Source organism: Odontesthes bonariensis, chromosome 18 (assembly GCF_027942865.1).
Source record: "Odontesthes bonariensis isolate fOdoBon6 chromosome 18, fOdoBon6.hap1, whole genome shotgun sequence".
Classification (NCBI taxonomy): Eukaryota; Metazoa; Chordata; class Actinopteri; order Atheriniformes; family Atherinopsidae; genus Odontesthes; species Odontesthes bonariensis.
This window is the reverse complement of record NC_134523.1, coordinates 21019933-21596648: the sequence shown is the minus strand read 5'-3', so window position 1 is coordinate 21596648 and position 576716 is coordinate 21019933. Positions and strand designations below refer to the sequence as shown.

The 576716-nt window shown below is 40.2% G+C and overlaps 10 protein-coding genes and 1 long non-coding RNA gene across 21 annotated transcripts; 3 read left to right on the top strand and 8 right to left on the bottom strand.

Annotated features, from left to right (window-relative positions):
* Positions 1-919: 919 nt before the first annotated feature.
* tnfrsf11b (tumor necrosis factor receptor superfamily, member 11b) lies at positions 920-6770 on the bottom strand. The gene is made up of 4 exons (XM_075449823.1): positions 6699-6770; positions 6044-6446; positions 4928-5104; positions 920-4291 (listed from the first exon to the last, which is right to left on the bottom strand). The coding sequence occupies exons 1-4, from the start codon at positions 6699-6701 to the stop codon at positions 3951-3953; spliced, it is 924 nt and encodes a 307-aa protein (XP_075305938.1). The 5' UTR covers positions 6702-6770; the 3' UTR covers positions 920-3950.
* A 3843-nt stretch (positions 6771-10613) lies between these two features.
* On the bottom strand, positions 10614-58883 carry LOC142367260 (venom phosphodiesterase CdcPDE). Its single transcript, XM_075449242.1, has 24 exons — positions 58111-58883; positions 55836-55970; positions 55457-55582; positions 52723-52783; positions 51029-51126; positions 50547-50626; positions 49853-49972; positions 49475-49584; positions 45171-45236; positions 45011-45083; positions 43555-43663; positions 40322-40444; positions 32756-32787; positions 32283-32410; positions 24096-24165; positions 23891-23978; positions 23514-23686; positions 19737-19782; positions 18235-18389; positions 17281-17416; positions 16226-16303; positions 15973-16105; positions 15558-15714; positions 10614-12003 (listed from the first exon to the last, which is right to left on the bottom strand). The coding sequence occupies exons 1-24, from the start codon at positions 58196-58198 to the stop codon at positions 11830-11832; spliced, it is 2559 nt and encodes an 852-aa protein (XP_075305357.1). The 5' UTR covers positions 58199-58883; the 3' UTR covers positions 10614-11829.
* Positions 58884-67018: 8135 nt separating this feature from the next.
* On the bottom strand, positions 67019-99646 carry enpp2l (ectonucleotide pyrophosphatase/phosphodiesterase 2-like). Of its 2 annotated transcripts, none has more exons than XM_075449032.1 (25): positions 99385-99646; positions 94892-94997; positions 91264-91413; positions 90415-90540; positions 90264-90324; positions 88057-88154; positions 87804-87883; positions 87447-87566; positions 86908-86963; positions 85765-85830; positions 84617-84689; positions 84389-84497; positions 83277-83402; positions 83163-83194; positions 82880-83007; positions 82441-82519; positions 81342-81429; positions 80693-80865; positions 80515-80557; positions 79376-79515; positions 76716-76857; positions 76510-76587; positions 74572-74704; positions 73679-73832; positions 67019-67671 (listed from the first exon to the last, which is right to left on the bottom strand). In XM_075449032.1, exons 1-25 carry the CDS (start codon positions 99400-99402, stop codon positions 67501-67503), a joined length of 2550 nt encoding a protein of 849 aa, XP_075305147.1. In that variant the 5' UTR covers positions 99403-99646; the 3' UTR covers positions 67019-67500. The 2 variants fall into 2 exon arrangements, with proteins under 2 accessions (XP_075305147.1, XP_075305146.1); XM_075449031.1 differs by having other exon boundaries at positions 80497-80557; positions 99385-99645.
* A 35086-nt stretch (positions 99647-134732) lies between these two features.
* col14a1b (collagen, type XIV, alpha 1b) lies at positions 134733-273243 on the top strand. Of its 4 annotated transcripts, XM_075449035.1 has the most exons (49): positions 134733-134832; positions 136714-136828; positions 142727-142843; positions 149102-149245; positions 155424-155507; positions 184595-184753; positions 184863-184982; positions 187781-187945; positions 188565-188726; positions 188980-189149; positions 190899-191025; positions 193094-193239; positions 195800-195929; positions 200054-200193; positions 200334-200460; positions 200563-200702; positions 202380-202512; positions 202803-202847; positions 203312-203457; positions 211094-211223; positions 216997-217119; positions 217758-217907; positions 221376-221492; positions 231300-231449; positions 233507-233581; positions 236769-236908; positions 238744-238867; positions 241496-241639; positions 242140-242304; positions 242397-242435; positions 243221-243359; positions 243633-243775; positions 244657-244766; positions 250192-250350; positions 251597-251674; positions 252148-252234; positions 252764-252817; positions 261811-261906; positions 261998-262051; positions 262432-262485; positions 262926-262979; positions 265076-265147; positions 267239-267274; positions 267535-267601; positions 268336-268524; positions 269297-269374; positions 269549-269704; positions 271539-271592; positions 272843-272928. In XM_075449035.1, the coding sequence occupies exons 2-48, from the start codon at positions 136747-136749 to the stop codon at positions 271553-271555; spliced, it is 5337 nt and encodes a 1778-aa protein (XP_075305150.1). In that variant the 5' UTR covers positions 134733-134832; positions 136714-136746; the 3' UTR covers positions 271556-271592; positions 272843-272928. The 4 variants fall into 4 exon arrangements, with proteins under 4 accessions (XP_075305150.1, XP_075305149.1, XP_075305148.1 ...); XM_075449034.1 differs by lacking the exon at positions 271539-271592 and having other exon boundaries at positions 272843-273243; XM_075449033.1 differs by lacking the exon at positions 271539-271592 and having other exon boundaries at positions 272804-273243.
* A 3245-nt stretch (positions 273244-276488) lies between these two features.
* LOC142367540 (C-type lectin domain family 9 member A-like) lies at positions 276489-293903 on the bottom strand. The gene is made up of 8 exons (XM_075449536.1): positions 293617-293903; positions 293392-293511; positions 280107-280145; positions 279963-280025; positions 279391-279453; positions 278967-279109; positions 278414-278514; positions 276489-277441 (listed from the first exon to the last, which is right to left on the bottom strand). The coding sequence occupies exons 1-8, from the start codon at positions 293768-293770 to the stop codon at positions 277324-277326; spliced, it is 801 nt and encodes a 266-aa protein (XP_075305651.1). The 5' UTR covers positions 293771-293903; the 3' UTR covers positions 276489-277323.
* An 8280-nt stretch (positions 293904-302183) lies between these two features.
* LOC142367576 (C-type lectin domain family 17, member A-like) lies at positions 302184-410603 on the bottom strand. Of its 2 annotated transcripts, none has more exons than XM_075449580.1 (8): positions 410443-410603; positions 410215-410334; positions 382980-383018; positions 382833-382898; positions 305093-305155; positions 304669-304811; positions 304114-304214; positions 302184-303142 (listed from the first exon to the last, which is right to left on the bottom strand). In XM_075449580.1, the coding sequence occupies exons 1-8, from the start codon at positions 410594-410596 to the stop codon at positions 303025-303027; spliced, it is 804 nt and encodes a 267-aa protein (XP_075305695.1). In that variant the 5' UTR covers positions 410597-410603; the 3' UTR covers positions 302184-303024. The 2 variants fall into 2 exon arrangements, with proteins under 2 accessions (XP_075305695.1, XP_075305696.1); XM_075449581.1 differs by lacking the exons at positions 302184-303142; positions 304114-304214; positions 304669-304811; positions 305093-305155 and adding exons at positions 379370-380325; positions 381297-381397; positions 381840-381982; positions 382264-382326.
* Positions 333333-371842, bottom strand: LOC142367999 (C-type lectin domain family 9 member A-like). 2 transcript variants are annotated; one of them, XM_075450036.1, is made up of 7 exons: positions 370821-371842; positions 370593-370712; positions 345335-345373; positions 334500-334562; positions 334076-334218; positions 333524-333624; positions 333333-333413 (listed from the first exon to the last, which is right to left on the bottom strand). In XM_075450036.1, exons 1-7 carry the CDS (start codon positions 370972-370974, stop codon positions 333347-333349), a joined length of 687 nt encoding a protein of 228 aa, XP_075306151.1. In that variant the 5' UTR covers positions 370975-371842; the 3' UTR covers positions 333333-333346. The 2 variants fall into 2 exon arrangements, with proteins under 2 accessions (XP_075306151.1, XP_075306152.1); XM_075450037.1 differs by lacking the exons at positions 345335-345373; positions 370593-370712; positions 370821-371842 and adding exons at positions 337760-337798; positions 340180-340290; positions 340619-340815.
* On the top strand, positions 365777-367180 carry LOC142368001 (P2X purinoceptor 7-like). The gene is made up of 4 exons (XM_075450038.1): positions 365777-365855; positions 366447-366516; positions 366590-366744; positions 366987-367180. Exons 2-4 carry the CDS (start codon positions 366472-366474, stop codon positions 367147-367149), a joined length of 363 nt encoding a protein of 120 aa, XP_075306153.1. The 5' UTR covers positions 365777-365855; positions 366447-366471; the 3' UTR covers positions 367150-367180.
* Positions 403329-405213, bottom strand: LOC142367578 (uncharacterized). Of its 2 annotated transcripts, XR_012767124.1 has the most exons (4): positions 405081-405213; positions 404326-404471; positions 403673-403819; positions 403329-403464 (listed from the first exon to the last, which is right to left on the bottom strand). It is a non-coding gene; the product is annotated as an uncharacterized LOC142367578 (long non-coding RNA). The 2 variants fall into 2 exon arrangements; XR_012767123.1 differs by lacking the exon at positions 405081-405213 and having other exon boundaries at positions 404326-404605.
* Positions 410604-411343: 740 nt separating the features above from the next.
* LOC142367577 (uncharacterized) lies at positions 411344-415282 on the bottom strand. The gene is made up of 6 exons (XM_075449582.1): positions 414975-415282; positions 414136-414255; positions 413894-414025; positions 413675-413799; positions 411925-412040; positions 411344-411470 (listed from the first exon to the last, which is right to left on the bottom strand). The coding sequence occupies exons 1-6, from the start codon at positions 415135-415137 to the stop codon at positions 411344-411346; spliced, it is 783 nt and encodes a 260-aa protein (XP_075305697.1). The 5' UTR covers positions 415138-415282.
* A 23306-nt stretch (positions 415283-438588) lies between these two features.
* LOC142368274 (zinc fingers and homeoboxes protein 2-like) lies at positions 438589-574129 on the top strand. Of its 4 annotated transcripts, XM_075450398.1 has the most exons (6): positions 438589-438975; positions 478279-478435; positions 507037-507088; positions 552169-555464; positions 558067-558250; positions 567499-574129. In XM_075450398.1, the coding sequence occupies exons 4-5, from the start codon at positions 552502-552504 to the stop codon at positions 558245-558247; spliced, it is 3144 nt and encodes a 1047-aa protein (XP_075306513.1). In that variant the 5' UTR covers positions 438589-438975; positions 478279-478435; positions 507037-507088; positions 552169-552501; the 3' UTR covers positions 558248-558250; positions 567499-574129. The 4 variants fall into 4 exon arrangements, with proteins under 4 accessions (XP_075306513.1, XP_075306514.1, XP_075306515.1 ...); XM_075450399.1 differs by lacking the exon at positions 438589-438975 and having other exon boundaries at positions 478275-478439; XM_075450400.1 differs by lacking the exons at positions 438589-438975; positions 507037-507088 and having other exon boundaries at positions 478275-478435.
* Positions 574130-576716: the final 2587 nt, after the last annotated feature.

Here is a 576716-nt window from a genome sequence, read left to right as displayed (position 1 = left end):
TTTCTCCACGTTCATTTGCTTCCTCAAACAGTCCAAAAATTTGAATACTTGGTTAATCATTGTTTCTAATCTGACCATAGATGTTACTGTAAGCATGCATGCTCTGTCTTGTTTGTTTTCTGTGTCTGCCATGTTATGAATTGGTGGTATATCCAGTGTCCTCACCTCTCACCTGATGACAGCTGGGGTAAAGGTAAATGGGTATAGAAAAAATATGGATGGGTTTTCAAATGTTTTACTGGTACTGTGTATGTGTTAGTATATCACTAATCATGGCGTCACAAGAACAGTCACTGAGCACTAGAGGCTTGGGTGTATCCCACCATGCAGGACCCCAAGTGCAAAGAGGCATTTGAGACATTCCATAAAATAATAGCAGAGTGAAAGAGGACCAGTCAGCTACAGTTCACACATAGCATTCAAAACCAAGAGGCTGGAATCATGTACATCTGTTCAGTGTATGGGTAAGGAAGTTCCAAAGTCAAAGTGGGAGATATTTCCAAAGGTGGTGGAAATCATCTGTGGGACTTCCAGATTTAGACTGATAAATCAGCGATAGCCACCCTGTCAGACATATTAGTGGTCGGTAAACAGCAGAGGAAAACGGAAGTGATGGATACAGCAAAAAATCTTGGTGCTTGAAAAATACCAAGATAAGAGATTTTGGGCTGTGACTCATACTAGGAGAGTAACTCCAACAGGAGTCCCAGCAGCCACACTAGAGTCCAAGGAATGGACCCTTAGGCACCCAAGCCTCTGATAAAGGACCTAAGCTTGTAGAGTGACCACCTTCACAGGGACACGTGGTGAGTTTTCAGTATATAATGAAAGTGTTGGAGGCACTGATTCAAAGAAGCTGAACAAAGTGATAAAGATTACTCATTTTTTCAGGCAATGAAATAAAACTGCTCAGCACTGATTATATATTTTATTTATAATTTTTATTTGAGCATTATTCAAAGCACTCAAGTCCATTAATACATGCATGCAATTATTTTCATTATTCATGTATAAAATAATGAATGACAATCAAAGCAGCTCCTCATCTTGTCCCACTGATGTCCTTCATTCATGTTACTTCATTCATATAAATACAAAAAATAAATTAAGATATGTGTTCACTTGTTTATTTCCAATGTAAAACTATGAAACCTTAGAAATGAGCAGAACCAACAAGTGCAACATCTGTCTTTAACTGCACGTTCGGAAAGAGGTAGATTTACAGTAGGCATCAACTTTTCAAAATAAATTGGTCAATGAATTGAGTGTTTTCTCCCTCTATGGCTGTTCAAAAATCACCCAACCCATAAATAAAGTGTCAACTAAAACATGTTGTCTCATATTTTGTTTTATAGCATTTATTAGTTTTGGTTACAAAATCATGTTTGGTTGCCCTGGTCCTTCCGGGTAATGAAATAATAATAGAAAATAATAAAAACAATTAAAATGGGGAGAATGTTTACTGAATTGCTTTCAATTGTGTGCACTGCTTTTGACCGTTTAGTCACAACAGGAGGATTGAATGTAGCCCATAACAAGCAAGCTAAAGAACTCATCGCTGTTCTGGAAATGTCATGTCTAACAAAGTTTATGGAAATGATTAGGTCTGAGGATACCCCATGCTCTAATGATTATGATCTGTTGAAATCTTACACATCAAGTCTCTTAAATGTTTTGGATACCACTGCTTCTGTCAAGGTTAAAATGGTTAAAAGTAGGCAAAGGGCGCCATGGAGGAAAGAAGAGTCAGTCAGGGCACAGAAAAAGGGAGCCGAACGGAAATGGCGCAAGTCAAAGCTCCAGGTTCATTATGAGATTTTCAAAGAAAAGCTATGTGTGTTCAACTAGACTTTGCGTAGAACAAGGGAGAGTTATTTTTCTGAAATCATCAAAAACTGCAGTAACAACTCTCCTATCCTGTTTGCTACAGTAAACAGATTAACAAACCCTCCAGTTTCACTGCCTTTAGAACTCATTTCTACATCCAAGTGTAATGAGTTTGCAATATTCTTTAATGACAAAGTTCAAGGCATTTAAAATCCAATAATTTCCACAACACAAATAACTACTCTGCAGCCAGCTAGACACCTAGAGCTGACACATTTCACACCTGTTACTGACAAAACAGTCGAAGAGACCATCTGCAGTCTGAGTTCATCAACGTGCTGCCTTGATGAGTTGCCCACTAGATTCCTAAAGTCTGTGCTGAGCAGTTTGTTACCACAACTCGCTCATCTAGTCAACATCTCACTCCAGACTGGAACATTTCCAAAGGCCTTAAAAACTGCTGTCATTAAGCCTCTTCTAAAGAAGAGCAATCTTGATGCCACAGTACTGAACAACTACCGGCCCATATCAAACCTGCCATTCTTAGGCAAAGTCCTAGAAAAAGTTGTATACCAACAGCTTACTTTCTCCTTTCTAACAATGTTTTTGATATTTTCCAATCAGGCTTTAGGCCCCACCACAGCACTGAGACAGCTCTGATCAAGGTGACAAATGACATCCGCCTGAACACAGATGCAACTGAAGTCACAGTCTTAGTTCTGCTGGACCTGAGTGCTGCCTTTGACACAGTTGACCATGCGATCTTATTACAGAGGTTAGAAGACTGGGTGGGAATCTCTGGTCGTGCTTTAAACCGGTTCAAGTCCTATCTCGAGGACAAGAAGTATTTTGTTGAAATTGGTAACTGTGTCTCAGACCAAATGGCTATGACCTGTGGGTTTCCCCATGGGTCAATCCTGAAACCCCTATTGTTCAATCTGTACATGCTTCCTCTAGGCCAGCTAATACGCAGCTATAATGTGTCCTACCACAACTATGCAGATGACACTCAGATCTACGTGTCACTGACGGCAGGAGAACACGGGCCTGTAGATACATTGTGTCGCTGCATCGAACAGATCAGTGTGTGGATGCAAAACAATTTTCTCCAGCTAAACTCAGACAAACCTGAAATCATTGTCTGTGGCCCACAGAAACAAAGAGAAAGTGTTATCAGTCACCTTGAGACTCTCTTTCTAAAACCTAATAATCAAGTTAGAAATCTCGGGGTAATATTGGACTCAGACCTGAACTTTAACAGCCACATTAAATCTGTAACATCAGCAGCTTTTTACCATCTAAAAAACATTGCCAGAATCAAAGGAATAGTGTCTAAACCAGACTTAGAAAGACTGATCCATGCGTTTGTCTCCAGCAGGTTAGACTGCTGTAACGGCCTGCTCACTGGGCTCTAAACGGGCTGTAAGACAGCTGCAGTACATCCAGAACGCTGCTGCTCGAGTCCTGACTAGAACCAGGAAATACAACCATATTAGTCCAGTGCTCAGGTCTCTGCACTGGCTTCCAGCTCTGCTTGTGTACAAGTTTCATGGTCTAGCGCCAAATTACAGCTCTGACATGTTAGAGCCTTGTGAACCAGCTCGGACTCCTGCTGGTGCCCAGAGTCAGGACTAAACAAGGTGAAGCTGCGTTTCAGTTTTATGCTCCTGAAATCTGGAACAGTCTTCCAGAAGATGTGAGACATGCCTCAATGTTTAAATCCGGGCTGAAAACAGTTGTATTTAGCTGTGCAAATGACAACTGGAAGTATTCCATCTGCACTTTTCACTTAATTAAATTCATAAATTATTATTTTTTATGGGAGGATTTTATTTGCATTCTTGTGATTTTATGTAGCTGTAAAGAACTTTGAACTGCCTTGTGTACGAATTGTGCTCTACAAATAAACTTGCCTTGCCTAATGTGTACAGTGAAGTATGTGGACTTTTCCTATTAATTACTATTCTACTTTAACTCTGCAAAAAGTGACGTAGTCTGTGCTGACAGTGAAACTTAACTAAAGCAAGAGTGAAACTCCACAAAAGAAAAACTGTTTACTTTTTTTTTTAAATGCAAAACCATTATTTATGCAGTGCAATATAAAGCACATTGTCTATCTCAACCTAGGCCGAACTTTCCACTCCCTCGGCCACGCTCCCTAAACCACACTGCTCTATTAGATGTGCGTCAATATGGTTCAGCTTTGTCTGTAGTCTCTCACCAGAGCCATTTGCTGCTGATTTAATCAGCATGTCTGGAAACTGTCGAATATGCTTTGCTGTGGCAGACGCAGCCCAAGCACTGATCTGTGCATGAAGCTCTGAGAAGTTGAGTTCTGAAGTTCTTCCCTTCTTTTTTCCGTCCTCAGAAGGGAGCTTGTGCACGATTCGGCGCAGGCGTTTGATGTTCATTTTTTGGTGAACGAAAAAAGCTGGGATGATTTCTCTGAGGTAGTCCGCTCCATCTGCAAATTACAGTTAAGATAAAATATCAGCAAAGAATTAGATGACACAAAAACTCCAGTATGATAACAATACAGTCAAGTTTCATTCTGAGAGTACTGTTTACTTATCATGAAGCCATTCCTGGTTTTACTACAACAGAAACTGAAAATAAAACCTGTTGTGGTTGGAATGCCATGCTCAGTTAAGTTTTTGAAGTGAAAGGTATTTAGATGTTTTAATTCAATTCAATTCATTTTTATTTAAATAGCGCCAAATACAACAAATGTCATCTCAAGGCACTTAGATAATAAAGTCCAATTCAAGCCAATTGGAATTCAATTAATTGTAATCATAATTAATGACATGGTGTGATTGCAGAGGGTAATTAAATTCTATTTTTTACCCATCTCTTTCTTTATCAGTCAAAACTCCTAGTGTAATCACTGATAGTTAAACATTAACATCTGCTTCAAATCACCGATTAGATATTTTACACCTTCTTTGAATTATTGATTTATCGTTTGCATCTTTGTCAACAAATTTTCATTCATGCCGCACACATACCGCCACATAATGCACCTTTGTGTTTAACTTTGATGTGCCTCTTCCTGCTTTTTCTTCTGCTTAGAAAATCCTTTTTAAACATGGGACCTTACCTTTGAGCTCCGTGCAGTTTGCACATACACTGTCGTGCCAGGTGGAGCCGCTCAGCACCATCTGTAGCCCTGCATCAATACAGTTCTTGTGTGCCGTGCAGTTGTGGGAAGCAGATGAAAAGTTGGAGAAGGTGTTGCTGGAGCAAACATGGCACACCGTGTTCTTCTCAGGTGTACCTGGTGGAGGATCACATCAGATGTCTTGATTAAGAACAATGACCGCTTTTTGCTTTGAAAACACCTTTCCAAGGTTAATGAAGCTTCATATTTCACTTCCATCCAACGATTTGGATGTGCTTGAATTTAACAGGCGAGTGTTTAACACGCTTATTTCCAAGCCCAAAAAGAGCAACAGCCAGTGAAATGACTGTCACATTTCTATTACAGTAGAAATATTACAGGACCAGAATTGAGCTTGCTCAGAAGCACCATCCCACATTATTTTGTTCCTTTTGTATAACAGGTTAAGTTTCATCTGGCCTCTGTGAGGCAGCATGTTTTCATTTCTCCTCAAAGGGATTACGTTCAGTTGTTTCAGTTTTGGTCTTTAGGTCAGAACTTTTAAAATCAGCCCTGCTTCTGTGAAGTTAAGGAAACGCATGCAAAGGATGCGACATGCTGATATTAGTTGTTAGACCTTGACATTTGTTTGGAGATAGCACACACTGTGTTAGCTCCTCAACATCTTCATGTTTCAAAACTGTTCAGCTGTCTCCATGGTAACAGTTTTACTTCAAAAGTTGGTGACGAATTGTCGGACTGTGAAGCTTACAAGCTGATATGAAATGAATGTCCATATCAAATGAAGAGAGCAGGTAAACGTGAAGTTTGCTATGCTTTCACAGATTGCTGATATTTCCTGTTGGTGTTTTAATGGAAACAGCTTAAGATTTCTAAAGCTGTCATCTGTGTCAAACATTTCCGATTTAAGCTGTTGGGATAAATGCCTCTGCCAGTAGACTTTGTTTCCAAGCTGGCATTTTGACATGTCACACCTGGAAATCACAGGTGGAACTCATTACTAGTGAATGACAAGTAACCGCTTAAAGGTATGTTGCTGCTGATCTGTACCCTGTGAAAAGCTTTGAGATTATGAACGCGTCTTGGTCGCTCTACCTTTGGTGAACACCCCCTGTGCGGACGGACACTCGCTGTGGCGGACGCACATGCCGAACTCCTCTCTGTAGTAGTACCCCTGTTTACACTCGCACTGGCAGTCGCTGTCGGCAGTGCACGCCTTCTTCACCACCTGGTTGTGTCCGCAGACCCCGCAGCGTAAACATTTGTCTATGTAGTTCCAAAGCTCTGTGAACGAGCCCTCTGGACACTGTGCGCACTGGGTCTCCCTCGTCGACGAGCAGCTTGCGCGCAGGTAGGCCCCCGGGGGGCAGCGGTCACACTGCACTGGCTCGCCAGTGAGCGGGTCCTTGTCTTCGTAGGTCAGCGGCGAGGCGACGCTGTTCACCAGAGTGGTGCGCGCTGCCAACAGCAGCACGGCCGGCACGAGCAAAACAAACATCTGGAAGGAGGGAATAAAAGAAGACAGGACAGAGGAAAAGTTATTCTGGGAGCAACAATAAAATGAAAATAAAAAACTAAGAAGAAAAAAAAAATGCAGCGGTTGTCCCCGAACAGGTTATCCTGAACGCAGTCCGGGCCCATTTAGATGAAAATAACCGAGGAAAAGTCATATTCCTCTGATGTTGCCATACGACATGTTTGCCGCGGCATGTCGCGGCATATCTCAGTCAGTGTCAGTGTCTCCACCTACCATTGTGAATGTGAAGTGGCAGCTGGAGCAGTCAGTAAGAGGATGATGCTTTTATACCTACCCATCTCTATTACTATTACGCCTCCAGAAAGCCCGTTGAATCGGATAATGGGCACTGATTGAGAAAACAAATTCCTCTTTCCAGGAATGACTATTATGACGTAGGCTATCAACTTGACGTATAAATGTCACGTTGATTGTTTTTTTTTTTTTTTTTCCCCACCAACGAAATTAAAATGAAATCAAGAGCTGATGGCCTTTTGATGCGTGTGCCTTTAGTATTTCCACAATTTTTGGACAATTTGAATCCACCCACTTACGGACACGAAGAGTTTTAATTCGGTTTAAGATGAAATAAGTTTCAGCATTTTTGTATTTTCTTTGGTTTTAAGATTTTTTTTATGGCATAATTGTAAACGCATTCAAATAAATACGTGTAAACTTGTAAACCAGGTTAAATGTTAATTTCTTTTGAACTTTCGTTTTCTTTTGAACTTCGTTAGCTTTTACAACAGTCCTGTATGTAGCTATAGCCTATACATTTACAGGACTACATAAGGGTGAGCTGTGTAAATTATCCTTTATCCCCGATCTCACCCAAGTTTGGAAAATGGGCTGATGACATCTTGTGGACAAAAGATATTCATGGCTTAATATTATGTAGGCTACTGGTTACATACGGTTGGCTCGCGGTAGGCAGCTCATTCACTGCACTAACTTTATATAAGACATATAAGACAATGATTCATTTGTGGCTATTTTTTTTTACCTCGTTGAGTGGGCTTTTTCTTGGCATTTATCAAGAAAGCACTGTTTTTATTGTAGGCTACCCATTTAATTAAAGCCTTGCTGTTTTTATTATTTATTTCTTTTCTTTTTTGCTGTTTTAGAGATTATTTATCACATTTGTTCAGCTTGTGCAGCAGCACTTTGGCCAATTGTGGTTGATTTTTTTTTTTTTTTTTTACTTAGCTAAGTCATCTCCCCACATCCTTCTACCCACTGAGTCACATCTGAGGTCACAGTTGAATCAACTTTGTAGTTTGATAACCAGACGAATCATGTGAGTAAATCAATGTTTTCTCTTTATCTGACCTGGACAAAGTCATCTTCACAGCTCAAGTCGAATGACGATGTGACTGACTCTGGTATGCGAAATGAATTGGGTATTTGGCTCAAAAACATTTCAGTCCTTCATGACGTAACCGGACCCCGCGGGAAGATGTTTTACAGAGACCTGGCAGCAGGAACAACTTTTAGGGAATCTCACAGACAGAAAGGTAACACTCAAGGAGGAGGAATTACAGTGCTTGTTTACAACATGATGTGGCATCCTCAGGAAGTTGTTGCTAAACTACTGTACAAAAACAACACCCCAGTTCATTCATGTTGATCTGTGAAGATTTCTGCCACGCCTCTTTCTGCACAATTTCACCTTTACAAATGTTTGTCTGCTGATTTTTTTTTAATTCGATTTCATTTAGTCATCCATTTAAAACAATGGCATATGTGAGAGATGATTTAGACTGCAACAATATTGTTGAACTGAACTGAATTGAAATTGAGCTGAATAGATGGACAAATAAGCACCCTGTTTACATCAGTGTCCAAACATTGCTTTGAGTAATTCATCATCCAAATTTATGTGCAGCCTTTAGTGACGAACCCTTAAAATTATACAATGACATGGAAAGTTATGACTAATTCATATTTGTGCATTTGTCATTTGTGTATGGTATCAGGTCACACGAGTCATCAGGATCTCCTTTTAAAAAATGTTTCCTAACATAAGAGGTGAGTCAGACATACACTGTGCAGTTAACTGTGCAGTTAAATTAAGGAAATGCTATTATTGTCTCTATACTTCTGGTTTTGTAAGATCAGCACAAATGATCAGCACAAATGAATAAATCTTTTAATAGATATTCACGTGATCCTATGCGGGTATGGGCATGTCATTTCGTAATTGTCAGTGAGCTGTTGCTGTGTGTATTACCATAATAACACATACAGTTGTCAGTGATTGAACGAAACAGCAGGAGCACCTTGCAGTTTGTTAAAAAAAAATATGATGGCTACGTTCACACTGCAGGCAAAAGTGGCCCAAATCTGACTTTTTTGCCCAATTGTGACCCATATCTGATTTTCTTGTGACAGTCTGAACAGCACAAATCAGGGTTAGGGTTAGCTTATTAGCTTTTCAAGTACAACATTCAACTGGTCTTGTCTTGACAGGTTCTCAGCCTGCCATGTCAGTTTAATGCTCTTGAATACTACAGAGTGCAATATGCACTTATGTAACTGCCCTTTCCTGTTACCCGAATACTTTGTTCTTAAGATCAAGTACATCTACAGAGGCGTTGGAGAGCGGTTTTTATTGCAGTAGAGACTGAGGAATGCCAGCAGCTGGAGCCCAACAGGAGTCCTGCCTGAAGCAGTAAGGGACAGGGACTGTGACACAAAGTTTTTATTTGGAAAAACATTACGTCATACTTAAAACCCAACCTTGAATCCATACACTTGTTGATAAATGTCTGCAAATAAACACCATTGAGTGCTCTTACATACAATTGGATACTTGCGTAATCACAGATTGTGTGTGGTTGCCATCAATTATGCCTTTAGTGGATGTTGTTTGAAAAGCTTGCACATTGTCGGGAGACTAAGTGCAGCTAATGGAACTTGAAACCAGAATGATAGTAAAACATGAGGTAGAAGCTTTTATATAACAGAAAAACAAAGAATAGATGAACAAATGAGTAAGTCCTTGTGGGAGGACACGAGGCAGTGATTTACAATAGAAAAACATGTTTGATGGTTATTAGAGGACATAGTTTATTACACTGTTGGTGCCAGACCTTCAGTTTCAGTTCAGCTGAACCTATGACATTAACGGAAACTGAGGATAAATGTTCAGTAGAAACTGAAACAAGACCATGTATGTGTAGTGACCTTGTTTGATGACAGTTTCTCTAATTGTCTGTGATAGGTTTTACAGGAGCTCTGACTAACTGGTAGTTCCTGACAGGGGAGAAAAAATTTTTAAAAAAAAATTCACCCATTCACGTGTACGAATGTACTTTCAGGGAGATTTACCAGGGAAAAAAATGTATGATGACAGCGTTACAATACTGTATCAGACAAAAAAAGTCCCTTTTTGGGTGTCAGGGAGGTTTTGAGGTGGCAGTTTGATTACTTCTGTCAAGCTTAAACTCTATGCAACTTTATTTGCGGTTTCAATCATTGTTTTTGTAGGGGGTTCACACAGACCTTGATGCAGGCATACACAATGAGAGCATGAGACAAATTTCTCGAAGTTATGTAGATTTTTCAGAAAAAGCTCTTTTATCCTAGAGCTGTGGCCTCCATCACACCCTCCGTCACTGAAAACTAAATACATTGTACATTTTTTACTTGTCACTTAGTGACGTTATTTGTTCACATCAGATAATATAATAATGTGTTTTCATCACCTTAAAATAAGCAGTTCATATCCTGTGGTGTTTCAGATTGCCTCTTTGCCTCTGTGTCCCTTTGTATTGCTATGCTACTACAGCAGGCCAGAACATGCTTGAGAACAGGCAATATTCAGTCACTCACAATCTGTGCTACTAGATGTTATGATATCTTCCAGACTGGACCCAAAAGCAACCCGCTGACTCTCTAAAGGGCTGTTTACACCCGATGCAAACACATGTCCTGGCTAATACAATCACAAATGGACAGCTGTTGTTGTGACTTTCTACATTTTAAAAACAATTTTTGGGTGTCTGTACCACCAAAACTCCTGATTAAGGAGCCTAACTGATCCCTTTTGACCAAATTCCAACCTGTTCTAATAAGTAAACAACATCCCAAGGAAAACCTTTGAAATTGAGCTTGCTTAATAATTTGTAAATCTGACACACCCTATTAAAAAAAGTAGATTTAACAATTTTTTATTTGAAAAAAAAACCATACATTTGTGGTGGGTTAATTAAAAAAAAGAATAGGTTGAACTGAAATGAAAAAGAAGGTCCAATGCAGATACAGACAGTACTGAATGGCTTTCTGTGAAAAGGGGAAGCACACTCCAAACGCACTGTGTACATAATTAAACAAAAATGCAGTTTTTTTTATCCAAAGAATGCAATCTGTTCAACACTGGGTAGAACAGAAACTATGGAAAGTACTGGATTGAAATCTTTACAGACATTTGTTGATGGCAAATAAGTTGAATGTACTAACAGTCAAGACAATATAAGCCTCTACTGTAGGTCTAAAATCCCCTTTAATATGGTTAATCCCGCAAGACAGGTCATTCATTTCCCCCGAACTGCTTTAACTCCAATATGTATTTGTTTGGTACTTTCACACCACCTTCAGTGATGGGATAATATGAATATAAAGTATAAAACAAAGTGAATCACAACAACACTATGTCACAAACCTGCGTACAGAGATCCAGGCCTCAGTGACATTGTCTTTCTGGCAATGATAGATTTACATTCAACTTGGCCGATTCTGAAGGCTGCACTCACCATGTTCCCACTTGTAGTGATCACACACATTTGAAGAATACATATTTGTTAAACCATGGTCTGGTTTATAACAGACTGTACTCATTGTCATCAGGCAAAAAAACAATATGTCATAACAAATTAAAAGATGAAAAGAATTCTGGACTCCTTGGTCACAAGAAACGTAATGTCACCTCGTTTAGGTATACTGTCATAATCCTTGTTGCAGTGCAAGGCAAATATTTTCAATACATTTTTTATTGAATTCTTTCTCTTGCACAAAAAAAAAGAAAATAACAAAAAGTGCAGTATCAAAAATCAAAATAGGTGCTTAAAAATCTAGAGATGCATGTTTTGTTTTGTCAACATAACTTTGGATTTGAGTATCTACTTAAATGATAGTCTTAACATCAGTTAACATGTTGTAAATGAGGTCATATCGGGGCTATACACGAATGAAACTCTTGAAAATATATAATAAAAGGAATTAACAGATGTTGAGCGCAAAATTAATACAATCAAAATTAAATAACGAAGTTAAATAAATAGATTCACTTAGATGAATACAGATGCATTGTGCCCACTGCTCATGAAGTGATAAAACACTCTAAGACAGAATTTACCCGTGTTTTTCATTGTTTTCTGTGGATGGCAGCGGTTGGGCGGGTCTTCACCATCAGTAGCTCTGGGAGTGATCGACTGCTGCCTTGGTAGAGGTCCAGTCCTGAGATCCACTCAACATCTCTGACTCGTGCCTGGTGAAACCACATGTGATCCTCCACCCACTGAGATTCATTCTCTGCACTCTGTTAATACAAACAAAGTGATAAAAATGTGAGCCTTTTTTTAACTCATTGGCTGCCAGCCATTTTCAGTTCAGAGCCACCCATACTGCCAAGTGTTTTTCAGTATTTTGACTGATTTTCCAAGACCCACAGAAAAGTGTGTCTTATGACTATGTACACACCGAAATTACCAAAAGAAAGAGTAGACTCTCTTCTTTGATCAGGAAAAAAAAGTTTGTTTCTACCATTTTCAGTCTTTTAGTAATAGACAGTAGAACATAGGTTGGTTTCACCAAAAACAGCTGTTTGACCCAAAAAAAATGGAGAAAACGAGCTCTTTTTTTTTTTTTGTGCATAGTGGCACTGCTGCCACCTAGCGGGTAATTTTGCCAGTATAGTCTCTGTTTAGTGTTTACAAGCCTAAGATTTAGTGACGAATTCCGCTAGATTGTCCCCCAGCCCGCTCCGTTAAAAAACGCAATTGACGTCTATAGACGTCTTTGGCAGTGAACGTTTTTTTTTAAATAGACGTCAATGGCACCGAAAGAGTTAAGCTCGTAACCTGATTGTGTTTAATTACATATTCTTTTGTTTTTATCTGCATATTTAGAGACTGAACAGTTTTATTGTTTATACGGTGCATATTATCTAGCGTAAGATCCTATTGCTGAAAGGCTTCTAGGAGTACAGTGTTTGCAAGAAAAGCCTGCATCCTTATATTGTGGTGACGCAGAGTACATGTACATATACACATACTTTTTCTGAACACAAAGTACAGCTTTCACCATAATGCATTTCAGTGTGATGTTTCTTTCATGCACCATGTAGATGGGTTGGGACCTGCACAGTCAGCCACAAAAATGTATTCTAAGGCAAGTTGTTATGTTTTCCAAACCACAATGAATTAGATTTGAAGAACAAACTTTTATCACATGAAGAATACATGGAATACTACTCGACGGATGTTTATTAAACTAATACAACAATAGTTGAACGTTCTTGCTTTTGTAAAGTACCTCAAAATTGTTGTAAAAGTTGCAGTTCAAATAGAGTGAAAACAAGCGGTTACACCTGGCTGATGGGCAGGAAACATGACCCCAACAAGAGAGAGCAGTTAGTGAAAGCAATGGAAAGGATCATTAAACTCCTTCAGGCAGGCAGTGAGAAGCAGTCATGGACTATGGATGTGGATCAATCTGCATTTGGCAAGGAGATGATGTGGAAACTTTTGTTCAGTGCAGGTATAGTGAGGTGTTTAATGATGTGGAGATGATTTTTTTATGAAGGTAATGTGTCATTCCACCTTGTCCATGACTGCAAAGCTGATCTGTCATCTGATATTAGAATCACCTTTAGTCATTATACAACTAAGTGCAGTAAGTTTCTCTTGGTTTTCCCCTTTTCTTAAAAAATGTAGCTATATCAATAAAAGCTGAATAAAAACAGAGTGTGAAAACACCCAGGTAGTTAGCAGTAGTTTGATAAAAAAAACAATTATTTGTTAAAAAAAAAAAGTTTGCTCTTGAGTAAAGCGGTTTTTACTTTTATTTGTTTGTTCTATTCTTTTTTCATAAAAATAAATAAAATAAAACATCAACACACCCTAAAAGCTGTCATATTTGTCAACTATGTCTACACCAGCCCACTGTTTCCCTCCATCCAAAAGTAAAGCAACTATGATTTACTAAGAGAAATCTATGTTACATTATGTTACATTAAAGCCTGTAGAGCTGCCTTGTGCATTTAAAGTGATAGTTCGTTGTAGATTAACCCTAGGGTCATTTGAACCGTGACATCCAGCCAAGTAGCCCACCCGAAGTTTTTTCGATCTTGGCTGAACATCAGCTGAGTTACTGAGTTACAGATAGCTTAGTACAAGCGCTAATGGAACCTGGCAGTATCTCCAAAATTACCACACTAAAATCACATGCCATGACACCAAACTTCTACAGTAGTACAAATATGGTCTGTACTCACAAAACGATGCATTTGGAAGTTTGTACATAGTCCCGGAGTTTATTATTATCAACACAAGCCTGATAGCTTCTCTGTTGCTAAAGCTGCGTAGACGTCACTTCCTTGATCTGGGAGCTTCAAAGTAAGATGAGGGTTGATCTATTACTGTAGACAACAAAGTATATGCTATATTCTACATGATTTTTTATGAATTTTTATGTTGTAGAGTTGTGAATTTATTTTAATCAATGGAGAAATTGAGCAGCCTCGCTTTGTTGTCTACAGTAGTAGATCAACCCTCATCTTACATTGAAGCTCCCAGATCAAGGAAGTGACGTCGACGCAGCTTTAGCAGCAGAGAAGCTATTAGGCTTGTGTTGATAATAATAAACTCCTGGACTATGTACAAACTTCCAAATGCATCGTTTTGTGAGTACAGACCATATTTGTACTACTGTAGAAGTTTGGTGTCATGACATGTGATTTTAGTGTGGTAATTTTGGAGATACTGCCAGGTTCCATTAGCTCTTGTACTAAGCTATTCGGGATAACTCAGTAACTCAGCTGATGTTCAGCCAAGATTGAAAAAACTTTGGGTGGGCTACTTGGCTGGATGTCACGGTTCAAATGACCCTAGGGTGAATCTACTCCGAACCATCACTTTAAGGTGCCACTGCTCTGAGTACCTTTTAGAGTCATGTGTATGTGGAGCATTATCTCAGATTTATCTTGAAAGCTGTAAATTAAAGCAAAGGCCCACATCAGGTTAAGGAACCAGGCCTCAAAGGAGGATTCTGTGCAAGAATAAACCAGTCTCAAAATTGTTTATTCTAATGTTTCTTACGATCTGCTGACTTTTCTTACATAGTCCATCCTCGGGCAAAAATGTGTACTTCATGAATGGACATAAAACTAAACTAAGCAAATAAATAAAACTAAATAAATCCATAAATTCTGGCTCTCCAGAGAATGAGCCTACATATTTCGGACACCTTGTGGATTTCTGAGTTTCATTCACTGGTAACTATTTTCCAGATTTCTTTTTTTTTTTTACTAAAACAATACATTTATGCATTCTTACTTTAGACATTTTATGTATCTACATTGTCCTCTGTGTTCAGATGATACTTTTGAAAACATTTGAAACGCTGGGATCTACTCATTACTAACTTTCTAATAATCAAATTATATATTCTTCCCTCATTCGTTTTCTTTTGTTTCTCTGTTCGGTAATATTCATCAGAAATTAGATCCTGTTTATTTTGCCTGGAGTCACTCAAACAGATGTATAGCAAAACAACAAATACATTTTTCATCTCTTAGTTAGGTTGTAAATAGTTTTTCATTTCATCCATAGCATTAATGCTTTTTAAAAACAAACAAACACAGAAGTCAGTTGAACACCAACTGAGAACAAGTATTTTAGTGTTGTCCATGGAAATATGGGTCACTTAGAGGCTGTTTAATGGAAACCAGTTAGAGCCACAGCTGACGGGAAAGATAGTTTCCTTCTGAGGCTTACAAAGCGCCTCAGTGTCTGCCCAGGGGATAGTTTGTTAATAATAGATGTTTCCGAGAGTAAGACTAAATCTACAAAGTAAGCTGTGATATCATCTTACTTTGCAGCTTTCTGAGTTGTTTGGTCTGTGGGGAAGCAGGAAGGACACAGTCTGTAGTTCACTGGTGCAGGTGATCACTGCGTCAGCAGAGTCTCTGCAGCTGGTCAACACCACAAAGTAATGTGTGGGTATGGGAATGTTTGTTCCAGGCACAAACCTGTTGTCACAGAAAAACATCATTGGTTACTGTCAAAGTGCTATTATGTTATCATCCACCCCTCTGGTTTCAGTAGGTCTCTGGGCTTCCAGTAAAGTCCTAAACAGAATTCCAAAATAGATGAAATCCAAGTCAGCCAACCTGTGGATGGTGTAAGTACTTCAAAGTAGTGTAGAAAACAAATTTCTTTTGTGTTGTGTTTGACAAAGCTTTGAAATTGATTTTGATATCATAATCATGCTAGGAAATTAAACTTACTGCTGTATCTTCTCTGGAGTGTCAAATTTGCCATCATAGTTGAGATCAAAGACCGGTCCAGTCACCACATTAATGCCATTGTATATAGAGGCATATTTCTTCAGTAAAGTGTTGTGAAAGTAATCCCAGATTTCTGAGAAAGGACAGCAGGAGGAAAGAAATGAAAAGCACAGAGGTCAGAGGAATTGGTTTTTCAGCAACATCCAGTGATGTAGGGCATTATTCTTTTCTTTTTTTTTGGAGTTGAACTTACTCTTAAACCCAGGGTACATTGGCACCACATTACTTGTCAGTAAAGCATCATATTGCTGGTCCACTGTAACATTTAGATCTGTAGAGAGAGAAAATATAATTTGTAATGATATAAATTTGTGGAAGCTGCATAAACTAAATGCCATGTTCTAATAAATAATCAACTATTCCTTAAAAAATAAGTAACAGCTTTATAAACAATGTGTCACAGTTGTGCAGTTAAACCGTAACCTCAAGTTTGAAACTAAAAGTTCTGAAACTAAACGGAGCCTTTAGATATCATCATTTCCTACAGAAAATTAAGCTCAAACCTTTCTGAGAAGTAGTGCCTCTGTGTTTACCTATTAAGAGCTAACGATGAAAGACCTCTTCCAGTGTATATCTGGCTCAATGCTTTTCAGACAGTTAGGATCAAACAAGTTAATTAAAGCATTAAGACAAGATTCAAAGAAAATGTGCATCTCCCTTTCAGATCTTTTAAACGCTGTTCATTTTTATCTAATGTTTTTGCTTGTGTTTTGAATACTTTAAAAGAGAGACGAGAAAAAAAAAAAAACCTAAATGGTTTTGTCACAATGGGTGGGTTGGCGGGACACGGATGCGGAGCGGTGTAAGGCAGAACTGGGTTTATTATTCAAAAACAATGTTATCAAAAGGCGTGGCTGAGCCGGATGACAAAAACCAAACTGTGGGACAAAACATGAATGTAACTATGACAACACACAACAAAAGACTAGACATAGCATGAAAAAAGCCCTTATGTTAAACGTGGCATGGCGTGGCATGAGGGGTGAAAAACAGAAAAAGGATTTCACAAAATAACTGGGGAGCCTGGGAACTAAATACTACACTACAATGATTAATATCAAACTGCTCGACAAGAAAAGAAAAATTTGGGTCAGGAGTGGGAAAAAAGAGATACAGGATCTTTTGAGAGACAAGATAAAAATATATATAAAAAAATAGGATACTGAAAAGCTTTCTGTGCCTAGTTCTGTGACTCATTCTGACTTCTTGAGAACGTCAGTCTGTTTGTACGTGTGTGTCGATACGTACTGGGTGGATACAAGAAGGCGTAGGTCAGGTTCTCAGCAGTTCCATACTCATCACATCGTGGACTCTGAAATGCTGCCAGTCGTACATCAGCCCTCAAACAGTCTGGCCTTACTGGCAACAATGGGTCCAAGTTTGTCTACAAGAATGGAATAGTCATCACTTAGTCATCACTACAAAAACCAAACAAAAACAAAACCTGGTTGCTAGCAGGTTCCTTCATCCACTCCCTGACAGATCATTGTACTGCATATACAGTCAGTCAGGCCTTTCCATTGTTTCCCAGCCTTTTTATGTTTTCTTTTTTCAGAACTCACCAAATATCACAGAACAGGATACTCAAGCACAGACCTTCCAAGTCAAGCCACGCCAAACATTGGACTAAATTCCCTTCACCTATTGTGAATAGATCCCCTTAACTGGTCTCTGCCTATATAGCTTCTGGGCCTTTGATCAGCCACACACTTGTGACACTTTCTATATGCATTAAAAAAATCAAAATTGCTAGAAACTATGTAGCCATATACCATAATAAAAGTAATTTTATGTTAAATTACTCAAAGCTGTTATTTAACTTTTACTACATAATGTGTTGTGTAAGTTAGGACGTTTGATGTTTCCTACGTCATCTGAAAACCACTGAATATACCAAAACACAACACAGCTGCAGCAGTTCTAAGTGTTTGAGAGCCAACCAGTCCTCTAATTGGTAACACAGTGGGTTGTCCGGCGTTTCCTTATAACAATAGTGTTACCTGTAAAGTACAGCCCCTTCTTAGGAATGATAGGAGTGCCACAATAAAGAATGAATTTATGAAATAATGATAATACTATAAATATTTGTAGTTTAAGTTTAAAAACAATTGAGAATAAGAATAAACAAATGTGAAAATATAAGAATAGATTACAAAAAAAAGTTTCATATTCGAGAATTTTGTTTTCCCTACTGATACGCACTGGTTTGTCGATGGTGAAGGAGCTCCACAGAGGCATGCGCATGCTATGGCTGTGGGCGCTCACGAATCCCTCTTGGTGGAGAATGCAGTAACTTTGGTTAGGCTGCAGCATTTGGGGACGACCAAACAGCAGGTGCTTCCTCTCTGCAGCAGACACTGAAAAACCAAGGGTACTTTTTATTGTGATCATTATCATTGGTACAGACATGGAGATTAGTCATCTTTGTTTCACGGTCTTTATATAGTCTGAAGAACTTCTGTTTTTTCTATTTTGCCTGAATTAATAATATTAAGTATATATAAATATGATATAAGAAATTGAATCCATGTAGAAAATCCAAAGCAGATCCAAATATCTACTGATCAAGACTTTTTGTTCTTTATACAATCTGAGTAATTTAAGACGAAGTATCAGCCAATACTGTGTCTCAATCAGACACTTGCATGTTCCTACAGCACACAATTGCAAACTAAACACCATTAAGTACAGTTAAGTACAGTACCATCTCCCACCAATTTAGTAATATTGGTGAGTTGCAACCGTTTTATGTTTTCAAAAATGTACTGTTTGTATATCACCAATGACTTAGAAATACAGCCAATGAGCAGCCGTTCTGAAACTTGAGTTTTGATTGGGACGTCAATAAATGGGGCACATAAATTAGATGAACTTAAACATAGACATCTTCAATTATAAGGAAACTGTGTACTCTGACCTCAAGATGACTTTTGTGATCAGTTTACTATTGGACAATTTCATTTGTCTTTAACTTGAAGCCACCAGAAACCTGTACTCAATGCTAAAATATTAAAGAACCAAGCACTAAGAGATATTTTAATACAGTGGAGTTGGGTGGAACATGGAAAAAAGCTGAGTTGAAGTGTCAAGATCAGGCCAGAAATACTTCACCAAATTTTCAAAGGATTTAAAGAGAAAAATCAAATAAGACTGACTTTCTCTTTAAAAAATTAATGTGACACTGTGTGATCTGTTAGACCTTTTTTGGATTAACTGAAAATGAATTACGTACTCTGCTAAAATATACTTTTTTTGATGAGTGGCACTGGAAGAAGTGCCAAGTTCTATCATTCAAATGGCTTACGTCCTTGTTTTTCAAGCTATTTGAATGATATAAACTTCTTCAAGTTTATGTCCAAGAACTCCAGACAGTCTTTATAATAATGTATTGGCTCTGTCTCAAATGATATTCACAGCAAGGAAACACAATAAAACTGAATTATATTTGAGAAGCAGCAGTTGCTGTTTAGTCAGTTAATTGTACATTGATAAAAAAAAAAAAGGCTGAAATCCCCATGAATACTTTAGAAACTGATAAAAAATAAGTGAGGGAGAAATAATCTTTATCCTGGGTTCTGAAACAGGTGTTTGAGGTTCAACATTGACAGATGTACTTGTTCAACAATAAAAATAATTCATGAAGTACTGAAAACAGCATGTTTTCTAAACTGTTCAAACTACAAAAACCTGTCAAAACTTCTCACCTTCCTCTGCAGTCAGATTCAAACGGCTGTTCGTGGTATTTACATCCTAAGGAGAAACAGATTTAAGGTTAAGATTCAAAACAGATTCCCTTCTGACATATAAGCCTGTTTTGAATGACCAAATTCATTTGGCAGTCAGTTGTTTGAGCAGTTTTTTAAAAGAAATAAAATTGAAAAAACCTGGCTCAATTACTTAGAGCACACTACACCACAACTCTCCAGAGCGTGAACACTTCGCAGTCTGTTCAAAAAGCTTTTAAAAGGCAAAAACAATGTGTTATTGTTTTAACAGTGCCAAATGAGAGAAATAAAATGTCTTTTCAAAGTAGGAGTTTAATACAAATAGATCTGTTTCTCCACCCTAATTCTTAACCAGCGGGTGCTTTTATTTGCCAGCCTTACCAAAGCAGTTGGGCTTTGGAAACTGTTTGGGAGTACTGTTTGTAATCTCACAGTAGTCTGTGAGAGGTCATGACTAAGGCATGGGTTAATTAGTTGGTAATATTTGTTGGATGATAAGCTTGAGAAGAACTGCAGGATCTTTTTATCATGCTTTGGTGCTAGAGACCACAGAGGGGGTTAGGGTTCGGGTTTTTCTTCCATGTTTCAGACAACGTGGCAAAAGATTCCACCTCTGAATCAAATACTGGTCAGCTGTTCTCCATATCATCTCCATATTATTAACCTTTATTCATACAGGTAATCCCATTGAGACATGAGGTCTCTTTTGCAAAAGAGACCTGTTTCAGAAAAACACTCATTACAGAATGACAACAATTAGTTACAGACAGACAGAAATAGAGCTCAGTACAGTGAAATCCCTACGGTAAGATTCAAGTGTCATAAGAAACAGATTAAAACGCTAAAAACAGGAACAAGTTTCCAGAGATTTTTCAAGTGCCATTAGATATTTTTTTTTAAAAATGCCAATGGAATCAAATTGGGCAGCTTCAGGTTATGTTGTAAAGAGTTCCAGGTTGAAGATGCAAAGTGAGAAAATGCCTTTTTACCAAGCTATGTCCGCACTGAGGGAACGCTGTAGGCGATAAAGGCCTGGGAGTGCAGGTTGTAACTGCACTGATGCATGACATGTATATCAAATAGACCAAGGATTGATTTATAGATGAAATTGTACCAGAGAATAGGTCTACGTGTGGATAATGACAACGAGCTGGCCAGAGAATGCAGAGTACAGTGGTGGGTAAGGTGATTACAGACAGTTATGAATGTCAGGGCTCCATGGTAAACAGCATCCGGCATCTGTAGAGAGCTGGCTGAGGCATTCACGTAAATAATGTCACCATAGTTCATAACTGGTAAAAAAGAAAGTAGCAGCTACGTGCTGTAAAATATAAATAGTTTCCTTCTCTGAATCACTGTTTTACTGTCAGTCGAGATTTGCTTTCCACAGGGACAGTAAACAGTGCTTAGGTTAGTTTTTACCGTCAGCAGTGTGCAAGATTTCTACCTTGAATGCACCCCATACATGGCCAGTGCTCATTCTACTAAGCTGGCATCCAAGAGAAATCCAATATTTTGGCTAAAATCCTAAACAGTAGGATTTGTGTAATGTATTCATATAAGCTACGAAGAACGCAGGTTGTGTGCAAGATTTGGAAGTGCACAGATGAAGATGTAGATGCCGGGATGCCGACAAAGTGGGCTCAAGCATGACAAACACTCCAGGACTTCCATGGAATCGCATGCAAACCAGTTCCAGATAACTTGGTCACTTCATTGGGCAACAACTTGAAAGTTTTCCATCTCTGTCAATGTGCAATACATCGACTGTTATAATGTAGTCCTAGAATTACCACGTATTGAGTTTGCAGGCTGATTTATGCAGATATCCTAGCTTTGACTTGCACCAAGTTTCTACTTTCAGCAGAATTTTCAGTTTGGTTTCATTAAATGCCATTCACTCCAGCAGGACTCTTTCACCAAGAACAGAAGTAATTACCCTTTAACAGAGAAGCAATATGTGTAGCAACAGGAAAAAAACTATTTCATCCATAAAGACCTCAGTTGCATATCTTGGCTTCAGTTCATGCTACTGGTGGAGAGATTAGAAGACTGTGTAATCATATGGGAGGACCTGATGACAGATGTTGCTCAGTTGCATTGAAAAAAGTTTTAGGAGCAAGCATTCTTGCAGGTTGACCCACTGAAGGGTGTAAATGTCAGAATGTCTTGACCTTTTGTTTTTGCTCACACATTTCCCAACCATAAGTGCAGTATTGAACCACTGGACAACATGTTAACTTCATTGGTGAAATGGCTTCAAGACATTGTTAAGTTGGTGCCTCTTTTTAGCAAGAGTTTTTATTTGATCACCCGTTGCTGCAAGGCATCTAGACTTTCAGTGTGGTGTCTATGTTTAGGTTTGAGGTAATTAAGCTGCAGGGAAGCAATTCTCAGCAAAATATACAGCAGAAACATTTGTTAGACATTATTGTTCTCACATCAGCAACAATAGACCTTTCACCATAGTTTCAGTGTGCAGTTATGGCAAGATGATGACTACATCTTCCTGATTTGTTTAACTTTCCAAATACGCATCTAATAACTTGTTACGTGACGCAGAGCAAGCATTAGTCTGCCAACTCCTGTGCAAAAGACCCGACTTTGAGACACAATGTTTTCCACAGTCCCTTCACGTTTACACTACAGCCAGCGTACTAACTGATACCACAAGGAATGAATGAGTTGTTTTATTCTTCAACCTCACCAGGGAATGGTTCTGTGCAAAGGAGTTTTGAGAAACGATGAGAAACATGTAGTGTCTGATTCTCAAGAAGAGGCTCAATAGATACACACACACCATATCTGGGCTTTGTGCCTGTTGATGGGAACATGCAACATCTTCAAAGTCACCAAAAAACAGGAAGATTCTACTTAATGAACAGCACACCTACAGTAAGTCAGAGATTCTAGGGGATTCGGGCTTGAAAGATCTCTCCAGACTGATGCATCAATCTGTAATTCTGATACGGACCTGGTTGACAATAAAAGTTTCTGTGTTCAACCAAGTCTGTGTCAGCAGAGTTCTTCCTGCATCATCTACACATAGGCTGTCTGAAGGTGACCATCCCCGATACACCACAAGATGTTAAGAAATACATGGTTAAAATGGGAAAAAATATATGGAATATGGGTTTAAACATATTCTTCTTGTTTGGGTTCCTGTAATAGTCTCCTTTATACTGCCTTATACTAATAAGATGCTTCACAATTTCAAACCATAGATTGCTCAGATAGTACTACTAATTTATGGAGATTTGAACATCTGTGCTAACCATATTATACATTTTCATAATATTAATCCTTTAAAACACTTCATGATTATTGATTTCCTTTAAAAGAGACCAGTATCTCTTTTTAACTGGGAGTATTTTTCTAGAGAATGTGTTTAATTCGGTGGAGAAATAGCTCAGTGCTGCTCACTCTGAAGGAAACTTGCTTGCACAACAGGCACCCACATGTTCAAACATGCACAAGTAGCAGTCCCAGCTGCATAACATAAAAGGGAAGTTCAAATTGCAGCACGTTCTGAAAAACAACATTACTATTCCTGTTGAAGGCTATTCCTTCAACTACCATATAACTGTTTACTGCTACATTTAGTTTAAAATTGTAGATAAACCTTTAAAATCAGGCGAGAGTATTCATTTCATTCAGTTTGAAGTGTCTCTGGAGGATTAAGTCAATGCCTCTTTTATTTTAAAAAAACATTTTCTGGTTTTCAAGTCTGCAATATGTAAACATGATGATACCTACCAGGTCCGGACAGGAGCATCCCAGCTCATCTGCAGGGACTAGGCTGACCAGCGGACACTGAGCTGGCCTACTCTGCTCTGCAGGGCTTGCTGGTGTGTAGTAGGGCTTCCTCAGGATGTGGTTCATACTGCCATGGGTCCCGTTATTGTCAGCTGGAGGGACCTGCAGCACATCTACGTAAAGCAATAATAATTTAGAACTCACTGTGTGTCACAATAGCTGTTGTTATAATGAAGTTGCCAAGTTCTGAGAGCATCTCATGGGTTCAACTAACCTTTTTAAACCACACATCCAAGTCCAATCAGAAATATTAACCCAAAATGTATGACCTACAGTTATTTATTCATTTAAAAAAAAGAAAGAAATGTAGCACTCACCACACATTAGATTGTACAGCTCAATGTTAGAAAAGGGTTCAATCTTAGTTTTGTAATTAAACTTGGGACCATAACTGAGAAACATAGCCTGCAAGAAAAGATGAGGGAAGAAATGTCAGCATTTCTATTCTGCAATAGTTGCCAAGCATGTTTCATTTGATAATAGGATAAAAAAAAGAATATCGTCTTAATCCTCAACACTCACATGCATGCTTTCAACATCGTTGTCATAGCCATGATTCCCACCAGAGCAGAATAAGAGAGATCCAGGATGTCTGTGGGAAACATGTCCACCAGTTTAATCAGTGTGTGCCAAACTAAAATGTTCAAGGCGTAACTGGAACTAGTAATGGGGGAATAAATAAAGTTGAGTGTTACTGAAGTTTAGGGTGAGAGCCAGGTTCTGACTATAACAACATATTTTTGTTTTCAATCAGAGCTAATGTCCGATTTTATTTGACTATGTTGGGAACACTGCATCTTGAGTCTCCCGGAGGAAATAAATAAATATCTGCCTTACTGTTCACATTTTTTGTGCATGTTTCCATTGTCAGTCAGCATAATCTCCTGTGTCAAATGACAACAGAAATTAGATCTTTTCTGGCTTAAAGACATGGTAGGTAATCCTGTTCAGAAACACATTTTGTAATACTGGGTGAAATGGTCCGTCTATCCTGAGAGAAATCTATACAAGATGTATTTAGAAAAAGGGACGAAAATAATCAGACCTCTGTGGCAGCTGCAGGACTGAGAAAAAGCTGACCAATCCGAGATCAGCGGGACGCTGATCTCGGATTGGTCGCCTACAAAAAACCAATCAGATGCCTCTGCTTTCTGCCTACGCCCCCCTTCTTCCGGCTCCCTGCTCCATGTGCGCATGCGGTTCCACCGGCTTTGGATGAAGCACTGACGGAACGGGGAGGGGGGGGTGGAGCTTAGAGGAGTGGACACTTTCGAATCTTGCTAGCTCTCTTGCTAGCTCTCTAGGATTACCTACCATAGGCCGTAAGGTGAACCCCGTTTTCGTTTAGGCTCGCTCCGTGCTCTCCGAACTACATGCCCGTTAGCTGATAAAAATGACCAACTTATTTTGCACATATAAAAAAAGTTTCGCGTCACAGAATCCTGTACTTTTTTTAAACCGAGACGTTTTCTGAAGATATTTTCCGCAGGGCTGAATGACGATTTTGACGTCACAAGACACCACGTGACCGCGCTGGACCAATCACGTTGCCGATTTACGACAACAAATAGAATAAAGGTAAAACAAAAACATAAAAAAACGCACGCAGACACATGCACTACTCCTCACTGTCAGTGTCAGGGCAGCTGTCATCTTCTTTATCCTCTGTTTCCTTTGTGGTGTTTGAACAGCTGGAACACCTGCACAAGTCTACTTTATTAATACTTTATTAATCCCAATTAGGGAAATTGTTTTGTTGCAGCAGCATACAGTATTTGAAAACAATTAAAGTAGTAAAAAACAAGCAAATAGAATATAATAAAATAAATATAAAATAAAATAAAATAATATAAAATAAATAGAAATAGTGAATAAACATTTGCTATATACAAATCTACAGTATTTTTTTGTTTTTTGTTATTGTTTTTTAGGAGAGACTTCAAGCCTATTGAGGTTGAAGTTCTCTTCCAGCCAGAGGGGAGGTGTTGTATATGGTGATGGCTGCTGGTAGGAAGGATTTCCTGAAACGGTCCTTGTGACAGTGGAGCTGGATGAGCCTGTTGGAAAAGGAGCTCTGCTGTCTAACCAGCAGCTGGTGGAGAGGATGGGTGGGGTTATCCATGATGGATAACAGTTTGTTCAGTGTCCTCCTCTCCACCACCGATTCAAATGAGTCCAATCTTTTGCTTTACACATGACCTTATTATTTTAGCCTGATAATTTGCCCTTTTGCAGTGCTGGTGGAGGGCATCACTTGTTGGGGGGATAGATAATTCTGGCAAGGCTGATGATGCCATACAGAAAGCTTTGTACCTAGCCTCATTGATGTTTTCTGCGGTTGGCTGATCGTACAAATGGCATACATATTTGCAAAATAATGCAAATGTAGAGTGGTCCAAGTTAAATTCAGTCCCCAGATTTCTGAAAGTCTTCAGGTAGACATCTTTCTCGCATGCCACAGCAAATGTCTTCTTTTTGCCTTGTGGTGTCACACCCAGTGAACGTATGGATCCCAATCAAGGCTGAACACACACTGGCTCCGAGAGCTGATGACACCTTGGTAATGTCCATTATGCGTGTTCTGTTGCCCGTCCCTGTGAAAAAGTACAAGCTGCATAGCAAATCTTTCTGCAGACTCACAGCAATGACTGCTACATCAGTGTCAGGGCTCTTAATAATGACAGTCTTATGTTCCTGTGCAGCATGTTGTGCATGCAAAAACACCCTTGTGTCACATTCTTCGTGGTCACACTGCAGGTCTTCCACAGCACGAACAGACTGCACACCTTCCAGTACAGTCACGGTGACATTGGTGTTGATGTGCTATGTACAAGCTGAGGTTTCTTCCCACTGCTGTAAGAGCAGCATGTAGCCACGCATCGTATAAGAACTCAGCAAGTGCTTCTTTATTTGTTCCTTCTGATTCCTTCCATTCCACCTTGTGCAGGTGAAATTCTGTGTTTCCTCATGCTTAACAGAAGATATCTGCATGTAACAAATCTTTCGGTCGAAATTTCGTCTTCTTCGGTACTGCTGGATGATCGCGCTGCTACTGCGGTGCTGTTTCTGTTTACCAGCTCAGCTGACATACCAGCTATCCGATTCGTCCATTCTGATGACGTCTCAACCGTGGCACCTCTCGCGAGCCAAATTGTTATTACGCCTGCCGAATATGTACATACGCCTTGCCAGGCACTAGTTATTCCTTTAAACGTTGCGAACTAAAAAAGTACTGTGTTCTGAGCGGCGAAACTTTTTTTTAAACCTCAACATAACTCAAATCTTTTTATGAGCTGAAGCGTGTTTGGTTCGGAGAGCGCGGAACAAGCCTGGTGTTCTGAAGGAGTTTTCGAGGTTCACCTTACGGCCTACCATAGCTTTAAGACACTTGACCCTTGCAGATCTGACGCTGTGACGCTTTGCGGTAAGACGTGTTGCATCACTTCCTGTTACCTTGCTTGTGCACTGTGGAATTTCTTGCTCCGCTTGGAGTACAGATAATCACTTTATTTCGATCTATAACTTACACAATTTTGCATAGTTAAACTCTATAGCTTACCGTTCTGTTCTAACACACTCCTACAGATCTTTATTCTCACTTTTTAACGGTGTGTCTGTTTCTCTAGCGTAGCATGGCTACCGGTTCTCTTCCTCCTTCTGCTTTCACGTGCTCCGTGTGTCAGATGTTTAGTTACTCCTCTGCCTCCTTTAGCGATAATGGTAGATATAACAAATGTAGTCTTTTTGTAGTTTTGGAGGCGAGGTTATCAGAATTGGAAGCTCGGCTCTGCACTGTTGAAAATCAACCGATAGCGAGCCAGGTCCCTTTAGCCAGTGTGGAGCCACCTAGCGTAGCTAGCTCAATTAGCCTCCCCCTAGCAGAACCTGAGCAGCCAGGATTACAACGTGGCTGGGTGACTGTCAGGAAGAGGCATAGCTCTAAAGTCAAGCCCGTTGTTCACCATCGACCTGTCCACGCTTCAAACAGATTTTCCCCACTCAGCGACACACCCGCTGAGGACAAAACCCTGGTAATTGGCAGCTCCATAGTCAGAAACGTGGCATTAGAGACACCAGCGGCCATAGTCAAATGCATTCCAGGGGCCAGAGCGGGCGACATAGAATCCTATTTAAAACTGCTGGCTAAGGATAAACGTAAATATGGTAAAATAGTTATTCACGTCGGCGTTAATGACACCCGGTTACGCCAATCGGAGGTCACTAAAATTAATGTTGCATCGGTGTGTAATTTTGCCAAAACAATGTCGGACTCCTTAGTTTTCTCTGGACCCCTGCCAAATCTGACCAGTGATGACATGTTTAGCCGCATGTCGTCCTTCAATCGCTGGTTGTCTAGATGGTGTCCAGCAAACAACGTGGGCTACATAGATAATTGGCAATCTTTCTGGAGAAAACCTGGTCTGATGAGGAGAGACGGCATCCATCCCACTTTGGAAGGAGCAGCTCTCATTTCTAGAAATATGGATGAATTTATTTGCCACCCTAAAACATGACAACCCAGGGCTCAGACCAGGATGCAGAGTTGTAGTCTTACACACTTCTCTGCAGCTTCCCACCTGCTGCTACCCACCCAATCAATTAACACAAAAGGAGCAAATCCTCTTGTGCAAAAAGAAATTATTAAAACAAAAACTTTAACTGAACAAAAACATCAAACTATTAAATGTGGTTTGCTGAATATCAGATCTCTCCTTTCGAAGTCTCTGTTAGTGAATGAGTTGATTTGTGATCATCATATTGATATATTTTGTCTTACAGAAACCTGGCTGCAGCAGGAGGATCATGTTAGCATTAATGAAGCAACTCCCTCTGACTGTTTAAATGTTCACGTTCCTCGAAGCACAGGCAGAGGAGGAGGAGTGGCAGCTATTTTCAGATCAGGGTTACTCATCAGTCCCAGACCCAAGATTAGTTTGAGCTCTTTTGAATCTCTGATTCTCAGTTTTTCCCACGCAAAGTGGAAATCCCAGAAACCTCTTGTGTTTGTTGTTGTGTATCGTCCACCTGGCCCTTATTCTGAGTTTCTGTCTGAATTCTCAGAGTTTTTATCCCAGTTAGTGCTGAGTACAGATAAAGTCATTGTAGTGGGTGACTTTAATATTCATGTAGATGTTGAAAATGACAGCCTGAATATGAACTTTAATTCTATATTGGACTCTATTGGATTTTCTCAGAGTGTTCACAGACCGACTCACTGCCTTAATCACACCCTTGATCTTGTGCTGACTTATGGCATTGAGAGTGAACAGTTAACAGTGTTCCCTCAGAACCCTGTCTTATCTGACCATTTTCTGATAACCTTTGAGTTTACATTACTTGACTATACAGTTTCTGAGAAGAAATTTACGTATAGAAGGTGTCTATCAGAGGAGGCTGTAACCAGATTTAAAGAATTAATTCCATCATCCTTTTCTTCACTGCCATGTGCAGATATGACAGAGGACGACTACCTAAACTTTACTCCAGCAGCACTTGACTCTCTTGTTGACAGCACTATAGTTTCAATGCGTACAGCACTGGACAATGTTGCCCCTCTGAAAAGGAAGGTAATCAGTCAGAAGAGGTTGGCTCCTTGGTATAATTCACAGCTGCGTGCTTTAAAGCAGACTGCAAGAAAGCTGGAGAGACAGTGGCGTTCCTCTAATTTAGAAGAGTCTCAGTTAGTCTGGAAAGATAGTTTAATAACGGATAAGAAAGCCCTTCGTAAAGCTAGAACTGCTTATTATTCATCATTGATAGAAGAGAATAAGAACAATCCCAGGTTTCTTTTCAGCACTGTAGCCAGTCTGACTAAGAGTCCGAGCTCTGCTGAGCCAGGTATTCCTTTAACTCTCAGCAGTGATGATTTCATGAGCTTCTTTATTAATAAAATTGTTTCTATCAGAGAGAAGATTGATGGAGTCCTTCCCACTATTATCAGTGATGTATCATCAAGTACAGCAGCTTTAGAAGTATCTTTAGAACCTGATTTGTATTTAGACGGCTTCTGTCCAGTTGATCTCTCTGAGCTAACAACAGCAATAGTCTCTTCTAAACCATCAACTTGTGTTTTAGACCCAATCCCAACCAGACTGTTCAAGGAGGTTTTCCCATTAATTGACACTTCCATATTGGATTTGATCAATCTGTCTTTGTTGACAGGATATGTACCTCAGACTTTTAAGGTTGCTGTAATTAAACCTTTACTTAAAAAACCTACTCTTGATTCAGAAGTGTTGGCTCATTATAGACCTATATCCAATCTCCCTTTTATGTCTAAAGTTCTTGAAAAAATAGTTGCAGCTCAGCTTTGTGATCACTTACACAGAAATAATCTGTTTGAAGAGTTTCAGTCAGGATTCAGAGTGCATCATAGCACAGAAACTGCACTGCTGAAAGTTACCAATGATCTCCTCTTAGCCTCTGATAGCGGACTTGTGTCTGTGCTTGTCCTGTTGGATCTCAGTGCTGCATTTGATACGGTCGATCACAGTATCTTATTACACAGACTTGAACATGTTATTGGGATTAAAGGAACTGCATTAGGCTGGTTTAAGTCATATTTATCTGATAGATTTCAGTTTGTTCTTGTAAATGAAGAATCTTCCTCACACACCAGACTAAGTCATGGAGTTCCCCAGGGTTCTGTGCTTGGACCGATTCTTTTCACTTTATACATGCTTCCATTAGGTAACATTATTAGACAGCATGGCATAAATTTCCATTGCTATGCTGATGATACTCAGCTGTACTTATCTATAAAACCAGATGAACCCAATAGGTTGGTCAGACTACAAGCATGTCTTAAAGACATAAAGACCTGGATGACTCAGAACTGTCTGCTTCTAAATTCAGACAAAACTGAAGTCGTTATCTTTGGACCTGAGCGTTTCAGGGAGAAATTGTCTAGCTATATAGTTACTCTAGATGGTATTTCCTTGGCTTCTAGTTCTACAGTGAGGAACCTTGGAGTTATTTTTGACCAGAACTTATCATTTGACTCGCATATAAAACAGGTTTCTAGGACTGCCTTCTTTCACCTTCGTAATATTGTTAAAATCAGGAACATCTTGTCTCAGAGTGATGCAGAAAAACTAATTCATGCATTTGTTACTTCAAGATTGGACTACTGTAATTCTTTATTATTGGGCTGTCCCACATATTCTCTGAAAAGCCTTCAGTTGATCCAAAATGCTGCAGCCAGAGTTTTGATGAGAACTAACAGGAGAGATCATATTTCTCCAGTTTTAGCTTCTCTTCATTGGCTCCCTGTTAAATTCAGAATAGAATTTAAGATTCTTCTCCTTACATATAAAGCTCTTAATGACCGAGCTCCATCATATCTTAAAGATCTCATTGTAAGATATTTTCCTAACAGAGCACTTCGTTCCCAAACTGCAGGTTTACTTGAAGTTCCCAGAGTTTCTAAAAGTAGAATGGGAGGCAGAGCCTTCAGTTATCAGGCCCCTCTCTTGTGGAATAAGCTGCCAGTAAATGTCCGGGAAGCAGACACCCTTTCCACTTTTAAGACCAGGCTTAAAACTTTCCTTTTTTATAAAGCTTATAGTTAGGTCTGTTGAATCTGATAGTGTATCTGCTAGTGTGTCTTGTTCTGCCTCCACCTCTGGCACCCTCTATACTTTCATTACCCCCTACCCGAACCAGGGTTTGAATCCCATTCCCGCTTATCTTACCTCTTTTATTTCTCCCCCTACCCGAACCAGGGTTTGCATCCCCACCCCGCTGTGACTGGTGTGCAGTTGGTGAGAGGCTGAGGTAGCTTGTGGCTGTAAAAAGATGGTTGTTGTGGCGTGAGGAGCATATCTATATAGGGAGTATAGGGAATTACTCACTGAGTCTGGTCCTTTATTTTATTATTTATTTTTTCGTTAGCACAAGTTTCTTGGGTTTACCTTGAATAGGGATGGCTCAGGTAATCCTGAAACATCCCATAGTTAAGCTGCTATAGGCCTAGACTGCTGGGGGGCCTCATCTTTCACACCTTTCCTCACTTTATGTATATGTGATATTATTGTGGTCATTAACTCGTGTTTCCCTGTTCCAACAGATATCCTTTGAATGGTGTTACAGTGCCGCCGCGGCCCTCCCCCCCTCCCCCCCTTTCTGTCTTCTCAAACCCCAGCTGGTCGAGGCGGATGGCCACCCTTCCCGAGTCTGGTTCTGCCAGAGGTTTCTTCCTGTTAAAAGGGAGTCGTTTCTCTCCACAGTCGCCTCAGGCACGCTCAGGCCGGGAGATTGGACCGAAAAACAAAAAGTTTTCAGTGCAATCTGTTGGTTTTCTTAGCTAGGAAATTGTTTTTGAATTGGCTCTATATGAACGAATTGGATTATATTATGAATTATGATTATTATTAATTAATTGAATTCCAATTGGCTTGAATTGGACTTACTATCTAAGTGCCTTGAGATGACATTTGTTGTATTTGGCGCTATATAAATAAAAATGAATTGAATTGACTGGATGCACCAATTTTCACCCATTTTGTGCTGCGAACATGTCTGGTGTATTTATAATATTGAATTGGACCCCCTAAATATAAAAACCGTAAACTTATTTATTCCCTTTTAATGAGTTTATTGCTTTTTTTTGTGGGTTTTCCAGCATGGAAAACAATATATTTTTGAAAAATATCTAAAAAAAAAACAAAAACCTGCAAGGCAGTAACATAGTAGAAGCATGATAAATACCTCTCAAACAGCCATTTAGGTTCAACCAGAATATTGACATCTTCGATGCGGCGACTGTTGGCATAGTGGAGGCGCTTCGGCAGGTTGGCCTTCAGGTATGGTTTGATCTTTTGGTCTGGCTTCTTACACTTGAATTACCAAAAACACAGACACTGATTTAATTTTAAGCATTCATGCTTCTTTTATAGCCAGTAGCTATGCAATCTTATATGAACTTTTTGAGTTTCTCCCATTGGGGGATGAATAAAGTATTTTTATATTTTATTCTATTCTTCTTCTAAGAACTGGCAAAACATTGTAACATTTTTACAAAAACCAAAAAGCATAAAATATCTTTGGGTTTAATGTAACTTTTAGAAATGTAGTTTAAGCGACAATGACCCACTTTGTCAAATAGTGGTGATAATCTGAGATCAACTCTTTTATGGCAAAAAAACTGAACATATAGGTATTGTAAATACATTCATACTTACTGTCATGTTAGCAACGAGTCCAGATGAGTCCACTATTGAGAAGGAAAATATTTCTGTTAATAAAACTTCAAAGCCCAAACTCTATCAAATCATGACCATCTTGTTAAAGCAACACTAGAGAAGTTTGTGAACCTAAAAACATTGTGCTTCTGATTCGTTTTGAAGTACACTGACCTTTGTGATGCACATTCCTGGGGCTGAAACTGTACTGGGGGCACAAGTTCAGGACTTTGGTTTCCAGCCCCACAATGCACTTTGTCATTGTGTCTTTGTTGTCTCTTCAATATGACAATAAACTAATGTGTATGGCTGTGCTCAGCCAGAGAGGGCTCAGGCAGAGATTGTTTTTTATGACAGTGGTGTTACATCTGTGAGCCAAAGCTAATGAATAGTCTATTTTTTAAAGATTTTTTTAACAGACCCGATAACTTACATAAACATGAATTGAAGTTGAAAATTTAGTTGAAAACTACTACTTTATTATTATTTTGGGTGAAGCTCAGTATCATCATTTAATTGATGAAACATTATGTCACACGATTGCTCAATTACTTCAAGACTTGAAACCAACAGAGGGTAGGTGAGTTTCCAAAGAATCAAGCTTATCAAGCATGTTATTTCTCCTTTTCAGTCATAAGCTTCCCAGATAGGACCAGTTATTATCAGTCCAGCAACTTACTACACTCATGGTTCCCAAGTGTTGGTGGGGCCTATTTCTCAAGAATGCTGTTAAATGACATATATATATATATGTGTGTATAAAATAATTGCATCTTACAAGTATTCTGAAATATAGTTTTTTACTGTTGATTTGTAAAATCTGCATGATTATATTATCTTATGTTCTGTACAATATGTACAAGGTTCAGAATAAACTTCCCATTTATAATTGATGAAAAGTTATTTTAAGGAACATATTTTTATTTGTTGTGTTTAATGTTCTGCTGTAGGGCTGAACATGTTGAGGTTGAAAAAAAAGATAGACAAAACTGTAACCAGCTGATGTTATCACCACTAGTTGCACTTGAAACAAGCACATGCATCCATCCATCCATTATCTTCCGCTGGTCCGGGGATCGGGTCGCGGGGGCAGCAGCTTGAGCAAAGAGACCCAGACGTCCCTGTCCCCGGCCACTTCCTCCAGCTCTTCTGGGGGGACCCCGAGGCGTTCCCAGGCCAGCCGAGAGACATAGTCTCTCCAACGTGTCCTGGGTCTTCCCCGGGGCCTCCTCCCAGTGGGACGGGCCCGGAACACCTCACCGGGGAGGCGTCCAGGAGGCATTCTCACCAGATGCCCGAGCCACCTCATCTGACTCCTCTCGATGCGGAGGAGCAGCGGTTCTACTCCGAGCCCCTCCCGGATGACCGAGCTTCTCACCCTAAGGGAGAGCCCAGACACCCTGCGGAGGAAACTCATTTCGGCCGCTTGTATTCGCGATCTCGTTCTTTCGGTCACTACCCACAGCTCGTGACCATAGGTGAGGGTAGGAACATAGATTGACCGGTAAATCGAGAGCTTCGCCTTCTGGCTCAGCTCCTTCTTCACCACGACGGGCCGGTGCAGAGCCCGCATCACTGCAGACGCTGCACCAATCCGCCTGTCAATCTCCTGTTCCATTCGTCCCTCACTCGTGAACAAGACCCCGAGATACTTGAACTCCTCCACTTGGGGAAGGATCTCATTCCCGACCCGGAGAGAGCATTCCACCCTTTTCCGGCCGAAGACCATGGTCTCAGATTTGGAGGTGCTGATGGTCATCCCAGCCGCTTCACACTCGGCTGCGAACCGCTCCAGTGAGAGCTGAAGGTCACGGCCTGACGACGCCAACAGAACCAAATCGTCCGCAAAAAGCAGAGACCCGATTCTGAGGTCGCCAAACCAGACCCCATCAACGCCCTGGCTGCGCCTAGAAATTCTGTCCATAAAAATTATGAACAGAATCGGTGACAAAGGGCAGCCCTGACGGAGTCCAACCCTCACAGGAAACATGTCCGACTTACTGCCGGCAATGCAGACCAAACTCTGACACCGGCTGAGGAGTGTGATCCCCCTATAGTTGGAACACACCCTCCGGTCCCCCTTTTTAAAGAGGGGGACCACCTCCCCGATCTGCCAGTCCAGAGGCACTGCCCCCGATGTCCACGCGATGCTGCAGAGGCGTGTCAACCAAGACAGCCCCACAACATCCAGAGCCTTGAGGTACTCAGGACGGACCTCATCCGCCCCCGGGGCCTTGCCACCGAGGAGTTTTTTGACCACCTCGGCAACCTCAGCCCCAGAAATGGGAGGCCCCAAGTCCGAGCTCCCCAACTCTGCTTCCTCATCGGAAGGCGTGTCGGTAGGATTGAGGAGGCCCTCGAAGTATTCCCCCCACCGACTCACGACGTCCCTAGTTGAAGTCAGCAGAGCCCCGCCCTCACCATACACGGTGTTGACGGTGCACCGCTTCCCCCCCCTGAGCCGCCGGATGGTGGACCAGAATCTCCTCGAGGCCGTCCGGAAGTCGTTCTCCATGGCCTCCCCAAACTCCTCCCAAGCCCGAGTTTTTGCCTCAGCAACCGCCGAGGCTGCGTTCCGCTTGGCCTGTCGGTACCCATCAGCTGCTTCCAGAGTCCCACTGGCCAAAAAGGCCCGATAGGACTCCTTCAGCTTGACGGCTTCCCTCACCACTGGGGTCCACCAGCGGGTTCGGGGATTGCCGCCACGACAGGCACCGACCACCTTACGGCCACAGCTCCGGTCGGCCGCCTCAACAATGGAGGCACGGAACATGGCCCATTCGGGCTCAATGTCCCCCACCTCCCCCGGGACATGGTTGAAGCTCTGCCGGAGGTGGGAGTTGAAACTCCTCCTTACAGGGGATTCCGTCAGCCGTTCCCAACAGACCCTCACAATACGTTTGGGACTGCCAGGTCTGACCGGCTTCCTCCCCCACCAGCGGAGCCAACTCACCACCAGGTGGTGATCAGTTGACAGCTCCGCCCCTCTCTTCACCCGAGTGTCCAGGACATACGGCCGCAAGTCTGACGATACGACTACAAAGTCGATCATCGAGCTGCGGCCTAGGGTGTCCTGGTGCCAAGTGCACATATGGACACCCTTATGCCTGAACATGGTGTTCGTTATGGACAGTCCGTGACGAGCACAGAAGTCCAACAACAAAGCACCACTCTGATTCAGATCGGGGGGGCCGTTCCTCCCAATCACGCCCCTCCAGGTCTCACTGTCATTGCCCACGTGAGCATTGAAGTCCCCCAGCAGGACGAGGGAGTCTCCCGGAGGAGCACTCTCCAGTGCCTCCTCCAGGGACTCCAAAAAGGGTGGGTACTCTGAACTGCCGTTCGGTGCATAAGCACAAACAACACTCAGGACCCGTCCCCCCACCCTAAGGCGGAGGGAGGCTACCCTCTCATCTACCGGGGTGAACCCCAATGTACAGGCGCACAGCCTGGGGGGCAATAAGTATGCCTACACCTGCTTTACGCCTCTCACCGCGGGCAACTCCAGAGTGGAAGAGAGTCCAACCCCTCTCGAGGAGGTTCCGGAGCCCAAGCCGTGCGTCGAGGTGAGTCGGACTATATCTAGCCGGAACCGCTCAGCCTCGCGCACCAGCTCAGGCTCCTTCCCCAGCAGAGAGGTGACGTTCCACGTCCCAAGAGCCAGCTTCAGTAGCCCAGGATCAGACAGCCAAGGTCCCCGCCTTCGGCTGCTGTCCAAGCTCACCCGACCCCCATGGCCCCTCCCACGGGTGGTGAGCCTGTCGGAAGGGGGACCTGTGTCGTTTCTTCGGGCTGTGCCCGACCGAGCCCCACGGACACAGACCCGGCCACCAGGCGCTCGCCGGCGGGCCCCACCCCTGGGCCTGGCTCCAGGGGGAGGCCCCGGTGACCCGCGTCCGGGCGAAGGAACACGGTGTCCAATTTTCTCAGCACATGCAGTTTCTGTTTTTCCTCATGGCAAGACACAACATGATTCTTGATGTTAAAACAATAGCCCCTTTCACACTGAGACCCGCTACTTTAGCGGGTCCAACTTGCCACTTCGACCTGCGTCGAGCGATATGAACGCTTGGTGTATTAAGGCTCTAGCATGGTTGCCGCGTCTGCTAGCGCGAGCGGTGTTGATGACGTCACGATTTCGTGCCCGCAATATATAGTGGCGCAAGTCGATGCGCCAGTAGTTGCAATTTTCTCCGTCACTGAGGTGGCGCTGCTACGTTAAGGTTACCGCTACTCTACAACCACGAAAGTGGAGAAGAAAACAATGCCACTGTCAAGAGCAAGAATACTGTAATTAATGATACTGCTGCAGTATTCGGATCATTTTAATTTTTTAATTCAGTTAAAAGAGGTGAAGGTCTGAAGCCCCGGCACCAACAGAGTCTCTGCCCTCTTCTTTGCCTGCACGTATCTGTCCCGTAGCTTCTTCCACACATTCTTCCACAACTCTCCCTCTTTCCCCAAAGTTCTGCCAATCTCTGTCCATGAGTTTTGGGAGTTTACGTGGTCCCTGTGCTGTTTCACTGCAGTTTCGTACAGGTGCTGTAAAAACGCACATCCTGACTGATCCTGGTGTCACATCGGTCCATCCGGTCTGTTGTTGTTGGCGCCGCCAAGTTACAAAAATCGACTGGTGCGCCGTCTTTTCAAGGCAAGCGCCATGCCTGAAACGTCATTTTGACGTCACGGTCTGCCACCGCCGTGACAGACGCGTTAACTATAACTCCGGCTTTAGGTGACCCGTGTCGCCTGAAGCCGAGTTCAGGGGGCGTTGCCTAATGGCAGAGCGTCACACGGAACACATAAAATGCTGGGCGTGTACAATGACGTAGGCACAAGTAATGTGTCGGAGGTAGGGTTAAATACAGCGTGGCTTCCTCCCCAGATGGCGTGGCACATGTCAAAATATGGCCAGTCCAATCGCCCTCTGCCACTCCTGCCGTTGTGGTCATTAACCGCATGGAACTTTTTCCTCATGGCCTTTAGTTTGTTGGTCACCTGTGTCTTGCTGCGTGGGAAACCGCGCTCTCCCATCTCTCTCGCCAGCCCTTCCAGCCGAGGTCCATCTTTCACCGTCCCCGACATGTGGCGGTAAATAACGTCCTCTGCTCGGAGGCTGAGGAGCTCGCGGACCTCCTTGTCTCCCCAGTTGGCCATATTAAAAAATGTCTCGAACTTGATGTAGGCTAAAACAGAGGGAAACTTGTCCTCACCTGTCACTGTTGTTCTGAATCAGCTGTCCATTCTGTCTTTTAAACTCCTCACGTCACGCCACGCCCACGTCCGACCCGCGTCGATTGCGTTCACATCAAACTCGGCTCGGCAAAAAGACTAGGGTCCGACGCGGGTCGAAAGGCGAGTCGAGTTGACACGCCAGCCCGGGTCGTCAGTGTGAACGCAACAGCGGACACGCTAAATTCGCGAATTAAACGCGGGTTATTCCTCAGTAGGTGCGTTTATATGGACACGTTTCGTTTAAAGAGATTACATGTAATCGCTTTATTAGAATTCGACCGAACTGTATACATGAGCCACAAATAAAGAGATTAAATTTCTTCCGAGTTTACGTTACAGCAATTTAATCCGATAGGACGATGTTTTAACAAATGTTGCAGTATGTCTGAGCTGTTTCTTTGCTTTGTGTTACATGAAAATATGAGGTGCTGTTTTTTTTCTTTAAAAAAATAAAATAACATTTAAAATCCCGACTAGAACTCGCACGCAAAGATGTCTATTTGGTCGCGTGAGGCTGTCGGTTTGTTTTTCTAACTCCCTGGAGTACGGGAACCTATGAAGGAAGAAGAATGTGATGCTGATGCTGCCAGCCACGTATGACTCTGCCTGCCTGCCTGCCATTAATGTTAATGCCCTGTTTGATTTTAAATTATGTTACACAACGCCTCTTCTTTACAAAACATAATACGCGTTAAAAATGACATCTGCCGAAGAAACGGATCAACTGAGAGGATTGTGCACAACTGTTCAGTTGATGAGGATGCTAGCACGTCTGCAGTTGCTTCATCTTCGTAAACCAAGTGGATTAGTTTGTCATAATTGTGAGCTTTCCTGTGACCGAGACACCGATTTCAGGTAGGACAGTTGGATTTAATGGGTTTGATTTTATTAGTTGTATGGACAACTTAAAACATGTAGCGGGTTGTGGTGACACAGGCTAACTTCCACTCTTGGTCAGACAGGCTGTTATAGCCTACATACTGGTGCTACACACATAGAAAAAAGATCTTTGGCTACTTACTAGTAACATTTATCTCCTGCTCAAATCCGACATCGACACCATGGCTGACGTCCGAAAGGGGTCTGCCTCCCAGTATGTCGTGCATTTCCGTCTGGTACACGAAATTGGCCGGGCTTGATCCGCTTTTACCATTTTGCCTTTTGGCATTGGAGTAGGCGGCCTTCAGGGCTTTCCATCTTGACTTAATCTGGTCAACGGACCGGTCAAACCCTGCCTCTTTCAAGGCTGTGTGGACATCATTAAAGATTTCCGAGTTCCTCATCTTCCTCCCGTCCAGTTTTGACATGATATTTTGCTCTTGCAACGTTTTAAATAAAAACACCGTTTCCTCCCCCGACCAATTTTTGTTCTTCTTCACCGTCGCCGTCATTTTAACTTCGATATCTTCCGTTATCTGCCGTTTTACTAGAACTACACAGTCTTTATTAACTTTATCTCGCGCGCCCTTACACTTGCGCAGTGCCATGAAACGTGTTCTAATAATCGGTTTATCCAGGTGCGCCTGTATATATGGGGAGTTTCCTCCTTCAATAGGATTATATGAACGGTCCAAACCACCTATTGTAATCGGTTTAAATATTTAACCCGTTTATATTTAAAGAGATTATTTGACTGTTTACATGACGCATATTTAATCTCTTTACCGGTTTAAACGTGCATTTAATCAGATTAAACGTGTCCATATAAACGCACCTAGTGTGAAAGGGGCTACTGTGTCCTCATGTCATGATCTTTTGGATTTTTATGTATTATTTTTTCTATGTCCTAGTTTCGGTTGGATCAACTTGGGTTCTTTGTATCAATTTAGCATTCATGTTCATCGATGTTATATCCAGTGTGCATGTTTACGAGTTTGCTGCTTCCTGCTTTATTTTGGTAATTACAGTCACAGTTAATTTCTGTTGGTTCCACTTCCACTCTTCCACTCCACATGGTATATATGATCCTGTTTTTAATTTCTTCCTTGCCAGATCAATGCATTTCAGTTGTTTCTATGTATGTATGTATGTATGTATGTATGTATGAATGATGTTCCTGTCCCCGTCCCTCACATGGTTCTTTCTTGTTCTGTTGAGATTCAGATTCGTTGTAGTTTCTTTCACTGCTTGGCAGTTTTGGTTTATTTTCATTAAAGCTTTAGTTTTCAACATCACCGGTCCTTGTCTTCCTTCCTGGCATCTTTAATCTTCTCCTTTTCCTCGTCACCTGTGACACCTAGTGCTTCAGAATTTCCAGTGGGGGTCTCCTGGATTCGTCAGTGCTGTTAATGATGTGCATTAAGAGTTTTTGTTCTTTGTAGATTTACTCACAGACTGTGTTTTCATTCTTTGCTCTGATGCGTCCAAATGGCCCCTCAGATACCACGTAATCGCTGGTATCTCCCACCATTTCCTGCATTGCCTCCTTCCTGTCGCAGCTTATTTCCTCCATACCTGTAACACCATTCAGCTTTTATTTTGTATTAGTCTCTTGCATTGTTTTACACGTACTTCTGACATAGTTTTGAAGTAAGTGGAAAAAGGAAGTGGTTTTGCATGTTTTTTTCCATCAACTGCAATTATAATTTATGTCACTATTCCAGTTAAGATTTTTTTTTTCCCAGAAACAGTCTAATTACATGATGAATATCAAGTTTCATGGGTTTTCTTGAGAATTTTCTTTAGAAGAGGAATTAATTCCAATTAATCACCTTTTCACAATGCTTTCATTCAGTATTTATCTTTGTTTTTTTATTTCTTGATATACGCAAGTCAGTAAATATTATATTTCTTAGTAAACAAATGCTCTGAAGTTGGTTAAGACCAACTGATTTTAACTTGAGCACTGTGGTTCTGCGGTGGCTGAGGTTTTTGTGCAGCTGGAGCAGATTGACTCATTTCATAATACCAAGTGAAGTTGATTAGCAACATCTAAACATTTCCGCTTTAATTTTTTCTTGTTACGGTATACAAACATACTCTGGCCTGTCTGCTCTCATCTTTTTTCATGATGTTGTGGGATTCTGGTAGGCATTTTACAGGAATTTAGAGGGTTTCAAATCAGTGCGAAATTTAGTTTTTTTGGGGGAAAGTGCACCATTTACCTTAATTGTTCTTATAGTTTCTGTGTTTGTACTTTGAGTTGTTGCAGATGCCTGTCAGTTTTTGTTTACTGTGCAATATATTATGAAAAGAAAAATCGTATCTCTCTTGTATGTATAAAACTCACACACAAAACACGACATCAGGTTGAATACTGATTCTGGTAATGTTTCAGTCCTGGTTCTGTTGGACCTCAGCGCTGCGTTTGATACTGTAGATCACAGAATCCTGTTGCACAGGCTAGAAAACTGGGTTGGACTTTCTGGAGCGGTGCTTAAAGGATAAGACTGTTTTTTTTACAATGGGCCCTTGATTTCACATTATACCATGATGTTCTACTCACCCCTGCTTGTTGTTGGTCATTTGGAGCTGTTCCGACGATATTCGCGGGGTGTCTGGCTGCTCTCTTGAGATATTCGGCCATGAAACGGTTTCCTATGAGCAAGCTTATACAGGCACAAACTATGCTGTTTATAATTTATTAATTACTGTACACTAGCACTGATAACGTGGAGGTGCGTCGCTTACTTAAAAAAATCCGGGTTACTGTAATTTTGATTTTTTTGTCGTAAAGTGGGTGTTACTGACATCCTCGTCGTGCTACTGCCACAGACAGCCCACAGACCTGCTGCCTATTTATTCATTCGGCTAAAATTTAAAATTAGTAACCCGGATTTTTTTAAGTAAGCGACGCACCTCCACATTATCAGTGCTAGTGTACAGTAATTAATAAATTATAAACAGCATAGTTTGTGTCTGTATAAGCTTGCCCATAGGAAACCGTTTCATGGCCGAATATCTCAAGAGAGCAGCCAGACGCCTCGCGAATATCTTCGGAACAGCTCCAAATGACCAACAACAAGCAGGGGTGAGTAGAACATCATGTTATAATGTGAAATCAAGGGCCCAATGTCAAAAAACTGGTCTTATCCTTTAACTGGTTCAGGTCCTACTTAGAAGGCCGGAGTTATTTTGTTAGAATTGGCAGCTATGAATTTGAGCGAGTGGCCATGACTTGTGGAGTCCCCCAGGGGTCAATTTTTGTACCTCTTCTGTTAAACTTGTATACGCTCCCTTTGGGTCAGATATTACAGAACTTTAACATCAATTATCACAGTTATGCAGACGATACACAACTTTATGTGTCTCTGTCACCGGACGACTGCAGCCCAGCAGACGTACTGTGTCAGTGTCTGGAGGAAGTAAACACCTGGATGAGAAAGAATTTTCTACAATTAAATGAAGACAAAACTGAGATCATTCTGTTTGGTAGCAAAGAGAAGAGGGTAAGCATTGGTAAATATCTTGAGACTCGGGACCTTACAATCACTGACCAAGTTCGTAACCTTGAAGTGTTGATAGACTCAGATCTGACTTTCAGCAGCCACATCAAAGCTGTCACCAAGGCAGTTTTTTACCATCTCAGAAACATCAACATAATTAAAGGTTTTCTCTCCCAAAAAGACCAGGAGAAACTCATCCATGCATTCATCTGCAGTAGACTCCATTACTGTAATGCTCTTTTAACTGGACTTCCCAAAAAGAGCATTAAACATCTGCAGCTCATCCAGAACGCTGCTGCTGGAGCTTTAACCCGGACTAAGACATCTGAACACGTCACACCAATTTTAAAATCTTTACACTGGCTTCCAGTCAGTCACAGAATAGATTTTAAAAGCCTGCTGATGATTTACAAATCCCAGAATGGTTTAGGCCCAAAATACATCTGTGATATGTTCAGAGAATATAAACCCAGCAGAGCTCTTAGATCCAAGGACTCAGGTCAGCTGGTCCAGTCCAGAGTCCAGACTAAACATGGAGAAGCAGCATTTAGCTGTTATGCTGCTAACAAGTGGAACAAACTGCCAGTGGAGATTAAACTTTCACCAAATGTAGACATTTTTAAATCCAGGTTAAAACATTTCTTTTCTCATGTGTCTATGCTTGTGTTATCATTTGTCTATTGACTTATCTAGACTGTTGCTTGTTTTTAATCATTTTACTTTAATTTTAATTATTTTATTTGTTTCTCTTTATATTCTTTTATATTATTATTATTATATATTTATATTCTTCTTTGTATTTGTAATGCTTCTTCCACTCCCTGCTGCAATGCTTTTATTTTATATGAAGCACATTGAATTTTTTTGTACATGAAATGTGCTATATAAATAAAAAGAATTAATTATAAAAAAATAATTTGACTTTGACAACCAAAATGAATACGAACCACTAATAAGGATATTTGACTAACGTAATCAGGAACAATTTTTAAGGTATAGATACACCTATTTAATTTTCTGAAAAGTTTGATGTCGTCTCAAAATATTGACATCATACAACATATACAAGCCTGAAAAAACACAGATGTTCATCCATCTATTATGACTTTTCATATAATGGCACATTAGTTTTATTTGATTAAAAAAAATTAAGCCATTTTTATGTATATTTTGAATTACCATGATCAGCCAAAACAATGATGTTGAGACAGCGGTGTAGGCCAAGCTGCTTGAGGCCATTCATGAGCTGACCCATGATCTTATCCACACCCTGGATTGATGAAATAATCTGCAGGAAACAAGTGAGATGAACTCAGCTGCTGGTGAAATATCTTTACTTAAAAAGCTATCAGAAACATGATGCAAAGTAATATCAAATTCAACTTCAAAATAGTGTTATTTTCTAAAGCCTAAAGTATTTCTATTTCTAAATTCTGTTGGACTACATTAAGATCACACGATTAACTTACTGTAAATACATTATTTGGAGGAAGAAACCCCTCAGATCAATTCTTAAGGAGTAAAACAAGTTTTAAACTGCATCCAGATAATTTCCAGATGTTGGTAATGATAAGGCTCTGACAAAGACTTTCTGAATGTTGATCAAAGTATATGCTGTATGCTGAATAAACTGTGGGAGAAATAATGAGGATGTGTCTACTGCTGTGGTTGATTATGTTGCTGACGCATGTGGAAGTTGTTCTTTTGATCAAACGGAAAAACTGAGGATGTTACGCGTGACATGGTGGAAAAAGAAACACACGGGGATGCAAGACAAACTGACCAAAGTAATACTAAAAAGACAAATCCCGAGAGCAACTTAAAAAAGACAACTAGACAAATACAAACATTTGAAGTACATTGGTTCCTTTAGATTTCGATATGTGGCTTTTGATATCAGATACAACCTATTTTCAAATTTATGTAACTAACTTTAGCAGTTATTAAAGTTTGATTGTGTGTGACTCCAATACTGTTATGGTACACAATCCGTGGCTATTACAAAACCTTTTACAGTGGAACATCAGAGGCAGACAAGACATGACTAAAAATAATGACTGCCTTGTCCGTGTGATTAGAACTATGAATTGCAATTTTTAAGAGCTCTCTACATTTTAACTGTTGTTGTTGATGGCTAAAATCTACAACTTTTGTGTATGGCCTGTACACAAAAGTTATAGATTTTTATAGAAGGCCATATTGATCACAATAGGTTTGATCATTTGGTTGCAAAAGGACCCAAAACAGTCAATGTTATCCAACAAATTTGTGTACATGGATTTTTAACTTTATATGAAGGCAAACTCTCAAAAGACCACTTAGGACTTTTCAAAAGTGTTAATGTGCTAATAATTTTAATTGTATTATCAGTAGTCTCATTAGGATTTATGAAAGTTTGCAGTGGCTATAAATGGACTTTTTTCATTTAAAATTTTTTATCATTAGTGATAATGGATGGCATTAAGGTGGCAATAGGAATTACTGTATGCTTGACTTGGTGAATTAAGGTGAAGTCCAGGTGAATATCAAACAATGATTACAATCAGAAAACGGGCTTGAAAGACAGTAAAAAGAGTAAAGATGAACTGATTCTTTTGTTTCTTTATCATTCTATAGTTGAATAGGGTGACCTTACCCCTCCGCTAACCGGACCAAAGCTGTGTCCAGATTTATCAGGTTCCTCCAGATACAATGTGTAAAAATCTGGCCTGAGAGAAAGGTAATTTGTATTATTATTAGTAATATTTTGATTAAACAACAATTCTAATTTGATGTCCTGGAAGGGAGAAACCAACCTTTCATCGTCTGGCAGTTGCAACCACTTCAGCACAGTAAATACCCTTTCTTCAAATGGCACTTTACTGGCAAAAGAAAGGGATTGGTTAAGTAAAAAGTCTCAAAAAAGCATAAAAACCCAAGTGACACATTTCAATCCAGACTGTGCAATTGAGCACATGAAGCATGATTCAGAAACTGTTTGGGTAAGGAATATCATTTGGAACGGAAAATCAGAAGGTAATGTTAGAGCAACCACACTGAAACCTATGACAAACACGAAGAGCTGCATTGTTGTTCTTGCCTAAGAAATGAGTCAGAGTTGAATGAAAGAGATGCATCCAAATTTTAAGGCTATTGAACCCAAAAGATAATTTTTTGACATATCCTCCATTATATAGAACAAACTAAACAAAAAACCCTATTTTGTACAAAAAAATGTACGTAGGTAGCCTGGCTGACGAGTCCACATCTCGATGAGATGGTGGTCTGGGAACTAGGTGTGCATTTTCTCGTATTTGAGGCGTGGTTTACGAATGCCTAGAGCCGTTTATTGGGCGCTACGAATGTCTATGAAATGGCGTCTGGTTCTTCTCATGCTGCTTTGCGCGCGATTCATAGCCAATTGTATCACTTATACCAGATGACGTATGTAGAGCGACAGAAATTCGACGAGGAAGAAGGCAATGAAATCTTTCAACGCCAAATGTTGCTCTTTTTTAAAAGTAAACTTGCGTTCTAAGCTACTTAAAACACTTTCTAAGGCTGCATCGAACGGTAACGTTGTGTCTGCTGCCATGTTGGATTAACACTCTACAAGCTTCGGTGTCGCACATAGACGTCATCATCGTCTTGCTGCCCCCCCCCCCTGTTCTGTGATTGGTTCCCTAACTCAGGCAAAAATAAGTGCGGTGGTTTCCAGAATGCCTTTGCAGTGTGAATGAAATCGAGCGCAAAGCAGCATGGGAATTCTCAGGCTAGTATGTAGGTCTCAATGAAATTTTTTCTTGCTCCATTTCAACAGAAAAATTTATAGAATTGGCTTACTCCTGGTCCTCCAAAAATCCACAGTGTGTCCCTAAAGGTTTCACTTGCTTAACTAGGTGAGCTAATAAAAGTCTCTCTGGGGCTTTCATGTCTGTAGTCACTCTGAGGGCTGATGCGGGATTTTTGTTTAGGTCCTTGAACAAGGCAGGATCTCACCCACAGGACTGGATTATTGATTAATTTATTCATTTTTGACAGTGTAGTTTAAGGCATAAACAGTGAAAGACAACTGTAGATTTATTAAAAGGAATTCAAGAAACACTTGAACCCTCACTAGAATACCAATAAAGATTCACCTGCCATTAAGAATAGTGTTTAATTTAAAAAAGAGGAAACAAATGTTTAGCCACATAGAAAGTTATTGAGCTGTATGTTTAAATGAAATGTTTTTAAAGTATAATTTTATGTTTCCATCAGGAGTTAGTGAATTTGGAAATTAGGTCTTAGGCCTCAGGTCCTCTGAAGCCTTAAAGGAGAATTCCGGCATTTTTACAAACATATCCCATCTGTTGGAGACCAAGGAAAGTTTGCCAAAGGGAAAAACGCGAGAAATTTTCATGCCCGCTGCGCAAAGTTGTCCGATTGCGCTGATTTCCATGAAAGCGGGCTCTATCGGGCAAGCTTTTAACCTTTCCTGAAGCTCTTAACGTGTATCAAAATACTTTTCACCGAATGTGCCGTGGTGTCAGTAGCAATACAATTCGAACCAGGGGCTAACCATACCATTAGCTAGCACAGACATACATTTTGAGATTTCAAAAACAGCGCACTTACAGCTTCCGTGTTCCACCGGCGTGCGCACAAATCAATCGTTCGCCGAAATCATACACTATAGTATTTCAAAATTGTCTTTTTGTCCACCAAAAACGACCCTCGGGAACCGAACTACACATTGCCATGTTTGTTATTGTTTCCTATCGAACAACTGACTCGTTTCAACACCCATATTCGCCGTGATGTCATGACGTGTCACATGACTGCTTGAAGGAGCGCACCATCGCCCATTATTCAGCTGCGGGAGATAAGAACCCTCGGGATTTTCCATCCATCCATCCATTATCTATACCGCTGAATCCGTCGGTCGGGTCGCGGGGGGGCTGGAGCCTATCCCAGCAGTCAATGGGCGAGAGGCAGGGTACACCCTGGACAGGCCGCCAGTCCATCGCAGGGCCACACAGAGACAAACAAGACAAACGACCATGCACGCTCACACTCACTCCTACGGACAATTTAGAGATGCCAATTAACCTAACATGCATGATTTTTTGGACGGTGGGAGGAAGCCGGAGTACCCGGAGAGAACCCACGCATACACGGGGAGAACATGCAAACTCCACACAGAAAGGCCCCAGCTGGGTGTTGAACCTGGAACCTTCTTGCTGTGAGGCGACGGTGGTAACCACCACACCACCGTGCAGCCTCCTCGGGATTTTATTGGAAGCAATTTCGAGATGGATAGTTCGTCAGATTCTGATGTTGGACTGGAAGAGTTTGACGAGTTTGATGGTCGGGGTTATCTTTTTGAACCAGAATACACTGATGAAGAGTTGTTGGGACAAGATGCAGCGAGGATGGCTCAAACCGATGATCCAGAAACGGGAGCTGCTGCTAGGTCACGCATTGGGGAGACATGGTGGTGCAGATGTGGACATTGTATTGCACTGACCACAGAGGAAGACAGTACTTTGGAATACTATAGTGTATGACTTCGGCGATCGATTAATTTGTGCGCACGCCTGTGGAACACGGAAGCTGAGAAAGGTAAGTATGCTGTTTTTGAAATCTCAAAATGTATAATGTCTGTGCTAGCTAATGGTATGGTTAGCCCCTGGGTCGAATTGTATTGCTGCTGACAACACGGCCAATTCGGTAAAAAGTATTTTGATACACGTTAAGAGCCTCAGGAAAGGTTAAAAGCTTTCCCGATAGAGCCCGCTTTAATGGAAATCAGCGCAATCGTACAACTTTGCGCAGCGGGCATGAAAATTGTCTCCAACAGATGGGATATGTTTGTAAAAATGCCGGAATTCTCCTTTAATCTCTTACTTGCTCCACACTCCGTATTGCCACAATGTTTCCTAATAAACCCCACTGAAACTTTGGCCATGTTACATAATGCTGGAATTAACAGCTTAGTTGCCAGCTGGAAACAAAAAAACAAACTGGAGTCTCTTTAGGACTTTTTCAAATGAGTATGTTGTGTCTACTCAATCAGATCAGCTAATACTGGCCATGTTTATTGTCTAAAGGCAGAAAATAGCTGAAGTTAAAGTAAAGGTTAAGATAGAGTTTTAGGTCAGACATGAAACAAACTTGGATCTCAAAGCTGATCGTTGTCTATCAACCAACTCCAACTTCTTCATATGGACTTTTTCACAGTTTAAAACTGGTCTCCTCTCATTTAGAAACATAACAGTTTCATAAAATGCAGCCAGAGTATAGTCCCACAACAGTATCAGAAAGTGACCATAAGTCACAAAAAATATTTTTTGTAACAGTTAAATGAAATCCCATGATACTTTGTTGGTTTTTGCAGCCATACTCTATCCAAAAGGGAAGTTAGGTCATGAAAACATGTTTGACTTTGTTTACTGAGCTATTACTATTTAATTGAAAGAACTGCAGCACCAATTTGTTGCACCAGTTTGGATCCTGTTCAGACCCAATCAGCTAAGAAATGGCCTGGGAATTCGGTCCTGGTCAGTCACTGATCGGTCGGTTGGGGGGTATAAATATGAGTAACTAGGAACGCTATATTAGCACATGTAAAACATAACAATGTCCACAAGATATACAAATGTCAGCTTTTATTATTAGAAGCATTTAAGATGTTACACCTGAGAATGGACTGCAGAATATAGGTAAACAAAAAGTAAAGTTTGGCCAGGTTATAAGCGTGCCAAGTGTCCAACACAAAACTGTTAATTAGAGGGATGGCAAAGTGAGAAAGGGGGCTGTGGTAAGGATAAGAAAAAATAAATCAAAATAGAAAAATCGATACACTCCACTGACAAAATGACACTAACCAAGTTACACTGCGCTGCTCTCAGTGTCGAGATTGACCTATTTAGAGTTTTATTCCTGTCACTCCTTAACCTTCAAATGCATTCAGCAAGGGTTCATTGGAAAAAAAGAGTGGAACGGGATCGCGTACACTCTGGCAGTTTTAGCTATACAGTCAGTAACTTGGGATGCCATATTCTCTGGCAGAGTGTGACATTTCAGTCTAGTTCCCCCTGCATTCTTTCTTAATGAAAAACAGGAATGATATCCTTACCCATTGTAAGGCAGGTAGATGTTTGGGAAGCTTCCATTGATTTTGACTTCTGATCCTGGCCAGAAGAAGGTCCCAGACTTCAGATCATGGTACCTTGCTGTGTGCCAAATCTGCAGCCACAAGAGATCTGATATTCACTGAAATGTGGGTCAGCACAGATTACACAGTCCCCCCTCCATGAAATGAAATTGGAATGGTTTTGTTTCCTTAAAAAAAAATGAAGCACTTGCAGGACACTTGTATAGAGTTATTCAATTATCATCAAGATGACATTTTTCCTAAATGTCTCAATAACCCAAAATACATTTTTCAGAAACTCAGCTTTTTACTTGATCTGTATCTGCTTGTGTCACTGACAGTGAATCTAACAGGACTCACAGGCTGTCCAAGGTACCAGGCAGGGTTGTCTTTCTCTGGACCTGACAGGGTGAAAGTGGCGTTCAACACTGGGTCGTACATAACGTTGTCAATCAAACCGTTTGACTCTGGATAGAGACCCTGAAAATAGAAAAAAAGGAAGGGGAGAAATAAATGACACATCTTAGAATCTCATCCACTTTACAAAAGGTATCTGTTATCAGCATTTTTGAGATGAGTTCCTATTTACTGATGTTAGGGTGGGTTGATTCTTCTTAAGAAGTGGTTCATTTGTCAAAATATGCCTGTAATTTTTCAGTTATAATCCGTGTCTGTCAGTAGTAAGTGTTTAATTTCACTGCCACATGGTGAGAGTAAACATTACAACTGCTTTTCCCTTGCCTCACTTCTGAACATTTGTTTTTTCATTGAGAGAAATTTCTTGGAAAAAGGGATCGTCTGACACACAGAAGAGAATCCTCAAAGAAGTCAAACCATAACAAAACAGACCATTCACCCTATGTGAACTGCCTTTCCTATTTTTCTCCCTTTCGATCCATTTTAATGAGGTGGCCAAACACATTCGGAAAACCTGCTCCTATTTAATCCAGTGTAGTACATCATTTCAAAAGATGTACAGAACAGTAAATTGTGCAAATTGCCAGGAGAGCAGATATACACTTGGCTTTATGTGCAGCATAATGAGTGCATTCACCGTTACAATAGTATAGTGATTAGGAAAAGTCTTGCTTGGAAACGCTGCCTGCATGTACGGAGCTGATGTTCCACAGTTTCCTGCAGTGTGAAAAGAAGACAAATACGTTTAATATGTTTTCTTTGAAGCCATACCCTGGAAACAATTACAGGCATTAAAGCTTTGTCAGAATGTATGAGTAAATACCCTCCATTTGGGGGTTGGATATGTTTGTATAAATACCAAATGCCATGGCTACATACGCATGCGCAATGACTGGAAATACTGTTTAACCCTATGGGGTCTATCATCACGCTGCTGTCCAACACTAAATTAAATAGCGGATTGTGAGATGTGAAAATGATTCTATTCTGTTTTCTACATTTTAAAAACATTTTAAAAAACATTTAAAAATAAAAAAGGGTTGTTATTGATGGGTTTCTTTTGCCCTGAAGATGTCAACAGTAAAAGTAGAAGACAGTAAAAAGTGGGACGACATTAACTGAGTTTGTCCAGAACTGGGATGAGATCGCTCCACGTCTGCATGTACTCAGCCCTCAGACCATCCAAAGATACAAGGAGCAGAGGTTGTTGCTTAAAGCTGTGATGAAAAAAAAACAATATAGTAGGAAGAAATGATCCAGTTAAACAGAAATATAAATGCATTGATCAGATCGAGTTGGTCTCACTGGATAAAAACAGGATCCTCATGAAGTTGGGAAAAACTCTCATTAAATCCTGTCACCCCATGTTTTTAGTTTCATGTTTTATCATGTTTTAGGTTGTTTATGTCTTGGTTTCTGAGTTCATGTTTTGTTTTAGTTTTGCCATTGTTTTTCCCCTCACTTCCCATGCCAGATCATTAGTTTTCACTCACGTCACCTGTTTTTCATTGTCCCCAACTGCACCCATTCACCCATCACTCCCAGTTTAGTATTTAGTTCCCAGGCTGCCCTGTCAAAAATTAAATCCTTTTTATGTTTTTCACCCCTCATGCCACGATTAAGATAAGTGCTTTTTTTCCCCATGCCATGTCTAGTCTTTTGTTGTGTGTTGTCATAGTTACATTCATGTTTTTGTCCCCACAGTTTAGTTTTGTCTTCCGGCTTTTGTTAACTTTGTTTTTGAATAATAAACCCAGTTTTGCCTTACACCTCTGGATCCATGTCCTGCCAACCCACCCATTGGGACAAATCCCTTTGACATGTGTGAAATTTGCCATTGGATGTTATGTGTATTATTCAACAAAAATGGGATATTAATGCAACAACAGCATTGGAATTGTGTAATAATTTGGTAATGATTTTCTTGAATAGTAGAAAAATCTAATTATTAGTATACCGTAAAGATAACAATTTGACACAATTTTCTGAGGTCTTATCTGTATGAATGAGACAGGCTTTGGTCATAATAGCTTTTGGTTTAAGTGCAGTGCCTCTTGTCTTTTCTCCTGTTTGTCACACCTCTTCGTTACCAATCTGTTTTCAAGGTGGAGACACTGCAGGTGCTCAACAGGTGCTTTTTTTGGTGAAGTCAGCAGCTACTCACTTCAGTCTGGCGCTGAACTGGACAGAGTTGTTGAATCAGTCTGATGAAAAGTGGTTGCTGCACATAGTCTTTAGCTAATTCTACGCTCCTCTGTACAGCTGACAATGGGACATTTCCAAGAGAAACTGGCTTCATTGGTCCAGCAAGGTGGATACATGTGGGCGGGGCTTAGAGGTGGAGGCTTAGCAGAGGAGGCGGAGTGAACTTAACTGGTGATATACTTTTAAAATGAAAATTGAATAGTTTCGTTGAATGAGGAACTTTCAAACAAAGGTGCACTTAAAAAAAAAATGCCAGTGATATGTTTTTGGGGAGTTTGACCCTTGCTGGTGACTTCAAACACCCAAATAAATGCTCCCGAGAACAGAAATAAGTGATTTATCCATATGTCCCCTATAAAATGTATTTTAAATTTAAAATCAATTTAAAAATAATATGTGGGAAGACATATTTTTGAAAACAGGCACAAGGACAGGTTCCAGCAACTCAATGAATTGAAAATTGAGGTAAAAGGTTCAGTCAGTAAAAAGATTTCAGGTAAAAGATTTTCAGGCAAACAAATCAAAGAATATCAATAAGTTATCACATAACAGAGCATATCTAATTCTCATGTAAGCGATAATAAACCTTTCAAAGTTTGAGAACTTACCCTGCAGGACATTTTGGGGTTGATAGGTCCTCACATTTATCGTCCACCCACTCTCCCTCACCTACAGCAAAAGGTAGAAAATATAGAGATGGACTGTTGTATGTCACTACTGCACACCCCATTGTTTATTTTACTGTGTGTCGTATGTTAAAAAAAAAAAAAAAAAAAGAAATCTGATGCTTAAAGTGATTTGTGCTCTGGCAGGATTACCTTCAACGTATTCATGGTTCAGGGTTTTTTCAACGCAAGATTTATTTTCAAATTGATATATTTTAATATATTGTGAAGGGGCAACACAGCCTGAGTTGCTTTATTTAGCCAATTAAGGCCAAAACGTGGAGAGCATTACTCTTAACAAGGCTATTCATCTGTTCATTTATTTTAATCCTGCGCAAGAATGAGGGGTGCTGGAGCCTATCCCAGCTGACATTGGGGAACAAGTGGGATATACCCTGAAAGGACTCAGTCCATCACAGGGGCAATTCAGGGGCAAAGAGCTATGCTGGCACATGGGATTTTGCCCATGTTCCTGCATGTGCAACGACAATCAGGACACAGCATAGGACTCAACCAGCAAGGTTTTAACTTGTGACTTTGTTGTGGCAACCAGATATGTTCTAAATGCAGAAAAATAAACCATCACAGTCACTGTCTCATTTTCACTTTTCATGCCCAGAGAGCTCTCTATTTGTTTGTAACTTTGGATTGTATCCTTCATTAGTAACAGACCCTAAATCCCATCAGGGTGTGTTGTATGCACAACAGGCTGGAAAAATGAGAGTTGAGACGGAGCAGAAGGAGTGACTGAGTTGGCTACTATCCTTGTTGATGACTAACTCTAATCTTTAAAACAATTCTTGCGTACTCTCAGTGCATGCATCTGTGCTACTGTAGAGATCTTCATCAGTGCAGCAAACCACAATATTTATAAAAAAAAAACAAGGTAAGTAAACATAGAGGATGACATATATGAACCCACTGTGACTGAACTGAATTAAATAATATTTTATTTATTCCAAAATAGGAAATGCAGCATAAAGTTCATCCTGGCGCTGTAGAGAGACGGCAGCCTTCTGGTCACTCTGCAGCACCACGTTTGTTTCTTACTACTTTGCTCTACTTTTTTCCTACTCCTTCACAGAGGTTCTTTTTATGGGTGACCCATGGATACATTGGACTTTAAAGACTTTAAAGAACGAACAGGGGTCAACTATCTTGCACAAACGCACACAGACTATAAACCTTCAGTTCCCTCCATGATAATGGGAAATGTGAACTCGCTGCCTAATGAGATAGACGAGCTGTCCGCTTTGCAAAACCAACGGATTTACCGGTTGCAGCTTGTTCATCCTCATGGAGACATGACAGGTCATGTCTCTGTAAAGGTAGTTTTGTGATGCCCAGACTTGGAGCTACTAGCCGTTAGCCTACAGCCATACTATCTGCCGAGGAGCTCTGCACAGGGACTGTGTTGTTCCCTCTCCTCTTCAGACTGTTCACCCCAGACCTCTGCTACAACTCTGAATGATGTCACATCCAGAAGTTTGCAGATGACACAGCAAACATGGGCTGTATCAGGGACGACCAAGAAGAGGAGTACAGGAGTCTGGTTAGGGACTTCGTTGTCTGGTGCCACACAAACAGCCTGCAGCTCAATACCTCAAAGACCAAGGAGCTGGTCATAGACTTTAGGAGGGCCGAACCAAGGATGAGACCAGTCCTGATTGAGGGAGAGGAGGTGGAGGTCATGGAGACTTACAAATACCTCAGGCTGTGGCTGGACTGGGCAAGCAACACAAGGCAACTGTATAAGAAGGCCCAGAGCAGACTGTATTTCCTGAGGAGACTGCGATTCTTTAACATCTGCAGGAAGTTCCTATGGATGTTTTACCAGTCTGTGGTCGCCAGCGTCCTCTCCTATGCTGTGGTGTACTGGGATGGCAGCATATCTAAGGCAGACCTATCCAGGCTGGAAAAGCTGATCACGAGGGTCGGTTCTGTGGTCGTCATGGAGCTGGACTCCGGCGACAGTAGCAGAGAGAAGAACACAAACCAAACTGCTGGCCATGCTGGACAATGCCAGTCATCCTCTGCACACTGTCATCAGCAACCAGAGAAGCATGTTCAGCGACAGGCTGCTCATCCCAAATAGCAGGACCAACAGACTGAAAAATTCCTTTGTCCTCCCAGCCATGCATGCTGGGATGGGAGCACCATCTTGTAAGAAATGCTCTCTTTACTTTATCCTAAACATCAGTTTTTGCAAAGGCTGAATGTGAAGTACAAAGGTGAAAAGTCCTTGGACAATAAGTACTTGTTATAATTTATCAGTCATCAGTGATCAGTTTTAAATAGTCTTTAATCATATAGTACTGTTCTCAGGAGGATTTAACAATGTGAGAAATGTAAAGTAAATCAATGTATGTTTAATCCAAATAATCTGTATTAGTATCATATTTGTAATCAGTTAGAAAATGCATAATCAGTACACACCAATGCAAAGAAATGAATAAATGAATTATTTAGCTCTATCCTGCCAAGAGGTCCATAATGTTGAAAAAGAAAGTCATTCTTACAGGCTTAAATCAGTGCTGAAACGAGAATGCAAATATTCAACAGATGATCTGCACAGCTAGCATGTTGCATAAGGAGGACATAGTGTATAACACCTGCACTCTTTATTAACTGTATTTATGTTAAACATACGATGCCTTTGCAGTCATTATAGTCTCACCTTGGCATATGTTCTTGTAGTTTGTGCAACAGTCTCCTGCAGACAGACAGTCGTCAGAGCAATGACATTTACTCTCCGTTAGCCTCTTTTCACCACAGCGTAGTTTTGTGCATTCCCATTGTTGGGCTGAAGGGAACAGTTATTGAGTTAGAAAACACTGCATGATACAACAGATGCAATTATTTTTGTGTTCAATTACAGTTAAACCTGCTTTATTTTACTAGAATTATTTTGAATTAAAATTCTATTCTAATTCATTGGATTGATAAAGAGCCAAAACTGTATTGGACAAAGACCAGAAATAAAGAGGAACAAAGCTAAACTCTATTACTAACAAAGACATTAAAGGAAAGATGCAACTTCAAAAATTATATCTAACTTGGAGCAGTGCAGATGTCATGGTAGTCATAGCAGCAGCTGTTGGTGGTATTACAGTTCGTGTCACATCTGCAGCCAGGGATTTCATCGTCAAAGGGCTCATAGCATCTATTCCTGCATGAAGTGTGGGGGATGACTGGAAGACATGGCACAAACACATTTTTGAGTGACATTTTGTCAAAGCAATGATTTAGGTAAGTAGATCTGCCATAAGTGATAGTAAATATTTAATTTGAATGTGTTGTTTCAGTTGGTGACGATCCCTCCAGACTCAGGATTCCCTGGAGGGATCACATATCCCATCTAAACTGGGAACGCTTTGGGATCCCCCAGGAAAAGCTTGAGAGTTTCACTGGGGAGAGGGATGCCTGGATCTGTTGCCTCCGCAACCCAACCTTGAATAAACCAAAGATAATGGATGGATGGATAGATGAAAGAGTTGTTTCAGTTACTTCCAAGAAATCCATTTCGGACTTGTCTGGCTTATGCGATACGTTGAGCACCTCTTTCTATTTGACCTTTGTCCACAATTACAGGTCTTGGATTCTTGGGCTCTGTTCTAGCTTTGGTGTTCACTTTACTGAACTGTGTCACAATTAAACGATGCCTGAAGATAAAGAGTCATTTTTGTAATGACCCTCCTTGAACACTGCTTACCATCTTGTATGGTTCAGCTGTTTTTTTCCTTTCAAACTGCTTTGAATTTTCTATCAGACCGCTCATTTGAACAAAACACTCTCCGCTCTAACACACATCTCAGTGTTGATGTTAATGGAAGTTGAAATTGCAACTTTCTCCTGAATTTCAGCAAATGTCTTTAGCTTTTTTCCTGATGAGTTTATCACTTGTACATTTAGCTTTTTACAGAATATCTATCATCTGGCGTAAATAGAAGTATAACAGTATATTTGATTTGTGTAGGATTACAGGCATGACATAACATAAAAAGCTGGCATTACGAGCCTGCTCATTAGACTGCAACATAAAATGATACTGAACGTAGGGAGTTAATAAATTAAGACAAAGCCCAGCTAGTTGAGGCAGATGACCACCCCTGAGCCTGGTTCTGCCAGCGGTTTATTCCTGTTAAACGGGAGTTTTTTTCTTTCCAGAGTTGCCTTGGGCACACACAGGATGGGAGATTGGATCAAAGTGAAGTTTTGGTGCAATCTGTAAGTTTCCTTAGCTAGGGTACTTTTCTGTTCAGTCCTTCAGTTTTCTCTTTGCATGTGTCTTTTATTGGGCTTTATCTTCCTAGACTTTGGAAGTTTCTTTTTGTTTGAACTTGAACATCATGCCTCAGTGACTGGTTACCTAAATGGGATAGAGAATCAAAATCGTCTTTTTCCCGTTTTTGGTGTTAGTCCTGAGTCTCCCCGCTGTGGGGAGTACACACGAAGTGCCAGCAAGCGTCAGAACCTCTGTTTCAAGTACTCCCCTTTTTAATATATATCCCCCTATCCGTTTTTGTGAAAAAGTGACGTCACTTTTTCAGAAATAGCCCCCCCCTCACCCAAGTCCACAGCCACTCCGTTTCAGACACGCCCCTTCGGCGAGAAACAGGAACAGGTGAGCCTTCCAAGGCTGTGAAAGCGGACTACGATCGTTACATATTCTTCCCCCGGAAAGCAATGTTCGCGATCAATGGCTTTTATTTATTTTTAACAGCATCCCCAACCGCCGACTTTTCCTTTGCGCTGCGCATTTCACGGACTACAGTTTCACAAAACTCCGTTCCGAGCAGCTCATGGTCAGTTCCGACAGGGACAGACCCAGACTGCAGCCTGTGTCTCGCTCCGGTGATCGGCTGCACGTCTCCAGGACTATGGGGCGAGCAGGTCGGATCACAGCTGACCCTTCTCACGCTGCACATGGACTATTTGCATGAGGCTTCGGTCCATTCGGACTAGAACCTCCCGTCACAAAAACAGTTTTTCCCCCTTGCAGTCGGACTTATGAACACTTCATAATCACCTCATAACCTGCCCCAGTCACTTTACCATAATTAAAATTGCACTAATGAAGCTGCACTGTTGTTGCTCTGTATATTGGATACTGTGTATTGTTGTACACACCTTGTACATTTTATATTCATATATTTTTATTCTTTATTTTTTATCCTATGTTACATGTTTGAACCTTACGCCGCAGCAAATTCCTAGTTAGTGAACACTTTTTTTTTTTAATATTATTGGGTTGCTTTGTTTTATTTATTTTTTGGCCTGGCTGTGTATTTTGGTATGTGTTCATATGATTGTGTGTTTGTCTGAGAGTACCTTTGTTTTTACATCTCTGCAAGTCCAGTCCAAGGCCAAGTCCAAGACCAAGGATTAAGATCACTATGGTTGCCGCCAAGACACCCATCTGTTACACACATGGCAATAAATCACACAAAGGAATACAAAAACAAGTTGCCTGTAACTTGTAATGACTCATCTTTTACAAATTTTTAAGGGCATCATTTGGTGTAAGAGTACTGCTTCTATTAACAACAGTTTATTATACACTGTTTTAATTACACTAATGATACTGAAGATGTATAAATGTAAACACCGGCCAACTGCTACAAATCTACATGGGTTTCAGTTTCAGCTTTCCTTTTATAACTCATTCCACATTTGGCATCATACAGTTCTTTTTAATATCCATCTGTAAGAAATACAGACTTAATTTCCAGAAAAGTTGGGAAATATACAGAAATGCTCTAAAACTTAGACGTCATTTGTTAATTCCTTGTATAATATTCCTTGACACCAAATAAATTTTAAAAGGGGATTTACAGTATCTTCACTGACTAACTCTATTGTATTTAGAAAACGAACAAATTCAATATTTGATGCCAAAAAAATAGAAGTAACAGCTTTCTGGAAGATTCTACAATAAGCAAATTAATTGGTGACTGGTAAGGAGCTCACCAGCATCCACCAAAGAGGTATAATTTCCAAGCAAGGATACGTTTTTGACAAAAAGAGAGGAAAGAATCCTAGGTCCAGGCACTTCAGTTGATTGCGCGTATCGGCTCTAAGGCCTTCATCAGGGTGTGTGTTACAGAGGCAAACAGGTATCTAATTATATGATTGCCCTCAGGTGTAGTACTTGTAGGCCTACTCCAAGCCACAAGAGGCAGTGGTAAGCACCACAGTATGGCAACATGGCAGATATAAGTATAAGAAGCATCGATGTCTCTCTAAACTAGATAGATGTCTCTTTTAACTACATAAGCCTACATACACCGTTCCTGGAATAGTCAATTTACTTATAAAAGACAGAGGAAGGATTTAGGCATAGACTACAATTTGCTCTCTTCATAAAAAAACACTACACAGAGTGATTAGATATATCCCATAGATCAATACCAAATCATTACTATTGGCTCAATTAATCAAAAGTATGTTGTATGCAGCAAACACATTATTACATCAATATAAAATCCAAAACATTAACTGAAGTGCCTGGACCTAGGATTCTTTCCTCTCTTTTTGTTGAACATTGCACCCTCCAAGAGCACCAGTTGATTTTGAGGGATACCAGCAGCGCTCTACCTACTCTTGTAAGGATACGTTTTTGCTTATTTTAATGGGTTTTAAATTTCTTTCTTTTTTAATTTCTTTCTTTTATTTTTTTTTATTCCTTTTTAATGGTTTTATTGCCTTCTTGTGATTTTATGTAGCTGTAAAGCACTTTGAATTGCCCTGTATATGAATTGTGCTCTATAAATAAAATTGCCTTGCCTTGCCTTGCCTTGCCTTGCCTTATCACTTATCCCAAACTCCGTCATAGATTAGTTTGTAGAAATATTTTCAATGGAAGATTGCAACAAACTTTAATCATTTATCAGTCACTATCATAACATTGTAAAATTATTCAGGGAGTGTGGTTTCACCATCATGCCTCTACTTGTGAGTACATTGGAAAACCATTTTCACTCAACACTGTCCAAACTTTATGACACAGGAGGAAACCATATATCGACAGCAGAGTTCTCTGGACATGAGCTCTCCTGAGAGAAAGACATACAAGGATATAAGATATGTGGTCGGATGAATTCACGTTTCAGCTGAAGAAAAAAAAAAGTTATTTGGTTCTATGTGCCAAAGATAAGAAAGATTATCAAGCCTGTTATCAGAAAAAGCTGCAAAAGCCAGCATCTGTGACTGTATGGGGCTGAATAAAAGAAGAAGTGCAAATAAGTGAAGGTCTCGGTGATGCAGAGGCGTATATTTTAGAATTTAGAGTGGCCTATTCTTGGGAAGTCTGTAGTTATTTCAGCAAGACAATACCCGACCTCTTTCTGCACACCTTGCAACAGCATAGCTTCACAGACACCGTGTGTGTGTGCAGGACTGGCTTGCTTACAGTTCATATCTGTCTACTACTGATTTGAGGCATCATGAAGGAGAATCAGACGATAACCATACTGTTGAGCCCTCTGAAATCTTGGATTCAACAGACAGGACACAGATTTCTTGCACTTACAATCAAATAAGATTGTTAGTGAAGACAATGAACACACTTTCCTTGCAAGTGTATAGTACAGATAAAAGTTTTTCCTGTATTTTTGAAAATGTGTTATTTGCAGAGGGGGCTCAGAACAACACAGCTTGCCAAATATATTTCACATAAAACAAAAAAAATCAAATGCATTCTAAGGCAAAACCAAAACATGGAGGCAGAGCATCATGGCTTTCCCTAATAATACAAACTCAAAACCAAAAATCAGTTCTCACCATGATCTTCTTCTTGTTTTTCTGTGACTTCTTTACCAAATCCATAGCTCGCAGGATTCTAGCTCTTACACACTGTCACAGAGCACAGACAGAAAGGAAAGATGGCAGACAAACATGAAGGCAAACACACAAAGAAGATATCACCGTAGTGACCTCTGGACCACGTGTAGGCAATACATAAGTAACTGATTGCCAGAACAAATAGATAACTGAATTTTTCTGCATTTTAACTGTGTGAAAACACAGATAAATTCTGTTCATTCAGACATCTCAGTACAAGCAAGATGAGAAGGGGCTGAAATTGATATGTAGCAAGCTGTAAGAAATTAAGACCTCAAATATAGACACAGATTTAAACTGCCAGTGTAATATGGCCTAACTGCCCAGTAATATATAGTAACTTAACTTGGTATATTAATTTATTTGACAAGCATAAAGCTTAATTACAGCATTATTACACCGATAAAAAAAATAACAGGTTATGAATGATGCTGAGATCATGTGAAATATTGACTTTCATTTTATCCAATAGAATGATATTGAAATCCCAATACCCTGGGTATATATCGATCAGTGACAACATTTCAATCACATACAGGTAACGTAAGTAACACTGCTCATCCAATCGAATTAAAAACTTGGTGTATAATATCTTTGTAATTATAATTCATATAATAGAGGGTAAATATTGTCTTAAGCAATAGAGATGTGGTAATTGGAAACTAGAGGACAGTTGTGTTGGGATAGCAGAGGCTGAGAGAAACAAGACACAGACTCTGAACCCACACATAAGCAAAACCAAGAAGTTATAAAATCAAACGAACTTAATAAAACCTTACACAGAACTCTAGACCATGAAAATACTAACTCGCTAATAGAATCTCTTTGCAAAGTGCTATGTACTCATATCACTGCACTTGACTTTATCACTGTATACCAGCTTTAAAGAACCCTTTCAGTTCAAAGGTTTTTCATAATTTAAAATATCAAAGCTTATCAAGTGAAGCTCGTTGTCATAGTTATAAACTCAAGGTTTATGACACTTCACAACTTGTGTGACCCTGTCTGCTTTAATACAGCAGATACTCAGTTACTGGCAGCAAAGTACAAGTTAATATTTCACATGAGCTCGCCTGTTATTGGTTACAGGTGTATTAATTCTGTAATCAAGCTTTATGCTTGTCTTCCACAGTTTATTTTCTTATACAACTTAATCTTTTCATAAAATTAAGATGTGCTGTATTTGCACCTGAGCTGCATTAGACTGAGGGACGTGATCAGGATAAATGACGGGTGTGCAAAGAGCACAACTCTCACGAACTCTGGTTAGGATTTGGGTCGTAAACTTGGTGTCATCATGAAAATTACATCTCATTAGAATAAGGAGGAGGAGACGAGCACCTTTACTAAGTCATACTTATTCATTCTAATTAGCTCAATTTACAATCAGATAGTAGAGGTACAATATGTTCTGTCACGCTCATGCTTGGCTGTGTTGTTGTTGTGGTTTCTTGGCCTTTGGTAGGGCTCAGCAGGTTTCCAGTAAATCCAGGGCGGAGTTGCTTCTACCTTCACACCTGTTCCTTGTTTGTCCTCATCAAGACACAGTCTTATGGAGCTGCAGGCGCAACCAGCCTTCGCCAGATTGTTTCACTTCACCAGTGGTAATTAGGCTGACTCCTGTGTTCCATAGGCAAGGCAAGGCACGGCATCTTTATTTATATACCGCATTTCATACTCAATGAGCTTTACATAAAGACAAGGCATGTAAAAGAACAGTATAAAGCAGCAGAAAAACAAGCAATTTAAAGAGAATAAAAAATTAGAATAAAAATTAAAACACAGTTGAAAGCAATCAAAGAAGAGGGGAAAAAGAAAAGTATAAACTCAACCATAAGCACACCGAAAGAGAAATGTTTTTAACCTGGATTTAAAAGTGCTTACAGTTGGGGCTGATTTCAGTTCTGCTGGTAGTTTGTTCCAGTTGTGTGCAGCATAACAGCTAAAAGCTGCTTCACCGTGTCTAGTTTGAACTCTGGCCTCCACTATCTGACCTGAGTCAGTAGATCTCAGAGCTCTGCGGGGTTTATACTCTACTAGCATGTAATTGATGTATTCTGGACCTAAACCATTCCGTGATTTGTAGACGAGTAGCAGAACTTTAAAATCTATTCTGTATCTGACCAGGAGCCGATGTAAAGACTTGAGAACTGGGGTGACGTGATCTGATCTCTTTGTTCTGGTTAAAACTCGGGCTGCAGCGTTCTGAATGAGCTGCAGCTGTTTGAGACTCTTTTGGGGGAGTCCAGTCAGAAGACCGTCACAGTAGTCAAGTCTGTTGGAGATGAAAGCATGAATCAGCTTCTCCTGATCTGTTTGGGACATGAAACCCTTAATTAGGATATGTTCTTCAGTTGATAAAAGGCTGAGAGTTATTGTGTTGTACTTACCTTGCCTTCTCGTTTTTATTCAGTGTTGCTTCCGTCGTCGATTCTCCTCAGTCTGGATTCCCATGCTAAAGGCTCACGCTGCGTTCAGACCGGACGCGGCGCAAATTTTTCGCGCAACGTGATTACATACAAAGTCAATGCAAAGACGCAAATGACAAGACGCGAATTTGCGCGACTAGCAAACTAAAGTAATACAGTGTTTCATGCTGAAAACCAAACATTCTAACTTGCGTTTACATTGACCAAAAAGATAACAAGCCTTGGCTGGAATTGTGTAAAATAATAAATTTAGTGGCTTATAGTACATAACTGTCAGTTTAATGGATAAATCATGGCGTGGAAGGAAAAATGAAAAAATAACGAAAGAGCGGGAGTGAGGGTAGAGGAAAGGAGAGAGCTTGAAAAGTTAGACACCAACAGCCAAAAACTACCAACTGCTGCATCTGAGGAGGGAAAAGAAAGCACACTGCGACCATGCACAGGATGTCAGGAGTACCGGAAAACACACAACAAACAGCAACATCACCAGCAGCAAGTATATGAGAAGGAAAGTCACTGAAGTTACTAATTATTATTAAAGCCACAGTCATTTTGTAACAGTGGATTGAGCATGTGAGTGAATAAATACTTGTGCATGTGTCTATGTCAATTATATGCCAAACGTTTTATATGAATTGAATATAGTAATGGGGGAAGGAGGGCACAACCACTCCCCACTCAAGAGATCAGGAGTAGACAGGAAAGGCAACCAGCAACCGCCATGAGGCAAAGAGGAGAGAAACCAAGCAGCACATCACAGGAAAGCCTCGCTCCAGCCTAGCGGACAGCAGAGGAAGGCTCAAGATAAAGCCCCTATATCCATGGAGCAAAAGAGCCAGGGAACCAAGGTTGATGGGCCAGTGCCCCCCGGCATGAGCCCACGTGCCCGGGAGGACCTGTCCACCCCAGACAGCCGCCTCCAGTGAGGCAGCGCCCGGCCCGACTTCCAGGGCAAAGTTGCCCTGAGAACTCAGATGCGCCCACCAGTAGCAGGGAGACGCGTGAGGGAACGAGGAGGAGACAAGCACCTTTACTAAGTCATACTTATGAAAAACAAATGAGCTCCACCCACTGTAAATTTTTCTAATCTATATATCTTTTATTTGAAAGACTACAGGAATACACATGGCTTCATCCATAACTTGACACACTCCTAAGTCTTTAAGTAAGACTTTTCATTAATTATATTCTCTCTTCTACTGATAATTAACTATATTAACTCATAAATGTAATGTCATAAAAGTAAACATCAAACACAAAAAAGACTTGTTCTGACTGTTTTTTATCTGTGCATTTTTAAGAGCATGAAAGCATTAAGTTTAATTAGGCAAAACAGTGGTAACAAAATGAACAAGTGCTTGGCAAATCAAACTGAATTAACTTATAACCAGTTGTTTTGACCACCGTGTCTTAGTGGTTTTATCAGTTATTTTGCTGAAACAGGGTACTCTGAATTCTGCAGGATACAATTGGATCACTATTAGAATAAAGGTCAACTAATATTGATAAAATTTCCACTTAAAATAACTCTCTGATAATCTGTGTTTGACCATCTTGAAATTGAAGATGTATGAACTCTTCATCTTAAAGAGAGCAATATATCGGAATGACTGATCTTCGTCAGTTGATATAAATGATGAAGACACACCAGACATAACCCCAGAAGGACTTGGCAATGAAACACAAAGTTTTATGAATATAAGCCATCATTTTTTCTTCTAATGGCTGCAAGGGATGAAGTGGTGTGAAATGTCTCTGCTGTAGTGTTTAACTTTGATAATTGAAGTAATGCCAAATGTAAGAAAATACAGGTCCAGTTTTAAAAACAAACAATTTTCCTTTACAACAGCATTAGCCTAATCACTTCTCAGGGGAAAAAACACCCAGAAAATAAAAAGCTCTACGTAAGTAGTGTGTTTTCTTACTGCAAACAGGGACGACACTGTTTACTGAATAATTACTATAAGACTGGGAGCTGTTGTTATTATTGTGAAGATAGATAATAAATGTGAAAAATTGTATGAAAATATATGCTTAGAGGATTAACTGTGACAGAATGAGGGAAAGTGACATAGGTGCGTGTGAAAACAAAGACAATTGCTGCTCTTAATGCAGTTAATGTGTTGGGTTTAACTGTATTCAAATGTACTCAAATTTCTAACTACGTTGACATAAACACAACAATTCTCTTCTTTTAGAATGCAGTGTTATAACCCCCTTTGACTTATTTAGTTAAAATATTGAATAGTACAATTTTTTTACTATTTGTCATTTTTTAGTTGTTTGTGTATTTATTGATCTGACATTTTTATGTGTTTAAAGTGAATTATTTTCATTTGAAAGAGCAGTGGATGGTTTGTCCTTTGATTTAAATTTTTTGCTTGATATCAATCAATAGTTTGGCATTTTGGGAAATATTTTTTGTTTATCATTAGGTTGTAACACAACGACTGCGTTCAGATTGTCTGCATGTTCACTCCCTCACTCAAAATAGAGTTCACTTGAAAGAAAACTCACTAGTCAGCTGTTGATGCATTTTGGATGCTACTTGAACGCATCAGTGCATTATAATCATCCACCAAATATTCACAGATATATAAAGTAAATTCCCATAGACTGACTTGCCACTTCATGGAGGAGATGATAGAATTCTGAGTATATTTTTAATTACCAATTAATTACTAATGGGTATGAAAATCCCTTTAATTAACTAAGAACATTAATGCTAGCTAGTGCTTCTGATACCATGTTCTGTCTGCTTTATAGCTCTAGCTAATTGGCAGTGTATGAACATTCAAACAATACATTATACAACTTCTGTACACTACTTTTGGTGTACGAGGTGTTGAGTTTGTAGGGAATTATATAGTAAATTAAACATTTCGGCAGAAACAGTATTACAAAATGGTTTAACGGTTGAACCGCCGCTAAAGACTGTAAACAGTTAGCGTAGCTATGTCTAAATATGATGGTAGCAAGGTTGTCCTGTTTCTAGCCTTTGTGTTATGATAAACTAACCATCTCTGTCACTTCATATTTAACCTATCACTTTGATTCAAAATGCAATGTCCTTGCATAGATAAGCTTACAGCCTGCTAGATCTAACTTCATACACTTCATGTCACTTGTCATTAGGGTGACCACCTGCTCATAAGCCAAAGGGGGGACAAGGGGTATGTTTATGGGGGACAAGGGGGGACAAGGGGTATGTTTATGGGGGACAAGGGGGGACGCCGCCCCGCCGCCAGACTCTTAGTGGTTTACCCATTTCTAGCACATACTACCTTACATGGTATATCAATTTTTTTATATATATATAGTGATTCCTCTGTTATTGGTGATGTAATATATAACAATAATAATGATAACAATATTTTGAACATTCAATGACACACACTACCATCTACACTGCCATTTTCCCCTGTGTTTTTTTTTTTTTTTTATCCACAAACCACAATCCACAACTAGTTCTAGCCAAGTATGCCGCGCCAACTGACTGACTGAAGTGCCTAGTGATGAGGCGCGTGAATTGACGTTCATCATCACTGCGAACGTTGAGTCAATTGTCATGGCAACAACAAATATTTGATAACAGCCAGCCTGTCAGATGCGACTGCAAGGGGTGTGTGTGTGCGCGCGTGTGTGGATCTGTTGTAGCTCTACAGTCTGCGGCGACTGTGCTGTTCTGAAATGTCAAGTAACGCTCGTTTCGCTATCTGGGTGGCGCGGGGAAAGTGACAACCCCAGCAAGAATCAATTATGCGGGACAAACTCTGAATTTGCGGGACGGACTATTTTGGCCTCGAACGCTGTACGCGCACGCGCTACGTGGGACGGTTGGTCACCCTACTTGTCATGACATTTGAGTGTAATTATTAAGTGATATGATACATTAAAAGTGTATGTCCTAAAATTCATACTAATTTTTGTATATTGTAGCTTATTGAATACAAATGATAATACTGTACTTCAGAGTTTCATAGTTTTTAATCCAATTTTTTCATGTAATTTCAGTGTTACGTTGCATGCAGCTGTAACTGATATTCAAAAGTAAACAACACACTTTTTATATAGTCTTTAAATGTAACTGCATATATTTGGTAATCAGTAGCAATATTAGATATAGATTATTAATAGTTACAGAGCTAAAACACTGATACAGTCCTTTATGTGTGGTGGAAAATGCAGCTGTATTCTTGATGTGTACTGGCAGCATTAAGTCCCCCATTGTGCTAGGTTATATTTTCCTGGATTTTGTGGTTGTATTGAATTGTCCTGTTCTAATGTTCCCAAAGGCAAAATGTTATTGTTTTAATTCTCAAAAATCTATTCCCCTTACAAAGCACATCACGGGCAGTTCCTCAGGAGTGGAACAGCTATGGATCGTCTGTCCAGTGCGCATCAGTGAAAATGAAAGACTTCTACATCCTGTATATTTCTGTCTGTGAATCTAGTCATCACTCTCAAAGGTGTGCAGGTAGGTTTTGAGTCTTAGGGTGCTGGTGTAGGTGAGGTTGGTGGATCTGAAGAAGTCTAGGCCCGTCAGGATTTCCACATCTCGAATTCTGGCTGTGTGGAGCTTCAACAGGTCTTCGACCCACTGTGACTCATCCTCAGCACTCTGCAATGACACAGCAGAAAGTAGTTATTCACTGTGGATACAAATGAGACAACTAGCTCCTGTAGATGAGTGGAATTTGCTGGAACACCATAGGTTATGTTTGTATATTACTGGATGGAAATTTTTTTATGAGCAACTAAAGGCTAGAGGTCTGTTTAACAACAAACACGCTGTGGATTTATTCAACATACTGACGTAAAATAATTAGTTGTGTATGTAGGTTTTATCCCGTTGACCAAGGTAGGAATTTTACAAGTGGCTGGTTTCCTGACACAAGGTCAGCAAATCACATGAAGGATATGATTGAGGAGTTATGCTTTGTGAAATAAGGGAAAGGTATCTCATGAATCACACTGATGTTGTTTCCCAGCTGCAAACATGTACTCATATACTCCTCACCCTTCTACTCAGGAAAGCTTTCCTAATAATGTTATAAAACTGAATGACTGGTGTCACAGATTCACACAACCAACCCCTGGAGAGTATTTCAAATCTAAGGTAAATGGATAAGGCTTTGCAGATGCCTCATAATGACCCATTTTAACAATGCGTGTGTTTAGGAAGGAAACATGTAGAAGATGCACGCGAGGGGAAAATTGAATCAGGATTGCTTTAAAACATGCCTCGTAGGGTTATTTACCACAGTTCCTAAGTGCAGGCATAAAAAAGAGAATCCTGCTTCTATTGCCTGGTCTGATACTGGTTCTGCACAACTACCTTCCAGGGGACAACATATCTACAACAATATGAAGTATGACATAACACTGTATTCTACAGGAAGCGTTGGACACAGTTTATGATAAGTATTCCTGTCTGAGATAATCAGACTACTGGTAATTTACTGTTTTAACGAGATTGGAAACATCAGCCCTGTTCTTCAAGACTGAGAAATGACTTCCAGCTGTCTTGCAGGCAGTGAAAAAAATGAGAACAAATCAAGGCATGGCATCTTTTTTGCCAATGGCAATACCCACAGTAAAATATAAGCATGGGCCATGCTTGAGCCAATAAAAACGTGCGACTACTGCAGAATTATTTGACTCTGGACTGAGCGGCGATGAAACACTCAAAAGCCAGGTTTAGGTGGGTGTGAGCAGGTTTAAAAGTGTAAGAAATGTAGAGAGATTATCCCAAACCTGAATTTATCAGTACCATTTGCACACACAAGGTAACAGTACAGTGGAGAGTATGGCCAATGTACACATGTTGCTGTATTATGCTAGTCTATTTTATGGATTGTCTACACTGAATTGTTCTGCCTCAGTTTTTCTTGAGTCGCTATATCGATAATATATGTAACTATAAGCCACGTAAAATGAAAATTTGGAATTTTTTCTTTGTTATTCTGCATGTAAAAATTTAGCAACAGCTAAGCTGACTTGATGATAAAAAAATAAATACGAGCTTATAATAGCTTTTACTAAAGTTAATGATGTTATGGTTTTCCTAGTTAAAAATACAATGAAATTGAGAGTGCAATAAAACTTCACGCTTTGTCAATTTATTGTGATTCCTGCCTTTTTATGGGCATGGCACAAGCTATTGATTTCATCATTTCTCTGCAGCCCAGGCACAGTCATGATTCCAGAGCAGAGTTAATTTTCCCATCCACATGGCCTTGTGCATCATATGGAAGAAGAAACATTTCTTGTGAATGGATTTTGTTTGCCCAACCAGTCTTTCCACACGGAGTCCTTTCAATGTTCTGGAATCTCCTGCTTTACAAGCTAAGCCGCACTGGATTTCCTCACTTGCTAAACATAAGATTGCATGAAATGGCATTATGCTTTCCTCATAGGGTAATCCTACAAGATGATTCAGACCAATGATGTGTTTTCTTTTGGAGAATAGCTGTCCTACTAGTACTTATGTACTTATGTTGTGTTTTCTGTGGATAAAAAAATCAAAAAGTAAAGAGAACACACTTTTTCCTAGTTATATAGGAAATCTACAGATTGGTTCTCCACTGTCCCAACTGGGTGGTAAAGTGATAATGCGAGGATAAAACAAGAGCTTAAACACCTAAGAGATGAGCAATTAATCCTCCCAAACACTCCCACATCTAATCACCATTTTGTCATTAGGTCTGCAAGAAATTATGAGGTAAAGTTAAAGATAACATAAAGGTTTTTATGCATGTTTCTTCAATTATCAGTAAAATAGTACTCAAAATAATGTTCCAGGATTTTAACAAAGGTAAAATATTGTCAAATAAGTGTTAACATTCCAGGTCCCAAATTCCTTCAACACATGATGATGGTTTTTGTTTCTTAGCTTTCATCTGGCTTATTCTGGTTCATTTATTCATTGGTCTTAAAGTATTGGTGAAATAAAGACAGATAATACCTTATTTAGAGGCTGTATTCTATTCACTCCTGTCATATGGATTTACTCGGATCTCGAGTGATTTAAACCGATACAATGTAACTTCTCAAAAAGCCCACTATGGAGCTCCCCCTACAGGCTTGGAGGTAATGTACGGTTACACTGTCGTAAATACAACACTCTTTCGCTTTCACATTTCACGTTTGTTGATGAACCGGCGAGGAGTCAGAAGGTGCAAGCTATGTCGACCGAGAAGGTAAGAGTAATCAAATGTACCTGGGAGCGTGAGAGGGGTCTATTTGTTTTGGCGGTAGGTGTGCCAGAAAGCAAGTCGAAGTACTTCCGCTCAGCTCCCGGGCCGGTCCAGCAAAGTTACATAGCGCAGTTTTTCCAACTCAGACCCCCGAAGGGCATAGGAGACAGGCCAATCGTAATATTAAAACTCATTCTAGCCACACAATTTTTTTCAAGCTGTTATTTTAAGGTAGAAATGTTACACAGTATTGCTTTGTTATCGGTGAGTAGATGAACATATTTTATGCCAGAGATAAGGTCGGGTTTAAAAAAAAAAAAACTTTCCCTTTAAAATCCAGTTTGTTTCTGAATATATACCAAAAAATGTGTGCCTGCTTGTGTGTATACTTTTACTGTGCATACTTAAGTTTGTTTTTTTTAACTCTATGAGCATGTACATCATAAATTGACCTCTGTGACCTTTCCTCCACGTCATCATGATGATATATTCAGTTTTTTTAGGCTCCCTGTGTACAGTTTCATACATAAAATAAATGAAAATGGTGAATAAAACAGATGTATTGCAGAAATAATAATAAAAACAAAAAAAAAAAACATGCAACCATGCCAAAATATAGCAGGGTTGCTTTTCTTGAGTTCAGATGGATGACTCAAGTGAAAGTTATGTTAAACAGTTTTGAGAATAAGGAAAACAAAGTGTCAAGATGATTTGGCTTTCTGTTTTTTGTCCATTTATTTATTTATTTTTTTGGTGTATTACTAAGAGATTTGTGTTTGTATCTGGGCGGAGAGCATCTCTGTAAGAGCAAAGACGTCAATTTTACAACCTCAAAATATCTCAGATTCTTTTCAAGGGCAGTATCTGAGAAATCTACAAAAAGGAACAGAGCATACAATGACCAACAAAAAAATGACCAAACAGCATGGTTTGTTCATAGATCATAGTTGGGTCTAAATTACATTCTTTTTTCCGCCACATCAGTTTTAAAGATACCATTTTGCTGGTTGAGTTAGTGACACATCAGCTCAACAGGTTGCGGTGAGATTCTCACTACATGGTTGGGTTTGGGTGAAAACTACTTGTTAAGAGTTAAAAACACAAAAGTTAGGACTAAAATATATGTTCATATTATGCCACCATCACGTATGTTTGATATTTTGATATTTGAAAATATAATTCATATAAATTTTGATATTTCACATGCAGTTTCCTTCATGACTACTAAATGTTGGAAGTAATTGCAGGCCAATTATGTCTGCATGTAATTAATCACCCATTGGGTTGTTGTAATATTATCCAAACGTGTTACACTTTTATCAATGTTCCTTGACCTTCCCAAAAGCAGAGTGATTGCACACAGTTCTCTAAAGAGCATAATGGACACTAGAATGTCCTTCACTAGAATGTCCTTCCAGTAATGGATCCAAAGCAATCTGCCAGGAAATTTGCTGTTTCATACATTACATCAAACTGACAAATTCCTGGAGCTTCTGTCAAACCCAGTCAGCCTACTGGAAGAGCAACAAATGAATACTTCCTTAAAACAACCATGTAACCACTACAGAACAAACGTGTTTCCCAGTGTGGTTCCTCTTCCCCGCACAGATTTTTGAAGACAAAGGATTGTGTGTGTTCTGTTTAGCTGTGAGAGTATAAGAGCATCTTCCTTCTTTGAAGCATGTATGATTAACCTTGAAGTAAACAAAGATAAATGATCAATATCACCCTCTGAATGTGACTTCTGTTTTTAAGAGACTAGTCTTTCACTTCCTTATTGTGTACCTTCCACATACTAACTATAAGCTTCCCTTTATTAGAAGATTCTTGTCAAATTTAAGGGGCCAGCATGATTCTTCAGAAACTCTTGTAATTATATAGTATACAGTTGGTGATCACAAAGGAAAACGTGACTCCTGTATGAGTGAACTGAAAGAATTTAAATGGTCTCCGTTATGCTTCGGTAGGGTCATGAAAAGCAGTGATTATGTATATTATACTTGATGTTTAGCCAGCCCAGTAGGTTAAGCTAACTGCTGTGAGGTTGATAGATGCTGCTCAACCTCTCAGACTACAACCAGATTGTCTTCATAGTAGTCACGCTACCTCCCACAGTAACTAAATATATATATTTTTTTATCCTATTCTAAATCGTCCCCAGCAGTCGTGGTGTAATGACCTTTGAACTGAACTGAAATGATAAATGTCTTAGTTTGCGGTCTTCACGTGCCTGTGAGTCAGTGAGAAGAAGAGTATTTGTTCGCCTGACTTTTATCTACATAGCTCTTGAGACACTTAATGAAACCATGAGTCACTGCAGTCACTGCCCGGTATGTGTAACAGTCATGATTCTGTTATTTTTTGTACCCTGGTTTGTTTTAACTTAGTCCTACTGTTTATTACAGTGAATTCTTGCATCGGTCATAAAGAATAACACAAAGATAAAAAAATTCTGAGAAAGTCTACTTTTTCGTCACAAAGTCCCTTGACAAATAAAACACCTTTTATAGTCTGGTTTCCCTTTGTCAGTGCCCCAATGCGCCAATTCCAGTCACTAATTCTTCCTTCCTTGACTTTTTCTTGATATTTGAATTTCCCTGCATTTCCTGTATACAGTAACTGTAACTATTTCCCAATAGTAGTGTTTTTAGAAAATATTTCAGCAATGTAAATGTTCATGTTGAGTTAAATCCCCTCTTTAAACATAACACAGTTGCTTAAATAAAATAAACACAATCTGTTCCCCTTCTCATCTTCTAAATCAATTTGTCAACTTTTTCACAAGCTGTTTAATGATATAAAAATTTAAATCAAACTGAAATCAAACTAGAAAAATGTGTTGAATCCTTTAAAAAGGCAGTGTAACATTAAACTCAAATAGTGATAGTTTTTTAAAGTGTTCATGTCAGAATAAGTTTTCCCCTTAAACCCTCAGAATGACACATGCTTAAGCAGAGTTCAGCTACTAACCAGGTCAGTTTAACTGTGACAGAGACAAATTATCCGTAAGAGGCATTACAGATTAAAGCATTTGAAAATAATATAGACTTGATATTTAAACAGCATTTTTCGACTGAAGGCGGTTGAAGTGAATCCACAATTTTTGTATTTTTCATAATTAGGAATATATTTTCTGATTATTTTGTTGTTGAATCTAATAACTGACTATTAAATGCATCAATATATCAAGAAATTTCTGCAAATACCGAGCTAAAACTACATAATTTGATTTTGCAGGGCCAAAAGTGGAAAAACTACAGGGAATTTATGGGAATCTAAGACAAAAACAAGAGAAGCTGTAATTGTGCAGTGTTAGAAACGTGCATAAATCTGGGTGAACCCACCTTTACAAGCAACTCAACTGAACTTGTGCAGTTGAAGCAAAAGCTTTGATAGTGCTGCCCCCTGCTGGGGTTGGCTTGTACTCACATTGCAAGCTTCACTGTTGTCTTGCCTGTGGGGAAGAAGGAAGGAAAAGACCCTGAGCTCTCCATCACACTCCTCCACTGTCTGGTTCAGCTCCTGGCAGCTCGTCACAACAGTGTAGAAATGGGTGGGTACAGGTGGGCCATCAACCGAGAACCTGGACACAAAGCTCCAGGTTAGAAAAACCAAAACAGAAAGCCACAATATCTCATTAGGGGTTGTCACTTCTAATATTTTTTGGGGGAAAATTCACATACTTTTAATCATTATCTGCCATCTAAATATATAACTGGTTAGCTCGAGAACTAATTTGCATCTGTAATCTCAGCACAATAGAAATACATCTCACATTACAAATAAAAAAAAAACTAAATATAATGTATATAATACTGGTGATCTATCAAAGAACATTATCTTAATTTTTGGTAAATACAAAATGAACAACATAAAAACTATTTGTCTGTTGAAAGTAGAACACTTTCGTGTTTAAACAGAAGCCTTTTTCATTCTACACTGGCACCTTTTTCTTGATATTTCCTGGAATACTTATATTATATAAAATATAAATACTCATGTTTTCAGTTTTAATAAACAAATGCAAAAAAGGTATGTTCAGATGTAAAATACGTACCCAGTCATGTTTCTGACCTGTTGCCAGATGATGTAATTAGTTGCAACATGTTCCTTTAGCTGTTTCTTTTTAGAACCACTTACTTTTCCAGTCTTTTGTTGCCTTATTTCCTAACTTTTTGAAACACGTAGCTGCCATCAAATTCAAGATGAGATATTTTTTAATCAAAAAGTAAAATGTTTCATTTCTAATTTTTGAGAAGTTTTCTATGTTCTATTGTGAATCAAACACATTGAATCTTTACAAGCTACTGGAGAGAACCCACTCTTTAATTTTCTCGGTGGAATCTCGAAGGCCATCGTAGTTGTTGTCAAAGACGGGTCCAGAGATAACATTGATGCCATTGTTTTCTTCTGCATAACGTTTGAGCAGCGCCCCCTGCAGGTAACTCCATATTCCTGCACGCACACAAAAATATAAGAAGTTACGATACAAAGACAATAATAATGTATCTAGGAATATCATTAATCTGTGTTGAGGTTCCATTCTACATTGCAAGTCATAAAGTAATTTCTGTGTCTGTAGAGTGAAATCACACAACACAAGGGTGAATGCACCCAGGATGCATTGAAAACTGATCAGATGATATCATGCAGAGAAGCTCTGTCCACATTGTGATCACATCTTAACCTTGTGCAAAAAGAAAATATTAGATTTTGGTCACAGAAATGCAGAAATGTTTCTCTTATGAACAAATGGGCTGAGAAAACTATCTCCTATATTAATGTCTCTGGGGTTTTTCTACTTTTAATATAAACAGCATGTAAAGAGTTAATATATCGCTTGTCCAGTATCAGCCGTAGAAAATGATTAATCTCACAGCTGAAATAAGTTGAATTATCTATGCAGAATCTGTCTCAGTGCCAATGAGACAAATTCTTTTTAGCATGTTTTGAAATTTTCATTGTTGTGTTTTGGCAATTATTATTATTATTATTGAGATTCCTGAATAAGCCTATCAAAGTTTAATTTGATTTAATAACTAGCCTTTAAAATTTTGGATTTTCTTCAATCCTTTAGGATTGCTTTTAATACCCAGTAGTATGATGACACTTTTATCTTATTTGATCTTATTTGATTTTGTTGTATTTTATTGCTTTCACTGTTGTTTTATTGTTTTTATTTGTTTTTACTTATTCTTCTCTTTATTTATTATCTGCTGTAAAGCACTTTGGTACATCGTAAGGATTGTCTGTAAAGGGCTGTATAAATAAAATACATTTACATTTACATTTAAAAGTGTTGTACATTTTCTGGATCACTACTCAAAATATCAAATTATTTCAATCATACGTTGTCACTGAAAGTGGTGAAATAGCATATAAAACTTTACTACAAAAGTTAAACAAGAAAGAAAAAACACAATCTTAAAATGTCAACAGCACTTCAAGAGCAGTTACTTTGATCCATAACTAAGGAAATTTAAATTCCTTGTTTTGTAGCTATAACAGTTTTGAACCATAATCATGGAAAAGAATAAAAAAGGATGCTATTGCGTGTGTCATCACCCCTGCTGTTTCCACTTAATCCTGATCTATCAAAACCATTTTATAGCCTTTGTGCAGAACCAATTCATTCCTCAGACCCACACACACTTATCTGATGACAATGATACATTATCTGTATCTACATGTGCCAGCGGTTCAGATAGTGTCTGTGTTGTGTCCTGATAAGCCCTCTCTCCACATAAACAATCGGTATCAGGCTGCCCTCGCACAAACCTGACATCACCGCTTTTTTGTCCTTTGTTTCATGTAACACCGCTGAATGTGATTGTAAATGTAAAAGGACGAGAGAGAGGACAAATAAATCTAACACAGCTGAATAAGATAACAACACAAAATAACACACTTGTTTTGACTTCCCACATTGATTCAACTTGCTGAAGGTTACAGCTTGCTGCAGATTCACCTTGCAGAAAGGCAAGTGGTAAGTCTTGTTTAGTAATGTGTGTGTGTTCTGTCCCGAAAACTGGAAGAAAAGGCAACAACAAAAGCTGTCCCTAAACGGGCATTTGTTATGAGACTTGTCGATTTATATTTAATTGATGCAATTCAATTTTTATTTAATTCATGAAGGGAAAACACTTGTTAAACGTGATATTGACAAATTGCCCACTTCTAAAATTTCTGCTGTGATTAAAAGACCTGTTTTCATGCAACAATCTTCTTTGTCACTGTAGAAATTGGATGAATTGACTCACTCTTGAAGGCAGGGTACATGGGAACAGTGTTGGTAATGAGGGAAGCATCATATCTGGACTCTGGAGATGTTGCCAGCTCTGTCAACATATAGATATCAAATAGGCATTGACATACAGTGTATCAAGTTGAATCTTCGCAGCTTGTATCATCTCAGATAAATAAAACTACGTTAGAACTCTTCCCTAAGCTCCACATGCAGCCTGACCTGGGGGGAAGAGGAAGCCATTGGTAAGGTGGCTGTTCTGGCTGTAGGTGGTGCAGCTCTGACTGTGATCAGCTGAAACTCTTGGGTCGACTCGAATGCACTTAACGCTTGGTGAAATCTCTGGGACAGGTGTCACGTCCTCCTGTAAGACAAAGACAACAAGCACGACAGAAGAAGGTAGGGCGAGCCGCATGCCGAAGGACACCTTTACTTTCTGGCCCTCAAGGAAATCAAATTTATCCAAAAATGAACTAAATGATAAGTAGTATAATCTGGTGTACCTCGTTTAAGTTTTGTCCTTTTCACAAACTTGAATCATAGTAGGTTAAGTGAGGGTGAAAAGGAGACCATTGGAGGTTATCATTGGTGCCATGTTCACATTTATGCATTTCTGTACATGTTTTTGCTGGCATCCATACAACAGTATACAATAGTGCACGGTAGTCAATCTTGTAAACATGTAACATGTTTCCTGTAAACTTTAGAAAAACATGCATGTTCACCCACTCCAAGAGAGAGTCTCTGTGCACACCATCATGTTCTGCCCCGACTCAAACATGCTGTCAGTCACTATGAACAACAGCGCAGTGTATCATTGGCATGGCCTGGCTATGTCGTTAGCTTTTAATAACCTGACACCCAGTTTAACTGAATGAAAGGCTGAGAGTCAAGAGCTGAACGAGGAAGTCTGCAAACTCTGTGAGAGTGGCTCAACCCCAGTCTCTGCAGACTGGGCCTATTCCTGTGTGAGGCTTTAAAGAGGAAATGACTGCAGCCTGCAAATTTCTCTATTTTGCCCTGTTCGTGTCACACGTGCCTGAGGTTATGCTCACTTATAGTTTGTAATAGTGAATTTGGCTTGAGGGGCAATGATTTCTATTTCTGGTGCTTGTATAATACATGCATTTTCTCACTTAAAATGAATCTATATAACTATTTCTAAGGCCATGTCTTGGAAGCTAGAGATAGTAAAGTAACATGTGCAGAAGGGATGTTTGTATACCTTACATCGCTTAGGCAGGATTCACACTGAGTTCATACTTTAACGCAATATGGTGGGTAGGCCTGATGTTTGAAAAATAGACACAAGATCAGACATGTAATCAGTTAGAAGATTTGATTAGCTGGTGCCTGAGCAGCTGCTTAAAGAGTTGGTCCTTAACTTTCCACCACAACTGGAACTGTGGCATTGCAAAGCACATTTTGATTTGGCATCTCGAGAAGTAACGAAGGTGATTGAGGAGAGAAACCTTTGACACCTGAAACAAGTTTTTATGAGAACTTGTTGAACATTGCAAATTGTCAATTTGACTTTTTTCTATAGAGAGAATCAGTGGCCAATTTTGCAATGTTAACCACAAAAGAATCCCACAAAGCTACTTAGCAATCAGGACCTATAATCCACACTCCAATATTATAATTTTATTTAGAGGGTATTCCTGGCCTTTCTCCGGTGCTTCTGCAAGAGCATTTTAGCAACAAAATCATTTACCTAATTCTTGTATACATCTTCTCCCATTACAATTTCCTGGATTCTTACTGTTGGCAGCACACAGATTAAATATGTCAGTTTAAAAAGCATTTTGCATCGATGTCATACAATGAAACGTCTTTGTGTAAACCTCAAACTCCGTATTGGCAATATTTTTTAGAAATATCTTGATGCTGATCATATTTTTCATCCGTCGCTCTTCAACAAAAGTAATTATCTGAGTGATTTTGGTGTGTTGCAACAAACTGATATTTTCAGCACATTTTAGCTGTTTGACAAGATGAAAAAAATCCCCCTTAAACATTGCTGATGCTTACTTGTCTCTACCATCTATGCATGATCTTCTATCTTGCTGAAAGTATTTTGTTTTGATATCTTATGAGGTCCTGTGTGACTTGGATAGTATCATGTTGCAGGTTTATCTGAGGGACTTGCCCATAGTTTGTAAAAACATTGTCACATATAAATGGGGCTGTCCTGCCTCTGACAAAATGTACACAAACCATTTATGGTGACCAAAGAAGACCGATAGGAAGTTCCTCTGGCTACTGGCTGTTGGGAGAAGACTGACTTATTTTAGTTAACTAACCATATAAACACTGAAATATACGAAAGAAGGGGGCATTTTCTAAAAGTCCTAGGTTTGAGGAGTAAAAAGTACAGTGAAACATGTCACAATTGAGAAGACGAACAGTAAGCCAACCAACTGAATTTTGCACGCCTTGCATTTTTTTAAAAAGGTTGCAGGTGAGCTGCAGAAGCACAGACACTTTTTGTCTGTCTAGAATAAAACAACTAAAGAGTAACAGTAAAAACAAAACCTCGATAAAAACACGCGCTTGAGCAACCACATTGCAGTGAAAAAGCATGATGGGCTGCTACTAATTAACAATCCAAGAGATTAAACTAAACAATGAACAATAAAAGCTGCAGGGAAATAAATCTTTGTCATCAATATTTTATTTGCAGATTAATAAACACCTGATGAGGCTTTTGATCAAGGTGTTTATTTTCAATGTATGACAAAAGGAATATACCACTTAACGAGGTTAACGAGGTATGTGTCGACCGTCTGGAATTGGCATAAATCTCAGTTTATAGAATGAGCATCTGAACAAAAACAACTGAATTTGAATGGGCGTATGTGTGTGTGTGTGTGTCTGTATACCTGTCGTGGCAGTGTGTATGCGGTCCACAGTGGCATGGACAGTTTTTTGCTGTATCCACTGATAAACTCCACATGATGAAGAAGGCTGTACTGGGTGTCAAACATCACTGCTGGTCGACCAAATGGTAGATGTGTGCTGTCTAAAAAACACACAAAATCAGCCACAGCAAGTTTAGCAAGTAATCATACGACTACAAAGTTAATCATTCATTTTTCTGCGTTTTAAAAACTTAGAATTTAATGCCAAACCATTTGTGACTAAGAGCGCATATGAAGAATAAGAAATTGTGAGAGAGATGTTAGTAGAAAAGCACAGCGATTGTTTAAAGCTACTGAGAAAGGAGCTACCAGAAGAGTGAATTTTCAACATCTACAATAGCTTGAAAAAAATTCACAACGGTTCTTGCATATTGTTCTTGGATCTTAATTGTTGATATTGTTACTATGTCGCTTCTGAATCAAACAGTTATTCAAACTTTCTCAGCTGCCATGGCCTATGGCCCTGAATTGGATTAAGTGAGTTTAGAAAATTGATGGATGGATGTATTTCGAGAACAATTTGAACATGTTTTAATTGTACCATGTTTGGGTAATTTTTTGTGTTTCCATTTTATGTTCTCAGTAAGTACAGTGCGTATAACTAATGGTGAGAAGAAATTAAACATCAAAATAAATCATCAAACACTTTAAAAGCTAATTCTGAGCTTTTGCGCTGTATTCTCGTTTTACCTTGAAATCCCTGAGCAGGGAAGAGCAGGTTTTGCAATTGGATGGATGGATTGTTGCTTAAAGCTTGATGAACTTTGCAACGATCCATTCATCCATGCATTTTCTATAACTGCCTGATTAAATTCAGGGTCGCGGGGGTCATTGGGCGAGAGGCAGATCAGGCTGCCAGTCCATCACAGGACACTTTGCAATGATTAATAATCAAAATATAAATAGTTTTTTCAATTTTTTTTCTTCATCAATTTTTTATCACTTATCAATCATAAACTTGAAAACAAATCCATTGCTAATATCTTAATATAGAGGTAGAAATACACAGAATAGACAGAACATACAGCTGTTTCAGGGTGAAATGCCTTTAGAATGTCATTTACCCTTAAACAACGACCTACTGTAACTGTAGACTCCACCTGGTGCAGGACTGAATGCTTCAATGATCTGCTCCACCTTATTCTGAAACAGGAAAAATAGCAACAAAAAAAAAAGAGGTCAGCTCATTTTGAAAAACATTGCAGCTCCACTACAGTCTGAATTATATCTGATGTCGGAAATGATTTGATTTTTGTGACATCACTGCTCTCCGCTTACCTCGTCGTCACAGCTGCAGCCCAGATCGTAGCTCACCGTGTTGTCGGAGTCAGATGCCGGTGATGGAGGCGTGACTTCCTCTGGCATGGAGGGATGGAAAGGTGGGTCTTTCAGCATGTCATTCAGGCTGCCGTATGTTCCATTATTTGGAGCCGGCTTCAACCCCAACAAGTCTGAAGTGGGCATAAATACAAGACAGAGGCAGGTTTGTCACATGGCTGAGAAATATCAATTGAATCTGACATTTTAGGACAAACATTTCTAGTGTTTTCTAGCTGGAGGTAATGTTTTGGAGGCTTCATGAAGCATCAGATATAAACTAGAGATGCAATATGCCTTTACACCACCTTCAGGGCTCAGGCCTAAAAATACTATATGAATTTTCATCACAAAAACATTTGTAAAATACTTTTTTCATAGGGCTGACCATTCAACATCATGAGATACTTTATTTGACTTATTTTCCTTTATTAAACAGGGAATAGCTGTAACTGGTGGTGTACAACAGGAAACTCAGATGTGGAAAGCTTTGTAGGGACTATTCGGTGCAGCTGAGACCTCATTAGCACTTTTAATTGAACAAAGCTTAACAAAAAGAGCAAGTGCTGCTTTATTTCTCATCATCATAAAAAAACGAGAGAATTCTCACCACACATCACGTTGTATAACTCTATGTTATCAAATTCTGGCACTTTTTTCTGAAATTTGAAGCTCGGCCCATGGCCCATAAAGATAGTCTGCATGTGAAAAAAAGAGAGAAAAGCACAAGTCAAAGATGAGGAAATACAGTATGCAAATGTGCCCTGCTGAAATCTCTTCTAAAAACATCTGTTTTATTTAGATCCATAGCTCCCTTTCAAAACACTACTCATAGATTTGACATCTTACAAATTAACATGAAACTTTAGTGCAGCATAAATCAGTGAGCATAAATTCAAACAAGGTAAATCAAATTTTTGTTCAGAGATTTTGGCATATTGACATGGAAGCATCACGCAGTTGCTGCAGATTTGTAACCAGCAGAAATGAATTTTTTACGTTTACGCCACTAATTCGACTGCGACTGAAATCAAGACTCGTCAGACCAGGCAACGTTTTTCCAGTCTATATCATCCCGTTTTGGTGAGCCTGTGTGAATTGTAGTCTCAGTTTCCTGTTGTCAGCTGACAGGAGCTGCACCCGGTGTGGCCTTCTGCTGCTGCAGCCCATCTTCTTCAAGGTTCCATGTGTTGTGCGTTCAGAGATGGTATTCTGCATTCTTTGGTTACGAGTGCTTTTTTGAGTTACTGTTGTCTTTCTATCATCTCGAACCAGTCTGCCCGTTCTCCTCTGACCTCTCACGTCAACAAGGCATTTTCATCCACACAACTGCCGCTCACTGGATATTTTCTCTTTTTCGGACCATTCTCTGTAAACGCCAGAGATGGTTGTGCGTGAAAGTCACAGCAGATCAGCAGTTTCTGAAATACTCAGACCAGCCCGTCTGGCACCAACAACCATGCCACTTTCAAAGTCACTTAAAACCCCTTTTTAGCCCATTCTGATGCTCGGTTTGAACCTCAGCAAGTTGTCTTGACCACCTCTACATGCCTGAAGTCGCCCGTGAGTTCAGTGTACTTCCACCAAAGCTTCGGTAATAATGGAGATACTTTCAACAAAAAGCTCAAAACTCCCCACAATATTTTTATGTATGTCGGGAGAACATAGTAGATAAGATTCATGAATGAGACTTAACAACAATGCATTACCCTCATGCTGGTGATCTTGTTGTCAAAGCCATGGTCGCCAAAGAAACCACACCGAGTCCTCGGTTTTTCCGGCGTTCTCCTGAAAGCACAATTTTCCATCAGTGAAGTTCCGACTGTGCAATTTGAGCAGAACAAATTCAAAAGAAACTTTTTTTCATTTTAAAAAGAACAAATGTGTCCCACTGTAACTGGATCTTAAATACCATTATTGTCCTGTGTTCTAAATTCCTAATGTATCTGAGCACAACATCACATGAACTTAGAAGAGGACTTGGGATCTGATTTGTCCAACAAAAGACAATCAGGAAAATGTCAAATTTGGAACAAAGACCACAGTCCGTGGTGGTCTAATTTCTTCCTTTACTGTCTAAAATTTGATCAGGAAATGGTTTATTCGACACCATATATATCAGATCTGAATCAGAATCACTCTGGTTACTTGGCAATGTGCCACTTCCTCTCCATCAGCAGATGGACATCCTCGATCCTGCGGTTGTTGGCGTAGTGAAGCCTCTTGGGTAAATGCTGCTTCAGGTACGGCTTGAAGTGCTGAGTTGGCATTTTACACTGAAACAACAAATACAGAGTTGAACGACCTGAACCTTCTCTCTGCCTCTCCCACAAACAGACTAGCGAGCAGGGACCACTGGATCATTTGAGAACAAGGTGCTACTCAGTTTGTTTTCTGTCTGTATTGTGATCTTTTGATTCGTCTTACTCACTGTGAGGTTTGCAACCACAACTTTTGGATCATCTGGAATGGAAAAAAAGAACATGAAGCTTGTGTAATATCTACAGAATATCTCAACTAGTTAAAACCAGTCGTGTCATCTTACATGTGGGGGATTTGGGGTCGCGGGGACGTATTCTACCCAGTGAACCAGGGATCAGCATGATCTCATCTAAAATCAGAGGGTAGCTGCTGAGAAACTCGGTCCTCTCACAGTGGGCCTCTTCCATACCTAACAGAAAGCACAGCTTTGTTTTATTAAGATTACCAAGAGATCAACTCAGTCACTTACAAAAAATATTATATTTATAAAGTGTTTTGACACATTTTGCTCTCAAGCATTGTGATGCCAGCCACTGGAATTACTCTGTAACTAAATTTGATTCTGGTGAACTAAAAGAATGATTGAAGAACTGTCTGTTCTCTCAGACAATGTCTCAGTTCTGTTATGTACAAATGTGACTTTTAACAGCTTTCACAGAGATAATTTCTTATTCAAGTTGTTTAAGTAAACGACATTCGGTCTTTTTTTTTTTTACCACTTTGTGGAATTAGGAGAGACTGAACCCAATTTTATGACTTTTCTCAATTAATTTGCTTCATAACTTATTATCTAAATCAAACTAACCTGTTTCTACAAAATGTAAAGAGCTGATTATGACCAAAAGCATATTGTTGTTCATCTGAGCCATAGATTTTTATTGGACGCTCAGTGAAACTGTCAACACACCCGTATTATCCAACTCTTCCCGTCTCTTTTCCCTTTTTGAATGTGTTGCCTCTACAGGCACCAGAAGCAGGAGAGTTTAATATTAACTGATTTTTATTTTATTTATTTTTCACTTCAGATCAGCTAGGAAAAAGTTTCAAGATGACAACCTGCAGCTGACACTTTGTCCATTTTTGTTCCACCTCCCAGTGCTTTGAGCCTCAGTAAGAAAAATTCTTTCAGCTCCTTTACATTGACGTAATAGACAAAATGGAAACGCCTCCAAATCAGCATGTCACTTTTAAATTTGAGTACAATAACAGTGAAAGTGATTTAATCCAAAGATTTGGAAACACAAGTCCAAAATGAATTAAGATGCCATAAATGGTTTCATGTTCTGTCTTAGATTTATCTGCATTTGAGTCTCCAATTAATCCTTAAATTGGCCTGTTGCAGCAATCACTCAAATAAAAGGTTTGTTTGAAGTCATCAGAGAGCTCATACAGTACCATGGTCCCCTACAATGATAACATTGATACAGCGGTGCAGGTTCATTTGCTTCAATCCATTCATCAGCTGACCGATGATGTTGTCAATCTCCCTCAATGGGTTGTCCAACTTGGGACAAAACAGAGAAGTGAAACATTTAGGCAAATGTGTGACCATTCAAATTCTGATTCTTGCACCCTGTGACACTTTCAATTGCCATATTGATGTCTTCCAGGTCTCACACTTACCTCATTGCTGAGTGGTCCCAGGCGATGCCCAAAGGTATCTGGTTGCTCTGAGTGAACTGCATAAACATATGGCCTGAAGAGAGAAAACAAATGCCACTTAATCGTCAAGTCTAGTGTGATCTAATTCAGTCTTCTGTATAAGCATTTGGAGAACAGGTTAATAACCAAAGAAGATAACACCTTGACAGATCATGCTGTTTCAGAAGTCGTGTTGAGCTCAGAAAATCAAAAACCCCCTTTTCACCATCTGATGCAAGTAATCTGATGTAAGTAATAAGTACTTAAATCTTGTGGCTACTCTACTGACACAACATTGGCTCAACTCTAAACGCAATCCTGATCTTCAACAAAAAAAAACTCTAAACGAATTAGAAAACAAATAGAGCCTTATCTATAGCAACAAAGCTGCACAGGACCACAACGTATGCATGCAGCTGTGTACACAACCTAAACACACCTTCCAAAGTCATTAAGGTCATTCACGTACTTGACCATAAAAAGAATTTGAGTGCTCTGATGTAGGAGCAGCCCTAAGTAGTACTAAATAGGTACAAAGAACCACAGGAAAAAACACGCCAAAAAGTTCTTCTTTCTAATCGTCTGTCATAGTTCAAGGAACAGTTTCATATGTTAATCATTCATTTCTCGTTTGATGACACAGCTCGACACAGCTTTAGAAATAGGGCAATGGTCACATCCAGTATGCTGGGGATACCCGATTAGCTTTCAGGCAAAAAGAAAAGAGAATGAAAACAGATATTAACTTCAGCATTTTCAACTTAACAGTTTTGAGATGTGGAAAACAAATGAAGTTGGTATTTACTGTAAATACTATGCATGTAACAACCTAAACTATAACCTGAAAAAAAGACTACAGAAAAACTACAGTTGGCAGCAAAATCATTCAATCACCATCACATGGAGAATCCCATTTGAACCAACCAACCAAATATTATTGTCCATCCATCCATTCATCCATTTTCTATACCTGCCTAATCCAACTGAGGGTCGTGGGGGGGCTGGAGCCTATCCCGGTACACCTTGGACTGGTCGCCAGTCCATCACAGCAAATATTATTGTTTGTGCTTTAATATTCCTACTATAAAAAAAAAAAAAGACTAATTCATCTGCAGAACAGATGGACACACCTCTCATCATCAGGTAGATGCAGCCAGCGCAAGATGGTCAGAATTCTCCTTTCAAGAGGAATCACCCTGGAAACAAATATAGATTGAAGAATTTTAAAAGGTTTACTTGACACAGATACTTTACCAGCGAGTGAGACGTCTGGCAACTGTGAAACATGACATACTTGTGTTTCACGGTGTAAACCTTTGATAATTGAGGATGGATATGACGACTTGTTCGTGATAACATTTAAGAGAAGAGACATTCAAAACTACAAAGATAAGCTCAATTACAGTTGAAATCAATGATATTTCTATCATATTGACACTAGAGTGACATCTGTCACTTTAACTCGCCATTTTCCTTCCTTGAATGAGTTCATTGAGGCTCACTGTTTGATTATGAATCTCGATTCCTCAATGGTCTCTTTTGTTACTGAGTGTGTGGGAGCACTGTCCTTTATTTGTATGTGTGTTTCCCCATTTGTGTGTTTTGGACCGTCTTTCCCTTCCCTTGTGATCGTTATGTCATTCATATGCAAATATTTCCTGGAATGAATCTATCGGGACTGTGAATGTGTTAGGGACAAAATGTAAGTTTTGTTTGTCTTTAAGCACGACCAATAGTTTTGATAGGTATTTAATTTTGTCTGCTGTAAGATATGCTGCATTTCCACCAACGTAGTCATTATTTTAGAAACTGAAAACAGCAACTGACAGAAGCAACATTTTTCCTTTAACTTTGATATTTAAAGGAATTTGATAGTTTCCCAGATTCAGTCCAGGACTCTCTAAAATCTGTACTACGGTTGAATTTTTCCTCATATGGCAATTAATCTTCTTCTTATTATTATCTTTACAAAGTTCACTCTTGTTAATTTACTCACTGTAATGCTATGCCTTTGTTAAAATGTTTCAACATCTGCAGCTTGCAATGATGACACATTTGCACTAAACAGAATGATATATAATAATAATAATAATAATAATATGTTTTAACTGCGCTGGTTCTATGTAGTTAAAGGAATGGAAAGTCATTGTGAGTGAATTATCATAAATGATATTACTTAAGATTGAAAAAGATTCCATACTGTGACTTTTTATGGCTTCAACAGAGTTAAATGTCTGAAGCTACTGAAAAATATTCCAGTACCAACTCAGTACCAAGGCCAGAAGAAAGTTCCTGCCTTCACTCCTTGTTTCTCTGCTGTGATCCAGATCTGCCAAACAAAAAGAAAGAAGGAATCAGAAATCCAATGTCAAATTTGTATATTCCATGTGTGAAATATCACATATTGTTGCCATTTGGTAAACATTCAGAAGGTGTATAGTCAGTGAGCTGGAAGATGCATTTTTTGCTGATGCCTCCCAAAACTGACGTCACCGTTCAAGATTATTGAACATCTATTTAAAATAGATAGATAGATAGATAGATAGATAGATAGATAGATAGATAGATAGATAGATAGATAGATAGATAGATAGATAGATAGATAGATAGATAGATAGATAGATAAACTAATATTCAAGTTGGATTTCTGACAGGTTGCAGTTTGATTCTATTCTTTAAGCTAGGCTATATGTTTTAAACATGACGTAACAGATTTCAAACCAAAGCATTTTTCACTTTGCTTAATTTTGACTGCATGAGAATGTTAAATGGCACCAGTGCAGTAACAGACTCAAATCTGGAGTGTGCTTACTGGCTGCCCACCCCACCAGCGATGGTTCAGTTTTTCTCTGGTGCGCAGGCTGAAGGTGGCATTGAACACCGGGTCATGCATGGTGTTTCCCACAATCCCATGCGACTCTGGGTACAGACCCTGCAGAAAGATCCCAGAGTGTCATGTCAATACACTTGATGTTAAAAAAAAGTTCCGCAGCAGTGTCACAACATGAACAGACTATGAGGACATATTGAACATGAGTACTGGCAAACATTTGTGTTTACTTAGCTTTAAACATAGGAGTACTCATTAACAACCTTGCTTTAACGTACCTTTGAGTCTTGCATGACTGAAACATAAACCATTCATTCTACATTATGAAAGGAGACTTACTGTGGCTAGTGTGTATAAATTTGGGAAGGTCTTTGATGGGTAGACTGGTCGCATGTATGGTGCTGATGTACCACATGTTCCTGGGGGGAAACGTATGTGATCTTTTAAGCACTAAAAACAAAATAACTTTCAAAACATGCATCTTAATTTACAGTGTACAAAACTAAAGCACATGGGTCACATAATCAGTCACTCCTCAGTCATTACAACACCATTTTTAAGCTGAGAGAATAAGGAAAAAAAGAAGGCGTACTGAGTTTATGTATGTTGGGGGTGACAGATTTGCCCTTCTTCAGGTAGGAGGCTCTGAACCCATCCACAGACAGCATGATGAGAGGAGGCCGGATGAAACTGGGAAGCACAGAAGTGTCAAAAATAAAGAATTGTGGTTTTTGGAACTTTGAAGCGGAATTCTAGATTAGATATATGGACTTTTTTTTTTTTTTCTAAATTAAGTTTTGGGGCATTTGTGGACGGGGATACTGGAAAGAGACAGGAAAGACTGTGGGAATGACATGCAGGAAAGATCAATCTGGTGAGGACTCAAACTTTTTGAAGACATTAGAAGAGCACTTGTCTCAAAGGAACTAGAACAGGAATTTAGTATATCATGTTCTGCATAAAAGATGGCGGTAGCAACCATAAAATCATCTCCTTGTTTTTTGTGCACTGATATAAGTTTAGTTCTGTGTTGTGGTCATTGCATCTCAATTTTTTTTCTTTTTCTTAAACAAGCATAGCAAAATGAAAAATGGGTCTGAATGAAAACCAGTGGCCTTTTGGAGAATATTGTAATATACACTGTTAGCAACAGCAGCAGCAACACGGGGCAAAACAAACTGAAAACAAAACCTAAGAAGGCTCCTTTAAAAACACTATCAATCTATCAGTTGGTTCAATCTATCTTAGACAGATTGAACCACTCTAGACTCAGATTGCCTCCCTCCTTTTGTGAGTCTTTTTTTAACCAAAGAAAGTGCATTATTCAGGAGAGGAAAAGCTATATACTTTCTTTGCCCTAAAGGAGTGTGTGTTCGTGCATGCATTACTGCACCATGTCATGGCAACATAGAGCTAATGATCAGAAAAAACAAGCCACAAGAGCGAGAGAGTCTTTGCACTACGGTAAGACCATCAATACAATGCTATATCTTCAAAATTCAAGAAGTTATATGACACTGTATTAGAGTTTAAAATATATATTTTAACTTTAAAGACCTTTCTCATTGGCTTCATTTTCAGGCCTTGAGGCCATGTCCATCTTTTATATACAGTCTATGGACACAGTTTTCTTGGTAAATTAGTTGTTTTCTGGACTACTTCTTGTTTTCTTGTTTGTTTTTTTTCTCTCTCTCCACTTGGAATCTGTCAAACCTTAGAGGGCTGACATCAGTGATGAAATTCTAGCAAATTTCTTTTTTATAACTCTGATATTCTCTTTATTCAGATTTATACATACATGTAAATATTTATTTTATGAATACTGCCATTTTTGTGTACCTATTGTGTGACTGCTGGTGACCACCTGTCTAATCATCACCATTGGGTCAATTTGATGGTTTGCAATAGGTGTGGCGCACATGTTTACCACTGTGTAGTATTCCCATTTTTTTTTAACAACCGTCTATAAACATCTGGAAACTGAGGGGTCCAGTTGCTGGCTCTCTAGGAGAGGAATATATTCCCATTCCTGTCTGAAATGGGACAGTCTTTGGTCTTCTTTATCATATTTTGCGTTTCATGATGCACCATTGGTGAAAGGTCTGGACTACAGGCAGGTTAGTCCAGCACCCGGACTCCTTTACTATGTAGCCGTGATGTTATAATAGATACAGTGTGTGGTTTAGCATTGTCTTACTGAAATATCTGTCTTCCCTGAAAAGGCATTGTCTGAATGGGAATATATGTTGCTCTAAAACCTGTATATACCTTTCAGCTTTTATGGTGCCTTTCCAGTTGTGCAAGTCGGGTTGTAATATCCAGTCTCCTTTTGATGACTTACATCAAACTAATTTGTTATAATTACCTGAAACCCTCTTATCATTGCAGGGAGTGTGTGCTGTTGTAGTGTGTTATGGGAAATGTAAGATTTAGTGCCTTTGGTGTTTGACCCCATCAGGGCCCTTAAGACCTCTGCTAATTTAGTCATGATCATTTATATTTGACCCTGGTTCTTCTTCAGTGCAGTACCAAACAGCTATGCCACAGAGTACACATCCTAAAGTGCACATGAACATCACTGCACCCTTCTTATTGGGTTTATTTCAATATCAAAGTTAGGTCACGATCTCTTATTTGACTGGTTAGAGGTAGCGCTTGAGAAAAAAAAGTTTGTGAATGACTTTTCCACTATAATAAACCTGCTGAAACTTAATTGTGTACTTACAATAGTATGTGTAAACTTTGTTTTAAATGATTAAAGTACAAATATTGAGCAAATAAGTTTTTCCTCAGTATTACCCTGCAGGGCATTCAGCACTCTTGATCTCCTCACAGTCTCCATCGAGCCACGAAGTCTCACCTCATTGAGAAATGAGAAGCCATAGCAATTATCAACGTTAAATCACACTTCTACATTTTGCTTATCAGAAAAATGTCTGTTGATATATACCTTTGCAGAGAGATTTGTAGTTGGAGCAGCAGTCTGCTCTCTCGAGACAGTCCTCTGAGCAGTGACAGGCATGGTTGTCATTCCTCTCCTCCCCGCAGCGATCCTGCCTGCACTCAAAACCTCCCTCTGAGACACAGAAAGGAGGTCACTTCATTTAATATCATGGCATGATTGTACCCACACTGTTATATTGTTGTGACAATACTAAAACACCATGACTATACGGAATCGAGACACATTTCATTTGATGTATAGTAGAAATGGATAAAAGTAAATCTAAATACTTTTCAATCTAAAAGTGTTACAAAATGTCTAAGCAGAAAAAGACCCCCTTTGTATTGGAATATTCCCCACTATTGTTTGCTAAATGTTTTCTGGATAAAACTGTGGTTAGTTTTGCTTAACGCAGCCAAGGTCTAATCGGCCTCAGATGAGAATTTGGATTTTGGGTAACTCCATCTTGTATCAGTTACAGCTAAAAGCACTTATTGTATCGTGTGTGCTGAACTCTCTGGGTACTTGATCTTATATACCTATTGGATTGTCTTTGGCAAAAACAAACAAATATTGTAATCAAACCCCTTTAAAAGATAAATATGTTTTCAAGTATTTCTTCTACTTCTGTATCTGAAGCCAGATGTTTTTTTCTTCCGATGTGCAAATACACATTTGTGAGCACAGTAAGATGCAGTGGACTCGGCATTGGACTCAACTTGGCATTGATTGATCTTTTCATTGGATTTGTGGACATAAAGAAAATAAAAGTTTACTTCTTCCAGATGCAAGGACAAATATATACACCTTAGAAACAAGAAATAAGAAGAAGAGGTGATACTGTGCAAAACTGACCTGTTTTCAGGCAGTGCTCATCGAAGTCGGTGCAGCAGCTGTAGTAGGTTTTACACAGATTGTCACATCTGCATCCTGGAGGATCGGCCACCTCCAGCTCAAAGCACCTCCCCCTACAGGAGCCCGCTGTGCTGACCCACTCTGAGTCAACTGGAGGGAGCAGAGGGCCACAATGAGATACAACTGCTGCAAACATCACCATCAAAGTTTTAATTCTGATGTAAGATGACATGTGTTTTCCTAGGATAAGCATGTGTTCAAGTACATGCTTTAAGTCTTGTGTCTTGTTTAGTTAATTTCTACCTGTTTTCACTGTTTCCTAAGGAAAATAAATCTGTAATATTTCATATCATTATTATAATAGATATAATTATTAAATAAGATGATAATCAGAATCTCTACCATTGGCTTTTTTTTACTGTTAAGAACATGTTGAACCACCAGACATATTTACATCCATATATACAACCTGTGGTATTTGGATCAAGTTTACACAGGATTTTCAAGGCATAATTATCAAATATCCAAACCAGGTTCCCAATATACATAATAAAAACACAACATGTATTTGACACATCATAATGGATCATTTGTCTCCCAGCTCAACAGGCTTTAGTCTAAAGCTGAGTAAATAGTTTCCGTGTCTGCATGTGCAAACCGATTGATACAATATAATTTTTTGGCTCATTTTTCTTGGAGTCAATGGTTGTTCACTTAAATGCTTACACTGTTCCAGTAGAAAGTAATCACTACACAATGCCCTACATAGGTATTATAAAATACATGTATTGCCCAAGCTTAATTGTAAAACACAATGAAAATATTGTACAATACCTTTAACAGATTTGTGAGAAAGTTTGATATAGGTAGCAACGAAATAGTTTTTTTAAAAGATTGAGTTTACAGTGGGGGACTGCAAATCATCTTTAGGGAGGATATGTGCTGGGTCAATCATTGTCTTCTGAGCTTATCTGAGAATAGACTTCTCATAAATATCTGGTGAAGTTGGTGATCACTCCTTCTTATCACCTTGTTGTAGGCAAGAACACAAACCTTCAACATGGACCGTCCAGCTTAAGGTGTTATCCAAATATACCATGTACAACCACAGGAAGGGGAACCCTCAGTTATCTAGGATCGAAAACTATCTCCTTAGTTTTGCTCATGTTCAAGATGAGATGTTTCATCAGACATCTCTTCATCAGACTTGTGACACAACATCACAAAGATTTCTGTTTCAGATAAATAGGCTGATTACCCTGTGTCCTTGTGCAGCAGGCTGAGCATAATTCTAAAACAAGGTTCCCTCGGTGGTTATTTGGGACTTTGCAGACATGCAAGTGGTCCTATCTGTAGTACCTTTTGAGACAGCTGTGCCAAACCTTTCCAGCAGTGCACTTGTAACTGGTCTGCAGTGTATTGCAGAAGCGTGGATGACATAAATTCTCCTCACAGGCCCAACACATAAATTGCTCCTCAGCATATGACCATGACATGTCTGCAAATGCTGAATCCCACTTATGGGAGCAAATGGCATAAAAATTGTCATGAAATTTTAAGTAAACTGACAAAGGCAGTAGTTGCCCTTATACTGTTCTGAGACATTGCCTTGTTTTAACACAGTACATACCGAAGACCTATCACAGCCTCTACTACCAAGCCTCCCTAGTTTCTCTGTCTTTCTCCCCCTTTCTTGCCCTCTTCTCTTCTTCATAACGGCGAGTGGTTCCTGATGTGCTGTGGTCGGCTCCAGCTGTTAATCATCTGCAATCACCCTCTGCTATTAGAACTGGTCTCCGACACCAACTCTTCACCAGAAAGTAGACTAACTTATCTTGTTCAGTTTCAATTCATTTATTCCAAGTGCCTCTTTTGTTTTTGTCAGAACCCATTTACCTGACCACTGTCATCTACCTCTTCTCTGATCCCCGACCAAGGAAATCCCAAACCAGCACAATCTCCACTTAACAAAGACCACAACCAGACTGGTGCCTGAGCTTTTAGCCTCTGCCTTTTCCCAATAAATCCACTCTGTTTCCATGTTTGCATCAGGGTTCACAACACCTTTGAGCTCACAACAAGGCCAGCTGGAGCTAAAGTTCCTGATATAGTGACTATTAGAGGGGAGTATTGAAGTGAGGAAATGGTTATTTTGATCTAACACATATGAACTTGGGCTGTTTGTCTCTGTCTTGGCCCTGCAATAGACTGGCGACCCATCCAGGGTGTACTCTGCCACCCAATGGCATCTGGGATCGGCTCCATAACTTCCCATAACTCAAAATGGATTGAGCAGGTCTAGAAAATGGATAGATGGATGCATGAACTGTCCCTAAATTTCCTGGTGTTTCTCTGCTCCTCGTCTTCTTTTTCTGTTGTGTTGTTTTTCTGAATGGAGATTAATCTAGATTCATACATAGTCAGTTTACTCATTGTGCACTGAAGCCAATATTTGGCTGCATGCGGTATGCTGCAGAGGGACCTAGTGAAGCCTTGTGGACTGTGGTGAGGATGATAGAATTTACATCTTACAGGTCACACGCACAAGCAGAAACGGAAACCTTTTAACTGCCCTTAAAGCACAGTCATCTTACCTATGTTACTCTGAAGTTCACATATGTTTTACAGTTTGAAAACTAAGTCATATATGAGTGTTGGGACAAGTCTGGTGAGCTCTTTTTTTTAAACGGTAAATGAACGTTAAGTTTTTGCTTAACGTCATCTTATTTACGTCACATCGTTAGAAAATTTCATGGGGTATGGCCATGCTGCAGTGATAATCTGACCACACTTAAACAGAGCCGTGATGTTGGTTTGCAGCACTGAAACTACAGCTGTTCAATAAATATCCTTGAAGGAGTCATTCAGATACTTAAAAGAATGCAATCTTATCATGTGACATGGATAATATATATCATATTGGTATAATAAGAAGTAATTAATATTACTATGTTACAAATATTGTTCTAGCATCAAGGTTGGTGATGTGAAAAATTGGCAAAGTGAAAGATGTGGCTGTCACAGGCCGCTCACGCTCACCCTCCTGTCCTCAATGTCATCCACATATATCACAGTTACTGCAAATGGATAAATATAACTGAGCATAGCTTTGAAAGTTGTAAATGTCAGGTAATTCCTCAGTTAGGAACCTTCCTAAGCAAAAGAAGACTATTAATCCAGACCCTTGTTATTGGATCTGTTGATTGGCCCTCGGATCTGTTCCCTTGCACACCTGTTTGCATTTCTTATCACCTCCCTCACTGTATTCATACCCCTTGTTTCCATTCCCAAGTCCCAGGTCATTGTGTTAGTGCGTTTGTTGTTCCTCAAGGTTTCAGCTCCTTAAGTCGATCTTCTGGTTTATCTTAGGGTTACTATTTTTCTTCAATAGACTATATAGTTTTCATGCTCAGATTTTTCTGAGCTACTGCTACTCTCCCCCCACACGCTTACCTCATGACAGTAATTGCTAACAACATCTGTACAAAAGCAGAAACCTTTTCAGCCTTTTCTAAAGTTGGCAATATTGAGGCGGTATTTCCAAGTTGTAGTTAAACATTTACATGCCACACTGACAGTAACGATAAGAGAATATGACAATGTAAGCAAAAGACACATCTGTTCTCACCTTTAGTGTGAAGCGATGGGTTGTCTACTCCTTCTACAGGTCGGCTTGCTTGAAACATATACGCTCTGCTAACATCAGTACCCCACAGGCAGAACACAACCACTACCTGCAGAAAACCCAAGGTGCCATTAATTTTTTTTTTATCTATGTTCTCCTTCACATTGTAGAATGTCAAAGGTCATAGTCAGCAGCACTGGAGCAAGTAGAGCTTCAGTATTGCTCAACAACACATCAAATAATGTTGATGTTTACCAAAATGCAGGCATGAAATGCAAAAGGGTCTAATTTGCTACTTTACTGCCCAAACAGGGCGTTTGTTTTCTTGTTCTCTGACACATGTTCATGTTCATGTCTCACCATAAGGGTCAGGGGTCAAGAAGCCAACAAGACAGGTAACTCTGGACAAGTTACAATTGACTTTTGCTTTATTTTTCCTCAGTTTAGATCAGTGAGATGAACCCAACACTAGTCCACCATTTTACAGTACAGTGACAAATAGCAGTGTGCAGAACTCAGGTTATTCACAGCAATGATAGTTAGACTTTTGCAGTATATTATGATGAAATATCAAACTTTATGATCCAAAGATTGATAGATTTTTTATTTGTCGGGGAGCAGAAATAAGTGGATTTGACAAACAAACAAAGACCCAGACATTTCATTCTAGTCTGATAAAAGATAACCGAACATGAATTAAATCTAAAACACAAACACAGAAAGCGATTCCATCAGGAAAATTGCTTAACCCCCAAAATACAGGGGGATTATGGGAGAGCTGACACCCTGGAACAACCTGGTCTCCAAGATATGCATATAATGAGCTTGACTTTTGGATACTACATTACAGGGTTAAAGAACATAGCATGACCATATTTGTAATCCCTGCATGGACCATCCTCTTCAAATAACTGTAAACTTGTAATTATTAATGTCAGTGAGGTGCTGAAATTTACAGCTTCGCTCAATAAATCTTCCAAAAAGATATTCCAGGGAAGGCTGAAATGTTCTGCTCTAGGGGGAAATAGTCAGTCATCAATCATTTTCAAAGTATAAAACACCCTGAAAACCACCAAGTTGTGCTGAAAATTTGTTTTGACAGTTTCTTCTTTTGTTCAGAGCAAAGATCGAAGAGATATCTGAAACAGCTGGCACCTGAAACCATTTTCAGTGTCCAAGAAATGTTAGAAAATAAACTTTCTTAACACACCAGAAAGCATTTGAATGCACCCTGAACCATATCTGGTTGTTAAAGAGAGGATGTGCCTGTTGAGTTAAAAGTAAATTTAAATCTAAATATTTTGTTAGGGTCAGGTGTTATTCAAAGTATGGATAAGGATTCACATCACAATCTTTGCATTAACAAATACTGTGATGTGAAAAATGAGGTGTTGCACATTTTAGTTGGATATTCATTAAATGGGTAAAAGTATCCTGTATGAGTGTGAGCATATTTTCTTATTTTAAGTAATGCATAGTCCAATATTGTATCTTAACTTATGAGCTTTTGATGTTTAAGAAGGTTTGAGTGAATGAAATAGGACCATCATGTTCATTATGTACAGCTAGTCTGCTGTTGCAGCTAACTGTATCTCTCTACTATATGACATATACTTTTTTTTTCTCATATTAAGTTATTTTTTGTGATAGAAGTTAAGTTATGACAAGTTAGCCTCCGACTCACCAGTTAAAGAGGCTAAAATGAGAACAATGAGCAACTGACCTCAATTTCTGATTCACAAATTGATGTCGAAAGTCCCAAGATAACACTTTAGCCTTAACTCTTTTTAAAACCCATATTACCCACAGATTATAGAGAAATATAAATCTAATTCTAAATAAAAGTCATCTGAAAATTGTATTTAAACAATGTAAACTCCAAATTTGATGAGTCCGCCTAAAATAATATTTTTTTTTTGTTATGTCAAAGACTGCAATTTGACACTAAATGTGACTCAACTCCCCAAAATTTGTGATGCTGTGGAAAGTGTAAATAAAAACAGAATGTAGTGATTTCAAATCTTGTAAAAAAAATATTAAATTCACAACAAAACATAGAAAACATCAAACGTTGAAAGTGTGATATTTGACTTTCATTATATCAGCTTATGTTAAATTTGTTAGCAGCTAGTAGTTTTCATGAAACATTAAAAAAATATCACTTTCAACATTTGACATGTTTTATATATTCAGTGGTTTACAAGATTAACAAATCATTGCAGTATTATTTTTTACATATTACATCCTAACTTTTTCGGAATTAATAACTTTTAAAACTGAAAATGTGCCAAAATAAGAAAAAGGCTTTTTTTTTTAAACAAGTGGGGAGTATGCCTTAAATCAGTCAGCTTTCTCCTGTTATTTCTTTAAAGGCTTCCCTTTTGATGATGAGCATGTCAGCACTATTTACCAGCTCAGGTTGTATACTTCTCAAATCATTTAAATTTAAAAACTTGTTTTCTTAATTGGCATTATATATATATAAAGTGAGTGGCAGCATTGTCCAGAAAGTGGTACTACAAAAGAAATTATAATAGTGAAAAAGATCCTATGTGCTTAAAGTTTGCCTCTACAGAATTAACAAAAATATGTCTGCGGTGCCATTCTGCCCGTAGATTTACAAACTCTTTCATGTAAGGCAAGGCTAGGCAAGTTTATTTGTATAGCACAATTCAACTACAAGGCGATTCAAAGTGCTTTACAGATACATTAAAACAGTAGAAACAAAAAAGAAAGAAAGAAAGAAAGAAGAACAATAGATAGAATCAGATAAAATCAGTAGTTAAAATGTGTTTAAGTTTTGAAACTCAAGCTTCAGATTTGGAGCTTTATTCAAATGCAGCTGAAAATAGGTGTGTCTTCAACCTGGACTTAAATACACTGAGTGTTTCAGCTGATCTGAGGATTTCTGGGAGTTTGTTCCAGACATGTGGAGCATAGAAGCTGAATGCAGCTTCTCCATGTTTGGTTCTGACTCTGGGAACTGATAGAAGACCAGATCCAGATGACCTGAGGGGTCTGGAAGGTTCATACTGGATCAGGAGGTCACTGATGTATTCTGGTCCTAGACCATTCAGAGCTTTATAGACCAGCATCAGAACTTTAAAGTCTATCCTCTGATGGACAGGCAGCCAGTGTAAAGACCTCAGCTGGACTGATGTTGTCCACTTTTTGGTCTTAGTGAGGACTCGAGCAGCAGAGTTCTGAATAAGCTGTAGTTGTCTAACTGACTTTATAGGTAGACCTGTAAAGATGCTGTTACAGTAATCAAGCCTACTAAAGATGAATGCATGGACTAGTTTTTCCAGGTCCTGCTGACACATCAGATCCTTTAACCTTGATATATTCTTAAAGTGATAGTAGGCTGACTTTGTTATTGCCTTAATGTGTTTTTCCAATTTTAGGTCTGAGTCCATCACTACACCCAGATTTCTGGCCTGGTTGGTAGTTTCTAGGTGTGTAGATTGAAGTTCTGTGGTGATCTGTAATCGTTTCTCTTTGGCTCCAAAGACAATTACCTCAGTTTTGTTTTTGTTTAGCTTGTGCCACATCCAGTCATTAACCTCCTCAATGCATTTACCAAGAGCCTGTACAGGGCCTCGGTCTCCTGGTGACATTGTAATATATATCTGCATGTCATCTGCATAGCTAGTAAGCTAGTAGCTATGTAAAGAAATTACAAAACGAGAGACACAATTAAATACTCAGGTTTAATCTGACAGAGATGTTTACCTCCTGACCTTGCACTAATATTTATAGGTCTTCAACATTAATTTCATCATCAGTCCCATTGAAATATACCCTGGTGTTGTAAAATGAGTGTAAAAGAGAATGAAGTCATTCAGTGACTGACCATACCAAATTATGAAATTCAAACAGTCAAACGTTTTCATAACATATCATATTTACTTTTTTTTATTTTTATGAGTGACTCATTATTTTCAGTGAAACATAACATTAAAAGATTACAATTAGATGATAATAATCACTGGGATATTAATGATGACTTCCCAGGTGTAATTCCGGTTCATTCTTCAGTTACTGATGATGCTGATCAAATCCACACTGTAACAGACGGAAACGAGGACAACCCACAGTGTAACCATTAACCTACAGCTTTTGCTTACCTTTACCTCCCCCAGGTGAACAAATCTGTGTCACTGTTGACATAGAGCTGTTCCAGGCAATGCATCATCATCATCATGCGCAGCGTCAGTCAGATCCACAGCAGCCATAACCTCACCATAATTTATATTCCTCGAAAGACTCGTGCAATTTTCACTCTCGGAAGACAAAGCTTCCAAATATCAGTGCCTGCGCTGATGTGAGGCAAAGAGCACTTCTGTACCTTACAGGTCGATATATCAATTCTGCAACAGTGCTATCTCTGTTTTCGGGGGAGGAGGGGAGCTGGGAAACACTTCAGCCATCCGAATGAAAGCTGGAACAAATCGACACAGCAATCAAAACATAAAACTGGGACAGTCTTACCGTACCAAATTTCCCAGTTGCATGTTCCAAACACTGAATCCACTTTTGGCATTCCAAAAAAAAAAATCCACAGCTGAGAAATGTGTGGCCAGCGTCCGATAGAGGATCCTCGGTGCACCTCTGCAGATCGATGGAGCAGAGCGCAGGGGTCCAGCTCTTTCTCTCTCCCTGTTGTTTGCCTTTGCTCTGCCTCTGTCTCTCTCTGTCTTGGGCCAATAAGCATGAAGTAATGGTGACAGCTGCGCTCTGGTACAAGAGTGAGTCAGGTCGGGGTGACGCTCCGGAGTCAAACACAGTCAGCAGCACTGAGCTGATCACACAGAAAGAGGGGCAAAAAGAGGCACTTACAGGGACAGGAACGGTTTGTGCAATCGCCCCTCGACAATTTTCAGACTATTATAGGGCAATCTATTTTGGCTTGTTTGGCAATTTAATGTTCATCTATGAGACCAAAATCATCAATATGTTTCCGACCGAAGTGAGTGAAGCTTTACAGATAAGTTTGAACAAATGGCCAGCGACCAGACTGACCTCTGAGTATTCAAGTTCTGTGACAATGCGGCACACTGTTCAAATTTAAGAAGGAATTCCTACATGCATTTTTTTTTAATAGAAAATATATTAGAATTCTGCCAATCCAAGTTGCTTCAAAGTCCCAAATTGAGTTCAAGGAATTGTGTGACTTGTTAGATTGCCTAATGCAGATATTTTAGTGAAACACACTAAAGCTGACACTGCAGAAAGACCACACCCGAATGCTCCAGACACAAAGCTACCACTATTTCTGCTTTTACAGTCAATTCATGATCACCAATAATTCAAGGGCATTTGATTAGCAGTGCCTGGCTGCTACTTGCTCACCTATTTCATACTGAAAGAGTAAGGGTAAACTTTTTAACACACTGCTTCATTATTTCGTCTTAGTTTTTGTTAAATAATTGACATGATGCAATATGTCGTGTCATTTTAGTTTAGATAAAAAATTCTCTCTGTGCAAATGCATCGTTTAATTAGTGTTAACCATTTAAAATTCACTTAAAAAAAGTGTCAGCACCGGGTTGAATGACAAGTCTCACTACATTGTCATGTACCTGCCTTGTGTGCTGAAAACCACCTGTTATTCACTCACTCACTCTCCAAATTCACCAGAGGCTTATCTTAAGAACAACAGCGCTCCATTCATCGCTATCAGAAGGCTGTGTGTGTTCAAACCACCCACCTTGCTCACCCAGCTGAATACGCCCCACCACAGTAAATGATCTCAAGTGAATGGATATGTATTCAATGGGCACCTGCAGCTCAGATATGGCACAGCTTCACTTTACAGCTTTTTACTAAAAGCTTTACTATGTATTATGTGTATGTCAGAACGCAGTGTCTTCCTTGTTATTACATCTGAGACACACATACATGTTTGAGTTTCAGCTCAGGGGTCGGAGGTCAGGGATTAGTGTCCCAGTCAGGCACATTTGTAATCAACATCATCATCGATATTGATACTCCACTTGTTCTTCTGCAAGTATTTAAATCCAAACAACGATTTAGTTTATTTGCTCATATGACACATGCATTATATTACATGCAAACAGCTGCCAAAAAAAGGCTGAATAGAATGTTTTATGAAACTACAAAGTCTTCATAAGGACGAAGGGAGGGGCAGCTTTTACAATGCTCTCAGTGAGACCCCAACTGGTCCAATCTTGCAGCAAACCTCCATCAATCAATGTGTCCCAGACACATCTCCAGGAGGTCTACATCTGTATTCCATTATAGCTCATATTTCATCATCAATTCCATAGAAATATGGCCTGGTGTTCTTTAAAAAAGACAAAGTAGGCATTTACTATGTGACCATAACTGACTATTATCTTTTAAACAATCCATCATTCATGCAGTCACTCATTCATTCATCCTATCATTTTCCATACCTGCTTTAACAAGTCAGGGTGGAGGGTGGGCTGGAGCATAATCAGTCAAATATTGCAAAAGAGTCTCTGGTTAATTTTTCAATTACGGGAGGCAAACATGATGCTGATCAAACCCACACTGTGACAGACGGAAATGAGGGTCATCCACAGTGTAACCATTAACCAACAGCTTCTGCTTATGTTTACCTCTCCCAGGTAAACAAATCTACGTTACTGTTGACATTGAGCTGCTCCAGGCAATCCATCATCATCATCAAGCGCCTTGCATGGCACATTGGTCAGACTGATCAACAGTAGCTGTGGTTATGGGGGGGGTAAGTGTGTCATTAGAGTAAAAGGCCTTATATTTCTGAAAAACTGGTGTCCGAAACAGATTTAGTTTTTCATGTCAAATAAACTATTTGGCAAGGACAGTAACATTTGGCTTCTGCAGCAGTAGAAAGAACTTTAGAAGAAGATATGTGTGGTCATTTGTGTGTTTTCATTTTAGCATTAGTGGTGGATACAGTAATACCTGGCCCTATGAGACATGGAAAACAATGGGTGAGCAACATAGGGTCAAAGGTCGTTTGATTTGACTTTGTTCTATCTGTGAGATTACAGAAAAACTGAAAGATATCTGTAGGCCGTGGTGAGCAAACAGCGTGTTGTTAGCACTGTGAAAGAGCCATGGACATCTTTTTTTCTCTGTAGGCCATGAGACAAACACATCCTGCAGTTGAGTTTTTTTATTTTTTACAGTCATTCACTGGTGTGTTTGGGATCATAGTCCTTTTTCCATGACCCAATTTCAGCCAAGCTTTAGCTTTTGGAAAAATGGCCTCACATTTGACTCCAGAATACTCATATACAGAGAAGCTAATGGTCCACTCAATGCCTGCAAGGTGCCGAGGTCTGTGTGTTGTTAGACTATGAATGGGACATGAACATCTTGTTTTCTCTGTAGGCAAGAAAGTTCTCTTGTTCAAAGTTGCCTCTGCAATCTCCCTCTAAAGAAGACAAATATCACCACAGGCACTCTCTGTTAGAAGGGTATCAGCCTTCATAACATATTTATCTGCTCTGTGGTTTTGAAAGAACACCACAGAAAACCACAGCATTGCGCTTCTTTTCACAGCACTGCTTTGAAAACACATCAGGGCTTTTGAAAGGCTCTATTTTTACTGACAGTCTGGACTCTGCTGAGAACATTTTGTCCACGGGATGAACAAATCTCTAGGCTTTGAAAGTGATCTGTACATCCATCACCTCAGGGGAAACATCCTGATCTTCCAAAGACCACACACGTACATAAACATTCACATACGCATTGACATGCACACACACAGAGGCAAGGCAGCATGCCAAAAGCACACACATGAGGATTTCTATACACATGTACACAGAATATGAAACATTTCAACGCTATTTAAACAAGGCAGCCCTTTCTTGTTTGTTTTTTTTCTGAGGCCTGTGAAGGACCAGATTTATCTTCAAGATAAATGCCAAAGCACAAAGGCAAACACTTACACGCTGTCCCCCCAGCACATATTACTATCCTCAAGCTGCAGACAACAATCTGACTGGCTATTTTTTCCTTTGTCCCTAGCACCCGAGGCCATGCTTAGTGAGCTGATCCTGTGAGGAAGTCAGTCTGCAGCTTGGGTTTCAGTGCACCTGGACCCTAAGTGCAACACACATACTCACTCACACACTCACCCAACTATATATACATACACACACATGCGCACACACACACACACATATATATATATATATATGTGTGTGTGTGTGTATATATATTTTATATATATATGTATTGAACGCACCATTACTGGTAACAGTGGTGAAATATCGTCTAAATAAGCAGTAGCTCTCAACGTTAGCCAAAACAAAACCTTTACAAAAGACAGAGGAATGCAGGAAATATTAAGTCCTGAGTTAATGAAGCCAATATGTAAGAAATCATTACATACATTGTCAGTGGTGTCATTAACTAGCCAGTAGTCATTAAGTCCTGCACTGCCTGTTTTAACCACTTGGGCTTTTCAGCTCATGACTGATGTGCTGAGATTGTCAGGGGAAAAGTACAGTTGAGTGGGTCTCTCCACATCCTAAAATTACCTGCTGTTATAGAGGCTGGATAAAAAAGGATTATTTTGACCAAAATATGTCACAGATATTTCATCAGGACCTTAGTGCAAGTCATCTTTTCATAAAAAGGCACAATATCTCTCCTTTAGTTGATCCTCTTCTGGGTGATCAAGTTCAAGAAAATAACTCCTCATCAGCCTAACATTATAGAGTATCTAGATTGATACAAATTAGGATAATATCATAAAAAGTTATTTCATTGGTTGTTGTTTACTACCTTCTGCTGGAACCCCCCGGATGTAATTTATCACTTAGAGGTATAACCCTTTCCCCACTGTTCCTCCACACCTTTAGGTTAGTCTGCAACTAAAATAGAGCTTTAATTTTTTAATTCTCTCAGCATGAATATGACCTAAACATAAGCTTTCCACACGAGCCCTAAAACTATGTGTATATATATGACATTTCTGACTTTATCTAACTTTTAAGTCTAGTAAATATGTTTTTTTTTGTTTTTTTTTCCCTGGTTGTTGACAATAAATTTGTACAAACCTCCAAAAGCTTGTATGAGATGAGAGTTTGGAAACACGAGAGTACTGTTTAACACTGAATCGCCATCATTGGATCATGTAGCTAAAACAATCTGAGTCATCAGTGTCACTTGCAAAATCATCAACTTTTTTAAATAGAATGTCCTACATTGCTACATGGCAATGGTCATTGCAGCTTAGCCAAACAGCATCTTACTTCCTGGGTAAATGCTGAAATGCAGCAAAAAACAGAAGCACCCATTACTTTAGAAACACTGCTTACAGGAAACAGTATCAGTCTCAATTTACTTGGAACCTCGTGACTAAGACCACTGTACTGTTACATTGCGACACCGTCTTATATGTAATTTTTTAAACTGCTGTCTTCTGTTATCTTCTGTTGATTTGTGTCTGGGAACAGGATTTTATTTTTCCCTGTGGGTTTGGACATGAACGCAAAACTGATCACATACAGGGATCGTATCTCACGGCGTGGTCCTGTGATGGACGCGCGACCTGTGTAGAGTGTACAGGCCTCTCACCCTGCAGTAGCTGGGATAGGCTTCAGCCCTCCCAGGACCCTTAGCGGGATAAAGCTGACAGAAAATGGATGGATGGATCTCAGTGCATTTTGAACAGAGCATTGTTTACCAGTCTAAATAAGCAACAACGACAAAAATTTAATTCCAAATGACTTACTTTGTATAAGCCAAAAAGGCATTCTACCTAAAAGGCATTCAATTTTACTTCAGATTTGTTGGCCTTCCACAGACATTACATTTATTTAGTCTTTTGAAGGCTCAATTGTGATCATTGATCTAAGGGGAGTCATCTTGTCTTAGTTTTGAATGGGCGATTTGGTTAAGGATGGAAACACAATGATGAAACCAATCTTAAAGCACCTTGGGAGTGGTGGTTGAATCGCATTTACGAATGTTGATTTAAAGGAATTTCAAAACTTAACAGTTAAGTCAACATTCAGAATGTGAGTGCATCTCTGAGTGCACACAGTAGAAACAAACTTTTGAAGAGGCACCTAAGATAACATCTTTATGGTCAGTCACAGGTACAACTAGAAGCTTGTGCCAAAACCAGATGAGAGTACCACGTCTAAGATGTAGCCTTTTTCAGATTGACTGTGATTAAAAAAGTCTTCAAAATCTAAAAGGGCTGAGGCGATCCTGAGATTTCAGATTCCTCAGAGTTGATATGCTGCTCCACCTAAGTATGTCATGGGGTGTTTGTACATGCAGGCCAAAACCTCCTATATTGTTGTAGTTACATTCTACCAATGTAATCATTGGTAGAATGTGCAATCTGTAATGGTTGTGAGAGCAACTACATGTGACTGTTTAGGTGAGTTTGTCTGCATAATCTGCTCGTGTGTCTTGTCCTGCCTCCACCTCTGGCGTCCTCTATACTTTCATTACCCCCAACCTGAACCAGGGTTTGTATCTCCACTCCGCTGTGACTGGTGTGCAGTTGGTGAGAGGCTGGGGTAGCTTGTGGTTGTGGAAGAAAAGATGGTTGTTGTGGTGTGAGGAGCAGTGTTGGCTGGCATTAGGGGAGTGACTCTGGGACGCCAGTGATCACTGTCTAGCCTCCTGAAGGTGTCGTGGGCCCAACTAGATGAAATACTGATGAAATGAGGTTCCCATCTGATGACCCCAATGACATTGGTCAGCACTGCTCACTGGTCTATATAGGGATTATAGGGATTATTCGCTGAGTGGTCCATTTTCTTGTGTAGCACAAGTTTTTTGTGTTTACTTTGAATAGCCTTATCTATGATCTAATGCTAACCCCAACTAACAAATGTTATTGCCTAAACCCAACCATAAAGTGACAAAAGTGTTTTAACTGTTATTAATTGAATGGGACTAAAAAGTGAAAAAGCTGTTGTTATATGTTGGTCTTGAATTCACATCATGATTACCACACAATCCAAAAACTGCAAACCAACTGATATTCATGATTTAGAGACTTGTTCTGTTTCACATTAATAAAAAAATGTGTGGACATATTATATTTTTGCCTCCCCTATCAACTTAATCTCTCAGTTTCCCTTTTTGTATAACACACAAACTACTGCCTACTTCTGATCTGGCAAGTTATGTCATCTTGTGCAGGAACAGCCTTTATGTCCTGGCCGGTATTCACAGTTGGAAGTCATCTTTGCTGTATGTACACGTATCATTTTGTTTTTTCAAACACTGACAGGAGGGGGGGACCCAGCAGGGGCCCTTTCATTGCCAATGGTTCTTTATGTCAGTTTGGTGAGTAAGAATTCTAAGGACCAGTTTTGTTCATTTACTTTTCTGTGTCTTTTGTTCCCCTCTGTTGATAAGGCTTCTTAATGCAGGACAAATGCAAGAAGCTGTCCACATTCTTTTGTACTTTTATTTTCTTTTGAGTGGCATTAAAGGGTTCTCTTTAATTTGGTCAGGCAGGCTCAGGTTGAATAGTGATAAGTGAAACCATTTTGTGTCCTGACAATATGACTGTAATGTTGCTGACTGGAACACCAATGGGTGCCATACATGCTCCTGTACAGAGTTTGAAGTTCAGATTGGAGAGCAATCAAATTACATTGACTCCACTAACATTTGTGCATCGTAATTCAGGAACAGCAATGTACTTTGGACAAAGTTAATATTTGCCTTACTATGCAAGTTCTCTCTCTCTTTCTCTATTACAAAACACACATGTACGTACACACCCACACACACAAACTTGTTTTTTTCTATCTTTGTGGTGATTCACCATTGATTTTACCCAAAAGGTAACCATATCAGCCAAACCCTAACCCTTAACTGAAACCTAACCATGATCCAATTTTAACCTCAGCCATAAAGCCAAGTTTTACTCTCAAAAATCTCTTTACACAGTTGGGGTACAAATGATGGACACGTTGGACTCCATAAGTATATTGGCCTCCTTGTTTTTGGACCTTATGAATGTAGAAAAACAAGGACACACACAGACACACAGCCTGTCCCAATGGTCAGACTTCATTTGATGTGAAAATCATGTTTAATGCTGCATTGTTTGTCGACGTGAAAAAAATGACATGACTATTTTTTTAACTTCAGAAAAATTACACCTTAGATCTTTCAGCAGGAAAGAAATAATGGTTACTGTACTTGATTTAATAAGTCAGTATGCAAAAAACCCCGCTAACTTTAAACACTTTAAATAAAATAAAAAGATTTAAGGTAATCTTGTGTTGTTAATGAAGATTCTCAGTCATCCAAGTCATGGTAATCATAAGAGCATGAATAAGGGCAACTGGACTTCTTTTTGGATCTTGAAGACGTTTCACCTCTCATCCAAAAGTCAATAAAGAAATCTAGCTGCCCTCATTCAAGATCTTATGGTAATCTTGTGTTCTTTTTACAAAAAATAGCACATAGTCGTAAACTTTCCCAAGATCTTTCCATGATGCATTTTATTGTTTCCATCATCCCCAAATACAAAACAGACCACGAAAAGAGAGTATATGTCAGAACACTACAAATACATTTACATTTATGCCGGATAAAATCTCTTTTACTGCTTTGATGCTGGCGCCCCCTATTGCTAGAATGCTTGAGGCACCTTCAATGCAGTCTCAAGTTTACCTTGTTTTGTTTGGTTATTGTTTCTTCCACATTATGATCATGTAATTCCTCTGCTCATTCATGTTTTTCTTCCACCCATTTAAATATTTTATCAACACTAATCTCACTCTGTTGCTGTCCACATTTCATAAAGCTTTCATAATGCAATGCCTATTCCTCTCGTTCATATGTAACGTCCTGCACAACTGTGTTCAATCAGAAATCACATCCCTTAAACCAATGAAAAAAATGTATGTCCTCTGCAAATGATTCAGATAAAAAGTGCTAAAAGCTACAAGTAGAAGAGGTTTCAGTGAGTAAAAATCTTCCCCCAGCAGAGAGCAGTGTTACCTCTGATGGGAATGTAAGAGATGGAGATGTTAAGCAGAGGGTCAGTGTAAGGCCCAATCCACTCAAGCACTAAATGCTTCTGTGTCCCACTGCAAGGATACACACATACATATTCACCTGTGCTCTGACGTTTTTGAAAAATACATTTCAAGCCTTGGCTGACTCATTCACTCCCACAGTTTGCAGCCGCCTGAGCTTGGCTGTGACATCAGGAAATTAAAGCCATATAATCTTTCTCAAATTACTCCTTTCTCAAATAAAGTCCTTCTGAATACCTGTTTTAAAAAGATTCCCAATGCCTGCAGGTTTATATATATTTGCAAACAGCAGCATAATGATAAGATGTTTCATTTTCTCTCTCTCTCTTTTTTTTTTTAAATGTCTAACCTTTCCAAGTGTCAGAAATATTTTACAAAGAATCACTGGGGAAAGTGCAATTTATGTTCAAAAGCACACAGTTAATCAATGATAAAACACCACGATAAGTCTGTATAACACTCTATAAATTGATTGTGGTGTTCTCAGCCCTGAACTCTATGAGCTTATTGATTCATGAAATCAATGGAGTACGACAGTATTAGATCACCAAGCTGCTGAGTTAATGAGGACAATTCTGGAGAGAGTCACAGAAAGTCCTCTGAAGGGTAGAATAGAAGATAACATGAAAAATAAGCAAAAACGAATTTTAAAGCAAATGCTATCAAACTCATCTCAAACTATATGATACTGTTGGGAAAGTTTGATAACTCAAAATAAAAAAAAAGATCACTGAATGGATGCAGTGAACGAAGGGAGCAATTAGCCATCTAATCCTTTCTAAGTACTAGAAGAACTAAAGTTCCAATCTGAAAAGTAAAGATCAGTTTTTATGTAGAAGTGGGGATATATGAGCCATGTTTGCAGCTCAGTTTGTGTTGGAGTTAAAAGCTTTATTCTTGTTGGATCCCACATTGCACCTTTAATGTTAATGACAGCGGTACCCCTCAGTGACAAATGATCACTGCTTTTAAAATACATTAAGATAAACCGACTTGCTGCTGCATACTGCGAGAAAGCTTCACTCAGTCTCTTTTGGAATTATTCTTTAAAATTACATTAAAGGGACACTATGTAATAAATTAAGTCATTTATTAGCTCAAATCAACATAATCATTCATAAGTTAGTCCTCATTGGTGTAAAATGATCTCTGTCAAAAATCTCACTTATCCTCCTGAGTGAAGAATAACTTGTCTGTATCTACATAGAGCAGGTAAGCTCTATGGAGGCTGCCATGTCCTTCCGGTCTATGAAAAATGACGAAGTGCCGAGAGGGACATAAAGCACTTCGAATCGCGATTTCCCCACCAGGCCTACAAGCAGAAATGACGTCATTGTGACGTCATTTCCGCCAAATGGCTTATTACAGCCGCTAATGCTAAATAGATTTTATTCCTTGGCACATATGTCTTTGTGTTCATTAGCTTTCTTTTTGTAAGTGCATCATCTTCTTATTATTATTATTATTCCTATGCTCCCCCTGGATATCTTCTTTTTGGCGTTATGCTCACATTTGTAAACTGTTATTTTGTTGATTTACTAATAAAGTTTAAAAAAAAATGCTAAATAGATTTTATCTCGTAAATGATCCCACTAATAATGCACTGATTGTTACCAAACTTCTGCCGTAGTACACATAGGCTCTTAACTCACAAAACGAGGCATTAGAAAGTTTGTAAGTTTACCGGGAGTTTATTTACCGCTGCTAATGCTCCTATTGCTAACGCAGGCTAATGCTAAGGCTGCGTCGACGTCACTTCCGGTAACTCCCGGAATATGACTAATTGCATTGCTTGCACACCAAAGGAGATGTTATGTTATCTGACATGTTATCTGTCATCTGTATTTATAGTGTTGTTGTATGTGTGTTATATAATCCTTTGTACTGTGTGTCTTGATTTCTTTTTGTTTGTATGGACCTTGAGTCTGAAGCTATAGCTTCTTGAATCTTGACACATTCCGCTTGCCGTAGTTCAAGAAGTTGCAGCGCACATTTGAAAACGTGAGGCGCTAGAGAGCAAATTCATTCAACTTTGCAAAATAAAATTGCACCACTAGATGGGGGAAGAAATTACATAGTGTCCCTTTAATCTTTACATAATCTAATTAATTGTGTCAAACTCATCCAACACGTCAAAGCTGTTGCAGTAGCACAAGTGGTTGCACACAATATTCAACACAGTCTTTTAGTAGTTCCTAAAACTGTCCCAATCTGTAATATACTGTACTGGTTCTTGTCCCGGAACACAATTATTTTGTGCTTGTGTATGCAAATACATGCAGAATCTCACCACATTGAGTAAAATTGTCACAAAAAGGAGTATTTCTTAGTTTCATGTGCTTTACAGTTTTAAGGTCTGGCTGTTGACTGCACAAGCGGTTCAACCCAAAGTGGGAGATGTGTGAAATGGCCATATGAAGATAGCCACTCAAGATCTCCAAACAAGATGCTGACGGTTAGATGGCAGATTGTGTAAAGACTGCAGCAACAGAGACTGTTCGGAAACTTGGAAACAAGCTGGTATCAACAGGAATTTCATCAATGATTTGGAGGAATTCGACTCCTTTTTTTCAACCAGCCAAAACTTAGTCCCAACATCAGTGTGTTTGAAGGTAGATCTAAAGTGTCATTTAGTCCACAAGAGTACAAAGTTTCACTGCAAAAAAAAATTCAAATTTAATTGTATACAACAAGCAGTCATAAACTTTAACATAGAATAAGAAATAACTTTTGTTGCTTCTGTTCTAAACAACCTTTAATACCACTGTGTTTCATTATAACTACTTATAGCCTCTATTGCTATGTGCAATGGCTTCTGTTACTGCTGCCAATTCAAGGTTTTCCACATAACAAGTGCTGTGCCATCAACAAAACGTATATTTGTGCAAATGTAACTTCCTATTGAAATGCATGGAAAGGTGTGCTGGCTTTCAGCATGTTTCACGCTATACTGTGAGTATGTTGCAATTAAGAAAAAATTGTTTTGATTTCTGACCAGTTACTTTGCTTTGCAAATTTCCAGCACTTAAGATATTTAGATTCTTCTGATCCAAAAATACCAGAGTCAACTGGCATATGTACGTGGCAAATCACCAGCATGCACCATGAACATATTTAGACCTGGATAATTGGATTTGATGTTGCAGCCATTACATTTGATGTGCTTACATTTTACTCTGATAAGTCACTAAACAGTTTTCAAAGTAAACTGGTGCTTTTCACAGTGTAACAGGACTGATGGTTGATTACAAAATTAATAGTCATTAAATAAACAATGGCTTATAAAAGTTTAAGGTTGCCAAAATTCAGGGGATGGATCAACTTACCCACTGGTGCATCTTACTCCACTCTCCCCTGTTGGGCGACAGAGTCAACACGTCAGACAGTAATGAAAAGCAAAAGCCTAAAAAAGTTTAAGTTATCAGGCAAATTGGAAAATTCAAGGGTAGACAAAAAGGAATGACCAGAGTAAGACAAGGGTCATACACTAAAGTAGCAACACAGGGATAGAAGTAACTTCAAAGGTTGACAACTTGAGATTAAATGAGAAAAGATAAATTATAGAAAGTTAGAGTAATAGAATGATAGTGTACAGGAATAGAGCACTTAGACAACAGAATGCAAGTGTGTGGAGCAAAACAAAAACGAGAGGCAAAACTTAGCAGATGTGTTCTAAACTAAAAGATGAAGGGACGAACAAAACAAACCAAGGACAAGTTTAACTGTTTTGAACAGTAGCGCAAGTAGTTTTAGTGCCCAAAGCTAACCAAAGACTGGAACTAATGACACAAAATGAAATGACCAACAAATATATATATATATATATTCATAAGTATATTTGCAAATGGAGAATCCAATGGTCTCATTCAAGTCCATGAGTCTAAGTGATATTTTTTTAACCAAACTCAGCCATGCTTATCATTTCCTAATGCAGATTTTGTTCCTGCTTTATATTACCTGTGTTATGGTGGGGGTGTTTAGTTTTTATATTTCTTGTATTAGTACCATTTATGTCTGCTGTCTTATTTTAGCTTCTGTCTTGATCTTTTTCCCACCTTTTTCCCACCCGGTTATTTCCACCTGTTTCACATTAGTGTGTTTAGCCTTGTGTTTCTCCTGTCTTTGTCCATCATCAGTATCCATTGTCCCTGTTCTTCATTCCTCTCAGTTTAGTCACTTAATTTACATCCAGGTTCAGTTTGCTCCCTGTGTTTGTGTCATTTATTAGGATTTTTGTGTACTTTTGCCTGATTGTTGTGCGTTCTGTTTTGTGTTAGAACGTTATTTTCTCGCTGCTTGACTATAACTTGTATAATTTCTGTAAACACTCTTGCAACTTTTATAGTAATTGGCTCTCAGCATATTTTTTTGATATGACAACGTGTTAGTTTTAACACGTTGGACAAAATATCATTGTCATGGGGTAGCTCCGTGCTTTCTGATTAGTATGCCACACACAGTCACAAGAACATACAGTTGTTGTTTTTTTCTAAACTTCATACACTTTCCCGGTCAGTCATTTAAACTGGAGCAGGGAGTGTACAAATGCAAATGGGATGCACCACATATAAGGCACTACACGGGTATTTCTTTCCATTCAACAGAAATGCTATTTTAGAAGACCTACACATACAGGCAATGAAAATATTTCATTGTCCTAATAGATTTATGTCCGTTTGATCTGCTCATAAATGTTTTTTTGTATAAATGTTATCATTTATGGAAAGTAAAACGTCAAATGAGAAAATCGGTGTTGATGTCGGTAGGAGGGGCTCATAGTTTATTATATATATTGTGAACATGCAACATGCAACATGTGACATGATGCAGGTTTTTTTTCTGTTGACAAACACAACAACAAAGAAACAGATCTTAGCTGCATATAGTGAGAGGGGATAACAATTCCAATAAGAGGTGCCCAATGAAAGTAATTCCAGTCTGATCGGGAACCATGCTGCAAATTCTGACAGCAGAACATTTTGTTTATGGAGGGCAGTTATATCGAGGTCCTCAAACGAGCCGTAAACTGCTCTAAAGTCATACACTTTACGATGGCTGCTGTTTGCAGAAATGTATTATGTCCAAGTGACATGTCAACAAGTAAGTCAGCAGACATGGACATGCGCTGGGTGTGTGATCACAGGAGCTTTGAAGCTTTGGGTTCACTGTATCAAAGATTAAGGACTTTGTTTTGGTTGACTGAGTTTGCAGGTTAGATAGGTGAGATCTTTTTTGCAACATTGACACATAACATGGATGCCAAGAAATCCCATTTCAGTGATTTGTTTGCCATAGGTTTCTGCAGATAGACTCATTGTTGTGCAGTAACTTAAACACTATTGAAGGATTTGTGGATCCTATGTTTTATTTTGTGACTTTGGGTTAGATATTCTCCTCTTTGCTTTTTCTGTGTTTTGTTTAATTCGGTTTTCTTGTTTGAGTTCTAAGTATTTTGGGGTTTTCTCAGTCCTGATCTCAGATCAGTTTTAGTTCTTTTCTCAGTCCTGATCTTAGTTCAGTTCTTAGTTCTTTTCTCAGTCCTGATCTTAGTTCAGTTCTTAGTTCTTTTCTCAGTCCTGATCTTAGTTCAGTTCTTAGTTCTTTTCTCAGTCCTGATCTCAGATCAGTTTTAGTTCTTTTCTCAGTCCTGATCTCAGATCAGTTTTAGTTCTTTTCTCAGTCCTGATCTCAGATCAGTTTTAGTTCTTTTCTCAGTCCTGATCTTAGTTCAGTTCTTAGTTCTTTTCTCAGTCCTGATCTTAGTTCAGTTCTTAGTTCTTTTCTCAGTCCTGATCTTAGTTCAGTTCTTAGTTCTTTTCTCAGTCCTGATCTTAGTTCAGTTCTTAGTTCTTTTCTCAGTCCTGATCTCAGATCAGTTTTAGTTCTTTTCTCAGTCCTGATCTCAGATCAGTTTTAGTTCTTTTCTCAGTCCTGATCTTAGTTCAGTTCTTAGTTCTTTTCTCAGTCCTGATCTTAGTTTTGTTTTTAGTTCTTTTCTCAGTCCTGATCTTAGTTCAGTTCTTAGTTCTTTTCTCAGTCCTGATCTTAGTTCAGTTTTTAGTTCTTTTCTCAGTCCTGATTTAGTTCAGATTTTAGTTCTTTTCTCAGTCCTGATTTAGTTCAGTTTCTGGTTTATTCTGTCTTAATTTTCCACAGTCACCAGTATTTGTCATCACTGGTTTTATGCTGTTTTGTGTTATTAGAGTTTGAGAAGTTTAGAGAAGGTTTTGTTAGGTGTATTTTTTGTGTGTGTTCAGTTCAGGGCCTTGTTTAGTTTCCTGTTTTATTTTGAAAGTCACTTTCCTGTTACTTCTTATTTGTTGTCCCTGGTTGCACATATGTTTCCAATTAGTTGATTATGTCACTATTTAATCTCCTGAGTTTTCCTTGTCATTTGCCAGTTTCTTGTTGATAACCTCCTTGGTTTTCAGCCAGGTGCTGTCTTCATGCCTTCAGCTCAAATTGAGAACTTTTTTTTTTTTTTTTGCAGTGTAGGGGTTAGATGATATAAATCATTCTATTGTGTTTCAGATCTATTTTATTCTATTTTGGGGAGATGAGATTTTCAATTGTTAAATTTTTATGAATTTAGACCACATACTGATATTTATTAACTCGATACCATGATAATATTGAGACATTATAAAGTTAGCAATCCAATTTTGTGCATCCTTGCACATGAAACAAAACAGGTCATTAATGCAGTATGATTGCCGCTCACTGCATGCTAAGGATTAAGAAAGATTTCTTTTTTTGGTCTTGCTGTCAAAGTTTGTCCTTATATCTTAGTGCCGTTATCTGTAGTTTGAGACGCCATGTTGGCTGTTTCACTCATTATCAGTGACTGAAATAGAAAGATTGATGAATAAAGATCTGAGGAATGAGGAATGTTTCTCTTTCAGACAGAAAAGAATGTGGATCTATAGAGGCATGTTTACGTTGTCGTCAACATGTAGCTGTTCATGACAGCATATTTCCTCAATGTGGTCATTCTCAGCCACGTTGTCCAAATGACTCAGCTGTAAGCGACAAAAATGTACATATGACTCATTTGTCATTAATACTATCACTGTTGATATGTATTTGAACACATTTACACCATTTTAAATGCACTTTAACGTCACCTGTCTCAGGCTTCACTGCCTAAAACTGGTTCTTTAAGGGAAAAGACAGAGTGAATGAAATGGATAAGGTCTCCCTTACTTACTTTCTGCAAAGCACCATTCATTTATAGTGGAACCAGAGATGTTTTTGATGCGGTAGTGCCATTTTTCATCATTCATTTGCACTTTTTCATTCACATCTGACGCCAGATAACGATGTCCATCTTTATCAATAATCTGTGGCTGTTGCAAATAAAATACATCTAACATCCATCAGTTTTCCAGTTATCATAAAGGAAAACGCTTTTTGTTTGACATACTTCTTTCACTGTCTTTAATATTTGTAATGTGTCTTTGATATAGGGCTGAACCCTAATTATATTTTGTTTTCCTTGCAACTGCTTCTATCATAATTGAAGTTACAGATCAGAGAGAGGTACCTGCACAAGTCCCCAATATGTATTATTCATGGCACGTGTTCTATGAAATCTGGAGTAGATTGAATCAAATTGGACAAACAGATATAAGCTGTGTGGAAAACTTAGATACAGCTACATCTGCACTGCATTGACTGCTGATAATCTCCCCTTCTTTTACTGTTGTTCCAATTTTCTTCTATCCATCAGAGCAGAAATAATTTTTGTTTCCATATCCTCACCAGCTGTAGCCTCCTACTTTCTGCATGGCAACCGGGTAGCTTACCTATATTCACAGACAGAGAATTTCTGACAGGCTTCACGTGTCATTCTGGTTTCTAACAGTGATTGCTGCAGAGCTGCCAAACATTTTGTAGAAGTGATTTCCACGGTGGGTGATTTACATACAAAATTCACCACAAGTCAGATGCGGAGCAAGAATTTATATTTTGATTTTAGGCGCTCCTCTAAGAAAGAGTAATTTCTGGTTGAGGAAAATTACTTTGCAAGTTAGGCTGCATTATAAATCAGCAACCTGGAAGACAATGTGGCAGACAGACACGAATAAACTATGACTTATTGAATAACTTTGGAACAGCATTTCAATCTCAGACCAGATTTCATTTGTTTTTTAATGGACCATTTCATATGTTTGATAAAAATAAAAAGTTAAATTTTTAATCCCATTACAATTTTTTTATAATCCCATTTCTGGAATTTCATTTGAAATATTAGAGAAGCTGTTATCCCTTACAATTATATTGATATTAATCTAAAGGATCTCATAAAATCTCACTCCCTGTAAAATATTAAGTTGACGTCACATCGTCACAAGAGGCATCCTAAAGCCGAGATAACATGTTTATAAATGTTGGTGTACAAAGAAATACATGTATAATGGTCTGTAATTAATGTGATTATTTCAGAAGTGAACGCTTCTACTTTAGAGAAGTCTCCTCCTCCTTCCTGCTGACAGTCAATTTGTTTGTTCAAGGGTTTAATATTTAACTCACCCACAAGCCTTTATTTCAACCATTTGACCACGCTTGCTTTCAGATCTGTAAACACGCCGACAGGTCTACCTGATACGGTACCTAAGTAGGGAATTTTGTTAATTTTGTAAACAGAGCTGCTACAAATTAAGGTTCTATCCAACTGTGTTTTTGGTTTGTGCATATAAGCTGCTTAAAAGTCTTGCTCCTCTGGATTCAGTATTAGCATCTTAGGTCTGTGATCAGTTGGATGAACGACTGAAAAGAGATGGGACCTCGCACAACAGGTGAGAGCTGTTAAGTTTGAAGTATAAATACTGGAAATGTAAGAAAGAACTTCTCAGACCTCATGACTCCTCCATCCAAATTAAGCTTCATCGCTCATCGACATCACCAGAAACAAATGAGGTAGTAAGGAAGACAAAGGTTATAGCCTGAGTGCCCTTTAAATAGTTTTTTTTGTTGTTTTAGTTATGAAACATTTTATTTTGGTTGCATAGTTTTCTGTCTCTGCAGCCTCACTTTTCAAAAATCTTCCTATTGTAACAAATGAGAGTTGCCGGATTTGATCTCTTATTCCTGCATGTGTAGAGGCAAAAGGGTACCGCTGCTTATGTCTTAATGTGCTTAATAATTCTGCTTGGCTGCGACATTAACACAAACCAAACAAAGTAGCTTCTTTAGATTATTTTCAGACAAAAATGTTTTAATAGAGTTAAAAGGTTGCATTAATTATTTGGATACAAAACAGTGAAGAGAACATTTGTTTTGTAATGAGCTGCCTTCTTTAAAAAGCACTTTTTACAATTGACTTAAGTTTTCTTAGAGAGAAAACTGAATGTCAATAATATTCGGTCATACAACATAATTTTTAAAAACGAATGACTATGAATTTCCAATTTTCACAAAAAAAAAACAAATATGGGAAATAATGGTTAAGTCAGTGATTAGTATATTAAACAAAAAAGCATGTTGGCCTAATTTGATTCATAGAATGACTCATATCTGGAGGAAATGTTGTTCTTATGATGAGCCAAACACCATGACATGTCTCATCAACCAAAAACAACCTTTATTATTTTACTATGGTTTTATTATCTTGGTGAGTCATGTTGTCTTCCCTGTGTACTACCCTCATGAAATGATGCATTTAAAGGTGGGGTATGAGATGTTTTCTGGAGCATTATTCATCATATTGTCTGAAAACCTCCTCACGACCCCATTGCACCCACTAAAATAGAATGTGTGGGGAAAAGAAAATAGTATTTTAGTCCATTGTAGAGGGTGTAGCAAGAAGAAATGTCTGACCAAAAGAAGTAATGATGAGAGTTACTTCTATTGGATTCTGACACGCCAATCAACCGTCAGCCCCCCTCACCCCTCACCCCTGCGCGTTGACAGACTCGTGATTCGTTCATGTGTTTTGAAGGCGTGGTTTCGAGGGGTGGGCTGAAGGGAGAGGCAAGGTTGTGTATTTTCAAAAATATAGCTTGCAGGAACCGTTTTTCCAAGATCTCATACCCCACCTTTAAGTGTTTTGTGATAAAATTTGGTATGTCCACTGAATATTGTGATGTGATGTTTTAGAAATCTGCAACTCCGCCACATGAAACAATAAATCATTGCCAGGTTTAATGTGGAGTAGCCTAGTGTAAGATTAGTGTAGTCTAGTTTTAGGTTGAGCTAACCTTTGCCCATTTTCATTAGAAATTTTTTTGCCATTTTTGTCTAACCCTAAGCCATAAAAAGAAAGGAAATGGAAAATAATTGGACCACTGGCAGCAAGGACAGATTCTCTCTTTTCACCGAAAGTGCTGAAAACAGCACATCGTGCAGTTTCTGTAAGTTGTTCAGAAAATATTTAAAAAGTACTTTTTGAACCATCCGCTTAAGAAACTGGGACACTTTGTCACTTTCTTATTTCAACCCCGGCGTTATCTTTCACAAATAGCTAGGTAACATGGTGAGGCACATGAACTGAGTAAAAGCATAATCTCATAGTCAGTATTGAAACAGCAGCACCGCTTGACCTCTCAACAATGATATAAAGACCAATCAGAGGGATGCAGAGACAGATGGGCCTCTAAGCCACCCTTCCTAGCTCTCAGACACCACCATCACTACAGCAGTCAACATTGTAAATGCTGTTTGTCTTTCTTATCACAGTTATTAAAGAAAGCAACATATTTGATCAAGGTGAACAGAAACAAAATTGCTGTAATATGAATTGAGGAAGTTCAACACAGCACTTCACTTCGGTCTAGTTTTTTAAACTGTATTTTGTTCCCACTAATGGGAACAGTTGTGATCGGAACATAAACACATAAAAGACTCACTGGCCAACACTATATTTCTGCCACATATTTTATTTTTATTAGCTGACTTTGTAATCAATTCATTTGTGAATGATGACTGTTGATGTACAAGGTATATTTAGAGGATATACATTTGAAATTCCTCTCACTTTCCAATCAGACAGTGCCTCTAAGAATGAGAAAGCAGTCAGAGGTGGAAACTGTGGTGGTCCAGCAAAACCCCGGCTGAGAAGCAGCAGTGATGGAAGCATATACACCAGGAGAGTGGTTGGTGGTCACAACACCTCCTCCTCGATGCTCTCCAATCCCAAATCAGGTAAAGGAGACAGTTGTGCATTGGTGTTCCAATGCCACAATAAAGACCGACACTGACTGCCTTATCTGTTTGGGTTAAATACATAAGATAAAGTATATATATAAGCCTTTTTTTAATTAAAAGGAGGGTGACAAACCACACATTTCTCAGTTTATTTAACTGAAATGAATGCATGGTTTGGTTTTAGTCATTATTTTTTACATATTTATCTTTGTTTTATATTTAGTCTTGAAGAGACCAGTAAGCACAGAGGAGCTGCAATCACCAGGAGGCCCCTACATCAAGAAAACATTTACAGTATGTCAGCTGTTTAACATTTTACACACTGGAAAGCCTTTTTTTTTATCAAAAGAGAGATGATGAGAGAATATATAATTACTTTCACAATGCAAGCATGAAATGATTTGTGTTTTTTTTGATCAGGTGTAGGTGTTTTAATACTTTTGCAACAAATTACAGTTCTGGGTATGCTTACATGCACACGTTTCAGAACTAAAGGCTAGAATAACTTGAACAGATGTTAGGAAAGACTGCCGCTTCATAAGGTTCATGACTTTATGAGAAGAATCCATTACAGATGAACTGTCTTTTTCTAAGTTGTTGTTAACGCATTCTGTCCAGATAAATATCCAACCATCATCTGTGTGTTTACAGATTGAGGGTGATGCAGTGGGTTGGGGGTTTGTGATCAGGGGAAACCAGCCATGTCATATCCAGGCTGTGGAGCCATTCGGCCCAGCCGCTGCTGCAGGGATGAAGGTATAGACATCATGGAACATGAGTAAAAAAAAAAATATTTTTTCTTTCAATTTTTTTTTTTTACTTCCCCATCTTCCTGTTCTACAGGTTTGCCAGTTTGTGGTTTCAGTCAACGGTCTCAATGTTCTTGATCTGGACTATCGGACTGTCAGCCACCTGATTCTAACAGGACCCAAAATTGTAGTGATGGAGGTGATGGAGGAGACTGACCACTGAAGATTAAAGCAAACATGAACAGCTAGGGAGTCAAATCTAACTATTCCATTTACAGGGTTCAGCTTTTTAGGAAAGTCACCAATGCGTGTGTTCTGTAAGAGGTATTCCAGAAATACTGAAGCAGGAGAAAGCATTACGAGAAAACACATCGAGAACCTTTTGTTTTTACATTGTTGTTCAACATTTGGAGGGTTTTTATATTTGGATGAGTGAGAATAGTGAGTGCAAATTCTTTCCACATGACAATCTACACGTTTCAAATGGTTTATTAGTCCCCTTAAAGCTGCAGTCTGCAACTCTTTTTCAAGCATAATGCCTGGAACTGTCCGGGGATTCTGAAAGTAGTACATTAAATACCCCAATACAAAAAAAACGAGTTCTCTAGGTCCCCTATATGTCCCGCTAGGTCCCTCCAAAACCAGCAGGTTTGTTTACAAAATTGCAGACCAGACCGGTAAAAGGTAACCAATCAGGTTACGAGCTGGGCTCTGCTGCCTGTCAATCACCGATTGTGCACGCGCGATACAAGGTAGGCTCGTCCCCACGCTTATTTATCTGGACTATTGAACTTCATTACGGGCTAGTCTACTTACTGTGTCTTCCATGATCGCAAATGACAGGTGAGTTGATGAATGAGGAGCCGTGTACGCGAATCTGGCGTGCACGTAGACGTGCACGAGTTCTCATGTGTTTTGATGGGGCGGGACAGGAAGTTGAATAACTTTTTATTTTTCGGTTAAAAAATAAGCATTTCTTGCATTTTGCGACTACGGAGGTCACCGTTTTCAACTTCAAGCGTTCTGATAGATCATGTAAACTCTTAAAATGCCAAAAATTAGGACTTTACGTATGACAACAACAAATCCTGCAGACTGCAGCTTTAAGAAGAGGAAGAGGTATGGGGGAAGTGTTACACTGTTGCCCTGGAATTGACACCCATCAGAGACATTTTTACATTCATTTGATTTTTCTGCTATGGTCTCACTCACAAATGGTTAGGGTGAGGACAGCACACGATTAGGATTTGATTGAATAGATATGAATTTGTTTAGATGTAACTAATTACATGGAAAGGGTTACAAAGACGTACATGTATAGGGCTTACATGATTTCATTTTCATGAATTGCCAATGCAGTAATGCCACATTGACACTACCGTAAACAAACAACAGACTACATATATATTGCCATCTCACAATATCCAATCCTGAATTGTGACCCTGTTATATTTTGGTTAAGGTGGGCAAACTCACCTTTGAGACATTTTCTTGTGAGTGTTGACTGTGCTGAACAGTCATCCCAAAAGAGATGCACACAGAAAACATGTTTGCCCAGCTTTTCTGGCTGAGATATCATGGGGCTAAAATTAGAACATCATAACTCTTGAAACAGTGTGTTGTGACCCTATTTTAACTCTTTAAATTGGACACTATTCAATCGATCTGGACTGATAAGTGTTTTTCCTGTTTGCTGTTTCCGTTTTTTTTTATGTTTAAGTTTCTGTAAAATGCTCTTTTTTATTTATTCCATCAACACTACTTTCTACTTACTTTTCCAACACTGGCAGACACCCTTGTTGTGTTGTTTTGGAACCACACCATGAAAGTGTTGACAACACTTTAACATTTACTCTTGGGCTGTTTAACCCTGCGCCACCTTACTGCCTCATTGACTGGAATAACACAGTACTTGCAATCATAACAAGAGCATTCACACACAAGTGGACACATGCATACATGACTGAAACATACATCCTTCTCGGTCCTCCTTTGACCATGTTTACCTTTCCATCCATTCCGTCTGATTCCCAGAAAGGAAATACGAAGTGTGAAGAGGTGTGAGGAAGATAAACAACTTAGCGAGGAGGCAGATTGTAACTGAAGTGCTTTGTTTTGAAGTCTTTCATTTTGTGTCTTTTATTCCTTTACCTTTTTATACCTTTATATCTGATTTTATAATATGGTTTTGTGTTTCTTTATGGATTTTTTTCATTTTTAGTATGCATAGTTTCTCAGCAGGCAGAGCTTTGCCTCCTGCAGGGTGATTTTCAGTGAATCTTGTGAATATTTGGTGCTGGTTTTCATTGAGGCAATAGAAATATTTATGTCTTGATATTATTTCAAAATACTGGATATTGTGGATTTTATTAAGAAACGGAAATTGAATGAAATAGACCCAATGAAATAATATTTACAAAATATCTAACTATTAGGCTATCAGTTACTATTTGAAAATATTTAGTTTCCATCTTATTTCTTATAAATCCTCAATATAATCCTTTTAGATAGCTTACGTAAGTTATCTCTTTCTTTCCATTATGTTATGCCTTGAAATTGTGTGAATCTGTCTGATTATGAACCCACTCAATCTGCATTTATTACATAGAATGCAAATAAATTTCTACAGTAAATAAAGGCTACTTTTCTCTATATATAAATGGTCTTCTAAGATATTAACTATAGTCATGGTATTGATAAGTTTGTGGAAAAAAAGGGTTGAAGTTCACAGCAGAAAAAAAAAAACAATCCTACAGAATAAATGAACCAAAGTCTAACATAAACTGCCAGAGCTGCAAGATGGAGGGTTAGGGTTGGTGCTGTGGAGGAGTTGAAATATTATAATATTATTGAAACATTATTTTTACACATGGGATGAAAACAGGGAGTGTTCTAATAAAAAAAGGCTGTTTCCTGCTTTACCAGGTGATGGCAGCACCTGTGCATCCGTCACTGTGTATGAACTTTATGTGAAAGCAGGGTCTCTGCTGCTGTCACCAATCCACCACCCATTTGAAATGTTTAAATTGGCACCAGCATAACAGGATGTCATGACAGATCTAAGATGCATCATAGAGAGCAAGGATCAAATATCATTGAGCTGGAACCATACAATGGTCTAAAATTCATAACATCTCCACTGTTTCTGGATATTTCATGTGACTGTAGTGTAGTTCAAATTATCTTATGTTTATGTGTTGATCCTATCCTTTTATGCCTTCACCCCCCAGTACCCATCATCCCAAGTTCATATCACATACAAAGGAGACTGTCCTCCTCCCCAAAAATAACCATAAGGTTCATGTGGGCTATATTGACCTATGATTATATTCAGGAAATGCGCCTTCTTGTGATCATGAGAGCAACTATAAAGTAAGAATAGTGGACGTGATAGTGGACGAGTGGAAATAATGTATTTTAGTTCAAGCAAGGGATGTCCATACCCAATCGTTCCATAATAGATTGAGTGGATAATTTTCTCCATTATGACACTGAATGCAGCATGCTAGAGTTGGCTACTTAATTGGAAACTTAGTAACCTCATCCTTCCATCAGGCCATCTCCCATTGCTTCGGTGATATTCATGCAAGGAAAATACAAACTGTTTACAAATTGAATGATATATAAATACATCTACAATGGTTGAGAAATTCAGAAATACAGTTTTTGTGTCGATATGTTAAATAGCCACGTGCTAATCACCTTATATTGAATGCAGCTGTAGCTCTTGAGTAAAACAAGAGAAATCCTAGTACTGGCCACAAGTTGTCAGCAAATTGACAGTCATTAAAGTGACAGTGGTGCTATGAAACAAGTGTATTTCAACTCTTACCATCACACAGGAAGTGGCAGAAGTCTGTTAGTAAAGTGTTTATTTGACTGAATGTAACCTGGAGGGGCACTGTTGAACTCAGTTCCGATGGTTGAAAGCGCTGTGTGTAATTGCACCATGCTTTCAACTATTGAGATTCTTGAGACTGATGTTTACTCTGAAGTAGAAAAAGCTCATATGAGTGTTCTTTCTCTCCTGATTGAGAAGGGCAACATGCAATATCTTCCATCCAAGAATGGTTGATAAATGATATCAGCACACCTTTTACAAATATGTTGAGAAATTAGTATAAATGTTTGCCTTGTTGCTGAACTATTGAACTTTACTTTTTCTTGTAACTTTCAGTCCTTGAAAGAAAGAAAGAAAAAAAAAGGAAATTACAGTCATCACAGACATTCTCTCCTGTCAACAGGGGATCCTCCCAATGATTGATGATTATTCGCAAGTTAATGAAAAAAAGTAAAAGAGGTCGTGGGTAGGGTTGAAGAACATTAACCGGTGGAGCATGAAGATGAGATATTACGCTAGGTCAAGTGTTGTACACCCCAGTATGTGCTGTTTCATATTGGAAATGTCCCCATTAGTTGAACCTTTTATCTCTAAAAAGAAATCTTACAGTGTCTGTACTTTAGAGCTTCAGTTGAGTTTTAGCAGCTTCTCTGCCCTGTTAATCCCCACAGCTTCGACTTCATGCGGTTTTCTGAAAATGCTGTAGGAAGGTTCATTGCCCACAGATCACACTTTCTCCAGCACCTGTGTCATAACCACAGTGTCCTTGTGTTTCAGTCATTACCAGGTGAGTGGTTTCGACTCTCATCTTGTAGAGACACATTTTCAGCTTGATCACATGATTATCTACATTTGTGCCTCCTCACAAACAAAAATAGAAAGCTGAGGACTGTTCTGGAGACAAAGCATCACAGTCAGCAACTGAATTTATTTTAAAACCTCAGGTTCACCTGAAGTTTTTTTTTTTTTTACAGTACACCAGTTGTTTGTTGTTTGAAATGTTGAAGCATTTAGGAAACATAAAGCAAACCTGTAAACTTGTATTCATTCATATCTAAACTCTGTTTTTATCCCTAACCTTGGGTCCCTTGACCCTTGTTAACTATATTTATGCTGTTTTTTTTATTTCTATATGGGTAGAAACACTTTATTAGAAATTGTCCAAATTTGAAACGAGTAATGGCATAACTTATACTCACTTCTAGTTTTAACATAACGCAAAATGAAAGCGTGTTACAATCTGCCGTGGGAATGTAAGAATGTAAAGGTTTTAAGTTGTACATTTTTGATCATTTGGGACAGTTTTTCATGATGCAAAATGTGGAGACTATGATTTTAAGAAGAAGATATAATGAACAATAATTTTGTAATGAAACAATAATTTAGTCATCCACAAAAGAGCATTTTTTTAAATCTAAAAAAAAAAATGTTTTATGTATTTCCACTCAACACCAATACTTTCCACCTTTTCTGTTTTTAGCCCCTTTTTGTGTGACTGTGTATGTCACTCTCAGTGCTCATTTGCCATTGCCTCTCCAGAGCTCCTGCAACAGGCATTTCCACACTCCATTTCTTAATCTTAATACAAATTTAAGCATCCCAGTCTTCCACTCAAACTCTGCTGAGTCATTTGGTCACCCCAGTGTTGCCACATTTTCTGGCAGACCTGTATTGTGGACTCATGCTTTGTGGTTTATCTTCTGTAAACGTAGTCTCTCGCTGTTCTCCACATTCACCCTCTTTGGCCTGCATACCCAAGTGTCACTTGCCAGATCCAATGACAACAATGAAAGCTCTGCCTTCCACAACACTCTCTATCAGTCTTTCTCTCATCCACCACCTCTATTCCAATAATACTAACCTGAACTTCAGGCTTTCGCAGTAAACCTTTTAAAACTTTTGTCCTGAGTAGATTGCAATGTGAAGCACAATACTTCAAAAATTAGAAACATTTGCAAAAGCAAACATTGAGAAACTTTTACATTCTGTCAATATGGACCAAAATCTCTGAGGAATGTTTCCATCACCTTGTTGAAAGTATGCCACAGAGAATTAAGGCAGTTCTGAAGGCAAAAGGGGTCCAACCTTTTTTTTTAGCAGGGTGTACCTAATAAAATGGCCAGTGTATGTATATGAAAGCAATACTGCGTAAAATAGAAAATACAACAAACTACCACTAACAATCTGTTTCTGCTACAGAAAACTTTTTAAAATTGTAAACCAAATTAATTGTGTGACAAATAAAAATAAAGTCCATCATTCCATTTTAAACCATCCTGTGATTGACATCATGCTTAACGATAATTCCCAATGCTTTTTAATCTTCCTCTGGTGCTTTCTGGAAAGGTCCAGCTTTGATGTATTATTGATTTTTGCTAAATAAATTCACAGTTCTAATGATGAGGAAATGCAAATGAAAGGACAGGTGAAGGTGAAAGGAGGGTTTTTAAGCCTTGACACAGCTGAGACATCATCATGCAAATCGGGTGAGGATCTTTTTGAAGACCTGCTCTTGACTTCTACACAGGAAAGTCAAATATACCGTGATTTAAAACTGGATGCTATAAAGATTGTATTTAGATACTAAAAAAAGACTAAAATGCTTCCTAGAAAAAAAGAAATTTGCATAAATATTGAAGACACTGAAAATAACAGATTATTTCATTCAAGGCCCAACACTCAGATCATGACAGAAGTGCTGGCAGCTTATCATAACAGAGACTAAACAATACGTAGCACTGCGTTTACGGCTGTATAACTGCATTTCAAGAACAATTTTGGTCACTATAGCATCAACGCCAACATCAACTTGTTGTGTTGTGATTGTGGTGGATGGTTGGATAAATGGAATGTAAGCAAGTGGCTTCTGTGGCAATCCAAAAGACCAGATGAGATCATCTGACAAAGAACCCACAAAAACAACTCCAGGGTGCAGGGATCGAGGTCATGGTTGGACTGGGCGGCTTCCAGTTTGGGTTCTGATGTGAAGCAGGTTGAAAGAAGCGCCAGTCCCAAACTGCCTGCGTAGTCTACTTGGTCAACTATATTATCCAATCTCATGTCATTCAACTCAAGATTACAAGATTATGGCACAAAATTCACATCTTTATAACTCACTGCCTAAAATCAAAATCATCAGAGGGACAAAATGAAGGTTGGAATCTAAAATGATGTTTTTAAAAGGTAGTAGTGAAAGTAAAACAGTAAATTCACTTTTAGTATTTCATGTTTCGTTTACAGCTTATCAAAATTTAAAACAATAAAGAAAAAAGAAGGACTGATAATGGCTGCCTCTAACTCTAAAAAGCAAGTCTAGCTACAAACAAGTGACAAATCAAAGTGAAGATAAGATGATGAAAAAGATGAAAAAAACATCAACTGTACTGAAGGAATAAAGACCATTCTTCTTAAAGATAATCACACATTCTGTGCTTTAATGATGGTAACGGAGAACACTTACACGGGGGCTTATCGGGGGCTTTCTACCTGCTTAAGTGTCTACTTAGATGACGTCATCGACGCACGCTGCTGCAGCAAAGCTTATTTCTTCCGGAGTTTGCTACTGCTAGTTTTGTGCAACATGGCAGGATATTTATCAGATTTTGACGCCGCCATCTTGGATGGGTCTCCAATACCCCCACATTGCATTTATTTTGACTGATGACAGTGTATATCCCCAACTACAAAAATCATAACTCCACGAATATTTAACTGATTTTCACACGGTTTGGTTTGTTACAAACGGCAGAAATTTAGTTATGATACAGGACGCTGTCACACATTAAAAATACGTGCTTTCATGCTTAAAGAATTTGTATTATGCTCTTTAACAAAGACATATGGGAGGTATGGCATATTGATAAAAGTATAAATTAATTTAAATCTAAATTTTATATTTCAATAAAGAAACAAGTTTGACTGTTCATTTGAATTTACTTCTCTCACACACACACACACGACCCTTCTGTAAGACATATACATACAAGCTCCCATATAGGATTCAAAGATTTTTTTATTTGTATTCCTATAACAAAATTTTGTTGGCACTCAAGAAAAACAGACAAAAAACAACAATGAATAAAGTGAAGTGTCGTGAATAAAATAAATAAATAAAGTGTTGAGTGGTAAAAAACAGTTATAAATATATTAGAAAAAAGATATACAGTTCTAAAAATGGTGGAATTATAAATATGGTGGAAGTAAACATTGACGCAGTAGGCTATATGTAATATAACATTGCAGATATATACTGTACCAGCTCAGTACATTTTTTTAAAGGCCTAGAAAAATAAGCGTTATAATTCCAGGTCATTCCAGCGTAACACTACCCTGTTAGACTTGCAACTGGGACTGGGGAGCTGAAACCCTTGAAGAAGAACTGTTTTGCACAGCTTCTCGCGTATGCTGGCACTCTGTAACTCCAGGGTAGTTAATTTTGCGATGTGGTGCAGTGTTACTTTGTGAAATATAGACACCACAAATGACACAAGCATCATCACTGAGCCTGACAATCTCACCCGTCCTGTCAAAATCTTCAGGCTTGAAGTGCTCGCTACAGAGCTTTGACGACTCAGTCGCAACAAAACCCTCCCGTCTTATAGCAACTTCCCATTGCCTCCTGAAGCCTATATCACTGGGAAACCTTCAAAATATAAAGAAGACGAAAAAACAGTAAGAGACAATGAGAGAGAGTACCAGTTCCTGCTGTAATAGCGTTACACGTAAGTAACGTTAGTTACGATGACATAATATTATATATATGATAAAATAACCAAAATTATGGTTCGGTCTTACTTGAGAAAGATAATCCCACGCGATCTGGTATCAATACTGCGCCGGTTATTGCAACCATAAACTGCACAAAATACGGGCATAGTTGCTCACTCTCCGTCGACTCCAATTGATTCTGGTGCTCTCCGAGAGTGAAGAGACCCAACCAATATGGCGGCGACGCTGTTACGTTCCAGCACGCCATGAGGCGTCTACGTATATTATGGCTTTGTTCGAAACCGCATACTACATACTACATACTTGCAAACTGCATACTTCCATTCTGCATATGTGCAATAACAATAATAATTAGCTACTGAGTAGCATTGTAAATACTGTTTATTGTTTATTGTATTTTTGTACATATTGATATTTTAATTTTTATTTTTTTCCCTATCTTATTCTTATTAATCTTTTCTTTTTCCTGTAATGAGAGCACTGCAACAAAGGAATTTCCCGCAAGGGATTAATAAAGTAATTCTGATTCTGATTCTGATACGGCATTTACCCACAATGCATTTCGCTCCTGCCCGAGCCAAAATCAGCCGGCTTGAAGCTGATTTTGCTTAAGTTCTAAACTCTGTAAACTTTAGCAACATTTGAAACATTTTCAGGCGAGAAAGTAGTCGTTTAGATCCCCAAAGTGTTGAAAATCTGACAAAATACCGGCTATTTACAATTTTGTTCCGACGAATTCGGCGCTACTAAAGCTAGCCGTAGTGAGCAACGCACTTTCGGTTATTTTCACAAAAATAAAATACCCGTTGCCTTCTATCATAGGGAAAGCTATTACGATACAATTGGTGCTTTTGTTTTGAAAACAGGAAGTGAACCTACCCTCCTTGTAGCTAGCTTGAAACTGCCGTTGTGACAGGAAATGACGATTGGCGACGTCACATTACGTTGCATCTTGGGTAGTTTGAGTATGAGTAGTAACATCATGATGCATGCTCAACATTTCGGTGAATCTAGTATGCATCCGGGAACTTTTCGCTTACTCAAACTCGCTCAAACTCAAAACATTAATATGGAGTAGTAGGAGAAGTATGCGGTTTCGAACATGGGTATGCAGACGCATGACTGGCGCAGGATGTTCATCAATTAGCCTACCAATAATGAATTATAAGAGGCATTTTGCGTATTAAGAGCGACTCATCACTTATATTTATAATTTAATATTTTTATGTAAATAAAATAATACTCACAAGATTCTTTATGATAATCCACAGACATGTACGGGAGGCAGCGCAGCCAAGAGAAACGTTACAAAAAAGAGAGAATAGACTATTTGAAGTAAATTCATACAAGGAGCATCCCTTGTGCACATCCTCAACAATTAGCGCTATGCGCTTGCAATTTTCTGCGCTTGCGCTTGCAAAACTCAGTTTGCGTAAAAAGGGTAAATTGAAGGGTAAATTTCTGTTATTAACCTGGTAGCTGCACTACCCAAAATTTAATTTAACCTGTTAGCGGAACTAGCGGAAATGTAATTTTGTAATGTAATTATTCCGCAACTAATTCAACTAGTCTGCGACTGAAATCGAGACTCGTCAGACCAGGCAGCGTTTTTCCAATCTTCTATTGCCCAGTACTGGTGAGCCTGTGTGAATTGTAGTCTCAGTTTCCTGTTGTTAGCTGACAGGAGCGGATCTCGAGTAATCTAAATATTGTCCGAAGGATGCTGACTTTCACCAAACTGTTATCGGTAAGTAGATTAACGTATTTTATGTCAGAAATAAGGTCCAGGTTTAAAATAAACAAACTTCTCCTTTAAGGTCTTGGTTTCACTATTCTCTATTTAGCATTAAAATGTTTGTAGCACAGGCAATAAGTTGCTATCAAGTTGACTTATTTCAGCATATTTTTGACAAAGAAGAGAAACCTACCCAACAACTGTAGTTTGTAAAATTCATATCATTGTTAGAGATAGAGATTTCCCTACTATTCATGGCTATAGGAAAAACCACTGAAGCAATTCATTGTACTCAAATCGCACAGTAATTTGAGGGATGCACCATTTTAAAGCTTTGCTCTCTACTTCATGTAACCATCTCTCTCAGTGGGGTCACACACCATCATTATTTCCTCTTCAGTCGCAATCAAGACATGTTGTGCAACTGTATCTGTGACTCTGCAGGTGAACAGGGTCACACTTTCAGTTTCAGCAGGGACATAAATATAATTTGAGCTAATTTATATCTTGGTTCTCCTATTTGCTGGCAGTAGAGAAGTATCCCAGGCCTCGGCTCCAAGGGTTTCCATTGCAGATGAAGAGTGTTCACAAAAAACAGGCTTTGCCCACTCAACACAAGCCTGCTCTCAGGGAGAAATGTTGGCATGATAAATTTATCAGAATTTCCCAAAGCACAGTTGCTCTTTTGAAAAATAAACGCACAACACAATTTGCAAGTGGACCGTTTGAAATGAGTCATAACTTTAACAACCCATTATGTGTAATTTGCTTCCACACCAGCTGCTGCAAGGTGTGTCAAGACTTAATTATGTTGTTGATGTGCTTTTATTATTCTAAATTTAAAACATTTTACACAGCCTTTATAAATTCTACATTCATCGTTTGGTCAAAAAAAAAAAAGGGATTCTCAGGACAGGGGATTGGATCGAAGAGAAGTTTCGGTGCAATCTGTTGGTTACCTTAGCTAGACTATTTTAGAAATGTATTAAAAAAAATTCTTAGAAATTTAATGAATTGGATTTGATTGGATTATGACTGTATTATAATTAATTGGATTCTAATTGACTTGAATTGGATTGTATCTTTGAAGTGCCTTAAGATGACATTTGCTGTAATTTGACTCTAGATAAATAAAATTGAGTTGAACTGAAATGATTTTGTGTTTTCTCTTGCTTTTACAATCCATGTTGCAGTGATGCCAGTGGAGATTAAATTAACCTCTAGTCAGCCTCGAGGCGCAATACGCTGCAAAATTCTTCTTCTCAGATAAAAAGCTCTTAATGACAAGGCTCCATCATATCATCCCGTACTTATGCTGCTATAGGCCTAGACTGCTGGGGGACCTCCCATGATGCACCTCTCCTCACTCTGCTCTCTTTACGCTCCATGTACATAAGGCATTGTAGTTGTCATTAACTTGTGTTTCTCTTTCTCGGTAGCCCTGGCCTGGTGTTATGGTGCTAGTTTACCCCTCTTTCCTATCCTCTCAACCCCCTGCTGGTCGAGGCAGATGAATGTCATCCAGAGTTTGTCTGTGTTTTTTTTTTTCTTTCCACATTTCTTATAATTGGTTTGAATTGGAATGTTTGTTGGGCTATATAAATAAAACTGAACTGAAAACAACACAGTTTGCACATGAATTCCAATTGAAAACTCAGGAAGACCAATCATCCATTTTCTACACCTGCTTTATTCGGTTCAGGGTCCAGGGTGGCTATCTCAGACATCATAGGGTGAGAGGCAGAGTACACCGCGGAGTACACTGCACTGATGCAAACCTGTTATATTCCCACACAGGAAATAAAATGTCCAGTCGTCCAGAAACTCCTTGTCTTCTTTAAATAAACACAACGCAGAGTCGAGGGGTTATTTGGTCTGCCAAATAACCAAAGTGACTCTGCAATTTCCCCCCGTTATGTCCTTAAGTACCATAAAAGTCCATAGGACTGAGGTATATTTGTCTAGGTAGCATAATTTGTTGTAATAATTTTTAATAATTTTTTGTTATTTTTTGCATAATTTGCCAATCAGTTAATATTACACCTTAACCATTATTTATTTATTTTCCTCATATTGTTCCAGGATTCTATGAAATAAGTAAACACATAAGCTCTTAATGATAAGATTCATTAAATTTTCATTCTAAAGAATGTAATTAAAATGACAGCATATAAATCCAAGTCAAGTGTTTATTGAAGTTTTGGAAAATATGACTTAGAAAAGCATAACCAGTCGTCAAACATGGTTAAGTGCAGCTTACTTATGTGAGATTTCTCTCTTTTTTTAAATATAATACTGCACCATTAACAATGAATGTGTCATTATACATTCTGCTATCATTGTCAACATTATATAAAAGATTTAAATCATTACAAGTCAATGACTGAGCACAAAAGGGTAAGTTATTTAGCTACATCAAATACTACCTCGAAAAATAGCAGGGTTGGTGGAGCCCTGGGTTTCATCTTTGCCTCGCAAGGCGAGCCCGAAAATCCCGCAAAATTCTTCCAAACTTCCTTCTCCGCATTAGTACGACGACTAAAGGGTACTTCTTTCAGAGACACTACTGTATTGTTGCATTCGACACTCGCCATCTTCTTCGTAGAATGTTTTTTTTTTTCTTTATTGAAAACCACAATGTTACAACAACAACGTGGAATGTTCATGGTCCCGCGCAACAGACATATGACGAAAGCATGTTGTGCGTCGTTTGTACGAGCACATAAACCCTCATAGAAAATGCATTGGGAGCAGGATTTTTGAAAAAAGCTGACGTACCATTCATGTCAATGGGAGCTTCCTGGTGCAAATTCGACCCTGACAGAAATCGCCCCAAATGGGCGTGGCAACACCAGGCGCGACCTTAATCTGATTGGACAATGACATATACAACCAGTTTGCCCACAGTAGATCAGTCCCGCCTTAGCAACTAGATAAAAAAAAAAAAAAAAACCTCATTGTTTGGTAGTGCGTCGCACAAATCACCCCTATGGAGGAGCCGCCACTGAGGAAGAGCCCTGCTGGGATTCAAGCCAGGACCCGGCTTGCTGTGAGGCAACAGTGCTAACTATCACATCATTGTGCTGCCCACTCAGGAAGACACGCTGTTCATTCAACCTGAAGTTTGGTAGTCATGAAAGTCAACATCTGACAGAAACACAGAATCTTACTGTTAAATATTTATGATTATGATAATGGAAGAGACTTCAGAGACCTCGATTTCTCCTGTTAAAGGCTACATGCTCAGCAAACAAACTCATAATGACTGAGGCACAGAGAGACTTAACCCTCACCTTCAGCAGACAGAGGCCCATTATTCATTCAAGGCTCTTTGCTTTCTCAGAGATAAGGACACCTGCACATCCAGAGCAGAAGCTTTGTGTGGTCGTTACTCTGTTGCCATAAAGGAATGCAAACCCTTCAATAATGGTGAATGTCACACGTGTGACTATACATGGCATGCAAACTACAGTAAACCTAACATAGAAAAAGTGACCTTATTCTCTTGTTGTGTTTTTTTTTCGAGATAAAGGTGTAAAAGAGAACTTGGTCTATAAAATTAGACATTTAAATTTTGATTTGGTAACTTTGATTCACTGATGACGTGATGAACTTCAAGTAAAGCTACAGTTGGTTAGTGTTTCCATTATTCTTCCATTTTAGATCCTCACATTTTAAATTTACAAAGTGTCACCTGCCAAGAACTGACAGAGGGATATGAAGTGGAGCCCCAGAAGAGTCTTACAGCATATATAGCCAGGGGTAAAAAAAAAATACACATTATGTCCCTGCAGCCGTTCAAACGCATTTTTCTGCTGCCTCGCCTTGCATTAAATAGAGTAAAAGGAATGAATAGCTGCAGGGGTGGATGGTGAACGAAGCGGGAAACACCCATCAGTCCGCTGCAAGTCTCAACTGAGAGGAGACCTACCAGCACAGTTAAGCTGGCCGAAGAGAGCACCGGAGGAATGGGAAGAGAGGCGGCTCTGCCTTCAAATTAAAAAACAATGACATTTCACTCAGGGATTTTTTTTTTTAAACGTCAGTGTTTCTGCTGTCTCTTTTAGTAATGGAACGTAAAGTCAGAGTTAACTAATACAAATGTTAAGCTTAAATCTGAATGTCTTTAATCTTCAACAAAATAAAACATCACAATTCATGAGAATGAAAATGTTCCGGAACAAAACTAAAACATATATTTGTATATCCATATAACATAATATAATATAAGAATAGATCCAGTGTTTCCACAACAATGTGTTGCATAAATACCAAAACATAGGCAAAAATCCCTTTAACAAACAACTGTTTGTACTTACAACATTAGCTATGACGGAGATTCGGTGGTTTAAGTGATAGTGCTGATTATTGGTCACTTGTGCTCCTCTTAAGTGGGCTTTAACGTATGAAATAGACTTTGATTTTTGAAGTTTCCACTTACCACAACTATTGGTTTTCACATCTTGTAAGACGCATGCAAACAATATTTTAGGTGCAATCTATTTTGTGGAACCTATTACTATGAGATCCACTATGTTGGAGCTGCAGGCCACCAAAAGTACATTAACTGTGGGGTTTTTACTTTGAAAGTTCATACCGGTACTCCTGCGTATGACTCGGTTCAACTTGCCTCCAGGTCGACAGCGGAGTTGAGCGAGGAGCCGCTTTGGGGACTATATAGCCATTCAGCTGTCCGGAGGAAAGCTGCAGAACCTGGAGACATATGATCTGAGAAGGTAAAGCTGCTCTTTTATTCACATAGCCTACTGCACCAATCTGCAAAAGCAGCTCTTAGATCCGCGGAGCTTTTTACTCTCCACCTCACAGCGCGCCATGAGTGGCTGTGCTGCCGGTGGCTCGACGCGCAGATCTCACCTGTGCTTGGTTTAATTGAGAAAAACTCCTGCTGCTTTTATTTAGTTTAACCAAAAAGTGGCTTGACTTTGATTTAATGTCTGATATGATACATCTCAGCTTTGCGTGCGTCATAACAGAAACTGGTTTATGTTTATAACTCACCCTAGAAAATGCGTGTTGATCCGGTAGATCTACAAGACTAACGATCTTACGCGCTATAACGCACGTTAAATGCATGAAGCATGGCAGGGCTCCAGCAGTATAGGTTAATTAATTAAAAGGTCATTATAGTAAATTGTTTTTTGGTGTTTTTTCTCAGCTGAGGCAGGGCTGCTCTAACAACTCCTAACCTACGGCTTGTTTAATTTTGATTTTGATTTTGGTAACATAACCTAATAAGCAGCTAATCACCTCTTGAAAATTGCCTGACATTAAAAGTTGGCTGCAGCACAAGTCGTAAAAGAGTCAGTGCTCAGATGCTTGTTCTCGAGCGATCCACTTATTTTGAAAGGATAGTCTTGATTTTTATTACTACCCCGTGCTTTATTTATCCGATTGATTAAATTGAAAACAGAGCACTTACAGGGGACAGCTGGGGTTTCTTCTGCACCTTTGCCCCCCTAAAGAAATGGGCTTCATCATTAATGAAAAACTTGCATGTGGCTGATTGCATGCCATCTCACCTAATCCATCCAGTTCATGTCTTGATTTTTTTTCCTAGTAAAAAATCATGTGAAAACTTCAATTAAGTTTTCAGGAACTTGCAAAATCCTACAGCTCACATACTTATTTAGATGGGAATTGTTGTAGTCTGGTCCTTACAGCTGAATTTCATCATTTTTGCCACTCTTTAAGCTTTGCCAGAAGCTATTTTTTCACAGGATAAGGTGGAAATTCACACCTTATGTCCCTTAGAATGATTTGCAACTCAACACATTGAGGCTGAACATTTTACACCGAACTGATAACAATACATATGTTTCTACCTAAACAATTTTCATGAGCTGGCTCTTGTTTAAATAGTTCTGTCATATTGAGTTATTTGCATGCAAATTAAAAAAACGATGGCTCTAGCTTTTGAGCCATAAAATTATTACTTTGACTCAAGATTTGGTCAAGAGGGATCATTTTAAATGCACTGAAAATCATTTTTAAGGGGAAACTGTTACTATTTGTGATTTTCTTTAAATAGTAAGATCAGATCCAATCAGATTAGTCTTTGTTTCAATATGTTTTTTTTTTTTTAAATATATCTTTTATTTCTTGAATTCAGTGGTTTATTTCATGGATAGGAATTTGTTCCATGTTCACCTGAAGGTTTTCTTTTTTTGGATGATGAATCCACTCCCTGGCATCTTGTGAAGGCACCCCTGTGAAATCAAATGCAATCCAATACAACAGCTCTGCCATGATTTTTTACTTTTATGCAGATTCTGCATTTTTGAGATTGTTGTCATATTCTGCTTTGTGGGTTATTTAGGGGATTGTGTGCTGTATTGTTTTGCAATACTGTATATTCAAATGTGTTTCACACAGACTGAATTGTGTTATATTTTCATCATAATATTTGATAATAGGATTAGTGGATGTCCTATGAACAGTCATCTGCCATTCCCTCTTCTATCTGACACTTCTGTCTCCTGTCCATCTTCACTTCGTTCTTCTGACTCCTTTCTTTCTGTCTCCCCCCCCACCCCCCCCCCCCCCCCCCCCATTCCCCCCCCCCTGTCCTCCTCCTCCTGCAAATTTCTCCCACTCAGGTCTGTCGTGTCCTCTGGTCTACTGGTATCAGGATGCACTTCTCAGTCAGACTGAGCCTCTGCCTGCTGGGCTTTGCTCTCATCACTGTGTTCCCTCACTCAGCACAAGGTCAAGGTAAGTACCTCTGTTGCCCTGTCTACCACTCAAGGGCCAACAGGGTCTGTCAAAAGGGAGTTTACCACAAAGGACCAAACTGGCTAAACTGGGCTCTTCTCTAAAGTGCCAGGACTAATTAAAGCCAGACATTTGTCCTCAGTGGTACAGTGTAGTAGTAGAGACTGAGCTACCTGATTGTTTCCTTAAGCAAGGATCACTCTGGTTTTACACAATGGGGCTTTGCGAGGCTTTCTGTGTCAAAATCGGAACACTTTCCTCATGGAGCCATGGTTGAAGTGACTCTTCAACACAGTTTTATTCAGCAGTGCCATCCTGGATCCTTGGAATTAGGGGCTAAACAGGGCTTAGTGTAGTGCAAAGACAAACATATCTTCCAAGGGCATCCAATTGTGGTGCCAAGCAAGAAGTTGAAGCGTTTCTCATTTGTGGTATCAAGCTAAAAAACAAAACATTCAAAGCCCAGTTTCTCCAATGACTTTGAAAAAAAGCCCAGCAGCACCGAGCAGGGTAGAAATCCTTCACCAATTAGTGTTAGGTTAAAGATTATAATTAATTGGTTTCTGGTTTGGTAAATCTTAGGGAGGTGCTGTTGAGCAATGCAAGAGTCGTCCTTTGTATTCACTGTTTTCCTCAGCACGTTACATCTCTGAATTTCCCTGAGACACATTTGATGTGCAGCTTTGCTCTGAAGAAACTGACTTTTGTTACGCAGTATTTACTTCTCTTTAATTGATCCTTTCAGCAAGCTTTTATCTTCGTGTTTCTATCAAAGGGAAAAGCCAAAGTCGTTATGAAAAGAATGTCTTCTTCGTTAGACAAACTAGATTGCTATGGCAAATTCTTTGATCTGAAATTAATCTTAACATGTTTTAAACATCATGATTTATTCTGAGGAAGTGTGAAGGGTGCACTCTAATTACAGATGTTTGTGTGACTCAAGTTAAAATTTGAAATATTTAGTCTTTCAATGGTCTCTTCTGGGTCACCTTCAAAGCATTGGTGTTTTTTTACGAGTGCCTCAGTCAGAAAGATGAGAGCAGTTCATCTAATTACGTATTTCTACATTTTTCTTTTGTCAGTCCATGTACTTACTCTGTCTTTCACCTTCTTCAACTCATTTAACTTATTCAGCTATTACATTACCCCACTCATTACCTGATTAGTCTGAGATAAGTCTCCTTAACATCATTATCAAAATGAACTGCCTTAAACCTTTACTTCTGGAATGCAAATGATGGATTGATTTCCAGGTGCATCTTGGATTAGCTAAGCGCGCTTTGTCTCATTATTCAGAAACATGGATCTCAAATAAAGTTTTGTATCTCTTTTCAATATTAACTTGTGAAGTGTCCCATTTGGTGTGGAGAACAAAAAGATAGTTTTGCCCTAATGCAGTCTTTTGTTTCTTTTGCACCTAAATAGAAGTGTTGCATTAGATATCTGAGGTCTTTGGCAGCGTTGAATTGAAAACAGGACTGAACCTGTTCAAAACCAAACCTGCTGAAATGGTTCCATAACCACACTCTGAGTACATGTGCTGATGCTTCGCCATGCCATAAAAACAAATTTGGGGTGTGACAGGCCATCATGTGATATAAATAGTTAACCTGAACAATGACGATACCACAAGTTGCTTTCAGACTTGCTGCTGTTTCTGTGTCCGTCTGGTGACCCTTTTGCGTTCCGTGTGCGTTTGATTGGTTGTCAGGAAGCCACGATGCTGCTAGTGCTGCAGTATATGAGCAACGTCCTTGCAAAGCCAGCTTTGATCATACATTCGCCTTTTGTAAAAAATAAATATGCTCCTATTTCTTGATTTTAAATGGAAGAAAGCATAAAAGCAGAGTTACTTGACGAGGTAGAAGTTGACATATTTATTTATTTTTAGATTACTGATTATGCCTTTGATAAGTTGATTTATCATTTTAAGTATAATTGCTATAACAATTATATACTATATCAAACCACCCTAAAACCAATGTCCAATTTTTTTTTGTTGACAGTAGTACTTTTGAAATTTGAACATCTAAATTAACTAAAACCATAAATCAGATATAAAAGTAGCTGCTTCTGTTGATGAACATAGCTGAATATTTCATCTCTAAATGACAGTATTGTCAACTGCAAACAATAAGCACCAGTCAGTCAGCACGGATAATTGGTCTGGTAAACTTGGGCAACAGAGTAACTCTTTCACAAGACAGACAGTTGCTATACTTTGGCCATTTAAATGAAAGCAACCGAGGCATTCCTAGCCACGGCTACTGCGGTGACCCGGGAGGAGCAGAAGACTTATGAGCAACTTGGAGAGCTTCCATAGTGAAATTCCTCACTTCTACAGCTCTTTATTTTCAGAGGAGTCAGATGGGGTGAGAAGTTTTTCAGCCGAATGAAGCTTAAACATGGGAAGCTTATAGGCAGGTTGATAAATGACTCTGATCTATGGCTAAAAACTCATTTTTTTATATATTATTGTTTGTTTGTGTTGTATACTCAATTTCCTTGTGTCATGAGTGAGTTAAGGCTGTTAAGTAATTACTTAGTCTATCCTAAATCACTCTTACGCTACACCTGTCACCAAATCCCTATTTGAAAGGTGAAAGGTGAAAGAGTGTGTTCAGTGACTGGCTTTGTGGAGACTTCTCATGTTTGCCTTGCCTCTAGAATTATTGGAGGAAGCACCTACATATATCAGTGCCGGAGGGGGAAAAGGTGAGGGGAATGTGGTCAAATGTCAGCACTGTGCTATTTTTTTAGGTCATATTTGAGTTATTAACATTCCAATGAAAATTATCGGAGTTTGTGGGAAAAAAATATGCAAAAACAGGTGGCAGTATAAAAAAAACAGACATATTTCCAAATACCACAAAACTTGATGACAATCTTTTCTAACTTTCATTTTATGATCCTCCACGCTAAATAAAAGCACAATGCTTGCTTGTTGAGTAGAGCTATGAAAGAACTTTCCTCCTGACCCTGCGGTGTCAGGTGTGGAGGTAAAATTACAAGCTGCAGTGCAGTAATTACACTGTTCTATAATAATGATTTATTAAAGTTGAAATGTTCACTGTGGCATCTTAAAGACTCTTTTCTTGGCAATATCATCATAGGTCTTGGAGTCATGAAACACGCACACTTCCCCTAATGCTGCCCTCCGCCCTGTTCTGCTCTCACACCTAATGCTCTCAAAACCGTGCGCTTCTGACTTACAGCACAACTCACGTTGGGTGTGATGGGTGTGAGTATACCAGTTACAGACGACAATTAAGTTCTCATCTCTGCTGGCAGGGCCTTTTGTCTTCACCAGGCTATTTGCACACCATTCAACACTGTGAGAATGCAGTCTAACATAAAAAAATCCAAGGCTTTCTGTGAGTGTGTCTGTGTGCTTGTATGTATGTATCCGTGTGCGCGGTGCTGCAAAGGAACCGGCAGGTATCTTTGGAAGCAGGAAGAAAAGAAAAAAAAAAGAGAGCTCCCAAAGTACAAGACTCTTTTTCTCTTTTTGTGTACATATCTGAATACACCCGCTTCCAGCTGTGAACAAACATACATTATTCATGTACACACATGCATATGTGAAGGCACTCGCATAGGAACACACAATGCAGCTCAGCTACACTACAAACACAGAGGTGTGAAATCTGCATCTCAAATCATTTGGGATTTGAACAGCTCTCTTCAGACGAGAGTGTCCTTTGTTTCCGAGACAGAGCTAAACCCTGAGCTGAAATCCCATGCAGCCCTCATTCCCATTTCCAGGTTGGTGAGATAATTGGTACAGTATTCCTTATGTGTTTGTACTATATGTAAATATATTTGCCTGTTATTGAATGCACCGGCTTCACGTTCTCTCCATTGAAATTAGGATTATATTTCCTGTGCTGAACTCAAGTTTCTTTGCATACCTACATGAGCTGTTTTCTGCAGTAAATCACATGCATAAGAGGTGGTTCACTTAAAACGCTGTAAAGATTTGTTATGATGGTTATTATCAGCTTGAATATACTGTATATCAGCTTGAATTAAGATAAATGACCAGATGTGGAAAAAAAATTCGCCTGATTAATTCTTTCTCTTCTGCCTGGTGGAATTTTGTAAAAGTTTCAGCTAGCCAAAGCTAGCCAAAGAAGCTCTCCTGAGCACTTGGCCAGAAACTCATGAGCTAGCAGCCGAATGAGCCAGGAGCTCCGAGCAAGCAGAGCCTTTTTAATACTGAATTGGGCTGTGACATATTGTTCCAAACTTACACGGTCCACTTTTCTATTTTATTTGGTTGTTTTTGGGTGAACCATTCATATGAGCCTCTTGTTTATTTTGCTCTGGAGCATCAGAGCTACACGAAGCGTCAGTCACTCTGTAGGTATTTAAAGAAGTTGGCAGCAGCAAACTGTTTATCTCATAATGAAGACACAAACACAGAAACGAGTTTGTGGATTTCATATCTTATTTCCCACCTCCTGGCTTTTCTTCCCCTGCCCCCCCCCCTCATATTCCAGTTAATTAAAGTAAACTGGGGCATGTGTTTTGTCTAGATACACATTTATTATGTGGGATTTGGCTCTGCTGGTGTGGAAATGATAGGGTGGTTGTTGACCCTGGAAATGTGGTTCCTGCCATTGTGGTGCTTTTTGCAAAAGCCTCGTTCCAGTGTTTTAACCTACGTCTGTATGAAAATTCAACAACACTGTGTGTAAACTTTGTGAGATGATAAAAGTTCAACTGACACAATGTTGTTGACTTTTCAGCAGGTTTTAACACAGATGGAGGCCTTTGTAAAGTGTTTTGGATATTGTGCAACTCATTGGATTGAGTCGCTTTGTGATGTACATCTAAATATTTCTGCTGAGGACAGGAGAGGAATAGCACTGAGATGCTATTCCAGTGCCTTTTCCTTTGGTACCCCTTGTTCCTTAAAAGGAAGCCACATTCACTCCTTTTCTTTGTCTTCCTCTAGTCTTACTAATTTCATAGAACAGAGACACAGAAAACAATGGAGGGAAAGTAAATTAGATCAGGACAGGGAAGGATCATATGTATTGAGAAAGACACAGGGACAGATGGAGAGATAGAGTTGGTATGTATGCTTAGATAGAGATAGACTGTATGGTTATGAAATGAATGAATAATGGGGAATAGAGGGAAAAGACTGGAAAGAGTGGGGGGTAGGTTTCTAGGTGGCTGGCAGGGCCAACTAAGCGGGATGAGAGGCAGGAGTGTTGCTTTGATGAAAACGGTAAGTGCAACATAGATGAAGACCTGTTGTAATCCTCAGAGACAAACACAATGCAGGCTCATCAGTAGAAAGGAAGACATGGAAGAGGAGGAGAATGGGACTTTTGGGCTTTTTAATATGACATCTGTGCCAGCTAATCTCTATGATGTGTATCCTCCACTTGGATGAGATACCGTGTATTCCTCTATTTATTTTTCTCTCCCTTTCCACCCTGTTTCGAAACACAGATGGAGCGGCTGCCTGTATGCCACCATAACTCTGGAGGGAGTTCAATCTAAATTTTTTCGGTTGTGTTTTCCGCTGCGAAGACGAATGACCACATTAAAGTAAAAACTGAAGGAGAGCAGAAACTGTGAAAAAATCTTTGTTTTTTATTATCTTTTTTCAAATATTTTTTAGAAAAAGTGTATCCTTCATTCATAATTCTGAAGCGAGCATAGAACAACAACAAAGTTGAACTCCATCCATTGTTATGGATGTAATAGACTAATAAACATTCATGACAACTGCAGTTTCTCCACCATTAACTAAAAATACTGGAGATATGGATGGTGCATGAGATGGTTTTTCTTTCATTTTTTTCATAGCAAATTTTTGGAATAATGCTTCAAACTCACAGCTATTGTGTAATGCAGATTTTTTGCTTTATTTTTGTCCAGTTTCTTCACCACGAAGATTTCGTGCAAAAGTCCAGAGCCCCAAAAAGCTGGATGTGTCATGGAAAGAACCAAAGGGAGAATTTGAAAGCTACAAGGTCATTTACACCATAAAACCAGGTAAGACCCAGCGCCGATCTTGAAAAGGGGGTTTGCACTTCCAATGTTTTGGAAACGCAGCTTTACTTTGAGTTTGATTGCAACTCTATGCATCTTTCCATTGCTAATAGCTTCTGCTATAATCATAAGAAAAATAAGTTATGTTCTCATTCATTTAGTTTATCTTTATTGTGAAAGATCCCATAATTTCAGAAGTTTGTTGAGTGATACTTTAGGCTGATTAGTTCCATCGCAAGGATCTCTTCCTGGTTCATCAGCAGATAGGACCTTATATCACACTATTACTGTTTTCAAGAAGAAACTCATTGAACAGATGGCAAGGCTTTTTTTTTTAGCCTCTTTATTTTTACTGAGTTTGGTGAGTGTCATTTGCAAAACTTTGTTTCAGTCATCTACAAGAAACTTGGCAAAAGTGAACATGCTTTGCATTTATACTCCATCACTGATTTTATTTGTCATAATAAGGATATAAAACGGCAGAAACGGCAAACATTAACCCACGCAGTAAACTTGAGGCATTATTTTTGCAAGTGAAGGTTTGTTCTCTGCGGAAAACTTCTCGTTTAAACTTGATTAGCTCAGGGAAATTTGACAAGGAATTTACACTCTTCTCCTGTATAGTCCTGCCTTGAGTGAACACAGCTGCCCTCATTCACACTCACCATTTGAGCAGTGAATCATCTGTGACAGATTGGCTGTCGAAAGTCTTGCTCGACGGCCCCTCAGTAGTATTTGCTGCTGAACAGTCTCCTTCATTCTTTGCTGTCAAGGGCATTATATGCAGACCATACAGAGATTTACTATAAGAAGTACAATACAGAGTATTACAAAAAATATCTTTTCATAAATCAGGTCAACTATTTAGCATTTGTCTTTGCTGGAAGGGAAAAAAAAATTCTAGTTATGCAGGGAAGATTGCAACCATTTAACTTCTTTCCCTCAGGGAGAGCAAATGGAACTTTTTTTTTATGTGGCGTTCACTTGCCTGCTTGTTCATAATTCGCTCTGCAGTAAAAGAAACTTGTAACAACACAGGATCTGATATAACTGATACCAGGATTACTCTGGTTCCCACTGTGGAATCCTGTAGTTGACTGCTGCAAGAATCTATTGATGAAGGCTTTGAATGGTTTGTTTTCCTCTAATTTGTGAAATAATAACCAAATAGCAGCCAATTGAACATTTAACATTTGAGTTAAGAATGATTAGATCCAGTTCATGTGTTTGACTACATCAAGTGAGGTCCATAATAAAAAAAATCAGGAGTGGTTCCCCTAGACCTCAACACTAACTCCTCTAGCACATGATTGTGACCCATTTAAACCAGCAGTCGATTGAATAAAAACACTCATGTGAAAAAGAAAGCACATCCTCTTTCATTAAGGTTTTATCTATCAGGATACAATGAAAGTTCTTCTGGTCCTTACCAGGTCTTAAATTTGGGTGAATCCATTGTTAAATGAACAACAAAACATGACGTTTTAGATGTATTCGAATCATTATTTCTTTAACAAAAATTAAGCCAAAATGCAGAAGCAGCGTGAAAACCTAAGTACACCTCACGATTCAGTAGCTTTTAGCAGCAGTAACTTGAATCAATAATTTTCTGTATGATGCTATCAGGCTATGGTAGAGTAGTGGAGGAATTTTGGCTTGCTCTTCTTTATAACATTGCTTTGATTATTTGAGGATTGCAAGCATTTTTTTTTAAACTTTTGGCTTTTGGCTCAGAGTGAGCCCTCTAATGGACAGACCCGACCCTGTAAAAGAACGTTGCCAGAGTCCGCGACTCCGCCAATGGTACGTGACACTCTCAGATACACTTTCAGAGGCAGACGTTCTTGGCACTCCAGATGTGTCCAACGGCTGATTGTCAGCTTGGTGTCGAGCACCCAAGGTGTGAAAAACCATGTGGATATAGATTAACCAGCATGAACTGATTTTTAACGTTCAAGTTGCAATTACATGCGCATGCACATCCCTGGATTGAATAAGGTGTGACATAAATAGATTGATGGCCTGATTCTATGGGCCATAAGAATTTGCTGCAGATCCTGCACAAAGTCAAGTGAAGTTGGCTTTGGGAAAATAAATAAACTCCGGCAACTATATATGACAGTGTATATGAGTTTCTTGTGCTCTGTTTTTAATATCCCCTGGTCTTTTTAAAGTATATGAATTAAATATGATTATTATTAGATATACCAATTCAATGTTTCAATGTGGACAACCAATACTACATTTATGTTAACAGTTTGTTTTCATTTACAATGGAAGATCTTGATAAGACTGCATCAAATACAACTGAAATGTTCTTCTTAAAAATGGTATCTTCCAACACGTGAATGTGCATTAAGGGACAACGCAACTAATCAACAATATATTCCTCCATATTGTGGCACTAATTGTGCTCAAAACAGAGCAGAACAGAGCACCATTTTAAATGGCAGTAAAGCTATGTTTTGCTTCATGTTTCTTTCATGATTGCCTCTGCCCGGTGTTTTCATCACTACTTGCCCCTCTGTGGGAAACCATAGTGAGTTATGGGATGAGTTAAGCCTCCAGTGATGTGTGGTGTCTGGGCTTTTGCTCCATAGCTCTCACCTGATTCTTAATACAGAACAGTTTTTAGACTTCTTCAGCTGATAGAGCTGAACACATTTAATGGATTTCTGAGCACCTTATAATTGGGTTGTTCAAGGAAGTACATTCAACGCAACAAGTTATCAAGTGTGTAGAATCTCAAATCTCACGAAGGAAAGATAATCTTATAGTACTGAAGCTTTCTGTAACAATACTCGTTTTAACCCATGAAGACCTAGGGCCCCCTTTTAGAAAAACTTTTAAAACATTGTCATGGTTTAAGAACATCCTCTTAACACCTGGTTTTTTTTTAAGGAACGGCACTAGCATTGACTAAATTGTCAGCATTCACTAAAGCCTTTATTTCTCAGCCTCTGAGGGAAGTAGAAACATAAAATCAAAACCATTTTAAAGCTTATATCTTTGACTTGTACTGTAAATTGGTGCCTTTTCCCTTATGGGTTTTTATTTTAGCCATTGGGTATGTGTCTTGAAAACAACTGCATCATATAAAACATGCTCATGCTGCATCAGGCTTCAAGATGAAAAGCACAGAAAACTTGCTCCAGATTTGACATGGAGTGACACTAAGTTTGAATATCGTGATGTGTATTCTGGACCCGCTGAATATGAGCCAGTTTAAATGTAGAAAATTTCTTTCACATCTTTTATTTGTGTTTTCAACTGGTGACTTGACTAGAGATATACACTTGCAGGATGTCACTAACTTTTTTATTCTCCTCACTGCTCGAGGTACACAGCTGAGGTCCAAAGTGTGAGGGTGTGTGTCAACCTCTTCTATTAGAGCCGCTGTCAGCCAGCAGCAGAGTCAACCTGTAGCTTCTGGTGTTGCTTGGTCTGTCTGCTTGATCACAATAATGGAGAAAATGTCAGATAAGGTGCAGTAAGCACAGGCAGCCATCCCCTGAGACCATAGGAGAGTCACTGGATGGAGGGAATGACCGAAATATAAACAGAGGGAGATACTGAAGGGCAGGATGAAGGATGGAGCTGAAGAGGTATGAAGGGAGAGCAATGGAAAGATATAGATACATGGAAGGAAAGGAAGGGAGAGCTCTGCAGGACCAGAGGGTAAAAATATGGTGACATTGTGTTTCTCCTTTATGTTTTTCTTTACTTCTTTAGTTTTTGGAAATGCCACAGCTCTTATTAAAATATGGTGACTAAGTTGAAGGCTTGTTAGAGTGTTGAGCATAATTTCTGCTGTTACTGTTAACTTAACTGGTAAAGACATGGATTCCACTTTAACCTCTTGTGTCTGTGAGAAAGTTGGGAGATTATCTCTGTTGTTAAGCAATGTGCACTCTCATTGTCTGTTTTGTTCAACCATAATGAGTAGTGCAGCCTCGTATGTGCTAGAAAACTCGACTGCCTTTCTCATTGTCTTGCATATGCTTGATTAAGCTTGACATTTTACCAAAGCAAAATGGCCTAGCTTCGGAGACATGTCCACACAGCTCACTTTGCAGCATATTGCCACTGGGCAGTGCTTCGTTTGAAGGTTTAAGGTTTAAAAAACTGTCAGATTTGAAAGGTATCTGGGAATGTTGGGATGGCTGTGCTCCTTATGGTGCAAAGTAAAGGAAGTGAATTACGTTGACTGTTTTCTTCTCGCTGCACGCTGCTTATATCTGTGCGAGTGTGATTAAGGCGGAAAAGCAGTGACAGAGGAGCGGTTAATTTTCTTAAACAGCAGGGATTTTTTTGAAGAGCTCAGCTTGAATGTTTCATGAGCTTGTTTTTTTCTGCTTTAATTCTATATGACTGACATTCTGTCTTAGTTTTGAAAAAGATACAGGACAGGTGCATCAAATAGAACACGCATATTAGCTTTGCAGGTCCACAATGTGAGGATACTCTTTTTTTTTTTTTGTCTGTCAAGAGTTGAAGGAATTAACTCGTGTTCAAAAAGCACTCTACCATATTGGTGTTTACTGTCAGTCAGTTTGCTGAAAATTAAATTCAAGAAGAAATTGGCTTTGGTAGCTGACGGTTCCAAAAGATTTATTGATCCCAGCTGGGAAATTTGTTCTGCAGCAACAGAACTAAGCAAGATACTAAATGAAAAAAATGATTTAATCGCACAAAAAAGCAAAAATGGAATAAGCATTTTTTCTTATATCTCAAACTTAAATTCATAAACTCTCTTTTTCTGATCTCGGAAGTCTCAGTTAATATGATTTGGACACGATCTCTTAAAGCCAGTAAGTATGAACCTGCACTCAAGTCATTTTGAAAACTGCTGACTTCCACTGTTGCAATGAAAGCAAAGCACATTTGGCGAGATTAGATGCTGAATGCATATTTATTTTATTTGATCTTTATTCTCAGCCTGCTCTTTGCACCCTGGATGCGCTGAAATTACCTCAGATGTTAATAAAACTAAGCTTTCCTTTCCTTGGTTTGTGATGCAGAGGGCTTAACAATGTCAAATTCCATGTCTCTGTCAAATGAAACAGAAGACCTTTTCACATATTTGTTTTGAAACAATTAGTGAAAGCAGAGAGGTATGAAGTGGGTGTGTAAACTTCCCACTGTTAATGAAAGTATGGTATTGTGGTTTGAGAGACAGATTCTTAACTAATTGGTAGAGATAATGGCAGCATCTACCACACCATTTTTATCAGCAGCCTTTTGTTCGTCTGAAATGTTTTTGAACAAAACAGGCCCAACTTGCTCACATACATAAATCAATTAAATGTTAAGGATTGATGTGGCTTTTAATGACATTTTTTTTTGCTGTCATAGTTTTAAGTTATTTGCTAGCAGTCTTTAGATTTGTATGCTCCACAAACAGGTGTTGTGAGACCCTGTTCTGAATTGTTCTACATAATTACAGAGTTAAAAAAAAAAAGTGTGATCTCTGTGAAGTGGCTTTTCATGTTGATAAGGACCCCAGTAAACTATTCTGAAACACCTGTGTTCATCAGAAGACACGGTATGTTAGAAGCAGGATGTAAGACACTGAAGTGTGTTTAATCAGAGTTTTCTCACATTTTTTCTAGCTGCTGATGCACAAACTTTGTATCCGCAGACATTTAAGGCAGAAGTTTTATCCATTTATTCCCTTTTTTTCCCAATGAACAGCGCCAATGAATAACCTATGCTTTCAAGCCTCATTGTTTCTTAAAAAACTTTCAAAATTTAGATTTTGTTAACACAGTAATGATCAGATCCTGCCAATAACATCCTTCAGACAGCAGAGTTAAAGTAATATTCACTGTTGCTGCTTACTCTTGCATGATGATGTGTTAGCTTGGATATCTCCCATCCTTTCATGTTTTTAACTGTTCTAAACCTAATTGAATTCAATTTCCTTGATTGGAAATAATAGCTGCAGATCCTCATGAATGTTGTTGGCGTAGAAATCACAATTTCTTCAGTTAATGTTTAGCAGAGGAAGGGGGTCTTAACACACATAGTAGTCCCAGATGTAAAGGAAAGATAAATGAGGCTGCTCTTATAAACTTCTAATTTCACATATTTTTAGCTTCTAACTTCCCAAAACTAGCATCCTCACAGCTGTGGAGCCTGCAGAGACAGTCAAACATTTAAAAGAACTCTGCGAGAGGTTCCTGTGGGCTGTCAGTAATCAAACCAGCAACCGTTTCTTCTCTCTAATCATCAGTGTTTGTGCTTTTCTTGCTGGAACAGGTGGAGAGCAGAAGGTGGTTCAGCTATCAAAGCAGGAGACAAAGCTAATCATCGAAGACTTTGACTCCTCTAAAGAATACAACTTTAAAATCATTGCAGTAAAAGGGGGACAGGAGAGCAAACCTCTTCCGGGCAAGCATGAAGGTAAGAGACGTCAACAGAGCCGAATTTTAAACCTTCGTCTGATGGCTAATTCTGAAGGCTGCTAACGTAGGCCTCTGTGGGCCGGTTTTCACATTTGAGAACTAAATTAGTTTCCTACATTATAACTGAAAGCTGAAAGTTGGCGAACTGTAAAATAGATCTAAAATATATGGTTGTGTTGTCTTCCAAAAGGAAGACCTGTTGTACAAGCCCTACTCCCTCCATGTTTCAAAGTGTCTGACCGACACGTTGTCCCCACTGTGGGATTGCTTCCAAAAAACATAAATGGTTAAATACATGTGTGAGAAAAGTATGGAAGAGCACTTGATGAAATTAGTTGATCAACAAAAGCAGGATAAAATCCACATAGACCACTTATGAAATAAGTGAAAATATACAGTGGATAGAAAATATAACATTTTTGCTGAGGGAGAGACGTCTAACAGGAGAATAGCTAACGCACGAATAAAGACACTCAGCAGTGAATGCACAATGGATGCAACGGGCGCTTCCCTCAATCGGATCTCTACTTTGTGTCTTAGCGGCATGTGACACAGCCTGATGGGAAAAAGGAGGCTTCTGGAGCCATTTCATTCCCTAGTAAACATTTCAATGATTGGAAAGTTCTCAAAATTGCACACGATATATCTACGTGCATATATATATTTTCCTTTAATCTATTGCTGCGTTTATTCCTGCTGACCTGTGTTGCTGCTTGACTGACCAGGACACTCCTGGAAATTGATTTTAAATCTGAAGAGTTTTATTTTCTGGTTGAATAAAGGTTCTGTTTTTAGAAAATAATGAAAAGCACTCAGATTTTTCTGTGTTGGGCTGAATGTCTTATCAGCCAGTTGTGCCTTGATGCAGCCCTCCATTGTTCAGTGACACCTATACGTTTTGGTAAAGGCTTCTGTGGAGAAAATAAAGCAAAGCTTGTATCGCAAAGCAACAACTCTATTCAGTTCCCTCTCCTAGGTTTTAAATACAGAAAATAGGATAAGTGTTTAATTTGTTTCAGTCAACGACATTCAGCGACCTGCTGGTATTTACGTGTCATGCTGTGCTTCAGAAAAATAGAACCAGCACACATAGAGCTTTTAAACAGGATTTTTGTGTTTCCTGCACAAATGTTAGGGCGGAAAAATACACTTTGACTCAACATTGAGAATATTAGCTGAATAAATCTCACAATCAAAATGGGCCTAGTGTCATTATAATTTTTACAGATTTGATTTTTTTTTTCCACTGTAAGGAATAAAACCTACTGACTGACTCGCTGATTCCAGTGAAATATTAAAGTTCTGATAGTTTGGAATAAACCTAAAAAAACTAAATAAAGAAGGGTGAAAGACAAACCATGAAAATGTGTTCATTATTTGAGATTCTCAGGTTAGTTCGAGCCTGTGACGATGATAGAAAACCTGGAAATGAAATATTGCCATCAAAATAATTCACCCAATGTTCTACTCTGCATTTAAAAGATTTGTTTGACTACATTAACTGAGACCAAATTATGATATTACCTTACATGCATTATCAACCAAATATTGATTATTTATTCTTTTAGTGTCACAATAATTGGCAATTACAGTGTATTGCAACACCCCTTATCAAACTGTGCTAAACTTTATTACTACTCCCGGCTTTGTTTCTTACATGAAAGTTCAAAAGTCAAAGATTCAATTGATTTAGGTCTATGTTTTTGTGACCTTGAGGCATTTCAGCATCCTTGCCATCGAATTGGTTTCCTTTCTGATATGGTATCTGTTGTGTATTGACAGCCTAAGTTTGTCCCTCGAGGGATACTGTTACGCCCCCTGTGTTGTATGTTGTGAAGTACGTCTTTACTCTCTCTGTCTTTGGTTGAAGAACAATACATGCAGACGTGAAATACTTCTTGGTCTCCCGTTTCCTCATTAAGAGTATTAAACTTAAAAATAACAAAGTATATAACAAAACTGGCGACGAGGTACGGACTCACGTTTGTTGTTTTTGTTGTGGGCGGAAAGTCCGAGTTTAATGAGTTTAATTCGCGCGCGTACGTCGCGACGTCGAGGCTACCTGAGCGGTGATGCAAGCTAGCTGCTCCGGTGTGAACGGGGTGTGTGCCGAAGGACAGCGCTGCTACAAAAATAAATAAATAAATCTCCGCGGAGGGAAGGAGACTGAAGTAAATGGATAAGGGAAGGACTGTGTGGCACAACAGAAAGACACAAAAGCAGTAAGTCAAAGAAGAAGAAAAAAAAAAAAAAAAAAGGATAAGACTAATTACTGGAGGAAACTTTCTTTGAAATGGCTGCGCTGGTTGGAAATATAGGACCATTTGAAGAAACTGTGGAACAATGGAGTTCATACACCGACAGGTTTGAGTACTTTGCCCTTGCTAACAGCATCAAAGCTAATGTTCTTGTACCCACGTTTTTAAGTGTTATGGGAGGAAAAACATTCAACCTACTGCGCAGTCTAGTGCAACCTGCCAAGCCAGGAGACAAGTCTTTTGATGAAATAGTGACAATATTGAAGGATCACTATTCCCCAAAGCCATTGATCATTGCAGAGAGATTCAGATTCCATAAAAGGAACCAGGGAGAGGGTGAATCCGTTTCACAGTTTGTAGCTGTACTGAAACAGTTATCGGAACATTGTGAATTTGGACTTTCACTAAATGATACCATACGTGACCGGCTGGTGTGTGGTCTACGCAGTGAGAGTATTCAGAAACGGTTACTGACTGAAGCTAATCTGAGACTGGATAAAGCCATTGAGATCAGCACATCAATGGAGATGGCTGCCAGAGAAGCACAGCAGCTAAGTGCATCAACCCAAGTGCATAAGATGTATGCTGAATCCACCCAGAAAGCGGCACCTGGGCAGCTATGCTACCGTTGTGGGAAGGCAGGGCACCAGGCACCAGAGTGTTGGTGTAAGGACTTAGACTGTAGGAACTGTGGTAAGAAAGGCCACATCGAACGTGCCTGTAGAAACAAGACTCAGACACACAAACAGTTCAATGAGAAAAAGAGAGGTGGTTTTCACAGAAACAAAAAGAAACACGTGAATAAGATGGAACACGAACAGGATGAGCAGAGTGATTGTGAGTCTGATGAAGATACCGTGCATGTTTTATCTATCACAGGCAGCGATGATGATGGATACTGGGTCACACCACTACTCGAGAATAAACCAGTGCGAATGCAGGTGGACACTGGTACACGTGTATCCATGGTATCAGACGTTGTGTACAAAGAGACACTGCAACACCTTCCTCTCCGAGAGACCAAACTGAAGTTAAGGACATACACTGGTGAGCCTGTCCCAGTGTTAGGAGCTGTGAATGTGACGGTGGAATACAACAAACAGAAAGAGACTCTTCCACTATACATCATCCCAGGAAATCGTCCAGCTCTGCTAGGTCGCCGGTGGCTACAAAAGATCAAGCTGAACTGGCAAGGAGTGTTCATGGTTATGGATGGAGAAACAAGCCCTCTACGGGAGATCTTAAAGAAGCATCCCAAGGCTTTTGATGGAGAACTTGGCAGCATGAAAGACATCATGGTTAAGCTGACAGTTAAACCCGGCAGCACACCAAAGTGCCTAAAAGCTAGACCTGTCCCAAATGCCATCAAACCGAAAGTTGAAGCAGAATTAGATAGGTTAGTGAAGAGTGGGGTTCTGGAACCTGTAAGCACAAGTGAATGGGCCACACCCATTGTCCCTGTCATGAAAAAGGACGGGACTCCAAGAATCTGCGGAGATTTTAAGGTCACTGTGAATCCGTTCCTGACAACAGAAAAGTATCCATTACCACTCATTGATGACCTCTTCTCATGTCTGGCTGGAGGACAGAAGTTTAGTAAGATAGATTTATCTCAAGCATATCTTCAGATGCATGTGGAACGTGAGTCACAGGAGCTGCTGACTATTGTGACACACAAAGGACTGTACAGGTACCAGAGGCTCCCTTTTGGCATCACCTCTGCTCCAGCACTGTTCCAAAGAGCGATGGACCAGATCCTCAGTGGTCTATCAGGGGTTCAGTGCTACCTGAATGATCTACTCATCACAGGACCAGATGAGCAGTCTCACTTAAGGAATCTGGATGCGACACTACAACGACTGGAGGAGTATGGTTTGAAAGTCCGGAAAGACAAGTGTGAGTTTTTCAGACCATCTGTTGAGTATTTGGGACATGTAATTGACTGCACAGGTCTCCACAAGGCCCCATCCAAGGTGAAAGCTATTGTGGAGGCTCCATCTCCCAAAAATGTGGGTCAGCTGAGGTCTTTCCTTGGCTTGTTGACATACTATGCAAAATTTGTGTCTAACCTCGCCAACAAGCTAAAGCCGCTACATGAACTGCTTAACAAAACAAATACATGGGAATGGACTGACAAATGTGAGACAGCTTTCAGAGATGTAAAAACAGCCCTCGCTAAATCTGAGGCTCTCGCCCACTTTGACCCTAAATTACCACTTCAGCTGGCATGTGATGCCTCACCTTATGGGGTGGGTGCAGTCGTGTCTCACATCATGCCATCTGGAGAAGAAAGACCGATTGCTTTTGCATCAAGGACGCTGAGCAAAGTGGAAAGCAATTATGCACAGATTGAGCGTGAGGCACTGTCTATAGTGTTTGGAGTTAAAAAATTCCATCAGTATCTCTTCGGCAGAAAATTCACGCTATTGACAGACCATCGACCTCTCACCTCCATCTTTGGTCCTCACACTGGCATTCCATCGCTGGCGGCCAGCCGTATGCAGCGATGGGCTCTGCTGTTATCTGCCCACCAGTATGTGATCAAGTATAGGAAGTCAGACCAACATCAGAATGCTGACGGGCTCTCAAGACTCCCTTTGCCGGTCACGCACGCTGAGCCCACACACACGGAGATTTTTTACTTCAAAGAGGTGACGGCTGCTCCAGTCACCTCAGCTCACGTGAAGAAACACACACGCACTGACCCGGTCTTGTCTGAGGTTATGGATATCATCACTCGGGGGAGAAGAGGAGAGATGACACCCAGCTTTAAGCCTTATCTGGTGAGACAAGATGAGCTTTCAGTCCAGTCTGGATGCTTATTGTGGGGCTACCGCGTCATTATTCCGCCACCCCTAAGAGAGAAAATGCTTGCTGAACTGCATACGGGACACTGTGGGGTGGTGCGGATGAAGGAAATTGCACGCAGCTATTTCTGGTGGCCGGGCCTGGATGCTGCTATTGAGGAGAAAGCAAAGTTCCGAAGATTCACAGCAGGAGATAAGGTGCTCGCCCGGAACTACACCAGTGGTGTTAAGTGGACACCTGCAACAGTTATTGCAAAAACAGGTCCTGTGTCATATACAGTGGAAACCAGTGATCATCTTATCTGGAGAAGACATGTTGATCAATTGCTCCACACTTCTAGTTCATGTGATGACTCATCACAGGAACCGTCCCTTGTTCCCGAGCTGGAGGTCCATCAGGAGCAACCTCAATCACTACAAGAGCCACAGAAGCAACCTTCAGGTATGGACAGTGTTCCAGGCACACCTAAGCCTGCTCAGGTTCCTATGTCAGACATCACTCCTAGCCCAGGACTCATTCAGTCCTCACCAAGAGACACTTTGACTGACATAACCACAGGTCATACTTACCCCAGGAGAAACAGACGACCTCCTGACAAACTGTCTTATTAGTGTAATGACTAACCCATCACATTGGGGCAGAATAATCCCCAGGGTTCAGTCCGGATTGAGGTAGTCTACCCTCTCTCCGTAGTTAAGGCAAAAGTTCAATTGCCATGACATGTTTATTAAAAGTTCATTGTACGTTTTGATATTGTAAGCAGAGACTTTAAATGTGAATGCTGAGTTAGTAAAATGTTTGACTTTTATTAAGGGAACATCAAAAGTAAAGGGGGAGGGATATGTTGTGTATTGACAGCCTAAGTTTGTCCCTCCAGGGATACTGTTACGCCCCCTGTGTTGTATGTTGTGAAGTACGTCTTTACTCTCTCTGTCTTTGGTTGAAGAACAATACATGCAGACGTGAAATACTTCTTGGTCTCCCGTTTCCTCATTAAGAGTATTAAACTTAAAAATAACAAAGTATATAACAGTATCTTTTTTTTTTCTCCTCTCTGTCATCTCCTCCATTCGTTAATGTAGAATTTTTGCATTATGTTATTTCTTCCAGCTCAGCAATCAGGTGTCGAATTGGCTCAGTCCCAAAGGAGACAAAGCAGTGATGTCACGCAGGAGAACAATGAGATTTCAGAAGGTAAGATCCTCAGCAGGGAAACGGAGGGCTTACCAGGGAAAAAGGCACACTGAAATGAAAAAGATTGACACATTCGTCTGTTGTGAGTCTACACATTTAGATTCAAGACCTCTCCTGTGAAATTAGAGAAGTGGAAGCCTTAAAATGTCACCTCTGAAAGACAAGCTGCCATTTCTAAGGAACTTATTTTAAAGGGAAAGTTAAAAATTGGCCTTTAACAAGGGAGCGGTACAGCATGAGGGCATTGTTGCTCTGCTCAGTTCACTTTTCCAGAGTGCAGGGCACCTTCTCTTTTTGTGTAGAAGTTCCTGAAAGGATTGTCACTTCTTTTTAAACTGAGATTTTTTACACAAAACCAAAAAAGGGTGCAATGACACAGCAAAAGCAGGAAAGTGGAAGATGAGGAAGCCACAGATCTTTGGCACTAATGTGTTCACTGCAGGTGGGGAACCAGTTTGATTTTCAATCTATAAATCCAGAGACTTTCCCCTGCTCTGTCTGGGCTTTTTTTTTTAAAAAAGAAAGCCATTTCGTGAATACTTATCATTACTGACATCACATATTTGAGCACAAAAAAGCATGCGAATGTAATGTCCCAGCACTCACACTCTGATTGTCACTGAGCTTCATTCCCAAGAAAATTGAGAGAAAGGACATGAAATGGTGCAGAAAAGAGAATTTAAGCAATGGGCTGCAGCAATCAGGAAACAAATCAAGAGATGAGCATAAACAAGCCAATTATAGTTTTGAAAGTGATTGTAAGGACCACATGGTGAGGCAAACAATCAGATGGAGACAGCAGGGAACAAGCAAAAAGCAGGTAAGCTTAAATCTCAGATCTGTGTGCCATATAACAAACCACAATGGAACTGGGCTGCACAATCCTGCCTCCTGTTCTGATCAGGATTCAGAGCTCCATGATCTTCTCGGCACTACACAATGCATTTTTCTAAGGATTCAGTTAGTTCTATCCATAATAATGTTAATTTAGCTCTTTGGTATTTTTCATGTTGTGGTTAATGTTGCTGAGGAGTTTGTGTGATTACCATGTTTTTTTTTTCTCCCCCTGTCAATGTATGCAAAGTACTTAACATTGTCATGTTTTCATTTTAATTCAATAAACAAACAAAAAAAATAAAAAATCCAGCAGCATAAATGCAGGATATTCGCCTCATCATGTTCTTTCAGATTGAAGCCTGATGTTGTGCCGTGTTCCTTTGCAGCTTTTGAAGATGTGATGTGTGTGTCTGTGCTTGTGGTGTTGGGTTTGAAGCCTTGAGATGCTTGCGCCAAGTTGATGAAGGTGTGGCTGGAGCTTCTGGAAGATTGTTAGCCGCAATCTTAAACTCAAATTACAGGTTCCGCTTTGAAAATGGTCACAATGCGATAAATATGTGACATTTTGAATTTTTGTGTTTTCGTACATGTCAATCTAGTTGGGGTTTCTCAGTAAGCCTCAACTTTCAGCTGCTTTTATTTTTCCGCTAATTTAGATTTGCTTTTGTTGGAGTTGTATACTAAACGACTAAAAAAGAGCTTTTCACTTCATTTTCTTCATAAAACCCCTACAAGGGTTCTCCTGGACAAAGGTTTTTCTTTATTTCCTCCAGATGGCACGACATTTACAAGCGTGTCATATTTTTTTTCAGCCTTTTACTAAAGTTACATACCCGTGTCAAGTTGACTCTGATCTCCCAGGGTAATTTTAATCCTGTCTGAGGTTTCAGAGAATTACATATCTTGTTACACGGCATGTGAGCTCTGTCACCAGTGTTGGAGTGTGACAGCATCAGACTTGTGATTAGATGAACTTAATTGCTCTCATGGGGAAGTTAAGTGTCTGGAGCAGAAAACCTACAAGGATTTAGGAATGACTCTGGGTGAAATGGTCATATCAGATATTCTTTTTGGTTTATTGTGTGACATTAACTATCTTAACATTTGAAATAACTTTACGCATGCAGGTGCTACAGATTTAAATGCGCTGTTACTTGGGTTTTATGATTAAAGCAAGTTTCATTATTTGTATGCGTCTCCTCCTCAGAATTATTTATGGAATGAATTAGTTTCACAAGATGGATTTTAGAGGGTTCTTTAGAACCAGTAGTAAATCCAGTGACGCTTGTTGTCTGCAGCCTGTTTTTCAGTGATCGTGAATAAGTGTCTTAATTAAACATCCTTTGTTCATCTATTCATGACATGCAGAGAGAGAGCAACATTTAAACTAATTTCACATGGGATGCTTTGAAGCAAGAAAAAAGCCGAACACAGGACAGCTGCCTCTGTGCATAATCGGCTCACTGTTTAACATGTTACACAAATATGACAGATCTGGTGTCGACTGTTTCTTTTTGAGAGCACTTACAACTTGACAGATGTTTTAAAATGGCTGTTAGACTGAGCAAACTGTGTTTGCACGTGTTGCAAAAGAAAAGTAAAAGCAGAATGATGGAAAGCTGGTGGAAGGGAGGGAGCAAACGAGCACTTAGTCCAAAGGGACGTGATCCAAAACGCTGAGAAAATTACAGCTTGGTCTTGTCATAAAGTTCTTTTTTTGTCTCATTACTGTCGCTTGGGCACTGCAAGATTGCAGATTTGTGTCAGTTTTCTTTGTTTTTTTTCTTTCTTTCTTTATCTTTCTGTACAAAATAGTGAAACCGTTTCCTTTTAAAACACACATTATTTATAAATAGTATACATAAACAAAATGTTAAGATACGTTATCTTGTGATTATTAGGTATAGAAATAGGCTTATGTAATCATCTGAAATATATAGTTTGTTACACAGTGGTAGTTTAGTATGATGAAGTGTCTTCAAAGTCTTTCTTCATGTTATACCAATTATTTCCATCTTGTGAAAGCAGTTCAACCTTCTTCTCATTGATTTGATCACTACAACTCATCTGTTGGTGTTTTTTAAACATCACCCCTTCATGCATGAAGATGTCTTCATTAGTATGTGCAGATCTATAATTGGGGAAATTGGTGCCATTTTCTGTCTCCTCCGATCTCCCCACCACTTACCTGCAGCTGAAATCTGTTCTTTCTTGATTCTCCTGAAACATCGCAGCCTTAGAAAAACATTAACCTCTCCGACCGAACAGATGGTTTCTTCTTGGTTTGAAAAAGTAATCCATCTTGCAACACAAAAAGCTGCGTGTTTGTGGCTGAGGCACAATTGTTGGTCATTCAGTGGCCTTTACCGACAGCTGTAGGTTACAATGGTGGCTTCAAAAGGTTGAAGTAAAGCCTTATTGCATTAGATGTCAATGAACGACTTCTGAGAAAGAGCAAAGAACAACTCTGAAGGGTTTTCATGTTGGCAAAGTTGGCTTTTGCTCTTATTCCATCTGGCTTTGTAAAGCTTGAGATGGGTTTTTCATGTAGTAACCTGCCAAGTTTTATTTGAATGTTCTTTTCAAAACAGTTTTCAAAGATTCCTCTGAGTAACAAACCATCATCTGGTACATCGAGTTAATTAACCCACTCTACACTATGCAAGTTCAGATATTATAGTAATTTATGTACACGTTTAAAGTATAGACCAAGTTTTATGGAATTTTTCCCTTGATTTTGGCATATGATGTTCTGGCTTTCTGTATTTGTGAACAAGCGAGTAGGAATTCATGGCTTCTTTCTTTTTCTATATACATCCCATCTACACATTGAAGCGATGTCTTCTTTGATGCAGTACATTTGTGTGTGTTTGTTCAGCTTTGTCTTTACTTTCTGTGTTTTATCTCCACCATCTATCGCTCTCAAGCGGCCCCCTTCAAGTCCAGCAGCAGAAGCTCTCGCTGTAGGAGGAAGGCAGTCAGTGGCAGTGCGAGATTTAACTGGAACCAGAATTGAAACAGTTGGTGGTTCTGGTTGAAGATCCCTTGGTGTGTTGTGAGGCATGGCCTTTGCCTCAGCTCTGGCAAGAGGGGTAGCCATTTGGCCAAAGAGTCCAAAATATTCAGGGGGATTAAAGGAAGGCAGAAAGAGTGTTGGCTTCACTTTTGGAATCTGTTCCAATTTCAACTAGTTTTAGTTTGTATTTCTCAAAGCTGGCCGTGAAAAATAAATGAAAGATTGGAAAAAATTGGATCATAGAATATAGAAAGACATGAAAAAGTATTTCTGGCCAACAATTTAAAATCCTAAATGGATCCAGTTTGCATGCAGTTTCAGTCATTGCACACATTCTCACTTGATTCTTGAGATTTGTCTTAGTTGTTTCTCTGTCCTTGAAATAAACAGATGTCTTGGAATCCATCATTGCTGGTTTGTGTGTTCGTGGGTGCGTGTTGGTGCTTAAAATCTGCAAAAGTGAATACAAATATATCTGTCCTACGATCATTTTTAAAAGCTTCGATAAATATACTGAAGCTACTGTTGATATACTCTGTGGCTTCTCATTAGTGGAAATCAGACACATGCGGATTCAGTTTTTAAACAAGTAGGAATTTTAGAATTTTGTTTAGATGACGACAAATTTGTTGTAAACTTTAGTAGGAATTTAGTTAATGGTTTGATGAGGTGTGAAAGCTATTTAACTTGCAAGTGAGATCGACAATTCCAGTGTTAGATAGCAAAGATGACTCATTCTAATAATCATTTTGGTTTTGGTACAGTCAGATTCACAATTCAAAGCTGGTTAATGTAACTTTGTTTAAACATGGAATTGACTTAGATTTTGAATATGATCTCTGCTCATACATCATCGTTTTTTGCTGCCTTTCCTGTCTTTGAAATTACATCTTGGCAGACTAAAAGCAATCCTTTATAGCAAAAGTTCCCCTCGTGCTGCGGTGTTGAATTCCCTCTGAACACATTACCAGCATGTATGTAAGTAACATTTATAAAATAAACCATTTAAAATTGAAGATCACGATGAAGCGTAGAACCCATGGGTATCATAGAATTGGTCATTTTAGAGTGTGTAAGCTAAACTTGAGAAGAACATGGGCAACCTTGAAGTTTTGAACAAATCAACTTGTCGGCGGCTCCTCTTCCCTCTGTTGTGCTTCAGCACATTGTAACCACTTCACCTGCAGAAGTGTGAGAGGTGAACACATTTTTCAAAGTTCAGCACATTCCCACAAATCGCATAAGGAACCCTAGTAGAAGTGAGATTTACTGCCCCCCCCTCGATTGTCTGTCACATATATTTTTATCAGTACTGACTTTTCAGCAAATGTAACAAAAAGTTAACAAGTTCCTCTTGATTTCATTTTGCTTTGTTTCATTTCAGTTTATTTCACGGTATGTTTGGTCTCGATATCAATTAGTAATTTAAAGTGTTGTCCACATAGTATTGTAGCATTTTATTGAATCCGAGGTGATTACAAAATGTGCTCGTATATATAACTGCTGCTTATGTCGAGTCAAGTAAAATTAGTGATAAACATCAGAGAGTCGGTTTTATTGGCAGCTGTACATTCTACAGTGCTGCCCTCATTATGTTTGACAGACAATGTGGAATGCTTCAGATCTCGTTCTCTTTTTTTCGTCGTAATCTTCAGCTTAATGGCATTCATCTAAAACATGCTTATCAAGAACTTGGCAGGCTTATAGAAATGTTTTCCTTCCAAAGTTTCTTCCGGCCTTTTAGTTTCCATCTGGAGGTATCCTCTTTATATTCACACCAGTGAAGATGCCTCTTTATTGTAGATGTTCACAACGGCATGGTTTCCTTTTCAAAAGTCTTCTTGACTTGACTATATGTAATTAAAAAACATTTTTTTCGTCTCCATAGAAAAACTATCAAAACCGTCTTCTTTGCTGATTTGGCCACTCCTTGGTTTGGTGCACTTACGTGGGTTAAGGCTATCTGAATGCTTCATGTTTCCTAATTTAATTTGAGATTCGTGATTCTATTTCTTCCACCTTGGATTAAAATCCTGAACAGGTACTGTTTGAACATGCATCCGTTTTGCTGGAGCAACCATATGCATATGCATCTGGGTTTTAGTTTGTGAGCATTTGTGTGTGAGTCATCTTCTATTTCTCCAAACTGGTCAAACTGGCTGCAGGCTAAAGGGGACAGATGGGAGGACGGAGGAGCCAATCTCTTGCTTTTCATGTGTCTCCAACCCACCTCCAACTTCGTCAAATCCCCTCCCTCCCCAAACTCACACAGATACAGCCCTCTCTCAAAGCACAACCCAAACATTATTCCCTCCAGCTCTTTTTTTCCCTCAGTCCTCTGATTTTTTTAAATGTTTTTTTCATAACTCTTTTTGATCTGGGATGTCTGTCACTATTTGATTTTATTCTTCATTTCCCTTGCCTCCACCGTGCTATTTTTAGTATTTTGTTGCTGTGATATGTGGGCTATAAATGAAACACAAATAACTGCTATAGGAAAGAAAAAACAAGTTATAAAGGGAAACATTGGTGTTTTGCTATATTTGGTTTAGTGTGTAAGCTCCTTGTTCCTAAATTGAGTTTAGGTGAGATCAGCAGCTAGAAACGTGTGAGAACGTGTCTTTGATTCTGTGTTTCGCCTGCATTCACTTAATATGAAATTAGCTGAAAATGTTGAATGTATCCAGAATCAAAAACCTTAAATGGAGTTTTCCCCTCATTTTTTTTTCTTTCCGCTCTGCGCCGGCACCATTTTGTACCTCTCTTTCACTTCCTGTCTGTCTCTGTTCCTACACTTTCACCTGTTTCTCTTTCTTCTTTTTTATGCTCAAGAACTGACAGTCCGCACCTTGCCCACACTTGCTGAATACCACAGCTATAGCTGTACAGGCCTGCTCGTGGGTAGCACTTGTTGCTGATCACCTCTAACAGCTGCTTGGATGAGAGGCTGTCACTCAAAAGATTTAGCTGCTGGTGCCATTCTATAGATCAGATTTTCTTCATACTTGTATCTGCAGGTCACCTACATCTTCACAGGAAACACATATTTCCTAATGCTGCCAGGCTTTACAGTTCATGTCAAGGATCACCACAATTTAGAATTTGTTACTTAAAAGGTAGCCTGTAAAGAGACTGATCTTTGAAGGTGGCAGATGGCTGTTGTAATTAACTTCACAGCAGTCCCACTGGATTCCACTGGTGACTCACTTCTGTGCTGTTATGAATTATATCCTGGAGTGCACACTTGTCTGTGAACCTTCCTTGTTATAAAAATTCATGTGATCAGTCTTAGCAAAAATTGTTAGTTTAGCAACCTCATTTCTTCTTGTTATTAAATATTTGTAATCAAAACAACAAGTGAGATCATGATCATTAAAGGTGAAAGAAACAATTCCTCCACTCGTTTTTATCTTTTGTTTTTAACTTAGAGCGACTAATTACAGCAGGGGTGACTCAAAGCATTGTGCCCCCAGCTATTCAGAAGACTCAGGACCACAACATGCCTTTTGGGAGAAAATGGGAGATACTGGGCTCTATTATTGATGTAATTTTCATTGACAGTTTTAGTAGAAGTGATCTCTACTCACTTGGAAGTTTTATGAGGGGATAAAATGTGTGTTTATTGATCACCTGTGTTGGAATTGAAATTACGAGTGAAAACAAAGTCCAGCTTTCATTTTTCTTTCTCTTCTTTTCAATTCATATGCTCTGCAGTAAGTCTCAGACTGTATTTACAGTGTTTCAGTCTCAGTTCACTAACGGTAATATCTTGTTTTAGAACTATTTGTTTTCTCCTTAAACCCTATAAGAAATGTCATACTCATGGTTTGATTCAGGTCTTAATGGGTTACATGAATTTGAGCCTTAACTGAATTGTGCTCTTTTTGGACAGATATACAGTATCTGAGGTTGTTCCTGGGATCTTTTACAGCCACTCACTCTGAGTGATACCCACTGGGACCACTGCTGCCTTCACTCCCCATATCTTTTCAGCTTGCTCTTTCAGCCCTTGGCATTTTCCAAGCCTCTTGTCTTCCTTTATTTTGATGATGCTGTTGCTTGGGGTTGCTATTTCTGCCCCTACTGCCTGCTTCTGCAGTTTATCAGTTGGGATCTGGGAAACCCACGGGATCTCAGCCCTGTCATGTCATTCTCTACCACCTTTGAAGGTATCTCCCATTTTTACTTTTGGGACTTCCAGCCCATACTCAGTACTCCTGTTCCTGAACACTATTCCAGCCACTTGATTATGACATCCCATGTCTGCTGTAACTGCTTGCATCCTACACATTGCTATTATGTGCTGGACAGTATGGGAGACTTCTTTTAACAGCCTGCACCTGGGGTCTTGTCTGCCTCTACCCCAGCCCCTATTGCTCTTTTGCTGCCATGATTGGAGGCCTCTGTGCTTTCTTACAGACCAGTCTGTCAAATATAACGTAACTGAATCAGTTGAGTATCTTAAACGACATCAGGTCTGAATGGAACTCAGGATTTCTCCTGTTTTGTGCACAAATTTTGCAGGCTTTTGTGAAACGAGCCCAAACACATGACCAGCTAACTTACACTGAAATGTGGGCAGTGTATTTAGCAGCTTTTGGAGGTGCCTACACCTTCCAGTTTTCACACTCATCAGTCAAACTATTTGTGTGTTCAATTCTCTTGCCGTCTGTCCTCCATTATGTGATGGATGTTGAGTCTAAGGTGACATGAGAGCACAATAACTCATCCGATTTGTCTCTTCGGTTTTAAAGCACCCATGTGGAATCTGCAGGTGTCCCTGCAGGTCAGCACATAGACCTGTCTGCCCAACTATCTGGGCTACTCTGTTTTTTTTGTCTGTATTTTTTTTAGTTCAGAGTAACCTACAGCAACAGTTAAGTCTGAACACATCTATCCACTCTAAGCTTTTCACTGGTACTGTATATTTATTAACCTTTCAGGTTGCTTTCTAAGACTTTCATCGGAAAAACATCCTCACATTCAGGAACTAAAAGCTCTACAGTTGTCTGGCCAAATTAAACAACCTGGGGCTCTATGCATAAGCACTGAAGTAGAACAAATCCTCTTATCACCATAAAACCTGTACATCTTTAGTTTTTTGTGTTATCAAAACTGTTTCTTTTTTCTAAATTTCATCTGTGGGAGATTGACTGTCTGAAATCTCTGGTTGATTCATCCACTTTCTTCTTAATTGTCACCCTCCTTTGTATAGAGTCAAATTTGGTGTTATTCAGTGGAGAAGGACCTGCAGATATAAATGTTTACTCCATGTTTAAAAATAAAAGAATTTATGAAGCAAAGCGAATAATTGCTATTAGAAAAGTAATTTTATGTAAGATATTTTTTTCCACATAGATCTTTCCTTTAATTATACTTTATACATACTCCTCCAGAGTTCATGGATTTTCATCAACTATTTCATGAGACCATCCTAATCAGAAGAGTCTTGGTATTTGCTGTGTTTTTGCTAGAAAAAGGCGCTTTTGTTTCTTTGCAACCTTTTTCTCCCTGTAAACGGACATCTTACAATTGTGTTAGTCTTGTGTTGGTGATACTTTGTAGCTTTTAAATTGATTTAACTTACTGAAATAGATTCTCTCTTTTCTAACAGCCAGAGGGACCTTTTGCACACTCTCCTGCGCACACAGGAGCCATTTAGCTGTCACCTGTCTACCAGTACAGTACCTGTTTCTGTCAGAACCTCCATCTTCAGGGTGTCTTTTTGCTGTGAAACATGTGTAATGGGTTTTTCTGATGACACATACACACATCTCTAAGTCACCTGTGAGTTTTATGGTGAGGCTTGACTGGAGGTAGTGTTACATCAGAGACTGTGTGGCCATAGAAATACTCCTTTCATCTTACTGTGGTACTCAGGTACTCACAAAAATCCCACAGCCAAATCATTAAGGGTTTAGAATTGTTTTGACACCGAGGACTTTTCTTTTCAAGGAGAATGTTTGTTATAGAAATATAACTGAATTAAACTGAATTGAGAATCTTGCGATGCATTAGCATTTGATCACTAGTCTAAAAAACGTTTCACACTTTAGATTCTTCACAAGCATGAAAAGATTGAGTCTTTTTTCTAGGTCAAAACTTTACAGGAGCCCAACAGGTGCCTAATTACTCTTGCCTCTCTTAAAAACTTCCAGACGCTGTAGTTTTATGTCAATGACACTTCACCCTAAAGTTACATATTACAAGTTCACAAATGTTACGCAGTCAGACAATAACTTTTTCCAGAGAGTTAACACTTGACACACAACTTGATAATTAGTTGCCATGGCAGCCAGTGTTGTCTGAAGACCCACATTTTGCTGATAGTTCTAGATGTTTGACAAATACAAAACTCTGTAACAGCTTTTGTGCTTAAATTAAGTGTGGTATATCTTTCTTAACACATTTAACTTTTTTTGTTGACATTTAAATACTCAATTGTATCTGCTCGTAGATTTTGGAAGGCATGTGTGTGCTTGTGGCATTACAGAAGCATCAAAATATACTGAGCTTAGAAGTCAAATGGAATCCAAACTATTCAATGGTTCAGTTACCCAGGTGAATAAGTGCACAGCATTACATCGTCTTGTTGTTTTAGTTGGCTCACCTGTGCGTAGAGTAGAGACTGTGGGGGGGTGTCTGTTTTTACATTCCTGAACTTACTGTATGCGAAGCACATGTGCTTATGAGAATAGAGATTTCAGGTGAGCTGAAGGTGAAATTAGGCATGTTTTTTTTAATCCCCACGCACCAGCTACAAATCACATATTTGTCACAGTTCTACGGACTATTATATCTTTCGAAAGCTTACTTTTCAACACGGTGTGTTGTGTTTGTAACCACAGGTTGCTAAACTTGAAAAATTATAGCATTTTTAAGTGGCCATATTTGAATTAACTTTGAGTTTTGTTTGTATAGATTTAATACGGGTATGTTCAGTTGTGTAAATGGACTGCAGTTATAAAGCGCTTTTCTAGTTTAGCTGAACACTCAAAGTACTTCTACACCACAAGCCAAATTCACCTTCATGTTACAGGCTGTGTAGTGTTTTTTTTTTCTTTATCACATACGTTCACACACACATTGGACGCATCGGTAGGCAATGTGGGGTTCAGTGTCTTGCCCAAGGACGCTTCAACATGTGGTCCACGGAGCTGGGAGTTGAACCACCGACCTTGGCAAACAACTGCTCCTCCTCCCGAGCTACAATTCAATTTATTTTTAACCTTATTTATAACATTTTGCACTGAGGTTTGAATCTGATAGCCTGCTTTGAATCAATATTTGAAGTATTTTTCTCTGGCTGGCATCCAGATTTACACCTAATACCAATAAAAGCATCCACAAAGTCTAATGAGTACAATCAGGGCCGCTGACAGGTTTGGCTGGGCCCGGGACAAAATTCTCTGAATCCCCCCCCCCGTAGCAATCCACCCACACCCACCTCTACTTTCCCAGTCTCTCATTTATTGCGAATAAACCAAAAGGATTATTTACCACTTTGCCTGGATATGGATATGGACTGAGTGGAGATATGGCTTTCAAAATCCTACCACAATAAAACTCACGCTATTTTATTCATTTAGAGCTCATAAACTGCACATTTCATCAAGCATTTTTCACTTGACCAAGGGAATCATGTTAAAGGTACTTTTATTTATCGCCAGACCCGCGTGTATGTCCGCTGAACTTTCTGAGAATGTTCGGGGAACAAGGCGGAGCCCATTCATCTGGCGAGTGTCAAGTTAAATCAGTCTAAACGAAAGTTACAGGCTACCCCAAAACGTCACGTTTATAACCCATTCGTTACATTCAACTCTATCTAAATGGCAATTTCACACGTTGCCATGTCTATACTGGCTTATTTTAAACAAAATAAGGTTAAACCAGAGCCGCATTACACTGGCTGTCATTCAGCTGACCGGGGATGATTCTCAAATCAATTCAGCCTGATTGGCGTGCGTGCCTGAAACATTTGGACATATTTGCGGACTAATGCGCATATTCCTTTTTTTTTTTGCCCCCCACCCCATTCCTGGGCCCGAGACAAAATACCCGTTTGTCCCCCCCTATCGGTGGGCCTGAGTACAATAGTAGTGTATGACTCATTTCCTGTTACCCAACAAGACTTAATACTTGTATCGGTAATTTATTACTGCGCAGAATTTCATGTACCAACCCTTTTCCACTTATGATATTTATTGGCAATGCATGTCCAATATTATCCTGATTCAGATTAACCTTTAAAGTTCACACCAGAAGAGAAAGAAGAAGCCCAGAGGAAAGTAATCATTAACCCATTCAGACCACAGCACAGTAATTCCAAAGAGACACTGGGAAGATCCTGCCCTCTGTCTGTTTTTTTTAAAGTCATGCATTTACAGTGTGAAGCATTTACATTGAAGCAGTTGGGACATTTCTCATAATGTATCAGAAAAACATGACAAATTCCTAAATGATGCACCTGTTATTACTTTTTACCTCAACAAATTCTCTGCAGTAAGAATGCATCAACAGTGAGAGGATGGATGCGGAGGGGAAGTCAGGCTTGTGTAAACTCGTCAGCATGAACAGAGACATGCTGACAAGTTTTGGTGATGTGGTGATGAGCAGCTGCACGAGGACTGGTGGGAGATGGGTTGGTGCTGCTGCATATGTGAATACTTGGACGTGGGGATGATTTTGTTGATCTTTTTATTTTCTTATGTGCAAAATCTGTTGCTAGACATATGATGGAATGACTCGTATTTGTATTGGGGCTTATCTAGTAAATTGTTTTGATGTTGAGTAAAATGTATTTATATATTAATATTCCAGTTATATTCATTTTGCACCAACCCTCTGAGACAAACTCTTGTTCTTTGGCATCTCTGGAAGTTGATAGATGGTACAATCAGCTAAAGGTAAAGTGCAGTCTGATTGATGTATTCCTCCAGAATCATAATGCGGTTCCCTCTTCCATGAGGTTTGAAATACAATACATTTTCATCCCCAAGCTTGACCATGGTGATGCTCCTAACAACTCAATGCCACATCTGATCACTGAACTGATGACAAAAGGTGTTATTCTTTGTCACAGTGGGCTTTTGGAGTTAAAACTAGAAGCACTTGTTCCCCTGTCATGGGGTTGTCCTTGGTTGTGTCTCATGGAAACCAGGCTGTCATATATGATGATATGATGTATGATGTATAATAAATGCAGAGACATGGAGGAGGCTGGAATTGACTGGAAACATGGCTGAGCTGCTCAAATGCCATCAATGTATGCCGTTCTTCAGTAGGCCACACATGAGGAAGATGGACCCAGTGGAATTTACCACCAGCAACTGGAAGTCATGTCTGCTACACCACAAATAAAGATGAATGAGCACCCAATAAATCATCTGTGCGTGGTGCTTGGAAGGCTTGAGAGGAGACGAGTTGTTGATTTAGTGAAACTGGAAAGGGAAAGAGGCAGAGAGGGTGTGGGCTGACAATAATGCTGGCAAGGCATATAGGTTCCAGTGCAACTGAAGCTCCATCACCTTCTATTTGACACTCTGACAACCTCATTTAGATCTGAGAGAGAAATGGAGGGTTCTAAATGGGAGGAACAGGGAGGAAGACCAGGGGATGGCTCTGGTATGATATCAGCTGCATGATGCTCAGTGTGTGGTTTGACATCTGGTAGATTGAAAACACTTGGAAGAGGACATAATTTTTAGTGCCTTCACATTTGCAGAACACGTCTCGATGACCTTTCTGGGAACACTTCTGGAGCTTCTGTATCTTTATCTCTAATAACCAGTCAGTCTATGACAGCTCGTCATTCAGTCAATCATTTACAAGCTCAGAGACGCTAACATGAGGGAATGTGTTTCATAGGAAGTTGTCAGTAAATTGAATGAAAAACTGAGCTTACACGATACACTGAAAAAAGTAAACTGAAGTGGCTTTTCCAGCAATGCAGAACTGGTTCTTCCAATGCTCAATTTGAACTGTTCCAGATGTTTGCATAAAAAAACACATTTTTGAATACAGAAAGCTCAACCTGACGCGTGCATTTAATTGAAAAAGAGTAGAAAATACATGTAGTTACTGTGTCTTCATTATCCAAAATGATCTGAAGTATATGTATATTGGCAGCAAGCTTGCAGGTTAATTACACAAGGTCCATGTTTCTATTATTCTTTGTAGTAAATTTCTACTTTTTCTTTGTTAGTTTCAGGTTTTGATTGTTTCTTTTTGGATTTCTTTTTGTGTTTCTGGTGGTTTCCTGAACACCTTTAGCACTGACTGTCAGTTTGTTCTTCAGCACATTTCTTTATTTTTGGAAAGCTTTTGTCTCTGTCCCACCTCTTTAAATCCATTGAATCCTTCTCCCGACGATCACAGTATCCTACGCTTTGATCTCACATTATCTCTGGCATGTAAACTTAATTTAATTCTTCCTCATTCCTTTTGTCACCTTTTCACTTCCTTTTTTCTTCTTTGGTTTCACTGTAGCTTCTTTTATTGTGTTCCTCTATGAGGCCATTTTATTTTTTTCTCCTCAGTAATTTTACTTTATTTAATGTTTGGTAGACAGATGAATCAGGTTTGACCTTCTATTCTTCAAATAACAGGATATTTTCTCCAACATAAATCAATATTTCTTTGCTTGCCAACATTCTTTTGCTTCCCTCTCGTTATCATTGTCCCTTTCAAATGTCCTGTTGACTTTCTAGAGTTTTTACTGACTGCATTTTGTACACAGGGAGAGTATAAGTGTTCGTATGTGTGTAAGGTTAACAGTCGACAAACTCAGGTTTTAGGCTCATGGAAGTAGAAGCATTTGTTTTTGTTCTATTTAGGTTTTTTTCTGAGCTTTTAAGTGGTTTTAATGGAATTCATTTATTTTGATCATATATTCAGAATAAATCAATTAATTATATTATTTGTGTTTCCACTTAAAAATGATATACACTGAGCAATATTCCATATGCTCTATATCTTGTTTAATAAAATAACATAGACATTATTTAGTGGAATGCTTTTTTTCCAGACATGTCAGTTACACAGTGTTACATTTTTAGTTTGTCATTTGAACTAAAAACAGACAGAAAAGGTCTTCATTTCAGAATTCTTTGTAGAAAGAATATTTTTCTCCTGACATATTCTCCACCTGTCTCTTATTCCGCCGTGCACATACATCACATATATTTCATGAAGTTGTCCCCGTAGTTAATTTTATTCTTCCTGCTGCTGAGTTTGCGTGTATGTGTGTGTATTTATACCCTTTGGGATCATTTGGGGTTTAAGTTTTTCTCTCATTAAAGAATTTCGAAATCTTCTTTTCTTTCTTCTTCTACCTCCTTCAGACACACATCCACACATGCATACAGCATATATGCTCTGAGGGCCTTTTTACAGCTCTGGTTAGAAAAGAAAACGCTGCGAATTTAGTCCCCTGAGCTTCTGACATTCCCTAAAGATTTTGCTAACGAGAAGTTGCGACATCACATTGGTGACGGATTGATGTTGCTTGAAATGAAATACACAACACATTTAGCTTGGATTAATATCACTGTATGACCCAATGTGATCACCCTTTAACAGCATTGAACTTGTTCATAATTAGCACATCCAGCTGTGCTGAAAAGAACTCCCTGAAAAGACAAAACCCTGCCATCTTTGTGAATTTGTATTTTACCAATATGTTTCTTCTGACTGAAAATAAGAAAAGCAAGCAGAATTAGTTCTGCATGTCTCAACTGGGAGTACGCACCACTCTTAAAAAAAAAAAAAAAAAAAAAAAAAATTCTCTTGAGGTTGGAAAGCTTCCTTGGGATAATGTTAAGTATCTCTGGAAGTTTAAAAAAAAACAGGGCTTCACAAGATAAAGTGCAGCCTGTCTGATGTTTTCCTCTAGAATCTTAATGCTCTTCTTTTGTCGATGCTGATGAAGAAGGTCACCTCTTCCATGAGCTTAGAAAAAAGCCCAAAGACACTTTCATTGCCATGCTTAACCACGTGATGCTCCAGACAACTTCATTCTTGACACAACTGATCAATGAATTGATGACAAAAGGTTTTCTTTTTTTTTTTTTAAGGTGATCGTCTCGGAGTGCTAGATGAGCATTTGTTTACCTGTTATGGGATCTTCCTTGGTTTCTGGGCTTGTGCAGTGTCTGCTAGAGTGTCTGCCGTTACATGTTGTTCACAGAAATGCTCACATTCATCTTGAAGGCCTCGGTGGAGATCTTTGGAAAAGAGCAGTGCTTTTGATTCTGTTGGAATGTATTAAGCAGTCTAAAAAAATCTGGTCTTTACTGGCTTTGGAGTTTCCAACAAGGTAATCTGAAATCTGAAACATCTGTCCAAAGTAATCGAACGGATAGACCAGTGTCAGTCTTTTGTTGTGGCTCAGATGGCCCAGAGCTGAATGTTAAGCCTTTCCATTACCTCCTTAAAATTCCAAATGAATTTGATGCCAGAGCACTTAAAAGATATTTTTTTTTTGCTTTCATGGTTTATTTGTTGTAGTATAATTACCTGTTATTTTCAGATTCCTTGAGTGGTAAAGACAATTTTCCCAGCTGATGACATCGACAGCTAGTGACATTTTCATCCATATATGTGTCACAATCACTGCTCATCTGGTTGGCAGTAATCCTACTGAGCAGACCCTGTTTTTTTTTACTGCCTAATCTGAGCAATCACACCGTTTTGATGTCAACATGACATGGCTTGTGGATAATTGTTTCATTACAACAGAGAACTGTGTCAGCGTGACTCCTGACACACTGAAAACACTCCAGCTTCCCAACAGTGTATAATGTATATAATTTACAGGCTGGAGTACGGTACTGTTGAGTAAAAAAAAACTGAATTCTGTGTAAGTTTTGCACCTCTCTCATAACAGCTGATAAAAGTCAGTTATTTAAGATGGTACTGAGTTAGATGTGATGGATGGAAAATTGTATCTTTGAAGAAAATTGCATCAAATTGGTGTGAAGTTACCCCAAACATTGTAGTAGATGTAATAGATGCAATCAATTTTCTTGCCTTTCGTTTATTTACATTAGAAATATTTACTTCCATGTTAGTGTCAACTATCAGAAACCTAAAAGCAAATTTTTTCAATTAGGCCACAGTCCCCAGTCTGAGTCTCTTTGAGACATGAAGTCCAGCACACAACATGAATCAGATTGACAATGAATATGGCATCAAACAGCTCTTATACGGGATGCAAACCAGATTTTCTTAATCTACAACCATTTGCAGGATGAGGCTTAAATGAGCTGCAGTTCACGAGCTGTCCTTGGTCACGATTTGACTTTACTTGTGTCCTTGTCACTGTGGTCATCCAAATATTACTTGCATACTGCAGTTTAACAGCTGTTCATATGCCTCCCATGGCAGAATATTCTGAACCGCATCAAACAAACAACAGAGGGTCAATTTACTTAAATCTATATATTTCTGTGACATACAGTATGTATCTGGGCTTTTTTGAGTTAAATGTGGTCTTTTTAGAGGTAAACGTGTATGTTAGTGGATTTCATTTTTATTTGTATTGTATATTTAGGGGGAGACGTTCTCTGCTCTCTGCTTGCTTGTTCACCAGTGAACCACCTGCCTGACATTTATTTTCAGATTTTCAAACCATAGAGCAAAGCAGCAAAAGAAACTTCAACAGTTCAAGTTTGAGCTTTGTCTCTTACTGACGCATCAAAAGAGGTAACTTATGCTTGTAATTTTACTTATCTGCTGCAGATTTCCACTGAGGAAAAAAAAGGTAAAAAACACTTGACTCTTCAAATCTTTCATAGATCTCTTTCAAATTGTCAAATTATTATAGAATCAAAATGTTGGGATATCTAAGCTCTGTTTGAGCATTAGTCTTAAGTCAGCTGACTTAATTGAAACTTTCTTTATTCAGTGTGGTTTTGTTTGTGTTGTTTAAACATTTTATATTTTAATATTTTCCTGAGGACACATGGACTGGAAACACTCAAGCTTATAACTAATACTGAAAAGACATGAATGCTGATATCAGAAATCTGATATTGCTTGACTCTTGCTTTGCTTGCAGACTCGTTTTTCTGCATACTTTGCTGAGTTTTTAGCTGTTGAATTGTTATATTATGCCATTGAAAATATAACAAACTGTATTATAACGTCTATGACTTTATTTGTCACTGTAAGGTCACCTTAGGTTGTTTATTGATTGTATTCATTTTTAAATGGTAGAGTAAAATTCTAACATATCCTGTAATCTTTGTTTAAGGTTTTGTGGCAGTGGTTGAGCATTCAGGCTGTGTGCCTAACCCTCAGGGGTAAGAAAGCCTAAATAAACATTTCTTCCTGCTAGTTTGACCTCATAAATGGTCAGAAGTTTTATTGTATGTATAAGGTATATTATTGTTTATAGGTAAATAGCTTTAAGTGGGCTAATTTTTCCTGAGGTGAGCAGTGACAAATGATTGAAATACTATAGTGAATAATCTTAAGCATTTATCATCTTTACTGTCACAAAAAGATTCTGTGACAGTAATGATGATAGTTGCATCATTTCTCTCTACATGGATGACCGAGTGGAATTTACATGAGCTGGAAATTCAATTTCTTTCAGAAGCTTTCGTGCCATAGTGAAGTGATGGAATAATAGGGACCTGACCTTTGACATTGTGGCATGTAAATTAGCATGAGAGTTCATAAATATATTGCAGAACACCTTCAGGTGGTATAGTTCACCTTTGACATGGCAGGTATTAGCTTTGCAGTTGCAACTCTTCCCTCGTAGCCTGAAGGTTTTAGCTTTGAACATTATATTTCTCTTTTAGCACAGCACAGCTATATGTTTAGACTTTTTCTGAAATCCAGGATTTCAGCAGGAAGGCGATTAAAAAGTTACAACTCCAACAGAAAGCAGGTTGAAAGCACAAGCACTGAGAGTGGAAACATGAAGTCTCAGTAACTTGTTTTATTCATTGACCGATGGAAGTAATTGAACTCTTAACCCTGACATTTTTAATGGCCTCTGGAGCGGCAGTATCCTGGCTTAGCCTGGATGTACCTGTTGGCCCTGCTTGCAGCCATGAATATGTATGAGAATACCAGTAAACAGAAAGGACTCATTATAATGTTGTTTACACTTAACCAACTTGGGTCGTGTCCTCTGCTTGATACTCCTGACATTCACTGTCTCAGGATGTGCGTCAGACCTAGGCCACACTGACTCTTTAACCTGCACAGAAAACATCCTGAGGGAACTTTTGCTAATTGCTTTGCTGTGAAAGAATCTGAAACTTTTCATTCACGTTTTAGTGCATCTTTTCTCCTCTTCTTTTATTGTTGGTGTCTGTCCACATTTTCTCCTCCCCGCTAAATGTGTTCTTTCCCAGTCAGAAATGTGTACCAATTTAGAGACGCTGTTTTCTGGTTTTTAATAACCAAAGGGGCAAACTTCTCCTCTGTCGGTCAAGCAGATAGTTGATTGCATCTTTGCTCATGCAAGCTCATGGGAGAAAATCAAAGAGACCAGATGCACAGCAGCATCACATTTCAAAACTTCACATACTGACAGGTGGTTCCTTTTTTAGAAATGAAGCTTTCTGTGTCATGGTGAACCAGTCTAAGTAGAGCTGACAGAAACAAAGGCATCCCCAAGCCAATTCAAAGACATCATGTCGCCAGCATGTTCTGCCCAAGGTGGATCGTGTTGGACTTGTCCGAAACAGGCCTCCTGGATTATTACCTCAACTAACACACCTGACTCCTCTAAAGGAAGAGAAACAGTGACTATTAAGTCTCTCTCAAAGGATTAAGCTCCTTGCTCTGCTATGAAGGATGATCCCTGATACTCTTTGGAAAAAAGATAATTTCTTTTCTTCATTTATTTATTATTTCAATCACTATCCACAGCTCACATCACTGGTGTGATATTCCTTAGGAATATGGATCAAGCAGTAAATGTTCACCTTTACCTTTTGCTACAGCTTGCCTATATTTATTTATTTATTTATTTATACTAGGTCACTTTACTTTTTGGTCACTTTACTTTTTAGTACTTACTTTTTTTTTTCTTAATTTTTAGTATTTGCTTTTTCTCTTTTAAAAAAATGTTTATCTTTTTTAATTTCTTGTTTCATGTCTATTGCTACTGCTGTGACAAGTGAATTTCCCCGTTGTGGGATAAATAAAGTACAATCTAATCTAATCTAGCTTACTCTTCACAGAGACAAACAGGTCGGTCAATCTCTTGCTCCATTCTTTACCCACTAGTGAACAAACATTTGAGGCAAAAACGTATGCCCTACCCTAGAGAAAGGTAGTCCATCCTCTCAGAGCCAAGAACCATAGCCTCAGACCTAAGGTGCTTTTATACTGCAGGAACCTCTTTTGTAATTCTCACAGTTATGGAGGAAGAACCCTCACTTATTTTGTCACTATTGCAGCAATAATCATTTGTATATCTGGGTTTTTTTTTTTTTTAGCTTGCACCTGTGTGACAATTACGTTCCCATTCCCAATGGTCATACATCATGGGTTCCTGACAAAGTGTCAGTACACTATGCGTTGTGAATAAGAATGGGTTGATTGAAGAGGATACATATGACATGAGAGGAACACATGAGGAACCTTGTGATTTAACTTTGTGATGTGATCCAGATGGTGCAAGTGGACATATTTTGGTTAAGGGCATGAGATGGGAACAGAATCCACCATATAAATGAAATGATGAGTAAAAAAAAATAAAATAATTTTAACAATTGATAAGACATGGCTCTTATAAATAATTTGCCTTGGGAAAAAATGAAGCTAAACATTGAAGAGGAGAACAGCAAGGCAGCTCAGAGATAGTTAAGCCTATATGTGACAAAGCAATGACGTGTCAACCACGCTTCATGTTGGTTGGTAGGTCTCCTTAAGCTTTAAAAACAGTTTATCATGGCTGCCTCGCATATCCTGCATTCAATTGGTGCATCGGTTGTGCACGTCCTGCAGGTACGTGCAGGTCACCGGTAGGGGGTGTGTAAGCTTATTTCTAATGTTTCAATGTTTTGTATCGGCAATTTCTTGAACCATACTTGGTTTAGGGGTCTCACATACCATTAATGAATTCTGCAGCTGCTTTTTCTGTCGTGATCTTAAGGTCAACAAAATGCTAACCTCTTCTATTTGCCAGATATTTACCGTTTATCAGAGTACTTCTGCTTACATCCTGTAAATCTGGTAGCAGCTTTCAGACTGAGTGATCAGGTGTACCCCCTTGTGGAATCTTCCAGTAACATACTTACTACTCAGGCAAGTATGTGAGCAGTTACACTGAGAATGGAGAAGGTTGCTTATGTGAACGCGAGGTGAAGCAGCAAGTATATTATTAGCCTTAGTGTTGTTATCTGTAGTGGGGGCACGGGCAAAAAAAAAAAAAAAACAACCTTTGAAGGTTTGTGTGTAGATTCCTTAGTCACTGATTCATTAATATGACAACAACATACCAAGTCCCCAGAAATATTTGGTACTAAAGCGCCTATTGAGACACAATGCTCATCCCAACTGATTCAGTTTCTAACATAAATTAAAGCCAAGGAACGTGAAATTGCAAACGTAATGAAACCAAATAAGCCTAATGATGGTAATCACACTCCATAAAGCATACAATTTATAGTACATAAATGCCAGGGGGAGCACTGGGAGTCTAAGTAGGAAGAAAGATATCACAACTATTTGCAACAGGCATACTTGTCTAGTTATACCCTGTAATATGCAACTGTTTGCACTTTTTCCTCTTCTGTTGTTTTTGTTTTTGCCATCTGTCCAGGTGCTATTTTCTCTTTTTTTCCCAGAAGTGCTATTAAAAGTAAGCTACCTCTTTCAATTGGTACTCTAAAGCACTGCTTTGTCCTTTAGTTTAACTTCCTGTATTGACTGAGAAACCTCCTTCCTTTCTGTCATTAAATCCTTCCTCTTCAAAAGATCTCACAGTTAGGAACTGGAACAATCACTTCACTTACTTAAAAGTCTTTAATAGTGACATACAGGGATGCTAAATATTTGCTAGCCTCAAACAACTGAATAAAAGGACTCGCTGTTTTCCTCTATTTACTATTATTGATTGTTAATACTCTTAGAAGTTTGCACTGCTAGTTGTTTTGAGTTGTCACACTGACCTGGTGACCTCTGACCTGGACACGGGGACTTTCTATAATCCAAAGGTGGAGGTGTTTAATCAGATAGAAAATGTGGGGAGAAAAAACGGGCCTAATGCACAAAGGATTAAAATGATTTGAGTCTGCTTTGATTTTTCTGGCTGATATTGTCAATTTTCTGCACTCTTATCTCTTTATATGTAAATGTTTGATTAAACAATCAAGATGTCTTTATCAGCCATTTGCAAACGAGACACAATTTTATTGCTTTTACATCATTTTTGCTTGTGTTGATTCTCGACTGAAAAGTTTAGGTAATATACGTGATCACCACACATTAAAAAGCTGACAGTACACACATACATTGCTTTAAAATGTTTTTCTGACATGAAGCCAAACCAACAACGAGCTTGCATTACTAGATTGCTCATCATACAACCGAGAAATAATCAACACCCAGCTCAAGACTCATTCTTTCTGGTGCAGTGGATTAATCGTGTTCCTCATGTGTCACTTCTTTCACCTTCCCATTGAAGTCACATTTGATAACAGTACACAGAGTCTTCTGTTAAACATAGGACAAGGCTTAAATTCCAGCATTGTCGAGACTTGTAAGAAGTGATACCCCACTTAGGTCCTGTCAATAATGAATGAAATGATAGCTGAAAAATGGTCTTGCCAACACGCACAACACTAAAGCTACTCCACCTTAAGAAATGTTAAAACATGCTGTAGCCTGAAAGAAAGCCTGTACTTTCTTACATCTTTAGGATAAGAAAAAGTGTGCCAATTGCTGCAGAAAACATATTATACTGTATGTACAGATCATGGCAGCAGTCGAGTTATTCATACTGAAACTAAAAGCTATCAGGTCATGGTCTAACCGTTTTTGTTAATTCCTCTATGGAGATACAGGAAACACAACCATTAGGACTTTTAGTAATGGCTACACCTAATGGCTACATTTCTGTGTGTTTTCTTTTATTTTTTTTGTACTCATTTTTTTATTGATTTTCACAAGCAAATATCAATACAATAGACAAGAGTACGGCTGTTGAACTTACCCTCCCTCCCCCCACCCCTCTACATGGGAATCAAATAACATCTACAACAGTTCACAAACAGTTACACAGACTATTTTGTTAGGTTATCTTCAGTAACAAGTCTTTAACTCTGGTAATTCCATTGGACCAAGTTTGCATCGTCCTTGGTTTGGCACCATTTGTCCTTGCAGAACAAAGTTCAAGATAAAGAATGTCCAAAAACATATGCAACCAGTGTTCCAGCGATAAATTGTGGGGAGGTAGCCAAACCTGTACAATCATTTTTTGGCCACGGTCAGACCAGCAAGCCAGAGTTTTCTAGACCTTTCTTTCATACAGATTTGAGAGTCATCATCCAGAAGGTGTAGAGCAGGGTCCATGGGCAGTTTAAAGTCACATATATCTGACAGAGTCGTACAACAATTTTCCAAAAATTATAAATCTTAAGGCAGTCCCACATAATATGCATGAAAGTCCCTACTGTATTTTGGGAGCAAAACATACAGAATGGGTGTGGTGCCTGTCCCATTAAGTGTCTAATTCTGGGTGTAAGATATGCTCTGTGAGCTATCGTCATATGAATGAATTGGTGATTAGGGTTATGTGAGGCACCACAAATGTTCCCCCAGCTCGTCTCCCAACTTTTCTCTCTATCCCCAGTTATGGAACGTCCCCATTCCACTGTGCTAGGCCTCGGAGACAGAAAGGAAGCAAGCTTAGAGTAAAGGAAGGAGACACACGTATCCACTTAACTATAGGATTGTCTGTCAACCCTGGGCCCCAAGTCACATTATGCGTTTTAAGAGCTGACCTAAGTCTAAAGTAAAAGAATAATGAATGCCTGGGAATATCATTACGTGAAACCAATTCATTGAAACTGAGTAGAGAGTTTTTGCCATTTAAATCTTCTAGTAACCATATACTTTTTCCTGTCCACACATTCTGAAAGAAAGGTTTATTACCTGACAAGAGGTCTTTGTTACGCCAAAAAGGTGTTGATTTATGCCATTTTGATGTGACCCCTACTAATTTCTGAACTTTCCTAAAGATCTGAAGCATGTATGTAAGAATAGGGCCATACCTCAATGTGCTTAATGTTTAATGGAGAGACCAGAGAACAGGAAGTCTTTAAGTCTGATCGGGGCAATTAATTCCTCCTCCATTTGTCTCCATGAAAAATTTGAATTTGGATCTAACCAGTATTTTAAAGAACGTATACAAAATAACCAGTGATAGTATTTAAAACGAGGAAGTGCCCAGCCTCCTTCCAACTTGTTGCGTTGGAGAGTGGTTCGTTTAATGCGGGGGCGTCTGCCATTCCATATGTATTTAGTAAGTAAAGTATCAACCTTAGACCAATAACCAATTGGCAGGGACAATGGTAGCATGGATGAGATGAAATTGATACGAGGCAATATATTCATTTTGACTACTGCAATACGGGACGGTACAGAAGCGGGCAGAGCAGCCCATCTTTTAATATCCTCCTCCACCTTCTGTTTTACAGTGGTGTAATTCAGATTGGTCATGATTGGGACAGAAGTTCGAATCAGAACACCTAAATATTTGACCTCCTTAGCTATAGTTATAGAAGAAGACAAGGTTAAGTGACTCCTATCCTCATTTAACAGCATCAAGGCAGATTTCGTGAGATTTATTTTAAAACCAGATAGAGCACCAAAATTATTAAGTGCCTCAATAGCATTGGGAAGCGAGTTCTGAACATCAGACATATACAGTAACGTGTCGTCAGCATACATTGACACTTTATGAACAGACGATCCAATTTGGATAGGAGAGATCTGGGTACAGTTACGAATATATTGTGCAAGGGGTTCTATAGAAAGATTAAAAATTAAAGGAGACAGAGGGCAACCCTGTCTTGTGCCACGGTTTATTGTAAAAATGTCTGAAATAGCACCTCCTATACAAACCCTAGCAGAGGGATTAGCATAGAGCACCTGAATCATTCCTATGAACCTTGAGCCGAATTTTAATTCTTTAAGAACACGCCATAGATAATGCCATTCGAGGCTTTTTCGACATCAAGAAAGAGAAGGCCACATGTAGAGGGAATTTTATGAGCTTCATCCAAAATGTGTATCAGACGTCTAATGTTATCTGCAGCCAAGCGGCCCTTCACGAAGCCAGACTGATCGGGATGCACAAGATCTGACAGGACAACTTCTAGTCTACTGGCCAACACTCGCGAATAGATCTTAAGATCTGTATTAATAAGTGATATCGGCCTGTAGTTTTCACAGTTTGATGGATCTTTATCTGGCTTGGGAATAACTGAGATAAGCGCGGTGTTAATATCCCTATGGAAGTGCTCCGATTCAGTGGCATAATTTATAGCATTGAGCCAGACTGGACCCAGAATATCCCACATGGCTAAATAGAGTTCAACCGGTAGTCCATCTAGACCTGGGGCATGGCCTCTCTTCATACTCGTTAGTGCAAGGTGCAATTCTTCCAGTGAGATGGGCAGATCTAGTTGTTCTGCCTCTTCTGCTGACAGAGATGGAAGATTCAGATTCTTAAAGAAATCTGTGCAGTCATCTTCTGAAGGATGACACTCACTGGAATATAGCCAGGCAAAAAAGGATCTGAAGGCTGCATTTATTTCAGAAGTGGTTGTTACTGTATCTCCCTGAGCACTCCTGATTGAGGTTATTGACCGGCTTCTTTCTTGCTGTTTTAGAGTTAGAGCTAGTAAGTGACTTGGCCGACTTCCCTGTGAGTAATATTTATGTTTCGTAATATACATTAGGTACTCTACCCTATGCCTCAATAAATTGTTCAATTCAGCTTGATGTATTTTTAATTCGGATTCCAGATCTGGATTGTAATTTTGTTTAAGTTGGTTTTCAAGGTCTTTACATTTTTCCTCCAGATTTGAGATTTGTTGATGTCTGTTTCTCTTTAGATAGGAAGAAAATCTAATAGCATTGTTCCTAAGGCAACCTTTAATGGAGGCCCAAAGGAACATTTGATTATCTACACTGCCTTTATTTATGTCTATAAAGTGGGTCAGTTCAGGTTTTAATTGGTTAAGGAAATCTTCATTCTGCAACAATGAGGTATTAAATCTCCATCTAGCTGCCTTGTGCGGTTTAACTATATCAAAATGAAAAGTTGTTACAATAGGGTTATGGTCTGAGATGTGCCTGGGAAGAAGGTCCATGGAGGAGGATGCTGAAATTAGTTCGCTGGAAATAAGTAGGAAGTCTATTCTAGAGAAGGATTTATGGTATGGTGAGTAATATGTGTAATCTTTGGTGGATGGATTTTGAAGTCGCCAAAGATCTACCAGATTCAGATCTTTTGCTAGATTACACAGGGCTTTAGAAGAAGATATTTGTGAGTGGGTGGCTGAAGTAGTGGACCTGTCAACAATGTTGTCAAAGACTGCATTCATATCAGTTCCAATAACTAAGTGATATTCATCTAAGGCTAAAAGATCATTAGTAATGTTTTGGAATTCTGTGTGTTTTCTGAGTGCGAAAGGTCGGCACTTAAATCAGTTTAATGTCAGGCTTTTTGCTCAAGAACACATTTGTAGCAAAGAAAAATGCGATCAAACCATCAGCTCATCTAATGTAAGTAAATATTGTTGCATGTGTTTTTTTTATTGTTAATAAATGTAACTATTTGCTTTGATCTTAAAGTGCAACCAGACACAAGCTTAGGGAACATGTTCGTGCTCGAACATCAACACAAAACTATTATCAAACTGTAAAGTGTCTAAAAGTACTGGGACATAGTCTTTTCCCAATTTTTGAATTTGTGAATGCACAAATCCCTGTGATGGTTCAACTTTCATCCCACTTCAAAATAGAAATCAAAGTGTCTCACTTTGAGAACAGTGATTTAACGTGTCTGATTGATGCTATAACACAAACAGATAATCCTTTCATCGTGTGAGGGAGATGTAGATACCCCCTCCTCACTAAGCAGGTTAGCCTCAAGTTATATTTACACCCTGTTGCCATTTATTTGTTTTGGGGGGTTCTTGGTCTATGTGTTGATCCACTGAAGATGGATCCTATTTAGTTGGTTAATCCATTAAGTTAATTTTAAGTATATGTTTTAGTTTGCACTGGCGGCCTGTCCAGGGTGTACCCTGCCTCTCGCCCATTGACCGTTGGGATAGGTTCCAGTCCCCCTGCGACCCGACCGACGGATTCAGCGGTATAGAAAATGGATGGATGTTTTGCTTTGCTTCTAATCTCTCTCTCTATCTCTCTCTGAGGTGATTGGTAGATCAGCATAGTTGTGGAGGCGTGCCCATGAGTGTGGCTGATAAGGGCCTGGTGTGCTTAATTAGTTGACTGGCACTAACCAAGTGGCCTGAGGAGAGGGGGGGATTGAGGAAAGAAGTTTAAGTTAGTTTTTTTTTCCTTCATTAGTGTTGCTTATTTTGGTTAGGTAAAGGGGGCTAGGTGCGAAGTAAGTGAGTATATGTTGGGAAAGTGTTTACCGCTAGTATATTAAATGTTTTTAAGGGTCACATTTGTAGATGCAATCCTCGGGTTGACACTGAATGGTTGTGGCCATAGTTTTATATACTTGGGGAGGAATGTGGATTTGAGAAAGAGTAATGAGGGAATGAGGGAATGAGGGAATGAGGGAATGAGGGAATGAGGGATCTATGGATCTATGGATCTATGGATGTCATAAACTATTGAAAAAGAAGTGAATAAAAAAAAAAAATTAGAGCGCTGCCAATATTGGAGTCCTGGATTTTGTTTCTTTGGGTTGTACACCTCAGTGGTTGCCGCCATTCTGCATTCCCTATGGTTTCATCCCCTGGTTAAACCTAACACATTGGTAAACAAAACTATGATCAAACTTTACATTTCATGAGATAAACAGTAGCTTGTATACAGATAATGGAAGTTAAAAATCAAATCAATTTTAAATAACAAATTTGATAAGTCGATGTTATCTATGAATTGATCAGCCCTAAGCCCCCGCAACTTAGTTTTACTGTGGTTATTTAAACATGCAAATAAGGCCAAGTGAAACAATTAGACAAAACTAAGTCTAAAGAAAGTGAGAGTCCACATTTAAACACTGAACTTAAAAGAATGAGGTCATCTTATGTCACACTGGGTTGCTGTTGTCACATGACACAGTGGGAAATAAAGGTGTGTAAAGGCTAAAGTTTTAACTGAACATTTAGAGTTAAAAATAGGAGTTCTGGTGGCCAAACAGAAAAGAACACATGATGTAACAGAAAGTTGAAATTACACAAAGCATTGTAATGCTGACGGACACTGCTTTATCTGAACATTGTAATGTTGCAGATGTTTCTGAATGGGATACTCTCCAGTACAGCGCTTTTTCACTGAAGCTACTTGTACTCGCGGGGCCTCGTTCAAGTGCATTCTCGTAGTATTTACTGTTTGTATTTGTGGCACTGTTAAAAACCAGCACCCCGAAAGACTGTAGTGTTTTCCACAATGACCCAAACTCTCAGAGGTTTCCTATGCCGTGTATGAAAGATAATTGGCTGGTGGAAATATGGCTCCTAACATGGTTAGCCCTTGGCTGACTGTGTGCGTTGGACTACTTTTCGAAATGAACTGCTGTTGCCTCATTAGAGTCTGGTCGTTTTTATCACCCAGTAAACTGTTGAGACAAACAACAGAGTGAGCCGTTATGTTTCATCTGCTAAAACGCAGGGTTTCGCTCCTTGAGGGTTTAATTATACTGCGCTGAACTGCATTAGAATTAATGAAACACTTTGTAATACTTTGAGACAAAAGCTGAACATCCGATTGTCCTGCTTTTACCTCTGCAGATTTATCCTGTGTGTGCTGTAGGCTGCTTTATGCAAGTTTTATTTCCTTTTCAGTCTTGATTCATGGCCTTTTTGAATATTCATGACAAAATTTTTATCTTCTTGGACATCAAAGCTATGGCACAACTACCTGGGCAGGGAACACAATATTTTTTTTTGGTTTGGTTTTAGAATTTTTTAGAATATTGACCTATGTTTCTTAGAATGTTTTCTCTGTCAAAAATGTGCTTTCATTGTCTTTGGTTGTTTCTCTACATTAATAGCCGAAGAGGGATTTCTGTGCAAGACTCCAGCTGTAGCTGACATCGTGATTCTGGTGGACGGCTCATGGAGTATTGGCCGCATCAACTTCAGGCTGGTTCGGACCTTCCTGGAAAACCTGGTCAGGGCCTTCTCTGTGGAGTTTGACAAGACGAGGATTGGTGAGGACCTTTTCGAGTCTTTTCTTACTCCAAATGCCATTTACACAATGTTTTTAGACTCAAATTTGTTGAAAATTTACTAAGATCACACTGTCCGGTTTACATGCAGGCCTGGCCCAGTACAGTGGAGACCCCAGGATTGAATGGCATCTAAATGCTCACTCCAGCAAAGAGGCTGTGATAGATGCTGTAAAGAATCTGCCATACAAAGGAGGAAACACACTGACAGGTGAGCCTCCCTTTCGTTAATATAGTTTTCCATTTTTGAGAACTGACAATTCATCAGTTGAGTGCCTAATTTTCAGTCTGAAGGTCAGCATAACACAATAAAGGTTTATTGATATTAGTTTTAACTTGCTACAGAAAAAAAAAGCCACAATCCTCATTAAAACTGTGGAGTAAATTAGTTTTAAAGAAGGAGTGTTGCTTTTATTTCAGTTTTCATGGCATGCAAACATCAGCTTTCCATTAGTCATGCTACTTTTCTAGTTTTTACTGGCTCCCGTCACCATTGTCAAAGTTTCACTGAATGCAGAAGTGAAGCACTTTGAAACTAGTAATCACAATTTGGGGCCTTTGTGGTATTTTCACATAATGGAACATGTAGGCATGTTAAGATTTTAAAAGTTACTTGGCATATCAGAATAGTTTGGCCCATAAAGACAATTTTCCTTTTTTTATTTTTTAACCTTTATCCTGGGAATAAAAGGATTTCTGTCAGAACCACTCTCGTCAAAATGAGACGAGAAACAGAGATAAATTTCAGAAGCTTAATCTGAATGCATACAATTTGTGTTTGGCGGAATGGCTCTGTTCGGAGGAAGTTCCCGACTTTTCCAAGAGCTCCATGGAAGCCAAGACAGGGAACAGCAGCATCCTCAGGTGGAGTGCCTTCCATTTGCTGTAAAGGCAACAAACCCCCTAGAACAGAGCAAGCAACAATGAACAACAGTATGACATTGTTTGGCAATGAGAAGTCGGTGGAGCAGGGGAGGTGGTGGGTGCAAGCAGGAAGCAAAAAGAACAGTGACAACAAACCAGTTTAAATGAAGCGCCCCAAATGCCAGCATCCAATTGCGAGCAGCAGCTGATTACCCATAAGCACAGTTGGTTTGTGGACAGCCATAAGGGTTGGGTCAGCGTCAGCCAATAGCCAAAGGGCGCGTTGACTACGTGGTCTGCCAGAACTATCGCGATGCTACATTTATGCTGTGAACTAGCGTAGCTGCTACATATTCCGTAGTGAGACTATGTTGCCCAGTCAGAACCTTTTTCTTTAAGATTAAAACAAATCTTAAGGAAAGCCCAGACTTCGTATTTACACACCTGTAACAATTTATGTATCCTGTGTGGTGATGAAAATCTAACTATAGACACTGAGCACACAGCTGAAATTAGCATTATAGTAGAACCACTATGACATTTAAGAGGTTTCATTATTATAGAATAAAACACTTGCTTCCCTCACGGATCTCTTCTGAGTAGCTTTCAGCTTTACATCCCCCATCAGACTGAGAGTGCTCTGACTACTTTCTACCACTGAATACTTTCTAAGTACTACACACAGCCAGCTTTAGAAAAAAAAATCTCTGATGTCAATATTAGGTACAACTTAAGTCAGCTGCTCATTATGTTATGTTGAGACAAAAACCTTGTCGAACTAATAATGATGCCTCATATTCATTATTTTCATGTCTCTGACTGTGATGGTTGAGGAGCTGTCTTTGCTCTGATGTATTTTATTCTGTTCTTACTGCACCTCAGAAGGAAACTGTGTGTCCAATCAAAGTGTCAGCCAGGACTTAATTTGCCTTTACAAAAATTCTTGAGAAATTACTAAGTAGCTGTAAATTCCTGTCATTTTAGCACTAAATGTCCCTTTATCGAACAACTGATGAATATTGTATGTCAAAATGTGAAAAAGAAAGAAACTGTGCTTTTTTTTTATGGCCACTTCATTGATGCAGGATTTGAAAGTTAGTGTGTTTTAGATGAGATTGATTGCATTCTGCTTTAAAGCTCCCAAGCTCCCAAGCTCCAAACTGATGTCTTTGTCCAGCTCAAAAAACTTTAAGAATAATTGCATCACAAGTAAAACCTTGACACTAAAGAAGAGTTTTGGCATTGATAAAGAAGTCAAAGGCTTGAGTGATTGCTGCTAACACATTTTTTAAACCAGCCCTCAGGTTTTTGCTTCTTTTCTATTACAAGGGCTGCTTTTTAACCAAGACATTTTTGGAATGTGTCAGACTGAGTATACTCTGAATATTAACCATCTAATACATTTTTCTCTTCCCCCTGTATATCACATTCCTTTTTTTTGTTGCTCTACCCTTATGTTAGCTTCTCCTTTCTTCACCGCAGTCATTCAACCAAATTAATAAATCTCTATTTTCTTTTATGGTGGCTGGATCATAAAAGTTTACTTAAACCTAACTGAGTATTTAAGCATGTCACAGGTTCACCTCTGAATAAGTCTGTTAAAATTAATTTTGAATCATTATTTATTGACCTTTTTTCACTTTGTTTGTGATTTGTTTACTTTTCCACTCATCAGCTGACACAAGAATTGAAAACAGTTGTACAAAATTGTGACGAAAACTATATATTTATCACACCCAGCCTACAAATAGTATTGTAGCAGGGAGCCCTGCTGCTTTTGTGACATATGTGTCCTCCTTAAACCTGACCTGCTCCTTCTATCCTCCTCCTTCTTCTTCTTTTTTTCCCCTCTTTTTTCCTCCTTTTTAAAAAAAGCTGATTATTTTCACTTCCCAGCTGGCACTAGATGTGAACAGTTGTTTTTTTTTTTTTTTTTCCTAATGCTGTTTCCTCTTTAGATGTGGGGCAGCAATATTTAAAAGTTTGATGCTGCACCCCCAAGACACCAAGTCTTAACAACCCCTACGGCTCGATATAAAGACACACTTTTGAAGTCCCATTAACTTCATTCCAACATATGGTTTTAACTGTGTTGTAGTTGAATCATTAATATTGATCATGTATCACTGTATCCTATTTTTCCAGGTCTGGCTCTGACCTTCATCCTGGAGAACAGTTTCAAAGTAGAGTCTGGGTCCAGGCCTGGTGTTCCAAAGATTGGAATCCTGATCACCGATGGGAAGTCTCAGGATGATGTGATTCCCCCTGCGCAGAGCCTGAAGGATGCTGGGATAGAACTGTTTGCCATCGGTATGAATCGCCACTGCTAACAGTAATCATTGAATAGAAAGTCTCTCCAAAAGTTAGTGCAAAATGTTTCAGAAACAAATCTATTAAGCTAAAACAGTCTGTATTAAATATATGTAGATTACTATTCAAGTCATTGCAGACAGAAACACTAAGGGAAGCAGTCTCTCATCTGTTGTCTTTGTCATATTATTTACAAGTTGACAGCCTGGAACCTGGAGAGATTTCTTGATGCATTTTCCTTCATGAAAACTTAATCAGTTATTTAAATAGTAGCTTAATTAATAACATTGTAGAAGATAGTCGTTTTTTAACTGAGATACTAGATTATGAATTGTTATTTCAGCTTTGTTTTCCAGCAGCTCAAACTTCCCGGAGAAGGAAATAAGAGAGGCAAAGATTTATATTAAGCAAAATTGAGTTTTTCAATAATAAATTCTCTGAAGTAGCACACTTTAGAGTTTGCCGAATATTTTTGCCTTGTAGGTAAATGAAATACTGCCTATATTTGTCTGCTTGTTGCATCATCAGAGTCCTGTCACAGACATTTTTCATTTACTCTCTCACTGACAGTTTGATCACTGAGTTTTCTTCCCTTCGTGTCTGACTCTCCTCTCTTCAGGTGTGAAAAACGCTGATGAGAATGAGCTGAAGGCCATCGCCTCTCCCCCCGAGGAAACTCACGTCTACAATGTGGCAGACTTCAGTGTGATGAGCGACATTGTTGAAGGTCTCACCAAGACCGTCTGTGACCGCGTGGATCAGCTCGACAAACAGATCAAAGGTCTGAACTTAGATCTGGAAGCAATTAAAAAAACGCTGTGCCCATGTGATGTAATGCAGCAACCGAATTCCATTTGATGTAATGTCATGTCCTCAACCTTCTGACAAATATAGAGACAAATGTCACTCAAGGTGGCAGGTAAAGACTTTAGTTTTCTCTAAAGTCTAGTTTTCTCTGTCATTTGTTTTCATAGAAATTATGCAAATTCTGAATTCAGCTTGGAATAGTGCCAAGTCTCCTTTATCATCCACAGGTGAAGGAAAACCCGCCCCTCCACCCACCTCCGTGGCTCCACCTCGTGATCTTGTGACATCTGAGATTACGGCTCGCAGTTTCCGAGTGACATGGACCCACGCGCCGGGCCAGGTGGAGAAATACCGTGTGGTTTATTACCCCGCCAGCGGAGGACAACCAGAAGAAAAAGTACTTTTTATTTTGAATAGTAGAATTCTAAATGCATATTTCCTCATATATTCTTGCACTGACCGCCTTGATCCTCATGCTTCATCCCATTGCTTGTTAACAGCAGTTTTGACTCTTCTTCCTAATTATTCTGCCACAATGAGCAATATTGCTTCTATTTTGGGCCTCTAGTTCAGCCAATATCCAAGCTTTTTTAGTAGATTTCTAATGAGATGTAAATGAATCCAGCTGAATTATTATTAAGAGGCCCATCTGTGTCTCTGGCTTCCTATCAATGACCAATGGGTGTTTCGTTTTGTTACCTTAATTGGTGAAAGTTTGCTGCTGATTTCCCTGCACAGGCCAAACAAAATGCTGAGGTACTGAAATAGATGCTGCATTTTAATTAAGGCTGCTTAGCTAATCCTTTTAGAGTCACCTCCACAAGTTCATTTCTCAAAGTGATCTGCATGATTAATGGAAACCGTTGTGTTGAATTTGCCTTTTGGGAATCATAATCATACTGTGGTAAAATATATTCTTCTAATTTAATTTTACTGCGATTGCTTATGGTAGGAGAACAAGATATAAAATAGTGGGAACATTTAAAATGTTGCCACACAAAAATAAAATAGGCTGTAAACTTACTGTACAAATGTCTTAGGCCACCCCTCATTTATTTATATATTGCAGAGTGAACAGGAAATAGGTGCCAGGATATATCGAAACGTGCAAACAAAACAAAAAAGAGTTTGTACAATTATAAATAACTTGAGAGTCTGTATTTGGTTTGTCCACCTTTATTCTTCAATATAGCCTTCAGGAATAGCTCCTTTAAAGACACTCCCAAAGCTACTTTTTGGATATTGGCTGCCTTTTTTCCCACCAATCTCTTTCAATATGATCACACGCTGCTTCAATAATGTTGAGGTCCCTGCTTCCCTTCTGCAAAAATGGATTCTTGCAGCCACCCTTCCATGGATACTATGCTTGAATGATTCATTGAAATGAAAATGAGTGAAAGCAGCCAATTTCCAAAGAAAACCTTTGAAAGACCATCAGAAAGTTCAGAGAACTATTGCTAACTATTTGTCTTATACATGAGGATTCATGGGTACATGATTTGCATTGTGATAAAGTGTACGGTGGTGGTGAAAGGTGGTTTTTTTGCTAATAAATATTAGTTTTCATCTTAGCACATCTGATATATAGTTATCCTCAGTTTAGATTAATGCCTTCAGCAACATGTGGTGCATTTTCAGTCTTGTGACGCACAGTTACCTCATAAGTGTGGTAGATTGGGGGACTCGGGGATCAGACAGCAACCTTCTGGTTGAAGGACAACCACTTTACCTCCGAAGCTACACCTGCCCAAGGACTTAACAAAACACAGGCTTCTTAGAAATTTAAATGTTTGTTGACATACAAAGCACAAAATAGCATTAAATCAGAGCTAATTCATAATATATTGAAACTCAGTTAGTCTCACAATTTGATAGTTGGTCACCAAGTTAATGTACCCTCTTCAAAAGGGTAACCGTGGATTCTGTTCTCTGGGCCCAGACTTTGTATTTACACACCTGTAACAATTTATGTGTCCTGTTTGGTTATGAAAGCACACAGCTGAAATTAGCATTGAATGTGGCAAAATGATGTTTTTGATGGGTGTGCTGAAACATGGCCTGATTGTTATTCCAGCATTGTTTAGTTTGTGAGTGTAAGATAGCGCTGTAACACCGAAACTAACACCCAGTGGGATCTGTCTCTCAGATGGTTCAGGGGACGGAAAACAGCGTGGAGCTTAACTACCTAAACTCTCTGACGGAATACCAGGTGGCTGTTTTCGCCGTCTACCGCAGCTCTGCCAGCGAGGCCCTGAGAGGAAGTGCCACCACATGTAAGTTTCTGTAATGATAGTGTCACAAGGAGAGGTGAGTGGTATTTGAAAAAAAGAGTGAGGTCTAAGTTTGGTCTCGAAAATTGCAATTTAAAAAGTGAAATTTACTTTTCACCCATCCTAAGCTGGGAAATAGAAAACATAGTCCCTCCATAATATTTTACTCTGACAGCTTTGGCTGGTTGAGAACCATCAGCTTCGACTATTTTACTTTCTGTCACTCATAGGTGCATTTGCCAAAAAAATGGTCTGGGAATTTCTTCATGTTCTGGACATTCGAGACAGTGTGCTTTTCAGGGATCTTTGTCTTGGCGATTCATTTATTCAAGTAAAGAACATGAAATTAGCTATTAAAAGGCTTTTAGAAAGAGTTCAATGAAAAAATAGCAAGTAATAACAGGTAATAACATAATATCATAGCAATCGCTTCACGTTAGCCCTTGAGCAGAGCAGCTCAATTAGAGAGAACATAGAAGCTTAAGTCAAATGGATGAATGGACTATTAATATGTGAATTAAAAGTGCAGACTCATGTCAACCCAAGTGAAATATCATCAGAGACAAACAAACTAAGGATGTGGATTGCTGGAACCATGTCCTGTGATCTGATGACACCAAGATGAACAAATTTGCTTTAGATGGTGTCAAGCCTGTGTGGTGGTAAAAAGTGATTTGTACAAAGAAAAGTGCCCCATGCTTAAAGTCAAGCATAGTAGTGGGAGTGACATGGTTTGGGGCTGTATGGATGCCATCAACAGTAGGAAGCTGAATTTCACCAAAAGAAACATGCTTGTCAACATGTACTGTGACTACTGAAGCAGATCATGATACTCTCCATAGGATTTCAGTCAAATCTCACACACGTCTCTTTTAGCCTGGTGCAGACTCAAAATGTAAAATTTCAATGTAAGGCAAGGATGAAACGCACAACGATGACCTCCCTTTTAATGCCTTTTCATTTCATGACATTTCGGGCCAACACGGCCCATTCTCAGGGAGTTTAACATAGGGGTGTACTCACTTTTGCACCAGCATAATTTCACAAAAATGGACAAATATGTCATTTAAGTTATATTATTGACCTTTCTTTTCTGTTGTAAGCTGAACAGATGTTGTATTAAACTTACTCTATGCACGTTTTGGGAATAACTTGTGTGTGTATTAAAATATTGTTCAAAATGTTACTTTTCAACAGGGGTGTACTCATTTTCACTGTGCACTGTATCACTTCTTTTGCTGTCAGGCTTCATAGGGACAGCTGCAAATATATGAACATGACATCCCATTGTTGTCATTTTAGGGATGAAAGATAAGAAAAAAACATCTAAAATAATTAATGTAGGCATTTAGTTTTACCCCCAGCTGGTCTTTCAAACATTTTTTATTCAACCTGGCTTAGCTCTAAAGGAAGTAAGAGGAAATAAAATCCACAACACATTTAGTCTGGACGATGAGTTCAAGAAAAGACATCCATGGTTATTTCATTACAGCAGAACTACAGTATATGTAATAGAAACAATGGTCGACCAGTTGACATCTGTTACTACAATAGAAGACACTAAGTTTGGGCTTTAAAAACTACACAGGTGCTCCATTGTGTATTTAAGGCCCGATCCTACACTGCTGACACTTATCCCGTGTTTGGCTCTAATTCTGGATGTGTTGCTTAAGGCCCTTTCTGATGTTCGTTCACTAAGCCATAGTCTGGCAGGATTTTCTGCCCTTTTTCAGTTTGCAGCTCACTGTGGAGTGATGGGGAATTCCTCCCCACTGGTCGAGGATGAACATTAAGTCACAAGTCGACCTTGTTGCAAAGTTAATGGGGTTTGGCTGCTGCTCCGTATAAGCTGCCACTGCTGCTCCGGCTGGCAGCAAATAAAATGTGATGTTAAATACTGATTGATTTTTGGCTGTGTGTCCTGCAGATGCCAGGAGATAAAAAAAAGTTGGCTTGCATTGGTGACTGGTTTAAATATGTTAAATACAATGAAATTTAATTTTAATAAAACGATACTTTGAGATATAATAGGGATTCACTGAAACTGAAAATCTTTGTATGTGTCTTGTAGTGGCTCTGCCCACAGTCAACGACCTGGAGTTGTTTGATATCACTCATAGTACCATGAGGGTTCGCTGGAAGACTGCCGTTGGCGCTTCAGGGTATATGATCCTGTATGCCCCGCTGACTGAGGAAGACCTTGCAGACGAGAAGGAGGTGAAGTGTTTGTGTGTGTGTGTTTTTTGCACAGTGTGTGTAAAGCAGTGCATGAGGCAAGCAAAGCAAAGGAAATATCCTGGCAGGTGGGCAGGGATGCTTTATGCTGAGCCTCCTCTTTTTAATGTGCACATAGAATGATTCTGTCCAAATTACATATACACACCATGACATTTTTTACCTGTAAAAATAAAAACCTGCAGAGGAAGATAAATATTCTGAGATCCTGTTCTAAAGAGGCCCCTTTCAAGCTTTATGATTGTTTCAAGTTAAGAAAATCCTACCTCACACTATGAAATAATGTAATATATTGACAACAACATTAATAGTTAAAGATAAATCAGCATGATATAATTGATATGTCCTTGATGTCATCATGGTCTCACAACAAAGAGTCACATAACATGATGTAACGACATAATTCTTTATGTAGTTTTTGTTGAAAAGCAAAAACATGGTAGCACATATAACTAATTGGTTTTGGTGTGTAAACCCTTCATAATTGGAATCCACAAGCCTTCTTTTTTATGTTGTGATTTGAACACATAATGCTTTTTTTTTACCCCCAGTAAGGGAGGTAAAACAGAGATGAGGATATAGGTTGAAATGGAAATGATAATATAGGTTAGGTATCTAGTGATCATAGATAGTTTGGAAGACAAATTATCATGTGCTTGACCAGTTTTTTTAAACTACACCTTAAATAAGTTGGATGATAAATGCTTTTAAAGGCAGTGAAAAACTGCCGGGACACATCCCGATACCCTCACATTGAGAATGCTTTTGTTTAAAAAAGTGTGACCAATTACAGTGCAAAATAAAAAAATGTCAGAAAGACCTTGCTTGACAGTAAATTGAATATTCATTTTGGAAAAAATATGCAATTTGTACACAATCACCCACTGAGACAAGAAGTAGCAGGTCAATATCCAAACCAAATTGCAGACAGATCCCTACAAATCGTGGAGGATGAAACATACAAGGTAGTGGAGGAAATGTGTAAAAAGGCACAGCCAGCAGTTCACGTCCTTTCCCATTAGACCTCATTATGCCTGCCTTCATGTTCTAAGAACTTCAAAATCAGAATGGATCTAATCCAGTAGCCAAGATAAGCCTGGCTCCGAGGCTCTTCTGCTATAACCTGAGCTTTGCTGGCTTCAGCTCATGTGGTTTTCACTTTTAAGCCATTTGGGGAGTTGGGAGTTTGATCCTGTCCAGTTTGACTTAGAAAATGCTTTTATCCATTCAGTGCAAAAGGCTTCAGTACAGACTGAACCCAAATAAGAGGAAAAAGGAGCATAGAAAGAGGAAGCTTTTATGTAAGACAAGAATAGCCTTGAAATACCACTCAATTGACTAATTTCATGTGATTTAAAAAAAAAAAAAAAAGAAACATTGCATTTAATTGATGTGTTTTAAAGAATGACTTGTCTTGACTTGTCAAACAGGAGATGCCTCACCCCAATAAAGTAGGGTATCTTAGTCTTCCATAGAGTAACCCAATAGTCTTAAGCTCTGAAAGTATAGTATTGCTTCTATTTCAAAGAAAGTATTGTAGCTGTACTCCAAAGTTCTGTTTCTACTCACAGAACCCAATAACTGATAAACTGATAAAGAAAAGTTTAGTTTAGTGTATTTCACCCTAGTCTATTTGCTTCAGACCAGTCAATGGAAATGTTTCCTGTGCAGCAGTTTTTCAAAACACAGCTTCATTATCTTTTTAGCCAATTATTGGAAACCTATCCAGGGCCGTGTGTTTAAAAGCCGTTGGAAGAACCCATTAAGTGTTCATGCTCATCTGGATTGCTTTGGTCTTGACAGTAGTGGCCTTTTAGTTTTTAAATACCTTGTTTTCTAAATGATCCCAAAAATAATACGAACTATTCTTATGCCTTTGATTTAGGATTTTTCACAAAAAGAGTAGAATAAATAGATGACTAGCTCTTGAATTAGTTGTGACCTCTGTCTAAGTTTGTTTGGGTGTTTTGGCAGTAACAACTCTCTTTTGCTCCAAAATGAAGGCAATAAATTTATGAGATGAGAGAACGAGAAGAGCAGATGGACAAACATTTGTCATGTGCACAGGGTTTGTGGCCACAGAGTGTAAGCAGCCTCTGAAGAAACAGTGAGGTCTATGTCATACATAACAAAGTGGTTAACTGTGATGGAAATTGCACAATTCCGAAACAGATGATTGAGTCTTTCCAATTACCCTGGAGTTTAATCATTTCTGCCACCTGTTCTGACTTCGCTTATGTCACAGCTTAGGACATGAAGTGCATCTATAACAGTAGATTGATTGAGTTCACCTGCTGAAAGTAAAAAAAAACTAAAATAATTCATAGCTCCATTCAGAAATGATCTTATGAAATCAGAACTTGAATATCAGCTTGTCTGGACACAAATGTGGGTTTAGAGGCATAGATGTGATAGAAGACGGATAAAAATGACAAGATAAGATGGTCTCAAGAGATTAAAAGAGGTTTGAAACCTGGCATTCTTTTCTGCCAAAGGCACATACCTTCATGGTTTGTGTGTGTGTGTGTGTGTGTGTGTACAGGTGAAGGTGGCCGCCTCTGTGAATGAGGTGGAGCTCGAGGGATTGACTCCAGCTACCGAGTACACAGTAACAGTTTACGCCATGTATGGAGAAGAGGCCAGTGACCCCATGACCAGCCAGCAGACCACATGTGAGTCTTAATGATGCACAGCACTTCAACCCTCAAGGGACTTTCCCATAGTGGAGGCCCTCAACCTGCTAACTCCAACCCCCCATTACTAAGAGTTACTAACACCATGGTAATAGATGTGTGTTTTTGTATATTAGCCGTCAATTTAATTTTCCTTGTCTTGTTGGTGACCATCTTAGGTCAGATGCCAAGTTGGGTTGATTTCAGGTACAGGTACACATAATACTGTGCAAAAAAAAAAAAAAAAAAACACCTAGAAAACTGTGAGCTATGGTTCCATTCACCACTTTAGTGATGAGTTCTAATATAGTTTTAAAACACAGCTATCTCACTTGTAGATGTTATCTTCAACATTCTAAACTCGATCTTCTTTTTATTTGAAAATAAGTTTCTAGCAGGTACAATGAGATTTACACTGCCAGGAATAAAAATAAATTAAGTTAAAGACAAAAATATGATACCCTCAATCATAAGCTTTACAAATTGTTGCTGAAATTTAGTTTCATGAAGTCTCTCACAGATTTTATAACCCTCTGAACTTAACACGTGCCATTCTTATTTCTAAACTCATTCACTTTTCCCAAGACATTTAGACTGACTTGCAGATGCCTGCTGCTCAGTTGGAAGGAAACCAAACCTCTCCCTAAATACAGTTAGGGAGAGGTTTGTATGGAGAACATTTACTTTTAGAAATCTTCCAGTTAGGTTTAAACTGTTTGTACATAGCTTAAGTGCAGGACTCAGGAAAGAGGAACCAGTTTTTTTTAACCCAAACACTACAGCATCTAATTTCCCTGATTAGCTTTTACTCTCTGCTTGAAATTTGTCTAATCAGTAGAATCAGCTGCTGAAGTTCTGTTTGCTGTTTATTTGTGCAGTGTTTGATTGTAGTGAGATTGCTTTTCCAGGGCAGCTGCAGCATGTTCAAGTCACGTCTTGGCACGTTTTCTGCTCCCAAAAAAAAACTAGCTGGTGTCCATGCCAAGTTTTGAAACCTTGATGAGAATACATCCCCACACAGCCATCTCTAAATCCCCACCGTGCTCACTAATTAACGTTTTATGAAGTCTTCTTTAAGGATTGAGGCCTGTGGCTTTAGTTCAGGACATGTTTATGTCTTTATGATGTGTGTAAGGCTTTGAATGTAGGTCGGATAAGGACACTACTTAATGTTGGAAGGAGACGGTGTTAATTTTTGGGAGGCAAGGGATTGAGGTTCCTCTTAAATTACTTTTCAAAGTAAGATTTCTCCCCTTCATGCAGGCAAGGATATGCTTTCTTTCCTGATTTTATTCATTACTTGTACAAATACACAATTTGTCATTCAGTTTATCTTGTGATTTCTTCTAATATCTGTCATGGATTAACTGAAAGAACATTATCATTAACATCTATTTGAACTCCGTCAAACAATGGAAAAAATAGATAACTAAATGAAATTGTTTTTTTCATGTTGATTAGTCTCATGCAGTGAATATGTGCAGGGGAAATACGTTGAGAATTATCAAAAACCAGGTCTCTCGTCAGCTGCTTTGTCACATGATGAATCTGGACATTGTAGGATTTATTGTGACTTTCACTCCTGCTTCTTTTTCATTCAGATCCCATCTTTCTGATCTCATAAGCTTCTCTTCCCTCATTTCATCAAGTCATTTCACTGTTATTTCTTCCATTGTTAGGATTGACTGCACTTTAATGAAGTGAAAAGATCCAACTGCAAATGGCCTTTGAAAAATGAAAAAAGGAAGCATGATGGAGATAAAAGCAGGGGTGCTTTTACCAAAATTAGACCTCATATTGATTGTGATGAATATGGGAGATGTATGGTTCTTTGCATGTTGATGTCTTACAGTTGAAGTGGGCTAAAGCAGTCAGGAGAAGCAGTCATAAACTGTGGATGATTGGATGAAATTGATATTCAGTGATTAGTCATCAATCTGCATTGGACAAGGAGATGATGTTGAAACTTTTGTCCAATGCAACATATTAAGAGGACTGCATTTGGAAAACAAGCAAACCGTCTCTGTCCCTCACACCGTAATTTCATACAGTTCCAATTCCAAATGAATTGGGTCGATACCCAGGATTGTCGAGTAGCTGTATAAGGCAAGAATGGGACAACATTCTTCTCCCAAAGTCCAGTAACTGGTCTTCTCAGTTCCCAGATGTTTACATTTTGTTGTTAAATGAAAAGTGGACGCCACACAATGGTAAATAATGGCCCCATATTCTGATTTTATTTACATTTTACTCAGCGTCCTAACTTATTTGGAATTGGCGTTGTATCTGACGAGTTGGCTAATTGGTCTGCCTTCATCACGGAAATACATCTTCCCTGGATACCAGCATATACAGAACTGGGACGGCTTATCTAATTTGCCAATGAATATTGAGACGATGAAGTAGTAGATTCATTTCGTGAAACTGTGAATTTGAAACTTGACACTTCCGATGTTGGAGTTGCAACAGCCAGCTTAGAGAGTTGGATTTATGCTTGATGGATTGAAGGGCCAAATGAATGATTTCATACAGCAGTTGTTACCGACTGCATGTGCTCGTACTTACTGGAGGAAAACCCACTGGATTCATTTTGTGAAAACTCACCACTGCTCTGCGGTTAGAGGGCCGCAGTAAGTGGATGCTTGAGGGAATCATTTTGTGTAAAGCCACTGGAATTGGGAACCTCCTTATTCCTCAGCTGGTAGTTTCACTTGAGTTTCACTTTCACTGGAGACAACTGGAATGAACCAATGCATTGCTGCCACCATTTTTAGTAGCCAGATTTACTAACTCCCTCTCCCACAAGTGAGCTGACTGCCAACAGCTCAGTCGTTGGCAGAAAGTGCCAGGAACGTATAACGTAGTCCACAGTTGGAACATGGTCAGAATGTATTTGTGATTTAACATCTTGAATTCTGTTTTGGTTTAAAGGAACTTCATTCTGTTTGCCAAATAAGTTTGGTTCATTTTGAGTTGATCTGAAATCTGTCGGCCAAAATCTTTGGCGGATATGCCCCCCAGCATTTTTCAGCAGAGAGCACTGCTCACTTTCATGTGGTTGTAAAACCAAATGTTCTGCGTTTAGTGATTGTTCAGATCATTCGTGTTCGGCTGAGTGGTTAATAACATGTTTTTCTCTGACGTGACAAACTCGGGACACAGACTTATTTTTGATTTCCTGGGATTTCAAAAGGAATCAGAATGAACGAATACAATGTGAATGAATACAAAACCACACTCAAATCACTGAAAAAGTAGGACATGTGCTATGATTCAGAGGTCTGGAACCCTGCTTTTATTTGTGCATTTATGAAAGAATAATAAGAAGCTTTATCAAAAAAGAAAAACATCTCTTTGGGAAACATGTGGATGTCACGCTAGAACCCTGCAACATCATATAAATTGGGTAATTTAATAAAGAGTGTATCTTTTACAAGGGCACATTTTGAAAACTTTGGAGGCTTTTCTATCCCTAAACTTTTTAAATATCCTGTCCTGTCCCATGCTAATCCTGGAACAGCTTACAGTAAAAACAGTAGCAGTTCCCTGCCTCCGTCTTTACTTTCTGCAGCCTCGTCTTTCCCCTGACCCTCAGTATAATTGAGGTGAAGCGAAGGAGAGTACAATCAGGATTTTTTTTTTTTTTTTCAAGTAATGAAAACAGATAAGGTATTTTAAGGAGAAAAGTTTCTGAGTACAAGAGTAAATCAGATTCCCTCACTGAATTTCAAAATAGTGAGGGTAGGAGATTTTGCAGACCTTTGTAGTACCTCTGAGATGGCCAGAAAGAATTAAATCAAGAGAGGAAGTTGAACCAGAGCCTAAGGGAGTGTGAGTGATGTAATGAGGTTCTGTCCACTTTATAATTAAAATGGTTGAGTTCAATAACTCTTGTTCAAACCCCCATGAGTGTGACTATGTGTGAGAGAGTGAAACCATGAGCTCTGATACCAGCAGCTGTGGTTCAGCTTTTAGAGCTCAACAGGGTTTCTGTGATCACGTTTCTAGTGCTGATATCATGATTTAAATATTGATAACTCAGTACACAGTTACATACAGTAAACATATATAACCGTGCTGTAAGATCAGGATATTTAATGTAGCCTTTCTTTTTGCTTTCTCAGTACCGTTGATTCCGGCAAGAAACCTGCGTTTCTCAGAGGTGGACCACAGCTCTGCCCGTCTCACTTGGGAATCCGCCTCCAGATTGGTCAGAGGCTACCGCATCATGTACGTCGTGACCAGTGGAGTCCAGACCAATGAGGTGAGCATATCCTGCTGGCTTTAGCCTCGTGAGTCAGAGGTCACCAAACCTGTTAAAGGCCCTGACTTGTCATAAATCTAAATCAAACTTTTTAGAAACGATCCAACATATGTGATAGGTGTATGGGTCTCTGTTTACAGGTGGATGTTGGCACTGTGACGTCATATTTGCTTAAAAACCTGACCTCCCAGACAGAGTACACAGTTGGTGTCTTTGCTCTCTACGATGAAGGACAAGCTGAAGCCGTGACGGAGAGCTTTACCACAAGTGGGAACATTTCTATCGTATGCAGTGTAGGCATTTTAGGTTTTGTTAAATGCTCAAATCAATCCATTCTGTTCTAAACCCTAATGTTTGGTGTATGTGTAGAGCCGGTCCCAGACCCGATGGATCTGAAGAGCACCGACGTCTCCACAGACAGCTTCAGGGTGTCATGGCGACACGCGGCCTCTGATGTGGTATTGTATCGGCTCATCTGGACACCCACAGATGGCGGAGATAGCGAGGAGGTGTGTATGTGTGTCCATGCCTTTTTCAGAACTACAAGGTTTGTATTAACGCAAGTTCTTTCATGTCCCCTAAATTCTGTATGAGAATGCAATAAGTTACATAGAGTAGAAAGTGTTAATGAAAAAAGTTTTTATTGTGAAATAGTTAAAGTGAACTGAGTTTAGCACTGTGTGTTTTTTTTTTTTTTCCTATGGGTGAGCAAGTGGAGTCACAGCTTGTTTCTTTTAAAATGGTCTACTTTTGTACTTGGCATTTCTTATTATAACTTTACTAATACATGTATGTGTGTGTGTTTTTATATATATGTATATATATATATATACTATATATAAACCTTTTTATTTTAAGTCAAATAGATGAGCAACATAACTGTATGAATTGCTCTTAGTCAATCTAACGTTTGATCTTGTTAGCATACCTGGGTCATAAGCCCTATGTTACTTTGATGAATAGTACTACACTTCCAGACGCAAAAGAGAAAGGCATACTATTTATGAGCTCAGATATTGATATTTTCTGTGTGTGTGTGATAAGGTGCTTTGATTTGGGTGCTGATTGTCCCTTCAGGTTTGGTCAGAAGGTACATCGAAAAAATTATACAATGAAAACCAGCAGCAAATCTTGTTTGAAAATGTTGTTATGGGAGTACAGACAAAAATAATGGTTACATCTGTAAAAAGTCTTCATTTTGGTAGTTTCACTTTGTTTCATTTTTTCTTAAAGGCTGCACAGTAAAATTGAAAAACTTCATTTCTGAGAACTGATTAATTAAAGGTTATGAAAACTCATATTTGGGGAAATAAGTCTATTTTTACTTGAACTGCATCGGCTGAAGGTTTTACTATGATCTGACTTTTATCAACATTGAGAAACTCAAAAGGATACAGTGAGATCATGTTGGTGTTTTATGGCTCACCTGTGAAGCTGCTTTACCTGCCCAGGCTGCAGTGGAGCATGGCTACACTCTGCTGAACACTCTTCTTTAGTCTTTAGTGTCAGTTATCTAATCCATTCAGTCTCTGGCAAAGAAGACTTGAAGCTTCTTAGTGTTGCGGGTCTGCTGAGATATTGAGGACCAGCTTTCTCTGCAATGTTTTTTCTCACTTAACTGCCCCTCTATGGGTTGTAACATGGAAACCCCAGCCCATTGTTTTCCTGAAGATTACCATCACCTCACAAGATATAATTTGATTTAGTCACTGATGGTTTGCGTTTTTCTCCCATCTTTCATCACTGAGATTAAAAATCAACAGGAACGCACTAATACACACAAAACACTCAAGTGAGCGTGTGCAGCTCGTCACAGCTATGCCAAAACAAACATGTCTAACCGTGTGCTGCCTCTGCCTTTGTCTGGTTTTCTTCCGGTTGATTAAAACACACTCGCAGTCTTATCTTTAATCTGATAAACATGAATCAGGCGATTCCATTAAGATATAAAATGAAGCAGAGGTGAAAGAAATATAAAAGTCAATTCTGAAGAAGATAATCTGTGTTTTACTGTGTCTTCATCATTTAACCCTTTATTTGCTGGCCTTTGCCACTATTTTGAACTTGAACTTGCTGTGCCGTCATGAATTTATATTTCACTGAGTTACAATCTACCTCAGGATCCTCTCTGGATTTTCAGCTGAGCATGTATGCATGTAATACAGCATCGTATTCCTCTGTTTCAGGTTATGGTGAATGGGAATGTGAACACATACCTGATTACAGGACTAACTCCCTCTTTGGAGTACGAAGTCCTCCTGGCTGCCATCTATGCGAATGAGGTCGAGAGCGATGAGGAGGTCCTTGTAGAAACTACTGGTAAATGTTCCCACATCTCAAGGAATTTATCTCTTCTACATGTTCTCTCGTTTCACAAACTGCACAAATAATGCAACAGTGATTACTTAAGTTTCAAGTTTTAGTGTTTTGGCTTAGTTGTCGTTTATCAGAGAGCCAAATACGATGTGTATATATAGTATTAATTTGTCTGTAAACCAGTCAGTGGAAGAAAGTGCTCTCTAAATTAAAACAAATTTGAGATGAGCCATTAAACTTAGTTCCTTGCTTTTTCAATTGGACCAGTTATTATTTATTATTATTATTTTCAGCGAAGAAAACAACTACCATCGCTACAACGACAACAACAACAGCAAGTAAGAGTTCCGTTCTTTGTGATCATTATTTTCTTTTACTCCCTCCTCTCCTTTTTCTAAGTGCAGGAAAGAAAGTTGGTTTAGAAATCCTCTGTTTACAATAATCTCTAATATTATGCTAAGTATAAATCAGAATGGAGGATTAAGAAAAGACATTTCTGATTTTAAGTTTCACTGATTGCATTCGACAGTCTGTTCCCACGTCTTCAGACAGGAAGCATATCTTTCATCAGGAGGATTTCTGATGTGTTTTGCAGGAAAAAGTTTTGATATTGACAAGGCACTGATATGAATTTGTAGAACCGAGTAAATTAAATGCCACGATGATGACATTTTGGTATCCTCGTTTCTTATCTTTCTCAGAAACTAAGACAGTTTTGAGCTTGAGTGACTTGTTTGTCTCTCTGAGGCACTCTGACTGTATTAATTAATTGATCCATTTTTCTCCCCGTCTGATCCCCCAGCTCCTCGTTACGGGGTGAAGAATATGAAGATCGATGAAGAAACCACGTTTAGTATGCGGGTGTCCTGGCAGGCTGCCGACTCCAGAAACATCAGACATTATCGACTGATCTATGTCAGTTCGAGGGGAGACCGAGCAGAGGAGACGGTAAGACAGGCAGCTTTTTCACACTTTTACTCTGGATTTCATAAGAATTAGCTGTACATTTTCAATTAGTAGAAACTTTTGCACTAGAAGAGGCCATTGTTGTTTGTATTTATTGTATTTGAAATGAAGAGGGGATCTCATAAGCAAGAGTGTGTGTGTAAAAAATTCTAAACTTCTTAAATTGCACCTCTAAAAATGAAGGGTAGCTAGATGGTCAAATATTTCTTCAGATTTCTCAGCGCCCTGACAAATATGATATGATATTGAGATGGATTTTAAACCATGGACGAGGAGTTTGGGTACCTTGGGGTCGTGTTCATGAGTGTGCGTAGAAAGGAGTGCAAAACTGACAGGTGGGTCAGGACAGCATCTGCAGTGATGGGGACGTTATACCTGTCTGTCGTGATGAAGAGAGAGTTGAGTCAGAAGGTGAAGCTGCTGAATGATCAGTCAACCTACATTCCAGTCACGAACTACATCTCGTCACCAAAAGAATGAGGTAAGAAATGCAAGCGATGGAAATGAGCTTCCTCCAAAGGTTAGCAGGACTCACCCTTGGGGATAGAGTGGAGAGCTCTGACAGTAGAGGTGCTACTCCTCTGCATCTGGTCAGTATCGCCATCGGACATCTCACTGAACTGGTGATTTGGAAATTTCCCACCGGGAGGAGCCCTCTGGGCAAACCTGGGACCCACTGGAGAGACTGTGTCACTTGGTTAATTTGGGTATGACTCAGTCTCCCCCCAGAAAAACTGGAGAGATGGCAGGGTAGAGGGAGATTTGAGAACCTCTGCTTAGACTGATGCGCCCACAAACCGGATAAGCGGCAGCATTATTGGATGGATGGATGGATGGATGGATGGATTTTAAGCTGCCAGGCCATTTGTTTGTAGGATCTATTTGGCGGTCACTTTTGTACTTGATTGGTTGTGGCATTTCAGCCATGAGCTAATTTACACGTGCATTTCGCTGCACTTGAATATTTGTAAATAGCATGATTTTTTTTTCTAAAAGATACTCTGAAACATCTTTTCAAACAGGTGGGATGGAGCCAGTTTATAAATCTTCTCCGTTCATGAAGGGCAGAATGATTTACAGTTAATATCAGGTCTGGTCTACAGGAGTTTGTGATTATATGTGTCCTTCTCACCCCTCTCAATGTACAGAGAACAAATTGAGTCTGAGACCTCAGTAGGTACCTGTGTTGAGATTATATAGTACTGCAAGGGGTTTGCAGATGCAATATTAAATCTCCCGAACTGCTTGGCAACTCAACTTATTGGTCACACCATTAATAACAAGCACATTTATTATTTAAGAGCTAAAATCTCTGTGTTAATATTCACAGTGCAGCTCAGCGATGTAGCTGTCAATGTTAAAAATTCTACCCCTCAAGGCTAATGTTAGCTCCCTACTGGGGACCAAAAGTAAAAATCTTATCTCCCATTCTCATTGTATAGGTAACCTGTGTTGGCTGCATCTTCCCATATCCATGTATGATGTAACTTCATTTTAAAATAATATTTAAAAATTCCTTGAGTTGAAAAATATGTCCTAGCATCCTTCGGCATCATTATTTCATATCCGTCTCTTGTGTTTAATGAGTGTTGTTTCACTCAGTGACAGAAGCTCCACAGCAATGACCTTACATACTGTGGAGATAGATTTGTTTAATTTCTTTCCATTCATTGGAACAGTTACTGAGCACCTATTGAGGACACGGATCAACAGTGATGAGCTTCAAACTTTGTTGTTACAGAGGTTTATAACAGCTTTAGTATGTGTAAAGTTTAGAGCTGGCCGTTGTTACTATTCATTGGGTGAGCGGTAAAAGGTGCATAAGGAACAGATGAAATGGAAAATTGTCTCTCTTCAACAGAAGGAGGGAGATTCTTGATGAAGATGATGGCAGGCCTTCAGATTATAAGTTTCTCTTTGAGAACAAAGGTATTGGGGAGACAGAGATGTTGAAGTTGATGGCAGGCCTTCAGTCAGAGTTTTGTGCTGGAGAAGAAAGGATGGGGGAGGATAATAATGACGATGAAAACTGTGTTGCATCTTCAAAGACTTTGTTTCATGAGACAGACAGACAGAGAGAGAGAGAGAGAGAGAGAGAGAGAGAGACAGAGAAGGGAGGTTTTAAACTAATGAGACACAACAGAGAGATGGTGTGAAGATTTACAGCAAACAAACACTGATCCAGAAACAAAGTTCTTGCCTTGTGGATATATCCTTAATGTATGATTTTGCGTGTACATACCTGTGTGTGAGCATGTTTAGGAGGAATTAAACTGCCAAACAGATATTGATAACAAGGTAAGATGTCTACAGATGTGTGATATCACTTTCCAACTCTGTGGAAGTTGCATAATTAAGACATATGTTCTAACTTCTTGATGCTTAGTCATAACATTTAGTTTTATTAGCTTTTTGCTGATTTCAAGACCTGGTAAGTAATAACATATATGCAATTTAACAAGAAAATGTAGTCACACACTATAGACAGACAAATGTAGAACTTTTAATGGCAGCCCAACAGTTGTGTTTTATGGCCAGAGCCTGCATCATTTATCCCCACATTGTAGAAATCAAGTGATTAGTCAGGATGTTGGACCAACAACCAAACAAAATGCAAGGTTCCTGATTCAAGTGAAAACTCAGTTTAGGTTCATCCTAACAGCTCTGTTTGTTTCAATATTAGGCTAAAACCTAACCAGATTTCACAAGAAAAACGTAAATTCGAATGACATTTTTACATGATGGTAGCATGTAACATGCAACTGAGACTATAGAATATCGTTTTTTTTGTCCATATTATTTTTTGGGGCTTTTTATGCCTTTATTAGATAGGACAGTGTAGAGAGACAGGAAGCAGGGGGCAGAGTGAAGGGGAACAACATGCAGCAAAGGGCCATCCGATGTGGGACTCAAACCGGGGCCAGCTGCAGCGAGGACTATAGCCTCTTGTACATGGGGCGCCTGCTGTACCCACTACGCCACAGACTGCCCCAAGAATATCGGTTTTCAGGTCAGACATAATTCACTAAGTAATATTCTCAGGTAACGGTGGAAGCACAGACTCTCTCTTGTGTGTGTTTCTTCTTTTGTTTTCTTTTTTTAGGCTTCTGATATTGCCATATTACTGCTATAATACGCTGTTGATTCACTAAATGTAGGATTCTAAACATGCTTCCTTTACGTATTTTCTACAGGCATCATAGTGGGGTGTGTTCACTACATCAGCTTACCAATTCTTATTTATTTCCTAAAGTATCTCATATTTTAGTGACTGAGCTGACAGCTGTGTATTTGTGGCATCCCCACACCAGAGGCTGTCGTGCCTCCATGGTTGAGTCTGAACCCGGGTCCCACATCAGCCTTTTCATCCTTATAATAAAGAGCTGCCAGCTGCTTGCACCAGCAGCTTGTTAAATGAGATCTCTTATCAAAGTGCGAACAGCTGTGAGTTCTGTTTGGCAGTCTAGTCAGGTTATGAATCACCAAGTGCAGCACTCAATAGCTACCACCTAAATAGGAAGGAAAAAACTTGCAAGCTTCCTCTGCTTCTTTGACATTCTCGCTCTGTGGTTCTTAGCCGCCGAGGGAGCACTACCATCCTCTAAAGGAAAAAAAAAGAAGTATCGCATTAAATGTTATTGATGTCGAGGCGGCGATAATCCCAATTTATTTTCACTGATGGAATCTGATCTTAGTCTGCTGATATCTATAAATTATCACTTGTTAGTTCTGTAGTAATCAAATGGTTTCAAACTCCATCAAACTGCAGATTTCTACTTTTCAAATGCTTCAGTATCATAAATGAGATGTTAAAATCTGAACACATGTTGTCACAAATCTGGTAGTTTTTGCTTCTTTGGTAACTTTGTTCACACTACAGCAAGAAAAACGATACACACGGGTGTCATAATGTCCTGTGAGATCAAAAGTGTGATCTCACTGATAAGAATGGACGGGTCTACACTCGCCATATCTGGGTCTTTCAGGTTTTAGGACTTTCTAAGGACTAATCATTTTCCTCACTTTATTAAAATGTGAAGTCGTATTGTTCCCTGACATTTAAAAACTTTGACTTTGAAGTGCTTTTATCTTAGCTTCATGCCTCGCTGACTGCCCGTCTCTTTTCTTTGTAATGGAAAAATATATGTAATGAGGATTTTCATTGTTATTGCCAACTTCTCAGCAATGGTTTTTTATTTTTGTGTTCCCACTGCTTTCATCCTCGGACATTTCCTGATTCCGGCTGACTACCTGTGTCTTTTTTTTAAATGCTCAAATCACAATTATCTGAAAAACGCAGTGTTTTGATAAATTCAATTCTGAATAATATATTGATGTCAATATGAACACCTTTATTCTTCGACACAGCCTGAACCCTCTTTCAAAAGTTCTCATGTTATTTTCTTCAAAAATAGTTCTCCAGGCTGCCTGAAGGACATTCTGAAGCTCTTTGGACGTTTGCTGCCTTTTGTTCCATTTGCTGTCAAAATGATCCCACACTGGGTCAATAATTTTGAGGTCTGGATTCTAGGGAAGATTCATCACTCCATAAGGCCTGCTGCCAGATGTCTGATTTTCAGTCCAGTTATTGTGTCATTTGGCATGGCTCAGCCTTACTCCCCTGTTTCCCTTCCTTAAGAATGGCTTCATGACAGAACTGAACGGTGTGGATCAACTGAAGGTCCAGATGCATCTCTCAGGTCCCGTGTCTGGTCTTTGCTGGATTATTTTTTCCCTATTTCTTCAGGACATCAACTTCAGATGCTATTTAATAGCTGTGGATAGTATTTTAGGCCACTTCTTGAGTTCTTGCAGTCCTCCAGTTGTTTTGTTTTTCTAAGGGCACACTGCACCCCATGTGATATATGTCAACTTCTTTAGCCAAAATATATTTGGGATTCACATTTTTGTTGCAAAAATACCATTTTCTGACTGTCATATTGTGTTATCTGAGGCATTTAAGCATTTAAAGAAATGGGATCAAATTGTGTCCTTACTTCATGTGACTATTAACAAATTGTCTGTTTTGTGAAGACACCACAACAATGGTTCTTCCCTTGAATTAGATGTCTTTTTAATGTTTGGATAATCTATAGGTCAGTGGCTTAACGAACAAAACACCTTGATGCTGTTATTTGCTGTTTGGAGAGACAAATTCGATCGACTCACTTGCAAAAAGCGGTTCGAACACCAGATTTTTTTGCAGTGTAAACATCTTCATACTGGCAACACTGAGTTATCTTAAGGTACTTCTAGTTTTATAGCTTTAGAGCCCAAAAGATATTTATTTAGTGCAGGATTTGATAAAGACAAAACCAGTTTACATTATTCAGGTGGATGTAAACACATCCCAAGTGCAATTATTATGGTGCTATGTGTCTTCTAGGTGTGTCATAAAAGCCTGTTATACATATATTAACTTTATAATTTGATGTCATATGACTCTTTACAGTTCTTTCTCCAGCTTTACCACCCCAGTGGTTAAAAAGTAAAAAGCACTCCTAATTGCACACAAACAGTCTTTTTGTCACTGAGACAGAATCTCTCAGAGCTCTTTGCTCTTTGCTCTGCAAGCCTCTAAATAATAAAACTTTATTATGTCCTTTCTGATGACTCTGCCCCTGTAATTCCAGATGTCAGTGTCTGCAGAGTAGCCATGGGGTAACCCAACTTTGCTGCCATCTGTCCACAGACAGCTGGGATCCCGAACTCACTGAAGCTTCATTATTTCCCTCCACTGTTTCATTCAGTGTCCAATAAAACAAAGCTGCCGGGCATCAAGTGCAATGCCGCCGTTCGTGAACAAAGTTGTGGCTATTACTGCTCGGCAACAAAATAATGTCTCAGGGGGTAAAAAACTTTGTCCAGGGAGAATTAAAAAGTTTTGGTATCACGGTTGTTCCTCTGTCACCGATTTTCTTTAGCTTATTTAAAGTTTTAGAAAATCCAACTCCTGTCGTCAGATTCTAAGTAAATCTGTCAAACTTACCACCAACCACACTTTTTTATTTTAGCCAAACACATTAAAACACACATTTCCATCTGGGAAGAATGACCACAGAGTCGTTTCTTCTGCCTCCAAAACAACATCCAGAACTCACTTTTCCCTTATTGCCTAATACATCCTACAACTTTTTCACAGTATAATAACATTGTCACAGTATAATAAAATTGTTTTACTTAACCCGGTTTTAATGTGGCTGGTCAATGTGAAGCATTCCTGAGGTTTAAAAACTGCCTCTCCTTACCGAGGTAAGTTTTGTTTGGCCACAGTTGTCTGCAGTGTAACAGATGTGTTGCCATACTGATACGGTCGTGTTAAATTGAGTCCTGTCACCTGTGTACTTCTCAGTGCGCCCTGCTATTTGCCTTGAAGGCTTTCCATTCCAGCAAAAGAAAATAGATGAAACTTATCATTGTGGGTCTGCTTGGGGCCTCTTTCAAAACAGAATTGGGTTCCTGAATCACATAAATATTGAATGAAAATATGTTTACATTTACAAAGAGGTGGAGTAAAAATCAGGAGTGTAGCTGGAAGCAGTTTATTCAAACTATGTGACTCTGTGACAGCTTAGAGGCTTGCTGCCTTTTTCATCAGACTGGGCTGAAATTGATTTGTCGAGGCCTGCAGTGTTTGTCTGACTTGCACGTCTGAGAAAGAGTTTTCTTTAGAAAGTAGAAAGGGTTGTGGATGGAGCCAAGCTAGACTGTGCATGCTCAGAATGCAAACTGGTCTGACAGAGAGTCGGAGGCTGGGAGACACAGAGACTGCCGTAGTGGGAGACCACAACAGGAATCTGATGTTCATCAGCCCTGAGGATAGGAATGGATTTCGCCCATGCGCAAAACAACAATAGCATCGGTCACCGGAAGAACAATACGGGCATCAAAATAAGCTCAGTGTTCAGTATATGATCACATATCAGTTATGAAGGTCTGCAGGAAGATTATCATCACTGAAATGTTGTACAGTTTTAACTGTGGTATGATGTGTGATGCAGCATCTTTATTTGTCAAGTACTAAATTACCTGTAGCTGCGGAAAAAATTGGTCTCCATTTTATATTTTCTACAAACTGCTCTCCACTTGAATATTGTTGTAACAGTATAGAATAGATATAGCTGACATACCATCTGCAAGATGAAAAAAATGACAGAGAACTCCTGTGGTTTTGAGTCAAAGAGGGAAAGGAAAATGTAATAATATACACTTTTAGATAATTATGATTTATCAAAAAGAGATGTTGAAAGAGAATCAGGGAGAGATAAATAATGGTATAACAAGCAGCAGAAGAGCCGAGGAAGAAAGAAGCAGCTATGAAAAGAGAATATGAGCCCGCAGGGTAAGGAAGCAGATTAACATGTCTGCAGCACAAAAACAGTGCTTCACTGGGACTGATGAGTCATTTCGGGATCAGTTTTAACAAAGGGCCAACTCTGCTGACATTTGAGACAGAAACTTGGGCACAATTAACCTCTGCAGCACCTGAAACCTAAAACTCCTCTGCAGAAACTCTCACTGTCTCACCCCTATTAAACGGCTAATGCAGTTTTGTTTGTTTGATCCTTGGTTCTGAAGATTCCTTAAACTGTTTTTTTTTTCTTCCTTTTGCTTACAGAGGACTGTTCCAACTGGTCAGAATAGCCTGGTTCTGCAGCCTCTCCTGTCAGATACAGAGTACAAAGTCACAGTTACCGCTGTTTATTCTGAGGGAGATGGACCAACTGCCTCTCAAATGGGGCGGACACGTAAGTCACATTGTTACATTTTTTGTACGTTAAATGTGTTCATTTTGACCCAGTTTCAATTGTTGTATTTCATAACAAAATCAAATGACATACAGTAAGTTGCCTCAGGCAGTGATACATTTACAGCAAATTACCATCTACTTTTGCACCTCCTTTCAGCTTGACACATTTTTACAGTGTAGCTGTACTGTTCTGGCTCAGTCTCACAACTCTTGCAGCATTATTTCCGCTAACAGCTGACAGGTGATTAATTCACTACCTGCTCAGCTGTAAAGAAAGAGGCAGTTGGAAACTAGCTTGTGAATTCGATGTAACATTTAACGGCTAAAGAGTCAAGTATTTCCCTCAGAAGTTGGCAAAGGACATAAGTATAATAAAACAAGTGAATGCTGGACTTTGTTTCATCAGAGAACTGATGGTATGTCCGGCACACTCAGGCCACAATAAAGGTGTGAGGAAAATAATAGTTTCCTGACAACATATTAAAGAGTTACCCAGGCTCCACCCTCGCAGTGACACAACACCTTCGGCTCTGCTACACTTACTCAGGCAAACTGCTCATTCAGGTGGATTCGAGTTCCCGAAAAAATGGGAACTCCACCCACTTTGTCGGGAAGCAATCAACTTTGAGCAGCGCCAACGGCCCAGGGTAGAGGCGTGTTCAAGGTAGTGACGTGGTTGAACTGCCACTCAACCCATGGATTGTACACGGAAGCGCTTCATTCAATGTCAACATGGAGCAGCGTCAAGCTTTTGACACTGCTGTAGATACTGTAATGAAAGTGTTCGACGGGAGATTCTCGTTAAAAATCGAGCAAAGAACAGCCCTTGAATCATTTCTTGACAGGAAAGACGTTTTCGCCTTGCTCCCTACTGGCTTTGGTAAGAGTTTAATCTACCAGTTAGCCCCGCTGGTAGCTAAATCATACGTCAGAGGAAAGAGTGGTGTGATTGGCTTAAGCTTAGGCACAGCCTTTTCTGGCCACAACCAGTAGCAACCCGAGGGAGGCGGGTTGACCAGGCCATTTCGAATCGTATTCGTTATGGTCTTGGTCAGACCAGAATCTCGAAGAGATTTGAAAGTCTATGTTAATCAGGCTATTAAAGAGTACAGTAAACTACATCTGGCTTAAACAAACAAACTCAATCAAACCAAATTAAATCAAGCCGAATTGGATGCCTGAAAGGCTTGTAAGAGACGTGATGAAAATAAAAAACATATGGAGCTCGACTGGAACATTTTACAGCTACAGTTCATGTGAGAGCCCTGCTTATATTAATTATACTGTATGTTGAAACGGAGAATGTACTGGGCCATCACAGCTGGAGTTGTGAATAAGCAATTGCTGGATAATATGTTCAACATGTTAACTGGAGAGGAACAGATATGCTAATGGTCATAAAACATGCAAGAGAATCCTCATCTTTAAACATGGGTTGTGTTTCAGTGTGTGGACACCCAACCTTTGCTAACTTCCAAAGAAGGATTTGGGGAGTTATTGATACCCTCAATGGTTGCCATTTAGTAAAACTAAACTTTAGTTACTCTGACACAAATAAAGCAATATAAGCAGTGCATAAACATGATAGCTATTGTTATTCCTTAGAATCTTTTCTTGGTTAAAGAACTATTTTGAAAGAAGTAGTAGAGTGGATTCGGGAGCATTTGACCTATTATTCTTGACAAAATTACTTAAAATAGTTCATTCCTATTTTGAACCATGAATCCTGGGAGAAACAATAAAGGAAAACAGTTAACTCAATGATGTTGACCAATACTAATCATAAATCTAAATGATACAGTTTTTTTAAAGTGAAAAATTGCCAAAGTAAAATCATTTCTGGGGAAAAGTGAGATGATTTTTCAAAATCTATTGATGGCATTTGTTGATTAAAGCAATTTAAAGTGTTCCTATTGTGAATATTGGCGTTTTTTTTACTGTCAGTTTGAAGAAATATCATATCTGATTTAAAACACCACGAAACGATAAATTCTAGTATATTCCAAATAAATCCAACCAGAGTGGATTTACAGAGCAGCTCATTACTCTCAAGACAATTTCAGGTGAGGAAAATGAGATAGCAAACTGTCACAGTAGCTCTGTGTGCAACATTCATCTTCTTTATTGTGCAGGTAAAGGCAAAAAAAATGTAGGAATGATACTTATTTTCTCCTTCCATAAATGCTCAAGCAGGGGCTAATGATTTTCTCTGCTGTCAAGTGCAATACACAACAAACACTCGACTTTCAGCAAAAAAGAAACTCTAAATCTAAGTCATTTATCTTTCCACTGTGTCCCATCATGTCTCCCTGTGCTGCACATTACGCACATTAGCAGGCGCTAACGATGCTCCCCACTTTTTAAGCGACAGGCCCCCGACACCTGGTGATGAATGGTTCCTGTTAGCCAGTGAGGGATGAGATGATCGCCCGGGGAAAAATGACAGGGAATGCAGAGATGGGGGACGATGGGGATTTTTAGAGTGAAGATAGATGACGTGACAAAAGAAGCCGATGTAATCTGGGGAGTTTAACTTGTGAAGGACGGAGTGAACACTGAGGGAGGCGTGACAGGGAATGCAGAGGGGGCGATTGGGTTTTTGCCCCAAACTGAAGATAGATAATATGACAGAAATGGCAGACTAATCTGAGGGTTAGATCCAGTGAGGGACGATGTGACTAGTGTAAGAGGTGTGGGAGGAATATAGAGAGGGTAACAGGCTTTTTAGTGGTCAAATAAAGAGGAAAATAGTGGCACAATGTGACCGAAAAGTCTTGACAAAGTGGACAGTTGAACTCAACAGTTAGGGGTTAAGTTGATCATTTACGATATACGTCCTCCAGATCAGACATCATAAATGAGAAGTGCAATGCATTTTGTTAATTATGATTTGACAAAGATCAAATTAGTTGCATAAAGTCTAGTCTACTTCATGAAAGTCAAGGATATCCAGTGTGGCTTTCCACCTTTAATGTTTTTAGGGACACATACTGGTGAGTTATTTTTATCTAAAATTGTATAAGAAAGAGTTTCTAAATAAGCTGTTATCTTGGTGTAGCAGAAGAAAGCCCACAATCAAGTGTTTGCCCAGTCAGATGCAGCCTGCTCTAGTTTTCTATCAAAGGGATGAAGGGCACCTGTCAGTCACAGGTCATGACACTGTTGACACCGGTGCTCACAAAATCCAACAACACCCTTTAGACTCATACCGTGAGGGAGATGGGGCAGAGAATCTGAGACTTGAAGCAATGAGGAATGAATTGACGTCTGACAAATCAGCTCTGAGGATTTTGATTTTAAAAGCAAATTTGGGGTTTTGTGTCTGAATGGAGTTGATCAAAGAGTGTCCTGAAGGACCCGAAGGCTCGTCTGTGCTTCCAAGGAAATATCTGTCAGCATCACTCTCAGCCCATCGAGTGAAGGCTTTTGGGTATTTCAGCAACACAGATGAAGTTGTGTGAGTCATCCTGAAACCTAGTGAAGCCCTCAGAGATGAGAAGATGCTGATTACGGTAGTTGAAAATCTGCTTGAACTGGGAGGGGCTAACAACAAATGACCTATTCACAAAGAGGATGAAATAATAACTGAAAAGCACAGATGAGAAGCGAAGACTATAACTTCACTGTACAATCTTCTTTATTTCATTTTCAAGACCTAATTTCACTCATAAAACTCTCTTTCAAAGAGGGCTAAAGAACCAAAAACAGCACCAGTACAACCAAGAGCAGCCTGTAGCTCAGATTGTCCTCAGACATCAACTCATTCCACATAATTTTGTGAGTATTTGACACTTGATGAGAGTAGCAGTATCATGGCTGATGATTGATAGGTGCTTTTCTTTCTAAGACGAGAAACTAGTGCAGACTGCATCTAAATGAGCGAACACCCATTTTTGTGCTGTCTTCTGCAAGACAAAGATAACAGCTTATTTAGCTTATTAAGCTTTCTCTTAACCTTTTAGCATTAACCCCTAACCCTAAGCATAAATGTGCAAGAAGAAAGTCAAAGTGGCGTCTGGATATTTGACCTTAAGGTTATTTTGTTTGACCCTATTTTCAAAGTGAAGAAAATTCACCTAAATGTATTATTTTCTCTTTTAGTGTGAATCTTCGTAAACTATTTGCAATTAATCTTAGGGTCATGTTTATGATTTTAAAGTCCGTATTGGATTCTTTTTTTTAAGAAGGGATCAAGCAGAAGCTCATAGGATATTTAGATATTACATTATGATCAAAAACAACACGCAAAGAAATAACATAAAAGCGGTCCTCCCTCCTCCTGTCCTGGTGGCGTGAGTGTGGGCTGGCAAATGGATATCATGAGGCCTTAAAAGCCCAGCTGTAAGAAATGCTTTATTTGCCCGTGAACCTGAAAACTAGTAACTTAGTGTAATCTTAAGAGCAATTGGGTGACAGGTGCGTGTACTGTGACCTATGCACCCAAACTGAGTTTAGATGCAGAATTATTATCTTTGCCTTTTAAAAATGGTCCTTAAGTCATGAATTGGGTTCTGTGCCATGAAAGTTTCATTAAATCTCCAGTTTCTCATTACGGGCGAACACATCGTGGGAGGGATGGCAGAGAGAGCACAGAGGATGATGGGAATTTGTTACAGGTGCAAGAAGGGCACAGTGAAGATGGATAATACAACAGAAGAGGAGGTTATAACATGTGGATTTGAACATATGAGTTTGCAGCTGATACTGACGGGAGACCACAGCACAGAGTATGATTGGTTTTTTAATGGCGAATGAGCACAGAGGGTGAAGAGGTAAAATGAGGCAGAAGAGCTGGTGTAATTTGGAGGTTTCAGTTCATGAGAATCTCTGATACTCAGCTCAGAGTGGAATGATGGAACATGGAGAGAATAATGGGAGGTTTGCTGCACTTTAAATGTGAAACCGAACAGCTAGCGGATTCATTCAGGGATTTAGACCTGAGAAGTTTCACGTTTCCCATCAACCAAGGGGATCTGCCGAGGATCTGAATCTATCAGAAGGAGCTGCAAAAAGACTGCAGATGTACTGTTTGTGATAGTACAGATGGCTTGAAAATCGTCTTTAATTTAAAATAAGCTCTGTCCCAGTTGCCAGCTGGTGATTAGTCCTCTGATTTTAATTTATTTCTTATAGATTTATTTAAATGTACTCTGTTATAGGAGAGGGACTTCACATTTTTCACTGTGCTGACTATTGAAATTTTCTTAAGTCTTATGAAGTTTTATCAAATTTCCATGCTTTTCCTGACTCTTTATTATCTTTTTCTTGCCAGCTTGGTTTCTGTCCTTCTCCCTGCACATTTCTCTCTCTGCTGAATGATGACATTATTCATCATTAAAGCACCTTTTGATAAGTCTATGCTGAGAATTACGTTTATATGAAACAATCCATCAACGGATTTATTTTTTACATAGATTCTCTTTAACTGTTTCCTAAAAATGTTGATCTCTGTGTTTCTTTCTCTTCCCCACTTCCCTCCTGTCTTATTAACTTTTAAATGTTCTTTTTTTCTGTTTCATTCGTCATATTTTCTGTGTATTTGTAAACCCGTGTTTATCCCAATAGTAGCTAATAAACACACGTCCTGATGGATAAGAAAACCCAAATTAACTTATTTTCACTTAATGCTATCCTGTTTTATGTTAGGCCTGTGGAATGGAGAATTGTATTATTTATATATTATTTTGTCTCATTGTTAATGTTTTAGGTAAAAGCATAAAATCTGTCATTTCTTTTGTGGTAAATTTCACTTTGTCCTTCCCCCACCTCAGTTCCTCTTTCAGCTCCTAAGAACCTGCGAGTCTCAGAGGAATGGTACAACCGCTTCAGGATCAGCTGGGATGTTCCACCTTCACCAACCATGGGGTACAGGGTCGTCTACCAGCCTCTTTCTGGTAATTAACACTCACATAAACTGCTTAGTACATTAGACTAAGAGTAAAACTGAGAATGTTTGACTTGAATTTACTCTGTGTAGTATAGATTAATGTTTTAGCGCAGATATTCAGTAAAATATGTGTGCCCTTTTCAAGGATTTTATAATGATTTTGATTATCTGGGTGATGACCCTGCAGGTCAATCTCCTAGAGACCAATGCTGAACAGTGTTTTATAGACATACTATTAATTTTGGTCTTCTGCGGATTTGTGATATGTCATATCAAACCTGATTTTATTTAACAGTAATTTTTCTTCTGGGAGTTGAATGAGTGAGCCAAGCAGACTTCTGCAGCCTAAATCTACTGGCCTTAAGCTTCTCTGCCCACGGTTAATGGCTCAAGGCTATGCTTCTAGCATAAAATACACCTGAATTATTGACTTAAAGTACCTGTCAGGAGCTCAATTGAAGTGTGCAGGTTTTTTCAAGGTCAAATGATTAGGTGCATGTACCAAAGAGGACATAAATTCATCCTCTGCACTTGCTAGATTTTAATCTAATCATCACCTCTGAACCTGCTGCTCTCTGCTTCTTAGCTTCATGGGTCATTTGCTCCTCCTTGAAGTGCATTCTCAATTATCTTGCCCCTTTGCAGCCCCTGGATCAGCTCTGGAGACCTTTGTCGGGGAGGATGTGAACACCATGCTGATTGTCAACCTACTGAGCGGAACAGAGTACAGTGTCAAAGTCATCGCATCCTACACCACTGGATCCAGTGAGGCCCTCTCAGGGAGGGCAAAGACCTGTAAGTTCATTATCCTTTTCTCTGAATTGAAGTTACAGCTTAGATCTATTGCTGTTGGACATAAATGTTGGCTACTGAGAATTTCTGCGTACATTTTTTTTACAAATATTTGAGTAAATTACCAGTCAACATAACTTATAAGTTGTATGATGGTGGCTCGTCGAATAACTTCATCACAATTAAAATAATTTGTCATTCTGTAATAATAAGTCCAACTTTAAAAGATTGCCTTACCGGTAGCATTGTGAACACTAGAATTGTTTTGGAAAAAACAAAACACTGAATTTGAAGTGGTATATAATCTGAACAATGCATTTCAGAAGTTATGAGAAAGCTACACAATGTCACTCTCACTTATACAGATGGTTATAATTTGGCTCAATCATTCAAAAAGAAAAAAAGCCACCTGATGACGTGTGAGGGCTTTCTTAATGCCAGTGGGGGTGTCCGTAAAGATTTCTACAATATTTCAAAGTTTCACATTTTTACGTAAGTCAAAATTTGGATATTATAATTCAAAATTGTAACTTCAAAGATTGTTATTGTGTTCATCACTGTGGTGGAAATGGGCTTCAGTGCTAATTTTACCAGGATTTCTTTACTCGCAGTTTTTCAGTAACTCGAGTGCTTGGTTGACATTTTCTACCCGTTATCATTAATATTGGTCTTTTTTGTCTATGTACTGAATACAACAATCTCTTTGAATCTAATTAGAGCGGCAGCCCGACATTCACAAACGTCAAACTCTTTATATTCAACTGATACTCCTCATGGCAACTTCATCTATTTCAATACCAGCCCTGGAATGAACTGGAGAGGCTTTGGATTTAAGTTATCTCATTGGCTATGTAAAGTCTCCCCAGAGCTTTTTGAGTGCCTGCTTCTTAAGTACAATCATTTGAGTTAGAGCCTGGATTTCCCTCTCCTGCATGATAATTAACGTCTTCACAGCAGTCTGGACCATTGGTGAAATAGTCCATTTCGAACCTAAAAGTCAACATTTTGATCTCCATGACAACCAAATGAGGTCAACTGAAAGCATGTCCTTTTGAAGTCTCCTTGAATCGGACAGCAACCCCCCACACCATCATCCATTTTCATTCCTTTGTGGGTAAGGACTCTAAATACAAGTGTCAGCTAAATACACAAACATGTACCTTTTTAAATGGAGACTGTGACTTTGCATCGAAGCCAGTTCTCACCACCTGAATGACAATTAAGCACATATTGGTGGAAATAAAGGACAAGTTTGGATAGATAAAGAGGAGAGATGAAGGGTACAAACTAAAACAAAGTTGGAGTGATTGGTTTATTTGAAAAAAGAACAAGATGAGGCGTGTGTGTGAGCCCAGGAGGGAAATGGAGTGAGTGTCATCTTCCTCAGCAGCATGTTAATGAAGCCAATGGGCCAAAAGTGATGAGTGGAGTGATGCGTCAATGTCAGCCACCAGAACAAGTATCACACTTGTTTAGAAGAAAAAGATGAGTGGCACTCAAGGTTTTTCTTTAAAACGTATTAACCATGCAAATATGGTTAATACGTTGTTTTAGCACACTAGTTCATAGTGTGAAAAAAAATGGGGCTCAGTGAAACGCCACATTTCAAAAGTAAAGATCTCAAAATTGCTGTCCCAAACACTAAGAAACACTTAACAATTACCATATTTGTGGATTGAAAGCCATATTTTAAGTGATGGTATCAGCTGTCATCAATATAGAATTTTTACCTCATTACCACAAGTGAATGTCCAGAAAATAAAGCAAAAAAATTCCCAGGTTCGCAGCTGAAAATAGTCTATAGTGGCACCTGGGTAGAGTGTACAGCATGAGAAAAAAGGTATCCCACAGACTTATCCAAAATGATTGCTCTTTTTGTGTAGATATCATCACTGTGTGTACTTTAAAATATTTTCAATATCAGCAAATTTGTAGAAGGTAAAGTGAAGGCAAACAACAAACAATGAAACAGCAACCAATGCCAGTATGCAACCTTGCTTGCTATGAAATATCTGTAGAATGATCAACTCTATTCACACTGATTTAAATATTTTCCCGATTAAAGGGGATAATTGCAATTTTTTTTCCTTTTAAGTGGGGTTCTGTACTCAAAAGCTGAGCAATTTTTTGTCATCTACTTACACCTTAAAACACAAAGTAGCAGCTGTAGCAGTATTTCTGATGACACTTGATAGTCCATGCACTTCAACAGTTAGCAGCCAAATGTGAAGCGGAATTGAAGTCAAAGGCTTCTATACTTAGAAAGGCTACACACTCTTTTAGGTTTGGGAGTGTGCAAATGTAAGTAGCATCTTGGGTGAGGGGAAAATGAAGCGCGAGTGAATTGGTGTCACTTCATAAGAAATGTTAACGCTGTTCTAGATAGTTACAGTGAAGGTGAACTCCATCTGAAGCGCTGTGTATTTTTATCTCTTTTATTGTTCAAAGAAATAATCCCAAAACTACTATCCACCTGTTTGAACAGGAAACTTACGGCAGATGTTTCTCAAATAATTTCTCTGTGAATTTACCAATAATTTATTTGGAATATAAACACAAGAATATGAACAATATATCCAGGCCTGATGGTTCGTGTCTTGTTTTCTGTATAAGATTGTAGACCGGCTGAATAAAGAAACCCTCTGATTTTCTCACTAAACGATATGGTGAGATTTTTACAGGAAAAATATGCAGATATGAATTATACATTTGTATGAAGGTCAAAATCATGTAGATTAGGTACTTGGCTCATGTTGAAAATATTCTATTTTGTCAGTGGCGAGGCAAAAATATACTGAGATGTACAAGGCCATTACCATCTCACAGAAACGTACATGCTAATGTCTTTCAGCTCAGAACAAGTGCTGCTTTCAGAAGTCAGACACTGAAAGCACATACATTTCATTTGCATAAATAGACTGTGTGGGTTTGTTTGGGAATGTGTACGTAAGCTATGCTTACTGAGCAAAGACAATGCAGCTGCATTTCACCCTATGTCTGCAAATAACTTCATAAAAATGCACTTTAGTGTCCTTGAAACCAACAAGCCACACGCTTTTTTGGTCCGTCATCTGGATACATGATTGTATGTGGTTTCTCTCATGTGAGCTCAGTACAGTTATATGTGGCAGTGTTATAGGAGTGTGGAGAGAAGAATGCACAAAACCCTATAAATATAAAGCCCCCATAAAGTTCCACAAAAAAATGTCACATTGCTAATTCTGTTAGCGGTCCAGAGGCACGATATAAGAATTGGGGCAAAGTGAGTGGAGTTAAACAAGATCTGCCACGACTGACTGTTACATAACAATTTGTTGATGAAATCAAAGAATCTGTATTCTTTATTAACCCAAACTGTGTGCAGAGCAAAACATTCTTATTATATGAAAATGAATGTATTGATATAAATCCCCTCAACACAAACTGGTAAAAAGCTAAAACAGTGACACTTTTTTTCTGTCTTTCCTACAGTGTACCTCGGGGTGACCAACCTGAGTACATATCAAGTGAGGATGAACAGTGTGTGTACCCAATGGCAGCCTCATCGACACGCCAGCTCCTACAGACTGGCCATTCAGTCTCTGCTTCGTGAGTATAGTTCCAGCTGCATGTTGTATCTGTCGTTGCAATCTTAAGATTGTACCTCAGCTGTAGGGATGGGAATCGAGAACCGGTTCTTGTTGAGAACCGGTTCCCAGTGTTTTAATTCCTTGGAATCATTTGGCAATTTTGCAAACGATTCCCTTATTGATTCCAGTGGGCGCGAATGACGTCACCACGCAACGTTGCGTGGCGAGTCCAGTGCAGCCAGCAGTCAACAGTAAACATGGCGCCCAAGCGGTACAAACACTCGAAAGTTTGATTACACATCCCTAAAAAAGACGACAACAGGGCAACTTGCAAAGTGAATATTTCACCAAAGGGAGGAAATACTACCAACATGCAATAACTATGAATGAATGTCGCGTTTTCAATCCACTCCGGACCAACGTTGGTGAATCTGAACCCAGCAACGTTAGCAACGTTAGCATGTCCTCGGCTAACACTGCAGGTAACTAACTAACTAACAAACACTGCCTATCATGTTAGCACCATTTGCCTCATTGTAAAACCTGCTGTTTGTAACGGTTAAGGTTAAATGAATGCCTTCTCAGGCATTACATTTAGATGAAATCATGAGAGGCAGAGCCTGACTGGCTCAGAGCCAGAGGCTGGTGGTACTAGCCCCAGTTTACGTCTACCTCCAGCTTCTCCTTTCACCAGAGCAGGGAAGAGTTAAATTACCCAGGCCATGATAGACCACTGTGGACCTCACCGTTGTTGGGTTTGTAAGGTCATGACTCGTGTTACTTCTAAACTAAACAAAGTTGATGCTTATCGACTGGTTTGTTGTCCTTTTTCTCCAAATGAGAATCGATAAGGGAACTGATAAAGAACCGAATCGTTAAGCAGAATCGAAAATGGAATTGGAATCGTAAAAATATTATCAATTTCCATCCCTACTCAGCTGCACTGTAAATTAGAAGTGACTGAAAGTTCAGCTCTTAATTTAACTCTTTATGGTAGTTCAACCTAATATATGATATATGATAAATATATATATGTATAACATCTAACAAATTTTTTAATTTCCCCCACGGGGATGAAGGAAATATTTCCCTGTTCTATCCATCTATATTGATGTCCCAACCTTGGTTCTTCTTTCAGAATGTTTTACTCACTCAGTCAAAGATACATTTTGTAATTCTCCGGGTCAGACTTCTCCGAAGGGAAAACCCTTAGAATAAGATACAGAATTAGTTTCAGTGAAGATCATGGAGCACCTTAGATGTACATGGCAGCAACGATCAACAATCAAGAGCTTCTATTTGATCCTCTAACAACTTTATACATTTATATCTCGCATTTAGTTTATTTAAATGACACATATTTACAAGTTCAGAATTTAGTTTTTTGAGATTCGTAAAAATAGATTGACTTGCTTTAATGTTCAAATATTGCATTAATTTTTGATATGGTACATTGCTGGAGGACTTCTTGTTAACCTCTGCCTGAAAAGCTCCATATCTCTTTAAGTCCTTTCTGACAGGGAGACTTGAGGAAAAAGTGAGGCTGAATAAGGACAGACAAATCCCTCAGGCTGTAGGGGGATGAGCAGATCCAACACAGGACTATCAATCCAAAGTTTGGGGTTCAAACACGATATGAACTTTTAGTTGAGTTCAAAGTTTTATATTATTTTAAGTTTTCTATAAGAGTTTGCTTGTATTTTGGCAAGAAAAATGACTGTTTTAGGTTAAAATAGGCCATTTCACAACTTTAACACTAAGTGTTACTGAGTCACACACACTGAGGACAGCTTCTTCCATGTGCACGCTGCTCCGCTCTTTTGACCTGATTCAGAAACAGTCATTAGCAAAAATGAAAGAAGTAAAATAAATAGCTGGGGCTGCACTGCTGACAGATAGTAGTGATAAATTCATTTTAGCTACTGATTTATCTATTGGTCTGAACTTTGGGCTGTGTAACTTTGCAGACCTATTATGTAATATGTGACACACCGCGGGCAGAAGGAACTCAAAAAAACATAGTTCTGGCTCTTTGATATATGTGGAACTGGAAATCCTTTCAGCTTTTTGTTGCCTAATACAAACCCAGTTTCCAGAAAAGTTGGGAAATTTTCTAGAATGCAAGAAAAAGTTAAATCTGTAGATTAAAATGTGAAGCCAGCAACACTGATTAACTTTCAAACACATGTTTACCACTGTGTTGCATCACTCCACTTTTTCATTACAATTTTCAACTGCGTTTGGAACTGCGGATACAAAATGTTGCAGTTTTTCAGAGGAGAATTTGTTATTGTCTCATTCTCCTCCTCCTGATGCTCCATAGCTTTTCTATCTGTAACAATCTGGACTCCGGGCTCAGACACACAGTCTGTGACTATTACGCCTGCTGCTAGTTGTACAGAGCATCCAGATGTTCAGACATCGGTGTTTCCAAAGTCTGAAACATTGACTCATCTGACCACAGAACACGTGTCTGCTGTCTTTCTGTCCATCTGAGATGAGCCTGTATTCAGAGAACTTGGCGGTGTCTGGATTGATATATGGCTTCCTCCTTGCGTCATATTTTCAGATTGCATTGCTGGATGCAGCAGTAGACTGTTGACTGGAAATGGTTTTCCAAGGTACTCTTGAGCCCATATGGCTACATTGATCATGGTGGCATGACGGTTTCTCATGCAATACCACCTGAAGGCTTGAATGCCATCCAAAAGTAGTTTCTGGCCCTGTCCTTCATATACTGAGATTTCCCCTGACTCCCTGAATCATTTCACAATGTTATGCTCTGTAAATGTTGAGAGACCAAAGTTATTTAAAAAAATAAATAAATAAAGAGAATCTTTTACTTATTTATTTATTCATTTCACTATGAGCGTGTTGCTGGCATCAATTTCTAAATTCAGTACAATGAGTCCAAATTTCAATGGCTTCAAACTCATGAAAAAACTACAGATTTAAGTTTAAACTGATTTTTTTTTTTTTAATTCCCCAACTTTTCTGTAAAACAGGTTTCTAATTCCTAACACATCTAGACTCAGTGATGCAGAATCTCAAACAGATAAGAAACAGCACTAGAGATTGTGAAAGTGTCTACTTCTGAATTTCACATTTCAAATGTACATAAAAAACTTATCCTGATCCTCAGTTCTGATTCTCAAAAAGTTAGTACACAAGGATTTTGAGGTTTTCTGTTGTAACAAATATTTAGCTCACAGTGTGCATCTGTTTAAGTATAGTTTTCTCTTAGCTGGATGACATATTTGTCTCAATAGTGTAACAGAAATCCCCCATGTCTTTATATTGGAAGGATGTCATGCAAAAGTTGTTTTTTTTTCTATTCTACCACCATATTGTTCTCTGGCTCTCGGAATTATGATATATAGAAAACGTGACTGCACATCACTGCAGCTACTTAATGCTGTCTGTGCAGCTGTAAATCTCCTCCTCACATTTTCCCATTGAGCTCCTACGCTGCATATCTGAGTCAGTGGGGAGGAGACTCATTCATGCTCACATGCTTTCATGAGGAGGAGTTTGAATCCCTAGAGATGACAAAGATTTTGTTGTATCCCATTACAGACATGCTGGCAGTCTTAAAGGTTTAGCTGTACAATCAAACAGTGAGCCATTCTGTGAAAAAGAAGGGCTTATGGATCACAGCTCATGGTGACATTTACATTTGCTGCTTGAGGTAGAATACAGGGAGAAAGACAAAAAGGTTGGTATTATGACTGCCAAGTGATGAGATGTTCTTATTACATGAATGACAGTAATTACGCCCTGTTTAGTCTATTCTGGGAGGTAAGCTGCTAAAGAATCTTCACAGAATTTTACAGAGTTTGTAGTTTTGGGTTGCACCTGCAGCCTGTTCTCTGATTGCGAGAAAGTGCTCGCAAAACTGCTTCTGTTTGAAGTTCCCTGTGGAGGTGTCGAAAAGAGGAGATAAGTGCTGCCCTCATAAGTCACTACAGATGTACATGGCAATTAAGCCTAAGTGTGAATATTACTTTTAAAGGCTGATTTTGGAACTTTGGTTGTTCACAAATGATCACCACAAAGGGGGCAGAGTTTTACCAGATTAGGTACATTCCTATTTAAAGTAACACTAGATAATTTGGAAAATCTTTTGCCCTTTGGCTTCCCCTACAGATGTGTAATGTAACAGCACCGTCATAAAAACAAACACCAGTGTGTGAGCCCTGCACATGTACAGCCATGCGTGTGAATTTGTTATCAAGTTGAAGATGCTACAAAGAGCCCACAAAAAATGTAAAGCAAAGCAGTGTGGTGCAGGGATGGAAACCAAAGTTATGAGTGGTATGTCAGCCCCCAGGGTAGTTTCATGCCCGACAATAGGCATAACAAAGGTTGGTGTACTCCGAAACAAGTCAGATGCACGTAGACATAAGTTTCACAAAGTTCTCTAGTGTTGCTTTGAAATGTATTTGTTGTTTACACATTTTTCCAACTTCAGGGGAGACAGCACCATCAAACCTTGCCTCTGTCCTTTTATAGAATTGTCTAACAGCCAAAGTCTTCTTTGACCACTTCAGCTCTAAAACAAAAGTTCAGGAGATAGTCTGGCAGTGTGATTTAAAAACTGTGTAATTATCAAAAAAACGGAAATCTAATTCCTCCTGGCCAATAACCGCACCGTCAGACAATTTAAGCATTCACTTGGGTGCTGAAATGCTGAACAGCTGAGCACAGAAAACCTAGCGTTCAAAGCGTTTGAGAGCACACACACACAAGCCAACCACCAGTGACCTGTAATTGCATACTCAAGAATAGATTAACTGATTTGAGATTGATCTTATTAAATGCATGTCATGTTTAGTTTAGAAAAGCAATGATGCAGATTTAAGCTGAAAGTGTTCAGATCACTTTTCCAGTTAAGAATTACACTGAAAATCCCTCAGGTAGCTTTATATTTGTGGTGGAAATTGTCTTACATTTTGTGATTGCCCAGCCCACCCATTTAGGGAAAAGGTATGATTGGTGAATTTCATTTAATTTCAAATAAATTTCATGGAATTACTATCATGTTGCTGCCTGTAATTCTGCAGATGGCCCAGCCATCAGAGTTCAACACAATCCATTTTCTTCCTAGTAACACAGAGCTGGAAAAATCCTGATAGGATGACAAGATGCCTTCTTTCACATTTCCATGCAAACTGAATAGACCTATTCAATGGATTTTATTGCTGCAAATTCTTGATTTTATTTAACCAAATGTTTTTGAAAAGTAACATTACAACTGAAGATTTTAAATAAACATTTTCACAATCCATTAGGCCTGCTCTGGCGATCTGGTGATGACTTTATTTCTGTTTTTGGTGGCTTTTACGCCTTGTCAGGGGCACACTCTTGTGAAAATGATAACTATTTAATTACAGTATCTTTCTAAAATGAACTAGATTCTTGCTTGAAAACTGTGTTGCAGCTTGGCTCTGCAATGCTTTTCTCCTGGTAAACCTTCTGCACATATTTCAGCGTAAAGTTTTAAACACCCAGAGTCTTAAACATCAAACTCTTGTGTTGATTTTCATACACTTTAATGTGGTCATCTCTTAGTTTAGAAGTCAAAAACAAAAACACCTCGATAGAACAACCTTGATTTGATCGAAAGGATTTCCTTGCGTTCCTTGATTTTCTGCAGCCACCAACTGAAATAATTGTGTTTTCCAATATGTCTGAAAGTGAAAAAACGCTCCACCACACCAAAATAACATCAAACAGCAGATGGTGAGTCCCTGATTCAATTTCACAGGTATACCATTTAGTCACCATCTCATAGGTAAGATTGACTTTTAATACAGCCGTCAACCACCAAATAGGAAAGTAATGGCTGTTATTCATCACCTTTAGGCTTCAAGCAATAACACTGCCATCATTAACGTCACATAAAAGGTGCATATTCCCAGTGCTACCTCAGGGAGCTCCAGTGTGTTGGTTCTCTCAACACACAATAGAGCTAAATGAGGATTTATGTCAGCACAGCTGGTATATAATTACCCTTGGGATGTGTTCACTACAGGGGAAAGACGGGAACGATGCGAGGTTATCCTGTTTTTTTGGTATGGAATGGCGTAAAATCAAGTGGGATGGTTCATTTGTGAGATGCATGTAAATTAGAACAGCAGAAAGACTGTGAAGTTTATTTTGATAAATCTTTCTGTAGGACAGAAGAGTATTGCTGAATTAATCTGCAGCTTGCAGAAATAATCCCTTTACCCTTTCCTGGAGATCATTTACCTCCCCTTACTTAAACCACATTTAAATTCTATTAAAGATGGTTTGAAAACAAATTGTATTTTATTACATTTCAGAATAGGATTTATAATCATGGAAAAAAAAACTGTCTATCCGACAATAAGTCTGATAAGTCCCGTCCTCACAGCTTGAGCAATGAAATGTGTGCAAATATCATAGGTTCTCAGGTTTATTTTGTAATAATTACAGACTTAATCATTGAAAATCATTACCCTCATAAGCTTTTCTGTCATATAAATTTAGAAATGGCTGGTGACTAACTTTGCTCTGAAACCAATTTATTCACCATTTACCCTCGATTTCCGTGCTCATCTTTTGCACACGTTTATGAATAAATCTTTTTAGATTTCTACCAAATGTGTGTTCACCTGCGGTGTTAAAGCTACTTCATTTTGAAGTTTTTCCACATATTGATATTGACAGTTTTATCAAATACATTATTTTGCTCAGCTCTGTTGCTCTTTAAGTCATTAAAATGTTCCACGTGCCCTCTGTGATGAAGTTGAAAAACAAAATTCATTTTCCTATAGAAAAATATTTGACATATTACCATTAGACCTTTTTAAACCTGGACCTTATTTCTGGCATAAAATACGTTCATCTACTCACTGATAACAGTTTGGTGAAAGTCGGCGTCCTTCGGAAGATATTTAGATCACCCGAGATCCGCGTATATCCACATAACGGGAGAGAACAGGGCAGAGACAATACAGCCTCTAAATAATGTATTTTCTGTCTTTATTTCACCGATACTTTAAGACGAATGAATGAATGAATGTGTACTAAATCAAATCAAATCAAATCAAATCAAATTTAAATAGCACATTTCATGTACAAACAATTCAAAGTGCTTTACATAAAATAAAAGCATTGCAGCAGGGAGTGGAAGAAGCATTAAAATACATAAATTGCACTGTTAGTTCAGAGCTGCATTGTTGTTGTTATTTCCCCCCACGCATCTAGTGGGATGACTTAATCAACCGGCGCTGCCGCAGCAGCATCTTTACACAGAATTTGCTACTGCTGCTGGTAACATGGTTCGTTATTGCGTATTTCCAAATTGCCATGTTGCACAAAACTAGCAGTAGCAAACTCCGTGTGAAGATAGCCGACCGTCACAGAGCACGGAGTGAATGAGCTGTGCTGCAGCGGCAGTTATCGGTGAGAAGATGAACGTATTGTATGTCAGAAATAAGGTCCAGGTTTAAAAAAAAAAAAAAAAAAAAAAAAACTTCCCCTTTAATCATCAGCTTAGGTTAAACAATATGACAAACAGCAGTTGGATTTGGTCTGTCAATTATTGCTGACTATTAGATTTTTAATTCTATGTAGTTTTATGTGCAGACAAACAAGAAGAGAGCTGAAGAGAAAAAGTTCAACCAAATAACAGTTTTAAAACGTGACTGTTTCACAAAATACAGATCATACAAGTTTTAACAATTTTAAAAGGTAGATCTGGTCTTGTAAAGGTTTTGGAGTCAAGTAAGGGTATTAATGTTAGAAATGCTTTTAGACTTTACATTTGTGCCATGGACCAATGTAGCTATGACTGCTACAGACCATGATACAAAGAAGACACAAATGGAGGAAAGACAGGTGTCGGAGCCAAAAACTTCATTTTAATCAAAGCAAAATAAAAAACCCTCAAGCACTGAGGTGAAAACAGAAGGAGATACAGTTGAGTTACGAGGAAGATCAGGCAAAGTACATGGAAAACCAAGGAGTGTGTATCTGAGGGAGGAAACAACTAATGCAGAACAGGCGTGGCGATCGGCGAGTAAAACCCAGAGTAACCCACTCAGGAAGCAAAACTCACAGCAATGAACAAAGGATGCACAGACTACAAATTACAACAGGGAGTAAAGTTAAAGGTGATAGAGAATGGTTGAATGGGGCATTAATCCTTGTTCTGTGATGTGATATGTAGCCCAAAATAAATTGGTTGGGTCTGTAATGGCTCAGAACCTCCCTAAAAGGCTCTCTGAAACAGCTGTTACTATGCTGGGTTTAGAATGCGTCTTTTTCCCTTATTGGCGTCGTTTCAGAGCTTATCTGGCAACCTCATTATGAAATGCAGGTAGGTGTTGGCGCTATTCGGTTGCTGTTGCTTGATTGGCTGCCCTTGCTCTCTCTGAAAACAGAGCTATAGAGTAATACACTGACTGGAAAGAAAGCTCATCAGAATCAGAATTCGTTTTAGTGCCATTGTTAGTGAACAGTGTTCCCTAACTAGGAATTTGGTGCAAACATGTAACATAGGATATAATAATAAAAAATAAAGAATAAAAATATATGAATATAAAATGTACAAGGTGTGTACAACAATACACAGTATCCAATATACAGAGCAACAACAGTGCAGCTTCATTAGTGCAATTTTAATGATGGTAAAGTGACTGGGGCAGGTTATGAGGTGATTATGAAGTGTTCATAAGTCCAACTGCAAGGGGGAAAAACTGTTTTTGTGACTGGAGGTTAGGGTCCGAATGGACCGAAGCCTCCTGCCCGAGGGGAGTGGTGCAAATAGAGAAGGGTCAGCTGTGATCCGACCTGCTCGCCCCATAGTCCTGGAGACGTGCAGCCGATCACCTTCTCAGCAGAGCGCACAGCTCGCTGCAGTCTGTGTCTGTCCCTGTCGGAACTGACCATCTACTGAGCTGCTCGGAATCGTGCAAGCTTTATGAAACTGTACTCCGTGAAATGCGCAGAGCAAAGGAAAAGTCGGCGGTTGTATGTACTGGGGATGCTGTTAAAAATAAATAAAAGCCATTGATCGTGAACATTGCTTTCCGGGGGAAGAATATGTAACGATCGTAGTCCGCTTTCACAGCCTTGGAAGGCTCACCTGTTCCTGTTTCTCGCCGAAGAGGCGTGTCTGAAACGGGGTGGCTGTGGACTTGGGTGTGGGGGGGGGGGCGATTGCTGAAAAAGTGACATCACTTTTTCACAAAAACGGATTGGGGGATATTCTGGGGGCTATTCAAAAAAGGGGAGTACTTGAAACAGAGGTTCTGACACTTGGCACTTCGTGTGTACTCCCCACAGCGGGGAGACTCAGAACTAACACCAAAAACGTGAAAAAGATGATTTTGATTCTCTATCCCCTTTTAAAGATAGTAACTAACCAAACAGACAGGAGTAAACCAAGAGCAATAAACATAACCAAACCTAATCTTACGAAATGTTATTAACAGAAAATGACATGAATCGTAGAAACCAAAAAACATCTAAACCGAACCTGAAAAAAAAGAACATGACAGTTTTCTATGTTCCCTGCTGTTTGTCTTCCCACTAAGAAGAGTACAAACTGAAGAGAAAACTGAAGATCATTACTATATAACATTATTTGTAGCTTATTAAACTATATTTTTGTTGATAGATGGTTATGAGAGATGTTTCACACTGTTTAACACACACAATACCATGGTGCTCTGACATGCTAAAAAAATAACATTGTGCAAAAAAGAGCACACTTTACGTGGCTAATAAGATGGATGGATGCTTTATTGATCCCGAAGGAAATTTGTGACATGGTTTGTTTGTATTTTTCCTGCAGGGAGTCAGAGGCAGGAGACCAAGCTGAGTGGAGGATCCAACAGGCACTGTTTCAACAACCTGAAACCCAACACAGAGTATAAGATCAGTGTGTTCGCTCAGATGCAGGATGGGACTGAAGGACCTGCAGTCACTGCAAATGTGAAGACATGTAAGCACGAATATACACAGGAACCCACATCCAACACCTCAGATACTGTTATACCTATAGGTAAAACATTCCATTTCCTGAAAGTGTGATGATTTAACCCTGAGAAGATTTGCAGCTGATAGAAACACTGCATAAACTCACACATGCACATCTGTTGACACTGTGCATTACCTCATCCATACAATGTTCCCATTTAGTAATCCATATATGTGTCATTACAATATGGCAGAAACTGCTGTCAGCTGTCATTGTTTGAGAAAAGAAAAAGAGGCCAATTCACGCTGGGGGGACCACCACGTCACTTTCAACATAAAAACCTTTTTACCCTGCGGGAGTGACAAGAACTGAATCCTCATCCTTAATGCCGAATGAGCCTTTTGTTCTCCAGCAGCAGCTCCCAACACTAATCAAGACCCACTGTCAGGAGACAAGGCAGAGGAGACAGAGTGTTGGCTGCTTTATTACTTTATTTTCTACATGTGTCATACTCAGTAAATACAGTTATTTTCTAAAAAAACAAAAAAAAACAAAAAAACAATGTAGCAGTATAATAATAAAGTTTTGTCTCATTTCAGAGTGTAAATCAACGAGAGTGTACCTGCAACGTCCTTTGTTTATGTCAGTAAAGAGAGAGAAAAAGAAGATTGTTACACTCTGGCAGACATGTTGAAGCTTCAGCTGCAGAACAATCAATGAATAAATCAGATACGTTTAAAATTTCACATTGGAATATCAGTATGGACCATGAATCAATGCATTGTTTGGAAAATCCCCAGATAGACTTTTCATTGAGAAAATAAGCACATTTAATTTTGTTTGATCTGCAGGAAAGCGTGAAACCTAACAAAATGCACAAAATGATTCACTCTGCACAGTGACCTAGTTACCTCTTTTAGGCAGCTGTCTTGGGGATAAAAAACATGATTTTCCATGTTTTACTCTCTTGTTTTCAATAAATAATGCACGTCTTACAGAATGAAAGAGTGTGTTTTAACAATAATCAGTGTTTTGCAGCAGGCATCCTTGGCTGCACATCAGCGTGCTGTGGAAATTTGCACATTTGAAAAGCGCTTATTATATATCGTCATAGTTCTATTTTTGTACTTTATTATATTTAATGGTGTTGATTCACTTGAAAATTCTGCAGTGCCTGATTATTATATTTATAATGTGGCAGAAATCTTACTAGGCATATTTTCTGAGATAAATTACCTATCAGCAGAGTCAGATCTTCTGCAGGTGCCTGTCTTCAGTGTGCTAAAATTCATGAAGTGAGGATAAACAGAAGGAGTGACTGAAGGAAAGAAGCTGGATGAAATAAAATGAAAGAGGTTTGTTTGGAGACATACAGTAAACACAAAAGGCTGAAGAGATGTCAGGCTGAAGTAGCTGAAGCAAGTGAAAGAAAAATCAACAGAGACACAAGAAAAGAGGGAATAAAGAAAAGTTCTTTCCCTAAAGCAGGCTTGTTTGCTTGGAGCTGCTCCCTGACGTACTGTAGCTCTACAGAGAGCCTCCGGGATGATTTATGGCTTTGTTTTGATGCAAATGAAAGCCAAAGCCTTTCCTCCAAATGACTCTCCCCACCGCTGCAGGCAGCCACTACTGAACGCTCCCTACCTGCCATCACTGGTAATTCCCAGCCTCAGGTAGCTGATTTACTGCCTAAATAGCACTGAATGCATAAAGTGTGTGCATGTTGTGTGGGCAGCATGACACATGCACACAGAATCCAGTCAAGAGGTTGAAAGCAGAGACAGCAGGTATTTGGTTTTGACTGCAGCTGACACTGTGATCAATCTACCAAAATTATACAAGAGCTGAAATGACACAGCTGCGTGCAGTCGTTTGATACATTCTGCAAGGTGAATGTATGTGACTGTGTGGGCTGTGTTAGGCTTACGTCTCCCCTCAGTTGTCTGTGTAGTTTCCTGTAGAGGGAAATTTATATGTGGGGGTCATTTAGTCTATGATGATTGCTTTATAATGAATGTGATCATAATTGCAGGTTTTCATGTCTTCACACGTATGTGTCTGCGTGTATTTTCTCAATGCAGTACCCATCCCGACGCCGGCACCAACCAAGCCTCCCACCACCACCCCGCCGCCCACAATCCCCTCTGCTAAGGAAGGTTAGAAGTGATTTCTTGTTTGTGCCCTTCTTACCATTTTTTCTGCTGATGATGTATTTAATGCTGGGTGTTTCTCTGTTTAACTGAAGAAATATGGTAGGTGTTCAGTCTGTGCTGAGGCTTGCTTTATGAGGGCACTTTGTTTCACTGTTGTTGGCATGTCACAGCCACTGGCAGAAGTTGCTAAAATGTATTTACTCTGTGCTGCGAATACAATTTGATATACCTTTTGAGTTTTTCAATTTTAAAGTTTTTAGTTTTTAATTAAGCCTTTTCCACAGCTAAAGTTGCTATTGTAAGAGTTACAGCAATGTTGCTTTGCGATTTGCAACTTCCTATTCAGTGGCAATCGCTTTGGAATGTGTCGATAAATGAATATCAATGGTGTAATATAGAACTAGTGAAATAATAGAGAAATAATGACTTCATTAGAGCAAAGCCAGGTGACAGAAGATCCAAATACTACTCTATCGGACAGAAATTCTAAAAATAAAACAAATGAGAAAGATGAATAAAGAAGTTAACTGTAACGCACATATAGTCACAATTCTGACTCTGAAAGAAGGAATAATTTTCTGTTTTAATAAATGTGCACATATGTAACACAATATGCAAAGCAATATTTTAAATGTAAACTTTGGTGTGTAGCAGCTTGTCATTTCTTTACACATTTAATTAACATTCATCACAGAATCAAGTTCCATTCACAAATTACCCCCAGCTGTTTTGTATCTGTGAAGGCAGAAGAGACATTAACACTCGAAGTTCAAGAACCATTATGTTCAGTATCTTATCTGCATGTTACCGATGCACCCATCTGTCTTAAATAATGTTCGACTTTGACATTTTCAAGCTCTCAGTAAGAGGAGTATGTTTTCCCCTTTTAATTATGGAAATCACTGACTTTATAGATGTGGTACCGACTGACCAGCCCCCAAGACAGGGCACTGATCATGCACCCAGGTGCATATGTATTAGTTCATTTAAACTACTTGCACATTAAATATTAGAGTTATACTTAAGTCATTATAGAAATAGAGGAGTTTGACTTAGAGACTTTAAACATTTAATTATATGGTGACGTTTATTGGTGATATTAATTAAGTAAACTTTCTTGAGCATCTACACGTGTTATTTGTTTTGCATCAGTAGTGTAGCAGCCTGGGACACATTGACTAAAGGTAATATTTTATGTGCAATTGTTGGTATCCAAGCATGTTTTTATGAAGCTATATGGTTCAGGTCTCAATAAATATGATTTCCTAACCAACAGTCTAACGTAGGAGACCTAAACAGTGCATGTTCCTGGACTGAACTCTTAAAATCTTTCCTGAATTCTATCGTTGTTCACCATTTCCCCATCAGTTAGAAATGAATAAATAAGTTATTATGGCTGTAAGACATTCCCAGATAAAGATAGCCAGCCTAAGGTGAACCTAATTGCTGACCCTGTTATTATAACAGATTGGATTCTGGATGCAAAACAAATCCATAAAAAACCTTCCTGAACCGCAGTGCCTTGATTAATTTTCACAAGAGAGAGATGCAATCCGAAGGGAACCCAAGCACAACCAGACCTGACCTGAATAAACCAGAGATTAATTAGTCCCTGTCCTAAATGCATCGACTCGAGCAGTCTCTAACACCAGCAGATGCATGAGCTGTCAATTAATTAAATCAATTAACACGCAGCTGTGCTGAAGAAGAGCAGCAGTTTACCAGTAATGAGTCACAGGTATTTTTTTATGCCAGAGGGACACATTCTAGTCTTATGCATGTATCATTTCCACCTTCTGCACTAACAATGAATGCTGATAAAGCACACACTCCTTATTTATCCAGTCAGGTACTGATCATGTTAACACACCAAACCTGAGACCTATGGAGGAGTGATGCTGAAATTCTTTTAAATAAATACAAATATATTCAAATAGTTTTATAAATCAGCTCATATGATGATAAAAGCAAATGCAATAATAAATGTATAGAATGTGAAATAAATACTGCCTTCATTTCCAAACTTCATTTCCTAATTTTTTATTCCATTTAACGGTTTCAGTTTTTTATGATCCATCTATGGATAGATTTATTCGTTTGTCCCTGTCAGTTATTTTTCTTTTGCATTTCCCTCGACTTGGTTCCCTAAACTCATTTATTTTTGCATTATATCCTATACATCCTATATCCTAATACAGGGTTATAAAATATAGTAAAAAATAAGAAACATTCAATTAAAAGATAATGAAATATAAAACTGAATTGCAAATATAATTAATAAGAGTATTAACACAAAGTTAAATAATTGCAGTTGAAATTTAAAGCAGAAAAAATCATTTATTTTAAATTCCTTAAAATAATTATTGCATGTTCTTATTTTATTTCAGTAGAACTTATTAACGGTATCAGCTAGAATATGTTGACCTGATTTAATGCTCAAAAATAGTGCAATCTGATTGGTCAGCTGGTCGAGAAGGGATCAGTTCAAGATGGTTGTTTTAGTTCACATTGGTTTTTTTTCACGCAGGTGTTTCAGGCAGATCAATGGCAAACTTTGCAGAAAATTCCCATGGAAGAGATGGAAACATCCTGAGAAAGGAAAAATATGACTCCCTTAATTAATAATTACTCATAAGAAAATCTTCTAAAGGAAGTGTTTTCTTAAAAAATACTTTCATACCCATCATTTCTAACTGGAACATAAACGAGTACAATGTTGTTTAAAGTTTTAACGGTTCAAAACTAAAATAAATCTCATCTTAGCACCTTTCCTCTCAGAAACGTTGACTGATGACAGTTGTAGTTTGTTTTTCATCCTTTTTCATATGATTTATTGAGTGAATGTGTGCAGTAAACAAAGAGCAGATGACAAATAGAATTAGTCTGCAGATCAATGTGGCACCAGCTGACCTGTGAATGGAATTTCTAGGGAGAAAAGAAAGTGATTGAAATGACTGTTGATGGCGATAGAGGCAACTCTGTGTTTTGCATTTAATGAGTTTGACGCAGTTTCAATCGTTTACAAGTCAGGACCTCTTCGAGACTAATCAATCAAATAGTCTTTTACTCCTGGGCTGTCATCCATCAGAATTTAGTCAAAAGGTCGGCTTTTTTCGGAGACCAGTGAGGCGGATCAATGTAAGGACGCAAAGAAAGTAGTGCCAGCACTCACCTTTTTGTGTCCGTGTAGTTTGCAAGGCAGCCAAAGCAGACCTGGTCTTCCTCGTTGATGGTTCCTGGAGTATCGGTGATGAAAACTTCCTGAAGATCATCCGTTTCTTGTACAGCACTGTTGGAGCTCTCGACAGGATCGGACCAGATGGAACACAGGTAAATTTGTGATTCAAATGCACTACTACGCGCAGCAGGTTATAAAGATGGGGAGCTGTACAAATGGCCGAAATGATGCCAAAGTGCCCAGTGAGCCATGCATTGTGATGTTACCTTGCACTGCAGTGGCAGGAGACACAAAGTAATGAAAGACATTTTTAAGAGCTGTCCACTGAGACAACATATTGCATTTGAGCATTTGATCCATCTGTATTTCCCTAATGTAACTGGGCTGTACGGTGGTGTGGTGGTTAGCACCGTGACTCACAGCAAGGTTCGAATCCCGGCTGGAGTTTGCATGTTCTCCCCGTGTATGCGTGAGTTCTCTCGGTGTACTCCAGCTTCCTCCCACCGCCCAAAAACATGCCTGTTAGGTTAATTGGTGTCTCTAAATTGACCCCTAGGAATGAGTATGAGCGTGCACGGTTGTTTGTCTTGTTTCTCTGTGTGTGTGTGTGTGTGGCCCTGTGATGGACTGGCGACCTGTCCAGGGTGTACCCCGCCTCTCGCCCAATGACAGCTGGGATAGGCTCCAACTCCCCTGCGACCATGAGTTGGATTAAGCGGGTATAAAAAATAGATGTTCAGTCTCACAAAAAAAAACAAAAATGGTATATATGAATTTATTTTTACCTATCAACAGACTCAGATTTTCATGCTTCAGAATATTTCATTTATAAAATGCACATCGATGTACACACACACACACCCATAATTTGTACAGAAATTATCAAAGCTATTAAATAAAACATTTTAAATTATTTATATAAAAAATATTTGAAAAAAAACAAAGATATTCTAGCATTCTCTCAACACGCTTCGTGAGGCCAGCATCTGTTATGATGTTTTTCTAGCGTATTATGTTGCATACACTGTATATGCAGCTTCTCCCCCACTCAGCAGTGCAACTCATCCCAAAGACGTCTTCTTCTGTAATCTAACTTCACTACGCTCCCTTCACACCTAAACCCAAGGCCGCTTTGCCCTCAGCATTCAAATACAGTAGATCCCAAGAAAATAGTTTTCCGGCACTAGAGTACATACGATGTTTGTAATAGCGGTCAAGTTTTTTTTTCTCAGTCATTTAAATACATTCTCTACTCTTCTGGAGCTCCCACATGGCCTAAATACACTGTACTTTCAAGTTTTTGGTCTGCCACAGACATTTTCGCTCTAACCTTCAACAAAATGTGCCATTTCTATTTTGGTTAAGCTTTGAATAAAGGATATGCTTCTGATGTCTCAGATGACGCACAGGCTCGTAACTTAAGGCTGTCTGTGTTGAGAATAGTTAACGATTCAGGCAGATGGTGACAGAAATAAGAATCCCAGTTCAGACATAGGAAGGAAAACGGAAAAAAAAAGAGAGGGCCCGCGGGAAATGTTATTTTGTTCCAGTAGCTTATATAACTTAATACAATCTCTCCTTTGGCATTCTTTTCCTTCTGTCCTAATTAAAGAGTGCATGGTATAATTTACCTTAGGATAAATGGGCTATATAGCCCTTGTGAATTTCCCAACTTTTGAATTGTGATTTGAATAAAGTTGAAGCAAACAGTAATTAGCTACCATACAAAAAAATTACAGCTTCTGCTTAGATTGCATCAGTTATGCTCAATTTAAAAGCTTTTTTAAAAAAAATATATAATAATTGGATTATTGACACGTTATGAAAATATATATCACTGGAAGTTTGACTGAGGTTTTTCTATCCGAGTTCTGTGGAGAGGTGGACTTAAAGTTTCAGTTTACCCAAATGAGCCTGGTTGCATTTAAGCTTCACACATAGCTGAATATTTGCATTTAAAAGAATATCTATATCTATGTCACGGCAGGTGGCTATCTCCCAGTTTAGTGATGACGCCCGGACTGAGTTCAAACTGAACTCATACAGCAACAAGGAGCGTCTGCTGGATGCCATCAACAAGATCTCCTACAAGGGAGGAAACACCAAGACAGGTGAGTTCAGTTCTCACGAGGGCTGGGCGATAATTCAATCTCTCATCGGGATCGCGATACAATTTTGATCGATCTCGATAATCTGCTCGTGACCTACATTCGATACGCTGTCACATGGCAAAAGTAAACACAGCAACAGTATCAGCGTCTGCCGTCTGCAGGTAGGACACGCCCACTTCCCTGTTGTGAGCAAAGAGAAAGAAAAAAAAATAAGTTGGAAAAAGGAGGAGAAAATGAGTGAAACTGGGGTCGAAGAAGGCGAGAATAATGCAGAGTACGAAGGCGACGACATATCCACACCTGAATCTGACGAAATTGTCGGTTTTAAAAAAGGTGATTACCGGAATCTCCTCCCACGTAGCTGGGTCCTGAGTTTGCATAAAATCCTCACATAACTCAGCCTACTAAGCCGTAAGCACGGAGTCCGACACGAAACAGAGTAGTGTGTTACGTCGAGCTCGACAGGGAATACCACTAATCTGTTTCATCACCAGAAGCAGCGCCACCCGTTTGAGCACGGAGAATGCAAACCTTTTTTTGATTAGTTGATGTTAGAGTGCAATGTCTTGTCACTGTAGACAATCTTTACACGCACATATGCATCGTAGGATTTTAATTCAAAATACCTGTTCTGTATTTATCTGAAACAGTTGTATATTGTCACATGTCATGTTCAAGTTTGACATGTATCGTGATATGACTTTTTCCCATATTGCCCAGCCCTAGTTCTCACACAGCAGGAGGGCTGCTGAGAAAGGATGTGTTCTGTGAGATGAATCACAGGGGAAAGAATGTAAAACTTCTGAGGCTGCAGCAAATTAAATCCAACTTTTCAGCCGGAGAAAGAATCTGGAAATAATAGAGTTTAGCAGCTGCAAATAGAAAATTAAATCTGTGTGCAGGAAAACGTTTTACTTCAGAGCTTTGTGTCAATAAGCCTCTCTCCCCTTTATCATGTCTTCATGTGTGAAATAACTTTATGTTCTTCTTCTGCACATATACGTTAGAAGCTCGCAGAGGCATATATATTTTCTGAGTGCATGTACGTATAATTATGTGTAATGATAGGCTGTCTGTGGGGAAGCAGCAGGAGTTGCAGTCATTAATCAGTGTTTACAAAGCAGCCGCTTTCTCCAACAGGGATGAGATAACAGATTTGTTACAGCATCGCTGCTGGGGAGAAATTATGCCACTGCTAATGTACCCAGAGGCCTTGAGATTATTTGATAACTGAATCTGCTTGGCAGCCTGTTGCTATCTTTGTCTTTTATTGGGATCCCACATTCTGAGGAGAACCACGACAGCAATATATAGTATAATGTTTTTAAATGGAAACAGAGTCTTTGGTGTTAATTGTAAATGTATTAGTTAATTGGCCATGTGTATATGGCAGGTTATTTAATGAAAGTTAAGAGAGTGATCTATGATTCAAAATGACATAACGCTCCACATCTTAGGTTATTCATATTACTGTGATATAAAAGAGACAGAAAATGATCAAGAAATAGCAACAAATAATTTTAGTTTCATGAATGACTTAGGCATAAAGTGCATTGCTGTGAGGGGTCTTTCTCTGTCTCCCCCTTTTTCTACACTCAGCCCACACCTTGTCACTTGAGGACAGTTTGATTCTAAGTCACTCTGAGATGCCAGGTGGTGTGTCCCTTCTTGAACCATCCCTGAAGCACAGTGGCTCTGTACTTTCATGACTCTGGCATTAGATGTGAAACTTGTCCCTTGACTGCTTCTGACAACTCGGATGGATAAAATACGGGAGTTGAGTTTTTCCTCATGCATTGATGTTTTTAAAAACCATTTAGAGAATTGCTGCTGAGCCTGTGGATCCCCTGCTGGGCCGCTCTAATGCAGTTCTCTGATGTTTATTTACATCACTGTGGGATGCATCAAATGCTGTGGCCTGTCATCATGCTGAATGTTGCACTTCTGTGTCAGATTATCAGGTGGAAAACCTGTAATTCTGTGGTCAACAGTGTCTGTTCGTTCTGAAAGTAAACTGTAACAGTGACTCATCACATGTTTTGCGTGTTTTGCTTCTTCCAGCAAAGGGAAACTCGGCAGCAGAATCAGAGTCAATCACCACAAGGGTTATCACCACAAAAAAATTGAGACGTAGCAATTTAACCGGCGCCAAATTGAAATCCTGCAGCCTCAAAGCGACGTTGGTGTGTGTGGAGGGTTCCTCCTCAGGCAAAAACCTCAGGAAAAAATATCTTTAGGGCAGTTCACTGACAGTTTCTTCTCCCCGATCTGCAATCATTTCTTGTATAGCCATGTAACATTTAGGGAACATATTAAGATTTGTGATGAAGATGAAGAACAAAAAATATGTCAACCAAATAAAGTCCAACTTCCCACAATACATACATGCAGCTCTGCTATTGACTTTTGATGTGAGTTGAAATGACCTTCAAACCTCTCCAAACCACTTGGATCTTCAGGTGTTCTGTACTGCTTCTGTACAGCCGTACAGTAAACTTGAGCTATTTTCCAAATATCCATTTCAAGGACCCTAAATTAAGTAAATAAACATAAGAAAAACTGATGGTAAGACAGCAACATTTATAGTTTCAACAAAAATGATCACTGTTTGCTGATTTGTCCAATCAGGTCGAGCCATCCAGCATGTGAAGGAGAACATCTTCACTGCAGAGGGAGGAGTCAGGAGGGGGATCCCCAACGTCCTCGTGGTCCTTACAGATGGTCGATCCCAAGATGACGTCAACAAAGTTTCCAAAGAGATGCAGATGGAAGGTGTTTGTGGTTTTATTTGAGGCTGTTGAGAAAGCCCAGAAATTTCTATTACTTCTTTGGGCCTTTTACGCAACAAGTATTTAGTTTATTCTTTTTTGTCTGTGATTTTTTTTTGTCCTCCAGTTTAAATATTACTCAATATGAAGCACCTCCCAGAGCACAGCAGGGCAATCCCTAATGAGAAAATTAAATCATTTTACTTTGAAATTTATGTGATATGGCATATTTGGGGATCTATTTTTTTTACATTTTTGTGCAATAAAAGCTAGTTTGAAGTAAAAGACTTATCACATTTTTCTTTATTCACTTGATTTTTTTTAAGTTAAAGAATATGTCTGCATTTGATGCCACCAAACACAACTATTACCGTGTGTGCAAATTAAATAAAAACAACTTTGACCAAATCTAGTCTAGTTTCGAATCTACATTCGCATGTTCCCTCCGGTGATTCCCACATTGAAGATAAATCGTTTGTTTTTCCCTTGTGTCTCCCTGTAAAGGTTACATTGTGTTTGCAATCGGCTTCGCTGACGCCGACTATGGGGAGCTGGTGAGCATCGCCAGTAAGCCCAGCGACAGACACGTCTTCTTCGTGGATGACCTGGACGCCTTCCAGAAGATCGAAGAGAAGCTGGTGACCTTTGTGTGTGAGGCCGCCACTGCCAGTGAGTCACTGCTGGAGTAAAAGAGAAGTCAGATGTAACCCAGCATGGGACTTTCCTTATATGCAAGACTGAAATATTCTTTTGTCTTTCAGCCTGTCCCTCTATACCGATGAGTGGCAGCACAACTCCAGGTAAACATTTGAGCTCGTGTGTGTCATGGTTTTAAGTATTAACGCACACAAGATAAACCCTGAGCATATAAACAAACCACTGTAATTGGTTTTACACTGTACGCACAATAGACATGAGAGTAATCTCAATAGAACTATCAGAAATATTAGGATATGCAAGACTTTCAGTATCTTATTTGCAGCTCTACATCCTAATTTGTTATACCTTTGAGTTGACAGAATGCATCTTTTGCATTTATTCATCCAACTCATTCTTGTTTACAGTCCTATTGGTGCTGCTAGGATAGATCAGAAAAATAGTCTGCCGTACAATTATATAGAGAGAAGCTCAATTAAACAGCCCTTTACAATAGTGGTCAACTCTTGCTCTTTAAATGCTGTTCCCTTTTCCTTTGATGTCTGTATCACAAACAGGACTGAATGTTAGTGTTAATAAGCGAGCTTTGCAGTCGGGGGATGAAATACTAACAAGACACTGCTTAAAAATTGTCCTTTGTAGAATACAGGGTACCTCTCTGGGACATTTTGTTTTGTATAATTGGTTCTGTAGGTAATACTCTATTTGAAGAGGAGCTGTCACAATCACATGGACTCAGACCGGGTTAAAATGTTAAAATTACCAGACTTTTCTCCAAGAAATATTTTTTTAAAGAAAGGTTATTATTCATTTTGGTTTAAAATTTGTGTTTCTGGCGCATGAAACTGTACGCAACAAATGACATTAAAATCACCACTTCGTCACCACTTTGGCCTTATTACAAACCACTCCCACTGTCTGTCTTCAGGTTTCCGCATGATGGAGCTGTTCGGGCTTGTAGAGAATCGATACAACACCATCTCGGGTGTTTCCATGGTTCCTGGCACCTTCAATGCTTTTCCCTGTTTCCACTTGCAAAATGATGCTCTGCTGGCGCAACCAACAAGGTGTAGAAGACTTTTTCTGTTGTTTTATTTTTATAAAAGATGGTACCATACCCATTTCATGTTTCTTTTTACCCATTTCATGGATCTCATAGATGAGACACCGATGCATGTTGTTTGAATTCATTTTAGTTGATGGCTTTTGGGAAAGAAAACTAGCTTTGAAATCTCCAGCCGAGTGTTGACTGTATCCAGAACCCATATTTCACTCTGTTTAGCATAAAAAGATATCATTGTCCATGAGGTTTCACAATGTTTATCTTCCCATTCTGACAGGTACATCCACCCTGAGGGACTTCCGTCTGACTACACCATCACTCTGCTGTTCAGAGTGCTGCCGGATACTCCCGAGGAGCCCTTCGCCCTCTGGGAGATCCTCAACAAGAACAACGAGCCACTGGTTGGAGTCATCCTGGACAGTGAGTGGAGAAGCTCTACCGTCAACAAACAAATACCATTTGTTTGTCTAACACATCTTTTATTTTGCAATTGTGCAAAAAATAAAAATGCTGTTATGAAAAAAAGCTCTGAATTATAGACTTCTGTTGTGAAATCAACAGATAATAAGAAATGACTAGAGTAGATCATTTCTCTATGTCATTGTAGAAAAGTGTGTCACTTGCAACAAAGGCATTATCAAATATATTTTCTGTTGTATATTTATAGCGGTGCGTCTTTCTTACTGGAACTGATGCCAGAAAAATGTACCAACAACCTCACTAGAGTTAAAAAAACAAATCTTAAACACCTAAAAAAAATGACCAACATAAACCATATTCAAATTCTGTAACGTCTCTGTCTGTCATACCAAACTATTTACGGTTACAGTTGCTTTTTGATTTCTATACAACAAAATTAACACATTCTTTAATTGAGCGAGTTGTATTTAGGTCATTGCCGGCATGATGTCACCACGGTCTACATGTATTACTCTTCTCCACTGCCTTGTCAAATTGAAGCCTCCTAACAAGCATCTGTCAGGTTGTGAATGAAAATTCAAAGAACCCAGTGGCTGCACATTGCAAGTGTGTTGGAAATTGAGTTTAGATTTTCTTTATTGGCATGTATGTCACACAAATGTGTGCTGTGGGACTTTTGCTCTGTCGCCAATAAAAGGGCAGTTAGCCCAAGCTAACGATTTCAGTCGACACTTCAAGCTTTTCTGCATTGTGTGGGTTTGTGTTGGTTGATTTTTGCATTTATTCTAGGCAGCCAGGTTTCCTTAACACTGATGGATATATTTTAGTTTTCCTTTTAATTTTTTGCAATTTTTACAAATAGTTTATGTGTCTCCTGGCAGACGGAGGAAAAACTCTGACATTCTTCAACAATGACTACAGAGGAGAGTTTCAGACAGTCACCTTCGAAGGATCAGAAGTCAAAAAGCTATTCTACGGCAGCTTCCATAAGGTATTACTTCCAAACTTTCCTTTGTTTGACAGACCCATGCATTAACTGACTGATCCTAGGCCCGACTGTAATAAGACTCATTTGTACTTCAAAATCAAAAGGTTTACCAGGATGCTGGCATACATATGTAACGCAGAGTCTCGAGGTTTTGATGTGAGCACCACTTACAGGTGTTGTTTCCTTTCTTTGTCCTCTACAGTCATTAAAGTCTACATTGGTATGACACAGCTGTGATTATAGTGTGAGGTTGTTTGCTAATAAAAGCCCATCTAGCATAAATGGAGTGCTTTAGTATCGGGCAAATGAAGAAGCATCAGCAGAGTTATAATTAGGGTGATAATTACAGTACATATCACTGCAGTTAATCATAATATTTGCAGTATTCCTTGTATTCAAAGAACAACCCCTAACTATCAATAAAACCGAAAGAAATAAACCTTACATGGTCGTAATACAATCTAAAGCAGTTACAAGCTTGCTTATTCACCATGACTGATTGATATTACGTTGCTTTAGGAAACTGAATATGTGAAACTGATATGTGAACAACTTGAAATGCATGTAAACATGTTAGCCCGATCGAGATTGTACAAAATCGGAGCCTTTAAAACATGACTACCACACCCATGGTATGGCTAGGGAACAAATCACTCCTAAATGTATCCACTGGGCCGAGATGTACCGTCCAGTCACTGTAAGCATTTCCAGAGTGTCTCGAACATTTTCTCTTACTGTTCACTGCATTATGGTATTGGACGTACTTCGGTCAATATCTTGATTTTGCTCCTGTGTATATATACTGGGACAAGGATGGTGATCCAGTGAAATGGCCGGGTCAAACTCTAACCGTAGATGTGCATGTTACCATGCTGTTTTAATTGATTCAGTTTTTCATCACTTTAGCTCTTTGATTTGTTAAATTTAGCTTACAGTTTCTCCCTCCTTCCATCGGTGCACTCTTTCCCCTGTTATTTACAAAACCTTGTTGAGCAGTGAGACGGTGGTTTGAGTCCCAACAAGCTGAAAGCAGTTGAGCCATGCCCCATGTCTGAACTTGCTGGCTGTCATGTTGTGTTATTGTCAGTGTATAATTGCTGAGGAGCTCGCAGACTGATCCGCAGTTTCTTCTGTCTGCTCTCTGTCAGCAGAGCTTATCTCGCTTACCTTTTCACCTTTTGACGCGCTAAGTCTATGTGTGTGTGTGTGTGTGTGTCTCTCACTGGATACACAGTGGGATTTTTATCCCAAAGAACCAGCACCTCCAGTGCCCAGCTGATAAGTCTATGTGACATCTGTAAAGGCCCATCTGATTAGAGATCAGAGGTCATAACTATAAAGTGATAGTCAGCTAATTCTGACAGTTGTTCTGCCTTTTTGGATGGTTACCGGTCTCCTGCAAGTGGCAGAAGTTCAGCTCTTTAGCTTTTCTAACTCCTCTCACATCTAGATGCTTTTTTTTTTTTAAGTTCCTGAAAAGGTGACACTTAGCAATCTTTGAAGAATGTGAAAATATCCTGTAGTAAGCCGCGTGCTCTGATAAGCTAGCTTGGCTTCACACTTCACACTCTTAACAGGATTTAACGTAGTTCACAGAGACTTCAGCTCTGTGGTTACATAAATATGGACACAAGTGGCCATGCGGGAGATACAGTAGAGCAGGTTTGAGGACAGCTTTGCATCTTAAGTTTAGCTATTTTTAGGGATGCACTATTTAAGCTGATAATGGTAATCAAATGATTTCCCTTTTTTTTTCTAGTGGTCTTTCTTTTATTCCTTTTCCTAGTCAGTAAATGAATCATGACAGCCACAGGCACATACACTTATCAGAAAGCAATTAATGTGAAAGTGATCGCTCTGGCTCTACATTTGTTGACAAGAAGCTGAAAGGACCTGGTCTCATTTCTGTGTTTTTTGTTATCTCATTCATCAATTATTATGTCTCAAATTACAAATATAGCAGCTGTCCAGGTCTTTTTTAGCTTGAAAATAGCTTTCTGTTATCAAATGCACTTTCACATAGTATAAGCAGAGTAAAAACAGAAAATGGTTAAGGACCTAAAGGGGTGCATGAAGGGGGTACACAAGAAAACAGAAATTGGCCAAGGACATTGTGATCGATTCATTTCTATTATTTTTTTAAACTTTAAAAGTGTTTCCATGTTGACGAGAAAGACTTTTGATATGATAAAACATGACTTTAAAGGCGTACTTTCAGCATTCAGAATTGGCCACAGTCGCTCATTTGAAAGCTCTGCTGGTCACAGAAAACAATCAAATGATAGAAACATAATTTTCCAATTGTTTCACAGCACTGTCAAGCAGACTAACACAACAATGGTGCACCTGGTGAATATGTTCATTTCAGATAGCATCAGAAATTTCCCCGACATATACCGCAAATTTCCCAGCAAAATAAATTAACTAAAAATAACAAGTTTCATTTAATGGATAGACAAAAGTCACAATCCATCATCACAGCAAACAATAAGTCTGATTTTCAAAGTTGTCCTGAATTCATCCCCCTCAGCTCTTATCATGCCACAACTTTGTTGCTTATCCTATGCAAACTCTGTCTAAATACTGTTTGAATGGCATGATAAGCTTTGTTTTGTCACTACATCTTGATAGAAGAAGCCATTGCATAATTACACTTTATTTTGGAGACTGTAAAGGAAATGCTGTGTCAGAGTTGTGAGGTTGTTAATTACCATCTTCCAGTCAATCAAACACCAACTACTGCTACAAAATAAAATAATCAGAATGAATACACAGGGTGCCATAGAATTGACTCACACAAAAGGCTATTTGGGAAATTAGTTGTCTGCATCTTGCTGTTTCTGGAAACATTTGTACATATGTGTTTTTTTTTGGACTGTAGTCACCATAGGATGCTGATTTAAAAATATTTAAAATTCCTTCAAAATCAGTTTATACCAAAAAATAAAATAAACCATTTGTGTCTTTCTCTAGGTGTTTAAATAGCTTTAAATGCTTCGAAAACAGCAAAACAAATGCTTCCTGTCTCTGATGTCAAAGAAAATACGCACGTTTCTGTGGCAAAAAAACTTTTTTTGGACATTTGGGTAAAAATTACAGGCCAAGCTTTATTGGATTAGAATCCGTTTGGAATATTATTCTTGTCATGACAAACAGAAAGGTTTCAACAATTAAAATCTCTACAATTAAGTTGTGAAACACACACACACACACACAACCCAATATATTCCGAAACAAAAATCCACACAACTAAACCTCAAATTTTTTTCTTTTTGCTCTATAATTATGGTTTTAGGAAGCAAACAGAGAAGCATAATAACTATTATAAACGCCACTGTTTCAAAATGTGGCCTTATGCAGGAAGTTGAAGAGGGTTGAAAAGTGTAAATGTGTGGATGACACAAATAAAGCAGCTTGGTAATGTGACACTTTTAAAAGAGAAGAGGGTTAATGGTTTTGAGGAACCACTCAGCAGACAGGCGGCATTTCATCTGCCTCACAGTTCAGCTCTTTACTGTCCATGATGATGACAGTAATACCTGCATCTGTCATGGTAGTGCCTCTCATGGAGATAATTTTAGTTGCAGCATCATCTCCTCCCCTGATTTATGTCCCACTTTCAGATCAAGTGCAGGTTGTGTAGATATCGACGGGATAAGCTGTGTTAATGCAAAGGCTTCATTCATTTAAAACTTAGATGATGTTGTTGGGTTTTTTTTTTACGTTAAGCTGCTATTGATAAGCCTAAAAAAACAGATGAAGAGTTTTTTCTTGTATTTTCTTAATTCTGTCATTTAAGTATCAGCCTACTTCCAAAACACGATGGTGCCGTGTAAATGTGAATAAAACAAGTTTTGCAAACAAGGTCTAAAAAGCTGGGCTGGGGACAGCAAAGTACTACAAAAAGAAATAAGTGTAGAAACATGTTGTAATTAAGCTAAAAAAAAAAAAACATGAAATACAAGTTAATTTAAGTCAATATGCATACAAACATATAAATGGAGAGTAAAGAGATCAGAGTGAGGAAAGGTGCTCAGTGCATAATGGGAGGTCTGCCAACAGCCATATTTCAGCAAGACAGTGATGAACTCCAACTGGCATCTATTACAATAGCAACGCTTCATAATATAAGAGTCCAGATGCTGGACTTGTCTGCCTGCAGTCCAGACTTTACACCAACTGAAAACATTTTAGCAAATCATGAAACACAAAATAGAACAAAGTAGAGACCCTGGATTGTTGAGCTTCTAGAATATTGTACCAGACAAGAATGGGACAACATTCCTCTCCCAAAGGTCCAGCAACTGGTCTCTTCTGTTTCCAGATGTTTCCAGAAGAAATACAGTATGCTAAGCAATGGTAAAAATGACTGTGTCCCCATTTATTTTTAAATAAAAACAAGTATTTTTTTTACGAAATAGTACAATTTCTCACTTTCAAAATGTTATGTTTTCTATGGTGTCTTTTGTATAGAATATTGACGTATTATATCTACAAATCCTTGAATTTTGATTTTTTGTTTTTATTTTCTATTAAAACAGAAGAATTGCAAGAAACTGATACAAGTTGTTATTATTATTATTGGTAGAGATGTGACGTTTAGTCCAGTTTGCTGACATGTTTCTGTTCTTTGGTAACTTTTTAGTTGCTTCTGTAGCATAAAGGACACTAATCTTTTCACAGAGCCTCTTTGAGTCAAACATAGAGACGGCTCGATTTTTTCCAAACTTATACTGTTTCATTTGCATTCAGGAGGATGCAGTAAAAAAAATTCCATTCAAGGAGTTCAGACTTATATACGTGAAGAACTTCCAGGATTCTATCAGCTATGTTCACATAGCTCCTCGATTTGATGAGAGTCAGCATTTATTCACATAGTCATGTATGCCTTGGCTGTTCACTTACTCGTGAAACTGCTTCAGTCTGATAGAAGTACCTGGGAAATGTCCTTCCTATACTAATCTCTCAGTTTTGCAATTTTGAGCTAAATCACAGCATCTACCTCCTCTGGGACCACAGGAGAAATTTCCTTAGGCAAAAACTGAGACATTAATATACATCACAGTTGTCTTAGCCTTTAAAAATGCAATTTGTCAGGGAAATCTGCTGGACGAGTTGACAGCTCTCTACAGGCAGAGGGAGCTGCTCTCCCACATGATAAAGAGCTGAGAACATTCAGATTCAACTTCCTTTTAACTCATTGCTTCAGATTAATGAAACTTAAATCCTGTTTAGCTGCTGCTGACAAAAGTAAAACTTATTAAGATTCAAAGAAAATTAATCTTTCGCCCACCAGTTAATCAACAGGTTGATTAAGAGCTATAGCATAAAGTTTTAGTCCTAAAATTCTAAATTCATATGCATGAAATCAGCTTTAAAGACATTATTATGTGATTTTTATTAATTTTTGTATTTTTTTTACTTACAGCTTCATATTGTAATCGGCAAGACGAGTGCCAAAGTGTTTATTGACTGCAAAATGGTGGCAGAGAAAACTATCAACGCAGCGGGAAACATCACCACTGATGGAGTGGAAGTTCTGGGCAGGATGGTTCGCTCCAGAGAAAACAAGGACAACTCGGCACCGGTGAGGAAAGCACGCAAACATGCACCGCACACTCCTCGTATAACCGTTAATATTAACACGCACACTCACTCTGAGGGTCTGCACGACAACATATTCACACTCAGATCATCACTGATCCATTTTCTGAATTTGACCCCCGACTGCTTCAGCTCGGAAACTGGAGTACTTCAGAAAGCTGTTATGAGGTTTTAGAGTTGCACCACCAAAGGGTTTCAACAAAGCGCTTATAACTGCAGGAAGGTCATTTAAATAAAAAGAAAGACTCATAAGCTAAGCAACTAATTGCTCACTGTGATGCATGACAAGTTTTCAAGCACTACATGTGCAGAGCCCATGATCCGGTGCCCACAGGCCTGTCAACTTCACGGCCACTAACAGCCGTCCTTTCATTGGCCTGATGGCACTGATATTCTCTCTGTACTACTTGAATTACATTATTGGATTATGTGTTGCTGCAGCGGTTTCATACGTTGAGTGTTTCCATCAAACATGAGTTATTTCTTTTATTAGCTTTAAGAACCCAGATGAATGTATTTGTGGCCACAGAAAGGCAGAATTGTGTCTGATTGCTTTGATCTTCATTTAACAGAAACCTTCGACACCAACTCTGTTGTGAGTCCCACCTGTGTGTCAAATATTCCCCACAAACCTCTTTGATGGGGTTATAATTTCTCCACCAGCTTCAGTTGTGTGAATGCCTGAAACTAGAAAACTCGACTTCACTTCAGTCATATAGCTGCTCATCTCCTCTGCTCTGTTTCCTGCTTTGGTATTTAGAAGTTTTTTATCATTAAAGATGAGGCTGATGATCTGCCACTGTGTTTTAAACTCAACAGATACTCTTAATTTTACATCTTGGAATTTATCATGCCCAATTAGACAAACAAATTTATGAAAAGATTGAAAATAAAGCTATAATACTATAATTTAATCTTTCATTTTAGATACTTGGATAAAAGCCTGGATTATGATTTAAAGCATAATTTCCATATCTTTAAAATCCAATGATAAACAATGAAATGAAAGAAGTTTAATTATCTCTAGCGGTAACTTTGACCTTGACATCGGCAATAAAATTTAAACCAATTTAACTCACTTTCAAAATGCTCCGTTTCTTCAATTTGACAATTTATCCATCACTGCATCAATCATCCACATCTTGGTGTGTAAATTTAGCAATTTTATAAATTGCAAACTACAGTAAAATACTATTTTAAATGAGTTCATCTCTTTCTTTCTCCTGCAGTTCCAGCTCCAGAACTTTGACATAATCTGCAGCACGTCTTGGGCCAGCAGAGACAAGTGCTGTGAACTTCCTGGTCTGGTGAGGTTACGGTTCATGTTTGTTTAAACCTTCCAGTCTGCACAAAGAGTATGAAAATGTTAACAGTAGGAGGAGCAGACCTGGGAGATTAGAAGTGTTATTTAATAGATCTGGTGTGATACTGCTCTTTATCACCTTTAAAGAATTTTGTAGATTTTCTTTATAGCGTTTAAAGTTGAGGTAAAAGAAGTGTTATCATAATTATACTTAACTTACCTTACCTAAACTTCACATATTGAAAGAAACTGATTTTTTTCTGGCTCTCCAGAAGATGAATAATACAATATTTTCACTGTGGGCTGAATCCCACAATCTATTTGTGTTAATGTACACCATGTCTTAGGTTAATTTTTAAAGGGGACAAATAAGTCATCGTTCCATTTGTTGGCTTCGTCGTACCACATTTCATTCCATTTCTTTACACTTCATGCTTCCTTTTTCTTTCTCATCTGCATCATACTGTGGTCATCCAGAGGAAGGAGGTAAACTGCCCGGCCTTGCCCAAAGCCTGCACCTGCACGCAGGACAGCAAAGGCCCCCCTGGCCCTACCGGACAACCAGTGAGCCGCACACTAATGCCCACACACATTATTATCAGTCGCTGATGAAGTCTGACTGCACACGTTCCAGCTTAAGATCACACTGTGTTAACCTCATCCTGAACAAACATTAAAGTTCTACCCATTTTTCCAGTTACACGATTAGTATTGTCACATGTAAATCCTGCACAGATGCAATAAGCTTTTTTGTCCGAGCAGACAGTAACACACGGTAACAGTGGGACTGAGATGTTTGCTACATACTAATCCTGATACCGATCACACCCAATGCACCACACAAGCTTGTGGGCAGCAACACAGATGGATAAAAGCACAAAATCGCTACACATCTGATGTTGCAGTGTGAATAACTTTAGTTTGATAATTGTATTTTTCATGTTTGTTTTCGGTTTGGCAGATTAAGGGTCGCATTTCTTGTGTCTCAGCTTGTTTGTTAGTATCGTGTGTCCAACCAGACACGCACAGCGTCCTGCAGTTGTAAAGCGTGTTGATTTAGTGCCTCTAATCCTTTGTTTTGTGTTTCTAACAGGGAGGCCCTGGAATCCGAGGGGCCAGAGGTGATCGTGGAGAGCCAGGCCCAGTGGTAAGTCGCATTGATTAACAGATTGAAAAGCCACTGCTCTGCAGACATAACAGGACCTCTTCTGTATCTATGTAAAAGCTGACGTAGCTGTCAAACAAATGTTTTGTGCTCTGAGCCTGTGGGCCTATCTTAAGCTACTTTTGTGTTATGGTGATTGTCATTTATTTCCATCTTATAAATGCCATTGTCAAAGCTCATTGGTTCCACTTTATATCAACTCAGGTAAGTCTTACTGGCAAACATCTTTATCAGGAGTGCCTTGATGACACTCACAATCATTCACATAAGGACACAGAGTCAACATTGGTTATTTTATAAATATCTCGTTCTTTTTACTGGTGCACATGGCAGCTTAGCTGTAGGTACTTTGACACAATGAAATTCAGTACACTCACATATACAAAAAAAAGATAAACGGGACAATAAGGGAATTTGTCATAGATCTAATATTTCAGACACATTTTTTCTTATTTCATAAGATTTCATAACAAAACCCACATTTCTGCCATCAAAGACCAACTCGGTAACATAATAAAGATATAAAATAGGACACTCTGCATTTACATGTGCATTACAATATGAACAGATTACAGTTTCATGAAACAGAAAAACACAAAAGGAGGAAAATGGCTAAATTTAGGTAGCCAAACAGAACATATCTAAAATAGACCACAGACCCAACAGAATGATGAAGGCATAAAAGAAACATTATGGGACAGAAAATGCAGCATTTAGTTCAACTAAAAGTTGCAAAACTTTATACAGGAAAAGAGTAAGTTAAGTTTTGGATTTAAAAAAAAACAATTACACCAAGATTACTGTCACCAGACAGAGGTGTAAAACATTTTTTCACAAACTATACAAAATAAAAGCTTTTTTTTATTTTTATTAATCCCATCCCTTCCACTCCTCACCTTTTATTCACTCAAAGAGTAGACGGGAAAAAAAATCATACGCTGTGAAATTATGCGACCTATCCCAAATGTTAGCCTTTATTCTCCTAAAAGGTGATTTAGAGATGCTAATTATCCACAGAGACTAGCCACTGCTAGGCAGCATTGCTTTAAAATGACTTTTTATGTTCTTTATTCAGCAAGTTTTCATCATCGATAGAGTTGTTTTTCTATGTCACAGTGAACAAAGCATGATGTATCGGTCTTTTTAATAGTCTATTCGTCTTTGATCTGTTGGAAACAACTGGTCCAGTTTCCAAAGAGTTTTTCAAAGCTTCACGCATGCCTTCTTTGACAGAAAGAGAGCTTTTCTCTGCTTTGAATTACAAAGTTCAGGCACAGCAGAACAATTTGTGTCTTGATTTATTCAAGCAAGCTTCTCATAAGGTGGTATAAACTGCCTAACAGTTAATAAAGGCGCAATACTCAGCGCAAAGTGTCTGCCATTACAGTGTCATATACTGACTCAATTTACATTTCCACAAAAGTCTTTTATGCTTTTTACTCCATATAAAATATCAGTTATACACTTCAATGAGAGCTTGTTTTGAAATGCCTCTACAGTTTGTCCTTGAACTTTCAGCTCTTATTTCCAGATGTACATACCCATAGGATTTAAACATGGTTTTCTGTGTTGTCTCCGACACTTTCGGCCCTGGCTGCGCACGTTGCTGTGCTGCATGTTATCATTTCAAAATCAAATAATTAAAGTTGGATTTGTTCTGAAACTTGACTCACTTTTTTTTCTTCTTTACTCATTGTAATATAGATGATGTCATATATGAATCGATGATAAAATCATTTTTAGGCAAACATTGTTTCCTACATATTGAAATCTCATCAAATAGTTTGATAACTTCCAAACATTACACACCTCTCTGCTGACATGGAAAGCAGGGAGTCCTTCTTTCACAGATACATTTGTTAGAATTATGAAATGTGGTTTGTGTCCATTTTCCTCCTTGATTGCAGCATTCTGCATATTGGTACCAGATCTTCTGGGAATGTCCTGTCTCCCAGAACCTGCAGTAGAAAAGTAGATGTAATTTGAACAAGTCTTAATCACCAAATTGTCATTACTATGACTTTATTCATATGGTAATGAATCATAATTGGAGGAATGGGACTTAATTTAAATCATTTGTATAAAATAATTATTTTTATTAGTGAAGCAGTCCATTGTTGTTTTATGTTCAATCATTGTATTATTCAGAAGTTGTAAGTCAATTAAAGTCATGTACAATTTTTAATGAGGGAGAAACAAATACAGCATAAATATAGTCAAACAAAAATGTTTTGCTCTTGACTTCAAGCAGAACTGTCCTTTTGTAAAATGTAACGTGTCTTACGTAGTTGTCAGAGGTGATCCATCCACCCATTCCCATTTTGGTTCCCATCCTGTTGACTTGTGCTTGAACTCAGCTTTTAGACCGAGCCACGAGACTTCAGGCTTATTGAACTCTCTGACAAACTCCTAATAATATGACAAAAGGGATAATTATTTGTCCTTATCAATATTGAATATTTGAGTATCATTTTTATTTATACATGCAGTACATAGACATATATTTGCAGATGGGTAGGATCCTCACACTGTGAAAGTACTGTAGTAATTATTATGTTTTGTCTGGCATCGAGTTATTTGACACTACCTGATGGAGTGAGTCGCTTCTCATTCCGTCAACAAATTACAGAGGGTCAAATTATTGATCTGCATGAAGCAAATGAAACATCCAAGGAGATTTCTGAAACTACTAAAACTGGGCTGAGAAATGTCCACTGCGTGAATAAAACCTGGAAGGACAGTAAGGAACCGTTGTCTTTGAGGAAGAAAAATCCCCGACCGGAGATCACTGAAATGTTTGGTGAAATCAACAAAGTCAACAGGAGAACTTATAGCAATGTTTGATTGTGAAAGCAAGAGCATTTCCACACGAACAATGCAAAGAGAGAACTGAAGGTGTTGGGACTAAACAGCTGTGTAGCCTTAAGAAAACTCATCAGTGAGGCTAATCAAAGAAAGGCTTCAGCTTTCCCGGAACATGAAATTTGATCTCTGGGGCAAAGGAAAAGGGTCATGTGATCTGATGGATTCAGATTTACCATGTTTCAGAGGGATGAGAGTTCTTTCAGAGTTCTACCCATCATGCCTAGTGCTTACTGAACAAGCTTGTGGGAGCAACTTTATGATCTGGATTTGGTTCAGTTGGTCAGATCTGCATCATTTTGTCCCCAGATATGAAGCAAGTTGACTACCTAAATATACTGATTATGCTATCAATCGTTTTGTTTGTTTTTTGGGGGAATTTTTTCTACTTCTTTAATGGCATGGACATTTCCAAGATGACAGTGCCAGGATTCAAATGGCTCAGATTGGGAAAGACTGGTTCAGACATATGTTGATGAAGATTCTCGGTCATCCAGGTCATGGTAATCATAAGAACTTCAATAAGGGCACATACACATTAATACTGAAACACACCTGTTCCTCTGGAGTGTTTATGACCACCAGGTCTGCTTCTCTGTTCTGGCAGTCTTTTCTGCTTTCCCCCCACTTTTTCCTCTCCATGGATTTATGGTAACAGCTGCATCCAAATCTTGTCCATCCTTCTGGGCAGCACAATCCTTATTGCCAAACAGTTGCATTTATGTCATTGTCGTACTTGTTAGACTAGATCAAGAAACCTTCAGTTTTACCCAGTTTTTTTTTTCCACTTTCAGTTTTGCCTTGATGTGATGCCAGAGTTTTGTTCTTTTCATATATATATATATATATATATATATATATATATATATCCTCTCAGTTTTGTTGCTTCTCTCCTTTCGGTTTTCTAGCAACATAACACAAACATTCACAAACACAACAGAGGCCCATTTAAAATGTTCTATTTCTTTTTGCTCTTGCACTTGTCTTCTTTAAGTGAAAACTGTATTATTTCTAGTATTCTAGTTTGCAGATTGTGCTGCATTTTCCATTTGATATTTTTTCTTTACCTGCAATTTCTCCCTTGAGCTGCTTTACTACATCTTGCAACCGGCTGTGGTTGTTGCGCAGGTCGTCATATTTCATTTGCAGCTGGTCCTTTCTCAGAGCGGTTAAAGCATCTGATGAGAGATACAAGACAAACAGAAAAATACCCCTATTTAGATAATGCTTTACACAAAACATAGTTGAGCAAAAGTGCAGTACGGTGCAGATAAAAAAAGTATGGAGAGACCAAAAAAGAAATGGCAACACACAGTTCATATGAGGAAAATGATACTCAGTTATAACTTTAGACCCTCCAGTAGTGTATGTATCAGCACTGACTTCTGCATGGATACTCCTAGTTTTGTGTACAAGGATGTTTTAGGGCTGCAGCCTTTGAGCAGTGGGTGGAGTCGTGTGTTGCAAACTGCTGCCTCTTTCAGCTTCTCTGTCTTCTCCGTCCTTGTTGGAGCTGGGAATCCTTGTTTGCTTCACAATTCAATTCAGTTACATTTCACCGATCAGTTATTAGTTGCATCTTGATTTCCTTTTACATCAACCTTGCCAGGAGGCAGAAAAAGCTGTTTCTGTCTCCGTGGCTTCAGTAACTTCTCTTCCCTGTCTTGAAGATGGAGCACAAAGTTGACAGCACCTCATAAATTCTTGACAGATTAGTCAGATTAGTTGTTTTTCTTAAGATTGCAGATGTTTAATGAGAGCAAAAACAGCTAACGTGGTTCCTCATATTAGTTTTATTACTTATTATTTATCATTATCATTTATTACTTAAATAAATAGGCCAATTTAAAATGTTGTTTTTCTTCTTAATCTTGCACTTGTCTTCTTAAAGTGAAAACTGTATTATGTACAGTATTCTGGCTTGCAGATTGTGCTGCATTTTCCATTTGATATTTTTTCTTTACCTCTAATTTCTCCCTTGAGCTGGTTTACTACATCTTGCAACCGGCTGTGGTTGTTGCGCAGGTCGTCGTATTTCATTTGCAGCTGGTCCTTTCTCAGAGTGGTTAAAGCATCTGATGAGAGATACAAGACAAACATACAGAAACAACAAAGCTAAAGGAGAGAGATATCAAAATTTTGTTAAAAAACAAAATTCTCTCCTTTCAGTTTTCTAGCAGCATAACTAAATAAATTGATATCAACAATAATAGTAATGGTAATATAAATTCCTTACAACGGATAGAGACTCCAACCAACAGCAGAATATACATCCCACCCAGAGTCACTGCAGCAGCTTTCAGACTTCTTCTTTTAACAGTTGGAGGATCCTTTCGAGTGCATGCTCCTACAAACACAAATATACACACATATATCTTTAAAGAACACCCTTTTGGATTGTGATTGCTTAAAGTCACTTCCTTTCAAACTATTTGTTACTTGTTCTCAATACAAATATTGAACAATAGATTACTCAGTTCTTGTTATCTAATTTCAATATACGAGCAAGAGTAAACATTAGCTGATTCAGCGACTGCAACGTTCAACATTTCCTCCTTACTTGCTTTTTGTAACCGTAGGTCAGGTCGACACTCTCCAGTCTGTAAGATCTCCACATGACCGTCACCTTCCTCTCGTCTTTTCCCGGGGACTTTTTTCATATACCGCACATTCAAGCTAAGATGCTGTGCAGTCAAATTACCTACAGACATGTTGAAGACCTTGCTCTGTTCAGTGCTCTTAACTGGGTTTCAGTTTTTGTTTTCTGGTTTTGAAGTACACCCGTGAGTCGCTGGACTAACCACAACCACAAATGCATACACAAAGATACTTGTTAGAATAGAGAAGCACCACTAGTGTAAAAACTCACAGTTTATTTAAGAATTCAGTGGTTCTGTCTCTTAAAATACACAGCCTATTAAATGCATTATATGATAATGTATTTATTCTTCATTTGTTAGTTCTATTCATTCATTAATTTCCTGTTCCGGGCATTGAAAAGATAGAAGACAGGAAAGCTGTGTGGGCACATAAAGGTGTGTGTGCAAAGATTAATTTACACCTTTAAAACAGGAAACGTGCTGTTTAAACCAGAAAGTTATTTTTGTTTTGTGTCGCAGGCAGAGTGGCGTCAGTCAAGTTGAGTTTTATTTGACTTTTGTTTTAGTTCAGTTTTAGTTTACTTTTAATGAAGACCCTGAAAATGTGATGAATGTTTCCTGTAGCTACTGACAGTAAACAGAAGTGCTCGCTTTCCAAATTCAGCTGTGGGCAGGAAGCAGTGGTGACGTTTCCACTAGCTCAGTGTAGTGAGACATGAAAAAATAAAATGTGTGACAAATGTTGCCACAGTGAGACACAGACCATGTCACCCTGTCAGGTGAAGTTACTGAATATTGTCATACTGTCTGCACTCTGTGGCAGCTCATCATACTTGGAAATTTCCATGCATATTGTCACATTGCCTGTTGAATATTTGTGGTACTTAATGTGTGTGTGAAAGATATGTCAAAATCTTGAATAAAGGAAGACCTCTTCTGAACAATGCATCAGGAAATTATCTGAAAATTGTGTGCTGTCCCCACTTTTAGTCAGAGCAGTTACATTTTGAACTTTTATGCACTGAAACAAAGCAGTGAATTTTACCATCCGTATTAGACAGAGTTCCTTTGCTTTGTGGTGTTAAAGCCACATTTCCTTGTTCTGTAGCTGTGTGCTGGTTTGGTTGCTGGGCCACAATAAAACAACCTGCTTTCGGTCTAAGATCCCCCTTTTAGTAATTCTTAATTGTAGTAACTCTAAAATGACTGACTGGCTACAGTGCAAATAGTATGCAGGTATAATATAAAGACAGTAAGTGGCAAAGTGCATAGAACACCACATCCTTCCCTTTGTTAGAGGTTTTTGTATAAAGAAAAAAATAAAAGTGGTGAGCTTGTGGTGATGGTAGATATTCTTGTTTGTGGTGTTGCCCTGAGTGGGTGTCAGGGCGGGGTGTGTCCAAAAACCCTGCAAAGCCATGACACATAAGCTTGTTGCCTTTATTCTGCTTGCTTTGACAGAACAAATAAATATCTAACAACTCAGCAATCCCTTGATGGCTCAATTTAAGTTACAGTACCTTCAAGTTTACATAAGTGACATAATTAAGTGTAAACAGAATGCAAACTGAGGTATAATAGGAGACCATAGAACAAATGTGAATCTTCACAATGTTGTTCTTGTTCCTCATTTGCAAAATAATTACATGTTTAAAAGTAAGACAACAAATGATATTACACATTTGACTTCTTTAACTTGATACTCCATAACAAATCACTTATCAGGGACAATTTACAAAGTAAATAGTATGTTTTTTTCTTTTTTACCTTTTCTGTACAGTTTATTTCTGGACAAACAGTATTTTTGTATTTTTTCTCCTGTAATGAAAGAGAACTACATACTCTGAGCTTTATTGTGTTTCTACACACTCAAATGAAGCTTTTCAGTTTCTTTTCTCATGATTGACTTTATGAGACAGATCTGTAGGAAGAACAGTTTGTGGAAAGAAAGATATTTGCACATGGTAACAAATCCAGTGCTTTGAGCTGTTTTCGGTGTGCATTCAGTTCCCATTTGTATCAGTGTAGGCTTTGGAATCGAGCTCAGGGTTCACATTTACTCCTTTTTTTTCACACCCTGGTGCTGGTGTAGGATTTTGCATGTATTATAAGAAACACTCATAACATAATTTTGGCTGACACACACTTCTGTTGAACAACTGCAGCTGGTTTAGTTGAAGATTTTTTTATTTCAGAATTACTTCCATAAAAGAATATTAACTCACTGGTGTCCTCGTGAGGTGCCACGTGAGACTGCACGTTCATCTTCTTATTCAAGATTCCACATCATCAACTTCTGTGACATTTGATCTCTAAAATAAACCAAATACAAACTGAGGATGAGCTGGCAAGAAAGCAGTTCAGATTCTTTTGACTTGAATTGTGAGACAGAAAGCATTGGAAATGAAAGGTGTTTATTTATATTCATGAATTTGTATTTCTGCTGTCAGTTAGAATCAATGACCTTGATAAAAAGAAGTATAATGAATATTTTCATCCATTTATCCATGTCCATCAGGCCGTCCACCTTTTCCAGACCAATCCAGGATTCTCCAGGATAACTCGGCTTGCTAAAAAGTTCCTTTACAATATTTTAAGGAGGCAAATAATAATCATTACATTTCTACACAACAATGTTTTTTCATATTATCACAATTTTTTTTCTCATCTACTTTGTTTGAAGCCTGATAATAACAATAACTTTTACCAGTTTACACATTATATCTGAATTTATGAAAGACTTGTTTGAGGAACATGACAAAGAGTCCAAGACGGTGACTTGGCCTTGAAATTTCCTTTCCTTAAGAGGCTGGATTGTCACAAGGTTTTCCAGATCAAAATCATGTGAACCACACTGACACATTGGCAGGTTATAGGTGTGACACTGTTAGCTGTTTCAGACAATTCGTATTTTTATAAAAGTTTTGCCCTCTTCTTAATGGATTCTGTTAAGGATTTCCCACATAATTCTTTAAAATCATTAATCTGGCGTCAGGTTACAAACTCTTGCTCACACTAACCATCTGTGAGATGTGATGGAAACGCAGGTCCACTCTGCAACTTGTAATCAATAAAGGATCTGCTGTTAATTCTGCTGCCTGATACTGATGGACACCTTCAAAGGTACTGTGGGGTTCGCACCTCCATGAGTCAGAATTGTTTTGGCAGCCTGAACCAAACAAATGTGACTATTTATTAGTCTACTGTAGGAAAAGAACAGCTATGCATTTAACCCCAACTTGAAAAAAATCCCATTGACCAGCCTTGAAGTAGATTTTAGATGAGTTCAACTAGTTTTACAGTTTTTAATACAATGAAAGATAGTTTTATTCATGAATATTGTGATTGTACTATCTGGATTGTTTTTTTGGATCATTTGGTTAAACTCACATTAGCGTAACCAATCATTAATGACCTTTTAGGAAACACATGACCAGTCACAGCTGTGTCCTCACAACAGGCTTCAGAAGCTGATGTGCATCCTCTTTGTGTCCTGGGTCTCTTTCTCTTCAGGGGCCGGCCGGGGCTGTTGGAGATGTAGGTTTACCGGGACCTCAGGGACCCCCTGGGCCACAAGGGCCAAGTGGGCGCTCCATCATTGGACCACCGGTAGGACACGTGGCAACTGTCCTCGACTTTTCCGTCTTAGTGTCATCACATTTCTTAAAGGCACACTTTAAATGTTTCATTTTATCTGCAGGGGGCTCCAGGAGAGAAGGGGCAGAAAGGTGAAACTGGACAACAAGGATCACAGGTGATAACTTTGTTTAATCTGGGATTATGCAGAGATATGACAGTTGATTTAAAGCACTGGAAGAATTCGACATGTTCAGCATCTAAGTTATGCTGTGATAAAGGATTTAATCTTTCTTTGAGCTTTTGAGTTTTTAAGTCTCCCAAATGCATAAACATAAGTTTTTTCAGTAGAAAAGATATTAATAATTAAAATTGTCAGAATATTTGGCAGAGCACCTCTTCAGGTCTGTTATTTGAAAAAGAGCCTGGACCAAGTAAAACCACTAATACTGTCATTAATAAGTTTGATAAGTTTAATTTCTACTGTTTGACCGAGCAAATAATTTGTGAAAATATTGAGATTTAGAGTTGAATGTGACCTCTGCTCCTCTGTTTCAGGGAGTTGCTGGAAGACCTGGAGTTCAGGGGAGAGAAGGATCTTCAGGACCCAGAGTGAGTCTGAACATACAAATATCGCACCCAGTCACGTTAATTCTATAAATGCTGGAAATGTTAAAAGAACAGCTTGAATGTTTCTGGTTTGATTCACAACATCTCGTGTCCACCACAGCTGTGGTAGTAGGGGTGACGGTAGTTGCTCCTGTTTTATCGTCTGTTGCCCCAGGTTACCACCTCCCATCACTGGCTCTATTACTACCAGCAGAAATATTATTTCCACATTGTTGCTTCTTACTTTAGGAATAGCAGTTTTTACTGAACACTTCTTAAAGTCTATTTTCAAAATACTTTGAAACTGAATTTAAAGACAAAGAGACCTTTTTGAAGCAACAAGTAAGTTGGAGAAATGCACAAGCACGAGCAGCCAACTCTAAACACTTTATTCCCACATTGACGTAGGTGTTAGGTTTCAACATTTACTTTTGCTTTCACAGGGACTTACAGGCAAAGATGGCCCACCGGGCAGACAGGGACCCCCCGGACCAATTGTAAGTCATGAAGCATTCATCTGTTATGTGTGTGATTTGTTAAAGGAGACAAAGGGAAACTTGTGAGTTATAGTCCCAGGTTCTACCTGTAGACATCAGTGTTAATTTCGTCAGCTTTTTTAAATTTAGTCTTAGTCTTAGTCACAATGTCGAAAATCAATTTTAGTCTTAGTCAAATTGTAGTCATTTTAGTCATTTTAGTCAACACTGTGCAGAATAGAACTTCTCCACACACTGCTTCTCTTTTTTACATATATCACACCACCACCGGCATCGGCGGCATGATCAATCATTATCATGCAGGTTGTTTTGTTGTCCTTCGCGTTGTAAACGAAATGGCTCCACACATCCAGGCGTTGTTTTCGCCCAGCTCCAACAAACCGTACACCGGTATCCGAGCCCGACGCCATGACTGCACTGCAAAGTTAAACTAGCTACGGTTAAGTTATAGCTAGCTACCGGCTACGTTACTTGACCAGGGAAGGGCCTAAACTCAACTGAACTCGACTCACTGAACTACTACGGATTGAGCCGCGCGAGGCACTGTGGGACAGGTGCCGTGCAGGGACAAACAGGGCAACAGCGCGTAATCTTCTATGAAGTTCAAGAAACACTTATATTAACAATTACAAATTAATTATAAACAATTACATTTTTTAATGTCCATTCGTCCATGGCTTGTAAATTTCGTCTCGTCTTAGTCTCGTTCACGAAAATCATTTTTTATTCTCGTCATATTTTTATTTTCTGGAAGCAATTTTGTGCGTCATCGTCTCGTCATCGTCACGGGAAAAAGGGGCGTTCACGAAATATTTTCGTCATCGTCCTGGTTGACGAAATTAACACTGGTAGACATGTAAAGTTAACTTTAACTGAAGCTGTTACAGGAGACGATTATCATGGATTAGGGTAGTAGAATAAGTAGTATATAATATCCCTAAAATAATCAAAGATTCTGTACTAAAACCACTACTGAGAGCAGAATCTGTCACTAAATCCACAAAAGCAGAGCTCTATCATGCAAAGCAAAGTCACAACGACAGCTTTTAGTGTCTGTGATGGTGTGGCATTAATGACCGGGACCTGGTGAAGGCATCTGTGAAGGCGCCATTAATGCTGGACGATATATACAGGTGTCTGAGTCACATATACTGCCATCAGGAGGATGTCTTTGTTCAGGAAAGACCTTGTTTAACTCTGCAGGTATTACAACAGCGTGGCTCTGAAATAAAAAGTCCAGGTGCTGAACTGGCACATTTGTGCCATTTTGAATGTGTTGAGCAGCAGAAATCCAGCAAGAGTGGGAAAATATTAAAAAAATTTTAAGACGACAGCTGTTTGTTGTCTCAATACCCAAAGTCGATCATTAAAAATTATCATGTAATTCTGCACTACCACTTTACAGAGCTCATTTTTCAGAGACTACACTGGATGCTGTGATAGTAATCCGACCTAAACCATTTATACTACTTGCTTTAGCTATGTAATGGTTAAAGAGAGCGTATGCTATGCTATTACTTTTTCAAATTTTGATACTTCTACCACAAGATGTCACCCCACCCATTTGTGAAAAAAAGCACTGATGCTGATTATTATTGCCCCAAAGAAGTAATAAAAAAGAAAAAAATACTCCTATACTTATTTCTATTGTCAGCACTTCTAATGTTAATTCTTTGAAAAGCAGGAGACATGAACAAATGAATAGAGAAAAATTAAAAAATCAGCTTTTTTGTGATCAAAAGACCCTTTTTTGATCACAAACGTTGACCATGTCCTGGTTTGTGAGATCAGGAAGAAATGACAGTGAAGAAATACACATTTGATTACATGGATTTGGTCTCATTTGTAAGTTACTGAAACCTGCTTGGAAAAACGAAACTTCTTGCAAGTATTTGTTTGCTGGTATGATTGAGCTTGAGGAAGTTATTTGATTGCTTTCACTGTGACACAAACCACATTTTGCAAAATTATCACACATCTGAGTCTTCACTTCTCTAAATGAAATAAACCGATGGACAATCAGATAAGGAGGAGTGCAGGATTGTTGCGCTGCATTGCAGAGTATAACAGGATTTCTTTCCTCTCTGTGTGTTCAGGGGACTCCAGGAGCTCCAGGATCCCCAGGAAACACAGGCCCTCAAGGAAAACAAGGAGAACTGGGACCACCGGTGAGACAGGAGATAATGCAACAGAGCTGTCTCTGCTCATTCACCCCTCTCCTACCTGATCTCGGTTTTACGCCGTGTGTTTTGTTGTGTATTTCTCATCACTTTTCCCAAAAATACTGACAAAAAATGTGGAGGGAGCAGGAAGTGGTGTCAGTCAGACTTTAGAGTCTGTCAGCCGAACACAGAGAGGTGACCAAAGTGTCTGTCAGAGGGATTAGCAGCTTCCTGTCTGACAGTCTGTAGGCCTGTTTGACACACACAGTGAAAATTAATGCACACAGAAGTGTAATAATGTTGACACCTGAAAGACACCATTTGTGAAAAAGAAATACTTTTGACCAAACCCCAACTTTAGACAGTTAAACCCATTCTGTGCTGCTTAAAACAGATCCTCAGAAGAAGAAGCAGTCGGTGCCATTATCCTTCTCTCAGCTGTTTTTGCTGCACAAATAACTACTAATGTTAGTTTCCAACTTAATTATTTCGTAATAGAATCTCAGCTGCATTATAATTCTCTTTTTAAATACATTTCACTGGTTGAGTGAGTCCCCTAATGAGGATTTTGAGGTATCTTACTCTCCCTCACTCTATTATGCATGAAAAAAGATGGAGACCTTAAAGGGATTTGTAGTATTTGACTTTGTTCTAATGTACCAAACTGAGCCCAAAGAGAAAAACCAGGCGATTCACTAGTTAAATGTTTTGAGAAACAGAACATTAAAATGCACCTGATGATTCGGTGTTCAGAGCAGCTCCGCCTCCATTACTGTGAGTGTGAGCCAAGCTTTCATTGGCCCTCAGGTACTAATATGAGTTCAGTCTGTTGAGGTATTGTTAGCCACCTTAGCAGCATCGAACATGTCTTCTGAGACTGTTTTGTTTGGGACATTTTACCTCACTGCTTGAGTGAAAGTAAATCACATTTCGATTTCTTCTCCTAAAAGAAACGAGACTCCACGGGAGGCCAAACGGGCAACTGGTAAATTACTTTTGCGTCTTTGTGATAAATTATTGCCAAGCAGGTAATTACAGGTGTGTGGGTGGACTGCAGAGAACACTCATCAGATAACTATTGTCAGTTTCAGGCCTTAATGATGACTTAGTGGAGGAAAATGTACAGTCGAGTTCTGGTTAACAGGGCTGTTTGTAAAAGGTTGTCACTTAAGGCGAGACACTACAGGTGAATAGGGTAATATTTTAAAATAATAGATATCACCATGAAACTTCCTCAGTTGATTACTTATACAAGTATGAAAAAAAAATGTATTACAAGTTTTAGAAATTTGTATGTTTAATTATGCAAATGAGGCATTATCTCATTAAATATGCACACATTTGCATATATTTCCAGAAGCTAGATCTGAACATATGATAAACATTTGTTTTGTAACAAAGAAAATATCAAATTAAGTAAGTTTTAACTATCTGTTACATGTTTTATTATCTCTGGATTCTGTCTGAATCCCATTTAATCATGTGGAAATGTTTCTACATAACTACTGCAGGTATTTGCTGTTACCTTTTCTACAAGTTTTACTTTAGAAAAAAGCACCAAGGCTACTCTGTGTTCAGTGTTTGTTCTGTTGGCTCAAACACGGTTTGGTAATTATTAATTGAATGGCTAGTTTTGTGCGTAGCTGCATTTTTGTTCTATCTCTCATTTTCTTTGCTGTTTTTATTTATTTTTACTCAGGATTAAAATGCCAAACATCATATCAAAACTATTTATTTCCACTTGATTCAGAATATGTCATTCACATCTGAGGTGGGAAACCTCAAAAAAAAAGTTGTTAAAAACAAGTCTATGGGTTGTAGTTAGATTCATATCTATTTTTGTAGAGATGACAACATACCCCTGAGTCCCTAATCTAACCTGGAAAGCAAATATGGGAAAACAATTCAGCCAGAGTTTGGAAAATCACTGTTATCTGTGATGTAAACCAGTCTTGTGGTTGGAAATGAAGATGAAACGAATGCCCTGACTGCAGAATGTATCCCCTTTCATAAACCCGGTTAAACATGTTTCTTTTAAGTTCTTACTTATGGAATCTTTTGTTGACTTTTCTTTTCATCAATTCTTTTTTGTTGCAGGGTCCTGCTGGAAGCAAGGGGGAGAAGGGTGAACGGGTGAGTGTCCTTCAGGCATATACGTTGTTTTTTTTAACCATATTTAGCACGATTGCACAATCAAAACCCCAGCCAGGTATCACCCTTCCTTGGTTCCAAAGACTTAATTTGCCTACTTTTGCTTCTCAAAATCGTAACATGTCTACAATTCCTGTTATATGAAACTGTCATGCACGAGAGAAAAGGTAGTACAAGCGTGTGAAGTGCCTGGACCTGACCTAAAGTGGATTAAACAAACAGTACTTTGCTTGTGTCTTCAGGGTGACCTCCAGTCTACAGCATCAGTTCAGGACATCGCCCGGCAGGTCTGTGAGCAGCTGATCCAAAGTGAGTAACACTTGCTTTTTGACTTTCACTTTAAACTGTAAATACCAACAAATATAAGATTAAAACATAAAACATCATTTACCAAATATTCATCATCTTGTTTCACAGGCTTTTCGTGATATACACTTAGAGCCAAAACGTTCTGATCACAGATAAGTTGGAAGTTCGGTGTTGCAGCATAACCTCCCAACACTCAAACACTGATGTGACTCATGTCAGAACTGCTCAGGTCTTCACAGCCGCTTATCTCTCCAGCATCCACCGCTTCCCTCACGTGCAGGATGTACCATTTATTTATTAATTTTTTGGGCTTTTTATGCCTTTATTAGATAGGGCAGTGTAGAGAGACAGGAATCATGTGGCAGAGAGAGGTGGAACAACACACAGCAAAGGGCCGCGGAACCGGGGCCAGCTGCAGCAAGGACTATAATAGTCTCTTGTACATGGGGCGCCTGCTGTAGCCACTACGCCACAGACCGCCCCGGATGTACCATATTTCAATGCCATTTACACGATTTAGATTGTCCTCAGTGTTTTGGCTCTTTAATCAATAACTTACTTGTAACTTTATACTGTATTCTGTTTGTGTTCCTCTCAGAGCTTCAGTATCCGTTGCTTAAGCTGTATTTAATCTGCAGATCTTCTGTGTTGGTAGATTTGTTCTTATTCCTCCAGTGTGGCTCAAAATGTGAAAATTCTTCTGTTTGTTTGTTTGTTTTTTTATGTTCTTTTAGGCCACATGGCGCGCTACAACTCCATCCTTAACCAAGTGCCCAGTCCCCCGGTGTCCATCCGCACAGTGCCTGGACCCCCTGGAGAGCCTGGCCGACAGGGATCTCCAGGAACCCAGGGCGAACAGGGGCCACCAGGAAGACCGGGCTTCCCAGGACAGAACGGGCAGAATGGGAACCCAGGAGAAAGAGGTAAGGAAGTCAAAAAGGACTGTAAGGGGAGAACGGTGAGACAATGAGAGCAACACGGCTTTAAATAGGCAAGTTTCTGACCTCAGTCAGTATCACAGCGGGTTTTTTGTCTTGTGGGTTTTGTTGAACCAAAACCAGCTCTGATGCTGTGAGTTGTGTGTTACCAGAGAATGTAACAGCGCACCTCAGCCACACTCGTGGGAAAGAATGTTGTCACCAGTGGTTAACAATGCTTTTTTGGACTCGGTGCAATAACTCTTTAAAATGCCCGTTCATGTACAGGTCAAATATAGTAATAATGGGGTTAACAAGAGGATGTTCCCATTTCCACATGCTATGTTGCTCATATTGCTGCAACACCTTTTCTCACATTTTAGCTAAAATGCTCTTTTTTTTAGCGCTTGTCCCTTTAAGGCCTCTCTCCTGAAAGGCCCAAATGTGGCATGGTGGTGGGAGTCGGCTGTGGCTCCCAAGCAAGATAAATCCAAATGTGTTTCATAATGATGACATTAGGTTAGGGAATATAAAGCAGGAGTACAAACAAGGTGTTTGTGGCAGATCAGGAACTATTTCTTCTGTGTACGAAAATAACAATTCATGTGGAAAGCCAAAAGTCATAATATGAAAACACTTTAAAATTCAGTGGAAGAATAAAGAAATGCACCAACACATTCTAAGAGAAGTCCAGATTAAGATCTTTAACATATTGTAAGTGTTTAGAAATCTAAATGACTGCATCTTGCTACACTTTTTTATTTCTGTTTGAATGTAGGTCAAACAGGAGAAAAGGGTGAGAAGGGATCTTCAGGTGTTGGTGTCCAAGGCCCAAGAGGACCTCCAGGACCTCCTGGTAAATAAACCCAGACCAAGCCATCATTTATAATTCCACAGAACCTCTTAGAGGAATTTTCAGACGTATTTACATCGTAATGGTTATCATACAGTGAGGAAGGCGCTAAATATTTCCTACAGAGTAAAGATTTGTAGTTTGTCTACTGAAATATTTTCCATCATTTTCCCTCAGGTTCCCAAGGACAGGGCAGACCTGGCAGCCAGGGCACATCAGGGCGACCTGGAAATCCTGGAACTCCTGGTCGTTCCGGAGTTCCCGGACCAGTTGGCCCTCCAGGGCCTCCGGGATACTGCGACCAGAACTCCTGTGTGGGCTACAATGTTGGAGGTATGTAGGGTCTGAAATGATAACTGTGATGCATCCTCTAAAAACACTGATGCTGAAGTAGGTCTGAGTTAATCTTCCTGTCAGACAAATTATTCTTCAACACCAATCTTATTATAATCGACACGGAACCTTAAAACTTGACTTTGCCTCTGTTGTATGTAATCATGATGACTTTCAACAGCAAATATCTTACTTCAGTCCCATTTAAACGTGTTGATAGTTTGAACTGTATATCTAAGCATGAAAGCATTTCAATGCTGCTCGTGTCTTTTGGATTGAGGGTCATCAGGTGAAGTGTTTAATTCATTTGGATGCTTTTCGTGTTGAAAAGCTGAGTTAAACAGGCCGCATGTTTTTGAAGTTTTCCTTCCCACGCTCAGTGTATTTGAAAGTGAAGCATGAAACACCTTGAAATACACTCACTGTTAAGATACAGAATTCTGTTTTACTGTCGGTCTGCATGTGTGTGTTCAGGCTGCATCTCTGAAGCATACCAGAAATTCATCTCCTTAGTGTGTTATTCTTATTTTCTTATGTATTTTTTCCTAATGAGAAATAATGATAATCATCCAAACAAGAAAATACCTTAAAGCATCAACTCTGAGGAAAATTAGCTTGTACTCACCTAAAACATTATACAGATAACAAAGAGAACACGTGCTGGAACTGTTTCTGTTAACATTCAGCAAAATGGCATTTAGGGCAACTTCAGCTTCCTTTTAGAACAGTTCACTCATCAGCTGATGACACACATATTTTTAGATTCAATTAGAAAAGTCTCACGTCCACCCTCATAAAACTACTTGACAGTTTAGAATAATTCCCTATTTATATTTGTATATTTGACATGAAATGCTGCCTGCAAATTTGACATGATTTTAAAAGTGCTAAAATATAGAATAAACTGTTTATTTAGGACAATGTTTAGATCCACCAAATCCATCAAGTTATAAGAACTGTAGTTCCAAAGCATCTATCATGATTGTCCCTAAAAGAAAAAGAAAAAAACAGTTTTTAACAAAGTACTTATTAGCATTATTATAGCATTAGCATTATAATAGCATTATAAACGTATTTTCATATGTTTCAGATTTGTCAAGCAAGGCTTAAGGTCTTGAACTTATCCAAGAAATGTTCCAAAAAGCCCTCTCTGAAACCAGGAAACATCATTTCTATGCTCATTTTTTGTGCAAACACAACATACTCATTGAGATACACACAAATGAGTGTTTTATGCAACTGTTGGCAAGAAAGTGAATGTTTGGCAAAATTGAAAAGTTTCAATTTGACATGAGTTAGGATTGTGGATGAGATGTCATTTCTGGAACAATTTGATCAGATTAGTCAGCACTCATTGCTGACTGGTGATGAATAGGGTGGACCAACATTTTGAGTTTTGTTTGGCCACTCTTGAATGCCTTGCTGCAGTGAGTGTTTGTTCTGCATCAGCAAACCGTTATCACACAGTAACAAACCATAGCTGAATTCTGCATCTCAACATGTTTTAGCTAAACTCTGGTGTTGAATCACTCTGATGAAATGAGTGTGGGTTTAGTCGGATACTAAGATGATGCTCCATGAAGGGTTTTCTGAAATTTACACCATTTAAAACACGGGTAGACAGAATTGCCTCGGGAAAATATATTTTAACAACTTCACAGCGAGCGAAAAGGCTTCCCCGCATGCTTCCAAAGTATTCTGTGGAGTCCACTGTGTTTGATTCTCGCCATATGCATCCATCAGCAAACACTTAAACCACAGAAAACCCTGCAGGAATCATCTTTAGCTTTTTAAATGCATGACTGTGTTCATCTTTAATGTGTTGAGGTTAAAGGTCACACAGCAGCCTAAACGGCACTGTACAGCTTGCAGCCTGCAAAGACGTCATGTGAGTAACGGCTGCATGTTGTAATCATTCTTCTGTTCGTCTGTGTGTGTGTGTCTGTGTGTCTGTACATCTGGATGCCCACAATCCCCTCGTCTTACGATTTTTGTTCTTAACCAGCACAGCATTATGGTGACTACTGAGCCATGTTCACAAATACTCAAAGCAACAACAACGTGGAGTCGAAGCTTTAAGTGCTGCAAAGGCTGCCAAATACTGGAGGTGGTGTCAGTGTATGAGCCTTAACCACACATGAATATTACATCAAGTACATAGAACCACTCTAATTCCTTAAGAAAGAAAGTATTTGCTTCTTTGTCATACTTGTTAGAAACCTGAACATCTTCAGGTATCGGCTGTAGATATGACATTTTGTCCCTGGGCTGTAGAAACTGTAGTAGGAATTTATTATGATTTCTGGCTTATATAGACAAATGAAAACAATTTGAGTTGCATATCACTTGTAAAGCTTTATCTCATATAGTTCACACATATGCTTTGATATAGAAAATATAGATGGAAATTGTTAGATGGAATATCAAAATATTTATTTTTAACAGTACTGAGCCCAGACATGTCATGAACCTGCACTGACACAATCATCCTTTCCTGACTTTTCTTCTAGATAATGATCTTCCGGCGCCTCTTTTTTGATCCACAGGCTTCACTGATTAATACCAACTCTTGTAACCCAAATCACCTCTACAGAGCAACTAAAAGCTCCTATGCAAGGCAGAATTTGTTAAATGTTATGCACGTTTTAACTAAATTAAGTATCATGAAACCTTTTATATTAAAGATAAGACTTGAAGACATTAAATTTATTTTACTTTTGACAAATTAAATGTCAGCTGATGAATAACAAATCTAATTCTTGCTGTATATAACTCAAACATTGTTGCTTATTCTAACTTTTAACTTGAAGCTTTGTGTCAAGAACTTCCTTCTAACTGCTTTAAGTATCATTACTCTGTAACCATGGTAATCATAGCTTGGTAATCTTTGGTAACCCTTGTCTCTCCATGTCTCTTGCTCCTTCCTTCTTATCCAAACCCCTTCTTCCCGCTAACCAAATCAAAAACAAAAAAAAATCTCTCCAAAACACTTTTTCCTGTGGTGGCGGGGTCGTCCATCTTTGCGTTGGGCTTTCACTGACTGTCCGCCTCTCTGACTGGGTGCTGGTTGGCTCATTGCCTGGTTGGCTGGCAACGTAGAAGGTGAAGATATCACTGACCGTGGCGCTGTCCCCCCAGTCCAACTGCCGTCCAACGTCTTCCAAAACTACGGCGAGGTCGAGGAGGACGACCCATACCGCTACTACCAACCTAACTACCCAGCCCCGCAGCCCGTGTCGCCCGATGACCCCGCGCTTGCACTTGAAGACATCGAGCTGAGGTCTCCCGGTGTGCACCGAAGCTCCCGGAGCGTAGCTGCGGAAGGAGAGAAAGTTGGGCCCAAGAGGAGACTAAAGAGAAGTGGGAAGATGCTGCCTGGACTAACTAACTGAAAGGAGACAATTGGAGGACAGAGGGCTGCTTGCTGTTTCTGATTGGGCGGCTTGGGGCCGTTATGAACTAATCAACAAGTGCCTGATGTAGAGGATTTCTTATGGACATTGTAAAGGAAACGGGATGGGGTTTGAGGATGGGACTATTTTAACTCATATCCTATTCAATTAAGTTCAAGAAAACAGATTTATGTAGTTTTATCAATTTTTTTGTTGTTGTTGTTGTTTATTTGTCCTTTTGTCCCCCCACCTGCTTGGTTAAGTGCCTCCTAATGGTCTAGCAAGTATTACAACCTTGTGCTTTTTCATCTTTTTTATACCTTGTGCTTGAAGGTCCCATGGCGAACTGCTGAGCATCACCGTCATTCTCATTCTTTAATCCCTGTTAGTGTTGGAAGGTATTACTTCAGCCTTTCATTTTTTATCGTTAACCAGTAAAAATGTGATACCCTAAGTTACAAAATCCATATTTTCCTGAAATAGATGTAATGTGGTATGTTGTCCATGTTTGCATCACGTTGTGTTGTTAGAACTTCCGTCTTTTGGTTTAGAAGGCTCCTAAACTTCACAATCAGGCACTTTGTCTGACTTCTGAACAATTATTTATATAGTTTTGCATGTTTTTTTGTCTTCATTTGTAGTCTGACGTGTTGTTTTCTGGTCTCACAGAGCCACAGACACATCTTACTGCTACACATAGAGGATTTGTTTCAGGAGCAGTTATTGTTACAGTATGAAGCTTTATCTGATGTTGCTCTGTGTTTGAGAAGGCGGATGAAACCTTACGTTTTTTTAATCCACACAATAATAGTTTACTTCATGAGAGAGACATTATGTTTGTGTCTAAATGTGTTCAGTTCTTCAACAGAATCTGCTGGGTGGCATGGCGAAGGATCAGTTTCAGTCAGTGAAGCAGAAAGCAAATGAAACAAATACCGTTTCATTTTTAACATCTGTTTCTTACCCTGTATTTTCTATTTCCCTTTTTCTTAATTATTCCTTCAACTCAGCCTGTTACAAGGTGAAAAATGTATTATTGACCTTATTCAGACTAAAACTGACGCCATCTTTTCCAGGACAAAACTAGAGGATTTGCGTTCATTTTTTTGTTGTTATATGTAGAAACCAGAAACCGACTTGACGAAAGAAACTCGACTCACTCAATCTGAACTTGAAATTGCTTTGAATTAATTTATGTTTTTGAGTTATTAAATTAGTTTACTGCTTGTTACCCATTTTAAATTTCTTTTTTTTTTGGAAGAGGGTGCATTTATTCACCCCTGGATATGATGTTTTCTCTTTCAGAGTGAATAAATTGATCCAGAATTTTAAGCACACTTTCAAATTGTTCAAATCTCCTCTTAGTTCAGTCAGTTCAGGAGAGCCTCTAACCATGATGTTTAAAAAATAAATTCAAGAAAATAATTTATTTTCCACTTGGTGGTGTTTTTTTTCTCCAGAACAATTGTAAACGTTGGTTTTGTGCGTGTGTGTGTGTGTGTGTGTGTGTGTGTGGACTGGAATATGTGTTGGTCCTTCAGCAGGAGATTTGACTGAACTGTGAGGTTCTAATTAAACTTCATCTGAGCAGGAAGCTTTCAGGTAAGCATGGATGTCTTGCTGCAAGATCCAGGAAGCTGATTGGAAACCTGCAGGATAGCTGGACCCCCTGGCTCAACCTCAGCTCTGCTTTCAACTCTCACTAAGCTAAGACCAGGTTATAAATATAAAAACATTTGAGTTAAATTACCAGTAGGAGGGGAAACTAGTCAACTGTGGTGGGTCTGACTTGACTTCAGTATTACACCTGACCCTCAACTGTCATTGAAATGAATACTTAAAGATTGAAGCTTAAAGCTTATATACATGTTTCCTTAGTCAATCCAAACTGTTGTTTAACCTCAAACCGAAATGTTTAAAGTGAACATGACATTATGTTTTCAGTCATTTCATTCTTAGTCTTGTATATCTCAGCGAGCAAAGCCATCCAAAGAGAAAAATCACATAACATAAATAATCTGACAAACGTTTTTCGGGAAATATTTTGGATTTTACAGTGCAGATAGTATAGTAACAAACAGAAACCTTTGGTTTACTTTGTACATAACAGCCGTCTTACTCAACAACAACAACAAATCTGACCAATTTGTTTGTTACTCACCCAAATTGGGCAGCGAAAGCATCGCATACAGGTGTAGCAGGGGTAAAAAAGGAAAAAGATTACACAGGAAATGCACAGATTAGTCCTTTACTGCCTGGACAGGAACAGGAGGGAGATGGAAGAAATCAGGCACACCTGTGAGCAGCAGGTGAGAGAAGAACCAACGAAGGGAACCTGGAGCAGCAACATATACAGCAGGCAGAGTGGGCAAAAGAAAAGACCGATAATAAATTCTAATCCAGCATCTGAACATATTTTGCAACCATAGTAATATGTACCTCAAAACACGAAAGAATAAGAAGTTGCATTTTGAAAAGGACCTTCCTTTCCAAGCCTCTTTGATGGAGTGTGGGAGTCAAACTGTTCCCTGGAGCAGATCTTGATGACCCTGACCTGAGAGCTTTTAGGTCTACAGTGTGTGAAGATTGAATTTGATTTAAATCCTGCAATTCAGTCACCGTTTTTAAATTTGTCTTCTTCGGTCCACAGCTGATCTTTTTTCAAAGTGACTGAAATGCCTGGTTTTAGTTATTTAACAATAGAAAGATCTGAATGAAATTATTCAATTTTATAATTCTTTTGTGGAAAGCTGGAATTACTTTTCTTCGTGTGCAGAATGAAATTTTGCCATCACGTAATTAAAGTGCTCTCTACTTCATGTTCTTACTGTCCTCTTGAACTAGCATGTGTGTATCTGACTGTTTCCTGTTTCTAACTGAAATATCCAGTGAGAACAGGAACCAAACAAAAGCAGGAGCATAAAATGTATATAATGTAGGAAATACTAAAGATGCAGCCCGCTGTTTTGTGCATGGGCAACTCACCTCCCAGCCGGGCCAAGGTCAGACTGCTGCTCTTATTCTATTCCGTCTTTATGGGCCTTTATCCTGTATTTTACTTCAAATCTAGTGCAGGTGGAATTTCTGCTGGCATCTCTCAGGGCAAAAATAACTCAGCAGGCTTCACTGTCTCTCTGTTTTTTATATTTGAAGCACACACATACAGTTAAAGCAGAACAACAGTTATTTTTTGACACAGGAAGTGAGACGGACGAACCTTTGACTTCTTACAATGTATCTTGTAAAGAACTAAACAGCATTCAGCAACAACTGAAGAAAACTCAGGCTCACGGGCCACACCATGAAGGGGAAACTGACACACAGCTTAGCAAAATAACAGTTTTATTGGAAGTAATGTATACATACTATTGAATACATTTCATAAACAAGCATGTTGAGCTCCCATTGCAAGCCTCACTGGGACTGACTTTAATCCACACCATCACAAATGGGGATTAAGATCCTGGAGCCCACTGACATCCTAAAACCTTTTTAGCTGCCACTTATAGATCAGTGGGAATGCAGTTATGTCTAAGAAATGAGATTTACTTTTAGGTTTTACTGTAACTTAACTACTAAATCGTTATTGAAGGCAGAAAGTATTTAGATGAGAATTTTTACACAACAAAAAAGATGTTTTTCATGATTGTTAAATAAACTCAGAGATGATAAGTTTGAATGATGATTTCTGCATTCTGGCACTTTTTTTGTTTCCTACAACATCTTCCAACAGAACATGTAGTTTAAACAGTGTGAGGTGAATGTCAAATGTTTATTCATTGTGCAGTTTTCCTTATGCAAATGAAGCAGGAGGGCAACAGCTCATGTAAATGTTGCAGAATGGGGACGATTTGTTCTAATGAACCAGTCTTCAGTTATAAACTCTGTTGGTTGGTAAAAATCTGCAGCTGCTACAATGAAGTGTGTCCGATTAAAATACAGATGACACTAACTGTAGTTTCAGCAACAGCCGACTCATTAATAAAGCAAGTAAACAATGTTGTGGAACTAAAGAATCATGCTTCACATTTTATTTTAAACTCCCAACATCATAAATCTGTATGTACCAACAAGCTAAGAGGGACAGCATGAAATGTAGCATCCAATATGTGAAAGAGCAAAAATAATGGAAGTTAGTTCTGAGTTTCATAGTGTGGTGTCTTTGCTCAGATGTGATAAACAGTTTGATCACTGCACACCACTTTTACATTAGAAAAGACAGAAATGTTATTTCTCACAGATCCAATTCTTAGTATCATAGTTATTTGATTTTTTCCATTTCCCATCATAATTACAGCACACTCCATAGTAATAGGAAGTTGGTGCCTGTCCTGTTTCCCAGAACCTGTGGGACAAACAAAACATCATGTTCAGTTTGACTGAAACTCAAAATAATTTTCATAATCAGACACACCTGACTCACTCTATAAATGTTTCAAATGTTTTTGTTTTTTTTCTCATAATCATGTACAGTTTTCACACATATAAAAACAAAGAGGATTATGGGTTTGGGCTGATTATGGATATATTATGAAATCTTGATATAACACTCTAACTCAGCATCCATTCATTCATTTATTCCAATAAAAGCTGCTCAGTCTGCACATGCTCCAGAAATGTTTCCTCTCTTGCTGATCTGCTTCCTGGTTTTTAAAACCACTGCACATGCTCATTAGCGTCTCTGTCTCTGAGCTCACTCTCCTCACCTGAAGACTTTTTACTGTGAACCATCACTGATCATCAAAAAGCCGTTAAGGTTATCAGCCACTAAATGTTCATGTTTTATTCATTCATAATAAAGGAATAATAGCTGATCTTCTGCCTTTAGACCAGTTAATTCAGCAGTTTTACACACATCAGTTTTCAGTGTTTGTCTGTGAGGAAAATGCTTTGTTAGTGGCAGGAATCTTTGTTTCAGTCAGTTTATCTGCAGGTAAACTTTGTCATCAGCCACTCTTAATTCATCCTTCTAATGGTCTTATTCATTCTTTCTTTAATGCTTTCTTCATTACAACAGAGAAGAAGACCCCTGAATTCTCCTATACAGTGGTTCTCATGAGGGGACAAAATAAAAGCAGCTCACAAAGTAAAGGCACAAATTCAAAAAGCTGAACTATTTCTACTGAACCACAGGGACTGCAGCTCATCACAGACTGCAGACAAAGTGTTCAAGTAGCTGTTAATTCAGATAAATATTTCATAACGGACTAAATTAAATGATGGGACAATTTTTCAACATGTGTTGCTGTTCTGCATTTTAACCCCTTTGGTTTCAAACAATGATTTTGATAACACTGCAAAAGAAACACCGTCTTACTGTTCTGTCAGCGGGGATCCATCCACCCATTTCCAATCACCTTCTGAGACCTGAAGGCCAATCCAGGACTCTCCATTCCTGTTCAGTTTATGGACAAATTCCTGTTGATGAGACAAAAGTAGTTTCTTCACTCAGAATTCTGTATATCTGTTGTAGTAATATCATACTGTTTTAATTTCTGACAGAAATCAGCTCTGATTATTCTGTTTCACTCATTCTAACCTTTCCTTCAGTTTTGTTTATAAATATTACTACATTTTTAAAAAGAAAATTCTTCTTTTTTAACATCAAATCTACAGTAATTGTAACAAAACAAAGCTTTAAAGCACAGAGACTGAAGTATTATGAGATTTACACCTTTGAAATGAGTCAAGTTTCATGAGCTAAATCCAGGAAATGAACTAAATAGCTCCGATTATTGATGAGTTCAGGATGTGAAACCATTTACCTGAAATCCATCAGGATCAGTTCAGGAAGCACACAGACTGACAGCAGGTCACACAAAACTGGCAGTTCCATCAAATATCATACTGACATGAGCAAACACACTCACCTGTTCCTCTTTGCTGTTTATGATCACCAGATCAGCTCCTCTTTCCTCACAGTGTTTCCTACTGTCTGACCAGGTTTTCCACTCAGTGAATTTATTGTAACAATTTAATCCAAATCTCGTCCATCCATCAGAACATGAAGTCCCTTAATATCAAACAAGAGTTTAATACAGATTTTCATGTCATTGAGTGTCAATTTAATTTGACATTCAGGTGTTTTAGTCTATTCAAACTTAATTCAAATCAAATTGAAAAAGGTCAATTCAAGTTTTCTGTCTCATTTGTAAATAACTGTTCCTCCTAACAGGAATATACATACAGAAATATCATGAGACACCATAAAACTATGATCATTTAAAGTAAAAGCAGAGTTGGGTTACAGGTGCATAATGTTAATGTTTTCTGTTGGTTTCAGTCTGTTCTCACCTTTAATCTTGTCCTTCAGCTTCTTTACTTCATCCTGTAGCTGGCTGCTGTTGACTCTAATGTCTTCAGAAGAACAATTGATAAAACAATTAACAAATCTTAAAAGCTTCATGTTTACAGTCAGTGTGACATTTGAACCAATTATGTGGTTATTTAGTTCAAAACTTTTACGAGAACTGAGGCTTCTCACTCGAGCGCCCGTACAGCAAAGGAGATTTTATTTTTCAAAACTTTTTCTACTAAAACGCAAACAAAAGCATCGGTATTCTGATACTGCTGTCTGGGATTTTCAAAGGTTTCTGTGACCCTCTGTTTCTGTTTGTGCTGGTCAGATTTCAACAACCTTTGTTCCCTAAAAGTTCAGCCTGCAGCTGACTGTAGCTGTTGTTCAAGATTGGAAAACGTCAGTTCAAGTTTTCTGTCTCATTTGTAAATAACTGTTCCTCCTAACAGGAATATACTTACAGAAATATCATGAGACACCATAAAACTATGATCATTTAAAATAAAAGCAGAGTTGGGTTACAGGTTTACAATGTTGATGTTTTCTGTTGGTTTCAGTATGTTCTCACCTTCAATCTTGTCCATCAGCTTCTTTACTTCATCCTGTAGCTGGCTGCTGTTTTCTCTCATGTCTTCAGAAAAACATTGGAGACATTAAGGTTTATATGGTGACATTTCAATAATTTGGTTAATTGATTAAAAACCTTTCTTACCTGAAAGTTCAGCCTGCAGCCGATTAGTCTTCAAGGTTGCTGAAAGACAATCGACTTTGAATCAGTTTGCTTTAATCAACAGAAATAAGTCAGTTAGTGACCGTCAGTTATCACCATCACTCTTTCAATCTGGAATTACTGATTTGGTGTACCCACAGTCATTTAACAGCTCTGTGTGTCGTTTTATCACTAGTACATCGACAGTATGACATAATTCAGCTTCAGTGAGGTGAAAGAGGCTAATGTGTAAATCATTATAAGATACTCCAGATGTATCTATATTCTTGTAAAGTGTCAGTTCCATCTTATGTAACATGTGCTGGTCTCTGATTTCAATGAAAATAAGTTTTTTTCTGTAAGTGCAGAAAGTTTTTGAAGGCTTCAGCAGTCTGATTAACTACAACCTGTCTGTGTCTTCTATTGTCCCACTGTTTTTAGTACGACTGTTATTCTCTCCTTCTGTTTCCATAGTAGGCCTGTGCTTCTCCATCACTGATGCTGATGAAACATCTCAACACACTGCCAACAACACAATATATCAAAGACGCACACAATGCCAGTCAAAACTTCAGCTACAGCTACCCATTCATTTTGAATGCAGTGTAGTGAGGCCTGGAAAAAAGAGTGAGCACAAATGTTGCCTCAGTGAGACACAGACCATGTCACCCTGTCAGGTGAAGTTACTGAATATTGTCATACTGTCTGCACTTTGAAGCAGCTCATCATACTTAGAAAGTGCATCTCTTCCTCCTCTAACATGGCCTTTGTCTCCCAGATACGCCCCAACTTTAGCAGCAAAGCACAAGACTCGACCAACAGACTTAAAGACCAACTGGTAGTGAAAATGAAAGGAAGCTTGAAAATGATGTCTCTTTCTTGAATAAAGACTTCTACTAAGTAACAATGCATCTGGAGTTTATCTGAAAATTGTGTGCTGTCCCCACTTTTAGTCAGAGCAGTTACATTTTGAACTTTTATGCCGATGCACTGAAACAAAGAGGTGAATTTTACCATCCTTTTTAGACAGAGTTTCTTTGCTTTGTGGTGGCAAAACCACATTTCCTTGTTCTGTAGCTGTGTGCTGGTTTGATGCTGGGCCACAATAAATAAAATCTCAAAGATGTTTCACACGTCTTGTGAGTGCTGATGAGTCTCAAACAAAATAAAGATAATTGTAGCCTGGACTTGGGCTGTCGTTCTTTCTTCTAAAGTCAAACATCTGTTTGAATGTGGAGAAATCAGTACACCATTCCAAAATATTTTATATAAATTCACATAAATTCTTTTTATTTTTATTTATAAGTATTTGTCCTCGTGATCCGGCAGAAGAAGTTCTAAGATCAGCTTGACCTAATGCATGCCCTCACAGTAACCTCACAATAAAAGAAGCTAATGTTGCTGATCTTCTGTTTGCTACCTTGCAATAAATAGAGGAAACCACCGAGCAAAGCCATTCTCAGAGGAAGATGACAAAACCAAACATTCTGGAAAGTTGCCTTTTGAAATAGTTTTCATCACATACAAATGCCATTAACAACTAGATTGCAAGATTTATATGCAAAGATATGTGGTTCATCAGTCAGTGGGTCTGCATGGTGAGATTAATTCGATTATAGCTATAGTTGGGTTATGCTCCTTATTTGAGCAAGGGTAATTATCCTTGGATATATGGCGGTGAATGAATCGAATCAGAGGCAGAAAGCATGTCATACCCCTGTACGATAGGTGGTGCTGTACCCATTTTAACTATTGCTAATAGAGCTACTTCCTGTTGACCGCTTCACCACCACCAAGAACAACACCAAACTCAGGCATTCGAGAAAATGGCGAATGAAGAGCAAGAAGAAGCTACGTCCCTCTACATTTCTTCTGTGATGATCTGCTTATTGCACAAACTTGATGCACAACGGCGCATTCTCCATCATGTTGTTTGTTTCTTTCCGTCGGCGGCGACAATAACAGTAATATCGTCTCTTCCGACTTCCGGTTCACGACCCCGGGAAAAAATCTCGAGCATGCGCAGAGCGCAAAGTCTAATTCACCACATGCCAGGGCTGGACTGACAGTCTGGCATGCCGGGCATTTTCCCGGTGGGCCGACGCCCCTCGAGGGCCGGTGATGTCGTTTTTTTTTGGTTTTTTTTTAATTAATGTAAAAAAAAAAAAAAAAAGTCTACAAGCCTACAAGCAGCAAAATGTGAGAAGCTTACTGACATGTTTGCAAGTGCTTCCACCACGACCACAGCACCGGGTGCAGGGCCATCAAGTGCAGGGCCAGGGCCGTCAACATCAGCAGCAGCCCCCAGTGCACGAGTGTCTCCGTAGAACAGTGTTGGCCAAACACAGAGGAAGAAGCTATCGAGGTGGATTCAGAGGTGGAGGAGGAGGAGGAGGAGGAGGAGGAAACATACTTGACCCAGGGACAGATTGAGGAGGTCAGAATAGCCAGCCCGATAAGAAGTAGGCTAATGTTAGGCGAAATGTTAGCAGAATGACGACATGTTTTTTTAATGGGAGGACTGAGGGCTCTCCGTGTGCGTGGATACTTAAATTAGCTAGTTATAGATAAATGACTGGTTGGCTACATCTTCACTACATCAGTATGGGGGGAATTGATCATGCTGAAATTATTACTTATTTTATCCAGTCAGGCTAGAACACGAATAAAAAGCCTAGCCTGTTTTTTGCACAACCTTGTTGGTTAGGAGGTGGTCACCGACTGTGCTGTGTGTGTGTGTGTGTGTGTGTGTGTGTGTGTGTCTGCGCGTGCGCGTTTCTGTCACAGAGATCATTCAGTCTTTATTTTCAACTAATGCTATGAGTAGATTTATTTTATTTGAAGGTGTAAAAGTGACATGCGCCTGTCATTAGCATTACAGTACTTAAACCATCATTAATGTAGACAAGGCTATAACGTATCTAGTGCCATTCCATTTTATAGGCTTATGTAAAGTTGACTGGTGTGCAGATATTGCAAATACCCAATGACATCAGTCATAGATATCAAGTGTGTCATTAATGTTTATGACACTCATGTAGACACCAAAGTGTTTAGTGTTATTTTAGCTTGTGATACCTATATTGTTTGCAGGTGTTACAGGTTACAGTTGCCCATGTAATATTAGTGAAACCGGAGAAATACGAAATTAATATTCCTGCCTCGGTCATTTTCGGTCATTTTTAACCCTCCGCTACATCAAACACAGACTGAGGAGTTGCCTTTCTGCCAGCAAACTGGAAGCCTTTATGTTGATGGCCACCGAGAAAGATGTTCTTGTGTCCCTTGATACTGACACAGAGGTTGACAGAGTGGCAGAGAAGAGCGATTTAATGAAAAAACTGCTTTTGTAAGGTGAGGAGATTTGTTTAAAGGGACATTCCACAAGTGGAGACATGAATATGTATTGAAAGTGGGCCATATATGTAGTAGAATAGTAGCATAAATTTCTAATTTGGTGCCTTCTTGACCGAGGAAAGGCAGAAAATGACTTTTTTGTGCTTGTGGATTGCAGACAACAATCCCCATAGTGCATTGCAATGCTCAAGATCCGCAGGCCACTCCCCCGAGAGTGTACTAGCTCCACCCGACTCTACGCTACCTGGAAATCATGTCACACAATTTCTAGTGAAGAGTTAGTTTGCTAAATCATTAGTGAATTACTCCTCGTTTGTGTTTCGTCGTTTGTGTTTCGAAATGGTGTGCACTTGCATGGTACCGGGATGTTCAGCCAGCACAAGGAAAATACACGGAGTAAGTTTTCATAGATTACCCAAAGAGTTGGACTTGTGCAAAAAGTGGCTACGGGCCATCAATAACCCGAAGTTCGGAGAGGACACGGCCATTGAAGCACTAAAAAATCTGACGGTGTGCAGTCTACATTTCAAGCCAGAAGACTTCGAACCCAACCCCTTAGGAGTGAAGAGACCCGCGCTTGTGAAAACCGCAATTCCGTCGATATTGCCAGATGATGTCGACGAACAGCCAGTAACCTCTGGAACTGCTAGCAGTGCTAAACGCATTTGCCTGGAGGTAAGGTTTTTTCTAACTCGACTCTAGCGGCTACTGAGAACACACACTGATATAGTCGTCTGCTGTAAAGCAACACATCTCATATGATTTGGCTGTTTACAAAGTAAATATCTTGTATGTTTTGGTCGCTTGCTTTTCTAGTGTGTCTGCCTCGCTAACTCCACTCGTCAGCAAAATTAGCAATGTAACGTTAGACACTTTGCTATGTAGATCTAAATAAGTTTGTTATTAGCGATGTAAATCCACCATGTTTTACTGTGTTAGTCTGACGTTATTCAAATGTTTTTAACGTTATTGAACGTATGACATTTCAGACTAAAACGACGTTGACGTCAGCTGCAGAGTTGTCCTCATCATCAGAAGAGGATGAATCCCAGACAGCACCAGCACCAATGATCTCAACACCAGTCAAGATTCCTCCCTTTGTCCAAGCACAGTTTGTAAGTAGTCTATTATCTCTAATCATGGCTGCAGTGGAAGCTAAACGCAAATAAATGCAGTTTACCCACCTCTGAAATTTCAGAAATAGTTTATCCACCTCTTGATAGAGTTTATCCACCACTCAATACATTCAATGCACTTCCTCATAGAGTGTATGCACTCTTGGAACTATCTAGTAGGCATACCATTAGTAAACAGTAATCTTCACCATTATCATATATTCTGAATGTCTTATGTATTTTAAAAAAAAAAAACATCCAGTAGCGCTTTTCCTTACTGCAGTTTAGCCTACCCACCTCTTATTTCACCACTATACCCATCTCTACCTATCTCCAGTATATATAAGACTACTGTCTGATTTAAATTAGTGGAACATAATTTGAAAAGAAACCTGTTGTTTGTTTTATAGTCACCATGCCCAAGTACACCTGGCCTTGATACCAGTGCAAGCACCCTTGAAGTTGGTGAAACAGATGAAAGCTATCAGCTTGAGTCAACCGTCACCCCCACGTCGTCATCGTCGTCAACATCGGAAGATGAAGGTGTAAAGGAAAACTGGAGTGGCAAGAAGATCATTGTCAATGAATCCAGACTAATGTCACTATTCAAGTTTTGCCAGATGTGTGGGAAACCGATTTCTTCAAAGACTATCTATGATTCTGGGGCACAGAGGAGTGTGAAATGGATGTGTCTTGGAGGCCATTCTGGTACTTGGAAATCTTCACCAGACATAATAGGAATGCCAGAGGTAAATCTACTTTCCGCTGCAGCTGTTCTGTTCAGAGGCGGCACATACACCGAACTCTCCGACTGGTACTGGATTGGATCATCAACATTTTACAACATCCAGAAGGCGTACTTGCATCCTGCTATTGAGCATGTGTACACAGAGCAAAGAAATGCCCTCTTGGCAAGAGTATGTTTGGAACAAATGGATGGGAAGAGGCCACACTTGTCAGGCGATGGCAGATGTGATTCACCAGGCTTCAACGCGAAATACTGCCACTACACTTTCATGCTAGACAGTACGAAGGAAATACTCCACACCGAACTGGTTCAGGTAAGAAACATATGAATGGATGCAGAATAACAATAATTACTCATGTTATGTTGAATGTTGTGATAACAAACTTTTGATAGAATTACTCTTGCTATGTTGACATTTTGATAACTTACAAATTTAAAATCTTTAGTGTACAGAGGCCACCAGCTCTGGCGCTATGGAGCCACTGAGGTTTAGAAGGGGAATGAACGATCTCCTGGACACAGGCCTTGACGTGGAGGTGATGGCAACGGACCGCTCCACGTCAATACAGAAGATAATGAGGGAAGAATTTCCTAATGTCCAGCACGAATTTGACATCTGGCACACAGCGAAAGGTATGTTTTTTTGCCATCCTTGTAAACACACACATGCTATTGTCCACATTCAGGACCTACAGCCATTGAGACATACCTGGCCCCATTGACACCTCATGGTGTCATTCTGCACCCCTGCACAGATCTGTGCAGCCTTGCTCAACTCAGAATTGTAGACCCATTGTAGAGGTGTGAAAACAACAGACAAAGCAATACACTGGCTGAGGGCATGTCTACACGGCAATGCTTCAAGGCTCTGTGAGGGTGTGGAGAGTGAGAATGTAAAAGACAATATAGAGCCATTGTAAACCCATCATAGAGCCATTGTAGAGGTGTGATTCTTTCATAGAAGAAAACAACAGACAATCCACACGTCTACACTGGCTGAGAGCAGCAATGCTTCGAAGATCTGGGAGGGGTTAGAAAGTGTGAAAACAGAAGATGTGTCGCACATTGTTCCCCCTACTATCTCTAGCCCCTTTCACACTGCCGAATAACCCGCGTTTAATTCGCGAATTTAGCGTGTCCGCTGTTGCGTTCACACTGCCGACCCGGGCTGCCGCGTCAACTCGACTCGCCTTTTGACCCGCGTCGGACCCTAGTCTTTTTGCCGAGCCGAGTTTGATGTGAACGCAATCGACGCGGGTCGGACGTGGGCGTGGCGTGACGTGAGGAGTTTAAAAGACAGAATGGACAGCTGATTCAGAACAACAGCGACAGGTGAGGACAAGTTTTACTCTGTTAGCCTACATCAAGTTGGAGACATTTTTTAATATGGCCAACTGGGGAGACAAGGGCCGCGAGCTCCTCAGCCTCCGAGCAGAGGACGTTATTTTCCGCCACATTTTGGGGACGGTGAAAGATGGACCTCTGCTGGAAGGGCTGGCGAGAAAGATGGGAGAGCGCGGTTTCCCACGCACCGTAAAGTAACATCTCCATGAACTGCATGTACAATTGCATAAACGATATCTCAAGGTGTCCCGCCATCGTTTGTTTGAAAAATTTGATGCAGACAGGTGTATTTAACCCTACCTCCGACGCATGGCTTGTGCCTACGTCATTGTACACGCCCAGCATTTGATGTGTTTCGTGTGACGCTCTGCCACTAGGCAATGCCCCCTGAACGAAATCCTATTTTCCTGGAACAGGTCAGTGTTGGTTTGCAATCTTCAGGCCTGATAGAGTTCAGGCGTGGTGCCTAAATTCAGGCTTGAGCTTGGCCATGTATGTTGTCAGAAAGTTAAAAATAGGTAAACGGTGCCATTTAAAATATCTAGTCAACACGTCAACCTACCTAACCTTTTGATTGACATGTCTGCCACCAACTAGGCATAGTCTATATAAGGAAGTCTTTTACCTTTGTATGTTTGCACTGAGGATGGTCTGAATGGGACTGAAAACGTTTTGCATGCACTTTGGGTAGCACATTACACTTTTATGCAATAAAAACGTATTGTTGCATCGGCTGCATGGTGTGCGAGTTTCACTCCTTTGACTGTTGTCAAGAAAGGCAATTCTGTATGGTGTCTTTGAAAGTATTTGATAATTTCAGACACAGATAATTTCATTTCCTATCAGCCCTGAATCTCCCTGAACTTCCATTGATTTACAAGGTGCAAAATTACAAATGTTTATGTCTTTCAAAGGTCTGTCGTAAACCACATGTGGTTTTCCTGTGGCACCAGTAAGGGGGACATCGAGGTAAGGAATCAAAAGCTGCCAAGCCTGACATACATTTTCTATCTGATTTTTTTCAAGTAATAGTATTATTGAGAATCTTTTCTTCCCCAAAGGCACTACAAAACAGGTGGAAGTGCATTCCACACCATGTGGTCAATGAACACCAATGGACTGACACGGATGGAAAGCGGCGTCACTGTGACCATGCTCCTCTAACAGCTGAGGAGAAGAAGAAGAAGATGTGGCTGAAGAAGGACTCTGTGGCATATCAGGACCTGACGTCGCTAGTCTTTGATAAAAGGCTTCTGAATGATCTTCAGAAGATGGCCCTCTTCAAACATACTGGTAAGAACTGACGCCCCTTTTACCCACATGTTTTGAACATATCCTATTGAACATGTTTTAATTAGTACTCCTGTATTCTCCTTTTCACACAGGGCCACTGGAGATCTTCCACAGTGCTCTCCTGAAGTACCTCCCTAAACGCCAGGCCTTCTCCTACAAGGGAATGAGGGAGCGGGCCTACCTCGCCATCATGGAACATAATGAGAACATTGTGGCACGAGAACAAGCCAACACAGCAACAGATGTGTTTTCATGTACTCTAAATACTAAAATAACCAAAATTAGCATGTTCACAGCTAACTCAAAATGCATACTTCACCTGCACTACCACACAAGAACACATATACACACACACACACACACACAGTGCCTATGGAACTGCACCATGTGACACACACACACAGCACCTATGGAACTGCACCATGTGACTGTACCTACCTGCACTACCTCAGTCCCCCCCCCCCCCCCCCCCCCCCCCGAAAAGAACCACATTACCCTTCCCTTGAACTGCACTATGTGACTTTGCACCTTCCTGCACTACCTCACTTGAACAATATAACACACCATGCTGCTTACAATGCTGCTACTCCATCTTATTATTATTACTGTACTATCCTATTATTACTGTTATTATTATTAATGTCTTCATTCTTTTTTTCATTTTTTTTATCTTTTTATATATGTTAAATGTTCAGTTGTTATTTATTATTTAATCACTTATTGTTGCTTGTTCATCACTGTCACTTGTCCTGTCTTGCACTTTAAAGCTGCCGTCGGCAGGTTTTCAAAATCCGATCACGTGTAACTCAATCCGATCCAATTTCTTGTCCGATTAAGGTGTCTACATGAACTTAATAACTCAGTCTTATTGTAATTTAGCCAATAATCCGATCCTTTCAGTGCCATGTAACCCCACTGAGGGCTGTTTGAGGATTTATGACAGAAGTGGAGCCACAAAAAAACTACATTTTTGATAGTGAAGGCCCTATCCTGTAGCCTGACTACGTCATACTCACGATTCTAATCAGAATGTGAGTCTGATACCGCTCAATAGAGTTTTGGGTATGGGGCGTGTTTCAATTGCCTCTTCGCTCAATTGGATAGACCTACAACCAATCAGAGCAACGTAGTATGTGACGTAGATTAAGCAACACACACTTGTTGTAGGAAGGACGGCAAAAACATCTTTTCTATCGATAAAAGCCTTTATCACGTTCCCCTGTTCGTCTTTTAAAATTAATGCAATGTGGAGATCCTGTAGAACAGACTCGATGGCAGAATCTACACACCCTAGCTCTCCAGCGGCAGCCATGTTCAGCTCTTTAGTGACGTAGTCGATAATGTTCCTGTTGATCATCTGTCCGTCATCGTATAAAGCCCGCCCTGGCAATCTGATTGGGTCGACCGATTCTTGGTCGGGCATAATGATTTCCCAACTGAGCAGAGCCAGACCGAACTTCCCGACCAAAAATTTTAAGGGTGGGGCTAAGTTCGGCTGGCACCCAGGCTACCTATCCTGGATCATGCCTTAAACCAGTTTATTTCTTCCTTTCTCTGTTTTCAAGAACAATTTAACTGTAGATCTTCATGGTGCAAGGCCAGCACAGTGGTGTGGTGGTTATCACCAGGTTCCAGGTTCAATTCCCAGCTGGGGCCTTTCTGTGTGGAGTTTGCATGTTCTCCCTGTGTATGCGTGGGTTCTCTCAGGGTACTCTGGCTTCCTCCCACCATCTCAGTGACACGACTGACGGATTCAGCGGGTATAGGAAATAGATGCATGTTCATGGTGCAATAAAACATGTCTAAGAATGCTCAAAATTAGCTGTGTAATGAAGTTCAGTGTTTCATTCGTACTGACAGTATTTATAGACTGCTGCAATGCTACAAACTGAAGTTCTTCACACTTTAAAAATAATCTGTGAGCAGAGAGCAGTGGTTATAGGGTGACATGAAAAAAAAAGGTGTGAGAGGACAGATGTCTCCACACTGGCACTCAGACCATGTCGCCCTCTCAGGTTACATTGGTTAAGTTATCATGCTGTCTGCACTTTACAGCAGCTCATCACATTTTGAAATATTTCTGTCCTGTTTGTTTTGTCTTTTGAAAAATAGTGTCATTAAACATTGATATGGTCAGAATGTGCAGATCTTCTCCTTCCTAATTGAAATAATTAGTCTCAAATGATCTCTCAATAGTAGAAGCAAATATCTACGAATAAAAAATGCAGAGTGATGGATTGACGACCTGAAACTTTTCTCCTCCTAACCATGCATTTTTAAACCCTAATCTTAACCATTCACAAGTCATAGCTAATTGGAGAAGTGAAAGGTCTGTAGAAAACATCGTGTGGGTTTGGTCTCAAACTGTGACCAAATAGGGTCAAACGTCTACATTGTCACTTCGCAACAGTTAAGCAGTTTTTCCTGTTTCTAACTTAAATATCAAGTAAGAACAGGAACCAAACAACAGCAGGAGCATCAAATAATTGTACATAAAATGCATATAAAGCAGGAAATACTAAAGATGCAGCCACTTAGAACAGCCCACTGTTTTGTGCATGGGCAATTCACCTCCCAGCCAATTCTCTGCCAGAGTCTTTATGAGGTGGGAGGGTCCTCCTGGCTGTAAATTGGCTGGGAGAGGTAATTCTAAGTGGCTCCATATGTACATAGAAAATGTAGGAATACGAATCCTCACAGCGTAAAATGAATCCAGCCAGAATCAGAAGACACAGCACTCCCAGGGATGATTGGAAAACTCTAAAATGGCATCTCTTCCCTGCCTGAAGGTTCTTCTGGTTGTGTTTTTCTGCAGCACCGAAACACACAAAGAATCCACCATCAAGAATGTTTTGATGGTATTTTCAATGCAAAGCTTTGTATTCTTTTCATTCACTTAATTGTGGAACATTTAGACTCAAATCATACCAAGTCTCCCCATCAAGTTATCTAGAAATGGTTCAAACAAGTTTATCTTCTTTTGTGCTGTAGTTAAACAGACTAAAATGGATGATGATGTAACATGTTTGATACAACAGGTGACTATATAATGTTGGCTGATTGAATGAAACAGCATGTATCACAACATATTTCTTATTTTCATCTACGTGAAGTCATTTTCAATATTTCCTGCTTACCAGATTTCTGTACGCCAAGATCAGAGTGCTGCTCTCCATCATCTAACATCTCCACCTCGCTTTGCTCTTCATCTCTTCCATCTTTATGGAGCCTTCTGCTATATTTCACTTTCAGATCTGTTGCAGCTTCAATTTCTGCAGACATCTTGAAGCTCAAAACTGACTGACCAGCCTTCAAAGTCTCTGTTTCTCTCTGACTTGTGTCGCTTTAAGCAGACTATGGAGGAAGTTGTAGCACATACCACAAACAGTGGTGTTGTACATATATGCATGCAACATTTGTAAAAATAGGTCAGAGCGTCCAAACTTTTGACTGACACTGTATGTATGTACAGACATGCAAAGATAAATAAAAGCTTTCTTGTAGATGTATAAAAAGTTTTTATTTATCTTTCTTTACAGGTCTTAAAACTTAGAATGTGTGGTTTATTCAACAAGATTGAGCCTTCTTGAACATTTCCTCTGACATTTTCAGATCAACAAGGTCCCACCAGCAGGGCAGCGAACAGCCTCACCACATATTGAGGAGCACAAGCATCAGTGATAATTTACCTCACAGAGATAGTCTGATCAACTACAACCTGCCTGCTTCTTATGTTGTCCCACTGTTTTTAGTACCACTGTTTTTCGCTCCTTCTGTTTCCATAGTAGGCCTGTGCTTCTCCATCACTGATGCTGATGAAACATCTCAACACACTGCCAACAACACAATATATCAAAGACGCACACAATGCCAGTCAAAACTTCCGATACAGCTACCCATTCATTTTGAATGCAGTGTAGTGAGGCCTGGAAAAAAGAGTGAGCACAAATGTTGCCTCAGTGAGACACAGGTCATGTCACCCTGTCAGGTGAAGTTACTGAATATTGTCATACTGTCTGCACTTTGAAGCAGCTCATCATACTTAGAATGTGCATCTCTTCCTCCTCTAACATGGCCTTTGTCTCCCAGATACGCCCCAACTTTAGCAGCACAGCACAAGACTCGACTAACAGACTTAAAGACCAGCTGGTAGTGAAAATTAATCCAAAAATTGTGTGCTGTCCCCACTTTTAGTCAGAGCAGTTACATTTTGAACTTTTATGCACTGAAACAAAGAGGTGAATTTTACCATCCGTATTAGACAGAGTTCCTTTGCTTTGTGGTGGCAAAACCACATTTCCTTGTTCTGTAGCTGTTTGCTGGTTTGATGCTGGGCCACAATAGAACAACTGGCTTACAGTCTAAGATCCCTCTTGTTGTAACTCGTAATTGTAGTAACTCTAAACTGACTGACCAGCCTTTAAAGTCTCTGTTTCTCTCTGAGTTGTGTCTTGTGTCGCTTTAAGCAGACTATTGAGGAAGTTGTAGCACATACCACTAACAGTGGTGTTGTACGCATATGCATGCAACAACATTTGTAAAAATAGGGCGGAGTGTCCAAACTTTTGACTGAGAGTGTTTTTTTTTTTTAAATCCAAGAAAGCATTTGTTTATTTTTCTATAGATCTTAAAACTTAATGTGAGGTTTATTTAACAAGATTGAGTTTATTTGAACTTTTCAAATGCCTCCCACATTTACAGTGTAACAGTTTAATAATGCTCGGAATGAAGTATGAAATGCAACTACTGACAGTAAACAGAAGTGCTCACTTTCTAAATTCTGCTGTGAGCAGGAAGCAGTAGTGATGTTTCCACTAGCTCAGTGTAGTGAGACATGGAAAAAAGAAAAGTTTGACAAATGTTGCCACAGTGAGACACAGGTCATGTCACCCTGTCAGGTGAAGTTACTGAATATTGTCATACTGTCTGCACTTTGAAGCAGCTCATCATACTTTGAATGTGCATCTCTTCCTCCTCTAACATGTCCTTTGTCTCTCAGATACGCCCCAACTTTAGCAGCAAAGCACAAGACTCGACCAACAGACTTAAAGACCAGCTGGTAGTGAAAATGAAAGCAAGCTTGAAAATGATGTCACATTCTTGAACAAAGACTTCTACTAAGGAACAATGCATCTGGATTTTATCTGAAAATTGTGCGCTGTCCCCACTTTTAGTCAGAGCAGTTACAACTTTTATGCACTGAAACAAAGAGGTGAATTTTACCATCCGTTTCTTTGCTTTGTGGTGGCAAAACCACATTTCCTTGTTCTGTACCTGTGTGCTGGGTTGATGCTGGGACACAATAAATCAACTGGCTTACTCTAAAATAGTATGCAGGTATTATTTACAGATTCACAGATATACAGCCTTTCAATTTGTGAACAAAAAAGCATCATGCAGATTCATTTGAAGGTATTGCATTTTATCTTACAGTATATGGACAGGGTGATGGTCCCAGCTAACATCCCAATGCACAGCACTCCCACAATGCACAGTGTTCCTCTGAAAGGACCTTTCTGAACTGCAGGATGGTTCTGAGTCTCCGGTCCAACTGAAGGAAAGATCATAGAGTACAGCAAACATGAGGTGTAGATACGAATCCATCATCCCTAAATTTCATTCATTATTATCGTATCGTAACATGTCATTCACATACCTCCTTCCAGGGACTGAAAATTAGTGTGACTATCGGCGACATTGTCAGCACTCTCGTAGATATTCACCTCCCTCTCTTCCCATTCTGCTTGGTCTTCTTCTGCCTTTTTGAAGTATTTTACTTTCTTTGGTTGGGCGTAAATATCTGAGGTCATCCTGAGAGAACTGACACAGTTGGAAAGGTTGTGTCAGTTCAGTTGGAAACCTCATATGAGGTTCAGACCGTGTTGAAGCTCTAAGCTGCTCTCACACAAAATGCAGCACAGACACATTCTGCAGATTAAAGATGAAATATATTTGTACTGGTGTGGCTGCTGGCTTTTCCTGCCCAAACCTTTCTGTGTGGTTTCCACAAAAAGACTTTGAGGAAGTTGAGAGTTTTAAAGAAACACGCGTCTTTAGTTTTATTTAGTTTCTTTACAGGAAATTACCACATCTTTTACATGTTCTCGTGACCAAAAAAACCCCCAAACATTTACATCTTAACACTTCTGTTATTCTTTGCTAAAACAAAGAGAGATGAGCTCTCGCTGATGAAAGGTTTTCATATCAACAGCAGCGTATATGTGTTGAATGTGTGAAATGACACATACACAGTTTGCACAAAAAAGAAAACAACAAGTCACTTCTGCCACAATTAAGTTGAAATAAAGGACAATTTCGAAATAGCTAAGAGAATAACCGAGTGACCTGAGACCGCACTAACAGAGAAAGAGAAGGGAAAGAGAGAAGGTGACAGTTTAGTTTTGTGTGTTTCTACAAACTTAAATGATCCTTTTCAGGTTATTTTCTTATCACTGACTTTGTGAGATGGATCTGTAGGAAGAACAGTTTGTGGAAAGAAAGTTAAAGATTCAGATCCAACACATTACTCTTAGATGGTACATGTTGCGCTACGAGGTCACCAGGACACTTAACATATCATCCTCTCACAAATCCAGTGCTTTAAGCCACTTTTGGTGTGCATCCAGTTTCCATTTGCATCGATATATGCTTTGGAGCCAACCTCAGGGTTTACATTTACTCCTGTTTTCCAGGCCCTGTTGAACAAACAACATCCTGTTAAACGCTGGTACTTTTATGTATTATTAAGAAACACTCAAAGCAAAATCTTAGCTCTCTCACACATCTGTTAAACAACTCCGTCTCTTTGTCTTGCAACTGGTTCAGTTGAAGAGTTTTTAATTTCACATCTAATTCAATAAAATAATTACATGAAATCACTGGTGCCCCCGTGAGGTGTTACATGAGACTGCAAGTTCATCTTGATCTTTTAAGATTCCACATCAGATCAACTTCTGTGACATTTGCTCTCTCAGATATAAACCAAATACAGTTTGAGGATGGGATGACAAGAAAGCAGTTCAGATTCTTTTGATTTGGAAGCCATTGGTACTGAAAGATCTACACTTATTTGGGATTTTTTTTATTATTCTACGGCCAGTTAGGAAATATGACCTTGATATAAAAAGGAAAATAATTAAGATTGTCTTGTGATTCATCTATCCATTTCCACTGGGTATTCCAATCCTTTGTTTCTACCCTTTCCAGACCAATCAAGGAATCTCCATGATAATTCAGCTTACTAAAGAGTTCCTTTGTAATTTTTCAAGGAGGCAAACGATAATCATCAAAGTTCTGAACTCGTTTATGTAGCAGTAAAACCATTTTTCATATTTTCACAATTTCTCTCTCCTCTACTGTGTTTAAAACCTGATATTAACAATAAAACAAAACTTCTACCAGTTTATTTATGCACTTTGACAAAGGACAGACATTGTAAATCACACCAACTGGCCACAACATTACATCCACTGACAGGTGAAATTAGTCTGCTGTGTCCCACATTGGAGTAATTGTTCAGGACTTGTTTCCTTCCTTGAGAAAAGGCTTGATTGTCACAAAGATCAACATCATGAGTGAACCACGCAGACAGTGAACTGATCATTGTCCAACATTGGCAAGTTTTAGGTGTGACATTGTTAGCCATTTCACCCTTAAGTATTTTTTTAAGCGTCTGCCGTCTTCTTAATGGATCATATAAAGTAATCCCCACATGATTCTCTAAAATCACTCATCTGGTGTGTCAGTTACAAACTCTTGCTCTCGCTCAGACTAAACACCTGTGAGATGTGATGGAAACGCAGGTCCACTCTGCAACTTGTAATCATTTAAGGATCTGCTGCTAATCCTGGTGCCTGATACTGATGGACACCTTCAAAGGTACTGTGGGGTTCACACCTCCATGGGGAAGAATTGTTTTGGCAGCATGAACCAAATAAATGTGACTATTTACTTGTGTAGTGTAAGAAAAAATGGTTCTGCATTTTACCAGAGTTCAACAACTTGAAAAATTGACCACCCTTGGAGTAGATTTTTGATTAGCTGAGCAAGTTTTACAGTTTGTAATACAATGAAAGATAGTCTTGTTTATAGATATTATAACTAAATATCCCTTCTGATATGATTGCAGATTAAAGTTGTATTAAGTATCCAGTAAAAGAGGAATTTTAGAATTTCAGGAGATATCCTCTCAGTAGCATAATTTTAACAGTATTACTTTAATTGCTGAAGAAAACTAAAGAGTCATAAAGCAGGAATACTCTGTGTGTTTTTTTCTGAGAAAATCAGAACAAATACACCTATAGGATGATCACATTGATGCACACATGCAGTGATACAAGGCAGAGAAAAACAGCCCAGCTAAAGATATACAGGTTAGCACACCATAGAACGGATATATTGTTCTCTTTCTGCTGGTTTGGGGCCCGTTTCTTAACTTCTGAATAACTTCTCACATGAATTTCATAGATTAAAGAAAATAATTTCAATCATTGGACACTTACTTTCTCCTCATTGTTGCGAATTATCAGCAGTTTGACTCCTCTCCCCTTACAGTCTTTCCGGCTCTCTGTCCAGTTTTTCTTCTCTCGAGATGTGTAGTAACAACTGCATCTAACCTTCTGCCACTCTGTTAGTTCGGTATTTTAGAGTTCTTTTCTTTAAAGTAGAAAAGTTTCAATTTGACATGAGTTAGGATTGTGGATGAGATGTCATTTCTGGAACAATTTGATCAGATTAGTCAGCACTCATTGCTGACTGGTGATGAATAGGGTGGACCAACCTTTTGAGTTTTGTTTGGCCACTCTTGAATGCCTTGCTGCAGTGAGTGTTTGAAACTGCATGCATAGCTCTGAATCAGCAAACCGTTATCACACAGTAACAAACCACAGCTGAACTCTGCATCTCAACATGTTTTAGCTAAACTCTGGTGTTGAATCACTCTGATGAAATGAGTGTGGGTTTAGTCGGATACTAAGATGATGCTCCATGAAGGGTTTTCTGAAATGTACACCATTTAAAACACGGGTAGACATAATTGCCTCGGGAAAAGATATTTGAACAACTTCACAGCGAGCGAAAAGGCTTCACCGCATGCTTCCAAAGTATTCTGTGGAGTCCACTGTGTTTGATTCTCGCCATATGCATCCATCAGCAAACACTTAAACCACAGAAAACCCTGCAGGAATCATCTTTAGCTTTTTAAATGCATGACTGTGTTCACCTTTAATGTGTTGAGGTTAAAGGTCACACAGCAGCCTAAACGGCACTGTACAGCTTGCAGCCTGCAAAGACGTCATGTGAGTAACGGCTGCATGTTGTAATCATTCTTCTGTTCGTCTGTGTGTGTGTGTCTGTGTGTCTGTACATCTGGATTCCCACAATCCCCTCGTCTTACGATTTTTGTTCTTAACCAGCACAGCATTATGGTGACTACTGAGCCATGTTCACAAATACTCAAAGCAACAACAGCGTGGAGTCGAAGCTTTAAGTGCTGCAAAGGCTGCCAAATACTGGAGGTGGTGTCAGTGTATGAGCCTTAACCACACATGAATATTACATCAGGTACATAGAACCACTCTAATTACTTAAGAAAGAAAGTATTTGCTTCTTTGTCATACTTGTTAGAAACCTGAACATCTTCAGGTATCGGCTGTAGATATGACATTTTGTCCCTGGGCTGTAGAAACTGTAGTAGGAATTTATTATGATTTCTGGCTTATATAGACAAATGAAAACAATTTGAGTTGCATATCACTTGTAAAGCTTTATTTCATAAAGGTCACACATATGCTTTGATATAGAAAATATAGATGGAATTTGTAAGATGGAATATCAAAATATTTATTTTTAACAGTACTGAGCCCAGACATGTCATGAACCTGCACTGACACAATCATCCTTTCCTGACTTTTCTTCTAGATAATGATCTTCCGGCGCCTCTTTTTTGATCCACAGGCTTCACTGATTAATACCAACTCTTGTAACCCAAATCACCTCTACAGAGCAACTAAAAGCTCCTATGCAAGGCAGAATTTGTTAAATGTTATGCACGTTTTAACTAAATTAAGTATCATGAAACCTTTTATATTAAAGATAAGACTTGAAGACATTAAATTTATTTTACTTTTGACAAATTAAATGTCAGCTGATGAATAACAAATCTAATTCTTGCTGTAGATAACTCAAACATTGTTGCTTATTCTAACTTTTAACTTGAAGCTTTGTGTCAAGAACTTCCTTCTAACTGCTTTAAGTATCATTACTCTGTAACCATGGTAATCATAGCTTGGTAATCTTTGGTAACCCTTGTCTCTCCATGTCTCTTGCTCCTTCCTTCTTATCCAAACCCCTTCTTCCCGCTAACCAAATCAAAAACAACAAAAAAAAATCTCTCCAAAACACTTTTTCCTGTGGTGGCGGGGTCGTCCATCTTTGCGTTGGGCTTTCACTGACTGTCTGCCTCTCTGACTGGGTGCTGGTTGGCTCATTGCCTGGTTGGCTGGCAACGTAGAAGGTGAAGATATCACTGACCGTGGCGCTGTCCCCCCAGTCCAACTGCCGTCCAACGTCTTCCAAAACTACGGCGAGGTCGAGGAGGACGACCCATACCGCTACTACCAACCTAACTACCCAGCGCCGCAGCCCGTGTCGCCCGATGACCCCGCGCTTGCACTTGAAGACATCGAGCTGAGGTCTCCCGGTGTGCACCGAAGCTCCCGGAGCGTAGCTGCGGAAGGAGAGAAAGTTGGGCCCAAGAGGAGACCAAAGAGAAGTGGGAAGATGCTGCCTGGACTAACTAACTGAAAGGAGACAATTGGAGGACAGAGGGCTGCTTGCTGTTTCTGATTGGGCGGCTTGGGGCCGTTATGAACTAATCAACAAGTGCCTGATGTAGAGGATTTCTTATGGACATTGTAAAGGAAACGGGATGGGGTTTGAGGATGGGACTATTTTAACTCATATCCTATTGAATTAAGTTCAAGAAAACAGATTTATGTAGTTTTATCAATTTTTTTGTTGTTGTTGTTGTTTATTTGTCCTTTTGTCCCCCCACCTGCTTGGTTAAGTGCCTCCTAATGGTCTAGCAAGTATTACAACCTTGTGCTTTTTCATCTTTTTTTATACCTTGTGCTTGAAGGTCCCATGGCGAACTGCTGAGCATCACCGTCATTCTCATTTTTTAATCCCTGTTAGTGTTGGAAGGTATTACTTCAGCCTTTCATTTTTTATCGTTAACCAGTAAAAATGTGATACCCTAAGTTACAAAATCCATATTTTCCTGAAATAGATGTAATGTGGTATGTTGTCCATGTTTGCATCACGTTGTGTTGTTAGAACTTCCGTCTTTTGGTTTAGAAGGCTCCTAAACTTCACAATCAGGCATTTTGTCTGACTTCTGAACAATTATTTATATAGTTTTGCATGTTTTTTTGTCTTCATTTGTAGTCTGACGTGTTGTTTTCTGGTCTCACAGAGCCACAGACACATCTTACTGCTACACATAGAGGATTTGTTTCAGGAGCAGTTATTGTTACAGTATGAAGCTTTATCTGATGTTGCTCTGTGTTTGAGAAGGCGGATGAAACCTTACGTTTTTTTAATCCACACAATAATAGTTTACTTCATGAGAGAGAGATTATGTTTGTGTCTAAATGTGTTCAGTTCTGTCAACAGAATCTGCTGGGTGGCATGGCGAAGGATCAGTTTCAGTCAGTGAAGCAGAAAGCAAATGAAACAAATACCGTTTCATTTTTAACATCTGTTTCTTACCCTGTATTTTCTATTTCCCTTTTTCTTAATTATTCCTTCAACTCAGCCTGTTACAAGGTGAAAAATGTATTATTGACCTAATTCAGACTAAAACTGACGCCATGTTTTCCAGAACAAAACTGGAGGATTTGCGTTCATTTTTTTGTTGTTTTATGTAGAAACCAGAAACCGACTTGATGAAAGAAACTCGACTCACTCAATCTGAACTTGAAATTGCTTTGAATTAATTTATGTTTTTGAGTTATTAAATTAGTTTACTGCTTGTTACCCATTTTAAATTTCTTTTTTTTGGAAGAGGGTGCATTTATTCACCCCTGGATATGATGTTTTCTCTTTCAGAGTGAATAAATTGAGCCAGAATTTTAAGCACACTTTCAAATTGTTCAAATCTCCTCTTAGTTCAGTCAGTTCAGGAGAGCCTCTAACCATGATGTTTAAAAAATAAATTCAAGAAAATAATTTATTTTCCACTTGGTGGTGTTTTTTTTCTCCAGAACAATTGTAAACGTTGGTTTTGTGCGTGTGTGTGTGTGTGTGTGTTTGTGTGTGTGTGTGTGTGTGTGTGTGTGTGTGTGTGGACTGGAATATGTGTTGGTCCTTCAGCAGGAGATTTGACTGAACTGTGAGGTTCTAATTAAACTTCATCTGAGCAGGAAGCTTTCAGGTAAGCATGGATGTCTTGCTGCAAGATGCAGGAAGCTGATTGGAAACCTGCAGGATAGCTGGACCCCCTGGCTCAACCTCAGCTCTGCTTTCAACTCTCACTAAGCTAAGACCAGGTTATAAATATATAAACATTTGAGTTAAATTACCAGTAGGAGGGGAAACTAGTCAACTGTGGTGGGTCTGACTTGACTTCAGTATTACACCTGACCCACAACTGTCATTGAAATGAATACTTAAAGATTGAAGCTTAAAGCTTACATATAGATACATGTTTCCTTAGTCAATCCAAACTGTTGTTTAACCTCAAACCAAAATGTTTAAAGTGAACATGACATTATGTTTTCAGTCATTTCATTCTTAGTCTTGTATATCTCAGCGAGCAAAGCCATCCTAAGAGGAAAATCACATAACATAAATAATCTGACAAACGTTTTTTGGAAATATTTTGGATTTTACAGTGCAGATAGTATAGTAACAAACAGAAACCTTTGGTTTACTTTGTCCATAACAGCTGTCTTACTCAACAACAACAACAAATCTGACCAATTTGTTTGTTACCCACCCAAATTGGGCAGTGAAAGCATCGCATACAGGTGTAGCAGGGGTAAAAAAGGAAAAAGATTTCACAGGAAATGCACAGATTAGTCCTTTACTGCCTGGACAGGAACAGGAGGGAGATGGAAGAAATCAGGCACACCTGTGAGCAGCAGGTGAGAGAAGAACCAACGAAGGGAACCTGGAGCAGCAACATATACAGCAGGCAGAGTGGGCAAAAGAAAAGACCGATAATAAATTCTAATCCAGCATCTGAACATATTTTGCAACCATAGTAATATGTACCTCACAACACGAAAGAATAAGAAGTTGGATTTTGAAAAGGACCTTCCTTTCCAAGCCTCTTTGATGGAGTATGGGAGTCAAACTGTTCCCTGGAGCAGATCTTGATGACCCTGACCTGAGAGCTTTTAGGTCTACAGTGTGTGAAGATTGAATTTGATTTAAATCCTGCAGTTCAGTCCCCGTTTTTAAATTTGTCTTCTTCGGTCCACAGCTGATCTTTTTTCAAAGTGACTGAAATGCCTAGTTTTTGTTATTTAACAATAGATGGATCTGAATGAAAATATTCAATTTTATAATTCTTTTGTGGAAAGCTGGAATTACTTTGCTTCGTGTGAAGAATGAAATTTCGCCATCACGTAATTAAAGTGCTCTCTACTTCATGTTCTTACTGTCCTCTTGAACTAGCATGTGTGTATCTGACTGTTTCCTGTTTCTAACTGAAATATCCAGTGAGAACAGGAACCAAAAAAAAGCAGGAGCATAAAATGTATATAATGTAGGAAATACTAAAGATGCAGCCCACTGTTTTGTGCATGGGCAACTCACCTCCCAGCCGGGCCAAGGTCAGACTGCTGCTCTTCATCTCTTCCGTCTTTATGGGCCTTTATCCTGTATTTTACTTCAAATCTGGTACAGGTGGAATTTCTGCTGGCATCTCTCAGGGAAAAAATAACTCAGCAGGCTTCACTGTCTCTCTGTTTTTTATATTTGAAGCACACACATACAGTTAAAGCAGAACAACAGTTATTTTTTGACACAGGAAGTAAGAAGGACGAACCCTTGACTTCTTACAATTTGTCTTGTAGAGAACTAAACAGCATTCAGCAACAACTAAAGAAAACTCAGGCTCACGGGCCACACCATGAAGGGGAAACTGACACACAGCTTAGCAAAATAAGAGTTTTATTGGAATTAATACATACATACGATTGAATACATTTCATAAACAAGCATGTTGAGCTCCCATTGCAAGCCTCACTGGGACTGACTTTAATCCACACCATCACAGATGGGGATTAAGATCCTGGAGCCCACTGACATCCTAAAACCTTTTTAGCTGCCACGTCAAGATCAGTGGGAATGCAGTTATGTCTAAGAAATGAGATTTACTTTTAGGTTTTGCTGTAACTTAACTACTAAACCGTTATTGAAGGCAGAAAGGATATAGATGAGAAACACAATAATTTTACACAAAAAAATATGTTTTTCATGATTGTTAAATAAACTCAGAGATGATAAGTTTGAATATGATGATTTCTGCATTCTGGCACTTTTTTTGTTTCCTACAACATCTTCCAACAGAACATGTAGTTTAAAGAGTGTGAGGTGAATGTCAAATGTTTATTCATTGTGCAGTTTCCCTTATGCAAATGAAGCAGGAGGGCAACAGTTCATGTAAATGTTGCAGAATGGGGACGATTTGTTCTAATGAACCAGTCTTCAGTTATAAACTCTGTTGGTTGGTAAAAATCTGCAGCTGCTACAATGAAGTGTGTCAGACTGAAATACAGATGACACTAACTGTAGTTTCAGCAACTCGTTACTAAAGCAAGTAAACAATGTTGTGGAACTAAAATATCATATTTCACATTTTATTTTAAACTCCCAACATCATAAATCTGTATGTACCAACAAGCTAAGAGGGACAGCATGAAATGTAGCATCCAATATGTGAAAGAGCAAAAATAATGGAAGTTAGTTCTGAGTTTCATAGTTTGGTGTCTTTGCTCAGATGTGATAAACAGTTTGATCACTGCACACCACTTTTACATTAGAAAAGACAGAAATGTTATTTCTCACAGATCAAATTCTTAGTATCATAGTTATTTGATTTTTTCCATTTCCCATCATAATTACAGCACACTCCATAGTAATAGGAAGTTGGTGCCTGTCCTGTTTCCCAGAACCTGTGGGACAAACAAAACATCATGTTCAGTTTGACTGAAACTCAAAATAATTTTCAAATTCAGACACACCTGACTCTCTCTCTAAATGTTTCAAATGTTTTTATTTTTCTCGTAATCATGTACAATTTTCACACATATAAAAATAAAGAGGATTGTGGGTTTTAATTGATTATGGATATATTATGGAATCTTGATATAACACACTCTAACTCAGCATCCATTCATTCATTTATTCCAATAAAAGCTGCTCAGTCTGCACATGCTCCAGAAATGTTTCCTCTCTTGCTGATCTGCTTCCTGGTTTTTAAAACCACTGCACATGCTCATTAGCATCTCTGTCTCTGAGCTCACTCTCCTCACCTGAAGACTTTTCACTGTGAACCATCACTGATCATCAAAAAGCCTTTAAGGTTATCAGCCACTAAATGTTCATGTTTTATTCATTCACAATAAAGGAATAATAGCTGATCTTCTGCCTTTAGACCAGTTAATTCAGCAGTTTTACACACATCAGTTTTCAGTGTTTGTCTGTGAGGAAAATGCTTTGTTAGTGGCAGGAATCTTTGTTTCAGTCAGTTTATCTGCAGGTAAACTTTGTCATCAGCCACTCTTAATTCATCCTTCTAATGGTCTTATTCATTCTTTCTTTTATGCTTTCTTCATTACAACAGAGAAGAAGACCCCTGAATTCTCCTATACAGTGGTTCTCATGAGAGGACAAAATAAAAGCAGCTCACAAAGTAAAGGCACAAATTCAAAAAGCTGAACTATTTCTACTGAACCACAGGGACTGCAGCTCATCACAGACTGCAGACGAAGTGTTCAAGTAGCTGTTAATTCAGATAAATATTTCATAACGGACTAAATTAAATGATGGGACAATTTTTCAACATGTGTTGCTGTTCTGCATTTCAACCCCTTTGGTTTCAAACAATGATTTTGATAACACTGCAAAAGAAACACCGTCTTACTGTTCTGTCAGCGGGGATCCATCCACCCATTTCCAATCACCTTCTGAGACCTGAAGGCCAATCCAGGACTCTCCATACCCGTTCAGTTTACGGACAAATTCCTGTTGATGAGACAAAAGTAGTTTCTTCACTTAGAATTCTGTATAGCTGTTGTAGTAATATCATACTGTTTTAATTTCTGACAGAAATCAGCTCTGATTATTCTGTTTCACCCATTCTAAACTTTCCTTCATTTTTGTTTATAAATATTACTACATTTTTATAAAGAAAATTCTTCTTTTTTAACATCAAATCTACAGTAATTGTAACAAAACAAAGCTTTAGAACACAGAGACTGAAGTATTATGAGATTTACACCTTTGAAATGAGTCAAGTTTCATGAGCTAAATCCAGGAAATGAACCAAATTGCTCAGATTATTGATGAGTTCAGGATGTGAAACCATTTACCTGAAATCCATCAGGATCAGTACAGGAAGCACACACAGACTGACAGCAGGTCACACAAAACTGGCAGTTCCATCAAATATCATACTGACATGAGCAAACACACTCACCTGTTCCTCTTTGCTGTTTATGATCACCAGATCAGCTCCTCTTTCCTGACAGAGTTTCCTACTGTCTGACCAGGTTTTCCACTCAGTGGATTTAAAGTAACAATTTAATCCAAATCTCGTCCATCCATCAGAACATGAAGTCCCTTAATATCAAACAAGAGTTTAATACAGATTTTAATGTAATTGAGTGTCAAATTAATTTGACTTTCAGGTGTTTTAGTCTATTCAAACTTAATTCATATCAAATTGAAAAAGGTCAATTCAAGTTTTCTGTCTCATTTGTAAATAACTGTTCCTCCTAACAGGAATATACATACAGAAATATCATGAGACACCATAAAACTATGATCATTTAAAGTAAAAGCAGAGTTGGGTTACAGGTGTATAATGTTGATGTTTTCTGTTGGTTTCAGTCTGTTCTCACCTTTAATCTTGTCCTTCAGAGTCTTTACTTCATCCTGTAGCTGGCTGCTGTTGACTCTCATGTCTTCAGAAGAACAATTGATAAAACAATTAACAAATCTGAAAAGTTTCATGTTTACAGTCTGACATTTGAACTAATTATGTGGTTATTTAGTTCAAAACTTTTACAAGAACTGACTGAAAAGCAGAGTTGGGTCACAGGTGTACAATGTTGATGTTTTCTGTTGGTTTCAGTCTGTTCTCACCTTTAATCTTGTCCTTCAGCTTCTTTACTTCATCCTTTAAATTGCTTTGATTTTTACTCTGGATTTCATAACTATTCTGTAGCTGGCTGCTGTTTTCTCTCATGTCTTCAGATCAACATTGGAGACATTAAGGTTTATAAGGTGACATTTCAATAATTTGGTTAATTGATTAAAAACTTTTCTTACCTGAAAGTTCAGCCTGCAGCCGATTGGTCTTCAAGGTTGCTGAAAGACAATCGGCTTTGAATCAGTTTACTTTAATCAACAGAAATAAGTCAGTTAGTGACCGTCAGTTATCAACATCACTCTTTCAATCTGGAATTACTGATTTGGTGTACCCACAGTCATTTAACAGCTCTGTGTGTCGTTTTATCACTAGTACATATCTGATGTGTTAACTGTAGAATAAACTGTAGAAAAATAAAAAAATGAGATGGACAGTGTGACATAATTCAGCTTCAGGGAGGTGAAAGAGGCTGATGTGTAAATTACTATAAGATACTCCAGATGTATCTATGTTCTTGTAAAGTGTCAGTTCCATCTTATATGACATGTGCTGTTCTCTGATTTCAATGAAAATAAGTTTTATTTCTGTAAGTGCAGAAAGTTTTTGGAGGCTTCAACAGTCTGATTAACTACAACCTGTCTGTGTCTTCTATTGTCCCACTGTTTTTATTACAGTATTCTCTCCTTCTGTTTCCATAGTAGGCCTGTGCTTCTCCATCACTGATGCTGATGAAACATCTCAACACACTGCCAGCAACACAATATATCAAAGACGCACACAGTGCCAGTCAAAACTTCAGATATAGCTACCCATTCATTTTGAATGCAGTGTAGTGAGGCCTGGAAAAAAGAGTGAGCACAAATGTTGCCTCAGTGAGACACAGGTCATGTCACCCTGTCAGGTGAAGTTACTGAATATTGTCATACTGTCTGCACTTTGAAGCAGCTCATCATACTTAGAATGTGCATCTCTTCCTCCTCTAACATGGCCTTTGTCTCCCAGATACGCCCCAACCTTAGCAGCAAAGCACAAGACTCGACCAAGAGACTTAAAGACCAACTAGTAGTGAAAATGAAAGCAAGCTTGAAAATGATGTCACTTTCTTGAATAAAGACTTCTACTAAGTAACAATGCATCTGGAGTTTATCTGAAAATTGTGTGCTGTCCCCACTTTTAGTCAGAGCAGTTACATTTTGAACTTTTATGCCGATGCACTGAAACAAAGAGGTGAATTTTACCATCCTTTTTAGACAGAGTTTCTTTGCTTTGTGGTGGCAAAACCACATTTCCTTGTTCTGTAGCTGTGTGCTGGTTTGTTGCTGGGACACAATAAATCATCTTTCAGAAGATGTTTCACACGTCTTGTGAGTGCTGATGAGTCTCAAACAAAATAAAGATAATTGTAGCCTGGACTTGGGCTGTCATTCTTTCTTCTAAAGTCAAACATCTGTTTAAATGTGGAGAAATCAGTACACCATTCCCAAATATTTTATATAAATTCACATAAATTCTTTTTATTTTTATTTAGAAGTATTTGTCCTCGTGATCCGGCAGAAGAAGTTCTAAGATTAGCTTGACCTAATGCATGCCCTCACAGTAACCTCACAGTAAAAGAAGCTAATGTTGCTGATCTTCTGTTTGCTACCTTGCAATAAATAGAGGAAACCAGCGAGCAAAGCCATTCTCAGAGGAAGTCGATGACAAAACCAAACATTCTGGAAAGTTGCCTTTTGAAATAGTTTTCATCAGGCATAGTCAGCCACAGCAGGCCTCTTATCCGAGACATACAAATGCCATTAACAACAAGATTGCAAGATTTATATGCAAAGATATGTGGTTCATCAGTCAGTGGGTCTACATGGTGAGATTAATTCGATTATAGCTATAGTTGGGTTATGCTCCTTATTTGAGCAAGGGTAATTATCCTTGGATATATGGCGGTGAATGAATCGAATCAGAGGCAGAAAGCATGTCATACTCCGGTACGATAGGTGGTGCTGTACCCATTTTAACTATTGCTAATAGAGCTACTTCCTGTTGACCGCTTCACCACCACCAAGAACAACACCAAACTCAGGCATTCAAGAAAATGGCGAACGAAGAGCAAGAAGAAGCTACGTCCCTCTACATTTCGTCTGTGATGAGCTGCTTGTTGCACAAACGCGATGCACAACGGCGCATTCTCCATCACGTTGTTTGTTTCTTTCCTTCGACGGTGACAACAACAGTAATATCGTCTCTTCCGACTTCGGGTTCACAACCCTGGGAAAAAATCTCGAGCATGGGCAGAGCGCAAAGTCTAATTCACCACATGCCAGGGCTGGACTGACAGTCTGGCATACCGGGCATTTTCCCGGTGGGCGACGCCCCTCGAGGGCCGGTGATGTCGTTTTTTTTTTGTTTTTTTTTAATTAATGTAAAAAAAAAAAAAAGTGACTGGCGGGCAGCCCACGATTTCATGTTGACGGGGCTAATCCAATGAAATCTCTCAACACCTCTTTGGCCCGCCCCTCCCCTCCCCGTTTACCCAGGTCATCGATCTACCATTTGAGCTGAACGAGGGAACAGTCAAAAACCGAAATGGATAAACAACAGAAACAAAAGGGTGATGCACAGAAGCTACGAGATAAAAGGCTAAAAAGCCTACAAGCAGCAAAATGTGCGAAGCTTACTGACATGTTTGCAAGTGCTTTCACCACGACCACAGCACCGGGTGCAGGGCCATCAAGTGCAGGGCCAGGGCCGTCAACATCATCAGCAGCCCCCAGTGCACGAGTGTCTCCGTAGAACAGTGTAGGCCAAACACAGAGGAAGAAGCTATCGAGGTGGATTCAGAGGTGGAGGTGGAGGAGGAGGAGGAGGAGGAGGAGGAGGAGGAGGAGGAGACATACTTGACCCAGGGACAGATTGAGGAGGTCAGAATAGCCAGCCCGGTAAGAAGTAGGCTAATGTTAGGTGAAATGTTAGCAGATGGACGACATGTTTTTTTAATGGGAGGACTGAGGGCTCTCCGTGTGCGTGGATACTTAAATTAGCTATTTATAGATAAATGACTGGTTGGCTACATCTTCACTACATCAGTATGGGGGGAATTGATCATGCTGAAATTATTACTTATTTTATCCAGTCACGCTGGAACACGAATAAAAAGCCTAGCCTGTTTTTTGCACAACCTTGTTGGTTAGGAGGTGGTCACCGACTGTGGTGTGTGTGTGTGTGTGTGTGTGTGTGTGTGTGTGTGTGTCTGCGCGTGCGCGTTTCTGTCACAGAGATCATTTAGTCTTTATTTTCAACTAATGCTATGAGTTTATTTTATTTGAAGGTGTAAAAGTCATTAGCATTACAGTACTTAAACCATCATTAATGTAGGCAAGGCTATAACGTATCTAGTGCCATTCCATTTTGTAGGCTTATGTAAAGTTGACTGGTGTGCAGATATTGCAAATACCCAATGACATCAGTCATAGATATCAAGTGTGTCATTAATGTTTATGACACTCTCATGTAGACACCAAAGTGTTCAGTGTTATTTTAGCTTGTGATAACTATATTGTTTGCAGGTGTTACAGGTTACAGTTGCCCATGTAATATTAGTGAAACACGAGAAATACGAAATTAATATTCCTACCTCGGTCATTTTCGGTCATTTTCAACCCTCCGCTACATCAAACACAGACTGAGGAGTTGCCTTTCTGCCAGCAAACTGGAAGCCTTTATGTTGATGGCCACCGAGAAAGATGTTCTTGTGTCCCTTGATACTGACACAGTGGTTGACAGAGTGGCAGAGAAGAGCGATTTAATGAAAAACTGCTTTTGTAAGGTGAGGAGATTTGTTTAAAGGGACATTCCACAAGTGGAGACATGAATATGTATTGAAAGTGGGCCATATATGTAGTAGAATAGTAGCATAAATTTCTAATTTGGTGCCTTCTTGACCGAGAAAAGACAGAAAATGACTTTTTTGTGCTTGTGGATTGCAGACAACAATCCCCATAGTGCATTGCAATGCTCAAGATCCGCAGGCCACTCCCCCGAGACTGTAGTAGCTCCACCCGACTCTACGCTACCTGGAAATCATGTCACACAATTTCTAGTGAAGAGTTAGTTTGCAAAATCATTAGTGAATTACTCCTCGTTTGTGTTTCGTCGTTTGTGTTTCGAAATGGTGTGCACTTGCATGGTACCGGGATGTTCAGCCAGCACAAGAAAATACACGGAGTAAGTTTTCATAGATTACCCAAAGAGTCGGACTTGTGCAAAAAGTGGCTATGGGCCATCAATAACCCGAAGTTCGGAGAGGACACGGCCATTGAAGCACTAAAAAATCTGACGGTGTGCAGTCTACATTTCAAGCCAGAAGACTTCGAACCCAACCCCTTAGGAGTGAAGAGACCCGCGCTTGTGAAAACCGCAATTCCGTCGATATTGCCAGATGATGTCGACGAACAGCCAGGAACTTCTGGAACTGCTAGCAGTGCTAAACGCATTTGCCTGGAGGGAAGGTTTTTTCTAACTCGACTCTAGCGGCTACTGAGAACACACACTGATATAGTCGTCTGCTGTAAAGCAGCACATCTCATATGATTTGGCTGTTTACAAAGTAAATATCTTGTATGTTTTGGTCGCTTGCTGTTCTAGTGTGTCTGCCTCGCTAACTCCACTCGTCAGCAAAATTAGCAATGTAACGTTAGACACTTTGCTATGTGGATCTAAATAAGTTTGTTATTAGCGATGTAAATCCACCATGTTTTACTGTGTTAGTCTGACGTTATTCAAATGTTTTTAACGTTATTGAACGTATGACATTTCAGACTAAAACGACGTTGACGTCTGCTGCAGAGTTGTCCTCATCATCAGAAGAGGATGAATCCCAGACAGCGCCAGCACCAATGATCTCAACACCAGTCAAGATTCCTCCCTTTGTCCAAGCACAGTTTGTAAGTAGTCTATTATCTCTAATCATGGCTGCAGTGAAAGCTAAACGCAAATAAATGCAGTTTACCCACCTCTGAAATTTCAGAAATAGTTTATCCACCTCTTGATAGAGTTTATCCACCACTCAATACATTCAATGCACTTCCTCATAGAGTGTATGCACTCTTGGAACTATCTAGTAGGCATACCATTAGTAAACAGTAATCTTCACCATTATCATATATTCTGAATGTCTTATGTATTTAAAAAAAAAAACATCCAGTAGCGCTTTTCCTTACTGCAGTTTAGCCTACCCACCTCTTATTTCACCACTACACCCATCTCTACCTATCTCCAGTATACAGTATATAAGACTACTGTCTGATTTAAATTAGTGGAATATAATTTGAAAAGAAACCTGTTGTTTGTTTTATAGTCACCATGCCCAAGTACACCTGGCCTTGATACCAGTGCAAGCACCCTTGAAGTTGGTGAAACAGATGAAAGCTATCAGCTTGAGTCAACCGTCACCCCCACGTTGTCATCGTCGTCAACATCGGAAGATGAAGGTGTAAAGGAAAACTGGAGTGGCAAGAAGATCATTGTCAATGAATCCAGCCTAATGTCACTATTCAAGTTTTGCCAGATGTGTGGGAAACCGATTTCTTCAAAGACTATCTATGATACTGGGGCACAGAGGAGTGTGAAATGGATGTGTCTTGGAGGCCATTCTGGTACTTGGAAATCTTCACCAGACATAAGAGGAATGCCAGAGGTAAATCTACTTTCCGCTGCAGCTGTTCTGTTCAGAGGCGGCACATACACCGAACTCTCCGACTGGTACCAAACAATGGGTGTCCAAATGATTGGATCATCAACATTTTACAACATCCAGAAGGCGTACTTGCATCCTGCTATTGAGCATGTGTACACAGAGCAAAGAAATGCCCTCTTGGCAAGAGTATGTTTGGAACAAATGGATGGGAAGAGGCCACACTTGTCAGGCGATGGCAGATGTGATTCACCAGGCTTCAACGCGAAATACTGCCACTACACTTTCATGCTAGACAGTACGAAGGAAATACTCCACACCGAACTGGTTCAGGTAAGAAACATATGAATGGATGCAGAATAACAATAATTACTCATGTTATGTTGAATGTTGTGATAACAAACTTTTGATAGAATTACTCTTGCTATGTTGACATTTTGATAACTTACAAATTTAAAATCTTTAGTGTACAGAGGCCACAAGCTCTGGCGATATGGAGCCACTGGGGTTTAGAAGGGGAATGAACGATCTCCTGGACACAGGTCTTGACGTGGAGGTGATGGCAACGGACCGCTCCACGTCAATACAGAAGATAATGAGGGAAGAATTTCCTAATGTCCAGCACGAATTTGACATCTGGCACACAGCGAAAGGTATGTTTTTTTGCCATCCTTGTAAACACACACATGCTATTGTCCACATTCAGGACCTACAGCCATTGAGACATACCTGGCCCCATTGACACCTCATGGTGTCATTCTGCACCCCTGCACAGATCTGTGCAGCCTTGCTCAACTCAGAATTGTAGACCCATTGTAGAGGTGTGAAAACAACAGACAAAGCTATACACTGGCTGAGGGCATGTCTACACGGCAATGCTTCAAGGCTCTGTGAGGGTGTGGAGAGTGAGAATGTAAAAGACAATATAGAGCCATTGTAAACCCATCATAGAGCCATTGTAGAGGTGTGATTCTTTCATAGAAGAAAACAACAGACAATTCACACGTCTACACTGGCTGAGAGCAGCAATGCTTCGAATATCTGGGAGGGGTTAGAAAGTGTGAAAACAGAAGATGTGTCGCACATTGTTCCCCCTACTATCTCTAGCCCCTTTCACACTGCCGAATAACCCGCGTTTAATTCGCGAATTTAGCGTGTCCGCTGTTGCGTTCACACTGCCGACCCGGGCTGCCGCGTCAACTCGACTCGCCTTTCGACCCGCGTCGGACCCTAGTCTGTTTGCCGAGCCGAGTTTGATGTGAAAACAATCGACGCGGTTCGGACGTGGGCGTGGCGTGACGTGAGGAGTTTAAAAGACAGAATGGACAGCTGATTCAGAACAACAGCGACAGGTGAGGACAAGTTTTACTCTGTTAGCCTACATCAAGTTGGAGACATTTTTTAATATGGCCAACTGGGGAGACAAGGGCCGCGAGCTCCTCAGCCTCCGAGCAGAGGACGTTATTTTCCACCACATTTTGGGGACGGTGAAAGATGGACCTCTGCTGGAAGGGCTGGCGAGAAAGATGGGAGAGCGCGGTTTCCCACGCACCGTAAAGTAACATCTCCATGAACTGCATATACAATTGCATAAACGATATCTCAAGGTGTCCCGCCATCGTTTGTTTGAAAAATTTGATGCAGACAGGTGTATTTAACCCTACCTCGCCCAGCATTTGATGTGTTTCGTGTGACGCTCTGCCACTAGGCAACGCCCCCTGAACTCGGCTTCAGGTTTCAGGTTTCCGGAAGAAGTTGCTAATGAAGGGGAAGAAAAAGGGGAACGAAATCCTATTTTCCTGGAACAGGTCAGTGTTGGTTTGCAATCTTCAGGCCTGATAGAGTTCAGGCGTGGTGCCTAAATTCAGGCTTGAGCTTGGCCATGTATGTTGTCAGAAAGTTAAAAATAGGTAAACGGTGCCATTTAAAATATCTAGTCAACACGTCAACCTACCTAACGTTTTGATTGACATGTCTGCCACCAACTAGTCATAGTCTATATAAGGAAGTCTTTTACCTTTGTATGTTTTCACTGAGGATGGTCTGAATGGGGCTGAAAATGTTTTGCATGCACTTTGGGTAGCACTTTACACTTTTATGCAATAAAAATGTATTGTTGCATCGGCTGCATGGTGTGCGAGTTCCACTCCTTTGACTGTTGTCAAGAAAGGCAATTCTCTATGGTGTCTTTGAAAGTATTTGATAATTTCAGACACAGATAATTTCACTGATGTCTTTCACAGGTCTGTCGTAAACCACATGTGGTTTTCCTGTGGCACCAGTAAGGGGGACATCGAGGTAAGGAATCAAAAGCTGCCAAGCCTGCCATACATTTTCTATCTGATTTTTTTCAAGTAATAGTATTATTGAGAATCTTTTCTTCCCCAAAGGCACTACAAAACAGGTGGAAGTGCATTCCACACCATGTGGTCAATGAACACCAATGGACTGACACGGATGGAAAGCGGCGTCACTGTGACCATGCTCCTCTAACAGCTGAGGAGAAGAAGAAGAAGATGTGGCTGAAGAAGGACTCTGTGGCATATCAGGACCTGACGTCGCTAGTCTTTGATAAAAGGCTTCTGAAAGATCTTCAGACGATGGCCCTCTTCAAACATACTTGTAAGAACTGACGCCCCTTTTACCCACATGTTTTGAACATATCCTATTGAACATGTTTTAATGAGTACTCCTGTATTCTCCTTTTCACACAGGGCCACTGGAGATCTTCCACAGTGCTCTCCTGAAGTACCTCCCTAAACGCCAGGCCTTCTCCTACGAGGGAATGAGGGAGCGGGCCTACCTCGCCATCATGGAACATAATGAGAACATTGTGGCACGAGAACAAGCCAACACGGCAACAGGTTGTCAGGCCCAGAGAATGGAGGACGCAGATGCAGGAGGTTTAAATCCAAGACTTTTATTTTGAGGCAGCAGAGCGACCAGTCCCTCGTGAGAGAAGCTAAGGAAGGCTATGAAATATTATTCTAAGATTATATAAAAATTATCAAACGCAAAATCACTCCACTAGTGGAGGAAAAACAAAAGACTATGAAACTTTTATAATTAACTATAAGTCTCTCCTACTAAGGAGGAAAAGAAAAACCTCTCCTAAAAATTGGAGGAAATAAACTATGAACGTATTTACCAAACAAAAGGACCACTCCACCCAGGAGGGAAAACAAAAAGACTATAAGCAAACTTAACTATGTATTTCTTATAGGATCTATAATATAAAACTTATTCTAGGAAAAAGAAAATCACTCTCACGAGGATAATTACCACTGGGAACCAGGAACTCGGAAACAGGCTAAGGAAACAGGTTTGGAAGGTACGCGAGGATGATGCACTATACGGGGACAGATACAACACACTGGCACAAGACAGGGGGAGACGCAGACTCTTAAGCACACGGGGGTAATGGGAAACAGGTGGAATCACTCATACGACAATCAGACTGGAACACGAGAGGAAGGGCAAGTGACCTGGAACGAGAGGGAAGTTAGTCTTTCAAAATAAAACAGGAAATGACGAGACAGGACAAAAACCCAACTTAACCTCACCACGGTGTGACACAGGTGTGTTTTCATGTACTCTAAATACTAAAATAACCAAAATTAGCATGTTCACAGCTAACTCAAAATGCATACTTCACCTGCACTACCACACAAGAACACATATACACACACACACACACAGTGCCTATGGAACTGCACCATGTGACACACACACACAGCACCTATGGAACTGCACCATGTGACTGTACCTACCTGCACTACCTCAGTCCCCCCTCCCCGCCCCGAAAAGAACCACATTACCCTTCCCTTGAACTGCACTATGTGACTTTGCACCTTCCTGCACTACCTCACTTGAACAATAACACACCATGCTGCTTACAATGCTGCTACTCCATCTTATTATTATTACTGTACTATCCTATTATTACTGTTATTATTATTAATGTCTTCATTCTTTTTTTTCATTTTTTATCTTTTTATATATGTTAAATGTTCAGTTGTTATTTATTATTTAATCAATTATTGTTGCTTGTTCATCACTGTCACTTGTCCTGTCTTGCACTTTAAAGCTGCCGTCGGCAGGTTTTCAAAATTCCGAGTCTAAAGTCGGAAAATTCGAACTGATACAACTTTCAGGTCCCTCCCCCTCTGTGGACGAGGTTGTGCACGTGAGTTCACACCAGTGTGCGTGCACACAGGCTGGGGGCAGACTCACGCTCAGCATGGAAAACATGGTTGGTGACTGTTCTGCTCAGATAATAGATAAATATAGACATGGTATAGAGAGAGAAACGTAATTTCATTTTCCTTGTATGACTTGTGCATATGAAAGAAAGTGACAATAAAAGCTGACTTGACTTGACTTGATACTTTGCTGAAAAGTTCATTCAATTCCTGTGGAGAGACATCTACTAGTCAAATCTTCATTCAGATATCTGTGTAATCATTATAATCTTTGTCATTTATAGGAGAACCACGTGTCAAGCAGGTCTTCTGCAAGAAGTCAAAGCAATGGATAGTGAAGAAAATCTATAAGCCACACACCACCAAGTTCATCCAGACACTAATTGAGAAGGTCATAGAAAACAGACGCAACCCAAACACAACAGTCAAGGTCTCAACCGCCTCACTCACCCAACCCCAACCTCCTTTGCCACCAAACATCGCCCCTGTCCCAAAGCCGCCAAAGGAAGCTGCAAAATCATCATTCAAGAGCCGCTTCTGAGACGTCAGCTGTACCTTAACCCATTCCTCGTGATACATTTTGTAATATTACCATGTCTTATATGTCCTAAATGTCTTTATGTCTTATATGGTCTTTTGACCTTATCCTTGCACTGCCTTACCTGTTTGCATTTCCATCGAGCACCTTACTGTATACTCAATCACAGGGTCAATACCTCTTTTTTTATAGTGTGGATAATGTTGTTTGTGTGTCTTTATGTTCATGACAATTCTTATTTTGTGAATTAAAAAACAAAATGTCACTCCTTCTCTCCTGTCTACACTTGGAGCAACATTACTAAGAAAGAACCACAACAACGTACATTTTAACCATTTAATTAAATAACTATACAAACAATACAACTGTTGAATGAATATAAAACAAGGAAACTATAGCTCCTCCTGAGCGTCCTCCACTTCTTGGTGCCCGCAGTACTGGCCGTCTGGAGCTGGGTAGTTCTGGCGGATAGCCTGCACGACACAAGCAGGTAACACGACACGACGCCCTCTGCCCAATCTCTCTCCTTGCAGGACCCACTCAAGAAAGTGCCGGTAGGCTGTTAGACGAAATTGTCTAGAGAAAACATTGATCACAAAGTGAGTGATGGCATTTGAGCCTAGCGTGCCACAGTAGCTTGCATAACTGCAAGCTATTTGTGCAATGAACATGCCACGTTAGCGTGTTAGCAAGAGTACTCCTTGACATAGTAACAAAGAAAACAAACTTACTTTACAGAAAGACGTCCATTTGGCCCTGTAGGCTTTGGCTGTCGTTTCCAGTTGACTTTAGGTATTCTAAAGTAGGTCTCCAGGACGCCACTATCCATATGGGGTGCGAAACTCGGGTGATCAACAACACACACGTCCGTGTCATCCTCCGATTCCGTGATTTCGTCCAGAAGAAATTGGCACCGCTGGAATTCTCGGCAGCAGACAGATTCTTGTTCTGTGTCCATTGGCGCACAGTTAGAGCACAGGCACCACCAATTCGCCCCAGCTCGAGCCATTGCGGGCTCCTCGTCCGCGGCAGGCAGGTCGTCTGCCTCGGCTGTAGTGGCAGCAGCTTCAGCCGCCTCCTGTTCCTCCATAGCCCTCAGCTGCTCGTCGCTATATTGTGGCTCAAAAAGATAGCCACGAACATCCGTTTCTACCATATCTTCTTCAAAATCCCAGTCCTCCGTATTGCATCCGTCTGAGTATTCGGTACCTTCGACCATGTTAACTGCAGCTCTCTGCCAGTGACTTCAAAAGCACTGGCACTGATCTGTGATAGGTCTGTTTGCGCATTAGGTCCAACCCCCTATGGGCGGTGTTGAAGGGTGGGAACTAGCGCTTGTTGTCTCAACAGAAATCCACCACTCTTACTCTTCCTCCTGCAATGACGCAAAATGACGATATTTGCATCATTGTCGGAGGAAGTGTAAAGAGGTGAATACGGATTTCTCCCGTCTCAGGGGGAAATGAGAGAGTGTTGCATGACCATTCAAAAGTATGATTGGGTTTCTAACAATGTAAAGCCTAATGCAAATGGGTGGAGTGTCCCTTTAAATGAATACATTTGTGTTAGGATTTAATTGCATTTTTCACAGAAAGTGATGAGATTACTTGTGTGATCGTATAAATATTCATGGTGGGCCGCCATGGCCAAAAAATGCCCGGGCCATTTTTTGGTCCCAGTCCAGCCCTGCCACATGATTCACCGTCTACATGCACGTTTAATTTGACTTTCAACGAGTTATCTCGGGGTCTTAATCCGATCACGAGTAACTCAATCCGATCCAATTTCTTGTCCGATTAAGGTGTCTACATGAACTTAATAACTCAGTCTTATTTTAATTTAGCCAATAATCCGATCCTTTCAGTGCCATGTAACCCCACTGAGTGCTGTTTGAGGATTCATGACAGAAGTGGAGCCACAATAAAATTAGATTTTGGATAGTGAAGGCCCTATCCTGTAGCCTGACTACGTCATACTCACGATTCTAATCAGAATGTGAGTCTGATACCGCTCAATAGAATTTTGAGTATGGGGCGTGTTTCAACCGAACCAGGAGAAAAAATGCCTCTTCGCTCAATTGCATAGACCTACAACCAATCAGAGCAACGTAGTATGTGACGTAGATTAGGCAACACACACTTGTTGTAGGAAGGACGGCAAAAACATATTTTCTATCGATAAAAGCCTTTATCGTGTTCCTCTGTTCGTCTTTCAAAATTAATGCAATGTGGAGATCCTGTAGAACAGACTTGATGGCAGAATCTACACACCCTAGCTCTCCAGCGGCAGCCATGTTCAGCTCTTTAGTGACGTAGTCGATAATGTCCCTGTTGATCATCTGTCCGTCATCGTATAAAGCCCGCCCTGGCAATCTGATTGGGTCGACCGATTCTTGGTCGGGCACAATGATTTCCCAACTAAGCAGAGCCAGACCGAACTTCTCGACCAAAAATTTTAAGGGTGGGGCTAAGTTCGGCTGGCACCCAGGCTACCTATCCTGGATCATGCCTTAAACCAGTTTATTTCTTCCTTTCTCTGTTTTCACGAACAATTTAACTGTAGATCTTCATGGTGCAAGGGCAGCACAGTGGTGTGGTGGTTAGTGCCATCACCAGGTTCCAGGTTCAATTCCCAGCTGGGGCCTTTCTGTGTGGAGTTTGCATGTTCTTCCCGTGTATGCGTGGGTTCTCTCAAGGTACTCTGGCTTCCTCCCACCATCCAAAAACATGCAATTGGTGTCTCTGAAATTGTCCTTAGGAGTGTGTGTGGTTTTTTGTCTCGTTTGTCTCTGTGTGGCCCTGTGATGGACTGGCAATCTGTCCAGGGTGCCGACCTCTGCTGGGATAGGCTCCAGCCCCCCCCCCCCCCCCCCCCCCCCCTCCTGTGACCCGACTGACGGATTCAGCGGGTATAGGAAATAGATGCATGTTCATGGTGCAATAAAACATGTCTAAGAATGCTCAAAATTAGCTGTGTAAGGAAGTTCTGTGTTTCATTCGTACTGACAGTATTTATAGACTGCTGCAATGCTACAAACTGAAGTTCTTCACACTTTGAAAATGAGTAGAGAGCAGTGGTTATAGTGTGGCATGGAAAAAAAAAGATGTGAAAGGACAGATGTCTCCACACTGGCACTCAGACCATGTCGGCCTCTCAGGTTACATTGGTAAAGTTATCATGCTGTCTGCACTTTACAGCAGCTCATCACATTTTGAAATATTTCTGTCCTGTTTGTTTTGTCTTTTGAAAAATGGTGTCATTAAACATTGATTTGGTCAGAATGTGCAGATCTTCTCCTTCCTAATTGAAATAATTAGTCACAAATGATCTCACAATAGTAGAAGCAAATATCTACGAATAAAAAATGCAGAGTGATGGATTGACGACCTGAAACTTTTCTCCTCCTAACCATGCATTTTTAATCCCTAATCTTAACCATTCACAAGTCATAGCAAATTGGAGAAGTGAAAGGTCTGTAGAAAACATCGTGTGGGTTTGGTCTCAAACTGTGGACCAACGCCTCCGTCCACCAGCTGCCAACCTCCTTGTAAGTGTTTGTCACCAAATAGGGTCAAATGTCTACATTGTCACTTCGCAACAGTTAAGCAGCGTTTCCTGTTTCTAACTTAAATATCAAGTAAGAACATGAACCAAACAACAGCAGGAGCATCAAATAATTGTACATAAAATGCATATAAAGCAGGAAATACTAAAGATGCAGCCACTTAGAACAGCCCACTGTTTTGTTCATGGGCAATTCACCTCCCAGCCAATTCTCTGCCAGAGTCTTTATGAGGTGGGAGCGTCCTCCTGGCTGTAAATTGCTGGGAGAGGAAATTCTAAGTGGCTCCATATGTACATAGAAAATGTAGGAATACAAATCCTCACAGCGTAAAATGAATCCAGCCAGAATCAGAAGATACAGCACTCCCAGGGATGATTGGAAAACTCTAAAATGACATCTCTTCCCTGCACCGAAACACACAAAGAATCCACCATCAAGAATGTTTTGATGGTATTTTCAATGCAAAGCTTTGTATTCTTTTCATTCACTTAATTGTGGAACATTTAGACTCAAATCATTCCAAGTCTCCCCATCAAGTTATCTAGAAATGGTTCAAACAAGTTTATCTTCTTTTGTGCTGTAGTTAAACAAACTAAAATGGATGATGATGTAACATGTTTGATACAACAGGTGACTATATAATGTTGGCTGATTGAATGAAACAGCATGTATCACAACATATTTCTTAGTTTCATCTACGTGAAGTCATTTTCAATATTTCCTGCTTACCAGATTTCTGTGCGCCAAGATCAGAGTGCTGCTCTCCATCATCTAACATCTCCACCTCGCTTTGCTCTTAATCTCTTCCATCTTTATGGAGCCTTCTGCTATATTTCACTTTCAGATCTGTTGCAGCTTCAATTTCTGCAGACATCTTGAAGCTCAAAACTGACTGACCAGCCTTCAAAGTCTCTGTTTCTCTCTGAGTTGTGTCGCTTTAAGCAGAAACTATTGAGGAAGTTGTGGCACATACCACAAACAGTGGTGTTGTACGTATATGCATGCAACATTTGTAAAAATAGATCAGAGCGTCCAAACTTTTGACAGACACTGTATGTATGTACAGACATGCAAAGATAAATAAAAGCTTTCTTGGAGATTTAAAGCTTTTATTTATCTTTCTTTATAGGTCTTAAAACTTAGAATGTGTGGTTTATTCAACAAGATTGAGCCTTCTTGAACATTTCCTCTGACATTTTCAGATCAACAAGGTCCCACCAGCAGGGCAGCGAACAGCCTCACCACATATTGAGGAGCACAAGCATCGGGGATAATTTACCTCACAGAGATAGTCTGATCAACTACAACCTGCCTGTTTCTTCTGTTGTCCCACTGTTTTTAGTACCACCTAGCTGTGTGCTTGTTTGTTGCTGGGCCACATTAAATCATCTTTCAGAAGATGCTTCACACGTCTTGTGAGTGCTGATGAGTCTCAAACAAAATGAAGATAATTGTAGCCTGGACTTGGGCTGCCGTTCTTTCTTCTAAAGTCAAACATCTGTTTGAATGTGGAGAAATCCATACACCATTCACAAAAATATATTTTTTTTCAAGTTATCAATTCCACAGCCACAGGTACTTTGTGGGGGCAAAACCACATTTCTTTGTTCTGTAGCTGTTTGCTGGTTTGATGCTGGAACACAATAAAACAACTGGCTTACAGTCTAAGATCCCTCTTGCTGTAACTCGTAATTGTAGTAACTCTAAACTGACTGACCAGCCTTCAAAGTCTCTGTTTCTCTCTGAGTTGTGTCTTGTGTCGCTTTAAGCAGACTATTGAGGAAGTTGTAGCACATTTTGACTGAGAGTGTTTGTTTTTTTTAAATCCAAGAAAGCATTTGTTTATTTTTCTATAGATCTTAAAACTTAATGTGAGGTTTATTTAACAAGATTGAGCTTACTTGAACTTTTCAAATGCCTCACACATTTACAGTGTAACAGTTTAATAATGCTCGGAATGAAGTATGAAATGCAACTACTGACAGTAAACAGAAGTGCTCACTTTCTAAATTCAGCTGTGAGCAGGAAGCAGTGGTGGTGAGACATGAAAATGTTTGATAGTAAACTTTGCCTCAGTGAGACACAGGTCATGTCACCCTGTCAGGTGAAGTTACTGAATATTGTCATACTGTCTGCACTTTGAAGCAGCTCATCATACTTAGAATATTCATCTCTTCCTCCTCTAACATGGCCTTTGTCTCCCAGATACGCCCCAACTTTAGCAGCAAAGCACAAGACTCGACCAAAAGTCTTAAAGACCAGCTGGTAGTGAAAATGAAAGCAAGCTTGAAAATGATGTCACATTCTTGAACAAAGACTTCTACTAAGGAACAATGCATCTGGATTTAATCTGAAAATTGTGCGCTGTCCCCACTTTTAGTCAGAGCAGTTACAACTTTTATGCACTGAAACAAAGCAGTGAATTTTACCATCCGTTCCTTTGCTTTGTGGTGGCAAAACCACATTTCCTTGTTCTGTAGCTGTGTGCTGGGTTGATGCTGGGACACAATAAATCAACTGGCTTACTCTAAAACGGACTGACTGGCTACTATCTGTTGCCAGTCAGTCTGCAAATAGTATGCAGGTATTATTTACAGATTCACAGATATACAGCAGTCCTTTCAATTTGTGAACAAAAAAGCATCATGCAGATTCATTTGAAGGTATTGCATTTTATCTTACAGTATATGGACAGGGTGATGGTCCCAGCTAACATCCCAATGCACAGCACTCCCACAATGCACAGTGTTCCTCTGAAAGGACCTTTCTGAACTGCAGGATGGTTCTGAGTCTCTGGTCCAACTGAAGGAAAGATCATAGAGTACAGCAAACATGAGGTGTAGATATGAATCCATCATCCCTAAATTTCATTCATTATTATCGTATCGTAACATCATGTCATTCACATACCTCCTTCCAGGGACTGAAAATTAGTGTGACTATCGACGACATTGTCAGCACTCTCGTAGATGTTCACCTCCCTCTCTTCCCATTCTGCTTGGTCTTCTTCTGCCTTTTTGAAGTATTTTACTTTCTTTGGTTGGGCGTAAATATCTGAGGTCATTCTGAGAGAACTGACACAGTTGGAAAGGTGCTGCACTTCATATGAGGTTCAGACCGTGTTGAAGCTCTAAGCTGCTCTCACACAAAATGCAGCACAGAAACATTCTGCAGATTAAAGATGAAATATATTTGTACTGGTGTGGCTGCTGGCTTTTCCTGCCCAAACCTTTCTGTGTGGTTTCCACAAAAAGACTTTGAGGAAGTTGAGAGTTTTAAAGAAACACGCGTCTTTAGTTTTATTTAGTTTCTTTACAGGAAATCACCACATCTTTTACATGTTCTCGTGACCAAAAAAAAAAAACATTTACATTTTAACACTTCTGTTATTCTTTGCTAAAACAAAGAGAGATGCGCTCTCACTGATGAAAGGTTTTCATATCAACAGCAGCGTATATGTGTTGAATGTGTGAAATGACACATACACAGTTTGCACAAAAAAGAAAACAACAAGTCACTTCTGCCACAATTAAGTTGAAATAAAGGACAATTTCGAAATAGCAAAGAGAATAACCGAGTGACCTGAGACCGCACTAACAGAGAAAGAGAAGGGAAAGAGAGACGGTGACAGTTTAGTTTTGTGTGTTTCTACAAACTTAAATGATCCTTTTCAGGTTATTTTCTTATCACTGACTTTGTGAGATGGATCTGTAGGAAGAACAGTTTGTGGAAAGAAAGTTAAAGATTCAGATCCAACACATTACTCTTAGATGGTACATGTTGCGCTACGAGGTCACCAGGACACTTAACATATCATCCTCTCACAAATCCAGTGCTTTAAGCCACTTTTGGTGTGCATCCAGTTTCCATTTGCATCGATATATGCTTTGGAGCCAACCTCAGGGTTTACATTTACTCCTGTTTTCCAGGCCCTGTTGAAAAAACAACATCCTGTTAAACGCTGGTACTTTTATGTATTATTAAGAAACACTCAAAGCAAAATCTTAGCTCTCTCACACATCTGTTAAACAACTCCGTCTCTTTGTCTTGCAACTGGTTCAGTTGAAGAGTTTTTAATTTCACATCTATTTCAATAAAATAATTACATGAAATCACTGGTGCCCCCGTGAGGTGTTACATGAGACTGCAAGTTCATCTTGATCTTTTAAGATTCCACATCAGATCAACTTCTGTGACATTTGATCTCTCAGATATAAACCAAATACAGTTTGAGGATGGGAAGACAAGAAAGCAGTTCAGATTCTTTTGATTTGGAAGCCATTGGTACTGAAAGATCTACACTTATTTGGGATTTTTTTTATTATTCTACGGCCAGTTAGGAAATATGACCTTGATATAAAAAGGAAAATAATTAAGATTGTCTTGTGATTCATCTATCCATTTCCACTGGGTATTCCAATCCTTTGTTTCTACCCTTTCCAGACCAATCCAGGAATCTCCATGATAATTCAGCTTACTAAAGAGTTCCTTTGTAATTTTTCAAGGAGGCAAACGATAATCATCAAAGTTCTGAACTCGTTTATGTAGCAGTAAAACCATTTTTCATATTTTCACAATTTCTCTCTCGTCTACTGTGTTTAAAACCTGATATTAACAATAAAACAAAACTTCTACCAGTTTATTTATGCATCTTGACAAAGGACAGACATTGTAAATCACACCAACTGGCCACAACATTACATCCACTGACAGGTGAAATTAGTCTGCTGTGTCCCACATTGGAGTAATTGTTCAGGACTTGTTTCCTTCCTTGAGAAAAGGCTTGATTGTCACAAAGATCAACATCATGAGTGAACTACGCAGACAGTGAACTGATCATTGTCCAACATTGGCAAGTTTTAGGTGTGACATTGTTAGCCATTTCACCCTTAAGTATTTTTTTAAGTGTCTGCCCTCTTCTTAATGGATCATATAAAGTAATCCCCACATGATTCTCTAAAATCACTCATCTGGTGTGTCAGTTACAAACTCTTGCTCTCTCTCAGACTAAACACCTGTGAGATGTGATGGAAACGCAGGTCCACTCTGCAACTTGTAATCATTTAAGGATCTGCTGCTAATCCTGGTGCCTGATACTGATGGACACCTTCAAAGGTACTGTGGGGTTCACACCTCCATGGGGCAGAATTGTTTTGGCAGCATGAACCAAATAAATGTGACTATTTACTTGTGTAGTGTAAGAAAAAATGGTTCTGAATTTTACCAGAGTTCAACAACTTGAAAAATTGACCACCCTTGGAGTAGATTTTTGATTAGCTGAGCAAGTTTTACAGTTTGTAATACAATGAAAGATAGTCTTGTTTATAGATATTATAACTAAATATCCCTTCTGAAATGATTGCAGATTAAAGTTGTATTAAGTATCCAGTAAAAGAGGAATTTTAGAATTTCAGGAGATATCCTCTCAGTAGCATAATTTTAACAGTATTACTTTAGTTGCTGAAGAAAACTAAAGAGTCATAAAGCAGGAATACTCTGTGTGTTTTTTTCTGAGAAAAGCAGAACAAATACACCTATAGGATGATCACATTGATGCACACATGCAGTGATACAAGGCAGAGAAAAACAGCCCAGCTACAGATATACAGGTTAGCACACCATAGAACGGATATATTGTTCTCTTTCTGCTGGTTTGGGGCCCGTTTCTTAACTTCTGAATAACTTCTCAGATGAATTTCATAGATTAAAGAAAATAATTTAAATCATTGGACACTTACTTTCTCCTCATTGTTGCGAATTATCAGCAGTTTGACTCCTCTCCCCTTACAGTCTTTCCGGCTCTCTGTCCAGTTTTTCTTCTCTCGAGATGTGTAGTAACAACTGCATCTAACCTTCTGCCACTCTGTTAGTTCGGTATTTTAGAGTTCTTTTCTTTAAAGTAGAAAAGTTTCAATTTGACATGAGTTAGGATTGTGGATGAGATGTCATTTCTGGAACAATTTCATCACATTAGTCAGCACTCATTGCTGACTGGTGATGAATAGGATGGACCAACCTTTTGAGTTTTGTTTGGCCACTCTTGAATGCCTTGCTGCAGTGAGTGTTTGAAACTGCATGCATAGCTCTGCATCAGCAAACCGTTATCACACAGTAACAAACCACAGCTGAATTCTGCATCTCAACATGTTTTAGCTAAACTCTGGTGTTGAATCACTCTGATGAAATGAGTGTGGGTTTAGTCGGATACTAAGATGATGCTCCATGAAGGGTTTTCTGAAATTTACACCATTTAAAACACGGGTAGACATAATTGCCTTGGGAAAAGATATTTGAACAACTTCACAGCGAGCGAAAAGGCTTCACCGCATGCTTCCAAAGTATTCTGTGGAGTCCACTGTGTTTGATTCTCGCCATATGCATCCATCAGCAAACACTTAAACCACAGAAAACCCTGCAGGAATCATGTTTAGGTTTTTATATGCATGACTGTGTTCACCTTTAATGTGTTGAGGTTAAAGGTCACACAGCAGCCTAAACGGCACTGTACAGCTTGCAGCCTGCAAAGACGTCATGTGAGTAACGGCTGCATGTTGTAATCATTCTTCTGTTCGTCTGTGTGTGTGTGTCTGTGTGTCTGTACATCTGGATTCCCACAATCCTCTCGTCTTACGATTTTTGTTCTTAACCAGCACAGCATTATGGTGACTACTGAGCCATGTTCACAAATACTCAAAGCAACAACAACGTGGAGTCGAAGCTTTAAGTGCTGCAAAGGCTGCCAAATACTGGAGGTGGTGTCAGTGTATGAGCCTTAACCACACATGAATATTACATCAGGTACATAGAACCACTCTAATTACTTAAGAAAGAAAGTATTTGCTTCTTTGTCATACTTGTTAGAAACCTGAACATCTTCAGGTATCGGCTGTAGATATTACATTTTGTCCCTGGGCTGTAGAAACTGTAGTAGGAATTTATTATGATTTCTGGCTTATATAGACAACTGAAAACAATTTGAGTTGCATATCACTTGTAAAGCTTTATTTCATAAAGGTCACACATATGCTTTGATATAGAAAATATAGATGGAAATTGTTAGATGGAATATCAAAATATTTATTTTTAACAGTACTGAGCCCAGACATGTCATGAACCTGCACTGACACAATCATCCTTTCCTGACTTTTCTTCTAGATAATGATCTTCAGGCGCCTCTTTTTTGATCCACAGGCTTCACTGATTAATACCAACTCTTGTAACCCAAATCACCTCTACAGAGCAACTAAAAGCTCCTATGCAAGGCAGAATTTGTTAAATGTTATGCACATTTTAACTTAATTAAGTATCATGAAACCTTTTATATTAAAGATAAGACTTGAAGACATTAAATTTATTTTACTCTTGACAAATTAAATGTCAGCTGATGAATAACAAATCTAATTCTTGCTGTATATAACTCAAACATTGTTGCTTATTCTAACTTTTAACTTGAAGCTTTGTGTCAAGAACTTCCTTCTAACTGCTTTAAGTATCATTACTCTGTAACCATGGTAATCATAGCTTGGTAATCTTTGGTAACCCTTGTCTCTCCATGTCTCTTGCTCCTTCCTTCTTATCCAAACACCTTCTTCCTGCTAACCAAATCAAAAACAACAAAAAAATCTCTCCAAAACACTTTTTCCTGTGGTGGCGGGGTCGTCCATCTTTGCGTTGGGCTTTCACTGACTGTCTGCCTCTCTGACTGGGTGCTGGTTGGCTCATTGCCTGGTTGGCTGGCAACGTAGAAGGTGAAGATATCACTGACCGTGGCGCTGTCCCCCCAGTCCAACTGCCGTCCAACGTCTTCCAAAACTACGGTGAGGTCGAGGAGGACGACCCATACCGCTACTACCAACCTAACTACCCAGCGCCGCAGCCCGTGTCGCCCGATGACCCCGCGCTTGCACTTGAAGACATCGAGCTGAGGTCTCCCGGTGTGCACCGAAGCTCCCGGAGCGTAGCTGCGGAAGGAGAGAAAGTTGGGCCCAAGAGGAGACCAAAGAGAAGTGGGAAGATGCTGCCTGGACTAACTAACTGAAAGGAGACAATTGGAGGACAGAGGGCTGCTTGCTGTTTCTGATTGGGCGGCTTGGGGCCGTTATGAACTAATCAACAAGTGCCTGATGTAGAGGATTTCTTATGGACATTGTAAAGGAAACGGGATGGGGTTTGAGGATGGGACTATTTTAACTCATCTATGCTATTGAATTAAGTTCAAGAAAACAGATTTATGTAGTTTTATCAATTTTTTTGTTGTTGTTGTTGTTTATTTGTCCTTTTGTCCCCCCACCTGCTTGGTTAAGTGCCTCCTAATGGTCTAGCAAGTATTACAACCTTGTGCTTTTTCATCTTTTTTTATACCTTGTGCTTGAAGGTCCCATGGCGAACTGCTGAGCATCACCGTCATTCTCATTCTTTAATCCTTAGTGTTGGAAGGTATTACTTCAGCCTTTCATTTTTTATCGTTAACCAGTAAAAATGTGATACCCTAAGTTACAAAATCCATATTTTCCTGAAATAGATGTAATGTGGTATGTTGTCCATGTTTGCATCACGTTGTGTTGTTAGAACTTCCGTCTTTTGGTTTAGAAGGCTCCTAAACTTCACGATCAGGCATTTTGTCTGACTTCTGAACAATTATTTATATAGTTTTGCATGTTTTTTTGTCTTCATTTGTAGTCTGACGTGTTATTTTCTGCTCTCACAGAGCCACAGACACATCTTACTGCTACACATAGAGGATTTGTTTCAGGAGCAGTTATTGTTACAGTATGAAGCTTTATCTGATGTTGCTCTGTGTTTGAGAAGGCGGATGAAACCTTACGTTTTTTTGAATCCACAAAATAATAGTTTACTTCATGAGAGAGACATTATGTTTGTGTCTAAATGTGTTCAGTTCTGTCAACAGAATCTGTTGGGTGGCATGGCGAAGGATCAGTTTCAGTCAGTGAAGCAGAAAGCAAATGAAACAAATACCGTTTCATTTTTAACATCTGTTTCTTACCCTGTATTTTCTATTTCCCTTTTTCTTAATTATTCCTTCAACTCAGCCTGTTACAAGGTGAAAAATGTATTATTGACCTAATTCAGACTAAAACTGACGCCATCTTTTCCAGAACAAAACTGGAGGATTTGCGTTCATTTTTTTGTTGTTTTATGTAGAAACCAGAAACCGACTTGATGAAAGAAACTCGACTCACTCAATCTGAACTTGAAATTGCTTTGAATTAATTTATGTCTTTGAGTTATTAAATTAGTTTACTGCTTGTTACCCATTTTAAATTTCTTTTTTTTGGAAGAGGGTGCATTTATTCACCCCTGGATATGATGTTTTCTCTTTCAGAGTGAGTAAATTGAGCCAGAATTTTAAGCACAATTTCAAATTGTTCAAATCTCCTCTTAGTTCAGTCAGTTCAGGAGAGCCTCTAACCATGATGTTTAAAAAATAAAATCGAGAAAATAATTTATTTTCCACTTGGTGGTGTTTTTTTCCTCCAGAACAATTGTAAACGTTGGTTTTGTGCGTGTGTGTGTGTGTGTGTGTGTGTGTGTGGACTGGAATATGTGTTGGTCCTTCAGCAGGAGATTTGACTGAACTGTGAGGTTCTAATTAAACTTCATCTGAGCAGGAAGCTTTCAGGTAAGCATGGATGTCTTCCTGCGAGATGCAGGAAGCTGATTGGAAACCTGCAGGATAGCTGGACCCCCTGGCTCAACCTCAGCTCTGCTTTCAACTCTCAGTAAGCTAAGACCAGGTTATAAATATAAAAACATTTGAGTTAAATTACCAGTAGGAGGGGAAACTACTCAACTGTGGTGGGTCTGACTTGACTTCAGTATTACACCTGACCCTCAACTGTCATTGAAATGAATACTTAAAGATTGAAGCTTAAAGCTTATATACATGTTTCCTTAGTCAATCCAAACTGTTGTTTAACCTCAAACCGAAATGTTTAAAGTGAACATGACATTATGTTTTCAGTCATTTCATTCTTAGTCTTGTATATCTCAGCGAGCAAAGCCATCCTAAGAGGAAAATCACATAACATAAATAATCTGAAAAATGTTTTTTGGAAATATTTTGGATTTTACAGTGCAGATAGTATAGTAACAAACAGAAACCTTTGGTTTATTTGGACATAACAGCCGTCTTACTCAACAACAACAACAAATCTGACCAATTTGTTTGTTACTCACCCAAATTGGGCAGCGAAAGCATCGCATACAGGTGTAGCAGGGGTAAAAAAGGAAAAAGATTGCACAGGAAATGCACAGATTAGTCCTTTACTGCCTGGACAGGATCAGGAGGGAGATGGAAGAAATCGGGCACACCTGTGAGCAGCAGGTGAGAGAAGAACCAACAAAGGGAACCTGGAGCAGCAACATATACAGCAGGCAGAGTGGGCAAAAGAAAAGACCGATAATAAATTCTAATCCAGCATCTGAACATATTTTGCAACCATAGTAATATGTACCTCACAACACGAAAGAATAAGAAGTTGGATTTTGAAAAGGACCTTCCTTTCCAAGCCTCTTTGATGGAGTATGGGAGTCAAACTGTTCCCTGGAGCAGATCTTGATGACCCTGACCTGAATTTAAGATAAGTCTCCTTTGCACAACTCTCCTGGCTTCTCCTATTTTTCCTCCGGTTGTCTTGAACTGAACTGTGAAATACACACATTCACACACTCCCCACAGCTGAACAGAACTGTCACTTTTCCACCTGCACACCAGGTGAACTGAGCTGTTCCAATCACAGCCACATACAGGATATACAATACAACATATTTTGTTTGATATTCAATTCAATTCATTTTTATTTATATAGCGCCAAATACAACAAATGTCATCTCAAGGCACTTAGATAAAAAAGTCCAATTCAAGCCAATTGGAATTCAATTTATTATAATCATAATTATTCATAAAATAATGCAATTCGTTCATATAGAGCCAATTCAAAAACGATTTCCTAGCTAAGGAAACCAACAGATTGCACCGAAACTTGTCTTCAGTCCAATCTCCCGTCCTGAGCGTGCCTGAGGCGGCTGTGGAGAGGAACGACTCCCTTTGAACAGGAAGAAACCTCTGGCTGAACCAGACTCAGGAAGGGTGGCCATCCGCCTCCACCAGCTGGGGTCTGAGAAGACTGAAAGGGGGAAAAAACCACTGTAACACCATTCAAAGGATATCTGTTGGAACAGGGAAACACGAGTTAATGACCACAATAATGTCACATGTACATAATGTCATTTGAGTAATTAAACAGGGGAAAAAGAGAGTAAAGTGAGGAAAGGTGTGACAGATGAGCCCCCCCCAGCAGTCTAGGCCTATAGCAGCTTAACTATGGGATGTTTCAGGATCACCTGAGCCATCCCTAACTATAAGCTTAATCAAAAAGGAAAGTTTTAAGCCTGGTCTTAAAAGTGGAAAGGGTGTCTGCTCTACGGACATTTACTGGCAGCTTAATCCACAAGAGAGGGGCCTGATAACTGAAGGCTCTGCCTCCCATTCTACTTTTAGAAACTCTGGGAACCTCAAGGAAACCTGCAGTTTGGGAGCAAAGTGCTCTGTTAGGAAAATATCTTAATATAGATTTCACAATTTGATATTAGAGTTCCTTATTTAGTTCGAAGAACTCTGAGCACTTCTGAATAATCTGAAGCTCAGTTTTTGTGGTCACTTAACTAGATTTGGTGTTTGCTGAATTTAAACCATGTAATTTGTTGCTGTTCCTGTTGGTTTTGGGTTCCTGTTTGGGGAAAAAAAAAAAAAAAGGTTTGATTGAAAAAGCTAGATTGATGGTGATTTGTTTTGCATGTTTTTGTAGTGTGGGCTTCAAGCTGCCCGTGTAAACTCTTCAGTCTACAATATAACTGCGACAGGATGAGAGATGTCCCTTTCCTCTCTCTGTTGCCCAAACACACTTTAACTACCAGGGTTCCGAACTCGCTACACAAACAAATCGACATCATGCCCATAAATTTAAGGAACGTTTGACTGAGGTGGAGCCACCATAATTTCATCATAAGTTTAGGGAGATTTGAAGACCTGTATATTTATTAAACAGTTTAAACCAGTCTATTTCTTCCTTCCTCCGTTTCCACCAACACTTTCATTGCACTATGAACATCTACAGTTAAACATGTTTAAGAATGCTCAGAATGAACTGTAACGTAAAGTGCTTCATCCTTTGAAAATAAGCTGTGAGCAGAGAGCGGTGGCTATAGTGTGGCATGAAAGTGAAAGGTGTGAGAGGACAGATGTGTCCACACCGACACTCAGACCATGTCAGCCTCTCGGGTTACGTGCTGTCTGCACTTTAAGTCAGCTCATCATATTCTGAAAATGTCTTAAATCTTAAATTTTGGACCAATGCAGGTTTTACACATTCTGTCACATTCAGAAGGTTTTTCTGTATTTGACTAACATATCATGAGAATGACATCAACTGTTATCTCACTAAAATAATATGAGAGCTTTTAGGTCTACAGTGTGTGAAGATTGAATTTGATTTAAATCCTGCAGTTCAGTCCCCGTTTTTAAATTTGTCTTCTTTGGTCCACAGCTGATCTTTTTTCAAAGTGACTGAAATGCCTAGTTTTAGTTATTTAACAATAGAAGGATCTGAATGAAAATATTCAATTTTATCATTCTTTTGTGGAAAGCTGGAATTACTTTGCTTCGTGTGCAGAATGAAATTTTGCCATCACGTAATTAAAGTGCTCTCTACTTCATGTTCTTACTGTCCTCTTGAACTAGCATGTGTGTATCTGACTGTTTCCTGTTTCTAACTGAAATATCCAGTGAGAACAGGAACCAAACAAAAGCAGGAGCATAAAATGTATATAATGTAGGAAATACTAAAGATGCAGCCCGCTGTTTTGTGCATGGGCAACTCACCTCCCAGCCGGGCCAAGGTCAGACTGCTGCTCTTCATCTCTTCTGTCTTTATGGGCCTTTATCCTGTATTTTACTTCAAATCTGGTACAGGTGGAATTTCTGCTGGCATCTCTCATGGCAAAAATAACTCAGCAGGCTTCACTGTCTCTCTGTTTTTTTTTATATTTGAAGCACACACATACAGTTAAAGCAGAACAACAGTTATTTTTTTACACAGGAAGTAAGAAGGACGAACCCTTGACTTCTTACAATGTATCTTGTAGAGAACTAAACAGCATTCAGCAACAACTAAAGAAAACTCAGGCTCACGGGCCACACCATGAAGGGGAAACTAACACACAGCTTAGCAAAATAAGAGTTTTATTGGAATTAATGCATACATACAATTGAATACATTTCAAAAACAAGCATGTTGAGCTCCCATTGCAAGCCTCACTGGGACTGACTTTAATCCACACCATCACAGATGGGAATTAAGATCCTGGAGCCCACTGACATCCTAAAACCTTTTTAGCTGCCACGTCAAGATCAGTGGGAATGCAGTTATGTCTAAGAAATGAGATTTACTTTTAGGTTTTACTGTAACTTAACTACTAAACCGTTATTGAAGGCAGAAAGGATATAGATGAGAAACACAATATTTTTACACAAAAAAAGACGTTTTTCATGATTGTTAAATAAACTCAGAGATGATAAGTTTGAATATGATCATTTCTGCATTCTGGCACTTTTTTTGTTTCCTACAACATCTTCCAACAGAACATGTAGTTTAAACAGTGTGAGGTGAATGTCAAATCTTTATTCATTGTGCAGTTTTCCTTATGCAAATGAAGCAGGAGGGCAACAGTTCATTTAAATGTTGCAGAATGGGGACAATTTGTTCTAATGAACCAGTCTTCAGTTATGAGGTGGCTCGGGCATCTGGTTAGGATGCCTCCTGGACGCCTCCCTGGTGAGCTGTTCCGGGCCCGTCCCACTGGGAGGAGGCCCCGGGGAAGACCCAGGACACGTTGGAGAGACTATGTTTCTCGGCTGGCCTGAGAACGCCTCGGGGTCCCCCCAGAAGAGCTGGAGGAAGTGGCCGGGGACAGGGACGTCTGGGTCTCTTTGCTCAAGCTGCTGCCCCCGCGACTTGACCCCCGGAAAAGCGGTAGATAATGGATGGATTGATGGATGGACTAAATTAAATGATGGGACAATGTTTTAACATGTGTTGCTGTTCTGCATTTTAACTCTTTTGGTTTCAAACAATGATTTTGATAACACTACAAAAGAAACACCGTCTTACTGTTCTGTCAGCGGGGATCCATCCACCCATTTCCATTCACCTCCTGAGACCTGAAGGCCAATCCAGGACTCTCCATTCCCGTTCAGTTTATGGACAAATTCCTGTTGAGACAAAAGTAGTTTCTTCACTCAGAATTCTGTATTTCTGTTGTAGTAATATCATACTGTTTTAATTTCTGACAGAAATCAGCTCTGATTATTCTGTTTCACTCATTCTAACCTTTCCTTGAATTTTGTTTGTAAATATTACTACATTTTTAAGAAGAAAATTCTTATCTTTTAACATTAAACCTACAGTAACTAAAACAAAACAAAGCTTTAGAACACAGAGACTGAAGTATTATAAGATTTACACCTTTGAAATGAGTCAAGCTTCATGAGCTAAATCCAGGAAATGAACCAAATTGCTCAGATTATTGATGAGTTCCGGATGTGAAACCATTTACCTGAAATCCATCAGGATCAGTTCAGGAAGCACACACAGACTGACAGCAGGTCACACAAAACTGGCAGTTCCATCAAATATTATACTGACATGAGCAAACACACTCACCTGTTCCTCTTTGCTGTTTATGATCACCAGATCAGCTCCTCTTTTCTGACAGAGTTTCCTACTGTCTGACCAGGTTTTCCACTCAGTGAATTTAAAATAACAACTTAATCCAAATCTCGTCCATCCATCAGGACACCAATTCCCTTAATATCAAACAAGAGTTTAATACAGATTTTAATTTCATTGAGTGTCAAATTAATTTGACATTCAGGTGTTTTAGTCTATTCAAACTTAATTCAAATCAAATTGAAAAAGGTCAATTCAAGTTTTCTGTTTCATTTGTAAATAACTGTTCCTCCTAACAGGAATATACATACAGAAATATCATGAGACACCATAAAACTATGATCATTTAAAGTAAAAGCAGAGTTGGGTTACAGGTGCATAATGTTAATGTTTTCTGTTGGTTTCAGTCTGTTCTCACCTTTAATCTTGTCCTTCAGCGTCTTTACTTCATCCTGTAGCTGGCTGCTGTTGACTCTCATGACTTCAGAAGAACAATTGATGAAACAATTGAACACATCTGAAAAGCTTCATGTTTACAGTGTGACATTTAAACCAATTATGTGGTTATTTAGTTTAAAACTTTTACAAGAACTGAGGCTTCTCACTCGAGCACCCGTACAGCAAAGGAGATTTTATTTTTCAATACTTTTTCTACTAAAATGCAAACAAAAGCATCAGTATTCTGATACTGCTGTCTGGGATTTTCAAAGGTTTCTGTGACTCTCTGTTTCTGTTTGTGCTGGTCAGATTTCAACAACCTTTGTTCCCTAAAAGTTCAGCCTGCAGCTGACTGTACCTGTTGTTCAAGGTTGGAAAAGGTCAGTTCAGGTTTTCTGTCTCATTTCTGTCAACAGGAATTGTCACGCTCACAGATTATAGACATTTTCTGGACTCAATTAATTTCCTGTTTTATTTTGTGAACTGCTGTGTCATCCTTATTTCACTTCCTGTTAAGTTTCCCACCAGTATCAGCCACACCTGGTGGCCATCACTAATCACTGACTCAGTACTATTTATACTCCTTGCATTCCAGACCTACCTTGCCAAAAGGCATACTTTGTGGAGGGAAGGGCTACTGATTAAATTGGATAGAATGGGGATTAGAGGGAAAATATATAATTTCATACTGGACTTTCTTTCACGACGTACTTTTAGAGTTAGAGTGGGCTCAGAACAATCTAAAGAATTTACAGTAGAGAGTGGAATCCCTCAAGGAAGTGTTATCAGTCCCATATTATTTAATTTAATGATTAACGACATATTTATTAAATTAGGAAAAGGAAGTGAAGGACTATCATATGCAGATGATGCAGTAATATGGAAAAGAGGCAGAAATTTCCCATATATAATAACAATCATGCAAAAGAAAATCCAAATTTCGGACCAATGGGGAGTTGATTGGGGATTTAAATTTTCTATTGAAAAAACAAATGTTATGTATTTTACAAGAAAGAAAATTACTGAAAACTACCAGATATTTATGTATAATCAAGCTCTGAAAAGAGTCATGAAATTTAAATATCTAGGAGTGTGGATGGATGAAAAACTTACATGGAAAGATCATGTGCATCACATGGAAACTAAATGTAAAAAAGTCTTGAATTTGATGAGAATGATTACTGGACATAACTGGGGTGCAGATAAGCAGTCTTTAATTAATATTTATATTGCATTAATAAGATCGATCATAGATTATGGGAGTATAGTGTATAGCACAGCATGCAAATCTAATTTAGCAAAGTTGGACAGAATTCAGTTTAGAGCTCTAAGAATGGCCATAGGTGCTATTAAAACGACTCCAACAAGTGCTATTCTGGTAGAGACGGAGGAAGCCCCACTTGAATTAAGACATATTAAGCTGGCTTTAACAGACAGGGTGCGATTGATGGGAGATAGTAATCATCCAGCAGCATCAGTACTAAATGATTGTTGGGAATATCAAACTAAGGCTAAAGGGTTTGGATGGAACATAAACAAAGTAGCTATGACATCAAAGATTTAGAATTTAGTCCTACAATAGTTCTGAGTGAGGTCCCTCCCTGGATGCTACCAGTTCCAGAGGTTGATACAGAAATACTGAAAGAAAAGAGGAAATACCCTGATGATCAGAGTTTTGCATGGTTCAGTGAAAGATATTTATCCTCTTCATTTTATGGTTTTGTTAAAATTTTTACTGATGGATCAAAAGATCAAAATGGTCATTGTGGAATAGGAATTTACATTCCTGAATTTAAAAAAGGACTGAAATGCAGATTAAATAATCACCTTTCAGTATATACAATAGAAATGACGGGCATAATAACAGCTCTAAGATGGATAGAAGAGATAAAACCGTTAGCATCTCTAATATGCTCAGATTCAATGGCTGTACTGCAGAGTTTTGAAAGTGGACAATCAGTCTGAGAATACTTAATGATAGAAGCTAGACACATCTTATTAAGTATTAGAAGCCTAGGTTTAATGGTTCAGTTTTGTTGGGTTCCAGCACATACTGGAATTAGAGGAAATGAAAAGGCAGACGGATTAGCCAAAAAGGCTCTAAAAAATAAAGAAATAGAAATCAATGTTCTAATTGGGAAAGGAGAAGCGAAAGCTAAACTTAAGTCTGAAATGATAAAGAGATGGCAACAGGAATGGGACTCTGAACCAAAGGCTAGGCACTATTACAATATTCAGAAAAATATTAGAGGAAAAAGAATGAATATGCAAAATAGAAAAGAAGAAATAGTGTACTCAAGATTAAGAATGGGACATACAAGATTGAATTCAACACTTAAACTATTAGGTAAAAGTGATGGTCTGTGTACTGAATGCCTAACACAGGAGGATGTGGATCATGTTTTATTTAGGTGTAGGAGGTACAATGAGCAAAGAAAGAGATGGCAAAACTTAGATGATCATATTGAGGATATTCTTGGGGAACAAGGAATGCAAAGAGACAGAATTAGAGCCTTATTTACCTTCCTGAAAGACACTGAATTAATGAAAATAATTTAAAAAAAAAATTTTTTTTTGTTGGTTTTGTTTTGTTATTACTTATTATCTCTAGCTTTATTTTACACCCTCTTGACTGATCAGATAAAATCGCCATAGTATCACTCTACACACTCCTGTACAGTAGGTGGCGGAATACAACAACCAAAAGATGTAATCTGCCAATAAACGAAAGAAGAAGAAGACCTACCTTGCCAGATTGTCTAGGTTCCTGCGTTACAAGCTCTCAAGCGGTCTCCCAGTGTATGTATTCTCATGTTTGACCTTTTGTCTGTATTTTTTTACCCTGCTCTTGCCTTGCCCGGTTTGTGTATGACCTACTTGTCCTGCATTAAAGTGTGTTTGATCTCTGCACTTGAGTCTCCAAGCCTGCTCGTTACAGGAATACAGAAAAATCACGAGACACCATAAAACTATGATCATTTAAAGTAAAAGCAGAGTTGGGTTGCATGTGTATAATAATGATGTTTTCTGTTGGTTTCAGTCTGTTCTCACCTTTAATCTTGTCCTTCAGCTTCTTTACTTCATCCTTTAAATGGCTTTGATTTTTACACAGGATTTCACAACTATTCTGTAGCTGGCTGCTGTTTTTTTCTCTCATGTCATCAGATCAACATTGGAGACATTAAGGTTTATAAGGTGACATTTCAATAATTTGGTTAATTGATTAAAAACCTTTCTTACCTGAAAGTTCAGCCTGCAGCCGATTGATCTTCAAGGTTGCTGAAAGACAATCGGCTTTGAATCAGTTTGCTTTAATCAACAGAAATAAGTCAGTTAATGACCGTCAGTTATCACCATCACTCTTTCAATCTGGAATTACTGATTTGGTGTACGCACAGTCATTTAACAGCTCTGTGTGTTGTGTTATCACTAGTACATATCTGATGTGTTAACTGTAGAAAAAACTGTAGAAAAATAAAAAATTAGATGGACAGTATGACATAATTCAGCTTCAGGGAGGTGAAAGAGGCTGATGTGTAAATTATTATAAGATACTCCAGATGTATCTATATTCTTGTAAAGTGTCAGTTCAAACTTATATAATATGTGCTGGTCTCTGATTTCAATGAAAATAATTTTTTATTTCTGTAAGTGCAGAAAATTATTGGAGGCTTCAACAGTCTAATTAACTACAACCTGTCTGTGTCTTCTATTGTCCCACTGTTTTTATTACAGTATTCTCTCCTTCTGTTTCCATAGTAGGCCTGTGCTTCTCCATCACTGATGCTGATGAAACATCTCAACACACTGCCAGCAACACAATATATCAAAGACGCACACAGTGCCAGTCAAAACTTCAGCTACAGCTACCCATTCATTTTGAATGCAGTGTAGTGAGGCCTGGAAAAAAGAGTGAGCACAAATGTTGCCACAGTGAGACACAGACCATGTCACCCTGTCAGGTGAAGTTACTGAATATTGTCATACTGTCTGCATTTTGAAGCAGCTCATCATACTTAGAATGTGCATCTCTTCCTCCTCTAACATGGCCTTTGTCTCCCAGATACGCCCCAACTTTAGCAGCAAAGCACAAGACTCGACCAAGAGACTTAAAGACCAGCTGGTAGTGAAAATGAAAGCAAGCTTGAAAATGATGTCACTTCCTTGAATAAAGACTTCTACTAAGGAACAATGCATCTGGATTTTATCTGAAAATTTTGGATAGTGAAGGCCCTATCCTGGTTCATGCCTTAAACCAGTGTATTTCTTCTTTCTCTGTTTCCACAAACACTTTAACTGTAGATGTTCATGGTGCATAAAACATGTCTAATTATGCTCAAAATTAGCTGTGTAATGAAGTTCAGTGTTTCATTCGTACTGACAGTATTTATAGACTGCTGCAATGCTACAAACTGAAGTTCTTCACACTTTGAAAATTAGCAGAGAGCAGTGGTTATAGTGTCGCATGAAAAAAAAAAAGGTGTGAGAGGACAGATGTCTCCACACTGACACTCAGACCATGTCGGCCTCTCAGGTTACATTGGTTAAGTTATCATGCTGTCTGCACTTTACAGCAGCTCATCACATTTTGAAATATTAATGTCCTGTTTGTTTTGTCTTTTGAAAAATGGTGTCATTAAACATTGATTTTACATTACATTACATTACGGTCATTTTGCAGACGCTTTTAACCAAAGCGACTTACAATAAGTGCGTTCAACATCGGTAGGCAAAAGAACTTCAGGTGACAAGAAATCATAAGTGCATTTCCTTCCAAAACCAAACAGCTAAGAGCAAAACTAGTGCTAGAGTAAGTGCGATAAGTCAGGTACCTCAGCCTCTCACCAACTGCACACCAGTCACAGCGGGGTGGGGATGCAAACCCTGGTTCGGGTAGGGGGTAATGAAAATATAGAGGGTGCCAGTGGTGGAGGAAACAATAAGTGCGTAAGGAACTAGGACGGAGCAGGTGATGTCCTAAGAGGGCGGATCAGGGTAGTGTTTCCTGAAGAGGTAGGTTTTCAGCCTGCGGCGAAAGGGCAGCTTTGGTCAGAATGTGCAGATCTTCTCCTTCCTAATTGAAATAATTCGTCACAAATGATCTCACAATAGTAGAAGCAAATATCTACGAATAAAAAATGCAGTGATGGATTGACGACCTGACACTTTTCTCCTCCTAACCATGCATTTTTAATCCCTAATCTTAACCATTCACAAGTCATAGCAAATTAGAGAAGTGAAAGGTCTGTAGAAAACATCGTGTGGGTTTGGTCTCAAACTGTGGACCAACGCCTCCGTCCACCAGCTGCCAACCTCCTTGTAAGTGTTCAGGACCAAATAAGGTCAAACGTCTCCATTGTCACTTAGCAACAGTTAAGCAGCGTTTCCTGTTTCTAACTGAAATATCAAGTAAGAACATGAACCAAACAACAGCAGGAGCATCAAATAATTGTACATAAAATGCATATAAAGCAGGAAATACTAAAGATGCAGCCACTTAGAACAGCCCACTGTTTTGTGCATGGGCAATTCAACTCCAAGCCAATTCTCTGCCAGAGTCTTTATGAGGTGGGAGCGTCCTCCTGGCTGTAAATTGCTGGGAGAGGTAATTCTAAATGGCTCCATATGTACATAGAACATGTAGGAATACAAATCCTCACAGCGTAAAATGAATCCAGCCAGAATCAGAAGATACAGCACTCCCAGGGATGATTGGAAAACTCTAAAATGGCATCTCTTCCCTGCCTGAAGGTTCTTCTGGTTGTGTTTTTCTGCAGCACCGAAACACACAAAGAATCCACCATCAAGAATGTTTTGATGGTATTTTCAATGCAAAGCTTTGTATTATTTTCATTCACTTAATTGTGGAACATTTAGACTCAAATCATACCAATTCTCCCCATCAAGTTACCTAGAAATGGTTCAAACAAGTTTATCTTCTTTTGTGCTGTAGTTAAACAAACTAAAATGGATGATGATGTAACATGTTTGATACAACAGAGTACTTGATAATGTTGGCTGATTAAATGAAACAGCATGTATCACAACATATTTCTTAGTTTCATCAACGTGAAGTCATTTTCAATATTTCCTGCTTACCAGATTTCTGTACGCCAAGATCAGAGTGCTGCTCTCCATCATCTAACATCTCCACCTCGCTTTGCTCTTCATCTCTTCCATCTTTATGGAGCCTTCTGCTATATTTCACTTTCAGATCTGTTGCAGCTTCAATTTCTGCAGACATCTTGAAGCTCAAAACTGACTGACCAGCCTTCAAAGTCTCTGTTTCTCTCTGAGTTGTGTCGCTTTAAGCAGACTATGGAGGAAGTTGTAGCACATACCACAAACTGTGGTGTTGCACGTACATGCATGCAACAACATTTGTAAAACTAGGTCAGTGTCCAAACTTTTGAGTGACACTGTATGTATGTACAGACATGCAAAGATAAATAAAAGCTTTCTTGGAGATGTAAATAAAGTTTTTATTTATCTTTCTTTACAGGTCTTAAAACTTAGAATGTGTGGTTTATTCAACAAGATTGAGCCTTCTTGAACATTTCCTCTGACATTTTCAGATCAACAAGGTCCCACCAGCAGGGCAGCGAACAGCCTCACCACATATTGAGGAGCACAAGCATCGGTGATAATTTACCTCACAGAGATAGTCTGATCAAATACAACCTGCCTGTTTCTTCTGTTGTCCCACTGTTTTTAGTACCACTGTTTTTATCTCCTTCTGTTTCCATAGTAGGCCTGTGCTTCTCCATCACTGAGGCTGATGCAACATCTCAACACACTGCCAGCAACACAATATATCAAAGACGCACACAGTGCCAGATGTGAGCAGAGAGCAGTGGTTATAGTGTGGCATGAACAAAAAAATGCAGCAGGTGGAATTTCTGCTGGCATCTCTCAGGGCAAAACTAACTCAGCAGGCTTCACTGTCTCTCTGTTTTTTATATTTGAAGAACACACATACAGTTAAAGAAGAACAACAGTTATTTTTTGACACAGGAAGTAAGAAGGACGAACCCTTGACTTCTTACAATTTATCTTGTAAAGAACTAAACAGCATTCAGCAACAACTAAAGAAAACTCGGGCTCACGGGCCACACCATGAAGGGGAAACTGACACACAGCTTAGCAAAATAAGAGTTTTATTGGAATTAATGCATACATACAATTGAATACATTTCAAAAACAAGCATGTTGAGCTCCCATTGCAAGCCTCACTGGGACTGACTTTAATCCACACCATCACAGATGGGGATTAAGATCCTGGAGCCCACTGACATCCTAAAACCTTTTTAGCTGCCACGTCAAGATCAGTGGGAATGCAGTTATATCTAAGAAATGAGATTTACTTTTAGGTTTTGCTGTAACTTAACTACTAAACCGTTATTGAAGCCAGAAAGGATATAGATGAGAAACACAATATTTTTACACAACAAAAAAGATGTTTTTCATGATTGTTAAATAAACTCAGAGATGATAAGTTTGAATATGATCATTTCTGCATTCTGGCACTTTTTGTTTCCTACAACATCTTCCAACAGAACATGTAGTTTAAACAGTGTGAGATGAATGTCAAATGTTTATTCATTGGGCAGTTTCCCTTATGCAAATGAAGCAGGAGGGCAACAGCTCATGTAAATGTTGCAGAATGGGGACGATTTGTTCTAATGAACCAGTCTTCAGTTATAAACTCTGTTGGTAAAAATCTGCAGCTGCTACAATGAAGTGTGTCAGACTGAAATACAGATGACACTAACTGTAGTTTCAGCAACAGCCGACTCATTAATAAAGCAAGTAAACAATGTTGTGGAACTAAAGAATCATGCTTCACATTTTATTTTAAACTCCCAACATCATAAATCTGTATGTACCAACAAGCTAAGAGGGACAGCATGAAATGTAGCATCCAATATGTGAAAGAGGAAAAATAATGGAAGTTAGTTCTGAGTTTCATAGTTTGGTGTCTTTGCTCAGATGTGATAAACAGTTTGATCACTGCACACCACTTTTACATTAGAAAAGAAAGAAATGTTATTTCTCACAGATCCAATTCTTAGTATCATAATAATTTTGTGATTTTTTCCATTTCCCATTAGAATTGCAGCACACTCCATAGTAATAGGAAGTTGGTGCCTGTCCTGTTTCCCAGAACCTGTGGGACAAACAAAACATCATGTTCAGTTTGACTGAAACTCAAAATAATTTTCATATTCAGACACACCTGACTCTCTCTAAATGTTTTCAAATGTTTTTATTTTTCTCATGATCATGTACAATTTTCACACATATAAAAATAAAGAGGATTGTGGGTTTTAATTGATTATATATTATGGAATCTTGATATAACACTCTAACTCAGCATCCATTCATTCATTTATTCCAATAAAAGCTGCTCAGTCTGCACATCCTCCAGAAATGTTTCCTCTCTTGCTGATCTGCTTCCTGGTTTTTAAAACCACTGCACATGCTCATTAGCGTCTCTGTCTCTGAGCTCACTCTCCTCACCTGAAGACTTTTCACTGTGAACCATCACTGATCTTTAAAAAGCCTTTAAGGGTATCAGCCACTAAATGTTCATGTTTTATTAATTCACAATAAAGGAATAATAGCTGATCTTCTGCCTTTAGACCAGTTAATTCAGCAGTTTTACACACATCAGTTTTCAGTGTTTGTCTGTGAGGAAAATGCTTTGTTAGTGGCAGGAATCTTTGTTTCAGTCAGTTTATCTGCAGGTAAACTTTGTCATCAGCCACTCTTAATTCATCCTTCTAATGGTCTTATTCATTCTTTCATTGATGCTTTCTTCATTACAACAGAGAAGAAGACCCCTGAATTCTCCTACAGTGGTTCTCATGAGGGGACAAAATAAAAGCAGCTCACAAAGTAAAGGCACAAATTCAAAAAGCTGAACTATTTCTACTGAACCACAGGGACTGCAGCTCATCACAGACTGCAGATGAAGTGTTCAAGTAGCTGTTAATTCACATAAATATTTCATAAGGGACTAATTTAAATGATGGGACAATTTTTCAACATGTGTTGCTGTTCTGCATTTTAACCCCTTTGGTTTCAAACAATGATTTTGATAACACTACAAAAGAAAAACCGTCTTACTGTTCTGTCAGCGGGGATCCATCCACCCATTTCCATTTACCTTCTGAGAAATGAAGGCCAATCCAGGACTCTCCATTCCTGTTCAGTTTACGGACAAATTCCTGTTGAGACAAAAGTAGTTTCTTCACTCAGAATTCTGTATTTCTGTTGTAGTTATATCATACTGTGTTAATTTCTGACAGAAATCAGCTCTGATTATTCTGTTTCACTCATTCTAACCTTTCCTTCAGTTTTGTTTTAAATATTACTACATTTTTAAAAAGAAAATTCTTCTTTTTTAACATCAAATCTACAGTAACTGAAACAAAACAAAGCTTTAGAACACAGAGACTGAAGTATTATAAGATTTACACCTTTGAAATGAGTCAAGTTTCATGAGAAAAATCCAGGAAATGAACCAAATTGCTCAGATTATTGATGAGTTCAGGATGTGCAACCATTTACCTGAAATCCATCAGGATCAGTTCAGGAAGCACACAGACTGACAGCAGGTCACACAAAACTGGCAGTTCCATCAAATATCATTCTGACATGAGCAAACACACTCACCTGTTCCTCTTTGCTGTTTATGATCACCAGATCAGCTCCTCTTTTCTGACAGAGTTTCCTACTGTCTGACCAGGTTTTCCACTCAGTGAATTTAAAGTAACAACTTAATCCAAATCTCGTCCATCCATCAGGACACCACTTCCCTTAATATCAAACAAGAGTTTAATACAGATTTTCATGTCATTGAGTGTCAAATTAATTTGAATTTCAGGTGTTTTAGTCTATTCAAGCTTAATTCAAATCAAATTGAAAAAGGTCAATTCAAGTTTTCTGTCTCATTTGTAAATAACTGTTCCTCCTAACAGGAATATACATACAGAAATATCATGAGACACCATAAAACTATGATCATTTAAAGTAAAAGCAGAGTTGGGTTTCAGGTGCATAATGTTGATGTTTTCTGTTGGTTTCAGTCTGTTCTCACCTTTAATCTTGTCCTTCAGAGTCTTTACTTCATCCTGTAGCTGGCTGCTGTTGACTCTCACATCTTCAAAAGAACAATTGATAAAACAATTGAAAACATCTGAAATGTTTCATGTTTACAGTCTGACATTTGAACCAACTATGTGGTTATTTAGTTCAAAACTTTTACGAGAACTGAGGCTTCTCACTCGAGCACCCGTACAGCAAAGGAGATTTTATTTTTCAATACTTTTTCTTCTAAAACGCAAACAAAAGCATCAGTATTCTGATACTGCTGTCGGGGATTTTCAAAGGTTTCTGTGACTCTCTGTTTCTGTTTGTGCTGGTCAGATTTCAACAACCTTTGTTCCCTAAAAGTTCAGCCTGCAGCTGACTGTAGCTGTTGTTCAAGGTTGGAAAAGGTCAGTTCAAGTTTTCTGTCTCTTTTGTAAATAACTGTTCCTCCTAACAGGAATATACATACAGAAATATCATGAGACACCATAAAACTATGATCATTTAAAGTAAAAGCAGAGTTGGGTTACAGGTGTGTAATGTTGATGTTTTCTGTTGAGTTCAGTCTGTTCTCACCTTTAATCTTGTCCTTCAGCTTCTTTACTTCATCCTGTAGCTGGCTGCTGTTTTCTCTCATGTCTTCAGAAAAACATTGGAGACATTAAGGTTCACATGGTGACATTTCAATAATTTGGTTAATTGATTAAAAACCTTTCTTACCTGAAAGTTCAGCCTGCAGCCGATTGGTCTTCAAGGTTGCTGAAAGACAATCGGCTTTGAATCAGTTTGCTTTAATCAACAGAAATAAGTCAGTTAGTGACCGTCAGTTATCACCATCACTCTTTCAATCTGGAATTACTGATTTGGTGTACCCACAGTCATTTAACAGCTCTGTGTGTTGTGTTATCACTAGTACATATCTGATGTGTTAACTGTAGAATAAACTGTAGAAAAATAAAAAATGAGATGGACAGTATGACATAATTCAGCTTCAGGGAGGAGAAAGAGGCTGATGTGTAAATTATTATAAGATACTCCAGATGTATCTATAAAAGTGTCAGTTACATCTTATATGATATGTGCTGGTCTGTGATTTCAATGAAAACATTTTTTTTTTTCTGTAAGTTCAGAAAGTTTTTGGAGGCTTCAACAGTCTGATTAACTACAACCTGTCTGTGTCTTCTATTGTCCCACTGTTTTTATTACAGTATTCTCTCCTTCTGTTTCCATAGTAGGCCTGTGCTTCTCCATCACTGATGCTGATGAAACATCTCAACACACTGCCAACAACACAATATATCAAAGACGCACACAGTGCCAGTCAAAATTTCAGCTACAGCTACCCATTCATTTTGAATGCAGTGTAGTGAGGCCTGGAAAAAAGAGTGAGCACAAATGTTGCCTCAGTGAGACACAGACCATGTCACCCTGTCAGGTGAAGTTACTGAATATTGTCATACTGTCTGCACTTTGAAGCAGCTCATCATACTTAGAATGTGCATCTCTTCCTCCTCTAACATGGCCTTTGTCACCCAGATACGCCCCAACTTTAGCAGCAAAGCACAAGACTCGACCAACAGACTTAAAGACCAGCTGGTAGTGAAAATGAAAGCAAGCTTGAAAATGATGTCTCTTTCTTGAATAAAGACTTCTACTAAGGAACAATGCATCTGGATTTTATCTGAAAATTGTGTGCTGTCCCCACTTTTAGTCAGAGCAGTTACATTTTGAACTTTTATGCACTGAAACAAAGCAGTGAATTTTACCATCTGTATTAGACAGAGTTTCTTTGCTTTGTGGTGGCAAAACCACATTTCCTTGTTCTGTAGCTGTGTGCTGGTTTGATGCTGGGACACAATAAATCATCTTTCAGAAGATGTTTCACACGTCTTGTGAGTGCTGGTGAGTCTCAAACAAAATAAAAATAATTGTAGCATGGACTTGGGCTGTCATTCTTTCTACTAAAGTCAAACATCTGTTTGAATGTGGAGAAATCCGTACACCATTCACAAATATTTTATATAAATTCACATAAATTCTTTTTATTTTTATTTATAAGTATTTGTCCTCGTGATCCGGTAGAAGAAGTTCTAGGATTAGCTTGACCTAATGCATGCCCTCAGTAAGCTCACAGTAAAAGAAGCTAATGTTGCTAATCTTCTGTTTGCTACCTTGCAATAAATATGAAACCAGCGAGCAAAGCCATTCTCAGAGGAAGATGACAAAACCAAACATTCTGGAAAGTAGCCTTTTGAAATAGTTTTCATCAGGCCCAGTCAGCCACAGCAGGCCTCTTATCTGAGACATACAAATGCCATTAACAACTAGATTGCAAGATTTATATGCAAAGATATGTGGTTCACCAGTCAGTGGGTCTACATGGTGAGATTAATTCGATTAAAACTATAGTTGGGTTATGCTCCTTATTTGAGCAAGGGTAATTATCCTTGGATATATGGCGGTGAATTAATATCTCCATCATGTTGTTTGTTTCTTTCCGTCGGCGGCGACAACAACAGTAATATCGCCTCTTTCGACTTCCGGTTCACGACCCTGGGAAAAAATCTCGAGCATGCGCAGAACGCAAAGTCTAATTCACCACGTGCTTCACCGTCTACATGCACGTTTAATTTGACTTTCAACCGAGTTATCTCGGGGTCTTAATCCGATCGCGAGTAACTCGATCCGATCCAATTTCTTGTCCGATTAAGGTGTCTACATGAACTTAATAACTCATTCTTATTGTAATTTAGCCAATAATCCGATCCTTTCAGTGACATGTAACCCCACTGAGTGCTGTTTGAGGATTTATGACAGAAGTGGAGCCACAATAAAACTAGATTTTGGATAGTGAAGGCCCTATCCTGGATCATGCCTTAAACCAGTATATTTCTTCCTTTCTCTGTTTCCACGAACACTTTAACTGTAGATGTTCATGGTGCACAGTGGTGTGGTGGTTAGCGCCATCACCTCACAGCGTGAGGGTTCCAGGTTCAATTCCCAGCTGGGGGCCTTTCTGTGTGGAGTTTGCATGTTCTCCCCTTGTATGTGTGGGTTCTCTCAGGTACTCTGGCTTCCTCCCACTGTCCAAAAACATGCAATTGGTGTCTCTGAAATTGTCCTTAGGAGTGTGTGTGGTTGTTTGTCTCATTTGTCTCTGTGTGGCCCTGTGATGGACTGGCAATCTGTCCAGTGTGTACCCCGCCTCTGCTGGGATAGGCTCCAGTCCCCCTTGTGACCCGACTGATGGATTCAGCGGGTATAGGAAATGGATGCATGTTCATGGTGCAATAAAACATTTCTAATTATGCTCAAAATTAGCTGTGTAATGAAGTTCAGTGTTTCATTCGTACTGACAGTATTTATAGACTGCTGCAATGCTACAAACTGAAGTTCTTCACACTTTGAAAATGAGCAGAGAGCAGTGGTTATAGTGTCGCATGAAAAAAAAAAAAGGTGTGAGAGGACAGATGTCTCCACACTGACACTCAGACCATGTCGGCCTCTCAGGTTACATTGGTTAAGTTATCATGCTGTCTGCACTTTACAGCAGCTCATCACATTTTGAAATATTTCTGTCCTGTTTGTTTTGTCTTTTGAAAATTGTGTCATTAAACATTGATTTTGTCAGAATGTGCAGATCTTCTCCTTCCTAATTGAAATAATTAGTCACAAATGATCTCACAATAGTAGAAGCAAATATCTACGAATAAAAAATGCAGTGATGGATTGACGACCTGAAACTTTTCTCCTCCTAACCATGCATTTTTAATCCCTAATCTTAACCATTCACAAGTCATAGCAAATTAGAGAAGTGAAAGGTCTGTAGAAAACATCGTGTGGGTTTGGTCTCAAACTGTGGACCAACGCCTCCGTCCACCAGCTGCCAACCTCCTTGTAAGTGTTTGTGACCAAATAGGGTCAAACGTCTACATTGTCACTTAGCAACAGTTAAGCAGCATTTCCTGTTTCTAACTGAAATATCAAGTAAAAACAGGTGGGAGAGGAAATTCTAAGTGGCTCCATATGTACATAGAAAATGTAGGAATACAAATCCTCACAGCGTAAAATGAATCCAGCCAGAATCAGAAGATACAGCACTCCCAGGGATGATTGGAAAACTCTAAAATGACATCTCTTCCCTGCACCGAAACACACAAAGAATCCACCATCAAGAATGTTTTGATGGTATTTTCAATGCAAAGCTTTGTATTCTTTTCATTCACTTAATTGTGGAACATTTAAACTAAAATCATACCAAGTCTCCCCATCAAGTTATATAGAAATGGTTCAAACAAGTTTATCTTCTTTTGTGCTGTAGTTAAACAGACTAAAATGGATGATGATGTAACATGTTTGATACAACAGAGTACTTGATAATGTTGGCTGATTAAATGAAACAGCATGTATCACAACATATTTCTTATTTTCATCTACGTGAAGTCATTTTCAATATTTCCTGCTTACCAGATTTCTGTACGCCAAGATCAGAGTGCTGCTCTCCATCATCTAACATCTCCACCTCGCTTTGCTCTTCATCTCTTCCATCTTTATGGAGCCTTCTGCTATATTTCACTTTCAGATCTGTTGCAGCTTCAATTTCTGCAGACATCTTGAAGCTCAAAACTGACTGACCAGCCTTCAAAGTCTCTGTTTCTCTCTGAGTTGTGTCGCTTTAAGCAGAAACTATTGAGGAAGTTGTAGCACATACCACAAACAGTGGTGTTGTACGTACATGCAATGCATGCAACAACATTTTTAAAAATAGATCAGAGCGTCCAAACTTTTGACTGACACTGTATGTATGTACAGACATGCAAAGATAAATAAAAGCTTTCTTGGAGATGTATATAAAGCTTTTATTTATCTTTCTTTACAGGTCGTAAAACTTAGAATGTGTGGTTTATTCAACAAGATTGAGCCTTCTTGAACTTTCCTCTGACATTTTCAGATCAACAAGGTCCCACCAGCAGGGCAGCGAACAGCCTCACCACATATTGAGGAGCACAAGCATCAGTGATAATTTACCTCACAGAGATAGTCTGATCAACTACAACCTGCCTGCTTCTTCTATTGTCCCACTGTTTTTATTACAGTTTTCTCTCCTTCTGTTTCCATAGTAGGCCTGTGCTTCTCCATCACTGATGCTGATGAAACATCTCAACACACTGCCAACAACACAATACATCAAAGACGCACACAGTGCCAGTCAAAACTTCAGATACAGCTACCCATTCATTTTGAATGCAGTGTAGTGAGGCCTGGAAAAAAGAGTGAGCACAAATGTTGCCTCAGTGAGACACAGACCGTGTCACCCTGTCAGGAGAAGTTACTGAATACTGTCATACTGTCTGCACTTTGAAGCAGCTCATTATACTTAGAATGTGCATCTCTTCCTCCTCTAACATGGCCTTTGTCTCCCAGATACGCCCCAACTTTAGCAGCAAAGCACAAGACTCGACCAACAGACTTAAAGACCTGCTGGTAGTGAAAATGAATCTGAAAATTGTGTGCTGTCCCCACTTTTAGTCAGAGCAGTTACATTTTGAACTTTTATGCCGATGCACTGAAACAAAGAGGTGAATTTTAACATCCATATTAGACAGAGTTTCTTTGCTTTGTGGTGGCAAAACCACATTTCCTTGTTCTGTAGCTGTGTGCAGTGTAGCGTGCTCTCAGGAAAGACAGAGAACGGAGATGTTTACATTAACCTTCCCCCCTTTTTCAAATGTCTTGACATCGAAAACATTTCACTGTTTATGACCCTTTCAACGGATTAGGCCAAAGGAGATAACGGAGCCAGATGTGAGACCAACTAAATGGGGTCCTTTGTGTTTGAGTCTTCGCTCCCCCAAACCAGCTACGAACAATAAATTATGCAGGACACCTCCTGATAAGGGAAGCAGATGTAAGCAGCCCCCTCAGTACCAGCCAAGGAATGTTCAACTCTCCACTTTTTTTTAGAAGAATAGAATCAACCCTAATCATCACTTTTCTTGGAATAAAACTGTTAAAATCGGAACTGCATAAATCTACAGATCATTTTGAAACATTCGCCATTCTTTTACATGAAGTATTTACCAAGTTATGGAATACTGGATTTAATAGAATCCCTTTCGTGGAGCCACAGCGCCCCCCAAAGGACATGGATAACGGACACTTTTCACTATGTCAGCCTAATGACCATGGACAATTTCAACTATGGATGTTTAATGTTCTCATTATGTGCAATGCATAACCCAATAGTGTTAATTCCACAGGTATTACCCAAAGAGCTGCAGATTATTCTAGTTAACAGTAACCAAAAGTTGTCATACCATTTCTATCATGATAATATGAAGTATTGTATGCTGATAACTGTTCCATGCTCATATGTGTGTTTATGCCTGCTCGTATGCAACATTATTGTCTGTTAGGAACATTATATTGTCTAAAATCACTGTCATATGAGTTAAATACGGTATAAGGAAAAAGCAGGATTTCTCCCCTATTTGTCTCATAAATTCAGCGTGGTCAACCCCCCTTTTTTCCGTTGGGTCAAAAGCCAGCTGAACTCTGATTGGACGAAAGCTGACATGTGATCTCCAGCTTAAAAGAGAGGCGCGCATGAAATCACGCTCTCTTATCATTTTCTCTCTTATCCCTTACGCTCCGCAACTCTCTTGTCCTCTCTCTGTAACTATTAATTACCTTTTTTTTTTAGACTTCCCCTTTCTTTTATATAAAAGTCTGGTCCAATAAACGCGAGTGTGTGCCAACTCATACAGCCCGGCCAAGCCGCCACTTTCCATCCAAGGAGGAAGAATAAAGAAGAAGTCGATTCTACGTCATCCCGCTGGTTACCACGGGAACACAGCCTTCGACACCAACTCATCAGAAGGAAAGAACCACGGGATCTCTTACGCTACTACGACAAAGTAAGGTGCTGGTTTGAGATCTTTTGAAGCCGTGGATAAAATGAAAACTTTCTCTGAAAGCGACGAATGAGCAGACCGCCGCCGGCAGAAGACAGTTGGCACAATATCCGTGTTACGAACCAGATTTAGTCACATTTTGATAGGTAACCCTGTTAGTGAACTGCTTCTTTCTTCCCTTATATGCCCTTCTGAGTATTACCAATAATTCTAATTTCTGTCTCTTTATCAATTGTTTATACACCTATATACCTGTGCAATGTTGAATAAATGTTTGTATTAATCCATTTAAGAGCGTCACGGACAGTTACTAAGTCGGTTGTCACTTCCAACAGAACGTACGAATCAGAATGAGACTACCCATTTTATTATCTTAACAGTTTTCCTCTCTGAACTGTAATTTAACGAGTTGAACCAATCAGAGGGGTGGTGCCCTGCTATTTTCGAGGTAAACATTAATTAATAACGCCCAATAACGCTACAGCAGGTTTGTTGCTGGGACGCAATAAATCAACTCTCAAAGATGTTTCACACGTCTTGTGAGTGCTGATGAGCCTCAAACAAAATAAAGATAATTGTAGCCTGGACTTGGGCTGTCGTTCTTTCTTCTAAAGTCAAACATCTGTTTTAATGTGGAGAAATCAGTACATCATTCACAAATATTTTATATAAATTCACATAAATTCTTTTTATTTTTATTTATAAGTATTTGTCCTCGTGATCCGGTAGAAGAAGTTCTAGGATTAGCTTTACCTAATGCATGCCCTCACAGTAACCTCACAGTAAAATAAGCTAATGTTGCTGATCTTCTGTTTGCTACCTTGCAATAAATTTGAAACCAGCGAGCAAAGCCATTCTCAGAGGAAGATGACAAAACCAAACATTCTGGAAAGTAGCCTTTTGAAATAGTTTTCTGTCATGGTCTCTCCCCTGGCTCCTGGTAACAAGCACTTAGTGCCTTCAATTCGCTCTGCTTAATTGGTACACCTGTTTTCAATTCGCCTCCTCATTGACCAGCCAGCTGTACTGCATTCACTTTGCCATTAACCTCTGTATGTTAACCCTTTAGGCGCCAAGATTGTTTTTTGAAAATACTGGATTTTGACATTAATATTTCAAAAGCTGGTGGCTGAAAGGGGGTTAAAGATAGATGCCTACTGTACATTAGAAAAATGTTGCCCATGATCCATAGTTTATGTGGGGTATGAAATTATTGATCTAATTTGCATATTATGACGTCATCAGGTGGCAGCCATTTTGAATCTCATTATGTTCAGGAAATATTGGAATTGAGTGATTATGAACTTGTTTTTTTTAAACTTTTTTTTTCTTTTTGTCTTTTTATCATCATCTATAATGATCAGGGAACAGGAAAGCAACAATAAAACAGAATAATGTAGTAAAATATTACTATATCATCATTACCATATAGTAGGAAAACACATGCGAAAAGTTGCCTATATTTTTTCAGGAAATGGTGGATATTGAGTTGATGTTTGAACTTATTTTCATTTTTCTGTCTTTTACCATCATTCATAAGGAGGAAACCAACAATAAAACAGGAGAAAGTGGTAAAATACTGTCATCATTAGGTTACCATAGGGTAGGAAAACACATGCAAGAAGTGGAAGACATTGAATTTATTTATTTATTTTTTTTAACCTGTTCAACCTTATTCATAATGATCAGGAATGAGGAATACAATAATAAAACAAGTGGTAAAATGTCATCATATAGCAGAAACACACACTAAAACAGGTGACAACACATTGTGAAACGTGAAAACGGTGGTGAAAACGGACCACCGCACCACCGGGGGCTGGGTGGAGAGAGCGCATGCTAGAGATACCAGACCCACTTCTCACACCCCTGATTCCTCGACCAACACCTCTACAGACACTGCGACCGCGTTCCCCACTACCACCCACTCCATAGAGGTTGGATAACGGCACCGAATGAGTTGGAGTGTGTGTGTGTGCTTGGAGAACAGCCTCGCTTCGCATGCCGGCACCATTGCCTTCGGAAGTTTCACCGTGGGAAGCATGAGTGCTCGTCCGATCCTCCTCCTCACGAGGTAAAAACTCTCCTTCGGAGTCGGAATCGGCAAATAGCATGCTCAATACTTCCGCACGGTTCAACTTCTTACAAGCCATGGTGTTAAAAACTCACTAATAGTTCGCTGACAATAAAAATTCGACTCGCACGTCTCTACAGAAAAGCTCTGAATAACTACTTCCGTATCTGAGCTCGCGTGGCTTTTTGCACTGCGTTATATAGACACTGTGAACTACAAAATGACTACAAAATGACGTGATCTTGGTCTTGTTTGAAAGGGTAACATGTTTGCCAACTAGTGGTAGGAGGACTGAACACCTCAAAGCCCGTTTATTTTATCTACAGACTGTTTTGTTTATGCTGACGTAATGTCACAATTCTGCGACTTTGGCGGTTAGAGGGTTAAGCTCTGGTTTTCAGTTCCACTCTGTCAGACCGTCTGCGAACACGCTCCTGATTCCTGTTCCCTGGCAAAAGAACTCTGACTCCTGTTGACAAACCCGGACCTGCTCTGAAACCCTGCCTGATCTCCAGTCCTTGATAAACCCGACCTGCCTTCTGCCTGGAATCCTCCTTGATCTCCTGCCCCGGTAATGTTGACCTGCCTTCCGCCTACCTAGCACGATTTCTGGATTACCCTTGACTGTACTACTTTGGTCATCTTTCCTGTTGTGTGTGTGTGTTCCCCCCAGGACTCCCTGCCCCGTGGCGAGTGAGCTCGGACCAACCACCACCTACACGAGACGCCACTCAACCACTGGGGGACACACAGGCACCTGGACCATAGGACAGTGGTTAGCAAACCAGCCTGCCAAGCCAGCGACCAGGGTTCGATACCAGAGTCAGCCCCAACTCCCTTTCCCCTGAAACGTATATAAACTGTTTAAACGTGACGCATTTGTGGTCCTCCTCTGTCTGGTTCTGAGAGTTTTCATCAGGCCCAGTCAGCCACAGCAGGCCTCTTATCTGAGACATACAAATGCCATTAACAACAAGATTGCAAGATTTATATGCAAAGATATGTGGTTCACCAGTCAGTGGGTCTGCATGGTGAGATTAATTCGATTATAGCTATAGTTGGGTTATGCTCCTTATTTGAGCAAGGGTAATTATACTTGGATATATGGCGGTGAATGAATCGAATCAGAGGCACAAAGCATGTCATACTCTGATACGATAGGTGGCGCTGAACCCATTTTAACTATTGTTAATAGAGCTACTTCCTGTTGACCGCTTCACCACCACCAAGAACAACACCAAACTCAGGCATTCGAGAAAATGGCGAACGAAGAGCAAGAAGAAGCTACATCCCTCTACATTTCTTCTGTGATGAGCTGCTTGTTGCACAACGGCGCATTCTCCATCACGTTGTTTGTTTCTTTCCGTCGGCAGCGACAACAACAGTAATATCGTCTCTTCCTAATTCCGGTTCACGACCCTGGGAAAAAATCTCGAGCATGCGCAGAGCGCAAAGTCTAATTCACCACGTGCTTCACCGTCTACATGCACGTTTAATTTGACTTTCAACCGAGTGTCTTAATCCGATCGCGAGTAATCCGATCCGATCCAATTTCTTGTCCGATTAAGGTGTCTACATGAACTTAATAACTCATTCTTATTGTAATTTAGCCAATAATCCGATCCTTTCAGTGCCATGTAACCCCACTGAGTGCTGTTTGAGGATTTATGACAGAAGTGGAGCCACAATAAAACAGATTTTGGATAGTGAAGGCCCTATCCTGGATCATGCCTTAAACCAGTATATTTCTTCCTTTCTCTGTTTCCACAAACACTTTAACTATAGATGTTCATGGTGCACAGTGGTGTGGTGGTTAGTGCCGTCGCCTCACAGCGTGAGGATTCCAGGTTCATTTCCCAGCTGGGGGCCTTTCTGTGTGGAGTTTGCATGTTCTCCCCTTGTATGCGTGGGTTCTCTCCAGGTACTCTGGCTTCCTCCCACTGTCCAAAAACATGCAATTGGTGTCTCTGAAATTGTCCTTAGGAGTGAGTGTGTGTGGTTGTGTGGCCCAGTGATGGACTGGCAATCTGTCCAGGGTGTACCCTGCCCCTTGCCTGATGACTGCTGGGATGGGCTCCAGCCCCCCCTGTGACCCAACTGAAAGATTCAGCGGGTATAGGAAATGGATGGATGTTCATGGTGCAATAAAACATGTCTAATTATGCTCAAAATTAGCTGTGTAATGAAGTTCAGTGTTTCATTCGTACTGACAGTATTTATAGACTGCTGCAATGCTACAAACTGAAGTTCTTCACACTTTGAAAATGAGCAGAGAGCAGTGGTTATAGTGTCGCATGAAAAAAAAAGATGTGAAAGGACAGATGTCTCCACACTGACACTCAGACCATGTCGGCCTCTCAGGTTACATTGGTTAAGTTATCATGCTGTCTGCACTTTACAGCAGCTCATCACATTTTGAAATATTTCTGTCCTGTTTGTTTTGTCTTTTGAAAAATGGTGTCATTAAACATTGATCTGGTCAGAATGTGCAGATCTTCTCCTTCCTAATTGAAATAATTAGTTACAAATCTCACAATAGTAGAAGCAAATATCTACGAATAAAAAATGCAGTGATGGATTGACGACCTTGAAACTTTTCTCCTCCTAACCATGCATTTTTAATCCCTAATCTTAACCATTCACAAGTCATAGCAAATTAGAGAAGTGAAAGGTCTGTAGAAAACATTGTGTGGGTTTGGTCTCAAACTGTGGACCAACGCCTCCGTCCACCAGATGCCAACCTCCTTGTAAGTGTTTGGGACCAAATAGGGTCAAACGTCTACATTGTCACTTAGCAACAGTTAAGCAGCATTTCCTGTTTCTAACTGAAATATCAAGTAAGAACATGAACCAAACAACAGCAGGAGCATCAAATAATTGTACATAAAATGCATTTAAAAGCAGGAAATACTAAAGATGCAGCCACTTAGAACAGCCCACTGTTTTGTGCATTGGCAATTCACCTCCCAGCTAATTCTCTGCCAGAGTCTATATGAGGTGGGAGGGTCCTCCTGGCTGAAATTGGCTGGGAGAGGTAATTCTAAGTGGCTCCATGTGTACATAGAAAATATAGGAATACAAATCCTCACAGCGTAAAAAGAATCCAGCCAGAATCAGAAGGTACAGCACTCCCAGGGATGATTGGAAAACTCTAAAATGGCATCTCTTCCCTGCACCGAAGCACACAAAGAATCCACTATCAAGAATGTTTTGATGGTATTTTCAATGCAAAGCTTTGTATTCTTTTCATTCACTTAATTGTGGAACATTTAGACTCAAATCATTCCAAGTCTCCCCATCAAGTTCTTTTTCTAACTTCGTTCGGTGTTTCACTATGGGGAATCGCCTTGGCGTGACCAACTGCGGAAGCTCCAATGACACAACGTCTGTCAGTGACAGACAGGTCGAGCTGTAGTGGGGCCCCGCCCCCTCATACTATCCAGCCGACCCGCCCCTCCAAACACATTCTCGCTATCTTCCCGTGAGGAACGAAACGAAGCTCCCTCAGCTAATCTAGCCGAGCTAGCCTGGACATCCGCTTAACTGTTCTCAGACGATCCGTAAAGGACTCACGTCGCTGAACGCGTTACGGCGAGCTTTGTACGGCTGTTTATTTATCTATATCCCCCTTCCTGGCCACCATGTTTAAGGCCGCGACCCCCGCCAAGGGGTCGGACCTGAAGGAGAAAGAGGCTGCATCCCGCCCGTGCCCCGCGTCATGTAGAGCGTCCATCTGGGGCCGGGACCCTCATCCCATGTGCATCGCTTGCATGAGCGCTAAACACGCCCAAGCATCGCTGGCAGACCCCCAGTCGTGCACCCACTGTGCGTCGATGCCAGAAAAGATCCTGGAAAGAAGGAGTGCGGTGGCTAACAACCAGGACCCTTGTCGGCAGCCACCCCACAGACAGCAACCATCACTCATCAGTTGTGAGCAACAAAGTGCTGGGCCGACATGATGGAAGATGGGTCCCCGGAATTGCCTCCCCTATTCGAGGACATCCTCGAAGGGGAGCCGGGTGATGTGGACGCAGAGGGCTATGCCAACTCTGACCTCCTCGACATGGACGAGATGGAGGAAGAGGTGGATGATTCCACCTTTCCTACCCAACAGTCCAGACCCCCCAGCGCATCAGATATTGCTCCACCAGTGGACAGTAATCTGTATGAGGTCTGCAAACGGGCTGCAGCAAAATTAGGTGTGCAATGGCCAGCAGCCCAGGATGCTGAGGGGACAGAGAGAGATTTGTATGATGGTAAAAGGCTCCCACCAGCCCAGCCACCATCAAAGGAAATCCTGCCACCAGTACCGGCTTGCATGAAAGAAATGAGCCGGTACTGGTCCAGCCCATTCAGGAGCAAGCTTCCAACAAAGGGCTACTCTAAGCTAGAGATCCATGGCATTGGGGAACTGGGGCTGGCCGAACCCCCAGTAGTGGATCCTTCGGTGGCTTCTCACCTCCACCCCAACCGAAGCTCTCTCTCAGCCTTCTCCACCACTTCTCTGCCCAGCAAGACGGAGCGCCTCACCGCCTCCATCTTCCAGAGGATGTACAAGTATGCAGCGCAGTCAGTATGCTCTCTGAATGCAACCACACTGCTGTCCGCATATCAGGCAGAGATCCTGGAGGAGATGGGCCGACAACTGGACTCCGGGTCACCTAACCCGGGTCTCTGGGACGAGATTTGTGTCGTAAATGACCTCATCCTTCGCTCCTCACGAGGCGCAGTACAAGGCTGCGGTCGAGTGATGGGGCTGGCAGTCTCAGGTGAGAGGGCCTTGTGGCTGAACCTCTCAGGCCTGAGCTATGGTCAGAAGGCAGAGGTGATGGACGCGCCGTATGACCCCACCAAAGGTCTGTTTGGGCCAGAAGGTGAAGGTGAAGCCTTCGATCTCTGTCTTCTACAGAAACCCACCCCTCGTCCGCCTCAGGGTCCAAGAAGCGGCTTTGCTGCTGCAGCTTCAGCAGTGAGGGGGAGACAGTGGGGAAACAGACCACAGAGGCAGGCGACTGCTCAGCAGGCTGACCAGCAGCCTCAGCAGCAGCCTCAGCAGAACCAAAGGCCATGGGGCAATCACTCCTTCGCTGCAGCGGCAGCAAGAGGCCGAGGCCGCCCCCAATACCCCATGGGTGGGAAGAGAAAGCAGGCGAACTGACAGCCCCAATCTCTCCCTCCCCCCTCCCATAAAGAAAAGAGGGGAGTCATGGATGAAGCAAATCCCTGGAATTCAAGGTTCAGAGACTCTGGCAGGTCCAGAGGTCTCTCTGTTTCTCTCCCCTCAGGTTCAAGTCGAGGAGGAGAGACCGGGACAGCAGGTAACACAGTGTCACCAAGCACTTTCACCCTGTTTAACAGAAAGAAAGTTCACAACCTCGCATCCAGGCTCTCAGCCAAGGGAGAGTGGCTTTCCCCAAAACGAAATAAAAACAAAACACTGCCATGTCCCCTCAATTCCCACAGGTGGAGCTCACGCTCTTTGTTGGGAGACGGATCCCGCCAGTCGCGACGGGTGACGTCACCGCAGCGCGCCAACGTGAGCACGTTACCTGCCCGGGCGGCAAGATGGCGCGCATGCGCAGTTCATCCATGGGTTTTGTCAACTATTTCTCAGGGGTACAGACTACAATTCGCTATGAAACCACCCAGATTCAACGGTGTGGTGGCTTCAGTAGCCAGAGGGGATGCAGCTCGGGTTTTGCAGGACGAAATAACATCGCTATTAAACAAACAAGCGATAAGAGCCGTCCCGAGCGAGGAAGTTCAACAGGGTTTTTACTCCCGTTACTTCCTCATTCCCAAGAAGTGGAACTCATCTCTTCGCCCCATTTTAGATCTCCGTGTTAACAACAAAGTATATGCTATATTCTACATGATTTTTTATGAATTTTTATGTTGTAGAGTTGTGAATTTATTTTATCAATGGAAAAATTGAGCAGCCTTGCTTTGTTGTCTACAGTAGTAGATCAACCCTCATCTTACATTGAAGCTCCCAGATCAAGGAAGTGACATCGACGCAGCTTTAGCAGCAGAGAAGCTATTAGGCTTGTGTTGATTATAATAAACTCCTGGACTATGTACAAACTTCAAAATGCATCGTTTTGTGAGTACAGACCATATTTGTACTACTGTAGAAGTTTGGTGTCATGGCATGTGATTTTAGTGTGGTAATTTTGGAGATACTGCCAGGTTCCATTAGCGCTTGTACTAAGCTATTCGGGATAACTCAGTAACTCAGCTGATGTTCAGCCAAGATCGAAAAAACTTCGGGTGGGCTACTTGGCTGGATGTCACGGTTCAAATTACCCTAGGGTGAATCTACTCCGAACTATCACTTTAATTACAGTATTCTTGCTCTTGACAGAGGCATTGTTTTCTTCTCCACTTTCGTGGTTGTAGAGTAGCGGTAACCTTCACGTAGCAGCGCCACCTCTGTGACGGAGAAAATTGCAACGACTGGTGCATCGACTTGCGCCACTATATATGGCGTGCACGAAATCGTGACGCCATCAACACCGCTCGCGCTAGCAGACGCGGCAACCATGCTAGAGCCTTAAGAGAGCAGGGCCTGTCACTAATCATGATAGCGCCATGGTGGACGTCCAAGCAGTGGGTGGTGGAGATAATACAGCTGCTAGCGGGCGAGCTGTGGCCGCTCACCGTACGCAGGGATCTTTTGTCCCAGGCGAGCGGGGAAATCTACCACCCGCACCCAGACCGTATGGCGCTCTGGGCTTGGCCTGTGAGAGGTGGAATTTGAGTGCTGCAGGCCTACCAGCACAGGTCATGGACACCATTCAGAATGCAAGAGCCTCCTCGACTCGCTCTCTTTACAGTGGTAAGTGACGGGTCTTTGAGGAGTGGTGTGACTTGAAGCACATAATCTCTTTTCAGTGTTCAGTAGTGCACCTTCTGTGTTTCCTACAGGATTTGGTGGACAAAGGAAAGGCTTTTTTCCACTGTTAAAGTGTATTTGGCTGCCATTTCGGCGTGCCATGTGGGCTTTGGAGATAAACCTGCAGGGCAACATCCCTTAGTCTGCCGTTTTATGAAAGGTGCACGGCGCAAGCTCCCGGTTTCCAGACCCCTGGTTCCCCTGTGGGAGCTGTCCGTAGTGCTGGACGCCCTCTCTCTCCACCCATTTGAGCCCTTGGAGGTGTCAGAGATGAAGTTTGTTTCACTGAAAACAGCTTTGCTCTTGGCTTTAACTACAGCAAAGCGGGTGAGTGACCTACAGGCTTTGTCCATACGGCCTGTCTGCCTGCCTACAGTTTGCACCAGGACTCACCAAAGTCTGTTTGAGACCCAACCCAGCCTTTGTGCTTAAGGTGGTGGAGTCAGGTTACAGGTGTCCCACAGCAGAGCTGTGGGCTTTTCACCCTCCTCCATTCTCCTCAGCAGAGGAGAAGAAGCTTAACACATTATGCCCGGTCAGGGCGCTTCATGTGTATCTGAGTAGGACCGCAGGGTTCAGGAAAGATGACCAGCTGTTTGTGTCCTGGGCCACTCCCCATAAAGGCAAGCCGTTGTCCCGCCAGAGATTGTCCCACTGGATTGTGGAGGCTATATCTCTGGCTTGTGCGTGTAAGGGTTTGCAGCCCCCCCAGGGTTTGAGGGCTCATTCCACTAGGGGCATGGCCACGTCATGGGCCCTGTTTAGAGGAGTGTCAGTGCAGGACATTTGTGCGGCGGTGAGCTGGGCTACGCCCCACACTTTCGTAAGGTTTTACAGGCTGGATGTCTCGGGGCCATCTGTAGCACGGGCCGTGCTAGAGGACAACGGACCGGGGCCTGCATAGCAGCATCTGCTGGGCTTTAATTTGTTTAGGGCTTCGGGAGATTTATGCAATCCAGGAGTGGTCTATATCTCCCATAGTGAAACACCGATCGAAGTTAGAAAAAGAACGTAGGGTTACTTAACGTAATCCCTGGTTCTTTGATAACAGAGTGAGGTGTTTCACCATCACGTCCCTCTTCGCATAGACACGGGAAGAAACCGGTCTAGAATGTGTTTGGAGGGGCGGGTCGGCTGGATAGTATGAGGGGGCGGGGCCCCACTACAGCTCGACCTGTCTGTCACTGACAGACGTTGTGTCATTGGAGCTTCCGCAGTTGGTCACGCCAAGGCGATTCCCCATAGTGAAACACCGAACGAAGTTATCAAAGAACCAGGGATTACGTTAAGTAACCCTACGTTATCTAGAAATGGTTCAAACAGGTTTATCTTCTTTTGTGCTGTAGTTAAACAGACTAAAATGGATGATGATGTAACATGTTTGATACAACAGGTGACTTGATAATGTTGGCTGATTAAATGAAACAGCATGTATCACAACATATTTCTTAGTATCATCTACGTGAAGTCATTTTCAATATTTCCTGCTTACCAGATTTCTGTACGCCAAGATCAGAGTGCTGCTCTCCATCATCTAACATCTCCACCTCGCTTTGCTCTTCATCTCTTCCATCTTTATGGAGCCTTCTGCTATATTTCACTTTCAGATCTGTTGCAGCTTCAATTTCTGCAGACATCTTGAAGCTCAAAACTGACTGACCAGCCTTCAAAGTCTCTGTTTCTCTCTGAGTTGTGTCGCTTTAAGCAGAGACTATGGAGGAAGTTGTAGCACATACCACAAACAGTAGTGTTCCACGTACATGCATGCAACAACATTTGTAAAAAATAGGTCAGTGTCCAAACTTTTGACTAACACTGTATGTATGTACAGACATGCAAAGATAAATAAAAGCTTTCTTGGAGATATAAAGTTTTTATTTATCTTTCTTTACAGGTCTTAAAACTTAGAATGTGTGGTTTATTCAACAAAATTGAGCCTTCTTGAACATTTCCTCTGACATTTTCAGATCAACAAGGTCCCACCAGCAGGGCAGCGAACAGCCTCACCACATATTGAGGAGCACAAGCATCAGTGATAATTTACCTCACAGAGATAGTCTGATCAAATACAACCTGCCTGTTTCTTCTACTGTCCCACTGTTTTTAGTACCACTGTTATTCTCTCCTTCTGTTTCCATAGTAGGCCTGTGCTTCTCTATGTTTGGTCTAACTCAGCATGTGACTGAGCCCACCCACAACAGAGGGCACACTCTAGATGTGCTCATTTCAAGGGGTGTTGTAATTTCAAACGTGAATGTCGTCGATGTTGCTTTATCTGATAATTTCTGTGTTTTCTTCGACCTGTCTGTTACACCCAAATCAGCCGCTGGGTCTGCAGTTGTTCGGGGAAGACTCATAAATGACAGAACAGGGACACAGTTTATGGAAATGATTAGGTTTGAGAACACCCCGTGTTCTGATGTTGATGATCTGTTGAATTCTTACACATCAAGTCTCTTAAATGTTTTGGATACTATTGCTCCTGTCAAGGTTAGAATGGTTAAAAGTAGGCAAATGGCGCCATGGAGGAAAGAAGAGTCGGTCAGGGCACAGAAAAGGGAGTGCCGGAGAGCCGAACGGAAATGGCGCAAGTCAAAGCTCCAGGTTCATTATGAGACTTACAAAGAAAAGCTATGTGTTCAACCAGACTTTGCGTAGAACAAGGGAGAGTTATTTTTCTGAAATCATCAAAAACTGCAGTAACAACTCTCATGTCCTGTTTGCTACAGTAAACAGATTAACAAACCCCACCAGTTTCACTGCCTTTAGAACTCATTTCTACATCCAAGTGTAATGAGTTTGCAATATTCTTTAATGACAAAGTTCAAGGCATTAAAAATGCAATAATTTCCACAACACAAATAACTACTCTGCAGCCAGCTGGATACCTAGAGCTGACACATTTCACACCTGTTAATGACAAAACAGTCGAAGAGACCATCTGCAGTCTGAGTTCATCAACGTGCTGCCTTGATGAGTTGCCCACTAGATTCCTAAAGTCTGTGCTGAGCAGTTTGTTACCACAACTCGCTCATCTAGTCAACGTCTCACTCCAGACTGGAACATTTCCAAAGGCCTTAAAAACCGCTGTCATTAAGCCTCTTCTAAAGAAGAGCAATCTTGATGCCACAGTCCTGAACAACTACCGGCCCATATCAAACCTGCCATTTGCCGCTTTCCGACTGTAGGAACTACAGAACGGTAGTTCTAATAATCTTTTAATCCACGGGGCCGTTTTCTCCCGTGTTCGGACATACAGGAACTCGGGGCTATCTCCCTTAGTTCTTATAACCATTTAGCTCCTTCTCCGAGGTCAGGTCTTTTCATGGTTCTATAGAACGCATCTGACGGAGGTGTGTGGTGGTCGGTAGCTACGCCCCATGTCATGCTATCACGGCTGAAATGTTTCATCATACCACACAGACAGAACCGGCGGGTGTTTAATAAGTTAAACTTACACTGGTCTCCTTTGTCTGCAGCGCTCTGCTCTCCTTTCTTCCTTCATGAAATGAAAAAGTATCTCCTGATTCTCTCTGTGAGCTCTTCCAGCCTCGATATTAGACGCCTGATGTGATCGTCCATGATTAATATCACCATCATGCAGACCATGAACACGGTGGCCTCCCCGCTCGCCATATTAGCTTCTTTGTGGTGTTTTTTCTTCTCTCCTTACTTTTACCGGTTTTGTTTTGTTTTGTTTTGTTGTTGAATGTGGCGCTAAACGGCTAACGTAACACGTCACTGACGCAGACGGCTGCGCGCGGCGCAAAGTCCCGACCTGGTCCCGACTCATGTGCGAATGCAGACTGAAACAGTTCCGCTGGGGAAGGACAGTTATCAGAACGAAATTCGAGTAGGACAGTTCTGATAACTGCGTTCTTATAACTACTCTGTCCGAAAGCGGCTAATCTTAGGCAAAGTCCTAGAAAAAGTTGTATACCAACAGCTTAGTGACTTTCTCCTGTCTAACAATGCTTTTGATACTTTCCAATCAGGCTTTAGGCCCCACCACAGCACTGAGACAATTCTGATCAAGGTGACAAATGACATCCGCCTGAACACAGATGCAAGTAAAGTCACAGTCTTAGTTCTGCTGGACCTGAGTGCTGCCTTTGACACAGTTGACCATGCGATCTTATTACAGAGGTTAGAAGTCTGGGTGGGAATCTCTGGTCGTGCTTTAAACTGGTTCAAGTCCTATCTGGAGGACAGGAAATATTTTGTTGAAATTGGTAACTGTGTCTCAGACCAAATGGCTATGACCTGTGGGGTTCCCCAGGGGTCAATCCTGGGACCCGTATTGTTCAATCTGTACATGCTTCCACTAGGCCAGCTAATACGCAGCTATAATGTGTCCTACCACAACTATGCAGATGACACTCAGATCTACGTGTCACTGACGGCAGGATAACACGGGCCTGTAGATACATTGTGTCACTGCATCGAACAGATCAGTGTGTGGATGCAAAACAATTTCCTCCAGCTAAACTCAGACAAACCTGAAATCATTGTCTGTGGCCCACAGAAACAAAGAGAAAGTGTTTTCAGTCACTTTGAGACTCTCTCTCTAAAACCTAACTATCAAGTTAGAAATCTCGGGGTAATATTGGACTGAGACCTGAACTTTAAGAGCCACATTAAATCTGTAACATCAGCAGCTTTTTACCATCTAAAAAACATTGCCAGAATCAAAGGAATAGTGTCTAAACCAGACTTAGAAAGACTGATCCATGCGTTAGTCTCCAGCAGGTTAGACTACTGTAACGGCCTGCTCACTGGGCTCTCTAAACAGGCTGTAAGACAGCTGCAGTACATCCAGAATGCTGCTGCTCGAGTCCTGACTAGAACCAGGAAATACGACCATATTAGTCCAGTGCTCAGGTCTCTGCACTGGCTTCCTGTCACTCAGAGAATAGACTTTAAAGTTCCCATGGCATGGTATAGTAGCGGCACTTTAAATGGGCTTTCGGAGGCTTCAGGATGTTATACCCCCAGGCGTTCTCAAAATTCACCCGGAAAACGCAGATTTGGCCTCTTAGAAGAAAGCCGCATTTCAGCGCTTTCTCCAGTGCCCTGTTTTCCTAATGAGAAGCAAGGAGGAGCGCGAGGGGTGTGTCATGGCTGAATGGGGGCGTGTCTGATTCTCTGTTTTGGCTACGCGCATGTTAGCTGCCTGCTAGTAGGAAAAAAAAAATAGAAATGGCAGGTGAGCAAGGAAAAAAAAAAATAGAAATGGCAGGTGAGCAAACAATTCGTACCGTTCGCCTTCGACCCGGAATCGGACCCTGAAGCCGAGGCGCAGGCAGTTCAGCAACAAACTGCAGATCAGCAGCGCCTTCAGCAAAACGTCTCAGAATGGTGAGTTTGAAATGTTATGTCTGGAAACGTTTATAGTTGGGTCGGTCCGAACCACTGAGGTGCGCAGATACTAGCAGTCGCTTAGCCTACGGTAGCCTAATTAGAGCAGAAATTGTAGTCACTACATCAGGACTACCTAAAATATTATTTTTGCTTACAAAACGTATAAGTTCCCAACTTATTTTGCAATGTGGGCACGTATTTGCAGTGCTAACATTGAGTATGGCTGCTGGCATCTCCAGTCTCTACACCAAGTAACTTTCTCAATGTCGCCCATACCTCATCATATCCTGACCAGGTGCTGGATCCAAAGTGTAACTACACGAAGTGAAACTTATGCTACAGATTTCTGTGTACACCTTTTTAGTAGCCTGTCTTCACTGGGAACAGCCAGCTGTTCGTTGCCCATGTAGTTATACAGTAGCCTATGGCATGCAAAAAACATGATAGTATTCTGACCAGCATGTAATTATTCTCCATGCTCACCTGTTAACTCATTTACTTGCCACTAAAGATGTTTCATTGTTATGTTTGTCGGCATTACCTGAAAACAGAATATCATTACACTGCCTTTTTTTTTTTTAATAATAGGTGTCAATGTGGAATTTGCGAGATAATGCCCACAGAAAGGGAGAATAGATGCTGCATGGAGATCCCTCAGGTAACACTGTAAACATTTCAATCTACCTGTTCCTGAAATGACACTTACCATGTCTAGTTCTAATCTTGATTAGGTCACAGCACTACTAGGAGAAGTGGCGGCAGAGCCAGCATGTATGCTGGATCATCCAGGGTTTGAGCCGGTCTGTCTCAATGTATATTCGCTACAAACCGCTGGGCGAGTCTACAGGCACCATTTTGGCAGTTTACGCCTGAGAAGAACGCATCGGTAAGCGTTGTAAAATAATTACTCATAGCCACATACATAGAGTTTACAGTATACCCACCCAATAGAGCCTGATAATTCAACTATACAGACAGTATGAAGAGTGTTTGTATATTTATTTACAAGACATTATTAAAACACAATCAAGAATAATCCATAGGAATATGTAAATATGTACAACATAGCAATAACAGAAGAACAACAACATTCTCTGCAAGTGTCATTTTTTCTATCTGTTCTTCCAGGCGCTTCAGGTATTTGGCCTACAGGCAGTTCGTGGCGTGGTGCTGGGGCTTTTTGGGTCGCCGGATCAGAGTGGTCATTCCTGCCTGTGTGGTCCTGCGTATCCGTGCCGAGTACCCCGATGATGAAGGACACTGCACCGGGTTTAGACTGCCTCGCGTGTGAAAAATTAGGTCCATCAGGACATCCACATACCCTTTCACACAGAACATTCATATATTTATATTTGTTCTATATATTTATGTTTGTTTAGATTTATATTTCTCACATTTTTTGTATTCCTATTTGTTGGAACTAACCTCAGTAAATTTGATACAGGCAAAAGTAGTTGGACTTGAATTCTTGAACTTTTGAGGTCTTACCAAAGGTTGGCTTAGTCTTTTGACGTTTGACTGCACTCTCCCTTCTTGGATTTGGGAAAGGAGATTTTGAAGAGAGGTACACCGTCTGCTGTCTGGGCCTGTGGTCGGTTCGCATTTTCATTAAAGTGGATCGCCGCCAAGTACAGTCTGAAAGTACAAGAAACAATGTGTAAACGGTGTTTCTCACAGAATTTTCATTTGTCATGGTGGTGGGGGTTAGCTGGTAGAGACACATGCATCATCATGGGAGAGCACATGAAAAGCTCTTTTCCAAAATGCTATAAAAGCTGTTCTCATTACTTTTTTTAAATCTGATTTCAAGCATCAGGAAAATTGATATTAGCTGAGATTTACATAACATGTTGAAACATTTAAATGCTGCTTTTAATGGTAGTAACAAATAAAACAATATTTTTGAAAGTAGGTATAAAGCATTTTGGAAAAAAGCTTTTCATATATTGTGAAGTTTCATAGGAACTATGATCTGAAAAGTATACATTTTTTGGTAAATCAAATATAAATTACATTCACAAGACAATCTTTTCAGGGGACCTGGTCTAGGTGTTTCGTGGAGAAACCCGGCTCAATAATGACATTTCAGACAACAAAAACTTTCAAAAACTACAAGGTAAAACATCTCACCTGCAAAGCATTCCAATATAGAGAAAGACAACATTCTTCGGTGTGGCTGCAGTCCTAGTGACAATGGGGTCAGTCTGGCAGGCAGCATCCCTGGTCCGGGATGTCTGGACGTGAGCACTTGATGTGCTGGCCAGTGAAGAGTGAACCTGATGCAGACAGAGAGCACACATCTCATGGTTCGAAAGCTGAGCATTACACTCGTGATAAACTGACGAGTCACGACAGATTTGAAGTCAAAACTGTGTTCGAATTGACAGATACATAATGGTGTATGTTCGAGGGTAGTCAGCAAACGTTTGCTAAACACCCTTCACCTAGCCACAACATCCGATCGCGTATCCCACACGAAAGACGCAGAAACGACTCGACGTAAAAAAAAAAAAAAAAAAAAAAAAAAGGTCACCAAACCGTAACAAATGCTTACAAAATATAAAGTCACCAATCGAAAGAAAGGCTTACAAAATATGAATTCTTTTCGTCGGGCGTCATTTTCCGTGTAACAGACGTATCTAGCCGCAGAACATAACTAGACTTGCTCACCTAAGTATTCATGCTGTATGTAGTCCCCTACACGTAAGATACTTGGTCAAAAGACAAATGTCTTGTTTTAGAACCAATTTTCCAAATCTAACCAGTTTAACAGAGTAGGTTTTGTAGCGCAGTGTAGGTTTCATGGATAAATACCTCCACAGCTAATGTTGGCTAGTTAGCTGTCACCCATAAAGTGCTAGCGGCTAGCAAATAATTATGACTTACTTGATCGGTGTGGGTAGCTGATGGACCGGCAAGGCTTGGCACTGATCCAGGCTTCAACTTCAGGTGTAGGGCAAAACCTGCCCTGTACTGTCCCAAGTTGTGGAAGCATTCCTCTGAAATGTGTCGCGCAAACACTGACGCTCTTTGGGACATGCATGGGCACCAGTCCCTCGTAAATGAAATTAAGCCATTCCGTTTTCAAAGGGACAGAGGATGGAAGCGCAAACAGACTCTTCTCTTCATCTTCACATCCTGGAATAGTACATTTCGCATGGTAACGTCGTTTGGAAGCCATTGCTATATCTTCTGTGACTGTCTTCAGTCGTAACTGGCGAGTCTTCTTCTTTGGCGAGTCTCGGTCTACTCCACATGAGTTGGGCGGGTAAGATCCAGGTAGTTTACCAGCAGTGGGTGGAGACAGAGGGCGTGGCGGAGAGAGGGGGTGGGAAATTTTGATGAGCTCTATCCTGGCATGACGTCATACCAGGAGCCTTGAGTCAACGAGACACTTGGAGGCGCTCTATTCAAAACATGGAGGAAATGCTGTACTGCTCAGTGAATACATTTCGCAATTTCTACTCACTGGGGTGACTTAAGGAGGCTAGAGGAACTCATTTTAAGGCTAAAAAACCTCTGAGAGTGAAATTTTCATGCCATGGGACCTTTAAAACAGCTCTGCTTGTGTACAAGTCTCTTCGTGGTCAAGCGCCAAAGTACATCTCTGACATGTTAGAGCCATATGAACCAACTCGGGCTCTGAGAACCTCAGGGAGGGGTCTCCTGCTGGTGCCCAGAGTCAGGACTAAACAAGGTGAGGCTGCGTTTCAGTTTTATGCTCCTAACATCTGGAACAGCCTTCCAGAAGATGTGCGACCTCAACTCTGACAATGTTTAAATCCAGGCTGAAAACAGTTCTATTTAGCTGTGCATATGACACCTGAAAGTATTTTATCTGCACTCTTCACTTTTTTTAATTTATTTATTTTTCATTATTATTATTTTTTTTTAATGATTTTATTGCCTTCTTGTGATTTTATGTAGCTGTGAAGCACTTTGAATTGCCCTGTGTATGAATTGTGCTCTATAAATAAAATTGCCTTGCCTTCTCCATCACTGATGCTGATGAAACATCTCAACACACTGCCAGCAACACAATATATCAGAGACGTACACAGTGCCAGTCAAAACTTCAGATACAGCTACCCATTCATTTTGAATGCAGTGTAGTGAGGACTGGAAAAAAGAGTGAGCACAAATGTTGCCTCAGTGAGACACAGACCGTGTCACCCTGTCAGGTGAAGTTACTGAATATTGTCATACTGTCTGCACTTTGAAGCAGCTCATCATACTTAGAATGTGCATCTCTTCCTCCTCTAACATGGCCTTTGTCTCCCAGATACGCCCCAACTTTAGCAGCAAAGCACAAGACTCGACCAACAGACTTAAAGATCAGCTGGTAGTGAAAATGAAAGCAAGCTTGAAAATTATGTCACTTCTACTAAGGAACAATGCATCTGGATTTTATCCGGATTTTAAATTGTGTGCTGTCCCCACTTTTAGTCAAGAACAGTTACATTTTGAACTTTTATGCACTGAAACAAAGCAGTGAATTTTACCATCCGTTCCTTTGCTTTGTGGTGGCAAAACCACATTTCCTTGTTCTGTAACATCTTAATTAACTAAGTTAATAAAGTAACTCTTAATTGTAGTAACTCTAAAATGACTGACTTCTACAGTGCAAATAGTACGCAGGTATTATGTACTTCACAGATATACAGCAGTCCTTTCAATTTGTTAAAAAGGAAATTATCATGCAGATTCATTTGAAGGTATTGCATTTTATCTTACAGTATATGGACAGGGTGATGGTCCCAGCTAACATCCCAATGCACAGCACTCCCACAATGCACAGTGTTCCTCTGAAAGGACCTTTCTGATCTGCAGGATGGTTCTGAGTCTCTGGTCCAACTGAAGGAAAGATCATAGAGTACAGCAAACATGAGGTGTAGATATGAATCCATCATCCCTAAATTTCATTCATTATTATCGTATCGTAACATCATGTCATTCACATACCTCCTTCCAGGGACTGAAAATTAGTGTGACTATCGACGACATTGTCAGCACTCTCGTAGATGTTCACCTCCCTCTCTTCCCATTCTGCTTGGTCTTCTTCTGCCTTTTTGAAGTATTTTACTTTCTTTGGTTGGGCGTAAATATCTGAGGTCATCCTGAGAGAACTGACACAGTTGGAAAGGTGCTGCACTTCATATGAGGTTCAGACCGTGTTGAAGCTCTAAGCTGCTCTCACACAAAATGCAGCACAGACACATTCTGCAGATTAAAGATGAAATATATTTGTACTGGTGTGGCTGCTGGCGTTTCCTGCCCAAACCTTTCGGTGTGGTTTCCACAAAAAGACTTTGAGGAAGTTGAGAGTTTTAAAGAAACACGCATCTTTAGTTTTATTTAGTTTCTTTACAGGAAATCACCACATCTTTTACATGTTCTCGTGACCAAAAAAAACCCCCAAACATTTACATCTTAACACTTCTGTTATTCTTTGCTAAAACAAAGAGAGATGAGCTCTCGCTGATGAAAGGTTTTCATATCAACAGCAGCGTATATGTGTTGAATGTGTGAAATGACACATACACAGTTTGCACAAAAAAGAAAACAACAAGTCACTTCTGCCACAATTAAGTTGAAATAAAGGACAATTTCGAAATAGCAAAGAGAATAACCGAGAGAGACCTGAGACCGCACTAACAGAGAAAGAGAAGGGAAAGAGAGAAGGTGACAGTTTAGTTTTGTGTGTTTCTACACACTTAAATGATCCTTTTCAGGTTATTTTCTTATCACTGACTTTGTGAGATGGATCTGTAGGAAGAACAGTTTGTGGAAAGAAAGTTAAAGAATCAGATCCAACACATTACTCTTGGATGGTACATGTTGCGCTACGAGGTCACCAGGACACTTAACATATCATCCTCTCACAAATCCAGTGCTTTAAGCCACTTTTGGTGTGCATCCAGTTTCCATTTGCATCGATATATGCTTTGGAGCCAACCTCAGGGTTTACATTTACTCCTGTTTTCCAGGCCCTGTTGAACAAACAACATCCTGTTAAACGCTGGTACTTTTATGTATTATCAAGAAACACTCAAAGCAAAATCTTAGCTCTCTCACACATCTGTTAAACAACTCCGTCTCTTTGTCTTGCAACTGGTTCAGTTGAAGAGTTTTTAATTTCACATCTAATTCAATAAAATAATTACATGAAATCACTGGTGCCCCCGTGAGGTGTTACATGAGACTGCAAGTTCATCTTGATCTTTTAAGATTCCACATCAGATCAACTTCTGTGACATTTGATCTCTCAGATATAAACCAAATACAGTTTGAGGATGGGATGACAAGAAAGCAGTTCAGATTCTTTTGATTTGGAAGCCATTGGTACTGAAAGATCTACACTTATTTGGGATTTTTTTTATTATTCTACAGCCAGTTAGGAAATATGACCTTGATATAAAAAGGAAAATAATTAAGATTGTCTTGTGATTCATCTATCCATTTCCACTGGGTATTCCAATCCTTTGTTTCTACCCTTTCCAGACCAATCCAGGAATCTCCATGATAATTCAGCTTACTAAAGAGTTCCTTTGTAATTTTTCAAGGAGGCAAACGATAATCATCAAAGTTCTGAACTCGTTTATGTAGCAGTAAAACCATTTTTCATATTTTCACAATTTCTCTCTCCTCTACTGTGTTTAAAACCTGATATTAACAATAAAACAAAACTTCTACCAGTTTATTTATGCACTTTGACAAAGGACAGACATTGTAAATCACACCAACTGGCCACAACATTACATCCACTGACAGGTGAAATTAGTCTGCTGTGTCCCACATTGGAGTAATTGTTCAGGACTTGTTTCCTTCCTTGAGAAAAGGCTTGATTGTCACAAAGATCAACATCATGAGTGAACCACGCAGACAGTGAACTGATCATTGTCCAACATTGGCAAGTTTTAGGTGTGACATTGTTAGCCATTTCACCCTTAAGTATTTTTTTAAGCGTCTGCCGTCTTCTTAATGGATCATATAAAGTAATCCCCACATGATTCTCTAAAATCACTCATCTGGTGTGTCAGTTACAAACTCTTGCTCTCGCTCAGACTAAACACCTGTGAGATGTGATGGAAACGCAGGTCCACTCTGCAACTTGTAATCATTTAAGGATCTGCTGCTAATCCTGGTGCCTGATACTGATGGACACCTTCAAAGGTACTGTGGGGTTCACACCTCCATGGGGAAGAATTGTTTTGGCAGCATGAACCAAATAAATGTGACTATTTACTTGTGTAGTGTAAGAAAAAATGGTTCTGCATTTTACCAGAGTTCAACAACTTGAAAAATTGACCACCCTTGGAGTAGATTTTTGATTAGCTGAGCAAGTTTTACAGTTTGTAATACAATGAAAGATAGTCTTGTTTATAGATATTATAACTAAATATCCCTTCTGATATGATTGCAGATTAAAGTTGTATTAAGTATCCAGTAAAAGAGGAATTTTAGAATTTCAGGAGATATCCTCTCAGTAGCATAATTTTAACAGTATTACTTTAGTTGCTGAAGAAAACTAAAGAGTCATAAAGCAGGAATACTCTGTGTGTTTTTTTCTGAGAAAATCAGAACAAATACACCTATAGGATGATCACATTGATGCACACATGCAGTGATACAAGGCAGAGAAAAACAGCCCAGCTACAGATATACAGGTTAGCACACCATAGAACGGATATATTGTTCTCTTTCTGCTGGTTTGGGGCCCGTTTCTTAACTTCTGAATAACTTCTCACATGAATTTCATAGATTAAAGAAAATAATTTCAATCATTGGACACTTACTTTCTCCTCATTGTTGCGAATTATCAGCAGTTTGACTCCTCTCCCCTTACAGTCTTTCCGGCTCTCTGTCCAGTTTTTCTTCTCTCGAGATGTGTAGTAACAACTGCATCTAACCTTCTGCCACTCTGTTAGTTCGGTATTTTAGAGTTCTTTTCTTTAAAGTAGAAAAGTTTCAATTTGACATGAGTTAGGATTGTGGATGAGATGTCATTTCTGGAACAATTTCATCAGATTAGTCAGCACTCATTGCTGACTGGTGATGAATAGGGTGGACCAACCTTTTGAGTTTTGTTTGGCCACTCTTGAATGCCTTGCTGCAGTGAGTGTTTGAAACTGCATGCATAGCTCTGAATCAGCAAACCGTTATCACACAGTAACAAACCACAGCTGAATTCTGCATCTCAACATGTTTTAGCTAAACTCTGGTGTTGAATCACTCTGATGAAATGAGTGTGGGTTTAGTCGGATACTAAGATGATGCTCCATGAAGGGTTTTCTGAAATGTACACCATTTAAAACACGGGTAGACATAATTGCCTCGGGAAAAGATATTTGAACAACTTCACAGCGAGCGAAAAGGCTTCACCGCATGCTTCCAAAGTATTCTGTGGAGTCCACTGTGTTTGATTCTCGCCATATGCATCCATCAGCAAACACTTAAACCACAGAAAACCCTGCAGGAATCATCTTTAGCTTTTTAAATGCATGACTGTGTTCACCTTTAATGTGTTGAGGTTAAAGGTCACACAGCAGCCTAAACGGCACTGTGCAGCTTGCAGCCTGCAAAGACGTCATGTGAGTAACGGCTGCATGTTGTAATCATTCTTCTGTTCGTCTGTGTGTGTGTGTCTGTGTGTCTGTACATCTGGATTCCCACAATCCCCTCGTCTTACGATTTTTGTTCTTAACCAGCACAGCATTATGGTGACTACTGAGCCATGTTCACAAATACTCAAAGCAACAACAGCGTGGAGTCGAAGCTTTAAGTGCTGCAAAGGCTGCCAAATACTGGAGGTGGTGTCAGTGTATGAGCCTTAACCACACATGAATATTACATCAGGTACATAGAACCACTCTAATTACTTAAGAAAGAAAGTATTTGCTTCTTTGTCATACTTGTTAGAAACCTGAACATCTTCAGGTATCGGCTGTAGATATGACATTTTGTCCCTGGGCTGTAGAAACTGTAGTAGGAATTTATTATGATTTCTGGCTTATATAGACAAATGAAAACAATTTGAGTTGCATATCACTTGTAAAGCTTTATTTCATAAAGGTCACACATATGCTTTGATATAGAAAATATAGATGGAATTTGTTAGATGGAATATCAAAATATTTATTTTTAACAGTACTGAGCCCAGACATGTCATGAACCTGCACTGACACAATCATCCTTTCCTGACTTTTCTTCTAGATAATGATCTTCCGGCGCCTCTTTTTTGATCCACAGGCTTCACTGATTAATACCAACTCTTGTAACCCAAATCACCTCTACAGAGCAACTAAAAGCTCCTATGCAAGGCAGAATTTGTTAAATGTTATGCACGTTTTAACTAAATTAAGTATCATGAAACCTTTTATATTAAAGATAAGACTTGAAGACATTAAATTTATTTTACTTTTGACAAATTAAATGTCAGCTGATGAATAACAAATCTAATTCTTGCTGTAGATAACTCAAACATTGTTGCTTATTCTAACTTTTAACTTGAAGCTTTGTGTCAAGAACTTCCTTCTAACTGCTTTAAGTATCATTACTCTGTAACCATGGTAATCATAGCTTGGTAATCTTTGGTAACCCTTGTCTCTCCATGTCTCTTGCTCCTTCCTTCTTATCCAAACCCCTTCTTCCCGCTAACCAAATCAAAAACAACAAAAAAAAATCTCTCCAAAACACTTTTTCCTGTGGTGGCGGGGTCGTCCATCTTTGCGTTGGGCTTTCACTGACTGTCTGCCTCTCTGACTGGGTGCTGGTTGGCTCATTGCCTGGTTGGCTGGCAACGTAGAAGGTGAAGATATCACTGACCGTGGCGCTGTCCCCCCAGTCCAACTGCCGTCCAACGTCTTCCAAAACTACGGTGAGGTCGAGGAGGACGACCCATACCGCTACTACCAACCTAACTACCCAGCGCCGCAGCCCGTGTCGCCCGATGACCCCGCGCTTGCACTTGAAGACATCGAGCTGAGGTCTCCCGGTGTGCACCGAAGCTCCCGGAGCGTAGCTGCGGAAGGAGAGAAAGTTGGGCCCAAGAGGAGACCAAAGAGAAGTGGGAAGATGCTGCCTGGACTAACTAACTGAAAGGAGACAATTGGAGGACAGAGGGCTGCTTGCTGTTTCTGATTGGGCGGCTTGGGGCCGTTATGAACTAATCAACAAGTGCCTGATGTAGAGGATTTCTTATGGACATTGTAAAGGAAACGGGATGGGGTTTGAGGATGGGACTATTTTAACTCATATCCTATTCAATTAAGTTCAAGAAAACAGATTTATGTAGTTTTATCAATTTTTTTTTTTTGTTGTTGTTTATTTGTCCTTTTGTCCCCCCACCTGCTTGGTTAAGTGCCTCCTAATGGTCTAGCAAGTATTACAACCTTGTGCTTTTTCATCTTTTTTTATACCTTGTGCTTGAAGGTCCCATGGCGAACTGCTGAGCATCACCGTCATTCTCATTTTTTAATCCCTGTTAGTGTTGGAAGGTATTACTTCAGCCTTTCATTTTTTATCGTTAACCAGTAAAAATGTGATACCCTAAGTTACAAAATCCATATTTTCCTGAAATAGATGTAATGTGGTATGTTGTCCATGTTTGCATCACGTTGTGTTGTTAGAACTTCCGTCTTTTGGTTTAGAAGGCTCCTAAACTTCACAATCAGGCATTTTGTCTGACTTCTGAACAATTATTTATATAGTTTTGCATGTTTTTTTGTCTTCATTTGTAGTCTGACGTGTTGTTTTCTGGTCTCACAGAGCCACAGACACATCTTACTGCTACACATAGAGGATTTGTTTCAGGAGCAGTTATTGTTACAGTATGAAGCTTTATCTGATGTTGCTCTGTGTTTGAGAAGGCGGATGAAACCTTACGTTTTTTTAATCCACACAATAATAGTTTACTTCATGAGAGAGAGATTATGTTTGTGTCTAAATGTGTTCAGTTCTGTCAACAGAATCTGCTGGGTGGCATGGCGAAGGATCAGTTTCAGTCAGTGAAGCAGAAAGCAAATGAAACAAATACCGTTTCATTTTTAACATCTGTTTCTTACCCTGTATTTTCTATTTCCCTTTTTCTTAATTATTCCTTCAACTCAGCCTGTTACAAGGTGAAAAATGTATTATTGACCTAATTCAGACTAAAACTGACGCCATGTTTTCCAGAACAAAACTGGAGGATTTGCGTTCATTTTTTGTTGTTATATGTAGAAACCAGAAACCGACTTGATGAAAGAAACTCGACTCACTCAATCTGAACTTGAAATTGCTTTGAATTAATTTATGTTTTTGAGTTATTAAATTAGTTTACTGCTTGTTACCCATTTTAAATTTCTTTTTTTTGGAAGAGGGTGCATTTATTCACCCCTGGATATGATGTTTTCTCTTTCAGAGTGAATAAATTGAGCCAGAATTTTAAGCACACTTTCAAATTGTTCAAATCTCCTCTTAGTTCAGTCAGTTCAGGAGAGCCTCTAACCATGATGTTTAAAAAATAAATTCAAGAAAATAATTTATTTTCCACTTGGTGGTGTTTTTTTTCTCCAGAACAATTGTAAACGTTGGTTTTGTGCGTGTGTGTGTGTGTGTGTGTTTGTGTGTGTGTGTGTGTGTGTGTGTGTGGACTGGAATATGTGTTGGTCCTTCAGCAGGAGATTTGACTGAACTGTGAGGTTCTAATTAAACTTCATCTGAGCAGGAAGCTTTCAGGTAAGCATGGATGTCTTGCTGCAAGATGCAGGAAGCTGATTGGAAACCTGCAGGATAGCTGGACCCCCTGGCTCAACCTCAGCTCTGCTTTCAACTCTCACTAAGCTAAGACCAGGTTATAAATATATAAACATTTGAGTTAAATTACCAGTAGGAGGGGAAACTAGTCAACTGTGGTGGGTCTGACTTGACTTCAGTATTACACCTGACCCACAACTGTCATTGAAATGAATACTTAAAGATTGAAGCTTAAAGCTTACATATAGATACATGTTTCCTTAGTCAATCCAAACTGTTGTTTAACCTCAAACCAAAATGTTTAAAGTGAACATGACATTATGTTTTCAGTCATTTCATTCTTAGTCTTGTATATCTCAGCGAGCAAAGCCATCCTAAGAGGAAAATCACATAACATAAATAATCTGACAAACGTTTTTTGGAAATATTTTGGATTTTACAGTGCAGATAGTATAGTAACAAACAGAAACCTTTGGTTTACTTTGTCCATAACAGCTGTCTTACTCAACAACAACAATAAATCTGACCAATTTGTTTGTTACCCACCCAAATTGGGCAGTGAAAGCATCGCATACAGGTGTAGCAGGGGTAAAAAAGGAAAAAGATTACACAGGAAATGCACAGATTAGTCCTTTACTGCCTGGACAGGAACAGGCAGAGGGAGATGGAAGAAATCAGGCACACCTGTGAGCAGCAGGTGAGAGAAGAACCAACGAAGGGAACCTGGAGCAGCAACATATACAGCAGGCAGAGTGGGCAAAAGAAAAGACCGATAATAAATTCTAATCCAGCATCTGAACATATTTTGCAACCATAGTAATATGTACCTCACAACACGAAAGAATAAGAAGTTGGATTTTGAAAAGGACCTTCCTTTCCAAGCCTCTTTGATGGAGTGTGGGAGTCAAACTGTTCCCTGGAGCAGATCTTGATGACCCTGACCTGAGAGCTTTTAGGTCTACAGTGTGTGAAGATTGAATTTGATTTAAATCCTGCAGTTCAGTCCCCGTTTTTAAATTTGTCTTCTTCGGTCCACAGCTGATCTTTTTTCAAAGTGACTGAAATGCCTAGTTTTAGTTATTTAACAATAGATGGATCTGAATGAAAATATTCAATTTTATAATTCTTTTGTGGAAAGCTGGAATTACTTTGCTTCGTGTGAAGAATGAAATTTCGCCATCACGTAATTAAAGTGCTCTCTACTTCATGTTCTTACTGTCCTCTTGAACTAGCATGTGTGTATCTGACTGTTTCCTGTTTCTAACTGAAATATCCAGTGAGAACAAGAACCAAAAAAAAGCAGGAGCATAAAATGTATATAATGTAGGAAATACTAAAGATGCAGCCCACTGTTTTGTGCATGGGCAACTCACCTCCCAGCCGGGCCAAGGTCAGACTGCTGCTCTTCATCTCTTCCGTCTTTATGGGCCTTTATCCTGTATTTTACTTCAAATCTGGTACAGGTGGAATTTCTGCTGGCATCTCTCAGGGAAAAAATAACTCAGCAGGCTTCACTGTCTCTCTGTTTTTTATATTTGAAGCACACACATACAGTTAAAGCAGAACAACAGTTATTTTTTGACACAGGAAGTAAGAAGGACGAACCCTAGACTTCTTACAATTTGTCTTGTAGAGAACTAAACAGCATTCAGCAACAACTAAAGAAAACTCAGGCTCACGGGCCACACCATGAAGGGGAAACTGACACACAGCTTAGCAAAATAAGAGTTTTATTGGAATTAATACATACATACGATTGAATACATTTCATAAACAAGCATGTTGAGCTCCCATTGCAAGCCTCACTGGGACTGACTTTAATCCACACCATCACAGATGGGGATTAAGATCCTGGAGCCCACTGACATCCTAAAACCTTTTTAGCTGCCACGTCAAGATCAGTGGGAATGCAGTTATGTCTAAGAAATGAGATTTACTTTTAGGTTTTGCTGTAACTTAACTACTAAACCGTTATTGAAGGCAGAAAGGATATAGATGAGAAACACAATAATTTTACACAAAAAAATATGTTTTTCATGATTGTTAAATAAACTCAGAGATGATAAGTTTGAATATGATGATTTCTGCATTCTGGCACTTTTTTTGTTTCCTACAACATCTTCCAACAGAACATGTAGTTTAAAGAGTGTGAGGTGAATGTCAAATGTTTATTCATTGTGCAGTTTCCCTTATGCAAATGAAGCAGGAGGGCAACAGTTCATGTAAATGTTGCAGAATGGGGACGATTTGTTCTAATGAACCAGTCTTCAGTTATAAACTCTGTTGGTTGGTAAAAATCTGCAGCTGCTACAATGAAGTGTGTCAGACTGAAATACAGATGACACTAACTGTAGTTTCAGCAACTCGTTACTAAAGCAAGTAAACAATGTTGTGGAACTAAAGAATCATGCTTCACATTTTATTTTAAACTCCCAACATCATAAATCTGTATGTACCAACAAGCTAAGAGGGACAGCATGAAATGTAGCATCCAATATGTGAAAGAGCAAAAATAATGGAAGTTAGTTCTGAGTTTCATAGTTTGGTGTCTTTGCTCAGATGTGATAAACAGTTTGATCACTGCACACCACTTTTACATTAGAAAAGACAGAAATGTTATTTCTCACAGATCCAATTATAGCTCTGGTAATATGATCCTTGCCATTTCCCATCATAATTACAGCACACTCCATAGTAATAGGAAGTTGGTGCCTGTCCTGTTTCCCAGAACCTGTGGGACAAACAAAACATCATGTTCAGTTTGACTGAAACTCAAAATAATTTTCAAATTCAGACACACCTGACTCTCTCTCTAAATGTTTCAAATGTTTTTATTTTTCTCGTAATCATGTACACTTTTCACACATATAAAAATAAAGAGGATTGTGGGTTTTAATTGATTATGGATATATTATGGAATCTTGATATAACACACTCTAACTCAGCATCCATTCATTCATTTATTCCAATAAAAGCTGCTCAGTCTGCACATGCTCCAGAAATGTTTCCTCTCTTGCTGATCTGCTTCCTGGTTTTTAAAACCACTGCACATGCTCATTAGCATCTCTGTCTCTGAGCTCACTCTCCTCACCTGAAGACTTTTCACTGTGAACCATCACTGATCATCAAAAAGCCTTTAAGGTTATCAGCCACTAAATGTTCATGTTTTATTCATTCACAATAAAGGAATAATAGCTGATCTTCTGCCTTTAGACCAGTTAATTCAGCAGTTTTACACACAGCAGTTTTCAGTGTTTGTCTGTGAGGAAAATGCTTTGTTAGTGGCAGGAATCTTTGTTTCAGTCAGTTTATCTGCAGGTAAACTTTGTCATCAGCCACTCTTAATTCATCCTTCTAATGGTCTTATTCATTCTTTATTTTATGCTTTCTTCATTACAACAGAGAAGAAGACCCCTGAATTCTCCTATACAGTGGTTCTCATGAGAGGACAAAATAAAAGCAGCTCACAAAGTAAAGGCACAAATTCAAAAAGCTGAACTATTTCTACTGAACCACAGGGACTGCAGCTCATCACAGACTGCAGACGAAGTGTTCAAGTAGCTGTTAATTCACATAAATATTTCATAAGGGACTAAATTAAATGATGGGACAATTTTTCAACATGTGTTGCTGTTCTGCATTTTAACCCCTTTGGTTTCAAACAATGATTTTGATAACACTGCAAAAGAAACACCGTCTTACTGTTCTGTCAGCGGGGATCCATCCACCCATTTCCATTCACCTTCTGAGAAATGAAGGCCAATCCAGGACTCTCCATTCCTGTTCAGTTTATGGACAAATTCCTGTTGAGACAAAAGTAGTTTCTTCACTTAGAATTCTGTATAGCTGTTGTAGTAATATCATACTGTGTTAATTTCTGACAGAAATCAGCTCTGATTATTCTGTTTCACCCATTCTAACCTTTCCTTCAGTTTTGTTTTAAATATTACTACATTTTTTAAATGAAAATTCTTCTTTTTTTAACATCAAATCTACAGTAACTGAAACAAAACAAAGCTTTAGAACACAGAGACTGAAGTATTATAAGATTTACACCTTTGAAATGAGTCAAGTTTCATGAGCTAAATCCAGGAAATGAACCAAATTGCTCAGATTATTGATGAGTTCAGGATGTGAAACCATTTACCTGAAATCCATCAGGATCAGTTCAGGAAGCACACAGACTGACAGCAGGTCACACAAAACTGGCAGTTCCATCAAATATCAATGAGCAAACACACTCACCTGTTCCTCTTTGCTGTTTATGATCACCAGATCAGCTCCTCTTTCCTCACAGAGTTTCCTACTGTCTGACCAGGTTTTCCACTCAATGGATTTAAAGTAACAATTTAATCCAAATCTCGTCCATCCATCAGGACACCACTTCCCTTAATATCAAACAAGAGTTTAATACAGATTTTCATGTCATTGAGTGTCAAATTAATTTGAATTTCAGGTGTTTTAGTCTATTCAAACTTAATTCAAATCAAATTGAAAAAGGTCAATTCAAGTTTTCTGTCTCATTTGTAAATAACTGTTCCTCCTAACATGAATATACATACAGAAATATCATGAGACACCATAAAACTATGATCATTTAAAGTAAAAGCAGAGTTGGGTTACAGGTGTGTAATGTTGATGTTTTCTGTTGGGTTCAGTCTGTTCTCACTTTCAATCTTTTCCTTCAGCTTCTTTACTTCATCCTTTAAATGGCTGCTGTTGACTCTCACATCTTCAAAAGAACAATTGATAAAACAATTGAAAACATCTGAAATGTTTCATGTTTACAGTCTGACATTTGAACCAACTATGTGGTTATTTAGTTCAAAACTTTTACAAGAACTGAGGCTTCTCACTCGAGCACCCGTACAGCAAAGGAGATTTTATTGTTCAATACTTTTTCTAGTAAAACGCAAACAAAAGCATCAGTATTCTGATACTGCTGTCTGGGATTTTCAAAGGTTTCTGTGACTCTCTGTTTCTGTTTGTGCTGGTCAGATTTCAACAACCTTTGTTCCCTAAAAGTTCAGCCTGCAGCTGACTGTAGCTGTTGTTCAAGGTTGGAAAAGGTCAGTTCAAGTTTTCTGTCTCATTTGTAAATAACTGTTCCTCCTAACAGGAATATACATACAGAAATATCATGAGACACCATAAAACTATGATCATTTAAAATAAAAGCAGAGTTGGGTTACAGGTGTGTAATGTTGATGTTTTCTGTTTGTTTCAGTCTGTTCTCACCTTTAATCTCGTCCTTCAGCTTCTTTACTTCATCCTGTAGCTGGCTGCTGTTTTTTTCTCTCATGTCTTCAGAACAACATTGGAGACATTAAGGTTTATATGGTGACATTTCAATAATTTGGTTAATTGATTAAAAACTTTTCTTACCTGAAAGTTCAGCCTGCAGCCGATTGGTCTTCAAGGTTGCTGAAAGACAATCGACTTTGAATCAGTTCGCTTTAATCAACAGAAATAAGTCAGTTAATGACCGTCAGTTATCACCATCACTCTTTCAATCTGGAATTACTGATTTGGTGTACCCACAGTCATTTAACAGCTCTGTGTGTTGTGTTATCACAAGTACATATCTGATGTGTTAACTGTAGAATAAACTGTAGAAAAATAAAAAATTAGATGGACAGTATGACATAATTCAGCTTCAGGGAGGAGAAAGAGGCTGATGTGTAAATTATTATAAGATACTCCAGATGTATCTATAAAAGTGTCAGTTCCATCTTATATGATATGTGCTGGTCTGTGATTTCAATGAAAACATTTTTTTTTTTCTGTAAGTTCAGAAAGTTTTTGGAGGCTTCAACAGTCTGATTAACTACAACCTGTCTGTGTCTTCTATTATGCCACTGTTTTTATTACAGTATTCTCTCCTTCTGTTTCCATAGTAGGCCTGTGCTTCTCCATCACTGATGCTGATGAAACATCTCAACACACTGCCAACAACACAATATATCAAAGACGCACACAGTGCCTGTCAAAACTTCAGATACAGCTACCCATTCATTTTGAATGCAGTGTAGTGAGGCCTGGAAAAAAGAGTGAGCACAAATGTTGCCTCAGTGAGACACAGGTCATGTCACCCTGTCAGGTGAAGTTACTGAATATTGTCATACTGTCTGCACTTGGAAGCAGCTCATCATACTTAGAATGTGCATCTCTTCCTCCTCTAACATGGCCTTTGTCTCTCAGATACGCCCCAACTTTAGCAGCAAAGCACAAGACTCGACCAACAGACTTAAAGAGCTGGTAGTGAAAATGAAAGCAAGCTTGAAAATGATGTCTCTTTCTTGAATAAAGACTTCTACTAAGGAACAATGCATCTGGATTTTATCTGAAAATTGTGTGCTGTCCCCACTTTTAGTCAGAGCAGTTACATTTTGAACTTTTATGCACTGAAACAAAGCAGTGAATTTTACCATCTGTATTAGACAGAGTTCCTTTGCTTTGTGGTGGCAAAACCACATTTCCTTGTTCTGTAGCTGTGTGCTGGTTTGATGCTGGGACACAATAAATCATCTTTCAGAAGATGTTTCACACGTCTTGTGAGTGCTGATGAGCCTCAAACAAAATAAAGATAATTGTAGCCTGGACTTGGGCTGTCGTTCTTTCTTCTAAAGTCAAACATCTGTTTGAATGTGGAGAAATCAGTACACCATTCCCAAATATTTTATATAAATTCACATAAATTCTTTTTATTTTTATTTATAAGTATTTGTCCTCGTGATCCGGTAAAAGAAGTTCTAGGATTAGCTTGACCTAATGCATGCCCTCAGTAACCTCACAGTAAAAGAAGCTAATGTTGCTAATCTTCTGTTTGCTACCTTGCAATAAATATGAAACCAGCGAGCAAAGCCATTCTCAGAGGAAGATGACAAAACCAAACATTCTGGAAAGTAGCCTTTTGAAATAGTTTTCATCAGGCATAGTCAGCCACAGCAGGCCTCTTATCCAATACATACAAATGCCATTAACAACTAGATTGCAAAATTTATATGCAAAGATATGTGGTTCATCAGTCAGTGGGTCTACATGGTGAGATTAATTCGATTAAAACTATATTTGGGTTATGCTCCTTATTTGAGCAAGGGTAATTATCCTTGGATATATGGCGGTGAATGAATATCTCCATCATGTTGTTTGTTTCTTTCCGTCGGCGGCGACAACAACAGTAATATCGCCTCTTTCGACTTCCGGTTCACGACCCTGGGAAAAAATCTCAAGCATGCGCAGAACGCAAAGTCTAATTCACCACGTGCTTCACCGTCTACATGCCCGTTTAATTTGACTTTCAACCGAGTTATCTCGGGGTCTTAATCCGATCGCGAGTAACTCGATCCGATCCAATTTCTTGTCCGATTAAGGTGTCTACATGTACTTAATAACTCAGTCTTATTGTAATTTAGCCAATAATCCGATCCTTTCAGTGCCATGTAACCCCACTGAGTGCTGTTTGAGGATTTATGACAAAAGTGGAGCCACAATAAAACTAGATTTTGGATAGTGAAGGCCCTATCCTGGATCATGTCTTAAACCAGTATATTTCTTCCTTTCTCTGTTTCCACGAACACTTTAACTGTAGATGTTCATGGTGCACAGTGGTGTGGTGGTTAGCGCCGTCACCTCACAGCGTGAGGGTTCAAGGTTCAATTCCCAGCTGGGGCCTTTCTGTGTGGAGTTTGCATGTTCTCCCCTTGTATGTGTGGGTTCTCTCCAGGTACTCTGGCTTCCTCCCACTGTCCAAAAACATGCAATTGGTGTCTCTGAAATTGTCCTTAGGAGTGTGTGTGGTTGTTTGTCTCGTGTGGCCCTGTGATGGACTGGCAATCTGTCCAGTGTGTACCCCGCCTCTGCTGGGATAGGCTCCAGCCGCCCCCCCTGTGACCCAACTGACTCAGCGGGTATAGGAAATGGATGCATGTTCATGGTGCAATAAAACATTTCTAATTATGCTCAAAATTAGCTGTGTAATGAAGTTCAGTGTTTCATTCGTACTGACAGTATTTATAGACTGCTGCAATGCTACAAACTGAAGTTCTTCACACTTTGAAAATGAGCAGAGAGCAGTGGTTATAGTGTGGCATGAAAAAAAAAGGTGTGAGAGGACAGATGTCTCCACACTGGCACTCAGACCATGTCAGCCTCTCAGGTTACATTGGTTAAGTTATCATGCTGTCTGCACTTTACAGCAGCTCATCACATTTTGAAATATTTCTGTCCTGTTTGTTTTGTCTTTTGAAAATGGTGTCATTAAACATTGATCTGGTCAGAATGTGCAGATCTTCTCCTTCCTAATTGAAATAATTAGTCTCAAATGATCTCTCAATAGTAGAAGCAAATATCTACGAATAAAAAATGCAGAGTGATGGATTGACGACCTGAAACTTTTCTCCTCCTAACCATGCATTTTTAATCCCTAATCTTAACCATTCACAAGTCATAGCAAATTAGAGAAGTGAAACGTCTGTAGAAAACATTGTGTGGGTTTGGTCTCAAACTGTGGACCAACGCCTCCGTCCACCAGCTGCCAACCTCCTTGTAAGTGTTTGTGACCAAATAGGGTCAAACGTCTACATTGTCACTTAGCAACAGTTAAGCAGCGTTTCCTGTTTCTAACTGAAATATCAAGTAAGAACAGGTGGGAGAGGAAATTCTAAGTGGCTCCATATGTACATAGAAAATGTAGGAATACAAATCCTCACAGCGTAAAATGAATCCAGCCAGAATCAGAAGATACAGCACTCCCAGGGATGATTGGAAAACTCTAAAATGGCATCTCTTCCCTGCACCAAAACACACAAAGAATCCACCATCAAGAATGTTTTGATGGTATTTTCAATGCAAAGCTTTGTATTATTTTCATTCACTTAATTGTGGAACATTTAGACTCAAATCATACCAAGTCTCCCCATCAAGTTATCTAGAAATGGTTCAAACAAGTTTATCTTCTTTTGTGCTGTAGTTAAACAGACTAAAATGGATGACGATGTAACATGTTTGATACAACAGGTGACTATATAATGTTGGCTGATTGAATGAAACAGCATATATCACAACATATTTCTTAGTTTCATCTACGTGAAGTCATTTTCAATATTTCCTGCTTACCAGATTTCTGTACGCCAAGATCAGAGTGCTGCTCTCCATCATCTAACATCTCCACCTCGCTTTGCTCTTCATCTCTTCCATCTTTATGGAGCCTTCTGCTATATGTCACTTTCAGATCTGTTGCAGCTTCAATTTCTGCAGACATCTTGAAGCTCAAAACTGACTGACCAGCCTTTAAAGTCTCTGTTTCTCTCTGACTTGTGTCGCTTTAAGCAGACTATGGAGGAAGTTGTAGCACATACCACAAACAGTGAGGTTGTACGTACATGCAATGCATGCAACAACATTTTTAAAAATAGATCAGAGCGTCCAAACTTTTGACTGACACTGTATGTATGTACAGACATGCAAAGATAAATAAAAGCTTTCTTGGAGATGTATATAAAGCTTTTATTTATCTTTCTTTATAGGTCTTAAAACTTAGAATGTGTGGTTTATTCAACAAGATTGAGCCTTCTTGAACTTTCCTCTGACATTTTCAGATCAACAAGGTCCCACCAGCAGGGCAGCGAACAGCCTCACCACATATTGAGGAGCACAAGCATCAGTGATAATTTACCTCACAGAGATAGTCTGATCAACTACAACCTGCCTGCTTCTTCTATTGTCCCACTGTTTTTATTACAGTTTTCTCTCCTTCTGTTTCCATAGTAGGCCTGTGCTTCTCCATCACTGATGCTGATGAAACATCTCAACACACTGCCAACAACACAATATATCAAAGACGCACACAGTGCCAGTCAAAACTTCAGATACAGCTACCCATTCATTTTGAATGCAGTGTAGTGAGGCCTGGAAAAAAGAGTGAGCACAAATGTTGCCTCAGTGAGACACAGACCATGTCACCCTGTCAGGAGAAGTTACTGAATATTGTCATACTGTCTGCACTTTGAAGCAGCTCATCACACTTAGAATGTGCATCTCTTCCTCCTCTAACATGTCCTTTGTCTCCCAGATACGCCCCAACTTTAGCAGCAAAGCACAAGACTCGACCAACAGACTTAAAGACCAGCTGGTAGTGAAAATGAATCTGAAAATTGTGTGCTGTCCCCACTTTTAGTCAGAGCAGTTACATTTTGAACTTTTATGCCGATGCACTGAAACAAAGAGGTGAATTTTACCATCCATATTAGACAGAGTTTCTTTGCTTTGTGGTGGCAAAACCACATTTCCTTGTTCTGTAGCTGTGTGCAGGTTTGTTGCTGGGACACAATAAATCAACTCTCAAAGATGTTTCACACGTCTTGTGAGTGCTGATGAGTCTCAAACAAAATAAAGATAATTGTAGCCTGGACTTGGGCTGTCGTTCTTTCTTCTAAAGTCAAACATCTGTTTTAATTGTGGAGAAATCAGTACACCATTCCCAAATATTTTATTTAACTTCAGAAAAATTATTTTTATTTTGACGTATAAGTATTTGTCCTCGTGATCCGGTAGAAGAAGTTCTAGGATTAGCTTTACCTAATGCATGCCCTCACAGTAACCTCACAGTAAAATAAGCTAATGTTGCTAATCTTCTGTTTGCTACCTTGCAATAAATTTGAAACCAGCGAGCAAAGCCATTCTCAGAGGAAGATGACAAAACCAAACATTCTGGAAAGTAGCCTTTTGAAATAGTTTTCTGTCATGGTCTCTCCCCTGGCTCCTGGTAACAAGCACTTGGTGCCTTCAATTCGCTCTGCTTAATTGGTACACCTGTTTTCAATTCGCCTCCTCATTGACCAGCCAGCTGTACTACATTCACTTTGCCATTAACCTCTGTATGTTAACCCTTTAGGCGCCAAGATTGTTTTTTGAAAATACTGGATTTTGACTTTAATATTTCAAAAGCTGGTGGCTGAAAGGGGGTTAAAGATAGATGCCTACTGTACATTAGAAAAATGTTTCCCATGATCCATAGTTTATGTGGGTGTGTATGAAATTATTGATCTAATTTGCATATTATGACGTCATCAGGTGGCAGCCATTTTGAATCTCATTATGTTCAGGAAATATTGGAATTGAGTGATTATGAACTTGTTTTTTTTAACTTTTTTTTTCTTTTTGTCTTTTTATCATCATCTATAATGATCAGGGAACAGGAAAGCAACAATAAAACAGAATAATGTAAAAATATTACTATATCATCATTACCATATAGTAGGAAAACACATGCGAAAAGTTGCCTATATTTTTTCAGGAAATGGTGGATATTGAGTCGATGTTTGAACTTATTTTCATTTTTCTGTCTTTTACCATCATTCATAAGGAGGAAACCAACAATAAAACAGGAGAAAGTGGTAAAATACTGTCATCATTAGGCTACCATAGGGTAGGAAAACACATGCAAGAAGTGGAAGACATTGAATTGATTTTTTTTTTTTTAACCTGTTCAACCTTATTCATAATGATCAGGAATGAGGAATACAATAATAAAACAAGTGGTAAAATGTCATCATATAGCAGAAACACACACTAAAACAGGTGACAACACATTGTGAAACGTGAAAACGGTGGTGAAAACGGACCACCGCACCACCGGGGGCTGGGTGGAGAGAGCGCATGCTAGAGATACCAGACCCACTTCTCACACCCCTGATTCCTCGACCAACACCTCTACAGACACTGCGACCGCGTTCCCCACTACCACCCACTCCATAGAGGTTGGATAACGGCACCAAATGAGTTGGAGTGTGTGTGTGTGCTTGGAGAACAGCCTCGCTTCGCATGCCGGCACCATTGCCTTCGGAAGTTTCACCGTGGGAAGCATGAGTGCTCGTCCGATCCTCCTCCTCACGAGGTAAAAACTCTCCTTCGGAGTCGGAATCGGCAAATAGCATGCTCAATGCTTCCGCACGGTTCAACTTCTTACAAGCCATGGTGTTAAAAACTCACTAATAGTTCGCTGACAATAAAAATTCGACTCGCACGTCTCTACAGAAAAGCTCTGAATAACTACTTCCGTATCTGAGCTCGCGTGGCTTTTTGCACTGCGTTATATAGACACTGTGAACTACAAAATGACTACAAAATGACGTGATCTTGGTCTTGTTTGAAAGGGTAACATGTTTGCCAACTAGTGGTAGGAGGACTGAACACCTTAAAGCCCGTTTATTTTATCTACAGACTGTTTTATTTATGCTGACGTAATGTCACAATTCTGCGACTTTGGCGGTTAGAGGGTTAAGCTCTGGTTTTCAGTTCCACTCTGTTAGACCGTCTGCGAACACGCTCCTGATTCCTGTTCCCTGGCAAAAGAACTCTGACTCCTGTTGACAAACCCGGACCTGCTCTGAAACCCTGCCTGATCTCCAGTCCTTGATAAACCCGACCTGCCTTCTGCCTGGAATCCTCCTTGATCTCCTGCCCCGGTAATGTTGACCTGCCTTCCGCCTACCTAGCACGATTTCTGGATTACCCTTGACTGTACTGCCGCTTTGGTCATCTTTCCTGTTGTGTGTGTGTGTTCCCCCCAGGACTCCCTGCCCCGTGGCGAGTGAGCTTGGACCAACCACCACCTACACGAGACGCCACTCAACCACTGGGGGACACACAGGCACCTGGACCTGTGGGAGAAGGATGTCATGACATGCTCATGACTTCTGGCCTAGTTACATCCTGGGCCTTGTTGACTGGTTCATATGAATATGGGTAAAAGGTAGTATGGGCTGTTTACATTTAGGGCAGACGCTCGGCGTCGCAGAAAGAGATTGAGTCCGGATGACGCATGCATGTTATGATTAAACCAGTATAAAGTTGGTTCACAGTATGAAGACGGTGGACATTTTGTACATTCTGTATGCACATTTGCTGTGACGGTTTGTTCAATAAACTCCCCAATGGACGGCTGACCAACACGGGATTCGACTCTAATTTCTCCACAACAGACCATAGGACAGTGGTTAGCAAACCAGCCTGCCAAGCCAGCGACCAGGGTTCGATACCAGAGTCAGCCCCAACTCCCTTTCCCCTGAAACATAAATAAACTGTTTAAACGTGACGCATTTGTGGTCCTCCTCTGTCTGGTCCTGAGAGTTTTCATCAGGCCCAGTCAGCCACAGCAGGCCTCTTATCTGAGACATACAAATGCCATTAACAACAAGATTGCAAGATTTATATGCAAAGATATGTGGTTCACCAGTCAGTGGGTCTGCATGGTGAGATTAATTCGATTATAGCTATAGTTGGGTTATGCTCCTTATTGGAGCAAGGGTAATTATCCTTGGATATATGGCGGTGAATGAATCGAATCAGAGGCACAAAGCATGTCATACTCTGATACGATAGGTGGCGCTGTACCCATTTTAACTATTGTTAATAGAGCTACTTCCTGTTGACCGCTTCACCACCACCAAGAACAACACCAAACTCAGGCATTCGAGAAAATGGCGAACGAAGAGCAAGAAGAAGCTACATCCCTCTACATTTCTTCTGTGATGAGCTGCTTGCATTCTCCATCACGTTGTTTGTTTCTTTCCGTCGGCGGCGACAACAACAGTAATATCGTCTCTTCCTAATTCCGGTTCACGACCCTGGGAAAAAATCTCGAGCATGCGCAGAGCGCAAAGTCTAATTCACCACGTGCTTCACCGTCTACATGCACGTTTAATTTGACTTTCAACCGAGTGTCTTAATCCGATCGCGAGTAATCCGATCCGATCCAATTTCTTGTCCGATTAAGGTGTCTACATGAACTTAATAACTCATTCTTATTGTAATTTAGCCAATAATCCGATCCTTTCAGTGCCATGTAACCCCACTGAGTGCTGTTTGAGGATTTGACAGAAGTGGAGCCACAATAAAACTAGATTTTGGATAGTGAAGGCCCTATCCTGGATCATGCCTTAAACCAGTATATTTCTTCCTTTCTCTGTTTCCACAAACACTTTAACTATAGATGTTCATGGTGCACAGTGGTGTGGTGGTTAGTGCCGTCGCCTCACAGCGTGAGGATTCCAGGTTCATTTCCCAGCTGGGGCCTTTCTGTGTGGAGTTTGCATATTCTCCCCTTGTATGCGTGGGTTCTCTCCAGGTACTCTGGCTTCCTCCCACTGTCCAAAAACATGCAATTGGTGTCTCTGAAATTGTCCTTAGGAGTGAGTGTGTGTGGTTGTGTGGCCCAGTGATGGACTGGCAATCTGTCCAGGGTGTACCCTGCCCCTTGCCCGATGACTGCTGGGATGGGCTCCAGCCCCCCCCCATGACCCGACTGAAAGATTCAGCGAGTATAGGAAATGGATGGATGTTCATGGTGCAATAAAACATTTCTAATTATGCTCAAAATTAGCTGTGTAATGAAGTTCAGTGTTTCATTCGTACTGACAGTATTTATGGACTGCTGCAATGCTACAAACTGAAGTTCTTCACACTTTGAAAATGAGCAGAGAGCAGTGGTTATAGTGTTGCATGAAAAAAAAAAGGTGTGAGAGGACAGATGTCTCCACACTGACACTCAGACCATGTCAGCCTCTCAGGTTACATTGGTTAAGTTATCATGCTGTCTGCACTTTACAGCTGCTCATCACATTTTGAAATATTTCTGTCCTGTTTGTTTTGTCTTTTGAAAAATGGTGTCATTAAACATTGATCTGGTCAGAATGTGCAGATCTTCTCCTTCCTAATTGAAATAATTAGTTACAAATCTCACAATAGTAGAAGCAAATATCTACGAATAAAAAATGCAGTGATGGATTGACGACCTTGAAACTTTTCTCCTCCTAACCATGCATTTTTAATCCCTAATCTTAACCATTCACAAGTCATAGCAAATTAGAGAAGTGAAAGGTCTGTAGAAAACATTGTGTGGGTTTGGTCTCAAACTGTGGACCAACGCCTCCGTCCACCAGATGCCAACCTCCTTGTAAGTGTTTGGGACCAAATAGGGTCAAACGTCTACATTGTCACTTAGCAACAGTTAAAGCTATGGTAGGTAATCCTAGAGAGCTAGCAAGAGAGCTAGCAAGAGAGCTAGCAAGATTCGAAAGTGTCCACTCCTCTAAGCTCCACCCCCCCCTCCCCATTCCGTCAGTGCTTCATCCAAAGCCGGTGGAACCGCATGCGCACATGGAGCAGGGAGCCGGCAGAGGGGGGCGTAGGCAGAAAGCAGAGGCATCTGATTGGTTTTTTGTAGGCTGCCACAGAGGTCTGATTATTTTCGTCCTTTTTTCTAAATACATCTTGTATAGATTTCTCTCAGGATAGACGGACCATTTCACCCAGTATTACAAAATGTGTTTCTGAACAGGATTACCTACCATGTCTTTAAGCAGCATTTCCTGTTTCTAACTGAAATATCAAGTAAAAACAGGAACCAAACAACAGCAGGAGCATCAAATAATTGTACATAAAATGCATATAAAAGCAGGAAATACTAAAGATGCAGCCACTTAGAACAGCCCACTGTTTTGTGCATGGGCAATTCACCTCCCAGCTAATTCTCTGCCAGAGTCTATATGAGGTGGGAGGGTCCTCCTGGCTGAAATTGGCTGGGAGAGGTAATTCTAAGTGGCTCCATGTGTACATAGAAAATGTAAGAATACAAATCCTCACAGGGTAAAAAGAATCCAGCCAGAATCAGAAGGTACAGCACTCCCAGGGATGATTGGAAAACTCTAAAATGGCATCTCTTCCCTGCACCGAAACACACAAGGAATCCACTATCAAGAATGTTTTGATGGTATTTTCAATGCAAAGCTTTGTATTCTTTTCATTCACTTAATTGTGGAACATTTAGACTCAAATCATTCCAAGTCTCCCCATCAAGTTCTTTTTCTAACTTCGTTCGGTGTTTCACTATGGGGAATCGCCTTGGCGTGACCAACTGCGGAAGCTCCAATGACACAACGTCTGTCAGTGACAGATAGGTCGAGCTGTAGTGGGGCCCCGCCCCCTCATACTATCCAGCCGACCCGCCCCTCCAAACACATTCTCGCTATCTTCCCGTGAGGAACGAAACGAAGCTCCCTCAGCTAATCTAGCCGAGCTAGCCTGGACATCCGCTTAACTGTTCTCAGACGATCCGTAAAGGACTCACGTCGCTGAACGCGGCTCCAGGTTCGGTTTGGATTGGCCGAGTAAGTACCTATTCACGGTCCTTTTGAGCAGTGTCCGATTCGCGGCGAGCTGCTCATTCAGCTACCCAGTATTATGTTACCGGTGTAGCCAACGACTGTGTTTACTTAATAAATCAGGCTAACGCGTCAAGGCTAGCCGCTATCTGACTACACCGTGTTAACACACTGGTGCAGTCGGCTACCGTGCAGCATTTTACCCGCGGACAAACACGTTACGGTGTGTCAGCCGGTTTTCTCTTGCTAGTGCTGTCTTTGTTGACTGAACTGTGTACCGGGAGATCGGCTAACGTGTCACGACGAGCCGACCTTAACCGTACGTGGTTAGCCTCGGCTAAACCCCAGGGGCTAACGCTAATAACCGTCGGCTAACGCGTTACGGAGAGCTTTGTACGGCTGTTTATTTATCTACATCCCCCTTCCTGGCCACCATGTTTAAGGCCGCGACCCCCGCCAAGGGGTCGGACCTGAAGGAGAAAGAGGCTGCATCCCGCCCGTGCCCCGCATCATGTAGAGCGTCCATCTGGGGCCGGGACCCTCATCCCATGTGCATCGCTTGCATGAGCGCTAAACACGCCCAAGCATCGCTGGCAGACCCCCAGTCGTGCACCCACTGTGCGTCGATGCCAGAAAAGATCCTGGAAAGAAGGAGTGCGGTGGCTAACAACCAGGACCCTGCCTGTCGGCAGCCACCCCACAGACAGCAACCATCACTCATCAGTTGTGATCAACAAAGTGCTGGGCCGACATGATGGAAGATGGGTCCCCGGAATTGCCTCCCCTATTCGAGGACATCCTCGAAGGGGAGCCGGGTGATGTGGACGCAGAGAGCAATGCCAACTCTGACCTCCTCGACATGGATGAGATGGAGGAAGAGGTGGATGATTCCACCTTTCCTACCCAACAGTCCAGACCCCCCAGCGCATCAGATATTGCTCCACCAGTGGACAGTAATCTTTATGAGGTCTGCAAACGGGCTGCAGCAAAATTAGGTGTGCAATGGCCAGCAGCCCAGGATGCTGAGGGGACAGAGAGAGATTTGTATGATGGTAAAAGGCTCCCACCAGCCCAGCCACCATCAAAGGAAATCCTGCCACCAGTACCGGCTTGCATGAAAGAAATGAGCCGGTACTGGTCCAGCCCATTCAGGAGCAAGCTTCCAACAAAGGGCTACTCTAAGCTAGAGATCCATGGCATTGGGGAACTGGGGCTGGCCGAACCCCCAGTAGTGGATCCTTCGGTGGCTTCTCACCTGCACCCCAACCGAAGCTCTCTCTCAGCCTTCTCCACCACTTCTCTGCCCAGCAAGACGGAGCGCCTCACCGCCTCCATCTTCCAGAGGATGTACAAGTATGCAGCGCAGTCAGTATGCTCTCTGAATGCAACCACACTGCTGTCCGCATATCAGGCAGAGATCCTGGAGGAGATGGGCCGACAACTGGACTCCGGGTCACCTAACCCAGGTCTCTGGGACGAGATTTGTGTCGTAAATGACCTCATCCTTCGCTCCTCACAAGGCGCAGTACAAGGCTGCGGTCGAGTGATGGGGCTGGCAGTCTCAGGTGAGGGGGCCTTGTGGCTGAACCTCTCAGGCCTGAGCTATGGTCAGAAGGCAGAGGTGATGGACGCGCCGTATGACCCCACCAAAGGTCTGTTTGGGCCAGAAGGTGAAGGTGAAGCCTTCGATCTCTGTCTTCTACAGAAACCCACCCCTCGTCCGCCTCAGGGTCCAAGAAGCGGCTTTGCTGCTGCAGCTTCAGCAGTGAGGGGGAGACAGTGGGGACTGCTCAGCAGGCTGACCAGCAGCCTCAGCAGCAGCCTCAGCAGAACCAAAGGCCATGGGGCAATCACTCCTTCGCTGCAGCGGCAGCAAGAGGCCGAGGCCGCCCCCAATACCCCATGGGTGGGAAGAGAAAGCAGGCGAACTGACAGCCCCAATCTCTCCCTCCCCCCTCCCATAAAGAAAAGAGGGGAGTCATGGATGAAGCAAATCCCTGGAATTCAAGGTTCAGAGACTCTGGCAGGTCCAGAGGTCTCTCTGTTTCTCTCCCCTCAGGTTCAAGTCGAGGAGGAGAGACCGGGACAGCAGGTAACACAGTGTCACCAAGCACTTTCACCCTGTTTAACAGAAAGAAAGTTCACAACCTCGCATCCAGGCTCTCAGCCAAGGGAGAGTGGCTTTCCCCAAAACGAAATAAAAACAAAACACTGCCATGTCCCCTCAATTCCCACAGGTGGAGCTCACACTCTTTGTTGGGAGACGGATCCCGCCAGTCGCGACGGGTGATGTCACCACAGCGCGCCAACGTGAGCACGTTACCGGCCCGGGCGGCAAGATGGCGCGCATGCGCAGTTCATCCATGGGTTTTGTCAACTATTTCTCAGGGGTACAGACTACAATTCGCTATGAAACCACCCAGATTCAACGGTGTGGTGGCTTCAGTAGCCAGAGGGGATGCAGCTCGGGTTTTGCAGGACAAAATAACATCGCTATTAAACAAACAAGCGATAAGAGCCGTCCCGAGCGAGGAAGGTCAACAGGGTTTTTACTCCCGTTACTTCCTCATTCCCAAGAAGTGGAACTCATCTCTTCGCCCCATTTTAGATCTCCGTTTTAACAACAAAGTATATGCTATATTCTACATGATTTTTTATGAATTTTTATGTTGTAGAGTTGTGAATTTATTTTATCAATGGAAAAATTGAGCAGCCTTGCTTTGTTGTCTACAGTAGTAGATCAACCCTCATCTTACATTGAAGCTCCCAGATCAAGGAAGTGACATCAACGCAGCTTTAGCAGCAGAGAAGCTATTAGGCTTGTGTTGATTATAATAAACTCCTGGACTATGTACAAACTTCAAAATGCATCGTTTTGTGAGTACAGACCATATTTGTACTACTGTAGAAGTTTGGTGTCATGGCATGTGATTTTAGTGTGGTAATTTTGGAGATACTGCCAGGTTCCATTAGCGCTTGTACTAAGCTATTCGGGATAACTCAGTAACTCAGCTGATGTTCAGCCTAGATCGAAAAAACTTCGGGTGGGCTACTTGGCTGGATGTCACGGTTCAAATTACCCTAGGGTGAATCTACTCCGAACTATCACTTTAATTACAGTATTCTTGCTCTTGACAGAGGCATTGTTTTCTTCTCCACTTTCGTGGTTGTAGAGTAATGGTAACCTTCACATAGCAGCGCCACCTCTGTGACGGAGAAAATTGCAACGACTGGTGCATCGACTTGCGCCACTATATATGGCGTGCACGAAATCGTGACGCCATCAACACCGCTCGCAGACGCGGCAACCATGCTAGAGTCTTAAGAGAGCAGGGCCTGTCACTAATCATGATAGCGCCATGGTGGACGTCCAAGCAGTGGGTGGCGGAGATAATACAGCTGCTAGCGGGCGAGCTGTGGCCGCTCACCGTACGCAGGGATCTTTTTTCCCAGGCGAGCGGGGAAATCTACCACCCGCACCCAGACCGTATGGCGCTCTGGGCTTGGCCTGTGAGAGGTGGAATTTGAGTGCTGCAGGCCTACCAGCACAGGTCATGGACATAAAGGTGCTGTGGGCTTTTCACCCTCCTCCATTCTCCTCAGCAGAGGAGAAGAAGCTTAACACATTATGCCCGGTCAGGGCGCTTCATGTGTATCTGAGTAGGACCGCAGGGTTCAGGAAAGATGACCAGCTGTTTGTGTCCTGGGCCACTCCCCATAAAGGCAAGCCGTTGTCCCGCTAGAGATTGTCCCACTGGATTGTGGAGGCTATATCTCTGGCTTGTGCGTGTAAGGGTTTGCAGCCCCCCCAGGGTTTGAGGGCTCATTCCACTAGGGGCATGGCCACGTCATGGGCCCTGTTTAGAGGAGTGTCAGTGCAGGACATTTGTGCGGCGGTGAGCTGGGCTACGCCCCACACTTTCGTAAGGTTTTACAGGCTGGATGTCTCGGGGCCATCTGTAGCACGGGCCGTGCTAGAGGACAACGGACCGGGGCCTGCATGGCAGCATCTGCTGGGCTTTAATTTGTTTAGGGCTTCGGGAGATTTATGCAATCCAGGAGTGGTCTATATCTCCCATAGTGAAACACCGATCGAAGTTAGAAAAAGAACGTAGGGTTACTTAACGTAATCCCTGGTTCTTTAATAACAGAGTGAGGTGTTTCACCATCACGTCCCTCTTCGCATAGACACGGGAAGAAACCGGTCTAGAATGTGTTTGGAGGGGCGGGTCGGCTGGATAGTATGAGGGGGCGGGGCCCCACTACAGCTCGACCTGTCTGTCACTGACAGACGTTGTGTCATTGGAGCTTCCGCAGTTGGTCACGCCAAGGCGATTCCCCATAGTGAAACACCGAACGAAGTTATCAAAGAACCAGGGATTACGTTAAGTAACCCTACGTTATCTAGAAATGGTTCAAACAGGTTTATCTTCTTTTGTGCTGTAGTTAAACAGACTAAAATGGATGATGATGTAACATGTTTGATTCAACAGGTGACTTGATAATGTTGGCTGATTAAATGAAACAGCATGTATCACAACATATTTCTTAGTATCATCTACGTGAAGTCATTTTCAATATTTCCTGCTTACCAGATTTCTGTACGCCAAGATCAGAGTGCTGCTCTCCATCATCTAACATCTCCACCTCGCTTTGCTCTTCATCTCTTCCATCTTTATGGAGCCTTCTGCTATATTTCACTTTCAGATCTGTTGCAGCTTCAATTTCTGCAGACATCTTGAAGCTCAAAACTGACTGACCAGCCTTCAAAGTCTCTGTTTCTCTCTGAGTTGTGTCGCTTTAAGCAGAGACTATGGAGGAAGTTGTAGCACATACCACAAACAGTAGTGTTCCACGTACATGCATGCAACAACATTTGTAAAAATAGGTCAGTGTCCAAACTTTTGACTAACACTGTATGTATGTACAGACATGCAAAGATAAAGAAAAGCTTTCTTGGAGATATAAAGTTTTTATTTATCTTTCTTTACAGGTCTTAAAACTTAGAATGTGTGGTTTATTCAACAAGATTGAGCCTTCTTGAACATTTCCTCTGACATTTTCAGATCAACAAGGTCCCACCAGCAGGGCAGCGAACAGCCTCACCACATATTGAGGAGCACAAGCATCAGTGATAATTTACCTCACAGAGATAGTCTGATCAACTACAACCTGCCTGTTTCTTCTACTGTCCCACTGTTTTTAGTACCACTGTTATTCTCTCCTTCTGTTTCCATAGTAGGCCTGTGCTTCTCTATGTTTGGTCTAACTCAGCATGTGACTGAGCCCACCCACAACAGAGGGCACACTCTAGATGTGCTCATTTCAAGGGGTGTTGTAATTTCAAACGTGAATGTCGTCGATGTTGCTTTATCTGATCATTTCTGTGTTTTCTTCGACCTGTCTGTTACACCCAAATCAGCCGCTGGGTCTGCAGTGGTTCGGGGAAGACTCATAAATGACAGAACAGGGACACAGTTTATGGAAATGATTAGGTTTGAGAACACCCCGTGTTCTGATGTTGATGATCTGTTGAATTCTTACACATCAAGTCTCTTAAATGTTTTGGATACTATTGCTCCTGTCAAGGTTAGAATGGTTAAAAGTAGGCAAATGGCGCCATGGAGGAAAGAAGAGTCGGTCAGGGCACAGAAAAGGGAGTGCCGGAGAGCCGAATGGTAATGGCGCAAGTCAAAGCTCCAGGTTCATTATGAGACTTACAAAGAAAAGCTATGTGTTCAACCAGACTTTGCGTAGAACAAGGGAGAGTTATTTTTCTGAAATCATCAAAAACTGCAGTAACAACTCTCATGTCCTGTTTGCTACAGTAAACAGATTAACAAACCCCACCAGTTTCACTGCCTTTAGAACTCATTTCTACATCCAAGTGTAATGAGTTTGCAATATTCTTTAATGACAAAGTTCAAGGCATTAAAAATGCAATAATTTCCACAAGACAAATAACTACTCTGCAGCCAGCTGGATACCTAGAGCTGACACATTTCACACCTGTTAATGACAAAACAGTCGAAGAGACCATCTGCAGTCTGAGTTCATCAACGTGCTGCCTTGATGAGTTGCCCACTAGATTCCTAAAGTCTGTGCTGAGCAGTTTGTTACCACAACTCGCTCATCTAGTCAACGTCTCACTCCAGACTGGAACATTTCCAAAGGCCTTAAAAACCGCTGTCATTAAGCCTCTTCTAAAGAAGAGCAATCTTGATGCCACAGTCCTGAACAACTACCGGCCCATATCAAACCTGCCATTAGCCGCTTTCCGACTGTAGGAACCTTTGGTAGTTCTAATAATCTTTTAATCCACGGGGCCTTTTTCTCCCGTGTTCGGACATACAGGAACTCGGGGCTATCTCCCTTAGTTCTTATAACCATTTAGCTCCTTCTCCGAGGTCGGGTCTTTTCATGGTTCTATAGAACGCATCTGACGGAGGTGTGTGGTGGTCGGTAGCTACGCCCCATGTCATGCCATCACGGCTGAAATGTTTCATCATACCACACAGACAGAACCGGCGCGTGTTTAATAAGTTAAACTTACACTGGTCTCCTTTGTCTGGAGCGCTCTGCTCTCCTTTCTTCCTTCATGAAATGAAAAAGTATCTCCTGACTCTCTCTGTGAGCTCTTCCAGCCTCGATATTAGACGCCTGATGTGATCGTCCATGATTAATATCACCATCATGCAGACCATGAACACGGTGGCCTCCCCGCTCGCCATATTAGCTTCTTTGTGGTGTTTTTTCTTCTCTCCTTACTTTTACCGGTTTTGTTTTGTTTTGTTGTTGAATGTGGCGCTAAACGGCTAACGTAACACGTCACTGACGCAGACGGCTGCGCGCAGCGCAAAGTCCCGACCTGGTCCCGACTCATGTGCGAATGCAGACTGAAACAGTTCCGCTGGGGAAGGACAGTTATCAGAACGAAATTCGAGTAGGACAGTTCTGATAACTGCGTTCTTATAACTACTCTGTCCGAAAGCGGCTAATCTTAGGCAAAGTCCTAGAAAAAGTTGTATACCAACAGCTTAGTGACTTTCTCCTGTCTAACAATGCTTTTGATACTTTCCAATCAGGCTTTAGGCCCCACCACAGCACTGAGACAATTCTGATCAAGGTGACAAATGACATCCGCCTGAACACAGATGCAAGTAAAGTCACAGTCTTAGTTCTGCTGGACCTGAGTGCTGCCTTTGACACAGTTGACCATGCGATCTTATTACAGAGGTTAGAAGTCTGGGTGGGAATCTCTGGTCGTGCTTTAAACTGGTTCAAGTCCTATCTGGAGGACAGGAAATATTTTGTTGAAATTGGTAACTGTCTCAGACCAAATGGCTATGACCTGTGGGGTTCCCCAGGGGTCAATCCTGGGACCCGTATTGTTCAATCTGTACATGCTTCCACTAGGCCAGCTAATACGCAGCTATAATGTGTCCTACCACAACTATGCAGATGACACTCAGATCTACGTGTCACTGACGGCAGGATAACACGGGCCTGTAGATACATTGTGTCACTGCATCGAACAGATCAGTGTGTGGATGCAAAACAATTTCCTCCAGCTAAACTCAGACAAAACTGAAATCATTGTCTGTGGCCCACAGAAACAAAGAGAAAGTGGTATCAGTCACTTTGAGACTCTCTCTCTAAAACCTAACTATCAAGTTAGAAATCTCGGGGTAATATTGGACTCAGACCTGAACTTTAAGAGCCACATTAAATCTGTAACATCAGCAGATTTTTACCATCTAAAAAACATTGCCAGAATCAAAGGAATAGTGTCTAAACCAGACTTAGAAAGACTGATCCATGCGTTAGTCTCCAGCAGGTTAGACTACTGTAACGGCCTGCTCACTGGGCTCTCTAAACGGGCTGTAAGACAGCTGCAGTACATCCAGAATGCTGCTGCTCGAGTCCTGACTAGAACCAGGAAATACGACCATATTAGTCCAGTGCTCAGGTCTCTGCACTGGCTTCCTGTCGCTCAGAGAATAGACTTTAAAGTTCCCATGGCATGGTATAGTAGCGGCACTTTAAATGGGCTTTCGGAGGCTTCAGGATGTTATACCCCCAGGCGTTCTCAAAATTCACCCGGAAAACGCAGATTTGGCCTCTTAGAAGAAAGCCGCATTTCAGCGCTTTCTCCAGTGCCCTGTTTTCCTAATGAGAAGCAAGGAGGAGCGCGAGGGGTGTGTCATGGCTGAATGGGGGCGTGTCTGATTCTCTGTTTTGGCTACGCGCATGTTAGCTGCCTGCTAGTAGGAAAAAAAAAAATAGAAATGGCAGGTGAGCAAACAATTCGTACCGTTCGCCTTCGACCTGGAATCGGACCCTGAAGCCGAGGCGCAGGCAGCTCAGCAACAAACTGCAGATCAGCAGCGCCTTCAGCAAAACGTCTCAGAATGGTGAGTTTGAAATGTTATGTCTGGAAACGTTTATAGTTGGGTCGGTCCGAACCACTGAGGTGCGCAGATACTAGCAGTCGCTTAGCCTACGGTAGCCTAATTAGAGCAGAAATTGTAGTCACTACATCAGGACTACCTAAAATATTATTTTTGCTTACAAAACGTATAAGTTCCCAACTTATTTTGCAATGTGGGCACGTATTTGCAGTGCTAACATTGAGTATGGCTGCTGGCATCTCCAGTCTCTACACCAAGTAACTTTCTCAATGTCGCCTTGCATTGTACAACAGTAACACTGTTGTACAATGTTGTACAACATACCTCATCATATCCTGACCAGGTGCTGGATCCAAAGTGTAACTACACGAAGTGAAACTTATGCTGCAGATTTCTGTGTACACCTTTTTAGTAGCCTGTCTTCACTGGGAACAGCCAGCTGTTCGTTGCCCATGTAGTTATACAGTAGTCTATGGCATGCAAAAAACATGATAGTATTCTGACCAGCATGTAATTATTCTCCATGCTCACCTGTTAACTCATTTACTTGCCACTAAAGATGTTTCATTGTTATGTTTGTCGGCATTACCTGAAAACAGAATATCATTACACTGCCTTTTTTTTTTTTAATAATAGGTGTCAATGTGGAATTTGCGAGATAATGCCCACAGAAAGGGAGAATAGATGCTGCATGGAGATCCCTCAGGTAACACTGTAAACATTTCAATCTACCTGTTCCTGAAATGACACTTACCATGTCTAGTTCTAATCTTGATTAGGTCACAGCACTACTAGGAGAAGTGGCAGCAGAGCCAGCATGTATGCTGGATCATCCAGGGTTTGAGCCGGTCTGTCTCAATGTATATTCGCTACAAACCGCTGGGCGAGTCTACAGGCACCATTTTGGCAGTTTACGCCTGAGAAGAACGCATCGGTAAGCGTTGTAAAATAATTACTCATAGCCACATACATAGAGTTTACAGTATACCCACCCAATAGAGCCTGATAATTCAACTATGCAGACAGTATGAAGAGTGTTTGTATATTTATTTACAAGACATTATTAAAACACAATCAAGAATAATCCATAGGAATATGTAAATATGTACAACATAGCAATAACAGAAGAACAGTCGCCGGATCAGAGTGGTCATTCCTGCCTGTGTGGTCCTGCGTATCCGTGCCGAGTACCCCGATGATGAAGGACACTGCACCGGGTTTAGACTGCCTCGCGTGTGAAAAATTAGGTCCATCAGGACATCCACATACCCTTTTCACACAGAACATTCATTCACACTGTACACGCACAACATTTGTATATTTCAGTTAGTCATTTGTACATTTCAATGTTTATTTATATATTTATATTTGTTCTATATATTTATGTTTGTTTAGATTTATATTTCTCACATTTTTTGTATTCCTATTTGTTGGAACTAACCTCAGTAAATTTGATACAGGCAAAAGTAGTTGGACTTGAATTCTTGAACTTTTGAGGTCTTACCAAAGGTTGGCTTAGTCTTTTGACGTTTGACTGCACTCTCCCTTCTTGGATTTGGGAAAGGAGATTTTGAAGAGAGGTACACCGTCTGCTGTCTGGGCCTGTGGTCGGTTCGCATTTTCATTAAAGTGGATCGCCGCCAAGTACAGTCTGAAAGTACAAGAAACAATGTGTAAACGGTGTTTCTCACAGAATTTTCATTTGTCATGGTGGTGGGGGTTAGCTGGTAGAGACACATGCATCATCATGGGAGAGCATATGAAAAGCTCTTTTCCAAAATGCTATAAAAGCTGTTCTCATTACTTTTTTTAAATCTGATTTCAAGCATCAGGAAAATTGATATTAGCTGAGATTTACATAACATGTTGAAACATTTAAATGCTGCTTTTAATGGTAGTAACAAATAAAACAATATTTTTGAAAGTAGGTATAAAACATTTTGGAAAAAAGCTTTTCATATATTGTGAAGTTTCATAGGAACTATGATCTGAAAACCCCCTAAAAGTATACATTTTTTGGTAAATCAAATATAAATTACATTCACAAGACAATCTTTTCAGGGGACCTGGTCTAGGTGTTTCGTGGAGAAACCCGGCTCAAAAATGACATTTCAGACAACAAAAACTTTTTAAAAACTACAAGGTAAAACATCTCACCTGCAAAGCATTCCAATATAGAGAAAGACAACATTCTTCGGTGTGGCTGCAGTCCTATTGACAATGGGGTCAGTCTGGCAGGCAGCATCCCTGGTCCGGGATGTCTGGACGTGAGCACTTGATGTGCTGGCCAGTGAAGAGTGAACCTGATGCAGACAGAGAGCACACATCTCATGGTTCGAAAGCTGAGCATTACACTCGTGATAAACTGACGAGTCACGACAGATTTGAAGTCAAAACTGTGTTCGAATTGACAGATACATAATGGTGTATGTTCGAGGGTAGTCAGCAAACGTTTGCTAAACACCCTTCACCTAGCCACAACACCCGATCGCGTATCCCACACGAAAGACGCAGAAACGACTCGACGTAAAAAAAAAAATAAAAAAAAAAGTCACCAAACCGTAACAAATGCTTACAAAATATAAAGTCACCAATCGAAAGAAAGGCTTACAAAATATGAATTGTTTTCGTCGGGCGTCATTTTCCGTGTAACAGACGTATCTAGCCGCAGAACATAACTAGACTTGCTTACCTAAGTATTCATGCTGTATGTAGTCCCCTACACGTAAGATACTTGGTCAAAAGACAAATGTCTTGTTTTAGAACCAATTTTCCAAATCTAACCAGTTTAACAGAGTAGGTTTTGTAGCGCAGTGTAGGTTTCATGGATAAATACCTCCACAGCTAATGTTGGCTAGTTAGCTGGCACCCATAAAGTGCTAGCGGCTAGCAAATAAAGAATTATGACTTACTTGATCGGTGTGGGTAGCTGATGGACCGGCAAGGCTTGGCACTGATCCAGGCTTCAACTTCAGGTGTAGGGCAAAACCTGCCCTGTACTGTCCCAAGTTGTGAAAGCATTCCTCTGAAATGTGTCGCGCAAACACTGACGCTCTTTGGGACATGCATGGGCACCAGTCCCTCATAAATGAAATTAAGCCATTCCGTTTTCAAAGGGACAGAGGATGGAAGCGCAAACAGACTCTTCTCTTCATCTTCACATCCTGGAATAGTACATTTCGCATGGTAACGTCGTTTGGAAGCCATTGCTATATCTTCTGTGACTGTCTTCAGTCGTAACTGGCGAGTCTTCTTTGGCGAGTCTCGGTCTACTCCACATGAGTTGGGCGGGTAAGGTAATGCAGGTGTGGGTGGATTCAATATAAACACAAGAAACTTGTGCTAAAGAAAATAAAAAATAATATAAATAAAATAAAGGACCAGACTCAGTGAATAATTCCCTACACTCCGTATTATATAGATCAATGAGCAGTGCTGACCAACATATCATTGGGGTCATCAGGTGGGAACCTCCTTTCATCAGTGTTTCGTCTAGTTGGGCCCACGACACCTCCAGGAGGCTAGACGATGACCACTGGCGTCCCAGAGTCACCCCCCTAATGCCAGCCAACACTGCCCCTCACACCACAACAACCATAATCTACCTCAGCTTCTCACCAACTGCTCACCAGTTACAGCGGGGTGGGGATGCAAACCCTGGTTCGGGTAGGGGAAGAAATAACAGAGGTAAGAAAAGCAGGAATGGGATTCAAACCCTGGTTCGGGTAGGGGTAATGAAAATATAGAAGGTGCCAGAGGTGGAGGCAGGACAAGACACACTAGCAGATTCAGCAGACAAACTCACCTAAATAGTCCTATAATCACTAAAATACCAGCAAAAACAAAGCCATACAACTCACTCTCACCAACTGCACACCAGTCACAGCGGGGTGGGGATGCAAACCCTGGTTCGGGTAGGGGAAGAAATAAAAGAGGTAAGAAAAGCAGGACTGGGATTCAAACCCTGGTTCGGGTAGGGGTAATGAAAATATAGAGGGTGCCAGAGGTGGAGGAAGGACAAGACACACTAGCAGATTCAGCAGACAAACTCACCTAAACAATCCTATAATCACTAACAATGCCAGCAAAAACAAAGCCATACAACTCACTCCAAGCCAACTCACCCAAAATGGCCGCCTGGTTTCAAAAGGATCACATGTGCCAAACCCTCCACTTAAATAGCTTGAACTTCTTCTTTGCTTTTTCAAAAGTCTGTTTACCCTAAGTGCCCCCCCTGCTGGGCCCCCAGTTGCTATTGCATCTTCTAATCCAAATCCACTGGCTGGATTTTACTGCTTTATCTGAAACCTCCTTCACTATTTTTCTCACACTCTGTCCACTTACACCCAGCTCCCTCAACAATGAGACAACAGACTTTGCAACAAATCCTCTACATCCTACTTCCACTGGACAGATTCTAACCTTCCATCCTCGCTGCTCTGCTTCTGCCCCCAACTCCACATATCTAAGCTTTTTCCTTTCATATGCTTCCTCTACTAATTCCTCCCAAGGAACAGTCAGCTCTATGAAATAGACTCTCATTCTACTCCTAGACCACAAGACTATATCAGGCCTTAGGTTTGTAGAGGCTATTTCCTGGGGAACAACAAGCTTATTTCCTAAATCTACCTGCATCTCCCAATCACAAGCATCCTCCAAGCTACCGTGCCTCCTTATCGTCTTTTTAACTTTCTCCCCCTCTTGAACAAACTGAATTGCAACTCTCTGTACCTTGGACCCTCCTAAGTTTACCTGCCTTCGTTTATCTTCAATACCTGCAGCTAAACTTCTTAATACTTGGTCATGTCGCCATGTATACCGGCCTTGTGACTAACCTTAAAACCTGACAAAATATGCTTTAGAGTTGCAGTACCTGAACATAACGAACATAACGGGTCTCCATTTACCCAGAGTTTTAGGTTCTGGGGAGTTGGCAATACATCATATGTTGCCCCTATCAAAAATCTAATACTCCTTTCCTCCATACTCCACAGTTCTTTCCAACTAAGCTTTTTCTTTTCTACACCTTCCCAATTCACCCACCGTCCCTGCTTAGCCTGAGCCACTGCCTTTGCACCCCCTAACATTTCCTCCTGTCTACGAATCTGCTCAACAACTAGCTTTCTCTTCTCCTTGGGACCTGCTCTACTCCACACTGGTTTGCCTGGGCCAAGCCCCAAGCCTCCCCGGCCTACTTGCACATTACCCACAATCTCTGTATGTCTAAGAGTTGCTTCTGCCTCCTGAGCTGCCATTCTTGGATTCCACTTCCTCCCCTTGGTTGGGTTTGGAACCACCTTACTAACTACCACATCTTTACTCCCAGCTAACAGGAGCTCTGTCCTAACTTTAGTACATTTAAACTCCTCTACTAGACTAGATACTGGGAGCTGGAGCATGCCTTTCCCATACAGTGCCACAGTACTTAAGCATCTAGGAACACCTAGCCACTTCCTAATATAAAAGCTAACTAATCTTTCCATTTTTTCTACAACAGATAATGGAATCTCATACACAGACAGTGGCCACATCAACCTAGGAAACAATCCAAACTGCAGACACCACAGCTTCAACTTTCCTGGAAGCTCTGATTTATCTATTCTATCCAGTCTCTCAACAACATCTTCACGAAACTGCACTGACTGCTTTCCATCATTCATGTCTGCCTGGTACCACCTGCCTAAACTCTTCACTGCCTTTTCCCTTATTATTGGAATGCTTTCTTCATCTATTACAAACTTTCTATCACTTAATTTCCCTCTACTTATTGAGATACTTCTAGACTTAGTAGGTTAGATTTTCATCCCAGCCCACTTTAGATTTTTATCAAGTCTCTCAAGTATTCTCTTCATACATGGTACTGTTGTAGTCACTAACGTCATATCATCCATGTATGCTCCAATTGGCGTAAGGCGTATGCCATCCTGACGTCTCTCTCCTCCTACAACCCACTTGGAAGCTCTAATAATTATCCCCATGGTCATTGTAAATGCTAATGGAGAAATTGTACACCCTGCCATAATGCCTATTTCTAGCCTCTGTCAACCTGTTGTGAAACCTGCTGTACTTAAGCACAGTCTAATATCTTGAAAATATGCTCTTACTAAGTTAACCACTACTACAGGCACTCTAAAATACTCAAATGCTTCCCAAATAAAGCTATGTGGCACTGAACCAAATGCATTTGCTAGATCTAGAAATATAACATGCAAGTCTTTTTTCTCAATCTTGGCTGTCTGAATCTGATGCCAAATCATGCTAGTGTGCTCTAAACACCCTGCGAAACCTGGTATTCCTGCCTTCTGCACAGTAGTATCTATTAAGCTATTCTTTTCTAAATAACTAGCTAATCTCTGTGCAACCAAACTAAAGAAAATCTTCCCCTCTACATTTAGGAGAGAGATCATCCGGAACTGACTCAGGTCCGAGGACTCTTTCTCCATTGGAATAAGAACGCCTCCTGCCCTACGCCATGCTCTAGGAATAACCTGTTTCTCCCAAACTATTCTTAATTGCCTCCACAAAAACTTTAGGATATCAGGTGCACTTTTATAAACCCGGTAGGGGACTCCATTTGGCCCTGGGGCCGACGAAGCCTTTGCACGCCTGACTACCTCCTCAACCTTCTTCCACCTAGGTGGTCTAACGTCCATCTTATGAGCTATCTCTCCTAATGGTGGCATGTCAGGTGGAAGGCCTACTACTCTACGCTGCTCAAGATCTGAATACGTATTTCTTAGATACTCTTCCACCTCTAACTTTGTTGCCTTAAGTCACTGGGGTGACTTAAGGAGGCTAGAGGAACTCATTTTAAGGCTAAAAAACCTCTGAGAGTGAAATTTTCATGCCATGGGACCTTTAAAACAGCTCTGCTTGTGTACAAGTCTCTTTGTGGTCAAGCGCCAAAGTACATCTCTGACATGTTAGAGCCATATGAACCAACTCGGGCTCTGAGAACCTCAGGGAGGGGTCTCCTGCTGGTGCCCAGAGTCAGGACTAAACAAGGTGAGGCTGCGTTTCAGTTTTATGCTCCTAACATCTGGAACAGCCTTCCAGAAGATGTGCGACAAGCCTTAACTCTGACAATGTTTAAATCCAGGCTGAAAACAGTTCTATTTAGCTGTGCATATGACACCTGAAAGTATTTTATCTGCACTCTTCACTTTTTTTAATTTATTTATTTTTCATTATTATTATTTTTTTTTAATGATTTTATTGCCTTCTTGTGATTTTATGTAGCTGTGAAGCACTTTGAATTGCCCTGTGTATGAATTGTGCTCTATAAATAAAATTGCCTTGCCTTCTCCATCACTGATGCTGATGAAACATCTCAACACACTGCCAGCAACACAATATATCAGAGACGTACACAATGCCAGTCAAAACTTCAGATACAGCTGCCTATTCATTTTGAATGCAATGTAGTGAGGCCTGGAAAAAAGAGTGAGCACAAATGTTGCCACAGTGAGACACAGACCGTGTCACCCTGTCAGGTGAAGTTACTGAATATTGTCATACTGTCTGCACTTTGAAGCAGCTCATCATACTTAGAATGTGCATCTCTTCCTCCTCTAACATGGCCTTTGTCTCCCAGATACGCCCCAACTTTAGCAGCAAAGCACAAGACTCGACCAACAGACTTAAAGATCAGCTGGTAGTGAAAATGAAAGCAAGCTTGAAAATTATGTCACTTCTACTAAGGAACAATGCATCTGGATTTTATCCGGATTTTAAATTGTGTGCTGTCCCCACTTTTAGTCAAGAACAGTTACATTTTGAACTTTTATGCACTGAAACAAAGCAGTGAATTTTACCATCCGTTCCTTTGCTTTGTGGTGGCAAAACCACATTTCCTTGTTCTGTAACATCTTAATTAACTAAGTTAATAAAGTAACTCTTAATTGTAGTAACTCTAAAATGACTGACTTCTACAGTGCAAATAGTACGCAGGTATTATGTACTTCACAGATATACAGCAGTCCTTTCAATTTGTTAAAAAGGAAATTATCATGCAGATTCATTTGAAGGTATTGCATTTTATCTTACAGTATATGGACAGGGTGATGGTCCCAGCTAACATCCCAATGCACAGCACTCCCACAATGCACAGTGTTCCTCTGAAAGGACCTTTCTGATCTGCAGGATGGTTCTGAGTCTCTGGTCCAACTGAAGGAAAGATCATAGAGTACAGCAAACATGAGGTGTAGATATGAATCCATCATCCCTAAATTTCATTCATTATTATCGTATCGTAACATCATGTCATTCACATACCTCCTTCCAGGGACTGAAAATTAGTGTGACTATCGACGACATTGTCAGCACTCTCGTAGATGTTCACCTCCCTCTCTTCCCATTCTGCTTGGTCTTCTTCTGCCTTTTTGAAGTATTTTACTTTCTTTGGTTGGGCGTAAATATCTGAGGTCATCCTGAGAGAACTGACACAGTTGGAAAGGTGCTGCACTTCATATGAGGTTCAGACCGTGTTGAAGCTCTAAGCTGCTCTCACACAAAATGCAGCACAGACACATTCTGCAGATTAAAGATGAAATATATTTGTACTGGTGTGGCTGCTGGCGTTTCCTGCCCAAACCTTTCGGTGTGGTTTCCACAAAAAGACTTTGAGGAAGTTGAGAGTTTTAAAGAAACACGCATCTTTAGTTTTATTTAGTTTCTTTACAGGAAATCACCACATCTTTTACATGTTCTCGTGACCAAAAAAAACCCCCAAACATTTACATCTTAACACTTCTGTTATTCTTTGCTAAAACAAAGAGAGATGAGCTCTCGCTGATGAAAGGTTTTCATATCAACAGCAGCGTATATGTGTTGAATGTGTGAAATGACACATACACAGTTTGCACAAAAAAGAAAACAACAAGTCACTTCTGCCACAATTAAGTTGAAATAAAGGACAATTTCGAAATAGCAAAGAGAATAACCGAGAGAGACCTGAGACCGCACTAACAGAGAAAGAGAAGGGAAAGAGAGAAGGTGACAGTTTAGTTTTGTGTGTTTCTACACACTTAAATGATCCTTTTCAGGTTATTTTCTTATCACTGACTTTGTGAGATGGATCTGTAGGAAGAACAGTTTGTGGAAAGAAAGTTAAAGAATCAGATCCAACACATTACTCTTGGATGGTACATGTTGCGCTACGAGGTCACCAGGACACTTAACATATCATCCTCTCACAAATCCAGTGCTTTAAGCCACTTTTGGTGTGCATCCAGTTTCCATTTGCATCGATATATGCTTTGGAGCCAACCTCAGGGTTTACATTTACTCCTGTTTTCCAGGCCCTGTTGAACAAACAACATCCTGTTAAACGCTGGTACTTTTATGTATTATTAAGAAACACTCAAAGCAAAATCTTAGCTCTCTCACACATCTGTTAAACAACTCCGTCTCTTTGTCTTGCAACTGGTTTAGTTGAAGAGTTTTTAATTTCACATCTAATTCAATAAAATAATTACATGAAATCACTGGTGCCCCCGTGAGGTGTTACATGAGACTGCAAGTTCATCTTGATCTTTTAAGATTCCACATCAGATCAACTTCTGTGACATTTGATCTCTCAGATATAAACCAAATACAGTTTGAGGAAGGGAAGACAAGAAAGCAGTTCAGATTCTTTTGATTTGGAAGCCATTGGTACTGAAAGATCTACACTTATTTGGGATTTTTTTATTATTCTACTGTCAGTTAGAAAATATGACCTTGATATAAAAAGGAAAATAATTAAGATTGTCTTACGTGTATATTGGTTGTGATTCATCTATCCATTTCCACTGGGTATTCCAATCCTTTGTTTCTACCCTTTCCAGACCAATCCAGGATTCTCCATGATAATTCAGCTTACTAAAGAGTTCCTTTGTAATTTTTCAAAAAGGCAAACGATAATCATCAAAGTTCTGAACTCGTTTATGTAGCAGTAAAACCATTTTTCATATTTTCACAATTTCTCTCTCATCTACTGTGTTTAAAACCTGATATTAACAATAAAACAAAACTTCTACCAGTTTATTTATGCACCTTGACAAAGGACAGACATTGTAAATCACACCACACTGGAAAGTAATATTTTTCTCATAGAGTATCTCATTACACTTGATATAAGACATAATTGCCTAACAAGTACCATTTCAGCCAGATATAGGGACTTGTTTTACATCTTGAATATCTTGTTAAATGAACAAGTCTTGAAAACATCTTGTTTTGAGTCATATTTCATATGAAACAAGCTTTTTTTTTTCATTTGAAGTGGTTTTTAAGCTAATTTCAAGATCACTTTTAACTCAAAAGTCCTAAATATCACATTTTATTTCAAGAAATCTTGCCAAGCCGATTTTCACTAGTTCCATTGTCAGATTTTTTTTGCTTATTTCAAGCAAAAACATCTTGTATTTGTTGTTTTTTTACTTATTTTTGGAGGGGCATTTTTTCCAGTGCAACTGGTCACAACATTACATCCACTGACAGGTGAAATTAGTCTGCTGTGTGCCACATTGGAGTAATTGTTCAGGACTTGTTTCCTTCCTTGAGAAAAGGCTTGATTGTCACAAAGATCAACATCATGAGTGAACCACGCAGACAGTGAACTGATCATTGTCCAACATTGGCAAGTTTTAGGTGTGACATTGTTAGCTGTTTCACCCTTAAGTATTTTTTTAAGCGTCTGCCGTCTTCTTAATGGATCATATAAAGTAATCCCCACATGATTCTCTAAAATCACTCATCTGGTGTGTCAGTTACAAACTCTTGCTCTCGCTCAGACTAAACACCTGTGAGATGTGATGGAAACGCAGGTCCACTCTGCAACTTGTAATCATTTAAGGATCTGCTGCTAATCCTGGTGCCTGATACTGATGGACACCTTCAAAGGTACTGTGGGGTTCACACCTCCATGGGGCAGAATTGTTTTGGCAGCATGAACCAAATAAATGTGACTATTTACTTGTGTAGTGTAAGAAAAAAATGGTTCTGAATTTTATCAGTTCAACAACTTAAAAAATTGACCACCCTTGAAGTAGATTTTTGATTAGCTGAGCAAGTTTTACAGTTTGTAATACAATGAAAGATAGTCTTGTTTATAGATACTATAACTAAATATCCCTTCTGATATGATTACAGATTAAAGTTGTATTAAGTATCCAGTAAAAGAGGAATTTTAGAATTTCAGGAGATATCCTCTCAGTAGCATAATTTTAACATTATTACTTTAGTTGCTGAAGAAAACTAAAGAGTCATAAAGCAGGAATACTCTGTGTGTTTTTTTCTGAGAAACGCAGAACAAATTCACCTATAGGATGATCACATTGATGCACACATGCAGTGATACAAGGCAGAAAAAAACAGCCCAGCTACAGATATACAGGTTAGCACACCATAGAATGGATATATTGTTCTCTTTCTGCTGGTTTAGGGCCCGTTTCTTAACTTCTGAATAACTTCTCACATGAATTTCATAGATTAAAGAAAATAATTTCAATCATTAGACACTTACTTTCTCCTCAATGTTGCGAATTATCAGCAGTTTGGCTCCTCTCCCCTTACAGTCTTTCCGGCTCTCTGTCCAGTTTTTCTTCTCTCGAGATGTGTAGTAACAACTGCATCTAACCTTCTGCCACTCTTTAAAAATTGGCTTTTTGTTACTTCTGTATTTTTCTACTTCCTTTTAATTAGAGTGATTCATTTTAATAATGCAAAACTAAATAATCCTTACCTGCTGTTTGCCCCTCTGTCTGGTTCTCTTTTCCAAACTGGCAGTAACTTTTCCTCTGCTGACTCGAGCAGTTTTTTATCTGCTCTTCAAATCTGGCTATGAGCAGTTTTTCTCTCAAAACAACTGTAACATCTGGGGAAACCATAAATTAAATGGATATGGCAGTGATGAAAAAAAATAAACATTCATCAAAGCTTTGAGTTACTCAAAGTGTGACATGAAAATCCACGCAATGTCCTTACAGAGTACGAACAGGATGCTGATCCCCACAAACAGCAGGAGACAGAGGAGACCCAGAATTAGAGCAAAGCCTCTGACGGGGTTTCTTCGGGTAGCTGGAAGTCGGTTGTGAGTGTGCGCTCCTGCAAATGCGAAAAAAGGGACACAATTTGATTTGAAGTGTGTGATGTTAGCAATGACATGGCCAAGTAAAAATGTTGTAAAAACAGCCCAACATCGAAATTTGTTCAAGAAAAAAAACATGAAAAACTGTAAATAAAATTAGCCAAACATACAGGGAACATATCAAATGCCAAAAAATAAGTAGAGGAGACCGCGTGCCAACAAAAAGTGCAAAAACAATCTGGCGTGGAAGAAGAAAACAGTGGACTATGTGATGTATTCAGAAATTTGTAGCTTGGAAAGTCACGTTTCATGGCAAAAAACAACTACACAAATCATGTCTGTCTGTACAAACAACAATGTTTTCATTTTTGCCTTCAGACCAGTTAGCTCATAAGTTGTAAAAGCTCATTAAACCATATAAATGTTGCATACTCAGTATTTCACAGATTATATTTCATATAATTTGGCCCTGGTTCACAAAACAGATTGCATGATATTGATAAGAATGCTGGCTGTGCTAAAAAGCTGCAGCTGTCACAGCAGCTAAATGATAAAAGATGAGATAAGAGCGGAAACAAAGCACAAATTTAAAATAATATGCAAATATACAGAGTCTAGTTTTGCAAATATTACAGTCTTTATCATTATTTTATCAGTATCAAAATGTTTTTGCACAAATGAAAATGCAATGTCATTGAATTAATTTAATCTGAACTGTCCACTGTTTGATATTTACCTCCCTGCTGCCACAGCGGATCAGCCTGAGCGCTTGTGAAGTTGACGACACTTTCGTAGATATCGACTCGTCTCTCCACTCTGTCCTCTCTGTCGTTCTGCGCTCCTTTGCTGTATCTCACGTTCTGAGAGAAATCTGGGTCCTCGTAAATGTTAGAAGACATATTAAGTCCTTTGAGGACTGAGTCTTCTCTTTTCTGTTTCACCCCAGTGCTGTCACCAGAGCACCCGTACTGCAAAGGGGATTTGCTCAAATATTGTCTTTTCTACTGAAACACAAACCAAACCATCAGTATTCTGATGCTGCTGTCTGGGATTTTCAGGTGGTGGAGGCTCTCTGTTTCTATTTGTGCTCGTCAGATTTCAACAGGAAGTACTCAGGAAGTTGATGCAGGAACTCCTACACATCCTGCCAAAGTTTTATCGCTGAATGGTAAAAGTCACTTTACCATTTGAGCAATTTCTTTTTCTTCTAATTCCTAATTTTTGCCATTAAAAGCCTTAATCAAGCATTAAAAGATGTTTAGATTAACCTATTTAATATATTTGGATATATTAGGTTTTTGTTTGTCAGTGTTTCTCCAGGTTTGCTGGTGTGATTAAATGTTATTCTGTTCTGAAAATGTTAGTTTTGTGTAGTAAGAAAAGGCCAATTGTAAAAAATAAGAGAAGCATCTAAACGTATCAGTGTGTGTTCTAACAGAATGCTGGTTTATTCTGTTTTTCCTCATCGGACTGAAATCATTTTGAGGTAATGTGACAGCAACGTTTTATACTGAGCGCAGTGTTTGCTGTAAAAGTGACATGCTGAACTCTTATCTCTGATCAGAGGCACATCACTTTTTTCACAAGAAGAAGTTTACAGGAAATTACGCTGAAGAAGCTTCAAAGATCCAGCCGAAAGATTAGATCTGTTAAGCATGCTCGAGTGTTAGTTTCTCTTGTTAAGTAACCTGAAAAACAGATGTAATTTTTCTTTGTAATATTTGCATGCATGCTCAAAAAATGGATTTGAGACACTTATGTGAAGTTTATTCGTAATTTGATCTAGATTTGAGTTGAGTGATGAATGTAAATGAGGCCATAAATCCAACCCTGACTAGAATGTAGGACTGCAAAAACAGAGGTGTTTTTTTTGTCTTTAAGTTTTCTAAGTTCATTTATTTTAGATGAAACAGAGGTAGACACGAAGCATACAGGGATTCAATAGAGTGGAACTGTTGATGTTTCTATTGCCATACATCTTAAACTTCACTTTACTCATTAAGCTGTTTTCAAAGGTTTATAAAACGGATGTTTTGATGTGAAGTGAATCATTCGTCCAGTCGCCCTCAACAGAATCTGGATTGTTTCTGGATCATCAGGAAACTCCCCATGACCAGTCACAGCTGTGTCCTCACAACAGGCTTCAGAAGCTGATGTGCATCCTCTTTGTGTCCTGGGTCTCTTTCTCTTCAGGGGCCGGCCGGGGCCGTTGGAGATGTAGGTTTACCGGGACCTCAGGGACCCCCTGGGCCACAGGGGCCAAGTGGGCGCTCCATCATTGGACCTCCGGTAGGAAACGTGGCAACTGTCTTCGACATCTCCGTCTTAGTGTTTTCACAATTCTTAAAGGCACACTTTAAATGTTTCATTTTATCTGCAGGGGGCTCCAGGAGAGAAGGGGCAGAAAGGTGAAACTGGACAACAAGGATCACAGGTGATAACTTTGTTTAATCTGGGATTATGCAGAGATATGACAGTTGATTTAAAGCACTGGAAGAATTCCACATGTTCAGCATCTCAGTTGTGCTGGGATAAAGGATTTATTCTATTTATTCCATAGGATTTATTTATTTTCAGTGTTTTAGGTAGAAAATATATTAATACTTAAAATTGGCAGATAACACTAATACTGTCATTAATAAGGACTGTAAGATTTTTAGTTTTGTTTCATTTAGCTAAAGGCTGATTCCTGTTCCCTAGTTTGCCACTAAATCCAGCGCAGATGCTGCAGTGTCTGTGCAGCAACACGGTTTATAAGGAGAATGAAACACAAAGTCATGGCAAAGTCACAAAGTCTTGAGAAGCAACGTACTTAAAGTGAGCAAAGTCTGAACTACAGAAAAGTCCCTTAAATTCAAGATTTGTGAAATTAATTTGTGAAAATATTGAGATTTAGAGTTGAATGTGACTTTGTTTCAGGGAGTTTCTGGAAGACCTGGAGATCAGGGGAGAGAAGGATCTCAGATTATCACATATCTTAATCATCACTCCTTCAGATGAAATAAACCAATGGATCATCAGAAAAGGACATTTTAATGCAGGAGTGTTGTGCTACATTGCAGAGTATACCTGGATTGCTCCTCTTTGTGTGTTCAGGGGACTCCAGGAGCTCCAGGATCCCCAGGAAACACAGCCCCTCCGGCAAAACAAGGAGAACTGGGACCACCGGTGAGCCTAGAGATAATGCAACAGAGCTGTCTCTTCTCGTTCACCCCTTTCTTACTCAATCTCAGTTTTACATCGTATTGGTAAGGCCTTGTATTGTTGTGTGTTTCTCATCACTTTTCTCACAAACACTGCTGGGAAAAAGAAGCAGCAGGAAGTGGTGTCAGTCAGACTTTACAGAGTCTGTCAGCCGAACACAGAGAGGTGACCAAAGTGTCTGTCAGAGGGATTAAGAGCTTCCTGTCTGACAGTCTGTAGGCTTGCTTGACACACACAGTGAAAAGTATGGCAGACTGAAATGTTTTCATGTTGACACCTGAGATACGGCAGTTGAGAAAACCTGTCTCTTGTCTGAGCCCCAGCCTTGGATGACTTAACTTCTTACGTACTGCTTGAAAAACATGTGCCATTATCCTTCTCTCAGCTGTTTTTGCTGCACAAATAACTACTAATGTTAGTTTCCAACTTAATTATTTCGTAATAGAATCTCAGCTGCATTATAATTCTCTTTTTAAGTACATTTCACTGGTTGAGTGAGTCCCCTAATGAGGATTTTGAGGTATCTTACTCTCCCTCACTCTATTATGCATGAAAAAAGATGGAGACCTTAAAGGGATTTGTAGTATTTGACTTTGTTCTAATGTACCAAACTGAGCCCAAAGAGAAAAACCAGGCGATTCACTAGTTAAATGTTTTGAGAAACAGAACATTAAAATGCACCTGATGATTCGGTGTTCAGAGCAGCTCCGCCTCCATTACTGTGAGTGTGAGCCAAGCTTTCATTGGCCCTCAGGTACTAATATGAGTTCAGTCTGTTGAGGTATTGTTAGCCACCTTAGCAGCATCGAACATGTCTTCTGAGACTGTTTTGTTTGTGACATTTTACCTCACTGCTTGAGTGAAAGTAAATCACATTTCGATTTCTTCTCCTAAAAGAAACGAGACTCCACGGGAGGCCAAACGGGCAGCTGGTAAATTACTTTTGCGTCTTTGTGATAAATTATTGCCAAGCAGGTAATTACAGGTGTGTGGGTGGACTGCAGAGAACACTCATCAGAAAACTATTGTCAGTTTCAGGCCTTAATGATGACTTAGTGGAGGAAAATGTACAGTCGAGTTCTGGTTAACAGGGCTGTTTGTAAAAGGTTGTCACTTAACTCAGGAAAGAAAACAAAGATTACATTTGTTAGAAGTTTTAGCCACGTGTTCCATTTTTTATTACCTTTAGAATCTGCAATCCCATTTAATCCAATGTGTTTACATTTAGTACTTCGGTTAATTTTTTCTTTTTGCATCAAAGTTCATGTGTCAAAACCACATATTTCCACTTGATTCCGGATATATGATTCACTTCTGAGATGGTAAATAAAGAAAAAGCTGTTGAAAACACTTTTAATACACTTTTCACTTTATACCAGCAGAAACATTTCTATTCTAAGGGTGTGCCATTCTCAATCTGTCATGTGACCATTATTAGGGCCACAATATTACTGTAAATGGTAGCGATAATCATCTACAAATAATGAATTTATTCAAATCTAACAAAGTGTACGTTATTGGACTTGGCTGATGAACGATACTTTGAGGATAGAAAAACACAGGATGTTTCTTTCATGTTAAGACAGCCCACTTGAAGTAGAATAACTCGTAAAGGTGAGGCTCCTGCTCTGAGCAAAGAATGAAATAGTTTGGTTAAAGTGCAGCTCCACCAGCAGCATTCACGTTTATTACAGTGCAGGAAAACTCTGACTCCTCATTCTGAAATGTCATCCAAGGCTCCCGGGTAACATGAAAAACATAAGTTTAAAGGCTTTCTGTATGAAAACTTTTTGTTTGTTTCACTGTAGTCACACTCCATGTGGTGCCCTGTGTCGATCCGTTATCCAGCATGGGTCCATCCATCTGCTCCATCCGGGGTGTCACTCATTTCATTTCTCCAATTAAAGCGAGTTTGGCTCGCGTGTCAGATGAAGAGGAAACGCTCTGTGTCTGCAGCTTCACTGAGGTTAGGATCACCAGCTGCCGCTGGGTTTCAGGGTTGTGGTTCGGCATTACGTTTTATGGTTTGTTGTGGAAGATCATCATAGAGATACTAGTTTGTGTGTGTGTGCACATTAACAGGAAGCAGAAACCATGCAGAATACCGCAGCTGTCAAGCTCAGAGGGTGGGTGGTGGAAATCCTCTTTCATGTGAAAGTGAGCTTGAGTAGACGAGTGTGTCATTGATTTATGTTTACAGAGCGGGGAGGTGGGAACAAAAGCTATTTTTCTCCTGTATCTCCACAGAAACTGCTTGCATCCAAGCAGCCACTGCTAAGAATACACAATAATAATACTTAGGTGACCATGATGCTTTTATGTTAAGACTGTTCATACTTCAGCTAATTAGTGGCCTGATCTTTATAGTTTTTAATCCAGAGCGTCTCTCAGGACTGGAAGAATTGGATTATTATTTTTTTTTTTTGCCTGGAAAGGAATAGAACACAAATAACAAGGCTTTGTTTTGCTCAGTTGGTGTTTGAAAGGCTATTGTGTGATTTTGATTAACGTGTGGGCAAAAAAATAAATTGAGCTTGTTTCTATGTATTGGTGGAGGGTTTCACTTTTACTTAGTTGTTTTCACAAATTTGAACTTTCTGGATCAATAGTTCGTTTGCAAAACATTGTTAGAACCCAAACAACATCGCTCTACAAAGGTAATGAACCTACTTTTTTTTTTAATCAACACAAGCTTTCCTCAGAATTGGAAAAGTAATGTTTTTACCAATTTTCTCGACATTTGGAAGTGTCCTTTGGCAACAGACTGAACCCCACATTGCTCTTCATAGCTTAGTCGGTATGATCGTAGAGAATAAACTTCAATTGTGTTGCCCATACATATTTAACACAGAACAACCCCCTCGGCTGACTCTTTTTGGTCTTAAATGGTCCACAACCCCTTTCTAGGTTTTACAGAGAGCTTTAGAATGTGTTACTTTTATTTCTGTTTTTGAAGATTGAACCAAGGAGCAGAATGAACAAAGAGAATAATAAGTGGCCTAAGATTGAGCCATATTATATGGAGGTAGGAGATGATGTGCAGTTTCCACTCTGTCAGCAAACAGATGATCATTAACACTTAAGACAAATTATGGATGCATGTGAAGTTTTAGTTTAATCTGTATTCTTATCTTATATTTCTTTCTGTTGCCTCTGGCTTGAACTTTATCACATTGTTGGTGTGTTGGCCTTCAAATGTTTAATGATGCAGTGTTTTACCTTTGCTTACCCCAGGAAAAATGGTTGATATATTTTGTAGTGACAAACTGAAGTAAATACAAATTCATGAAATGCAACTCAGATGGTAGATTTTACATTTTTCGTGGGAAAAAAAACCCTAAAATCTAATTGATAAAATGTTCAGGTCTATTCTGATTGTCCTGTAAATGTACATGAAGTGGAGTTATACAACATGTGTAAGGCTGTGCCTTCTTTGTTGTATTTGGGGTAGAAACATTTGATTGAAAATAATACAATTGCAGAAATTAGAACTTGTTTAAACGTAAAATTTTGCTTTAGAATTAATGAACCAAGCACTTAAGGTTAAAATGGAGTTATGATACACACAACATTGATGAAAGGATTCCACTTGATTTCAAGCACATCATTGAAGTTGAAAAAAAATCAAAGAGGGAACTGGAGGTCAGTTTAAACCAGACGAGGTTAAAAGCAAATGAGGGGAGAAGTGGACCTAATCAGATCGAGCATCACTGCTTTTTGTCTGCTCCAACAAATTTCCATTTAAGACTAATTGATCATTAACTCGTTTTGTCTACCAATGCTGTTGAATAGTTTAAGGAGGATTCCCCTTCAGTATAATTTCCTCCTCAGTCAAAACAAAACTGTGCTGTCTCTTTATTTCACACCTAAGGTTTGGAGCAGGAGAACGGTGCACTGACAGCATCGGTGAGAAAATCGCTGTTTGAATTTGCAGCGTCAAAGAGTTCCCACCCTGACATGCCGTGGTTTGTGACGGTAAATCGTAAGGATGCAACAAAAATCACACATCACTCAGAGCATGGCGAGGAGAAAGGAAAGTAAAAAGAAGAGAACACACAGTCGGCAGCGTCTCCTCCTTTTCCTCTTCTTCACAGCAACTTTGTAACCTGATTGCAGGAAGATGTTCAGTCAGACTCCTTTCCTCTGTCATTCTTTCATGTCTTCTCATCCAAGTTTTTATGCTCTCGTGATGTGAAATTGTCCGACAATAAGACATATTAACAAAAATGCACCTAAGATTTGACCTTATTTCCTCTGCTCCTTTTTTGTTTTTTAATTTTTGCTCTCTCTTTCTATCAGGCCTTCTTTGTTCTTTAAATGTTATCCCACTCACCCATAGAATCCAGAGCTTTCTGTTTGCTTGCATCTGTGTTCTTGTAGTTTTACATTTAGGAACATACTGTATGTGAAGACATGTGCCCGTCCTACCTTTTTTCTGATTTTTTTCAAAAACAATCCTCCTCATTTGAACTCATCGCCAGTCACCAAAGCCCAATTACCAGGCTTGTGTTAGATCATTTAAAGCTGCAGATCTAATAGTGAATTTTTGTACAGCAGAAAGGTGGCTCATGAATAGACTGGGCTTTTTATGTCGGTTGATTTTTAAAAAAATGTACCTTCAGGTCTTTAAGGGTTCTTATGAGCCTCCATTGTGAGAGGTCTAAAGCCGATAGATGTCTGAGTAACAATGACTGGCACAAGTGCATATATCACCCACATCTCAGAATGTTCTAAACCCTGTCAGTCTGACACCGGGGCAGAAGCACGCAGGGTTGCACATAATGTAATGCCTTCTTCGGATAGGAGGGAGTGTTGTGATGTCATTTAAAAGCTGCCCTCTTGGTCTTGTATGAAGCGGCCTGATGATGCCAAAGGGAGGTGAAGAGATGCTGTGTGTTAAATGCAGTTTTCACACATGAAAATGAAAATAGTCCAGTGCAATAAACTTAAATGTGTTAACACAAGTTGGTTCAGAGGACCTGGAGGTGTGGATGTCTGTTGAAGATACACAGACACCTACCACCCACCTGGAATCTCATGAGGCAGGAACAGCCAGCATAAATGCACAAAATGATCAAGGTACTTCTTTTGATATGTTTGTTTTGTCCTAAAAAACAAAAATGAAACATAAATAATTGCAGTTTGAAAAATGTCACCAGCTGTTAGTTATCTCCCTTTGTTCGGCTGATTATTATTTGGATGTTTTATTTTTTTTGAAGCGAGGACAGTTGTGATGGCCCGTCAGCCAGGAGTGCTTAAATACAGTAATTACACTTCAGAAAACACTTTCATTCTGATGCCATGATTGTAATTATCCTTATTGTTAAATCAGGCTTCAGACTACAACACGGGAAGAAAATGTTTGTTCTGCTTCTTTATTCTCAGTTCTCAGAGTAATCGCAGAACTAAAGTTTGAAAAGCTGCATGGTAGCATCTTGTTCTGACCCCCGTTTCCTGTCTTATCCGCTTTTAGAGGCTCTGTCAAAACATTTGCATCCAAATTTCTGCACTGGGAGATTTTAACTCAATCTTGCCCCACTGTTGTCCTTGCAGTGATGCTTGTCCTTAAACGGAGCTGCCTGATAGAAAAACAAAAGAAACTCTCTCTGTGTGAATCTTCCACTTAAGTTAGTAAATGTTGCCATCATGTGGCGAAGGTGATGCCTCAGAAAATGAGAGGATTGTGAGAATACAGCTGGTCTTTTGCCCTTTTGTTCTTTTCTTTTTGGAATATGCATGATATATCTAATATGACAGATGTAAGAAAATAACATTTCCCTAAAATTGTACTGACTTTTTCTCATTTTGCTTCACCGGTCGCTATATGAAGCCACATATCGTATGTCTTAGTGTAATTTCATCAAGTAAATTAGCCTATTTTGGATATTTTGTAACTTTGAAGATAGGCTTTCAACTGATTTTCTTTTTTTTTTTTTTTGCTGTTTTTCTGAATAATGACAGGACCAGATTAAACAGGCCAGAACTCTTAAGTTAGACAACAATTTTCATCTCGGTCCAAGATTTTGACAGAGCCCAAGATAGAGGTCCATGGACCTGTCATTGTTATACTCATGCACTCAGATGATATGAAGTAAATCTGGAGCATTAGGGCCTCTGTACAGTTCACTGAAGGTAATCCAGTCCAAAAACACAAAAATGACAGGTAGGTAGACAAGCAGTTTTGTTTATGTGACATTATTCATACAATACCAAAAATACATCATAGCATTGCATGTGATTCCCTGTTCCATCGGGGTAGATAATAAGTGGGTATTTGATTGCTGCTTATTTTATATTGAGTAAAATGTCACTTTATGAGAAAATATTTTTAGATCTACTGCGCTTGATTCACAACAAAACATGCACATTAAACATGTGATGGTTTGTTAACCTGTCAAGAGTTTTTACCCATTATGGGCTGTCAGCCCCCCCCACAACCCTGAATAAAGTAGACAGAGTGATGGATAGATGTAACTGATGGACGTAAAGAAAGCCTACAGTCCAGCTTTTGCTGCCCTCCAGTGGTGTAATTTTTCATCTTGCTGCAGGGAGTTCTCGAAGATGTGACAAAAACTTAAATCAGTCATTTATTCACTTACAAATGTAATTGCATTAGAGAATGTAAACAAATCTGAAATGTGTTGACAGCAACACACTTAAAAGAACTGGCTGAAAGAGAAGCAAAATAAGAGAGAAAAGTTTGTAGAATATGTGAGTAACAGCTCAATGAAATATTATACAATAAGCAGATAAACTGGTGGCAGGTGAGGCTGTTCCCTGGCTGATCCCTGGTTGTTAGAGATGAAGCAGGATCCAAATGCAGACAGGCCAGAGGCAAACTAACAATGAACCAACGATTTCTTTATCAAACAAATCAAGGGAGCTGTCGAACAGGTAATGGAAAGCAAACAAAATTCTAAATGAACAAAAAGCAAAGCACAAGGAGGATGCGTAACAGAAAAACCATGAGGGAAGAAACAATGATGAACTGGCAAACATCTGAGGGAACTATAAATACTGAGTTGGTTGATGGGTAAAAATAAATGAGAGATTAAGGGGAAACGGGTGTGAATGGAATCCCAAGGACAAGACAAAGACAACTGAGGGCATCTGAAAACAATGGCAGGAACAGAGTAACTTAGCCAAAAGCAAGGACTGAAAGTAACTACGGTAATGACCAAACAGAACATATGGAATACAAAGTCAAGAGAATATGAACATGAGTACAAACAGACTTAAATGCACGAGGACACTAAACCAAAGCTTTGGGAAACAGAAACTAAACAGGACTCAAAGTGAATACAAACTCTTACAACAGAATCTGACAAACAGGACGGAAAACAGAGTATACAAAGAAGAAAGCTCAAACAAAATGCCAGAACTCAAGTAGAACTAAACTAAAACACAGACCAAACAAAAAATAAATGGTCACCATCAGATGTAGATAAAAGATTAAGTGAACAAAACATGAAAAATTATAAGACAAAAGACAAAGAATAAACCAGAATAGCAAAAAAAAAAACAGAAACAGAAATCCATACGAAAATAACAAAAAAAAACACTAATCCTGACAGAGAGGGTCAGAATCTGGCATAAAAAGGAGCGTCCACCAAAGTCTTTAGAAACAAAGACTTTCTCAACATATTATAAGAAATTAGTTTAAAAAAAAAGAATCCAAAGAACTTCGGCCTTTCAACATCTACAGTTTATAATATTGTGAAAAGATTCAGGGAGTCTAAAGGGCTAAAGGGCAAGACACCACCGTTGGATGACCTTCAGACAGCACTGCGTGGGAAACCATCGTGCCACTTGGATCAGTACAACTAAATGGGCTCAGGGGGACCTTGAAAAACCATCTCTACTTATTGCAGTCCACCGCTGCCTGCATCCAGAAAAGTAACCTGAAACTGCATTGCACAAGGAGGAAGCCATTTGTCAACTCTGCATAGAAACACAGCTGAGTTTTTTTGACTTGAGTTCATCTCAGATAGACAGAAGACAGAGGACACGTGTTCTGTACCCAGATGAGCCCGTGCTTCAGCTGCTTGTTGGACAAAAAACAAACAAGAGAGAGAAGAAGAGACATCTGGTTCCATGTGCCAAAGATGAGAAAGACCACCCAGGTTGTTATCAGCCAGAGGTGCACCCCCATACCATGAGAGCCTCCATAATTGTATGGTGGTGACTTTAATATGTGTGAAGGTACCACTGATGCAAAGGTGTATTTTTTTTAATATGGAGAGACGTATGCTACCATCAAGGTGAGGTCTTTTCCCAAAAAGTTTCGGATTATTTCAGCAAACTTTACTGTCATGTGGAATTACACACTGATTGAGTAGAAACAGACTTGAGGGAACAAGCACTTAGCTTGGTGTTGAGATACTCTTTAAACTGCAATTTCACATCTGTAGATCATGAACTGCTTTTACAAAAATCTGATTCAAACGTTATGACTATTTCAGGTTGAATTATATTGGAATAATATATTATATATCATATATGGAATAACCATATATTGATTCTGATTCCCGCACTGGAAAAAATGCCCCTTCAAAAATAAGTAAGAAAAACAACAAATACAAGACGTTTTTGCTTGAAATGAGCAAAAACATCTGCCAATGGAACCAGTGAAAATCGGCTTGTCAAGATTTCTTGAAATAAGATGTGATATTTGGGACTTTTGAGATAAAAGTGATCTTGAAATTAGCTTAAAAACTTCCTCAAATGTCAAAATAAGCTTGTTTCATATGAAATCCGACTCAAAACAATTTGCTTTCAAGACTTTTTCATTTAACAAGATATTCCAGATGTATTGTTTTCAAACAGGTCCCTATATCTGGCTGAAATAGTTCTTGTTAGGCAGTTGTGTCTTATATTAAGTGTAATGAGATATTTTGACTAGAAATTAGACAAATATACTTGGTAAGACTTTGATTTTTTTCCAGTGCGTTAAAGCGTAAGTGTTTCTGTGGTCAATAGAAGTTTGATTACCTCAAAACTTGAGGTATGATTGAAATTTAAGGCAAACAAAGAAAATATTGCTCTATTTTAAGGAATAAATCCAGTTTATTTGAGTATGGTTTAAGGCCATTTTGTTGCCTTTGTTGCTTTTTTATCAATTTACCACTTTCGGCTTTTTTACAACAAGAATAAAGAAAAACGGTAGTTTCACAACAACAGCATATATCAGGGTTAAAATCCCAAGCTCCTTGGAGCTTTCTGGTAAATTCTATTTTTACATAGGTAATTCCAAAAGTTTATTTTTGAGTAAACAGATTAGACTCTATTGCATTTTTGCTAACTTAATCAGGGATCTTCATCTTTGAAAACATTAAATGTCTCAGTGAGAAAGACAAAAGTCTATCAAACAAACTACACGCCAGGACAATGACCTCAGTCAAAAGTTTACTGAGGTTGGAGATGTGAGATTCATCTGAACTCAGTAAATGCCTTCTTTAAATCAGCTGTATGTTCTGAAAGTTCCTGCACAGTTTCCACAAGAACAGTGCCTGGTGCATGTGTATAGCACAAATAATGTAATGAATGTGACTCCTGAAGCAGATGCCATATGTGATATTTATAACTGCAGTGAAATCATCTTTAATCTAACCCATGCGGTTCACATTTAGGTCAAATTCTGCAACTGCAAATTACATTAAATCAGGTTTCGCTGGATTCACAGCAAAATAAAATGCATGTGACTGAGATTCCTGTTATAGAAACCTGAACGTTGTGTGATATATCTGAATCTGTTTCATAACGACAGCATTGAGTTGACTCTCTCTGTCCATGGAAAAAACATCAATTCATCATGTGAGCTGAATGAACTGAAGGAAGTGTTAACTGTTTTGTACCCGGCATCTGTGACAGTATGTGTGGGCTTGCTTTATCATTTTTGTTGGGCCTGACCTTTGTTGCAACCGAGTGTATTCTCAGGCTGGAAGTATCAGTCAAAATAGGGTCAACTGTGGCCATGAAGGGATGCACATGGCCAGCAGAAATCAACCAAACAGTGGCATTCAGACTATGAGTGATTTGTATCAAGGCAGTGGAAACTAAGCCAAGAAATCATTCTCCACTCCATTACACCGCCAGCATCACCCTGGACTGTTGACAAAAACATCTTGGCTCCAGGAATTATTTTTGACTCCAGATTGTGAGCCTACAATCTGCACCCTCAGGAAAGGTAGAGATTCATCTTGCCAGGCCCTTGTTTTCCAATCTAAGGCTCTTCAGTAGTATTTAGCCTGCGCTCATTAGTTGGGTGTCCATTCGCTTGCAAGGCAAGCCTGAAGCAATCTTTTTAAAAGCCACAAAAAAAATGTATTATTTGAATAAGGCATGTTTCCATTGAGGTTCCAGGTTCAACTCCCGGCTGGGACCTTTCTGTGTGGAGTTTGCATGTTCTCCCCGTGAATGCTTGGGTTCTCTCCAGGTACTCCGGCTTCCTCCTACCATCCAAAAACATGCATGTTAAGTTAATTCGTGTCTCTAAATTGTCCCTAGGAGTGAGTGTCAGTGTGTATGTGGTTGTTCATATAGTTTGTCTCGTTTGTCTCCTTGTGGCCCTGTGATGGACTGGCGGCCTGTCCAGGGTGTACCCCGCCTCTCGCCGATGACCGCTGGGATAGGCTCCAGCCCCCCTGCGACCTGACCGACGGATTCAGCGGTATAGAAAATGGATGGATGGATGGATGGATGTTTCCATTGACTGGTTTGAAGGCTGCAATGGACTGACGACCTGCCTCTTGCCCGATGGCAGCTGGGATCCAGCACACTGGGACTCTGAATTGGATTAAGCAGGTTTAGAAAATAAATGGATGGATGGATGGTCTAAAGTGAATGAACTGGATAGTTTAGTATCACCAGAGGGAGGTAAGACTGCCTTTCTATCGGTTGTAAGTTAGTAGAAATAGTAGCTGCCCTGACTGGAAACAAACCTTGAGGAGGAGAAAACAACTACCACGGTGGATATCCACAAGAGAAAAATGGTGAGATTTATTCTTCAGGACGTACTTTCATCTCTGAGAATATCTGGGATATCACCAAAGGGAAGCTGTTGGTCAGTCAGGTGAGTTTATTGTTTGCTGGCTCAGATTGAAAACAACTGGTGAGCCTCGTCAGGTTAATCTTTGACCGAAGTCTTTGATACGAAGTCTTCTTCCAAACAGGTAAAACCTACCTAAAACCCATTCACCTTTTCTCATTCACATCTTCTACATGTAAATCAAAAACAACAATGGGAACCAGAGTGAAACTTGTTTGGGCTCAGGGACATAAGATGTGTTGGGACTTTAAGCTGCTTTTCTGTTCGGCTCAGTTAGAAAACGTGTTTAGCAGAGTTCCTGCAGCGTTTGTGTCATTTCTTAAAAGTCTTTTCACTTTGACATCTATCATCTACAAGGCTTGCTCTGTCTGCTGAACTTTTCCCAAATTCAGATTCTTGCCAGTTCTGCATGATTTGTTTCACTGCCATTTTGCTACATGATTGCCTAATTGCATAAACTAATGAACAAGCAGGTGTGTTCTGAATAAAGTGCTTGGTGACTGTTATCCTATTCACACGGTCATGTTGTGAGGACCCACCTCCCTTTTTGAGCGAGACAGCAAGTCTTTTTAATATAAATAATCTAATTTTGTTATCAAGATTTTATATGAAATTAGGGTTAAGTTTGGATCAAGGTAAGGAAAGGTCACAGGATCTTAAGCACCAGCTGAGATGCATTTCATGACATGTGAGCTCAATGGCTGTTTACCTTCCATCCAAAGCATTTTTAAGAATTCAGAGTTGTTTTTTTCTTGTCTCTCTCAAGAGTTAGACTATCTTTACTCCTTGGCTTTCCCTGATGAGCCTCTAAATGAGATGTCTCAGTGGAGACTGCTGATATTCCATACAATCCCAATCCCCAAAAAAGCAAAGAAGGTGTTTAAAATGTAAATAAAAAAGAACGCGATGATTTTCAGCACACATTTATTCACAAAAGAACATTGAAAATATATCAAATGTTGAAAAGTGACACGCTTTTCCATTCAATTAAAGGGAAATGGATGGCAGCAACACACCTCAGAAAAGTTGGGCCGAGGCCATGTTTACCACTGTGTAGCATCCCCTCTTCTTTAAACAACAGTCTGAAAACATCTGGGAGGTGAGGAGACCGATTTGCCTGACCTTTGGGAGAGGAATATTTTTCTGTTCTGATCTGGGAATCTAGCTGCTCCACGGACTTCATTTGTTGAATTAGTGATTCACGGTGCACTGAATGTTTAGCAGTCAGTCTCTTCTGCTACAAGCCATGCTGTTGTAATAGATGCACTAATCAGTTTAGTATTGTCTTGCTGAAATACGCGAGGGCTTCCCTTGATCTGAGAGCTAATAACATGCTGGATGGTCCCTCTCCTCTGTAGTCTGGAGGATGTGGCATCCATGATTTCCCACTAGAATCGCAATATGTCGATATGTCTGACCACATAACAGTTTTCCACTTTGTTTGAGCTTTGGAGAAGAAATGGCAGCAATATTCATGGATCTTGTTCACATGTGGCTTTTTCTTTGCATGACAAAGCTTCAACCTGCATTTGTGGGTGGCATGGTGAACATGGTGAACTGTGTTCAGAGACAGTGATTTCTGGAAGTTTTCCGGAGCCCATGCAGTGATTTCCATGACACAACAGTAGTTACAGTTTTTATCTCACAGCTGCCTGAGGGACCGAAGATCATGGGCATCCATTGTTGATTTTCAGTGGTGTCCCTTGCACGTGGGGATGTCGCCAGATTCTCAATCTTTTGATGATATAATGTACTGTAGATGATGGAATATTTAAAGTCTTCACAATCTATGACTGTTATATTGACTAATATTATTTTGTAATTGCTCCACAATTGTAGATGCAGCTTTTTTCCGATCCTCTGCCCATCTTTACGTCTGAGAGACTCTGTGTCACTAAAGTATTCTTTTTATACCCAATGATATAACTAACCCGTTGCAGTTAACCTAACTAGTTGTAACATGTTCCTCCAGCTGTCTCTTTTTCGTACCACTTACTTTTCTAGCCCCTGTCCCACTTTGTCTGAGGTTTTCTGATGAGCTAATATTTGTCATTGAGGAAAAAATGTCTAACTGTCAACATTTGATATGTTTTCTATATTTCATTGTGAATAAGATATTGATTTATGAGATCTGCAGATCCCTGCATTTTGTTTCCATTCACATGTCACATAGCATCCCAACTTTATTAGAATTTAGATTGTGAAATTCAACTCAAACATTTGCAAATAAGCTTACTTACCATTTTTCATTATTAATGGTAGTTCTTGTTCCCAAAGTGTTTAATACATCCAGAGTTTCAGCTGAAATAATCAGGCCACATGCCACATTAACTACAACATTTTAATTTAATACAGTAAACAACTGTAGAGTAACTCTAATCAGTGTTGTCACAATCATACCTAGCATCTTATTACCTTTCATCCATGTTTGTAGTTGTCATGTGGTACCGAAACACCTCTTTTAATTAAATACTTAGTGTCCGAAAAGCCAAGTTTACCAAGCTGACAATATAAGTATCATCACCTAACTTAGTGTGTCTTTTCTGTTAAAGTCCCATCACCAAGAGACACTGCGTGTACGTTAAACTAGCTTCACACTGCAGGCCCACAGAAAGCCAAGAGAACTTCAGAGAGCTGCTTGTATCACTGATTAAAAAGTCACATTAACAACAGATAAATACATTTTTAAACTGTTCGAAAGAAAAAAAAAAAAACTCAGCCTGATGAGAACAGATTAAATCAAAATACCATAGAATGGTTCGGCCATATTAAGCAGAGGATGGAAGAAAACATGGAGCATATTTGAAAAGAGCTTCAACTGTGAAGCACTGGAGTGGATCAACCAGTGGTGTAGAGACCACACTGAATTCAATTCAGCACAACAGAAAAAAACTGGAGGCAAATGTTGCTCGTACTATAAAAATGCTGAGAATAAACAGAAGATGGCTGAAAGTTTTACCTTAAAGTTCCGACAGGCCTCCGACTTAAACATTATCGGTAAAAAAAGTGCAGTGAATATTAGATGATCAGTAATCTTCCAGAAGTACAAGCCTTTTGCAAGATGACTTGACAAAAACCGCAAGCAATATCTGAAAGGCTCTGGCTCTGTTTATAGATGCTTCTCAAACCTTTCGTAATACTGTAAGATCCCCGTAATTTGAGGTTATTTTCAAAGTCGGGCTTTAACATGTTTAACTGAACTTTTAATAGAAGATCAGAACAGAGAGTACTGATACTGTAGCTTTGAAAACCCTCATGAGCATGATTGAGCCCAAAAGTTTGAATTTGGTGTTATTAAGCAGGTGAAGCCGCTTGGCTTCTCCTCTGACTCAGAATAAACACAAAAACAAAGAAACAGAAACAAGGCAGCCAAGCAGAAAACTCCTGCCTGCTGTAAGCTCACAAGATGGGTCGCGTGTAAACAAGTCCGGATGATCAACCGTGCAAAATCTGATAAATTCCTGCCCACTCACACCCCCCCACACACACACACTGACTTAACAGTGATACTGTGCCGAGTCACTGATGTTTGTAATTATTGACACTCACTGCAGCAGAGGACGGTCACGTGTGTGTGTGCCAGCGAGTGTGTGTGCATTAATAATGAATCCTCAGTTCATTTGTATGTAAATGTGTCCAGACAGCACACTGCTTTTGTCCTCCTCCTTGTGATGAATAAAGCATCAAGGAGGACCGCAGAGCACCAAAGTGAGGCAGGTGACTTACTAATCAGCATCAAAAGAAAAGATGAGCCAAGCTGGTGCCTCAAAATGACCGGCAGGAGGTGAAGAAGCAGCTTCTGAGGAGGAAAAACAGACCACCTGTTGGTTGTTGTTGCATCGCTATGCTGGACACTGTATGTTGTTTAACACACACCTTAAATAACGTTCTTTTATTCATTTTGTGGGTTTGTGTTTGTCCACTCCACAGCGAGAGTTGAGGCCTCACATGACTTGCAGCACGTTTTGATTTGTTCACAGATTCCTACATCGGATTAAAAACCTCTAAGCCAGGTAGAGGATACCCTTTAAGTAAATATGTTCGAATACTTTCATTCAGTCACAACTCATTCAGTGTTTACCCTGGATTTTTTTTTTTCTCATCATGCTATTTTCTCAGCTTGCTCTGCTCTAATTAATTAAGTGCAACACTCATCTGTGGTGTCAAACCGTCTTTGACACCCATGGCACACACCTGCTGCATTGAACAGACAGAAGGCGTAGGCTAATGAAGGCACGACGGTGGTGAAGTGCCAATATGGGGATTTTTTTTTTACAATGTTTACTTTTTTTATTTGCAAAGGTTAGTCAACATTAAACAAAAATAAATTTGCAGATGAAATACATCCTTACATAAATCAAGTGCACGAACAAGTTTGAAAATAAAAATGACATTTACCAAATGACAAATAAGAGACTTTCGTTTCACAACTTTGTGCTAAATTTACTTCAGGAGACTTTTTCTTCAAATGTCACGTTTATTTCACAGCTACTTTTTTGCCATATTTTGCATTCAAATGAAGGGGCATGGTTATACGACTGAGTCAAACAAAGAGGCAGCACCAGGTAAAAGTGCCCTTGTGCGAGACACTGAGCTCCAAAGGTGTTTTAGTATATAAAAGATAATGCATTTATCATGTAGAATAAATAGACTGATCTGCAAATGGGTGAATGTGGCTGGTATAGCTGAAAGCACTTTGAATGGTAAATAAGACAAAGAAAGTGTAAATGAAATCCATTTATCATTTGGTGCTGAATTGGATCAGCTGTCTGACCCAACCTTTCTCTGTTGGTGCTGCTTTGTCTGAGTGACTCATCAACATAAAAACACTCCTTCATGAAATATTAAGATGAAAGGAGCTGGAAAATAAATCGGGCATATTATAGAAGTGCTTAAAAAAAAAAAAGTGCCATTGTTAAATAAAAAACCTCTGTCCAACTATCATCGAGGATGGATGACAGAGCTGTTGGCCTCATCGAGAGGAGACCTCCAGCAGGCACCGCCGTTTGCAGCTGCATGTGAAGTGACCTCAGGTAAGATACTGAACCCCATGCTGAACTCATCCTTTACCTGACTTATTCATTTCAAGATTTAGCTCAATATCTATTCATTTCATATGGATGGCATTCTATATTTTGAATTCTCAAATTTGGCATTTGGCCATCTCTATCCTGTTTAGCTGAAGCCAGAGATGACAATATTTCAATGAAAGGTTAGGAGCTAATTCTGGCTCTAACTAGTAACTTTTATCAAGAATTTACGTCATTGACATTTACTGAAATTAAAAGCGCCTCCTTTTCTTTGTTTAAATCAAATTTTAAAAGGACATTCTACATGTTCTACGTAATATAAAAAACTAATAAGAACAAGCCAGCAAACACATTATGACCGGCTGTGGAAAATGTACCGACAATCTACCAAATAACAGTCGTAAAAAAAGATGTATGACAGACGGTGATTTGATTTACACGCATGCAACTTCACGCTTACTTAAAAAAGAAATCCGTTCTAAAATTTGTGGTAAATTCTAATTGGCAGACTTTAGGATGATCCTCACTATATGAAAGGGGGGAAAACAGACAAAAGGCTTTTTTTTTTTTGTACGGACATTGTGAGGCAAACTACATGCTAATGTCTGCAGCCTTTTATCACAGCAACAGCTCCTGCATCTCCTACTCAGATTCTATTAAAAGTCCTCAGAGTTCTCTTTTTATGCTCAATGGGCCATAAATGAGAGTCAAAATATAATTACCTTAGTAACACTCCTCTCTCTGAAAATCTTTAAAGGCCTTTTATAACCGTAATGCTGTTGTCCATAATCTTGGGTCCGGTTAGCAACATTACAGGGTATCAGAAGGAATCGAGTCTTTCAAAGTCTTTCACTGAAAGTCCACAAAAAACCAATGGGTGACCTCATAGTGGCAACGTCTATCTTTTAGATACAGTCTATGGTTATGTAAAAAAATGTAAAACTCTTTAAGGTTGGCGGTTCTATTCCTACTCTCGCCACTCAAAAAGATTGGTGAAACTGACAGCTGGAGGGGTGTCAGTCCACCTCCTTGTCACAGCCGAGGTGCCCTTGAGCAAGGCACCGTACCCCCATGCTCCCCGGGCGCTGTGAATAGCTGCCCACCGCTCCAGAGCATGAGTGTGTCAACAGGTGCCAACCTGGATGGGTTAAAAGCGTGTGTGTTCATGACAACAAATCTGATCTTAATCTTAATTATGTTGCCTGACACAGTAACCATGTTATCAGACAAAAATATCAAGTTGTCTGAAAGTTACATGCCTCATTTGTCATAATTTATTTGCTAAATCTGTTTCCACTGGACTCTGGCACATTTTGCTTTTGTCAGGGAGGTCTTGCCAGACTTTTATGACCTATGGAGGTGCAATAAAGTGCCTCGGCGCTAATTCCCTTAAGTCATTGTGAAATTAAATGGCGCAATTCTGCTTGGATTCATATAGCCAAAGAGCTATTGATACAAAGACCTTAGACTTGATAAGGCTAAATATCTTTTAAAGCTGACCCCATTTTGGTCACGAGTCAGGATTGCCATGGTTTTGTTCAGCACACCTTTTGTATCACACTTTGATAAAAAAAAAACACATTTACATGAGCTGCCAACAATGTGTTCTTTTCAGAGTGCAGGTGACATTGAATGTCTCAGTGTGGAGCTGCTGGGATCGCTGTTCACGTTTTCTTTAGTAAAACAAAGACTTTCAGCCGGTTTGGCTCTGATCCCTCTGAAAAGGTTTTGACTTCTTAGCTGAGACGCAAACCCTGCAAAGTCAGCGTGAACAGTGCAGCGCTGCTCCAAAACCCTGAGCCAGAGCTTATAACCTCCATGTGTTGCACATGTACAATACTCTGAGCTGAGGATGCTGCAGCAGCCAGACACGAAAAAGTCCTTACAGCAGATTATGATTTACAGTGGTGCTGTTCAGAAGTAAATTAGGGGTGTGAAAGAAAACACTTACACATAAAGTATTTTCCGGTTTTAAATGACCCAAAACATTAAAACAGTCAAATCTCAAAAGATTTGATAAAAAGTGTTCACTCACATTAATTTGCAATAAATCACATGAAACCTTTAGCGCAGAATAGTGGGATTGCTAATGACTCGTAAAATGACAAGCATAGTTGTTCGCAGCAGCAGAGTCTGCATGTGGAGGAGGAGAGCATGGTGGAGGTTCACGTTCACCCGGGAGACAGAAGCCCGTGTGTGCCAAGAAACCTTTATTTTTCTCTGTTTGCATGTTTCATTTCATTTACTTAAATTTGTCATTTGATCGAGGTTTATGTAACTAAACTACTTGGAAACGTTTCTCCTCTATTTTCTTAATAACTGGCCCTGATGACAGCGGGCCTTTTAGACATTTTGTAGGTGCTTCTTTACATAAACTTTGGTCATTTTAAATCCCCTTAGTTCCAGTGTGTAAAGTTTAGTGCAAACAACTTGCAGGAATGCAATAACCATAACAATGTTTTCTTTAGTACAAGACTGTGCTAAAATAAGAATTATCTTTTTATCACATTAGAATGAGGAATTCCCATTATACCACAGATGCAGCTTTTCAAAATATTTTGGTCTCAAACCTGAAAAAAAAAAGAAAAAGGCCTCAGTACATCAGTACAAACACCCCGGCACTGTGTGCTGAGCTGTGACATCCAATAATAACTTTTCCTTTCCCGTTTTCAGGCCGCTTCATTCGATTAATTGAAGCATGGAGGCCAGAGGCTGCAAGTGTCTCTGTCACAAGACAGGAAAGAAAGCTCGCAGTCTGAGAACACCATACAGCTAACTTTTTCATGCGGGATTTCAAGGTTATAGTTTGACTAATGTGGCTGCTGGTAAGTGGACGGCTGCTAAAAACTCTGCATTCTACCTTAGATGCCCATTTTAAAGTGCCTTTTTAGCAATACATGATTTTGAGTCTAACCACAATGATATGCAAATCCTCTCTCAGGGCGTGACACACATTTTCCTGTTTTTGCCACGCTGTGAAAAATTCAAATGACCACCTGGTTAATGAGCGGATATGAACTGAAATAAACATGAGCGTTTCATGTGGTTTCATTCAGCAGAGTTTCCTCTTTTGAATTGGATGTTGTGGGTAACCAAAGCAGACTTCTCTCAGTTGTCTGTGTGTGTGGTCTCTTTTCTACATGCAAAGTATTACTAAACTGAGCTACGGGGGCCCAAGAAGGCCAACGGATTGGGGCCTTAGTCTGGAGATTAATTCAAATATTTGTGTAAAGGCCAATTTGACAATCGCAAAGAAAGAATAAAAAATCTATAAAGAAACAAACAGAATGTAAATATTTTGACTCTGTGTGTCTTGCTTGTTCATGTTTGCCTTCAGGGCCTATTGGTGTTCTTAGAGGTGAAGAGAAGAACTTCAGTTGTCATAAAATGATGTAAAATCAACTTCTAAAGCAAGAATCCTTTTAATCACAAAGGGAGGCAAACTTTTCTTTTTCTTGTCTTGGTCGTCCAGCAGGGCTATACTTCCCCCCCAGAGCTTTTTATCTGCTGAAATTTGTGACACAGACGGCTCTTGGTTACTATTTTAAAGACTATTTTAAGCCTTGAGTGGTTCAGTTTTTAACTTTTGTTGCTAAGCAATGTTGGCCAAAACTGTGCTTATTGGTTAGAGCTGGCACTTTTGCCTGGCAACATTACTGATTGTGTATTCTGGAGACACTGGCAAGAGCTTCCAGTTGTAGAAAACTCTTCTGCAGAAATGGCTCAGACTGTCGCATCGATCCTGTTCTGAAGGCCCTTCAGTATTTCCACTGGCTTTTCCCTAAATCTGTGTGAACAAAAGCACCGCACATTCTTTGATGTTTCAAAACAAGCAGTGTGTAGAAGCAGTTCATTGGTGACTCTTACTTTGACTAAACTCTTAACTATGCATTTAGGCAGCACACTAAATTAAATCAAACTTTAATTGTGTTGTACCTGTCCGTGCACCTCAGCATTCTCTGTGGAGTACAAATGCAAACAATAAAAAAATTGTAGAAGCAGATTCACATGAGAAACTAAAATGATATGTATGCAATCTTTTAAAATAGATGAAAATTGGTAAATAAAAGACAATAAACTCCAACTGATGAAATGGAGTGAAACTAGGAAATCAGCAGAGGGCATTCATGGCTGCCACTGAATTAAGCAGCTGTTGAATTATTAACTATTTACATAGAGTGATTGACAAGGAGTCACCTTGCTTTTTGGAAATTAGATTCTAATCTAATTCAACGGTTCCATATCTCAATAAGTTTTCTTTAAACATACAAAATTAATCAAGAAAAAAGAAACAAATAAACCCCCCCCCCCCTGTTCTTGACTTATGTTATAAAAACTAAACAAACATTGACATTATAAAAACCCCGACAACACTGGATGTAGTTCCCAAATAAACCTGTTGGTGTCGCTCTCCGCCACCTTTTCAAAGACGCGTAAGGGGATGTTTCTACATTCATTGCATCTGATCTGCAACAACAAGCCCATTTATCAAAAATGCATGAGGCTGATGAAATGCAAACAGTAGTCTGACGTGCGGGCAAACTTTGCTTCCACTCCCACATCACGCCTCGTCCAAATTAGTCGATATTTCTGTAGATGCTCTTTTAAATACGGGATGCATAACGGGCTGAAGATGCTGCTGCACCAGAGCAGGATGCTGTTTGCGAGGTCAGCCTCAGGATCAAACAGGTGTTAGAAGAACATTTAAGCGCTGGCATTTCGCAGCGTTTTGCATCACATGCATTTTCTTGACATCTCCAGGAGGGTGAACTTTTGTGAACATTTGCCTTACGGTGTAACGGGCTTTCGGGGAAAGGGTCCCCGCTATGTGTTGTAAAAATAAATAAATAAATAAGTGGTTGCTATACATCAGAGATGAGCAGTAACACAATTCACGGGTGTTTTAGATGGAGCTTTATCACAGTGGATAAAAGTGGCTTTTCAGTGAATAAATTCATTCTAAAGTGTGCACAGAGCGCTCCAATGAGCGTTAGGATATATGAAGCTTCCAGTGGTGTTTAATCACAGCCATCCATGCTGTAAGTCATGAAACAGCAAAGTGGTGCAGATCGGAGCTGCTGGAGGGGAACAGAGGTGCATGGCTTCCTCATGCCTGCGTCTCTCCACCGCAACCCGACCAGCCGTGCCAGCGTCCGGCAGAGCCAGAATCAAACTTTTCTGTACATTTTCACGTCACCTGGACGCGAAACATAAATTTGGCATCCTATGCAAATATATGCTGACGTAAAAGATCATGTGGTTTTTGTCGTCGATCCCCCCTATGAGCAACGAGGAGGCTTTTTTTTCTCCTCTCTACTGTTGTCTTTAGGTTAGCTATGCTACAATCTTTACTGTACCCAGCGCTAGCTATATGCGCCCCGCACCGCACCACTCTGGATATCTGGGAATAATCAACTTCCAGCCTGTCGCACCTCGCAACCACAGACTACACGCAGGTAGGACACAAGAAAAACTTCTTATTTTATCAACTCGTGGAAAGAAAATGTAACCAAAGTGACCGCAAAAGTGAAGTTATTAAAGCGGCTTGTTTGCAGCCAGACTTAGCCGCCTGGCTGGCTGGCTCCCTCTGCCCAGGCTGCTGCTGCTGCTAGCGGACCGTCCCCTCCATCACAGCCGCTCAGAGTGGGAATCACCTTGCTATCACCCGGCAGACATCCACGGCAGCCAAACTGGAATTAAAACAAGTTAGATACCTGGCTGTCAGGTAACTTTAGTTGCTGTGTGTGACTGCTTACTCTTCGGTTTATGTTTTAGAATAGTTGTCAGACAAGTGAATGTCATCCGGTTCGCGATGTTTTTTGGAAGCCAACTTTTGCCGTCCCCCCCTCCACCCCCGGTGAAAGTGCCCATAATAAATTTATTAGCCAGCGGAGCTAACCGTTAGCCAGTTAGCCCCCCGCTAATGACGGGCAACCCCGTGAAGCTAAGTGCTTTAGCTTTAGCCTTTTCCCCCTGCACACCACAGCACAAAAAAAAAAAAAACGTGGCTGCCCCTTTCTGGATGTTATCCTTTCATGTCGTGGAAATGCATTTGTTTAGGCTGGCTCCCTTCTTCACTTCTTCCACTCCGAGTTAGCGTAGTCAGCCAAGTGAAGTAGAAAAAAAAATCCCAATTTTTTTTTTTTTTTCCCGGTGCCACGGTAACGGCGGAGCCAGTGGCAGTTAAGGTTGCGGTTGTCGGTTCAAGTGTTGTTGTTGCCGCTGTACGTCGGTTCAAACGGGGCTAGCTTAGCAGACAGCCAGTCTGGCTGGTTGGGTCATCTGAGGTGAAGCCGCCGTCAGCGGGCTGTAGCATAGAAACAAACTCGCTGCTGACGCTGGGACTGCCTTAAAACAGTTTTTTATTTAACTTTAACAGTTACTTACGATACTCACTCGGTTTGAACTTGTATATAAACAAACAGTCTTAGAATTTAGAGCTGCTTTCCTGGATTTTTTTAAATATATATATATAAAAGCGGAGCGTTGGTATACAAACTGTACGGTCGGACGTAGTTTGATATTAAACTCCTTTTACATTGCGACGAACGGTTCACTTGTGACATTTAAGTCCATGACTGGAGTTTGTGAAGACTAATAAAGGCGACGAAGTTGGTTGGGTGATGTTTTTGTAACAGATTCAGTGTTATATACGAGCGGGTTTTCGCTTTGGTTCGGGAGGCTGTTTGTTGAGCAGACGCTGACTTCGTGCCAGTTAATGGCAGAGTGGCTTTCCCACCGGTTTACATTGAAGCAGGCTGCCCGTGCGTACAGCAGTCAATATTTTAACGACAGTGTTGAAGGCAGTGTGCTTTCTAACTCATTTTGGGGGAAACCAGTTTTATAGCAAGCACATCTGTAGCTGATTTATCTGGAGGTGCACTTTTTGTGGCATTTTTTCCCCCTCGTTTTAATCAAAAGTATAGCGCGGTTAGACTGAACCCAGGGCTGTAGCCTTGTTTCCGTATGTTTTTATAAAGGTATCAAAATGTTGTGCAAACTTGTTTATAGCATGTTAGTTGACCTAGAAAGTGCGTGTGGAGCTGCGTGCTTATGGCAGCTCTATTCTCCTGATTCTGCCTATAGTCAAACTTTTCCTTTTTTTCCAAGTTCACCCCCTCTGTGCGCTGTATGTTCTCTGACCCAATTTCCTACCCAAAATCTTGTTACATAAAATCATGAATAATTAGGTGCAGCTAGCTCGCAGATTGGTTTAGGTCATATGCAGTGATGTGGTTGCGAATGAAAATGCCATCGTGACCGATGATCTTCCCTCCGATGACTATTATCAGTAAAATTCCATAGTTATTGTTTATTGCCGTCCTCGTGCGACTTGCTGCAGTTTGCTTCGAGTTTGAAGGGCATACAGGAGGAGGATTTCTGTTAGGCTTAGACAAACAGGTGTGCAAACTGAATTTGGGCAGGTTTTACCCTCCGCCACATCCCTGACAGTGTGACTGAAGTGTGTCTTGGCTCTAGGAAACCATTGGAGAGGCTCATATTTGGCAGCAGCTCCTCCTCCTCCCTCTGTACTGCCCGGTGACAGCGTTAGCATTCACCTACCAACAGCCGCTCCACTGTATGGCTCGTGCAATGTGTGTCAGATTTAGATTTTTTTTTTTTTATATATTTTCTTCCTCTCGCCTGTTCTGGTTCATAATCACGTTTCCTTTTTCATTGACCGACTTTTTGTCTCATATTTTGCTGCTATTGTACCCGTGCCGTGTCAAGCTTTTTAATCCTATGATATGGATGCAGGGATCAGTCAGTCATGCTGCCAGTCTCCGAATCAGAGCGCGCTCACTTGCTCTCTGGCAGCTATTTATTTGTCACAATTGCCAAGACACACACACACACACACACACACACACACACAGCATGCAGCTCTCGTGCCCTTTCCCTTCCTCACTACTACTCTCACATCACACACACTCTTTTCCTCTTACTGCTCTGACATGCAGCCGTTTCGTTTACACACTCACACACACACACACACACACACACACGCATTTAGCCGGTCTCTAGCTATTGCCCCTGTGATATGCCGTTGCTACCTGACCTATCACCTACCCATGCATATGCTTACGCACACTTGGAACGTTGAGAGTTTTTGTTTAACAATTTAGACTGTTCACATCATTGTTTTTTTTTTTATTGCAGAAAATTGCTGCTGGACTTATACTTTTTTAAAATATTTTTTTTGGCGATTGAAAAGGGACCCCATTCTGGGTTGTTGTTGCCCTCAAAGATATTCAGTCACGAGGGCTCATGACAGCCATAAGAGCCTCACACACCCACACACACACACACACACACACACACACACACACACACTCACACTTAAACTATTCGACAACCAACATCACACACACCCTTTATTGCGCTGTCAAATTGCTATTTATTTCCGACATACGCGCGCGCACACACACATGCAGAAAGCACGCATGGCAGCTGCATCATGCACACACACACACACACACACACACACACACACACACACACACACACACACATACACATACACATATATACTGGCTCCTTCCTTTTATTTCACTCAAACACACTTGTATTTCCGGTGCTGGTGGAGCTTTATGAAACAGTGAGAGGCTGTGTGAGTAGGTGTGTGTTTGAGAGTATGAGCGTGCCGGGTTGTTTGTGAGTGAAGTGGTGGTGATTTTGTGTGCGTGTGGTGAGTCACTGGAGAGCATGGGCTGGCCAGAAACACAGTGTGTGAGTGTGTATGTCATAGCGTCCGCGCTGCCTCACTGCTGGAGCCCTTCATGGGGAAACTCGACACACTCGCTGGCTGTATTGGATCTGCGCTGCTGCTGCTGGACCAAACCCACCTTCCACGTCGACTGGGAGGGTTTTTTTTTTTTTGGGGAGGGGGTGTTTGTGTGAACATGAATAACAGGGAGCCCCATTTCACCTGATTTAATTTCACACAAGTAATTTGGCTTGTTTTGTGGTGTTCAGTCAGCCATAAGTGAAATTTATCTTCGATTTCCTAAAGTTAATTTGTAAGTGTCTTTTCTTTTTTTTCCAGATTTTCTGCTCGGCAAATATCCCACATTAGTGCAAACTCTTTCGCTGCACACTGTGAAATCCTTTTTGTTTAAAGTTTCTTGTAAAGACTTTGCAACACTGTTTACTCCTGCTGCGAAAAGGCTTTTGGCAGGATTCAGTCCTTCTTTCTCAACGTGGACCTCCTGCTCCAAAACACTAATATCTTGCTTTATGCTGGTGGTTGCTCATTTTTGAATAAATAGAGATGAAATTTCCCACCATTTCCTTTTTCCAAGCAAACGTCTGCACACAATCCGCTTGTAAGTTCAGCCACAACATTAAAACCAGTGGTGTGATTTTCAGCGGGTCTCACCAAGGCAGCTCTTAGCCTTTGAGGCACGGTCTGTGTAAGACCCGAAGGTGTCCCGTGATACCAAAGAGGCAGATCTTTTAGGCCCTCAAATCCACAAATGTTACTTATTTTCGCAGCACATCCCACAGATGCTGGTGAGCTGTGGATTTTGGAGGCCAAGAAAACGCTCTGATCTCTTTATGACATTACTTTGAACATTCCTGAGCGGTCTTAGCAGTGGGGCAGACCACATTATCCTGCTAAAAGAAGCCCCTGCCATGAGGGAATACTGCTGATGTGATGGGGTGCACGTAGAAGGTGTTCTGTGAATGGCACTGGCAAGACTTAAGGAGTATCCCCTCCATCAGCTTGTTCTTCCTCTCATAAATCATCCTGTTGTCATTTCCTCCTTTGTGAGTGACCCACACAACCTGGCAATGCACACCATAGAGTCTTACGCCAACTCATTTTCCCTACATCCATCACGTCTTTAGGGGTAATTTTTCCTTTGTGGTCAAAAACAGTTCAAGACAGTCCAGACTGGGCGTCTGGGTTTGTTGAAGTTAAAGGTCTGTGTGCTCACTTTAAGGCCGGGCAGGGGGCTGGAGCTCAGTATCTCAGCTCCATCCAACGGTCACCACTGAGCACACTGTGCCAGAAAAGGATCTTGTCAGGGCAAGATGGCATCTTGGCGTCACTTTTGTTCCACAGGAGGAAGTGGTGACCCATTGTCCATCTGTGTTTACAGTCCATAATCTTGGTTTTTAACAACAGACATGTGTTGACTCCCACTGTGGTCCGTTTGCCCCAACCGGTCAGCTGTGAGCGATGTATCTGCCCAGCCACTATCCACCCTTTGTAGCTGTTTGTGTGAAAAGTTAGATTTAACTCTACAGCTTTCCATGAGAAGTGAAGGTTTATTTGGGCTCAAATCTGGACACCTGAAATTAAAACACAGTCACTGTTGTCGCAAAGTTGACTTTCAGAGGCTGAAAGTGTCTTTTATTTTCTGAAAGTTTCAGTTTTATGTGCAAGTGTTTGGCTGTGTCGTCCCTTCCTTTTTGCTCCTTCCCTGCAGTTTTCCTTTCTTTACTTTTCTGTATCTGGAACGAGAAGACGACGTTGATCGCTTAAAATCTCCGACTGCTCGGTTGTTTTTCTTTCGAATGGGGAATGAGTCAATGAGCTGAACCCTCGGTCTGCATATTTGAGTGACTCAGTACGAGAGAGTTGTGGTCAGTGATTCACAAAACTCAGACGGAAGTATTCTGAATGATTTAGCCGAAAGACAATTATTTCATTACTTACTTCACTCAGCAGTTTGATTAACGTCTTTAATAATCCTCTGGAAGCCCGTTCTCATTTATGAGACAACTTTGAAGGGATCCTTCGTGTTTAGCAGCCTGCACAAGCAGCTCAAAGGTACTTTGTTTAGAGGAGCTTTGGAGCTGGGCAGAGACGTCTCAGACCTCTGAGTGGAAGAGACTGGACGCTATGTTAAACGACTGAAAATGTATTACTCTGCTTCATTTCGAATGAGATTTCCTGTAAAAGAAAATCTGAGGACCCCAGAGTCATATCAGCTGATTAGGATCAATGGAGAAACATTTCATTAAGGATCCTCCACATCTGATATGGCTCGCTGTAGTGCGCGATAACACTTAATTGCTCTTAGTCTGTCATTGTTTTATGTGTTTGTTACCTGATGAAAACATTGACCTATAAGATAACGATCATATTCGTGTTGAAGAAAGGGATACGAGGACATTAATATGTAACAGTAAAACAGTGTGAGAGCCCTGTGGTACGCATGGTGCTTGAGAGGATGGTCCAGGCTGCCAAAAATAACTGCAGGAATCACTGAATGCTTGTCATTTTTGCACATTTGTTTGGGTGGGAGGAGCTCCGACTTTAGGACATCGAATACTGCAACAAGAAAGCGGATTCTGTCCAAAAATATCAGAATTTCAAAACTTGCATTTGTGTCAAATCAGAAAGCAGGGCAGAGGATTTATCACATGTTCCATTCTATTCTAATGTCCCAAACATGGAGAAAATAGCCTAAGCAGGGATAAAAGCAAATTCCATCATAATGATCGAAAGAGAAATGCAAATTTATTTAAGACGAGCTCAGTGGTGGGTGTGTGCTTGTCAGCTGTGAGCTCTGTAAAGCAATTAATATTAATGAGACGGGAACATAAAATAGGCCTTTACTTCTTTCTGGTCCGCAGGAAGAGCGTTGAAGAAAGCTGCTATGTTTCCAGCCCTGCGGGGAGCTGTGCGACTGGAAAACAAACCAACAGTAAACATGTCGTCCTCCACATGATGAAGTGTCTGTCCGGGCCAATCACTGACAAATCCGTCGCCTTGTTTTTGAGCCGTGACGGCAGTTTCCCCTTTGGGCCAATCAGTTTAACATCGATCTGTAGTTCAGTGGCGCCCACGGCTTCATCGGCAGCAACTGAAACAGCACAGAGGGACAACACATGAGGCCGGAGTCAAATGTAATATGAAAAAGGAGTTTGAGTCAGACTTATCTAATAACGGGTTAGCTATTTATGTTTCTGTTGGGTCATTAATCCATTTGAAGTAGGTTTGAATTATATGGTAAATCCATTCAAGGTAAAAAAAAAATGACACATTGGCTTTCCATACTTATCACCCGTTTTGATGGCAAAAAAGGCATAAATCGCTCACTACTGGGCGTTGTCTCAGTGTGGCTGACACAGACACCCACATGCAACAAATTATTGATTTGTACTTTGCCTGCCGTTAACTTACAAATTGAATATTAACTAAAGCTGATAGAAACTAAGAATGGGCAGTGTGCCAAAATCATTACCCAGTCTTTAAGTTTAACGAGGGACTGGAAGGCTGCATTGAAGGCGCACTTTATGCTTTAAAGGGGGTCACTGTTGTGATGGCGCATCCTTGATCAAACTTGTGAGGTTTCTGCTACAGATAGAAGAGCAGATCTTACCAGGTTTGCTTTTGAAGGAGGGAAATTTATCTTAAAAATATGCACGCGGAAAGTGTCTCATTTTAAAATAATCTACGCAATGATTTAAACACCCTTTAAAAAAATGTGTTTTCTGCTTTATGCCATCAACCATCCGGTAAAAGTAGGTGTCACTTTTTTTTATTTCTTCATTTTTAGAGCGAAACACTTCAAAAACAGATGCTGCGTTTGCTACCACTCCTTATATTATTTAAATGCCTTTTTTCTTAGATCTCCAAGAAGTCATTTTTATTCATGAAGATCCAAAAGACTGCTTATTTTCTCATTAAAGCATGCAGTGTGTGTGTGTCTCTCAATTACTAAACACATGAGTGACCAGCAGCACTGATGGGCTCGTCAGACAAGGGGAAAAAAAACACCTTAGATCAGCTCCCCCCCCTCTGAACTGTGAATTGTTGAAGAACCCCCTCCTCTTCTTGTCTGGATTGTTAATTTAAACCTTGTTTTAAACCCTCATTTATCCAGAAAAAGCTCACTGAGCACAGTTTCCTGCTTTTCATCAGCGTTCTCATTGATATGCATATGTTTCCTCGTGTTCACACCTGGGGGCCGCCCGCAAACACCACAGGGCCGCCTCACGAAGAGCTCCAGCGGGAGAAGAAGCTGTCTAACTTGAGCTCTACATTTTTAATGCAGCGAAGGCGCTTTCCAGTCTTTCCAGATCTTCCCAGCTGGTTCGCTCTCGTAGCCAGCAACTTTGCAGGCGAGAGGCTGTCTCTCAGAATCTGCATCGGCCCGTTATCTACTCTTTGTCTCTGTTGCTGTTTGACAGCAGATCCACTGCTGAGCTTCCTCAAACTGCTGAAATGAATTGAAAACCTCAGCTGCAGCCTCTAATGAACAGGCTAGCAGTGTGGCAGGAAAATCAAATGAGTTTCCCCACATTCTCTGATGGGCTACTGGGAGACCATATAATTCTCACTGTCAGAGTTCTTGCTACACTTGCTTCTTTCACTTACTTTTACTTGAAGGGAACTTTTTTTTGTTATTTCATGCCATTTATATGCTGGAATGATGTGAAAACTGCACACGAATGTGTTTCTGCTCCCTGGAAGTCAGAGCCTGTAGCCGCATTTTCAACTTCACCTCCCAGTCAAACGGATGTCATGTCCCACATCCCCATAGACTACGTTTTGTACTTAAGATTGTTTGGTTTATCTGAGAGAAGGGACGTTCTTTTAAGAATCTTCTTGTTTTTTGTCTTCGTAGCTCCAGAACTGGCTGAGCTTGGTGTATTCCTGTTGGCACACGAGCACAGAGATAAACACAGCTCCTCCTGAACTTCTTATTGAACAGAATTGATCATAATTTGGTAGTTAAGAAGGTGTAACCTTTAAGTGTCTGGAACAGGAAACAACTGTTCCACAGACAGCAAACTTGAAACAAGTAACCGCACTGTCTGTCTAATGCTGTTATAGGGTCTTTGGGAATGGATGTATAAAAGGGAACAAGATGACACCACTTCAGTCAAAAGCCGCGCAGTGGCACATAGATCAGACTACAATTTCCAAGTTTCCCTCTTAAAGTTCCTGAACATCACACACTCTTGAAATTTTGGAGCCACAGACCAGGCTCATTAGCACTTTCTGAGGAGAATCTGTTGAGAGCTGCGAAACCAAGACTTCCAGAAGGTTTATTGCACAGTCAGTGGGATGAATATAAAAAAGCAGAGACAAAAATCAACTTCTGCAGCATCTGTGATGTACAGACGCTTGAATTCATTGCATTACAGCTGCTTCTTTTCCAATGTGTGTGTGTGTGGACTCTGTTCTGTTAGTGGTGGAAGATAAGAAGCGACAAGTACAGAAATGTGAGTTTGAGAGAGGAAATTGCTGCCTTTCTGCTGCTTATGGTATTGTGGTATGTAAATATAGATGTAACCTACCCAGAAAGTCTGTGTGTGTGGACTTCCATGACAGTGGCATGACCCTTGTCCCCAGTTCCTTTCTTTTAGTTAAAGGGAAACAATGGAGCACAGTCGGCTTCCTTCTTTAGAATTCCATATTATCGATGTCACGGATTTGATGCTGTTGGAAAAACAAACCAAAAAAACCAGAGGAAAATGGAATGATGCATGATTAGTGTTTGCATGGTTTAATTATATATTTATTTTTCATGGTAATTTACTGGCTGCCCACTTGAATTCTTATTCACGAACACGATATGTCAAGAGCATCTTGAGGGAATTTCTTCAGTTTTGGCACAAGCGTCGACTTGGACACGAGGATAAGAATGAGCTGGTTAAAGGTCAAGATCCCAGCAAGAATTTACACACTACGTTTTACACAAATGTCCAACAAGAAAAAGTTCCGAAGAGTTAAAATGTCATGTAATTCAAGGGTCAAACACTTCTCTGACCGTTATTCAAAACCCAAACTCAGTCGCAGAAGTGGGATGAATGTAAACAGCAGCTCTGCCTCGTTGGCAGAAACATACAACCGCGAGGAGGTAATTCTGGTCCGCTTCTATTTTCATTTTGGACTGACTGAATTAGCCACATCATGCCAACCTGCTGCTCTCCAAATTTAGGAATCACAGGAATCTGGGTCCTTTCAGTCTTCATCTCTCTCTCTCACAGAGGCTCGGTGTAAATAGGAAATTGTTTCTTGGCTGCATCCCTCTGTAACACAAACCAGCTCAGTTTCAAACCCGGGGAAGGTTTCTGTTCAAGCTGCGTTTCTCTCAATCAAAATGTAGATGTTGTCGGATTCAGGTGGGACTGGCGGAGGAGCGAAGCATGCAGTGGTTTTACTGGAGGAGCAGAAAATCCCACAGTGCATAGCAACAACATAAGAGGAGCCTCAATTGCAGGCTTTAATTCACTGCAGAGGGAACCCACAGCTGTGAGTTAAGATTTGAGAGGATGTCCCACCTGAACTGCCGCCCTCACCCCAGCAGGAAGCATGGCTGACCAATCAGAGCATTGTAGGTGGGATTAAAAATGCTTATGTCAACTTCCACTGCTGGAGCCAGAAAACAGAGACTGGAAAAAATGCCAAAAAGATGTTAGATGGAATGGACAGAGAGGCCACATCACTTGCAGCAACAAACTAAACACTGGGGTTAACCTCCACACGTTGAGGCACTTTGGCCATCGGATTCTTCAAGCGGAACTGGGCTGCCACACATAGAGGTTAAACACCTATTTGCCTCACCACAGGGCAGAAAGGTAAGAAGCTGCTGTTTGGTGTACACCCTTTGGAGCTGCAGTTATTGTGGAATTGTCTCTTAAAATAATTTGCTGTTTGAGTTGCGAGGCGTGATCCTGAATGGACCCATGCCATCCTAAGTACAGCAGCATCATTTTCATTCAGCCTATATTTGAGCTAGTGAGCGTGAAGGGATTAACTGCTTCCATCAACCTCCATCACAGTGGGTTGACTAAGAAAAAAAAAAATCACATGATTGCTTCTTTACGGAGATGAAATGACACTTGCACACTGGTTTTCTGGAGGGGGAGTGGTGGTTGGATAGCAGTGGCAAAATTGCATATATCAGTTCTTTACTGTTTTTAAAAATCTGATGGGTAGAGGTACCTTTTGCCCTCAGGTTCAGAGGCGTCTGTTGAATAGATATTACTCACACAGCTGCTTAACTCTCCACAAAACCCTGCTGCTGCTGAGGCCACCGTCATACCAAACATGCTGAATGTGATACCCCCAGATGGAGGCTTATTCATCTCAAATGAAAGAATCTGCTTCAAATGGAAGCGCTGAAAACGTTATTCTGCTTCACAAACTGTCCCTTTCACATTTTTAGAAGGGAAGCTGTGGGGAAGACTAAAATAACATCAGGGGAATCAAAGTTGGGAGGAAAACTGATGCTCCAATCGATCCCATAACCCGATCAGAGCACGCCTAAACTGCAGCATCTCTGATTACGACCGTCCATCAACAGAAATGGATTAAATGTGAGTCTGTTATCAGGGAGCTGCTGGTTTGAATAAATGAGACAGCAGAAAGATCTATAGAAACAGTGAATGAAACTGAAGCTACTTGTAGTGTTCAGCAAATAAAGCTGGCATGCCCTGGTATGCCGTACATGTGAGGAACCATCTATTCTCCCTGCATTGAAAGAACTTATGAGAGAAAGAACAGCGTGTGAATGAGGGTGAGGTTTTCTTTCAGAGGCCAAGAAGTGAAGCTGAAATGAGTCACAAATTAGAACCAATTCAGATCACTATTAACTGCTGGTTTTCATCCCTGGTGTTCCTTTGAGGAAAGCTTCCAAATGATCGACTGGAGCTGCCGACACCAGATTACTGGGGCCTTAACGTGCTCCGTACAGTGTTACTGACATTTTCATTTATGAGTTTAAATTGGTGTTTTGTGCATGAGACTTTAGAGCGGTGCTGCCTCTCTGTCAGCCACTGAAATCGCTTGTCAGGGAGCTCCAGATGTGAACACCAGTATATAACAAACAGCCTTACTTCAAAATTCCCCGTTCTGTCCAGCATCGTCACTCCGTGCTTTAGCAGTTGTAGTTTGTTTGCTGCTTAGTTTGTACAACTTGTACACTGCATCATCTCCACTGTAATTATGATGTTTCAAAAACACATTAAGTTGTACAAGATTACTGGAATAGTTGTGCGTGTTAAAAAGAAGCTCCAGTGTGCCTCCAACTACAGGGCTGTCATCACAGCTGGCCTCCTCAGGAGCGGGGCCGTTTCATCTTCCTGCGCTGCTCTCTCAGCAGTGTTGGAGAAAGCGGCGCACAGAAAGCTGTTTGAAAGGTGGAGACTCACCGAAAAACTGTAGCGCTTTCTGTACAACAGCGGGAAAAGAAAGCTGCAGAGGCCTGCAAACTCTGTGTAGCCTTCAATAACTGAGTGTTAGGAAAGGCGCACGGTGAAGGGAAGAGCCCAACCAAGCAATCAGTGTTGCCGTGGGGATGGAGCCACAGGTGTTGGGTCCAGCAGAAGGGCTGTGGGAACTCTGCGCAAGATGCCTGGCAGCCACTTTGCTTCACTCTGAGAGGAATTCGTTAGTCCTGGGAAGAGCCAGCGTCGCTCGTATGAATAAATTAATCCTTTACAGAGCAGATTTTGTTTCTCCGTATCTTTGGCCTCTTATCCTGCAGTTACGTTTGCTGCATTAGTGAATTCTGGCACCAACACAGTCCAGTAATTACTATTTCTACTGGTGCTTTAGGCGCGCTGGACCCTCTGCAGTCTTCATCCGAATCAGTAGGTATTACTATTGAGAAAATGATTCCCTTACACAGCTAGAAATGCATTAGAAGGAACCGTAAGGGGGCTTATTTGTCTGCACAAACATAATTACACAGTTTCAACTACTTTTAAGTAGCGCAACGTTCACAATAGTTGAACCTTCCTGTGTTTTGATCGGTCGTACGGATGACTGTGGAGACGAAGATGCTGGCACCCATCTTTTTTCTGCAGCTCTTCCTGTTTTTCAGGAGGTTCACGACTGACTGAAATGCTAGTAAAGAGCCTTATATCATATCATATCACCGTCAAGTATCATGACTTTGGCCTGCGCCTCCGTTCTCAAGGTTGAAAACTGCTTGCCTCGTTGGCCCTTTACTTGCTGTGCACGCACAGGCTGCATGTCATTTGATAGCCGTGAAATCTGAGTTAAAAAAACCACTTTGTCTTGCAGATAAATGATGGATACGGAGAAATTTTAGCCTTTAGTTTTGATCACGCAGTAAAAGAGTTGTAGTGTGACAAACGATGGAAACTCCTCTCGTGTCAGTGCGTTGTGTGGCTCTGCTTGGACGCCTTTGTGAGTATGAGAAGAGAAGGATTATATCGACTTGAACATGTTTGGAAGAGTGAAATGTTATGATTTCTCACCTGCGACGTGGTATTGTCTGTTTATTTTTGGCATCATTTTTCATTTGAATATCCAAAAGCATCCATAAAGTCTGACATGGCCGTTTATTGTATCTGGTCTCGTTCCTATGGAAGCCGCAGAGACACAAGCAGGTGGGTGGACCCTCTGTGTATGTTCTGTGTCTGTGAGGAGAGTCGATGCTGACAAAATAATCAGAAGGAACAGGTGACCCTGATAAAACCGCTGGCGTTTGTGTTTTCAAATCGGCGTAAGCCTTGAAGATGGAAATGGCCAGAAACCATGTGATATGTCACTGAATGGTTTAAAGCTGTTTCGTGTTGACTAACTCGTCCCCCTTTTTTCCTCTGAGTATTCAAAGCGTCAGTCTCACCAAATCTCTCAGACCAGTGTTTCTTCTCGCTTCACTTCAACAAAAAGATGTTGACACAAAGTTAACCAAAACACCTGTCAAACATGAGTCATGCTGTCAGTGCAGCCTGCCAGCTTCCTCACCCCACCCCACCTTTATTTCCATCGCTCTCTGACATCTGAAAGACGTGGGTTTCTGTGCGTGTTGCAGAATTAAAATTGTAAACAAGCTCGCTTCTTCCACCGAGGCCAATGCTGCATTTCACTATTTTTAACTAAAGAGATGCTGAAATTGAGTGGGTTCTTCCCCGACTAAAACTCCAGCAAGTTTCATGACATTTTAAGTGAGATGACTAGACGAACTAACACAATCACACGTCTTGCCTAAATGAAATCATTCCTACTTGAATCTCTCTTATAACCAAAAGAGTATTATTTTTCTCATCTTTACCAGATCCTGTACTCGGCTGCATGTCAAGTCTACTTTTAAATGTAGTCGTCAGACCACAATTCTCAAGTGCAAAGTGAATTTTACATGAACTGGAGCTTAGTTGTTGAACACGGCCCCTGTGAGGAGCCATGTTTGAAATCAGCAGGACCTTTTTTTTTTTCCAGTTCCCTCCCTGCGAAGATGCGCTGTATGCAGGTCAGTGTACTGCAGCTATTTGTCATAGTGACCTCTTTCTCCGTCTGCAGAACCACTATTACAGAAATCGGAACAGACAGACCGTTGAGTTTTAGTAGAGAGTCGAACTCCTGCTGGGTGCTGCCTAACGGTCACGTTCGTCTTTCACACCGGGTTCGTGCACATTAGGTGTGTGTATAACTCTCATTAGGAGCCATTAAAAAAACAGGTTTCCTGATTTTCAGCGCTGAGCAGTGTCACTTACATCAGTCGAAGTTGAATGCTCCAAAAGAATTACAGCAAACGGGCGAATCTTTTCAATGAAGAATATGTTTTAAAGTCCTCTCAGGCTTTCTTCTTTGTTAGAAGGAGTAAATGAAATAAAAGTCCCTTTAAAAAAGAAATATACTCCAACAAGGCTACAGGCTGTGACCATTTTGTAAAGCATTCAGTTGAACTCCTGGAAGCACAGAGTAGAAGTATTATTAGGCTGTTTAGGTATCCTTCTAGTATGAGCGGCTGGCATAGCACTTGTCTTTTTCTTCTTCACTTCTTTTTTTGGTGTCTGCTTATCTATCGACAGTTTGCATCCACTGAAGAGGACGTCAATTATTTTCTCTGTCTGAGTAAAGCAGAAAGAAATTTGTCACATTACAGTGTTTAACCACTCAGATGAACATTAATGATGAAAACAATTATCAAGTAAGTGAAATAAGGGTTCAAATTGACATAAAAATATGTTTAAATGAGCCATTTAAGGGTGAAACGGGGCTCGTTTAACTATCACAAATGTACATTGGAGATATGACACCTTCCAACTGTGAACCAAGCTACCAATTTTATTAAGTTGTACACCAGTTTGTGGCGGCTGCGAGGGTTCGTCCGTGGAAATATAACGGTGTGGCGTGGAAAGATTCTGGCTGTTTGCCACAGCAGTGATCCCAGCTGTTCCTGCTAAGTTGTCAAAACTACCAGATGGGAATTTCCACTGGTGCTGCCACTAATTCCTGCTTCTGGTTCTGGTTCTACATTAAAATCAAACCACTGACCCTTAATTACTCCTGAAAGTTGCCCTCAAACCTCCACAATGCCTTGCGTTTTAGCATCACTCCTCACAAAACTAATCCAGTTAGGCTTCCTCTCTTTATTCCTCTGCAGTTTAACTCTCGATGAAGGCAGAAAAGGTAGCCAGCTAGTAGTAGGCCTGTTTAAAAAGGTCCGGTGTTGGGGGTGGGCTCCCTTTATGGTGGTGTGGCTAAATGTTTACCATATGCAAGAGTTAATGATAACAAATGTGATGAAATGATAAAATATGGTCATATTTACAAACTGTTTCTTGCGTGTTTGCTACATGTCAGTAGTAGGGCTGAGCAATTTTATCGATACTGCGATATATATCGATATTTTGTTTCCTGATAATGTATTGATTTTTCGGCCACGAATATCTTTTTTTTTGTTTTTTTTTTTTTAAATTTTTTAATTTATTTATTTTAATTAATTTTTTAATTTATTTATTTTAAAGCAAACTTTATTGAAAAGTCAGACGTTCCAATTAGTGAAAACACAGAGCATTATTATAATACAATACAATGCCAGGGGGTCACTTTCTATAAAACAGTGATAAATAAGTTCATAAAAATGTTGTATAAAGTGCATAGCTCTCACGTTTGTTTCTGTTTGTCTGGCGGTGTTGTCCTTCCGCTTCAAAGGATGGACCACCAGTCCAATCAGCGACGATTCATGTCAAATCACACTGTCCCTTTTTTTTCAGAAAATGATGTAAGTGTATCGAATCGTTGGCTGTATATCGTGTATCGTATCGTGAGATTCGTGTATCGCTACAGCCCTAGTCAGGAGTTAATAGTGCAACTAAGAAGGAAAATAAGTGAGCAGGGTGCAAACTAATCATGGGGTGTGAAAAACTAAGGAAGACTTTAATACCAGAGCTACCAGTAGAAAAGATGCCTTGAAATCCTGTCATTTCTACTGGCTTGTGTGTCAGCTTAAGAAATATGCCTTAAATATTTTCAACAGCTGCTTTTATACAATGGTATTTTTTCCAAGTTTTGCCTTAAAAGCGGCTTTTTTTTGGTTATTTTGACTGCATTTATGCATCAGAAGACAGTATGTATATTGTGGAACACTTAGAGGAAAGATGGAGGAAGCAAAATGTAAACTTGGGAAGATGAATCATAATCATGATGGTATTTTTCGAGCTTAACTGTCTTTTGTTCCATTCCTCCCTGCGGTATGTCTGCTGGTGTCACAGCGTTCACAGGCACAGCAGCGAAGTATAAACTTCTGCAAAGGGCATGCAAACTTAGGCTCATCAGTTTCCCTCCTTTATTTTTAATGTGGTTGAAAATTCCAAATTTTGGTGAAGTGTAGACAAGGCGTGAACCGCCGGGGCTATTTATAGGCTTAGGCGGCTCGGAGCTTACGCCATTCTGCCATTTCTCTGCCTGACTCATCACCACGACAGGAAATGAACTTCTGTCTTTCCTCACCAGCAGATGGGTTTTCCAAATTCATCAGCCACGCCTTGCTCTTTTACTAGCCAAATTAGTTGGATATAAATCTTCTTCTTTTTTTTTCTTTTTTTCCCCATGAACATCCAGGCCTCTTTGTTGGTTTTGAGCCAAAATGGCAGAATCAACAGTGGAGCATAGATCCTTCAGACCAGTTTCAACGGAGCTGCTTTGGCTGTAATCTCACTTCCTGGTGAAATGAAGGTTGTTTTGTTTTTATTTGCATCACCAACCAAATGATCACATACATCTTGAATGAAACCTGAATTCGCTATCGAATGGTTGTCTATGAGCAGCCATAGAGATGCTCTGAATCATGTCGGAATAATTTGATGGATGCTGGATTGTTGAAGATGATGTCGACAACTAAAGGTGAAACAAAACGCAGGCTAACATTACTGGGAAAAAACACATTTGTGCTTATTATGCACAAAATCAACTGTTTCAGCTTCTCCTTGCCTCTTTATGCTAAACTAAATATCTTTGGGGTTTGTGCTTTATTTTTTTTGGCACGAATGCAACAAAATAATAAAGTTGATTCAAAAGAAGTTACAGATTCCATCCAACACCATGACAGGAGGTCAACAAGGAAAGAACAACATCAAATCTTTCTTGACGGAGAATGAATTCCACGTGTTTCAGCCCGGCCAATTTAAAAAGGCTAATAACGTTGTCCCCGGCAACCCTAAATTGGATTAAGCGGGTATGGAAAATGGATGGATAATAACACTAATAGTTTTGCTTTTGACATTGTGTAGATTAACGTAAACTTGGTTTAAACAATCATAAGTTCAGTCAGGAAGGATTCATTTTTGGACCCGCAGTTAGCAGAGAGTCTTTGCTCGAATCGTGAAAACACAATCTTAGATTGGTGTAGAAAATGAGAATTGAGCAGAGGCAGAGCAGACTGGCGAAAGCCGGGCATCAACCGTCTGTGAACAGCCTGTTAAAGCTGACTTGTCTTCATCAGTACTCTGTACTGATATGACCTTCCCACTCCAGTCAGAACGGCGCAGCCTCTCCTCTGTCCTCCTGTCGGAGGTTGAAAACTAATCTCTTCAAGAACTACCTCACATCCCCCTCTTCTTCCTCCTCAATCATCCTCCCTTCTCACGTTTCCTCCTCTCCTCCGTCCTGGGGTAAAAACCAAAACCTTCTTTCCCTTTTATAACATTTCTCTCACTCTCATAAGATCGTTCGAAAATATCGACTTTGACCCTTCACCTCTGCGCTCACAAAGCTTCATTAGGATTTGCTGTGGACAGCATGCAGGATTTTTTTCTTCTGTTTTCCAGGATTGACAGTTAGAAAAGCAGGGACCCCCACATTGTAGTGTCAAATGCTACATTTTTCAATTTCTTGATTTTCTTGTAAGGACACTTCATACGTTAAACATATTTTGCTGCTTGTGCTTAAAGATATTAAGCTTGTGGGTGGAATGCTGTGAAAGAATAAACAGAGTACTGCTGTAGTACTCTTAAAGACACAGAACCAAGGATCCAGAGGTCCAGAGTCCAGAAGTCCTCAGGAAATGGGTGGAACAGTTCTATTCGCCTCTAGATATTTTCCTTAAAAACAAATTGGGAACCCGGCTTTGCTCCCCAAAAAGCTGTGATTGGTTAGCTTTATTGGCCTGATCAGACACCACCCACCATTCTGCATCAGCTTTGTTGGAAAAAAAAAAGAAGAAATTTGGAGTTCAGTTCAGGATGACCCAGCATCATTTTTAAACGTTTTTCCAGAAAAAGTGCTGGATTGAATAGGATCGAAGGCGTGGATCCTACATGGAAACACGCAACAGCCACATCACCTCCAAACATTTCCAGAGATTTCTACTTGCAATAGGCTACAGTATCTTGTGTGTAAGTCCTTATATTGCTGTAAAAGCTGTGATGTAAAACCTTTCGATTATTTTGAACCACACTGGTGACCTGCAGCTGGATCAGGTGTATGATGCACACACAGTTCTGGGATCTGACAGATGTGGGTGAACCAATGCTGGGTCAAAATGCATTTCCAGCTTTTAACGTGCATCTCTGATTGGACCTAACTCCAACCTCAACTCTGATTTGTTTGTAAGATTTCACTCTTGGTATCCTGCAGCTCATAACCAAAGTGTTTTTCTCGGTCCGTGTTTGGAAATTTGAGAGTAGTAAAAACAGAAAGTGGTTGATTTTTACCAAAGAATCAGTCTCAGTTATGTGTGCTTGAGGTCTGAGGATTTTAACAGGATATCTTCAGACCGAGTGCCGCTGACAGTGTCCCTTTTAACAGCGTTTGTCAAGGTTATTTTGATGGTCATCCCTGAAATACTGAACTGCGTTCCTGTTGGAAGTCCATCTGCTTTCTGATTAGTGTTTTCTTCCATGGTATTAATTTCTTCTCGACTGCCTTTTGCCGAGGTTTTCAGACATGCATGTTCGTGCCACTGCCCCCCCCTTTCGCTTCACCCATCCTTCTAGTTTCCCACAGTTCCCTGCTTCACTTATTGAACCCAGCCACCAGCCCAGGAATGGAAAAGGGGGAACGGCAGGAATGTGGCTCCCAGTTCGAGCCAAAAACACAAAAAAAAGGAAAGCAGAACTCAAACGCTCCACCTCCCGGGACTCGGAGCCGCCTTTCTTACTGGCTGACTGCTGTAGGCTGACCACCTATTCTCTGTCCTCATTGGTTGCCTTTCCATTTTCACTCCCTGCTGCTCGCAGGCCTATCAGAGCGCTCTCACGCTGTTTAAAGTATGTGTGTGTATGTGTGTGTCATCACTCTGATCCCTCCCGACAGCACCGTCTTGAGTCTTGCCTGGTTTCAGCAACAACACTGAAGGATAATTATTCTATGGTGCAGGACATTGTTCCATGTCGGCTGATGTTAGCTTCTATAAAGCCATATTAAAGCTGCCATGTGCAAAGTAGTGTCACTGCTTCATCGCCGTAATAAAAAAAGCAACGTTAAAGTATATGAAGGAGGCAATATTTTTTTTGTAAGGCTTTCTTTTGCACTGTACTGTGCAGTGCAGCACCGAAAACCAGGCCAAATCTACGGCTATAGGCCAAGTTTCTACACTGCTATTAATAGAGTGCACTTCATCCTACAGGGGAAAATGATAAAGATAAGTCAGGTCAGTCGGCTGTGTCATCTGGGACGTTGGCTGGTTTTTACTGTCACAATGCATTAGTTTCTTACAAGGTTTGAAGCATGAAGAGAAGCAGAGAAGCTAAAGTTTACCATGTGAAATAAGCACAGTGAGAGTAAGTCAGAGGTCAGAGAGAGGATGTCTGAAACAGAGTCCCAAAAAGAGCTTCATTTAATCCTTGCTTCCATACATTTTGTGTTGGCAGAGCTGCTGAGGGATTGGATGAATAGATCCATATTTAAATGCATTCATTGCATGAACACATTTGTTCATCAACAGAATCCAAAAAGTATTACTGAGAATCTAAAGATGGGAATCAGATGTTTCATACCCTTCAAAATAACATCCATCTGGGACGCTGTCATGTTTAAACTTGGTGAATTATAGGAAAAAAGATACTTTCCAAAGCATGGTTAAATTTAATTCAATTTTTCAAAAAATATTCTGTTCCAGATCATAGATCATCGCAAATGGTTTGAATCGCATTGGACAGGGTTTTATTTTACATGTACAGAGAGTTCACTATTGAAGAGTTTACAGAGAGTTGGATGATGCACCGCTGTCTTTCGAGCCAACGTGTAATTTACATGCATTCATTCAAATGCAGTCCATTTAGCGAAGTATACCCACACTCCACGTCCAACCTCCAGCTATGTCTGTGGCCAGAGACAATATCTTTCCCTCCACTTTAGTTTTGAACATTTTCTTGGAATTTTGTAATGTGGTTGCAGCTCTGTCATTACATTCTGAAAGGCAGCTGTCAAATCAGTGCAAGGATATGCATTTCCATATATGAATAGAAATAAAGGTTGCCCTGCTTACAGGCTTCTGCCGAGTGTGACGTTGGGGAAAATTAGGAAGCCGGGCGAGGTTGAAGCAGATGCAACTCCTTTTCTTTGGTGATCATCTTTGTCAGTCATTTTTTTTTTTTACAAACACAACAAAAATCCCAAAGTACATCCCCTCACTGGAACTTTTTATTGTTCATTATCTGATCAGAACAGTTCGTCCTCCTCTTTAGTTGCTTTTGTTTTACAGATTTACTGGCAGCTGTGGGTCAAACTGGGACTTTTTCTAAGCTCATGTTAAGAGGCTGATCAGAGCCCATCCCCTTAAGGTAAGAACTGAGGTCTTCCACCCTCCTACCTCGTGTTACCTTGACCATTCGTGGATTTTTAATGGATTTTATGGTGTTTTTTGTAATATATTTCTGCCAACCTGGAGCATAGTAAAGTTATTGCAATCTATTTTTTTCAGTTAAAGTGAACCAACAGTGATTTTCAGTGGTGACCAACAGTGATTGGCGGCATCTGCAATAGTTAGAAAAAGGTTGGATGTCCATGCAGAGCTTCAGCAACATTCATGTGTCACAATAAGCAGCAATAACTTTAAAAACCCACGTTTCTCAGAGCAAAATGAATAACATCAATTCGAAAATAGATCTATGCAGTTTAATCTCCTACTAAAAAACAGTTTTAACTTCACACATAAAACAAAAATGACTCATTCAAACAGCACCCAGTTAAGATCTAAGGCATCGCTGTGAAACATGGCTTAAACAAGGTTTTAAACGTTTCTATGGCTGTGTGTGTGAAGCGATGCTCCAGGGGATGCAGCTGTGGCAGACCACTAACAACGATGATAAAAGGTCACGATGGGATCGTTTTGACCCAATGCTGACCGCATGTTTCCTTTCGTGGAAATAATCCATTTTCCTTTTCTTTTTTTACTTTGTAACTCGAGGAATGAGGTAGGTAAAAGTTAGAAGAAAATCTGAGAACAACTGACCAAAAAAAAAAAAAAAAATCGCTCTTATCAGTTTTCCATGTAGCAATATTGAAAAATATTTTCATTAACCAAAGAGCACAGGCCCCAGCTGAGCAGGAAGTGTGGAGACGCAGTACTTCGCACTGTTTTGGTAGCATACCAGCTTGTTGACTCATGAGAACACACCTCTTTTATTTTGGCTTCTTGTTTTTTTTTTTTTTTTTTTTTTATATTACCTCTATGTAAAAGTGACACGTCGCTTCTTTCCTTCATTTCTGTCTTTCAGTTTCCCCTTTAAAAAAAACTTGCCCTCCCTATTATTCGGCAGATTTCCTGTTAAAACCGTCCAGATGGATCGTCATATTAAAATTTCAATACACACTGATGGATCCTGACTGTGTGGCTGCTGACGGTTTCGTGTGTTTTAGATAATTAATGTCTCAAGATTAATGTGTTGATGATTAAACGGTGTGAAAACATTACACATTCTGTATTTTAACAGCCACACTCTTTGCCTACCTTTGGCGCCAAGAGGCATCTTGTCAAAGGAGGCATTCATTAATCATATTTATTTTGCTAATGTATGGCATTTATATGAGGGGAAACTAACTGTTGAAATGTTGAAATAGGCCGCTGGACGTGGAACCAGACTGCAGGGTTCCTGTCAGGTTTCCTTCTTTCTGTTGAAGGAGTAGGTATTTGGTTGGAGCCTGGCTCCTCCATTCATCTGCATCTTATTTAAATTTCCTGCTTGCATAATTCCTTGGTTAATGGGGAACTGCTCGGCACTGCCACAGCTGTTTTGCCTTTCCTGCCTGGCAAGAACGGTGCTCACACAGGGGGGAGGAGGGAGAGAGGACGGGGGAGAAAAAAAAATGTTTAAAAAAGGGAAAAAAAATCTGCAAGTCATGTGGTGCAGAAATACAGTACAAACAATGTGTGATCCCCTGAGGATGGACGAGGAGGGATTGGAGTCAAACACCCACCCACCCACCCACCCCATGCTTCTTTTCCCCATTCTCCTCTTTCGCACAGACACGCACACACACAACAAGCGCCACACCCCCTTCCACAGAGCCACACTGAGCATGTGCAGTGATAGTGATGAGCCTCTCTTTTCCCCCTCCTCCTCACCCAGTCCTCAGCTCTGCCACGCTGGTCCTGTAATTGGTTAGTAACAGGCTTGGGCAGCACCAGCACGTTGCACCAGTTGGACTTCAACCCGCCACATTAGCCTGTTTATGCATTCACAGCCCTATTAGAGGCAGTTTGTTCGCTCATTAGCAAACCTGAGCTGGAGTTTGAACCTTGCCACAGCCGGTTTAATCACCAAAAGAACGCAGAATGCGCGAGAAGCTGCGGCAGTGACGCTGGCTCCATTAACAGTTTCCCTGATTAACTCAGACCAATGGTGCAGTGTGTCCTGAGCTCCCGAGTATTTAGGTGCTGTATTTAAACAAATCTAAAGGGGGGCTTAAAAGCTTTCAGTGAATGGCCTATTTAAGTATTAAACCAGAGCATTAAATAGACTTATTCATTTGTTAAATGTGCTTTTTCTTTGTGATGTGGGTCAGGGTTGGTGTTTACATCCTGTGCAACTTGAGCAGTGGATTTTCTGATTATTATTCAGAGAATACTACTGATATCTAAAGTTTAAAATGCCAATAAAGCAGTTACATTTTCAGCGCTCTGCTGTGTGAAAACCTAGATTAAATGGTGCTTCAGGACCACATAAAGATGATTCATTAAAAGTAAACTCTTGGGATGCTCAGGGTGTTGGCGGAACATTCTTCAGGGTTATTTTCCCAATGTGAGTGTGGCAACGCACATTTCTACAAAAGGCTTTAAATGTAATATCAAAAACTGATTGTCATGACTCAGTCATGTTGCGACGTCTGTGACATCATCAAAAGGACCCCTGCAATCTGTGTGATGCAGCAAGGTGGGCTCATCTCTTAAATGTCTGATAATCATATTTTCATGGACTTGGTGGTTATTAAATAATAATAATAAAAAAACTTCTAATCTTATATTATTGAAAATGTGTAGATGTTGTGGTTGTGATTGTTGGGACGGACGTTATGGGTGGTTCTCTGTCATATCACAGTGTCACTTATTTAATGAGTTATTTAAATTTCAGATAAAGGGGAGGATATTTAATCCTGTCAAATATGGTTGAAATTCAGTGAAATGAACGATATTGATAACACTTATACCATCACTGTCCGTTGTTCATCTGTCAAAGCTGTCTCTGTGTGTGTGTGTGTGTGTGTGTGTCCCTGTTGGTGTTTAGTCACAATGATTTTATGTTATTATCTGCTCCTTTAGAGAGAGAACTATTTGGTTTATATTCTCATTTTTATTCTGCTCTTCATTATAAGTGGCTTTGTCAGGGCTATTGTTCAGGCTTCACCATTTTAGAAGAAATAACTGAACAAAATTCAATTTACTCAGGAATGTTGTTAAAGATAACGTAATAATCCAGAGTAATTATAGAAACCCTGCAGTAATAGGAGCCTCCTACAAAGCTAGGTCTAGGGCTGTAGCTATCGAATCTTTTTTTAATCGACTAATCTACCAATTATTCCATCAATTAATCGAGTAATCGTATAAAAATAATTTTGCGTCATTAAACAACCAATTCAAGTAGTGCTTAACGGAAATGATGTGGCTGTAAAATGATCAAGCGATTGGCTTTTTTTTCTCAAAAAAACATACAGGTATTTATTCCAACTCCAGCACTTGGCTCCAAAACTGAGCCCATTAATTGCAACTTACCCATTTAGTGCCGGTGCCCCTTGATTTGCCGCCATCGCGGCAACTGAATTCTGAATGTAACACCATAGACATAATATACATAGACGCCTCATGGCATGCTGGAACGTAATCCAGCGTCGCTGCCATATTGGTTGGGTCTCCTCACTCTAGGCGAGCACCAGAATCAATTGACAGAGTCGACGGAGAGTGAGCAACTATGCCCGCATTTTGTGCAGGTTATGGTTGCAATAACCGGCGCAGTATTGATACCAGATCATGTGGGATTATCTTTCACAAGTAAGATCGAACCATAATTTTGGTTATTTTATCATATATAATATTATGTCATCGTAACTAACATTACATCCGTGTAACGTTATTACAGCGGGAACTGGTACTCTCTCATTGTCTCGCTGTTTTTTTGTTTCTTCTTCATATTTTGAAGGTTTCCCAGTGATACAGGCTTGAGGAGGCAATGGGAAGTTGCTATAAGACGGGAGGGTTTTGTTGCGACTGATCGTCAAAGGTCTGAAGTGAGCACTTCAAGCCTGAAGATGGGGGTGGGAGTGTTTGTGTGAGAGAGAAATAAATTCAAATTAACAATTAAACTCGCTTCTTTATTAAAATATCAAATTAATTAATTTATACATTTATCAATATGCCATAACCTACCATATGTCTTTGTTAAAGAGCACATTACAAAGTCTTTCAGTATGAAAGCACGTATTTTTAATGTTCGACAGCGACTTGTGTCATAACTAAATCGCTGCCGTTTGTAAAAATTTGGGGAGTTATGATTATTGTAGTTGGGGATATACATCTTCCTCAGTCGAAATAAATGCAATGTGGGGGTATTGGGGACCCATCCAAGATGGCGGGCGCGCTGATACATCAGCTCCAATAGGCAGCGTCAGTCTATGAGGCGTCTACGTATATTATGTCTATGTGTAACACCATAGACATATAAAGATATTTCTTTTTCTTTTTTTCTTTATATGTCTGTGTAACACGCTCTAGTGGTGTGCTTCCTCAAAAACGGTCCGTGTGGAACAATGATCCCTGCGCTGAGCAGGGAGCATAATGGAATTTAATGAAGCTTTGAGGAAGAGTTTTTGCCTCGAGGTTTTCTTGTAATTGAGTTACTCGAGGAATCGTTTCAGCCCTAGCTGGGTCATTTCAACATATTATTTTTCAACCATTTGTTGTTCATTTCTTTGCGTGCTTTGAGTCGTTGTCTTGTTGCATCAGCCAAACTTTCCCTCAGCTTCCGCTAATTTTGAATTCATTGCACCTTCAACGATAGGAAGGGGTTTATACCTGAATGATGATTCAAACCATGATGGCCCCTCTTCCGTGCTTTACAATTGGGAGGAAGTTTTAATTTCAACAAGCACCGTCTTTTCCCTTCAAACACAGTTATTTGTGTTCTTTTCAGAGTCTTATCATTTAAGTTTGATGAAAATCCCAGTGGCTTGAGACTCGTTATGATGAACTCATGAACAAAGATGTCATCCTCTGCTTCTTCTTTACCTTCTTTGGGATTGTGCTTTCTGTTCAAGGTGTAACAGGGTAGGGAAAGTCCTGTCTGTCCCGTGAACATTGCTGTGATTGAGGCGTAGTTCACCTAGTTCAGACCTGTTTCTCTTAAAGGGATAGTTCGCCTCTTTTGACATGAAGCTGTATGACATCCCATATAGCAATATCATTTATGAACATTGACTTACCCCCCGCTGCGTCCTGTGAGCCGAATCCCAGCTGAGTTTTGCGTTCCACGAAGGTAGTCCGGCTAGTTGGCTAGGGTCAAAAAAATAAAGCGTTTTGCTTCTCAAAAAAATATCCGTTCAAAAGAGTAATACATTTGCATCACAAAATGTTGTCCAGGAAAAAGTCAGACCTCACTTCGCTTGGCGCTATTTTTGCCTCCCTTGATATCAATGCGTCCAATGTAAAACAGTGCAGACCGAAGAGCAAACCGAGCACTCCCTAGCCACCTAGCGATAGCCGCACCTGTTACGGTGTTTACTGCTCGGAAGCAGGGGACTGCTGGGTCTGCTCTTCGGTCTGCACAGTTTTACATTGGACGCATTGATATCAAGGGAGGCAAAAATAGCGCCAAGCGAAGCGAGGTCTGACTTTTTCCTGGACAACATTTTGTGATGCAAATGTATTACTCTTTTGAACGGATATTTTTTTGAGAAGCAAAACGCTTTATTTTTTTGACCCCAGCCAACTAGCCGGACTACTTTCGTGGAACGCAAAACTCAGCTGGGATTCGGCTCACAGGACGCAGCGGGGGGTAAGTCAATGTTCATAAATGATATTGCTATATGGGATGTCATACAGTTTCATGTCAAAAGAGGCGAACTATCCCTTTAAGAAGAAGCAGACACTAGATTGCTACCGTCTTTGTATGCCTTGATTTTCAATGGGGGGCATGATGACCCGAACTTTCGACTTTGTGTCCTTGGAACACCTGACCGCAACGAGCTATTGGGGAAGTCGTTGAAATAGGTCCATACACTTTTTCTGGGTGCTGTCATTTACCATCTAATTTGTGTCTTTTATTAGCTTCAGATTAAAAACATTCTCCAGTTTAATCTTCAAAAATCTGACATTATTGTATATTCCAAACTCTAAACTTCCCGTCTTCTTCTGTGTAAAGGCGATTCCTTCCTTCTAAGTCTTTCAAATCTGACAGAATGTATTTAAAAACAGCAGAATGCGACTTTACACATCGGAGTCTGTTGAGTGCTTCTAGATTTATTAAAGAGCCATTTGGAGATTTTAATCTGCCAAAGTGCAGAAATAAATACATCTTTTTGAGTGATATCCCAACAGAAATACGAGGGCATTGAGTTAGAATGTAACTGAATTATCTGTACTCGTGTTGCTGCCTCTCATCTCTGTTGGAGTCCGTTAACCAGTTCCAACATAACACACCAGACTCTCCTAATTTAGCTACTTATGTTATGTATGAGCGTGCCTCGAATTCTTTTTAAACAAAAAGCCAAAAAAAATGTATAAAATGTACTTGGCTATTGGTTTAGCATGTTAAATAAAATAAACAGTCTCACTTAAACTTTTGTATTCGCTTTTTTTATGTATTTAAATTGGGTGCAGATATGAAAATAATGCAACTCTCCTGCTTTTAGCTTCAAAAGCTTTTAGCTTCTGATTGCTGCAATCCTGCTCATCTTAGTCATAACTCAGTCAAACCCGAACTCGCAGTCATTTATGTGCATATTTTAAAATGCAGTGTCAATGTCTGTGATGTCAAATAAAGCGCAACAAATCCATTTAGGAAACACGGAAATAAAAAAAAACATTCTTTACAGATTAAGAACTTGCCTGAGAGTGACTGGATCGTTGATTTTTCTTCAATTTGAGAGGGATTTAGTGTTTGTTGTGCACGTGGGTTCATTGTTGAGAGGAAATGCTACTGTAAATTCAGCATATTTTCGATGGAGGCAGTTTGCCAAAAGCACAGTTTGCAACCGGGTCACTTAGAGTCCAAGCTTTAAAGCTGACATTTTAAGCTGCATTAGAGGACATTTATACTTTAATCTTTATAACGATCACCCTGTTCTTTTGGTCATTATGGTGACCAACAGTGAAGTGTTGAACAGAAGGTATACTGACAGGACTGCTGAACGCTTGGTTTTTACTCAGGAATTAATATCGGACAGTTATTGGCATTGTTACTGTAATACTGTGCTGTGGAAGGAAACCTTCAGCACACATGCAGACACAGTACAATCAATGAGATCTTATTAGATGTTTTTAACTTTGTGTGTGTGTGTGTGTGTGCACGTTGGAAACCTTATGTTTCCAGGTCAGTCACAGCTGTTGTGTCTGTTTTTATTACTTTTGTCAGCTTGTGGGGAAGGCTCAGTCTTTTTTTTCCAGTCTTTATTCAGCTCGTTGCCTCTTTGACCGGTCCTGTTATTAGCTGAGTCGAGCACCGGTCATCCCAACATATTGCGTCCTCACAAACGCAAGACTTCTGCTATTCTTCACCAATAACTGTCTTGGAATGTCAGTAATGAAATATTTTTGTTATTCAGCCCCGGTCGGTGCTGTGATTTGATGTCAGACAGAGCGGACTGAACTCTGTCACAGCTATTTGTCACAATACGTTTGTAGCTAAAGGATGTAATCAATTTTAATGAAAGCATGTACATTGGTTGATTTTTTTTTATTTATTTATTTATTTATTTTTTTTTTCCTGTTCAGCAATGTGAAGCGGCATGATTGATCGAGCAACGGTGGGTCATCAATCAATTTCTAGCTACCTTTGATGGAGCAAGAGATAGGGATTCAGTTTGGATGCAGATGCTGTGGTGTGTGGTTGGTTTGGCTGGGAAGACAAGCAGTTCAGTTTTAGAGAGGTTTAGTTGGAGGTGATGGACCCATCCATCCAGAAATACAGGATGGTTGGAGGTTGAGCTTTTCAGGACGACCGAAAACTTTTTTGCCTCCCAGCTGCAGGAGGGTGCACTGTGTAGGGTTGTCCAGAAATCGATACTCATCGATATTAAGATATCTATAAGATATCTAATTAGATACGTGTTTGCAGCTTTACAGATGCTGAGCCGTTTTCATCTCCTGCAGTCGACAGACGACCTCAGCAGCAACTTCACAGCCCCTCCCCTCATTAACAGCTGCTCAGTTCACAGCTTAGAGCGGAATGCTGCTGCAGCATAAAAGTAACTTAATATTGTTTTATTGGTCTTCGAGTTGCAGACAGCAAATCCTTTAGATGCATTTTGCAACCATTTTTGCGACATGGAAATTACAGTGTGCTGTTATACGGCTTTTATTTGTATTTTCCCATCACTATGTATCTTATGAAACACCAGGAGGGAGCGCATTCGTCTTGTGTGAGTGATGGGCTTTCTCACTGCCATCACACGATTAAAACTGTGCTGATAATCATCCTGTCACCTACCAAAAACACAGTTTGCAACCGGGTCACAGCTTTAAAGCTGTCATTTTAAGCTGCATTAGAGGACATTTGCACTTTAATCTTCAGAAGGATCACCCTGTTCTTTTGGTCATTATGGTGACCAACAGTGAAGGGTTGAACAGAAGGTATACTGACAGGACTGCTGACCGCATGGTTGTTAAGGCCTCGGTATGCTTCTCTGTCGCTATCCGCCAATCCGACTCCGTGGTCACGCAGAGGCTATTAAACCTTTCGAAGTTCTACGTCGGGGTGTCGGATACGCAAGGAAATTCACCTCCTGATCAGTAGGCGTCGCTACGCTAGACGACCCAATCTCACGACTTCTATCGTGAAAGTGGTTGATTAATTGTTTACCGTCCGGCTTCGTTCCACTCCTCACAGTGAGCGATGGCGACCGAGAGAGAAAGACTTTAGTTGGAGTTGGAGCTTATTGATTTTGAAATTCAAATAATTTTGACCAAATATTGACCGGCACACAGTAAACTCTTTCAAAAATGGCGGTGTTGTTGTTCTGAGAGGAAGGAGCTAAACCGGAAAAGTGATTCCGGAAATGATGTTGTTAGCCGACCAATCACAACCCTTGCGGTCTCTGCGAGTCTCCATCGCCTCGACAGATGGATGGGAATTTTGGCGAGCGTCTCCCGGAGGGTTTCCGACAACAGAGAGGGCTCTCCGTGGCCTTCCCCGGACGACTATAAATCAGGCTTTACTCAGGAATTAATATGGGACAGTTATTGGCATTGTTACTGTAAAACTGTGCTGTGGAAGTAAGCGGATGAATGTCGGCCCTCGGCTGTACGGAGTGTTTTTCTAAAGAAATGAGCATTCAGACCTGTGCCATGACAGTTACAAATCAACAATGAGGATATGATGTGGAATCGCCTCCTCTTTGCAACATAAAACACAGGAACGCTGTGCATTCAACTACAGACAGCTGTCACGAATGTGGAAAGGCAGAAAACAGACAATTACTTTGCAGATGAAACTGAGACGAAATGAATGAAATTCAATGCATCCAACCACATTGTAAAAGACGAGCTGCCATTCACCATGTGTGAGTCACAGTTAATTATTAGGGGGAAAAAGTGGAGCTTCGGTGAATGTCTGACTCTCCGAAATGACATGTGTACAGTTGATTGGACGTGACTGATGTGTCAACCAGGTAACTTAAGTCAACATGCGGATCAGCTTCTTCTGTGCTGGTGCTTCTCTTTTCCAAAGACAGAAAAGAACAATAGATAAAATCAGTAGTTAAAATGTGATTCAGTTTTAAAACTCAAACTTCAGATTTGGAGCTTCGTTCAAATGCAGCTGAAAATAGGTGTGTCTTCAACCTGGACTTAAATACACTGAGTGTTTCAGCTGATCTGAGGATTTCTGGGAGTTTGTTCCAGACATGTGGAGCATAGAAGCTGAATGCAGCTTCTCCATGTCTGGTTCTGACTCTGAGAACTGATAAAAGACCGGATCCAGATGACCTGAGGGCTCTGGAAGGTTCATACTGGATCAGGAGGTCACTGATGTATTCTGGTCCTAGACCATTCAGAGCTTTATAGACCAGCATCAGAACTTTAAAGTCTATCTTCTGATGGACAGGCAGCCAGTGTAAAGACCTCAGCTGGACTGATGTGGTCCACTTTTTTGGTCTTAGTGAGGACTCGAGCTGCAGAGTTCTGAATAAGCTGCAGTTGTCTAACTGACTTTTTAGGTAGACCTGTAAAGATGCTGTTACAGTAATCAAGCCTACTAAAGATGAATGCATGGACTAGTTTTTCCAGGTCCTGCTGACACATCAGATCTTTTAACCTTGATATATTCTTAAGGTGATAGTAGGCTGACTTTGTTATTGCCTTAATGTGTTTTTCCAAATTTAGGTCTGAGTCCATCACTACACCCAGATTTCTGGCCTGGTTGGTAGTTTCTAGGTGTATAGATTGAAGTTCTGTGGTGACCGTTTCTCTAGCCTGAAGCCCTGCTTATCGAATAAGAGTTGCACATTTTTCCTGCGTGGAATCAAGAATGGAACCACAGTCATTTTCTTCAGTTTTTGTATCGAGATTATAATTATACTATCACCACCGTTGCATGAATAAAGTCTGTTAAATGTGGCCTTGTTAGTTCATTAAATGAGACCATCTGTGATTTTATTATTTTAAAATTATACTTGAACTGGTTTGATTTGGGTAAAAATGTGGAACAGGAACCGAAAAACACACAAAGAAAAAATGTATTGTAACAACATGTATATTGACTTGCTGTGCTATCAATTTGTTGTTTTCCTGAAGCCATGCTGGTCTGCATCCCTGGATCTGTCTTTGAGGCATCAGCGAACGCTCGCATTTAGAAAATCCTGAGCTTCTTGTCTCCCTGAAGGCCACGCATCACTGTTTTTGTGTGGAAATTCCCACAGATTCTGTAATGACTTGTCATTAAGCCAAAAACAACCAGGAAGTTTTTTTTTTTTTTTTATGCTCAGCTCCTTGAGAGCTTATCACTCAGCAGTGCTGATTTTATGTTTAAGTGAGTCCCTTTTGAGTTAAAAGCGAACGCTGGTGAAGAGTCATAAAGGTTGGAAAAGGTCTGTCTTCATTGTCCATAGTTAGAGGTTCGCCTTTCATTCACACTTCTTCAAACCAACCGAACAAGCAGAGTAGTTACACAAACCAGCCGAGAATGATGACTGCTGAGCTCACCGTCGGCATTCAGTGTTCAGACACTTATTTAGTGAGGAAACCAAAAATAAAGAGTAAGATGGGCTGAAAATCTCAGCAGAGCTGCAATAACTGACCTCTTTTACAAAATCTGTAATCGTAAAAGGAAACCTGTGAACGGACAGAAACAAATCGGGGATGGTTGATTCACATGAGTCACCGTTGCACTTTCAGATCCATTCTGCTGTCTATTACTGTGAACAAGAATCCCCTCTGTATTAGACCTGATTGATTAAATTCAGGTTAGGTCAAGAGAAAAGGAGACAGGCAGACAGACAGACACCCCCCCCCCCTCACCACTGCCACTTAGGAGAAAACCCACAAAGCTAATTAATTGGGGCCAATTGGGCTCATTTACATGTTTTTTGTAAGCACTAATTAAGATATGCAAAATATCCAGATGAGCGGCGCAGCCTAAATATATTTTAGGCGACTCGTCGGCGCAGAGGTATGGGCAGGAAAATAGATCGAGGCCACGTCCTCCACTGTCGCATTAATCTGAGGCTTCCTGCGTCAGAGCTGCAGGAAGTGCAGCACGTGCAGGAATTTGTCTCCGCGACTTTGACACTTACATATGAATATATCTCATGTAGTGACAGAGAGCAGAGACAGCTGAGCCACACATATGATGCAAACAGACTGCAAGACCTACAGCGCACAGCAGAGTACAGATAAACGGGGGGGGGGCACACACTCTCTGATACAGTGTGACTCGTTTACAGTAGATTTTGATTCATGGAACTGAAAAAAAAAAGAATGTGTTTGAGCACAAAACATGTACAAATCTGTAAGGTTTTAGAACATGTTCCATGAGGGGTCAGAAACTGGTCTAACACTGGAGCATCAGTCCGCTTAAATCTCTCACACACACACACACACACACACACACCGATTTGTGCTTTTACCTCCTCAGGGACACTGCATTGACATTAATGCGTTCCTTGCACCTTCACTTTAAGCCTTGTTCTAACCTAAATTATGTGGTTAAAAAGTATCCCCAAAGAAGGAGTTACACAGTAAGCGCTGGAGATTATTCAAAATAACTGGAGCATTTGGCACAGAAGGATGCAGTTCATTAGTTTTTGATTTTAGATTTAAATTAGTATTTACCAGTGAGTGACGGTCGTGTTCTGCAAGTTTTGAATAAACACAAAGAAAACGATGACGTCGGCCCCGTGTCCACCAGGTCTCCTAAACACCTTCAGTATTCAGAGACATTTATGTGACATGACACGATACCAATGTAATGTACTCTTATATGAAGAAAAGATTTACTGTAGTCGAAGAATAAAGCAAAGCAAAACAACAATAAACAATGCTGTGTACTCCTTAAAGCGGCACTATGCAACTTTCAGTAATACAGGGTTTGTTTACCATGCAATACACACCCCAAAGCTGTAGGGGGAGCTCCGTAGAAAATAAGGTGACAGTCTAGCCAGACTGTCGTAAACCCACCAGAGGCAATTTACGGTTTATTTTTCAAGACACTGGCAGAGAGTTGGAGAGCCGTCGACAGCTAATGGAGAGGGGGTGTGTCTTATCAGGCTACCTGGCTCGGCTCAGAGCCCTTTACGACCTGCCGTGAAGCAGTAGTTCTCGGCTTTCGTGTGTCGCGAGACTTCCAGAGGTAAACAAAGCACGTGGCGCCACAGGCAAAGTTGCAAGCGCTGTTTCGGTCTAGGGCCACCAGATGGAGATGGAAATGTCACCGTTTTCATCAGAACGGGTCAGCCAAGCAATCTGATGATTGCCAAGCAATTTTATGACCATGAAAAAGTTGCATTGTGCCGCTTTAACTACAGTTCCAGGCATCTTAAAACTCTTCCTATTCATTCCACCACTGCCAAGCGGTAAATGAAGGGCTTTATGTAAATTAGTTGGACTGTCCCTTTAACCCTCGACCGCAGAAACTCTCTGGTATTCCTCAAACTATTTTTCTTCTGTATAATTCTGGTGTCAAAATGAGTAAGACGCTGGAGATGCTTGGGACCAGAGGGTCGCTGGTTTGTTTCCCTTAATCTGAAATATGAAGAACGAGAGGAACCGTCATTCTCTGATGATCGGGTCCTATATTCAGCATTTTATGTTTACTCTAACTGCTGTCTCCAAGATCCTTTGAAAGCAAAGATTTATCGGATTTTAGATGGTTTATTGATCATTCATCATCGGTATCAAGGCTTCCTCAGCCTCTACCTTTGTAGCTTTGTTTCAATCGTTCCCTTAAAAAGCTTTTTTTGACCAGCTGGCATTGAAAAAATGTCGGATGTTTTTCTTATTCCTTCCATTTCCTCTGAGGATTTGCTCGAGCGCTCGGTGCCCGTAAATGAAAAATATTTTCAATGACTTATGTCCTGCTTCTGCTCCAAGTAAAGGCACAAATTGTCGTGTTTATTCGCCGTTTCTGATGTTCTTGCTGCCACATCTGAAGCTGAAGTCTAATTTTAGTATGTTCATGTTGCATTGCCTCATCCCCAACATCGAAAAAAGAAAATCGTCTTTTCTCATTTCTGAACGGATTTTGAATCTTAAATAAAGTAGAATTATATTATCTTTCTTCCACCACATCCATAATCAATATTTGTAACTTACCTGTCAAATTCTTTTGTACTTTGGATGATAATCAATGGATTTCAAAGGAACCTAAAAACACGATAAATGGCCGAAACGTCTCTCGTGTGAGTGTAGTTTTATGAATAACAGCCAATCTGCTTCTGGGAGGCATGCAACAGTGTGGACAACCAATGCATTTGTTTTTTTCCCCACAGTAAAGTAGAAATGACTGCTTTTCTTTTCATCTCTAATCCTGTAACCATGAGCACCTCTGAGCCTCAGGACCGCTGTGAGAGTAGCGCACAGACAACAGTCCCAGAGCAGAGCTGGTTAGCATCAGGTTGGTGAAGGATGGGGGATGAGGTCAGTCCTGAGGGGGATCCAGACTCTCTGGAAAAGACCTGTTGTTCTCACTCAGTCCCTCTCTGTGTGTCTCTCTCTGCTTTGCTGCAGTTCTCTGATGATCTAATCCTCTCACGCACAGAGCCTCAGTCACCCCCCCCCCCCCCCACACACACACACACACACTACATGTACTCGTCACGTAGTGGGGAAAACACTGTTGGTGATTCCCTCTTAAAGGAGCTTCATCATGTTTAAAAGTTGACCAGGATGAAGATGGCCGGTGCTCGTGTTTAATGAATCTTAATAAATCCTGCGTGTAGTTTCACGTCTTTGTTTTCTTTTCATAACAGTTCTTTTTTTGTTTTTGTTTATTTAGTTCTGCTTTCAGGACTAAATGGATCTCAGATTGTCTCTTTTCTAAATTAGAACCAATAAAGTAAGGAATCTGATGATATCTCCTCAAAAGCATGAAAGCAGAAGCAGATGCTACAAACTTTCACGACTAAAAAACAACTCTCCTCCCAACTTCTTCGATTTTCTTTGTAAAGAAGAGCAATGGCTTATTAGGACACTGATCCACACATTAAAACTCCTGAATGCAGCTTGCAGGGAGGGTTGACTGCTCTTTCGCTGCTATGCCTTTCCATACAGTTTGACATTGAAATTTTGAGAATTATAATAATAATTAAAAAAAAAGGTGTAACCCTGAGCGGGGCACTGATATAATGCACAGTGTGTAAGTAAAAAGATGCCACATGCTTTAACACCTACACACAGCTGTGCGCAATTAGACAAACACTTACAATCACTCAGCAATGAACAACAAAGTCAAGTATGCAGGAGCAGTTTATGAGATCATGTATTCAGACAATCAAAGTCTTAGATGAGCAATTAATCGGATTTGAAGTCCTTATTAGTGATTAAAAGCTTTAATGTGACACATCGGGTCTGTGTTTGACAAACACAAGGACACGCTGATTCTCCAGTTGTTGAAAGGACAATTTGTCTTTCATTTTTTTCATGCTCCTGCTGTCTCTTTCTTTTGTGTAGTCAGCTGTCCGTATTTCTTTCCCTGTTTCACCATTTACATACTTGTGGATTTAGAATTGATTGACCTGTGATGACAAATGAAAAGGTGGTTAATTTCCTGCTGGTGGAGAATGGCTTTTTAAAAGTGTGGAATACAGCAATCATGTGCAAGCTGGCAGGGCTGATTGGCACTGCAGTCTTGTGTCCATGCTCCAGCAGGTCTGCTCCTGCCATTATTTGTGTTATATTAGGCTCAGGAAAGCCGTTGGTTGCCAATCTTTGTGCCAGGAAATTTTACATAAAGATAAAACTTTCTGAACTCCCCACGATACAGCGTTGGTTCTCCTATTATATCCCATCTGATCTTCCAACACAGCGCCTTCCACAGATAAAATAATGATAAGGAAAGAAAGCTAAGACGGGTTTAATGTTGTGTTGGATCCCTGATGTGTCCGTGCAGTGGCAGTGTTGAGGTAACTGACAGCCGCGGTTTTCCCTCGCTCCTGTTTTGTGTAGCATAACATAGCTGCCTTTTACAAAGATACTTTTACATCTACTGGGGAAAAGAAAAATTCTGATAGTTCCACACAAAGTTTCTGTATTTGTACTTTCAGGCTGTCTTTACTCTTCGGTGTCATCTGTTTTTTTTGTTGTTGTTAGCAAACAACAGGAGATTATTTCACTGACGTATCAACACGAATTCTCGTGTTGAGAGATGTGAAATGATTGGTCTAAGTACAGAGGACATCCTGAGCTGACATCCAACTTCCTGAAACTCCTCGTAGGAAGCAGTACAGATGGGCTGCAAATCTTTGCATATAAATCTTGCTGTCTTGTCAGAGATGGCATTTTTATAACCCTCCAGCAGGCGATGTGTTGTAGCTAACTGTGCTGAACAGCAGGCAGACAGATGACTTGAACACTCGACATTGACTCGTTTGTTTGTGGTGCCAACGCTGCCTCACTTTGCTGGATAGCTAGCAGGTGAGGCTGCATAAGGCTGCCTTGCACAAAGTCAAACGACCTTATCTGTGTTTGTTACATTCAACTCGTGTTGTGTTTGTCCTGTTACGACAGCTTTGCTCCCTAGTTGCCTCCGTTTCACTGCAACGTGGCAAACAACCTTAGTTTATTTACGTAAAGGTTACCAGGTCGAGCTGACACTGGAGCGCCCTCCGCTGGATTTTCTTTTATTTTAAGGTTCGCGTTCAAATTTTCCCCAGTTTTGAACGGATATTCGAACATGGAAGGAAAATTGACGGCCGTGGTGTAGCACGCGCTGTCAGTTCCAGCTTTTTATTTTTTACATCCGTCAGTGGGAGAGTTGTTTCTGTTTGCCTGTTCAGAGTAGTGAAGCAATGTTTGAACAGGGAGGCGGCAGTGTTGAAAGAAAGCAAAGCAATAAATCAACTTGTCATATTATCATTTGTTGTCTTCATCTCTCCAAAACAACTAACACTTTTCCAAAGAATGTGTTTGGGTAGAGTTGAGACCAACTGATAACCATGAATCAGGAAAGACCAGCTCATTACCGTATGGTAGATTATGCGTCCGAGGTTGTTACTTGGTTTTGGTGGTGTGTAATTTTATGGCCCAAACATAGCTAACATGAAGAGACACAGGCCTTTCGTTTGGTTCTTTGCGCCATTTTGGTGAATCAGGGTATTGGTTTCTGGTTAGAGCACCTTGCATCCCGCACAGTTATGAATTCAAATGAGTCATTTTTAGCTGGAATGTTTTCCACATGTGACATAAAAAGTCACAGCTCCACCATGCATGTATCGTATTGCCTGTTCTTTGTTGTGCATTTTCATGTTGTGCAGCCACATATAACAATGGAGCTCCTCTTTTTGCTGCTATCAGCAGGTCGCCATCGGGTTTTGTGTGGTCCAAATGCTTGATCTTGTGATTTAATCATCCCATTTCACTGTTTTCGATGAGCATCACGGCGTAATGGTTGAGGCCAAAGAATTGAGGCGCAGTCACAGGTTTTTTTGTGGCTGTAGATTGATTCAGGTGGAAATCAGTGAACATCCCATTTAAAGGGATATGCCACCCCCAGGCCAAATTAAGTGTATCCCCGCATTCCCGAGACATAAATAAGTGTGTGGGAGCATTTTCCTGGCGACCCAGGCATTGTCCGAATCTCACAGCACTGACCACTGCTTGGTTGCACGTAATAAATACATGCTAGCGTCGCCAGCGGCGCCAATCGAAATATTTCGCCCAACGTGAATTAATTTACTACTAGTTTGGGAACTAGTTTCCAGTGCAGAAAACACAGCCGAAGCACACTCCCTGCTACGTCATTGGGAATCCCCCCCACCTGGCTGCTTCACGCTGGTTTGTTTGAGGAAGTCGGGGGTGGGGATTCCCAGTGACGTAGCGGGGAGTGTGCTTCGGCTGTGTTTTCCGCACTGGAAACTAGTTCCCAAACCGACATGAGCAAACCAAGCCTTCCGTGTAGATTTACACAGTCATTTGCACTCGATGTCAAAGTACACCACTCACACAGTAATTAGAAGGTAAATCAAGTAAATTAATTCACGTTGGGCGAAATATTTCTAGCTAGCATGTATGTATTACGCGCAACCAAGCAGTGGTCAGTGCTGTGAGATTCGGACAATGCCTGGGTCGCCAGGAAAACGCTCCCACACACTTATTTATGTCTCGGGAATGCGGGGATACACTTAATTTGGCCTGGGGGTGGCATATCCCTTTAAAGCGATACAATGTAACTTCTCAAAAAGCCCATTATGGAGCTCCCCCTACAGGCTTGGAGGTAATGTACGGTTACACTGTCGTAAATAGAACACCCTTTCGCTTTCACGTTTCACGTTTGTTGACGAACCGGCGAGGAGTCAGAAGGTGCAAGCTATGTCGACCGAGAAGGTAAGAGTAATCAAATGTACCTGGGAGCGTGAGAGGGGTCTATTTGTTTTTGCGGTAGGTGTGCCAGAAAGCAAGTCGAAGTACTTCCGCTCAGCTCCCGGGCCGGTCCAGCAAAGTTACATAGCGCAGTTTTTCCGACTCAGACCCCCGAAGGGTATAAGAGACAGGCCAATCGTAATATTAAAACTCATTCTAGCCGCACAATTTTTTTCAAGCTGTTATTTTAAGGTAGAAATGTTACATAGTATTGCTTTAAACCTAGAACTGACCTTTGAATCGTTATTTTTTACTTTAAGTTTGCACGTTAGAAATTCGAGCTGTTAGACGTGTGAAAGTGATTACAGTCCACTTTTGTTGAAGGGATGCAGAAGAACTCGCAGCTTCAGTTTTATGCAAATCTGCTTCCTGGAGTGAAGTATTCTGGGAACTGGATCCGAGTTAGAAACTGAACTCCCTTTCTGAATCTCTGGAGGTAGTGCTGCCGAAGGCTTTCTCTGGCCTCTGATTTTCTGCTTTTCTCTTGCAGTCTTTCTCTCCCGAATTCTCTTCAGCGCTTGCTCCCTCCTCTGTTTTGGCACACGTTGCCATGGTAACCATTGCCTCTTTTTTTTTTTTGGGCCAAGTTGTATGGCCCATACTGAGTTCAAATTACTCCTTCATTCATTCACACATACTGTCACGCAATCATACACACCACCTGCTATTACACAGACACACACACACACACACACACACACACACACACACTATCAGCAGCATCTCTGTGTAATCTGTTATCATCACATTTTAATACACTCACAGTACACCTGGACACGTGTACCGAACGTCTGATTCGTCTTTTGATTTGTCTTAAATTTGTTCTCACGCTGTGATGCCTTTGCTGGCATCCTTCTCTTCTTTCGGATCCTGCAGATTACCCAGGGTGCCCCTGGTCTGAGGATCGTTCCAGCAAAGACGAGGCAGACTGAGAGGACGGGAGAGATCGGGAAGGACTGACAGCGTTCGGAGGTGAAACGTCGGGAAGAGCCCCACCCCCTCCAGTGAAGCCCCTCCCCTCAGAGGAAGCGTAGTGAGTACGAAACATTTTTATCACGTTTCTTTTTTTTTGGTTTGTCAAATCATCAGTCACAGCCCAACTATTGTAAAACATCATGATTCATATTCAAGAATCAGGCAGCCCCACATTCAAGATTTCCAACTTGAAAGTATTTAGATTTTTAAAATATTCTCAACAGAATTTGACATGATTTTGGAAGTTAATGTTTGTTATCAGATTAGACACAAAACATCCAAGGTTTCCAAGGTTGTCCGAGAGCTTCGGTGCCGTCCAGGTTCTTGTGGGTGGTGATGGTTTTAAGATCATCCTTCAAATTTTGAACATGAACCTCACTGGCAACTCACCTATTGATCTATATGTTCAAACGGATGGATGTGAATAAATGAAAAGGGCAGCGTTGGAAAAACTCTAAACTCTTTTCACTAATCCTGATTTATGGATGTTTGGCTCCTGACTAAACCAAACTATCCTGTTAACTTTCATTTTAAGATGGCGTGAGTTTTGGGAATAAAGGACGCTGTCAACTATGTTTACTGTGGCTGCAAAGCCATGGCAGACAATAGAAGCAAAACAATACGAGAATTTAATGTCATGATTATGATATCCGAGATGATTTCAGATTCCCGTGATTTTAATCCGCTGATTCGGCCTCATCGTTCTTAGCTCCAGCACCTCAGCCAACTCTGACACCAAGTGAGAGGTGCTTTACTCCTATTTTCCCTTTTTGTTGCCTTTTCAGTAGATCCACTGACTGTGTACTTAATTTACATAGACACAAAGGATGGTCGAGAGGACATTGATGTAACTGCAGTGAAACCAACTACTGGCATAAACCCAGTGGAATCTCGTACAGGAGTCTATTGTGCTGTTCCTGTTGGAACACTTTTACAGCCAATTCAACAACTGCAAGATTTTAAAACTGCAAAATATGCTGCTTGGGTGACTGAAATATGTAACCTGTGTTTGAGTTGAATGGATGAATAGAGTGTGCGGACATGCGACGCATACAGAAGCAGAGGGAAGCACACAACTGAAAGCTCCAGGTCATGTTATTGACAAGCTATTGGTAAATCAGAGTAACACTTATCCGTTTTCCACCTTTCTGAGGTTCACAGATCACGCATTGCACTAAAGAATACTTATTTTGCATTGGCTTTGAGGCAGCGGATCATGCTTCTTCCAGGATGTTCTGCAGGCATCGCGTTTGATCAAGTTCTCAGAACTGAAATACAGCACGGTTCAGTCCCAGTCCTCTCGGGGAAGGTTGAACAACTTCCAGAGCTGTCGCTGCCTTTCGTCAAGATTTTATGGGCTCCTCAAACAAGCCTCAGGCAAACATGCAGGTGTGATCAACTTCGGTTGATGCCGGGCAGTGTTGTTATTTGATAGATTATTTTGCAGCGTCATAATAAAACTGATTTTGAATGATAATAGAAGAGAAAGGTAATACGGACCATCTGCCACTTTACTGTGGAAACCATGGTTACAGATGGGGCTCAGTGGGGGTATCATAGTTTTTACATGAGCTTTATTGTCCCTGGCAAATGTAATTGAATATCTACAATCTGTAGTGAGGTTTTTAGTTTGATTACTGTCATCATCCACAATAATTACTCCATTACCAAAAAACTGAATAAACACAAACTAAAAGTACAAGTCATTTAACCATTGTGACGTGGTTACCAGAGTAGATGGTTATAATTATCAACCTCATCTTATGCTACAGAGAAATAGCCAATAAATCGATTAACTTAAAGCTGCAGTCTGCAGGATTTGTTGTTGTCATACGTAAAGTCCTAATTTTTGGCATTTTAAGAGTTTACATGATCTATCAGAACGCTTGAAGTTGAAAACGGTGACCTCCGTAGTCGCAAAATGCAAGAAATGCTTATTTTTTAACCGAAAAATAAAAAGTTATTCAACTTCCTGTCCCGCCCCATCAAAACACATGAGAACTCGTGCACGTCTACGTGCACGCCAGATGCGCGTACACGACTCCTCATTCATCAACTCACCTGTCATTTGCGATCATGGAAGACACAGTAAGTAGACTAGCCCGTAATGAAGTTCAATAGTCTAGATAAATAAGCGTGGGGACGAGCCTACCTTGTATCGCGCGTGCACAATCGGTGATTGACAGGCAGCAGAGCCCAGCTCGTAACCTGATTGGTTACCTTTTACCGGTCCGGTCTGCAATTTTGTAAACAAACCTGCTGGCTTTGGAGGGACCTAGCGGGACATATAGGGGACCTAGAGAACTCGTTTTTTTTTGTATTGGGGTATTTAATGTACTACTTTCAGGATCCCCAGACAGTTCCAGGTATTATGCTTGAAAAAGAGTTGCAGACTGCAGCTTTAAGAATGAGCATCCTTCGCCTGCTTGTATAAAACGTGCCCGTGTATGTAAGTTCATGCTGGCAAAATCTTCCTTCAAATAATATCTGACCTCCAGTCGTGACAGAAACAGCATATGAAGAGTTTAAATGGCATCCACGACTGTTTGCGTTTTAAAAGAATGTCTTAGCCCTGACAGTGATTGTTTTGTCACCCTAAGCAATTAGTCCCATGGTTGAAAAGACCACTCCTTCCTCATTATGAGGACTTAAGGCTGAGTTATACTTCTTTTAACTGCCCTTGCGCTTGCGTCTTGCGCGTATGTTAATGGCTCGAGACGTTTATACTTCATTTTGCTTTGTCGGCGGTTGCGTGTGCTGCGTGGCGATTCACCGCCAGGACAGTAGGTGGAGTAGCGGGTTTTTTCAATGACAAGCCTACTACGATGAAAGGAAATTCACCGCCAGGAGCTCTTTGGCAAGTCTCTCTTCCATAGATTCATGCTTCTTCTTCTTCTTGTAAATAGCCGGTATTTTGTCAGATTTTCAACACCTTGGGGGTCTAAACGACTACTTTCTCGCCTGAAAATGTTTCAAATGTTGCTAAAGTTATATATTTACAGAGTTTAGCCTATAGCTTAAGGGAAATCAGCTTTTCAGGCCGGCTGATTTCGGCTCGGGCAGGAGCGAAGTGCACTGTGTGTAAACGCTCTGCATACTGTCAGATCGATCAAGTAGTAGGCGGTTTCGACCACAGCCAGTGGCTTGCGCTTGCGTCTTGCGTGAAGTTTAGAAAATTGAGGTGACACACGCAAGCACGCAAGGGGGGGCTTGCAACCGCGCAAGGGCTTGCGTTGCTGCTTGCGTCTTGCGTTGCGTCTTGCGTTACCGACTATAAACCAGGCTTTAGTGGTTTCTTGAACGAAACACTTTAAGAATGATGTCTCCTTGGATGTGGAAACGCTCGTGCGAGTCTTATTTCCCTTCAGCTGCTTGTTTGGGCGGCGCTTTACACGGTGCCACTGTGAGCCGTGTTGAGGGACATAAACACATGACTTAAATGGCGAGTTCAGTCAGTGGACTTGTTGCTTGTAAAGGCCAGAAAACATTTTGTAAGTGAAGTGGGGTAGTCCAAGCGGAGTGAACATACATTTTCACTTCAAACACACGTGCATTTAATTGCAGACTGTTTAATTGTTGGTTATTTTGAAGCAGAATTCTGTTTGCTTCAAAAATCTGTTTGTGTTAATTCTCACAGGTTTAGATTATTTTTTAAAGCAGTTTTATAGCTATAGCATCACAGAATGACATAATAACACCTTTTTGTTTGTTTTTCCCTCTTTAATCTTCCCTTAAAAAAAAAAAAAGACCTCAGAACTTTAACCCATTCCGTTTTAACCACCGGGAGAAAAATGTGTAAAGGCTGGCACCTGCTACTTTTAGAGGTTGATGAACTTTGGTTTAGAAGCGAGTAAATGGCATTTTAGCCCTCGGCATTTGCCAGCAGGTTGTTGGCTCGTTGGGTTTGTTTAATGGCGGCCCCACAGGAGGGAGCATAAAGAGATGCGTCTCCTGTGTTTTTAAGATAACAACAAACAAGCGATCGTCATTGTTGAGCTGTTGATGTTGCAGCTATGTGAAGTTTTGGCAGCTGAGCCTCTTTATGTCGCCGCATTGGCATTTAATGTTTGTTACAAACCTGCCATTTCATCATTGTGATCAACTCGAGATTCATTTTTACGTGGAGTATAATGACAGTGTTGAAATCCACAGCTGCCTTTGATGGAAGTCTCTGGGGAGATGATTGCATCGCTGTAGTGTAAAAGCGCATTCTCCGACTGATGAATATGTTACACTTGTGATTCAGAAGAGGCTTTGAGTTCCCCAAAAGCACAAGTAAACAGAGAGAGAGAGTAAGTAACAATGACAGGCATGAGTTTGGGCGAAGCACCTGCACCATCAGGGCCTCAATCTCAACTTTATATGAAGTGATTATGGTAGAAAGTAGCCTAATCTTATAATAATGTCACTGCAAAGATATTAACCAGTTGTCAAGTAGCACGATATTTAGTGAAGACATGAAGTAAAAGCAAACATTTAGATTTCTCTGATTGCTGATGGTGTCGCATGATAAAGGTGGTGTAATATTTGCTGACAGACAAAGTAAGCTGCCTCAGAGGCTTGTCATGCTCCCTTTAAGCAGGCTGTACACTGCAAAAACTAAAGTTCTAACTAAAGGTAACATCTAAACTTTAAAATATAGTTTGGATTGATTTCAGGATAAACTGTATTATACTTTATATTTATTCTACCAATACAATACGGTCCAAAACAGGAAGTGAACAGAAGAGGCAGGGTGTATGGTCTCTGTATGGCATAATCTGGATTAAAATAGCGTGATTAAAATTAATTGATTTTTTTTTTTTTTTTTTTTTTTTTTTTTTTTTTTTAATAAAATGATTATAGGTGCATCCTCCTGTTATCTGCAATATAATCACTAATCTATGGCTCTTGTTTAGAGCACATCTGCCGTAGCCTGATAAACCAGCCTAAATGGATTGGATGTCTAATTTAGTCTGGCTCCGATCAATGGATACAACGGAACATTGTTGATGAGCACAACCCGTTGTCTTTCAAACCGTGTCTGTGCCTATAGGCCAACACTCTGACCAATCAGCGCAACTGACTGTGACGTAGTAAGCGCGACAGAAAGCTTTGGTGGGAGGGGACTCTTCCAAAACTGATGCCAAGGCTGAATCACAGCCATTATAACGACCAGCCTTGCCACTCTCTATTAAGCCCCATTGTACCGGCTTTTTGGCTGCAGTTCCACCAGAATTCCACTGGGGGCGTCGGTGGAGACCAGAATGAATGGGGCCCAATGGAGCTAGATGCTACAAATGGTCAGTTTCACCTAAGTCTCCTCAAGAGCGCTCAGATTTGAATGTAGTTTCTGAGAGCTCAACATGGGTTTCAAGTCAAAAATCTACTGAACGAGTACATATATCCCTTTGATTTCTTACAGGTTGGCTTCTTGTTGTCCACCACGCGCTAGCATTGTGCTAATGACAGCGCTCGACCAGAATTACGACCAGAGGCACCGCTTGACGGCTGGCTCCATACCAAGCGACAACAGAATTAAGATGGACTTTTTCCGCTTATGTTACCACAGCCTAAGAATCTGTGATGTTACCACACATTCTCTCTTACTACAGCTCTTCCTTGAAAACGCTGCTGCCTTTGAGACCAACAACAAGCAGGATTGTTGCCGTAAAGCGGCATCTCCGGTCGTAAGCTATGTATGACGTCATATACACTTCAAATCCTTTTTTTAAGCAAATGAGTGGCTCTAAAAATCTAAAACTCAGCCATGGGTATTTTCTAAACATCCTCTTTCGAAAACAACATTCGAATTACTAGAGAAAAAATTATATCTTGAGATAAGGGCACGAAAGGGCGTATAGCTCCATAGGACTCCATTCATTCTGGTCTCCAAAATTGAGCGCCCCACGTGGAAAAAGGGTGGAACTGCAACCAAAATCGCCTCGTTGGAAACCGGAAATGCACCGTGAGTGGCGTATCTGTACTATTATAGAATCTGTGGCTGAATCAAACGAGCGCTGTTCCATTGCCGCCGCCATCTTTCTTGTTGTGCTTTCGCTGTCTATGTTCGCTTCCACTGCCCAACGTCGCACTGCTCTGTCGTCACTCCCTCAAAACCCCGCACCAGAACCCTCTGCCCCGCCCGCGTTGATTCAAAACACATCTCTGCGTTGTGATTGGTTTAGTTGCCATCTGCCAGATTCAGGGCAGTATTTTCAAAATGAAAAGTGGTTCGAGGCCAGACCCAACCGCAGGCAAAACATTTTGCCGTCCAGCAGTTGGCGCTGGTTTTCCAGGCTACATCTGCCGGTCTTCTGTGTTAAAGTGCACACATAATACGGTTACGGTCACATAATATCCAGACGTCACATGCTGGAGGCGTCCTGCCTGCTTTCTTAAATAATTCCACGGCCTCTGGTTTTTGTTGTCATTGTAGAACGTGGGAGATCGCTGTGTTATCCTTAAGCTGGGACGCTGCATCTTGGCCCTGGACTGAATATGGACGCAAATCATTGAGTTCTGACATTTGTGAATCGATTCAGAATCTTTCATCTCGATGCATCCAAGATTTGAATATTTCCCTGAAGTAAAATTTGTCCATTGGCCGGTTCCACCTGCTTCTTGCCAAATTGCCTCTGTTGAAGATGTGCTTTGTCCTCTTGAATGTATTGCTGATTTTTACCTACATCCATGGCGAGGTGTGGTTAAGCTCTCTCTATTTGGACAGGGAAAGCTGTTTTCCTGGCAGGTCAAATTTGTGCAATCTCTTTCCAACTGTAGATGCAGCACTTTGACACCAGCGGTTGCGGCAGATCCTGTGATGAAATATTGAAGTGCTCTTTTTCTCGGACGAACTGAAAGTCATTTGAAATCTAAGAGTCTTGCACATGATTTACTTTTACGGTAGAAAATTCTCATTCAGAACGTTTGGAGATACTTTTCATTCCATTTGCAGACTTTGAAATCACAGCCTTCTTTTCTAAAGGCCTTAAGATCTCTTTAGAACTTGGCATCACATAGCAAAGCAGACGGCATACCAAAAAAGTCAGAGGATTAAATGAGAAAGGCTCTCACCTCTATCAGATCTGATATTATGGATCTGAGAGTGTGAATGTACTTACATTTTCCATGTGACTGTATTCAAACCCTGACAATGACAGAAATATGTGTGTTCGTGTGTCATGCTGTCGACAGCACCTGAAACGGGATCACGTGTTTGCTTTCATTGACCGCGTCTCTCTCAGGTAATCTCTGGGAATCTTTTGAGTCATGTCCAAATATTGAATCTTCTCAAGCTTAAGGATTTGCTCTTTTGCGTTTTAAACATCATAAAAAGTTGTGTATCTGTTATCCTTTGGAGCATTTGTCAGGCGAAAACAAGCAGGAGACCAAGAGTTCTGCTTTCATACTGTTTTCTAACATCTTGTAAACAAACTGGATGGGGAATAGTTGGCAGCTCTTGACCACTTAACTAAAAGTCAGCCAGGATTTAGTCTTGAGCTCACACCTAACTGTTAAAATTGTGTAAAATGAAGCTTAGATTCGGTGCATCTTTAACAGATCTGCCAGACATGAAGTTGAAAACAGGATTTAAGTACCAACAAGGTGACTCCCACAGAGCTATTAGTTGAAAACTTGACATATCTCAGCAAAATCAGTGGCAACAGGTCTTATGGAAGGATGAATTCTCCCCGGACCTCGACATTTCTGAAGCAGTGTGGGTTCATGTTGACAGAGAATGGAACAAAAGGCAGCCGACATCCAAAGAAGAGCTTTGGGATGTCCTTCAAGAAGCCTGTAGAACTATTCCTGAAGACTCCTAAAAGAAATGACAGAAAGCTCGTCTAAGAGTGAGTTGGAGAATAAAGGTGCTCAGACCAAATATTGACTCTCATGCTCGTTAGAATTAGGCTATACAACCTCTCTTTTAGCATTTTTCTACTCCATTTATGTTTGAACATGTTTAAGTAAATTCCTGCACCTGTTTCCTGTTTTCCTGGCAATGTATAAAGAAAGAGGAGTGGCTCAATAATTATGCACAGCAGTGCAGATATTGGCTTTCATCAGAGCACATCCCAGGATCAAACAAGGACAGGGCACAAAGTAAAACGGAGCAAAAAAAAAGTCCAATCACCTCAGGACGGTATTTATAACACACTGTCAGGCAGCTGTGGAGAAAAAGGAAGGGAGGAAAATGGAAACGGTCAGAGTCATTTCTTTTGGTGAAGAGTGATAAAGAGACCTCGTGTAAATCCCTGAAATGTGCTCGGAGCTCCAGTCTGTAGCAGTGAGTCAGTCAGACGGTTCTGATAAGACGTTTCAGGAAGAGAGAAAGGTCCAGGAGGAGAAACAGATCCAGGTCCTGGATGGATGTCAGACTGGGGGAGGAGATCAAAGCCAGCGGAGGGAGAGAAGAGCAACTGTTTACATCGAATTTCCTCAAGGACACATTCTTTTTCAATTACACTTCAGAAACTAAACTAAAGAGGCTACAAAGAGCCATACAAATCTGTGCACAGAATGTATGAATTAGCATCATCAGAAAAGGGGTTTCTGCTTTAAAGAAGTTAGAGACTAACCGGAAATCTGAAATCTGGTGTCACACACAGTCTCTTCACTTCCATCAAGAAGACGAATCTGCAGGGTTGAAACTATAAACCAGAACCCCAGTTTATTACAATCCTTAAGAATCGTTTAAAGCTACGGAAGACGTTCACTTGTTATCGGTCCAGTCTCAGAGTTTTGGTGTAAGACCTGTTTAGCCATCCCTTTTAATTCGCCCCCGATCACTTAGTTACCTCCTTTCTTTTTCTGCTCATGTTTAATGGCTGTGTGGACTTGTAAGGGCAAGGAGAAATGCCCCCCTAAAGGCAGGTGATAATGTGGAGCACAAAGAAGAAAAGTGAAAAGGGGAAGGGTGAGTGATGATGTGGAGGGGAGAGTAACACCTGGATGACAGATAGAATTTTTGGATGAGTGGGCCAGGACACCTTTTCCCTCTGAAAGTAGCTCGGGGAAAAAGTCAGAGGGGAACTTTGAAAGATGTGACATTTCTAAAATTCAAAACACAGCTCCTCTATTCCGCAGACTGGCCTTCTAGTGTTAAAAAGAGCTGGAAGAGCCGGGTTTTAGGAGAGGAGGGAAACGAGAGGAAGAGGGGAAATCACATTTGAGAGAAAAAATGAGAACTATAAGAGAGGAGATATGAGACTTGAGGAAAAGACAAATACTTCATAATGTAAGTGAAGTCAGACACTGGATGGTTGAGGGGAACAGGAGGATCTGAGATGGTTTTTCAATCAGGTAGGAGTGTATTTTTATGTGTGCGGGGGTGGAGATTCCTCCTCAGCTGGAAGCAGCATGCTCAGTTCAGCAGGTTCGTGCTGTAACAGTTTAAACATGGCAGCGTCCGCAGCCTCTGGTGCCCCAGCGGCACCAAACTCAACTCTGCAGCCAGTGCTGCCACAGAGGCGCTGCCACCGCTGCTGCCGCTGCCACCGCTGCTGCCGCCGCCACCGCTGCTGCCGCTGCCACCGCTGCTGCCGCTGCCACCGCTGCCGCCGCCGCCACCGCTGACACCGCTGACACCGCTGACACCGCTGACACCGCTGACACCGCTGACACCGCTGCTGCTTTACGTGGTTGTGCAATGCACACATTTGGGAAACTTTTCAACAGAGCTTGTTTCACTGGAGGCTCTTAAGTTTTTGTTGAGTTTGGTCATCGCATTTGGAGCCGTCACGGAGGTCTCGTGGGTCTTAGATTTCTGGACAGTGTTTGTCAAAAGCGTAAAAAACGTTTTTTTTTTTTTTTATCAAACATACTATAAAACAAAGACTGAAAAAAGACAACTGGCAAAAAATCAGTGTAGTTAACATGCAGGATAATGTTTGATTCATTGTAAGGTAACAAAAGGTAAGCTGTGCTCTTCAGAAACAATAGTTTAATTTATTCTCAGTACATCATGAATTGATGAAATCGGTTTGGGTTTCCAGTGGAAATGATTTTCACTTTCTAAGCTTTAAATCAGGAATCCACACTTGCCTCACAGACATAAAAAATTGTACCTGTTTTACCCATTAAGATGCAACTTCTGTGTGCTTCTCCCTCTCAAGCCTGATCTGATGGGAGGATGTTTTTATGGTATTTCATTGTTTTCAGACACGTGGTGCATTTTTATTCAAAGTTTATGAACATTAGGTGAGACACAATGATTTTCAAAGACTGTTTTGGTTCTTTATTCGTCAAGGCCACAAAGATAAGTAAATGAAACGGTGGAATTATACCGTCTGAATATATTTCCATTTGTTGGCGGTAGAACGGTGTTTTGGGGGCTCTCCACACTCAGCTTGAGATGCAGGTGAGACGAGGGCTCGTATGTAAAGCCTGATGCAGTCGATGTGTTTTCAGATGAAAGTTGATGTCACAGCACTCAGCAAATAAACATGCAAACTTAACAACATCTTCCACCGGGTTGGCAAGTGAGTGCTGTTAGCTCGGGTCAACTTTGTAGCTTAACATACTCTAAGCTGCTCATGTATAAAACAGGGATCCATTTGCTTTAATATTTAAATCTGGAAGAAAGCTTGCTGCTGCTGATGTAACTTTGAAGCTGTGATTATTTTTACATTATTGTAATTTCATTGTAATTTTTTGGACGTTATTGTTGGAGCCGTGAGGTATTTAACAGTCACAACTATGTAATTAACTATGTAGTATAAACTGCTAAGACAGCTCCTGTGTTGGCTGAAAAGGACGAGGACATCGCTCTCTGCAGATTGGTTGCGGGTAAAAAAAAAAAGGTCTTTCTCAAACAGAAATCTGTGGAACTTAACACCGAGTCAGAGTGAAGAACTGAGCACGTTGACGTTGGACTGATATAATGTGACTCATCTTTGTTTGCACATGCATGCATCGCTGTTTGGCATCATTATAAGTCCATCTGAGGTTGGTGGCAATGTTTTTGCTGGTATTTGCTCTTCTGTGGACGAACTGACAGTCAGAGTATCGCCATCCCCGCAAACAAGCTTCTACCATGACAAAAAACCACAGGATGATGAAATGACGGGATTGCCCATCTATTATCGTGTCACATTCAGAGCCACTAAAGTCACTTGTTTTCATCACATGGTGAAACATTTACCGAGGGCGGGAAAAAAAAGTGCCTGCTGGTTTTCAACCAAGACGTCTGATCTGACTACTAAAAATATCGGTGAGCGCTCAAAATCTTCCATTCAAATTTAACGTGTGTCTTTCTTAGGCCTTAAAACTCTTAGTGTTCCTATGAGGAGGTGGAATATTTCAAGTTGACCACCAACAGCTACTTGTAGTCAGCAGTGTAAAAGGTTTACCAGTGCAGAAAACCTGACCAGCTGCGGCCAAAAATTTACCACCATTTGGCTGCCGTCCAGTCTGTTTTGTTTTTTTGTGTGTTTTTTTTTCCCCAGCATTTTGCTGGACTGCAGCCAGCCTGCAGGCCAATGCCAGCCCTACTGGATATCCAGGAAAGCTTGTTTTCATAGCTTTTCTGCTTTGTTGAATTGGCTGTGTGAGGCTCAGGGGGTGGAGCACGGCTCCGACACTGCCGGGGTGATGGGTGCAGTTTGCACATGGGTCATCCCAGCTAAAAATATTTGCATCTAAGGTGCTATGAAGCACCTGGACTGAGAGTATCCACCAAATGGCACAATGCTGGGGTTGCAGAAACAGCTCTGTGCTTGATAACATTGTGAATTTCTCCTCCTCTTATTTGCATTGTGACTCTGCTGTGTTGCTTTCATGCTGAATGAGTTTCGTGACCTTCAGGTTTTTGAAACCTGATTTAAGAACCTTCTGCATCATTTAACGAAATTAAAAGAGATTAGTTACCACGGAGAAATATCGTGTTTATAATGTGTGGCTGCGCAGTTTGTGCTTTTGATGCCTGTCGTCTGCAGAATTAGATCATTAGTCTTAATTATGCAGCGGATCAAAAGACTTGACAGCGCATCGCATCATCGGTTCAGCCGGAGCAGATCTAAACGTCTGAATGCTCCTGTTTGTGTCTTTTATCAACGGCAGAAAACAAAGGCTGCACGATGCATGCTATGCCCCGACGTTGTGTCACTCTATGATCAGAATGTTGTTCATAAAATCGCCATCTGTTGCCTCCAAATGCTGGACGCCTGTTTGAAAATCTTGAGCGGCAGCATTGCTGCGGGAAGCAGAAAAGAATGTGAGCCGGTGGTGGGAGTGGGAGGTCCGGTGCAGGTACTGTGTGAGGGCTGATGGGATCTCCACAAACACTGCTGGAGGTATTAGCTACGTGGGAGAGGATGACTCACCCCCCCCCCCAAAAAAAAAAAAAAAAAACACACACAGATACACACACCTGTGGAGGAGGTGTGAGTGGGCAGTCAGTGTGGTCGGGCGGTCTTTTTCACCGAGCTGTTGTATGAAAGTGCTGTTGTATGCTGCCGCTGCTGCTGCTGCTAAAGTTGACCATCGCAGCACTCCTCAGTTTCAGGAGACACTTCACTTGTTGATGATTCTCTTGTTTTGCTTGGTGGTTGTGTGATTACAGCTCTTCCTCTGAGGTCTTGGGGTGTTAAGTTTTTAACTTTACGGTTGTGCTTTTTTTTGTTTTTTCTCCTCTTCTTTCTCCCTCCTCTGTGAAACGCTGTGTGGTTGTGGGTGTTCTGAGTTAAGAATGTGTCATCCAAACTCTGTGTGCAGATTCCACACACCCCCCCCCCTCCCCGTTGTTCTTCTTCTGCTCATTGGTGTCTCGATCCTGACATTTAGAGATTCTCACAGAAAAATGAGCAAATGAAAGAGTTCATTTCGAAACTTTGCAGGTGATTTTAGACATTGTGATACAATGATTACTACTTTGTTTTGTGAATTATGTAACAGTCCTCATCACCTGCTAGTGTTCAGAGGAATGTGTGTCTAAAAGAGTACTTACTTTAACTGCATACTGCGGACAGGGTGTTAATAAAATCATTCATGTTTACATCTAAACCTAAGTTCAGTGGTTATATATGAGGGGATGTATGTATGCCTCCCTGCAGGAGGATTTACTTTAATCTTCACTAAAAACAGCCACAGATGCGACTGCAGGAGATGTTTTTCTCCCTGACTTTAGCCTTTAAAGCAATGCCTCCTCCCAGGCCACATAAGTACCTTTGTGAAACTGCACCGCGTCGGCCAAAAGGACAAACTCTGGACACAAATTTCTGGCAACTTGTGGAGCACAATCTACAAAAACTCATGGCTCACACAGATAAAAACCAGTAAAAGATGTGCTCCCTGTAAAGGAGAATAAATCGCCTGCCAGACTGTACGGAAAGCTTTAAGTGTTGAAAAGAGTATTTAGTTGAATTAAGATAGTTAGTTAGGGGGAAAATGGTGAAATTTTGATTTATCGAAACCATTTTCACACCCGGGTCAAAGATTAGCTTAAAATTTGTCTTATTTTTCTCTTCAGTCTATTTTCGCACATTTCAAAGTAAGCTGGCCATTTAGCATCTTGGAGGATTGGCCATCTGTGGATTTAGGCTGTGTTGGTATCCTCCGTGTTCATGTGATCCCAGACTGACTCCACAATGTTGAGATCAGGGCTCTGTGGGGGTCAGACCATCTGTTGCTGCACTCCTTGGTCATCTTGGGGTTGAAAGATAGTGCTTTTGATTCTCGCTGGATGTTTGGCTTCATTGTTCGGCTGCAGAGCGACTTTTGAGAGCTGCCGTGCATCTTTCTTGTGGTACTTTATGCAAAAACAGAAGTTACACTTTAAGTTATAGAACAATTCAGAAAGCAGATTTGTAATGTTCAGCTGGAATCAGCTTCAGGTTACTCCTCAGTTTATGCCTCTGGCGTCTCTTTTGGCTCAACGCCACTCAGGATTCCCCACCATAAAGATGAGGAGGTCAAGGTTTAAGCAGCAGGATCGTGTACTCTCCATCCAAAGTGCTGCGCTGCTGTCGCCAGACGCCCCCCTCCGTCCGCCAGCAGCAGTAACCCTGGAGTTTATCCAGCACTGTATAATTGAGGCCACGATGAAGTCAAGTGTTTTTCTGAGTAATGAGTGTTAGACTGGAAGGTAGGTCTGCCTCACAGCTTCCCCCAAATCATCCATCCATACACACACCCATCCGTCCACAACACATTTGTTCAATTTTGTTAAGTGTCACTCTGGAGGTGTTTCTTAGAAATAAAGATAAAAACAAATCTCCCGACAGATTTTCTTTCTTTCTTAGGGAGGGAGGTGTCAGAAAGGGGCACATTGTACACATTTTAAGTGAGAGTGAGCAGAAATGGACATTTTAAAGGTAACTCATCCTATTACAGTTGAAGAAAATGCGCTTGCTGTTCTCAGGCTGAAGAAAAGAAACAAGTTAATTGCAGAAGGAAAAAGCACTAACAAAAAAAACACATTTGCCCTCTTTACTTATCATCAACAAAGCACTGAATGAAATTCTCTTTATAATTGGCAAATCATTTCAGAAATGAGAAAAAATGTTGGTAGTGGGAGGGAGTGAAGATGTCAAGGACTCTGGTTTGGTTTTTAATGGTGAGGAGAATATAAAGCAAAAACAAAACCCAAAAATCAAAGAATGCTATTTTATGCATTATTATGAATAGAGTTGGCTATTGTCTGGAAGGATAATGGAAAAATTAATTTTTTTCCATGGGGGGGGGCACAACACTTAGTGTTCTGTAGCACAAATACCAAAACTTCAGCAAGTTTGAGTCCGCGTTTGAAAGATATTCAACAAGCTGGAAGAGTCGAGCAAAAGATGTGATGGAGAATCAAGGGAATACAGATCAGAATGTCTCCGTACTGCCTCCTTCGGTTTTAAATCTCACCTTTTATAAAAAAAAAAAGAGTGCTCATTCATCTTAAAATGTTTCTCTTCATAAAGACCAGACTTTTGGAAATGAAGATAGAACTGTGGTAGCATTTTCTCCTTTCATGATGCTGTTTGGAGATGTCGTCTTTCTTGTAATTAAAACGATGTGTGACTCACTGGATGGATGAAACATTTTTCATCCACGGAGCCCCAATCCAATTCTTATTTTCAGAGCTGGCAATAGAGAACGACAACAAAGATTTGGATTGTAAATTAGATGTAACTAAGGTCCTCAGCTGGTCCCAAATGGGGATTTAAGGGGGGGATTTCTCTCAAGCTCCATGAAGCAACAGCCACTGCCCTCCATGAAATCAGGCGACCGTGTCCTCATTCTTGGCAGGTAAGTATGTTGTGCAGCATCTTCGAGCACAAGCGATCCGCGGGTTTAGATTTTGGTGGATTTTAAAAAGAGAAACTGCAACAGTCGGCCATGTTACTTCCACCCGAGCAAAACTCTGTTTTCTCAGACACTCTTACAGACACTGTTGTGATAATGAGTATTTGTTGAACCTGTTTTGAAAAATGTCTCGGTTGCAACTCGACGGAATCGGACTCGACACAGATGAAGCACAGCAAACGTTAAGCGCTGTGTTGGCATGTTTCATTACAACCCTTTAACTCAGCTTTTAAAAACTGGTGCTGCACTAAAACGCAGCACTGTTTTATTTTCATTTTTAGCACTTACATCCATCATATTTCATCTGAGTGATGAAGTTTCAGTCATTTAGATTGTTGTCACGGCCTTTCAATTTAATCAGCTATGAAATAAATTAAATGATGGCGTCAAACAAGCCAGACTGAATTACTTAAAGAATATGCGATTTGTACAAATGCATCATCCAAAATACAGATGCATAAATCTGGTTACTGCTAATTTGAATTGTGTGGTATGCCACTGCGTGTTCTTTCAGCAAGTAAACTCGGAGATTTAGGACGGTTTGTCCATTATTTTTTTTTCAGACAGACAATACGCGCCGAGTGGAGTCGTTCGCAGGCCTTTTCCTCTCTGGGTTCGTGCTGCCGACTCCACATGTGTCTGTCTCTGCTCCACCCTCCCCAGGTCCAGCACGCTACTGTGTTAAAAGGGAAGAGTGATAAGACAAGTGGATGCCGGTGTGCTAATCACTCACCTGGTGCTGCTCCCCTGAGCGCTCTCCACTCCTCTCTCCTGCAGCTGAGGCACCACGCCCCCTCCACACATAGCCTTAGCTTTATTGGACATTTTGCATAATGTGATCGACAAATGGACATTATTGTTATTTTATAGACTTTATTAGTAGATTTTATGTCAAAATTTCATTTGCTAGTAAAAGGCATAAAACATCCCGATTGGACCCGAATATGTATTCTTTTTGTATTTTGTTGTTTGGTGAGAAAATCAAACCGAAACATTAGAGATTTAGAGCTTTTTCTTAGCCCTTTTTTGCTTAGCTGTAATAATTTGTTGTTGTTTAGACCTTAGATGTCTCTCCAAAGGAGCAGGACTACTTTGTGATGGGACATTTTATAATGTTCTTGCGGATTTTTTTTATTTTTGTGGATGCAGAAAGACCTAAATGTAGGTGGAGTCGGTTTAGCTCACACGTCAAAGCAGTATACGGATTTCTTTGGCATGTATGAAATCACGTTAAGGCTTTAAGAGCTCTGACTGTAAGAGGAAAAATGACCTTTGGTCTAGGAACTGCGTCAGGTGCTCAGGTGTTTTCCCGGAGACTGCGGTGAGTGTTTGCTTTCACAAAGCTAGAATCGGTTTTCTGCCCTTTGGAGGTGGTCTTCAGCCAAAGCAGCGATACAACACTGATATCAACCACTACTCCCAGTTCACGCCAATTGGAGATGGACTGCTGGGAAATTTCTAAAATTGCTATTCCAAATTTACAAGGTGGAGCGCTGCCACTGTTAGACAGTTTAGGGAAAGCTGCGGTGCGTAAACCCTTTCAGTTCGTCCCCTGCTGTGATGCAATCTGTTACGAGCATCAGTCAAATCACCCTCTCTGTTCGAGGATAAGAAAACACAGCCATCAGCCAAGTCAGTAAACTCAGTAAATATTATGAAGGATTCCCCAACCTGCATTCACACTGAGGCTTTCTCAGTGTAAGAGTGGCTGCTGAGGCAGCACGGCGGCCTTTTTAGAATACCCGCAAATGCTTTTAATATATGCAGAGGTCCTTAACATGTATTTTTAAGGATTTAAGGTTCATACAGTGATTTTATTTTCATCACGCAATTGATTTTTTCCCCCTCTCTTTATGTCCAGTGAGTAATCCAGAAACACAGTCTGCTAACTGCCTGCTGCTGCACACGCAGATGGGCTCTTTGTCCCCAAATATTTCATTTCCTGGATGCCTTGGTTTTTTTCATCCCCCATTTATGGTGCAATAACTGCTGGAGATAATAGAAATATCTAGGCTATATAAAGCCTATATAAATACAAGGCGCAAAGGCTCTTTGAATGGTTTGAGTATGAAAATGTGTTTTCACAGTCGTCACGTCTCATCTGAAGTGAACAGCGTTCAGCTCCATCCAAAATCATCTCGGATAGTGCTACATTAGGGAAAACCTTCTGTAAGAAAGCCCGTCTTCCCTCATCATAAGGAGCACTTTGAAAGTCAACACCTTCCGTATGAAAGTTATCCCACATGCTGTATAAGATGGGTCTGATTGGAAGACTTTTACAGGATAGGAAACGTTGTCTTTGCACCGTCTCTTCTCATTATCGTCACCCATAACATTATTCTCAGCTGCTTGACAGAACTTTTCCGGCTCCGTTGCTGCAGTAATGACATCTGGAGACCATAAACTTGTTTTCAGTCATTATTAATGTATGTCTTCCGTTGAAGCAAAAGGAAAATCCGATCGGTTTAGCAGTTTTGGGAATGAAAGACTTGAAAAGCACCAACAATCCCAGCAGTGGTGACGGTAACAGACGAGCATGTTGCTTTAGTGCTCCAATCAGAGAGGAAATGTCACAAATCTGAAAATTATGGTTGATGATTAATTGTCATTCAGATAATGAATGAATTGTCCTTCAATGTTCATTTTTCGGGCTCTAATGCAGTGATACCCACGCAACGGGTGACGAATAGCAGCCACTCGCTGACAGCTAATACTAGAAGATGAATCAATTCTATTAATTTGATGTTCAAACTCCACAATTCAACACAGCGTCGTTCTCACGTTTTAACTACAATTGTTTTCCGGGCAAATATCCGACTGACTTCGCTTTGCACAGAGTTTAAATATAGAAATCCTATTTCTGAAACGGTACACCGTGTTACACTGTACGCTTACGGCTGGAGCAGAGAAGATGCCCTGTGGGTTGGTGTTGTTAGACTTCATGTTGCATCTCTGGATGTTGATCTTTTCTCTGCACATCAACTGTTTGCAGGATCACAGCTCATAGAAGATGCAACAGTCAACATCATCTGTACAGATTGTATGCGGTGTGTAATTATCGGCACTTTTGGGAGCAGAGACGCAACATGACAAATGTGAGAAATCACAGTACTTCTGTACAGTCGATGCTGTCGTGTCTTGACACATTGTGCAGAATTCTGTCCGTGTTAACTGCGTTTTTACCGAAAAAAAAGTCATTTTTGGCTTTTTAAATCCTTAAAAGTCCCTCTGAAGGACTGGAGATGGAGGTTTAGAGTGGAGACGTGTTAAAAAGGCTAGGAGCTCCTCCTTAGCTCCATTTGTACTGCAGGATTTTCTGAACAATTCCCTGACGGTAGAGGTGGTGTAACAGAGTAGAAAGAGACAGAAATGGCAGTGTAACCCATGAAATTATTCTTTTATCAGAGCAGCACTGCATTTGTGGATGTCTCTTGTAAGAATTGTTTGTCTGTTGCTGTTGAGCATGGTTTCAAAGCAGATTTAATATGTTGTTTTCTTTTATTTTTGCGATATGATCATATGAAGATTGAAAGTAGTTTTTTGGGCTTTACAATGAATTCAGCTCCCTCCTGATCAATCATTTTCTGTCAGAGCATGAAACGGTATCAGTGTAGGGAACGCAGAGAAATGGGACTTGTACTGAGGCTCCATCTGTACAATATTACCCCTGCTCATTCCCGCCTTGTAAGCTGGATTTCCGAGAATCTAATTTACATTAATGCTGCATGAATTTTCCTCAAAAACGACAACAACAACAAAAGAAAAACTCCTTAAGGGATGAAACAACAGAAGCAGCCAGACCTGAACCAAGTATTCATGTTGTGTGCCTGAAGGCACGATCCGACCTGAACGCTTTTTACCAAAGTATCGGCAGCGTGCTTCGTCTGTTCGGGTTGTTTGAACAATTTAACATGTGCAGTATTCTTGCTGTGGATAATTTGGTGTTTGGTTTCATTCGGGTTAAGGTTTTAGATAATTCCCATCCCGGATGCAGCACGTGAGGATGCCCATGCTTGGAGGGGCCCTCAGGTCTTTATGGGCTTACACAGCAGAACTTTGGCCTCTAGTGAAGTTTACATCTCTCTGAGACTTGTACAGAATTCTGAACCATAAAACTGAAACCGTGCGGTTCCGATCACCCGCAGATTGAGTGGCTTATCAGTTTGTTTTTTTGCTACAGCAGCCAAATATTAGAAGTCACATGTGAAGTTGGCTTCATTTCAGCGGCCTCCGAGGCTTATGTCTTCAGTCTTTAGTAAGACTGACGCACGTTTCTCTGCATCTGATCAAATCCTGGGAAATCTGGGAGATGAGTAGAATTGGCACAGAGAGAGGGATGCGCTTTAACCCAACTCTGTGACATGCTCTGAAAAGCAGCGATACAGTCCGACTGTGTAAGCTGGCGAATTGGTCAGTGTTTGTGGAAATGTTCCATTCAAGCTGCTCCGTTCTCGGAGCAGCTTCATCTGCTTGAAAGCAGAGCAGCGAGCAGAGTGAGAGTTGCACTGAGCCTACATCTGTGCAGCATTAACAGTGGTCGATGTTCTCTGAGAGGCCGAGAGCTTGTTTTCTCTGTAACAACATCTTGATTCTCTCCAAGTAATTCTTCCCTGGGGGTGTGTGAGGAGTTCCAGCGGAGCAGCACTGCACTGTTCAGAAACTTTGATATCTTCCAGAGCACTTCCTCTCAGCTTGATGCTTTCGTTACAGTGGACAGACAGGTTTGGGTAATGATTTAACAGATCAGCATTTCACCGGAAAGTAGGCCATCGCGTTGGTCAGTTTGGCAACATGGATGTTGCGGAAATGCCCTTGAAGAGGACACTTTTTTTTAAACTTTTTTGTTTTTAGATTATGACGAAACAATAATCTAAAAAGTTGTCAAGGTTACTTGTCATGCTGGATTTTTTTTCTAAATCCCATGCAGATTTTGGGCACTTTTTTTTTCCAAAAAGCTGCAAAAGACGTGTGTTTTCATCCACTGCTAAAATGCTCAAATGAATAGATGGCGCTTCTCCAGTCGAGTGTTTTTAAACAGAAAAGAAGAAGAGGTCCAATAAAGCAAAATCATTTTAGCAGCAATATCTGAAGTGGTATTTTTAATGGTAAAATTCAAGATTTGAGAATCAAGACTGGATGGATATGTGTGTTGTGGTTTTTATCAGCAGGAAGTCAAAAGGTGCTCATAGCAGCTTCATAGCTGCACGCTTACTTTGTGGAAGACAATTCTGGACAGCGAAGGGGGTGAAAGAGCAACTGTAAGTTCAAACCAGTGCCACCAAAGTCCTCATGGTTGGTACCTGTAAAAAGTTTGGAGGCATCTACCCATTCATTATGAATAGAGTAGGTGTTCCCGAGCCTTTAATAGCAACGTACATCTAATGGAAAAGGAGCCATACGTAGTTTTCCAGTTGCTACTGTTACCAGAATATAACAGCTTTATTTATTTAAAGCTTCTTGAATACCTTTTCTTTTGAACACTGCCAAAGCGACTTGTTTCGTTTCTTCCTTTTAGCCTAGCATAGCATCGCCTGTACAGCCACTCTTTAGTTGACACACTGCAACTTTTTTGCACTTAGTGACATTTGAAAAATTTGCTTCAAATTAACTCGGCAGTTGGTCAGAACAAGCTTACGTGTCACTTTTTTTTAGTCAGAACAAAGATGCTTGGATTACAACACACTTTATTCTCCGCTAAGAGCATTAATGCAAAATATCTGAACATAGCGAATTGCTTTAGAAACATCATGTACGTAGAACCTTTAATTTGTGATTTATGTTTAACAGTACAAAGTTTGCAACTATGTAAAGCATTACCTGTTCACAAACTCAGCAGGGGATACTTTTAGCAATAGCTTCTGTAAAAGCCTGATGGGGAAAAAATAGCAATTGATTTTGAGTTTTCTTTTGAAACTTATGCTCATGGCTCTTTGAGATCGGTTAAAGCGCAAAGACTGGTGAAAGTTAGTGGAACAGATGCTAACTTGGTGGTTAGGGCTAATTTTGATTAACAGTCTAAAGTTTTAATTAAAGCTTTTAATGGAGACCAAACTGTTGCAGCTAACAGGGCAGCATGTGGTTTCCAGGAAGCACGACTTTAAAAATCAAACCAGTACAGTCTGCGGAACACGATGGCATCATTTCTGGCCCGCCTTGCTGGTTGCATTGAAATTGATCATACTAACTGATATCTGATATTTAGCACAGACCCAAATACAATACCAGCTGAGCTGCGTTAGCTTGTTTTCTGCTTGTCTTCGTCTGAGACCAGTGCCTGTTTGTGTTGATATGTGTGGGACTCAGAGGAGCTTTGTTTGACGCTGTCGGAGGAATTAACAGGATGTTCGATGACAAGAAGTTACACCATCTCAAAATGGCCTGTTTTTTCTTTTTTTTTTTTTTTATGGCACCAGGAGATTAAGACTCATCTGTTCTGTGTGTGTTTGAGTGTCGGTGGGTGGGTGGCTGGGTTGTTTCAGGTTTAGTTTGGTTGAGAGGAAGTGCAGACAGAACAAGAGCTGGATTGTGTTTTTCCAGCTTCATGTGTGTAAACAAGAGAGAAAGAAGCTGCAAAAAGGAAACGGCCAGATGAGTATCTGAACACACTTTGTGTGCCATTGTAACAGAATCTGCTGCCTGTTTGTGTGTGTGCGTGTGTGTGTGTGTGTGTGTGTGTGTGTGTTAGGGATGTGCTGAAGACCCAGTATTGTGAATAGTGTGAGTGTTGTGTTCAGCAGTGTGTGAATGATAATGACCTCTGACTCTGTCAGTTCTCTGTTACTTTAGTGGATTAGCTCCCCTCCACTGCACTGCCTCTGGTCACACACACACACACACACACACACACACACACACGCACACACACACACACACACACACACACACACACACACACACACAGTTACACTTGTTAAATATCCGACCTTGGAAACAGCCAATGTTAAGAAGTGTATTGGCTGGTACTACAATACTGTGATAACAGATACTACATGAGTACTCCTGCTGCATACATCAAGCACTTATACTGCAGAGGTACGCCCTACGGGCGACTCTATCACAGACTAGAAAGATAACGGCGTTCACGCGGAGAAAATGTGTCCCAGTGAGTGTTAGCTGTTAATACCCATCACGTTCTGAGTCGCTGATACTGAATTATACAAAATAATTGTAGTGACTCACCAACACCGAAGCTTTGTCGCTGTGTTAATAAATTATATGGAAATCAATATGGAAATCATACAAGTGCTTGATATTTAACACCACTGTTGGTACTGAACTGAAATCCTGTATAGACAGTATGACTCATAGTCAATATCTTATGCATAATCATGCCATGGTTGTTGACACCAGGTCATACCGTGACTCACTTTATTGATCTAAAGTCTAATTTCAACTTGCTATAGTAATACTGACTCATATTTTGGCACATTATCTTGATAGATATTTACACTGTAAGATCCTGTTTTCATGCTGATTTATAAACTGCTCTTTCACTCAAATACATTTTCAAATGTAAATTATCTCTGGTATACAATGACAAGTTAAAGACGGATGCTCTGCAGTTTGGGCCAAAGTAAACAACTGTCTGATTTACTTCTGATTCTCCAAACTGAGAACATGCTTCTTTCAGTCTGAGACACTGACGACTCATAAGTACTTCTCAGAACCCCACTTAAAAAAGATTTTTTTTAGGAAATGTGTAGACAATCAGCACTAGAATAAAACATACTATCATTAATGTGGTTGGGAGTTGAATCACTCCTGCATCTATGTGCTCAACTCGACCCCAACTGACCTCAGTGCTGTGCACTTGCTCCACGGCTCACGTCCAGCAGACGGGAGAATGAGAACCTAAACACAGCGTCTGTGCGGTGAGTTTAGCGCTATTTAAATGTGCAGTGATCTCCCAGGGAGGATGTTCCAGGCGGCAGAATGTCTTGAACATTTTCTCCTCAGTGTTGTGACTTTGGACAAACTTTGGTCAACAAATCGGTGCTTCCCCTTGCATATGTGTACCTGGTCAAATGATACAAGTCTAGTCCAGAAAGCTGTAACTCTTATTGACTGCATTGACAACGAGCCATGCCATGACCCGTTTCGGCCCGCCGTGCACCTATTGGTTTTCTAAACCTGGCGCGCACTGCGTAAAGTGCAGGTTTGAAAAACAGGAAGAGCTTCAAGGAAGAGTGTGTGAGCAGGTGGCCTCCAGACGCATCAAAATGCAAGAGAGTACAACTTTTGTAAATAAATACATCAAAACAGCTTAAAAGTAAAACAGAGAAGTTGGAACTGTGACGTAACGTTTGCTTGCTTGTGTATTATACTTCATGAAGGATTACTGAAACTATTCCTCTGGTGTTGAGCAACCATTTTTCTCAGAAGCAGCGCTTGCCGCTTCAGAAGAAAACTGCCAGTCCAGCGCGCCTGAAGGGCAGGTATCCCCGGTTATAATCACAGCTTTAAGTCAGTTTGACTTCCCGGATTAATCCTGACTAGAGCTTTGTCTTTGGATGGTGATATTGGTGTTGATAGTAAATGGCATCTTGGCCCATTTTTCAAAAGAGAATGTAGTGTTGCAGGATCATGACGTACTCATTGTTGTGATGCCAAATCAAATTCTGGTACAGTGGCTTGAGACAGCTCGACGATGTGACTCTTTTCATTGAACTCCAATAGAACATATTCCAACTCACTGTATTTACCCCCAGTTCTGCTCCGACTCTGCATGGGAAGGTGCGGTGGGAGTCACTGCACTGATACTGCGCGATTAGATAAACATGTATACAAAAAAAATACTGACTCATACATACTTAACACATTCATCACACTCCCACCAAATGACAAGTCCTTTATAAACTCTCACACACACTTCCACACACTGCCAGCAGACACGCACAGGGCGTAGATCCACTGTAGGAGTGGGTCTCTGTAGGACACGTCCACATGTGGAACGCCAGCTGGTCAACACACTCACGCGCACACCTGCATGCATTCGTCTCCCCTGCTGCTGTAACGAGCTTCCTGCGAAGAATCTTTTCCTTTCTGCATGTGTAATAGTACTCAGTCACATTGTCTTTGTCTTTCACACTTGTTTAAACACTTGCTCACGCACCAACAGTACACACATCTGCGATGATACAGCACTCCCTCTCCCACACACACACACACACACACACACACACACACACACACATCCCCCATGCCAGGGTTTATTGGCGCACATAGCTGCTTTCTGCTGGCTGCTCTGCATCCTCGTTGCATCATGCCGCACGCACACTTTCGCACGTAAACACAATCTATAGACGGTCGTACTCACACATATTCTTTTCATAATTGCATCACGCTGAAAAGCTGCATGTAAGCCCATGCACATACTTACTCACAGATTGCGTCACAATCTGGCAGTAAACGTTGCGTATTGTTCTCACAACTTTTATCACAGAGACACAAACAGGCGGCAAATGCAGCCAGCCACTCAGAAAAACTGCAAAGCAGTCTGTCGTGGCCAACCAGCCGGTAATAGATTAGAAACAGTAGCTGGTCTGATCCTTTTCTCCTCGTGTCTGACCTGTGCGCTGCAGAATTTGGCATCGCTCACTTTTATTAGCTGCAAAAGTTTGTTAAACTTGAGCGCTGCTCATGGAAAAAAAACAAAAAACAATCTGCATCTGTCAGGCAGTGAAACGGAAAGTCAGGGCTCTGAATAAATCCAATTCAGTTTAGACGAACCTGAGACTGCAGACTGCATAGATTAAACTTTGTTCCAAAAGAAATCTGTCAAATTTGGTTAGTTGTTGATATTTTAAGTTGGATAATCACTTTGTCAATTTACCCACATGCTTGTCAAAATTAAAACCCAATTAAACCTACATTTTTGTGTTAGTAATCTGTCGAAAAACTGTAGAAAATCCGTATCTGAAAACATCGAAACATCTGAAACCAACTAAAAAGACCAAGAAACTTTTCAAACTAAGGAGAAGTCAATCAGACTACGCTCGATGAAGAAAAAAGCAAACAGAAAGACTACTTTAAACCTTTGAACTGGTAATCTCACCACATTACTGGTTCGGTCTGTGGTTGGATTTCTTTTTTTTTTATTCCTTAACAAAAAAAAAATAGAAGGCGAGAAATGAAAGACATCAACCATGCAGCTATCACAGCCACCAACACCAGTCTGACTCAACATGAAATATGATCTGTTTCCTTCTGCCTCTGAGGTATGGTTTCCAGTAATGGACCAAACATGTTTTTGACTTTACTAATTTGATCTCATTAGACGTTTCAAAGGAGCTTTCTTTATGATCGAAGGAGTTACTGTTCACGACCAGTTTTGTTGAATTAAAGTCACTTTGACCTTTGACCACCAAATTTTAATCCTTTAATCCTTAAATCCAGTAAATGTTTATACCCATTGTGAAGAATTTCCCCCAACATGCTGAGAAGATTTAGCTATCACAGCAATAGGAGAGATGGATGAAGCACCTGTACTTGAACAACAGGTTCACGGCAGCCAAGAATGTCTTGACTTCTGAAATGTAGCTGGCGGACTCTGAATATGAGTGACACACCCTATAAAAGTTAATTAAGCATGTCAAGTGAAGAGGTGTCACCAGGAAACCACTAAATATATTATTACACAAACTATCGACAGACTTACCCGTGAAACAAAGTATCATCTTACCAAATATAAAATAGTTGGTGCTTTTCAGCCAATCACGCACGATAAAAGTCAGGAAAACTGACGAATTGAAGTCCCTCACCACACCCACCCATATGGTAAACCAGGTGTGCCAAACTCAAATCTCACTGCGTCATCTAAAAACCACCAAGCCACCCCAACCTGAAAACCGGCCAAGCCGGTTCTAGAACAGGTCCACCAAACCGCCTCAAACCGGCAGATAAGATATGAAAACCCATCGGTGTGATCTGGATCGGCTCCTGGGTTTCACCAGCAGGCCGAACCGCCTCACCAAAAGCCCCTCTGAATGAAGGCTTTGTCCACATGGAAGAGGAGAGTGTGCGTGTGAGAAAGTAAAGTGTGTGAAAGAAAGAAGGACAAAGGGAACAAAACAGTGAAAAAGAGACAAAGAAACAGAGAGCAGAGTGAGTTTGGTGTTTCTCAGTGTGGAGCTTAAACGAGTAGTACAGGATGTGCAGCCAAACTATTTTCTCTGCTTGGCTGCCGATTCTTTGTGTGTGTGTATCTGTGTGCGTCTGTGGGTATGTGTGTGTAGATATAGGAGCCTGAATGAGTTTTACTCGTTCTCTTCATCGTACACTTGAGAGGGACACATGCACATAAATGCACACAAACTTCCACTTGATGCCACAACATTCTCATAGCAAACAGCCTGAAGGTCGGTCCACACTGACACAGCTTTCAACCTCACCTGTGTTTCAAACACAGCATTTATTTAGTCCCTCTGTGTGTGTGTGTGTGTGTATGTGTGTGTGTGTGTGTGTGTGTGTGTAACCCCTAGAGGAGGAACTTTTTCACAAAGGGTTTTTTCTGTACCCTTTTGATCTACTTTGTATCTGAAGCAAAAAGCAGCACTTTCAGCTTCAACATACTCTCCAACAAACACATCTAGCTACATTCAAAGAAGGGAGGCCGGTGAGGTATTTAGTCTTGGCTGGTTACCAGTGACTCTTACCGGTAAATAAGATGCCTGCACCACGTTTCCTGGTATTTCACGAAAAAAACGGAGCTAAAAATCCATTCTGCGGGATCCCACAAACTCATCTTTTTATCACAACAGTTCACTAAGTGTCTCTTTTTTTATGTAGCTGATGTGCTAGTTTTGCAGTGCTGCTCATCTCTTTGCGTCATTAAGCCACCTTTAGCTTATCATAGATTTGTGAAACCAAAATAATGCTGCGACAGTGTATTCATTTGTCTCTGTCCGTTTAAGTTATTTACTGGCAGCTCCTGAAGGAAGGCAGAACAGCAGATGGCTTTTAGATAACTGCAGCTCTTACCAGTAGCTGGTGATGCTATCTGTGCAGTGGAGGATGTGTCTTAGCTTGACATGGATGAAGATGTACATGCTCAGTGATCCATGCCTTCGCAGATAAGTAATAAATATGTAAGTTTGGACACTTGGAATGTCTGGTGACTAATATCCTCTATCAGGTTTGCAAATGGGTGACTATTTAATTCCATTCTTAATTGCCAGAGATTGATATTAATGCTTGCCCACTAGCCTGGGGGAACAAAAATCTATATTTGGGCAAGTGGAAAGTCCCGTGCAGTTTCCAGATTGGGAAATTGTGATGTCTTCATTCAGCACTGCTTAATGAAAACAGTATTTCCTTTGTTAGCCATCACTTTGCATCCAGTCTGTCAACCAGACTGTGATCACAGGTTTTAGTGTCTGTATTAGGGTTCTGATGATCCTCCAACCATGACAACTAAGGTTGGACCAAGTTCTAGGAAAATTAGGGCGAAAACAAGACGGAAACAAACAAACGAAGAAGATGCAGCGTGACCATGAAGCGAAACGAGTTGGTCTGAAAGGCTACTGTGGTCCTCTTCTCTCAAGAAGAAATCCCAAGAAATGTTGATTATAATTCAGTTATTCTATCTGTTTATTCTATCTGTTATTTTAATGTTATCCAGTTTGGTAACATTGGCTAAATTGACATGCACAGCCGTATTCTGATATTAATCCAATTAGAACCTAATAAAGAATGTGAACCATGTTTTCTGATGAGCTAAACCTGAAAGGTCCATACTCTTAAACAAATGTATTTATTTAGAGTACCCACTCACATTAAGGAAATTTCTCTAAAATGATGAATACAGTACTGTACAGAAATACAGTCATTTTCCATTATTTCAATCCAGTTTTCAACTTTAAGTTGAAGTGAGATCTCGTTCAATGAAGGCTTTGCAGACAGCAGCTCTCAGTCAGATTGATACGATGCTCAGTAAAGCACAGAGTTAGCCACACGTCTGCCCGCACCCACACACACTGAGTGTTTCTGCTTCTTCAAACAACCCGCGCTTGCATTTGGCAATTGTTTATTAAAGCAACAGTGTTGCCGGCCATCCGAACCTTCAAAACTACGACAAAAGTTCAAACCCGCAAAACTGAACCACAACTATGTCACAAATAAACTATTTGGACTTGAATTTAACACTCTAATGTAGTTTAACCGTCTTTTTGGGTAAAATGAAACTCAACTTCTCTTAAAATGAGCACGGCAAACAGTTGGGTTATTCACATGTTACAGATTGTTCAATTTATTTAACATTAGACATGTCAACTCACAGCCTAATTCTGTCTTTTTAGTGATGTTTTCTTGCATTTGAATTTTACAGGAAAGACCTGAATAGTAAAAGAGGCTTTTTTTTTAATACAGTGCAATGTTGTTTCTTTCCAGAGTTCACTGCAGAACGAGAAGACACACTTTTAGGGAGAGTCGACAAACCCAGGTAGGACGATGCTCAGTATTTTTAAAGGGTGTGGATGAGATTAAGTCTTTGGAAGTGTGTAAAGGTGGATTGTTGTGGTTGTTAGCAGACTATTCAAAATAACAAGTAAACAGGAATATGCTATCTGCAACTCATTTAAAAGTAAGACAATATTGTCTTGCTTTAGATTAAGGTTGATGATCAGATAAAGCAAAAAGAGAAAATCAGCATGCTCAACATCATGCTAACGAATAAGTTTTACAGTCGCTTTAAGTGCGTACCAACCTGATCTCTGTAAGCCAGAGTAGCTGATTCCCCTCACATGTAAGTTCAACAGTATCACATATTTCTTCACAAACTGGCCTCATAGAAGCTCGTACTTTTTGTCACAATTTAGAGACGTCGCATGTTTGGTCACATTTGCTTTAAGTCATGAAAAAAAAATCCCTTCATCCGGACATTACAGCCATTTTAATGTGATGTGATTCTGGATGTAGGTTTGTTTTGTACGCACAAAGGATCGAAGTCAAGGCCTGAGGGTTTTATTGGAGCGCCTGACATCGTTTGGTTCGAGTCATGCAGTTTCCTTATGTGACGATGATCATGTGTTTCTCACACGGGAAACAATAAACTAACTTTCATCTCAGCAATTACATTAACGTCATGACGACAGTGCCAGGGTTTCAGGAACCAGACACAAACACGGACACAGGTTTGCTCTCACACCTCAACTTTACTCACATTTATGACGACATTATTTCATTTGTTCATCATTTCTAAGCTCTCGCTTTCTGTGAAGCAGTCCAGCTATTTCTTTTGTTGTAATTCTTTGTCTTATGTGATTTTTCTTGGAGAGGGAGGTCTATTTATCTCAGCAGAGAACAGAAAAGGGAACTTGACATCTACCTGTCGAAGCGACAGTTCACTCTGGGAGAAAAAGAAAAAAACAGATGGGGGGAGGGTGGGCGGAAATGAAAAGAAAGAAATAATTAATTTAAAGGGAGTGTGTCAGGCTTCAGGTTGGCATGTAAGCGATGAAAAGGCCGCCGTTTGTCACCAGATATTATTGATGTACAAACAAATAGACGCTGCGGGAGGACGCAGGAGTTTGGGCAGCTTTTGAAAAACGAATCAAAGGGAAGGGAGGGAGGGAGGGAGGGAGGGAAGGAAGGAAGGAGGGGGAGGAAAATAAATGGGTAGAAATTATGAGACAAAGGTGGGTGAAAGATGAATTGGGAGGATGTTGGAGGGAACAGGAGGATGAGATGACAATAAAGATGAAGAGAAGTGGGTAGAAGCGCAGGTAGAAACACGAGAAGGATAAAAATGATGGTTTGGACAAAAGGAGAAGTTTTTCTCCTTATTCATTCTTCTCCCATTCCATCTCCTCCGTTATTCTCCTGTCATCACTTTTCTTGTACGGCCTGCCGATTCCGATGTCATCCTCACCTTCCTCCCCTCTATCTTCTTTTCTTTTTTTGTCTGTCTGCCATCTGTTTGCTTTCCGTCTTGCTTCTTTTTTCTTTCTTTTTATTGTCTTAGTTTCTCTCACTTTCCTCTTTTAGTTCATCTACTTATTTATCCTGCTCTGTCTTTGGTCTCACTGTTTACTCGGCCCTTTCTTCACTTTTCCACCCTTCGACCTCTCCCTGGTCCTGTCCTCCTCTTCTTTCTCCTCTTTTCTCTTTCACATATCGGCCGTGCCTTCATCGCTTAAAAAAGGTGTCCTTGTTCACCCCTCCCTTTTCCTCCTGGTAAATTCGCACATGCTCAACAGAGGCGGTTCAGCCCTGCATCACCGTGTCTGTACGCACATCAGGCCCACATCGCAGAATCAGCTGAGTGTAATTACCGTTGCTTAGTGTGTGTGTGTGTGTGTGTGTGTGTGTGTGTGTGTGTGTGTGTGTGTGTGCGCACACGAGGCGGGGCCGCTTCACCTCCGTTGCCACCTCTCTCGCCAGCTCAGAGGCGTGTCGGCGGCGGGCCAACTTTAGCCCCCCGTTCTTCCTCTCTACTTTTACACATGACACAACGAGCAATAAAGGCGCGACTTGAAAAGGCAGATATGAAAGATGCTTCTGTCTCACTTAACTTCTCCCTCATCACTCCATCCTTTCTGTTTCATGCTTCCATCCCTTCTTTCTTTTTCACCTCCACCTCCCCATGTTTCCCTTGTCCTCCTTACATTTCTCTCTCTCTCTCTGTTCACCTTCCCCTCTCCGCCTCCTCCGTCATTCTCCTCTCCTCTACTCTCTCCACCTTTATTTTTACCCCATACTACTCTCTTTATCTTCCATTCATTCATCCAGTCTCAGCCCTCTTCTTTCTCTTCTTCCTGCTTCATGCTACTTCGTTCCCCCTTCCTTCTCCCCTCCCATCTCTCCTCCCATCTCTCTACAAATCTGCAGCTTTATCCCCCTCATCCATGTCGCTCCACTCTTCTTCTTTTATCTCTCCCCTCCATCCTCTTTCTCCCACTGTCTTTTCTACAGCCCGTTACTCTCCTTCTCCCTGGCTGCCTGTTGAATGAGCGAATGAATTAGAAAAGAAAGATTATGACAGATGATCACTTGATTTTCTTTTCCTTCCCTCGTGTGCCGATAAAGAGAACATAAATACACCGGCATTTCTTTTTTAGATATAAGGAACCAGACACAAAATGAAGGAATGAATATCTCATTAGCATTTTAATATTATTTGGTGTAAAATCTTATCAATCAAGTGAGCACTTAATCATTGTAATGATGGCATTTTCTTTAATCTCGTTACTTTCTGCCAATATTTTCTTCATTAGTTTTCTTTATATTAAAAAATTTGACATTTACCACACTGAGGAATCATTATGATATCAGTATCTTTGTGTTCCTGAGGTGTTAAAACCGCCATGGGGCTCCAAACAGAAACATGCACCAATAATGACAAATAAACTCCTATTTAAACATGTGAAATTAGATTGGAGTAGCTCCTCTAAGAATGCAGATATGATCAGCTTCCCACTAAATACTAATAATCAGTCAAACTGCATTAGATTAGACTTGACAGAGTGTTTCACGTGTTGATAGTGATTATATCTGTAATAACCCAGTGTGAGACTGAAAATATCTGTGATTCTATAATCATCAACATCTAAAGCAGCAGCGCAGAGAAATCTTTTTTTTTTTTTTTTTTTTCTGTGTCTCTTACAAAGACAAAGACTGAGGCAGACAGACTGAAATTGGTGGTTTTTTGGTGGCCACTCCAATCATTTGGGAGAATATAACACACAAGCACACACACACACACACACACACACACACACACACACACGTGCACTGATAACATGCACGGTAATCGCACACACACAAGCAGAGATTGAAGTCCACAGTTTGAGTGAAGATTTTTTTTTTTTTTTTTTTTTTTTAATTTTGGGCAGGACGCGCGGGGTAGCACTCTCTCCCTGAAGCGACCATGGGACTCGGCGAGTTGCCATGGAAACAGCCCAAACTGCACCGGAGGAGTGATTGAGAGGGGGAGAGAGAGGTGGAGAGAGGTAGACGGGGATAGAATAAGACGGAGAGGGGGAGATTTTTCTCCGAAAAGAAGGCCCTCTGATGGCGACTGTTGTTCCTCTCCACTCAGTGTGAACAGTTTGGGGTGTGTGTGTGTGTGTGTGTGTGTGTTAAAGAATGGGACTAGACAGAGGCAGGTGTGTGACTGTCTGAATTTCTGTGATTTTCTGTGTGTGTGTGTGTGTGTGTGTGTCCTGTTTGTGTTCGTGCAGACACATTCTTGTTGTACGCCGTAGTCGTTAGGACATTTGATTCTCCGTTGGAAGGCTGAGCTTAGGATCAGGTTCAAGCCAGCGGTAAGGGTTGGGCTCACAACTATACGGAAACCTGCGTGTGTGTTTAAGTTTGTGTAGTCAGCTATAATTTGTGCATGTCGATCAATATAGACAGTACAACAAGTCTATGTGTGTGTGGATAGGCAATTTATTCTATTTATATCCTTAATTCCCGATTTTATGTATACATAAATCCACCCTTCGATACCCCATATAATTTGTTGTGTGTGTGTGTGTGTGTGTGTGTGTGTGTGTGTGTGTGTGTGTGTGTGTGTTTGTGTGTGCATGCTCCTCCCTGGGCTAGCATCAGTGGTAAGCTGTGATTCAGGCTGTGAAAACACTGATTTGGCAGCCAGCGTGTCTTCCTCTGTCTCCAACAGGCTAGGCCAACAAAAATCCCCTGCTTATTAACTGATACTTTATTACAAAAAAGGGGTGTGCGCATGCGCCTTTGTGTGCGTTTGTGTGCGTTTGTGTTTGCGTGTATGGATCGGTTGGGCCGCCCTTAAATGTAGGGTATTTGGAGGAGGGAGGCCTGCCTCGAAGCTGACTCCTTGTAGAGCCGTGCAGCTGAGTCGGACAGCAGGTTTTCATAATTGATCTATTATTCTGTCTGTAAAATGTCAGAAGTGTCTGTTGGAAAAGGTTCATCTAGCCAGGTGTTCATTTTTGTCGGCTGTAATGATTCATAAAGATCACTTTTTTCTTTTTCACACCATAGAGGGTGTGTGTCTACTAAAACGTGCAGCGGTTTTAAGGCCCAGGCTGTGATTTGGTGTTAGCTTTAAATGCACGAGGCAGTGGTTGTGGACGTGTTACGTGTGCTTCAGTGACATCTCACGTCATTATACATGTTTACATATGTATAAATATTCATTTAATCTTCTTGAAATCATTCAGATTATTGATTCAAACCTGTTTACAGCCATACTAAAATTAGATTTGATCAGTTTTGCATTTGCAAGCAGCAGATTTTGATCAGATTGATACTCTTGATATCGGAAAAGTTTAGCACAATGGAGACATATCATATAGCACATAGACCACTTTTTCCTCCTGACTGTAGGTAGAGGGCGAGTGAAAGTGGACTTTTACAGCTCACTTCACTTTGCCATCCAGGAGCCTGTGGATTAAAATCTAAAGCAAAGGCTGGTGGCAGACAGCCCTTCCTTGCTGAATTTACCAATCAAAAACTGAGCAGTCCACAAATGTCAAGGTCTTTAAATCTTACTAAGGACTCCAATAAAGAAAGCTGTGTCATTTGTATGAAAACTGAATTTCAATTTAGTTCTTGGATTTTGCTGCAGATAGAGTTAAATCTTTACAAAGTACAAATCAATTTTCTCCTCTCAACCCTGGACAACAATGTGTGCAGTGGGAGTGGCAAGTGCAGCTGCTGCAACGGCACTGCCACAAGTCACATTCAAGCTGAAAGGGCTGCAGTCAATGCTTTTATATTGACAACAATCAAGCAGCTGCATCTGTAGAACTTAAAGGCTAATGCCACAGAACCATTAAGGTCAAGCTTCGGCAACTAAAGGGAAAATTCAGTTTTTTATCAAATGGAGGATGGAAAAGTAAGTGGTACTGAAGAGAAAACAGCTGGAGGTCAGTTACATGATTGGGTTTAAAACAGACCACCTGAGAGAGGCAGAGTCTCTCAGAAGTAAAGCTCAGCACAGGCTCAACAATCTGCAAAGAAACTGCATGTAGAAAACGTGGAGCAGCTTCAGGGTCATTTTATTGGAGTTGCATTCCGTTTGCCGTAGGTTAGGAACGATGAATTCACACATGAGCGCTTTTACACATTCTCATTCAGCAGTTTTCTCTTAACGAAACAGAAACGATGTGTTTTTGTATCTGTTAAGATGCGGTGAACTCTGCCTTCCCCGGTGTGTGATTAGCTGGTTGTTTGGTATCTGTAATCATGCTGAATTCAAAACTTCAAACTGCTATTTGTCACTTTCCAATTATTTCTAGGGCTGTATTTTTTAAAAGTTGTTTGGCCACATTAAAAAAAGATAATGAAGGTTACATTGTGTATTTTAACTATGTATTCAATCATGTTTTGTATTATTAAGTTCCTTTTTTCTTGTTTTTACCTCGTGATTTTATGTTGAAGTTTATAGAAGTCTGAGCAGGAGAAATCAACAGAGCTTCAATGAATTTTCTGCCTATTATAAAGAACTACACTAACATTTAATAATATTTTTTTGCCATTTCTAGTCCTCTTGATCTGCAGAAATGCTGTGCTTGTGGCGGCAAATTGTAAATCAAATGGAAAGTGGCCTTTTTCTAAGGAAAAATACATCAATTTGATCTTTAATAACTTTTGGCATGCACAGTGAAATTTTGAGCTTTGAGCAAGTATTTTATTCTCACACAAAGACATGCTTTCTGCTCCGTTAAAAGAAGGATTTCTCTTTTCGCGGAGCCATGAACTTTCGGAAAGCTCACCTTACCTCGGCTGTGGCACATCCTTAGAGAAACAATGAGGTTTCTCTACGTACGTAAACTGACCAAATCAGACGCGCCGTTATATGTCCACTGTTAAAATGCTCCGGGGGCTTTTCCAGGGGAGAATGAACCGCAGTGAAAACCGCACACTTTGACGAGCTTGTACGCACTCGTTACTTGCTGGTTCATTGGGTCATGCACATGTGTTTTACTGTGTGTGCGCCGCTCAACATTATTCTGCGAACTTGAGGAAGAAATTGTGGTTCCTTCACTCCCACATGCAGTAAACAGCAGTCAGTCTCATTGCATAAGACCTTCAAAAGTTCATCTGGTTTCGATGAAATTTTTTCCAACCTCAGAATATCCTCACCTGCCAGCTTTAAGATGTGTGCTTTTCTTCTTTCTGTTTCATGGAAACTGTTATTTATACTTGAGCCAGTGTTGTAATCCTTAAAAGATGGGCCATCTAATGTGTTTTTAATGACGCTGCCACAGGAATTTACTACTTAAATTCCATGTCAGAAAGTATTTGAGAATGCTTTCTGTGGCTGATTAGGTTAAGAGAGGGCAGTTTCATTGATCGTTGATCAATTTAAAATCGTGTGGGCCTGTTGTACCTCCAATGTCAGAATACATGGTAGAAATAGGTTTTGACGATCCCATCATCATTCTTGGTTGAGAGCCCTTAACGTCTTTATTCAACACATGGGGTACCCTTTACTGTCACTCCTGCATATTGCAAGTCATCCTTCTGCAGTGGTAACGGACACACCAGCTATGCCATTAATCACAAAATGTCATCGTATAAAGTGGTCATGTTTCAATGACTAACTGAGACCATGTAAGGAGTCGGAGGGGAAGCAGGGGACAGCATCCTGACTCCCAACCATTGGACTCGTGTTAGAGACCAACATTTGTCATCTTCCTTCTTTTTATCCTTAACATTTCTCTACTCGTTCTTTGTTTATCATTAAAAGTAGCTAAGTTGGTCAATTAGACATGATTTGACACGAGGAAAGCTATTGCCATGGCAACATATTCAGATTCTGCAGAGACCCTGCATGTCCAAAGATGATGCTTTAGGGGCTACCCTGTGGTATGGATGTGTTGGGATTGAGAAGGCACAGATTGAAACCTTTTTTCACAGCCGGCAGTTTGGCTTCTCAGAGCTGTTAATGCCATGAAACGAGTAGAACACCACCAGCTGTAATGCTCAAATCTGATTCAGGATTAGTACCAAAAAGGTGTTTTTGGACCAAACAGTTTTAGTAGCTTGCTGAGGGGTCATAGGGGCCGAAGAACTCCCAGAAGGACGACGAACCTTCAAGGGTTTCTCAGAGTTTTGAAGTGACATAAAAGCCAGCTGGTCAAAATCGGTTGTGATTCTTCACTTATCTGCTCTGTAAACACAGTCTGTCCATTCCTCTCCGTTTTGCTTTTTTATTTAGTTTCTTCGAGAGTAACGGTGAAATATCATTAATTATTATAAGGTTTTTCTGATTTCTTACAAATCTGTTGTGTTCAGTCAACCTTACAGAACCGTTGTGATCGGTGATTGTAGAGTTAGATCGCAGATGCTCGACCTATCCTGAGGTATGAGCCAAAAAAGACCACAATAAGTTAGTAAGGAGTTCTATGAGCTACAAATCTCCTTGATTCCTGTGGTGCAGACACAAAAAGGAGGAGACACATAATCCTGTAGTTGTAAGAGTTTAGAAATGTATATATACCGGTAATTTGTTTATGTGATGGTGAAAGGAGTGTGTTTTTAAACCAGAACAACTGAGGAATTTAACTCATTTAACAGTATGTGCTGGAAGTACCTCGATGAAGGTTTTGGAATTAAGGTGAATGATCCTTTAAAGAATCAGAAAGCTAAAACTGTTAGCCAACAGTAGCCATGTTTGTTTCCAATTTTCACTGTCTTTGTGGCTTAAGTTTGATCTCCAGTTCATCAGCAAAATAGTCACAATATATCAGAGTAACAAGTTCCTGGAACTCACCAAGACAGCAAAAGGTATTTATTCCCAAGTAAGCTAAATAAACCAGCTGACGGAATTCTAATGTGCTGTAATTCCGATTCATTGTTTAGCTTTGAAAATAGAAGAGTTTGTCCCCCCTTCAGTTATAGATATTATCTTATTCCACTGCATGGTACCAAAGCACAAAATGAATGAATTCCCACATGCATGAAACATAAATCTGTAAAACGTTTGTTTAACTGTCTGAATAAGAGGGGGCCCTCTGCCTCATTTATATACGCTGGAGAGGGGATATCGAAAAGAGCTCTAAAAGTGTTGCATCCAGAAAACTGACCTCATTGAATTACCTCAATTTTTCCTTAAAATATATACAAGAGGGTTGTTTCCAAGAGTGTCTTATTCGGAGGTTCGGAGTAAACATGATTATACAAGTGAAAAACAAATCTGCTCTTGATGAAAAGGGGAAAACATTCTTTCACTAGTCATGAAACATGACATCGAAAAAACATTTCCTGTAAGAAAGGGAAAAATACGGTCACTTTTAATAATCCCTTGCTGTTTCATGTCTCATCGATTGAAGGTAATCGAATTTTGATTTGACATTCAACTCGGAATTTAATTAGTGTGACTTTTCTGCTCTGCAGTTGTTTAATGCAGTTTCAGCATATAGAATCCTTCTGGAGCTCTGTTCCGTCTCCTGCAGTGTGAGCTCAGACGTTTTCTGACCTTTGACCTCTTCCTGGCCGTTTGTTGAGTTGATTGTTCGAGCGGTTTGTTCTGCCGTTGCACTCGTCAGAGCTTCTGAGGCAGATCGATTACTTGTGGAGAGACCTCACTGTTTTTGCTCCGATGTAAGAAATGAAATCGCCGTTATCTACTGTCAATATTAAAATAATTTGTTTCAAGGCCAGCTATTCATCTTTTGGCTAACCCTGCCTCATGGCTCGATGTGACATTTGACTACAAATCATAATTAGCTGTACTATTAAATCTGGGTAGTGAAAAGGTTTGGAAAAATTTGACTGTGTTCAGGTGTGACCTTGCCTTTTTTATCAGTCAGCAGGTTACACCCATTTTATCTGTGGTGACTTGTGTAGACTTCAGATAGCTTGCTATCCCGGAAAGCAGAAGTTTTGATTTTTCTCTGCTGTTGAAATCACACACGGGCAGCGATGAACAGAAAAATCAAAAACAATTGTTTTACGTTTTTTTTTAATTTTGGCGGCAACGTTGACGTCTTTGACGTCATCAAGTACGCTTCCGTTCCAAATGCACGATGAGCGTACTTGTGTACTCAGAAGTCCGTACTTCCGACAAGTCCATACTTGTACAGAAGTACGTAGTTCGCGTACTTGGTATTGAGAAACAGCCAAAGTCGTCGTCCACATCGTCAAAATCTGATAAATATCCTGCCATGTTGCAGAAAACTAGCTCTAGCGAATTCCGTGTGAAGTTAGCCGACTGTCACAGAGTAAACAAGCTGTGCTGCAGCGGCGCGCGTCGATGAAGTTATTCAGAAACTGTATTGTCTATGCCCTGTTCTCTCCTGTTATATAGATACACGCAGATCTCGAGTAAGCTAAATATCTTCTGAAGGACGCCGACTTTCACCAAACTGTTATCGGTGAGTAGATTAGTAGTTGAACGTATTTTATGCCAGAAATAAGGTCCAGGTTTAAAAAAAAAAAAAGAAAAAACTTCTCCTTTAACATCTTTAAACAAGTGCCGAAAGGCAAAAACTTCCATTTTCTTGATTATCAGAATGAAGAGACCCAACAACACCGCTGCATTTAGACATTTTAAATGTACTTAAAGGGATAGTTCGCCTCTTTTGACATGAAGCTGTATGACATTCCATATTAGCAATATTATTTATGAACATTTTCTTACCTCCTGCTGCGTCCTGGTAGCCGAGTTCCAGCCTCGTTTTGGTGTTCTCGAAACAATATGCGTTCAAAAGAGTAATACATTTGCATCACAAAATCGTTCATCCAGAAAAAGTCAGACCTCACAATCCCTCTGCGCTATTTTCTCTCTACCTTCGTATCACTGCCTGCGGCTATCGGCAGATGGCAGCGTGCAGTGATATGAAGGTAGAGAAAATGGCGCCAAGCGATTGTGAGGTCTGACTTTTTCTGGATGAACGATTTTATGATGCAAATGTATTACTCTTTTGAACGCATATTGGTTTGAGAAGTAAAACGCTTTATTTTTGTGGCCCCAGCCAACTAGCCGGACTACCTTCGTCAACGCCAAAACGAGGCTGGAACTCAGCTTACAGGACGCAGCGGGAGGTAAGAAAATGTTCATAAATAATATTGCTAATATGGGATTTCATACAGCTTCATGTCAAAAGAGGCGAACTATCCCTTAAACACAACTGCAAAAGGCTACTTAACACTCTGTTAACACTCTGTTTCACCACTGTGATCGGGCTGAGGATGGCAATGTCTTAAAAAGCCTAAATATATGTCATAGCAGAAATCAGCACCTTAAACTTGCAATGTGCCACATACTGCCACTAAGCCAGGACCTATTATAGACAGACGGCAATTCACAAGGTACCCTTCTGAACCTGAGACAGTCTGAAGAATTTGACATGACTCCACTACCGACCCTCCATCCTCCTCATAGGGTCTTTTATAACGCCTAGATAGACACCTTGTGAATATCTCTGGAAGCTCTTGCAATGAGAAGAGGGCTGACCCCTCTTTATAAAGCTCAGGATGACACTGTAGAAGTCATTGGATAAATGGCTGTAACAAGAAATATAAGCAAAGTTACCCATATCCATAGTTATCCATACAGAACAAGGCACAGTGTTGATTAAAGTGAAGTTCACAGTTTTAGCAAAAAGACCTTTTTAAATATCTTATGTGTGTTACAGGAATAAAAAACAAAATATTCAAATATCTATCTATGACTCCTTAAACCACTATTATCTGTATGATTGGGTGAATTATTCCTTTTTTCATTCACTTTCTGATATCTAAAACATTTACTGATGGATGATCCCTGCAGACTTTCCCAGCCATCTTGTTTGGGGTATGTGATTTAGTGTGTGCAGCCTATAACTCACCCGCCATCTTGTTTAACGCGTGTGTGTGTTTTTGGCGACAGTTGAGGTGTGTATGTGTGTGCGTGTGCTCATTTCAGTGTGAATACTGTACGAGGAGTCTGCACTTTAAAGCTGCTTGTCCCATCGCAGCCAATGTCAACAGCCGAGCGCATAACTTCCCATGAGCCTTTTCCCCTAGAAGGTAACTGCTCTGCTCGTCCAGCTCCATACGAGTGTGTGTGTGTGTCAGTGTGTGTTTGTGTTTTTAACGCCCATTCGTCAGTGTGTATCTATGGTGAGTGTGTGTTGTAGCACCCATGGGTGTGTGTTTGCGTGCTGTGTGTGTTTTAGTCTATTATTTGTTTCTCTGTATCTGTGTGTGTGTGTGTGTGTGTGTGTGTGTGTGTGTGTGTGGATATGCTTGGATGTATATCTTTCTGAGGACCTGTGTGAGTTTTAGACCTCGACAGAGAGGACAGTTGGAGACAGTGAGGTTCTTTTTGGCCTCCAACTCTTTGGGAAAGTAACTTAAAGGGCAGTTTTAGGGTGTGATTTGTTTTTATGGTTCATCTGTATCGGGTTTAGGTTTGGTTTGCTTGAGGTTTAGTAAGGAGATTATATTACCAAGAGTCCTCACAACGATAGAAGAGTAAAAATGTTTGTGTGTGTGGGTCTTTACATGCATGCTGCTGTCTTGCTGATTTGCACTCATTGGGGGCCTTTCTTCACGCTGCGTGTGCGTGGCTTGGTGTTAATGCACGTGCACACACAGCATGAAGTCGCACACACACCACCATCGAGGCAGTATGCTCACCAGTACTTCCACAGTGTGTACAACAGCTGCTCATACCAGCACAGGTACTGTGTGTGTGTGTGCGCGTGTGTGTGTTTAAGTGTGTGTGTGTGTGTGTGTGTAGCAGAGCGCAGTAGAGCAGAGTGGCGGGTCTAATGCGATTACGTCCCTTGTCTCCGTGCAGAACTGATAAGGTATTAGAGGGCGGGCCGTGATGAGATTTAAATTAATTCAGCCTCCATTCAAATTCACCATGAGATGAGCTGCTCCATTATTTGGCCTTGCAGCCCAACACTTCCCCCTCCTTTCATCCCCTCATCCTTTCCGTCTCTCCTCTTGTCTCCTCCTTTAGTCCTCTTTCTTTTACTCCTGTTTTACTCCAGCTCGTGACAAACTCACTTCCTTCCCTCCTCTCATTAATCCCTCCTCCTTAGTTGTCTCTTGCCTTCACTCATTTTCCTCCCTATTACTTTGTTTCTGGCAGTGTTCTGCTCCTTCCAGGTTGTAATCCCTCATTCTTTACTTCTCCTTCTTCTTTTCCTTGCTCTGATTTCCTTTCCTGTTCCCTCCCTCTGTCATTCCTTGTCTCACTCTTTTGTCTTTCTCTTTCCATTATTTAAAGGAGGAAAAAGCAAGATCTTAATGTCTCCCTTCTATCTGGTTTTGTCCAGTTTTTTCCTAACTCTCCTTTCATCTCCCTTGCTTCAACCTTTCTCCTTCCCTTCCTTCATTCCTTGATTTTTACAAATTTCTCATCCATACTACCCCCCCCCATTCAGCCCTTCCTTCCCACCACTACTAGCCTGGGCGAAAGCCGACTGTTGACTCTGTCAAACAGTTTGGGAAAACCCAAGAGGAATCCGTTTCCATGGAGGGCGGGACCTTACCCAGCAACTTAAATTCATTGGAGTAACGGAGTTCCCTTAACCAATCATAATGTTTAGAAATGACGTTGGTTATGCGCCGAGGTTCATGCTTACTCTCGCGAGGCTCTAGCTCGCGAATCACGCTTCCCACATCCGCTTTCATTAAACCGGTACCATTTGATAAATCAAACTTTTCCCAAAGCCAGTTGGAAGGAGAGCTACGACATCCTTGCCACTAACAAAATTGAAGAGGCATTCCTCTTGCTCTCGTTTTAATTGTGTAATGATCTCCAGAGTTGAGACAACTTCATGGATAGCTTCTAGCGTTCTTCCGTCGCCATGTTTATTTCCGCTGCATTTGAACTACAATTATATGGACTACAATGGACTCCGCGCGTGAGTTCTGCGTCACCACTCGCAACTGTTTGCTGATTGGCAAAACACTGAGCGAACCGAGGTAGGGGGATTTGGCCAGACTATGTGCGGAGCCAAAATCTTTGGGCGGAAGTACGTAGGATGGCGTCGCCAGGCTACACCACTACAGTCTCACCGAAGCATATTGAATGGCCACAATCTTTTAACATTGCATTACGTGGTGGAAGCACATGAAGACTTGAAGTCATACGCCAGCACAACTGAAAGCAACAAACTTTTCCTTCATTTCCTTCTTTCTTTGAGTCACAAGCATTTTCAAGATTGTAGATTTTACGTGATCTTAATTCACGTGACTGAAAATTTTGACAGTTGTGTTATATATATATATATATTTGTAAATATATACTTTTACAACAATTTTCATTTTTCTTGTGAACAACCATGTGGTTGCGATTCAAATCATGAATGAAACACCAAAACTTAAATGTTTGTTTTTGTGGAGCTAAAAGATGATTTCAGCCATGGATCTTCCCATTTCCAATCTGTTCGTGTTGCAAATTGCCACGGGTTGTGGGTCTTTTTATTCGTACCTAAGAACGTAACTGCTGTGAAACAGAGATTTCTGTGCCATTGGTCTGATTCACTGCTCTTTTATCACAGTCCGTTAACTGATGTTTCAGCTCGCTTCACTTAAAGTCTGTTCGTGTTACATGTTGTGTGGCATGTAGATGGTTTTAGAACGCGCTTTACAACATACCCGATGATGTTTTATTGCCCCAAGTCACCATATTTCTGTCTTTTTTTGTGATTCATGCATGAAAATGGACACAGATGTGATTATTTGTCTGGTTTGGGCCAGCAGCAGGTAGTTTAATGTGATGTGAAGAGGTTGGAGTCCGTTTCCATGTTTCTATTGAACAGGTTGCTCCCTATATTTATTTTGTTTACCTCTGCAGTCTTCACCATATTTTACATCCCTCCTCTTTCTCTCTTTCTCCCCATTTTTTTACTCTCTGTTGTTCATTGATTTTTTTTCCCTACCTGCGTTACCTCTTAATCTCTTAGTTTTCTTTCATCATTCCTCTTTCCTGCATCTCATACATTTATTTTCTCTTTACATTTATATCTTATAGCTTAATTTCCCTCCTGCCTTTCATCCACCTCTAACTCCACCTGTCTGGATGTATGGATCACCACCCTCTTTATTTCTATCTTTGAACCCCCGTTTTTTATCTCATAGACATGCTTTTTTCAAATTCTTCTACCAGAACCCTCCCCGCCTCGTCCTAATTCCTCACTAAATCCTTTTGTATGTTCTTCCTCTACTCACCTCCGACCTCAGTCGGGTTCTTCTTTTCCCCACCTCCTTTCTCTCTCTCCTGATTTCCATCGCCTCTCTTCCCTCTTTCTTTCGTAAAATCCTTCTCACACTGTGTAACTCCTCCATTTCCCTCCTCTTGCCTCCACCATCTCCTTTCTTCTGCTCTTTCCCTGCTTTCTCCCCTCCATGCCACCCTCCCTTCTCCCCCTTCTGCCAAAGACCCCTGCCATTTACCCCCCTCTCTACCCCTTTTCTTTCCCTCCGTCCACTGGTGTAGCTCTTCTTCAACAAAACATTTAACCAAATGGAGTGAAGCTTAACCTATCAGAATGAGCAGCTTAACGGGTGTGTGCCTGTGTGTGTGTGTGTGTGTGTGTGTGTGTGTGTGAGCATCCCAGCGTGCTTCCCATTGCTTGTGCATGCATATTAATGTGTACGTGCTTGTGTTGTTCAGGGTTTCGATATGTGTGTATGTGTGTGTGTGTGTGTAATTAAACCCAGCCACCATTCAGTGCTGTCCTCTGCTGTGCGCAGCCTGCTGTTTTTGGCCAAAATTTCACAAACCTCTCAGTAAATAAAGCCAGTTACCGAGTCTCAGTAACAGCCGGTGACCACGCTCCATGTTAGAAGATGCTCAGCAGGTCGTTGCAAAGTAGACTTTTTTTCCTGCTTCTGAGAAATTTTCAAACCGTTTCATTGGAAAATTGACTCATGATTATCCACCTTTGTTTTTTTTGTTTTTTTTTCCTATAGCAGCTTAGTCAGAAGTGACAGAGCCTGCAGGGGGACAGAGGCAGAGTTGAGAGTGACTCTTGAACAGCCGGTTAACCTTTGACCCCCCACCATCATTGTGACTGGTATTGTTTTGGCTCAGAATAAGTTTGCACAAAATTTCAGTTTAATTAAGAGCTGCAGACAGGGAAGGATTGGCTGCGGCAATTAGTAAATGACTCAATTTGCATATTTAAAATCACTTTATTTTGATTAAAATAGCTGCAGCAAGCCCAAACGGCGAGAGCACACGCGAGGAAACCCTCTCAAACTTCCAACCTCGAGTGGCGGAATGCCAGGATGGCAAAAAGAAAGCTGAAGCAGTTCATCAGCACAGGCACCTGGAAATCAGATATTTCCAGAGCAAGTTAACACTCATTATGTAGCAGGAGAACACCAGGTACTGCTTATTTTCCTGAGACACAAAAACACTTTGTACTCGCAGGTAATTTTGACCTCATTAACCTGGACCCCGTGGACGTTTCGCGAGGACAAATGACAAATCCACTTTAATTGCAATGTGTGTTTTGTCAAGATGTGAAGGAAATGTGCGGACGTGACGCATGAGAGTTTTCCATTTTGTCGACGGGAATAATAAAAAACACAGTGTTCTGGGTTTAAATATTTCACTTAGAATTAGAGTTTTAGCAAATGACATTCAATGTGTTTCCATCTACCTTTTTCACAACAAAACGGGTGCGGCTCGGCTGTGCTGTAGAAAGTTTACTGATTAACTGCTATATGCTTGAGCCAAGTGACTCACATGTTTTCTTTGATCTGCTTAAAAGACGAATGAATTATCCGTCCATCCATTCTTTAAACCGTCTTAATCCAACTCGGGGTCACAGAGGGGCTGGAGCGTATCCTGGCTGTCACTGGGCCAGAGGCAGGGTTCACCCTGGAGAGGTCGCCAGTCCGTCACAGGGATACACAGACACACAACCATCTACTCTACTCACACTCACTGCTAGGGACCAATCAACCTAACATGCATGTATTTGGGTGGTGGGAGGAACCCGGAGTATCCGGAAGGAAAACAAAAAAAACGAGTCATGAACCACAAGAGCAATATCTGACATAATTTCATTCTTTCTCCAAGTATGTTGAGCCACTTTAGGTGTTACAGCACCACACACAGTTATTGCAAGCCATAGTCTACATTTATTGTGTTGATGGTTAAGATGGAAAGCTGGAGTTGTGATTCAGGCCAAAGCAGTTGACTTACAAGATTTTTAAGAGCATCAAACCACTGGCTCGGGTCACTGATGTGTCAATGCAGGTCAGTCTTACATTAACAGCTCTGTCCTTTCTCATTTGCGGAAAATGATCAAGACACACACGTTTTTGTTTACTTTTAGAAGCATCCAGTGGGTGAATTTTCAAAGCCACCTGCTTAGGAAATGAGGTCATGTTCATTGATCACCAGGTCCTTCTATCCCTTGTGATTATCCTGTGGTCAGTTTGCGTTTACAAAATCTCTACAATGGGCCTTTTGAGCATTGTATAAGTGCTCCCTGTAAAGCTGAATCTGAACCAGCTGCCTAAAATTACCAATCCCTCCTTAAGGGTCATCTTTGTGTCCATCCACAGCTGCAGCATTTGTAGAGCTCTATAATCTTACGAAGGTTGTTGGACCCTGGTCCTAATTTGATTTGGTAGAGTTAATTTCTAATGACGTACGTCTTCTAGAAATGTGCAGAGGAGAGTTCCAGCTGTGAGCCGGATTTGTTACTTTTAGTCTGGCAAACACGATTAAAAAAGGTTAATGGTTGCAGAGATGAGACAATTAGAACATTTTTAAGCAGATATATCTAATTTGGTGGAGACAATTGTTATCATAGGAACTGATAAAAAGTTAACACAGTTGCATGTCCGCACTGAGTGGCTTAGAGTGCAGAAAATATATGATATTGGTTGTGTATGTGCTAAGACTTCCTTGGAATCCCTGGCTTTGATCAGTAAGTTGATCACGAAAGTGTGAATGTTTATTGTGTATGTCACCAATTTATTGTACGGTGGCCTGTAATTGGACATTCAAAGCAGCAAGAAGAGCGCTCGTGTTCACATCGTATATGACTGTAAATGTCACGTTTGCCCAACAACATGGGGAAGTTACATTATTGTTTTCACTTGCTCTGCAGGTCGGGGTGTAAACTGATTTGTGCAACTTTAAATGTTTTTTTTAGATTTATATCAATATCAATTTTACTTTTAAACAAAAGTAAAATTGATATTGATAATAAATTACATCCAGCACATGCAAAACGAAGCAAAAGCTTATTTCTTTTATACTGCATAGCTACCAAAAAAACTGATATGGTCTTAGCCCTTATAGCAAAACATATTTGAACATGACCACAGTACATCATCCTCTTTTGTTGCTGTCTTCTCTATTTCTCTTCACACCTATAAGAAAAAAATCTATAGAGATTTCTTTTTTCTATAGAGAGTCTATTTGTGGGCTGAAACACGGGGAGGAAGGGTGATCACCATCGTAACTACACCTACATCATCGCATTCGTTGTAAATCTTCATCCTAAATAAATAATCATTGATTAAAGCCCCGTTGAAAGGAGGATTTGGAGTATCAGTTTATGAATGTGGCTCACCAGCAGGAGGTTACCCGTCGCCGGTCCTTCAGCTCCCACAGCGTTTCCTCCTGTTATCAGATGGCGATGCAGGTGTTTGGTATGAGCAGGAGGAGCAACCTGTTTGATTAAAATGTAATGGGGATAAAAGAGAAAGAGTAATGTGTGTTGGTGTCGCTGACCTCGTGTTTCTCAATTTGTCTTCTTCTTCACCTGCTCCTCCAACCATCCCCCCCCCCACCTCTGTATCCTGATCACTTGCCTCCATGCATGCTTTTTTCCTTCTTCCTCACACTCTCTTTTCTCTCGTCTATGTGTGTCCCAGCTAACGCCATGAGATCAAAATGAGATTTGTTGAGTTGCAGCTCTGCACCGGTGATTATTTATTTGTCTTATTTAACTTTGATTTCCCCTGTTTAGTTCTCTGGGATTGAGAGTGGAGCAGAGAGAGTCCTCCTCTGGAGCACTCCAGTTCAAGGCCCCTGTGTAGGCAAGTCTCCTTGCTCAAGGGTCCTTCATACAGACATTGAATCCCCAATTTAACCTGTGACCTCCCTTTGAGAGTTTAGGGTTTGCAAAAATGAGAATTTTACCTTCTCTATGGGGATGTTTTTGAGAGAAGTACGAAAATCAACAGCATATTTGGCTACAGGCTGAATTATAAGCAGTTTTTTAATTTAATGAAAAGAGAACCTTCAGGAATAAAAAGAAATAGTAATAATTAAAGGGGGGGCGAGAACAAGTGAAACGAGTGAAAAGATGAGGGGGGCAGGGAACAGGAGAAGGGCACATGAAGCCTTTTCAGAAATCAATGCAATCAGAGCATAGGCAATATCCGACTGATTCGTACACGAATAAACAATATTCATAATATTTCAGCTTGAAAAAAAAAAAAATCCAAATATTGCCATGGAAACAGAGCTTAGGCAGGCTACAGAAGCCCAACAGTAAACAAGATAAGGTGTACAATGCCTTGACATTCCGGATAATCTCAGGAGCGCATCGCTCGCAGGTTTTCATGAGGGAGATAAGAGCTTGTCCGAGTTATTGCCAAAGAGATAAGATGTTTACATTCAGCCAATCAAATGGAAGATACCTGAGTGTGGCAGGCACTAATTGCATATTGATGTGCACGTTCAGGAGATGGAGGGTGATGGAAGGTTTCTCGCCTTTTATTTTATTTTTTTTTGTTTCGTTTTGTTTGTTATTGTTTCAGCAGTTAAAATCAGTTATTGGACATTTTTCCAATCACGCCTCTAAAGTGTCGGCACGGTGGCGTGCAACAAACAGCGATGCAATTTACTCCCCAGAAGCAGCACTTTCCAGACAAAAGAGCACGGCGCCAAAGTCACCCATTACTGCCCGAACTGCTTTATTTAAGGGTGGGGAAAAAAGGCTCAAGTAGAAGTAAAAGTGGATGGATCTTGTTGATAACGGTTCCATTTGCTCAAAGGCATATTGAGGTTTTTTGACAGAGGGTTGTGTGGAGTAGTTATCCCCCTGATGAGGGAGACAAGCTAACTTTTACTCAGAACAAGGCCACCAAAATAGCAAACATTGCTCCTTCTAAAACTACTCCAATCTGGAACTTTCCATAGTGGTTTAAGACTCCTTGAAACAGCGTAGCTTTTTGCGTCTGGTGTTCACTTTGTCACTATGTGCTCTCAACATGGCATCTGCTTCATCCACTTGGCTTGGCTCTTTAAGCTACCTCTGTTCTAAGCTGTTCTGTCAGAGAGCTGATACAGTTATGAACTTTTACTTGATTAATTGCCTCGTTTTATATTATCTGTTTTATGACGCTACTACAGTATAGGAATGCTAAATTGTAGCAACACACATACAGCTTATGAAGAACAAAAGACATTTATTGGCAGTAAATGCTGGAAAGTAATGGAAAATTATATTTATGTTGGCCTTTTAAGCAAAATTACGTAATTGATGATGAGTAAACTCAATCAAATAGTAAGAAAAAAGGGATGAAATACATCACCCCCGAGGATAAGTTAAAGTAATTAAAGTCATTAGTCAAAACCAAATATCAGTGGGCAGGGTGATCCTGAAGCCCTTCTGTAGACTGACTCTATTAACACATTTTTTCATCTGTAACTAAATGCGTAAATGTTGAAATTTAAATGCCAATAGAAGCCATCTTGCATGATGGCTTCTATTGGCATTTAATGTTTTAGTGCAAAAGGAAGCCTTTAATCTGTACCAAAGTGGGGCTTTGCTGCAGTTGAGGCAGTCACAAAGTTCTGCTCACAAGTCTTTTTCGGCCCAATTTTTCATGACTCCCATCTGTCCCGCCCAGTTAGCACTCCTTATAACTTTGTCAGAGTTCATCCATTAATGCCAACCACAAAGCTCCCTCACTGGCTACAGCAGCTATGAAGCTCATTTGTTGTCCGTGTTCATATCATGTCCATTCAGATGTGGTGAATCGTTCGGCTGGACCGGACACTGTAGGTGAGGCTTCTTCCTCGGTGTGCGTCCTTGTTTGAATTAGGATAAAAGGAAAGGGTCTCAGGCTGTGCCGTGGGGGCAGTCCCTGAGATTAATGTTGCAGTCAGTGCGGTTACATGGCACTGAAAGGATCAGATAATTGGCTAAATTACAATAAGAATGAGTTGAGCAAGGATAATTATCCTTGGATATATGGCGGTGAATGAATCGGATCAGAGGCACAAAGCATGTCATACTCCGATACAATAGTTGGCGCTGTACCCATTTTAACTATTGCTAATAGAGCTACTTCCTGTTGACCTCTTCAACAACAACAACAGCAGCAAATTCAGGCATTCGAGAAAATGGCGAATGAAGAGCAAGATGAAGGTACGTCCCTCTATATTTCGTTTGTGATGAGCTGCTTGTTGCACAAACTCGATGCACAACGACGCATTCTCCATCGCGTTTTTTTTCCGACGGCGACAACAACAGTAATATCGTCTCTTCCGACATCCGGTTCCCGATCCCGGGAAAAAAATCTCAAGCATGCGCAGAACGCAGTCTGATTCACCATATGCTTCACCCGTCTGCAAACAGGTTTATTTTGACTTTCAACCGAGTTATCTCGAGGTCTGAATCCGATCGAGAGTACCTCGATTTGATCCAATTTCTTGTCCGATTAAGGTGTTCACATAGCCTGGGAATTCCCATGCTGCTTTGCGCTCGATTTCATTCTCACTGCAAAGTCAGCCTGGAAACCACCGCCCTTATTTTTGCTAGAGTTTGGGAACCAATCACAGAACGACGGGGGGAGCAAGACGATGACGACGTCCATGCGCTACACCGAAGCTTGTAGAGCGTTAATCCAACATGACAGCGGACACAACGTTACCGTTCAATGCAGCCTTAGAAAGTGTTTCGGAGTAGATTCACCCTAGGGTCATTTGAACCGTGATATCCAGCCAAGTAGCCCACCCGAAGTTTTTCCGATATTGGCTGAACATCAGCTGAGTTACCGAGTTATCCCGAATAGCTTAGTAGGCTACAAGCGCTAACGGACCCTGGCAGTATCTCCAAAATTACCACACTAAAATCACATGTCATGACACCAAACTTCTACAGTAGCACAAATATGGTCTGTACTCACCAAACGATGCATTTGGAAGTTTGTACATAGTCCAGGAGTTTATTATTATCATCAACACAAGCCTGATAGCTTTTCTGCTGCTAAAGCTTCGTTGACGGCACTTCTGGGAGCTGGGAGCTTCAAAGTAAGATGAGGGTTGATCTACTACTGTAGACAACAAAGCAAGGCTGCTCAATTTCTCCATTATTAAAATAAATTCACAACTCTACAACATAAAAATTCATGTAGAATATAGCATATAGGCCTACTTTGTTGTCAATTTGAGTAGCTTAGAGCGCAAGTTTACTTTTATTTTCCATTTTTTTCTTCTTCCTCGTCGAATTTCTGTCGTCATGTGATATAAGTGATACAATTGGCTATGAATCGCGCGCAAAGCAGCATGGGAAGAACCTGACGTCATTTGATAGACATTCGTAGCGCCCAATAAACGGCTCTAGGCATTCGTAAACCACGCCTCAAATACGAGAAAATGCACACCTAGTTCCCAGACCACCATCTCATCGAGATTGTGGACGCGTCAGCCAGGCTAGTGTTCACATGCACTTAATAACTCAGTCTTATTGTAATTTATTTAATTATCTGATCCTTTCAGTGTCATGTAACCTCACTGAGTGATACAGCTGTATTGTTTTTGTGTTAATAAAAAAAAAATAAACCACACAAAGTCCTGTTTTCACAGTCATTTATTTGAATTGTCTTGTTACATCTTTGAATGTGAACCCAATTAAAAATTGTTATTATAGAGCTGGTAGTTTTGTTGGAGTTTGGTGGAGGCCAGCGTAAAGGTTTTGTTAAAACTTTTGAATAAATCTTCACATTGTGGGGGATAGATTTAGAACAGCTGATCAGACTTGGTGTTTGGGGTCTAAAGCAGTTTTTTTTTTTTTTTTTAAACATCTTGGATATGGATGTGTATATTTCAGTTTTATCTGCATGTTAAAGCTTTTGGGCAGCTGCATCTAATGGGGATTGTTTTTTGTGAGCTGTCTTGAAACCAGCCCGAAATAGATTAAGGCCCTCATTAGACTTTAGATTAAACCTAAAACATTAAAACATTTCCAATCATCCAGTTGATTTATATTGCATTCCTTCTCTTGTCTAATGGACATTAGCCATCAGCAAACTGGCCAAAAATCACTTCAGCATTTTAAAGGCGACTATAAAACAGGGAGTGGAAATGGAGAAATGTGAAGGAATAAATCTCGTTTTGAGCAAAGCACTGTGACTGATAAAAGTTTATTAGAAGCCCTTTTGTGGAGTCTCGAGTCCTTAGAAATTTTTTTTTCTACCTCAGCAGGACTCCCTCCACGGCCAGCTACAGAAATTTTTCTTGGCAGGCCGTAAAGTCCTTCTGAGGCAGCATTACCGCCCATGTGACAGTTAAACCATCCACAAAAACCATGTTAATGGAATTCTCTTTGGTGAGGTGTCCCATCCCTGCCCATTCAGATGAAGAGGATGCAGCCCCACTTCGAAAAGACTGCAATGCATCCCCAGCAGTGCTTTTATGCACAAAGTGCCATCACTGGATGCTTATTTTAATTTACATTTTCATTTTGGGCAGTCTTTTCCACAGAAATGAGACAGGTGGCAGATGAAGCTTGAATCCCTCCAACAGCAGTAGAACTCGTGCTCAGCAGGAAGGAAGCAGTCAGTGATACGACTGTACAGTAGTATCAAAAAGGAAAGCAGCAAGAGACATATTACTTATTTCGATGGTGATGGACTATTTTAAGATGTATTCAGCAGAACTATGTTTCTCTGCTTAGGAAGAAGTTATTTGCTCTGAGTTAGGCCTCCCAGCTGTAGCCACCGCTCCTAAAATGAGTCAACAGTGAGTTTATGAGCAGCTGAAAATCATCCCTATATGCGTCTGTTTCTATTAGATGTTTAACTATTGGTTGCAAGGACTCTCCCGTTCAGACATAAGAACATCAGTGAGTTACAAGGCTGTTTAAAGAGTCTCATATTCACTTTATAGGACATTCAGAGTTTCCTTTATCTAACTTAAATCCATGTGCCAAACGTATTAAATGAAATTCGTTCTTTTTTTTTTGCTTCGTCTTAAAATCTAGAATCAGAGGGGAACATGGCTACAGACACAATGTTGGACCATAGTCATGAATGTCATGTGTCCTCCAGCCCAACTGCAAGTGTTTTTTTTTTTTTTGTTTTTTTTTGTTTTATTGATTTCATAAGGCATTAATGACTCCAGAGGGATAATATTTGGTAGAGGCCTGGTTGCAGCTCATCACCAGAAGAGAGGAAGAAAGTTCAGAAGGTTTTGTTGTGTAACATGCAGTAAAAGCTCTCTTCGGCTGAACTCCATGAGCAATGTAAATTCAACAGCAGGCAAAAAGGGACGCACTTTGGTTCATAAGTCAATAGCCGCTTTTGGACTGTAGGAACCTTTGGCAGTTGTAATAACCTTTTAATCCGCGAGGCCGTTTTCTCCCGTGTTCGCACATACAGGAACTCGGGGCTATCTCCCTTAGTTCTTATAACCATTTCAGCTCCTTCTCCGAGGTCGGGTCTTTTCATGGTTCTATAGAACGCATCTGACGGAGGTGTGTGGTGGTCGGTAGCTACGCCCCATGTCATGCTATCACGGCTGAAATGTTTCATCATACCACACAGACAGAACCGGCGGGTGTTTAATAAGTTAAACTTACACTGGTCTCCTTTGTCTGCAGCGCTCTGCTCTCCTTTCTTCCTTCATGAAATGAAAAAGTATCTCCTGACTCTCTCTGTGAGCTCTTCCAGCCTCGATATTAGACGCCTGATGTGATCGTCCATGATTAATATCACCATCATGCAGACCATGAACACAGTGGCCTCCCCGCTTGCCATATTAGCTTTTTTGTGGTGTTTTTTCTTCTCTCCTTACTTTTACCGGTTTTGTTTTGTTTTGTTGTTGAATGTGGCGCTAAACGGCTAACAGCTAACACGTCACTGACGCAGACGGCAGCGTGCGCCGCATCAGTCCCGACCTGGTCCCGACTCATGTGCAAATGCAAACTGAAACAGTTCCGCTGGGGAAGGACAGTTATCAGAACGGAATTTGAGTAGGACAGTTCTGATAACTGCGTTCTTATAACTACTCTGTCCGAAAGCGGCTAATGTTGCTAATGATCATGTATGCTGAGTGGAGAAAGGCGGTCCAGTTCAATAACGGTACAAACTGTGTAACATTTGTCACGTGGTTCAGGTCATGCATATAAGTTGAGTTGAGGCAAAACAGTTCAATTCAAGGACTGAGTAACAATTCAGCACTGAGGGTCTACAAATGTGCCGGAGGATGGTCTGCCTGTGAGGCGTACCTCAACTCTCCTAAGCCGGTAGAGCGTCTTTCAGCTTTATCTGAGCTGTTTTATGGTCTTGCTTTGTGTTGGATTCTTTATATGGTTCAGAGGTGTGCAGCATGAATAATGGGGAAATGGTACTTGTGCAAGAAGACGTTTAGGTGACAGTTACAAGTCATGATTGTTGGTTTCAAATGTCACAAGAGCTCAATATTGTGACAGTCTGAACTCCAGCCCGACAGCATTTAAAGCAACACTGTAGAAACGGAGAAGCTGGAATTCCTCTCACGCCGTCGTGCAGCCCTGCATGCTGCCTACTTATGGCTGTTTTGTAATAAAAATATATGAAATCTCTAATAGAGTCGATTTTTTTTCATCAAAATAATCTGTGGGCTGTATGTGGCTTAGCTCATCCTATAAAAACACAGCCTTTTTTTTAGTAAAAAATAGAAAGTTCAAAGTCAGTTCATTAAATCCCTACAAAGGATTTCATTTGCCATTCAAATACACCATTTGGTTGAACCTTTCATCCAAAGCGCCTTGCATTAAAATGACTGCACATGAACCTGTCCTGCGTTAGGTACTGGTGTCACATACCCACTTATTTTTATCTTATCTTTTTTTTTTATCTCACAGAAGATGTTCGGTTCACTGTCACTTAAAAAGTGCATACCAGTCAACTTTAACCCAGTCAAATTAAAAGCTCAAAGGTGAGCTCAAACACTATTATCACCAACTGAAGTAAAGCCTTATAGTTTCTAGCACTAAGCAAAGTCCATATCTCGGGTACTTAAGTTTAGCTGGTGTCATTTAATATGTTATATTAAAAGGGGAGATGAGGAGTGCGCTGTTACACATACCGAGTGAAAGCACAAGTGTCAGCCATGAGGGGACTGCCACTTTAGTGTCGGTGCTATCATGGAGTCTGGTGTCACTCGGCATAGCGCTAAAGTGTTAGCATTCAGTAGTTTGATGAATGTTATGCTTATGCCGTCAACTTGAAGTTAATTACCAATTTCCCACTTGTAAATAGTGCTGACGCCTGAGTTGTGACATGGGGGGGTGGGGGGGCTGAATATTTCTGAAAGATCAGTCGCATCTAACTTGGCACTACAAAGTTTCCCTGGCTTGTGTGTTACCTGAAGAGACGCAACTCTTTTTGTTTGTGAGCGTGCATTGACGAAGACAATAAGGAGAAAAAAGCAGAACAAAACGACTGAAAGCTGCCATCTTGTCAGAGCTATCCCGTCATTCTCTTCCCTCCGACATGACTTGAAAGCAGCGTTAGAACACACCAATGATCAATGATTATTTATTATTCATTGTTCACTGATTGACCTGCCTGCCTAAAACTTTCCTGCTCCTTTAATGCACATTTTTCTCTTTTTCTATGTTCCCATCACGTCATCTTCGGTTATATAATGTGGAGGCGAAGCCGTATGGCGGGGCAGCGGCTGTTAGCATGGAGAGGCTGCTCTGACCTATATACAAGTTGATATAAGTCTGTGTCACAGCACGGACTCTCCCAGGCTTATAGCAGCTCCAGGCTGGATGAGGACGACGCCATATTACCAGAGGATAGCGCACGCATTGACCTCTGGAGACAGTAAACCCTCAAAAAAGACGTACATGTGATGAGAAGCGTGTACCGAGCTTATTATGAGACAGACTTATACGTAGGTTTAGTATACGCACATGTATGGAGGAGGAGGGGGGCGTCTCTTAAAGGGTAAACATGAACACATTCAAATGGAACACGCACAGACGTGCACAGAGCCACTGTCTCATACATGTTTTATTGACCCAGCTCGCTCCCTTTCTACACCTCCTTTCCCACCTCTTCTCATCCCTCTCTCTTTCCATACCTCTGCAAACTTATTTTCACTGCCTGTTCTCTCACTTCCTTTAATCTTCTCATCTGTTTTTTCCTCTCGTTCCTTCTCACTCTGACTTCTTTCACCTCACTTTGTCCTCTGACCTGTCAGGAAAGAACTGATGAACCAGATAACTCTTTAATTTTACTTTTTTTTTTTTTTGCCTTTCCTCGATTTATCTGGCTCCTCCTCCATCTCCACTTCTGCACTTTTCCCCTTTTCCTCTTTTTTTTTCATGTGTCCTACCTTCTGCCCTTTTCTGTTCACCTCTCTCTGCTTCAACTTTCCTCAATTCATCTTTTATACGTCATCCCTCCTTCATATCCTCTTTTAAACCTATGTGCTCTTCTTTTCCTATCTCTCACCTTTCACATTATAGTTCTCAATTTCCTCTCCTCTTTCTGCACCATCCAATTTTCTCCTGTGTCCCTCTCTTTTTCCATCATTGTTATCTGGTAATTTCTTACCTTCATCTCTGTTACCTCCTTTTACCTTTCATCTTTCCTCACTTATCAATTTTCTTAGCTCATGTCTCAGATTTCTCCTTGCCTTTCTTGTTTCTTTCTTCATTTTCCTTAATTTCTCTCCTCCCACTTATGTCATTTTTTGCATCCTCAGTTTTATGCATCTACGCCAATCAGCTGCAACATTAGAACCACCTGCATGTTATTGTGCCCAAATAGCTCTGATCTGATGTGACATGAACACGGTGACTCTGGGAGTGTCCTGTGGTATTTTGGACATTGGATCATTTGGATCCTGTGGGTTGGGTAGTGGGGCGTCCACGGATCAGGCTTGTAGCTGCAGATGCTCAGTCAGTTTGGAGTCTGGGGGTGTTGGACAGGTGTACGCTTTTGGCTCTTAGCGGTGATCCTCAAGCCATTCCTGGGCAGCTTTTTTTTCCCTTTTCCAAAGGGTGATGTGCTTGGTCTGTGAGGTTTAGGTGGCTTTCACCTCAGCGTGGATGTCAGCACCTGAGGCTTCCCAGCAGAACACGGCGGCGTAACGAGCCTCGCCCGTCAGAGGTTGCTATGTTTTGGCTGATCAGTGAATCTCCTTTTTCCTCCTCCTCCATTCATCCTTGCCCTTCGTTGACCTCCTCTACCCCTCCTCTGTTCCTCCTCTTCCTCTGTCTTGTCTCCTCTTGTGTTTTTTTTCTACTTCTCCTCTGCCACACCTTCCTGACCTCTCCTCTCCTTCTCTACCTCCCCACTGACCTCCCTCCGCCTCACCCCCCCATCCTCTCCTAATTAGCACCTGAGCGTACAGCCCTGGTTAATATTCGGCAGCGAGGTGCTGCGACGGCAGAAAGGCACCTCGCCGTCTTTCCTGCGCTGCTGTTGCTATGGTAACGCCATGGAAATGAAGCACTGTGCTCACTGTCTCTATCTCTCTGTGTCGCTCCTAATTTTTTTGCCCGTCCCCCCAACACACACACACCCCCTCCACCCTTCTCCCTTCTCTCCACCCCTCCCTCCTCTCCCCCCTTCACTTTTTAATGAGTCACTGCATCTATTAAATTTTAGGATAGAAGGATGGCTGGGGACTCACAAGGGCAAAGTGGCACGCTCCAACACAGCAAGCTAAAATTTCAGAAGTGGAAAAAAGTTTTTTTTTTTTTACGAAAATGAAATAAAAAAAAAAGGTTCATTGATTGTAAAAATGTAGAAGCATTGTTAGCCGTGATTATTTATCTGTTCTGTTCACTCCCCGACGTTAGTGATTGGTTGCTCTGTCCAAGGACAATGTTATTTATTTATTTCCTTGTCTGACAGAGTTCACCGGGGTGTGTGCCCAAGTGTGGGGGTTTGGGGGGGTTTGAATGGAGGCCTTGGCCTTGATGAAGTTCTTTAAAGCCGCTAATTGTATTTCATTCAGATTTCATGGTCACAGGACACTGGGAGTTTTCAGAGGGAGAACTGATAGAAAATCAGGTGTGTGTGTGTGTGTGTGTGTGTGTTGCATTACTAAACCATGGAAGATGGGGTATTTGTATGATTCTGTGTGTGTATATTGCATTCATCTGCTATGACAGCTGGAGGTCGCTGGGATTTCATGTGTGTTATTCAGCCTATTAGTGTGGCTCTTGATAGTTATTCATACGCCTTGTGTGTGTGTAGTAGCAGCTGCCATTTTAAGAAAAACAACACTTGGTTTTCCAGTCTTTAACTTCAGAATAGTGGTGTCACACTCTCTGCTGTTCTTGACCACTGACCTCTTTATAAAGAGATTTGTATGTGTGTGTGTGTGTGTGTGTGTGTGTGTGTGTGTGTGTGTGAGTGACAGGAATATGAACATGAATTTCAGTGTTGTTATAGTCACTTTTTATGTCTACCTTTACTGATTTTCCATACTGTGCAAAATTAGTTTTGAACCACCCCTTATTTATTGATACATTGCCAGGAAAACGGGTAAAAAATCCCAGCTATAATTGAAGCACGTGCAGATGTAAAGCAAAAACAGAGATTGTACAATTCTATGGATCTTGAAAGTAAATAGTTGCTAATGGGAGCTTTGTTCTCCAACACAGCCTGAACCCTCTCAGACGAGCTTTCTGTCCTTTCTTTAAGGAGTCTTCAGGAATAGTTCTCCAGGCTTCTTGAAGGACATCCCAAAGCTCTTCTTTGGATGTGGGCTGCCTTTTGTTCCGTTCTCTGCCAAGATGATCCGACACTGCCTCAGTAATGTTAAGGTCCGGGCTCTGGGGGGGATGCATCCCTCCATCAGACCTGTTGCCACTGATTTTCAGTCCACTTCTTGTGTCCTTTGGCACAGCTCAGCCTTTTCTCCCTGTTTCCCTTCCTTAAGAACGGCTTCTTGACAGCCACCCTTCCATGGAGCCCATTTCTGACGAGGCTTGGGCCAACAGCAGATGGATCAGCTGAAGGTCCATATGCATCTCTCAGGTGCTGTCAGGTCTTTGCTGGATTTTCTGGATCTTATTTCTTTCGGGACATCACCCTCACGGTGATATATATGCCAACTATCTGCCGCAGATAGTTTATAGATCTGACACTTTTCCGTTTGTTCTCCGCTTGTACGGTTTCTACATATTTTTGATATGCCAACTCAGCTAATAGTTCTGAGAATCCCCTTGTTGTTACGGATGCAACTAAAGAAATGGGGGCAAAAAACATGTGCCTTTATAATAGGCTGCTAGTAACAAGATTCTTTGTGAAGTCGTCTGTTATGTGTAGACCCAACACTGGCTCATCCTGTTAGTTAGGTGCCTTTTTTTTTTTCCATTAAAATGATTCAAAGGTCAGAGTTACGTGGCTCACAGAAAAATACATTCCTCTGAAAATAGTGAAAAAGCAGTAAGCGTCCAAATATACTTTGAAAGACCTTCAGAAAGCCTGGAGAACTATTGCTCAAGTCCATTTAGAAAATGACAAGTCTTTCGCCATGGAAAGAAAATATAAGAAAATGAGAGATGGCTCAAAACTTTTGCGTGGCTGTAAATGTCAACAGAATCGGATCTAAAAAAAAAAAAAGCATATTTGAGAATGGGCTTTAAACTATATCCAGGCATCAACTCTTCTTAAAAGTACAGAGACAATGGCAAATCAATTCAGATATATTCGTGTTCTTATATTTCTTGAGTAAATATATCCTGAACGAATCCTAAGGGTTAGTATATGGGCAGATCTTTCTATATTTTAAAGTCTAATTGTCAGCTTTAATATAACCCAATGAAGAGCTGATCCTTTTCTCAGTGATATCTGCTGTGTTACCTCAGCCTGATCGAGTTGCTGCGCTGTCCATCAAACCAACAGGCTGAGCTTAAACCATTTCCCTGCATATGAAATTGAAAAATGCGGTTAATTAATGGCAAAAGCCACAAAATGTTCATCACTCATCAAATCTGTTTATTTCTCTCCTCTGTTTCTCATTAGCACAGACGAGTGTGAAAAACATTCAGGGGTTGGTTTTTATTTCAGCCGCCGCTGGTCGACACTTTCATAGTTTGAAATGACAAACGTGGCCGACGGCTGCTTATATCATCTGGAATTAATTGACAGTAATTCCATATGCAACTTGATGACAGGCCAGAATATAACTTGCCTTTTTTTCGTAGAGTTCATTTGTCATCTGAACTCCTTCCAAACAATAGTTATCACAAAAAATACAGTGACCCCAACAGCTTCAACAAATTATTTCTCATGACGTTGATCGTTTAAGACAATTCATCTCATCTCGCTCATTCATGAGTGATGCTCATATTTATCTTGAATTTCTTTTGCCAAACAGGGCTGTTTTTAACTGATGAACACGCACAGCTCTCTCCAGCGGTATTGAAAGATGTGCTAAATGACCCACCCTGCAGAAATTGCATACCTTGCAAAGATTTCTGCCTCGAATACCATATTAAAAACTCAAACAACTGCTTTGGGACAGTTCAGGCACGTGTAGTTACAAATGTGTAGAAATATGCAACAACAAGGAGGTTTCAGAAGAGAGCTATAATGGAGAGGAAAAAAGGGAGAGGCCTACCAGCAGCTAGCGCAACGGAGAGTGTGACGTAAGGTCAACCTTTGTCTTGGCCTTGGCACTGCACACTGACTGTTTTCACCTGTGTCCTGCACTGTCACTAAAGCCACGTTTCCACTGTCAGTCCGGTACGGGTCGGTTCAGAACGGCTCGCTTATTTCAGTGTTTCCATTACCACGAAAGCGTGGTCTCATGGAACCCGTTACCATTCTTGTAACCCTTCTGCTTGGGGTACCTAGCACACAGGACCGGTTCCAGGCTCTGCTCTCCGTTGTTGGTGAGGAGGCTGTGCAGTGTGGTGGAAGTTTTCTCTGAACTCCCTATTAAGGTTTGCTTACCTTCCTATTACATCTGATGAGAAACGAAATAGAGACCTTTAAATTTTTCTGACGGCTATCCGGCCGGCCACGTGTTTAGTTTCTTCTGCAAAAGAGGTCAGTCAACACCATTCAGCGTTCATGGTGAAGAAAGAGTCAGGACAAAGGATTTCAAAACCATTTCTACCTGAGGAAGGGGCTTTGTTCTTTCAGGTGTGTGTTCTTCAGCCGTCACCTTTCCACACCCCCCCGGGGGGAAAGTCTCACACTTTGGAGAAGGGTGTGGGATTTGGTCTCGTATAGATCATTAAAAGATAAATAGTCTAAAACAATTATTGTCTGGGTGTTAATTAAGAGACAAATGGTTTGCAGACATTGAATTTACCGTTACAGCAGCGGGAGCTCGATGGCGCTGTGTGAAACGAAAAAGTTTTCCAGCTGATTGCCGCAAAAATGGCAGAGAGTGGATTCAACCCGGGCCGCGAGCCAGTGTCTCATTAAGCTGAAGAAGCTTGGAAGTGGTTCGACATTATAGATGCTATTTACACTTCGGCACGCACTCCGCCCACCCCTGAGGGCCCCCTTTGTACAGTAGGAAGCTGACCCCAAAGCGACCCGACCCGTACCGTACCGATACGAAGTGACCCGGACCGTACTGACAGTGGAAACGGGGCTCATGACTTTATCTGCACTCACTCACTCTCACCAGAGTTTGTCACACAGCTGCTGGTTTGTTTTCTTAGTTTCTTTTAGGCGTATGACATTTTTGTTTTCAAGTTTTTCCACTTTTCCACTCACTGCTGAAGTTACCTGCAGAGATGAGCATGAATCTGCACATATTCCAGTGCCTCACAGCACTCCATAACACCGCGTACCATCTTAAAGGAACCATTCAGAGGAGCTCGTAAAAAAGTGAGAGATGGACGCAGACCACTTCATTTTACCAACTGAACTTTTTCATTATTTTCTGTGAAGTCTGAACTTGCACAAGGCTGCATTCAATCAATATTCAGATAAGCATCCCGTTGGACTCAGAATTAGAGATATTTAACAGCATGGATCAAGACATCCAATTTTTCTCTGATATACAAATACAGCATTCTGCCACAGTTGCAAGAATGAGGAAACTGTGTTTATAAGGACTAAAAATTTCTCTAGTCAAATCAAACATTACCTCAGTATGAGTACTTTTTCTTTAGTTATTTTGTTTTTTTAACCCTCCTCTCGCCCAGTGGCAGCTGTGATAGCCAATGGTGGCCCAATTAGTTCAGGGTTTGTATTTATCTGCTTTATATCGCTTAACGAGGAAATGAAAATGATCAAGGTAGGGAAGTTATTCATGGGTGTAAAGCTGAGGTCTCGACCCTCTCGGTGCTTATCAGTGCAGAGACTTTGAATCTTAGTGGAAAGTATCTGCTTGTTGCACGTTTTAGCACAGATGTAAAGATAAGTCTTGGCTACTCTCAGTGTTTTAATTTGTGGAAGAGCTCACGAACAAAGAAAGAAGAAGTCTCAGAGAAGTGGAGTCAGGGCTGATGGAAGGAAAGTGGGCAAATTATTGTACATTTGTGGTAGAGGAATGAATACATTTATGTCATTCATATTCAGCTCTGCAGGCCCAACCTTGAAAAAATACTCGAGTTTGGCCAAATGTACGCACGTCGTCAGCGCGAAGCAGACAACAGCGTTCCAATTATGCAGCCAGTCACCTAAAAGTCTTGTCAAAGCTCTCTGCCAATAAAAGACTATTTTCCTCCGAACCAGTGCTCCAAATTGCCTCATAAGATCCATCAACCGTTAAATGTGGCAGTACTTCATTGCTATTTAATTCTTCCAACTTATCTAATACTTCAAGTTTTGTTTGTCCTTTTCCTTGGTTCTCAACATGTGGTGCTGGAACCCAATCAGGCATCTTTCAGAGGGTCCTTGATAGAATACAACACACTCCTGCTTATTGCCACTTCCTTGTTGGTGCAGGAAAAAAAACCTTTTTGCAGCTTAAATGAAAACTTTAGTCTCTACTTCAGATTTAGCTGACCAAGAGGCATGTGAATATCGTATTTTAATCTAATCCAAATGCTGTGCAACAGTAGCGTTGGCATAGATGGCATTTTGCTTTGTACTAATTTTCAGTCTTTTCTGATTTGTGGTTGAGATGGTAGGTCATTTTGTATTGTTTTAACTTAACTAACTGATCACAAATGAGTGAGGGCACCAGTGTTTATTTCACCAGTGCGCTCTGGCACACAAGAATCTATCACGCCATGGGACTATGTTTTTAGTTTTATGTTTTAGGTCATGTTTGGTTTTTAGATCACGTCTTAGTCATGTCTTAGTTTAGTTTTTATTTTTTCCCATGTTTAAGTTTCCCTGCGCTTAGTTCATTCACTGCACCTGTGTTTTCCCCATCAGCTGCACTCTATCCCTAATCAATTCAATTCAATTCATTTCAATTCATAATCACCCTCCACAGTATTTAGTTTCCAGGTTCCCTCATTGTTTTGTGAGATCCTTACCCGTCAACATCCTCCATGCCATGCCACGACCCAGTTAAGTGGTTTTTCCTCCATGCTATGCCAAGTGTTTTGTTTTGTTAAATAATTATTCCACAGTTTAGGTTTTTGAATCCGGCTCAGCTGCGCTTTTTACTTTGTTTTTTTGAAAATAAATCAAGTTTGCTTTTTTTGGAATTTCCGCATCCGCGTCCTTTCTCACCCACCTATACTGACAGAATCTCTCAGTTCTCAACATCATATAGTTTTTTTCAACCCAGGGAAACAACTAAAAACATTTCAATCTGAAATCCTCTGTCAACTAATTTGTGTTTGGCTCTTATGTTTAGTGGAATTAAGCAACAGTTTGAGGAAAGTTATGGCAGCCCAGAGGTTAAACTTGGTCAACTATGGGCCTGCAATTCTTTGTCATCGTAACAGTTAACACCAAAAACCTGCTCCTTCTGGTTCTTCTCACGTCGCCAATGTCTTGGCAAACAAAACTGCCTTCGAACACGCTGCAAAGATCAGGTCCATCTGCCAGTCAGGACCCACCATCTTCACATGTGTAGTAGGACATAACTCTCCAGCACAGAATGGTGCAGCGCTCAGAAAGGATTACAATGTAGATTAAAAGGAAACATAAAAAAAGCAGTGCTTGTTTCTCGTTTGCTCACCATAGATGCGTGTGTGTAAATCAATAATCTAGCTTGTGAAAACATTGCTGCCATCGAGTGGTGTTGGTAACACTTGGTCTTGTCATTGTGGAAGAATTTTACAGCCAGCCAGAGAACTGAGGTCTAAAAACTAAAACCTCTTGAACATTTCATTATCAAGGCTGAAAATCAGAGGTGAGAGTCTTTTCAGTGGCCCCTAATCTGTGCAACAGCCTACCTTTTTATAGAATAGCTACCCAGGCACTTAAAAGTCCTAAAAATCTCCTGAAAACACATTTCTTTTCACTCGCTTTTAGTTTTGGTTGGGCAGGATATCTTTGTTTTCATAGAGCAATCACAGTTTCATTGATTGAATCTATTTCACTCATGTTTTGTGTTTTATTGCTGGTTTTTACTTCATATTTATTGCTAATATAGTGACTATTGATTCTGTTTGTTCTGGTCAGCTGAAGTTGTTTTTTGTGTGCCATAGAAATAAATGCACTTTGACTTAAAAAGAATATAGTATGTTCCAGAAATAGCATTTAAAACGGGAGGAATTCAGCCTAAAATCCTTTTAGTCAGTTAAGAGCTTTCCTCTTGTTTTCTGCACAGCCATTCAAAATGGGAGTGTCTTAAGCCCTGTTGTAGAATTCCTTGATGCTTGAGTTTCAAAACCTTCAAAATCTACAAATGTATCATTCGTTCTGAGGCAGGATCTTGGAAAAAAGTCACAAAATCATCAATAAGTATTCATCCATAAAGCAAAAATATGAAATTGAACCCAGTTTACCTTTTTGATGGTAAGTCTTAAACGTGGCTCCTGCACAAAAATTGTAAGCTGTGTGTTCTTAGCACAGTGTTTGGAAATGTCATCATTTGCAACATTAATATGCTCGCTTAAACTGTCACAAGATCTGATTTTGTCAGCACCCTGATGTACTTAATGCCCTGTTAAGGTGGATCTTTAGGGAGCGATAGCTGTCTTCTGTCTGTCTGTAAGTTCATCAAAGCAATAATTCAACAGTTACCAGTAAAAATTCATGCCCCTTCTTTCTCCTGTAAAGGACCCAGCTAAAATAACCAGAGGTAAAACCAGTCGTGACGTCCTTTTGGTAGGTTTCGCAGAAGTCTTATGTAACACAAGTGAGATTTAGATCTCTATAAGCTTAAGAGCAAAGTGCTGGAAATAGCCTGACTCTCTCAGAAGAGCTGGGTCATACTACCAGCTGTGTTAATGATGCATTAGCACCACGAGGTGCCCACACAAAGGCATCCTTTGATCAATCATTTATCATCCACACAGACTTATATTGAAACACATCCCCACACACATAAAGCTGGCAGTTTGGTGATTCATGATGACTTTGTGCCTGAGGAGAAGGGTCACGGGGACTCCAAAACCAGGAAGCTTTTAGTATCTGAGCAACACAGCAGTGGAAGAAAACGCCCTCATGAGTTTCAGTCCCTTTTTCGGTCCCTGACGGTTCCTTCGATTGATTCATCAAGTTGTTTCTGTCTTTGAAGTGATGTTACCTGGGAGTACAGCACACACGCCTTGAAAACACGTTGTATAAAACTTGCTCGTTGCTTCCTCTATGTGGACTGGACACTTTATGAACCGATGTAAAAACCCAAGTAAAGTTTTGCCTTTCGTTGACCTGTCCACCCACCCTGCCCTCCCCCTTTTATGAGCTCCTGTCACTCTAAAACCATCACTCTCCTTGCTCCTTTACGCCGGTCATAGTTGTTGTGGTAGATAATTGGGTAATGGGGTCTTGTCACTTGGACATCAGCAGTTGTTTGCGGAACACTGACTGAAACAACTGATACTATTTATTTTGCTTCGACAGTGTCTTATTGTCTCCAGAGGTCATCTGGAAAATTTTGAGATTTAAGTGAAGATGTGACCTAACTTGGAGCCCTTCGGGCCACTCGTACATCATTCTGTCTGGGAAAAACCAAAGCAATGTGCACCTTGGTCTTATGCCGCTCACTTGTGGGTGGCTTTTTAGCTGAAGAACGCAGTTCATTTAGTGGAGGAACATCTGGAAGATTGCTCGCTCTGAACTGCATGGCTGGGACTTTAATGTTAACATAGATGTGTGGCCGGACTGGCTGCCATAAAAAAAGAACACATGGGCACAGGCTACTTGACGCACTCTCTGGTAAGAAAAACCTTCCAACACTACATCTTCACAAAGCAAGTCGTTGTTTGCTGTTAACTTTTTAGGATGCAGCACTAATTATTTAATGTTTAACTGCAGAGGAGCTCCAAAAACGAGGACTGACATACATTTTTAGTGTTTGAAAAGACGTAGACTGCCAGCAGGTTGACTTTGGTTTTTGAGTAAAAGTAGAGCAAAGCTCAGCTAGAGAGGTTTGGGGAGGACTAATGAATCCTCTGCCTCCGCTTATAGTTTGATGCAAGGTTCAGCCCCATGTTGCTTTGACATATTTCACATTTCACAAACATTGGCTCTGGTGTATAACGTTAGTTTTCAAATCTGTTTGGGTGAGGAAATAGTTGGATCAGAGCTGTATGACTTACAAAATGTTCGGCTAACCCGGTTAAAAACTCCTGCTCACCACAAAGAAGAGTCTTTTTTTTTTTTTTTACTTGGGCTTCTTCTGTGCCAAAATGTAATCTGTCTTGCCGCCTGTGAGCCTTCATCCCCTCCAGTTTGCCCTTGTTCCAGTAAAATGCCTTTAACCCCTCCTATTAGCTCACTTGGCTCCTTCCAATCTGCCTTTCATCCTCCTAATTTGTCATTTCATTTCCCAAGATATCTCCTCAATACCTTCTTTTTCATCTCTGAGTTGTTTAATGGCGTCTTCGACACCCTTCTACGTCCTTAGCTGTTATGTCTCTTCCCTGTAGTCTGATAGATGGATGGATACAGTTTGAGTGATGGTTTTCTTTGCCCTTCATGAGGGAGAATATCGGATCTTTTTTGTCTCAAAGACTTGCAGTGAACCTTGTTTCACCTGTACATTCGGGTTTAAATTTAGTTGTATTGAGCTTTCGAAGAAAATAAATCCTTCAACGTTTATTGAGCTCGCATTAAGGCAGTTTTAAATGTAATGAAAGATTTCATTCATCTTCAACTCTGTCAATAAAAGAATTTACCAATGTTTTTTTTTTTTTTTCAATCACAATACTCTTTTTGCAAATTTGCAAATCATTGTTCGTAGTGCTGAAGCTTTTTTTAAATTTCTTTTTATAATTGCACAGCGCGGCCATGCTCCAAACAATCTCCTGCACACAAATACTGTACAAGTAATTACAAGGATGCACGGAGGCGAGCTGAGCCCAACAAAATGGGACGCAGCCAAGCGACATATGACTCCCTTCGTCAGAAGTTGGCTCAGAGTCCTCAAGGCCGATCTAGTGATGCAGCAAAACATGACACTGTTGTGTTTTTATTATTTTCTTTCTTTTGCTGGAGCTGGCAGCCGCGGCGCTTTTCCTCAGGAAACGAGGCTGCTGCCGTTGCTGGAATTAAATGCTTCAGCCTGCAGCTCCGTCTGCTTCTACAGTTCTTCTTCTCTCTGTTTTACAGTTCTGCTCTCTGTTTCCATCTCTATTTTCTCACTGTCTCCTACTCTGACCTTTTTCTCTCCTCTAATCTCTAATTTCTGTCTCTCCTCCTACACTCTCAAGTCTTTTCTCCTCAACCTCTGTACGATTGATCCGCAGCACTTTTTTCCTTCAGCTCCTACACACATATTCCCCCACCTCTTCCTATACATGCGCTCTTTGCTCTCTTCAACTCCTACACTCTTTGTGTTTTCCTGTTGTTTTATCCCTCTTCCCATCTGGCTCTCTGTTTTCTCCCACTTTACCTCTGCCAGCAGCTGGGTCTCATGTAAAGTGTTTGAATCAAACAGACATGCACAGAAGTAGAATATATGAATGAAATTGGACATATTTGCAAGGATTTAGTGATATTAAGTCTGCCTAATGATTATTTTATTGAGTAATCTGCACACAGCGTTTGAAGTGCCTTTAAAGTGCAGCTTCACACCTATTTTAGCTCAAACGGGCAGCTCGGTTGTTTAAAGCTTTGATTATGAGTGTTCTTGATAAAGAAATATGTATGTAACCTTGAATCTTGAGATTTAATGTGATGTCTGGATTTTCCGCTGTCTGTACTCGCCACACTACCAAGTGTTTTTTTTTTTATTCTTGTAATGTTTTGAAAAGAAAATGCAGCACAGATTTGAGTTTCTCGAGTGTTTTATCTTGACCGCTGTTGAGATTTTCTCAGAAACTTGAATGACACATTTCAGTTCTTTCTGTCAGTACTCTGCCAGATGTTGTTGTTTTGTCAAGGTTCATCTGATCCCATTTAGCAAAATTTGCTACTCTAGGTATTGATGGTGAAATAGTAACTTTGAAGCAATGAAATGAAGTAGACAAATGTATTCTAGATAAATTTTCGATTCAAGGGAATTTAAGCACTCCAAACTTTTCAGACCTTTACTTTTTCCGTCCTTTATTGTAGGGCCCAGAGAGTTTGCACGTCCTCCTGGACCTGAACAGAGCTTTGTCCAGAATATTTTTCAGTCTAATTCATTTGCACAGGGTTGGAGTTTAAATTAATACTGTGAAGCAGTAAAATAATGAAAAAGACATGTATCACTGCTCTTCTTGCTACTTCAGGTGTGTGTTTTCTCTGATTATGCTTTGGATCCCATCTAGTTATCCTCAGCTCTGTTGCATTAGCTGTCGTGTTCCCGTGTAAAACTTTAAGCCCACGGAGGCAACTACATTACATTACATTACGGTCATTTTGCAGACGCTTTTAACCAAAGCGACTTACAATAAGTGCGTTCAACATCGGTAGGCAAAAGAACTTCAGGTCACAAGAAATCATAAGTGCATTTCCTTCCAAAACCAAAACAGCTAAGAGCAAAACTAGTGCTAGAGTAAGTGCGATAAGTTAGGTACCTCAGCCTCTCACCAACTGCACACCAGTCACAGCGGGGTGGGGATGCAAACCCTGATTCGGGATGGGGAAGAAATAAAAGAGGTAAGAAAAGCAGGAATGGGATTCAAACCCTGGTTCGGGTAGGGGGTAATGAAAATATAGAGGGTGCCAGTGGTGGAGGAAACAATAAGTGCGTAAGGAACTAGGACGGAGCAGGTGATGTCCTAAGAGGGCGGATCAGGGTAGTGTTTCCTGAAGAGGTGGGTTTTCAGCCTGCGGCGAAAGATGGGCAGCGACTCAGCTGTCCTGATATCAGTCGGGAGATCGTTCCACCATCGGGGTGCCAGAACGGAGAAAAGCCGTGACCGTGTCGATCGTGCACAGGGACCCCTAAGTGACGGGGCAGCCAGGCGCCTGGTGGCCGCAGAGCGAAGTGGTCGGGTGGAGGTGTAGGGCTTGACCATAGCCTGGAGGTATGAAGGACCTGTTCCTTCCACTGCCCTGTAGGCCAGCACCAGAGTCTTAAACTGGATGCGAGCGGCTACGGGAGCCAGTGTAGAGAGCGGAGAAGGGGAGTGGTGTGGGAGAACTTGGGGAGGTTGAACACCAGACGAGCAGCAGCTTTCTGAACCAGCTCCAGAGGTCTGATGGCAGAAGCCGGGGCGCCAGCAAGGAGGGAGTTGCAGTAGTCCAGGCGGGAGATGACAAGAGCCTAGATGAGCACCTGCGCTGCCTTGTCGGTGAGGAAGGGGCGAATCCTCCGGATGTTGTAGAGGAGGAATTGGTAGGAACGGGTCACTGATGCGATGTTTGGCGAGAACGACAGTTGGTCGTCCAGGGTCACACCCAGATTCCTCGCGGTCCGGGTTGATGTCACCACGGAGTCATCCATGGTGATGGCCAGATCTCGGAATGGGCAGCCCTTCCCCGGGAGAAACACCAGCTCAGTCTTGTCCAGGTTGAGCTTAAGGTGGTGCATCGACATCCACCCCGAGATGTCTGCCAGGCACGCAGCAATGCGTGCTTCCACTTGGGTGTCAGAAGGGGGAAAAGACAGAATCAGCTGGGTGTCGTCTGCATAGCAGTGGTAGGAAAAGTTATGGGAGTGGATGACATAACCAAGAGATGATGTGTATAGGGAGAAAAGAAGAGGACCCAGGACCGAACCTTGGGGAACCCCAGTGGTGAGCCTACGTGGCTTCGAGACTGACCCTCTCAGTGTGACCTGGTAGGAGCGATCTGTCAGGTAGGATGAGAACATGGAGAGTGCAGAGCCAGAAACCCCCATTCCCTCCAGGGTAGAGAGAAGAGAAGAGAACTACAGATGACAATTTGGTCTAGTTTTTCCTGGAGAAGTCTTGACGTCTCAGGTAGTTTTCTGTCAGTTGATTTACCAGCTCATCGTTCCACTCTGGTCGCTACAACTTGCATTTTTATGCTTGCTTATGAGGAAATCTCATTAGTCGAAGCAGGAAGTAAACAGCAATGTAAATGCATGAGATTTATAATAAGATAGGATTAGTTCAGTGTCATTGCACAATGCTACAATTCAAACTGAGCTCTGGATACTCTGCGGCTGTAAAATATGCCTTTAGTGCAGGCGCTGAGAAGCTGATCAAGACTGCGAAGGCATGAAATACGTCCAACATTAAGTGATACATGGGACACATAACAGCTTGCCCAATACTAATTAAGTGTTAAAATACCCACTTTTTTCTGGCAAATGTACCCCCCCACCCCCTACTGATTAGGGCACCTTTTCAAAGCCTCTTCTTTCCTGATAGAAAACACACCAAAACATAATTATATTATCAGCTGAGATTTCTAAACTCCTATTCATTCTGCTTACCTACGTCCTGCCTCCTCTCCGTATGGCCCTTATAAAGACTGTGATGCACCTTTTGTTTTCTCTTCTTTCAGTTTATCTGCTTCCTTTTCTCACTGGACTTCCTCTCCATTCCTTCCCTGTGCTCTGGCTTTTTCTGTCTGTCAGGCCATGGCCTAGTTAAACTGTCTTCTGCTTTGTGCCTGTTCTTTTTTACTTACTTGGAGGTTTTTATTCTCTTCTTTCTTTCTTTCTTTCTTTCTTTCTTATCTCTGCTCCTTTCCCACGATTTTTTTTGTCGCTCCTGTTCTCTCTTTTTACTTTCGTGTTTTCCAGGTTCGTCCTCTGATATTCACTGCTCTTTATTTCCCCACCCATCCCATATTTCTACATACCTGTCGCTCCCCCTCCCCTCTTCGTTTCCTCCCCATCTGTTTTTGCCTCACTGTCTCTGTGCCATTGTGTGGATGATAGCTGTCAGTAGATCTCATCACTGAATCTCTCTTATTACATGATAACAGGGTAATTATCCTGTGAAGTTGTCTTTGCCCATTCTGTGAAAGACACCTAATGTCTTTTTAATGGGGTTTGGAGTTTAGAGACATTTTTGTCTTTTGTAGTTTCTGTGGACTCTTAAAATTGATTTAATTTACATATGATTGGCCTGGAACTATGTCCTGATTAAGTGGCACCCTTGTCATTTTTTAATTTGTCTTTTTGCTCTCAGTTGTAAGTTGGACGCCCTTCATTTTTAACTCCTGGCTTTCTGCTTTTGTCAGAAACTACTATCATTTGCCAACATCTGCTTAGACTTGACCTAACGGAGCTACTGTGATATTTAGGCGAGCACAGATGTCGAAATCTAGTTCAGACAGAGGAAAGAGAGGTTCATTTTCCTTATCAACATTTATCGTCAGGTTACAAATGAATTGGATCCGCTCAAGTGGACACTGTAAGGTTTTATGTACAGTAACTTTACCAAATGCACCTTTCTTTGATCTTTTTCATCTTTGGATCTATAGAAAACACAACCTACATTTCCCTAAAAAGAGAAAATGATTGAATTGAATTTCAGTGAATTCAAACATTTTTGTCCGTTAGCCTAGAACCTGATGCAGTCAGGACTGGATATATTTGAGCAGTTACATTTTTTTTTTTTTTTTTTTCATTTTTTTTCTGTTGCTGCTGATTGTGATAATGTTGTAAAGTTACAGTTATGTGATGAATATAACCATTTATCATTTTATTTTATCCAAATTAGAGGAAGGCTTTGAAAATTAAAGTTCTTTATAATCAGGCAAAATTCTAAGTGGAAAAATGAATATAACCATGAGAAATGTTAGTGTTTTAATGTGTTTTAATACTTTATTTTGAATCAGACAATGATTGCCTGAGGTCCAGGGCTGGACTGGGACCAAAAAATGGCCCGGCCATTTTTTGGCCATGGCGGCCCACCATGAATATTTATACGATCACATAAGTAATCTCATCACTTACTGTGAAAAATGCAATTAAATCCTAACACAAATGTATTCATTTAAATAAATCTCCTCACCTTACAAAAGCAGTTTTTTCATTAAATCGCTCTTCTCTGCCACTCTGTCAACCACTGTGTCAATATCAAGGGAGACAAGAACATCTTTCTTGGTGGCCATCAACCTAAAGGCTTCCAGTTTGCTGGCAGAAAGGCAACTCCTCAGTCTGTGTTTGATGTAGCGGGGGGTTGAAAATGACCGAAAATGACCGAGGCAGGAATATTAATTTCGTATTTCTCCGGTTACCTACCAATCCATTTCAGCAAAGCAATGTTTCACTAATATTACATGGGCAACTGTAACCTGTAACACCTGCAAACAATATAGTTATCACAAGCTAAAATAACACTGAACACTTTGGTGTCTATATGAGAGTGTCATAAACATTAATGACACACTCGATATCTATGACTGATGTCATTGGGTATTTGCAATATCTGCACACCAGTCAACTTTACATAAGCCTACAAAATCGAATGGCACTAGATACGTTATAGCCTTGCCTACACACATTCAAATAAAGTAAATCTACTCATAGTATTAGTTGAAAATAAAGACTCTGAATGATCTCTGTGACAGAAACGCGCACGCGCAGACACACACACACACACACACACCACAGTCGGTGACCACCTCCTAACCAACAAGGTTGTGCAAAAAAACAGGCTAGGTTTTTTATTCGTGTTCCAGCCTGACTGGATAAAATAAGTAATAATCTCAGCATGATCAATTCCCCCCATACTGATGTAGTGAAGATGTCTATTGCTAATTTAAGTCTCCACGCACACGGAGAGTCCTCAGTCCTCCTATTATAAAAACATGTCGTCATTCTGCTAACATTTCGCCTAACATTAGCCTACTTCTTACCGGGCTGGCTATTCTGACCTCCTCAATCTGTCCCTGGGTCACGTCTGTCTCCTCCTCCTCCTCCTCCACCTCTGAATCCACCTCGATAGCTTCTTCCTCTGTGTTAGGCCTACACTGTTCTACACTCGTGCACTGGGGGCTGCTGATGATGTTGACGGCCCTGGCCCTGCACTTGATGGACCTGCACCCGGTGCTGTGGTCGTGGTGAAAGCACTTGCAAACATGTCAGTAAGCTTCGCACATTTTGCTGCTCGTAGGCTTTTTAGCCTTTTATCTCGCAGCTTCTGTGCACCACCCTTTCGTTTCTGTTGTTTATCCATTTCGGTTTTTGACTGTTCTCTCCTAGTCCGTTCAGCTAACGGTGAGGGGAGGGGCGGGCCAAAGAGTTGCTGAGAGATTTCATTGGACTAGCCCCGTCAACATGAAATCGTGGGCCACCCGCCGGTCACTTTTTTTTTTTTTTTTACATTAATAAAAAAAATTCCCACCGGGAATATGCCCGGTATGCCCGACTGTCAGTCCAGCCCTGCTGAGGTCTAGGTTCCAAGTTTCAGACAAAAGAGTGGGTTTCCTGCTCTGTGATGCCTTGTTAGGCTTTTACGGCAGATATCTTGTTTGTTTGTGGGTCTTTCTGTCTTTAGTTTTCTTTTCTCAGTCAGGTTAAGGCCAGGTGACGAGCTCTGCCACTGCAGAATATTCCACTTCTTTACCCTTAAAATCTCCTGAGTTGCTTTCAGAGTGTACTTTGGGACATATTCTCCCTGTCCTGTGAAGTACCATCCAATCAACTTTCCTGCAAATAGAAAAATTAGCTGACACCTGTACATGAAAAGCTTTTGAGTCGAATGGACACTTATATTTGAGCCCCTTAAAAAGAGAGTCCTACGTTTATTAGAACTTTAATTGATTAACCCTCGATCCAGTTTAGATGTAAATACCTTCAAATTGAAGCTAATTGTGCATCAGCTGACTTAATTTTATGTGTTTTTGATAAATCAACTTAACCAGCATACAGAGTGCCACATCAGATGAAAATATTATCAAAACTGCTTTTTTCTTGCTTTATCCAACATAGTCTTAGAAGTTTCTCTTTCCCTTGAGTTCAGCCCTTTCTGAAGTGCCAGCAACCCTGACGCATATTATATTAACTTGTCATTCTTGTCTTTGTTTGTCTCCATGTAGCTGGAGCACTGCTGCTGTCTGTGATGCCCTCCCATGACGCCCAGGTCGGGAGCTGACACTGCCAGTGAGCGGGAGACGCCACTGCACAGCCGGTCCTGGGCCTGCGCCGTCAGCCGGTTCTCGCCCTCCCTCTCGCACGCTGGAGACTCCACCTCCTCTCACCTATCAGTATCCACAACCATCAGCGACAATCCACCCCAGTAAGGTTCGCCTGAAAATCAGCACGTTGACGTCCACAGCCACCAGCAGCAGCAACAGCCAAAAATCACAAAATCGTCAACTCAATCAGCAACACCAGCACCAACTTTATCAACACCACCAACAACAGCCATCATGTCCAGTCGTAGAAAGTCATCCACCCCTTGCATGGTCCGGGTCATCAGTGACCTGCCTGATGAGCGAGATGACACCGAGGAGGCGATGGACATTGAAACATTGGCAGGCAGCATTGTGACTGAAAAAGAACTTACTGGTTCATCTGAACCTGTAGAAAAGACTCAGCAGGAGAGTGTAGTGCATCCAGACGAAGTGGCATTTCCAAAACAGGCTGAACAACAGAGTCCTGAGCCATTAGAACAAGAAGAGCACTCCAGTAATGGAGATCAGCCCCCTGTCATTGTGGATGTAGTAGGCAGACGGGTGAAAGATAAAGAAGGAACACAATCTGACCCGGTGTCCCAGAAAAAGCAGCCGAGAGGCTACGAATGCAAATACTGCCCATTTCTGACGCAGAACCTGAATGACTTTAAGGAACACGTGGACTCCAGCCACCCTAATGTCATTCTGAATCCACTGTACCTCTGTGCTGTGTGCAACTTCAACACAAAGAAGTTTGACTCACTCACAGAGCACAATGAGAGCCAGCACCCAGGTGAGATAAACTTCAAGTTCAAGAGAATAAAGATGAACAATCAGACTATCTTAGAGCAGACAATCGAAGGCAAAGACAAATCAGCTGAATGCGAACTGACAAATGAACAAGGTGAAAGCCACAGCACCTCTGTGTTTTCACCTTGCCTGTCTACCACGGTAAAGACTCCAGGTAATGTACAATCACTCTATGGAGGGACTGGACTGAAAAGCCCGCTGAACGGCTTGATCCAGAAGGATCAAATCACAGCAGTAAACATCAATGGAACAGTCATCATCCCTGAACCCACCATCCTCCAAGGGCTCTCTCATGTCACCCCAATGCTCCAGCGCCCACCCAACTTTAACTCGGTACCAAAAATAGCCGTTCCCCTGAACACCACCAAATACAACCCTTCTTTAGACGACAACCTGACTTTGATCACCTCTTTTAATAAGTTTCCTTACCCGACGCATGCTGAGCTTTCATGGCTTACAGCTGCCTCCAAGCACCCAGAAGAACAAATCAAAGTCTGGTTCACCACCCAGCGGCTTAAACAAGGTATCACCTGGTCCCCAGAAGAGGTGGAGGAAGCCAGGAAGAAGATGTTCAATGGCTCTATTCCTCCTGCCCATCACACATTCACCATCCTGCCTACAAGTCCAGTCTCTCAATCGTCTGCCAAAGCCTCCAAACAGCCTGTTGTCCACACAACAGTCGAGCATCCAGGTCGTTTCCGGACAACCGTGTCCAATGGGTTAAGTGTTGTCAGCACCACAAACTCCAGCAACTCTCTTAAACGATGCGCGCCAACACACCTAACATCAGTGTTCGGCCCCGAATCAAAGCGACCCATCATGGCAGTCGCCCCCCATTCTGGTGACCCTAAAGACAAGATCCTAATGGCTCCTCCTCCACCTCCTCCTCCCCAGAAAGACCGCTTCCCAATGGCTCCGCCTCCTGTTCCTGTTGAAATTAAAAGACCTGTAGCAGCTCAGCTGGTCAATGCAGAAATGAAGAGGTCATCTGTTGCTGTGCCTTTAATGCCACCACCGTCTTCGTTATCACCATCTTCGTCATCCAAAGGGAAAATCCTCTCTGCAACCGCAAACTCCAAAATAAAGCCGGTGGTGTCTCTGCGCTCCATTGTCTTTCCAGAGTCCTTAACGAGGCCATTGATAGTTCCTTCACCTATCTTTGCTCCATTTAAAAATTCTTTACTTATTCCTCGTACTTCTCGCATCATTTCCAAAGAAAAGCAAGCCAATACCCATTCTTTGCCAGCCTCTGATTCAAACCTGCCGAACTCTCCTCCACTTAATAACTCACAAGTTAGGAGGCCGACTATTATCCAGTCCGTTCGCACTCCAGCTACAGCCCCTTCCCAGATTCAGGGATTCCTTCTGGATGGCAAGATATTAAAGGAGCACCAAGGAATGGAGCTGAAAGCCAGCTACCCGAAAGGAGACAAGGTTGTGAGTCCTCTGGCAGAGGCCAATGGGACATCTCGTATGGATGGTAAATGGTCCCATGATCAGATTTCTGCTCACAGCAACGGTATTATACATCTTGATGGCGGCGAGATGCCAGCAATCCGTAAATCAGATTTTCAGCACAAGTCTTCTGTGCTGACTCAGTTCCCTTTGCTGGAAAGGATGAAAGGAAAAACGGCAAAACAGCTCAAAATCTTAGAGGAGAACTTTTTGCGGAACAGCTTTCCCTCACACAGCGATGTGGACAATCTGGCAGCCACTACCGGCCTGTCTCATCAGGAAATCGACAGCTGGTTTGTGGAGCGCCGTGCACTGCGCGACAACCTGGAACAAGCCCTCCTCAACTCTATGGGCACCAAGAGGATGGGCATTGGAGGTATTGCTGGCATAACTGAGAAACCGCTACATCAGCAGCAACAGCAGCACCAAAATATACAGCTGAATGGGATTCACAAAATAAGCACCAGTGTGGCTAACCTCAAAAGTCCTCCTCCACCTTCGCACGTCCTTTCCATTATTGCTCCCAGCGCTGTTGCACCCTCCATCCCCAACCCAAATTCCTGCTCAGTGCCTCCAGACAGCCGATCCCTGGCACTCCTCAAGGACGATTTTGCTCAAACGCGGTGGCCTTCCCCTGAGGAGTTAAGCCAACTGGAAGGTCGGACAGGACTGGCTCACTCTGAACTCGCCCGGTGGTTCACTGACACCCAGCTGCAGAGCAGCGGCATGGAGCTGACGGAACTTTTTCACAACAATGGAATGAATGGAGGGCAGGGGCAACCTGTGTGTTCCCCCGAGAGCACACCTCCCAGCATCATCCAGCGCTGCCAGGAAGGAGCTGTAACAAACAACAACAAGGTGTTGGAGCTTGAGTTGGGCTGGCTGATGGACCAGCGCTCTAACAGCCTGAACAGTCAACAGCACGCTGAGCTCCAAGAACGGTTTGCTGGCAGGTACTTTAATCACACTTTCTAAGTTTCACTCTTTATAGATGGTTCACATTTTTGTTGTTTCAAATTGCGTGAGTTAAAGATGTTTAAATTAGTTTCACTACACTTGGAGGCAGAGAGTCACAACATTTTCTGTAAAACAAACTTTGAGAGCCAGTACGAGTCACTGCCATTATTACAGTTGCCATGGTTACTGGCATATGCAGCCCACTCTGCAGGGAGGGACTTACTTTGAGGCATAGCTGAAGCACAGCGGAGAGGGAGCAAAGAGACCACGCTACATCCACCTTCTTCTAAAAGTTGCCAAAGGGGCTTCTTTCAATTCATTCTTTTTAAAAAGCAGGACTTGTAATGAAGTGCTTTCACTTTGCTGTAGTGGCAAGTCAGACAGCTTGCTAAAAATATGCAAATTAAGCCCCAAAACCAGTGATATAGGTGTCATTGTTGCAGAACTGACAGCTGGCTAGATAAAAATTGACTTGTTTCAGTTTGAAAACTTTTGTTGTTATGTAGAAAAAAATTACCTCTAAGTAATTTAACCTCTAAGTCAAGTCAGTTTTAATAATGTCACATCAGTAACGAAATGGCACCACCCCACATCCTCACAACTTTGCTGTCAGTTTTACTACTTCCCAATATTTCGTGCAGTCAGTGTTTACTGAAGTGCTCTCCTGGTAGCTTCAGCAACATTTTCTACCCACTGACACTTTTTCTGGTGATCTGTGTATCCAAAATGAATTTCCGCTTTGCCTCAGTGGGTTTAAACTGTTATTTTCTAGTTGCCACATTAACTTTGTTTTGAAGACATTAACCTATGAATATACAGGACTTTATTTAGTCTTCCTTCCCGCCAAGCAACTTGGGACGTGTTTGGCCAGATAACACAGCCATTAGGTTGAGAAGCAATATCCACACAATAATTTGGGGAAGTGTTTTATCCTTCCCATGAGTCAGCTTTGGGTTCAGGCTTGGTAAAAAAAACAAAAAAAAAACACCATGGCACAAACCTGCACCGACAGCACATTGAATTCCTTCTGGCTGCTGTTTATTTTATAAGCGCACTCAACAATGCTGAATGCAAAACACTGGTAAAGAAAATTGTCAGTCAGGTGCAGATAACGATGAAATAATGGATCTTTTTTGTATATATTTTCTCTGATATTAAGTAAGTTTCCCAGTTTTCAACACGGTGACAGACGCTTGTTGTATATAGACTCCGTCAGGATTTAATAGTTAATTTGCTATGTTAGTGTTTTATGAAGAGAATTAAATCATTATGAGTAGTTTTTGCTCCTCATTCATTAGAAAATTTCCACTCATGACCCTTTTGAGCTAAGTATGATTGTGAGCGTTCACCTCAATTCCTTAAATTTAAAAAAAAAAGATCAACAGCTCCTTTTGATGCCGAGCAAGAATAGAAGTTTTTAGTTATCTTGAGCCTAGTCTCTTGGTCTGATCTGAGTTCATCTTTAACCTCACAGTGTTTTTTAAAGTTCTGTCTTTGTGGACGACAAGAAGGTTTAGATTTAGAGTCGGGGTAAGACTGACAAGATAAAGATGTCTGTACTTACTATCATTAAAAAAAGACCTGCATGTAGGCTATAAGTTTTCTTTTAAAAGAAACTGGCTCAACAACAACAGCTCCGACGGGGAGGTCAGAAACTCCAAACATATGATGTATAAATGATGTATCTTCATTAAATATGCTGGTTTACAATAATTAGATAGCATTTGCTTCACCTCTATTCGCTAAAACATTAATATCCTGTTTTTTATTAAGTGCACCAGCAGAAAGGAATTTACACATAGATTAGTTTTTGACCAAAACATTGTGACCACCTCTCTCATACTTACTTAGCAGGCGTCTGGGAAGTTTGGAGGCATCGTGTCTTTGTTGTGCTCCTGTTTTTGAGCCCCTCCTCTGTGGATTTTGTAGGGCCCACTGTTGTCCTGCTGGAGCAGGTCACTAATTGCTGTTGCTACATGGGTGAGGGTATTACTGCTCTGCTAAAATGTTTAGGTAGGTAAGTGTCAAAGTAGCGTCCATGTGAATGAATTGTAACAACATGAGCAGTGTTACTCACTTTATCTTTCAGTGGTTTTAAAGCTTGGGCTGCTCGCTGTGTATGAAAGTATATAACGCTGACTGAATTATGATTACTTCTCCTCCATACACTTTAAGTACTCTCTTATAACATGTATTCATTTGTACTTCATATATTTATTGCTGGACCACTTTGGCTTCTAATACCTCAGCACTGGTGAGGGATTCAGTGCTATTCTCGTCATATTTTAGGTTTAAGAAACATTTTTAATTACCTTCTATAAAAAAAAATGTTTGTAAAAATTGTTTTCATGAGGATCCTCATCTGTGTTGGAGAAGAAGAGGAGGTACAATGAAAGCAGGGAGCTGCTAATAAAGCGCCGCTCCATAACACCACTGATTGCACATAAACACGTTAACTTTCATATGGGGCTCATCACTGACGTCCAGCAGTGATTCAGTAGCACTATGTGGGTCAGTAAGTGAATTTAATGACCCCACTGTACTGCATGTTTTCTTTCTAATGTGACTGTAACTGATTTGTTGAAACTGCTTAAACAGACTGAGGCAGCAGAGGGTGGCGGAGCTGAAGAACGGGGGACAGAACGGGGGAGTCATGGGAGGAGCACGGGAGGTGTTCGGAAGCTGGCTTGAGGACGGACATTTGAGAAGAGGACGGGAGCTGCTTCTGGACAGAGAGAGGAAGATGGCGGAGGACACATCTGGACGGCTGACTGGATAAACGGTGAGAGTTTGGTTGGCGTAATCTAATTGTCTGTCGGAAGAATAGTTATCAAAAGCTGGCCTTCACTACTTTTGATTTTCACTACATCTACAAGGTCTGCATCACTTATTGTTCGGTCCTATTCGTGATGCTGCCGGTCAGCTCAATGTTGGCAAAAGTCTTAAGTTCTTTGAGAAATTTGAGAAATGTTGGTTGCGTGTTGTTCAACTAAAGACTATTCATTTATATTCAAAAATATTCATTTTTTTTAAACTTCCAACTGTAGTACTTTCACTATTAAAAGTACTAGTTATTTCTTTGTTGGGTGATACATTTCTAATGCTATAAAAGGCTAGTAATCCTTTAAATGAATGAATTTTGAGTTCCATTTTTTTAGGTGAGGTATTTGTGATTTGACTTTTTGGGTATAAAAAAGGTGCCTCGTGGAATTTTCCCGTTTACGAAAGTATTTTTTTCTCACCAAAGTACACTCAGTATAAACAGGTTAAATGATCTGCTGATTATCACCATGCTCTTTAGTCCACTCCCATGCCTTTCAAATTTCCCTAAAACTCCAATCCATGGATACGTGGCATACCCAAAGAAACTGGGGGAAAACTAATTTGAGGTCACTGAAGGTATGTTGTTAACAGATGCCCGTTGATACGAAAGATATTAGCAAGAAAATGTGATCTTACCACAGCCTACTGTCTTATTTAGTCCTTGTCCTGTTATGTAGCTCTCCAAAACAGCGTCTCCTCTCAGAAATATATTTCTCTTTGTCTGAAATTTCCTCCCAAGACTCGTCACTGTCACAACAAGTGCATGCTTGGGTTGTAGATTTGGTTTTGGTGTCGGTTTTGCTGCATTTTAACCTCGTAAAATTAAGCATTCACTTCCGCATCAGTACACACAGGACGCAAAGGCTTCGCTGCGGGATGTCATGTCGGTTCACACCACGCTTTTTCTTGTTGAGCATTTAGATGTGCACCTGTAAACGGCATTTCTTCATTTTTAGAATTTCATTGGCTATTTGACGAGTCGGTCTTCATGCGCATTTACAGCTGACTCACTGTCTGTATGCACTTCCCTGCAGCACAGATTGGCTATTGTAACCTGTGGACACTGCATGAAAGCTCCAGCAGTTTCATGTGAGGAGTCAATTAAAAGCTTAGAAGCCTGTATATATTATATATTTACATCAGAATATTTACATGCCTACTGGACCTACAAGGCAAAATGTGTGAGACATTAAGCAGAGCTGCCTGCTCAGTGGAAGGCAATCTGTGAGGATATACTGAAGAAACTATTTTCATGGGGGCTTAAAGTTGTACTGTAATGGATCATCAGGACCTTTTGTCAATAAAGAGTGACTGTTTTTGTCAGAAAAATATCAACCAGTAGGTTTATTATATTTTTTGTTTCGATGATTGCTATAGATATTGATTGATATAGATAGTGACCCTGTGGTCACCTTATCAGAAAATGCTGCGCATCAGTCAAATCACACAAATCTTAGCTTGTACAACCACTGACGCACCCCACTTGGATACACGCTGTAGTTGTAGGTGAGCAGGTGACACCCTGCTGGTCGTCTGTGTCCAACATTTCTTTTCTTTTTGCCCCGTTTTTGGTCCCGAGCAACACTTAAAATAAAAGATATATTGCTCTTCGCTGCTGATGGCTCCACTGATTTCGTCAGCATGTGTCTAACTCTGCCTGTCCTCTTTTTTTTTTGCTGCTGAGCAAACAGTGCCCAGCTGCCTTCGAATGGTAAAACAAGCTGAAACACTCTAAAGCTCTGTACAGCCAATGGGAGCTGCAGGTTCATTTGATAGTTCTCTGTGGGTCCAAAACTACCAGAAAAAACATTTTCACTCTGTCACACTGTTTTTATGCGGGGATGTTAAGCAGAAAAAAAAAAGGCTTTCGATTTCTCCAGACTGTTTCTGTGTAAGTCAAAATGTGCCTGCAGGTTATTCCCCCCAGAACTGATTTAACTCAGCAAAGCCCTCACTGGTCCCCAGCATCCTCCCTCCATTCCCCAGTCTGATAGAGTTAAGCCAACACCTAGATCCCAGGCGACAAATAAATGAACTCCAGCCAGCCGCTGTCTGTGTGTGTAGCTGTATGAGTTTTGGCTACAACTCCTCAGTAACAAACATTAAGTTCAGGAAGATTTAAGGGGGGAAAAAAGCATTTTTTTAGGCCGAAAATAGCAGCAGACCCCCTGGTGTGGCAGAGCTTGATAGATAAAAGGCTCTGCCTAGGGCAAAGAGTGATGACAGAGTTAGCTACTTGTTCCCTCAACTGTCTGTTCTGACAGAAGATTGAATGTCTTAATGTCTCTACATGGCTTTTGCTTATTAAAATAGAATCTGTTCAAATGTTTCCCTCAATACAAACATCTGTATGAAAAAATAAAAAGATGAAGACTGAACTTCTTACATTGTCACTTTTGAAAGATTGTCGCTCCTTAAGGACACCTTCAAAATCAGGACTTGACAGCTAAAATCAATAATCAATATGCAGCGTTCTGAATAGCCAACAATCAGTGTAGATTTTTTGCAAATGACAGGCTTGTCGTCAGTGATGTTTTAGAAGGATTTCGGCTCCCTTTTCCTCCCTCTGTTCAGTTCAGAAATACTTTATTTTTCCCACAGGGGATAACTTCAGGGAAGTTGGTTTATTGGTGTAAAAACTACAAAAAACAGATTCTTCCCACACTTAAAAAGGACCGTTCACATACTGCTAGAAAATTCAAAACACAAGTAAAAACCAGTGGCCATAAACATAGTTTATGATCTCCATCAAATTCTACAGGGACAGATTCATGTGAACAAAATTTACGTGCTTTATACTAGGGTTACACAATATTGCATTCTTGCTGTTATCCAACATGCTGATATATTTCTTATTTCTACTCTTATTGTGGGAAGAAAGGAAAAAAAAAATAAACTGAACATTTAAAACAACCAGCAAAACCGTTATTCATCCTACGTTGGATTCCAACGAAGGCAGCGGGGAGGAAGAGGATGTCTTCAGAGAAGAGTAAACGCGATGAAGATGAAACAAACATAATGACGACGTTAAAGGAGGACTATGCTGATAACAAAGAACACTGTTTATATGGTTAGAACAACTATTTTCATTCAAAACACACTCCCTCTGTGAATGTGGCATATAGGACGATTCATGATGCCAGACTCAAACAGATCAAACTCAGATTTCCTCACAGCTTTCTTCACTTCCTCTGAGCACCAAAAGCATCTAACATTTCACGGTAATCCATCTCAGACCGCATCTGAAAAAAGGTTTCTGTGACGTCATCCGTTCGTCGTGAGGACTCAAATTGAGCATTTAGCCATCGCTGACCTGGATTTTTGCCTCCAGAGAGGCAAAGGATTAATACACATCCGTTTTGTAACTCACCTGTCAGTCAGAGTGGCTCTGCCTGTAATAACGTATAATTTCAAGTCTTTATACAGTTGAGACAGGTGAGTAATATCTATATATGTTTTGAGAGGGTTTTCTTTAGTCTTCAGTGGCTGCTCTCGTACACTCCTCCACTCTCCACCGCTCTGCCCCATCTGAGCAAACACAACAACAGCGTTGTATATTTACACAGCTTTTTACAGAAATTATTGGACTCCGTTTTTAATGTCTGACGTGTTTATGCTTCAAACAAACTGTCACTTCTCTCAGTTAATTCCACCATCAGCAGTAAAGCGAGGCATGTAAAACGCTAGATTTACCAGCAGAGCTGGGGGAGGTGCTGAGGCGGTTGGGATTCAGTTTGCGAGCGGGATGATAAATTAACACGAGCTGCTATCTAAAGTCAGGCAGTTTGTGGCCGGGGCCGCTCACTTCAGGTGCCAGTTATTATTGGAAGCTATAGACTGCTTTCTAAATCAGTTTGGCTCCCAGATTACTGAGTGTAGCAGGTGAATGCTGGAATCCACCAAAGGCTGCTGGTGGAAAATTCACTTCAGATAGAAGTCCTGCATGAGCTCTGACCATAACCTGGAAACATGTCCAAAAATAAATCTGAACAACTCTTCCAAACACCCGAAGAGTTCCACAGAATCATACAACAGTTATTTCATTTGACATTATTAAAAATGGGGGGGGGCTGATTAAATGTGAGAGTTTTAGTCACATTTACTCAGGCTGATGAATTATTTTTTCATATTTTATCTACTAAATCATTAACTCTCAACCTCTTTCATTGCCGGCTAATTGCAAAAATTACCATTTTGTCCTCACGGTCATACTCAGCCTAACATTAATTTCGTGTCAGTGGATTTGTGTTTAAGTGGTGGGCGTATCTTTGTCATTTTCGTCATGACTCATGTATCCATCCACTTGTGGCTCTTTGAAGAGAAGGTGCAGCTGTAGTCGCCTGGAAGAGCTCACAAATTTAATTAGTAAGAGAAACTGAGACTTACAGAAACCCACACTATGTTTTGCCCGACATAATTCTGCTTCTCTTTTTTCTGATTGTTTTTAGGAGCGTCTGCTTTAAATCAATTTTTTTTCTGTGATGGTTGGAGGCCATGAAACCTGTTGACTTTATGCTCACATGCTATCATCATGTGGAGTTGTTATTGCTGATGTGGTAGCAAACAACATGAAAACCTTGGAATTGTGGTTTCTTTTTACAGGACTTTCCCATAGAAACTCCTGTGGTAAATATCCAGCTTTCAGTTTGGATGTTAGAGTTCAACTCTATTTATACAGCCCTTCCACAGGGCTAAAAGACACTGAAAAGACGCTAGTGTGGAAACAAATACATACAAGTGAAATACCAAGTATTAATAAAACGAAAAAAGCTTTATGGTAAACAAAAATACCCCCGAAACGCAAATTAAAACAGTTATTGCTCACCAAATGAATAAAGAGCTTATAATCTGTGAATGAATTAACTAATAAAATGGAGCCGGTGTTTCTGTTAAACAAGAGCTGGTTCCACAGGAGAGGAGCCTCACGGCTAAGAGCTCTTCCAACCGTTCTGCAGGGTGACGGACAACAATGAGATCTGTAAGGTTGGAGTTTGTGCAAGATTTTAAATTCTTTTGAAATTTTTAAAGGAAGCCAGTGTAATGCTGGCTAACATGAGAGATGTGTCCACTCTCTCTGTGGTACAAGCCAGTACTCTGCCTGCAGCATTTTGAATTAATTGATTGATTTTCAGGGGAAAATTTGCACACTCAGCAAAAAAGTTAACAAAAAAACTAAATATATATAGTTAAGTCTTGATGGGACAAATGCATGTACTAGTTTTTCAGCACCATTTTGGGACCAAATTCCCCTGTTTAATGTTATGCAGATGAAAGAAAGACCTGCTTTTGGTGATTAAAAGGCCAATTCTACTGTGTGTTGCTCTCCCACCAGCGCCTGGTCCAATAGCACCCGATCCCAATCCCAGCGCAACCCTCTGGTGGGATTCATCAAACAAACGTGCTGCCATTTATACCAACAAAATGCATCAGGTGTAAAAGCACCAATCTACTGGCATTTATATTAAGAGCCCCCCGATACCCAAGCATAGTACGGGCAGAAAGACACAATTATAAACTTTCTTTAGCTTTCTAAATCACATGCAAGTAATCCTAAGAGCTTAAGTGTGGGCTACTGGAATCAAGAAAAAGAAGTCCAGTTGCCCTTATTCAAGCTCTTAAGATTACCATGACCTGGATGACTGAGAATCTACACCGACACGTAACACCAAGTAACGGCAATCATTAAAAAATAGGTCAAAGGAAATACAAGGTAAGCTGGAAGTATAACAACAACTTACATCATACTTACTTTCTTTCATGAACACATATCAACATGAGTAAAAATGGGGGTAAAAGTCTGAAAAAGCAGAAGAAGAGAGCGTGAAACACGGAGTGAAACGAGTCAAAACAACGCACTGACTTTTGTTCCTCCTGCATCTTGTTCCGTAACGTTGTGCTTTAATCTTTCTCCCAACTTCATTTCGTAATTCCAACACTGTGGTTAAAGCTATCTTGGTGTATTATGACCACCCGCCCTATGCAGCCGTGGACTCCAAGGTTCCTTTACTGGAAGTTAAAGGAAGGCCATCCAGAGGAGCTAAGTAGGTGGATAGCAAATTTCTGACATTTTTAGGTACCAAAACTATTTCCTTGCTTTTGCCTAAATTCATTGGTAAAAATGAAGGGGAAAAAAATAAAAAAATTACAGGCTCAAGACTCTAATGTCCCCCAGACAGGCCTTTAATTTCTGAAACTGATTATTTTCTTCAGGCTTGATGGATTAAAAAGGATGAGTGTCAGCATGATAATGTATGTCGTGTGTTTATTCCGCTCTCTTCAGGAATAAGTCCGTTTCTTTTGCATCCGAGCCGCTTTATTCTGAGCAGGCAGCGTTTAGCTGAACACATCTGCAGTTTGAAACGAACCTGAACAGAGCAGAGTTTCATGGCCAGGAAATCAAAACATCGGTGGATGCCATGCCCTTCCATATACAACATGAGACCCTGTTAACCTGCCACTCATCCCTCCATCCTACTCTGCCCGCCTCACTGATTCTCCATGTTTCAATGCTGCAAACATCTTCAAAATAAACCTGTGTTTGTGTGGAAAAAAGATAAACATTTGTGATTATACCTAAATAATACATCAGGCTCACTTTGTGCATCTAGTTTTTTTTTTTTTTTTTTTTTTTTTTTTGGAGTCATCCGGTGAGGGGTTCGAGGTCTCAGCTGCAAGGTGATCACAAAAAGAAGTGATGAAGAATAATTACGTTAGAGAGTCGGAACAATTTATGGAGAAAATTCCTGCGGTGAAAATTGATGCGGTACGATGTCCCCAGCTTATCTGTGTGTGCGTGAGTGCACCATCCATTGTCCTGTCTCACTAATCACCGCAGCTCGGGGCTTCATTTAATCAGCAGAGCGCGGCAGCATCCCATAATAACTTATCAACGGCATAGCTTATAGATGAAGGCTTAATTGCCAAAATGCTGCAGTGCTTCTCCCTCCCTGTTATCATTATAAAGTAAAACACAGAGGCTGCGGACACCAAAATTACCTTTTTCTTTGTATATTAAGATTAAATGTCATTATTTTTATAATAAATTTGCACCATCACTTTTATTAGAAAAGGAGATTTTTTTTCCCAGCGACGTTAGATTTAAAGTGAGATTCAAATTTTATGGGCCTAATCACCCAAAGCTACCAACAGTCCTGATGTTAATTAAATCTGCACTTTTTTTCCTACTGGGTCCTGAACTGTATTGTCAGTGGAGCGCATTCAGATAATCAGTTTATAAGATAAGAAAGTGCAGCGAGAGCCTCTTCAAAGGATTCAGTCCTCAAAATTGGAATCTGATGCACTTTATTAAAAGAAGGTGCTCGGAGTGTTTTATTCTTGTTCTCTATCAGAGAGCACAATGATCGTCTTGACTCAGATGTATTTCATTCAGATCAGCACACTTTTTCATGAGGAAATAGCCCAGCGTTGGAGCTGCAGCTGGACTGGCACCAAAACATCACCAGCTGAATGATTCTTTTACAGGTTGTTAGCAAAACTTAACATATCGAGCTAAAAAACAAAAAAAACAAAGTTCAGAAAAATCTTCACTAAGAAGCTTAAAAAAAATGTTGCTACTTATCAGTCCTTTGGTATAGAAAATATATGTATTTTTATTAAATGAAAAAGGGTAACATAATTGGTGTTTTTAATGGCAACATTCATTTAAGACTTTTGCTTTTCCGCTGAAAAAGCGGCAGCAGATCCTGAGCTCGCAGCCATTAGAATGATGAACCATAACTTGTGGTTTCACGTTGTGATGTGGGTGCCTTATGAATCCATGGGATGAAACGTGAAACACCCCCATACGCAGGACAAAGACGAGTTTGTGGTATTCCTTTTTAATTATTAGTAATATCATTCTTGTCTCTTTGGATTAGCCTCTGTATTAACTTTGAATTTTTGTTTGTTTTAGTTGCAGCGCATCCCTTTACACTCACATTGCTCCTGTGGGTTTTTATTTGACTTCCCGTCATAAGTCATTTTGAATCTTATTTGAATTATTTTGCATGTCTTTGTGACTGATTTTGTGCCCTCAGTGGCATTTTGCTCAAACTAAAGCTCAGGGCCTGCGGTTGGTGTGCCAGTCCAGTGATCCAGCAGGGGTTTAAAATAAAAAATAAAAACGCAGCTCACTCTGCCGTTTGTGGCGGCCATATTGGTTTATCTCCTGTTGCTTAACTGTAGTGTCCAGTTGCACAGCTGATCGATCGCATTCACAACCCGTTCAGCTGATCACAACATTCACTTTGACTGTATCGCTTGTTAGGATACGCATTAAAATAAATGAGTCACTCTTCAAAAAAACAACAAATCTCTAACTTGTTCTTGACTCTCACCGATGACAAAGGAAATCAAAACGCGTTCTCTGCCGTCAGTACAAAATGGCACCGTTTTAGAAAGACCCAGTCCATATTCGTGGTTCCTCCCTTTGTTTTGGTGTGTTACGTTGCAGCTGCTCCTGCACCAACTTGAATGTTTATTTTGTTAATTTCCCGTTACTTCATCACCATCAAAGACAATAGCACAATGTCTACATTTCGAATGGATCGGTGGGTTACAATCAAAGAAAAGGCACCTTCTTTGCAGCTATTAGTTCAACAATTGGCTTACCAAGAAGGGGTCCTTAAAGCAGTGTGAACTAAAACGGTTTGAGACTGAAGATGCTTAATAATGCTTCGGAAATGAGCAGCATAACTTTTAATACACTCTCTCTTATACACTTATCACCCTTCAACTCCTCCTAATATGGGTACTTTAATACCTGGTAGCGTGTTTTTAACAAAGGGAACCCATCTGTGTGTTTCTGTGTGTTACTGTTCATTGTCCTGTTTTTTTTTTTTTAATCTCAGTGACTATGGGCTGTGTTAAATAACTTCAACCAAAGAAACCTACATTTGAAACACTCTTTCATGGATTAGGGGAGTGAGCGCCGGCTGGTCAGGTGTGCAGTTCATGAGAAAGCCGTTATTTCACAACATGTCCCAGTTCCCTGCAACTCCACATCACCGGCTCCTGGCACAACAATAGCTTTTTAATCCCTCTCTCCTCTGATTTATTTTTTTTATTGTTTGTTTGTATGGTTTTATACTGTTTGTCCTTGTTTTTTTTTGTAGGAAAGTTGTGAGTTTGTGTCAGTTCAGAAATATCTGACAGTTTTTAATCCATTTTTCTCTCCCTCCTCCACTCCTCTCCCTCTGTCCGTTTTAGGTGCGAATAGGATTTGTCGCTGTCACCGTCGCTGCTGCTGGAAACATACAGGAGGAAAGAAAATGAAGAATGGAACAACAGAAACGAGAGTTTTTTTAATTAACAGATATGGTATTTAATTTTTTTTCATTTCTTTTTTTACCAATTTTTATCTATTGATTGTCGCATCCGAGGTCACGCACAGCATCCTCAATCGTCATGTCGTCGGTAATCTCGTCAGTGTTCTCAACATGAAGCGATCCTCGCTTAGATGCAAGGTTTGCAACAAAAGGATGAGTTTAAATAAGAAGAGGCCTCTGAGGTGGCGGGGTTTTTTTTTCAAGGGGAGCAAACGTACACCTACTATGAAAGCTGATGAGCGCTAAAAGATATTCAGGGCTACGACCTGTGAAGATAATTACTGTTTCCCTCCCTTACGGTGGGTTTTAGATTTCTGTTTGGGTTCTCACAGTGACAGGAGTTTTAAAGTAGTTTTAGAAAAAGAAAACGGCGGCGAGTCCTACCCTATGTATGCAGAAGCAAGGCTCGGCTCACAGACTCCAACACAGATGCAGATTATAAATGAGCCGATTTGAAAATTGCTGTAAACAATCTTGGTGATCAATGTGCTGAGGCTTCCTTCTAAGGTGTTTAAGTTCAGACTTTACATTAGAGGTGGGTTTGATCTATAAACACTGCCAAATTCTCATGAAAACAGTCTTCCCTTTAACGTCTACCCGGTTGGGAATAGTTTATGATTTCCTCAGAGCAGAGTGAATAGCTTTGAATTCATATGGTCAAACACAAAGTATAAAAATGTATCCCAAACCTTCTTCCCACCAATTTTACTGCCATCAATGGTCCATTTCATCCAAATTACATTCCTATCTTTTTTTTAGGGCTGGGCGAGTTAACTCGTTATTATCGTTAACTTATTAATTATTTAACTCGTGTTAATATTTTATCGTAGCCTGGCTGACGCGTCCACATCTCGATGAGATGGTGGTCTGGGAACTAGGTGTGCATTTTCTTGTATGAGGCGTGGTTTACGAATGCCTAGAGCCGTTTATTGGGCGCTACGAATGTCTATCAAATGGCGTCTGGTTCTTCCCATGCTGCTTTGCGCGTGATTCATAGCCAATTGTATCACTTATACCAGATGACGTATGTAGAGCGACAGAAATTCGACGAGGAAATACATCCTTCTTGGCAGTGAAATCTTTCAACTCCAACAAACGTTGCTCTTTTTTAAAAGTAAACTTGCGTTCTAAGCTACTTAAAACACTTTCTAAGGCTGCATCGAACGGTAACGTTGTGTCTGCTGCCATGTTGGATTAACGCTTCGGTGTCGCGCATAGACGTCGTCATCGTCTTGCTGCCCCCCCCCCCCGGTTCTGTGATTGGTTCCCTAACTCAGGCAAAAATAAGGGCGGTGGTTTCCAGGCTGCCTTTGCAGTGTGAATGAAATCGGCGCAAAGCAGCATGGGAATTCCCAGGCTAATATTATCGTGCATTAGCGCAGGTTTTATTATTTATTTTATTATTGTAAAAGTCTGTCGCTCACAGGCTTTTATTTTGTAAAAGTCTGTTGCTGTCTGCTGCGAAACCGGAAAAGAAAGTAATTGGCGGATCCACCAAACATGGAGAAGGGTAGAGAACTTTTACTCGGCCATTTTCATTTTAAAGTTCTTCCAGACGGCGGAGTCGACAGAACCAAAGTTTTCTGTAAACACTGTCAAGTTGAATTGTCTTCTCACCGTAGTAGTTCCAGTCTAAAATATCACTTAAAGGCAAAACACACAACTGATAGCAGCAAGTCATTCAAGGAAACAGACAGTGGAGCGAGGCTTCTATATAAAAACTACAGAAAGATGCTGATGTTTAAAGTGTGTTTGCACAACAAATGTTATGGCACTTTCATTCATATGGCAGCACATTTAAAATAAAACTAAATGCTAAAGGCTATACACTACTTTTGAATTCATTTTTGGATTTTGCGTACAAATGCGATTAATCGTGATTAATCAGGGAAATCATGTGATTAATTAGATTAAAAATTTTAATCATTGCCCAGCCCTACTTTTTTCAGTGACTTCTTCAGATTATTGGTAAATATCTCCAAACGGAACCTTAAAATGATTCTCTACAGTTTCCGCTTTAGCTTCCTTTTGCATTGCAGTCCACATCTGTTGTTGGTGTGGTGATGTGGTGGTATAAGCCATCAATAAGACTTTGACCTGGGCGACTTGGATCAGATCCTCATCAAGATTCTGAAATTTTGCTCATAGCTCACACACATCAGACATGGTATGTTTAAATCCCCGCCTTTCTCTTTAAGCAGAGGCTCTTTCAGTCTTCTAAAGTGCACTTTTATGAGCTTCCTTGCCCCAAATGAGTCGTATAGCATATTAACTGTCAGTCACTTTAAATTATAATTGAAGATGCTGCATTTACATTCCCTCTTTGTACGAGTATTTGCGATTTGCACGTGGAAATGTCTTTTTAAATGTTACGAATCTCGTTATCTCCACAATACAGTGAAGTTTAATCACTCAGCACCTGTGGTTTCGATTAAAATTTTACTTCAAGCCACTTTAAAGAAGAGGTTCAGGTATGTTCGCTATGATTGTTTAGCAGAACATATTTTCCCTTTTAGAGTAAACACTCCCTTTTGGTGGAAGTTTGAACTAATTAACGAGCAGATTGGTATCTTTCCAAACTTTCTCCTCTAAAAGAATCATGATTTTGTTTTGTCAACAACCCAGACCTGAATAACCTACGTTTCTTTACATTCTAAACCTTTTGTATAATGGTAGAGCTAATTGATCATTTGCACTTTACTGTAAGCCTCTTAAATAGCCCTAAAATCCCGGAACTTTCCCTTGAAGTCGTCCGGGAGTAATCAGTGAGAAGGGGATTAGCAGTTCGTGAACCTGCGGGATGGATGAAACGCGTGACGTGTCTGAGGTGATGTTGTGCGTGACCTGCGTTGCCATGGAGATGTGAGGATGAGGAGGAAGGTGAACCGGAGTACTGAATGTGTGCCTGCAGCAGCAGCGTGACTGTACGCACCGACCGATCAACAGACAGGGTGGATTTAAAACAAACAAACAAACAAGAAAAAAAACAAAACAACAACAACGCCGAGTGCCAAAGCTGGAATCTGCTGCATTCTCACTACACTTTTGAAAAAAAAAAAGGGTTCTTCTTCTTGTTGTAAATAGGATATATATGTTTGTTTTGTTTTCCTGTATTGATACAGATTTGTAAAATTTTGCGGAAAAATTTTGTTACATTTTGTAAAATGGGAGCAATTCGTCCCCCCAGAACCCTCCTTTTTTCTTCCTTAGTTTTTCTTTTTCAAACCCCTCTCTCGGCTCTTTTACCTTTTTTTTTTTTGTTGTTGTTGTTTGTTTGTTTGTTTGCATTTTGTTGATGGACTTTTAAACAAACATGGTGCCAGCAGTGGTATGCTTGTGTGTGCATCATATTATTTTCTTTCTTTTCCCATCTCTCCTTCTCCTCTTTTTGTACTGAACCTGAGTGGAACCACTACAAAAAGAAAAAAAAAGACAGAGCAGTTGGCAATACTTCAGTCACTTCTTCTTCATCTAACCAGCACTGGACTTCCGCCCGCCACTTCCCTGCTGAGAGGAGAGGAGAGGTGGGGGGAGGAGGAGGAGAGGAAGGAGGGAGGAAGAGGGGGGACTTCGCTTCACATCAAATCAGATTTAAAGAAAAAAGAAAAAACATACACACAAAAAGCACCTTTGGACCTTTTTTCTTTTCTTTTTTTGTTTTTTTTACTGTGCTGAAGTGAAGTCAAGTGCTATTGTTATATTATTATTATTGTAGCCACTCTGTCTGGAACCCTTTTTTGAAGAAACACAAAAGAAAAAATACAAAAAAAAAAAAAAAACAGAACAAAAAGAAACTTAAGCCAATCTGCACTTCTTGTTCCAACGAACGTGCTTGTATGACCAAGTGACTGTCCTTGATCTTCGTTGAAAACCGATAAGGAACAAACAACATAAAAAACAACAACAAAAAGTTAAGCAGTTAAACTGTCAAAATGGTGGCAACCGCAGAAGGATTCACTGGTAACGATCATGCAACACACAAACTCAACAGCAAAAACCCACAATCCAGAATCATGCTGCCTGAATCATACTTAAATCTTTTTCTCTGTGTGTTCTTCTTTCTTTCTTTCTCTCTCACTTTTTTTGTCTTCCTCTTTCCTTCCTTCTCCGTTTCCTCCTTTGTTTTCTCAGTGTCGTCCTGCACACCATCATACACGCCTGTAATAAACAAAAGTAAACAAAAAAAAGAAGATAAATAGCGTTTTATTCGATACATAACTACATGTTGGCTTGGTAGGCTTAGTTGAAACTAGTTCCATTCCGACAAAAAAAAAAAGAATAATAGTAAAAACAGAATATGAGCTTCTTTATGTATTGCTTCTGCCGCTGTAGTGTCCTGGTCAGATTTAAAGATGATAAGACTACATATATCTGAAATACTGTATTTACAAATGCAACCCAGGGCTGGCCTCAATGACAGAGAGGAAGGTTTTTCAACTCCGTCCACTGAGCGGTTGCTCACTTGCAGTCTGAGGCTTGTTGCAAAGCTACAGCTGTTCTTATGAGTCGATAAAGTGCTTTTTTTTTTTTGTTGTTGATTAAAGTGTTTGTAGTTTTTATAAACTTCAGCATCACTGGAGCTCACCTCCGCTGCGCTGCTGCACGTCCTTCTGCAAAAACCCGAACAAGACAGCAGCGCTGCAGAGCGAGCCTCCCGGTAGACGCGCAGCCTTAGAAAGCATTAAAAGAGAGTTTTATTTTTGCAAGTGCATAGTTTTAATTGAATATTTTTCTGAGGAATGATTGAATGTATTTCCTTTGAGGAGTTACGGAAATGTGGGTTAACTGTCTGAATGTGCAAAGAGGAAAGAATCGAGCACACTTGTACTCGATATGAAACTGTGATAAGTCTTGCATCCAGAATTAAAAGAAACAAAGGATCTCAAATTGGATTCTCTGGAATCTCATCCACACTCAGCTGGTGAAATTGTGCATTTGCTAGATCATAGAAAAGAAAGTCTCTTTCACAAACCTTTACACGAATATTTGTAGAACAGGGAACAGTTTTAGACTCTTGAAAGCTGACCAAAGCTTATTAGCAGGGATGCACCCTTTGCTTTGATATGACCTTTACATCATCCTTTTAGAGTGTGAACTGCTCCACAGCAGAGCAGAGGCTGTCTGACAGCCATGAGTCAAAAACTTGAAGGATGCAAATGAGCCTTTTAAGATTCTGTAGCAATCTTGGTGACTGAAAGTTTAAAAAGCAAACGACTTTGACGAGCTGTCGTGACTGGCTGGCAAACACGTTGGAAGCTGTGACAAAACCCTAAGATGTTGCTCGTGTGCTTGATTCCTTCCTTTATTTAATTTGAACTTGCTGTTTATTCATGCTGAAATTTATATCTGTGTGCACCTGACTTCCTCAAAAAGCTTTTATGCAATTAGAGTATCAATAACCAGCGTAGTTCAGATTTTTACAAACAAAGTGTCGACATGAGGGATACACTACTTGCAAACCCTGAAGTTTGCTCTGATAGCACACATCTGCCTGTTTCTCCCATAAAATTTGGTAAATTTCCCTTTTCAAATCCAATAATTGTCCCTTTGCCATTTGAGTTTGATATTTTACTATTAATCAAGACCAGGAAATGTTAATAGAACAACAGTTGTGTACAACTTAAATCTTTGCTTCTGTGCATGGCATCATTTGTGCAGCAGCGTGTTAACAACTGTTTCAAAGTAAATCACGTGTCTGATCCATCTTTTGTTGTCAAATAAACCTTTAGGATCTCGTGCCATCTCCAGTCTTAAGCGGTATTCAGCTGTAAAATCCCAATATGGCACTTTGAAATTTTGTCTTACGTAAACCAAGAGGGAATATGGGCAAAATACTCGTGTTTCAAATTGCTTTCCTCTTGATTTTTAAGAATCCAGACAATCAAAACTTGCACAAAAGTATTTTATTATCACAAAAGTGGAAGGCTGATCCCACCCAAAGTGTTTGGTCTCTGACCCATTCGTGCCACCTTTAATCACTTTTTCTGTGGTGCAAATAAAAAAGCCGTACATTTAGCCATATTACCGTTTATAAAAAGCTCTGAATTCTTTTTGGGGAAACCAGGTGCTCTAAATGTCCTCTTTTTGAGGGGAGTTGAGGCCAGCCCTGCTTCATTACGGACGTTCTGCTTCTTCTACTACTGCTACTATCAAACATTTAGTCCTGGGCACAAAAACAAGCCTGAACACTTTTTCCAAGTCCTCCTTTCAAGGTGTGTGAAACTTTAAACTTTGCATACTGTACCAGCATTTTTGCATTGAGAACTCAAATTGAGCACCAGCTTGTTCTTGTTTCCTTCCCAACATTTTAGTTAATCAGCAAAATGAGTTGGAGTTGACTCAGTTTGAGTTTAAAGTGTCTTTGGAGTTACAATGAGAAAATAACAGCCATTAATATTTGTTTTCACATAGGTTGAAAAGTATTCGAGTTCTGTTTCTGTTGCCCAGGTCAGCAAAACAACCTGTTGATGTCTGCTGTATTTCAATAAAAACACAGCCTTTTTCAAAGGGTACACCTTGTGCTCCTCACTGTTTGTTTGTGTCATGTTGTGGTGCTGCATCTAAACCAGATCCACACACACGTAAATGCATATTACACTTTCTACATTTTAACACAACATTAAATCACACACACACAAAAAAAAGATGTTGGTCATTTATTGGTCATTCTCTGCGCCAGTGAAACAAAACAATCTGATCTCAGAAATCTATAAATGAAGCGAGATGGTTTAATCACCGTATTGTGCGGTGGTGTCATATGATGTGTTAAGATGACATGCTGCCACAAATGCCAGCACCGGTTCTGTTCTTGAGTGGAATCATTGTTCTACTGTCCTTTCTGTTATTGTTTTCTCTCCTGTTCATAAATGTCATGCATGTATGATTTTGCAAACTTAATCAGATCTTACACAATCAATACATACTTTCATTGGGTTCATATGAGGTTTTTGTAGCTTCTCTTCAGATAGAAAGTTCTCTATTTTTCATTCTGAAACACTTGTAGGTTATGTGTACACTATGAGTTGCTGTCTAGGTTACACGATTAGTCCTTGTACGAATGCCAATTCCAACTTATTGTCTATGAGGATAGACTGTCCACCAGCTTGTCAACAGCTTTAATTTTGTCCCTTTTACCACACCACAATTTAAACATATTATTACATTAATGTTTGTAAAGAGGTTGCGCTCATATTTCTGAGCCAAAATTGGTTCAAAAGGACTCATCTGGACTAGATGTGTGTAAATGCAGATGCTGCATGTGGCCCACCCATATGCAGGGGAATTGACCCCTTCTCTACACATGACAACCCGTGGTGTGCACCCATCCATGGCAGATAATGTGGTGATGTACTTCAAAGGAAGAAGAATGGCTGCTTTGTTATTTTTAAAAGAGCAAATTATGCATGCAACCACTCAATAAGAGTGAGACTAAGGCTTTGCATTACCGTACAAACAGGAACACTTGTGCTGACAGACCACAAAGCATGAATAATCCTCAAGTATTACCGGTATTATTTTATGTTGCCTATACGCCCACATGTATTGCCTCATTCTAGAATTTGAAGTGATCTCTCATGTAGATAACATGAGCAGCCTGGCATATATCCAGAATCACCACCTACCATTTGAGTCTATGCATTGTAAGTCATGTGAAAAAGAAAGTACACTTAGGTACTTACCAGAAAAGCTGAACACCGCCCATTATTCAACAGCTTGTTGAACCATCTTTGGCAGCAATAACTTGTTGTATGATGCTTTCACATCTGCGTGGGTGTGTTCGTTGAGGTTTGCTGGCTTTGCTGCACACCTCTCTTAAGGTCCCGCCACAGCATTTCAATCAGGTTTGCGGTCTGCTCTTTGACAGGACCATTGCAACACCTTGATTCTTTTGTTTTTCAGACTTTCTGTTGTAGATTTTTGTCTCATATTTGACTCTAGAATACTTTGGTTTACAGAGGAGTTCATGATGGACTCAATGACTGCAATGGGCCCAGCTCCTGTGGCTGCAGAACAAGCCCAAATCATCCGGCCCTCCACCACTGTGCTTGACAGTTGGTATGAGGTGTTTGTGCTTATGTGCAGCGCTTGGTTTTTGCCAAACATCTTCATTTTAGTCATGTCTCTCCACAGGTCATTATTCCAGAAGTCTTTTCAAACCTTTTTTGTAGAGAAGAAGCTCTCTCCTGCAACCCTTCTCAACCAGCCATATTTTAGGAAGTATTTTTTATGTTTTCCACTTCTGAATATTCCTTCTCACTGAAGTTCAAACAGTTTGGAAATGGCCCAGTAACCCTTCCCAGATCGCTGGCCAACAACAATCACTTCCCCAAGATAATTTCTGATGTCAGCACATCTGAAAGCTCCAGACCTTTCAAAACTTCAGCTTTTATAGAAATGTTATGTTGCTATCCATCTACCCACATTTACGACCAGTTAAAAAACCTTCGAATTGAAAGAAGAAATACTTTATTTTCCACCTGACTGTCTTTTCTATCTGTTGTCCTCATTGATTCTGCAATGAAATTAAAGAGTACGAAACTAAAACAATCGGATCATGCAAAATGATGATGATCATTATGTGCATGATCAATAATGAGCGGCGCTATTGAGTATGAAGTGTCAATTTAAAAGGAAATGAATAAATATTTAAGAATCCCTTTAGTCTCAGTCCCAAAAATTGTCAAGTTCCCTCCCATGAAATGTTAGTATTTAGTCAATTTAGTTTATTATGTTCCACATTGCATCCATGTCAAAGGCTTAAAGGCTTAAAGAGTTGAAGCAGGATTAATGCTTTGACCAAGCTGCATGTCAGGCAGCTGAAAACCTCTCCCCTCACATCTTTCTGATTAGATCGGGAGCGTTTGTGACACTCCTCATCTGTAACTTACAGAAAGCGAAAATTCAACATTTACATCTGCTTCATTTGATACTCGGCTGTTTCGGCCATCTTCCAACGAGCAACCTTTTATTTAAGAATGGAAGTTTTTGTCACGGCTTCACATCTTTAGAGCTGGCTCAGAGGGATCACAACTCTGACCACAGTATACCTGGAGGGGCGGGTCCCTGTTTGACGCATCGTTACATCAATAAAGTAGAAGA

Coding starts and splice junctions, on each gene's coding strand:
- tnfrsf11b (XM_075449823.1), bottom strand. Junction 5,105..6,043: donor ACAGGGGGTGTTCACCAAAG/GTAGAGCGACCA, acceptor ATCCTCCACCAG/GTACACCTGAGAAGAACACG. Junction 4,292..4,927: donor AAACTGCACGGAGCTCAAAG/GTAAGGTCCCAT, acceptor TGTAATTTGCAG/ATGGAGCGGACTACCTCAGA.
- LOC142367260 (XM_075449242.1), bottom strand. CDS start 58,198: ATGGGTGTCTTGGCGGCAACCATAGTGATCTTAATCCTTGGTCTTGGA. Junction 19,783..23,513: donor GATGCTCCTGTCCGGACCTG/GTAGGTATCATC, acceptor GTTTCTCCTTAG/GATGTAAATACCACGAACAG. Junction 12,004..15,557: donor ACAACTCAGAAAGCTGCAAA/GTAAGATGATAT, acceptor TTGTATTAACAG/AGTGCAGAGAATGAATCTCA.
- enpp2l (XM_075449031.1), bottom strand. Junction 84,690..85,764: donor CATCTACCTGATGATGAGAG/GTGTGTCCATCT, acceptor TTCTCTCTTCAG/GCCATATGTTTATGCAGTTC. Junction 76,858..79,375: donor CATACACACTGCCACGACAG/GTATACAGACAC, acceptor TTTGTCTTACAG/GAGGACGTGACACCTGTCCC.
- col14a1b (XM_075449033.1), top strand. CDS start 136,747: ATGCACTTCTCAGTCAGACTGAGCCTCTGCCTGCTGGGCTTTGCTCTC. Junction 241,640..242,139: donor CAAAGAGATGCAGATGGAAG/GTGTTTGTGGTT, acceptor CTCCCTGTAAAG/GTTACATTGTGTTTGCAATC. Junction 243,360..243,632: donor CTGCTGGCGCAACCAACAAG/GTGTAGAAGACT, acceptor CCATTCTGACAG/GTACATCCACCCTGAGGGAC.
- LOC142367540 (XM_075449536.1), bottom strand. CDS start 293,770: ATGACCTCAGATATTTACGCCCAACCAAAGAAAGTAAAATACTTCAAA. Junction 280,146..293,391: donor CATCACCCTGTCCATATACT/GTAAGATAAAAT, acceptor ATTGTCTTTCAG/CAACCTTGAAGACTAATCGG. Junction 279,454..279,962: donor GCTGATGGACAAGATTGAAG/GTGAGAACATAC, acceptor GTTCTTCTGAAG/ACATTAGAGTCAACAGCAGC.
- LOC142368001 (XM_075450038.1), top strand. CDS start 366,472: ATGCCCACAGAAAGGGAGAATAGATGCTGCATGGAGATCCCTCAG. Junction 366,517..366,589: donor GCTGCATGGAGATCCCTCAG/GTAACACTGTAA, acceptor AATCTTGATTAG/GTCACAGCACTACTAGGAGA. Junction 366,745..366,986: donor CGCCTGAGAAGAACGCATCG/GTAAGCGTTGTA, acceptor CTGTTCTTCCAG/GCGCTTCAGGTATTTGGCCT.
- LOC142367999 (XM_075450036.1), bottom strand. CDS start 370,974: ATGACCTCAGATATTTACGCCCAACCAAAGAAAGTAAAATACTTCAAA. Junction 345,374..370,592: donor CATCACCCTGTCCATATACT/GTAAGATAAAAT, acceptor ATTGTCTTTCAG/CAACCTTGAAGACCAATCGG. Junction 334,219..334,499: donor GCTGAAGGACAAGATTAAAG/GTGAGAACAGAC, acceptor TTTGATATTAAG/GGAATTGGTGTCCTGATGGA.
- LOC142367576 (XM_075449580.1), bottom strand. CDS start 410,596: ATGACCTCAGATATTTACGCCCAACCAAAGAAAGTAAAATACTTCAAA. Junction 410,335..410,442: donor TTTTCAGTCCCTGGAAGGAG/GTATGTGAATGA, acceptor TCTTTCCTTCAG/TTGGACCAGAGACTCAGAAC. Junction 303,143..304,113: donor GGATCCCCGCTGACAGAACA/GTAAGACGGTGT, acceptor TTTGTCCCACAG/GTTCTGGGAAACAGGACAGG.
- LOC142367577 (XM_075449582.1), bottom strand. CDS start 415,137: ATGTCTTCTAACATTTACGAGGACCCAGATTTCTCTCAGAACGTGAGA. Junction 413,800..413,893: donor GACAGAGGGGCAAACAGCAG/GTAAGGATTATT, acceptor CAATTTTTAAAG/AGTGGCAGAAGGTTAGATGC. Junction 412,041..413,674: donor TTCGCAACATTGAGGAGAAA/GTAAGTGTCTAA, acceptor AAAATTACAAAG/GAACTCTTTAGTAAGCTGAA.
- LOC142368274 (XM_075450398.1), top strand. CDS start 552,502: ATGTCCAGTCGTAGAAAGTCATCCACCCCTTGCATGGTCCGGGTCATC. Junction 555,465..558,066: donor CAAGAACGGTTTGCTGGCAG/GTACTTTAATCA, acceptor CTGCTTAAACAG/ACTGAGGCAGCAGAGGGTGG.